At 44.4% G+C, this 532,569-nt stretch overlaps 1 protein-coding gene across 1 annotated transcript; it reads right to left on the bottom strand.

Moving 5' to 3' along the window:
• Positions 1–179,114: 179,114 nt before the first annotated feature.
• On the bottom strand, positions 179,115–486,533 carry LOC148526824 (chloride channel protein C-like). The gene is made up of 18 exons (XM_088469768.1): positions 486,488–486,533; positions 459,811–459,862; positions 439,924–440,085; positions 377,183–377,312; positions 371,666–371,746; positions 370,252–370,427; positions 365,948–366,040; positions 363,933–364,176; positions 362,100–362,294; positions 361,486–361,577; positions 358,642–358,751; positions 342,772–342,943; positions 334,423–334,594; positions 284,623–284,789; positions 265,055–265,231; positions 189,056–189,146; positions 184,263–184,358; positions 179,115–179,549 (listed from the first exon to the last, which is right to left on the bottom strand). Exons 1-18 carry the CDS (start codon positions 486,495–486,497, stop codon positions 179,325–179,327), a joined length of 2,445 nt encoding a protein of 814 aa, XP_088325894.1. The 5' UTR covers positions 486,498–486,533; the 3' UTR covers positions 179,115–179,324.
• Positions 486,534–532,569: the final 46,036 nt, after the last annotated feature.

Consider the following 532,569-nt stretch of genomic DNA (forward strand, 5'->3'; position numbering starts at 1 on the left):
GATAGGCTCTCTACGGCCCTGGTTGATATGGGCAACTTCTCCAGTGGTCCACTTCTCCACTTTTTTCACTGCTTGATCCTGTACATCAACCCCTTAGTCCTGCAGCTTTCCTGCTGGACCAGTGCCCACCCCCCTACCTCAAGAGGACATTGGAAAAGGCCTGCTGGCCAGAGCCATAACTAGCTATTTTAATGCCCTGAGCGTGTGGCAACATTAGCACACCATACAACTTTCCAATATGCATGCATTAGCCTTAGCTATGGCACTGTTACTATATTATACAATACATTTCATTTTCCCTATCATTTGAAATACCAATAAAACTTTCCAACCCCAATTTTTTACTTCGCATATATTACAAAATGTATGTCACACATGGGGGTCCAACTGGTTAGGCAGTGTCATGTCATGGTCATCCGTGTCCTTCAAGGCCGCAAAAGATATCTCCAAGGACCATGTTTACCAACTAGCATATGTGACTGGCATTCTCTTGTGCTCTTTTCCTTGCTTCTGAAACATGGGTGACGCCATCTTGGATGCGATCACCTGACCGCAACTATAGTCACATGCTCCATTCAATCTATCACTGTTGGAGTTGAAGAGCAGTACTGTGCATACTCCATACTTAGGTTCCTATATCAAGGCACTAGGGGGAGGGTTAGAGTTAGGCACTAGGGGGGGAGGTTAGGTTTAGGCACTAGAGGGGGAGCTTAGATTTAGGCAGCGGGGAGGGTTAGGGGGAGGGCGCGGGGGAGAGTTAGGATACCTACAGAAAGGTGTCGGTATCCTAACCCTGACGGGATGCCGGTGTCGAGATTCTGACCGCTGGGATCCTGAGCACCGGCATCTCATACCCAACCCGTGTAGACAAATTGGGCATAAATTCGGACATTCAACCCATCAGGGAGTACTACTCACCCTCTAAGTATGGCTAGTTTAAGTCCTGTAATTTTTTATTTTTTTTTAAATGTTTGTTTCTCTTGAGATAACAGTCTTACAGCTGCAAGATCTGTGACATCCGACAGTTTTATTTTTACAAATGTTATTAATTTACACAATTGAAATGAATATACAGACCATAAGCTATTATGTGATTTGTTGGCAGTTAACCATCTGGGAACAGTTTGATTCATGATTAGGATGTAAAAATGTATCTTAATTATGAATCCATAAATGAATTAAAAGCGTTAAGATGACATGATTTGTACTCAGTAACATCACAATTAGATATTTGAATCTGTATTGTAAATTAAATCTGTTGGTTTTTTTCTCCTCCACGTCAGCAATGTCTTTCATTGATATGACTTATGTATTTATTCTTCAGTCTTGGTGATATTAATATTCACTACATTGCAGGCGTGTGCAATGCAGAGACATTAATCATTATCTCCATAGAAGATCAGTGAATGAGAGTTCATAACACTCCTTCCCAGAGTAATATTACAATGTGTTATCAATCATAATCTTTCCTCTTTTGTCAATGTGTTTTATTTTCCTCTCATATTAATGTCACAAGACTCATACACACTGTGTAATCCACATGGCCAGATTGCAGTAGGAGAATTTAAAAAAAAAATATTTGTCCCTGGTTTTATATTGAAATTGCATGGATCATAATTAGGGATGTGCAACCTCGGATAGGTTCGAGTTTGCACGCCGAGTTCGGATTTTTCCCTCCAAAAAAAACGGAACTCAGAAAGAGGCAAAACGTCATCTTGCATGGACAAACATCATCATTCCTGGAAAGTCCAGGAATGATGACTTTTGTCCATGCAAGAAGACGTTTTGGCTCTTTCATTCCGTTTTTTTGGAGGGAAAAATTCTAACCTATCCGAGCCTGCATATCCCTAATCATAATAGTTGGTAGATTAGCAGTTACCATACTGAATATTTAGAATATAAAGTATAATAAATGAAATATAAAATCACATATTTAAAAGTTAAAAAACTAAATTTACTATGATATATTTTTTAATTCATGTTATTATATATAATCATGCGGGGAGGTGGGGTTAGGGTTAGGCACCACCGGGGGGAGGTTAGGGTTAGGCACCCCCCAGGGAGGTTAGGGTGAGGCACCACTAAGGGAGGGTTGAGGGGGAGAGGGTAGGAATAGGGTACTTACCTGCTCCTGTACGGATGTTCACTCATTGGGCTTCTGGCGTCGTGACTATTCAGCCGCCAGTATTTCATACCCATTCCGTTTTATTGAACACCCAATGTGCCCATTCACCTCCACCCCCATTTACCCCCAGCAACTCATTCACCCATCCAACCAGAACCCATTAAACCCTTTGGCACTCATTAACTTCCCACCAACCAGCAGCCATAACTCTCAAGACTCCATTAAAAAATCTCTGCACAAACAGTATTTGTTAACCCATTCCTGTCCAATAACCCATTAATCTATCCCCCTTAACTAGCATCCATTAACCCATCTTTCTGCAATCCATTATCAGTGACTGATTGATGCACACAGGCACAATATCTAAAGGAAATGCGTATCACAAAAGGGTTCCCAGTGGACTTAAAACATCTCGGGCTGTTGCATAAGTCCTGTATTGTGCTAAAGCATTTTAAGTGAGAGCATATAAGTTTGGTTTCAGAATTGCATTAACTAATTGATATGGTATTCAATGATTGGCCGTGGGTGCATTTGGTGGAAGGGTATCCTTACAGGAATAGAGAGGAAACACGTAGGATGAAGTTGTAGAAGTATCTACCACTAGATGACGCTACTGTCAGAAGCTCACATCCTAGGGTGAGACAGAAGGTTGTTAATATCTCACCATTAGTGGGGCTACACTGCATCTTATTAAAAAGTTATGTAAGCACATTTGTTATGTCAATATCACAACAAGTTTTTTTATGAATAAATATATAACTAATAATATCTTAATATGGCCTTTGGCCGTCTTTTTGGGTACTTTTTGGTGTGATGGTCTGATTTCAGATTGCACAAAGAGGTCTTTTGCATTCTTTTCTGTATCATTCAAGAAGATACCCTAGAAGGGAGAATTTCATCCGTTGCTGTAACCTTCAAAGTCTTTGGTACATTAAAAGAAATTGGAATTACAGATGCACTTTTGCTTGATATAAAGGACTTCAGATTAGGGGTGAGCGGGTTCGGATTTCTGAAATCCGAACCCCCCCGAGCCCCCCCGATCCGAGGCCGATCCGAGTCAGGCTCGACTTTTCCCGCCTGACTCGGATCTGAAATCGAGGCAAAACGTCATCATCCCGCCTTCCGAGTCTCGCGGGTTTTGGATCCTATATAAGGTACCCGCGTCGGCGCCATTTTCTCACTCGGCTGTGGACAGTGAAGAGGGAGGGTGGGAGTTAGGGCTGGCTGGGCTGTGTAGTGTAGTGTAGTGCAGAGTAGTGTTGTGCTGTGCTGTGCTGCGCTGTGCTGCTGTTGTCCACTACTTCAAAGTCCATAGGGGCTGGCTGTGTTGTGCTGTGCTGCTGTTGTTAATAGGGGCTGTGTCCACTACTTCAAAGTCCATAGGGGCTGGCTGGTCTGTGTTGTGCAGTCAGTTCTCCATAGGGGCTGTGTCCACTCCAAAGTCCTGTGCAGTGTCCCAGTCCTAAAGGGGTTCTGTAGTGTTGTCCAGGGGGTGCTCTGTCCATCAGGGGTGCTCCCCCCAAGTGCTAAAAAAATATTTTTTGTGTGTTTGTGAATTGTGTGCGCAGTTGGCATCAACAAAGTAGTGCCAAGCGTGAGCCTGTGTCATAAGTAAAGGGCCAGCTGGCTTGACCGTTAAAGGGTGCTGTAACCCCCAAAGTACACTCCAGTCCAAACCAAAAAAAAAATTATTTTCTGTGTTTGTGAATTGTGTGCGCAGTAGCCGCACGTGCATCAACAAAGTAGTGCCAAGCGTGCGCCTGTGTCATAGGTAAAGGGCCGGCTGGCTTGACTGTTAAAGGGTGCTGTAACCCCCAAAGTACACTCCAGTCCAAACCAAAAAAAAAATTATTTTCTGTGTTTGTGAATTGTGTGCGCAGTAGCCGCACGTGCATCAACAAAGTAGTGCCAAGCGTGCGCCTGTGTCATAAGTAAAGGGCCGGCTGGCTTGACCGCTAAAGGGTGCTGTAACCCCCAAAGTACACTCCAGTCCAAACCAAAAAACAAATTATTTTCTGTGTTTGTGAATTGTGTGCGCAGTAGCCGCACGTGCATCAACAAAGTAGTGCCAAGTGTGCGCCTGTGTCATAAGTAAAGGGCCAGCTGGCTTGACCATTAAAGGGTGCTGTAACCCCCAAAGTACACTCCAGTCCAAACCAAAAAAAAATTATTTTCTGTGTTTGTGAATTGAGTGCGCAGTAGCCGCACGTGCATCAACAAAGTAGTGCCAAGCGTGCGCCTGTGTCATAAGTAAAGGGCCGGCTGGCTTGACCGTTAAAGGGTGCTGTAACCCCCAAAGTACACTCCAGTCCAAACCCCAAAAAAAATAATTTTCTGTGTTTGTGAATTGTGTGCGCAGTAGCCGCACGTGCATCAACAAAGCAGTGCCAAGCGTGCGCCTGTGTCATAAGTAAAGGTCTGGCTGGCTTGACTGTTGAAGGGTGCTGTAACCCCCAAAGTACACTCCAAACCAAAAAAATAATATTTTCTGTGTTTGTGAATTGTGTGCGCAGTAGCCGCACGTGCATCAACAAAGTAGTGCCAAGCGTGCGCCTGTGTCATAAGTAAAGGGCCGGCTGGCTTGACCGTTAAAGGGTGCTGTAACTCCCAAAGTACACTCCAGTCCAAACCAAAAAACAAATTATTTTCTGTGTTTGTGAATTGTGTGCGCAGTAGCCGCACGTGCATCAACAAAGGAGTAGCGCCAAGCGTGCGCCTGTGTCCCATAAGTAAAGAGCCGGCTGGCTCATTTCTTAAAGGCTGGTGTAACCCACAAAGTGCACTACTCTCCAGCAAAAATAAAAAAATATTTTCTGTGTTTAGCCGCACGTATATATCAAATCGATATAACATAAATGGAGGACCAAACTTTCACCGATAAAAATAAAATAGAGAAAGATCAAGAACCACTTCCTCCTAGTGCTGAAGCTGCTGCCACTAGTCATGACATAGACGATAACATGCCATCAACGTCGTCTGCCAAGGCCGATGCCCAATGTCATAATAGAGGGCACATACAATCCCAAATGACAAAGTTCAGGAAAATGACCTTGAAAAAAACATTTAAATCAGCTGAAGAGAAACGTAAACTTGCCAATATGCCATTTACGACACGGAGTGGCAAGGAACGGCTAAGGTCGATCCCTAGTATGTTCATGACTAGTGGTTCAGCTTCACATGACGATGGAAGCCCTCCTCCCACTAAAAAAATCAAAAGAGTTAAGCTGGCAAAAGCACAGCGAAGAACTGCACTTTCTAAGAAGATATCACAAATCCCCAAGGAGAGTCCAAGTGTGGTGGTGGTTGCGATGCCTGACCTTCCCAGCACTGGACGGGAAGAGGTGGCTCTTTCCACCATTTGCACGCCCCCTGCAAGTGCTGAAAGGAGCACCCACAGTCCACTTGCTGATATGCAAATTGAAGATGTCACTGTTGAAGTACAACAGGATGAGGATACTGGTGTAGCTGGCGCTGAGGAGGAAGTTGGCGAGGAGGATTCTGATGGTGATGTGGTTTGTTTAAATCAGGCTCCGGGGGAGACAGTTGTTGTCCGTGGGATGAAAAAGCCCATCACGGTCATGCCTGGGCAGAAGACCAAACATTCCACCTCTTTGGTCTGGCAATATTTCTATCCAAATCCGGACAACAACTGTCTTGCCATATGTACCTTATGTAAAGGTGGAATAACTAGGGGTAGGGACGTTAACCACCTAGGAACATCCTCCCTTATACGGCACCTGCAGCGCGTTCATAATAAGTTACTGTCAAGTTCAGAAACTTTGGCTAAGACCGTAAGCAGTCCAGGGACACCTAAATCCTGTTGTCCTGTTGTATCCAAGCGCCTGCAAACCACACCGTCAACTCCCTCCTCGTCAATTTCCTCCTTAGTCAGGATCGGAAGTAGTCCTGCAGGCCATGTCACTGGCATGACTGACTCTCCTATCGGGGATTCCTCCGGAGGATCCTGCATTGCTACGCCTCCTGCTGCCGCTGCTGCTGTTGCTGCTGCTGGGAGTCGTTCATCATCCCAGAGAGGAAGTAGGAACACCACTACTTTTACTAAACAATTGACCCTCCAACAGTCCTTAGTGAGGAGGATGAAGTACGACAGCAGTCATCCTGAAGCAAAACGTATAACTGAGGCCTTGACTGCTATGTTGGTGTTAGACGTGCATCCGGTATCCGCCATTAGTGCAGTGGGATTTAGACAATTGATGGAGGTAGTGTGTCCCCGGTTCCATATCCCGTCTAGATTCCACTTCACTAGGCAGGCAATACCGAGACTGTACAGAAACGTCAGAAAAAGTGTCCTCAGTGTCCTGAAAAATGCCGTTGTACCCAATGTCCACTTAACCACGGACATGTGGACAAGTGGAACAGGGCAGACTAAGGACTATATGACTGTGACAGCCCACTGGGTAGATGTATCACCTTACGCAGCAACAGCAGCAGCGTCACCAGTCGCAGCATCTCAGAAACGCCAGCTCGTTCCAAGGCAGGCTACGCTGTGTATCACCGGTTTCAGTAAGAGGCACACCGCCGACAACCTCTTAGAGAAACTGAGGGAAATCATCGCCCAGTGGCTTACCCCACTTAGACTCTCCTGGGGATTTGTGATATCTGACAACGCCACCAATATTGTGCGGGCATTACATCTGGGCAAATTCCAGCACGTCCCATGTTTTGCTCACACAATAAACTTGGTGGTGCAGAATTTTCTGAAAAGTGACAGGGGCGTGCAGGAGATGCTTTGGGTGGCCCAAAAAATTTCTGGCCACTTTCGCCGTTCAGCGACTGCGTGCCGAAGACTGGAGCACCAGCAAACACTCTTGAACCTGCCCCGCCATCACCTGAAGCAAGAGGTTGTGACGCAGTGGAACTCAACCCTCTATATGCTTCAGAGGATGGAGGAGCAGCAAAAGGCCATTCAAGCCTATACATCCACCTATGACATAGGCAAAGGAGGGGGTATGCACCTGACTCAAGCGCAGTGGAGAATGATTTCCGTGTTGTGCAAGGTTCTCCAGCCTTTCGAACTTGCCACACGTGAAGTCAGTTCAGACACTGCCAGCTTGAGTCAGGTCATTCCCCTCATCAGGCTTTTGCAGAAGCAGCTGGAGAAAGTGAAGGAGGAGCTAAGACGGAGCGATTCCGCTCGGCATGTGGGACTTGTGGATGAAGCCCTTCATTCGCTTTGCCAGGATTCCAGGGTGGTCAATCTGTTGAAATCAGACCACTACATTTTGGCCACCGTGCTCGATCCTAGGTTTAAAGCCTATGTGGTGTCTCTCTTTCCGGCCGACACAAGCCTGCAGAGGTGCAAAGACCTGCTGGTGAACACACTGTCAGCTGAAGCGGAACGTGACACGTCAACGGCTCCTTCTTCATTTTCTCCCGCAACTGGGGCTGCCAGGAAAAAACTTAGGTATCCTAAGCAACCCGCTGGCGGTGATGCAGGGCAGGCAGGACCAAGTTTGGACATCTGGTCCAGACTGAAGGACCTGGCAACAATTTCTGACATGTCTAGTGTCACTGCATATGATACTGTCACCATTGACAGAATGGTGGAGGATTACATCGGTGACAGCATCCAAGTAGGCATGTCAGACAGTCCATACCTGTACTGGCAGGAAAAAGAGGCAATTTGGAGGCCCCTGTACAAACTGGCTCTATTTTACCTGAGTTGCCCCCCCTCCAGTGTGTACTCCAAAAGAGTGTTTAGTGCAGCCGGGAACCTTGTCAGCGGAAGGCGTAGGAGGTTGCTTCCACAGAATGTGGAGAAGATGATGTTCATCAAAATGAATTATCAGCTCTTCCAGGGAGAGCAGCCTCCAGAACGTACAGAGGGACCTGTGGTGGTGGATTCAAGTGGGGACGAGTTAATACTTTGTGAGGATGAGGATGTACACACTGAAGAGGGTGAGGAATCGGTGGATGAGGAGGATGAGGATGACATCTTGCCTCCGTAGAGCCTGTTTGTGCAGGGACAGATTAATTGCCAGCTTGTTTTGTGGGGGCCCAAACGAACCAATCATTTCAGCCACAGTTGTGTGGCAGACCCTGGCGCTGAAATGATTGGTTTGTTAAAGTGTGCATGTCCTGTTTATACAACATAAGGGTGGGTGGGAGGGCCCAAGGACAATTCCATCTTGCACCTCTTTTTTTTTCTTTGCATTATGTACAGTTTGGGGCCTAGTTTTTCAAACTGATCCTGTCTGCCACTGCAGTATCACGCCTAGATGGGTCACGTGTTTGTGCCGCCCACTCGTGTCGCTTAGCATAGTCATCCAGCTACCTAGGTGCAACCTTTTGGACATAAAAACACTATTGTGAGGTGTGGGGTGTTCAGAATAGACTGGAAATGAGTGGAAATTAAGGTTATTGAGGTTAATAATAGCATAGGAGCAGAAAAACCTACAAATTCTGTGATTTTAGCTGTTTTTATGCTTTTTTTCAAAAAAATACAGATCCAAAACACAAAACCCAGAACCCAAAACACGGAAGGGTGGTTTTGGCAAAACCAATCCAGATGCAAAACACGAAGAAAGATCCAGATCCAAAACCAAAAAACACGAAAAGTGGCCGGTGCACACCCCTACTTCAGATTAGTACAATTTGTGATTAAACACCTTAAAGAAGGTTGCTAAAGTGGTATGATCTAATTGGAGTCTGTAATTTAAATGTACCACACTCTTTGCTAAATTAGTTGTGTATGATATGTATTGTTTAAATCCTAACAGGGGATCTGTAGAGAAGCAGCATACTTGCAATTTGATTTCTAAATAAGCTCATTTTGAGCCTTTATGTCATATATTTTTGTGTGCCAGAGCAGGTATTGTGGCAAATACAGTTCTATAAATGTCCAATTTTAACAAATCATTTGGTTGGCCGCTTCTCTTGGTAGGTCCCAGTCAGTGTTGTACCTGAAACAATCACTCACAAAACAAATTCCAAAATGGCACCACTGATGTGTTATTTTGTTATATAAGAAAAATACTTCTTTAAATGTTTTTCATCCATACATTTTTTCTTATATTTATACTTATTTCATTACATGAGGTGATTTTTTGGCTTTTTTCACTGATCTTCCAAACGGATGTTGGTCTCAGTCAATAAAGTAGTTATTTTTTACTTGTACTCCTTGAAATAGCCCCTTACACCAAAAGCACGCATAAAATGCCAATGACCACTTATTGTGTAATTAAAAAAAAAACAGATTTTAATATAGTTTTATATTTTAATATAGTTCAAATACTCTTTTACTGTGACATTAAAAATTGTTTTTACATCACATTGGAATGCCTCTTATGGCTCTTAATGTTAAACTAAGTCCACCTCTCCCTTCCAATGGTTGTGAGCTCCTGGTGGAATTAGGAAATTCCTCTAAAGAGAACCAACCAACGCGTTTCATCTTTCTTGACTTCTTCATTGGTGTAATTTACAATACTTGATCATCTCTTGTCTTTAACCTTGTCATGAATGGCATGTAGCTGCTGTGTTTGCTAGTTTGCTTGACACAATTTCTAATGAAGTAAGCCAGCCACAGAACCTGTGTAATTGATGAGTGTCCTGGGTTTAAGGGGATAGCATGGTATATATATATATATATATATATATATACATATATATATAATATATATATATATATACATATATATATATATATATATATGCAGTACTATTTTTCAGCAAGAACCTCTTATTAACTATGACATAATGTCCCGTGCCACAATGTATTTTCAATAAGATACATTTTATTTTAAAGGCCATGTTGAGTGCCTTAATATATACATACTGTATACTGTATATAAATAGCCCTGTTTAACTATATATGTAGATAGATAGATAGATAAATAGATACATAGATAGATAGATAGATAGATAGATAGATAGATAGATAGATAGATAGATATGCACATACATATATATATATATACATATATATATTATATATATATATATATATATATATATTGTTTTTTGTCCTATGAGGAACTCTTTTAATTGATAATAATACTTACTTGACATCATTGTATTTTCCCCAGAATGAGGCCAGTGTATTCTCTATTGCTTAGTAAAGTTTGTATAAGTTGTATAAGCCTGCATGGTAAGATAAAATGTAAACACTGAGCCCTTATTTTTCTTTCTGTACCTCTTAGTCAAGAGTTTGAAAATGCTCAAAAAATTGTAATATTGAAGAGAAAAAAACAAACACTGAACCCTTATTTTCTTTCTGTACCTCTTATGCTGGGCATACACGGCCAGATAAAATGTCTGTCAGACCGACAGACATTTTATCTGGCCGGCTGCCAGCCGCAGATGTCCGCGGCATACACTGTGAGATTTCTCTCACAGTGTATAGCCCGACATCCGCACTCCACCCCCAGGGGAGGAGACATTTCCCTGTTCCTTCCATAGGAAGGAACACAGGAAATGTCTGTCTGTCGGCCGCGCTGGGCATACACTGCCCGATGCGGCCAACAGTTACCGGGTAAATATCGCATCGGACGGGCATGCTGGACAATCCAGCATGCCCGACCAAGCAATATTTAACCATCGGTCGCCCCCCCCCCACGCTACAATTATTGCGGCGATCCGCCGATATCGGGTGGATCGTCCCGATAATTGCAGCGTGTATGGCCAGCATTAGTCAAGAGTTTGGAAATGGTCAATAAATATTTAATATTGAAGAGAAAAAACACATAAACACTGAGCATAGCAGACCTATTTTTTTGCTTTCACAATATTCCCTCAAACTGGAGCAACATTGGCAAATGTGTTGTTCTTCTAATTACTTTCTTACATATACTGCTATCTACCACATCCTATCGAAATTCTCTGCACAATGCCAAACAAACATACTTCCATTCTTTCGTCTCCACTCCGGCTTCTAACCTCAAATGCATTTTTTATACATTCAATCCTCTTCACTCCCACAACATTATCACTAGCTGATTAATCCGGTCAATGATTTGATCTGCTTATTGAAAATGCTATTACTAGCTTCTAATAACTCCAACCTCAAACCATGCACTCTGCCAAGATCTGTGTCTCTTATCCACTAATAATCTACTCCCACTCTCGGTTATAGGACTTTTTTCTTGTTGCACTCACTATGCGGAATGTCCTCCCTTTCATACCATTCCTGTAAGCTATCTGCCTAAAGTCCCTAAACTACTCTACCCTTTTACTATCACTCTATACATTTTCACAGAAAACTTACTATACTTGTCTTCTACCTCTACACTAAAAAACAACCGTTTGACCACCAGATCAACATTGTTGGGTGGAGATAAAGTACCAACCAATTAGCTCTTAACTGTCACTTTACAGGCTGTCTTTGAAAAATTACAGGAGCTGATTGGTTGGTATTTTATCTCCATCTACTTTATCTCTCTCCAAGGCTTAGTGCATAGACCCCTAGATCACTTAGTCCCACAAAGCACTTTTACCATCTCATTGTATTACTTTACTTGTTTGAAATTGTAAAACTACAGTTCACAACTTTTTTCGCCATGTGGCCCAGGCTGACTTTTAGCTTGATATGTCATGGCCTAGTGGGGATCATAGCTAAGTAATTTTTTTAAACCAAAAAAATGTCAATAACACCCACAACTTAGTTACAAAAAATATTTAAGAGAGATCTGCAGGTACGGGTCTATGAGAACCGACAACAACCAAATTAGGGGTGGTGAGAAAACCTGAGTCTGAGTTTGGAATAGGGATGTGCGCCGACCCCCGTGTTTTGGTTTTGGTTTTGGATCTGGATCTCCCCTGGTTTTTGATCTGGATTGGTTTTCCCAAAACCTCACCTTCGTGTTTTGTTTTCGGGTTTTGGTTTTGGATCTGGATTTTTTCTTAAAAAAACAAATAAACAGCTAAAATCACATAAAATGGGCCTTTTTTGGTTCCTACAGTATTAATAACCTCAATAACATTTTTTTCCACTCATTTCCAGTAAATTTTTACCACCTCACAGCTCACAACCAAAGGTTGCATCCAGCTTTCTGGCTCAAAACTGATTGATATAATTATTAATAGAATTGAGGACTGTGCAAAGATGATGGGTGGTATACCCTTGAAGATTGAATAATTGATAGTTGATAGTTGGTGCAGCCCCTTGCTGTAAAATTGATAATAAATTAATTAAAAACAATTCATTGGTGCATCCCCTGGCTGTAAAGTTGATAATAAATAAATTAAAAAACAATTCATTGGTACAGCCCCAGGCTGAATAATTAATAATAAAAAGAAATTCATTGGTGCAGCCCCAGGCTGTAAAATTGATAATAAATAAATTAAAAAACAATTCATTGGTGCAGCCCCAGGCTGAATAATTAATAATAAAAAGAAATTGATTGGTGCAGCCCCTGGCTGTAAAATTGATAATAAATAAATTAAAAAACAATTCATTGGTACAGCCCCGGGCTGAATAATTAATAATAAAAAGAAATTCATTGGTGCAGCCCCAGGCTGTAAAATTGATAATAAATAAATTTAAAAACAATTCATTGGTGCAGCCCCAGGCTGAATAATTAATAATAAAAAGAAATTCATTGGTGCAGCCCCTGGCTGTAAAATTGTTAATAAATGAATTAAAAACAATTCATTGGTGCAGTTCCGGCTGAATAATTAATAATAATTGAATTAAAAAAGTCAAAAACAATTCATTGGGTGCAGTCCCTGGCTGAATAATTAATAAAAAGAAATTCATAGGTGCAGCCCCTGACTGTAAAATTGATACTAAATTCATTTAAAAACAAATCATTGGTTCCTAAATCAACCATAATATTCAATTAAAATGTCAGGCAGCAATGCCCCAACCAGCACATAATGGAAAGGAAAAAGGTGCAATATGGATTAGTCCTTGGGCCCTCCCACCCACCCTTATGTTGTATACAAAACAGGACATTCACAGTTTAACAAACCAATAATTTCAGCGACAAGGACTACCAATTGTGGCTGAAATGATTGGTTTGTTTGAACCCCCATAAAACAAGCTGCCAATGTGCATTGGACATGGAAATTAAAATGATCCCATACACAAACTGGCTTTAGATTACAAGTTGTCATCGTCCTCGACCTCATCATCCCCATTAGTGTGTACATCCTATTCTTCACACAATATTAATTTGTCCCCGCTGTAATTTTTTGATGTAATTGTTGGTAGAGGTCTTCCTCATGGAATTTCTAATTCATTTTAATGAACATAAACTTTTCCACATTTTGAGGAAGCAACCTCCTACGCCGACCACTGACAAGGTTGCCAGCTGCACTGAAAACTCTTTTTCGGAGTACACACTGGAGGGTGGGCAACTTATGCAAAGCCAGTTTGTTTATGGGACTCCAAATTGCCTCCTTTTCCTGCCAGTACTGAAAGGGACTGTCTGACATGCCTATTAGGATGTTATCTCTGAAGTAGTCCTCCACCATTCTGTGACTGGAGAACGTATCACGCATAGTCACTGTAGACATGTCATTAGTAGGCAGTTCTCTCAGGCCCGACTAGATGTAATTTTTTGTTGAAAGATCTGCATGATCAGCAGGCATTCTGTAAGGAAAATTTAGTTTTTACCTGGCAGCTGCAGAAACTGAAGGAGGAGATGATGGCGTTTCATGTGCGGCTGCAGCTGACAATTTTTTTACCAACATCTCTTTGCATAGTTTTAGATTTCGGTCTGTTGTAAAAAAACTCACAAGGTAGGACTTAAACCTAGGATCCAGAATGGTTGCCAAAATATATTTTTCAGATTTCAATAGATTGACGACTCTTGGATCCTGGTGAAGTGAATCAAGGGCTTGATCCACCAGTCCAACATACCTTGCACAATTTCTCCGTTTCAGCTCCTCCTTCAGTTTCTCCAGCTGTTTTTGCAAAATTCTGATGAGGGGAATGACCTAACTGAAGCTGGCTGTGTCTGAACTAACTTCATGTGCGGCAAGTTCAAAGGGTTTGAGAACCTTGCACAACACAGATATTATTCTCCACTGCACTTGAGTAAGGTGCATTCCCCCTCCACGGCCTCTGTCATAGGCCGTTGTATAGCCCTGGATGGCCTTTTGCTATTCCTCCATCCGCTGAAGCATATAGAGGGTAGAATTCCATGAGTTACTACCTCTTGCTTCAGCTGATGGCAGGGAAAATTTAACAGTACCTGCTGGTCATGCAATCTTTGACAAGCGATTGCCGAATGTCTAAAATGTCCGGATATTTTGCGGGCCACCGAAAGCATCTCCTGCACGCCCCTGTCATTTTTTTAAAAATGTTGCACCACTAAATTAATTGTGTGAGCAAAACATGGGACATGTTGGAATTAGCCCACAATAATGGTGGCATTGTCCGAAATCACAACTCCTGAGGAGAGTCCAAGTGGGGTAGGCCATTTAGCAATGATTTCCCTGAGTTTATCTAAGAGGTTCTCAGTGGTATGCCTCTTAGTGAAACCAGTTATACAAAGAGTAGCCTGCCTCTGTATCAGCTGTCTTTTGGTAGATGTTGCTGCTGCTGTTTGCACTGTTGTAGGCAATACACCTACCAAGTGGGCTGTCACAGTCATGTGATCCTTAGTTTGCCCTGTCCCACTTGTCCACATATCAGTGGTCAAGTGGACAGTGGATACAATGGCATTTCTGAGGACATTAATACGGGGTTTTTTTATGTCCTTGTACAGACTTGGAATTGCTGTTCTAGCAAAATGAAATCTAGAAGGGATCTGGTAGAGAGGGCACAGGACCTCAATTAACTGTTGAAAACCCACTGCAGTAATGGCGGATACTGGATGCACATCTAATACTAGCATAGCTGTTATGGCGTCAGTAATCCGCTGTGCAACTGGGTGATTGCTGTCATACTTGTTTGCCCTTGCAAACGATTGTTTGACAGTTATTTGTCTTTTGGAGGATACACTACAAGTAGTCTTCCTCCTGGTCCCCTTCTGGGATGAAGATCCTCTCACAGCAACAGCAGCAGCAACAGGCGTAGTCATCAAGGATCCTTCTGAGGAATCACGGACAGGAGAGGAGTCAATCATGCTTCGAATAAGAACAGTGGATGCAGCAGGATGACTCCCGATGATGAATGAGGATGTTGATGATGCAGGTGTTGGTGGTGGAGATCGAAGGCGCTTGGATCCCATAGAGAGGGGGCAGGTAGGTGACAGTGGACTTGTTATGTTTTGAGTTTTGGAACTTGGCGACATACAATTTGATATTTGATGAATGTGCTCCTACTGACGTAACAAGGAGGAGGTTCCTAGGTAGTTTAGATCCCTCTCTCTACTCACTCTTGCTTGGCAATGGTTACATATGGTTTGACAATTGTTGTCCGGATTGGGGTGGAAATAATTCCACATGTAAGAAGTGGATATTTTTGTCTTTTGCCCCAGCATGAAAACAATGGGCTTTGGCTTTTTCAATCCATGGGCAACAGCTGTTGCCTTACTTACACAAAGGACATCCTTGGCATCAACATCCTCATCACCAACATCTTCATCATCAACATCCTCATCATCCTTAGCACCTTCAACTACCAAAATATCCTCCTTCTCCATGTACAATTTCACAGAAGCATCCTCACTGACTACGTCTCCAAGATGTTGACTGCCCTTTCCCACATTTACAGAGGGCACACAAATGTTGGAACTTGGAGGATCCTCCAGTACACTAGTAGTTACTGTAGGTCTGGCTCAAACATGGCAACCGCAGACACACTTGCACTCTCCTTGGGGATTTGTGATTTTGATTTCTCAGGGCACACAGTTGGTTTTTCCGGAGCTGTCTTACTTTTCTTATCAGAACCAGCAGTCATCATAAATAAAGGCCAAGGCCTTATACTTTCCTTGCCACTTCGTGTAGTGAATGGCATATTGACAATTTCTTGTTTATCTAAACGCAACTTGCCTTTCGATTTTTTTTTCTTTACCACAGTAAAAGTAGCTTTACCATATCCATGGCGTGACTTAAGCCCTGGGGCATGGGCCTTCATAGAGGATGAGGAAGTTGATGGCCTTGCATCATCATGATGACTGCTGGTGGCAGCTACAACATGTGGTTCTTGGCCTTGCTCTCCTGTCATGTTACAGCCCTCCATATTTTCTGTGGTCTTGAAGCAGTGTCACAAGCACCAATAGTGTAGCCAAAGTGCGGTTACAAAATTCATACAGTCATGCGCACACAGAAAACAAAATAGACAAAAGACACAATTATTTTTTTTCAGGTCCAGAACTTAGGCCCAGAACACAGATTGATGACGACTTGAGTCAGGCAGCACTAGGTTGCAACTTGCATTGCTGTATCTTGTGCGGCTAAGCCTAACACGCACACACAGAAAAAGATAGACAAAAGACACTATTTGTTTTTTGGTTTTTTTCGGGTCCAGAACTTGGGAGCAGAGCACAGATTGATGATGACTGGAGTTGGGCAGCACTAGGTTGCAACTTGCATTGCTGTATCTTGTGCGGCTAAGCCTAACACGCACACACAGAGAAAAAATAGACAAAAGGCACTATTTTTTATTTTTATTTTTTTTCGGGTCCAGAACTTGGGCCCTAATGGATGCAGCAGACAGCACAGCACCAGCCCAGATGGATAAGCACCAGCCCAGATGGACGCAGCAGACAGCACAGCACCAGCCCAGATGGATCAGCAATAACACCAGCCCAGATGGACACAGCAGACAGCACAGCAGTGACAGCTCCGAATGGATCAGCAGTGCACCAGCCGAGGACACAGTAGACAGCACAGCACCAGCAAAGGTAAGTACTACCTCTCCCAGCCCTACACTACACACCATCCCTGTTCAGTCTCCACAGCCGGAGTGAAATGGCGGTTGCCACGTGGTCCCTTATATACAGTACATAGAGACAAAAGCTTGCGAGCCGCGAGATTTTGTCTCTATGATTTGGCCTCGGTTTGAGGGGCGGTGGGGTACCAAATGCACGTTCGGTTCTCGCCCCGGATCTCAAAATTCGGGTGGGTTCGGATCTCTGAGATCCGAACATGCTCATCTCTAGTTTGAAATCACTTTGGGGCTCCAAGTCCTGGTTTGGATCTTCCCGCAGCTCAGAACTCGGATTTTAAAACCAAACTCGGGTTTTGGATTGCATGCAATCAAAATTACTTAATATTAGATGTTTTTTGTTTTTTTAAATTAAAAAAATATAGATCACAACCAAAACCAAAACACATGAGGGTGGTTTTGCAAAACCAAAACACATACTGTACATGAATCCGGAACCAAAACACAGGGGTCCTCGCACATCTCTAGTATTTAATGGTTAAAGCTCAGTGACTGTCTACCCCCCTGAAGCCTCACAATGATAGAACCACTGGTAGCTCACCTCCTGCAGGCTTACTGATAGTGAAACTCTGTATCCTTTAAGTGTTATAAGCATGGGGTTGCAGAGGAGGAGGTATTGGAAAACATGTTCTCCGTGGACAGCAGCATTTATTTTCAACCTGTGCAGCAGTTACCAAAGCCATGTTGCTATGTCATAACTTATAGATATATAATGGAGGATTCTCCGGCACTAGAGATTAGATTAGAAAAGGTCAAATAATTGTAATAGCTACTACAAAATTTGATAACACTTTAAAAACCACCAAATATGTGATTTAGTTCAATGATGGAGAATATCCCATTATGGTTAAATAATATTTATTGAAAAATACAAAACAATTTCTGTCATGGACAAACATAATTATAAAAAATATATGTAAAACGCTTTCACTATTTAAAGTCCATAAATTGATAATGTATATAAAAAAAATCAATAAAATACCACCAGGCATAAAATCAAATAAACAACAAAATAAAGCACTTCAGTTCTTACTGCTTGAGGAAGCAACCAGGTGCCGTGAAACGCGTCCAGTTTCCTCTATTAAGTGAGCTCTTTTATTTTTACTTTTATGCTTTATTTTTTTGTTTATTTGATTTTTTGCATGATGTTATTTTATTGATGCTGTGCTGTTTATGAAAAAAATTAATTTAGTAATTATTCAAAAATAAGCAATTTCTATCTGGCACGAAGACCTCACCATGCAATGAGTTCCTCATCTGATGATCATTTGACAGTCCCAAAATGTGTCTCACGCATTGGAACTGTATGAGTTGGCAAGTCTGTAGTTTTAATAATTTTTAATAAAATGGCCCATTATGAGGAAATATGCAACCTTTTCTGTTAAAACATGGTATTTAATAGTACTGTACATCATGTTTGTGTCACATTCATTTACTGTAGCACATGTAATTATATAATTATAGAACCCTAAGTCAAACTCTGAGGGGTCTATGTACTAGTAATCGCGGTACTGCCAAGATTATCGGTCCAACTCAAAAGGGATATTTTCATTTTTAATGAAAATATCCCAGCTATGTACCAAGGGGAATTAGCAGGAATCGCGGTTGTGGTAACCGCTGTCCCTGCGAGTTATATTCCTGGCAAATTGTGGAAGTCTTACACAGAAGTGAAAGAACTTCTCCGGGCTAAGCTGACACTGCCCATGCGCACAGTGTCAGCTTCCGGGGCCGGCTGAGGGCTGCTAGAGAGAGATCGAAAGATCTCTCTCCTGCCCCTGGAGCCCCCTTAGGCTTACAGTAGTCTACACCATCTGAAGATGTTGTAAACTACCATGGCTAATTTCCGCAAAAGCTCTGTTTTTGGGAGTTTAGTACATAGGGGTCAGATCGTAGTCCCCATTGATAATAATGGGGACTGCGATCGGCAGCGCTAATTAGCACTTTGCCAGAGATTTCTGTGACATCTCCTGCATTGTGCTTTTAGTATATAGTTACACCTCATAAAATTATGCAGAAACTGCAGTTTCTCCATAATTTTATGTAAAAATACGACTTGATACATAGGCTCCTAATTATCCTTTTTTTCAAGATACATTTATATAAATTTTATATGTTTGTTTCTGTAAAGGTGCCGACACACTAGGCGTTCAGGTCACGATCCGATATCGTGTCCGATTTCTCCCCATGCAGTCGTAGGCACGATTTGGTGTTAAAAACAATCCAAATTGACCCACCATCTATCGTGCATCCTATATACTATTCCAGTGCATCGTGATAAGATTTTCAGATCTTGCCTGCAGCAGGCAAGATCTAAAGATGCGATGTACGACCAGCGGGTACGCGCATCGGCATCGTAATCGTGAGTAGAGACTCACGATTAGGACATATTTTACACGATCTGTCGTCCCGATGCGTCGGAATCGGGCTGATCGTGTAAATTATTGCCTAGTGTGTGGGCACCTTAAATCACAAAACTTAAAACACTGTTTTACAACAAAAGTTGTAAAAAATCCTTCACTCTTGGATGATTTCTTTACCTAACAAGTTATGTTAAATTAATGAACTTGCTATTGCCTATTTATTCTTGGTCACTGAAATATACTCAACGTAGACAACTTTCACTTTTGTCTGTTGCTAGTATATGATTGTGGAGTAATGTAATTAACTATCCCACTTACTCACTCTTTAGGACCTACAGTATTTCATATCATGGTACAAACAATCTAAATGGGATGTAACCCATAACATTGTGCTATGCCAGCAAATCATTTTTTGTATTTTTAAAATATTTTTTTGCTGCTTGTTGCCATGAAAGATAGGGATCAGACTACAGAACCAAGACAAAAGAATTGTGTATAGTATGTGGGCTGGATACATGGAAGTCTGCATTACATTTGATCACTGTGGGATTTACCCTGTAAGAGTAGTGCCAATTTTCTTTAACTCAATCAAATGCAAAAATAAACAATGTCTTGTCATTATTTATGCAATGTAATCATTTTGTGTGGCTTGGAAACGTATATTTGTTTTTGTTGGAACATGCGAGAAAACTGCGTCTAACATATTTTAGTTTCGGGGACAAGAAAATTTAGTTTGACAAGTGTGATCAATGGACGTTAGGACATGTACAGTGTCAATATATGGCACTTATCTATTAGAAAACACATTTCATTTGCGGCCCCTTAAAATATCTGTAATGGACACATGAGAATGTTCAATTTCATACAACCTATCACAGAAACGGATACAAATTTTTTTCATTATAGTAAAAACCCGTTTTCTATATACATTAAGCACTTCACGTAATTGCAATATCTTTATTGCTTACATTTGGGCAGAACTTTCTAAACATGATTGGGTTACAACTTAGTTACATCCATTGGCAGACATTACTGTGCTTCTATAAATTGTGCCGTTATTTGATATAATAAATATGGTATGGCATATTGCATACTGCCGTTCCCAAGTTACTGAGAATTTACTGAGTCTGATCTTAAGTTCCAAAGTAGTGGACTTTAATGTATATACCATACATACAGATTAAGGGGTAGATGGGGCCACTATTGCTAACTTCATAAAGTCATTGATTCTAAACAATACATTTAGCTTAGTTTACAGCAATAAAAGGAAATATGCTGTTATTAGCCTTACTTGTTCTATTGAGAACCAGGACTACAAAACAGATCATGTATCCTTGTTAAAATAAACACACAAGCTGAACCTGAGCTTTACAAGACTGAAAGGAGAAACACGTCTACATCCTGTTTTGTGGAGGGGAAATAAAGGAGGTCAGTAGAATCCTACATAATGTAATGTGTTGTGGAATAGTATTGTTAGCCTTCCCGAGTCTCAGCATCAGTAACACACATAGGCCCTGAGTTGGTATAGATGGCACAATTCCAAAGATACATCTGCAATTCATATAAATATACAATAAATCCATATCAATATAATCCATAAAACCCAATCTCAAAAGATTATACATACCTTACATCTGTATGCCCGTACTGTCATTGACATGTGCAGAACATTTCATTAGGGAAATCTAGGGTTTCTCGTCACCAGGACCTAACTATACTGTACTTGAACAGTAACATAATTATGCCATAAATCCAAGGGCAAGGAATTACTGTAAAAGAGAAGAATAAAATAAAGTTTAAGTATGGTTGCAAGTTGTACATATCCTAATGCAGTGATCTTCAACCTTTTTAAACTTGAGGCACGCTGCGCTAGTTTTTAAAATTGCCAAGGCACACCATCCAGCGATGCGGCATGCGCGAGCAATGAAAAAACATACACATTGGTTCCCACATTATAAAAAACACTACATTGGCCTCCACAGGAATAAAACTGTATGACTGCGTACGCAAATTAGCGTCATCCTTAGAAGGTATAGGCAGGATATTAGAAGGTATAGGAAGGTGTGTATAGAGGTTCTGATCAAGTATCGTTAAAATGTAAGACCTTTTTCCCAGACAGTGGTGGGAATACATTACCAGTGTTCTGTATGTGTGTTGTCCATTTCACAAAGTCTGACATTTCCTATACAAGCTGGTGGGAAATAATCTACAAGCCTTTATAGAAGGCAGATGTTAAGGGAATGTATTTAGCATGTTAATGAACAAACAAGTCTATTGGGAAGTGTCCTATTTTACTCTCCTGGGACATTCCGCAGTGGTTCAGCTGATTGTCTCATTGAAAAAGCATGTATTGCTCAAGATGAATTTCACCTCAACAGAAAAATGAAGCTGCAATACTGTTCTTTCTCAAATATATATTGCACACTGCCAAAGGTCATATCTGTTCCCTATTCGTGGTACAAATGTAGCTATGGTTAATTAAGTGACAACAACCAACAGTGAATTGGAAAATACATCCTTTATTGTATTAAGTGTTATTGTGACTTAAGCTACAGTGGAAGAAGGTGCTAGTGTTTATATTCTATTAACTCATTCAATATACAGCTCCATTAGGAAGAGTGATAAAGTATTATACCCATATGCTACAATGTTACATTAAATACAATTTCAAGGATCATATATTTTTTATTTTAGGTTTTATCTACCTGGAAGGTAAATATATGAAACAATAACACAGCTCATTTCTTAAATACCCATTTGTAAATAACAACTGCAATCTTTGTAAAACAGGAAATAAAAAATACATGTTATGACGGCATAGCAATATTCATTCAGAATAGTATTCTTAGGGGGCAAGTCAGATCTCAGTGATGTGCAGTTACGACATGTGACTCTGGGCATCACCGAGGATTACTGTACCCTACCATTGAACATTTTCCTGTGCAACCTCTATGGGGATTGAGGAAACATGTGGCATGTTAGTGGCCATGAGGTGCCGGCGTTCCAACCGTTGCTCTGCTGCTTCACGGGCATCACTTCTAACTGAATTGCCCCCTTAAGCTGCAAACATGAATATAAAATGGAAGACATGATGTACCTTTACCCTTGGTGTAGTTTTGATATAGCATTATCATTCCCACAAATCATATGAGTATTGCTGCTTAGGCCTCTATTTATTAAAATCTGCATTTAAAATGCAGTTGTAGTGTGATATTTTCCACTAAATTTTCATTGCGAACTTAGGAAATATTGCTTGAAAGTATTAACATCCGCATGCAGGGACAGAGCTTGTGATAAAGCTTTGTCCCTGCAAATCCTCTTCGCACACTTCTCATGTTATTTTCACAAAAAATACAGCGAGAAGGAGTCTGTGCATGCACCGGCTGCCCCTCCTCCCCGTGACCCTAAGAGCTGACATTTACCTCGGTGATCTGGTGAGCTCTCTACAGTCAGAATCGGTATGACATGCCGCCGGACCTAAGCCCGTCGGATGTAATACCGTCACCGGAAGACAGAAGAGTGAAGATCCCGACAGGGTGAGTATTTTAACTATTCCTAACCCTTCCCCCCCTAACCCTAAACCTCGTTTAGGGGTGCCTAACCCTAACCTCCCCCCCTAGTGCCTAACTCTAACCTCCCCCCTAGTGCCTAACCTACCCCAGGGGTACCTAAACCTAACCTCCCCCCAAGGGTGCCTAAACCTAACCCTACCTGACCGCACCCTAAACCTAACCCTCCTGGGGGGGTGCCTAACCCTAACCTCCCCCCTAGTGCCTAACCCTAACCACCTTTCCATAGCCTAAACCTAACCACCCCCCCTAGTGCCTAACCCTAACCTCCCCCCAAGGGTGCCTAAACCTAACCCTACCTGACCGCACCCTAAACCTAACCATCCTGGGCTGGTGTCTAACCCTAACCTCCCCCCTAGTGCCTAACCCTAACCACCTTTCCATAGCCTAACCCTAACTTTCCCCATAGGGGTGCCTAACCCTAAGTCCCCCCTGGGGGTCCCTAACCCTCCCCCCCCCCCACGGCTGTCTGCTCCCGACGCCCGGCTCACCTTCGTTCGGTATGCTGGCCATCGGGATTTCGTCGGGATTTTGATGCCTATCATTGGTCCCATGCCGGGATTTCACAGTCGGGATGGCTTCCTGATCGCATACCCTTTAGGGCAGGGGTCTTCAACCTTTGGCCCTCCAGCTGCTGTTGAACTACAGATCCCAGGATGCTCTGCCCCAGTTTTAGCATGCTGTTATATCAAAACGGTGGCAGGGCATGCTGGAATGTATAGTTCCACAGCAGCTGGAGGGCCAAAAGTTGAAGACCCCTGCTTTAGGGAGTACATTAGTCATAGTAGACAGGATAATGTGATATCTTTACTTTTGCCTTCATGCAGGTTCCCATCAGGCTTTAAAATCCTGCAGTTGCTCATACAATGCATCTGCCCATAGGAACTTTATGTAAGTGGACAGTGGGTGTCTGCAAACTTATACCAATAGGCTACAACAATCAAATATACAGTATATACATAATCAGGACAGAAAAAAAAAATCTATATAAACAATTATTTCAACCACACACATTTTGGTAAGCCAAAGCCCGACAATATTCAGAGATATATAGTATATGAGAAAGGTGGTCAAATGGAAAAGACAAATATTGTATAATAACACAAATTATAACATTTTAATACATAACATAATTAATTCACATCTAAAAATGTATACATACATTACATGGCCTTGTAGTAATTCTCAAAATATTGTGATTGCAAGTGCATCCTCTATGTAACAGTTATTTTCTTGACAGAGCACTGAGGTCACCCTATTGTAATTAAAATTTGGCAAGTGCTGGGCAGCTGTCACAGTGATAGTAGAAGTGTGCCTGGTGCCGGCCTCTGTAGTCACGGCACAAGCAATGGTGTAAGGAATTGGACCTGCAGGATGCAGGACAATAGTGGGAAGGAAAAGGAGGGAATCCTCGACCTTGGGCTGTGTTCTTGCAGCATCAGACCAATGAACTCAGTGTCTCGACAACCAGCAAAGAGTCAAATTCTTGGAAACTAGAGACGCATCAAGTGAAAACAAAAGATTCTATCATGAAGGAAATAGAAAAAAAACAGCCAGAATAATTGATTTGTTTTCAGAGATAACATAAGCAAAGGCCAGAAGAACTCTGTCTTCTACACAACATCGACAACCACGAAAAATAAAACATTTTTTTAATTTATTTTTTATTTTTGCTGAAAAAGTAAAAAAAAAAAATCTGCAGATCTTACCGGCTATTTTTAGATTTTTCTGGTATTTTATTTTTGCCCACAATACAATATAGAAACAGTGCTGCAAAAATAAACCTTTATAGAAAAGGAATCATGTACGTTTAATGGATTGCCAAGTCTATATTTGGCCACAGGTGTTAGAATTCTTCACCAATTCATAAATCTATCAGCTTATTTTATACAATTGTTGACAGCAGGTACAGATAAAAGTAATGGCAGATAGTTGATGCTTAACGGGATATATGTTATCTGACTATCGCAAATACTGTATGTTGAAATAAGGAACAGACTTTGTAAGTGCTCGAAGGTGATTACTTGTATAGTTTGCCACCTTAAACAGAGGGTCAGACTAGTGTCTCTTGTGTTTTGTTCCACCCCTCCTTCCCCCATTAACCCCCCCCCTCCCCCTAGCACCTAACTTGTGCAAAGTTAAAATAATAACCATTACCTGCTCACGATTGGCTGGCGAAGCTGCAGTCCAGATATTCGGATGTCAGATGCAGAATGCTATCTGCAGGTTTACTACATGGTGGGTCGAAATGTTCAGAACCACGCAATGCTTGGCTCCTCAGCAATACTGGCCTAGAGCAGTAAACAGACACTTACCGTATCACTGGCTAATCATGGCCCTTTGGCACATGTGTGACCCGGCATTGCAAGGTCACATTGGGTTTGATTCAGAGTTGTACGCTATGGCGATATTTTCGCAGTTGAACGATAATTGCACGGCACATGAATCAAAGTACATTACTGCAGTCAACCACAGCGACTATTTACTCGCAGTGTGATTGACAGGCAGGGAGCATTTTGGGGAGGGGTGGCATGGAACACAGGTGTGTTGTGACCAACTTGGGGGCATATCACAGCGTGTGACTGCGATCCCGTACACAAATATGACTCTGGCGGCTCACTTCCGACGCCCATTTTGTGGGACCATGGGCTTACACCTGCACCCGATGCTGCGTCTTTTTTCACAGATACTTTGATATGCAAAGCTGCAGGTGGGCGCCTCATCTTCCGGCAGCTGCGACATTTGCAGATTTTTGCACCGCAGCTGCGTATACATTCTCAGCAGCGGCAGCAATATATCGTACAACTGAATTAGACCATTAGTTGCTCTGCAGTGAAAGCTCATATGTAAAAAAATGGGGAAAAATATAATTTTTTTAAAAATAATTACTTTTTTCAAAGAAGGAATTATGCTTTATTTTAGATGGTGATAGTGATTGGAGGAAAGTGGCAGCAAAGTATGGGGATACTTTCGGCAGAGAGGGCTATCGCCTATGATACTCAGCGATAGCTGATGCCAGCGGTAGCCCTTGGTAAATAGCAAAAAGGAATTCATAAAATAGATAAGGAACCCTTATCCACTGAAATCAGAATATGATATATTTAAAAAAAAATGCTTACTGTGCTTATTCAAAGAGTAGGGGCGGCAGCACCTTATAAGATCTGCAGCCACACCAGTGTCACTTAGAATAAGGATGTCTTTCTTCTAGGTGGCATCAGCAGCACCCGTCAGGTGCCAGTGCCCTAGTCAGCTGCCTAAGGGGCTGATTCTGAGTTGCATGCAAAGTGGCTGTAGTTGCGGGCAATGCCAGTGTCCGTTCAACTAATGTGGGGGTTTGTGCATGTGCAAGAGGGAAGCCGCGATGCCCATAGATTTTACGCCATCCGTCACCTGTCATCATTGCTATCGGCACTTGCACCACCCCCATGCTAGGTGTAGGAGTTCCATCTGGAACAGGCTCTCCATATAATTGACTCAGAACCGCACGGAGCATTACATGCATGTTCACGACACACCCATGACACTCCCATGACACTCCCACAAGTCAGGGCAGTTACATGCGATTGCATTGTCGACACCTACTGTAGTTCATGCCCCAAAATGCCCTAATACATGGAAAGACAGATACGGGCAAGTTAAGTGTGATTCAGAATAGGACAAAACATACACAAAGATCTGCACATGCGCTGTATTAAAAAACTTTTGGTTTGCACCTATGAACAGAGATTTGTGTGACTCAGAATCAGCCCGTAAAGCTGCCTAGTGGTAGAACCGTACCTGACAATTCTACTGTAAAATTATAGCATACCTGCCTACCGTCCTGGAATGGCCGGGAGGCTCCAAAAATCAGGTGGCGTTCCCCACCCCTGAACCTCAATCTCGGTAATCACGGTATTAAAGAGCAAAGGCCAGGGCTACGATAACGCAATCGTGTTGTCACGCCCCCATACCCCCCCACCTCTGTCGAGTCCCATCTACCCCGCTTCCACCTCCACAATTCCGGCCCCCTGCAGTACCAACCTGGCTGCCTCCTCCCGGTGAAAGCAGCCAAAAGGTCGGCAAATATGAATTATAGGTTCACATCTCAATCATTGAACTGAGAATTGACTAGCTAAAAGGAGAACAGCCTGTAATGTTTCATGTCCTGGTAATTTTCATCAAATCTTGGTGATTTTACTTAAAGCTGAATAAGAAACCGTTTGGCTTGATTCAGTATTTGTCAGATTTTGGCCAGTCCAGTGTTTCCACTAGCAAACCAATTTACTGGAATTTTTTTCATAATGGAATATTTAAGAATAAGAAGTGAAATGAAATAGTAGTTTAACATGTCACTTAGCTGCAAATCATATAAATTATTATTTATTACCAGTTATTTATATAGCGCACACATATTCCGCAGTGCTTTACAGAGAATATTTGTCCATTCACATCAGTCCCTGCCCCAGTGGAGCTTACACTCTATATTCCCTACCACATGCTCACATACACACACACTAGGGTTAATTTTTGTTGCGTGGGTGGCAGTTAACATTCAGTGCACTGCACTGAGGGGAGGACTGCGATGGCCACACACTGGGAGATCGGGAGAGCCCACTCTCCATACCCCCAGTGAATGGAGCAGTGTCTGCAGCCTGGACTGAGCCCTGTGGCTGCGAACATAGATGGCAGCAGATGGAGCCCAGCAACTAGTGTCGGGCACTGCTTGTGCTGCAGAGTGCAGGGGGCCGGGAGAGTAGCTCTCTGTGCCGCCAGCACTAGTATAGGAAAGCCCAGTGCTGTGAGCAGGGACCAGGGGCAAGCCCCAGCAGTCCCAGACTGCAGGGCTAGTGGAGCCCAGCGCTGAGTGCTGGGCATAGTACACACACACATGGGATAAAATAAAATGTATTTAAAATGTATGTGCAGCACTGAGCCAAGACAGCAGGTCCTGGGCTGCAGTGCTGCAAGTGTTTAAAAGCCTGACGCTGTGCACAGACACAAAAGGTCTACATATTTAATGTATGTGTTAAAGTGTATAATTTAAAAGTAAAATGCACTTACCTTTGTTTCCCTGGATGTCCTGGGGGATCCAGAGTCCTCAGTGGGCTGCTGGATCCCCCAGCCCCTTCCAGAAGAAATAAATTGTCCTCCTATGCAGCCTCATGCCTGGGGATGGTATGAGGAGGTGCATAGGAAGCTGGCTAATGCAGGGAGATCCAAAATAGCTTCCCCTCCATGGCAAGGAAACCCTGCCCGGGGACCCTGCTTGCCCAACTCTGGAGCTCAGATTCAGCAGAGGTGGCAGGATTGGTCCCTTAGCAGATTCCTTGAAGTCGGTTTTGGAGGGAAACCTTCCCCGGCCCTAGATGAGCCGACTCTTGGGTGGTGACTACAACACCAGGTGGTTTTAGACAGTGAGACAGTGACCACTCCCTACTGTCCATAGGGGACAATGTTAAATGTGCATGTGGCCAGCACATGCACAGGACATGCACTTAAGGTGATTGGTTGGAAACCACAGGGCGGACTTACCCCCTGTGGTAATATGTTTTGGAGTGGCATAAAAGAAGGCTGTGTGCCTGGTAAAATTGTGCAACCCTGTATATCCTTTATGGAGAAGAACTGCTGTTTGATTCTTGTATGCTGATGTACCCCTTCAATCTGAAGGACGAGTCTTTTTCAAGACTTTGAGAAATAAACAACTTTGCCTGACTACAATTGCATCTCAATCCTGCGACCAACAGAATTGCGCCAAATGCTATTCCGTTCTCTGGCTGTTCTGGGTGGAGCTCCGCGTCTCCAAGTGGAGCTCCGTGTCTCTGCCAGCTACCGTACAGTGGTCCATTGCGAGGGATCAGGAGGAATCAGACTAAACCAATCAGGGGGTGTGGCCGCAGCTAGTCAACGCATACGCAGCAGAAGCGGTTCCGAGTGCCGATAGAAGGCGCTCGATGGATGCAGCATCATTACAAGCCCACAGTGCATTGGGCGGAGTCAGTGACAAGCGATCACTGAAGGTAAGCCGGAATCCCTGATACCCAAGGTCCAGTGGGGATCAAAACCCCAATCTGTAATCGGGAGTCGGGCTGAAGCCATTCGGTCACAGATATTGGTGGCATAAAAGTGGAGATCATTTACATAACATAATTACATAGGACTGGCCAGTTTACGATACATAGTAACTGAGATGATGTACTGGCTATCTAGCTATTTACCCCAACAAGTGGTTTATGTGCATCCTTTCATAGATAAAGCTGAGCCCTTTAGTATTTGAAATTAAATTATTCTCTCACTTTTACATTTAAAAAATTGCAGGTATATGGCCATATCTCACACATTACTACTAAGATCTATATTATTCTTCCTTGCGGCTGTAAAAAGGCACAATTTAAATGATAACTAAATTAAGGTTAATAGTATAATAAAGATACTGACTGTGCAGTTATCCATGTACTGATCTAAGCCATGACTCTCAGTGAATACACTTCATTGTGACTAAAGTAATTGATTTTGATTTATTGAGTAAGACAGTTTAGTAAATATTGTCTGTTTCCTATTAAATTATGTGCCTTGTATGAATTAAACTAAATGAAAACGATAATCTAAAGATATGTGGTCCCGAAATTTCTTTTTCCCATAAACTTTATAACTAAAGAATGCATGAGATAGTTACACAGGGCCTGATTCAGTTTGGATCACAGTTGCTAATACGCACACAATCGGCCGATTGTTGCGTACTGCTCATGCGTATGCATCGCACTGCTCATGCACAAACCGGCCACTACGGTCGGGACTGCTTTCGCAATGACCACGCAGACCCATCGCAGAGTGATTGACAGGAAGTGCCGTTTGTAGGTGGTGAAGAGGGGCTGGTTGGGGAAACGCAGTGTGCCAGTGTGTTTGAACGCCATTGCATGGGCGTGCATAAATTATACATTGCGATACCCTATGCAGCCTGAGGCCTCATAGCCTGCGCTGAAGTTAGCAATTTCTGATTAATGTCAGAGATTGTGCAAGTGTGTGTGAAGCTGCGATGGTACTCGATTGTACCGATTGTACGTATTTGTGTAAGGTAAAGTGGGCGTCCTTGTGTAGTTCTGCGGTGGCATAGCGATCACAATGAATTAGCATACTATCGCAGTTGAACTGTGGGCCTGATTCAGACCCGCTCGCGAGTGCTGAGCGCTCGCAAGCGAGTCGATGGTTCCCTAGTGCGCATGTGCGAGACCCACATAGCGACGGCCAAGCCGTCACTATGGTTCTCGCACCAAAGGGGGCGTGCTGTCGATGGTGAGTGACAGCACGCCCCCTTTGGTGGGTGTGCCGGGGGCGTTGCTGCCCAGACGGAGGCGTTCCCATGGGAACGCTTACCGTCTGGGGCCGGCCCCACTGACATCACTAGTGATGTCAGTGGGAGTGATTTTGGCTCTGATAGAGCCAAATGCACTCCTGGGCTTGCGGCAGCGAGACCCTACCGCAGGGTCTCATCGCAAGCCCGATGGTCGCGAGGGTCACCCACAGCTATGCGAACGGCCAGGAGGCCGCTCCAATTTTAGGTAGGAGGGCCCTGATTCAGAGTGAGCGCTCTTGTCAGAGCGTCCGGCTCTGAATCAGGCCCAGTGTGCGTAATCACTATTGCATTTACAGTTGCGATCGGTAGTGAATCAGGCCCACAGTCTTTCCCACCATTCCTACAGCCTTTGTAAGCTTCACATAGGGCCTGATTCAGAGTTGGACGGAATTGCACAGCTGCACACAAGCGGCTGTGCAATTCCATCCATTTAAACTGCAAATGCAGAAGGAGGTGTCACACACATCTGTGTGATTACAGCTCTGTGACCGAGGTCGCAGCCTGGGATCACCATCGGAAAACAATCGCGACCATCAATTTACATCAGAACAGTAAAAAATCTTTCTTCCCTTAACATTAATTGTCTAAGGCGTGACTATTTTCCATCACATAATATTCCAGGGTGCACAAGACTTGCATGTAAACAACAATAATAGAACAATATTTAGACAGCGATCCAATCAAGATGTGGGCGGACGAGATGCCGGACGTCAGGATACCGACGCCGGAATCCAGACGCCTGTCAGAATGCCGATGCTGGCATCCCGAAGGGATCAAAATACAGATGTCGGCATCCCGACCACCAGCATCCCGAAGGTAAGTATGCGAGTTAGGGTTAGGCCGGGGATGGGGGGGTTATGTTTAGGGACCTGCTGGTGTGGACCGAGGAGGGTTAGGGTTAAGCTGTGGAGAGGGGGTTTAGGGTTAGGCACCACCCAGGGAGGGTTAGGTTTAGGATGCGGGAAGGGGGAGTTAGGCTTAGGCACCATTGGGGGAGGTTAGGTTTAGGCACCATCGGGGGAGGGTTAGGGGTGTCGGGATCTTCAACATCGAGATGCCGCTGTCGGTCAGGTTTTTTGGGGGGAAGGTTAGGGACCCCGAGGGGGGAGACTTAGGGCCGCCAGGGTTAGGGTTAGACACTAAGGGGGGAGGGTTAGGTTTAGGCATGAAGGGGGGAGACTTAGGTTTAGGCATTAACAGGGAGGGTTAGGGTGCGAGGTGGGGAGGGTTAGGATTAGGCTACAAGAAGGGTGGGTTAGGGTAGATTGGGGGAGGGTAAGTATACTTACCTAACCCCTGTCGGGATACCAACCATCCGGGTGCCGATGTTAGTACTGCGACAGGAGGCATTCCAACAGCCGGCATTACATACCGATTCCCTGGGGACATCATCACTGTTGTGTTTTCTGCATAAAAGGGATGACTTCTATCTAGAAAGACCCAGATCATCACTACCAATCATTCTTATTGTAAAATCTGGTGTTTCCATGCTTCCATATAGACTGGGATATAATTGACATTGGTAATTCAAGCAATGCTAACAAATACTATACAAAATATTAAGTTTATGTGTGCAGAGATCAGCAACGTTTCGGATACATAAAGATCCTCTTTCAAGCAACAGTTGAAAACTTATCTTTTTGTATCCAAAACATTGCTGATCTCTGCACAAATAACCTAAATAGTTTATGCAGTGTTTATTGGATTACCTGCCAGAATATTAATATTTTTTCTAGCACCTGCTGTTTAGAAGAACAATTGGATCTGGGAGTATCCACTTCATCCTTGATATATTTGTAAATAGTTATATTTGAATCTTAAATGTTGACAGGTATAAATTAAGCTATACATTTCATGGATAAGATTGTGCTGCAGTGTGGCGTAATTTAAATTGGGGATACTATGTGTGATTTCAGCAGGACAAACCCCACGCCCCTTGCTGTGAGGTCACGCCCCTCTTGTATACCACGCCCCCTTTTTCGGGCTTGGCAAATCACAAAAGGTTTTTAGCTTTAAAAGTTGATAACTGAATCCAAAAGGCTGGCCCCCCATGCTCTGAGGTATATTTACTAAAGTGCGAGTTTTTAGAAGTGGAGATGTTGCCCATAGCAACCAATCAGATTATATTTAACATCTATCTAGCACCTTCTAGAAGATTAGTAAATATACCCCACTGAGTCTATTTAGTTTAAGTTTTGGGAAATAATTCCACAATGGTGAACATTAGCTTTTAGATTCATTTTCTGTCTGCTATTGTCTATAGATCATTAATCTGATTGGGATTCCAACAGTATAATTTGCCATATTGATTCAACTTGCAAATATTTTAAACTCTAGTTGAATTACCAAAAAATATTTTAAAGGGTTAAGAAGTCGTTTATAATAAGAAAAACAGTTTTTCTATATGTGATCTCATCTCTTCTATTCATAATTTGCACTATAGAGAATTAAGGATGCCAATTTAATTGCCAAATCACGCAGCAGAATTGTTGGGTCCGCCCCTGCACATGCCTAGGATACATTACTTTTTATAGTAATATTAAAGCTTTCAGAATAGGCACAACTTTTCAGAAAATAGCCCTATCAAATATAGCTCTTCCACTGCTGAAATAAATTCTTATCAAATGTCCAACATCTATATATAAATCACTCGTCTAAAAAAACTTATGTTCATTTACCGTGCACTTTCCAGCTTAACAGAAAGCTTAACGTAGCTATAAAAACAATTTCAGCTTCTTTAAAAGCACCATAAACTGCTTGTAGATGGAATATATTTTTCCAAGGAATGCAGAGCCTTAAGATACAGCATGGGAAGCATTCCTGGAAAAGCCACAGGAGTTGTAATCATATATTAAGCAAGTTTATGAGAATTATTTTCAGGTTGGCTGGGAACTTTTTGATTAAGCCAGCAGTTTTGTGCTCATTATGTATAAGTCATTGTGCAGTTTATCTTATTTCTGACCAATTTCATGTGATCATTTGTTGAAGGCATAAACCTCTGTATTAGACTATGAGGAATGATAACTAAGGAAGGCGGCTGGCTATTTAACACTAATTATTAATATTGGTTTTAACTAGGGGTGAGCGGGTTCGGATTTCTGAAATCCGAACCCCCCCGAGCCCCCCCGATCCGAGTCCGATCCGAGTCAGGCTCGACTTTTCCCGCCTGACTCGGATCTGACATCGAGGCAAAACGTCATCATCCCGCCTTCCGAGTCTCGCGGGTTTTGGATCCTATATAAGGTACCCGCGTCGGCGCCATTTTCTCACTCGGCTGTGGACAGTGAAGAGGGAGGGTGGGAGTTAGTGCTGTGTAGTGTAGTGTAGTGTAGTGCTGCTGTTGTCCACTACTTCAAAGTCCATAGGGGCTGGCTGTGTTGTGCTGTGCTGCTGTTGTTAATAGGGGCTGTGTCCACTACTTCAAAGTCCATAGGGGCTGGCTGGACTGTGTTGTGCAGTCAGTTCTCCATAGGGGCTGTGTCCACTCCAAAGTCCTGTGCAGTGTCCCAGTCCTAAAGGGGTGCTGTAGTGTTGTCCAGGGGGTGCTCTGTCCATCAGGGGTGCTCCCCCCAAGTGCTAAAAAAATAATATATTTTCTGTGTTTGTGAATTGTGTGCGCAGTAGCCGCACGTGCATCAACAAAGTAGTGCCAAGCGTGCGCCTGTGTCATAAGTAAAGGGCCGGCTGGCTTGACCGTTAAAGGGTGCTGTAACCCCCGAAAGTACACTCCAGTCCAAACCAAAAAAAAATTATTTTCTGTGTTTGTGAATTGTGTGCGCAGTAGCCGCACGTGCATCAACAAAGTAGTGCCAAGCGTGCGCCTGTGTCATAAGTAAAGGGCCGGCTGGCTTGACCGTTAAGGGTGCTGTAACCCCCGAAAGTACACTCCAGTCCAAACCAAAAAAAAAATTATTTTCTGTGTTTGTGAATTGTGTGCGCAGTAGCCGCACGTGCATCAACAAAGTAGTGCCAAGCGTGCGCCTGTGTCCCATAAGTAAAAGGCCGGCTGGCTTGTCCGTTACAGGGTGCTGTAACCCCCGAAAGTACACTCCAGTCCAAACCAAAAAAAAAATTATTTTCTGTGTTTGTGAATTGTGTGCGCAGTAGCCGCACGTGCATCAACAAAGTAGTGCCAAGCGTGCGCCTGTGTCATAAGTAAAGGGCCGGCTGGCTTGACTGTTAAGGGTGCTGTAACCCCCGAAAGTACACTCCAGTCCAAACCAAAAAAAAAATTATTTTCTGTGTTTGTGAATTGTGTGCGCAGTAGCCGCACGTGCATCAACAAAGTAGTGCCAAGCGTGCGCCTGTGTCATAAGTAAAGGGCCGGCTGGCTTGACCGTTAAAGGGTGCTGTAACCCCCGAAAGTACACTCCAGTCCAAACCAAAAAAAAATTATTTTCTGTGTTTGTGAATTGTGTGCGCAGTAGCCGCACGTGCATCAACAAAGTAGTGCCAAGCGTGCGCCTGTGTCATAAGTAAAGGGCCGGCTGGCTTGACCGTTAAAGGGTGCTGTAACCCCCGAAAGTACACTCCAGTCCAAACCAAAAAAAAATTATTTTCTGTGTTTGTGAATTGTGTGCGCAGTAGCCGCACGTGCATCAACAAAGTAGTGCCAAGCGTGCGCCTGTGTCATAAGTAAAGGGCCGGCTGGCTTGACCGTTAAGGGTGCTGTAACCCCCGAAAGTACACTCCAGTCCAAACCAAAAAAAAAATAATTTTCTGTGTTTGTGAATTGTGTGCGCAGTAGCCGCACGTGCATCAACAAAGTAGTGCCAAGCGTGCGCCTGTGTCATAAGTAAAGGGCCGGCTGGCTTGACCATTATGGGTGCTGTAACCGCCGAAAGTACACTCCAGTCCAAACCAAGAAAAAAATTATTTTCTGTGTTTGTGAATTGTGTGCGCAGTAGCCGCACGTGCATCAACAAAGTAGTGCCAAGCGTGCGCCTGTGTCATAAGTAAAGGGCCGGCTGGCTTGACCGTTAAAGGGTGCTGTAACCCCCGAAAGTACACTCCAGTCCAAACCAAAAAAAAATTATTTTCTGTGTTTGTGAATTGTGTGCGCAGTAGCCGCACGTGCATCAACAAAGTAGTGCCAAGCGTGCGCCTGTGTCATAAGTAAAGGGCCGGCTGGCTTGACCGTTAAGGGTGCTGTAACCCCCGAGAGTACACTCCAGTCCAAACCAAAAAAAAAAATATTTTCTGTGTTTGTGAATTGTGTGCGCAGTAGCCGCACGTGCATCAACAAAGTAGTGCCAAGCGTGCGCCTGTGTCATAAGTAAAGGGCCGGCTGGCTTGACCGTTAAAGGGTGCTGTAACCCCCGAAAGTACACTCCAGTCCAAACCAAAAAAAAATTATTTTCTGTGTTTGTGAATTGTGTGCGCAGTAGCCGCACGTGCATCAACAAAGTAGTGCCAAGCGTGCGCCTGTGTCATAAGTAAAGGGCTGGCTGGCTTGACCGTTAAGGGTGCTGTAACCCCCGAAAGTACACTCCAGTCCAAACCAAAAAAAAAATTATTTTCTGTGTTTGTGAATTGTGTGCGCAGTAGCCGCACGTGCATCAACAAAGTAGTGCCAAGCGTGCGCCTGTGTCATAAGTAAAGGGCCGGCTGGCTTGACCATTAAGGGTGCTGTAACCCCCGAAAGTACACTCCAGTCCAAACCAAGAAAAAAATTATTTTCTGTGTTTGTGAATTGTGTGCGCAGTAGCCGCACGTGCTTCAACAAAGTAGTGCCAAGCGTGCGCCTGTGTCATAAGTAAAGGGCCGGCTGGCTTGACCGTTAAAGGGTGCTGTAACCCCCGAAAGTACACTCCAGTCCAAACCAAAAAAAAAATTATTTTCTGTGTTTGTGAATTGTGTGCGCAGTAGCCGCACGTGCATCAACAAAGTAGTGCCAAGCGTGCGCCTGTGTCATAAGTAAAGGGCCGGCTGGCTTGACCGTTAAGGGTGCTGTAACCCCCGAAAGTACACTCCAGTCCAAACCAAAAAAAAAATTATTTTCTGTGTTTGTGAATTGTGTGCGCAGTAGCCACACGTGCATCAACAAAGTAGTGCCAAGCGTGCGCCTGTGTCATAAGTAAAGGGCCGGCTGGCTTGACAATTAAAGGGTGCTGTAACCCCCAAAGTACACTCCAGTCCAAACCAAAAAAAAAATTATTTTCTGTGTTTGTGAATTGTGTGCGCAGTAGCCGCACGTGCATCAACAAAGTAGTGCCAAGAGTGCGCCTGTGTCATAAGGGCCGGCTGGCTTGACCGTTAAAGGGTGCTGTAACCCCCAAAGTACACTCCAGTCCAAACCAAAAAAAAAATTATTTTCTGTGTTTAGCCGCACGTATATATCAAATCGATATAACATAAATGGAGGACCAAACTTTCTCCGATAAAAATAAAATAGAGAAAGATCAAGAACCACTTCCTCCTAGTGCTGAAGCTGCTGCTACTAGTCATGACATAGACGATAACATGCCAGCAACGTCGTCTGCCAAGGCCGATGCCCAATGTCATAGTAGAGGGCACATACAATCCCAAATGGCAAAGTTCAGGAAAATGACCTTGAAAAAGACATTTAAATCAGCTGAAGAGAAACGTAAACTTGCCAATATGCCATTTACGACACGGAGTGGCAAGGAACGGCTAAGGTCGATCCCTAGTATGTTCATGACTAGTGGTTCAGCTTCACATGACGATGGAAGCCCTCCTCCCACTAAAAAAATCAAAAGAGTTAAGCTGGCAAAAGCACAGCGAAGAACTGTGCTTTCTAAGAAGATATCACAAATCCCCAAGGAGAGTCCAAGTGTGGTGGTGGTTGCGATGCCTGACCTTCCCAGCACTGGACGGGAAGAGGTGGCTCTTTCCACCATTTGCACGCCCCCTGCAAGTGCTGAAAGGAGCACCCACAGTCCACTTGCTGATATGCAAATTGAAGATGTCACTGTTGAAGTACAACAGGATGAGGATACTGGTGTAGCTGGCGCTGAGGAGGAAGTTGGCGAGGAGGATTCTGATGGTGATGTGGTTTGTTTAAATCAGGCTCCGGGGGAGACAGTTGTTGTCCGTGGGATGAAAAAGCCCATCACGGTCATGCCTGGGCAGAAGACCAAACATTCCACCTCTTTGGTCTGGCAATATTTCTATCCAAATCCGGACAACAACTGTCTTGCCATATGTACCATATGTAAAGGTTAAATAAGTAGGGGTAGGGACGTCAACCACCTAGGAACATCCTCCCTTATACGGCACCTGCAGCGCGTTCATAAAAAGTTACTGTCAAGTTCAGAAACTTTGGCTAAGACCGTAAGCAGTCCAGGGACACCTAAATCCCGTTGTCCTGTTGTATCCAAGCGCCTGCAAACCACACCGTCAACTCCCTCCTCGTCAATTTCCTCCTTAGTCGTTACAAGGCAGGCTACGCTGTGTATCACCGGTTTCAGTAAGAGGCACACCGCCGACAACCTCTTAGAGAAACTGAGGGAAATCATCGCCCAGTGGCTTACCCCACTTAGACTCTCCTGGGGATTTGTGATATCTGACAATGCCACCAATATTGTGCGGGCATTACATCTGGGCAAATTCCAGCACGTCCCATGTTTTGCTCACACAATAAACTTGGTGGTGCAGAATTTTCTGAAAAGCGACAGGGGCGTGCAGGAGACGCTTTGGGTGGCCCGAAAAATTTCTGGTCACTTTCGCCATTCAGCGACTGCGTGCCGAAGACTGGAGCGCCAGCAAACACTCTTGAACCTGCCCCGCCATCACCTGAAGCAAGAGGTTGTGACGCGGTGGAACTCAACCCTCTATATGCTTCAGAGGATGGAGGAGCAGCAAAAGGCCATACAAGCCTATACATCCACCTATGACATAGGCAAAGGAGGGGGTATGCACCTGACTCAAGCGCAGTGGAGAATGATTTCCGTGTTGTGCAAGGTTCTCCAGCCCTTCGAACTTGCCACACGTGAAGTCAGTTCAGACACTGCCAGCTTGAGTCAGGTCATTCCCCTCATCAGGCTTTTGCAGAAGCAGCTGGAGAAAGTGAAGGAGGAGCTAAGACGGAGCGATTCCGCTCGGCATGTGGGACTTGTGGATGAAGCCCTTCATTCGCTTTGCCAGGATTCCAGGGTGGTCAATCTGTTGAAATCAGACCACTACATTTTGGCCACCGTGCTCGATCCTAGGTTTAAAGCCTATGTGGTGTCTCTCTTTCCGGCCGACACAAGCCTGCAGAGGTGCAAAGACCTGCTGGTGAACACACTGTCAGCTGAAGTGGAACGTGACACGTCAACGGCTCCTTCTTCATTTTCTCCCGCAACTGGGGCTGCCAGGAAAAAACTTAGGTATCCTAAGCAACCCGCTGGCGGTGATGCAGGGCAGGCAGGACCAAGTTTGGACATCTGGTCCGGACTGAAGGACCTGGCAACAATTTCTGACATGTCTACTGTCACTGCATATGATACTGTCACCATTGACAGAATGGTGGAGGATTACATCGGTGACAGCATCCAAGTAGGCATGTCAGACAGTCCATACCTGTACTGGCAGGAAAAAGAGGCAATTTGGAGGCCCCTGTACAAGCTGGCTCTATTTTACCTGAGTTGCCCCCCCTCCAGTGTGTACTCCGAAAGAGTGTTTAGTGCAGCCGGGAACCTTGTCAGCGAAAGGCGTAGGAGGTTGCTTCCACAGAATGTGGAGAAGATGATGTTCATCAAAATGAATTATCAGCTCTTCCAGGGAGACCAGCCTCCAGAAGGTACAGAGGGACCTGTGGTGGTGGATTCAAGTGGGGACGAGTTAATACTTTGTGAGGATGAGGATGTACACACTGAAGAGGGTGAGGAATCGGTGGATGAGGAGGATGAGGATGACATCTTGCCTCCGTAGAGCCAGTTTGTGCAGGGACACATTAATTGCCAGCTTGTTTTGTGGGGGCCCAAACGAACCAATCATTTCAGCCACAGTTGTGTGGCAGACCCTGGCGCTGAAATGATTGATTTGTTAAAGTGTGCATGTCCTGTTTATACAACATAAGGGTGGGTGGGAGGGCCCAAGGACAATTCCATCTTGCACTTCTTTTTTTTCTTTGCATTATGTACAGTTTGGGGCCTAGTTTTTCTAACTGCCATCCTGTCTGCCACTGCAGTGTCACTCCTAGATGGGTCACGTGTTTGTGCCGCCCACTCGTGTCGCTTAGCATAGTCATCCAGCTACCTCGGTGCAACCTTTTGGACATGAAAACACTATTGTGAGGTGTGAGGTGTTCAGAATAGACTGGAAATGAGTGGAAATTAAGGTTATTGAGGTTAATAATAGCATAGGAGCAGAGAAACCAACAAATTCTGTGATTTTAGCTGTTTTTATGCTTTTTAAAAAAAAAATACAGATCCAAAACACAAAACCCAGAACCCAAAACACGGAAGGGTGGTTTTGGCAAAACCAATCCAGATCCAAAACACAAAGAAAGATCCAGATCCAAAACCAAAACACAAAACACGAAAAGTGGCCGGTGCACACCCCTAGTTTTAACACCTTAGGTGGTGTGTTCACAGAATGTAGATTTTGGTAACAAAAAGTGTGAATAATGAACAAATGATAACATAATTATTACAGTACATTTCCAGTTATTAGTATAGTTTAGACATATATTTTTGTTCTGGAACAATATGTCATAATTATGCCTACTTTACCAAAATAGTTTTTATTAAATAATAATATTGCATAGTAGTAATTTTATCTGATGCCATACAAAAAGTGCCCAAATAATCATGTTTTACTATTATATTTAACTTTAAACACCAGCTACTATAATTGTTGTTGTTTCATGTAGGGGTACAGTCATAAGATGGATGGATGAATGTATAACTAAATTTGCCTGTAGAGGGAAAAATTCAATTTCCAATTAAATTCTTATGTACTACTTTATACAGAAGGTACTGTAGTTAATTGCTTAGCCAAGATTTCAAAATATCTAATGTCCTAATCTTCCTGATTAAAAAAAAAGGTTGAGATGAAATTTGGTTGTTAGTGAAATCAGCTATGTATATTCTATGGGCTCTTTACTTCATGGACAGTGGTGTTGGGTATTCAAGTCATCACTGGATAAAGTTTGGCAGGAGCTGATAAGATCAAATTGAAGAAAATCCAAAAGTGAATGACCTCTTTTGGGTTAACAGGAGGCTCAAACTGATTTACCTTCATGAATGACTTTAACTTTGGCAGAAGGCCCAGGCATCCATCTTCACCTCAACATGTTCTATAGGAGCAGAGAGAGCAATCTTTACTTTCATAGAAGGTCCAGATAGCTGAAACTCCTCAGAGAGTGTAATCTTCTCACAGAACATAAGCAAGCTCATCATGCATTATATTCTACCTTCTTGTAAACATTTAGGCTCTCACTAGGAGATATACTGAGATTACATATAATAACCCAATGGACCCAATTGTGCTGATTAATGACTTCTCCAACAGAAGTTATGCCTGGAGCTTAAAAATTCAGATCCTTGCAATTCAGATCAAGCAGCAGAGATTACAGTATGTTGAGGTCTTCAGATCGACGTCAGTATTCAGAGTTGGCCACATCTATGCCCCTTTACATCAGCTTGTGAAAGTAGCCATCACCACTATAAGCTTACAACTGCACCAACCTTACCCTTGGGGAAAAAGAATCTTTTTGATTTCAGGCAGGTATAAGCATATGCTCACTTATGAATTGCCCAGAATTCCATCTACTGTACACGCCCACAACATACCCTCAAAACAATTAGCTTACATGTAAACGTGCAGTTGCTCCCAATTGCACCCACTGGAGATGTAAATGAAATGCTTATGACTTTGAATCCCCTGTAGATGCTCTAAGTTGCATATGCAGGCTCCAACGCATGTTCAGTGGCTAAAAATTGCAAAACACATTCGCTAAATAGACTTGCACGCTACTCTGACTTAGGCCCTCAGCATTTCAAGATGAGTGTATGAGGCAAAAACTGTCCACTGATGTGATTTAAGTACATGAGGACAAGGTTGCATGTGACTGGGTCAGTATCATGGTGGGAGGAGGGGAAAGTAGACAAGAAGATGCAACTGTCAGACAACAGGTTGAATTTGTACTCGTAATGCTACCACAGCGGGGTGCATCTGGATACCGCCAACCACAGTATGAAATCGCAAATCCAAAAAGACAGGTGTCAGCACTCCCCTGATTAGGGTCTATATATGTCACAATACAGAGAGTCTTGGTATATTCATTGACAAACAATGGGAAAAATTACACTTCAAAATTTTGTGATGCCCAGCAAATGGATTTTCTCTCTCAGAATCTCACAATAGGACACTTCATCTGTAGTGGGTCAAGTACCTAAAAAAGAAAAGAATGAAGTTCCACATAGTATAAGATCAATTACATTTATTGAAATATAATCCATATAGAATACTTAAAAAAATATATAAATAATAACAAATGAAACCACCACGATGTATGGGGTTTCCGCATACCATGTGGGGCCTTTTGAGAAAGGCACACTTGAAGGTATGAATTGCAGAATGGTAACCCCAGGTAAGTCTCCTTCACCTTCCAAAATCGTGTGACTCTCTAGTTCCAATGAACTCACAGGGATCCCCTCCACCAACACATTTCGACCGGTAGGTCTTCTTCAAGGTGTGCGTGGTAATGCGCAGTGACAATATTTATAGCAAATCTAGGCTAGTACCTCCCCCTCCCCTATTTCCTATTTGGGCAGGTCTATGTAATTGGTTAGGTGTCCCAAACATAAAAATGGCCTCATGTCAAATTATTAATCCATATGTTATTATGGAGCATGGTGTGTGGCAAGTTGGCGTCTATCGGGAGAATAATATCTCCATGTGATAGCCTGTTATCAAACTTAATTGCCGGGCATGCGTTCCAACTGTAGAGCTTAAAATTCCACAGTTGGAACGCACGCCCAGCAATTAAGTTTGATAACGGGCTATCACATAGAGATATCATTCTGAAAGACGCTCACTTGCCACACACCACGCTCCATAATAACATATGGATTAACAATTGATGACATGAGGCCATTTTTCTGTTTGGGACACCTAACCACGATACACGAGACAGTGTCAGACTCTCAGTGCTGTTGTGACCGGTCACTAGACAGCCCAGTGCAAAAGAGCAGGTATAGGGGCGGATGGGTCTAGTAAGACCCGTGGCCGTCGCTAGGATCGTCTGAAAGAAGGATTTCTCTTTCAGACATTCTTCATTTTTTTCTCAGCGTCAGCAGGCCGCCCCCTCAGGTCCCGACGCCCTTAGGCAGCTCTACCTTAGAGCTGCTGCGCTTGCAATCACACTGTTGTTTTCCTCTCTCAGGCTCTTTGGCTGTATTGCTGCTTTCCATGCTCCTGTGTTTTCCCCAGCATTCCTTCTCTTGCTGCCGGCTGGCATAATTTCCTGTCAACTGGCACCGCAGGCATGTTGGGAACTATACAGTACTTCTTTTTAGTACCTGAGACTGCATCAGACAGCCTCCTAGTGTCAATGGGTCTGATTCTGAGGCCGCTTTTCCGTACGGCTGTGGCAGCCTGCTTACTAGTTTATGCTAATGTGACAATGCACCTTTGTTTACTAAAAATCCATGTGCAGTTGTTATCATTAGTATCTGGACTTAAACCAGCACCTTGCTGGGTGCAAAAGATCTGGCTGGAACAGACGTCCTATCTCTGTCTGCATGTTACGATCGGGCAATGAAGTATATGGCACATCCAAGATACTCCCACGAGACAGAAGAGTTCCAGGTTATCGCATGGTCCAAGTGACCCCCCAGAAATGCCCAATTCATAAATAGTGTGGTCCGTTGGCGCAGGGATCAAACCATACGCAGTAATTATCTCCATCCTTGTGCATTCACACGACCCGGAGCTTGTGCAGAAGCTGATTTCTTTTTTTTGGCATGTGGGTCTGCTGAAATCCGTGAGATCCGAGCACATTGTGATTTGCGTGTGTCTCAGAGTAAGCTCTTATGTCTTCTTTGTCACCCAGAAACCCTCCTCACAGTTGTGTGCTGGGTATCAGGGTTATACATAATGTTGTACAATTCTGTGTATTTATGGGAAATTGTGTGCAGCTTTTTTTTTGTTTTTGTTTTTTTTATTTTTTAATCATGATGTTCAACTTAAGCAGCTTAACAGAGTATTGGACCTTTGAACAGTGCACTATTACATGGTTTTGCTGCTTAGAAAACACCACTAACATCAGCATAGTATATTATTTAAAACGTATTGCAGATGGCCATGAATTGCTGGGCCACAGTTGTTTAGCAAAACCCCTGTGATGAGAGCAGATCAGCGAAAGGATGTGATAGCAGTTTTATTAATCACAATTATCCCATTGTAACTTGCCCAAGAATGATCAGCATTTGAGCAGCCTTATGCGCGTTGCAAAAATTAAACTATTGCATGTTGTTAAGGAATATGACACAAATATGTGTCAGCACCTTGTTCTTATAGGGGAAGTCCAGTTTTTAGATACTGTCTCAAATGCACCACCTGTGCATGTAGCAAATAGGAGTTGCCAGAAGCTAACTATGCTGTGAGCTTGCAGGTCAAGTGTGTGCATTCTGGGCCTGATTCAGAGCCGCTCGCTCTGACAAAGCGCTCGCTCTGAATCAGGGCCGGGCTTTTTTTCTTTTGGATCGGCCTCTTGTGACAACCCACAGCTATTGCGAGCGGCCATGATGATGGGCTTGCAACGAGACCCTTGTGGTAGGGTCTCGTGGCCGCAAACCCCAGAGAGATTTCGGCTCTAACAGAGCCGGAATCTCTCCACTGACATCACTCGTAATGTCAGTGGGGCCGCCCCCAAATGGCAGGCGTTCTCATGGGAACGCCTCCGTTTGGACAGCCACCCCCCGGCCCGCCCACCAAAGGGGGCGAGCTGTCACTCAACATCGACAGCTCGCCCCCTTTGGTGCAAGACCCGGAGCGACGGATTGCCCGTCGCAGCCGGGTCTCGCGCATGCGCATGACGGAGCCCGCTCCATTGTGCGCATGCTCTGTGGGCCGCCATCGACCCGGTTTGCGAGCGCTCAGCGCTTGAGACCGGGTCTGAATAAGGCCCACTGTCCAGTACCTTCCCATTGGTTATTTCAAGAAATGTAGAGGAGGTAACTATACAGTTGGGCAGGTGAATTTGAGGAGGGGTTTCCAAAATTGAACAACCCCAGTAAGTTGTTATATGTATAATTTTCAACAGCAAATGCCATAAAAGGAAGAAATTATATTTTTTTCTTTCTAAGGATCAATTAATGCAAACTATTTTGTACCTGATCTTTTACCATGCCATGTATTTAACCTGCTACTTTTATATAGTGATCATCTTACTATATAAATATTCTTTTTTCCTTTTTTTTCTACAAATAATATTTTAAACAAGTAAATTATGCTTTACAAAGTAGTTTCACAAGATTCTAATGTGAATGGTAAATTAACAACAAAACTGCTAAACGAGAAATAAATAAATCTCGGTGTAATACACAGGACCCTAGAGAAAAATCTCAGCAGGAAAGCGTCTCTATGCTGCATGACCCTAGTTCTATAAATCTTTTTTAAATCAGTCTGAGTGGTGTGAGTGTTAGGGGCTGCAGTTCCAGAAATAGCTCTCTTCCTGCAAGATGTAGAAAAGATTACAGCTGCAGAGGAGAAGGGGGGTGTCAGAGACTGGGCTGTTAAAGGTAACTCATAAAATTCCCATTTTGTTGGAAAGCTAGAGGAAGTAGAAGCAGCTTTGGCACACGTGTCTATGGTGCTAAATTAACTGTTAACACAAATAATCAAAGTGCAAGGCCCATCATGAAGCTGGCGCCAGTGAAATAAGGGAGAGGCTAGGTCAGCACTGCCTCCAGAGCCAGCATAGCAGGTGGAGACCAACCAGGGACTTGACAGGATGGAAGTGCTTACAAAATACATTGACCAACTGACAGAGGAAAACACCACTGCACTCCTGTCTTCCAGCTATTGTGTGCTCGTCTGCAGACTTGTTTTCTGCTGGTGTTTGTATGTGTATGTTATTTTTCATGTCTGCTGATGTCATAGTTCCAAAATGACAGGATAAGTCAGCGGCTGTTCCTTTTATGGAAATAGTGGCTTAGAGTCCCGGGGGTGCTCTGCAGTCATTGACCTAATTAAAAAATATATCTTATTCAGTCAAGGTTAGACCAACATTAGCATGTGTTGCCAATGTGCCTTGTATAAAAGTTTTTCCTTAAAACAAGGTATTCGATCAATCTTAAATGTGTCCATACATTAAAAAGAAAACATGGGGAGATGTATCAAACTTTTTAAAGAGGACAGGTGACGGAGATTCAACCAATCAACTTTTAGCTATCATTTTATAGACTGTACTAGATAAATGAGAGCTAGTAGCTGATCGATTGCTCTGGGAAAATTCTTTACCTGTCCTCTGTTGACAGTTTGATACATCCCCCCCCCCCCCCCCGCCCCCCTATATCCTGTGTAAGGCATTTTGGGCAGGATGCACTAAACGGAAAATGCGGTAAAAACCCTGTTTACTGCATTTTCCATATGTATTATTCTCCTGGCCGCCAGGGTCCGATGCTGAGGGTAACGCCAGTTTTTGCGCAAGGCCGATCGCAAAGGACAGCTCTTATCGGAAGAGCTGTCCTTTGCTGTACTGACCGCATATGTTAGTGCATATGCGATCAGTACAAATGTGGTAGTAAGTAGCGCACTATGTTAGTGCATCCCGCCAACCAGGCATTATGTATTTTCATTTAAATGATCAGTTACGCAGGAGGAATGTTGATTGTGTGCCAAGATCTGTCTTCTTTGAACATCTTCATTTGACTGTTATACTGTATTTATCAGGCACTCGTGTAGAGTTGGACATAAAGCAAATTTTTAAGTGCGAATGCACAGTAAATCTGTGTAAGGCCCACTCTGTATGTAGAGCTAAATGTATCATATGCTGACGACTTCATATGCATAAAGAGGCAGACACAGAGGGGGAAGGGGTGGGCGAGTCTAGCCAGAGCCAAAACTAGGATTTTTGGCGCCCCCTCTGGTAATTCTCTCATAGTAATGCCCCCTGTAACAGTGCCCCTGTAGTAGTGCCCATATAGTAATGCCCCATAGTAATGCCCCTGTAGTAGTGCCTTTATGGTAATGCCCCTGTAGTAGTGCCCCTATAGTAATGCCCCTGTAGTAGTGCCCATATACTTATGCCCCCATTGTAATGCCCTTGTAGTAGTGCCCATAGTCATGCCCATGTAGTAATGCCCATGTAGTAATGCCCCATTGTAATGCCCCTGTAGTAGCACCCATATAGTAATGCCCCTGTAGTAGTGCCTATATGGTAATGCTCCCATAGCAATGCCCCTGTAGTAGTGCCCATATAGTAATGCCCCCATAGTAATGCCCCTGTATTAGTGCCATATGGTAATGCCCCTGTAGTAGTGCCCATATAGTAATGGCCCCATAGTAATGCCCCTGTAGTAGTGCCCATATGGTAATGCCCCCATAGTAATGCCGCTTACACAAAAAAAAACCAATACTTACCTTAAACCCCGCTCCTACATCCACCGCCTTCTGGTCCGCCCGGCTGCTCATCGGAACTATGGGAGAGACGTCATGACGTCTCTCCCATAGTGCCCGTGTGGAGAGCCGGAAGCTGGAGTTCAGGAGAGAAATCCAGCTGCCACGGCACTGCAAGGAAGGAGTCGGGTGTCTGCTAGTAATAAAATCTCAGCAGGCGTCCGGCTTGGAGCCCCCCTGTGGCTGGAGGACACTGGTGGCGGGTGCAGCTGCGCACCCAGTGCATGGACACCTCCAGCCCCCCCCCCTAGTTGCGGCTCTATTGTAACCCAGTGTGAACATCGGTCATCTGCGTAAGCGTCGGGTTACTCAGGATGGCGGGGGATTTCATGCTGCCAGTGCCAGTACATCTGCATTGGAACTAGGAGTGTGCACCGGCCACTTTTCGTGTTTTGGTTTTGGATCTGGATCTTTCTTCATGTTTTGGATCTGGATTGGTTTTGCCACAACCACCCTTCCGTGTTTTGGGTTCTGGGTTTTGTGTTTTGGATCTGTATTTTTTTTTAAAAAAGCATAAAAACAGCTAAAATCACAGAATGTGTTGGTTTTTCTGCTCCTATGCTATTATTAACCTCAAAAACCTTAATTTCCACTCATTTCCAGTCTATTCTGAACACCTCACACCTCACAATAGTGTTTTTATGTCCAAAAGGTGGCACCGAGGTAGCTGGATGACTATGCTAAGAGACACGAGTGGGCAGCACAAACACATGGCCCATCTAGGAGTGACACCGCAGTGGCAGACAGGATGGCAGTTTGAAAAACTAGGCCCCAAACTGTACATAATGCAAAGAAAAAAAGAGGTGCAAGGTGGAATTGTCCTTGGGCCCTCTCACCCACCCTTATGTTGTATAAGTGCATAAGTATAGGACATGCACACTTTAACAAACCAATCATTTCAGCGCCAGGGTCTGCCACATGAATGTGACTGAAATGATTGGATTGTTTGGGCCCCCACAAAACAAGCTGGTAATTAATCTGTCCCTGCACAAACTGGCTCTACAGAGGCAAGATGTCGTCCTCATCCTCCACATCCATCGATTCCTCAACCTCTACAGTGTTGTGTACATCCTCATCCTCACAGAGTATTAATTCGTCCCCGCTGGAATCCACCACCACAGGTCCCTCTGAAAGTTCTGGAGGCTGGTCTCCCTGGAAGAGTTGATAATTCATTTTCATGAACATCATCTTCTCCACATTTTGTGGAAGCAACCTCCTACGCCTTTCGCTGACAAGGTTCCCAGCTGCACTAAACACTCTTTTGGAGTACACACTGGAGGGGGGGCAACTCAGGTAAAATAGAGCCAGTTTGTACAGGGGCCTCCAAATTGCCTCTTTTTCCTGCCAGTACAGGTACGGACTGTCTGACATGCCTACTTGGATGCTGTCACCGATGTAATCCTCCACTATTCTGTCAATGGTGACAGTATCATATGCAGTGACAGTAGACATCTCAGAAATTGTTGCCAGGTCCTTCAGTCCAGACCAGATGTCCAAACTTGGTCCTGCCTGACCTGCATCACTGCCAGCGGATTGCTTAGGATACCTAAGTTTTTTCTTGGCAGCCCCAGTTGCGGGAGAAAATGAAGAAGGAGCTGCACATTTCGCTTCAGCTGACAGTGTTTTCAACAGCAGGTCTTTGCACCTCTGCAGGCTTGTGTCTGCAGGAAAGATAGACACAACATAGGCTTTAAACCTAGGATCGAGCACGGTGGCCAAAATGTAGTGGTCTGATTTCAACAGATTGAAAACCCTGGAATCCTGGCAAAGCGAATGAAGGGCTTCATCCACAAGTTCCACATGCCGAGCGGAATCGCTCCATCTTAGCTCCTCCTTCACTTTCTCCAGCTGCTTCTGCAAAAGCCTGATGAGGGGAATGACCTGACTCAAGCTGGCAGTGTCTGAACTGACTTCACGTGTGGCAAGTTCGAAGGGCTGGAGAACCTTGCACAACACGGAAATCATTATCCAATGCGCTTGAGTCAGGTGCATACCCCCTCCTTTGCCTATGTGAAAGGTGGATGTATAGGCTTGAATGGCCTTTTGCTGCTCCTCCATCCTCTGAAGCATATAGAGGGTTGAGTTCCACTGCGTCACAACTTCTTGCTTCAGGTGATGGCAGGGCAGGTTCAAGAGTGTTTGCTGGCGCTCCAGTCTTCGGCACGCAGTCGCTGAATGGCGAAAGTGGCCAGAAATTTTTCGGGCCACCCAAAGCGTCTCCTGCACGCCCCTGTCGCTTTTCAGAAAATTCTGCACCACCAAGTTTATTGTGTTAGCAAAACATGGGACGTGCTGGAATTTGCCCAGATGTAATGCCCGCACAATATTGGTGGCGTTGTCAGATATCACAAATCCCCAGGAGAGTCTAAGTGGGGTAAGCCACTGGGCGATGATTTCCCTCAGTTTCTCTAAGAGGTTGTCGGCGGTGTGCCTGTCTTGGAACGAGCTGGCGTTTCTGAGATGCTGCTACTGGTGACGCTGCTGTTGTTGCTGCGTAAGGTGATACATCTAACCAGTGGGCTGTCACAGTCATACAGTCCTTATTCTGCCCTGTTCCACTTGTCCACATGTCCGTGGTTAAGTGGACATTGGGTACAACCACATTTTTCAGGACACTTTTTCTGACGTTTCTGTACAGTCTCTGTATCGCCTGCCTAGTGAAGTGGAATCTAGATGGGATTTGGAACTGGGGACACACTACCTCCATCAATTGTCTAAATCCCACTGCACTAATGGCGGATACCGGACGCACGTCTAACACCAACATAGCAGTCAAGGCCTGAGTTATACGTTTTGCTTCAGGATGACTGCTGTCGTACTTCATCCTCCTCGCTAAGGACTGTTGGAGGGTCAATTGTTTAATAAAAGTAGTGGTGTTCCTACTTCCTCTCTGGGTTGATGAATGACTCCCAACAGCAGCAGCGGCAGCAGTAAGCGTAGCAATGCAGGATCCTCTGGAGGAATCCTGGATAGGATAGTCAGTCATGCCAGTGACATGGCCTGCAGGACTACTTCTGATCCTGACTAAGGAGGAAATTGATGAGGAGGGAGTTGACGGTGTGGTTTGCAGGTGCTTGGATACAACAGGACAATGGGATTTAGGTGTCCCTGGACTGCTTACGGTCTTAGCCAAAGTTTCTCAACTTGACAGTAACTTTTTATGAACGTACTGCAGGTGACGTATAAGGGAGGATGTTCCTAGGTGGTTAACATCCCTACCCCTACTTATTTCACCTTTACATATGGTACATATGGCAAGACAGTTGTTGTCCAGATTTGGATAGAAATATTGCCAGACCAAAGAGGTGGAATGTTTGGTCTTCTGCCCAGGCATGACCGTGATGGGCTTTTTCATCCCACGGACAACAACTGTCTCCCCCGGAGCCTGATTTAAACAAACTACATCACCATCAGAATCCTCCTCACCAACTTCCTCCTCAGCACCAGCTACACCAGTATCCTCATCCTGTTGTACTTCAACAGTGACATCTTCAATTTGCATATCAGCAAGTGGACTGTGGGTGCTCCTTTCAGCACTTGCAGGGGGTGCAAATGGTGGAAATGGTGGAAAGAGCCACCTCTTCCCGTCCAGTGCTGGGAAGGTCAGGCATTGCAACCGCCACCACACTTGGACTCTCCTTGGGGATTTGTGATATCTTCTTAGAACGCACAGTTCTTCGCTGTGCTTTTGCCAGCTTCATTCGTTTGATTTTTTTAGCGGGAGGAGGGCTTCCATCGTCATGTGAAGCTGAACCACTAGTCATGAACATAGGTAAAGACCTCAGCCGTTCCTTGCCACTCTGTGTCGTAAATGGCATATTGGCAAGTTTATGTTTCTCCTCAGATGATTTAAATGTTATTTTTAAGGTAATTTTCCTGAACTTTGGGCCTGATTCAGAGCTGAACGCTCTGACCAGAGCGCTTGCTCTGAATCAGGGCCGTCCCAGCTAAATTTGGAGCGGCCTCCTGGCCGCTCGCATAGCTGTGGGTGACCACCCACAGCTTATGCGAGCGGCCAAAAAGATGGTCGCGACGGTCAAAGACCATCGCGACCATCGGGCTTGCAATGAGACCCTGCGGTAGGGTCTCGCTTCCACAAGCCCGGGAGTGATTTTGGCTCTATCATTACTGATGTCAATGGGGCCGGACTCAGACGGTAGGCGTTCCCATGGGAACGCCTCCATCTGGCAGTCACGCCCCCAGCATGCCCACCAATCAACATCGACAGCACGCCCCCTTTGGTGCGAGGCCCGAAGCGACGGAGAGCCCATCACTATCCGGGTCTCACGCATGCGCACGACGGAGCTCCCTCCGTCTTGCACATGCGCAGTGGGGCAACATCGACCCATTTGCGAGCGTCCTTTGCTCGCGAACGGGTCTGAATGACCCCCTTTGTCATTTGGGATTGTATGTGCCCTCTACTATGACATTGGGCATCGGCCTTGGCAGACGACGTTGATGGCATGTTATCGTCTATGTCATGACTAGTGGCAGCAGCTTCAGCACTAGGAGGAAGTGGTTCTTTATCTTTCCCTATTTTATTTTTATCAGAGAAAGTATGGTCCTCCATTTATGTTATATTGATATATATGTGCGACTAAGGCGCACACAAACACAGAAAATATTTTTTTATTTTTGGGTGGTGTAACACCACCCTTTAAGAAATGAGCCAGCCGGCTCTTTACTTATGGGACACAGGCACACACTTGGCGCTGCTCCTTTGTTGATGCACGTGCAGCTACAGTGCACACAATTCACAACGACAGAAAAAAAATATATATATTTTTTGTGGAGCGCACTTTGAGGGTTACAGCACCCTTTAACAGACAGATGCATGCTTGGCGCTGCTGCTTTGAGGATGCACGTATAGTGCACACAATTCACAAACAGAAGAAAATATTTTATTTTTGTTGGAGTGCACTTTGGGGGTTACACCACCCTTTAACAGACAGACGCACGCTTGGCGCTGCTGCTTTGAGGATGCAGGTGCGGCTATAGCCCACACAATTCACAAAGACAGAAAAAAAAGAAATTTTTATTCTTTGTGGAGCGCACTTTGAGGGTTACACCACCCTTTAACAGACAGACGCACGCTTGGCGCTGCTGCTTTGAGGATGCACGTACAGTGCAGACAATTCACAAACACAGAAGAAAATGTTTTATTTTTGTTGGAGTGCACTTTGGGGGTTACACCACCCTTTAGCAGACAGACGCACGCTTGGCGCTGCTGCTTTGAGGATGCACGTACAGTGCAGACAATTCACAAACACAGAAGAAAATGTTTTATTTTTGTTGGAGTGCACTTTGTGGGTTACACCACCCTTTAACAGACAGACGCATGCTTGGCGCTGCTGCTTTGAGGATGCACGTACAGTGCACACAATTCACAAACACAGAAGAAAATATTTTATTTTTGTTGGAGTGCACTTTGGGGGTTACACCACCCTTTAACAGACAGACGCATGCTTGGCGCTGCTGCTTTGAGGATGCAGGTGCAGCAATAGCCCACACAATTCACAAAGACAGAAAAAAAAGGAGAATTATTTATTTTTATTGGAGTGCACTTTGGGGTTAAACCACCATTTAACGGACAAGCCAGCCAGCACTTTACTTATGGGACACAGGCGCACACTTGGCGCTGCTCCTTTGTCGATGCACGTGCAGCCAAAGTGCACACAATTCACAAACACAGAAAATATTTATTTCTTTTGTTTGGAGTGCACTTTGGGGGTTACAGCACCCTTTAACAGTCAAGCCAGCTGGCCCTTTACTTATGACACAGGTACAGGCTTGGCGCTACTTTGTTGATGCACGTGCGGCTACTACGCACACAATTCACAAATACAAAAAAATATATTTTTTCATTTTTTTTGGAGTGCACTTTGGGGGTTACAGCACCCTTTAACGGACAAGCCAGCCGGCCCTTTACTTATGGGACACAGGCGCACGCTTGGCGCTGCTCCTTTGTTGATGCACGTTAAGTATACTGCCTTTGAACCTCTATATACCCCTGCCTATACCTGCTAATATCCTACCTATAAACCTCTAAGGATGATGCTAATTTGCGTACGCAGTCATACAGTAAATAAAGACTCCAGACCTAGAATCTGTGGTTCCAAAGCACAAAGTATTATTCAAATAAAAGTACAGCAGTTACACGCTATGATCCTCATATAATCTTAGCACAAAGAGATTATACAGACCCAAGTGCAATTATATATACACAGCGCTCTCTGGTCCAGATGTTAGGCATCGGCAAGAAACCCCTCGTCAATCAGCATTCAGCACAAAGACTAGGAACCCAGGGTCAGAGCACAAATATTTATACCCCCCAGAAATAAACAACACAATAGAGAAGTTTGTTGCTAATACCATTGGTCCTAAAGGAGAGGGCATATGTTACAAGGCATTTAACAGGTTGATTCAAATAGACACAACCCAGCCTCTAACAACTGGGGGTCTCTGGTTTCCTGCCTCATGCAACATCCTAACAGTTGTTCATATAATGTACATTTTGTTGCTTGAAGTCTCTGCGGTCCATAAGTTGAGAATGCATGATGCGATCTCCACACCGATGGTACCGGAATACTGTTGAAAGAGTACGCATCAGTACAATACCAATCACGGCTTACTTATCATGTATAAAACCTTAGTTACCAAATAATCTTTATTTCACAGCATTTATGCTAAATGAACAAACTTAAATCTTATACTTTAAAGCTTATTAAACCTTTTATGTGAATATGTAATGTGTAAGTATGTGGAGTGTGATGTAAAGACGCTAGTTAACTTGGGGCAGATGCATGTGCATGAAGCTAATAAACAGCATTTTCATACAGGATCTTATGCATTCGCTTATATGCGACTAGTTAACAGCGCAATTGTGCGTATTAATGTGTGTATGAGAAATGGTGCACTTATATCTCACTTAAACTAAGTGAACACCTAGCAGTGTGGAATGCTGAGCCTTATAGTTCCATGACTTGCTCATGTCCCAGCAGCTCCCACCCTTTTCAGGCTCCAAAATACTGGTCTTTGTTCTCTCAGGGCCTGTGCGGATTCAAATTAGCACAGCTACAAGACCCAAACCTCAGATAACACTCTTGGCTTTGAAGGTATTTTATTGTAGGAAGCCTGCTAATGTAAGGTGCTACAAACGACCTTCTTGCTGTATTCAAGCAGGGCCACTTGGAGTGAGAGCAGACGTTATGTCCATGAAGCTTGTCTTCACAAGCTAGTTGTCACGTGGCCATTTGCTCTGTTTAGCTAATGCAATCCAATTTTGATATACTGTACAGCCATTTCTGAAATATATCCTTTAGGGGAATTATAATAATATACACACTTTATCCAGAGCACCCAAACTACGTAAAGTCATGAAATGGGCTTTTGATGAATCGCCGTAACTTATGGCGACGGTCACAGATGCAATCGCATGATGCTAATAGCAATATCGCCACATGTACTAAAGTGTGAGTTTATCTAAAATGGCGCTTAGGCGGCCATTCGCAAAATGGCGTCTTGCGGTCTCATTTTAAACTGATCTTGTCTCAGCCAATTATCCAGCTTCGACAACGTGCAGCCACAGTGCACACAATTCACAAACACAGAAAATATTTTTTTATTTTGTTTGGAGTGCACTTTGGGTGTTACAGTACCCTTTAATGGTCAAGCCAGCCGGCCCTTTACTTATGACACAGGCGCACGCTTGGCGCTACTTTGTTGATGCACGTGCGGCTACTGCGCACACGATTCACAAACACAAAAAAATATAATTTAAAATTTTTTTTGGAGTGCACTTTGGGGGTTACAGCACCCTTTAACGGACAAGCCAGCCAGCCCTTTACTTATGGGACACAGGCGCACGCTTGGCGCTGCTCCTTTGTTGATGCACGTGCAGCCACAGTGAACACAATTCACAAACACAGAAAATATTTTTTTATTTTGTTTGGAGTGCACTTGGGGGTTACAGCACCCTTTAATGGTCAAGCCAGCTGGCCCTTTACTTATGACACAGGCGCACGCTTGGCGCTACTTTGTTGATGCACGTATGGCTACTGCGCACACAATTCACCAACACCAAAAAATATATATTTTTTTTTTGTTTGGAGTGCACTTTGGGGGTTACAGCACCCTTTAACGGACAAGCCGGCCGGCCCTTTACTTATGGGACACAGGCGCACGCTTGGCGCTGCTCCTTTGTTGATGCACGTGCAGCCACACTGCACACAATTCACAAACACAGAAAATATTTTTTTATTTTGTTTGGAGTGCACTTTGGGGGTTACAGCACCCTTTAATGGTCAAGCCAGCCGGCCATTTACTTATGACACAGGCGCACGCTTGGCGCTACTTTGTTGATGCACGTGCGGCTACTGCGCACACAATTCACAAAAATACAGAAAAAATATTTATTTTTTTTGCACTTGGGAGGAGCACCCCTGATGGACAGAGCACCCCCTGGACAACACTACAGCACCCCTTTAGGACTGGGACACTGCACAGGACTTTGGAGTGGACACAGCCCCTATGGACAACTGACTGCACAACACAGTCCAGCCAGCCCCTATGGACTTTGGAGAAGTGGTCACAGCCCCTATGGACAACAGCAGCACAGCACAACACAGCCAGCCCCTATGGACTTTGGAGGAGTCGACACAGCCCCTATGGACAACAGCAGCACAGCACAACACAGCCAGCCCCTATGGACTTTGGAGGAGTGGACACAGCCCCTATGGACAACAGCAGCACAGCACAACACTACACTGCACTACACTACACTACACAGCCCAGCCAGCCCTAACTCCCACCCTCCCTCTTCACTGTCCACAGCCGAGTGAGAAAATGGCACCAACGCGAGTACCTTATATAGAATCCAAAACCCGCGAGACCCGGAAGGCGGGATGATGATGTTTTGCCTCGATTTCAGACAGGCCTCAGATCGGGGGGGCTCGGGGGGGTTCGGATTTCAGAAATCCGAACCCACTCACCCCTAATTGGAACACTTGCCTCAGCATTCCCACTAAATGAAGGCCAGACGTCTCCATTTTGGAAAATGCTTCCCATGTCTAGCGGGATTTACATGCAAGCTTGATGGGCGTGTACTGTGTGCCAACCTCAGTAGTGTGCAGACGGAGATGGCATGCGTATCTCATATGGTTCTTGTGCACCAAGCATGGAGCGGCTGCATGTCTAGATGCTAATGTTGATGTATGTGGCTATAGATAAAAACCAGGGGGCATCCTTACCACATGCAGGGTCATGGAAGTTTGTCATATAAGGGCGGATTCTTGCATTATCATAAGGTAGAGTATGGCTTCACAGCCCCATGGTAAAGCGGCTGACAATACGGCTAACACAGTCCCTATGTCACTAGGACATATGTTACCTTATTTTATAAATATTAGTGGGAGCTTCCAAATTAATTATATAAGAGATAAGTGCAAACATTTCCCAGAAATATAAAACAGAGCAATCTACACATTTGTGGAAGCAATAAAATATGCATTTCCTAAATTTGAGTTTTATACAATGATATAGTGGATTGAGGCAGCTCTCGGTGATGCAGGGAAGAACCTAAACTCCAGACTTAGTTGTGCAATATGTGGGATTTTGCAATACTAAACTAAGCAAGAGTTCACATTTTTACCATGACATCATAGTTAATACAATTTGTAACTTTATAGATACAAATCATGCACATTTTATAAATAAAAGTGTAATGTCCTTTTCTAGATATACAACTGTGAAGTATGCTCGGGTTACTAAACGTGATTTATCGTAAATATGAGCAAACTTTCTGCTAAATGATTTACCAAAAGGTCCCATCTGGATGAAAATCCTCAGATTTCAACAAGAAGTTGAAGTGAACCAATGACTTAAACATTATTTGAATAAAATATTTTTAAATCACATTGATTCTGAACAAATTAATTGGTGTTATTTCCTTTTGTCACATGAAGTATTTATTTTAATCACAGTCACAATTCCTTTCTTTATCAAATCTTGATTCTTACCATGAATAAAGCTGACCAAGGTCTTATGAGGTCATTTATAGATTGCTAGCAGGGCAAATGTATAGCACGATAAATAAGTGTGGAATCATCTGTCCCTTTTCCTCTTTAAAGAGCCAAACCTGTTAGAACATTTTTCCCTTGGGCCTGTCTCTCTTTACAAGTGATTGACCAGTCCACAAAAATGTATACAGCTTGCTCATCAAATATAGATAATTGCTGGGTATTGCCGGCTTCTACTGAAAACAACATTTGGATTCCCGCCATAGCCAAACTTCATCTCTACTGTTCTAAAAACTGTGTCATATGGCCAACAGAGATTTGGAGGGAAATTGAATAAACTGTTGAGTTGACAGCAAATTCTAACCTGCAGCAAATCACTATCTGTTTTGTCCCTCAAAATAATAAAAAATAAATTCTGTGACTTTCCTAATAGAAAAAAACATATATTGTACTGTAATACTGTATTATTTTAAAATAATGTTCACCCAATTTTTCTGTTACAAATCATACTTACCTTTCTTGGTATATTTCTTGAAAAGCCACCACTTGGCGGTCTTGGCAGAGAGATTTAAAAAGACAATAATATTAAATGCAGTGGCAGCTCTTACCATTCTTATATTAGGGGGGCTGCCCGTTTGCTGCAATCCGAGCAGCAGCGGTTTGGCCCATGTTCTCTTCGGCACTTGCCTGGTATATTGAGCATGCACAATGCATCTGGCAGGGCCCGCTACTGGCTCATGAATAGAAACCACAGCTTCTAGGGACTGCATGGCCAGCTGCAGCCCCTAGAAGGTGGGTAGGGCTCACAAAAAAGGCAGAGGAGTGGTTTTCCATTGGAAGCACTTTCTTGCTAATCTCAGTCCAGACCGACTGTCTCAGGCAGGGAAGAAATTAGCAGATAGCGCTTCTAAAGTAAGTCACAAGACCCTCTGTCTCACTGAGGGTGGCAGATTTTAACCGACCATTTACTATGGCAAAACCACCAAAAAACCTACCAACAAGCTTGAGAACACTTTAGAACATTGGACCAACAATAGAATTTTTTACCATAGGCAAGAATAGGATCCGCAGATTTATTAATGGTCTGTTTTAAAAACAACCAAAAACCAAGGCAAATTGATGGGAAACTCATCCAAACAAACTTCCTTAGGTGTAAAATCATAGAAAGAGAACCCCCCCCCCACAAATCCATAACCAGCCCAAGACCTGCTGGTATGGAAAAATAGGGGGAAGAAACGGCATGGGCTTCCTCCTATTTTCCTATGGCCAGCCCCTAGCTGAACCAGCCAGGGGGATAGTGTCATAGCAGGGAGACGCACAGCGTGGGGTCCCCCTGCGATCAAATTAACCATCCCCAAACTGGTCATCCCAGGGCTGGATTTCCTCAGAAAGTCGGGACCCCCCAAAAAATGGGGTCCATCCTCCCGAGGATCAATCACCCCAGGGCTGAAGGCCTCAGGCTATTTCCCGCACTTCTGGTGGCAGTGGGTTCAGGGTTAATGTGTAAAGAATAGATCATTATATTGTTTTCTATAGCTAGACTACAAGTGACAGCAAGCCTGCCCCAGCATGCCAGTGCTTGTGGAAAACAAGTGCCAGCATGCCTGGACATTAAGTGCCCACTGGCACCCGTAGTCCACCTGTAAAGAAAATATTGAAATAAAACAGTACTCACACCGCATGTGGTAGTATTTTTAAATAAACCAAAAAAATGACACATCCAAAATTCATGAATTACATACTTACCAAATCCATGGATGGCCTCCTCTTCATTCCATGTAGGCACCCAATGGTCTTCTAAAAATAACAAACTGAAAACCCAAGACCACCGGACATGCACTGTACAGTGCCTAAGTGGAAGTTACAGTTCACTGCCATTGAAATTAATGAGGAAGAGCAAATTGACTGTGATTTATTTTTTAAAATGTAATTCTTGATTTACATTTTACAGTAACAAAGCCTACACAGATCCAAATGATCCATGCAGTGCTTCTGTTTGGACAGGTTTTTAACTTTTATTTGCCACCGGTTTAGAACTGAAAGAACAAAACTGACATAATTTAGAGCTAAAAACTGACTGACATCAACGTCAGGATTCAATGGAAGCTAAAACCCGACAGATGATAAAAAGTCAATGTTCTAAGCCAAAACCAACGGTTAGTAAATTTCTCCCTTGATATATTATTCATGTTGCTGCTTTGAAGTCAGAGACATTGCTTGAAGGATTAATCCACTTCTGTGGAAGTTTTATTTTTGAGTTAGATATGCAAAATTGACACAATCAACAAATACTGTAAAAAGTGCACTGTTCCACAAAACCCTGTCCCTGTGCATGTCTGCTCTCTGCAAACTGCACGTTAGTCTGGCACTGCCAGGTGCAGAAAAATCCTGAAGCAGATTGCAAATCTTAAGGAAACTTATTTTTTTATTTACTAGTGATCAGATAAAGGGAGAGGGTAAAGGGGAGAGTCATGAACACGCAAAATGGTGGTTGCTCAGATAAATGTATAAGCCCATTACAGGGGCATGTAAAGGAGGGGATAATCTAGACAAGAAAAACATCCCAAAAATTCCCCCAGCACTCTGTACATAGGTCAGTAAAGAGATTTGTATACTATATAATAATAGTAATTGCATGGTTTAACCACCAGCCACGTCATGGCGTCCCGGCATTTGGTAGTCCTAATACTGCATGATAATAGCACCCACTTTGGGTAATACATTTATGCATTTTCTTATGCTAAATTATAATGGCACATTCATTTACATATTGTAGGTGAGGTATGACTGTCCTATTCCGACAAGGGACTAATAATAGGCATCAAAATCCCGATACCTATCATTATGCCTACGTCGGGATCCTGACGCCCTGCATACCGAACAAAGGTAAGCCGGGCGGCAGGTGCGGACAGCCGCTGGGGGAAAGGTTAGGTTAGGAGCCCCTGGGGGGGACTTAGGGCTAGGCCCCACGGGAGGGTTAGGGTCAGGGTAGGGGAAGGATGCGTTAGGTTTAGGCACCCCTGTGGGGGAAGGTTAGGGTCAGGCACCCCCCGGGAGGGTTAGGTTTATTGAGCAGGGAGGGGGGGTTAGGTTTAGGCACTTACGGGGGGAGGTTAGGGTTATGCATTAGGGGGGGAGGTTAGGGTTAGGTACCCCTAAAGCAGGGTTAGAGGGGGGAGAGGGTTAGAAATAGTACAAATACTTACCCTGTCAGGATCTTCTAGTGCCAGTCTTCTGGAGTTGGACCGATTCCATAGGCGAAGAGTCAGCAATTTCCATCCAGATCAGTGGAACTTACATTCACAAGGGTTTAACAGAGAGGTCCTGATTCATGTTTGTACCCAAATGCAGATGCTTACGCAGATTGAGCAATTATTAGCCACTACGCATGCTTATAAGCCGCAATGCGCATGCCCAGCAATTGTATTGCGAATACATTCGCGCAGAGGATTAATGTGCAAAGTAAGTGACAGGTAGTCAGCGTTTGGGGGAGGTAATGGGAGGTAGCTAGAGAAACGCAGGTGTGTCAGGACCGTCTAAACACTGTTTTATGGGCATGCATAAATTAGCCACTTAGTTCTTGCTTGCAGCAGTATAGCCCTCTGCATGTCTGGAGACTCACTGTATCTGTGACAGGTTAGACTTGTGTCCGCCTGATCTGCATTCGATGTTTCTGGTTATGAGTATGTACGGCGGATGTGAGATGCTGTCAGTGGGCTTCTCTATGGACTGGGCAGCAGGGGGAGTCATTAGCATATTTTTGCAAATTGCGATCTGTGAAAGATCGCAACTGCAAATGCATTGTGTACAAACATGAATCAGGCCCAGTGTAGACATCTGATTGACCTGAATCTGTCAAACCTGGTAGAAGTGAAGAACACTAGAACATGTACAGTATGTAGGTGTGTCACGACTCTGAGAAAATTGGCCTCCAGTGATGGAGCAGGCTGTACTGGCAGTGATACCGGTAGTACAAACTGAGGAGGTCTTAGATATGTTTTCCTCATATGACAGCACAGAGCTGGAGACAAATAATAATGATAATGATGAAGGCAGCCTATGAAGAGCTTGATACAAGGTGATGAGAATAAAGTTGCAGAACGTTAATGATGACAAATGACTGTAAATACTGAGAGATATATATATACTGGTAATGGCTGAGTATAAGTCCCGGTGTTAAACCAGCAGAAATCCGTAGTGAGAAGTATAAGATGTAATCCACCTGACTGATGCAGGAACCTGTAGAACTGTGGATGGTAACGGAGAACAAAGGCAGGTAAGTAGGAGCACAGGGTAAACCCCAGGTAATGGTAGAGTCCTTACTGAGATGGCCTCAGTAATAGAAAACAAATTTCTGAGTGCAGGATGCTGGTCTATGCCCAGAAGACGATGGCTTGGAAACTAGTACTGTACTGCGTACTAGCAAACAGTACACAATGATGCTCTAAGTCAGGAATAGACGTGGATCCGGAAGGAGCCAAAAGGAAAACTAAAGGAGACGTTGCACAGACGCCGACTGAGGATCCTGGAGGGGTTTATATACCCAGTGTCAGTTGCTGGTTGTCCACACATAAACAGCTGATCCTAGGAGTGCATAGGATTGGTATTTGCAAGGTCACGTGCTTGAACCAAGATGGCTGCGCCCATGGACAGACGACCTCCTCGTGGATACAGTGGAGCAAATCCATGTGTCAACCATTTGTGTGTCGACCTTTTGACCCTGACTATTTGACCCTGGTGACCAAATTCCATGTCAACCTTTTAACTGTTGACCTTTTGACCCTGTCCATCTATTGCCTGTCGACCATTTGGTGTCGACCTATTGACAGTCTATCTAGACAAAGTAGATTTCCATCCCTGTACCAGCATGAGGTCCCCATGGCAGCACATTAACCAGCCCCGAACTGGTCAGCCCAGTGCTAGAATTCCTTGGAAAGCGGGGACCCCAAAAGTAAAATGGGGTCCCACCTCCCAAGGAACTGTGAGCCTTGGGCTTTCATTTCCCGCAGCCGTATGTATGTTCTAAATAATCCTAAATCAAGATTATTCGATAGCAATTCTTTTTTATTAGTGATAGAGAAATCCTATCCCTGACAGAATTTTGTGTTTTAAGTAAACATAGTTTCAGGCTTAAAAATGGATGCTGTAAGGATATAGAACAAAGAAGATATTGACAGCAAAAAGACTGAACCTGACTAAGTGGAAGTTGCAGACCTATGCTCCTCAGCGAGAGGTCACATAATCTGACATCTGTCTGCAGGATGAAGTGAAAATGCTAATATGAGTTGAAAAGTTCCACAAACAAACTAGCGGTATTGCTTGTTTAGCATTTGCAAGGTTTGTGGTAGAACAGCCAGTAGAGTCTCCAAGGTGCCAAAGCATATTAAGGCTAAGCAATGAGCACACTATTCAGTGATTAAAAGGATACCTCAGGTGTTACATCTGTTCAAGTTAACAGGTATAGAGTGCTGAACACCTGGGACAGGTAATATTAATTTTCCTAGACTCAGGAAACCAGAATTGGATGTTAATATACACGCTGCAAAAAAACAGATATCTTACAAAAATATGAATATAACGTGTAGCTTTTACAGTAATTATATATTTGTATCTAGTTTTTGGCATTTTACATTGTGTTGCGATTCACATACTGTATGCCAGTAACTACCTACAATTGTATTTGTCTGAACAAAACGGCAAACAAACACTGCCCATTAAGGTTGCTGAACCTGATCTGATGTTATCATTTTCCCATTTTAATTGAGAAAGAATTTTCAAAACAAAACCATTGTGGGTTATAGTATATTGTGGTAGATTAAGTCAAATCGGATTTGAATCATTTCAAAGCAAACACATCAAACCCAAAGTGAGACACGCTTCATTCTCTACAGGCCACGTGAGCAGGCACGAAAACTCAGGCTGATAACTGGGCATTGTGCAGCAAGTAACCAAGTACTGATTGGCTTATTTCCTAATTCAAACCCTGTGGTAAGTATACGTTAACAAACACGCAGCAGAAACATTGCAGATTGGAAAGACGGAGGCTTACAAGGTGAAACATAATATTATACTTAAGGTTTGGCAAGTGCACCCCAAATCTTTGATTTCTCTGCAATTAACCAGATCTCAGCATCTCTGGCTCCAGAGAGCCGCAGAGTTTTTGGTTTTATTAGCTATTTCCTTTCCCAGCCGTCAGCAATGCCTCACATCCTTAAAATGGGGGTGGGGGGTGGGAAAGTCTCCCATAATGTTTTGGTGCCATAGAAAGACCACAGCGAAACAAGTGCCAGCCAGTCTATTTTTTTAAACTGAACACAGAGCTCACATAAACCAGCCTCACGCTTGAATTAAACACGTTGTTGTATTCAGTCATTTACGTGTGACATAATTAAAAACATCCATCGGTAATTCATTGGAACCCGCACTGCAGAGACACGAAGTCTAGAAATGTTCCCTGTGTAAGGTTTAACTTCTCAGGAAATATGGAGATCTACCTCTTCTGAGGATTTATATGGGGAATTAGTTCCCCCTGCAAAATTCATTTAAAGAGTAAGAAACAAAGGGCAACAAAGGGATCACATTCAAAGAGTTACTGTAAATCAATCTGTCCTCAGGTTACTGCGTGCAGTGTAACCTGTCAGAAATCATTAGATCTGCTTCTATGCCTGAAGACATTATATACCTTGGTACAGATACAAATGTTTATGGGATTATGCACTGTACTTGTCGCACAGATGGAAGTAACAAGCTAGTTTCCATAAAGCTACTTGTGTCAGTGTCTTCAATGTTGTTTAAATGAAACTTAACCCTATTGTATCTTTTGTTCTTTGTATTTGAATGTATAAGATTTTTTATTGCAATAACACCTCTTATAAAGGTGTTAGTAAGTTAGTAGTGGGCAGCACAGATGGTGTAATGGTTAGCATTACTGCCTCACAGCAATGAAGTCATGGGTTCGATTCCCACCATGGCCCTACCTGTGTGGAGTTTGTATATTCTCCCTGTGCTTGCGTGGGTTTAACGGGTACTCCGGTTTCCTCCCACACTCCAAAAATATACTGGTAGGTTAATTGGCTCCCAACACAAATTACCACTAGTGTGTATGTCTGTGAGCATGTGATAAGGAATATAGATTGTAAGCTCCAATGGGGCAGGGACTGATATGAATGGCCAAATATTCTCTGTAAAGTGCTGCGTAATATGTGTGCGCTATATAAATAACTGGTAATAAAATAATAAATAAATAGTAAGTATCATAGCAGAGTTTAGTTTTGCTAGTATGGAGCTATTAACATTTATCTACAAAGCTGCAAAACCTGCAATACACAAGTACTGTTTTGTTATGTTTTATGCCTAGTGTGCACAATTGTTCCCATTTATATGGGTTAACACATAGGCTAGTGGGAAAAGATGATAGTGACTGTACAACTGCAAAATTCTGCTAGAGGGGCTTGGCATGCCTTCATAGATAATGCGGGCCCAGGATATCACAAAGCATTTCTCCTCCAGCAGCAGACTTGGTTTTACCATCTAGATGCATTTGATCCAGTAAAGCTATTTTATATTTAAATATACAAATGTGACATGGGTTGCAAACATTCACAATGCCCATGGCTGTCAAACACCAATTAATGTACTGACAGCCAGTAAATAGTATGATATTCTGTATATATTAATAAATAGTATTATATTCAACATGACATTCAGTTTTTGATGCATTTTAGAATAATACAGATAATATACTTTAAGTACTAATTAGGGGTCTATTTACTAAGCAGTGTTAGGAGACAGAGTGAAAAGTGATAAGGTGCCAGCCAATCAGCTCCCAACTGTCATTTTTCAAACACAGCCTGTGAGATGGCAGTTAGGAGCTGATTGGCTGTCACCTTATCACTTTTCACTCTATCTCCTAACACTGCTTAGTAAATAGACCCCATAGTCAGCATTCTACAATTCCTGGTCGCCAGGTCGCCATGGTGACTAAAGGGGCCTATACATCAGCAATTAACTGGGGTAATTCCCAATGCTACAGATGCCTGGGTCATGTGATCATCAAAATCCAACTTGTTGGATAATCTCCATTTTCTGATTCCAATATAAAAATTATCAGAATCAGAGAGTTGGGGATTTTGCCCCTGTGATGTAATTCATCACAAATGATATCATTACTGACTTCACTGGTTAAGTGCATAATATGTGGGAGGCTGTTACTACTCTCTACTTGCACAGAGGCCTTTCTGAAACTTTTTTTCTTGTTATGAGCTGTTTGATACTACCAAACGCTCCTGTATCCATGTATGGTAATCCTCTTACCGTGCACCAGCTTGTGGCCTGATTTAGTGCCAGCGACAGGTCTGACTTCAATATGGATGTGGCCAAGTCTAGAGGAATAAAAATAGCTGACAGCAGGCAAAAGGGATCTAGGGGTATATTCACTAATGTGTAAGTGGAGTTGTTGCCATTAGCAACCAATCAGATTCTAGCTATTATCTTCTAGAAGATGTTAGATAAATGATAATTAGAATCTGATTGGTTGCTATGGGCAACAACTCCACTACTAAAAACCCACTCTTTAGTAAATATATCCCCTAGTCTCAGTCCAATTAAACACAACTAGAGAAAGACTAAGCCACCTCTAATTTTAATTAGAGGAGTGGTTCGGATTCTGTTGAATCCAAACCACTCCGAACATTGGGGATCCGAGTCCACCCAAACCCTGTTCGGGTGTTCACCGCCTGCCTCGGATCCCCATTTGGGGCCGAACGGCGGCCGCCTTATGTCGGATTCTCGCTAGAGAATCCGACATCAGGTCTCCTATTGTGTAGGGCAGACCGCTGTGATATCGGTCTGCCCTACACAGAACAAAAACACAGCCGCCAGCGGCAGCTGTGTGTTTGTTACAGCAGCCAATGAGAGTCACACTCTCATTGGCTGCTGCATGGAGGGAGCCGGCTGGAGCTCACTCAGGAGTTCCGTTTTCCGGCTCCCTCCTCAGCGCGTGGATGCAGAGCGGACGGCGCGGGAGTGGGGATACAGGTAAGTTTTTTTTGTTTTTTTTTTACTTGTGTAAGGGCCGGGGGCGCTACTGGGGGGGGTCTGCTACTGGGGGTGCGGGGGGGCCATACTACTGGGGGGGCCTCCTACTGGGGGGCCACACTACTGGGGGGGTCCTGCTACTGGGGGGGTCTGCTACTGGGGCGGGCATACTACTGAGGGGCCTGCTGCTGGGGGGGCCTACTACTGGGGTGGGGCTGCTACTGGGGGGGCCATACTACTGGGGGGGCCATACTACTGGGGGGCCATACTACGGGGGGGCCTACTACTGTGGGGGGCCTGCTACTGGGGGGCCTGCATTTGGGGGGCCATACTACTGGGGGGACCATACTACTGGGGGGGCCATACTACTGGGGGGGCCTACTACTCGGGCAGCCTGCTACTGGGGCAGCCTACTACTGGGGGGGCCTGCTACTGGGGCAGCCTACTACTGGGGGGGCCATACTACTGGGGGGGCCTACTATTGGGGCGGCTGCTAATGGGGGGCATACTACTGGGAGGGCATACTACTGGGGGGCCTGCTAATGGGGGCATACTACTGGGGGGGCCTGCTAATGGGGGCATACTACTGGGGGGGCCTGCTAATGGGGGGCATACTACTGGGGGGGCATACTACTGGGGGGTATTCTACTGGGGGGCACTGCATAGGGGACCCTACTACTAAGGGGACTGCATAGGGGGCACCACTGCTGGGGGCATTGTGTAAGGGACACCACTACTGTGGGCATTGTGTAAAAGGGGCACTACTGTGGGCATTGTGTAAAAGGGTCACTACTGTGGGCATTGTGTAAAAGGGGCACTACTGTGTGTAGTAACATAAATAAGAGACACTACTTTATGGTGTAATTTTAATTAGAGATGAGCGGTTCGGATTCTGTTGAATCCAAACCGCTCCGAACATTGGGGATCCGAGTCCACCCAAACGCTGTTCGGGTGTTCACCGCCTGCCTCGGATCCCCATTCGGGGCTCCTATTGTTAGTGCTGTGATAGCGGTCTGCCCTACACAGAACAAAAACACAGCCGCCAGCGGCAGCTGTGTGTTTGTTACAGCAGCCAATGAGAGTCACACAGATTCTCATTGGCTGCTGCATGGAGGGAGCCGGCTGGAGCTCACTCAGGAGTTCCATCTTCCGGCTCCCTCCTCAGCGCGTGGATGCAGAGCGGACGGCGTGGGAGCAGGGATACAGGTAAGTTTTTTTTTGTTTTTTTTACTTGTGTAAGGGCCGGGGGTGCTACTGGGGGAGTCTGCTACTGGGGGGGTCTGCTACTGGGGGTGCGGGGGCCATACTACTGGGGGGCCTCCTACTGGGGGGCCACACTACTGGGGGGGTCTGCTACTGGGGGGGGCATACTACTGAGGGGCCAGCAGCTGGGGGGCTACTACTGGGGTGGGGCTGCTACTGGGGGAGCCATACTACTGGGAGAGCCATACTACTGGAGGGGCCATACTACGGGGGGGCCTACTACTGTGGGGGGCCTGCTACTGGAGGGCCTGCATTTGGGGGGCCATACTACTGGGGGGGGCCATACTACTGGGGGGGCCTACTACTGGGGCGGCCTGCTACTGGGGCAGCCTACTACTGGGGGGCCTTCTACTGGGGCAGCCTACTACTGGGGGGGCCATACTACTGGGGGGGCCTACTACTGGGGTGGCTGCTAATGGGGGGCATATTACTGGGAGGGCATACTACTGGGGGGCCTGCTACTGGGGGCATACTACTGGGGGGGCCTGCTAATGGGGGGCATACTACTGGGGGGCATACTACTGGGGGGCATTCTACTGGGGGCACTGCATAGGGGACCCTACTACTAAGGGGACTGCATAGGGGGCACCACTGCTGGGGGCATTGTGTAAGGGACACCACTACTGTGGGCATTGTGTAAAAGGGGCACTACTGTGGGCATTGTGTAAAAGGGGCACTACTGTGGGCATTGTGTAAAAGGGGCACTACTATGTGTAGTAACATAAATAAGAGACACTACTTTATGGTGTAATGTGAATCAGGCCCTATGTGCGGTGTAATGTGAATAAGATTGCGCACTGTGACTCCTTGGGCCGTAGCCCACTATGTAAACAAGTACTGTGACTCTGCTGGCCATACCCCACTGGGTGGGTGCACTACTTTTCATTTCTGCCACTGCTATGTGGCAATGTGTCATAGATGTGCTTTATACTGCGATGTCTGTGTCGTTGTGCCGCTGCTTTGTCGCTTAGTAACCAGTCAGCTCACTGCAACCTTTTGCCAGTAATGTTGAAAACAATAATATAAGCTGTGAGGTGGTCTAAATTGACTGGAAATTAATTTATGTGATTTTACCTTTTTTTGTAAATTTTTGTAAAAAAATCCAAATCCAAATTCAAATCCAAAGCCTGTCACCGCAGTTTGGCAAATCCAAATCCAAAGCCGGACGACGAATTAGAACCAAATCCAAATCCGGCAAAAATGGTCCGGCGCACATCCCTAGTTTTAATTTAGGTGTCTAATTCAGTATAAGAAAAACTCCAATTAGCCCTGAACATTGAGCTGGTGCTAATGGATCCCTCAAGGCTATCCATTTAGCCCTGAAGTCCGGCCTGACAACGGCACTTATCGTGGCTTTTTTTTCGGGACCTAATGTGTCCCGAAAACTTATCCCTGAAAAATGCTGTGTTTTCGCTGCTGCGATGGTGAAAAACACATTGGTCCGTGAACTTGGATCCTAGGATAGGATACCGGGATTAAAAGCCGGGCAAAGACGGGGCTTATCAGCAAAAAATCCCCATTTTTGCCCCCCAAAACTATACTGCGGCTAATTAAATATCCCCCTTAATCATGCGCTAATTGGTAGAAATAACACAGAAGTAAAATATTTTACTAAAACAATACATGTATGGTAGAGAATAAAAATAAGCAGTAGTGTCCTGTGGTATAGATGTGTATACCCCATAAAATGAAATAATAACCAGAAACAAAGGGCTAATGAATCTGCACTATAAACTTGCAATATATGATTACAGCGCAGATCCATTTGCCTTTTTGTTTCTCGTTGCTTAATACAATATAACAGTCAAAAGTATATATGAAACCTGCATATTGTGAACAGTAAGTGCTGGCCTAGAGTGACAGGTTCACTGACGGAATGTGCCCTATACACATCTTTTATTTTATGTTTTTCTGATATTGTTTAGTAATGGTCTGTTTTATTGAAAAACAATGGATTTATTTAATTTATTTCCATGTAATTACTTTATACCAATGATATGCAGAAGGAGTGGGAACCATGGGGAACCAGTGCAGTGGGAGGAATGACACTTCACAGAAGAATGGGCCTGAAAGCTGCAAGAAATATTAATGTAGGGCTAGAATATTCAAAATATTTGTGTTAAACTTGGTACAGTACATCAAGGTCTACTTTGAAATAAAATCAGTCTTCTTCTAGTCTGCAAAAAACAAGACTGTTTTCGGAAAGCCATGTCAGCCTGTGGGTATTACTGACTTAAATTTTTTTTTTTTAAATGAATGTTCAGTAACCAATAGCAACAAATGAGCAATTAGCATTGAACTGTTTAGTGCAAGTTCTTCTAATGAAAGTAATATCTGATTGGTCATTGCAGGTTACAGTACATTTGAACTTTTGCTCCAGTTCTTAGACCTCCACTGCTACTGTCCATGCATCTGCCCAGTAACTTTTCCCGGGGATCAATACCCTGGAAATCTAACAGCAAGACGTATGAATGTGTCCATGAAGCTGATTGAGCGTCATGGCAAGACAATACACTAATAACTACGAAGTAATGTGTGGTACATGAGCTTCTGGTCAATGTGAAGGATATCCTGGCTCGTCTACTGTGCTCTAGAAAGAAACAGTGTTTGCACCTTCTAACAATGTGAAAGGCATTTATAGTGCATCCTGCTGTACCAAGGAGTAGTGACTGGATGTACTGCCAATGTGCAGTGTGCCATTTCCTTTACATCTCTTCCCTCATGATCATTTCCACAGAAGATGGATACCTTAAGTGCAATTCCTGGATATATTGCTTAATAATATAATTTTTGCATACAGTATAGAGTGGAGCAATGGACAAGTGGAGAAGTTTCCCATAGCAACCAATCAGCTTTTATTTATAATTTTATCAAATGTACTTGTTAAGTGCTATCTTAAAGTAGAGATGTCACACACCTGAACTTAGGGGTTTCACATCGAACCGATCTTCCCACCAACCTTGGATCCCAAAACGATGCAAAACGTCATGTACCTGTCATCAGATCTTGCATGTTTTGGGTTGCATATTAAAGTCCTTCCTTGTGTTTGGGTGCCATTTCACACTGGAGACTGGAGGGAGAGTGTGTGGGACTGGGCTGCAGCACTGTGAGGCACTAAAAAACGCCATTAGGAGTGGACTGGAGCACTGTGTTAAAGCCTACAGTTGCACTTTGCCATTAAAAATAATAAAAGATTAGGAGCACTGTGTTAAAGAGGCACTGTAGAGGCACTGTGGACTGTGGGCTGCAGCACTATGAGGCACTGTGTTGTGTGTTCAGGGCCAGCAGTAGCACACACAGGGGGGTTTCTGAGTACCCAGAAACCCATCTGACATAGGAGAGAGCAAGCACCACCATGTTATTAAGCCCCGCCCCCTCGTGGCAAAATGCTGCGACTCATGGGTCAATGGGGAGGAGGCGGAGTCAATATGATGCAATAGAATTAGAATTGCATCAGTTGGCTCCGCCCCCTCCCAACTGACCCATGAGGACTTATTGACATGGTGCCTGGTCCCATCTCCATCTCCACCCTGCAGCATGGCAAGTGTGTGTGTGCGTGTGTAATGTATGTGTGACATATATGTGTGTGTGTGTAATGTATGTGTGACATATATGTGTGTGTGTATATGTGTGTGTAAATATATATCTATAATTATATAATTATATATATATATATATCAATGTATACAATATATATACTTGAACCCCCCCCCTCCCCCCGTTAAAAGCCTGCACTAAAAATGCCATTAAGAGCACTGTGTTAAGTTGGAACTGTGGGCCTGATTCACTACCATACGCAACTACGTATGCAGTAGCAATTACGCACGCAGTTCAACTGTTCCCTCGCAGCACTACACAAGGACACCGACTTTACTTACCACACATCTGTAATGTTTAGCAAGACTGCAAAACCATCAGTATAATAGAGTACCATCGCAGCTTCACACACCTGCACAAGCCCAGACCTTACTCAGAAATTGCTAACTTCCGCGCACGCTATCAGGTCTCAGGCTGCGTAGGCCATTGCAGTAGATAATTTATGCACAACCCTGCAACACCGTTGAAATGCACTGACATTCCTGTGTTCGCCTGACCCCTCCCCATTACCACCCACAAATGGCACTTCCTGTCAATCACTCTGCGATTGGTCTACGTAGCCATTGTGATTCCAGTCCCGATCGCAATGGCTAGTTTGCACACCCGCACTGCAATGTATATGCATGTGCAGAACGCAACAATCGGCCGCTTGCACGCATAATCGCAGTTGCGTATGGTAGTGAATCAGGCCCTATGTCATTATAAAAAAAACATACATACACTGTGGACTATGGGCTGCAGCACTGTGAGGCACTTTGTTGTGTGTTTAGGGCTAGGCACTGTTTTAAACACTGTGTTGTGTCTTCAGGCAGTGTGTTAAAAAAATTTTTTAATAAAATACTGTGTTGTGTGTTCAGGGCTAGGCTCTGTGTTAAAAGCACTGTGCTGTGTGTTCAGGGCTAGGCTCTGTGTTAAAAGCACTGTGCTGGGTGTTCAGGTACTGTGCTAAAAAAATTTAAATAAAAGACTGTTGTGTGTTCAGCAACTGTGTTAAAAAATGTAAAATAAAACACTGTGTTATGTGTTCAGGCACTGTGTTAAAAAATAATATCATTAGGGTGCCATTACTAGGAATGCTGTGAGGCACTGTGTTGTGTGTTCAGGCACTGTGTTAAAAAAAATATTGAAATAAAACTGTTATATGTTCAGGCACTGTGTTAAAAAATATAATGTTATGATTAGGGTGCTACTCGGCTTATGCTAGGGGCACTGCGAGGCAGTGTGTTGTGTGTTCAGGCACTGTGTTAAAAAATTATTATATAAAACTTGTGTTAAAAAGTATAAGATTACTACTAGGAGCGCTGTGAGACACTGTGTTTTGTGATCAAGCACTGTGTTAAAAAATCTTAGAATAAAACTGTTGCATGGTCAGGCACTGTGTTAAAAAATGACATAATTAGGGTGCCATTACTAGGAGCGCTGTTATACACTGTGTTGTGTGTTCAGGCACTGTGTTAAAAATGACCATCATTAGGGTGCCATTACTAGGAGCACTGTAAGGCACTGTGCTGTGTGTTCAGGCACTGTTTAAAAAAATGAAAACAAAACTGTTGTTAAAAAAATATTACATCATTAGGGTGCCACCATACTAGGAGCTCTGTAAGGCACTGTGTTGTGTGTTTAGACACTGTTAAAAACTAAAAACTAAAGCTGTTGTGTGTTTAAAAATATAACGTCATGAGGATGCCAAAACTACTAGGATCAATGTGAGTCGATATGGATCAGTCGATAGAAGAGCAGGATCAGCAACCCAGTACTAATACTGTGGCTGCTGCCAGCAGTCATGATAGTACTTCAACATCTAATAAAGGTGGTCTAGGAGAAATAAAGTTTAAGAAAGGGCACCTGAAATCTAAACAATATTTTACAACGTTAAAAAAACATCACCTCTAATAATAAAGGGAAAATTTAGTACCCAAAAACAAAATTGCAAACATTGACAACTCTACCGTGACTCAATCTGATACAATAAGCAGCAATTGAATGGTGAAGACCCACTGGGGGTGAGGATGATGAGCCAACTCAGTGCACCAAAGTGAAACACCATTTTGAAATTTGGTCAGGCTTAAAAGAATTGCCCACAATTATCGACACCTCTACCATGATTCAATCTGATACACTAAGCATCAATAGAATGGTGGAAGATTATTTTAATGACAATAGGCATATTAGCATGTCACACAGTCCTTTTAATTACTGGGAGTAAAACAAGGTAATTTGGAGTCCCTTGTACAAACAAAACTTTGGTGTACTTAAGCTGCCCATCCACCAGTGTGTACTTGGAAAGAGTGTTTAGCACTGCCGTGAACCTTGTGAGTGATCGGCGTAGGAGGCTACTTCCTCGAAATGTGGAAAAACTCATGTTCATAAAAATTAACTACAAATTCTATGAGGAAGACTTTTGTCGCCAAATACAACAAAGTACAGAGACTTCTGTAATGGTGGATTCCAGTGGGGATGAGCTAATATTGTGTGATAATGATATTAACAACACTGATGAGGGTGATAATGATATCTTCTCACTGTAAAGATAATTAACAACGCTATTAGCTGCCCTAAGCCCATTGGTTGCTTGTTTTGTGGGGGCCCTAACAAAGCAAGCACTTTAGCCACAAAAGTGGCAGTCCCTGTCACTAAAGTTCTTGGTTTGTTAAACTGTGCATGTCCTTTTTATTTACAACACAAGGGTGGGAAGGAGGACCAAAGGTCAATTGCATTGTGGACCACTGTTTATTATGGGCTTTGCCAAGATTGTGTGTGTTTGACAGGCAGTGTATATTACAGTACTTTATTGGGGTATTGGTGTTCTGTAGTTTGCAAGGCCATCGTTTTTTTGTTCTCTGAATAGTTATAGTGCTTTACAGTTTGTTTTGTGTACATATTTAGTTTTATTGTAACAAAGAAACATTTACACTGTAACGGTTAAAACTGAGCATTTTTCCTTTCCAGAAAAAGTTTGATAAAGTCCATTTCCAATGTGTAGGGTGTCAGGACTGAGAAATCACTGGGTTTTTGCTTTTGTATTAAAAGTGTCTTAAACTGCATGGATGCCTTAAAAACATCACAAACATGCCAAAGAGAAAAATCCATGTTTCCAAAATGCCCAACCTAGGCCTCCCCCACCCCTCCCTGCTGTCTCTGAAACCCTCCAACTGACTAACCCTCCCACTGACTAACCCTCATGTTGGTTAATTCTAAATGTCTATACCCACATCGAACAGTGTAACCTCCGAGCTCAATGTACACAGGAGAGAGAAGAAAGAAAAAAGTGGAAAAAAAACAAACGGCTAGACTGCTATGTGCTATCACACAGGATCTAATACTCTACAGGTTCCACCAGTGATGGCAGCCAAGAGGCATTCGGACCCCATATACCATATAATGGTACAATTTGTAGTATAATTTAGGAGAGTAATGAACTGGAAAACAGAAAAGGGTTAGAGATTTCCACTGTATTTTTACTTAGTTCTCACCTCTCCCCAAAAATAACGTTATAAACCATGGTATAAATTGAATAAAGAAGGATGGGGGGAAAGAACCTAAAACAAAGGCGGCCGAGTACACAGAAAAAACATTTTAAAAATAAAAAAGGGGGAAGGAGGGAAAAAAAAAACTAACAGAATACATCTTGCTCCCAGGGACTGAATAATATAAACAAATAAAATTTCCAACAATTCCAATACAACTTGGGCTTTTCTCCTCTCAAGGTTAGGAACTGAACGGTCTAAAGAATTAAAGGTCTAATAGAAAACCAATGTGTTCACAATTTGCAGGCTACTTCATAGAAAATTACATTAGCTATAATTTTATGGTCACTCATTTTATATGAAACAGTGCTAATAATCACAATTTTGTATCCACAATAGGGGTGTGCACCGGCCACTTTTCGTGTTTTGTGTTTTGGTTTTGGATCTGGATCTTTCTTCGTGTTTTGGATCTGGATTGGTTTTGCCAAAACCACCCTTCCGTGATTTGGGTTCTGGGTTTTGTGTTTTGGATCTGTATTTTTTTTTTTAAAAAGCATAAAAACAGCTAAAATCACAGAATTTGTGGGTTTTTCTGCTCCTATTCTATTATTAACCTCAATAACCTTAATTTCCACTCATTTCCAGTCTATTCTGAACACCTCACACCTCACAATAGTGTTTTTATGTCCAAAAGGTTGCACCGAGGTAGCTGGATGACTATGCTAAGCGACACGAGTGGGCGGCACAAACACATGGTCCATCTAGGTGGCAGACAGGATGGCAGTTTGAAAAACTAGGCCCCAAACTGTACATAATGCAAAGAAAAAAAAGAGATGCAAGATGGAATTGTCCTTGGGCCCTCCCACCCACCCATATGTTGTATAAACAGGACATGCACACTTTAACAAACCAATCATTTCAGTGCCAGGGTCTGCCACACAACTGTGGCTGAAATGATTGGTTCGTTTGGGCCTGCACAAAACAAGCTGGCAATTAATCTGTCCCTGCACAAACTGGCTCTACGGAGGCAAGATGTCGTCCTCATCCTCCTCATACATCGATTCCTCACCCTCTTCAGTGTTGTGTACATCCTCATCCTCATAGAGTATTAATTCATCCCCGCTGGAATCCACAACCACAGGTCCCTCTGTATGTTCTGGAGGCTGGTCTCCCTGGAAGAGTTGATAATTCATTTTTATGAACATCATCTTCTCCACATTTTGTGGAAGCAACATCCTACGCCTTTCGCTGACAAGGTTCCCGGCTGCACTAAACACTCTTTCGGAGTACACACTGGAGGGGGGGCAACTCAGGTAAAGTAGAGCCAGTTTGTACAGGGGCCTCCAAATTGCCTCTTTTTCCTGCCAGTACAGGTACGGACTGTCTGACATGCCTACTTGGATGCTGTCACCGATGTAATCCTTTAACAGACAGACGCACGCTTGGTGCTGCTGCTTTGAGGATGCAGGTGCGGCTACAGCCCACACAATTCACAAAGACAGAAAAAAAGAAGAATTTTTTATTTTTTGTGGAGCGCACTTTGAGGGTTACACCACCCTTTAACAGACAGACGCATGCTTGGCGCTGCTGCTTTGAGGATGCAGGTGCGGCTACAGCCCACACAATTCACAAAGACAGAAAAAAAGAAGAATTTTTTATTTTTTGTGGAACGCACTTTGAGGGTTACACCACCCTTTAACGGACAGACGCACTGTGCTGCTTTGAGGATGCAGGTGCGGCTACTGAGCATACATTTCACACACAAACACAGAAAAAAAGATTATTTTATTTTGGTTGGAGCACACTTTGAGGGTTACACCACCCTTTAACAAACAGATGCACGCTTGGCGCTGCTGCTTTGAGGATGCAGGTGTGGTTACTGCGCATACATTTCACACACAAACACAGAAAAAAAGATTATTTTATTTTGTTGGAGAGCACTTTGGGGGTAACACCACCCTTTAACAGACAGACGCACGCTTGTCGCTGCTACTTTGAGGACAGTATCATATGCAGTGACAGTAGACTTGTCAGAAATTGTTGGCACGTCCTTCAGTCCGGACCAGATGTCCAAACCGGCCCTTGACTTATGACACAGGCGCACGCTTGGCGCTGCTACTGTGTTGATGCACGTGCGGCTACATCGCACACAAGTCACAAACACAGAAAATAATTTTTATTTTATTTTTTTGGAGCACTTTGGGGGTTACACCACCCTTTAACAGACTTATGGGACAGAGGCGCACGCTTGGCGCTGCTCCTTTGTTGATGCACGTGCGGCTACAGCCCACACAATTCACAAAGACAGAAAAAAAAGAAGAATTTTTTTATTGTTTGTGGAGCGCACTTTGAGGGTTACACCACCCTTTAACAGACAGATGCACGCTTGTCGCTGCTGCTTTGAGGATGCAGGTGGAATCTAGACGGGATTTGGAACTGGGGACACACTACCTCCATCAATTGTCTAAATCCCACTGCACTAATGGCGGATACCGGACGCACGTCTAACACCAACATAGCAGTCAAGGCCTCAGTTATACGTTTTGCTTCAGGATGACTGCTGTCGTACTTCATCCTCCTTGCTAAGGACTGTTGGAGGGTCAATTGTTTAGTAAAAGTAGTGGTGTTCCTACTTCCTCTCTGAGATGATGAACAACTCCCAACAACAGCACTAGGAGGAAGTGGTTCTTGATCTTTCCCTATTTTATTTTTATCGGAGAAAGTTTGGTCCTCCATTTATGTTATATTGATATATACGTGCGGCTAAGGCACACACAAACACAGAAAATAATTTTTTATTTTTGTTGGAGACTAGTGCACTTTGTACACCACCCTTAGTACACCACCCTTTAAGAAATGAGCCAGCCGGCCCTTTACTTATGGGACACAGGCGCACGCTTGGCGCTGCTCCTTTGTTGATGCACGTGCAGCCACAGTGCACACAATTCACAAACACAGAAAATATTTTTTTATTTTGTTTGGAGCGCCCTTTGGGGGTTACAGCACCCTTTAACAGACAAGCCAGCTGGCCCTTTACTTATGGGATACAGGCGCACGCTTGGCGCTGCTCCTTTGTTGATGCACGTGCAGCCACAGTGCACACAATTCACAAACACAGAAAATATTTTTTTATTTTGTTTGGAGTGCACTTTGGGGGTTACAGCACCCTTTAACGGTCAAGCCAGCCGGCCCTTTACTTATGACACAGGCGCATGCTTGGCACTACTTTGTTGATGCACATGCGGCTACTGCGCACACAATTCACAAACACAGAAAAAATATTTATTTTTTTTGCACTTGGGGGGAGCAACCCTGATGGGCAGAGCACCCCCTGGACAACACTACAGCAGCCCTTTAGGACTGGGACACTGCACAGGACTTTGGAGTGGACACAGCCCCTATGGACAACTGACTGCACAACACAGTCCAGCCAGCCCCTATGGACTTTGGAGGAGTGGACACAGCCCCTATGGACAACAGCAGCACAGCACAACACAGCCAGCCCCTATGGACTTTGGAGGAGTGGACACAGCCCCTATGGACAACAGCAGCACAGCACAACACAACACTGCACTGCACTACACTACACAGCCCAGCCAGCCCTAACTCCCACCCTGCCTCTTCACTGTCCACAACCGAGTGAGAAAATGGCGCTGACGCGGGTACCTTATATAGAATCCAAAACCCGCGAGACCCGGAAGGCGGGATGATGATGTTTAGCTTCGATTTCAGATCCGAGTCAGGCAGGAAAAGTCGAGCCTGACTCGGATCGGCCTCGGATCGGGGGGGCTCGGGTGGGTTCGGATTTCAGAAATCGAACCCGCTCACCCCTAATATATATATATGTGTGTGTGGAAACCCCCCTGTGTAAATCCTGCATTTGCCACTGGTAAGTAATGAGGGAAGGATTGTGCAGTCAGCTAATGCAAGGAAGGAGGAGAGGAGTGTGCAGCCCACTAATGGAAGAAGGAGGAGAGGAGTGTGCAGCCCACTAATGGAAGGAGGGGAGGAGTGTGTGCAGTCAGCTAAATCAGTCAGTGTGTGCAGTCAGCTAAATCAAGGAAGGAGGGGAGGAGTGTGCAGCCCACTAATGCAAGAAGTGGGGAAGGAGTGTGCAGCCAGCTAATGCAAATGAAGGAGGGGAGGGGCGTGCAGTCTGCTAAAGCAATGAAGGAAGAGAGGAGTGTGCAGTCTGCTAATGCAAGATGCAGGGAAAGAGTGTGCAGCCTACTAATGCAAATGAAGGAGGGAAGGAGCATACAGTCTGCTAATGCAAATGAAGGAGTGGAGGAGCGTACAGTCTGCTAATGCAAATGAAGAAGGGGAGGAGCATGCAGTCTGCTAATGCAAATGAAGGGGGGGAGGAGCGTACAATCTGCTAATGCAAATGAAGGAGGGGAGGAGTGTACAGTCTGCTAATGCAAATGAAGAAGGGGAGGAGCATGCAGTCTGCTAATGCAAATGAAGGGGGGGAGGAGCGTACAATCTGCTAATGCAAATGAAGGAGGGGAGGAGCATACAGTCTGCTAATGCAAATGAAGGAGTGGAGGAGCGTACAGTCTGCTAATGCAAATGAAGGAGGGGAGGAGCATACAGTCTGCTAATGCAAATGAAGGAGTGGAGGAGCGTACAGTCTGCTAATGCAAATGAAGGAGTGGAGGAGCGTACAGTCTGCTAATGCAAATGAAGGAGGGGAGGAGCATACAGTCTGCTAATGCAAGGAAGGAGGGTAGGAGTGTGCATGCAGCCTGCTAATCTAAGGAAGGGGAGAGGAGCATACAGCTTGCTAATGCAAGGAAGGAGGGAAGAAGCATGCAGCTTGCTAATGCAAGAAGGGGGGAGGAGAGTGCAGCCTGCTAATGTAAGAAAGGAGAGTGCAGCTTGATAATGTAAGGAAGGAGAGTGCAGCCTGCTAATGCAAGGAAGGAGAGTGCAGCCTGCTAATGTAAGGAAGGAGAGTGCAGCCTGCTAATGTAAGGAAGGATAGTGCAGCCTGCTAATGTAAGGAAGGAGAGTGCAGCTTGATAATGTAATGAAGGAGAGTGCAGCCTGCTAATGTAAGGAAGGAAAGTGCAGCCCGCTAATGTAAGAAAGGAGAGTGTAGCCTGCTAATGTAAAAATAAAATAGGGAAAGATCAAGAACCACTTCCTCCTAGTGCTGTTGCTGCTGCTGGGAGTTGTTCATCATCCCAGAGAGGAAGTAGGAACACCACTACTTTTACTAAACAATTGACACTCCAACAGTCCTTAGCGAGGAGGATGAAGTACGACAGCAGTCATCCTGAAGCAAAACGTATAACTGAGGCCTTGACTGCTATGTTGGTGTTAGACGTGCATCCGGTATCCGCCATTAGTGCAGTGGGATTTAGACAATTGATGGAGGTAGTGTGTCCCCGGTTCCAAATCCCGTCTAGATTCCACCTGCATCCTCAAAGCAGCAGCTCCAACCAAAATAAAATAATATTTTTTTCTGTGTTTGTGTGTGAAATGTATGCGCAGTAGCCGCACCTGCATCCTCAAAGCAGCAGCGACAAGCGTGCGTCTGTCTGTTAAAGGGTGGTGTAACCCTCAAAGTGCGCTCCACAAAAAATAAAAAATTCTTTTTTTTCTGTCTTTGTGAATTGTGTGGGCTGTAGCCGCACCTGCATCCTCAAAGAAGCAGCGACAAGCGTGCGTCTGTCTGTTAAAGGATTACATCGGTGACAGCATCCAAGTAGGCATGTCAGACAGTCCCTACATGTAAAGGCAGGAAAAAGAGGAAATTTGGAGGCCCCTGTACAAACTGGCTCTATTTTACCTGAGTTGCCCCCCCTCCAGTGTGTACTCCGAAAGAGTGTTTAGTGCAGCCGGGAACCTTGTCAGCGAGAGGCATAGGAGGTTGCTTCCACAAAATGTGGAGAAGATGATGTTCATCAAAATGAATTATCAACTCTTCCTGGGAGACCAGCCTCCATAACGTACAGAGGAACCTGTGGTGGTGGATTCCAGCGGGGACAAATGAATACACTGTGAGGAAGAGGATATACACAACACTGAAGAGGGTGAGGAATCGGTGAATGAGGAGGATGAGGACGACATCTTGCCTCCGTAGAGCCAGTTTGTGCAGGGACAGATTAATTGCCAGCTTGTTTTGTGGGGGCCCAAATGAACCAATCATTTCAGCCACAGTCGTGTGGCAGACCCTGGCGCTGAAATGATTGGTTTGTTAAAGTGTGCATGTCCTGTTTATACAACATAAGGGTGGGTGGGAGGGCCCAAGGACAATTCCATCTTGCACCTCTTTTTTTTCTTTGCATTATGTACTGTTTGCGGCCTAGTTTTTTAAACTGCCATCCTGTCTGCCACTGCAGTGTCACTCCTAGATGGGCCACGTGTTTGTGCCACCCACTCGTGTCGCTTAGCATAGTCACCCAGCTACCTCGGTGCAACTTTTTGGACATAAAAACACTATTGTGAGGTGTGAGGTGTTCAGAATAGACTGGAAATGAGTGGAAATTAAGGTTATTGAGGTTAATAATAGCATAGGAGCAGAAAAACCCACAAATTATGTGATTTTAGCTGTTTTTATGCTTTTTTTCAAAAAAATACAGATACAAAACCCAGAACCCAAAACACGGAAGGGTGGTTTTGGCAAAACCAATCCAGATCCAAAACACGAAGAAAGATCCACATCCAAAACACGAAAAGTGGCCGGTGCACACCCCTAGTATATATATATATGTATGTATATATATATATATATATATATATATATACACAGTCAGGTGCATAAATTTTGGGACATTGACAGAATTTTCATGTTTTGGCCTCTATTCACGACCACAATGGCTTTGAAATGAAACAATCAAGATGTGCTTTAACTGCAGACTTTCAGATTTAATTTGAGGGTAATTACATCCAAATCAGGTGAACGGTGTAGGAATTACAACGGTTTCTATATGTGCCTCCCACTTTTTAAGGGGCCAAAAGTAATGGGACAAACTAAACAATCCTAAATCTAACTTCACTTTTTAATACTTTGTTGCAAATCCTTTGCAGGCAATTACAGTCTGAAGTCTTGGAACGCATAGACATCACCAGACGCTGGGCTTCATCCCTGGTGATGCTCTGCCAGGCCTCTACTGCAAATGTCTTCAGTTCCTGCTTGTTCTTGGGGCATTTTCCCTTCAGTTTTGTCTTCATCAAGTGAAATGCATGCTCAAATCAGATTCATGTCAGGGGATTGACTTGGCCATTGCATAGCATTCCACTTTTTAGCCTTAAAAAACTCTTTGGTTGCTTTTGCAGTATGCTTCGGGTCATTGTCCATCTGCACTGTGAAGCGCCGTCCAATGAGTTCTGAAGCATTTGACTGAATGTGAGCATATAATATTGCCCGAAACACTTCAGAATTCATTCTGCTGCTTTTGTCAGCAGTCACAACATCAATAAATACAAGGGAACCAGTTCCATTGGCAGCCATACATGCCCACGCCATGACACTACCCCAACCATGCTTCACTGATGAGGTGGTATGTTTTGGATCATGAGCAGTTCCTTTCCTTCTCCATTCTCCTCATCACTCTGGTACAAGTTGATCTTTGTCTCATCTGTCCATAGGATGTTGTTCCAGAACTGTAATGGCTTTTTTAGATGTTGTTTGGCAAACTCTAATCTGGTGTTCCTGTTTTTGTGGCTCACCAATGGTTTACATCTTGTGGTGAACCCTCTATATTCACTCTTGTGAAGTTTTCTCTTGATTTTTGACTTTGACACATATACACCTACCTCCTAGAGAATGTTCTTGATTTGGCCAACTGTTGTGAAGTGGTTTTTCTTCACCAGGATAATAATTCTTCTGTCATCCACCACAGTTGTTTTCCATGGTCTTCCGGGTCTTTTGGTGTTGCTGAGCTCTCCGGTGCGTTCTGTCTTTTTAAGAATGTTCCAAACAGTTGATTTGACCACACCTAATGTTTTTGCTATCTCTCTGATGGGTTTGTTTTGATTTTTCAGCCTAATGATGGCTTGCTTCACTGATAGTGACAGCTCTTTTGATCTCATATTGAGAGTCGACAGCAACTGATTCCAAATGCAAATGTCACACCTAGAATCAACTCCAGATCTTTTACCTGCTTAATTGATAATGAAATAACGATGGAATAGCCCACACCTGTCCATGAAATAACTTTTGAGTTGATAGTCCCATTACTTTTGGCCCATTAAAAAGTGGGAGGCACATATAGAAACCATTGTAATTCCTACACCGTTCACCTGATTTGGATGTAATTACCCTCAAATTAAATCTGAAAGTCTGCAGTTAAAGCACATCTTGTTTGTTTCATTTCAAAGACATTGTGGTGGTGAATAGAGGCCAAAATATGAAAATTCTGTAATTGTCCCAATATTTATGCACCTGACTGTATATATATATATATATATATATATATATATTAGGGATGTGCAGGCTCGGTTCTACTCGGTTCCGTTCGGTTCTTTTTACCGAATCTTATTGGCTATCCAAAACTCGTGACAGCTGAAACCCAATAAGATCCGGTAAAAAGAACCGAACGGAACCGAGTAGAACCGAGCCTGCACATCCCTAATATATATATATATAGAACTCCAAAACGGTGGCGGCACTCCCAGAACTTCTAATCATCAAACTAACAGGTCAGTATTCCAACGTTTCAATCTTTATTTAAGATTTTCCTCAGGGATCAAGAGGAAAATCTTAAGTAAAGATTGAAACATTGGAATACTGACCTGCATGTTCGGGGGAGATCTTCTACCTGGGGAGGGTCCCCAGGCAAGTTGTTACTTTAGCTTACAGGAGGAGTGCTGGTCTGATAGAGACATATATATATGTATACACTACCATTCAAAAGTTTGGGGTCAGTTAGAAATGTCCTTATTTTTGAAAGAAAAGCACTGTTTTTTTCAATGAAGATAACATTAAATTAATCAGAAATACACTATATACATTATTAATGTGGTAAATGACTATACTAGCTGCAAACTTCTGTGTTTTAAAGGAATATCTACATAGGTGTATAGTGGCCCATTTCCAGCAACTATCACTCCAATGTTCTAATGGTACATTGTGTTTGCTAAGCGCATTAGAAGACTAATGGATGATTTGAAAACCCTTGTGCAATTATGTTAGCACAGCTGAAAACTGGTTTGCTCATTAGAGAAGCTATAAAACTGGCCTTCCTTTGAGCTAGTTGAGTATCTGGAGCATCACATTTGTGGGTTCGATTATACTCTCCAAATTGCCAGAAAAAGAGAACTTTCATGTGAAACTCGAGTGTCTATTCTTGGTCTTAGAAATGAAGGCTATTCCATGCAAGAAATTGCCTAGAAACTGAACATTTCCTACAACGGAGTGTACTACTCCCTTCAGAGAACAGCACAAACAGGCTCTATCCAGAGTAGAAAGAGAAGTGGGAGGCCCCGGTGCACAACTGTGCAAGAAGACAAGTACATTAGAGTCTCTAATTTGAGAAATATATGCCTCACAAGTCCTCAACTGGCAGCTTCATTAAATGGTACCTGCAAAACGACTCCGGAATGCTGGCCTTCTAGGCAGGGTGGCAATGAAAAAGCCATATCTGAGACTGGCCAATAAAAGGAAAAGATTAATATGGTCAAAAGAACACAGACATTGGACAGAGGAAGATTGGAAAAAAGTGTTATGGACAGACAAATCGAAGTTTGAGGTGTTTGGATCACACAGAAGAACATTTGTGAGATGCAGAACAAGTGAAAAGATGCTGGAAGAGTGCCTGTCGCCATCTGTCAAGCATGGTGGAGGTAATGTGATGGTCTGGGGTTGCTTTGGTGCTGGTAAAATGGGAGATTTGTACAAGGTAAAAGGGATTTTGCATAAGGAAGGCTATCACTCCATTTTGCAATGCCATGCCATACCCTGTGGACAGTGCTTGATTGGAGCCAATTTCCTCCTCCAACAGGACAATGACCAATAGCACACCTCCAAATTATGCAAGAACTATTTAGGGAAGAAGCAGGCAGCTGGTATTCTGTCTGTAATGGAGTGGCCAGCGCAGTCACCAGATCTCAATCCCATTGAGCAGCTTGACCGTATGGTATGCAAGAAGTGCCCATCAAGCCAATCCAACTTGTGGGAGGTGCTTCAGGAAGTGTGGGGTGAAATTTCTTCAGATTACCTCAACAAATTAACAGCTAGAATGCCAAAGGTCTGCAATGCTGTAATTGCTGCAAAAGGAGCTTTCTTTGATGAAAGCAAAGTGTGAAGGACAAAATTATTATTTAAAATAAAAATCATTATTTCTAACCTTGCCAATGTCTTGACTATATGTTCTATTCATTTTGCAACTCATTTGATAAATAAAAGTCAGTTTTCATATAAAACACAAAATTGACCCCAAACTTTTGAACGGTATATATATATATTCTTGTATATATATATATATATATATATATATATATACATATATATGTGCAATACATACACAAATACATATATATATATATATATATACACACACACATCTACTGTATGTCACACATTCATGCCCCAATATGTACATACACATTTACCTTGAGGTAGCTGCAGGTTGTAGACCTGATAAGGATGGGACCTGGCAGGCTGGCACCATGTCATTAGGTCCCTCCCCCTAGCAACAATCAGGAGGGGGAGGAGCCAAATGATGCAATTCTGATGGAATCACGTCATATTGGCTCTGCTTCCTCCCGATTGACCCACGAATCGCAGCATTTTGCCATGTGGGGGCGTGGGCTTAAGAAGATGGTGCCTGCTCTCCAGTCTGTCAAGGGGGGGGGGGTTGGATACTTAGAAACCCCTCTGCATGTGCTAGTGCTTACATTAGCTAACTGCACGATCCTCCCCACATTCTTACATTAGCTGACTGCACGCTCATCCCCTCCTTCTTCCGTTAGTGGGATGCACACTACTTCCTTCATTCCTTACATTAGCTGCCGGCACACTTCTCCCCTCATTCTTGCATTAGCAGTCTGCATGATCCAGCATGAGTTTATTTATCAATTATGCCGAACATTAATCTAATAGCACCACCAAGAGATGATACTTACCAAGCTGTTTCTTTGATTGTACATAAATAGGACCCTCAGGAGCCTATTCATCATTAATAAAAAAATCGATGGAGGTAAGTAATTAGGTTTAGAACTCGCATGAAGTTCTACCTAATTACTGGAGGAATTCATAATTCTTCCTCTTAATAAGTACAGGGCCGGTGCTACCATTAGGCAACTTTAGGCGGCTGCCTAGGTGCGCTGGCCACTGGAGGGCTCCGCTGAGTCCACAAATAAAAAAGGATGCCTCTTTCAGTCCCAGACAGGTTTGTTTAGTGTGTGGTGATGGTTTTATTGAGTGCTGAAAGAGTGTGTGTGTGTGTGTGTGTGTGTGTGGGGGGGGGGGGGGTAATGGTCACTGCCATATATTGGAGCACAGATGTCTGGCATAAACATATTGGGGCATGAATGTGTGGCATAATGTATTGGGGTCATATCTTTATGGCATAGAAAGAATTTGGGGCACATGTGTGGCATATGTACTTGGGGGATTGTTTGGCATAACTCATGGCTATGTGGCAAACAATAACTTTGGTGCACAGCTGTGTGGCATATGTATTGGGGGCACAAATGTGTGGCATATAATGTATTAGAGGCATTGATGTGTACCGTAATTAGGAATTGGGGATACAGCTCTGTGGCATATAATGAATTGTGGAACATAACATATTATGAATTGGGACCAGTGTTATGAGACACAGTATGATTTTGGGGCTCTGCTGTATGGCATATTATAAATTGGTGTCATTAATATGTGGCATAGTATGAATTGGAGGTAGCAGGGGCAGTGGGTTAAATATTGCCTAGGGTGCCCAGTCACCTTCCACCGGCCCTGCATAAGTATCTACTTCGAAAAGCTGCCATTTTTGTGATGACAGCTTTTCAGAAAATAGATACTTTCCCTGCCTGCTCTAACTTACCACAGCTGTAATCAGTGCTGCACATGCGCCATTCCGTTCACAGAAGCGGAACATGCGCAGCACTGATTATAGAGGCAGTAATTCTGTGTCCGTCCCCAACATACAATCCCCCCCTCCACCTCCACTCCCCTCTCCCGTCTCCCTGGAAGCCTGTCACAGGCTGCAGCCGCGGACCTTGACCTCCCGTCTGAAGATTTTATTTATGTATCTTAAACTTCACTGTTTTTTTTTTTTAACTTTAATGTGTTCTGCCAGGAAAACAGTCTGAGCAGCCGAAGCTGGAGGACAGACGAGGGAGTGATGGAGGGAGCCGAGGAGGACCTGTTCATGCTGAAAGCAGGTTAGTATATCTCGCTATATGCCACCTGAGAGTGGCGTATAGTAACACCATCAAATTCCAAAAATACATAATTTTCATAATTTGATGAATAGACTAATTTCTACACCTCCATACCAGGGTTGCCTACCTTTAATATTCTCTTCCCGGGAGAAGCCCGGGTAAGAGAAGCAGCAGGGGGCCGACGGGGGCGGGGCTTGACGATTCGAGTCATTAAGCCCCGCCCCCTCGCGGTAAAATTGCCGCGATTGGGCACAATTTACATAGGGGGCAGGGCCAAATGCTGTGATTCATGCAGAATCACAGCTTAAGCCCCGCCCCCTTCACGGAGACCCGCGATTGCCTCGGGTATTCTCCTAATTCTGCCCACTTCACTAGGAAGTGGGCAGAATGCGGGAGAAATGCCTACCCTTCCGGGGGTGCTGGGGGTTACCCGAAAAATCGGGAGCCTCCCGCGAAAACCGGGAGGGTAGGCATGTATGCTCCATACTAATGTATGGGGAGTGTGAAAATTAACACAGGTGGACTTAACCAGGATATATCAGTGATATCTCCTGTGTTAAGTGGCTTCATGAATACTAAAAAACGGTAATTAAGAAAAATGTCCTTAAAACCGTTATTTTAGTGTTGATTAATTTGCCCCTCAATCTTTTAGTGCTGGTGATAGGGAAGACCCACAACTAACCAAAATTGCCCGTAAATTAAAAAAAACAATACCTAATGATAAATAAAATGGCTTCTTGATATCTGAAATAAAATGCAAATATTTATTTTGTATCTCTATACATAGGAGAAGTAATTGATAATACTTTTAGGTAAATTAATAGGGTTACACTACCTGTTCATAAATAAAAAGTTTAGAAATGTGTTTGTTTTCCTAAATTTGCATATTTTTCCATATGTAATAGACTTAAAAAGATATCCATCCATAATAATTCAAAATAAAAAGATGAACATGAAAACCTGGAAATTATCTTGATCATGAGAGGTCTTCTAGTCTAGTCATGAAGTAGTTAATATAATATCCAGTTCGCACAGCACAGAAAAACCAGTGCTGAACACTGCACAGAACTCTTTTCTTGGCTGTATATAATTGTAAATTTAATGCAATTTTTACAATTTGTACTTTAGGCAGGAGTGCTGAAAACGTTCCTGAACTCACAGCCTAATGGCCATCAGGGACTTGTAATTGCCTTTGGTCAGTTAATAAGGAGCTTATTTTAACTCTTCCCTTGTGCATTTATGTATTTGTTCCAAATTCCAAGTGATTTCCTGTATCTACAATTTGTACAGTAAATGCTTTTCAAGAGTATATAAAAAATATACATTGCTACGGGACTGAGGACCTTGGGACAAAAGATATGAGTACCGATTAAGTGAATTTCTTAGATTATTGAGAATAAAAATAACAATAATACATTTAAGAAAATATGAATTACTGAAATGTTTGTCTGCATTCATATGTATCATTATTATTACCAGTTATTTATATAGCGCACACATATTCCACAGCACTTTACAGAGGATATTTGGCCATTCACATCAGTCCCTGCCCCAGTGGAGCTTACAATCTATGTTCCCTATCACATGCACACATACACACTAGGATTAATTTTTGTTGGGAGTCAATTAACCTACCAGTATATTTTTGGAGTGTGGGAGGAAACCGGAGTACCCAGAGGAAACCCACGCAAGCACAGGGAGAATATACAAACTCCACACAGTTAAGGCCGTTGTGGGAATTTAACCCACGAGCTCAGTGCTGTGAGGCAGTAATGTTACCATTACACCGTCTGTGCTCTGATTCTGAGGGAGCGGAGATGTCGGATGCAGTGAAGCAATTTCTTCTCTTCTATGCAAGTGTCCAGATTCCGTGCGCAGTTGTGATCGAGGCGCACAGGTCTAAGAAACGTATTGAAAATGTATAAGGCATTCCCGGACGGCGACAGGGAGGTGACTAAGCGTACGCCCGGAGATGTTGCGCCTTATGGGTATGTTGTGGGATTGTTGCAGGCGTGTTGCTGATAGTGGTTGCGTACAGACACAGATTCGTTCACATAGGAGGCCATACTCAGGTAGATAATCTGCTCCCGCCATAGGCTGGTGCAAGTTTTGATGGTGCAACCGATGGTGCATCTAAAGACAATCGGTATTTCAACATACAGTATACAGGTGCTCACAGTGGGTGTCTCAGTATTTGCACATTCGGACACATGGCTGTACATCAGGGAAGGGCTTTATAGCAGCATTTCAAAACTCTCAGAAGCGCAACCGGCAAAAGATGCAGAAACGGACACGTTCCAATTCATCACGCCCAGAATTTGATATTGAGAGGTGCAGAGGGGGAGGATGGGTTCATAATATCCAGGCCTCTATAGGGGTATAGGAGTAGAGGCATAACCACACAACCCAAGATGCTGCGACCATACCCTCATCAGTGTGCGCTTGTGTTTCCTGCCTGAAAACACTGTACTCACAGAGACCTATGTGGTCATGCCCATCCATAACGAGAATTGCCTGATGTCTCCTGGCCCTGGTTCCTAATTCTGCTTCACCCAAATTATAAAGGTAAATTAATTGACCATTTTTATGCCAGTTCTGTTCATTCTGTACAATGTGAATTTATAAATACAGTGCTGAATGTCATATACTGCGGAATGAGCTAAAGCCAATCTCAAAGATTATATTTCCGCAATTTCACACCACTAGTCAGCCTGGGTATCCGGACTATAGATAGACAGTTAAAAGGTCAACAATGTCTAGATAGACCCCAGATGTTAGACAGGCAATAGGTCGACAGGGATAAAAGGTCAACACACTAAAGGTCGACATGGAAGAAGGTCGACAGGTACAAATGGTCGACAGGGACAAAAGGTCTACACGAAAATGGTTCGACACATGGTGTTTTTTTTGTTAGAGTTAGGTACTTACTGGAGGGTTAGGGTCAGGCACCTACCCCTACGGTTAGGATTAGGCACAAGGAGGGAGGTTTAGGGTTAGGCACCAAGGAGAGGGTTAGTGTGAAGATAAGAGTTAGAAAAAAACATGGGTCGACCATTTGTGTATCAAGGGGTGAGCGGGTTCGGTTTTACTCGGTTTTACTCGGTTCTTATCGCCACTTTACCGCAAATTCGGCTCGATTTTATTCGCTATCCAAAACACGTGTTCGGCGATAGCCAATAAAAAGATCCGAGTAAAACCGAACCCGCTCACCCCACTATCAACCATTTTCATGTCGACTTTTCGTCCCTGTCAGCCTTTTGTCCCTGTCGACTTATTGCCTATCTAACATCTGGTGACTATCTAGACATTGTCGACCTTTTAACTGTCTATCATTTATACCACACCCGTCAGCCTGTTCCACCAGCAAAGCTGTAATTGCACACAATTTCTTAATTTATCATGTTTTTGCTTATGTTTTCAGTTCTAGCAGACACCATATTGTGATTACATGGTTTTAAGACGTTACTGAAAAAATGATTACCGGCATAGCCAATATTTGCTATACTCCTACTGTATGTTGCCAAACTAAAAATCAGCACTTATCCCCGACACCTCATTACGGGTATTGTACGTTGCTGACATTAGTATTGGGTGAGAATTATTTGTGGGTCATTGTATAATATAAATAGATGCCTTGCACTACCATTGATCTAGTAATCATATTCCTAACAATGATGTAGACTGAGTGTAACTTTGATTCGATGTTCAAGATAGTGTTCTAGTGCAGAGAATATCACTGATTGTGTTTCCCGGTACAAGGCAACATAAATTTAGCACTTTACAAGCCAAAAGCAACAAAAGCTCATGTATGTCTGGGAATAACAAATGCTTTGTATTAGGGATGAGCGGGTTCGGATTTCTAAAATCCAAACCCCCCCGAGCCGGGAACCGAGTCCTGCTCGGGTTTTCCCGCCTGACTCGGAACTGAAATCGAGGCAAAACGTCATCATCTCGCCTTCCGGATCTCGCGGGTTTTGGATACTATAAAAGGTCCCCGCGTCGGCGCCATTTCTCATTTCGGCTGTGGACAGTGAAGAGGGGGGGGTGGGAGTTAGGGCTGGCTGGGCTGTGTTGTGTTGTGCTGCTGTTGTCCATAGGGGCTGTGTCCACTCCTCCAAAGTCCATAGGGGCTGGTTGGGCTCTGTTGTGCTGCTGTTGTCCATAGGGGCTGGCTGGACTGTGTTGTTCTGCTGTTGTCCATAGAGGCTGGCTGGGCTGTGTTGTGCAGTCAGTTGTCCATAGGGGCTGTGTCCACTCCAAAAGTCTATAGGGGCTGGCTGGGCTGTGTTGTGCAGTGTCCCATAAAGGCTGTAGTCCTAAAGGGGTGCTGTAGTGTGGTCCAGGGGGTGATCTGTCCATCAGGGGTGCTCCACCAAAGTGCAAAAAAAACATTTATTTCTGTGTTTGTGAATTGTGTGCACTGTAGCTCTACGTGCATCAACAAAGGAGCAGCGCCAAGCGTGCGTCTGTGTCATAAGTAAAGGGCCGGCTGGCTCATCTCTTAAAGGGTCGTGTAACCCCCAAAGTGCACTTAAAAAAAATTAAAAAAATATTTTTTCCTGTATTTGTGTGTGAAATGTATGCGCAGTAGCCGCACATGCATCAACAAATGGGCAGCGCCAAGCATGCGCCTGTGTCATAAGTAAAGGGCTGGCTGGCTCGTCTGTTAAAGGTGGTGTAACCCCCAAAGTGCACTCTAAAAAAAATTTCAAATTCTTCTTTTCGGTGTTGTGAATTGTGTGCACTGTAGCTGCACATGCATCAACAAAGGAGCAGTGCCAAGCGTGCGCCTGTGTCATAAGTCTGTTAAAGGGTGGTGTAACCCCCAAAGTGCGCTCCACAATAAATAAACAATTCTTTTTTTCTGTGTTTGTGTGTGAAATTTATGCGCAGTAGCCGCATTTGCATCAACAAAGGAGCAGCGCCAAGCGTGCGCCTGTGCCATAAGTAAAGAGCCGTCTGGCTCATCTGTTAAAGGGTGGTGTAACACCCAAAGTGCATGCCAAAAAAATGTTAAATTCTTCTTTACTGTGTTTGTGTGCGCCTTAACTGCACGTATATATCAATATAAGAAAAATGGAGGACAAAACTTTGTCTGATAAAAATAAAATAGGGAAAGATCAAGAACCACTTCCTCCTAATGCTGAAACTGCTGCCACTAGAAATGACATAGATGATAAAATGCCATCAACATCGTCTGCCAAGGTCGATGCCCAATGTCATAGTAGAAGGCATATAAAATAACAAATGACAAAGTTCAGGAAAATGACCTTAAAAAAACATTTAAATCATCTGAGGAGAAACGTAAACTTGCCAAAATGCCATTTACGACACGGAGTGGCAAGGAACGGCTAAGATCTCTCCCCATGTTCATGACTAGTGGTTCAGCTTCACATGACGATGGAAGCCCTCCTCCCGCTACAAAAATCAAACGAGTTAAGCTGGCAAAAGCACAACTAACAACTGTGCGTTCTAAAAAGATATCACAAAGCCCCAAGGAGAGTCCAAGTGTGGTGGCGGTTGCGATGCCTGACCTTCCCAGCACTGGACGGGAAGAGGTGGCTCTTTCCACCATTTGCACGCCCTCTGCAAGTGCTGGATGGAGCACCCACAGTCCACTTGCTAATATGCAAATTGAAGATGTCACTGTTAAAGTACAACAGGATGAGGATACTGGTGTAGCTGGCGCTGAGGAGGAAGTTGGCAAGGAGGATTCTGATGGTGATGTGCTTTGTTTAAATCAGGCTCCGGGGGAGACAGTTGTTGGTCGTGGGATGAAAAAGCCCATCATGGTCATGCCTGGGCAGAAGACCAAACATTCCACCTCTTTGGTCTGGCAATATTTCTATCCAAATCCGGACAACAACTGTCTTGCCATATGTACCATATGTAAAAGTGAAATAAGTAGGGGTAGGGATGTTAACCACCTAGGAACATCCTCCCTTATACGTCACCTGCAGTACGTTCATAAAAAGTTACTGTCAAGTTCAGACACTTTGGCTAAGACCGTAAGCAGTCCAGGGATACCTAAATCTCTGTGTCCTGTTGTATCCAAGCGCCTGCAAACCACACCTTCATCTCCCTCCTTGTCAATTTCCTCCTTAGTCAGGATCAGAAGTAGTCCTGCAGGCCATGTCACTGGCATGACTGACTCTCCTATCTGGGATACCTCCGGAGGAACCTGCATTGCTACACCTACTGCTGCCACTACTGCTGTTGCTGCTGGGAGTCATTCTTCATTCCAGAAGAGGAAGTAGGAACACCACTACTTTAACTAAACAATTGACCCTCCAACAGTCCTTAGCGAGGAGGATGAAGTACGACAGCAATCATCCTGAAGCAAAACGGATAACTGAGGCCTTGACTGCTATGTTGGTGTTAGACGTGCGTCCGGTATCCGCCATTAGTGCAGTGGGATTTAGACAATTTATGGAGGTAGTGTGTCCCCGGTACCAAATCCCATCTATATTCCACTTCACTAGGCAGGCGATACCGAGACTGTACAGAAACATCAGAAAAAGTGTTCTCGGTGTCCTAAAAAATGCGGTTGTGCCCAATGTCCACTTAACCACGGACATGTGGACAAGTGGAACAGGGCAGACTAAGGACTATATGACTGTGACAGCCCACTGGGTAGATGTATCACCTTACGCAGCAACAACAGCAGCATCACCAGTAGCAGCATCTCAGAAACGCCAGCTCGTACCAAGACAGGCTACGCTGTGTATCACCAGTTTCAGTAAGAGGCACACCGCTGACAACCTCTTAGAGAAACTGAGGGAAATCATCGCCCAATGGCTTACCCACTCTCCAGGGGATTTGTGATATCTGACAACACCACCAATATTGTGCAGGCATTACATCTGGGCAAATTCCAGCATGTCCCATGTTTTGCTCACACAATAATTTAGAATTTTCTGAAAAACAACAGGGGCGTGCAGGAGATGCTTTGGGTGTCCCGAAAAATTTCTGGCCACTTTCGCCATTCAGGGACTGCGTGCCGAAGGCTGGAGCGCCAGCAAACACTCTTGAACCTTGAAGAAGTTGTGACACGGTAGAACTCAACCCTTTATATGCTTCAGAGCATGAAGGAGCAGCAAAAGGCCATTCATGCCTATACATCCACCTATGACATAGGCAAAGGAGGGGGTATGCACCTGACTCAAGCGCAGTGGAGAATGATTTCCATGTTGTGTAAGGTTCTCCAGCCCTTCGAACTTGCCACACGTGAAATCAGTTCAGAAACTGCCAGCTTGAGTCAGGTCATTCCCCTCATTAGGCTTTTACAGAAGCAGCTGGAGAAAGTGAAGGAGTAGCTAAGACGGAGCGATTCCGCTTTGCATGTGGGACTTGTGGATGAAGCCCTTCATTCGCTTTGCCAGGATTCCAGGGTGGTCAATCTGTTGAAATCAGACCACTACATTTTGGCCACCGTGCTCGATCCTAGGTTTAAAGCCTATGTGGTGTCTCTCTTTCTGGCCAACACAAGCCTGCAGAGGTGCAAAGACCTGCTGGTGAAAACACTGTCAGCTGAAGCAGAACGTGACACGTCAACAGCTCCTTCTTCATTTTCTCCCGCAACTGGGGCTGCCAGGAATCAACTTAGGTATCCTAAGCAACCCGCTGGTGGTGATGCAGGGCAGGCAGGACCAAGTTTGGACATCTGGTCTGGACTGAAGGACCTGGCAACAATTTCTGACATGTCTTCTGTCACTGCATATGATACTGTCACCATTGACAGAATGGTGGAGGATTACATCGGTGACAGCATCCAAGTAGGCATGTCAGACAGTCCGTACCTGTACTGGCAGGAAAAAGAGGCAATTTGGAGGCCCCTGTACAAACTGGCTCTATTTAACCTGAGTTGCCCCCACCCCCTCCAGTGTGTACTCCGAAAGAGTGTTTAGTGCAGCCGGGAACCTTGTCAGCGAACGGCGTAGGAGGTTGCTTCCACAAAATGTGGAGAAGATGATGTTCATCAAAATTAATTATCAACTCTTCCAGGGAGACCAGCCTCCAGAATGTACAGAGGGACCTGTGGTGGTGGATTCCAGTGGGGACAAATTAATACTCTGTGAGGATGAGGACGTACACAACACTGTAGAGGGTGAGGAATCGGTGGATGAGGAGGATGAGGACGACATCTTGCCTCCGTAGAGCCAGTTTGTGCAGGGACAGATTAATTGCCAGCTTGTTTTGTCGTGTGGCAGACCCTTGCGCTGAAATGATTGGTTTGTTAAAGTGTGCATGTCCTGTTTATAAAACATAAGGGTGGGCGGGAGGGCCCAAGGACAATTCCATCTTGCACCTCTTTTTTTTCTTTGCATTATGTACTGTTTGGGGCCTAGTTTTTCAAACTGCCATCCTGTCTGCCACTGCAGTGTCACTCCTAGATGGGCCACGTGTTTGTGCCGCCCTCTTGTTTTGCTTAGCATAGTCATCCAGCTACCTTTTGGCCTAAAAACAATATTGTGAGGTGTGAAGTGTTCAGAATAGACTGGAAATGAGTGGAAATTAATGTTATGGAGTTAATAATAGCATAGGAGCAGAAAAACCCACAAATTCTGTGATTTTAGCTGTTTTTATGCTTTTTTAAAAAAAAATACAGATCCAAAACACAAATCCAGAACCCAAAACATGGAAGGGTGGTTTTGGCAAAACCAATCCAGATCCAAAACACGAAGAAAGATCCAGATCCAAAACATAAAACACGAAAAGTGGCCAGTGCACACCCCTACTTTGTATATTTCAATTCTAAATTATAATTAATAACATTTTTATCTGTGACAGGACTAAATTAGTAGAGAGACCTTCTCCTACAGTTTCTACAACTAGCTTCATCAAAAGTCAGTGATGTAAATTACCACAGTGAAATATGTAGATGTTAGGGAGAATGTGGTCCTATGTAGAGCACACCTACTGTACCTCCTCATTGAATACATTATGCACTCCATCCCAAAACCATACTTGTCGACTCTCTAGCAATGGCCGGGAGGCTCCCAAAAATCGCAGGAGAGGGCAAGTCTTCCGTACTGACAGCCACCCCTTACATCCCCACCACTTCTTTTGCACTGAATTGTATCATCATAGCCACGCCCCCTGCTTCACAATGCAAGAAATCTCGTCATTGTATAATGGGGACAGGGCCGCCATTGTGCAGTCATGCCCCCGCAACCTTCCTCCATTGTCACTGCCACGCCCCCTGCAGCGCCAACCTAGCTGCCCCTCGCCCCCCAGAAGAGGCAGACAGAAAGTCGGCAAGCCTGTCCAGAACACATTAATTTAGGATCTGTCAGATAAGTCAGTACTGCTTCTCAATGGTCTATACAACAGATGGAACAAGGCGATGTTGCGCTAATAATCTAAATATTGAAAATGTTAAAGGACTAAATATGGCTGAAAATCAAACGAATTCAAGACACCAAATGTAATAAAGAATCATCATTCTTTATACAAATTGTACTAGAAAATTGACCTAGTTGCAATACAACATATACTAAAAAGTTACAATTCTGCTGCAGAAGTCTACACAGACTAATCTAATATACATATATAATATCTCTTAATATGCATCAAATGATGTGTACACATAAATAGCTGTAATGAAAGACTACATAAAGCTGTCTTGTTGAATGACATAAAGATCTTACCGGATTGTAATCCACAAAGATATAAATATAAATGGATACTCTTGTGTTCACAATTAACACTTGGAAGACTGAAGCCTTGATTAGGTCTCCATACAAAGGTAAGTGCTGCTCATGTAATGAAATCCAAGTCTTATACAAGCACTTACTTAGCTCCGTATAGCACGGCTAAAGTCCCCGTCTATCCAGGTAGTCCGCTGCACTGATGACATCCAGGTCTTTTAAAACTGGAGCTTCTCCGCTCCATATTTTAGATAGCAGGTGTCGTGGTGGAGTGAACCTCAAAACAGGGCAGGGACGGGTGTGCAGGTGTCATATGGGGAAGGAGATATTCTGAGGCTGGTGTTTGAACACCTCTCTCTACTTTTCTTTGTGGCAGACCAAGTCCAGCAAATGTATGGGTAAATGAAAAACCAAAAAAGTGCCAATGTCCGGCAGTATGAGAAATAGGTTTGGGCAATGTGTAGTATTCTACTAACGCGTTTCGCTTCTATTCCATGAAGCTTTATCAAAGAGTATAATAAAGTTGAATAGGCCACGGTTTTCCCATTTTATACTGATCTCTATTGATCCTGTTTTGTTGCTTAGTCACTTAGTGTTCACATGAATCCACAGATGTCATAATTATCTCTCCTTTCACATAATAAAACAAAAGAATGATTATCCCTTATATCATATTGATGTCTTGAATACTTAGAAACTTTAGGCAATACCTTCAAGTTAAAACATGATTAAATTAAAGACAGACCTCTACTATCAAAACTAATAGAATTAAAATGCATTAAAAAGAAACAACAGTTTTTTGTTTTTTTTTTATGTTTAAAAAAAAACTTGTTGTTTCTTTTTAATGCATTTTAATTCTATTAGTTTTGATAGTAGAGGTCTGTCTTTAATTTAATCATGTTTTAACTTGAAGGTATTGCCTAAAGTTTATATGCTGGGCATATATGCTAGTGTTAGGGACCTGCAGAAAAATGGGGTCCCTCGATGCTGGGCTGCAGGCTTAAATGCTTTGATCAAATCATGACAAAATCCCCTTTGTTTTATTTGCTGCACACACATAAATTTGCAGTATATTATTGTTAGCGCCGATAGCTAAAGTTTTTCTGTTTTGTATACAGTTATGGCATTAATATTGCCATGCTGCTGGTACCATGTATGATATGGGTAAAACCGAGCGCGGGCATATTCCTTTTCTGAAGTGTTAATTGTGTACACAAGAGTATCCATTTATATTTATAGCTTTGTGGATTACAATTCGGTGATATCTTTACGTCATTCAACAAGACAGCTTTATGTAGTTCTTATTACAGCTATTTATGTGTACACATCATTTGATGCATATTAAGAGGTTTTATATATGTATATTAGATTAGTCTGTGTAGACTTCTGCAGAAGAATTGTAACAATTTAGTATATGTTGTATTGTAACTAGGTCAATTTTCTAGTACAATTTGTATAAAGAATGATGATTCTTTTATTACTTTTGGTGTCTTGAATTCGTTTGTTGAATTTATGCCATATTTAGTTTTTTAACATTTCAAATATTTAGATTATTAGCGCAACACCGCCTTGTTCCATTTTTGTCTGATCACCCCTTGGTGGTCTAAATTAGGTGTAATTATAATTAGCTTACCAGCACCAGTCTGATCATTTTTGTTGTTTGCTATAAAACAGAGGGAAAGGAAAAAAAACACCAAGCTACAGGCATTTTACTGTAGTTACTCATTTTGCTCCTAAATGAAAAACCTAGGGATTTAAAATCCAAGCAAAAAATGTTCTCCCCATTGCTTAGCCCTCCTAAGCCCCCATAGATAGACCATGGGAGTCTAAATATCGATGGTTGTGAAGTTACAGTGGTCACCCCCACCAGCGCTCCAGCTCCCACAATTCGTTCTGGAGAAGGTCCAACACAAATATTTTTGTGATAAAAGCAAATTGAAAGCTTGCTGGATGAGCCACTTGCTGGATGAGCCATTCGTGAGTCAGTGTGGAGTGTCTCCCATCCATGTCTGAATAAAATCTCCCTTTTCTACATTACTATGGCCCCCTGCCTAAGGTTGGTGACACCATAAGAGTTTGAAATTGCTACATGACTTTTACAGCTTGAAGTTGTAACCCTGCATTATAAAATGGATAGACACGTTCACTGAGAGGCTGGTATTTAGCATCTGTAACATTCCCATGAAACACATATCTTCCCCATAAGATAGACCATTACAATATTCTGTTTTACCCATGGAGCTGCTGGTCATTTTCTAGATGCTTATGAACCATATACTTAAACTGCATAACAGATATTCACGAATAAATGAACACTATTATAGATCTATTTTCCTACTTTACTTATGCTGGGTACACACTGGCAGATATATTGGCCGCTCAATTGATTGGTCAATATATCTTGTGTGCGTCGGCCAGTGTGTACCAGCGATATATCTGTGAACGACGTCATTCACAGACATAGCGCGGCGGCTGTGCTGCACAGCCAATACCCAATATATCTGCAGATATATTGGGGCATCGTGCTGTGTATACGGGAGGACAGCTGACCTCCTGTACACTTGCCGCGGAGGCCGCGGGGAGGGGTTTGTTCACTGTGTATGAACAACCATCATCTGCAGATATATCTGTAGATCACTCGACCTGCAAAAATATCTGTAAGATGTGTACCCAGGTTAACATGTGATTACTTCTTGAAAGGGGATAGCTTTAGGGGAATAGCATATATTTTCATGCAAGAATACCAGAGAACATTGCTATGCAAATAACTTTTTGTGAAATTATTCCTACTTGTGACCTTCCGGGCAGACTAGACTTTTAAGCACTTGTTTAATATATCTAGTGTTCTCTTCAGTCAATTATCTGCTTTCTGCTACAGTATATTACCACTTCCAGTTCATTATCTGAAAGACCTGCATACAATATATATATAATCAATCCATATTGTCTAACAAAATGAGGGCTCCCATCTATATAAGACAAGTCCAGGAGATTAGACTAGAGGTCATGCTTTCTCTCAATCAATACATGTAGGAAATTAAAGCTTGTGAAATCTCAGTCATTTTCTGCTTCTTGTTTATTGACAGGGACTGTAAGTACAAACTGGAAAGTGTATGTATGGTGTAAATAAAATGTTATATATAATGGGGAGAAGAAGATATTTCATGGTGTCATAATGTTGACAGTAATTCAGCAAACTAGGTTCCCTTCCTTGGTGCACCTGTATCCTATTCTCACACTTTGCAGAACTTACAGGTGTAATTAATTACACTTCTTTAATGTGACAGTTAAGGGCACAAGAGTCATCAACATATATATGTAAGAACTGAAAATTGTTAATTGGAAATCAGTACATACTCTTTTCCACAAATAAGTGGACTTTCCACAAATCTAGGGGTTGTGAGGTCTAGAATTACAGAAAGGCTATATAGTCAGAGGCCTAGGATAGATGTGCCCATTGTTTCATCATGACCACATTTCTTTGTTATGTCTGCTTGCTCGCATTTAAATGATTGAATAATTTTATTTAGTTCACTGGGATCCTCCTGTCTTTGGCTCTGGAGACTTTGGCTGTGTAATAGCTTCCCTTTGTGTCAGCATCTTCAGCGCTGGAGATTTCCTGTGTAGTTCTCCATCTCCAGGGTCCTGACATACTCTACATCAGACAAGAACTCCTGTCCTTGGCTCCGGCAGTGCCTCCACCAGTCCTTGTGGCAAAAGCTCCTCCACAGTGGCAGCGGTTCTTCTTCTCTGAGGGGCTGCGGTCCTATGACAAAGACAGGTGGACTTCTCCATGACAGTGTCCCATTGGCTGGTTCCTGAGCAGGGTATTCACCGGGTGTCCTCGTGATCTGGGCTGTCTCCTCAAATCCTGACATCCCCTGAATGGGGGCCAACGCTGCAATAACCTTCATACGGTCGTTGGGTAGCAGGTGATAATCTGTTGACATTACTGCAAGGAGTAACTGGATATAATGTTGGATGGAGACTGTTATAAATATATCAGTAGTCAACTACTGCCTAATTGTGATTACATGTAAACAATTTGTATAGACAGCAAAAACAACAGTGACACCTAGATGCTGAAAACTATCTCAAAAGAATTTCCTATGGGAGTACATTTATCAGTGAGGACCTTGTTATCGGGAATTCCCTTTTTATTTTTCTTTGCTTTTTATTTCTTCATTTTAAAGTATTTGTGAAAGGAGAAAATTGAAAGGATTGACTTTCTACCATGCCAGCAAGGCATGGTAGAAACTTCCAATGCAAGGTGGAATGAAAATCATTAAGGGGACTATTCATTATACTATTTATCACAGTCTGAACGGACCCCAATAAATAATTAAAATACTAACTCGCCGCGAGCACTGGATCAATTCATCATTGGTCCTGCACGGAGACAGCTGATCCGAAAATCAGCTGGCTCTGCGAGCGGCTTAACTGCTCCTTTCTCCTTGAGCTACAGGTCAGGCATGCATACGAGAGCCTTGTTTTCTGGAGAAAGGAGTCATACGGGGCGAAGGGATTCAAAAGTATCCATTTTCGCTACCTGGGACATCTTCTCATAGGGAAAGAGCGGATAGCAGGAGCACTCGCCATCTGAAGAGCACTAATGAGGACAGAGGGCCACTCCAGGAGAGAAAGGTAAGTAGGAGATATCTGTGATACTAGTGTATGGGAACAGCAGGACATTCCAGGAGACAAAGGTAAGCAGGAGATATCTTTGATACCTGTCTATGGTGGACAGAGTGTCACATTCCAGGAGAGGAAGGTAAGCAAGAGATATCTGTGATACTACTGAATGGGGACAGTGGGCCATTCCGGGAGAGGAAGGTAAGCAGGAGATATCTGTGATACTAGTGTATGGGGACAGTGGGCCATTCCGGAAGAGAAGGGTAAGCAGGAGATATCTGTGATACTAGTGTATGGGGACAGTGGGCTATTCCGGAAGAGAAAGATAAGCAGGAGATATCTGTGATACTAGTGTATGGGGACAGCAGGACATTCCAGGAGACAAAGGTAAGCAGGAGATATTAGTGATACTAGTGTAGGGGATAGCAGGCCATTCCAGAGAGGAAGGTAAGCAGGAGATATCTGTGATACTAGTATATGGGGACAGTGGGCCATTCCTCCAGAGGAAGGTAAGCAGGAGATATCTGTGATACTAGTGTATGGGGACAGTGGGCCATTCCAGGAGAAGAAGGTAAGCAGGAGATATCTGTGATACTAGTGTATGGGGACAGTGGGCCATTCCGGGAGAGGAAGGTAAGCAGGAGATATCTGTGATACTAGTGTATGGGGACAGCGGGCCATTCCTCCAGAGGAAGGTAAGCAGGAGATATCTGTGATACTAGTGTATGGGGACAGCGGGCCATTCCAGGATAGGAAGGTAAACAGGAGATATCTGTGATACTAGTGTATGGGGACAGCGGGCCATTCCGGGAGAGGAAAGTAAGTAGGAGATATCTGTGATACTAGTGTATGAGGACAGCGGGCCATTCCGGGAGAGGAAGGTAAGCAGGAGATATCTGTGATACTAGTGTATGGGGACAGCGGGCCATTCCGGGAGAGGAAGGTAAGTAGGAGATATCCTTGATACTAGTGTATGGGGACAGTGGGCATTCCAGGAGAGGAAGGTAAGCAGGAGATATCTGTGATACTAGTGTATGGGGACAGCGGGCCATTCCGGGAGAGGAAGGTAAGTAGGAGATATCTGTGATACTAGTGTATGGGGACAGTGGGCATTCCAGGAGAGGAAGGTAAGCAGGAGATATCTGTGATACTAGTGTATGGGGACACGGGCCATTACGGGAGAGGAGTTGATATCTGTGATACTAGTGTATGGGGACAGCGGGCCATACCGGGAGAGGAAGGTAAATAGGAGATATCTGTGATATCTCCTGCATTATCTTCTTGATAAATGTCCCGATAACTTAATTTCTATAATTTCAGGTGAAAATTATCATTTTCACCTGCTTTTGTAGAAATTAAGTGATGATGAATAAGCCCCTAATTATTTTTCCACTTCATAAAAAAACACATTTCTATTGTCGTTCATTAGACAGAAACAGAAAGTACTGTCTTCTATGTGTCTCTGTGTTCCTGGCCAATGTGAGGCCTGTGTATAGTAGAAATAGTATCCAGGCCAACTACCTTGCACAGAGCGCTAAAATGGCAAAGTCTGTTTAGCTGATCGATACATGGTCCAACCCTCCATCCTAGGCATGCCAGGCCAGGTGTGTGATCTAAGGGGGTGCATGACTGAGGTAGATGTTCCTCTATAGTTCCCTTGTGTGTTAGGAAGGTAAGGACATAAGACCGGGAGAAGCTCTGTATGTTAAATATATGCAAACGCATAGTGGAAAGGAATAGCAGCGTTAAGAACTGTATTTTCTCATATTATGCACTATGTAATAAGTTCCATCAGTGTGTTCTTATTGAATTCATGTGCTAACAGATACTACTAAACTAGATACTACATAACTATGATACAGGATATTATATGGCTAATTATACCTGGATTGATTTAAAGTTTAATGGTAGTGAGATTAGGCAGGTAGTAACCTCAGCTTCCTGTAAGAGTAGACAGCTCCTGAAACCAAACTGGTGGTGGTGTAAATTGGGACTTTATAGTAAATGTGTGTAATTCAGATGTGGACACTAATTGAATCACAGTTGCCATCCCGTACACAGCTGCCATCCCGTGCACAGCTACCATCCCGTACACAGCTGCCATCCCATGCACAGCTTCCATCCCGTACACAGCTGCCATCCCGTGCACAGCTACCATCCCGTACACAGCTGCCATCCCATGCACAGCTTCCATCCCGTACACAGCTACCATCCCGTACACAGCTACCATCCCGTGCACAGCTACCATCCCGTACACAGCTACCATCCCGTACACAGCTGCCATCCCGTGCACAGCTTCCATCCCGTACACAGCTGCCATCCCATGCACAGCTTCCATCCCGTACACAGCTACCATCCCGTACACAGCTACCATCCCGTGCACAGCTACCATCCCGTGCACAGCTACCATCCCGTACACAGCTGCCATCCTGTGCACAGCTTCCATCCCATACACAGCTGCCATCCCATGCACAGCTTCCATCCCGTACACAGCTACCATCCCGTACACAGCTACCATCCCGTACACAGCTTCCATCCCGTACACAGCTACCATCCCGTACACAGCTGCCATCCCGTGCACAGCTGCCATCCCGTGCACAGCTACCATCCCGTACACAGCTGCCATCCCGTGCACAGCTGCCATCCCGTACACAGCTACCATCCCGTACACAGCTGCCATCCCGTGCACAGCTTCCATCCCGTACACAGCTGCCATCCCGTGCACAGCTTCCATCCCGTACACAGCTACCATCCCGTACACAGCTTCCATCCCGTACACAGCTACCATCCCGTACACAGCTGCTATCCCGTGCACAGCTTCCATCCCGTACACAGCTGCCATCCCGTGCACAGCTGCCATCCCGTACACAGCTTCCATCCCGTGCACAGCTGCCATCCCGTACACAGCTGCCATCCCGTACACAGCTTCCATCCCGTACACAGCTTCCATCCCATACACAGCTTCCATCCCGTGCACAGCTGCCATCCCGTGCACAGCTGCTGTGTGAGAATACGCTAATGCTGTAGCCACCTGGGAATGTATTGTGATACTGGCAGCTTTGCAGATCCAAGCACGTGTGTATAAATATGCAGAGCGGGTCACAGAACATTCCATAATTGACCATCTGAGTAATTTTATTGTGGCGCAGGAACCGAGACACTGGTGCCATATTTTCTACATATGGGATCGCAGATGTAGACAGATAAACGCCCCACAAATGGTCAAGCCACGCCCCCATTTGTGCTGCCACTCCCTGTTACTTCCCACAAAACGTCTTCTGTCTGTCAATCACTTGCGAATAAATCCTCACTACAACCGTAGTCACATATAATCATAATTCAATCACCACACATGCGCATTGCGGCTAAGAAGTGCGCGCAATCGGACGGTAATCACTCAACTGCATAAATATCGGCATTGCGTCCACAGGTGAATGAGGCCCACAGATCATTGTTAGACAGACAAAGTGGTATTCTTTGATTAACCCTTTGTACTCCCATGTCACGCAGCCTCAAATGAAGCTTCATTTCATGACAGATGCCTTTCTCATCATATACCAGGCCATAACGCAAACACATTTACTACAAAACTTGCATATACTGTATGTTGGTTACAGATATCTTGGACATGCTGCTGTGAAAGGGCAGAACAGTGCAGAACCACTCTACTTTTATTTTTCACATGCATAGATCGAGATGTGGAGCAGCAGAAGTGCACTGTGCCCCAGAGTAAGGGGTATATTTACTAAAGTGAGAGATTATAGAAGTGGAAATTAGATTCTACTTAATATTTATCCAGTACCTTCTACAAGATAATAGCTAGAATCTGATTGGTTGCTATGGGCAACATCTCCACTTCTAAAAACCTGCACTTTTTTAAATATAACCCTAAGAATCATATCATGTGGGGCGTCTAGGATGTGCTACTGAGTTTGGCTGCCGTGCACAAATAAGGAGATGAGTGGGACGATGTATAACTCTTCCTCTGCTTAACTGGCAGATAAACTCATGAAAATATAAATTACATTTTTGACCATACCCAGGCAGCCAACACTGTTGTATAATTCTGGGTAGTGATGAAACTTATGTTATATTTGTTCAATCTGTGTTTACAAATGTTGTTTTTTTTAACATGGGCCTAGGAATGCACATTAAGGCAAAGAGAAAAAAAAACAGACGCATTCTGCGATTATCAGCAGACTGCGCATGTGCTGCAGAGGCTGGCATAGATAAAAGGGCAGAGAGACTGGCGCAAACAGAATAAAGACAGAGTGACTGGTGCAGATAAATACTGGCATACAGGCTGGTGCAAACTAGAAAAGGGCAGAGACTCTGGCACATATGGGGAAGGAGAGGGTCTGACACTGACGAGATGGCAGAGCCAGATTAAGGTTTGTGGGGGCCCCGGTTCAACTGCCTTGTGCGGCCCCTACCAATAAAATTGGCGATATGAAATGCTGGCAATGTTATTAAAAAGTATCATGTGTAAATACTACCAGTATGTTTTGCATGTTAAACACACTGTAGTGCCCCCAGTTCACATTATTCCCTGCAGAAATTCCAGTTCTCATATGCCACAGTGCCTCCCATGCTGGTGATGTAGATATGTCTGGGGGGCCCACAGTATGTTGTTAGTCAGTGTTGTTAATTGGGCACTGCGAAATCAGCAGATTCAGACAGGTGAAGTGTAGAGAGTCTGACACCTGGGGCAGAACTTCTGTTGGTGCAGTCGGCAGCAGACAGGAGAAGGAGAGAGTCTGCTGCAGACAGGAGAAGGAGCGATTCTTCCACAGATAAGAGGAGAGTCTGACGCGGACAGGAGTAGGGGAGAGTCTGCCACAGACAGGAGAAGGAGAGAGTCTTTGCAGACAGGAGTAAGGGAGAGTCTGCTGCAAAAAGGAGTAGGGGAAAGTCTGCTGCAGACAGGAGAAGGAGTGAGTCTTCCGCAGACAGGAGGAGAGTCTTCCGCAGACAGGAGTAGGAGAGAGTCTGCCACAGACAGGAGAAGGAGAGAGTCTTCCACAGACAGGAGGAGATTCTGCCGCAGACTGGAGAAGGAGAGAGTCTACCGCAGACAGGAGAAGGAGGGAGTTTTCCGCAGACAGGAGAAGGACAGAGTCTTCCGCAGACAGGAGAAGGAGAGAGTCTGCCGCAGACAGGAGAAGGAGAGAGTCTTCCACAGAAATGACGAGAGTCTGCACAAAACAGGAGTAGGGGAGATTCTGCCGCAGACTGGAGAAGGAGAGAGTCTACCGCAGACAGGAGAAGGAGAGAGTTTTCCACAGACAGGAGAATGACAGAGTCTTCCACAGACAAGAGAAGGAGAGAGTCTTCCACAGACAGGAGAAGGAGAGAGTCTGCTGCAGACAGGAGAAGGAGAGAGTCTTCTGCAGAAAAGAGGAGAGTCTGCCACAGGCAGGAGAAGGAGAGAGTCTGCAGCAGACAGGAGAAGGAGAGAGTCTTCCGCAGACAGAAGAAGGAGAGAGTCTTCCGCAGACAGGTGTAAAGTAGAGTCTGCCGCAAACAGGAGTAGGGGAGAGTCTGCTGCAGACAGGAGAAGGAGAGAGTCTTCCGCAGACAGGAGAAGGAGAGAGTCTTCTGCAGACAGGAGAAGGAGAGAGTCTTCTGCAGACAGGAGGAGAGAGTCTTCCGCAGACAGGAGTAAGAGAAAGTCTGTCACAGACAGGAGAAGAAGAGAGTCTGCCACAGACAGGAGGAGAGAGTTTACCGCAGACAGGAGTAAGAGAAAGTCAACCACAGACAGGAGAAGAAGAGAGTCTTCTGCAGACAGGAGAAGAAGAGAGTCTTCCGCAGACAGGAGGAGTCTTCCGCAGACAGGAGAAGGAGAGAATCTGCCACAGACTGGAGAAGGAGAAAGACTGCTGCAGAAAGGAGTAGGAGAGAGACTGCCGCAGACAGGGGAAGGGGAGTCTGCCGCAGATAGGAGAAGGAGAGAGTCTGCCACAGACAGGAGAAGGAGAGAGTCTGCGGCAGACAGGAGAAGGAGAGAGTCTGCTGCATGCCCATGTGACAGCTATGAGTCCTGTCTACTTAGAAAGCATTGTCCTGAGGAAAAAAAGTTAGACGCCGGCCCTATATTCCTTGCATATGGATTCACAGTCGTAGAGTGAGACAGGCCCCCTGAATGGTCATGACACACCTGCGTTCCTTATCACCACTCCATTTCCTCCCCGAAATGCTCCCTCACTGTCAATCACACTGCAAATAAATAGTCACTGCGAGCAACCACTGTAATAGACCTTAACGCATGCGCAGTTTAATTTGCTCAACAAATCTGAATGAGGCGCATTGTTTCCTAACAAATTTATCAAATTCATTATATAATTTGGACAGTACTTAGAATTAAATACACAATTTAGACTAATGTTTGTCATCTGTCAGAATGTAAATATGCGACAAGAACATAAATAATAAAAATCTACATGTTTAGCACCCATTGTGCTGCATTATTCTTTTTCGTAGCGAAACTCCCATCTATGGGGCCAAGTACTTTTGTTGTTACTTAAAACATGATTTACTTTTTATCACTCGGTAGATTAGAAACTTGTCCCACACATTCTTTCTTTAAATACTACAGCACAATACATGACTCAGCAAGATAAACCAGTTCACTTATGAATGCATTGAAAACAGTGACATCATGTGGATACTTAGCATATTTTATTGTGAAGTATCCAAAAGCTTTACATTTTTAGTCTTCTAGTTTTGTGGTACAGTATTCTACATGTAAAACTGATATGTTAAAGGAGCAAACACACATCTAATGAGATGGCAGCCTTAAGTGAATTATTGTTGTGAGTGCTACTAATGTTAATAAAGCACCACTACTGTAAAATATAAGGACATTAGTAGTCACCAAGGTGCACTGATGGGATTTATATCTTTTTGATTTTGCAGTAAGGTTTCCATCCATTATATATAGAAGCTGCAACTTGAAACAAGACAAGACACTGCTATGATGTGATCCTCACACCCACACGGTACTTGCGTCATGTGACACAAGTGACATCACTACTCTCCAAATATAAGTTATAACATCACTGTTAACATAATATAAACATTATGTTTCAGTTTTTGTTAATATTTATACTAATTGAATGTTATAATAGCGAGTGCTGATTCCAGATGTTATTTAACAACATCATTGGCTTCTACCAGATAACACATACTGTACCTCCTCACTTACGCAAGATATCATAAGGAAAGGAGGAGGTGAGCAAGGCTTTATGATGCAATTCTCATCACCAAGGGTTTGATTCTGAGTTACACATACTGCTTATGTTAGGCGCAGTGGAGCAAATGCATCTGATCACACCGTGCAATACGTCCAGATGGCGTATGCAATATGTCCAGATAGCGTGCGCACAGAGTTGCAGTTGTGATTGAGGTGCATAGGAGACCTATAATCTCAGAAATGTATTTGGTATTCCTGGGCGGTGACAGGGAGGTGGCTTAAAGGATGCATAGAGATGGTCCGTCTTATTGGCGTGTTATGGGAGTGTCACGGATATGTACACAGATGCTCAACCACGCACATGAGAGGCCACACTCAGATGCATAAACCGCACCTGCCATAAGACTAGTGCAAGTTTTGGCGGCGTCTAAACACGTACGAATCAGTATTTTAGCATCTACAGACACTGACCGTGACATATTTGTATGCATGGCTGTACATCAGGGAAGGACTTTGTAGTGGCCTATGCATAAAGTCACAGGTATGGAACCTGCAAAGGAGGCAGACACGGACAGGGCTGCATCTGACTCAGTATTAGCACCAAAGTGTTTTGGAAGCACTGCTCCATGAACCCTGTGCAACTCAGTAAAAACTTGTGTACAATAATTTGGGTGGGACATGAATCACTTGAAGACATATTCCAGTTTTTGGAAAAGACCCAGAGAAACCTTGTGTGCCTACTTTTCTGGGATAACAGGTCCAACTAAAATGTGAAAAAAGAGGTCAGGTGCGCATAAGAAGTCAATTAGAGAACTGAAATTGTCTACAGAACTGCTACACTAGGTGGGAACTGCAACCCACCAAAGCAAGGCATACAAAAAAGAAACAAAGGTAGCGCTTGCAGACAAAAAATAGAAACAATTTATTACACCTGATGTAACAGACAATGATAAAAAAACAATGTGTCAATATGCAATATTCTGGCAATAAATGGAGCTGATCAATCAATAACAAATCTCTCTCTACGGTATGGTCAATAATTGCAGTAAAAAGGGATTTAAAAAACAATTCTCATGTTGAACAGTCACACTGGATACCAATGATTCGGTCCGCTGAATATTAGGATGGTACCTGATATAGATGTGATGGCACCATGCAAAAAAACTGAGTTAAGAATCATCAGAGAGGATGGAAATAGAACGGGCCGTGGTAAATGCCATTCAATCCTACGGCTCACCTTGGCCCTGGTCGGCTTACTGCTGGATCATCTTCGTTATGTGCTCTCAGCTAGTGCACGCTGACCGCCGGGTCTTGGTCCTAACCGGTTCTCCGCTGGATCGTCCCTCCTGTGTGTTCTCAGCCTGCACAAGCCGACCACCGAGTCTGTCAGTGGAAATCAGACTCACGGCTGCTGTGTGGCCTCAGCGGGAACCAGCGTGATGTGAAGGGCTCCAATCAACGGTGACCAAATCGGTATTGTAACAGTGCGATGAAATAAATCATCCAAATGTCGCTGTCTGGTGAGTCCAACAGCATAAAGCCCAATAGCCAGATAGCGTGCGCACAGAGTCGCAGTTGTGATTGAGGTGCATGGGAGAAAGAGTAAAAGCATCACTTTTATTGATATGACCTATTGGTGTAGAAAGAGGGTGATTACAATAGGTTCCAGCGGAATGTGAAAATAAGGTTAGTCCACACAATGGGTCCATAACTAGGCTTACAGGTTTATTGGTAACAGTGGTAACACACACAGTTGCGACAGTGGTACACTGCAGTGACAACAGCGGTGGTTATATCAGTGGTAACTTAGGTAATGTTATTATCCTTTATTTATATGGCGCCACAAGTGTGCCTTACACAGTACATAAACTAATAAGTCAACAAGAAAACTTACAGTACATTGCAGTGCAGGACAAGGACATGGTTTATATACATTGCTGCAATAGCAATTAAAACACTCACAAAAAGCAGCAGGGAGTTAGCAGTCAAGTGTTAGGTGCCCTTGTGGGGCGTAAGAAGTAGAAGAAGCACATGTGGGAAGAGGTCCCTGCTGGAGAGAGCTTACATTCTAAAGGGGAGGGGCAGACAGACAGGCATGATACAGAAGGGGTACATAGGGAGGAAAGGGCATGAAGTGAGTTAGGATGAGCGCTGGAAGGCCTTGATGAAGTAGTGGGTCTTGAGAGCCCGTTTAAAGATTTGTAGAGAGGTAGAGAGTCTGATAGGGAGAGTGAGAACGTTCCAAAGGTAGGGAGCAGCAAGGGCAAAATCTTGGAGGTGAGAGTGGGAGGAAGTAAAGTAATCAGTTGGCAAGAGAGGCAGCATGCATTTGTTGAGCGAAGTGGACGTGTGGAAGTGTGAAGGGAGATGAGGTCAGAGATGTAAGTGGGAGAGGATTGGGTAAGGGCTTTGTAGGCGAGTGTAAGAACCTTGAATTGGCATCTGAAGGGGAAGGGGAGCCAGTGTAGGGCTTGAAGGAAAGGGCAAGCAGCTGTAGAATGTCTGGAGAGGAAGATGAGCCGAGCAGCAGCACTGAGGACCGATTGTATTGGAGAGTAGTGGGAGACTGGGAGGCTAGGTAGGAGAAGGTTATAGCAGTCCAATCTGGAAATGACCAGCAAGTGGAGGAGGGTTTTAGTAACATCCAGGGTGAGGAAAGGTCTAATCCTGAAAATATTTTTGAGATGGAAATGGCAGGACTACGAGAGGTGCTGAATGTGTGGTTTAAAGGAGAGGGAGGAGTCTAGGATAACTTCAAGACAGCGCACTTTGGGGCTAGAGGAGATAGTTGTGAAATCAATAGATAATGAAATTGTGGGAAGTGAGGTAATGGAAGAGGGTGGGAAGATGATCAGCTCAGTCTTAAGTTTAAGAAAGTGCAAGGACATCCAGAAAGAGATAGTAGAGAGACATTTGGAGATTTGGGTGAGGAGCAAGGGGGAGAGGTCAGGGGTGGAAAGGTAGATCTGAGTATCATTAGCATAGAGATGATATTGGAGGTCGAAAGAGTTGATGAGTTCACCTAAAGAGGATGTATGTAGGGAGAATAGGAGAGGTCCAAGAACAGAACCTTGGGGAACTCCTACTGTTAGTGGAAGTGGAGGGAAAGAGGAGTCATGAGAGGAGACAGAGAAGGAAACGATCAGAAAGCTAGGAGGACAGCTAGGAGAGGGCAGTGCCATGTAGACCAAGAGAGTGAAGGATTTGCAGGAGGAGAGGATGGTCTACAGTGTCAAATGCAGCAGACAGGTCACATGATCGGAAGTGCGCGCCCTGGATGCTGAGCTGGGATACAGTGTGAGACGGGCTTCTGAAAGGGTGGGTGATGATAATATTGCACTGTTCAAGCACTTTTTGTCATGTTGTGTATCCTGAGGAAGTAGCTATCATGGCTATCATGCTCCGAAATGTTGAATAAAGCACAGGAGTTTATTTATTGATAAAAGTCTCCTGAGTGCCGCCAGCATTTGCATTTTTATATTGTGGGAAATTCGCACCCCAAAGGAGTGTATCGGGAGCAAGCTGTTCCCAATTTGGAGGGGAGTGCCAGGCGGAATTTGGACTTATATATATACAGTATATATATATACACAGTCGAGACACATTATTATGACCACTAACTTAAACTTATAGCCAGGGTAACCGCCGTGTGCAGCATGGACAGCAGCTAGACGGACTGGGAGTGACTCAATAAGGTGCTGGTAGGTTGGCACAGATATCTGGAGCCATGCTGACTGCAGTGCATCCCACAGTTGCTGAACGGTGCGTGGCGGAGTATTCATTGAGCGAACACAATGATCGAGGTGGTCCCACAGATGCTCAATTGGGTAAAAGTCTGGGGAATTAGGGGGCCAGGGAAGTACTTGGAAGTCTTGGTCATGCTCGTCCAACCACTGTCGGACATCTCTAGCTGTGTGACATGTCGCATTGTCTTGCTGGAAGATCCTATTCACCTCAGAGAAGACAATCAGCATGTATGGGTGTACGTGCTCTGCAAGGATGGATTCATAACCAAATCGGTTGAGGGTGCCTTGCACATGGATTAGTGGGCCCAGAGAATGCCATGAAAACATTCCCCAGGCCATAACGTTGCCACCACCAGCTTGTATTCTTCCAACAATGGTTGCAAGGTGTTTGTTCTCCGACGTTTCTCATCTGACACGCCAACGTCCATCTGTTCGATGAAGCAGAAAATGTGACTTATCGGAGAAGACAACCCTTCGACAATCAGTTGAGGCCCAAATCCGATGCAGGCATGAAAATTGAAGCCTTTTCCACCGGTGCACCTTCATTAGCATAGGTGCAGTGACCATCCGTTTGCTTCAGAGCCCCATAGGCAGCTGGGTTCACTGAACTGCCATTTTAGACACACATATGGTGGCCCTCAGGTCCATTTTGACTTTGTGCTGCTCCACTGTAGCGTGTCGGTTGGCCCTCATGCACCTACATAGCCGACATCGGTTATGCGCAATGGTGCAATTTGTCCAGCCACGATATACCATCACCACAGCAGCACATGAACAGTTCACAAATTACACTGTTTCAGAAATACTGCCACCTTTGACCTGAAAGGCAATAATCATCCCATTTTGCAACTCGGATAAATCGCTCCTTTTACCCATGACAGCAACGAGTGATATGTGTGCAGAGGGCCTGTCGCACACCTTCTATACCCACCCAAGCCAGCTCACTGCACATGATGTACTTCACGGGCTATGCGCTGCCAATGTCAAATTTAGGAGATGGTCATAATAATGTGACTCGACTGTGTGTATATATATATATATATATATATATATATATATATTAAGGGTGAGCGGGTTCGAATTTGTGAAATCCGAACCTCCCCGAGCCCCCTTGATCTGAGGCCGATCTGAGTCTGGTTCGACTTTTCCCGCCTGACTCGGATCTGAAATCGAGGCAAAACGTCATCATCCGGGTCTCGCGGGTTTTGGATTCTATATAAGGTACCCGCGTCGGCGCCATTTTCTCACTCGGCTGTGGACAGTGAAGAGGGAGGGTGGGAGTTAGGGCTGGCTGGGCTGTGTAGTGTAGTGTAGTGCAGTGTAGTGTTGTGCTGTGCTGCGCTGTGCTGCTGTTGTCCATAGGGGCTGTGTCCACTCCTCCAAAGTCCATAGGGGCTGGCTGTGTTGTGCTGTGCTGCTGTTGTCCATAGGGGCTGTGTCCACTCCTCCAAAGTCCATAGGGGCTGGATGTGTTGTGCTGTGCTGCTGTTGTCCATAGGGGCTGTGTCCACTCCTCCAAAGTCCATAGGGGCTGGCTGTGTTGTGCTGTTCTGCTGTTGTCCATAGGGGCTGTGTCCACTCCTCCAAAGTCCATAGGGGCTGGCTGGGCTGTGTTGTGCAGTCAGTTGTCCATAGGGGCTGTGTCCACTCCAAAGTCCTGTGCAGTGTCCCAGTCCTAAAGGGGTGCTGTAGTGTTGTCCACGGGGTGCTCTGTCCATCAGGGGTGCTCCCCTCAAGTGCAAAAAAAATTTATATTTTTTTTCTGCTTGTGAATTGTGTGCACAGTAGCCGCACGTGCATCAACAAAGTAGCGCAAAGCGTGTGCCTGTGTCATAAGTAATGGGCCGGCTGGCTCGTCCGTTAAAGGGTGCTGTAAGCCCCAAAGTGCACTCCAAATAATATATATTTTTTTCTGTGTTTGTGAATTGTGTGCGCAGTAGCCGCACGTGCATCAACAAAGTAGTGTCAAGTGTGCGCCTGTGTCATAAGTAAAGGGCCGGCTGGCTTGACCGTTAAAGGGTGCTGTAACCCCCAAAGTGCACTCCAAACAAAATATAAAATTATTTTCTGTGTTTGTGAATTGTGTGCACTGTGGCTGCACATGCATCAACAAAGGAGCAGCGCCAAGCGTGCACCTGTGTCCCATAAGTCTGTTAACGGGTTGTGTAACCCCCAAAGTGCACTCCACAAAAAATAAACAATTCTTTTTTTTCTGTGTTTGTGTGCGAAATGTATGCGCAGTAGCCGCACGTGCATCAACACAGCAGCAGCGCCAAGCGTGCACCTGTGTCATAAGTCAAGGGCCGGTTTGGACATCTGGTCTGGACTGGAGGACGTGCCAACAATTTCTGACATGTCTACTGTCACTGCATATGATACTGTCACCACTGATAGAATGGTGGAGGAATTATTTTCTGTGTTTTTGAATTGTGTGCACTGTGGCTGCATGTGCATCAACAAAGGAGCAGCGCCAAGTGTGCGCCTGTGTCATAAGTAAAGGGCAGGCTGGCTTGTCCGTTATAGGGTCCTGCAACCTCCAAAGTGCACTCCAAAAAAAAAATTCTTATTTTTATTTCTGTCTTTGTGAATTGTGTGGACTGTAGCCGCACCTGCATCCTCAAAGCAGCAGCGCCAAGCGTGCGTCTGTCTGTTAAGGGGTGGTGTAACCCCCAAAGTGTGCTCCACAAAAAATGAAAAAATCTTTTTTTTTCTGTCTTTGTGAATTGTGTGGGCTATAGCCGCACCTGCATCCTCAAAGCAGCACAGACAAGCGTGCATCTGTCTGTTAAAGGGTGGTGTAACCCTCAAAGTGTGCTCCACAAAAAATTAAAATTCTTCTTTTTTTTTCTGTCTTTGTGAATTGTGTAGGCTGTAGCCGCACCTGCATCCTCAAAGCAGCAGCGACAAGCGTGCGTCTGTCTGTTAAAGGGTGGTGTAACCCTCAAAGTGTGCTCCACAAAAAATAAAAAATTCTTCTTTTTTTTCTGTCTTTGTGAATTGTGTAGGCTGTAGCCGAACCTGCATCCTCAAAGCAGCAGCGACAAGCATGTGTCTGTCTGTTAAAGGATTACATCGGTGACAGCATCCAAGTAGGCATGTTAGACAGTCCGTACCTGTACTGGCAGGAAAAAGAGGCAATTTGGAGACCCCTGTACAGACTGGCTCTATTTTACCTGAGTTGCCCCCCCTCCAGTGTGTACTCCGAAAGAGTGTTTAGTGCAGCCGTGAACCTTGTCAGCGAAAGGCGTAGGAGGTTGCTTCCACAAAATGTGGAGAAGATGATGTTCATAAAAATGAATGATCAACTCTTCCAGGGAGACCAGCCTCCAGAACGTACAGAGGGACCTGTGGTGGTGGATTCCAGCGGGGACAAATTAATACTCTGTGAGGATGAGGATATACACAACACTGAAGAGGTTGAGGAAACGGTGAATGAGGAGGATGAGGATGACATCTTGCCTCCGTAGAGCCAGTTTGTGCAGGGACAGATTAATTGCCAGCTTGTTTTGTGGGGGCCCAAATGAACCAATCATTTCAGCCACAGTCGTGTGGCAGACCCTGGCGCTGAAATGATTGATTTGTTAAAGTGTGCATGTCCTGTTTATACAACATAAGGGTGGGTGGGAAGGCCCAAGGACAATTCCATCTTGCACCTCTTTTTTTTCTTTGCATTATGTACTGTTTGGAGCCTAGTTTTTCAAACTGCCATCCTGTCTGCCACTGCAGTGTCACTCCTAGATGGGCCACGTGTTTGTGCCGCCCACTTGTGTCTATTAGCATAGTCATCCAGCTACCTCGGTGCAACCTTTTGGACATAAAAACACTATTGTGAGGTGTGAGGTGTTCAGAATACACTGGAAATTAGTGGAAATTAAGGTTATTGAGGTTAATAATAGCATAGGACCAGAAAAAACAACACATTCTGTGATTTTAGCTGTTTTTATGCTTTTTTTCAAAAAAATACAGATCCAAAACACAAAACCCAGAACCCAAAACACGGAAGGGTGGTTTTGGCAAAACCAATCCAGATCCAAAACACGAAGAAAGATCCACATCCAAAACCAAAACACAAAACACGAAAAGTGGCCGGTGCACACCCCTAATATAGATAGATAGATAGATAGATAGATAGATAGATAGATAGATAGATAGATAGATAGATAGATAGATAGATATAGATATATATAGATATAGAAATCACAGGGGCTCTGCCCTCACCATTATAACTAACAATGATAATAATAAACATAATAAACAGTGGGGTTTTGGTTCATGAATTGATCAATGCATGTAAGCTTGCAGCCCGCGTCACGGGACCCCACTTTACTGCAAGTCCCTACTCTATTGCTCAGAATTATAACATGGACATAGCCATCACATTAGTGTTAAACTCAGGGTATGCTATCAAGGTTTAAAGCTCACAGCAACTTTGCTTTTAAATGTGAGACAGTTACCAAGCACACCTGTTGCAAAGCACCTAGGAAAACAGCTGACACAAGTTAGATAACTAGTTAAAAAGGGTGCATGAGAAAATGTGATCACAAAAATGATTAATTATAAAAATTAATCAAAATAAACAAAAAGCACTAATCCATGGCACTCACCATTCCTAGTTTTGGGGTGCAACATGGTATGTGACCACATTGTTTAAATAGAAATCACAGGGGCTCTGCACTCACCATAATAACTAACAATAATATTGATCAATGCATATATATATATATATTATATATATTATATATATATATATATTATATATATATATATATATTAGGGGTGAGCGGGTTCGGATTTCTGAAATCCGAACCCCCCCGAACCCCCCGATCCGAGTCCGATCCGAATCAGGCTCGACTTTTCCCGCCTGACTCGGATCTGAAATCGAGACAAAACGTCATCATCCCGCCTTCCGAGTCTCGCGGGTTTTGGATCCTATATAAGGTACCCACGTCGGCGCCATTTTCTCACTCGGCTGTGGACAGTGAAGAGGGAGGGTGGGAGTTAGGGCTGTGTAGTGTAGTGTAGTGTAGTGCTGCTGTTGTCCACTACTTCAAAGTCCATAGGGGCTGGCTGTGTTGTGCTGTGCTGCTGTTGTTAATAGGGGCTGTGTCCACTACTTCAAAGTCCATAGGGGCTGGCTGGACTGTGTTGTGCAGTCAGTTCTCCATAGGGGCTGTGTCCACTCCAAAGTCCTGTGCAGTGTCCCAGTCCTAAAGGAGTGCTGTAGTGTTGTCCAGGGGGTGCTCTGTCCATCAGGGGTGCTCCCCCCAAGTGCTAAAAAAATAATATATTTTCTGTGTTTGTGAATTGTGTGCGCAGTAGCCGCACGTGCATCAACAAAGTAGTGCCAAGCGTGCGCCTGTGTCATAAGTAAAGGGCCGGCTGGCTTGACCGTTAAAGGGTGCTGTAACCCCCGAAAGTACACTCCAGTCCAAACCAAAAAAAAATTATTTTCTGTGTTTGTGAATTGTGTGCGCAGTAGCCGCACGTGCATCAACAAAGTAGTGCCAAGCGTGCGTCTGTGTCATAAGTAAAGGGCCGGCTGGCTTGACCGTTAAGGGTGCTGTAACCCCCGAAAGTACACTCCAGTCCAAACCAAAAAAAAAATTATTTTCTGTGTTTGTGAATTGTGTGCGCAGTAGCCGCACGTGCATCAACAAAGTAGTGCCAAGCGTGCGCCTGTGTCATAAGTAAAGGGCCGGCTGGCTTGACCGTTAAGGGTGCTGTAACCCCCGAAAGTACACTCCAGTCCAAACCAAAAAAAAAATTATTTTCTGTGTTTGTGAATTGTGTGCGCAGTAGCCGCACGTGCATCAACAAAGTAGTGCCAAGCGTGCACCTGTGTCATAAGTAAAGGGCCGGCTGGCTTGACCGTTAAGGGTGCTGTAACCCCCGAAAGTACACTCCAGTCCAAACCAAAAAAAAAATTATTTTCTGTGTTTGTGAATTGTGTGCGCAGTAGCCGCACGTGCATCAACAAAGTAGTGCCAAGCGTGCACCTGTGTCATAAGTAAAGGGCCGGCTGGCTTGACCGTTAAGGGTGCTGTAACCCCCGAAAGTACACTCCAGTCCAAACCAAAAAAAAAATTATTTTCTGTGTTTGTGAATTGTGTTCGCAGTAGCCGCACGTGCATCAACAAAGTAGTGCCAAGCGTGCACCTGTGTCATAAGTAAAGGGCCGGCTGGCTTGACCGTTCAGGGTGCTTTAACCCCCGAAAGTACACTCCAGTCCAAACCAAAAAAAAAATTATTTTCTGTGTTTGTGAATTGTGTGCGCAGTAGCCGCACGTGCATCAACAAAGTAGTGCCAAGCGTGCACCTGTGTCATAAGTAAAGGGCCGGCTGGCTTGACCGTTAAGGGTGCTGTAACCCCCGAAAGTACACTCCAGTCCAAACCAAAAAAAAAATTATTTTCTGTGTTTGTGAATTGTGTGCGCAGTAGCCGCACGTGCATCAACAAAGTAGTGCCAAGCGTGCGCCTGTGTCATAAGTAAAGGGCCGGCTGGCTTGACCGTTAAAGGGTGCTGTAACCCCCGAAAGTACACTCCAGTCCAAACCAAAAAAAAATTATTTTCTGTGTTTGTGAATTGTGTGCGCAGTAGCCGCACGTGCATCAACAAAGTAGTGCCAAGAGTGCGCCTGTGTCATAAGTAAAGGGCCGGCTGGCTTGACCGTTAAAGGGTGCTGTAACCCACAAAGTACACTCCAGTCCAAACCAAAAAAAAAATTATTTTCTGTGTTTAGCCGCACGTATATATCAAATCGATATAACATAAATGGAGGACCAAACTTTCTCCGATAAAAATAAAATAGAGAAAGATCAAGAACCACTTCCTCCTAGTGCTGAAGCTGCTGCCACTAGTCATGACATAGACGATAACATGCCATCAACGTCGTCTGCCAAGGCCGATGCCCAATGTCATAGTAGAGGGCACATACAATCCCAAATGGCAAAGTTCAGGAAAATGACCTTGAAAAAGACATTTAAATCAGCTGAAGAGAAACGTAAACTTGCCAATATGCCATTTACGACACGGAGTGGCAAGGAACGGCTAAGGTCGATCCCTAGTATGTTCATGACTAGTGGTTCAGCTTCACATGACGATGGAAGCCCTCCTCCCACTAAAAAAATCAAAAGAGTTAAGCTGGCAAAAGCACAGCGAAGAACTGTGCTTTCTAAGAAGATATCACAAATCCCCAAGGAGAGTCCAAGTGTGGTGGTGGTTGCGATGCCTGACCTTCCCAGCACTGGACGGGAAGAGGTGGCTCTTTCCACCATTTGCACGCCCCCTGCAAGTGCTGAAAGGAGCACCCACAGTCCACTTGCTGATATGCAAATTGAAGATGTCACTGTTGAAGTACAACAGGATGAGGATACTGGTGTAGCTGGCGCTGAGGAGGAAGTTGGCGAGGAGGATTCTGATGGTGATGTGGTTTGTTTAAATCAGGCTCCGGGGGAGACAGTTGTTGTCCGTGGGATGAAAAAGCCCATCACGGTCATGCCTGGGCAGAAGACCAAACATTCCACCTCTTTGGTCTGGCAATATTTCTATCCAAATCCGGACAACAACTGTCTTGCCATATGTACCATATGTAAAGGTGAAATAAGTAGGGGTAGGGACGTCAACCACCTAGGAACATCCTCCCTTATACGGCACCTGCAGCGCGTTCATAAAAAGTTACTGTCAAGTTCAGAAACTTTGGCTAAGACCGTAAGCAGTCCAGGGACACCTAAATCCCATTGTCCTGTTGTATCCAAGCGCCTGCAAACCACACCGTCAACTCCCTCCTCGTCAATTTCCTCCTTAGTCAGGATCGGAAGTAGTCCTGCAGGCCATGTCACTGGCATGACTGACTCTCCTATCCGGGATTCCTCTGGAGGATCCTGCATTGCTACGCCTACTGCTGCCGCTGCTGCTGTTGCTGCTGCTGGGAGTCGTTCATCATCCCAGAGAGGAAGTAGGAACACCACTACTTTTACTAAACAATTGACCCTCCAACAGTCCTTAGCGAGGAGGATGAAGTACGACAGCAGTCATCCTGAAGCAAAACGTATAACTGAGGCCTTGACTGCTATGTTGGTGTTAGACGTGCGTCCGGTATCCGCCATTAGTGCAGTGGGATTTAGACAATTGATGGAGGTAGTGTGTCCCCGGTTCCAAATCCCGTCTAGATTCCACTTCACTAGGCAGGCGATACCGAGACTGTACAGAAACGTCAGAAAAAGTGTCCTCAGTGTCCTGAAAAATGCCGTTGTACACAATGTCCACTTAACCACGGACATGTGGACAAGTGGAACAGGGCAGACTAAGGACTATATGACTGTGACAGCCCACTGGGTAGATGTATCACCTTACGCAGCAACAGCAGCAGCGTCACCAGTAGCAGCATCTCAGAAACGCCAGCTCATTACAAGGCAGGCTACGCTGTGTATCACCGGTTTCAGTAAGAGGCACACCGCCGACAACCTCTTAGAGAAACTGAGGGAAATCATCGCCCAGTGGCTTACCCCACTTAGACTCTCCTGGGGATTTGTGATATCTGACAACGCCACCAATATTGTGCGGGCATTACATCTGGGCAAATTCCAGCACGTCCCATGTTTTGCTCACACAATAAACTTGGTGGTGCAGAATTTTCTGAAAAGCGACAGGGGCGTGCAGGAGACGCTTTGGGTGGCCCGAAAAATTTCTGGCCACTTTCGCCATTCAGCGACTGCGTGCCGAAGACTGGAGCGCCAGCAAACACTCTTGAACCTGCCCCGCCATCACCTGAAGCAAGAGGTTGTGACGCGGTGGAACTCAACCCTCTATATGCTTCAGAGGATGGAGGAGCAGCAAAAGGCCATACAAGCCTATACATCCACCTATGACATAGGCAAAGGAGGGGGTATGCACCTGACTCAAGCGCAGTGGAGAATGATTTCCGTGTTGTGCAAGGTTCTCCAGCCCTTCGAACTTGCCACACGTGAAGTCAGTTCAGACACAGCCAGCTTGAGTCAGGTCATTCCCCTCATCAGGCTTTTGCAGAAGCAGCTGGAGAAAGTGAAGGAGGAGCTAAGACGGAGCGATTCCGCTCGGCATGTGGGACTTGTGGATGAAGCCCTTCATTCGCTTTGCCAGGATTCCAGGGTGGTCAATCTGTTGAAATCAGACCACTACATTTTGGCCACCGTGCTTGATCCTAGGTTTAAAGCCTATGTGGTGTCTCTCTTTCCGGCCGACACAAGCCTGCAGAGGTGCAAAGACCTGCTGGTGAACACACTGTCAGCTGAAGCGGAACGTGACACGTCAACGGCTCCTTCTTCATTTTCTCCCGCAACTGGGGCTGCCAGGAAAAAACTTAGGTATCCTAAGCAACCCGCTGGCGGTGATGCAGGGCAGGCAGGACCAAGTTTGGACATCTGGTCCGGACTGAAGGACCTGGCAACAATTTCTGACATGTCTACTGTCACTGCATATGATACTGTCACCATTGACAGAATGGTGGAGGATTACATCGGTGACAGCATCCAAGTAGGCATGTCAGACAGTCCATACCTGTACTGGCAGGAAAAAGAGGCAATTTGGAGGCCCCTGTACAAGCTGGCTCTATTTTACCTGAGTTGCCCCCCCTCCAGTGTGTACTCCGAAAGAGTGTTTAGTGCAGCCGGGAACCTTGTCAGCGAAAGGCGTAGGAGGTTGCTTCCACAGAATGTGGAGAAGATGATGTTCATCAAAATGAATTATCAGCTCTTCCAGGGAGACCAGCCTCCAGAAGGTACAGAGGGACCTGTGGTGGTGGATTCAAGTGGGGACGAGTTAATACTTTGTGAGGATGAGGATGTACACACTGAAGAGGGTGAGGAATCGGTGGATGAGGAGGATGAGGATGACATCTTGCCTCCGTAGAGCCAGTTTGTGCAGGGACACATTAATTGCCAGCTTGTTTTGTGGGGGCCCAAACGAACCAATCATTTCAGCCACAGTTGTGTGGCAGACCCTGGCGCTGAAATGATTGATTTGTTAAAGTGTGCATGTCCTGTTTATACAACATAAGGGTGGGTGGGAGGGCCCAAGGACAATTCCATCTTGCACTTCTTTTTTTTCTTTGCATTATGTACAGTTTGGGGCCTAGTTTTTCTAACTGCCATCCTGTCTGCCACTGCAGTGTCACTCCTAGATGGGTCACGTGTTTGTGCCGCCCACTCGTGTCGCTTAGCATAGTCATCCAGCTACCTCGGTGCAACCTTTTGGACATGAAAACACTATTGTGAGGTGTGAGGTGTTCAGAATAGACTGGAAATGAGTGGAAATTAAGGTTATTGAGGTTAATAATAGCATAGGAGCAGAGAAACCAACAAATTCTGTGATTTTAGCTGTTTTTATGCTTTTTAAAAAAAAAATACAGATCCAAAACACAAAACCCAGAACCCAAAACACGGAAGGGTGGTTTTGGCAAAACCAATCCAGATCCAAAACACGAAGAAAGATCCAGATCCAAAACCAAAACACAAAACACGAAAAGTGGCCGCTGCACACCCCTAATATATATATATATATATATATAATATATAGACACACACGCTAAGTTGATTCTGGATTAATGACATTTAAGAGTAAAAAGAGTGTAGTAGAACAGTTATTAAGTGGAGGCAGAAAGGGAACAATGGCTGCATACCCTACAGATCAATGTTTTGATCACAAGTCAGTTCTCATCTCTGTGCACCTAAAGTCTAACAAATGGACTAAATATAACAGAACAAAAGCACCTTAGCAACCAGTGTATTTGGAAACCACCCCCACTGTAAAATGTCAGGGAAATAACAACAGTATCAAGGACACAAACACAGGGATGTGTGGGTGAATCAGTGTGAGTCATATTAATAAGGCTTGCTTTAAACATCACAGGGACATACCAGAGTTTCCCTGTGGAAACATCTATATAATGTTCATTCTGCCCTTGCATTAGTTTCTATACATGTTAATGGAACACAGCCACATGTTCATCTAAGCTGAAAGTTTGTGCTCCAAAATGGGCCGAAAAGACAATACTGTACATATTTCAGCCTGAGAAACAGGAATTAAAAATAAAATAATACTTATTATATTTGGAGAAATTGATCCCAGTCAGCTTTCAACACTGAAAATAAACAGTAAAAATATAAATTATGTTTAAGTAAGTTAATTCAAAATAAAAGTTGTATTTACCAAAGATTTTATAGACCCACCTGGAAAAGCAATGAGTAGAATTTTGTTTTTATTTAAATGTATCTTTTTTTTTTTTATTGCCACCTCTGCTTCTGAGTGTGGCAAAGATTTAGGCCCTGATTCAGAGCCAGACGCTCTGACCAGAGCGCTCGCTCTGAATCAGGGCCCACCTCCATTAATATGGAGCGTCCTCCTGGACGCTCGTATAGCTGTGGGTCACCACCCACAGCATATACGAGCATGCAAAATGATGGTCGCGATGGTCTTGACCATCGCGACCATCGGAACTGCGAGTAAAAGCCTGCGGTTGGGTTTCTCAACCGCAAGGCCAGGAGTGATTTTGGCTCTATCAGAGCCAAAATCACTCCCACTGACATCACTAGTGATGTCAGTGGGGCCGGCTTCAGACGGTAGGCGTTCCCTTGGGAACGCCTCCGTCTGGCAGGCACGCCCCTGGCACGCCCACCAAAGGGGGCGTGCTGTCACTCACCATCGACAGCACGCCCCCTTTGATGAGACACTCCGAACGAAGGAAAGTCCTTCGCTCGTCGGGTCTCGCGCATGCGCACAACGGAGCTCCCTCCACCGTGCGCATGCGCAGTGGGGAACATCGACCCACTTGCAAGCGGACTGCCGCTCGCGAGTGGGTCTGAATGACCCCCTTTGTGCCATGTATGGTAATTAGCAAACTTCTAGGTTCTCGGTGCAGGAAAGTCTTACATGTCTGCCACCTGTCTGGCTTACCCTTGCTTTGCCTGTCCCTCCCAGGATGTCCTGTCTTTTTTGGATGATTTTACTGTTCCCCATCTTTACTGTTCTCCCTCCTGGTAAGGTGAGAGAGCTGCTGCAGGAGGAACTCAATATCACAGTTGAAGTTGCACCTGCTACTTTCCTACTGGCCACTATTTTTACCAATTAGAATCCAGTAGTACATGCTCTCATGTTATGTGACATGTAACAGTGAGTACCGATTAGCAAAGTTATATGGCAGTAGAGGAGGGAAGACATTGACAAGAGCAGGGGCGGGAACTGATGGAGACAATGGAGGCGGTCACCTCCGGGTGCCAACCTTGAAGGGGGCGGCACCTTTCCTCCATTGTCCCAGCCAGATTCTTCTGTCCCATAGCAATAAGCACCCACAGCTTCCACTACCCCCACACTTTGCCCCTGCAGACAGGGTCAGACTGGCCTGCCAGGAACAGTGCAGCTGTTTGACGGGCAGTTAACTGTTTACCTGAGCCAGCGGCGGCTGCAGGTGGCGGGCTCCATCTGGATGTGTGCATCAGAAGCAACACTGGTTCCAATTTCCGGAATCAGCGGTAACATCACGAGGGAGAAGCCAAGCTGCTGCAGGTGCTCAGGGCTCCCTGCAGCCACAGGCACAGAGGAGAGGAGCCAGGACCAACACTCTGAGAGACAGATTCTCTTTCTGGACAGGTAAGTGTCAGTGGAGGTGTGAAAATGTTTTAATGTTATCTAGGGGGAGCTATATTTAAGCAATAGGGGGTGTATATGTTTCTTTCTGGAGGATGGTGTGTCTGTGGTGGGGGTGTATTAGTATTTAATATTGTGTATCATATTATCTGTGTTAAATGTAGATCACTGCAATGCTTTCTGCATTACATGCAGGGGCGTCTTAAGAGAGGAGACGGCCCGTGTTCACTCCCCGTGTGGGACCCCCTCCTCTCTCCCCGGTGGCTGGCAGCCGATTGACATGGCTGGCCAGCAACTGGAGCCTTAGTATATTGCGGGCACTAGAGTGTGCCCAGAGTCTACTGCGCATGCGCAGAACACTGGAAAAATTGCTGTGGCAGCCATTTTCCAGGGTTCTGGGCAGCGCTGACATCCGACGCGGGACCACGGACAGGTAAGTTTAAAAAAATATGGGTGCAGGGTGTGCGGTGCAGGGCCGCCCTGGCCCCGCGGTCACGTGTGCCCCGCACACACTGCACCCATTATAGATACGCCACTGATTACATGGCAGGCACTGCGACAATTTGCATTACATGGTGGGCACTGTGACACTCTGCATTATATGGTGGATACTGCAAAGCTCTCTGCATTATAAAGTGGGCACTGATTGCAGATGGAATGAGCCATTTTTACACTACTGCGCATACGTCATTTTCTGAGATATCACTCTGCGCGTGCGTCCAATTAGCTATCCAAAGTCACATGGATTTGCATCAATGGGTTAACAAGCGGTAACAGGTTAGTGTGAAATGGGCTGTAACTGGATGGGAAGTACTGAGTCGCATGATACAATTAATTTTCATAGGGATGTCAAGGGTGTGTTGTTTATTTTCCGAAGTTGGTTAAGTGTGTTTACAATTACCAGTTGTCTGATAGGACGGTGGATCTTCCGGATGGCCGATCCATCGTCCTAGTGTGTACCCAGCTTTATTGTAGATAAGGGGATTATTGATTTATAGTAATAGTAACTGAATTACAATGACTGACAGCATGAAAACATTTCAATACATTTTTATTAATGTATTAGTGTCATCTTACAAATTATATCACCTACTTCATAATGCAAACCATCAAGTCACATCCGCCTCTTTTTTCTACCTGCTCTACACATCTCCTAGATGTATAAGTGTAAGTGGATATTATAACTGTGCTTACTACATGTGTTATATATTTGTACAATGTTATGTTATTGCAATGGTATTTGTGCAACTATACATGCAATTTCCCATAAAAAGTCATCCTGCAGAGCATTTAATCAAAACTAAACTGATGCGTAATAATTCCCAAGTCAGAGGTTTGCAGGGAGGAGAGAGATTATGAGACCATCTACTTAACCACATATATAAATATATTGTTCCAAACCAAATACTTTATTTTTTTCCTCTGATTGCAACATGGCTGCAGCTAACTAGCATTCAGCATTCAACTTGCAGCACGCCAGCCCCTCCAGTAGATGAAAGCAAACATTGACCCAGGAGCAGGGGCGTATTTATAATGGGTGCAGGGTGTGTGCGGGGCACATAGGCCCCTGGGTCCAGGGGGCCCACACCGCACACCATGCACCAGGGGCGTCTTAAGAGAGGAGGGGGCCCGTGTGCACTCCCCGTGCGAGGCCCTATCCTCTCTCCCCGGTGCCCGGCAGTCGACTGACGCAGCTGGCCAGCCACTGGAGCATTAGACTCCGGGCACCAGAGTGTGCCCAGAGTCTACTGCGCATGCGCAGAACGCTGGAAAGATGGCCGTGGCGGCCACTTGTTCTGAGCAGCCCTGACACCCGACACGGGACCACGGACAGGTGAGTTGAAAATAATATGGGTGCAGGGTGTGCTGTGCGGGGCCCCGCACACACTGCACCCATTATAGATACGCCACTGCCATGCACCCATAAAACTCTCCAGAGTCCCACATCGGCTCCGGTGTCTGTGCCTGTAAAAACGACTGGAAAACCCTCCAAACTGCCATTTACCCGTCATTTGCGCATGCGCAGTACAGGGGAGATGGCCGCCGCTGACATTTTCCCAGTGACCTGTGCATGCGCTATAGACTCTGGGCACACTCTAGTGCCCAGAGTCTATAAGTGCAGCGCTGGCCACGTGCCGCTCAGTGCACAGCTGGCCACCGGACGGAGAGGAGGGGGCCCGTGTCGGAGACTGCACAAGGGCCCCCTCCTCTCTAGAAATGCTCCTGCCAGGGAGGGAGCTCCCAGAGCTATTCAGTTGAGCACAATGTTTGGTCCGACTAAAGGATTAAGTCATGAGAACCAGCATTCTCCGATTTAACAGCACGCTGAATTGAACAGCCCGTGGAGCTCCCTCCCGGGGCAATCCAGCATCGCGCTTAATTGAATCGCGGCCTATAAATCTATTTTGTATCTTATTTGCATCACATATGCAGCAAAACAGCACTCACATTGTAAGAGAGATGCTGGGCTGACACTATAAATGCACAGGAATTATTTAAAGACATAGAAAGCTACAGATGAAGCACAATGGAACTTGGTGTGAGAAAAAGCTGTGGTCACTGCATCGTAGCACTTCATATACAGATCCAGACTCATTCGCACACAGATGTACAAATGTCACACAAGACATTGATCAATGATTTATTTGTACGAATAAGACACAAACATTTTGAGCAAGAAAGATGGTTGGCTGTTTGGTGAGAGGTGCTGTTTGGCGTGACTGGAGCCACGGTGTATGTAGAAAAATGACATCACAACAGAAGAAAAATTACATTTGTGTACAGTACCAGATACTATTTTGGGAATGACCTTTAGGAGAAAACATATTAAACCATATTTATTGTCTGTTTGTCTGCAGTTTTCAAACCACTATATTTTTAGATTACTACAGGCAAACCTGCCAGAAATTAGCCACTTTACAAAATGCCCCAATGCACATCGCCTTTACCATTTTTTGTATGAACATAGGGCCCAATTCAGACCTGCTCGCTAGATGCGCTCGCACACAGCCATCAGCTGCCAAAGTATGCAAATCCCACGATCGCACAGCAAGGCATTAGCACGCCCACTATGTCTTGGCGTGCGAACCCTGTGTGTATTTAGACGCTCACCAGCCTGTCTTAAGATGCCCACTTTCCCTTAGTAATACACGTCATCTCCAGGAAGTGTATTCAACAATCGGTAACATCAAGTATCATCGGACCCATACGCAGCACTTGTGGCTGACCCTACCCTACCGCAAGCACTGCGTTCGCACCACCACACCCCCCGTTTCCATCGACCACCCCCTGTCATCACCCACAAGTGGCTCATCCTGTCACTCATTCTAGCAAAGCATCTATGTACAGGGTGCGAACGCTTCGTGATCGCATGGACTTGTTCACGCATGGACTTGTTCACGCATGGACTTGTTCACGCATGCGCACTGCATCTTGTACGCATGTGCACATTGCAAACATCAGCAGGCTACGTGCGAACGCAGCCTAGCGAGCGGGTCTGAATCAGGCCCATAATACAAAGGGGTCTATATATTAAGCCTTGGAGAGAGATGGAGTGGATGGAGATGATCAATCAGCTCCTAACTGTCACTTTACAGGCTGTGTCTGAAAAATTACAGTTAGGAGCTGATATGTTGGTACCTTATCTCCATCCACTTCACTAGCGCACGCAGGGGGGTTTCTGAGTACCCAGAAACCACCCCTGAACAATTTTTTTTTTGACAGAGACAGCCTTGTCTCCATCTCTGCACAATCAGCAGGCCACCCTCGGAGCTGCCCAGCAACTGCCTGTTTAGCTGTCAGCGCTTCTGAGTCAGGTGGCTTTAAAGTACCAACCAATCAGCTCCTGTCACTTTACAGACTGTGTTTGAAAAATTACAGTTAGGAGGTGATTGATTTATTTCCGTTCACTTTATCTCTCTCCAAGGCTTAGTACATAGTAGTGTCGTAACTTCATCCCAGGTGCCCGGAGGCAAGATAAATGTTAGTGCCCCCTCCCCCCCCCAAAAAAAAATAAAATAAAATTAACCATCCCCCCCAGCACCTATGCCAGCCCCAGCTGCAGTCGCCCCCTATGCAGTTCCAACAGTAGTGGTCCTCCTGTGCAGTGCCCTCTGTAGAGGTCCCCCTATGCAATGCCCGCCTATGTAGTGCCCCCCAGTAATGGTCCCCCTATGCAGTACCTCCAGTAGTTGTGCCCCTATGTAGTGCCCCTGGTAGTAAGGGCCCCTGTAGTGCCCCCAGTTGTAATGCCCTTGTAGGGCCCCCAGTAGTAATGCTCCCTGCAGCGCCCCAGTAGTAATGCCCCTTGAAGTGCCCCCAGTAGTAAGAGCCCAGTAGTGCCCCCAGTTGTAGTGCTCCCAATAGTGCCCGCAGTAGTAAGGCTCCTGTAGTGCCCCCAGTAGTAAGCGCTCTGTAATGACCCCAGTAGTAAGGCCCCCTGTAATGCCCCCAGTAGTACGCCCCCTGTTGTGCCCCAAGTAGTAAGCCCCAGTAGTGCCCCCTGTAGTAATGCCCCCAGTAATGTCAGTAATGCCCCCAGTAATGTCAGTAATGCCCCCAGTAGTGCCAACTGTAGTAATGCCCCCTGTAGTAAGCCCCAGTATTGCCCCCAGTAATGCCCCCTGTAGTAAGCCCCAGTAGTGCCCCGAGTAATACCCCCTATAGAAAGCCCCAGTAGTGCCCCCTGTAGTGAGGCCCAGTAGTGCCCCCTGTAGTAAGCACCAGTAGTGCCCCCAGTAATGCCCCCTGTAGTGCTAGTAATGCCCCCCAGTAGTGCCCCCTGTAGTAATGCCCCCCTGTAGTAACCCAGTATTACCCCCTGTAGTAAGCCCCAGTATTGCCCCCAGTAATGCCCCCTGTAGTAAGCCCCAGTAGTGCCCCCTGTAGTGAGCCCCAGTAGTGCCCCCTGTTGTAAGCCCCAGTAGTGCCCCAGTAATACCCCTGTAGTAAGCACCAGTAGTGCCCCCTGTTGTAAGCTCCAGTAGTGCCCCCTGTAGTAAGCCCCAGTAATGCCCCTGTAGTAAGCCCCAGTAGTGCTCCCAGTAGTAAGCCCCAGTAATGCCCCCTGTAGTAAGCCCCAGTAGTGCCCCCAGTGATGCCCCCTGTAGTAAACCCCAGTAATGCCCCTTGTAGTGAGCACCCCCTGCACGCGCACACACACAAAAAAAACACAATACTTACCCCGCTCCAGTGCTGCTGCTGCCGTCCGTCCCCGGCACCCACTCATCGGAACTATGGGAGCGCCGGGCGCCCGTTAGTAACACACTCAGCGGGCGGGCGGCATATGGAGGGTACAATCATATACACAAAAATAATTGATCTTACAAATCCGCGCTATGAGATGTTCCAAATAAAGAATCTTTTCACAAACTCCAATCCTTTTTCATTTAGTCCATATGCAAAAAAACACATTAGAACAGAAACTAATTTGTCACAAAGTTCACACTGTAAACTTTCCACACCACAGGTGTCAGGAATGGATGGAGACGTGATGACAGTCCCAATCCAAAGTAGAAGAAGATCTTGAGATATCCAAAGTTCCGTTAAAGAACACCCTCAACATGATATTCACAGAAATGGTGCTTACATGTATGCTTACATGAATAAAATATGGAGAAAATACGTAGCAGTTTCTCTTATGGTCTCCTTTCACGATAAAGATCCACCAATTCTCAAATCCACAGTACCCCAAAAATGAAGGGACCACAAAAAGTCACAAGAAATGGCTAATAATCCATAAATTTATTGAAAACACATTTTAAAAAACACATATAAAAACATACCCTATGTGTACAACAGCAAATCCTACTGTGGAAGATGGAACTCGGGAATAACCGCTAAGTAGGTGCCGTGGCTCACACAGGGTAAGTATGAATCACAATCAGACACTAGGATGCGTTTCGACGCTCTGCGGCGCCTTTATCAACATAAATGTCTGCATGAACAAAGGGAAATATGGACTAATGTGAAAATCCATAAAGGTATTAAACAAAAACATTTTAATTATAGATGGAAATAGGATGTTACTCACCAAAAACGGAGCATACTATATCATGCGGCCGCCATCTTGTTTTTCATGACTACAAATCCCATAAGGCAATGCTGGAATTTATACTCTATGGGTGATTTCCGTGACCTTACAAGGAGCGAAGAAATTAGCTCCTTAATTAGATCACATGACCATCTCCCGACCTCACCGGCTCCGTCATCAGTGAGTGCCGCTCATGCCACTATGACACCGGCCGCAGGCACCCAAAGACACATGGAGCACACTGGTCATCACATGATCGCTACGTGGCAGTCACGCGCGTACAAAAAGTGGATAGAAATCTCCTGTTGGATGAAAATAAAAACAAAAATAAAAATATTAAAAATAATTATATGGTGTCCTTTAATACACAGTTTAACAATAAATATAAGCATATTGAAGGTATTTTTAAAAAGCATTGGGGGATTTTATTAAAGGATGATATCCTGAAAGAGATCTTGCCAAAAAAAACAAAAATCATATATAAAAAAGCCCCTAATATCAAAAATAGATTGGTGTCTAGTGCATTACCTATGGATGGGAGACGCCTATTGCCAAGGAATAAAGGTTTTTATAGATGCGGAGATTGCAAAATGTGCAAAGCATGCAAAATTCCACAATCCAAAATTACTGTGGTGCTCATTAATGGACAACCATCAGGGATTTTATCACCTGCCAGACCAATTATGTTATATATGCGGTGACATGTAAATGTGATTTAACACATATTGGAAAAACCAAACGTCAGCTAAAAATAAAAAATAGCTGAACATGTGCGCAACATTATCAAAGGTTGCGAGATTCATCCTTTTTCTATGCATTTCAAAGAAAAGCAGTTCAATTAAAGGTCTTAAACACTGTTGTGGCATCATTTGGGTTAAGGAGAATTGGCGAATTAGGGATAGGAATATAAGACTTGCCAATACAGAGATGCACTGTATATATGAATTACAAACATTGAAACCCACAGGACTAAACTCCGATTTTTAAATTAAGTGGTTTTTATAAGTGTGATAAATTTTAAGTTTTATTTTATTTTAAATTTCATGTTTTATGTATAAGATGGAAACCGGCAATAGCACTTAAGGTTTTTTATGTATGGGTTTAATCACCCTTTTTTTGGTTGCTAAGCAACTGAGTTACATCGCTTTTGAGCGACTATTCAATAGGGGGTGCGTCATGTGACCAGCGCATGAGTCCGCGCGTGACTGCCACGTAGTGATCATGTGATGACCAGTGTGCTCCATGTGTCTTTGGGTGCCTGCTGCCGGTGTCATAGTGGCATGCGCGGCACTCACTGATGACGGAGCCGGTGAGGTCGGGAGACGGTCATGTGATCTAATTAAGGAGCTAATTTCTTCACTCCTTGTAAGGTCACGGAAATCACCCATAGAGTATAAATACCAGCATTGCCTTATGGGATTTGTAGTCATGAAAAACAAGATGGCGGCGCATGATATAGTATGCTCCGTTTTTGGTGAGTAACATCCTATTCCCATCTATAATTAAAATGTTTTTGTTTAATACCTTTATGGATTTTCACATTAGTCCATATTTCCCTTTGTTCATGCAGACTCTTATGTTGATAAAGACGCCGCAGAGCGTCGAAACGCGTCCTAGTGTCTGATTGTGATTCATACTTACTCTGTGTAAGCCACGGCACCTACTTAGCGGTTATTCCCGGGTTCCATCTTCCGCAGTAGGATTTGCTGTTATACACATAGGGTATGTTTTTTATATGTGTTTTTTTAAAATGTGTTTTCAATAAATTTATGGATTATTAGCCATTTCTTGTGACTTTTTTGTGGTCCCTTCATTTTTGGGGTACTGTGGACTTTATCCATTTGAGAATTGGTGGATCTTTATCGTGAAAGGAGACCATAAAAGAAACTGCTACGTATTTTCTCCATATTTTATTCATGTAAGCATACATGTAAGCACCATTTCTGTGAATATCACGTTGAGGGTGTTCTTTAACGGAACTTTGGATATCTCAAGATCTTCTTCTACTTTGGATTGGGACTGTCATCACGTCTCCATCCATTCCTGACACCTGTGGTGTGGAAAGTTTACAGTGTGAACTTTGTGACAAATTAGTTTCTGTTCTAATGTGTTTTTTTGCATATGGACTAACTGAAAAACGATTGGAGTTTGTGAAAAGATTCATTATTTGGAACATCTCATAGCGCGGATTTGTAAGATCAATTCTTTTTGTGTATATGATTGTATCTATAAGTTGGTAACTTATATTTTGATCTATTCCTGCAGAATGGGTATGAAATACCGCCGGCCATGCGGCCGGCGGTTCGATTCCCGTCAACGGCAGCCCGACATGAGCAGAGTTCGAAGCAGCGGAAGGCCGACAGCGCTGGAAATCCCGATCGTGGATAGGTGAGTATCTACTACCCTAACCTAACCCCCCTAACCCTAACCCTCCTTAGGGGTGCCTAACCCAAACTTCCCCCCCAAGTGCCTAACCCTAATCCCCCCTCTAAGTGCCTAACCCTAACCGCCCCCTTCCCCGCTGCCTAAACCTAAGTCCCCCGGGAGGGTGCCTAACCCTAAGCCCCCCCCTCGGGGGTGCCTAACCCTAACCCTCCCTCCCCCTAGCCTAGCCCTAACCCTCCCGGGGGGTGCCTAACCCTAAGTCCCCCCCGGGAGCCCTAAACCTAACCCTCCCTCCCTCGCGGCTGTCTGCTCGCGGCGCCCGGCATCACTACGATCGGGATGCCGGGCGCTGGTCTCCCGGTGTCAGGGATATGCAGTCGGGAAGCCGGCTGCCGGTATTTAGGCAGTCGGCTTCCTGATTGCATACCATTTCTGCTGCTATATGAGGCAGCGCCAAAGGTTGTGAAAGTTTATTTTGGCATATGGAGGGTTCAGGGGGTGCGGTTACACCAATGGAGGTGGAGCGCCGATCAGCGGCACTCATTCTCCATGCAGTGCCTGGAACGGCCGGGGGACAATGGAGCCAGGTGCCCCCTTCAGGGCTGGCGCCCGGCGGCAAATGACTCCATTGTCTCCGGGAGTTCCGCCACTGGTACATAGACCACTAAACCTCCAAACCACTGAATGGTAAGTAAACCCTGTGGTTTAGAGGTGAAAACCAACAGCGATGTGTGGGTATCTGAGACGGCTGCAAACACAATTCTCAGTAACTTTGGGGGCGATTTATGAAACTTTGGAGAGATAAAGTGGAGAAGTTGCCCATAGCAACCAATCGGCTTCAAACTGTCATTTTACAGACATTTTAAGGGAAGCACAGACGGTGTAAAACTCACAGCACTGAGTTTGTGGGTTTGATTCCCACCATTACTCTAACTATGTAGAATTTGTATATTCTCCCTGTGCTTGTGTGGGTTTCCTCTGGGGACTCCAGTTTCCTCCCACACTCCAAAAATATACTGGTAGGTTAATTGGCTCCCAACCAAAATTAACCCTAGTGAGCATGTGGTAGGGAATACAGATTGTAAGCTCCACTGGGGCAGGGACAGATGTGAAACTCCAAAATACTCTCTGTAAAGCTCTGTGGAATATGTGTGCGCTATATAAATAACTGGTAATAAACAAATAATATATTTATACAGACTGTGCTAGAACAATTATAGTTAGAAGCTGATTGGTTGCTATAACCAACTTCTCCACTTTATCTCTCCTTAAGATTTGACAAATCTCCCCCTTTATTACTTAGAGTCTTTAAAAAATGTGACCATTGAATTCTGCATCCCTCCACAGAACAGCGTTTCATCCTGTGTTTTGTCTTTGCAAAACAGGCAAGGAAGCCATAAAAATAGGCCACAGCCAAGAAATGTGGTCCTGTTCTATAGAGAGAATAATTTATCATTCGATGAATAAGAAAATGAGCACATTAGGTCACATGAAGATAAATTATTCCATTGACATTTTGGGTGTAATTCAGCTATTATTAATATTAATAAAGTGAGAGTTGTTGGATTAATTTCACATAGGGCCATCATATTTTTGACATCAGACATATAAGGATGAAAAATATGCTGAAATGTGAAAACAATAGCAGGCAATTATCTATACAATGTATTTTACATTTGTTTTACTTTTTACTCTGTGTAATAACTTAGTAATTTGAGGGTCTATTTACTAAGCCTTGGATGGAGATAAAGTGGATAGAGATAAAGTACCAGCCAATCAGCTCCTATCATTTTTCATACACAGCCGGTAGTTAGGAGCTGATTGGCTGGTACTTTATCTCCATCCAAGGCTTAGTAAATAGCTATCAGACAGCATAATTTACAAACCTCAAAAAGTACAAACTTGCACTTCTTTATGTGGTCGTGTGCGCTCATTTACCTCCCGATCACATTTCAAGCTGGACACCTAGTTACCGGCCCCCTAGCATTAAAGGTTTCCAACCTGGATCTACTCGCAAAAGTGTAACTAGGATGGACTTTGATGTTTAGGATGAACCCTTTATTAAGTTAAAATTTTACAGCTCATTTCAGCCTCATTGTCTCAGAATAATCATCATAGTGAGAGGACATCAGGACAGTCTTTGTCATTTTTGTGCTGCAAAGCTTTTATTGCTTTAGTTGAAACTTGTTTCTCCTTAGCAGGGCAACGGGAAAGTGCAAAATGCATCTTAATAGCATAATAATAACCTGATTCATACTAACTGACTTTCAAATATTCCTTTTCCAGTAGAGTGCCCAAAGGGGAGGGGCTAGAGTCACAATGCCGACCATCGGCATGCCGGGTGACGAAATCCCAGTGCCGGAATCCCTTAACCCGGGGACAAGACAGAATCCCGACAAGAGGGCAAATGCCAACGCCAAGATCCTGACAGCTGGTATGCCGATGGTAAGTATAGCGGGAGCCTTTAGGTCTTAGCCGCAGGGGAGGGTAGGGTTAGGTTTAGGCACCCTGGGGGGTTTACGGTTAAGCTACAGTAGCGGGGAGGTTAGGCTATGGACAGTGGGGGGTAGGGTTAGGCACTAAGAGGATGGTTAGGTTTAGGCATTAAGGGAGGAGGGATACGTTTAGGAACTAACGGGGAGGGTTAGGTTTAGGGTGCTGGGTAGGGAGGGTTAGGGTGCACAACAGGAGGATTAATGGGTAAAGGAGGGAAGGTTAGTGTACTTACCTATCCCCTGTCAGTGTTCTCAGCATTGGGATGCTGCTGTCGGTCTTTTGACAGCAGGCATCCCGAGTGCTGGGATTTCATACCCGAGATGACATGCAGCTAATCACTGCAGGGACGTCCCTCACGGAATTAATGACACAAATCACACGTCTGTGGAGAAGGTGGGACCAAAATTACGTGATTCTATAAGAATTGTGTCATCTTGACCCCTAGCCCGCTCATTTCACTAGAAAGTGAGTGGAATGCGGGAGGGATGTCTACTTCTCCGGGACTTTCTGGGGACTCCCCGAAATTCATGAGTCTTCTGGACGGCCCAGGAGAGTAGGCAAATGTGACCTGATTTGAAGCGACAAAATAAGTTTGTTTTACAAGTTTTTACACCCCCAGTAAAGGTGCCTTTTCTGCAGAGTACCTATTTCATTAATCTCATCTTGCAAAACTAGACCTCATTTCCCCCACACACCATCGCTGCAGAACCATACGATCCCCTGCCATCCAGGCAGCACACTCAGAAAAACCACTGACCCCACGTACCGTGGGGCAGTACCACAACACTTACCTCCGTATCACCCCAACCTACAGAGCAGAACAGCGACGGGTGCCCATCCGCCAGACACCCTGCAGGCTCGCAGATTTGTCAGGAACCACCTGGTCCACACTGAGGAGCAGAACCAACGCTGCACCGAACCAGCAACGTCCCTCCACCTACCGGTAGGTTCTATTATTCCAACTAGTGTGGGACGCTGCCTACTGCCACTGTACTGGACTTCCTTAACAACGCATGCATCCAGGTCCCATAAGACTGTAGACCAAAGGTCCAGCAAGGGGACGTGCAGGAGTAAGGACCGCATGGAAAGGAGCCCCCTAAAAGGGTCCACCCACTCCCTGATCTAGGAGTGCACAGAGTCATCCACCCACCCCCAAGCCCGCTATACGGACCAACCTAAGGAAACAATGTGCCTCACCCAATAAAACAGGTTGTATTCGACATACATTGTTTGCCTCATCATTTACTTACCCACACCACCCCTTCAGAATATACACACACACTTCCCCACGCCCCTCCCTCCCCCCCTCCGCCCTCTCCCCACACCAACACGCACACCCAGGAGCGCACGTGTACCATATTTCTCTTCCAAAACTAGACCTTGTTTTTACATGTTGGACTCGGTCTAAAATTACACACTCAGCAATGAACGCCCTGATCTGCCCGACTCCTCCAATTAGACTTTCAAACCCCTGAGGGGCCGACCTCTTATTCCAGAAATCTATGCGCTTCCTCGTAAAACTAGGTGCATTTGTGCAATTTCTATTTGCAATATTCATGAGATCACAAAAGGGCTTTTGTGCTCCGGCACTGTGCGTTGCACCTTTATACACAGTATGACATTTATTTCCTGTAGCTGAAATACTGATTAAGATTTTTAAGCTGCAAGTGCTTATTCCAGCAGCACAAAACAATAGTGACATCTAGTGTATTTGAAGAACGTGAACATCAGTTCCAGGAGCCAGGTAATTATGTCAGTGCCAGTGAGAACTCCTCTCTTAGGATTGGGGCTGAATGCCGTGGGATGCAATGTTTCATTTTTTACTTATTGCTTCTTCTTTTTTAAGCTCTGTAGTTACAGTATAGTATTTATGTAATAAGCAGTTTTTCTATTAATATGATTATTGCTATTTAATGCTACAACTTAAAATAACTTCAGTAATTGAAACTTTTTCAACAGTTGCGTCACCAGAGTTCCCATGTGGTCTCTAAGTGCGGCTGTAGCCTCGCATGCATAACATTCTTACTGAATGCTCTACTCCATCAAATAAAGCGGAGACTCTCTGCTGTTGTTTCGTGACAGAGGCAAATATCAGAGGCATAGGTATTATCATAGAATGTCTGCAAAGTTAACGGATTTCTGTGGAATTCTCCTGGAGAGTGATAGGAGGGAGCTAGGATGAGGGCATGGTTATGCGAACATGTCATCACCGCTGTGTGATGATGCAAAACGTGTCATCTACAGGGGTGGGTGGGCCATGATGACTTTACCTCACCTGCTGACCGTGGCGACTTTGTGGACCTGTCACTGCAACGTCAGCAAAAATTTTATATATTTATACATATACACACACACACAAACAGTATATAGATATATAGGGGCCAAATGTAATAGGGTGTCAGTTTTAGTAACAGTACAAACTCGCACTTTCTCGCACTTTTAAAAAGTGCGAGTTTGTACTGAAACTCGCAAATTCAATAGCCTGCGAACTTTTCAGCTCGAGGCTACTGCATTTGCGAGTGCAGGCGAGTTTAGGACTATGTAAACTGACACCTTTTAATGCGAGTAGCATTAAAAGGTGCGAGTTTTAGAGAAGCCATCACAGATCAGTGAGATCCGTGATGGCTTCTGTGTGTGTTATAAAAAAAAACGTGCACCCCCTCCCCAAAAGCATAACCAGCCCCGGGCTTTATAAAGCCTGTTCTGGTTCTAAAAATACAGGGGCCAAAATGCGTAGGGGGCCCCTGTATATTAAGAACCAGCACAGGGCTTTGTTGAGCTGGTCCTGGTTCTGGAAAATCAGGGGACAAAACGAGTAGGGGTCCCCTGAAAAGTCCAGAACCAGCACCGAACTCTTTCTAGCAGGGGGATAATGCCACAGCCAGGGAGAACCTTTCACCGGTTTCCCCGGCCAAAGCATTATCCCTGACTGCTAGTCAGTCCAGGCCGGGGATCCCTGGGGAGTTGAGGACCCCCCCAATAAAGGGGTCCCCCTCTCCAGGGCACCCCAGGCCTAGACTGATAGCCCGGGGCTATCCCCGGCACCCTAGGGCGGTGGGTGCCGGGTTGATAGTGTAAAGTGTAAAGTGTAAAATTAAAGTTTCCATATTGTCTTTGGTTGTAGAACCACAAGTACCAGCAAGCCTCCCCTGCATGCTGGTATTTGGAGAACCACAAATACCAGCATGCGGGGCATTACAGGCCCGCTGGCACTTGTAGTTCCACAACTAAAGAAATACGTAAATAAACAAACACAGTGAAAGTATAATTTTAATAAAACATACATGCACACTCACACTCACACTCACACATACTCACCTAGTATCCGAAGTAATCCATAGGGGTGTACCTGAAAAAAAAATCCACTGTATTTTTAGAACCAGAACAGGCTTTATAAAGCCCGGGCTGGTTATGCTTTTGGGGAGGGGGTGCACGTCTTTTTTTTTTTATTTTAAAACATTTAACATAAGTACACACAGAAACATGTACATATCTCATGGATATGTGCATGTTTCTGTGTTAATCTGACCTGCTCAGGATGTACTCGCTAGCCTGAAGCAGGTCTATTATTTGGGGACTTTTGGTAATCTTTTTTTTGCGAGTCTGAAACAGACACTCTATTACATTGGGCGAGTTGATTGTTTTCAATGTGAAAACATCTGGATGCGAGTTTGAGAATGGAGAGTTTTAGTAACTCTGAAAAATGCGAGTTTTAGTGAACAGACACCCTATTACATTGGAGAATTGTGAAAAATTGCGAGTTTAGCACCAAACTCGCACTTTACCAAAACAGACTACCTATTACATTTGGCCCATAGTATTTGTTTTGTTTTTTAAAGGCTGACCTGATTCAGTCTGTAGGTGCAGAAGTTGTAGGTGCTGAAGCTGTAGGTGCTGAAGCTGTAGGTGCTGAAGCTGTAGTTCACACTTCTGTGTTCTTTTCCAATACAAATTTCTAATATACAATGCTTGTTGTTTTTCCATAATTTAAACTCTCTCTCCTCCCAACATTGCTATTGTTGGAATCAGGACACTGCTAGAGGGCGTCATACCCACCTCAGAAGACCTAGGCCTTATTCAACCCCTCTTTCCGTCCCTTTTTTCTGTAAAACCATTGTATTTCCTGGCGATGGGCTGTGGACGTGGGACTATGGGACGTATTTTTCAATCATCTGGTTTTAGACCCGATAATTATAATTTTTCATCAACGTTTACTGTGGTAATAAGAAATTATGTATTGGCAGAATGTATCCAGGGGAAGAGGCTTTGATAGGAGCCCATCCCTTACTTCCTGTGTCAGGGGCCGGTCACACTACTTCATCAGACAGTGTATGTGCGAGCGGCCACTGCCCTCTCCCAGTAATGCTGTATGTACAGAAAGTAGCCCATAGGCTACAATGGCTAACGCCATCTAACTATGGCATTAACTACAGGAATCGCGATCACAAATAGCAGCCCCCATAGAACCTGTGATATCTGCTGCAGTTTCCCCCTAAATACATCCAGCGCATACTTACAATTTGAGGTTGATATCTCGCAAATTTCTTTTAATGAATATACATGGGATCTTGGACAAATTACCATGGGGGTGTGGACATTTCACAATAGGGGTGTGGATACTTCATGATGGGGGCATATAGGCAGCCGCCTGTAATCTTCCTTGCATTGCCAAGTACACCAGTGACATGTGCACACGGAACCTGCTTGCTCACAGCTGTGGTTGTACCTATGAAGATTATTTGCTTTTGGGAAAAAATCCTATCTTCTAGGACTTCGAGACAGGTCCCCAACATCTAGACTGTCTTTCCTAAATCAGGACAGCTGGGAGATAATTGGGGATAGCTGATTGTGTGGATTATATGGTCTGAACATACATAAGGGGCCAGAGGTGCACGCACACCACACACAATGCCGATGGTTACGTCGTTCAGCGATTATTTGCTGCACATGTGCAAATATTGTGAAAACCCCCCACAGCACATGCATTACCCTGAATATTTGCGCAAAGACGCTGTTGCGTATACAAGTGAATGTATCAGAAACCGGGAGGTGACTGGGAGGTAGCCTGAAGTGCGCACAAAAAATCCATCCTGTGGGCATTGCAAGGGAGTGTCGTGGGTGAGTCAGTGGAAGCGGCTGCATTCCCAGATGCAGAGCCGCAGCCACAGAGAAGATGAATAAACTGCACCGTCCACAGGGCAGGTGCAAGTGTCGTTGGTGCACGTGATGGTGTGCCGATGGGGGATTTTCCAGATCCACTGGTGGTGTTACAGCGTGCATAGGCACTGAAAGTGGGCATCTCAGGGCTTGTACACTCCATGGCACGTTAGTACACAAGGGGAAGGCTGAATCTAGCATTTGCTTATTATAGCTCCAGCGACTCCAGCAAAATACGCGGCCATGACAGTGTGCACCTCTGAATCAGGCCCAACACCACATGACTGTCTTGGGTTTTGTTTTTATTTCAGCCTTAGTCCTATTGTAATTTTCAACATTCAACAGCAAAAAATTATATCAAACATTTACCAAAAGCTCAGTACACCCAAACCACATCCTGATCCACCCTAACCATACCCATGTTTACAGATTTGACATCTTCCTGTGGCTAAGCCCAAGCCCCTTTGATCCTGCAAATCTGGAGGGGTATATTCATGTAATTGCAGTAGATCCAGCTGGTTAGTTGTAGCAGTTCTGAAAATGTAAAATTCAAGGAGTCAAAGCACAGCATACAGTAATTGGTGCACATACTCTATAAGGGAGATTACAATGTACATTTAGGATAGCTGAGATTTCTCTTCTCACCATACATCAGCCATAGGAGCACAACGTTTACTCTCTTCTTTTTCCTATAGGCGATGTAAATGCCAAGTTCCTGTATATATGCTCTGAGTGGTGTAACCGGAAACCAGCTTACACTTACACATTGCTTGGATAAGAGTTTCGGTAGCATCTTTAGTGAGAAAAGGGCTTATTCTGGCAATATTTCATAGGTGGAGGAGACAGGACTGGGAGAGAGATTATACAGTATGTAAGGTATAAAGCAGAGGTATAGGTGTGACATCAAGGCAGCAATATTGGGAGAGTTAGGAATTGTGGTAAGGGACAGCCATATATGGGGATACACCCATGCTTAATTTTGTTGCATCTCCAGGATCTCACGCCTCTTGCCACAATTTCCCTAGTCTCCTAGGCCCAGTGCCTTGGTGTCACCATGGACTCTGAACTCTGCTTTACCTCACATACTGTCTCTCTCCCAGGCCTCTCACCTCCACCTTCACACAATAGCACTTTTCTTACATGAGGTGCAACCAAATCTGATCCATTCTCTCATCAACTCTCGCCTCAATTACTGCAGCTGCTTTAACCATCTATCTCTGTTGCGTATTATATGCTTACTAATATAAGTCTGCGCTCTCTTAGTACACCACTCTGAAAATCCCTACACTGGCTGCTCACATTCTCCAGGGTCCAATTCAAATTACTCACCCTCAATTAGAAAGCCCACTACAACCATATTCTTTTGTAGCCTTCATATATTTAAACGATGTGAAATCCCACCTCCAGGGCCGGATTAAGGCTTGTGGGGGTCCCAGGGCAACTAAGCCACACGGAGCCCCCCCTTCCCCCTAAGCCTACTGCCTTCCTACCCCAAAGCCTATTGCTCCGCTGCTGACTTACCAGAGTGACGGCATGCAGGCGTGACCTCCCATGTGTGGGGGCCCAGGGGCGGCCGCCCCGGTCCCCCCCCCTTAATCTGGCCCTGCCCACCTCAACTGTCCTAATCTCCACATTGAGCCACACTGGTCTCAGCTGAAACCTTTTCTAATAAATAGCACACTCTGGGCATGATTCAGGTCTGAGAATAGAGTAAGAAACCATGATGTACTGCAGGTGGGACAGATGTAACATGTGCAGGCTTAGATGTGGGAGGGACATGTTCAAACTAAAATCTAAATTGCCGGCCGATGTTCAATAAAATGTTTTGGTTTTTTTGCAAGCCGAGCCGGCGCGTGTTTGTCATGCCGCTGACAGTGAGAGAAGAAGCTGAGGCTCGCGTCGTGCAAGGAGCATCCATTCCAGCCTGAAGAGAAGGTAAGTGTCATGTCCTGAGGGGGCTGGCTGGCAGAGACAGAAGGGGGAATGGCTGGTACTGGAGAGACACTGCAGGGCTGGAGTTGCAGAAACACCGGGGGAGGGGGGCCCAGCCTGTTTTGTCAGTCCTGGGCCCCACAATTTCTGATGGCGGCCCTGACCCAACAGCTACAGTACTTGCTCTATCTTACTCTATTCCCAAATCTGAATCAGGGCCTTTATCATGAGCTGGTCCCAACTACTATTTGTTTTCAAGTCTGCATTTATTTTGTCTACTTTGCACTGTCCTGTTTTACTGTATGTATGCTCTGTTTTTTGCCATTGGCTGGGTGGAGCAGGTGCTCCGGGTGCCAGTTTTCAGTGGGGGTGCCAGAATGGGCCATCTGTATTTTCTTACATGTTAACAGTAATAAACATGTCAGACTGCTGTGTTAATACACAGTGGCACAGCTCTTCTTATGTGAGCATTGTGGCGTCTTACAAATCCTCAATAATATTAATAAAAGTAATAATATGTTAAGTCAGAAAACCAATACAGTATGTTGTATTTAATAATTTGTCTCTTGTAATAACTTTCCAAAGGCCAAATCTGCTGATCTGTGAATTATATTTAGTGAGTCCCTGTATAGCCCAGGAGATGGTGTGATCCTGCTAGTGCTAACTCTAAAAAAAAAACAAGTAAAAGAAAAAAGGTAATGGTAAGGATAATCTATAAACTAAGATAAATAGGTGCTAAGATAAATAGGTGCTAAGAGAACTAGATGTAGGGGAAGAGAGACATAGAAAAAGTGGGGGTGAGAGCAGAGGAGAAAAGAGGGGGGGTGCTGAAGAGAGAAAGAGGAGGAAAGAGAGAGCAATCATTACTACTGTCGTCTACTAAATATATTTTCTTCCTTTACAGTATGTGGCCAGTGCATCCCTGTGTGCCTTTATCCTTTATTCTATCTGTTATAGAATGTTGTGATGTTGTTATTGTTTGATTTTCATCAGTGTCTTTGTTTCCATCATGAGGGTTTATGTGATGAGTAAGTATGGGAAATAACAGAAGCGTTTGGAGACTGTAGATGTGCGTTATGCTAGAACTTATGGGAGGGGTTCAGACCAACTGTCATGTGTGTTATGACCAACTGGATGTGCGTTATGGGAGGGGTTCAGACCAACTGTCATTAGTGGCCAACATGATGACATCATTTTTATCACTCTTCAGCTATATATAGCAATAGCTAGACTCACATATTGTATTGCTGCAACTTCATATTTCTACAAAACTCAGTTCACATAACAATTGCTGCATCTTCGTTCTTTCCTATTCAGGACATATCAAGATTGTCAGTCTTCACCTATATGTCACACTGGCATATTAGAAAGCATTTTTCCAGCAGCAGGATATTCCTGAAGTGCTTCCATATTTCCCATTTACTGCTGTGTCACACCACAGGAAACCCAGAATGCTATGCTACTCCATAGTTCGCATTGTATTGATGCAGTAAAAGAGAATTATACAGAACTGACAATCACAGCTAGAAAGAAATTGTGTAGTGGGTGAAAATAAACACCTCCTGACTACAGTTATGTACTGGCAGCTTTTCAGACACCTCTAAATTACAGCATGGCAGAAAAACAGTACAAATATAAATCATTTCATACAAGTCCTTGTCTATATTCATGCAGAGGTGGAAGCTGACTGATGGGTTATTACACCGCCATCATAGATTCTAAAGGAAATAATCTGTACTTTTTAGTAATACAAAATCTAACTCTGATTTGCAATTCAAAGCTTTCTACCAGGTCATAGCAATATAGGTTGAGTCTCCCATATCCAGAGTACTTGAGATAAGGGGTATTTTGGATATCGGAATATTCTGCACTTTGGAATATGTGCATACCAGAATGAGATATCTTGGGAATGGGATCCCAATCTAAACACAGAATGCATTTATGATATATATATATACATCTTATACACACAGTCTGCAGGTCATTTTAGACAATAAATTTAATAAATTTGTGCCTTAAACAAAGTTTGTGTACATTGAACCTTCAAAAAGCAAAGGTTTCACTATCTCAGTCATGCTAAAAAAAATTCTGTATTTCGGAATATTCTGTAATTCGGAGTATTTGGATATGGGAGACCACACTTCTTTTGGCTTCATGAAGATAGGGGTGAAGTTATCCTCTTAGCAAACAATTGGGCATTAGCAGTTTGTCTCTGTAATGATTTATCTCTATGATTTTGGTGCTGGCATGTATAGTGAGCTATATATAATATGATATCTATAACCAGAGAGAATCGGTATGAAATACCACCGGCCGCAGGTAAGTATAAACTCACCTAACCTAACCCCCCTAACCCTAACCCTCCTTAGGGGTGCCTAACCCTAACCTCCCCCCCAAGTGCCTAACCCTAATCCCCCCTGTAAGTGCCTAACCCTAACCCCCCCTCTTCCCCGCTGCCGAAACCTAAGTCCCCCACGGGGGTGCCTAACCCTAAGTCCCCCCCGGGGGTGCCTAACATTCCCTCCCCCTAGCCTAACCCTAACCCTCCCGGGGAGGTGCCTACCCTAAGTCCCCCCCTGGGTGCCCTAAACCTAACCCTCTCCCCCCGCGGCTGTCCACTCGCGGCGCCCGGCATCCCTTCGATCGGGATGCTGGGCGCCTGTCTCCCGGCGTTGGGAAAATGACAGGCGTCTAGAATTAGATGCCTGCCATTTAACCCTCGCCGGGATAAAGCAGTCAGGAACCCGGGATCACGTCAGTCGGTTTCCCGATTGCATCCCAACCAAAGTTCTTCAGGTGAGTTTCAACCAAAGTGGCTGATTTATACTGTTGTTAGATGAAAGTTTTACCTTGGTACAGAATTGTTGATGAGCGAACCATGTTGTACTGCAGGGGGTGCTCATGCAGTGGTGCTGAGATACTGGCGAGCGGTTACTAATTACCTGGACCTGGACTTGATGGAGTGGCCCGGTGGGGCCCAGGCCCACTGCCTGTCCTCCCTCCCTTACTTGTCAGCGGTAGCAGTCTCCTCTAGCTGTGCATAGGTAAGTGATCACACTGATCGCGCACTCCTCCCCCCTGGATTTGCGGGAAGCAGTCGGGAAGCCGACAGACGGACTCCCGACCGCCGGCTTCCCGACTGTCTAATCCCGGCAAGGGCTAAATGACAGGTGTCGAAATCCCGACGCCGGTCATTTTACCTACCGATCGAAGGTAAGCCGGGTGACGGGTGCGGACAGCCGCGGGGTGGGGAGGGTTAGGTTAGGGGGCTCCCAGGGGGTGGACTTAGGGTTAGGCACACCCCCAGGAGGTTAGGGTTAGGCTAGGGGAAGGGGGTTTAGGGTTAGGCACCCCCGGGGGGAGGTTAGGGTTAGGCCCCCCCACACCGGGAGACTTAGGTTTATGCACTTAGAGGGGGGATTAGGGTTAGGCACAGGGGGGGGAGGTTAGGTTTAGGCACCCTTAAGGGTTAGGGTTAGGGGGGAAGTTAGGTTAGTTTATACTTACCTTAGTGCAGTCGGGATTTTCACCCATGCGGCCAGCCGTAAATCATACCGAACCCGGATTTGCCCCTGGCTGAGAGGCATATGACGCCCCCCTGTGGAGCGCGCCGCAAATACTGTTTTTTTGTAAGGAGACATGGCCATGCCTACTTACTTTATGTCACACTCCCCGAAATTGGCGGGGCCCTGCACAGCTCTGTATGGCCCTGTGCTCATGCAAACATGTTCTTGCATGCAGAGAAAATACTACATAGTTGTGTTTTTTGCACTGGCATACGGACCTGCATTTTACACTTGGGCTTGGCTGTCCCTTTCTTCAATAGGCTAAGGGGGAGATGTATCAAAGCTTGGAAAGAAATAAAGTGAAGAGGGATAAAGTATCCATCAATCAGCTCCTGACCAGGGGCAGAAGTATGGGAGACAATGGAGTCACCTGCCGCCGGGCGCCAGCACTGAAGGGGCACCTCCTCCATCACCCACACTACATTCACCCCATTTAGGGCTGTAAATATGGGGGATAGGGGGCACTAAATGATAACTTGCCTCCGGGCGTCTGGGATGAACTTACGCCACTGCTCCTGACTGCCATTTTTCAAACACAGCCTGTTAAGTGACAGAAGCTGATTGGTTAGTATATTATCTCTCTCCACTTTATCTCTCACCAAGCTTTGATAACTTCCCCAAATCTGGTTGTACACTTTTTATATCTTCCCTGCAGCACAAAATGCTATGAGCCGGCAGGGAGGATGGCCCAGGGATGCTGGTCCCTGCAGTGTAGAGCAGTTCTCTGAAGAGAAGATCAGTGGCCTCCATTGCACACAGTACAACATTACCAGGCAATTTTGCTATGGATCACAAGCAATTGAGTATTATGAAAAGGCCAATTACATATGCAAGTAAAATTTTGTCTAAGTCACAGGATAACCATAGTAATATACATTGTAGATATGACAAGGCCAGTAAGAGAAAAGTTTGGTCATAGTTAAACACATTAAAATGTTTAACTATTTAGGGCACAATTTACAGTTGTAGCTAAATCTATTTGTGGGGCATAAATATACGCATTTCAGTTCTATGCATGTGTACCAATCCATAGATAAGCCCCCCACCCCTGGATAGGTGGCACGTAAGTAAAAGCTGAGTATAATATGTGTATGTACACATAAGTGTAGCACGCACCCAGGAGATATGACTTGAAGAGGGCACAAATGCAGAAGCATATACAGTATATGATGGTTTTTCTTTATATTCTGTTGCACTTTACAATTGGGAACAAAACAGTGATAAAATGATACTGAGTAATAACAGATTGCAAGCTCACAATCTATAGGGAAATATTATTATTATTGTTAATTTCTAAGGCAGCACATAAATAAAACAAGAACATACAAGGTAGGGACAGGACATGGGAGGTCCTTGCTTACATTCTATCTGCTATAGGCCTTGTGTAAAGATATGTGCTGATGACGATGACACCAGATGCATTATCTAGCCACTTCTGATGGGCTGTTTGTGCTTTGACGGCTCCAGTTGACAAGTACTTCATGCATTAGTGCCATATTTATTTTATCTCAAGCTGCAGCCATCTATTTAGATTACTAAATTATTGTTTCGATTTGGACAACTGCAGGACAGAAGATTCTCACTGTATTTATAAAATGGTACAGAATAAATGGTATGCAATCTCGATGTCAACTTTCATAATTAATGTCGACACTGCCAGAATGTTGATATCGTAAATGTCATAATAGCGACATTTCTATTAACTTTAGAGTTAACCGTTATTGTTAGGGATACAGACAGAAGATCACTCAAAACAAATAGTCGGCATTTCAATAATGTCAACATGATAAATGACGGCATGTTCAGTAATGTTGTTATGACCATGTCCTCATTCACATTTTCACCTAATGGACGATGACATTATAGATGTCGACCAAATACTGTATACCAATACCACACCCAAATAGTTGTGTTGGGTTTGTATTTAATTACATTTTATATTGGAAAACTTGATTTTCACAAAGTGGCAAGACACTATTCCCTTGTGTATATAACACTTTGCTACATTATATTGTGTACAAATAGAGTTTTGTGACTTTTGCATGTACTGTTACGCTGTGTATGCATTTGTGCACCTGACAGAAATGCTGATGTGCTTTGAGATAGATGTATCATGAGATAGATGCTACTCAAAATTCATGCTGAAGATCGTAAGCTTATGACCAAATGTTTACAGGGTGCAGTACCATAGTGGCTCATGTAGAGTTGTTTCTTGGTAATGTATTTTTTTTTTGTACTGTACACGTGCAAATCAAGGTGCATGGCAAGTCCAAAGCTTGTCTCACACTATACTGTGGATGTTTCATAAATTACCTCCTCATGACTGGAATAAATAAGTAAAAATTTGCGCTATTGTTTGTGTATGTATGTATATCTTAGTGAGTTCCACTCTGCATGCAATATGGGCCCGTTTCAGGGCTGCTCGAAAGCGGCTTGATGGTTGCCCACTGCGCATGTGCTGCATCCGGCGTGCACGTGCTGAGCCCCGCTGAGCGACTGAAGTTTAGTCTCTACGGGGCTCGCAACAAGATGGGGCGGTTGTCGATGTTGATTGACAGCTCCCCCCGTTTTGTGGGCGGGTAGGGGGGTCAGGGCCGAATTAACAATGGGGCGGATGGAGCTTCAGCTCCAGGCCTCCCATCAGAATAGGCCCACAGCAACTGCTCTATTGTTTCTGCTGCTGTTTACAGAAAAAAAAATCCTGCTACAGCAGCCTCAGTGGACGTTTCAGGCCCCGCCCCCAGCCGCGACCCCTGCTCCCAGCCCCGGCACCTGTGGATCAATCTCCGGAGCCGGCATAGATTGGATAAACATGGCGGCGCAGTGGGAGGCTTCACTAGCCCTCACTGCGCAGCACACCCACACGCAGTGACCCGGCGCCTCCTCTGCCCCACGTGATGTCAGGACATGCGGCATCGCTAAGGTTCCGCCCCACCATCACCGTGCCCCGAAAGAAGCAGCAGCACAACAATCCCAGGCAGCTCCGTGAAGGCGGCCTCCTAAGGTGAAGTGTCAATCCTTCTGACTGCCAGCCTGGATGCTGCTGAAACAGCAAGTATTTCATAATTATGTACTGGTGAGGTTCAATGTATATATATATATTGCACTTTATGCTGCCTGTGTAAATAATGAGGTTTTTTTTCATTAAACCGATGAATGCCTGGACCCTGGACTGTGTGTGTGTGTGTGTGTGTGTGTGTGTGTGTGTGTGTATATATATATATAGAGAGGATGTATGATATTTCTTATATATAAAAATATATATGTGAGAATATATAAATATATATATGTATATATTATAAATATGTGTGCATATTAAAAAATATATAGTGCATGTATGATAAAAAATATATACCGAGAACATGTATGATATTTCATATGTATTTATCTCTCTCTCCTCAGTATGAGAGAATATCCATATATTGCAGGTTCCCTCTTAAGCTGACAACCGCACCGGGAGGTCAATGTGTAATATAATGCTGGGTACACACAGGCCGATACATTGGCCGATCAATTGATCGGCCAATGTATCGTGCCCCCGTCGGCCAGTCTTTACAGACGATATGTCTGTGAACGACGTAGTTGACAGACATATCGCATTGGCTCTGCTGCAGACATATCTGTCCATCGGCAAATGTGTACGGGCGATCAGCCGATCACCCGTACACAGGGGTGCCGAGAGGGGGGGAGCCGCAAGCGGGTACTAATTACCCAGGTCCGGCACCGCTCCCCATCCCTCTTAGGTCACAGCAGCACTGGGAGACTGTCCAAGACTGCTAAAGTAGCAGCCGGAGAGTCTCCTATGCCAAAGGGGGGAGCGATCATGCCCCCCATTGGCTGTGCGCCGGGCTGAGGGGTACACAGAGCCCCTTCCCCAGCGTGCAGCGCCGCAAATGTTTTTGTCTTTTTTTTCGAAGGGGGCATGGCCACGAGTGCCATGATTAGGCCACGACCCAGGGCCGGATTGAGGCTTGCGGGGGCCCCAGGGCAACTACATTCTGGGGCCCCTATCAATAAAACTTCCACAGCCCCATGTAGCCACTTCTATGCCCCTTACCTAGGAAGGGAGAGGGAAAAGAGAGAGGTAGAGAGAGGGGGGAAAGGGAAAATAGAGATGGGATGAGAGACAAAGAGAGGAGAAAGAGAGACAGAAGGAAGGAGACACTACCTGCTGCTTGGCTTGCTTCATCATGTTCCTGACAGGGGCGGGCATGTCACGGCATTAGGCCCCGCCCCCTACCCGTACACCTGCGAATCACGGCATTATCAGTGTGGGGGGCGAAGCTTAGGTCGTCAGTCATCATTGTCCGGCCATCCACTGTAGAGACGGAGAAAAACTGTCTCCGTTTTACATCAAAAGTGAGTGACTGTGATGCTGCCAGGAGCCGGCCAGGGTAAAAAAAATGTTTACTGAGTGTGGGGGCCCCCAATGTGTGGGGGCCCCTGGGAGGCCACCCCATCCACCCTGCCTATAATCCGGCACTGCCACGACCCCTACCCGCCCCAGGCCGGCCCGACCCGCTGCAGCATGCAGATGATGGTCATTCAGTGTGTATGAACAACCATCATCTGCAGATATATCGCTATAGTGTGTACCCACCTTTAGTGATCACGGTGACACTAATGCAGAAAAAATAGGCTGTAGCTTTTGTGATCCTACGTTTCATTTTTTTTAAAACATTTTCTTCAGGTTGACTACAAACATAATACTTACCAAGATAAATACCCACACCATCCATGGCACCACTTCACCGCAAGATCTCAATCACAATCTTTGTTTACAGCTCACTTGTGGTGTGGATTCTCTGTGACGCCAAATCTTGTAAACCTGTGATGTTATCATGCCGCGTGGGATCTCACTGTGAAGCAAAGCCATGGACCGTTCAGTGGGTATTTTGCTTGTTAAAGTATTATCTTAGGGCCTGATTCAGACCCGCTCACGAGCACATAGCGCTCGCAAGCGGGTCGATGGCAGGACAGTGCGTATGCGCGGCGTGCGCACTGCGCGTGCCCCGTAGCGAGTGAATTTTCACTCGCTGCGGGACCCACTACAAGATGGGGCGGCTGTCAATTGTGATTGACAGCTCACCCCGTTTTGTAGGCGGGTCGGAGGGGTGGCTGGACAAACGGAGGCATTCCTGAAGGAACGCCTGCCGTTTGTGGGCTGCCCTACTGACATCACCAGTGATGTCAGTAGTGAACTTCCTCCTCTATTAGAGCAGGAAGTTCACTGGGGCTTGCGGTGGACGAGACCCTACCACAAGGGTATCGTCGCAAGCCCGATGGTCGCGATAATTGCGACCATCGTAAGGCCGCCCGCTAAAGCTGTGGGTGGTCACCCACAGCTTATCGAGCAGCCTGGAGGCTGGTGAATAAAAAAACGGCCCGCCCTGATTCAGAGCGAGCGCTCGCAAATAGCGAGCACCTCTGAATCAGGGCCTTAGTCTTTTTTGCATTGAGTGCTGCTGTGATCGCCTACACTATATATATATATATATATATATATATATATATATATATTAGGGGTGAGCGGGTTCGGATTTCTGAAATCCGAACCCCCCCGAGCCCCCCCGATCCGAGTCAGATCAGAGTCAGGCTCGACTTTTCCCGCCTGACTCGGATCTGAAATCGAGGCAAAACGTCATCATCCCGCCTTCCGGGTCTCGCGGGTTTTGGATCCTATATAAGGTACCCGCGTCGGCACCATTTTCTCACTCGGCTGTGGACAGTGAAGAGGGAGGGTGGGAGTTAGGGCTGGCTGGGCTGTGTAGTGTAGTGTAGTGTAGTGCAGAGTAGTGTTGTGCTGTGCTGTGCTGTGCTGCGCTGTGCTGCTGTTGTCCACTACTTCAAAGTCCATAGGGGCTGGCTGTGTTGTGCTGTGCTGCTGTTGTTAATAGGGGCTGTGTCCACTACTTCAAAGTCCATAGGGGCTGGCTGGACTGTGTTGTGCAGTCAGTTCTCCATAGGGGCTGTATCCACTCCAAAGTCCTGTGCAGTGTCCCAGTCCTAAAGGGGTGCTGTAGTGTTGTCCAGGGGGTGCTCTGCCCATCAGGGGTGCTCCCCCCAAGTGCTAAAAAAATAATATTTTTTGTGTGTTTGTGAATTGTGTGTGCAGTAGCCGCACGTGCATCAACAAAGTAGTGCCAAGCGTGCGCCTGTGTCATAAGTAAAGGGCCGGCTGGCTTGACCGTTAAAGGGTGCTGTAACCCCCAAAGTACACTCCAGTCCAAACCAAAAAAAAATTATTTTCTGTGTTTGTGAATTGTGTGCGCAGTAGCCGCACGTGCATCAACAAAGTAGTGCCAAGCGTGCGCCTGTGTCATAAGTAAAGGGCCGGCTGGCTTGACCGTTAAAGGGTGCTGTAACCCCCAGAGTACACTCCAAACCAAATAACAAAATATTTTTTCTGTGTTTGTGAATTGTGTGCGCAGTAGCCGCACGTGCATCAACAAAGTAGTGCCAAGCGCGCGCCTGTGTCATAAGTAAAGGGCCGGCTGGCTTGACCGTTAAACAGTGCTGTAACCGCCAAAGTACACTCCAGTCCAAACCAAAAAAAAAAATATTTTCTGTGTTTGTGAATTGTGTGCGCAGTAGCCTCACGTGCATCAACAAAGTAGTGCCAAGCGTGCGCCTGTGTCATAAGTAAAGGGCCGGCTGGCTTGACCGTTAAACGGTGCTGTAACCCCCAAAGTAAACTCCAGTCCAAACCAAAAAAAAAATTATTTTCTGTGTTTGTGAATTGTGTGCGCAGTAGACGCATGTCCATCAACAAAGTAGTGCCAAGCGTGCGCCTGTGTCATAAGTAAAGGGCCGGCTGGCTTGACCGTTAATGGGTGCTGTAACCCCAAAGTACACTCCAAACCAAATAACAAAATATTTTTTCTGTGTTTGTGAATTGTGTGCGCACTAGCCGCACGTGCATCAACAAAGTAGTGCCAAGCGTGCGCCTGTGTCATAAGTAAAGGGCCGGCTGGCTTGACCGTTAAAGGGTGCTGTAACCCCCAAAGTACACTCCAAACCAAAAAAATATATATTTTCTGTGTTTGTGAATTGTGTGCGCAGTAGCCGCACGTGCATCAACAAAGTAGTGCCAAGCGTGCGCCTGTGTCATAAGTAAAGGGCCGGCTGGCTTGACCGTTAAAGGGTGCTGTAACCCCCAAAGTACACTCCAGTCCAAACCAAAAAAAAAATTATTTTCTGTGTTTGTGAATTGTGTGCGCAGTAGCCGCATGTGCATCAACAAAGTAGTGCCAAGCGTGCGCCTGTGTCATAAGTAAAGGGCCAGCTGGCTTGACCGTTAAAGGGTGCTGTAACCCCCAAAGTACACTCCAAACCAAATAACAAAATATTTTTTCTGTGTTTGTGAATTGTGTGCGCAGTAGCCGCACGTGCATCAACAAAGTAGTGCCAAGCGTGCGCCTGTGTCATAAGTAAAGGGCCGGCTGGCTTGACCGTTAAAGGGTGCTGTAACCCCCAAAGTACACTCCAGTCCAAACCAAAAAAAAAATTATTTTCTGTGTTTGTGAATTGTGTGCGCAGTAGCCGCATGTGCATCAACAAAGTAGTGCCAAGCGTGCGCCTGTGTCATAAGTAAAGGGCCAGCTGGCTTGACCGTTAAAGGGTGCTGTAACCCCCAAAGTACACTCCAAACCAAATAACAAAATATTTTTTCTGTGTTTGTGAATTGTGTGCACAGTAGCCGCACGTGCATCAACAAAGGAGCAGCGCCAAGCGTGTGCCTGTTTCCCATAAGTAAAGAGCCGGCTGGCTCATTTCTTAAAGGCTGGTGTAACCCACAAAGTGCACTACTCTCCAGCAAAAATAAAAAAATATTTTCTGTGTTTAGCCGCACGTATATATCAAATCGATATAACATAAATGGAGGACCAAACTTTCTCAGATAAAAATAAAATAGAGAAAGATCAAGAACCACTTCCTCCTAGTGCTGAAGCTGCTGCCACTAGTCATGACATAGACGATAACATGCCATCAACGTTGTCTGCCAAGACCGATGCCCAATGTCATAGTAGAGGGCACATACAATCCCAAATGACAAAGTTCAGGAAAATGACCTTGAAAAAAACATTTAAATCAACTGAAGAGAAACGTAAACTTGCCAATATGCCATTTACGACACGGAGTGGCAAGGAACGGCTAAGGTCGATCCCTAGTATGTTCATGACTAGTGGTTCAGCTTCACATGACGATGGAAGCCCTCCTCCCACTAAAAAAATCAAAAGAGTTAAGCTGGCAAAAGCACAGCGAAGAACTGTGCTTTCTAAGAAGATATCACAAATCCCCAAGGAGAGTCCAAGTGTGGTGGTGGTTGCGATGCCTGACCTTCCCAACACTGGACGGGAAGAGGTGGCTCTTTCCACCATTTGCACGCCCCCTGCAAGTACTGAAAGGAGCACCCACAGTCCACTTGCTGATATGCAAATTGAAGATGTCACTGTTGAAGTACAACAGGATGAGGATACTGGTGTAGCTGGCGCTGAGGAGGAAGTTGGCGAGGAGGATTCTGATGGTGATGTGGTTTGTTTAAATCAGGCTCCGGGGGAGACAGTTGTTGTCCGTGGGATGAAAAAGCCCATCACGGTCATGCCTGGGCAGAAGACCAAACATTCCACCTCTTTGGTCTGGCAATATTTCTATCCAAATCCGGACAACAACTGTCTTGCCATATGTACCATATGTAAAGGTGAAATAAGTAGGGGTAGGGACGTCAACCACCTAGGAACATCCTCCCTTATACGGCACCTGCAGCGCGTTCATAAAAAGTTACTGTCAAGTTCAGAAACTTTGGCTAAGACCGTAAGCAGTCCAGGGACACCTAAATCCCGTTGTCCTGTTGTATCCAAGCACCTGCAAACCACACCGTCAACTCCCTCCTCGTCAATTTCCTCCTTAGTCAGGATCGGAAGTAGTCCTGCAGGCCATGTCACTGGCATGACTGACTCTCCTATCCGGGATTCCTCCAGAGGATCCTGCATTGCTACGCCTACTGCTGCCGCTGCTGCTGTTGCTGCTGCTGGGAGTCGTTCATCATCCCAGAGAGGAAGTAGGAACACCATTACTTTTACTAAACAATTTACCCTCCAACAGTCCTTAGCGAGGAGGATGAAGTACGACAGCAGTCATCCTGAAGCAAAACGTATAACTGAGGCCTTGACTGCTATGTTGGTGTTAGACGTGCGTCCGGTATCCGCCATGAGTGCAGTGGGATTTAGACAATTGATGGAGGTAGTTTGTCCCCCGGTTCCAAATCCCATCTATATTCCACTTCACTAGGCAGGCGATACTGAGACTGTACAGAAACGTCAGAAAAAGTGTCCTCAGTGTCCTGAAAAATGCCGTTGTACACAATGTCCACTTAACCACGGACATGTGGACAAGTGGAACAGGGCAGACTAAGGACTATATGACTGTGACAGCCCACTGGGTAGGTGTATCACCTTACGCAGCAACAGCAGCAGCGTCACCAGTAGCAGCATCTCAGAAATGCCAGCTCGTTCCAAGGCAGGCTACGCTGTGTATCACCGGTTTCAGTAAGAGGCACACTGCCGACAACCTCTTAGAGAAACTGAGGGAAATCATCGCCCAGTGGCTTACCCCACTTACACTCTCCTGGGGATTTGTGATATCTGACAACGCCATCAATATTGTGCGGGCATTACATCTGGGCAAATTCCAGCACGTCCCATGTTTTGCTCACACAATAAACTTGGTAGTGCAGAATTTTCTGAAAAGCGACAGGGGCGTGCAGGAGACGCTTTGGGTGGCCCGAAAAATTTCTGTCCACTTTCGCCATTCAGCGACTGCGTGCAGAAGACTGGAGTGCCAGCAAACACTCTTGAACCTGCCCCGCCATCAACTGAAGCAAGAGGTTGTGACACGGTGGAACTCAACCCTCTATATGCTTCAGAGGATGGAGGAGCAGCAAAAGGCCATACAAGCCTATACATCCACCTATGACATAGGCAAAGGTGGGGGTATGCACCTGACTCAAGCACAGTGGAGAATGATTTCCATGTTGTGCAAGGTTCTCCAGCCCTTCGAAATTGCCACACGTGAAGTCAGTTCAGACACTGCCAGCTTGAGTCAGGTCATTCCCCTCATCAGGCTATTGCAGAAGCAGCTGGAGAAAGTGAAGGAGGAGCTAAGATGGAGCGATTCCGCTCGGCATGTGGGACTTGTGGATGAAGCCCTTCATTCGCTTTGCCAGGATTCCAGGGTGGTCAATCTGTTGAAATCAGACCACTACATTTTGGCCACTGTGCTCGATCCTAGGTTTAAACTTAGGTATCCTAAGCAACCCGCTGGCAGTGATGCAGGGCAGGCAGGACCAAGTTTGGACATCTGGTCCGGACTGAAGGACCTGGCAACAATTTCTGACATGTCTACTGTCACTGCATATGATACTGTCACCATTGACAGAATGGTGGAGGATTACATCGGTGACAGCATCCAAGTAGGCATGTCAGACAGTCCATACCTGTACTGGCAGGAAAAAGAGGTAATTTGGAGTCCCCTGTACAAACTGGCTCTATTTTACCTGAGTTGCCCCCCCTCCAGTGTGTACTCCGAAAGAGTGTTTAGTGCAGCCGGGAACCTTGTCAGCGAAAGGCGTAGGAGGTTGCTTCCACAGAATGTGGAGAAGATGATGTTCATCAAAATGAATTATCAGCTCTTCCAGGGAGACCAGCCTCCAGAACGTACAGAGGGACCTGTGGTGGTGGATTCAAGTGGGGACGAGTTAATACTTTGCGAGGATGAGGATGTACACACTGAAGAGGGTGAGGAATCGGTGGATGAGGAGGATGAGGATGACATCTTGCCTCCGTAGAGCCAGTTTGTGCAGGGACAAATTAATTGCGAGCTTGTTTTGTGGGGGCCCAAACGAACCAATCATTTCAGCCACAGTCGTGTGGCAGACCCTGGCGCTGAAATGATTGGTTTGTTAGTGTGCATGTCCTGTTTATACAACATAAGGGCGGGTGGGAGGTCCCAAGGACAATTCCATCTTGCACCTCTTTTTTTTCTTTGCATTATGTACAGTTTGGGGCCTAGTTTTTCAAACTGCCATTCTGTCTGCCACTGCAGTTTCACGCTTAGATGGGTCACGTGTTTGTGCCGCCCACTCGTGTCGCTTAGCATAGTCATCCAGCTACCTCGGTGCAACCTTTTGGACATAAAAACACTATTGTGAGGTGTGAGGTGTTCAGAATAGACTGGAAATGAGTGGAAATTAAGGTTATTGAGGTTAATAATAGCATAGGAGCAGAAAAACCTACAAATTCTGTGATTTTAGCTGTTTTGATGCTTTTTTTAAAAAAAATACAGATCCAAAACACAAAACCCAGAACCCAAAACACGGAAGGGTGGTTATGGCAAAACCAATCCAGATCCAAAACACGAAGAACGATCCAGATCCAAAACCAAAACACAAAACACGAAAAGTGGCCGGTGCACACCCCTAATATATATATTAGCGTGAAACTGCAGTGGCAGACAGGATGGCAGTTTGAAAAACTAGGCCCCAAACTGTACATAATGCAAAGAAAAAAAAGAGGTGCAAGATGGAATTGTCCTTGGGCCCTCCCACCCGCCCTTATGTTGTGTAAACAGGACATGCACACTTTAACAAACCAATCATTTCAGCGCCAGGGTCTGCCACACAACTGTGGCTGAAATGATTGGTTCGTTTGGGCCCCCACAAAACAAGCTGGCAATTAATCTGTCCCAGCACAAACTGGCTCTACGGAGGCAAGATGTCATCCTCATCCTCCTCATCCACCGATTCCTCACCCTCTTCAGTGTGTACATCCTCATCCTCACAGAGTATTAATTCATCCCCGCTGGAACCACAGGTCCCTCTGTACGTTCTGGAGGCTGGTCTCCCTGGAAGAGTTGATAATTCATTTTATGAACATCATCTTCTCCACATTTTGTGGAAGCAACCTCCTACGCCTTTCGCTGACAAGGTTCCCGGCTGCACTAAACACTCTTTCGGAGTACACACTGGAGGGGGGGCAACTCAGGTAAAATAGAGCCAATTTGTATAGGGACCTCCAAATTGCTTCTTTTTCCTGCCAGTACAGGTACGGACTGTCTGACATGCCTACTTGGATGCTGTCACCGATGTAATCCTTTAACAGACAGACGCACGCTTGTCGCTGCTGCTTTGAGGATGCAAGTGCGGCTACAGCCCACACAATTCACAAAGACAGAAAAAAGAAGAAGAATATTTTTATTGTTTGTGTAGCACACTTTGAGGGTGTCACCACCCTTTAACAGACAGACGCACACTTGTCGCTGCTGCTTTAAGGATGCAGGTGCGGCTACAGCCCCACATTTCACAAAGACCGAAAAAAAAGAACAATATTTTAATTGTTTGTGTAGCACACTTTGAGGGTGTCACCACCCTTTAACAGACAGACGCACGCTTGTCGCTGCTGCTTTAAGGATGCAGGTGCGGCTACAGCCCACACAATTCACAAAGACAGAAAAAAGAAGAAGAATATTTTTATTGTTTGTGTAGCACACTTTTAGGGTGTCACCACCCTTTAACAGACAGACGCATGCTTGTCGCTGCTGCTTTGAGGATGCAAGTGCGGCTACATCGCACACAAGTCACATACACATTAAAAAAATAGTTTTTTATTTTTTGGAGCACTTTGAGAGTTACACCACCCTTTAACAGACAGACGCACGCTTGTCGCTGCTGCTTTGAGGATGCAAGTGCGGCTACAGCCCATACAATTCACAAAGACAGAAAAAAAAAGAACAATATTTTTATTGTTTGTTAGCACACTTTGAGGGTGTCACCACCCTTTAACAGACAGACGCACGCTTGTCGCTGCTGCTTTGAGGACAGTATCATATGCAGTGACAGTAGACTTGTCAGAAATTGTTGGCACGTCCTTCAGTCCGGACCAGATGTCCAAACCAGCCCTTGACTTATGACACAGGCGCACGCATGGCGCTGCTACTATGTTGATGCACGTGCGGCTACATCGCACACAAGTCACAAACACATTAAAAAAATAGTTGTTTTTTTTTTGGAGCACTTTGAGGGTTACACCACCCTTTAACAGACAGACGCACGCTTGTCGCTGCTGCTTTGAGGATGCAAGTGCGGCTACAGCCCACACAATTCACAAAGACAGAAAAAAAAGAACAATATTTTTATTGTTTGTGTAGCACACTTTGAGGGTGTCACCACCCTTTAACAGACAGACGCACGCTTGTCACTGCTGCTTTGAGGACAGTATCATATGCAGTGACAGTAGACTTGTCAGAAATTGTTGGCACGTCCTTCAGTCCGGACCAGATGTCCAAACCAGCCCTTGACTTATGACACAGGCGCACGCATGGCGCTGCTACTATGTTGATGCAAGTGCGGCTACATCGCACACAAGTCACAAACACATAAAAAAAAGTTTTTTATTTTTTGGAGCACTTTGAGGGTTACACCACCCTTTAACAGACAGATGCACGCTTGTCGCTGCTGCTTTGAGGATGCAAGTGCGGCTACAGCACACACAATTCACAAAGACAGAAAAAAGAAGAATATTTTTATTGTTTGTGTAGCACACTTTGAGGGTGTCATCACCCTTTAACAGACAGACGCACGCTTGTCACTGCTGCTTTGAGGATGCAGGTGCGGCTACAGCCCACACATTTCACAAAGACAGAAAAAAAAGAACAATATTTTTATTGTTTGTGTAGCACACTTTCAGGGTGTCACCACCCTTTAACAGACAGACGCACGCTTGTCGCTGCTGCTTTAAGGATGCAGGTGCGGCTACAGCCCACACATTTCACAAAGACAGAAAAAAAGACCAATATTTTTATTGTTTGTGTAGCACACTTTGAGGGTGTCACCACCCTTTAACAGACAGATGCACACTTGTCGCTGCTGCTTTGAGGATGCAGGTGGAATCTAGACGGGATTTGGAACCGGGGACACACTACCTCCATCAATTGTCTAAATCCAACTGCACTAATGGCGGATACCGGACGCACGTCTAACACCAACATAGCAGTCAAGGCCTCAGTTATACGTTTTGCTTCAGGATGACTGCTGTCGTACTTCATCCTCATCGCTAGGGACTGTTGGAGGGTCAATTGTTTAGTAAAAGTAGTGATGTTCCTACTTCCTCTCTGGGATGATGAACAACTCCCAGCAGCAGCAACAGCACTAGGAGGAAGTGGTTCTTGATCTTTCCCTATTTTATTTTTATCGGAGAAAGTTTGGTCCTCCATTTATGTTATATTGATATATACGTGCGGCTAAAGCGCACACAAACACAGAAAATATTTATTTATTTTTGCTGGAGAATAGTGCACTTTGTCGGTTACACCACCCTTTAAGAAATGAGCCAGCCGGCTCTTTACTTATGGGACACAGGCGCACGCTTCGCGCTGCTCCTTTGTTGATGCACGTGCAGCCACAGTGCACACAAGTCACAAACACAGAAAATATATATTTTTTTGGTTTGGACTGGAGTGTACTTTGGGGGTTACAGCACCCTTTAACGGTTAAGCCAGCCGGCCCTTTACTTATGACACAGGCGCACGCTTGGCACTACTTTGTTGATGCACGTGCGGCTACTGCGCACACAATTCACAAACACAGAAAATATATATTTTTTTGGTTTGGAGTGTACTTTGGGGGTTACAGCACCCTTTAACGGTCAAGCCAGCCGGCCCTTTACTTATGACACAGGCGCACGCTTGGCACTACTTTGTTGATGCACGTGCGGCTACTGCGCACACAATTCACAAACACAGAAAATATATATTTTTTTGGTTTGGAGTGTACTTTGGGGGTTACAGCACCCTTTAACGGTCAAGCCAGCCGGCCCTTTACTTATGACACAGGAGCACGCTTGGCACTACTTTGTTGATGCACGTGCGGCTACTGCGCACACAATTCACAAACACAGAAAATATTTTTTTTTCGGTTTGGACTGGAGTGTACTTTGGGGGTTACAGCACCCTTTAACGGTCAAGCCAGCCGGCCCTTTACTTATGACACAGGCGCACGCTTGGCACTACTTTGTTGATGCACGTGCGGCTACTGCGCACACAATTCACAAACACAGAAAATAATTTTTTTTTTGGTTTGGACTGGAGTGTACTTTCGGGGGTTACAGCACCCTTAATGGTCAAGCCAGCCGGCCCTTTACTTATGACACAGGCGCACGCTTGGCACTACTTTGTTGATGCACGTGCGGCTACTGCGCACACAATTCACAAACACAGAAAATAATTTTTTTTTTAGTTTGGACTGGAGTGTACTTTGGGGGTTACAGCACCCTTTAACGGTCAAGCCAGCCGGCCCTTTACTTATGACACAGGCGCACGCTTGGCACTACTTTGTTGATGCACGTGCGGCTACTGCGCACACAATTCACAAACACAGAAAATAATTTTTTTTTAGTTTGGACTGGAGTGTACTTTGGGGGTTACAGCACCCTTTAACGGTCAAGCCAGCCGGCCCTTTACTTATGACACAGGCGCACGCTTGGCACTACTTTGTTGATGCACGTGCGGCTACTGCGCACACAATCCACAAACACAGAAAATATTTTTTTTTTGGTTTGGACTGGAGTGTACTTTGGGGGTTACAGCACCCTTTAACGGTCAAGCTAGCCGGCCCTTTACTTATGACACAGGCGCACGCTTGGCACTACTTTGTTGATGCACGTGCGGCTACTGCGCACACAATTCACAAACACAGAAAATATATTATTTTTTTAGCACTTGGGGGGAGCACCCCTGATGGACAGAGCACCCCCTGGACAACACTACAGCACCCCTTTAGGACTGGGACACTGCACAGGACTTTGGAGTGGACACAGCCCCTATGGAAAACTGACTGCACAACACAGTCCAGCCAGCCCCTATGGACTTTTGAAGTAGTGGACACAGCCCCTATTAACAACAGCAGCACAGCACAACACAGCCAGCCCCTATGGACTTTGAAGTAGTGGACAACAGCAGCACAGCGCAGCACAGCACAGCACAGCACAACACTACTCTGCACTACACTACACTACACAGCCCAGCCAGCCCTAACTCCCACCCTCCCTCTTCACTGTCCACAGCCGAGTGAAAAAATGGCGCCAACGCGGGTACCTTATATAGGATCCAAAACCCGGGAGACTCGGAAGGCGGGATGATGACGTTTTGCCTCGATTTCAGGTCCGAGTCAGGCGGGAAAAGTCGAGCCTGACTCGGATCGGACTCGGATCGGGGGGGCTCGGGGGGGTTCGGATTTCAGAAATCCGAACCCGCTCACCCCTAATATATATATATATATATATATATTAACTTGTGGTATGTTTTGTGATTCACATTTTTAGAACCTAAGTGTGTGTCACCATGTGTATATGCTATTATCTTTATTTTTATAGGGTTTATAGATGCAAGTTGTATATTAGACTGAAAAGAATATCTTTTGAAATTATTGAGTGTATGTTTTTACTTTATATGTGCAATATGTTTTGTAGCTGTGTTCCTTTTTTATTCTGTCCACAATCAGAATAATGTGCATCTATTTGTAATATTAATAATGCTATTGTTGATTTATATAAGGAAGCTTCAGTCTTGGGACCCATCTATCAGATTAATGTAGATAAATACATTTATTTGCTATATGAGCAATTTAGAGATGTTAACCCAATGGTTAGCGCACATCTCCGACTGTGCCAGTCCGCGCCAAAACAAGACATGTTCTGCGCATGTGCAGTATCGGTCCTGCGTTTTCGCACGCAGAGCGGCAGCAGTCAGTGATTGCCAATCTGCTGCCGTTTCTGGGTGGGGAGGGAGCGGCTACAGCCTCCGTATCCCCAAACAGAGGCATGTTGCTGTCACTGGGGGGTGGGAAGAGGGCAGGATCTCCATTGGCTGATGGAGGTTTCCTGGCCTTTTTTGAGCAACTGCATTCGCCAGCTTCAGCGATCCCATGGTCACTCGAGCCGGCAGAAGATCACGCCAATGTTCCAATGCTGCGTCCATGGACGCAGCTCAAAACAGTAATGCAGCAGGAAGCATGGTAGCAGCTGCGATATCAAATCTGTCGACCCTAGAATCACCCTCTAAGTCAAGAATTGTATTAGTGGTCACGCACCAGATGGGTGTGTATGTATTTCTTTTCTATAGTCTCCATTGGAAATAATACCTGGTTATTAGGCATCAATGGATGGATGGTAATGACCACTGAGAAGTGAAGTATTTCCTATCATCAGTACGTTTGCAGTTGGCTGATATTTATGCATAATACACGTGGATGTAATGCACTATGGGCCTGATTCAGAGTCACATGCAAAGGCGATGTTTACGTAGTTGAGCGATTTTCCCCTATAAACCTGTACGGTGCTTGTGTTACATTGTGTGTACACACAAAGGTGCTGTGTGAATGAGCTATTAGAAATGTCATGAAAAAGTGATGGGCGTTCCTGGGCAGAGAATAGGAAGTGGCTTTTAATGTGGGCAAAAATGGTCTAATCTCATGGGCGTGTTATGAGAGTGTCGATGGTGTGTCACTAAAATGTTTTCATACTCAGACGCCGCAGCATTCATGCTTCAACTTGTCCATATATATTTTTTTTATTCAATTATTTTGCTCAATAATATAATATAATATATATAATATATGTATGCTTTACATAAGCAAAGAGAGGAGGTAGATTGAAGTTGTTGAAGGAAGGCAGTAACTATGCCCTCCATGGTGCTGACCCTCACATCACTAGATACATCCCCAGCCCCACATAACTAGTCACACCTCCGCCATGTTGGTTACACCTCCTGCGACAGCACAAACTAGGCCCATCTTAAATGTCAGCTCCAGGCCCATGTGGACCTTAATCTGGCACTGGGGGGGGGGGGGTGGACGGACAAACGCAGGTGTTCCCTTAGGAACGCCTGCCATTTGTAGGAGGGGTTAACGACATCACTAGTGATGTCAGTAGTGGACTTCCTGCTCTATTAGAGCAGGAAGTCAACTTGGGCTTGCGGCAGCTAGACCCTTCCCCAGGGTCTCGCCGCAAGCCCCTTGGTCGCGATTATCGCGACAGTCTCCTGGCCGCTCGCACAAGCTGTGGGTGGGTCTCCCACAGCTTTGCGAGCGGCCGGAGAAAAAAATAAATTAAAAAAACGCCCTCATTCAGAGCGAACGCTCACCAGCAGCGAGCAGCTCTGAATGAGGTCCTATATGTACACCTCATGTAAAACTTAAAAAAAATATATATATATATAAAGTGTAAAACTCAAATGAGGTTAGCGATGTGATTGCTTTTAGATGTTTATAGCTCTTTAAGGGGATGTAGAGAGTACTGTCCGGTGCAGCGGCATGTGTTACTGGGTAAGGGAGCCTAATTATGGAGGTGCTAGCTAGCCCTAACTGTCCCTCTCTTACCTCCTGGCATCCAATGCTGTGTGGCAAGTCTTCTTGTTGTCGCTGCTGCTGGGATCATGAATGTGGGGTTTGGCTGCTGGCATGATCGGGCGGCTGGACAGTGACATCACTCACTGGCCCCGTGGGTCTCCTGTTCATCTTCTGATGCTCTCTCTGCCGAACAGCATTGGATGAATGACTTGTACAGATACAGCGCTCAGGATCCCGGCGGTCAGAATCCCAACGCTGGCATCCTGACATGGTTAGGATATCGACACCTGCAGGTAAACATCCTAAACCTAACCTCCCCCCTTCACCTAAAACTAACCTCCCCCCGCAGACTTGCCCTAACCCTCCCCCTAGTGCCTAACCCTAACCCCAAAAGTTACCGTCGGGATGCCGGCGGTCGGGATGCTGGCACTGGTATTCTGACTGGTGTCAGGACTCTGGCGCCGTCATTCTGAGCATCGGTATCCCATTCCCCACAGCTGAGATATCAACTATATCTCAATTATACGTTTGTTTTCAAGCTCATGGTGACCACAATTTGCAGACTTGGACAACCATATTCTGAAAAGTCTTTTTCATTAAGATCTTTTGCTTGCTTCAAATGCAGGGACAAAGTCCCTGATTCCGAGTCTTCTGCCAATGGCGCCACTGCTGCACCTACTGTATGTACGCAGCTGCTGTGCGAAAATGTGCAAATATCACAGCCACAGAGGAATGTACTGAGACACCCACCGGCATCTGTGCAGATCCAAGCTTCTGTGTACAAAGACGCAGCATCAGTCACATATCATTTGATTATCGGCCTTCTGAGTAATCCCATGGTTGAAAAAGGAGGGGGATTTAATCCCCTATTGTTCCTCAGCACACTGAATAGTACTTGCAACAATATATGAAGACTATATGGTCATAGAAATTCAGAGATATTAGTTGCATGCATTTGCAAATACATGGAAAGCTGCTAGACCTCGTCACGGGTTCTCTGTCAGTAGCAGTCCCTAACAGTAGGAGGTTCACGTCCAGGGCGCAGTGCACCCCAAAAAACGTCCAGCCCAGGACCCTCCAGGGCATCACATGAAAAATGGAAAAAGAGTGACAGTGCAGTGTAAAGTATAGATGTGCAAGACTGGAATTTTGCGAATGGCCGCCTAAGCGCCATTTTCGATAAACTCACACTTTAGTACATGTGGCGATATTACTATTAGCATCGTGTGATTGCATCTGTGACCATCGCCATAAGTCACGGCGATTCATCAAAAGCCCATTTCATGACTTTACGTAGTTTGGGTGCTCTGGATAAAGTGTGTATATTATTATAATTCCCCTAAAGGATATATTTCAGAAATGGCTGTACAGTATGTCAAAATTGGATTGCATTAGCTAAACAGAGCAAATGGCCACGTGACAACTAGCCTGTGTAGACAAGCTTCATTGACATAACGTCTGCTCTCACTCCAGGTGGCCCTGCTCGAATACAGCAAGAGGGTCGTTTGTAGCACCTTACATTAGCAGGCTTCCTACAATAAATTACCTTCAAAGCCAAGAGTGTTATCTGAGGTTTGGGTCTTGTAGCTGTGCTAATTTGCATCCACACAGGCCCTGAGAGAACAAAGACCTGTATTTTGGAGCCTGAAAAGGGTGGGGGCTGCTGGGGCATGAGCAAGTCATGGAACTATAAGGCTCAGCATTCCACACTGCAGGGGTTCTCCACACATTAATACGCACAATTGCGCTGTTAACTAGTCGCATATTAGCGAATGCATAAGATCCTGTATGAAAACGCTGTTTATTAGCTTCATTCGCACGCATCTGCCCCAAGTTAACTAGCGTCTTTACATCACACCCCGCATACTTACACATTACATATTCACATTAAAGGTTTAATAAGCTTTAAAGTATAAGATTTAAGTTTGTTCATTTAGCATAAATGCTGTGAAATAAAGATTATTTGGTAACTAAGGTTTTATACATGATAAGTAAGCCGTGATTGGTATTGTACTGATGCGTACTCTTTCAACAGTATTTCGGTACCATCGGTGTGGAGATCGCATCATGCATTCTCAACTTATGGAGAGACTTCAAGCAACAAAATGTACATTATATGAACAACTGTTAGGATGTTGCATGAGGCAGGAAACCAGAGACCCCCAGTTGTTAGAGGCTGGGTTGTGTCTATTTGAATCAACCTGTTAAATGCCTTGTAACATATGCCCTCTCCTTTAGGACCAATGGTATTAGCAACAAACTTCTCTATTTCTGGGGGGTATAAATATGTGTGCTCTGACCCTGGGTTCCTAGTCTTTGTGCTGAATGCTGATTGACGAAGGGTTTCTTGCTGATGCCTAACATCTGGACCAGAGAGCGCTGCGTATGTATAATTGTACTTGGGTCTGTATAATCTCTTTGCGCTAAGATTATATGAGGATCATAGCGTGTAACTACTGTACTTTTACTTGAATAATACTTTGTGCTTTGGAACCACAGATTCTAGGTCTGGAGTCTTTATTTACTGTATGACTGCGTACACAAATTAGCGTCATCCTTAGAGGTTTATAGGTAGGATATTAGAAGGTATAGGCAGGGGTATATAGAGGTTCAAAGGCAGAATCCTTAAGGCCTAGCAGCTTTCCATGTATGTGCAAATGCATGCAACTAATATCTCTGAATTTCTATGACCATATAGTCTTCATATATTGTTGCAAGTACTATTCAGTGTGCTGAGGAACAATAGGGGGTTAAAGCCCCCTCCTATTTCTACTTAGTATGACCCCTCCCTTTCATGCACCTGATTAGTGCTGCTAGATTGATTGAGCAGATGCCATTTTTTGTTTGTTTGGTAATCCCATGGTTGCACAGAATGGAACGGAGATGGTAGATCCATTTTTCTTGCATACTGGATTGCAGACTCAGGATGTGGCACACCCCTGAAACACGCCTGTTACCTCCCCCAAAATGCTCCATGACTGTCAATCACACTGCGAGTAAATAGTTAGTTACTGTGAGCAAATTTGATAATATACCTTGACGCATTTGCAGTATGAATCAGACGCAGTTTACCGCTAATCACTTAATTGCAAAAATATCTGCCCAGCCTTCAACCCTGAATCAGGCCCAATTATAAGAGCTCATAAACAATACTCTCGCCATGTATGTGTGGAACCTTTCACGCTTGGCCTGGTCCCCGATCAGTAATTGCCGCACATTTGTTACCAGCATACAGTAAGAATACAATGCCAAGCTTTTCATACTTATATTACATGAAACTGAAATATAACTACAGAAGCAGCAGGCAGTATAAAATGTAATAACACGATATGCATCTGAAATCATCAACCGCAACACAAAGTATTCTGTGCCACAGGGACAAATATGAAATAGATTGAGTGGTAATGAAGCTTTGAGCATAAAGTTACAAACAATACATTTTACATTCAAGAAACGTTTTCTAATTTGCTATTTGTGCTACATGTAGGTGAACAATGTCAGGATTGGAAGTACTGTAAAATAGCCATGGTGCATACTCATCTTTATTTAACAAATAGCATTATGGATTAATTACTGTGTCATAGTTAATTAACATGGAAAATTTGTAAGCAAAGGACGAAAACACATTTTCAAATTTAAGGGAATATTTAATTAGAAATACTATAAACACATTACCATTTATATCTAACATCCTAAAGTTATTAGCATAAAAACCTTGTACTGTATATTACTTAACACTAATAGTGACTTTAATCTGCGTGATTTACAGATAGACTGAGCAGTGAAAACACTTATACTGTAAATAGTAAACATAATGCCAGCAGGGCTGATTGCCTAATGGGCCGGTCTGGTCTTAAAACCTGGCCGAGCAGCTGCGCCTCCTGGTGCTCTGCTCGGCTGGGATACTAAAAGATGGGGCATGCAGCAGCACCTCCCCCCCCGGTGAGAATTAACCACGCCCATTTGTGACAAGGCCACACCCCTTTTGCAGGCGTGTGCTGTTCTGGAGCCCCAGTCTGTCCCTAGACTTAGACACGGCTGCTATGGTCATCAGTATATATCATTAAATGCAAAAAATGCAGATGAGTCACTACAGGTAACCTATTAAAGTTCACATAACTATGAGCACCAGCACACGGAGACTGAATACAATATATATGTATATATAAGGCTAGGACCAGCCCTCTGGATGCGAATGCTCCAATTTTGTTTTGGACCCAGTTAATGAAGCTCATAATTGTTCCAGATCCAATTTCAAGCTCATATGTAGTTATGAGAGCACTATGTTGTCTGAAGGGTCAATATTATGTTGTATAATATGTTGAATAATGGTACCATGGGCTTGATTCAGAGGTGGATGCGGTTGCGATTTTTTGTGTAGTCACAGCAACGGTAATATACAAATGCTGGTTTCAGCCTCCCCCTCACGTACTAGTGTGCACCAGACAGCGCAAGCAGTGGTTGGAACTAGCGGTGGTGGTGCAGCCAGAGGCTTGCACCGGGCCCGCTGTGATGCAGGGGCCCATAGCCGCTTCACCTGTCACTAGTGTCCCCCGGGCCCCACAAGTGTAGTGAAGACCGCAGTGAGAGTGGTGAGAGTGGTCAGCACTACACAGTAACGCGGCGGCTGTGTTTGTTATATAGCAGCAAATGAGAGTCAGAGAGACTCTCATTGACTGCTGTGTCCACGGAGGGAACCGGCTGGGGCTCACTCATGAGCTACGCCTTCTGGCTCCCCCCGCAGTGGGTGATGGGAGAGATGTCATAACGTCTCTGCCATAGTGCAGAAGAGCGGGCCAAGGGGAGTGGACAGCGGCAGGAGCGGGGATTCAGGTAAGTTGTTTTTTTGTGTGTGTATAAGGGGGCATGGGAACTGGCACAACATAGGGGGGCACTACTGGGGGCACTGTATGGTGGGGTGGCTGCTACTAGGGGCACTGTATAGGGGGCAGCTACTGGGGGCACTGTATGGGGGGTGCCACTGGGGGCACTGTATATGGGGGACTACTACTGGGGGCAATGCATAGGGGGGCTACTACTGGGGGCACTGCATAGTGGGGACTACTCCTGGGAGCAATGCATAGGGGGGATTACTACTGGGGGCAATGTATAGGGGTAACTACTACTGGGGGCAATGCATAGGGGGTCTATTACTGGAGGCACTGCATAGGGGGGACTACTACTGGGGGCAATGCATAGAGGCGTTACTACTGGGGCAATGCATAGGGTGGACTACTATTGGGGGCAGTGCATGGGGGGACCACTTCTGGGGGCACTGCATAGGGGGACCATAACTGGGAGCACTATATATGGGGCACTACTGGGGGCACTGCATAGGGGGATCACTACTGGGGGCACTGCATAGGGGGGCCCAAAGCATATTCATGCACCTGGCCCCACCACTCTCTAGTTCCGCCACTGAGCGCAAGCCCTGAGATGCCCACTTGCAATGTACATAGACAGGGCAAATCTGCCGGTGGTTTCAAACACTTCACCCATCAGCGCACCATCTCGATGATGAATGACATTTGCACCAGGCCTAATGGCCTTTGTGGCACTAGCTCTGAGCTTGGAAATTCTTCCACGTTCACTGACACGCCCTGACACTCCCATAACACGCCCATGGGATGGACTTTTTTTGAGTTCACCTCAGGCCACCTCTCAGGGACACTCATCGCTTCACCCCTCTGTTTCTGATACCTTCTCTCGCATACACAACAGTGACTGTGTGCGTATACTCAGGGTAACGCATGTGCCGTGGGGCTTTTCAGAATACTTTGCGCATGTGCAGCAGCAGTAGTTGTAATTCCTGCGATTCCGTGTGCAATAGCAGACTCTGCATATACGTTGGGTAACGCATGCACTGTAGGGATTTTCAGGACAGTTTTGCGCAGTAGCAAATAATTGCTCAACAACGCAAACATCAGCATCGCGTCTACCTCTGAATCAGGTCCTGTGTCTAAAGTGAGCCTGGAAGTCTATATAGTGACAAGGTTCAGGCAAAGGTGGACATTTATCAATCTTTCTAAAGAGTGATGAGGTGGACAAGTTGTCCATAGCAACCAATCTGCTTCTACCTATCATTATAGAATTAAGTTGATGAATGTTAGTTAGAAGCTAATTGTTTGTCTTTCGACAACTTCTCTACTCTTTCCATGTATTGATACATTTACCTTTATGGGGGAAAGGCTATTTGATCGCACTGCCCAATTCAATTAGCTGTGAGTACCCCACGGACTAACTACTAGAGGCAGTATATCTCCTCACAGCCTCAGGAGCTCACAGAAACAAACCTGTGTTAACATACAGATTCTGCTGTTTATAATGTGTGGGGAAACTCATTGATTACGCATTTTACACAGAATAAATGTTTTAGCGCAAGTTAACCCAGTGTTTACTGTGCGGGGGAAAGGTTAATTAAGCTATTCCTCATGTGACACAACTGATTAGCTGCTGAGTATATCTCACAGCTAACTGAATTCCCCCCTATGTCTCTCTGACACTCATTAGCAAACTGTAGCAAAATTATCAGCTATTAGCAGCCATAGTACCCTGTTATTTAGTTGGGCAGTAAGGCCTTATAGAAAAGGTAACTTGGAAATGTATCATTGTACTTTTCCCCTTACAAAATAGACACTTGATTACCATAAATAAATGACAGAATTACCATGCATTCCATGGTCATTTACCTTAACCCTTTTTTGCAAGCACTTAACCTATAGATATTTCCTACAGACCCAAAACTTTTTTCCAAGGGCCGTAACTAGGGTGGTGCAACATGTGCCATGGCACAGGGCACCGCATGGGTAGGGGCGCTGCTCGGGCTTTCAATTTTTAGTTTATAATCATTGTTACTTGAAGTTTCCTTTTCTTTCATCCTCAGCTTCTCCTGGCCGTCTCTATCTCCTCCCTGGCCGGCTCCCCCTCCATCTGCCTACCTACACAAACACCTTCAGTCACATCCTCTTTTCTTTAACACACATTTCAAAATACCTGGGACTCAAACCCATCACCTCTAACATGGCAGTTAGACACCTTACACATGCAGCTATCTGCCCCACAATTTCTAATGGCAGTCCTTGAGCCACACACCTTTTTTGGGTGCACATCTTATGTCTCTATTTGAAAAATGGAGGGGCGTCAATGCTGTTTCTGGCACATGGCACCAAAGGGTATAGTTATGTCTCTGCTTACTGACTTGCAGCTCAAAGAAAGCCTGAACTCTTTATTGTACAGTGACATGGCCAGAAGAGCAGCATAACACTGCAGACAACTGACATATGTATCTGTCTCTCTTAGGAATACCTTAGGTACTGTATCAAGTGTTTGCCACACCTCTTAGATTGTAAAATCCTTTTGACAGGGTCATCTTTACCTTGTCACAATACACTGCACTCGGTGTAATACTTGTGCCTACCTGTGGCAGCTCTTTCCACAGCTTCAGCATACTTCATCGAATGTTATGAAGTCATATTTTGTTTTCAGGAACTATTTACCAGCAACAGGACTCCTCAGTATCCTATATATACAATGTCATTTGTACCAATGTTAACTACATGAAATAAATATGTTATTTGATCTTGTACGGGTTTTATTAAGAACACAGATGGCTACTTTAGGAAACAACTGTAACTTAACCCCCAGGTTCCAAAAATGTAGAAAGGGCCGCTTATGAACTCTGTGTACCATGGCCATTAAACATCATCAAAGTTCATTTATAAGGCTGCACAGATGTTTCAGTGCCACATAGAGTAATACAAATGGGACATAAATGGAACAGTCTGAGCAAAATAAAGAGTGCTTAGATACAATTAATGACCATATTAAATGCAAGCTAATAAGATCTTTATAATAAGAACATTACAGCTAAGCAAATGTTAATAAATGAATTCAAGATAGGCAAGACAGATATCGGCAACACAGTTTTGCAGATTAAAATGTATGGATCCCAATTTCCTACCAGATTGCATGGCAAACAGATGAATTCAGCACATGAATGAGAATGGGATGAGAACAGACATGAGACAATGAGGGTAGATAACTCTGCCTGTGATAGCTTACACTCTATAAGGAGGGAGTCAAAGACATTAGGATAATGGGCATAGTGGTCCATGTGGAACATGAAGATAGGGAGGCAAAGCAACTAGTCAAGGAAATGTAGGGGCCTACATGTTGTGGAGGCCCAAGAAGGAGCTGAGAGACAATGTAAGCGCCAGGTGGTGTAGGGGCTTGCATAGACCATAAATATTGGTGGTGCACAGTCCCGAATGCCATGATTCCCATAAGAGACCAGAAGGTGTTGAGGACCCAGAGGAGTAGCGTGGAACGATGGCGCACGGAGAAAGTGCATTTCGTATCGCCCCCTCCCTGTACTGAACTGTGCCAGTGGGGTATGGCCAGCCTGCATGGGAATACTGAAATGAAGAGAAAAACAGCAAACAGTGGCAGTATCACGCTGGGCATTGAGGTACCATTGGGGGAATAGAATGCTTTGTTGATACACTATCTGTCATTAAGGGGTAGTTCCTTTGGCACTGCTTTATTTCTATATAGCACCTAGGATTTGACTTTTATCTAATTTTAATCATTTTATTAGTCACAGAGGAGATTGTATTATATATTCTGAACACTTAACTTAAATTGACAAATACTGTACATGTGCTAGAGTGAGATTACACAGGGTGCACAGTTTATGACTGCTATTCCTGCCCCAGCAGCTTTCACTGGAGTGGGAACACCTATGGGAAGCTCCATTCTCAGCTATGCTTCTACTTCGCAAATATACGTTGCACCTATATTACTGTGAGTACTACTAATCATGTTCTGTCTACCACCATTATTTCAGGTTCCCTAATACAGTATTTTTTAATAGACCTTTCAAATTACACTTTGTGGTCTTGCCTAGGAACACCTCATTTAAATAGCAAAGCAGTGACTTTTTTAAACTCTTACCTGCCAATAAAAAAGGAGAGGAGAGGGGTGGTGACAGAAGCCAATAAGAAAAGGAGAGAGGTAGTGAGAGAAGCCAATAAGAAAGGAGAGGAGAGAGGTAGTGACAGAAGCCAATAAGAAAGGAGAGGGGAGGGACAAAGAGTTGATCAAAGAGGGGTGATAACAGAAGCTAATACGAAAAGAGCGGACAGGGTCAAAGAGCCGATCCCATGGTAGACAGGGGAGGGAATTAAAGAGGTGAGAAGTGAATGTAATCAATCTGACAGGAGAGGGGAGGTGATAGAAGATGATCACAGAGGAGGGAGAGCCGGCAATCTGGGCAGCATGAGGGAGCATGAAATGTAGAAACGGATCTCAGATCCATAACTTAGTTAGGATATAGAGCAAACAAACTTAGATAAAACTAACAGGTGGGCAACATGCTGTGCAGCGCCCCATGAATTCTGGAAACCTGAATGGCGCCCTCTGTCCATTTTGCCGCCATTGGAACCACCCTTGCTACTCCCTTGTGAGGACCAGTATGGCACTGAGGCCAAAAAGATGCAAGGCCCAGGTGGCATGCTTCAGAGATGGGGTAGGAAGTGGGACCCTACTGGTGCTTAGTCCCACATGGAATGTCTGAAGATTGAGTAGATGGATCGTAAGGCCAGAGCCGCAGCCTTGATGTCAAGCCCAACTACTCGAGAAATGGACAAGACAACTATCGGTACAGGCTCTACATTAACTGGTTCAGCAGGTCCCCTCTCTCCTTCAGGTGATCCCCTCTTTTCAGGTGGCATCAAGATATGGCAGGGAGGTTCCTCACAGTTGATCATAGCCAAGATTGCAACTACTCTCATCAAAGACGCAGGGCAGAATTTACTAAGCAGTGGCTTCTGTAAGCCGCTGCTTCCCAGCGGGTTGCAGGTGAATATTTTAAACGGCACTCGGAGTCATTCTAAAGCACGTCGGGCATTACACTGACTCCGTGTGCCGTTTTAAATATGTACCTGCAACCCTCCCGGGAAGCAGCGGTTTACAGAAGTCACTGCTTCATAAATTCTGTCCTTAGAATCTATTAATGTTGTAAAGTGGCTCAAGTGGCACAAGTTCTTTAAACATACATAAAATGTATATAACATGCTATAAAACACTTCTGGAAAACCTTATGTATAGCAAGAAAAAGAGAAGTAGAATAGAAATTGTAAACTACTGGTTCAATTTTCAATATATTACATAGAAAAAACAGAGATTTTTTACATGAAATTCATCAGTGGCTGAAATTATTTCCTGAAACAAGATAAAATGTGTTTTTTCAGCCTTAATCGGTAGCACGGTTTGTAAAATAAAGTGAGAACACGCTACAATTCCATAACAAGATTATTATCACCCGTCTTTGTAAGTCATTACTTGTGTTAGCATTTAGCACTCTACAACAATGCAATCTTACTGAAGGAAACATCACATCGTAAATAATAAAGTGTGAATAAATTCTAGACAGTTTGAGATTTATTAAATTCCATAAACTTTTGAAAAACTCATGTAAGGTTAAGTGTTTAGAATGTACTGATGAGAGTGAATCATTTAGATATACAGTACTGTATACAGGGGCTGGCTGGCAACTTTCAGCCTGGGGTGCAAACACAAGCCAGTGGCCCCGGTTTGTCTTTCAGCATATTGTGAAGCATTTAGCAGCTTGGGGTAGGTAATGCCTGAACGCACAATCACCAGAAAACCCCGCCCCCACCCTCCCGCTGGCGTTACTGGATAAACACTCAGGGGTAGGGAAGGGACGCAGCAATGCAGCACACTTAATTAATATATACACACGTGCAATATTGGTGACAAGAAATTCTAATTATCGGGACTAGGAACCGATAATTAATAAAAATGCTGCTTTTGGGCCCCATATTAATGTATATACATTGTATGGACTCGCAATAATTATTGCAAATAAGAAAAAATAATTATTTTGAACATCAATTCATAACATCAGTCTGATATTGAACAACTATAGACAGATATCTATTCCAGCTACTGTATATAGATAGAGAAAGGGATATATAATTATAATTTATATAATGGATAAAAAATGATAACCAAATTCAAGTTTATTACACTCACTTACTGTACAAAGCCCTCACCTATTTCTCTCTCATTTACATCTCTGACCTCATCAAACTTCACAGTCCCATCCGCCCTGTTCATTCAACAAATGCACGCTGCCTCTCCTGCCAACTGATTACTTCCTCCCACTCCTGCCTCAAAGATTTTGCCTGTGCTGCTCCCTTTCTCTGGAACTCTCTCCCCATCAGATTTTCCACCGCTCTACAATTCTTCAGATGGGCTCTCAAGACTCATTACTTCATTAAAACCTTCCATCTCTCATCCTAACCCGATGTTACATGTTCCTTCCTCCCTGTCTACCCCATTTGTGTCTTGCCAGTTTGATTGCCCCTCCCCTTTAGAATATAAGCTCTCACGAGCAGGGCCCTCTACCCTCTTGTGCTTCTCCTTATACTTTCATCTACTCCCCACTAGGGCACCTAAACACTTGGTTTCTTACATCCTGTTGCTTATGTTAGTGTTATGATCACTAATGCTGCAATGTATATAAACCATTTCCATGTCGAGATGGGAATGGGATGCTGGCGCATAGGATCCCGGTGGTCAGAATCCCGATGCTGGCATCCCGACCAGGTTACAATCCCAACAGCTCTCTAGGTAAGGGTTACTTCCCTCCCCGGTGCCTAAACCTAACCACCCCCATAGTCCCTAAACCTAACCTCCCCCTCCTCGAACCCTAAACCTAACTTACCCACCTTAGTGCCTAATCCTCCCCCTAGTGCATAACCCTAAACCTACACTTTACCCCGCTACTTACCTTCAGGATCCCGGCGGTCGGGATTCCGACATCTGCATTCTGAATGCCAGAATCGTGCTGTCGGGATTCTGAACATATCCCTCCTTGTCCTGCATTGTATTGGCGCCGTATAAATATATGAGAATATTTGTTAATAATAAATGTGAAACTTTACACATTATTTGATGGTGGCTTTTGAGAGACTGTATACTCTCTTTGTATTAAGGTGGAACTAAACTGTTATTTTAAAAGTTTCTTAAATCAACACAATATTCATTCATTCATTTGAATAGATTAATATCCTACATAGTGCCAATGTTTCTAAGCTAGTTTTCAAAAAGTGATTTGGCAAATTTTCTCAGTGGAGGATGATGATCCACCCTGTCTATCACTCTGAAAATGTGGTCTTCTTTCACTAATTACTAGCTGGAACTCTTCCTTCCTAACCTTCATTGAATTGGACAGTAATCCATATAAAATACAGGGAGACATTTATCAAAACATATATATAGATAACTGTAAAAAAAAACTGCACCATGTAGGTAAAACTTTTTTTACTTTAAAAAAAAAAAACTTGTCAGCAAAATAAGGAATTTCTGCAGCTAAAACAAGAATAGGAATGATAATTTATATTCATGCTATAATCACACCCAACATTAAAAAGTACTTGCAACAAAAAAGTATTTTTTTTTGTTATTATTATTTGAATTGTCTGCTTTGTACTTTTAAACAAAATTGATGATTAAAGTGTGTTTGTCTAACTTTGCTGCAAACAATTATTACAAACAATAACAATTATAATAATAATAGCAAATAAATGAGAACACAAACTTGATTCAGACTACAAAACAGATACCTAGTACAGATTTATTTATAAAAAACATATAGCACTGCTGTTTCTATATACCTAAAACTGGGGATACAGTCAGGATATCCCGACATGGGACTAAAGATAGGGGTCAAAATCCCGACGCCTATCATTAGCCCCACTACTAAATCCTGACACCCGGCTTACCGAACTAAGGTAAACCAGGTGTCGTAGCGTGTAGCCGCTGGGGGGCAGGGTTAGCTTTAGGTGCCCCCTGGGAGGGTTAGTGTTGTGAAAGGGGGGGTTAGGGTTAGGCTCACTGGGGGGGGGGGCTAGGGTTAGGCACCCCCCTGGGTGTGTTAGGTTTAGGGTGCGTGGAGGGGGCTTAGGTTTAGGCACTAACGGGGGGAGGTTAGGGTTAGGCACTAGGGGGGAGGCTAGGGTTAGGCACCACTAAGGGAGGGTTAGGGGAGGTGGAGGGTTAGAGTACTTACCTGCTGCTGTCAGTATTTGATGCGGTGGCTAAACAGCCGCCGGCATTACATACTGATTCCCTAAAACTGTACTGTGTATAGATTCATTTATGAATGACACATATTTTCTTTGTGTAGTTAAAGATATACCAGAATGTGATTGGTTAGAGCATATTTCCCTAAAATGTAATTTCAGCCTCTCCCTTTCTCCTCTGGTTAATAACTGGGGGAGATGTATCAAGGTTATTTTCATGCAAATATTTGGAAAACATAACTTTACACATGTTTTTCAATGTAATTTTCATGATATGTATTAAACTGTTGATGCATTAGAAATCGCAAATCTCTGGCACGAAGATGTCAAACTGCAAAATACCTAAAAATATCACAGCCTTTTTTTGGGGGGGAGGGGGGGAGTGATATTTTTTGGAATGTTTTAAGCACAGAAAAGGATTTTTTATTTTTTTATTTTTTTTTTTCAAATTTGATTTCTTTTGTCTTGTAACAGAGAATTTCATGAAAATGCATGGGGGAAATGCTTATTTTCTTATCCCTCTTCTAAATCTCTGTGTTGTCCCTCCTCTCCCAGAACAGGCAGCATATCTTGGGGGCACCAGAAGATTGAAGAGTTTTTCTCCATCTATTCTCATTTTAGATAAACTTAACACTGTCTTCACTAGTGACTTCGCTACCCATTTTAATATGAGCGCTTGATATCTTTAATTAATTATTTGCAATATCCAGATAGATCAATAAAATTCATAAATATTTTCCCAAATAACCATATAAAATATTAGTTTAACCAATAAGTTAGTTTTGCACAGTTTGTTTATTATTGTCCCCAGTTGGCTCCGTAAAACAATTCTGTATCATGTACATAATTTCTTTTTCAATATAATCTCTTTGAAATTGTTTGAAAAATTATGTTGATTAAATTTTAATCACATTTGCTATAGATAGTTTTTGCTGTCTTACGCCATTTGTCAACTTCTCTACTTATTGCAGTAACATACACTTCTTGAATTTGATTCACTTTGATACATTTTTATGAAAAGCCCTTTATTTATTGTCCCAATAAAAAGTGATAGGTTTCGTATACAAAAAAGCAATTAATAATACATCTGCCACTGTGTGTAGCATTTAGGTTCATAACTAGCACTGAACTGCAGCACTCAATCAGGAATTCATTTTTATTTATGTATTAGAGAATGAAAGCAATTGTCTGATTGGTTATGGTTTAGTGCAAATTTTCCACCTAAATGCAATGATAGTAAATGTGCCTTAGAATGTCCTGAACTACTGATCAGCATCATCATTTGGCAAAGTGACTTCACGTTTCACAGTGACTACTGTATGTTTAGTAAGTAACTGCATTTAAATGTTTTTGTTTAATTCAACTTTAAATGCAGACTGGTGCTTTAGAAAGTGATCAGGTAGGGAAAAGTTTCAAAGAGTAATACTGTCTGTGAACAGGAGGAGGCAGCATGTGATGTGGTCTCCCCCTATCACGCGGTCTCTGTCTCTTTAAAACATCTCTACGCAAATTGCTCAGAAAAGCAGCAATCGAAATTTAAAGCAAAGTTAGAAAACAACACCTTTAATCACTAGAAAGGTTCTAGCATACTTCACCACTGTACTAAAATAAACCAAATGTGTCAATTAATTTTATTGTACTTTCCAGAAAAATAACACCGTATGTTGATAAAATGTTTTTATTATTGTATTTAGTAGAACTTGCAAAATACTATCTTTTTAAATCGGATTTTTGTGAGGGAAGAATAAACTTTAGGTGTAGCCCAGGTTATTGTTACAAAGAAAATAGATATATTTCCCTGCTATCCAGCCATCATTCCAACAAATGTCTTTGTTGTTCTGACTGAACTTACAGACTGACTGAATGGCTGACGTTACTGGCTTGTGATAATAATATCATTATATGTTTCACCATGGCCTCCGAATACCACATATGAAATTTTATTTTAATAGTTCTTCATCCGATTCCAGCTTTCCAGAGTCCAATTTAATCAACTTCTCCAGCCGCAAAGATATGAGATCTTTCCTGGTAATCATCCCAACTGCCCTGTTCTGGAGATCTACAACCGTGAGATGGCGGAGTCCAAGTGTTCGAAACACTATGTATGTTCTTTGAAGTGAGAAGTTAGTGTGAACGGACACTGCTGACTTATTAACGTAGGGATCCTATGGAAAGAAAGCTTGTAATTAGGACATCTCATTTAATGCTCATGTTACAGAGAAATGGTAGAACATTTAACCTATGTCCTAGGGTGCACTTATTTTTCCTTATTTGACTCTTATGCTTATCTGTTTTCATTTTCTTATGTGTGTCTGAGCCAAGATGGCAGTTCAGAATTGGATTGTGGTGGTCACCAGGCCCGCTGTGAGCCGTGGCGGTCCCGGGTAATAGGGGGCGTGGCCTAATCGCGGGAGGCGTGGCAACGCCCCCTTCCCAAAAGAAAAAAAAAGATTTGTAGCACCGTGCTGGGGAGGGGGCGCTCTGAGCCCCCTCAGCCCTGCTCAAAGCGAGGGGGGGTGTAATCAGTGTGATCGCTCCCCCCCACATGCATAGGAGACTGCTGTGGCTGCTCAGCAGCCACAAGCAGTCTCCATGGCAGCTCAGCACACGCTGTGTGCTGGGCTGCTGTGAGGGAGGGGGAGCGGCTCCGGACCTGGGCCTCCGACGGGCCCCTCAGGAAGCCCGGGCCCCGGTAATCTGTACCCGCTCCCCCCCCTCACGGCGCCCCTGGTGGTCACTGAACTTGCAGAGAAGAATGATTCTTTGTCAGTGACCAAGAAACTTTATTCCTATAACAGATACTAATCAGAGTTGAACTGCGGCACAGGGATAAGGCACAGGGATAAGGCACAGGGATAAGGCACAGGGATAAGGCACAGGGATAAGGCACAGGGATAAGGCACAGGGATAAGGCACAGGGATAAGGCACAGGGATAAGGCACAGGGTTACTGCCAGATGCGCATTAGAGTTTAATTTAAAAAAAAACAGAACAGTAAAAGATGATTCCCATAATACCACATTAGACTGTAAATTACATGAATAGGTCCATAGTTTAGTTGATTTATATGCACATATTTATGTAATAATTGTTCCAACATCGTACAGTACTACAGAATAGATTAACGTTATATAAATACTAATTAACCCAATGTTTTAAGTGGCTATATAGTCATTCCCAACTGTACTTATCTGATAAATATGGCCATTGTAATGGCCTATATGCACTATATACATGGCTACTATACCTAGCAGATTCTCGCCATGAGACTAAATGAAACCATACTTTCTATACTGTGAATCAACTGTAAAAATAAAGTGCTGAAAGCAAGGTTTGTTAGAGCATATACCACAGGCTTACCTTGAGGTATTGTGACTGGAATGAATCCAAGTATTAAGATTGAGAATTAAATCACCCAATGCTATTTTGTCCTATAGCTGCAGTTTATTTTATGTTTAAAACCACTTTACAGTCTATTTCATTTCCTTGATAGTAAAGAATACTGTGCTGCGGGAATGTGGGTGGCTGTGAGAATTAAGGAACCTGTTCAATGTACATCCAGACGGCAGCATTCCTACTGTTAGCATGTTGTGAGCTCTGACATGTAAATAGAACAGACAGAAACAGATTTTCTCAGACTTCATTTGCTACAAAAATATCATCTTTCATGCTGCAGATGTATCACCAAAATTGCATGGCAATAGCTTACACGGCAATATATTTTAAAGGACCACCAGACCTTAACTATAACTTACTTGACCCAATATAAAATCTTGTGCCATTCACAAAGTTTTTAAACTTCCCACAACTTGATAAAACTTATATTCGTATTCATGTTTGTTGTATAGCAAAGTGATAAACAATGTTCTGTGATAGTCATTTCAGACTCAGAAGGCTCAGACCTCAAACAGGATAAGGAAATATTTTACGACAATCATTGCTTTGCCTCAGCTATCTATTTCTTCTACCACCATCGATATGGATATAGATCAGTGGCAGAACTAGAGAGTGGTGGGCCCAGGTGCAAGATATGCTTTGGGCCCCCAGTAGTGGTCCACCTATGCAGTGCCCCATATACAGTGCCCCCAGTAGTGGTTCCCCTATGCAGTGCCCCCAGTAGTGCCCCTTATACAGTGCCCCCAGAAGTGGTCTCCCCTACTCAGTGTCCCAGTAGTAGTCCCCCTCATCAATGCCCCCAATAGTATTTCCCCCTATGTAGTGCCCCCAGTAGTAGTCCCCCCTATGCATTGCCTCCAGAAGTAGTCCCCCTATGCAGTGCCTCCAGTAGTAGTCTCCAGTAATAGTCCCTCCTATGCATTGCCTCCAGTAGTAGTCCCCCTATGCATTGCCCCCAGTAATAGTCCCCCTATGCATTGCCCCCAGTAGTAGTCCCCCCTATGCATTGCCACCAGAAGTAGTCCCCCTATGCATTGACCCAGTAGTAGTCTTCCCTATGCAGTGCCCCCAGCAGTAGTCCCCCCTATGCATTGCCTCCAGTAGTAGTCCCCCCTATGCATTGTCTCCAGTAGTAGTCCCCCCTATGCATTGCCTCCAGTAGTAGCCCCCCCTATGCAGTGCCTCCAGTAGTAGTCCCTCTATGCATTGCCCCCAGTAGTAGTCCCCCCGATGCATTGCCTCCAGTAGTAGTTCCCCTATGCATTGCCTCCAGTAGTAGTCCCCCCAATACATTGCCCCCAGTAGTAGTACCCCTATACAGTGCCCCAGTAGCGGCCACCTCCTCTATTCAGTGCCCCCAGTAGTGCCCCCTATTCAGTGGCCCTAGTGGTGGCCACCCCCCCTATACAGTGCCCCCAGTAGTGCCGCCCCCTATGCAGTGCCAGTGTCCGTGCCCCTTACATGAAAAAAAAGACAACTTACCTGAATCCCCACTCCTGCCGCGACCGCCGCTGTCCGCTCCTGCCGGCCCGCTCTGCACTATGGGAGAGACGTTGCAGGGGGAGCCGGAAGGCAGAGCTCATGAGTGACAGACTCTCATTGGCTGCTATAACAAACACACAGCAGCCGCTTTCACTGCGGTCTGCACTACACTTAAATACTGTGGGGCCCAGGGGACACTGGCGGAAGGTGCAGTTGCTATGGGCCCCTGCACCACAGCAGGCCCCGATGCAAGCCACCGGCTGTACCGCCGCTAGTTCAGCCACGTTTTGTTGTTACCTGCTTTACAGTACTTACTATGTTATTTTGTAGATAGCTTTAAGTTACATAGCATCCGGAAAGTATTCACAGCGCTTCACTTTACAGCCTTATTCCAAAATGGAATAAATTCAATTTTGTCCTCAAAATTCTACACACAATACCCCATAATGACAACGTGTAAAAAGAGTTTTTGAGATTTTTGCAAATTTCATTAAAATAAAAAACTAAGAAATCACATGTACATAAGTATTCACAGCCTTTGCCATGAAGCTCAAAATTGAGCTCAGGTGCATCCTGTTTCCACTGATCATCCTTGAGATGTTCCTACAGCCTAATTGGAGTCTACCTGTGGAAAATTCAGTTGTTTGGAAATGATTTTGAAAGGCATACACCTGTCTATATAAGGTCCCACACTTGACAGTGCATGTTACAGCACAAACCAAGCATGAAGTCCAAGGAATTGTCTGTAGACCTCCGAGACAGGATTGTCTCGAGGCACAAATCTGGGGAAGGGTACAGAAAAGTATCTGCTGCTTTGAAGGTCCCAATGAGCACAGTGGCCTCCATCATCCGTAAATGGAAGAAGTTCGGAAACACCAGGACTCTTCCTAGAGTTGGCAAGCCGTCTAAACTGAGCGATCGTGGGAGAAGGGCCCTAGTCAGGGAGGTGACCAAGAACCTGATGGTCACTCTGTCAGAGCTACAACATTCCTCTGTGGAGAGAGGAGAACCACCAGAAATACATCTCTGTAGCAATCCACCAATTAGACCTGTATGGTAGAGTGGCCAGACGGAAGCCACTCCTTAGTAGTAGTCCAGGAATGATGATGTTCGACCATGTAAGATGAAGTTTTGCCTCTTTCTGAGTTCCGTTTTTTTGGAGGGAAAAATCCGAACTCAACGTGCAAACTCGAACCTATCCGAGCCTGCACATCCCTAATATATATATATATATGAAGCTTGTGGTTTGGCACTGGTGGGTGCCTTCTTAAATAAGCATATACAGTAGGTATTTCCTTGAGCAGCGTGTGAGGCCCCCTTGGAAAGAATGAAGCGGCACTCCACTTAATGAAAAAAATGGCAAAGTGTATTCAAACATCATGATACACCGTATAAGTCGATGTTTCAAGGCCTTCTCGGACCTTGTCTTCAGGACCAGTGTAACACTGGAAATACCTGCTATACACATATATATATATATATATATATATATATATATATTATATAAAATCATAATTAAATGTATGTATCTCAGCATTACGTACACTGCACCTTTAAGTAATGCTAAAACTATAATTGTTAAGAGTAGAGAAGTCACAATAAGGTATCTATTTGGTAAAGTGATACACACTTTACATATTTATTCAGTATTATCAAAACAGCCATAAATGATATGTATATTATATATGATCTACAATCCTGGTATCACTATGTCAGTCTGGAATACATTTCCATAGGAAACAAAACATCTCATAACCTTCTTTGTTGTATTTTCTTGCTGGCTCATTTTATCAACATCTGTTATGTTTATACAATATGAATTGAAACCCAGGAATGCTGTTTGTACTCTGCTACTTTTGTTGAAAATGTAAAGTATCAGGATTGGCAATGTTTATGTAAATCAGTGCGGCTGACACAGCCATCATAAACAAATGATTTAAATATAACAAACATATTGTTCGCAGAGGAAATGTTTGTTTTTGTATTTGGCTCTGTCCTTACCAGATTGATGAAGAGTTGCTGATACCGAGGGTCTGTGGAATACTTGTTTAGCAATGTGTTCATTCGATCCACTGCAGGCAGCTTTTCCACCGTTACCTGGATAAGACCAGATAAAGACATGGTCACAGTCCCAGCATTCACAATATGCCAGCACACTACAGAAGATGAGTAGTCATTTACAAAGCCAGATTATTATTATTATTATTATTATTATTATTATTATTATTATTATTATATCAAACCTGGAGATACAAATACTGGACTGGGTGGAATATTTATTAAAGTGCAGGTTTTTCAAAGTTTTATAAATGGAGATGTTGCCCATAGCAACCAATCATATTCCAGCTATTATCTTCAGGAAGGTGCTAGATAAATAATAAGTAGAATCTGATTTTTTGCTATGGGCAACAACTCAACTTCTAAAAACCTGCACCGTAGTAAATATACCCTAGGTCTCCATAGCCTACACACAGTGCTAAATGACTTGCAAAATGTCTTATTAAAGATAAATAAATTAAATGCTACCTTATGCTTTTTTACTTTTATAGCACCCACCTGTTTCGCATTGTACAGCATACAGTACTTGGAGATTCACACTAGGCTTTCAATGGGTCAGTAAATATGGCTTTTTGGTAAGCTATGAAACATGACAGGAGGCAGAAGCCAAATAGCGGAGAAAACTACAGTTTTTTTCATCCGTTTTCACCAAAAAGACGGTAAAATTTTCACCTAAAAAACAAGCGACAACGGCAACATTCGAAAAAAACTGGAGAAAGTTTTCTCCATCCCAGACCAGGCGAAAAAAAAGCAAAATCCCTATTTTTGGCTAAAAATATGGGGATTTCTTTCAGAACCCTTTGGACACCCCCTTACTGATGGAGAAAACTTTTCTCCAGTTTTTTTTCGCCAGTTTTCTGGGTGAAAATTTTGCCTTTTTTCCGTTTCCGCCATTGGCGAAAAAAACTGACGTTTTCGACGCTAATTGAATACGGCCCTAATAATAATATTTGTCATTATTCCATTACAATTGTAGAGATTATCTAAAATATTCTAGCTGTTCAGCTGCAGTATAAAGTCTTAGATATTTTACAGCCTATCCTAAAATGGTACTGGTACCCAATGGCACCAGGGGCCCAGGCTCCAAGTCTCAAGCACAAAGCCCTTGATCTTTTTATTTAATTTTTTAATGGAATTATAGAACTGACCTGCTATAGTTAAACACTTGTGTGACTCCAACAACAGAATAGAGACTGTGTATGTGCCGATCAGTGCCTATGATTAACATGCTGATGCCTTTTAGAAGTGGGGCGACCATTTTACATGTCGCCCCTATTTTGTAGGATTGCCGAGGCCAGGGTCTGCGTCTTCCAACACAGATTTGCTGACAGCAGCCAGAAAATTTCTGGCTGCCATTCTGACTAAGCTGAGGCTTACTCAGATGGCCGATGGTGATCCGATGCAGTGTCTTAGGACACAGGACTTGGATCTGCAATGCCAGCAGTGGGCGTCTTTTGACTTCAGATGCCTTCTGTGGCATTACCATATTTTTGTATCACTGCTGCATCCAAAGACGCTAATATTGTCCATCCCTAAATCGCTTTTCTGAGTGCTATTTGCTACCACATGGAGACAGGCACAATTATGCACCAGACTATACATTAGATTTTGGCTGTGTGGAGCTTTCGGACCATACTAATGACCTGAAGCTTCTACCACCTTAGAGTAGATCAGCCTGTTTGCAATGCTTTCTGCTAAACTCTTTAATCTATCTAGATTTACACAATGCAGTGGATAATTACAACAATATATAATATAATGTTTGACCAATCATGTTGTATTCAATTATGTTTTGCATTTTTCATGTGTGAAACAATAGTAACTACAGTGTAATCAGAGAGATCTCTCTACAAACAAGTAACTTGGAGCCAGAGTAAAAAACTATTTTACAAAAATAAAAAAGGGAAGCTGAAGAAACATGAGACATACATGTAAACTTCTTTACATCAACTTTATCAAACTGATACAAATATGAAGTAATATGATTTCAGAATAATCACCACTATATGTCATTTTGTTATGATTATAATTTTTACCTAACAGTTTTTTTGATTTTTTTTGTATTATTATGTTATTTGCTGATATCACTATAAACATTTCTGTAAATAACAAGCATTTTGGGCCTGATGCAGAGCTGAAGGTTTTCCTGTTTGCGGAGTTCCGGCCTGATTCAGAGATGTACAATAACCCTATGTTTAGCGCACATCTCCAGTGGTGGAAGGACTGCACATGAGCAGCCCTCCATCAGCGAGTTTGATTGCAGAGCCTCCCAGTCACAGCCAGGGAGGCGGAGCAGGGGCGTTTCTTGGCAGCGATCCCGGAAATGGGGGCGTGTCACCTATGTTTTCCGGGAGGGACGAGGCTAGGGTCTGCGTCCATAGACACAGACTTCCTGGTCTCGCAAGCTGCCAGGACCCAGTCAGGTTGCGGTAAGCTTCAGCTACCGCAGCCTGACCAAAGGGAGAAAAAAATTGCAACCGATGGTCGCGATTATTTTGATGGTGATCCCAGGCTGCGACCTCGGTCGCATCACTAGGATACACAGATGCATCTAGGAGGTGTCTGACACCTTCTTCTGCATTTGGATTTTAGATGGACGTTATTCCGTCCATCTCAGAATCCTGAATCAGGCCCTTTGTCTTTCAGTTTATGCCAGGCTTGCCTACCCTCCTGATTTGACCTGGAACCTCCCGATTTTCGTGTGCCACTCCCGGCCCCCCGGAAAGGTAGGCAAGCCTCCCGACAGCCAGCAACCCTCCCAACCTTCCCCCCAGAATAAACTAACCCCCCCCCCAGCCCGGGGGGGGCGGTGAGGCGATTCGCACTGAATCGCGTCATCGTGGTCCCGCCCCCTACTTCACAATGCCAAAAATAACGGCATTGTGAAGAGGGGGCGGGGCCACTATGACGCGATCATGCGGCCCCACACCCGACTCCGGCCCCAATGTGACGTCAATGGCCGGGCATACCCCCAGCTGTTAGCCGACAATCAGCTCCCTCCCAGAAGGAGGGAACTGATTGTCGGCAATGCACTGCGCATGCTCCAGACCTGAGAGGTGCTGAGAGAAGCCAATCTAGAGGAACTCTGAGAATCTGGCCAGGATTCAGCAGAGAGATAGGTTTTAAGTGTGTGCAGCACAGTGTTTGCTATAACCAATGTGTAGGGTATAGAGACTGGAATAATTGATGTGTGACATATAGCTGCTAGAACAATCAATGTATACAGTACAGTGGATGATATCATCAATGTGTTCATGGACAGGATCTCCCACTCATACATGGCCCCTGCTGTCACTGTGCCACTAGTTCTTACCTGGACCAGACAAGAGGTGGGTGGGCAACCTCAACTCTTCAGTCTGCAAGTGTGTCATCAGCACCATGCTCCCAGCCCATGACAGATATGGAGGAGCAACAGCCAGCAGTATCACATATAAGAAGCTGCTTCTCCTTTATGTCATGTGGAGGCACCATGAGGTAGTAATATGACTAGATAAATAATATATCAGTGTTTAGGTGCCCCCTAATCACAAGCCTTATGGTAGTGCTGTCCCTGAATGGGTGGGTCACAAATGCTCATACAATCAATGTGTGGGGCACAGAGACATTGGTGTATCTATAATGTGTGCAGGGTGTGTGGTGGACAGCTATACTACACTCCCTACACCTATAATCATACTTACCTCTCCAGAGTCCCACGTCAGTCGTCACGGCAGTACGGCAGAAATCACTGGGAAAATGCAATTTTTCAGGTGTTTTGGGTATGTGCAATACAGAAGTCTCCAGGGATGTGGCACGGGTGCCATGTTTCCGGAGACATGCGCACACACTCAGTAGACTCTGGCACAAAGCCAGAGTCTACTGCACTGCCAGAGAGGAAGGGGCCCGCACATAGCCTGCATACGGATCTGCATATGGACCCTCTTCTATGTTAAACCGCCTTTGAGACTAAAAAAATCAGTGTCTGTAGCACAGTGGTTGATGTTGTCATGGTGTTGGGCACAGCAGCTGTTATAATTAATGTGTTGAACACGGTGGCCTATAGCTAAATGTAGTACAGTAATGTGCATAATAAAAACAAAACAGAAATAAAATAAATAGAAAATTCATAAGAATAAAAGTATAATATTCAGAGGGTGTAATGAGGCGACTTGTAATTTGTACATAAAGTAGGTAGGCTAAATACAATGGGCCTGATGCAGAGTGGAAAGTAATCTTGGCATACATACCCATCCTCCATGTGCCCATCCCCCATGTGCCCTCCCTTTATGAGCCCATCTCCATATGCCCATCCCCTGTGTGTACCTTGTTTTGCTATGAGTCATCATTATCACCAGTGCGCACTTACACCTACCTTATACTAGGCTCTAAACATATGTATATTTTTGCTTGCGTTCGACTCTGCATAAACTGCAGTTGCATTGGCATGTCCTCACTCAACATTGGCTACATGAGAACGCCCTATTGCGCCCAGTTACTACTCTGTCGTAAATGCAGATGCAACTGAAATGCGTACAACTCTGCATCACCCATACTTGCAGTGCATCCTCATCGCGAACCATGCAAGGTACGCTCCGCAATCAGGCATACGTTAAACGCTACATGAACCCCGGTATTTGTACAGGGTCCCTCCTGCATTTTGTTCTGTCATTGTAGATAAGAATGGTTCCCTCATTGCATTTGCCTGGCCCATTCTAAATTTGCTAAGCAATTAGAACTTGGAAAATTCCCGGACTCACCTCCAGGTACCGGAGTACAGCTGTGCACACATTATCGTCCTCCAGTGTTTGGAATATATTACTGTGGGAAAGAAGCATGTATAGCTCCAACCTGCATAAAACACATGAAAAGTGGGAACAATAATAAAACTACAGTCAAAGTTTTACCGTTATCACTAAATAGTCACAAAGTATTGACCTAATTATTGCTGTTGATGCAAATGTATTCTCAGAGGTGTTTATATATTTACCACATGGAATATAAGACTGATGGACTAAGAAAATGTGCCATTATTACTTATGACATACATTAACATCAGAATTACATAATGAATGTCTTATTACATAGCAATTCCAAATCTACATCAATAAATTCTCATGTACCATATTCTGTCGAAAATGTATTCATTTATCATGATCAGTGCAGATTAGGGGACAATTATTGCCTAATTAGTTCATGTTCTCCACTCATATACATCTGTTATGAAACGTAAACCACACTTTCCATCTTATGCTCAATGCTCCCCAGTGATTGCTCAGCAAACAAGACTGTATATGTGCAGTAATAACATAAACATAATATTGGTTTACAGTTTCAGCATATTTAGTTATAATCTGACTTGGGAAGGCAAAACCGAAATGTTAGTAGATTGCTCCATAGAAAATACTACCGTTTTGTGATTATCAGTTGACCCAATAATAATTTTTTATATACTTTTTGTATTACTCTGAATATCCCTTGTCCCATGACCTATGATGCTTTTAATAGATATCTGGATACAAAGAATACATCCAAAAAGGTAACTCCACCAATGAAACAGCTGGTGCTTTCCATGTACAAAAGAATATGTGATAGATGACAGATAGATAGATAGATAGATAGATAGATAGATAGATAGATAGATAGATAGATAGATAGATAGATGCAAAGACATCTATGTATAGAGATTTCTATATAATAATTGACTATGGGATGTCCTGAGACCAACATGTGCAGTGTGAGTGACACCCTCCCATTCCCTCCAACATCTCCCACTGTGGAGGACAGAGTGAAAGGATAGAGCCTGGGTGCCAGCAGAAAGATGTCGCAGCTAGAGTAAGTAAAAGGGCAGGGAAAGAGAGAGAGAGAGGAAAGGCCCAGTATATTAGTATAGTAGTTCTATAGATCCAGCTCTAACTAAACAAAATGATTTCCTCTCTCAGACTGGAAGGACCTAACGTCCCTCTTGCAAAACAGAAGTCTTTAGCGCAGTACTTACATTTAGCAATCACAGTGTGTCTCATCAGGCCTCTAACCTGTTCCCCAGGCAGTGAGAGACTGACTGCAGAGACTGACAAACCCTTTATCAGACTCTCACAGGTGGTCTGGCAATCAAGGCCATCTACCAGACATAAGCTGGGGCATATATATCTCCCCTTGACAACTTCTCTAGTATTTTGTCGAGAAAGAGAAAACAAACATGGACAGCAATCGGAGACTCCCAACAAAAGAAATGTGCTAACACAGCATATCTAGGTTGATGTTTCAGAGTGTGACCTCTTTTATCAAGACAGACCAATGGGTATTTTTATTAAAGGTCCATTTTGGTAAAAAAAAATTATTTTGGTGTATTTCTAGTCGATTTTCATTCGACTTTGTAAATCAGGGATTTACTAAAGGCAAAATTGAATATAAAAACTGAATCCCAACCAACATCGAACACCGATACTTTTACATAGACCACTACAGGTTTTACTAACAGTCGTATGGGAAATCAAATAAATATTGACTTCAAATCAGACTTTCAAACTACTCAAAATAATACACCTACCCGAGGCAGTTGATATTGTGAGAAACATGCACAGATCGCTATGATCTGTGCATACTTCTTAGGGTTAAAAACAGCTAAATAGTTTAAAAAAAAAACAGTGTGTCCCCCCCCTAAACCCATAACCAGCCTTTTAGCCTGGTCTGGTCATGGAAAATCGGCAGAAAAACCGATGTATTGTTCCCCCTATTTTCCATTAACCAGCACCAGGCTGAACCAGCTGGGGTGTTAATGCCACAGCAGGAGGGGACACAATATGGGGGTCCCCCTGCCAAAGCATTAACCAGCCCCAAACTGGTCAGCCCAGGGCTGGTAATCCTTGGAAAAACAGTGTTTCCCCCAATTTTCCATGACCAGACCAGGTTAAAAGCAAGGCAGCAGCTAGGGGGATGCTGGAGGTGCACGTGCGCCGACGCACCTGCAGCCAGTGTCTTCCAGCCGGTGCCACAGGCGGGCTCCAAGCCGGATGCCCGCTGAGATTTCATTACCAGCAGGCGCCCGGCTCCTTCTCTGCAGTGACGCGGTAGCTGGAGGCTGGAGTTTTCTCCTGAACTCCAGCTTCTGGCTCTCCCCACGGCCACTATGGGAGAGACATTATGATGTCTCCCCCATAGTTCCGAGGAGCAGCCGGGCAACCAGATGGTGGCGGACGTAGGAGTGGGGTTTAAGGTAAGTATTGTGGTTTTTTGTTTGTGTAAGTGGCACTACAGGAGCATTACCATATGGGCACTACTACAGGGGCATTACTACAGGGGGCATTACCATATGGGCAATACTACAGGGGCAGTACTATGGGAGCATTACCATATGGGCACTACTACAGGGGCATTACTATATTTATTTATTACCAGTTATTTATATAGCGTACACATATTCCGCAGCGCTTTTCAGAGAATATTTGGCCATTCATATCAGTCCCTGCCCCAGTGGAGCTTACAATCTATATTCCCTATCACATGCACACACACATACACACTAGGGTTAATTTGTGTTGGGAGTCAATTAACCTACTAGTATATTTTATGGATTGTGGGAGGAAACCGGAGTACCCGGAGGAAATCCACGCAAGCACAGGGAAAATATCCGAATTCCGCAGGGGCATTACCATATGGGCACTACTACAGGGGCATTACCATGGGGGTATTACCATATGGGCACTACAGGGGAATTATTATTGGGGCATTACCATATGGGCACTATTACAGGGGCATTACAATTGGAGCATTACCATATGGGCACTACTACAGTGGCATTACTATATGGGCACTACTAAAGGGGCATTACTATGGGGCATTTCTATATGGGTACTACTACAGGGGCATTACCTCAGGGGGCATTACTATAGGTGCACTGATGAAGGGGGCATTACTATAGGGGCACTGCTGCAGGGGGCATTACTATGGGGGAATTACCAGGGGGCGCCAAATTACTGTCTTGCTCCGGGTGACAAAAATCCTAGTTTCGGCCCTGTTAAAAGGTCCAGGTCTGGTTATGGGTTTAGAAATCCCACGCTGCTTTTTGTTGTTGTTGTTTTTTAAACTATTTAGCTGCTTTTAAGCCCAAGAAGCATGCACAGATCTGTGCTTGCTTCTTTTTTTATGTGTTTCTAGGTTTCGATATGAAATCAGTTTTGAACAGAAAGTTTAAAACCAAATGCAGTTACATTTGCCAAATCCGACTAACATAAATTTCAATTTCAAAATCAAAATAAATTGTTAGTTAATGAGCATTTTTGGCAGTGCTTTATACTGTCGATTTTGAGTTAATTTCAGTCAATTAAAATAGATGTAAAAATCAACTCAAAAATCGACCTTTAGCACGAGCTGGCTGGCAACTTTTACCCTGGGGGGCAAGTCCAGGGCACTGGCCCATAAACAACAGCTTATCCTTAAATAGAGATTGCGAGGTCTCGCGCGTAGACCGACCGGCGAGAGCGTGTCCTAATGAATGGCTCAAACAGGGATGTTAGTTTCATACATACACTTAAATAAAACATTATAAGAGGAAAATAGAATGGTGGATATTTCTCAGAAACAGAGACAATATAGGGCCGTATTTAACAATGAAACAGAATATCTTTAGCACTTACTGAAAGAGGACCATAACCCCTTTAAGTATCTAACAAACAGCAGTAAGACACATTCCCTAGCCCCAGTATGTCTCTGCCTCATTCCCCCAGACCCAGTGTGTGTCTCTCACTCATTCCCCCAGACCCAGTGTGCGTCTACTAGACCCACACCCCCCAGACCCAGTGTGCATCTCTCAGCCCCACTCCTCCAGACCCAGTGCCCCAGTAATGCCTTATATAGGGCCCCTTTATGCAGAGCCCCCAAGTAATGTCCTTAGTAATGCCAATAATGTCCCTTTATGCAGAGCCCTCCAGTAATGCCCCTTATTTTGTGCCCCCTCCCAGTATAGAACACGCTCCACACACCTGTCTGTGCAGTACTTACCTTTCTTCATGACAGCCGCTGGGCACCGCTCCAGTTCACGCTGTCCCGCGTAGACGCTGCCGCTGACTGGATCTAATTAGATCCACAGCGGCAGGTGCAGGCTCCGCTTGTCGCGGGTGATGTCATGAAGTCACATGCGCACTGCATCACTGGGAACGCTGGCCTCTGAAGCAATCAGAGGCTTTTGATCGCTTCAGAGACCACTGTTGCCAACCTGTACTGCCCGATCGGAGCTGTGCTCCGATCGTGGCAGGGATGTGGGCCACATGCGGCCCGGCTATAGCTGCCTGATCGGAGCTCAGCTCCGATTGCGGGAGCGGGCCAACATAGGGTCCGGCCCAGCGGGGACCAGCCCGGGGGGCAGATGGCACCCTGCCCCCCGGCCCAGCCCACCACTGACCTTTAGTAAATATACCCCCTGGTCTTGATTAAAGAGGTCACACTCTGAAATGTCGACCTATATAAATAAGCTGGTGTCAGTGCTTATCTTTTGCTGGGAGTCTCCTAATGCCGGTCATGTTTATTCTCTGCATTACTCCTATAGGAAGGGTATGGGGCAAGCTGCATTTATTTACCAGTAGAGTGCCGGGCATTTGGGACTATATATACTTTATATATTTTATATTCAAAGGTTAGCACAGTTATAGGCCACATATGATACTTTGCATTCACAATTTATTTGTTACATTTAAATGACATTTATTCTACAAAAACCATCCGCAATTAGCTTTTATCTGTCTGGCGGCGGTGAATGCACATAAGAAAAGACAAAAATAACCTTTGCGCTGAAAGCACATGTCTGATTGGTTGCTATGGGTCGAATGCAAATTTGCACCTTTTAACTACATTAGTACAGTAAGTAACCATTTCTGAGTGCACTACACAGTGTTCAAAATACCTTAATAACACAAAATAATCTGTTACTGTACACTATAATAGAGAGTGTACAGCTTTGCAGACCCTTAGCGTAAAACTGATGGCAACCTGAGGCAAACTGTTCCAGGTAATCTGTCTCAATATACATTACGCTACAACGTTAAAGCATCTAATGTGCATAAGTGCATTAATGCAGCCTAGCTCTATCACTTCCATTTATACTAATGAGATGTTCAAAATGTATTTACATAATTCCAAAATAAAGATCAATAGCACTGTCTCCGGTTCAGGTAGGTTATTTTAACTCTCATTTAGTGCATAGAGTAAGATTTCTCTGTCACTACTTGGATCATATCTTTTTAGTCACGTGGCTAAGCTTAGAGGATTATAAGCATAAAGCAGTTTATAGCCTGACAGGCGTACATTTCCACCCTCTCTAATAGCTTGAAAATGCAAAAACGTCTTGTAAACATGGGGTTTTTATGGTATGTGAAGTTTTATTGGGAGACAGGAGCAAAAGAGCTTGAAAGTTAGTATTCCATGCTCCACAAACTTTTCTCTATGATGGCTGTAAGCATTATAAAGTTGTGACTTTCTACAATTTGGAAATAGTTTAAAACAGCATTTACTTATTTCAGCAGTTTTGTCGGATGGTAATGAAGTATACTGCTCTAAGCAACTTCTACCGGAGAATTACCCAAAGTGTTTTAGGAAACGCAAGCACATTTTGGCTTCTCATAAAAGCATATGCAAACATAAAAAGGAAACTGAATATTTATGATAGAAATAGAAGAATGTCACACTGCACCGCAATAAGGAGGATCTGTTACATTTGGGTCAATGTCAAGGTATTTCTGCTGTTTCATAGAACTGACAATGTCACATATATATGTTATCACATCATCAGTATGCTGCCCAGCACATCATCAGATGTAATATGGCATATGAAATATGTCTGACACATAATTGCCATATAGTTCTATGTAGGGTCACTGATTAGTTTTTAGGTCCCTTTGGTGACATTTGCTTCCTCTGTTTTTGTCTCGCAAAGATGAAAGGCCTTTTACTCATGAGCTCCATTATTCTCATGCCTTGGAATCAAGTTTACCGCAGTTACATCAAATAATGCAAATGATTACATAATTACTATTCCTGAGCCAATTTATCATATGACACAGTAATTAACAAACAAATGTATTCCCCCTTATTCTAAGATACTAACGAGCTGTTTCCAATTTGCCATCATTATTTTTATATTATGGATAATTGCTATATACAGTATGTGGTGCTTTATGTGATGTGTATGTGTGTGCGTGTGCTATTTTATATCTATAAGAGAAATCTTTGGCGTCTGTTGCTAGTATCCACTATATGTTTTTAGATTTATTATTAATTTATCTTTTATATATTTTATAACTAATTGAGAATTTTTTAAGCTATTTATACTTTGCGCCATAGGCATTGTGTTTTTTCTTATTGTATATATGTGTACGCAATGTGTGCAGATAGATGTGCGTATATGTATATGTATCTGGTAAAAACCCCACTTTATGTTTTTTCATTGGACCAGTAATAATTGGTGTTAAATTAAGGCAAGTGTATAATTAGGGTAGTATCTAAAAGCACCCCAAATTTGATGTAAAATTAGGGATAATTACGGAAGGTAATCTGTAGCTCAGGGGTGGCCAACCAGTCAGAGGCAAAGAGCCAAAACATATCTGTAGTCAAGTTAAAGAGCGTTAGCATGCGCACGCCTCGAAGGCAAAGGCAAAAATGGGCCGAGGGCCCAGCTGTCACAAGGCCACACCCCTTTTTTGTGCACATGCCTTTGGTATGAAATTTGCAGGAGCATGACCTTGTGTCACCCCCCCCCCCCCATTTTTAGTCACACTGGGGGAGAGCCCAGCACATTGAAAATACACAATTTACTTAATCTTCCCAACATAATTCTTTTACTGTTGAAGTGAAATAAAAAGCCAGAGCATTATAGAAATCATTGAAAAAGCCACATTCACATAAAATACACAGAAACAAGCCAGATCCACATAAAATACATTTAAAAAACCACATCCACATAAAATACATATTGAAATCCAGAACCACATAAAATACATTGAAAAAGCAAGATTCACATAATACACACTTCAGCTCTTACATGTGTCACTCCAGCCCCCACCCTTGCCATCCCAGCCCACATTCATGTGTCCTTGCAGCCTCCCCCATGCCACTGTATGCCCTTCTGCTCCACAGGAGGTTTCTGTCCTCCCAGAGCTCGCCTTAGGACACCTGCATTACGGTTTGACAGGTGTACCGCCCCAGTCAAACTCCCCACCTATTCCCTTTGCCCAATCCAATGTTCCTTCTGCACATCTGGTTGTCTCAGTCATGGTACTCTCATTTTCAAAGGTTAGATGGTTGTAGGTATATACATTAGTCTTAGTCTAGGTAACTTTCCCTGCACTAGGCTAATAAATGCCAAGTCTATAAAAGCTCTCATGTGTCACTCCAGCCAACCCCCTGGAGTTATCTCAACAGCCCCACTCTGCCCCCATAAGCATGAAAGCAGGCATCATCTCCTCAGCTCTCAGTCTGCCCAAGGGCCGGCTCGAGGCAAGTTCGACCAGTGCGCCACCCCACAGAGGGCACACCCCTCCCTGTCATTCCCGATTTCAGTGGGACAGTCCCATTATTCGGACACTGCCCTGCTGTTACACCTGCGGGACGAAGTGTCCTGCGGGCAGTCGGGATGTTGGGAACCTCCACCACTGCAGCTGTGCGGCGGTGCCGGCCCCTGGGAACAAGAATGGATGCCGCGTGCTCATCCATTCAGTGCAGAGAGAGCTGGGGGCAGCCCAGCTACTGACATAATGTTGGGCTCAACTCCAGCCTGACGTTAAATGGGAGGCGTGCCATACAGGCACACCCCCAAATAGCGTCATTTAGTGATGTGGCCTATGTTAATTAGACCACACACCCTTTTTGGTCGCTCACAAGATTTGGGGCATCTGGGTCTCTCGCCACACAGGGCATGGCTCATGCTGGAGCCAGTCCTGGCCCCCAAACTGGCTCTCAGGCAGTAGTGCCCATTATGCTGTGACCCCTGTAGTTGTGCCCCATTTGCAGTGCCCCTCTGTAGTTGTGCCAATTAAGCAATGTCTCCAGTAGTTGTTGCCCTTATGCAATGCCCCCTGTAGCTGTGCCCATTATGCAATGCCCCCTGTAGCTTTGCCCATTATGCAATGCCCCCTGTAGCTGTGCCCATTATGCAATGTCCCCAGTAGTTGTGCCCCTTCTACAATGCCCCCTGTAGTTGTGCCCCTTCTGCAATACCACCTGAAGTTGTGCCGATTAAGCAATGTCCCAAGTAGTTGTGGTCCTTATGCAATGCCCCCTGTAGCTGTGCCCATTATGCAGTGCCCCAGTAGTTGTGCCCCTTCTGCAGTGCCCCCTGTGGTTGTGTCCATAAAGCAATGCCCCCAGTATTTGTGACCCTTATGCAATGCCCCCTGTAGTTGTGCCTATAAAGTAATGCCCCAATAGTTGTGCCCCTTCTGCAATGCTCCCTGTAGTCATGCCCCCAGTATTAGCTCCCCCTCCCCTCCCGCCCACACCCCTATGAAGAAACTTACCTGTCTTCATGCTGGCACCGCTCCACACCGTCAGGGCTCCCGAGTCCTGCCGTCACTGCTGCTGCCGCATCCGCTGCCTGCTAACTGGACTCTGAGGTGTGTCTACTGCACAGGTGTATACATGTAAATTATACTGTAATTATTGCATTACCCTTCCCTTCCAAGGAAAATTCATCATTTGTATATTCTTAATAACAGAAAAATAGGTGAGTACGGCGCCAATCCTCTTTGACAATGGAGTGAAAAATATAATGTGTATATTGTTAAAGTGTAGCAACTAGGCCTAGAATGTTAAGGCGTCAGCTCTAGGTCAATAGTAAAATTATAGTGTAAGTATTGGAAGACAGTGAAAAAAGGTGAATTTGCAAATTAGCGACTAGTTTGCTACAGCATAAAGTAGAAATGGTATTATTTCCTCCTCTTCATTGTCGGATTAATCTACAACTTGAACAAAAATAAGTATTAAAGTTTGGTACAAAATTGAGTTCTGAGTCATAAAATCATACTCAGAGCCCCATACTGAGCAGATGTCAATAGATATATATTTAGAATGTGCACGCACAAAATACCATTTCTACTGTATGGGTGGAAGACAGATCTATTTGGCATATTCTAAATACGCGCACTAGAAGGGCGGAAGTGACGACATGCTAACTGGCATTCTAAGAGATACGCTCCAAAAGGGCAGAAACATCCTGGCTAAGCGAACAGTGAGGGCAGAAGTGACGCCGAACTTAGGACATCGTCAGCGCAAGCACATGATCCAGGAGGGCGGAAGTGATGCAAGGATACATGCCGGAAGGGCGGAAGTGACGAGACCCCAGGATGCAGCGAGCACTACTATAACTCAGAATGCCACAAGGGTAGCTGAACGGACGTGACGCGTCTAGTGAGGGCGGAAGTGACAATGTGAAGGGCGGAAATAGCCCCAATAAGAACGTTGAAGTTACCTTTTTAACATTCTATAAAATGATGCGTTACCTTAATATTTAAGTTAAAAGCAAATGAACTAATAAAAGGCTAACTACCAACAGTAATATGAGCTCTCGGACATACAGGAAGTGATGCGGACCCCTGACCTCTATTGAACTCTCAGTGGGGTATATAAATATCAGAATACCCCACTCATACATCATCCCCTTGGTGAAGTCTTAGGACAAAACGTGTTGGGAGTGGTTATTCTATGCCTCATGAACTCTGGAAAAACTTCCTTTTTCATACACTCAGATAAGCTGCTATATTTGTTTCTTTTACTCTCATTTAATCTCATTATTTCATGAACTACCTCTTGATTTTATTTGTTTTTAATTACTCTCCAATTGTATGTTTAGAAAAAGGCTAAATTTTATTAAGGCTTTTTATTATTGTTTCTGAATAAATTGTGTATTTTTTATATATATTTATTTGCACTGGCACTTTTTCACTTGTACAATATATTTATGCATTATTGGAATATTCATTTTGCGGAATGTTATAATTCTCATAAATTTACACATGGTACTGTAGCAAACGAATCGCTAATTTGTCAAATCACCTTTTTTCATTTGTATATTCTTGTTAATATTTTATTAATAATTAATCCTGGGAAAAAAGGGGGTGCTACCAGAGACAGTCTATAAGTATAGATCTAATAAATGGGAATGGGGAAAAGGGAAAAGAAATCTCTTGTTGGTGCACCCAGGTAATCACATCTTTATTTTCTTGCACACTTTTTATTTTATGATGATTTTGCTTGCTTCTCATATGCCTTGTATTGGATAGGATTATATTTTTATTCAATTTATTATTAAAGTTAAGTTTTAGAATATATATTTTCTACCTTACCTGAGTGCAGCAACAAGAGATTTCTTTTCCCTTTTCCCCATTCCCATTTGTTAGATGGATCTAACTGGATCCAGCAGGTGCGCGGGCTCCTCACATCACGGGTAACGTCAAGACGTCACCCGCGCACTGCATCACTGGGAACGCTGGCTTCTTTAGCCTTTGATCGCTTCAGAGGGGATCTGCCGAGCCGTGAGCTGCATCGGAAAAACAAAAGATCCGCATGCGGCTCAAGAGCCACGGGTTGGCCACCCCTTCTGTAGGTGATCTCATTTCGGGATCTATTTATGAAGCCTAAAATCAATTTAAAATATTTACACAAACTTTAGACATTTTTTTTATTATCAGGTCTATATAAAAATGCCTAACACAGGAGAGATCAGAAGCAAACTAATGCTGAAGACCATAGTCTTCGAATAGGACTGTGCTTAGCTCCCCAGAACTTGGCCCTAATAGCTAACACTATCTTCAGATGGCAATAGCCATTGTAGACTTTACACTATAATTTTGCTGGAGGGGGATCTGCGGATTCTTCCCCAGCAGAATAGAGTGTGCTCATGCACGGCTCAATGGCCACACATATGCAGTACTTAATCCAGGTCAGAGCACAAAAGTAAAGTGCTAGTGAAATCTATCACTTTATGGGACAGGCTTTTATCAGAGCTACTGAGGCGAGATGAAATTATGCTTTTCTGTACCTCACTCTCACCAGTGATAAATAGACACCTAAACCTGTATTATTTCATGTTTATGGGGTCAGAGAGGAGGCTGCCAATCTGAACACCTTGTACATGCGCCTAATCGTGCTTCTTAAAACTGTTACACATGCCACGTCAGGCGTGCATGCAGAGGGTCGCCAACAGCTGCGAAATAAACAAGCAGGTCTCAGGTATTATTAACCTCTACAGCTACAGAATATTAAGTAAATGTAAATCTAATCCAAGAAATGTGGCTGTATTTTAAAATACAGATATATTGCTATAGTTACAGATGTGTTCTCATACACCTAGGGGGGAATTCAATTGCAGACAAAGGGTGCGTTTTGCCATTGCCATTGCATTTAAACGCCAGCAACGGCAGCCAGTCTCGCACCCTTCACCCGTCTGGCAGAATGCCTGATTCGCTCAAATACTCATTACCCTATGGAATAGCGAACACTTTTGTGCAAGATCCCGTTGCTGTAAGCACTGCGGCTGCCACACAGATTCTGCCGTGAATGGATTTGCCCTTAATTGAATTCCCCCCTAGTGTCTATACGCCATGCGGCGCATGAAGTGCAGAGTACAATCCTTTTCTTTACATTTTGCATCTTATTGACATCGTAGATGCAGCAAAACACCACTCACAGTGTACTAGAGACACTGGGCTGCCACCGTAACTGCACAGGAATTAGTTTAAATACGTATATAGTCACAGATGAAGCACTGTCTGGAACTTGGCGTAGGAAAATGCCGCACCGCTCCATCGTACCATTTTGTATACAGATTCAGACTCATTCGCACTCAGATGTACAAGTGCCACACTTGAAATTTGTCAGGGTCATCTAGTAGAGTAGTTTTGTCACTTCCAGTTGTTTTATATATGTGAATTAGATGCACATTATGAGCGAGAAAGGCACTCGGCCTGGTAGAGCCGCCCAGGACATGGCGAGCAGAGAGTGGTTTCTTAGTAAAGGGCCTATTCATCATCACTTAATTTCTACAAAAGCAGGTGAAAATGAACAGTCGGACCCCGATAATTAACATAATGAATAGACCCCTAAATGTTTACCTCACAAGTAATTTATATACAGGTTGAGTCTCCTATATCCAAATATTGCGAAATACGGAATAATTTTGGCATGACTGAGATAACGAAACCTTTGATTTTTGATGGTTCAATGTACACAAACTTTGTCTAAAGCACAAATTATTAATAATATTGTATAAAATTACCATCAGGCTGTGTGTATAAGGTGTATATAAAACATAAATGCATTCTGAGTGTATATTGTGGTCCCATTCCCAAGATATTTAATTATGGTATGCAAATATTCCAAAATACGGAATATTCCGTTATCCAAAATACCCTTGGTCCCAAGCATTTTGGATATGGGAGACTCAACCTGTATTATTGTAACTTGCGTTAGTGTAATAAATTCTATGACTATGTTACTCCTTATAAAATATAAGTGGTGCTAAACTATACTGAAGTGATGCCATTAATACTCAGTGAGAATAAATAATCAACAAGTAATTCCATCAATCCCTTACCACCCACAAACGGCCCATAACTGACCATCACTCTGCGCCTAAATGCTCTCTGCGTGCGACATTGCAGAGGCACCTGGGCCATACACTGTGCGACTTGGACGCATGCACTGTAATAAAAACAACTAAATATCGGCATCACGTACAACTCAGAATCAGGCCCCACATGACAAATGTCCTTTGTGTATTATAGAAATCTGTAAATGGAAATAGTTACTCCCAGCTCCTGCACCTGCTCTGGCCCTGCCCATCTAACCGCATACACCTCAAACGACAGCAACAGAAATGTCAGCTACAGTATATATTAACTAAGTGAGATGTTAGTGTTGTGGACCACCTAGCTAGTTTTTATAGCAAACAAACATCGGGCTACTTCACGCCTTCTACCAAATTGAAGCACATTTGAAATGTATGTATTATAGCTCTATTCATGATTGTTAGCTTTGCAGAACACCAGACTGTGTGGGCACATATTTTTAATTAAGGTCCTATTTGACTCTTAACCACTACCTTGTGGTTTTCTATTACAAAAATCATCCATTTGCTATTTTATGGCATCTGTTCTAGCAATATTAAATGTTATTAAAAAGAGAAAATATGATATATTTTAGTTTGTTAAAAAAGGCAGAACTTAATATCGACCATGATACTAGACCAAGGGTCATACACAAACTACAGACGTGTAAAAGGACAAATTAAATGCTCACTTTAATATCGCTTACTTAGATTAATGCTAGTACGTCTAATTTTACAAGGAAGCACATGGATTTGTAAGTCAAAATCCAGGGTAGCAGCATTCTTTTCTAAGGGGCATATTTATTAATTTTATATTTATAATTTTTTATCGCCGCTATTCATGGCAATAAGAAATTAACATTCTCCAGGATGTACTAAAATACGCTTGTCATGTGTCAGAAGTGAAAAGATTGCTAAGCATGTGCACATGTGCACTAACCGCCTCCAGCACCAATAACTGCCTTAAATATTCAATACCAAATATACCTTGGCTAAGTAGCCTGGCATAAGAATCTGTCTGGAGGACTTCTGTACCCAGCATGTCTGCTTGTACTTCACACCAAACTGACAAGTAATGGGCTCAGTGCCCAGATATCCACAATAGTGTTGATTCTACACTCTGCCAATAGGTTATGGGGGCAGAGTGTTGTCACAGATTACTCTGCTTAGTAGCGAGGGGGGGGGGGGGGGGGGCAGTCAGATGCAGAAACAGCCACTTTTTGCACAGTTGCATTGATTTCGGCTGTCATGTTCAGACAGACATTCTCCTCCTCCATAGACTGGTGCAGTGTCAGATGATGTGACCGAAGGTGCATCTTAATACGCAAAGCGCCTCAGTCTTTGGGCGTCTCAGTAGGAATCCTGTTAGCTACAATATTAGCATAAAGGGGCAATCGCGCTGCATAAAAAGCAGTCGTGGCTGCATTGATGTCCACCTCTGGTCAGGCTGATAGGCAGAATCAGGTAGGGAGATTTTGGTAAGGTAAGCAATCAATCTGTAATATAGTATTATAGGTGTCATAGGTTATTCCATAGGTTATTCTGTAACCCAGAGTTGCAGCTTAGATAAAATGCAAAATGTAGCATCAGTCCTGCCCTGGTGTAGTAGCCTGCGTCTGAATGTGCAAGTATTGAAGCACCGCAGCGTATCTGCATGCTGTAACACCGCTGGTGATTCTTCACACACCACCATTACTTGCACTAGCCCTATGTCAGGGGCAATTTCTCCATCTGAACATAGTCTCCGAAGTGCCTCCATAATGGCAATGTAAATACAGCGCACGCGCAGTGCAGCTTATACATATGCGCAATGGTAAACAATCACTCGATCTGTGTACGTAATCTCCATTGCATTCATCTCTGAATCAGGCCCTTTGAGCATGCACGATGTGTTACGCATGCATCGTATGGAGTTTTTTAACTTTTGCAGTTGCAAATAATCGTGGTACTCCTTGAACACCGGCATTGCATTTGAATTGTGTGGGCACCACTGACTTTGTACATGCTGTATTAAGGTGATTTTTGTTTAGGATTTATTCAAACTTAAATACAAAATACTCAAACAAAACAAATGCTTAGGACACGGGGTGAGTCATGCTAGCGGACTTTCAGGCTGCCCCCTCTGGGAGGGAGTAGCCAGGTGGAAGGTGCTAGGGACATGGCACCCAAATTGCATCATTGTGTCTAGAATTCCCAACATTGCAAAGCAGCGGACGGGGCCCGGGAAGTGGGCGGCAGCGGACAGATGCGATCAGGATGTGGGAGGCTTACCTAGTCTCCCGGGAGTCTGTGAGAGCCAACTGAGATCCGGGAGTATCCCAAGTAGGTAATTATGGTGTAAGTGTATGTCACGTATAGTAGTAAGCCTGACATAAACCAGGTGCATATACTACCGATGCCGACCCACATGTAAAAGCAATGAGCAGGCTTTTTTTAGTGCACTTTTTTTTTTTTTACCTTAAATTATGTCCAATATGCATCCAACTCAGCCTCAGCCCAAATATGGCCATTTTTGGAATTAACAACATATCCAGGTAAAGAATACAAATCTGCTTCTTGCAATGCTAGAGATGTCTCTATTTAATAAATATATATTGCCGCATGTTAACATTCAAACCATTCCCTTTTGTCTAAATTATACATTTTCAAGAGACACAATTGTGAGAATCTCTTGCTGATTGCTTCTTATCTGTATGCAGGAAATCCTGTCTGCAGACCTGGGGGGTATCTTTTGCACTAATTTATTACTCCCACTTGTACTGTATTTCAGTGAGGTAAATGGGGTCTAAGTATTTGTAGTCAATGCTAGTGCTAGATAAAAGGGACCAAAGCAGAAATCAAGACTGGGACCTTAACATATAGTATAATTAAAAACATTTCTAAAATGAAATAAATATCAATGACTAAAGAAAAAAAAAGAAAAGTAGTTTTCTCACCAGCAGCATCTCCTCTGTTTGTTGTATTCAGTAGTTACTGTATATAAAAAAATATCGAAAAATCTCTGTATTACCCACGGTCCCCCAAGGGGACCACCATGGTTGCCCCACTAGGTTCTCGACACAGAGAAGACCAGGAATCAATGGATATTATACAAAGTGAGAGAACAAGAAGGCACTGCAGGTACAGGGCTCGAAAACCAGGTCAGGGACACCGGCATGAAGGCATGATCAGGCAACATGCTGTGTCATTAACGGAAGATCGGAAAACCAATACATTATTCGCACTACGGGGCTGATTCTGAGTTTGGACCAAAGCAATAAAAAGTAAGTACATTATCTCTGCACCTGGACAAACCAAGTTGCAATGCAAGGGGTGCAAATACATTATTATTTTTGCATGCAGGGTAAATCTGGCTGCTCTTGATTAGAAGAGTTTGGGGAGAAGATCTTAGAAAGAAAGAACAACTGACCACTGAAGGTTTGAGAAGAGGGACACATAAGTCATTGGGAATGCATGGAGGAGGTAGCAGCTTCCCGTGTAAAGCAGTAACCAAAATTAGTGTTAAGGAACATTATTATAGTCTTCAAAGAGCACATGCATTAATAGACACTATTTAGAAATGTGTTTCCTTGTATTAATAAATGAAATGTATGAAAATTAATAGTGCTATATTACTCAGATCCATGAGACAGAAATTGCCACCCACGTTATGCTGTATAATACTTTTTTTTTTTATCTTTACAGGAAATAACCCAGTAATTATCACTGTTAGTAGTGCAATGATTCAGAAGACTATGAAATACTTTACACCCAGGGAAAATATCTCAGTGAAACCATCATGCGGAACTGTACAGCTCTTCAATCTGGTTTTATTGAAATTATTTTATGTTGTGTAACCTGTCTACCATGCAGCATAATACAACTGGGTAAACTAAACATGTCATTTAAACATTGAAAGCAAATATTCATTTCTACAGAAGCATATAACTTTTATATTTGACACTGAGATTATAAACTTGAATGTCTTCTAAAGTGTTGTAAAGCACTTCTGTTATCAGACTCCTCACAGGAGATTCAGCCGATATAAAAATGTGTATGTCCAAGTGGTAATAAACAAAACAAACAAGCAAAAAAAAATCACATTAGCTGTCTGCATTGGTACCATAACGAACAATATACCGTAACTATAGGGAATTATGTATTTAGCAGATACAAATCATTTGAGACTTGTAATAAAGGTGGATTCAGGTAATGGAGTAGCTGTCTGTAATTGTTTATATCACTAATGTCTAACTTCAGGAGGATTAACACTAGGGGTGAGCGGGTTCGGATTTCTGAAATCCGAACCCCCCCGAGCCCCCCCGATCCGAGTCCGATCCGAATCAGGCTCGACTTTTCCCGCCTGACTCGGATCTGAAATCGAGGCAAAACGTCATCATCCCGCCTTCCGAGTCTCGCGGGTTTTGGATCCTATATAAGGTACCCACGTCGGCGCCATTTTCTCACTCGGCTGTGGACAGTGAAGAGGGAGGGTGGGAGTTAGGGCTGTGTAGTGTAGTGTAGTGTAGTGCTGCTGTTGTCCACTACTTCAAAGTCCATAGGGGCTGGCTGTGTTGTGCTGTGCTGCTGTTGTTAATAGGGGCTGTGTCCACTACTTCAAAGTCCATAGGGGCTGGCTGGACTGTGTTGTGCAGTCAGTTCTCCATAGGGGCTGTGTCCACTCCAAAGTCCTGTGCAGTGTCCCAGTCCTAAAGGAGTGCTGCAGTGTTGTCCAGGGGGTGCTCTGTCCATCAGGGGTGCTCCCCCCAAGTGCTAAAAAAATAATATATTTTCTGTGTTTGTGAATTGTGTGCGCAGTAGCCGCACGTGCATCAACAAAGTAGTGCCAAGCGTGCGCCTGTGTCATAAGTAAAGGGCCGGCTGGCTTGACCGTTAAAGGGTGCTGTAACCCCCGAAAGTACACTCCAGTCCAAACCAAAAAAAAATTATTTTCTGTGTTTGTGAATTGTGTGCGCGGTAGCCGCACGTGCATCAACAAAGTAGTGCCAAGCGTGCGCCTGTGTCATAAGTAAATGGCCGGCTGGCTTGACCGTTAAGGGTGCTGTAACCCCCGAAAGTACACTCCAGTCCAAACCAAAAAAAAAATTATTTTCTGTGTTTGTGAATTGTGTGCGCAGTAGCCGCACGTGCATCAACAAAGTAGTGCCAAGCGTGCGCCTGTGTCATAAGTAAAGGGCCGGCTGGCTTGACCGTTAAGGGTGCTGTAACCCCCGAAAGTACACTCCAGTCCAAACCAAAAAAAAAATTATTTTCTGTGTTTGTGAATTGTGTGCGCAGTAGCCGCACGTGCATCAACAAAGTAGTGCCAAGCGTGCGCCTGTGTCATAAGTAAAGGGCCGGCTGGCTTGACCGTTAAGGGTGCTGTAACCCCCGAAAGTACACTCCAGTCCAAACCAAAAAAAAAATTATTTTCTGTGTTTGTGAATTGTGTGCGCAGTAGCCGCACGTGCATCAACAAAGTAGTGCCAAGCGTGCGCCTGTGTCATAAGTAAAGGGCCGGCTGGCTTGACCGTTAAGGGTGCTGTAACCCCCGAAAGTACACTCCAGTCCAAACCAAAAAAAAAATTATTTTCTGTGTTTGTGAATTGTGTGCGCAGTAGCCGCACGTGCATCAACAAAGTAGTGCCAAGCGTGCGCCTGTGTCATAAGTAAAGGGCCGGCTGGCTTGACCGTTAAGGGTGCTGTAACCCCCGAAAGTACACTCCAGTCCAAACCAAAAAAAAAATTATTTTCTGTGTTTGTGAATTGTGTGCGCAGTAGCCGCACGTGCATCAACAAAGTAGTGCCAAGCGTGCGCCTGTGTCATAAGTAAAGGGCCGGCTGGCTTGACCGTTAAGGGTGCTGTAACCCCCGAAAGTACACTCCAGTCCAAACCAAAAAAAAAATTATTTTCTGTGTTTGTGAATTGTGTGCGCAGTAGCCGCACGTGCATCAACAAAGTAGTGCCAAGCGTGCGCCTGTGTCATAAGTAAAGGGCCGGCTGGCTTGACCGTTAAGGGTGCTGTAACCCCCGAAAGTACACTACAGTCCAAACCAAAAAAAAAATAATTTTCTGTGTTTGTGAATTGTGTGCGCAGTAGCCGCACGTGCATCAACAAAGTAGTGCCAAGCGTGCGCCTGTGTCATAAGTAAAGGGCCGGCTGGCTTGACCGTTAAGGGTGCTGTAACCCCCGAAAGTACACTCCAGTCCAAACCAAAAAAAAAATTATTTTCTGTGTTTGTGAATTGTGTGCGCAGTAGCCGCACGTGCATCAACAAAGTAGTGCCAAGCGTGCGCCTGTGTCATAAGTAAAGGGCCGGCTGGCTTGACCGTTAAGGGTGCTGTAACCCCCGAAAGTACACTCCAGTCCAAACCAAAAAAAAAATAATTTTCTGTGTTTGTGAATTGTGTGCGCAGTAGCCGCACGTGCATCAACAAAGTAGTGCCAAGCGTGCGCCTGTGTCATAAGTAAAGGGCCGGCTGGCTTGACCGTTAAGGGTGCTGTAACCCCCGAAAGTACACTCCAGTCCAAACCAAAAAAAAAATTATTTTCTGTGTTTGTGAATTGTGTGCGCAGTAGCCGCGGTGCATTAACAAAGTAGTGCCAAGCGTGCGCCTGTGTCATAAGTAAAGGGCCGGCTGGCTTGACCGTTAAGGGTGCTGTAACCCCCGAAAGTACACTCCAGTCCAAACCAAAAAAAAAATTATTTTCTGTGTTTGTGAATTGTGTGCACTGTGGCTGCACGTGCATCAACAAAGGAGCAGCGCCAAGCGTGCGCCTGTGTCCCATAAGTAAAGAGCCGGCTGGCTCATTTCTTAAAGGGTGGTGTAACCCACAAAGTGCACTACTCTCCAGCAAAAATAAAATAATATTTTCTGTGTTTGTGTGCGCTTTAGCCGCACGTATATATATCAATATAACATAAATGGAGGACCAAACTTTCTCCGATAAAAATAAAATAGGGAAAGATCAAGAACCACTTCCTCCTAGTGCTGTTGCTGCTGCTGGGAGTTGTTCATCATCCCAGAGAGGAAGTAGGAACATCACTACTTTTACTAAACAATTGACCCTCCAACAGTCCCTAGCGATGAGGATGAAGTACGACAGCAGTCATCCTGAAGCAAAACGTATAACTGAGGCCTTGACTGCTATGTTGGTGTTAGACGTGCGTCCGGTATCCGACATTAGTGCAGTGGGATTTAGACAATTGATGGAGGTAGTGTGTCCTCGGTTCCAAATCCCGTCTAGATTCCACCTGCATCCTCAAAGCAGCAGCGACAAGCGTGCGTCTGTCTGTTAAAGGGTGGTGACACCCTCAAAGTGTGCTACACAAACAATTAAAATATTGTTCTTTTTTTTTCTGTCTTTGTGAATTGTGTGGGCTGTAGCCGCACCTGCATCCTTAAAGCAGCAGCGACAAGCGTGCGTCTGTCTGTTAAAGGGTGGTGACACCCTCAAAGTGTTCTACACAAACAATTAAAATATTGTTCTTTTTTTTTCGGTCTTTGTGAAATGTGTGGGCTGTAGCCGCACCTGCATCCTTAAAGCAGCAGCGACAAGCGTGCGTCTGTCTGTTAAAGGGTGGTGTAACTCTCAAAGTGCTCCAAAAAATAAAAAACTATTTTTTTAATGTGTTTGTGACTTGTGTGCGATGTAGCCGCACCTGCATCCTTAAAGCAGCAGCGACAAGCGTGCGTCTGTCTGTTAAAGGGTGGTGACACCCTCAAAGTGTGCTACACAAACAATTAAAATATTGTTCTTTTTTTTTCTGTCTATGTGAATTGTGTGGGCTGTAGCCGCACCTGCATCCTTAAAGCAGCAGCGACAAGCGTGCGTCTGTCTGTTAAAGGGTGGTGACACCTCAAAGTGTTCTACACAAACAATTAAAATATTGTTCTTTTTTTTTGGTCTTTGTGAAATGTGTGGGCTGTAGCCGCACCTGCATCCTTAAAGCAGCAGCGACAAGCGTGCGTCTGTCTGTTAAAGGGTGGTGACACCTCAAAGTGTTCTACACAAACAATTAAAATATTCTTCTTCTTTTTTCTGTCTTTGTGAATTGTGTGGGCTGTAGCCGCACTTGCATCCTCAAAGCAGCAGCGACAAGCGTGCGTCTGTCTGTTAAAGGGTGGTGTAACCCTCAAAGTGTGCTCCACAAACAATAAAAATATTCTTTTTTTTTTCTGTCTTTGTGAATTGTGTGGGCTGTAGCCGCACTTGAATCCTCAAAGCAGCAGCGACAAGCGTGCGTCTGTCTGTTAAAGGATTACATCGGTGACAGCATCCAAGTAGGCATGTCAGACAGTCCGTACCTGTACTGGCAGGAAAAAGAAGCAATTTGGAGGTCCCTGTACAAACTGGCTCTATTTTACCTGAGTTGCCCCCCCTCCAGTGTGTACTCCGAAAGAGTGTTTAGTGCAGCCGGGAACCTTGTCAGCGAAAGGCGTAGGAGGTTGCTTCCACAAAATGTGGAGAAGATGATGTTCATAAAATGAATTATCAACTCTTCCAGGGAGACCAGCCTCCAGAACGTACAGAGGGACCTGTGGTTCCAGCAGGGACGAATTAATACTCTGTGAGGATGAGGATGTACACACTGAAGAGGGTGAGGAATCGGTGGATGAGGAGGATGAGGATGACATCTTGCCTCCGTAGAGCCAGTTTGTGCAGGGACAGATAAATTGCCAGCTTGTTTTGTGGGGGCCCAAACGAACCAATCATTTCAGCCACAGTTGTGTGGCAGACCCTGGCGCTGAAATGATTGGTTTGTTAAAGTGTGCATGTCCTGTTTATACAACATAAGGGTGGGTGGGAGGGCCCAAGGACAATTCCATCTTGCACCTCTTTTTTTTCTTTGCATTATGTACAGTTTGGGGCCTAGATTTTCAATGCCATCCTGTCTGCCACTGCAGTTTCACGCCTAGATGGGTCACGTGTTTGTGCCGCCCACTTGTGTCGCTTAGCATAGTCATCCAGCTACCTCGGTGCAACCTTTTGGACATAAAAACACTATTGTGAGGTGTGAGGTATTCAGAATAGACTGGAAATGAGTGGAAATTAAGGTTATTGAGGTTAATAATAGCATAGGAGCAGAAAAACCTACAAATTCTGTGATTTTAGCTGTTTTTATGCTTTTTTTCAAAAAAATACAGATCCAAAACACAAAACCCAGAACCCAAAACACGCAAGGGTGGTTTTGGCAAAACCAATCCAGATCCAAAACACGAAGAAAGATCCAGATCCAAAACCAAAACACAAAACACGAAAAGTGGCCGGTGCACACCCCTAATTAACACAGAACGGCCTGATGGAGAGTTGTTCGCAAATTGGGCATTATTTATATAATTTACACAAAAAAACTGCATTTAATAATATTGGGCCTGATTCAGAGGTGCCCACAAATCCGATGGTTGTGTACATCTCCAATGACAGAGGAACTTTGCATGCGCATGTCCCGTTATGCGTCCTTGCACTCAGTACCCTCTAAGCGGGGAGGGGGCGGCCATGGGGTCCGATCAGCTTACAACTCTGAATCTCCCCCTATATACTGTAACTATAGGGAATAATAACCACTTTTTGTCTATTATATGAATATTGGGGATGTAGTTTGGAAGCCGATGGTCTAAATCCCGACCGCCGGCTTCCAGACTTTCTAATCCCGGCGTGGTACTAATGACAGGCATCAAAAACTCGACGCCTGTCATTAACCAGACGCCGGAAGACCGACGCCCGGCATACCTAACGAACGGGGGGAGAGTTAGGTTTAGGACTCCCGGGGTAACTTATGGTCAGGCACCCCCCCGGGAGGGTTAGGTTTAGGCTAGGGGAAGGGGGGGTTAGGGTTAGGCACCCCCGGGGGGTACTTAGGTTTAGGCAGCGGGGAAGGGGGGTTAGGTTTAGGCACTTAGAGGAGGGATTAGGGTTAGGCACTTGGGGGGGGAGGTTAGAGTTAGGGCACCCCTAAGGGAGGGTTAGGGGGGATATCAGGTAAGCGACACTTACCTTAGGGACGATCGGGATTTTCACCCTTGCCGGTCTGCCGCTTTCGGGATTTGAACCGCCAGACACATACCTGCTACACCCGAATATTGCAATATCAAAAGGCACAAAACTGGGGGCGTGGCTTAGCAGCCATTACGGATGGCTGCGTTTCTTTGGAGCTCCGTGAGCAACTAGGCAATCGGGCCCTACACACCAACTGCTGGAGGCTGCCTAGTGCCCCTTCGTGTTCCCCACCCTGCACAACCACGCTGGAAGCCGGGTTTTTTTCTCTCGCTTCAACAGCTTACCCGCTGCAGGCTCCGCTCTCAGCCTCCCGCCCTGTGGCCTGTGATGTCTCCACTTGCGGTGGTCTCTCAAGGTCCCGTCTTCCAATATCAGCAGAAGGCGTGTTGTAGCCTCCTCGCCGCCGGTGCTCTGGGCCTGCTGCTCACTGGTTGGAGCTGCTGGCTGTGTCCCCAGCGCGGCACTGCCTGCCTCATCTTATACTCGGTGGTACACCTTTACCCTGCTGGTGTGACTGACGGCACCCAACACCTTCAATACAGGCACTCCTGTCGCTGTCTATAGCTGCGCTGCTCCTGGACATTGTCAGCCTGATCTGCCTCCTCCTGCTTACAGGTGAAGTCTGCCCCTGAGGGGAAGGGGAGTTGTGTGCCCTTATCTAGGATTCCTGTCTGCTGCTACCACCTGGCTGTTACTTTGGTTGGGGAGTGGAGTTGCGGTCATCCTCACAATAAGTATAGCTGTTCACCTTACCGCTTTCATGGTCTCCAACTGTTATACTCTGCTGCCCTCGTGTGGCTAAACCATCGTATTGCTCCATAAGAAACATCCCGCCTTCTAACATGTTTTTATGGCGTTGATTTTTTATTGATGTGACTGTTTTCCCACCACCTATGCTACTACACACCTGCCTTCGCATTACTACTCCTGCGATACTGTAGGCATCAATCATTATTCTGTGTTAACAACCAGGCACCTATGGCACCTAAAAGACATGCTTAGGGCATACCCCCAGTGAGTTTTTGCAAACCTCCCTCTAAAACTCCTCCATCAGTGGTCCGGTCATCTCAATCTACACAGCCCAAATCACCCCCGGATAAGGCTCTTACTTCCGCCATGGCTTCATCCCCCCCCCCATTGTCACCGGATGATACATCTTTGGATGAACCTATCACAGTGCGATGCATGTTGCAGCTTCTTGGTGACCTCAAGAAAGATATTACAGCCGAACTGACCTCCACCGTTAGAGACTTGAAGCAAGACATCCATGAATTGGGTGGTCGCATGGACCTCCTTGAAAACAAATTGGAAGAGGTGGTCACATCTCATAATGATCTGATCTCTGCCCATGAAGCTACTCAGGTAGAACTCTCCACACTGCGTGACAAATTGGCTGATTTGGAGGATAGGACTCGTAAGAATAACCTTAAGATTCGTGGTATTCCTGAATTGGTCCAAACCTCTGAACTTGCTGAATTTGTTATGGACCTATTCCAGAAATTACTCCCTGACCTGACCCCTGCACAACTCCTTCTGGATCGCTTTCACAATCTCCCTAAGGCCCGCAATGCTCCCAGTGCCGCTCCGTGAGATACCATCATGAGAATGCACTATATCCATGTGAAGGAATGTCTGCTTCGAGTATCTCGCAACGTTGACCTTTCTTCGGATATAATGGGTTCCTTGCAATTATTTGGCGATCTCTCCCCAGCTACATTAAATAGAAGACAATCATTCTCCAGTATTACATCGGCTTTGTGACAAGCACAAATCCCTTATCGATGTGTTTTTCCTACAAAGCTTATTGTCACTCATGCCGGCTCCACGAAAGTGCTAATTTCCTTAGATGATGGCATGAAAGCATTGGATTTTTGGAAGATCCCGCACGTTTCTAAGTCTGCTGAGTTCATTCCTACAATTAGGTCGGACTGGTCCCAAGTCGGTAACAAAGGATGACTGTTTGGCCGTGCAATTTATTTGATTTCATGGGGAGCCTCCCCATCCTTTGCTGATTTATTGTTTTAGGTACTCCATTTCACCTATGTCTATTACACGGTGGTCTGAGATGTAACTCCCTAGGAATTCGCTTGAATACCCCCTACGGTCTCGGACATTTGTTTTGGACTTTTTGCTGTGCCTTATGGTGCCAGTCGTCCCTCACGTATACTGCGAAGACTCTACTCACCGTAAATATATGTTGGTTATTAGTGTTATTTACTGTATAGCAATTTCTACTTTTATTGCTAACTATATATCTGTTATAGATTTTCCATATATTTTTTCGATTCTGGTTGTAAGAACATTGTGTCTTTATTTGCCATATAGGCCTATTTCTGTATTTATACACTTTCTATGTATGATAGGCTAGATCTGGTGTGTTATCCATTTAGTTTTATGTATTTTTTTTTTCGTTCCCAGGTGGTGGGAACTATGGGCCTGATTCAGACCCGCTCGCGAGCGCTGAGCGTTCGCAAGCAGGTCGATGTTGCCCAAGTTCGCATGTGCGAGACCCGAATAACGACAGCCAAGCCGTCGTTATGGGTCTCGCACCAAAGGGGGCGTTCTGTCGATGGTGATTGACAGCAGGCACCCTTTGGTGGGCGTGCTGGGGGCCAAAAGCACTCACCTGTCGGTAAGTATCCTAACCCTACCCCTAAACCTAACCCTCCCTCCCCGCTGCTTAAACCTAACCTCCCCCCTAGTGTCTAAGCAAAACCCTCCCCCTCAATGCCTAAACCTAACCCTCCCCCTAGTGCCTAACCATCCTTCCTCCCTGCGGCCTAAACCGAGACCCGACCTTAGAGTCTCGTCGCAAGCCCGATGGTCGCGATGGTCTTGACCATCGCGACCATCATTTTGGCCGCTCGCTATAGCTGTGGGTGGTCACCCACAGCAATGCGAGCGGCCAGGAGGCCGCTCCAAAAAGTAAGAGGGACGGCCCTGATTCAGAGCGAGCGCTCTGTCAGAGCGTCCGGCTCTGAATCAGGGCCTATGTCACTACCCCCATTGTTCTACAATTTCTGCCACTCTGTTCCGTGGCCCCTTTGACCCCCATTGTGGAGTCATTTATGTTTGTTTGGGGTTTTTTGTCCCTACCCAAAGCTTTTTTTTATTTTTAATTTACTCTCAGGATATGTGATACTGAATTTATCTCTCTATAACAAAGTCAGTGTAGTGTGATACAGTTCTGATTGGTTGTCTAAATCTGGTTTTAGCACCTCCTTCATTTCAGTCCCATGGTGAAATTCATGTCCATCAATGCTAAAGGTTTAAACTCACCCCAGAAACGAAGAGTTGCCCTACGTTATTTTCGTGCTCATAAATTGGATATTATAGCGATTCAGTAAACTAATTTTGCTAATTCAACCCCCCCTGTTTTTTCTGATTTACATTATCCATTAGGTTTTTTCGTAAATGGTCCGATTAAAAAGAGAGGAGTGGCAATCCTTTTCCGCCATCACTGCAATTTTAGATTAAAAACTCAAGTATCTGATGTTTTAGGTAGATATATTATTTTGACTGGAGAGTTAGAGGGTAAGGCTATTACTTTGGCATCTGTATACGCCCCGAATATGGGCCAAGTGTCTTTTATTAGAAAGTTTCTTAGGGCTACTCAGAAGGCGTGCTCAGGCCAGATTATCCTTCTTTGGTGACTTTAACTTAGTTCTGGATCCCAGACTGGATTAATCTAATAACGTTGGTGGCGATACTTCAGTTGATCCTTCTGGTGCCTCGAAGACCTTTGGTCAGCTTCTCCTGGAGTATGGTTTGTGTGATGTGTGGCGGGCATTACACCCCACTGTGCGTGATTATACCTTTCTCTCTCGTGTCCACAGATCATATTCCAGAATAGATGATGTATTTATGGACAAATGGTCATTGCAACAGGTCCGTAGCTCTGATATCCTCCCTATAACATGGTCTGATCATGCCCCTTTGACCCTTACCTGGGACCTTACCCGGTCTCTTCCATTCACCATACCATGTTAATTTAATAACTTCATTCTTTCCTCAGTAGAAGCGAAACAGGCCATTCAGGCGACACTGTCTGATTTTTTTCAACATAATAATCCCACAGATATCTCCCCCATCAATTTTTGGTGTGCCCTTAAGGTGGTTGTCAGGGGATCGGTGATTCAGATAGCCTCTAGACTTAGACGTCAAGATGCTCAAGCTCAGAAAGAACTAGAGATTAAACTCCAAATATTGGAAGATCAGCATAAAACTGATCCCTCTAATCACATGCTTTCTCAGAAAATACAGAAAGTTCGGGAAGAGTTAATCTTTATCATAGTGTAAATTTCTAAGTTCGCAATTGATAGGATGAACCACTGATTTTTTTATAGAAGGTAATAGTGCATCCCGTCTTTTGGCACGGAAGCTGAGAGGGAAAATGGCTTGCGCTTCAGTTAGGGCCCTATATAATGGTTCTGGAGCTAAATTGACCAATCCACTAGACATTTCTAATGCATTTGCTGAGTACTATGCCCGCCTTTAGAATCTGAAAGATGATACTAATACATTACAGCCCTCTGCGGAGACTATCTCTGCCTTCCTTTCAGATTTATCCCTACCCACTCTTAACGAATAGTCTTTAGACTCCCTTAATGTTCCCTGAACAGAAGGCGAAATAAAAGATGCGATTAAACCTTTAAAGAATGATAAAGTTCCAGGCCCTGATGGCTTCTCTAATAATTTTTATAAGGATTTTCAGGGTGATCTTAGTCTGGCGTTAGTGCAGGTGTTTGAGGCGGGGACTTCCTTAGGCTCATTCCCTCCCGAAATGCTGGAGGCTCGAATTATTACCATTTTAAAACCAGATAAAGACCCGACATATGCTCAAAATTATAGACCTATTGCACTACTGAGCACAGATATTAAACTGTATGCTAAATTAGTGGCCAATAGATTAAATCTGTTGCTACCAGGTCTGATCAATTTGGATCAGGTGGGCTTTGTGCTAGGTCGACAAGCTCCCGATAATACGCGCAGGGCCCTTAATATTATTGAACATTTTATGCGGGTGGGCGACCCCTTATTGGAACTTTCACTGGATGCTGAAAAGCCTTTGACAGGCTCCACTGGGGATATATGAAGGCAGTTCTCCACAAATTTGGTTTCCTGTCCTCCCTGTTTACAATTAGTAATGGCACCAGGCAGGCATGTCCTCTTTCTCCCCTAATTTTTGTTCTGGCAATAGAACCCCTTGCAGAACGTATCCGTACTAACCAATTTCTAAGTGTCCCCCTTCTTAATGGTTTGCAACACCGAATTTGCCTTTTTGCAGATGATGTCCTTCTGTTTATTACCCATCAAGAAACCTCTCTTCCCTACATACGACAGCTGCTTGATGAATACTTTGCAGCCTCATTTTATAAATTGAATACATATAAAACAGAAGTTCTATCATTGAATGTTCCACCCAATATTCTGCTTTCCCTTAAGTCACAATATAATATTAATTAGCAATCTGTTTCTCTATGTTATTTGGGTATTTCTTTGTCAGCTGAGGAGGAAACCCTCCTTGAATATAATTATGGCCCTATGTTAAAACAATTTATTTCCTTTACAAAGGACTGGATTAATTACTAGGTTTCTTGGATGGGCAGAATGGCGGCTGTCAAGATGACACTCCTTCCCAAACTTCTATATCTTTTTTAGATCTATCCCCAGGACCCTACCCTCTTCATGGTTGAATAGATATCATGCAGTGCTGAATAAATATATCTGGAATAACAAGAGACCCAGACTCACTAAAAGGTATGTTATGATGTTTAGATCAGTGGGGGGCTTAGCTTATCCAAATCTGGAACTTTACCAACCAGCTTGTCTTGTTGACCAACTTAGTGATTGGTCTGCAGTCCTTGACCCTAAACCCTGGGTCAAACTGGAAGGTGACATATTGGGCCAATTCCCCCTTTTTGACTTGCTGTGGGTCCCATATAGTTCCAGAGTTTTTCCTAAGACTATTTCGAGGGCAACACTTGCATCCCTTAAAGCTTGGGACAGCCTATCTGTTCTTTTACAGGTCCACCTTCCATCAGTTAATTTTTCTATCCGAGGTCTGTCATGTTTGATTCCAAATCTAAATCTCTCCCTTTGGTGTACTAATGGTATTCAAACTATTCATGATTTGTTTCTAGATAATACTTTTATGTCATTTTCCCAGTTACAATCCCGTTTCTCTATTCCCTCTAGAGACTTTTATAAATATCTCCAAATAAGACATTGGATCCAATCTTTTTCTCCCCTGGTAGGCTCGTCTGGTCTTGTTCCCTCCCATGTCTTCTCCCGCATTACCTCAGGTTCCCGCAGGGGAGGATTTTTTTTTTGGTATACCCATTTTGTGGCAGCGAGACAACCCAATAAGACCCAAGCTATTCTGAAATGGGAACATGACCTGGACAGTTGTCTAGAACCTCATATATGGTCTCAAATATTTTTCTCCATTTTAAAATGTCTAAGTGTATTTTACATACTGAAATGTATATGAAACTGTGTTATCGTATTTACCTGACTCTTGCCAGACTATATAAAATATGGTCCTCCCAATCTAGACTGTTTTGGCGTGCATGTGGCCAAGTAGGAGAGATTCTCCATGTTTTTTGGAAGTGATCTGTCATACATCCCCTCTGGTCCGAAGTGGAAGATTTAATTTTACAGGTTACTGGTTTACAATTGTTATTGTCCCCTTCCACTGCACTTTTACCTATTTTCTCAGATGATGTTCCAATATACCATAGGTACGTTATAAGCCATATTCTTATTGCTACTAGAGCAGCTATTGCTCAGTTCTGGAAACAGGATAAAGCTCCCCCTCTCACGCTGACCAAGACCAAAATTAATTATAGTTTCCGAATAGAGACTCTGAATTGTCCTTAGTCCTCCTCGATTCACTCACCGATTTTGAAGTGGTCCAGCTGGCATGAGTTCTGCACTGCGGGTCCATGTCTTTCAGCAGCCACGCAATGATACTTTTTTACCTCTACCCTATCCTTTCTGTTTTGATTTTCGCCTGGTGTCGTCAATATACGCTGATTTTGTCCTATTGTATGGTTATATTTGTATCACATGCCTGAATCCCTCTGATTCTTCCATTTTTTTTTCTTCTGTGCCCCTTTATTGTTAGTGTTTGAACATTTTTTAATATAAACCATTGTTTAAAACAAAAGGCACACATCTGAATTCAGGAGGATCAAAAAACATAATAGGTCTTTCTCAGACTTATAAGCATTTGTATCTTGGTAAGCATCTTTTGTTAGCAACACACCCCTTACCATTCTCAGCCTACATTAGAGCTGACCTCCCCTTCCCCGTCCAGCTTCTCCATGTGCAAGCAAGCATATACATCCCTATGTTATTTCATTCAATATACAGTATGCTCAGGCCCACTGAGAGCCGCGGCGGGCCCGGGTAATAGGGTACATGGCCTAATCGCGGGAGGCGTGGCCACACCCCCTTCCCGAAAAAAGTAAAAAAAAAGATTTGCAGCACCGCTTCACTTGGGAGGGGGGCGCTCTGGGCCCCCTCAGCCCTGCTCAAGCCAGGGGGGGCGCGTTCAGTGTGATCGCTCCCCCCCACACGCTTAGGAGACTACTGTGGCTACTGCTCAGCAGCCACGAGCAGTCTCCACTGCAGCTCAGCACGCGCTGTGTGCTGGGCTGCTGTGAGGGAGGGGGAACGGACCCGGGCCCCCGCCGGGCCCCTCAGGAAGCCCGGGCCCCGGTAATCTGTACCCGCTCCCGCCCCCCTCGGCGCCCCTGAGTATGCTAGGCAAACTGGTGTAGTGCTCACTTTGTATCAGCCACAATGTGTTTAGTCATGTGTAGCAATGAAGTTCCTGTAGTATAATTGGCAATGCTTTTCTCTATAAAGAAAAATTTAAGCAATATTTATAGTAGCTTCCATACTGTGTATATGTGTCCCAGCAAATATTTTATTTATTTCTGAAATAATTTCACTGATTTCTTTCTGTTTCCAGAACTAGTTCTAAGAATGAAAAATGTTACCAACAAAAAGATGTCAGTATTGCATATTGGTCCAAGAGATTGAGGGATAGGTTTTAAAATCAGTCCTGTGCTTAAAATTGGTCTGCATCTAATATACAAAGGATGGTTTGGAAAACGAATAAAAGTGGGTGCAGTTATGTAGCAGTCTAGTGCATACCTCCCAACTCTAGTGATCCCAGCATCAGGAAAGGGGGGAGCGTGGTATGTCAGGAATCTGGCCATATTGTAATACAGTACATATGGTCAATACCTTCATAGGTGTGATCCTGCCCTAGCACTCTATGGCCCGTATTCAATTAGAGGCGTAAAGTTTCGCCTGTCCAACTTTCCGCCTCCTTCGTCTGTTTCAGAGGCGGAAACTTTACGCGCTTCCCTGCTTTTCTTCATTTTCAATTCCAAAACAGGTGGAAACGGAAAGCGGTGAATGCGGAACAGGCGTAACGTACTGTCAGAAGTGGGCAAATCAGTCTGTACACCAAAAACAGATGCACTAACATCGGGAATCAATGTAGATGTGTACTCATATCCCTAATAAAAGTGTTTGGGGTACTAAAGTAGTTTAAATTGGTTCTTATTAGGTATTTGCAAAAGTGGTGAAGAATGGCATAAAGCAGTATTTTAGCGCCGCGCAGCAAACCAAACATATCTTTATTGTACTGATCACTGGGGCAGGACTGAGGACTCTCTCTTTATGCCTATGCCCTGTAGTATTCACTGCAGTAGCTCAAGCAGGGAAGGCTGGCGACAGTGTTGAGATACTGAACTGGACTCTTTGGACTCCTGAGTGTCCAGGGTCCCTCGAAGTCTCGGGACCCAGTACAGGTGTCCCCTTGTCTCCAGGCCTGTGAATGACAGCTTTGCAAATGCAGTTACTCAGCTAGTAAGTAGGGGAATACTTGTAATGTATGAGGCACTCATTTTCATGTATCTGATTTGATGAAACTCACAGTTCCTACTGCCAATGGTAATAAATATAACTTCTTTTTCCCTTTGATTCAAGAATATATGAAATTTGGAGTCAGGAAATTGTTCATTTCCATGCTCGTTTTACAATTTAGTGGATTGCACAATAAAATAATCTGAAGAATGACAGAACCACCGTCATTTTGTTATAAAGCTTAGATTACTATGAATGAAGTTTACTAACTATAGGATGAACAATGGGTGATAAGGACAAAGGGCTTCCTACAAAATAAACTTTATTTAAATTTGTTTCACCACATGTATACAGGTGAGGCAGTCAGCTATAGGCAGAACTGCATCAGGTTATGACTTAGACAGACAATACCCAGATTCCCATAGCACTGGGGCATCTAATGAGGCACAATCTCAACTACTGTACAGGCTTAAACTGACTTTCCATTTTTATGGCCTGAAACATCAGGCTTTCAGGTATGTCTATATAGCAGAGCAATGGGGAAATAGTGCCATGCACACCCGCCACACAGCAAGTGTGCATAGCAATGTACATTAGAGACATCCAAGTGCCTTGGGTTTATGGCATACTTTCTGACTCCTTCTGGGAGGGGGCTGTCAGGCTTATATGGCAGCGGGTGTGACGTGGCAGAAAGGGCGCTTGGCGCAGTAATGATGCAGCATTGGGGGTGGACCATGGGGCATGACCGCACGATCACGGCAAGATGAACGGCATAGTGAAGCAGAGGGTGGGGTAATGATGACGTGATTCATTGCAAATCATGTCAGCACCCGAGAGCTGCGGGTGTGTACGTGGGGGGATGCAAGGGGGTGGCAGCTGGCCGGGAGATTTGCCTACTTTTCCGGGGAGCCGGGAACGCCACCCGATTTTCAGGAGACTCCCAGTCATCCCAGGAGAGTAGGTATGTATGGTTTATGGCAGTGGTTCCCAAATGGGTGCCGTGGCACCCTGGAGTGCCTCAGGGTATTTGCCTGGGTGCCTCAGGTTGGTGGTCCAGTACCAAATAAATGACTTTTAGTAGTCAGTGTGATAGGCAAACCCAGTGATAGTGGCTGCCAATCACACAATATGTGGACTAAAAGAAGTGCAGCCCTGTCAACCACCACATAACTGAACCTAAGTACAATTTAAATCATTTCATTTTTGATGAATTTCTCAATGAGAAACTTTTGGCCTAGGGGTGCCGTGGAAAAAATGTTGATACTCTAGGGAGCTGTGTTTCAAAAAAGTTTGGGAACCACTGGTTTATGATCATAGCCCATTATGACATGACCACGCCCTACCCCCATTGTTATGTGGCCTCTGCTCCTTGCCATTGCTTTGATGAGTTTAAATGTAGGAAGTACCTTTCCTAAGAGTACCTAAGAACATGCATATAGCAGAGCGCCTCCTGCTGCACAGCCTCAAACGGATCTTTATTCCGCTGGCATGTTGTTCCTTCCGAATTATAGCAGCAGCTATTTGAAAAGTGTGCAGGCCTGTGAGTCCCTCCCAAATTCTGCAGCTGCTTCTGTGAGGTGGGTGAAGTCCCACAGAGACTCCACTCAGTTATTCTGAATTTCTTTAGAAGGGACTGGAAAAGAAAAGAGGGGAAGTTCCCATACTCAACACAGGCTGTGCTGCCAACATGAGCGACTGACCGGCATACAGTCTGTGTCATAGAGCTGCTGGCTCCTGTAAATTATTATATATCTTTATTATACTGAAGAGAAGCTTAATGTTTTGCTGCTGAAGCAAAGCTGTTTTTTAATGTCTGCCTGCTGACAATGAGGAAATAAACCTGTCTTAATTCAACAAACCACACAGTCCTCTTACAGCCACCCAGCTAGACTCCATACATTTATATGTAAGAGTGCATACATAAAAGTCATCGGATCCTTATCAGAAATGTTAGTAAATGCTTTATGGGGACATCCGCTACTAGCCTGTATGTGTGGTCACCTTTTCCTTCTGTCCACATAAACATGCTCCAGTGAAGCAAGTATAGATCCGGAAGCTCGCTCCCTTCAACAAATGGAGAGATCTTACAAGCGTTTCCAAATTGGATACTGATCCTGTTTTCCAGCCCGTGTGTGGGAAACATTATTACTCTTATTTTTCTGCCTACATCTTATTGACTTGTCACTGTTCACTATGTAAAAACAATACTATTATGTCTGATTAGCTGACAATTTTATCAATAAATAATAGACAGTCTGATTGAGGGTAACTGAGTCAATAGCGTAAGAGTTTCTCACTAGTGCATGCAAGGGGGGTAGGCCTAATTATTTGAGGTGCCCGCCCCAATCAGGAACCAGCAACAGCTGCTGCACCAAAAGTAATTGTAAGTATGTATGTATACTGTGCTAGTGTGTATGTTACATACAGTCAGATGCATAAATATTGGGACATTGACAGAATTTTCATATTTTGGCCTCTATTCACCACCACAATGGCTTTGAAATGAAATAAGCAAGATGTGCTTTAACTGCAGACTTTCAGATTTAATTTGAGGGTAATTACATCCAAATCAGGTGAACGGTGTAGGAATTACAACGTTTTCTATAAGTGCCTTTTTAAGGGGCCAAAAGTAATGGGACAAACTAAACAATCCTAAATCTAACTTTCACTTATTAATACTTTGTTGCAAATCCTTTGCAGGCAATTACAGCCTGAAGTCTGGAACGCATAGACATCACCAGACGCTGGGTTTCATCCCTGGTGATGCTCTGCCAGGCCTCTACTGCAAATGTCTTCCGTTCCTGCTTGTTCTTGGGGCATTTTCCCTTCAGTTTTGTCTTCATCAAGTGAAATGCATGTTCAATCGCATTCAGGTCAGGGGATTGACTTGGCCATTGCATAACATTCCACTTTTTAGCCTTAAAAAACTCTTTGGTTGCTTTTGCAGTATGCTTCGGGTCATTGTCCATCTACACTGTGAAGCGCCGTCCAATGAGTTCTGAAGCATTTGACTGAATATGAGCATATAATATTGCCCGAAACACTTCAGAATTCATTCTGCTGCTTTTGTCAGCAGTCACATCATCTATAAATACAAGGGAACCAGTTCCATTGGCAGCCATACATGCCCACGCCATAACACTACCACCACCATGCTTCACTGATGAGGTGGTATGTTTTGGATCATGAGCAGTTCCTTTCCTTCTCCATACTCTTCTCTTCCCATCACTCTGGTACAAGTAGATCTTTGTCTCATCTGTCCATAGGATGTTGTTCCTTAACTGTAATGGCTTTTTTAGACGTTGTTTGGCAAACTCTAATCAGGTCTTCGTGTTTTTGTGGCTCACCAATGGTTTACATCTTGTGGTGAACCCGCTATATTCACTCTTGTGAAGTCTTCTCTTGATTGTTAACTTTGACACATATACACCACCCTCCTGGAGAGTGTTCTTGATTTGGCCAACTGTTGTGAAGGGGTTTTTCTTCACCAGGGAAATAATTCTTCTGTCATCCACCACAGTTGTTTTCCGTGGTCTTCCGGGTCTTTTGGTGTTGTTGAGCTCTCCGGTGCGTTCTGTCTTTTTAAGAATGTTGTAAACAGTTGATTTGGCCACACCTACTGTTTTTGCTATCTCTCTGATGGGTTTGTTTTGATTTTTCAGCCTAATGATGGCTTGCTTCACTGATAGTGACAGCTCTTTGGATCTCATATTGAGAGTCGACAGCAACTGATTCCAAATGCAAATGTCACACCTAGAATCAACTCCACCTTTTACCTGCTTAATTGATAATGAAATAACGAGGGAATAGCCCACACCTGCCCATGAAATAGCTTTTGAGTTGATAGTCCCATTACTTTTGGCCCCTTAAAAAGTGGGAGACACATATAGAAACCGTTGTAATTCCTACACCGTTCACCTGATTTGGATGTAATTACCCTCAAATTAAATCTGAGAGTCTGCAGTTAAAGCACATCTTGTTTGTTTCATTTCAAAGCCATTGTGGTGGTGAATAGAGGCCAAAATATGAAAATTCTGTCAATGTCGCAATATTTATGCACCTGACTGTATATATATATATATACTGTGACCCCCCCTCCCCCCCGAAACTCATGTGCCCCTTATACCATGAATTGGCCAGTGCACATGATAACACAACAATGAAGGACTAATGAGCTTAAAATGACAAAATACAAAAAGAGCCATGAAAAAATATGAATTAATGTTTGTTATAGGATAAAGAAATTTCAAGTCAAATGGTAAAATTAAAGTACAATATCATCTTAGGTTACGTGAACCTTCAAATAATAAAATCTAGAGTACAGAAACATAAAGTACAAAAATGCATTAGTCTTTTTGTCAGCTCGGAACTTGAACCAGCCCTATGGGATGTGGATAGATGCCTATTCAAAGGTGCATCTGACAGATATGTGTAAGACGAATTTGAATGCTTCGCCTAGGGGCATAGTTGACTTGCATCTCCCCACACCTACAAAATGTACATGTGATTACCTTTGGACGTTCATTGAGCTTCACTGCCATCATCATCATCAGTGCGCTCATGCACCAGCTTATGCATTGTGAAAAATATGCGCCTGTAAAAATGTGTATTTATGTTTCTGACAAACTCTGCACAGTGCACAGTTCCATAGGCACACCTCACTGAGTATTGTTTCAGCCAAGTGGAGATGTGACTGAAACGCATATGACTCTGTATTGCTCCTGGCTGTGTATGCAGTATGTGCAGTGCAAACCATGCAAGATGCACCGCACATAGGTATAGATTCAACTCAGCATCCATTCCAAAGTATTTCATTGTTGTTTTTTTCCTTACCCATATTCAACAATACCCGACTCTGAGTAGCATGCAGCTCCACATGCGGCTACATCTAGTTTTTTTTGCAAACTGAAAATATGTATCTTCCTCGTCTCCTGGAGAGTCTGAGATGGATGGATCTCAGGCATCTCTCCCCGGATTTCTTGCACCCAGCATGGGGAAGGTAGAAGTGATGATGGCTGCACTAGGGGATAAAAGACAGTTGGACTGCGAGATGTGTATTATTTATTACCAGTTATTTATATAGCGCACAAATATTCCGCAGCGCTTTACAGAGGATATTTGGCCACTCAAATCAGTCCCTGCCCCAGTGGAGCTTACACTCTAGGGCCCTCATTCAGAGCCACTCGCTATTTGCGGTCGTTCGTTCTAAAACAAGGGGTGGCTATTCAAATGAACCATTCGCTGTTTGCGGTCTGTTCACGCCTCTAGGTCTGAACAAGCGAACAAAACTTGCGTTCGTTTTTTTGAAAAATACGCCCCCTGGCCGCTCGCATCCTACGTCATGTCCGCTATTTATTAGATTAATCGAGTACATCGAACAGGGTAAGAGTTGCTCGCTATTCTTGTGGTTGGTTTTTGCTACCACAATTTTGCGAGCAGTTCTGGCTATAAAATAACCCAGTGACGTGGTCAATGACGCTGCTGTTTTAAATATGCACACCCATAAAACGCCCGTTTTGACCTTTAAGCACGCCTGCGATCGGATCTCCACTCCCCGTTTTCAAGCACCTTCCCCTGTTACCACCCACATACGCCTCATTCTGTCACTCAAAATAGCAGGCATTCGCTATTTTGCGAGCACACGATTTTCGGCCGCACTGAGTGGTTCGCGCATGCGTATTTCGATCCGTACGCATGCGCAGTTGGGCAAACATCGCTTGGAGCGAACGAGCATCCACTTGCGTCCGGCTCTGAATCAGGGCCCATGTTCCCTACCACATGCTCACAGACTTATACACTCGTGTTAATTTTTGTTGGGAGCCAATTAACCTACCAGTATATTTTTGGCGTGTGGGAGGAAACCGGAGTACCTGGAGGAAACCCACGCAAGCACAAGGAGAATGTACAAACTCCACACAGGTAGGGCCATCGAACCCATGACGTTAGTGTTGGGAATCGAACCCATGACGTTAGTGCTGTGAGGCAGTAATGCTAACCATTACACCGTCTGTGCTGCCCTTATGTCTGAAATGTGCATACAGTGGCATTGGCAAAATATTCACATTCCAAATGCAGTCACTTATGGGGCCACCTGCATCTCAGGATCACGCCCTTAATGCTGTATTTGTTAAAAAGGAATTTTATTAAAAGACCCTGTTTTGTACTGAATGAGTAGAACAGGTGGCGATTCAGAAGTATAGCTATGGGTTATTATATCACCCAGGATCATCTATGCTTGGTTGTGAATATGAGATGCAAATTATATTTTACTTCACAATTTAATTAACAACATTGCCATGAACTGCAATTGTAAACAGTGACATGTGTTCCTCGGGAGGCAATCGGGAAGCCGACTGCCTAAATACCGGCAGCCGGCTTCCTGACTGTCTTAACCCGGCAATGGTGAAATGCCGGGCGTCTAGTTGTAAACGCCCACATTTCCCCGACGCCGGGAGACCGGCACACGGCATCACGATCGTAGTGATGCCGGGCGCCGCGAGCGGACAGCTGCAGGGGGGGAGGGTTAGGTTTAGGGCTCCCGGGGGGGGACTTAGGGTTAGGCACCCCCCCGGGAGGGTTAGGGTTAGGCTAGGGGGAGGGAGGGATAGGGTTAGGCACCCCCGGGGGGGACACTTAGGGTTAGGCACCCCCCCGGGAGACTTAGGTTTAGGCAGCGGGGAAGGGGGTGGTTAGGGTTAGGCACTTGGGGGGGAAGTTAGGGTTAGGCACCCCTAAGGAGGGTTAGGGTTAGGGGGGTTAGGTTAGGTTAGTGGATACTTACCTATCCACAATCGGGATTTCCAGCACTGTCGGGCTTCCGCTGCGTCACACTCTGCTCCTGTCGGGCTGCCGCTGACGGGAATCAAATCGCCGGCCGCATCCCTGTTCCTCTATATCTGATGACTAAAGCTAGGCTTACATGAATAGACACGACTTGTTGACCCAATCATGAAATTACCAGATGTCTGTGTAATGTACTCACACATATGAAGGAAAATATTATGCAGGGACAGGGGCTCTGACAGCAATGTGTAAGAAGAAAAGTGACAACTAATGTATTCACTTTACTTCCATGTTTGAGACCCAGCTGCACTATTGTGCATATGTGGACTGTGCAAGTGCGAGAAGCCATTGCCAAGGGGAGCCTTAATATGTGCAGGTAGCCACCAACTGGTGTTTTTGGGGGATATCCTGCAAATATTGTTTGATATCTATGCCTCCAAGAGAGTGGAACTATAAATAAATGACCAGCAATACTGACACTCCAGAAATAGGATTTCTAGCACCCAAAACATTGCAATGTACTGGATCAAATCAATTATGTAAAATATGAGATATTCCTGTAACACATTTTAAACATTCCTCTTTTAACTAGTAGTATAAATATTTGTAAATCCATTCATCAAAACTAGATGTATTGTCCTAATATTAGAATAATTCTGCAAATCAAACCACTGAAAATGTACTCTTCTCCATTAAAAATCTTTACCTACATAATACTTCCCATGAGTCCTGATTTGGGCGGCACAGTCTGATTTGAGGTTTCTATCCTGCTGTCCCAATCTCAGCAACTGTGCACTGTACTAATGGCAGGAATGTTGGCACTAATGTCCTGTTCTGCTCTGAACTTAGAAAGGCAGTGAATTTTTCCCTGTGGTCTGACCCTCACTTGTACCATGGAGTAGCAGCATGTGCAATAGCTCACTATTCTATTCTTTTCTAATTAGGAAGGTAAGCCTACATGGCTTTCATTAAGCTCTAATCATTTATTGGTATTACATATAGGAAAGTTTAAACCTTGTGCCTTAATGACAACTGTCTACATCAGTGGTTCACAAACTTTCTTAAATCATCGCGCCTCACAGCATTAGCATTTGGCACCCCCAGCCCAAAATTTTGTTATAGAGAAAGTCTGCAAAAACAATTAAATCAAGCAAATTGTGCTAAGATGTCATTCTCAGGTGGTGATCAGGGTTGTGATTCTATTTACACACATTTTATTACTGGTAGCCACCAGCTCTAGTTTTCCCTATCACATGGACCATAAATAATTTGATTTGGTCCTAGACCACCAACCTGTGGTGGCATGGGTATGAAGTCCCGACACTAGCAGATGAAGGGAGAAGATCCCGACAGGGCAGGTTAGTACCCTCCCCACCCCCCCACCCCCACGGCTAACGCTAAGGGCGCCCCGGACTTACCTCGTTCCGGCGTTGAGATTAAGATAGGCGTTGGTATTTTAACGCCTATCTTAAGTCCCTTGTCTGGATTTCCTTGTCAGTATTGAGACCGACAGCATCGCGGCCACCGGTCTCATAACTACATCCCACCTGTGGCACCCTTGCAAGTGCCCCGAGGCACCACAGGAGGCCACGGCACCCAGTTTGAGAACCACTGGTCTATATAGTAAGCTCTTGTGAGGATTGGATACAATTAGCATAACAGAACAGAAAAATAGTATCAAATTTCAGTACTGGCAACGTTAATTTCAACCTAGCTTCTGTGACACCTCAGGAATGTTATTTGTCTCAGTGACTTGAGGAAACACCAACCTAATAAACTGTCATAAAAAATATATAGTATATACAATACTCGGTATGAATTGTTTTCAAAATGCTATGTTACTGTATTATCCAGCTTAGAGGTTTCAAGCTGTGTCATATTTTCTAAACTTTAAGCACTTGGATTTACTTATTGCTTTGTGACATCCCTCTTTACAGCACTGAAAGCATGCCTTACTTAAACAATGTGGTTTGGATTCAGTGTTCCCATGGATCATCATGAAAATGTTTGCTTCAATAATGGAGTCATTATTGTTACTAGTAACAGCTGCTCGACCATCTTGCACGCTTGTCTATGATGATAAACCTTCATATCTGTTTTATTTTTTCACAGGTTTTTTTTTTATTAAACTCATATACAGTAAGTAGGGTATATAAAGTAATAAGGATGGCAGTGTAAGGTGAGTAGCCAAGCAGTTATCACCGTTTCACAGTATTAAATGTTATAATTTTGTAATCTATGTGTTTTTTTTACAAATTAATAATCAATAAGTTAAAAGACTAGATAAAAAGGTAAGCTAACATCATGCTCTAATAAACAACTAGTATACAGTATGTAAAGTTCTAGTAGAATGTGACGTCAAATTGCAGATGGTGAATATACAGACACTGATCTCTCCATAAAATAAACAATCTAGATGGCGCTTATACACACACTGACACAAACTATATTCAAATAAAAAATGAAAATTTTTATTCAATTAACACATTAATAACTCTTGGGAGTGGATCAATAAAAAGCATCTTGTCACATGCAATAACATAAAACTGCATATATAAAATACACAATCATTAGGAATGGGTATGAAGTCCCGGAAGCTTAATAGCCGCCAGGTGAAATACCGACGCCTGAAGCATGATCGTTAAAGACCCTGACAGGGGCACGTAAGTATGTAACCCTACCCTTCTCCCCCCCTAACCCTCCCCTCCCCTCGGTTGTGCCCAACCCTAACCCCCCCTCCCCGCACCCTAAACCTAACCCGCCCCGGGTGGTGCCTAACCCTAACCTCCCCCGGGGGTGCCTAACCCCCCCTCCCCCTAGCATAACCCTCCCCGGGGGGGGGTGCCTAACCCTAAGTCTCCCAGGAGGTACCTAAACCTAACCCTCTCTCCCGTGGCTACAAGCTAACAGTGGTCGGCTTACCTTTGTTCGGGAAGCCGTCTGTCGTCATTCCGCCGTCCCAAGTGGAATTTTCAAATCCTTCTATTTATTATGTTTACTCCCCTTGGAGCACAGAGAGTGATCTTTTTCACCTACTGTAGCACACCAATGGTGATTTTATTTCTATAATATCTGCCCTGATTGAATATACCAAGCGAGACTGAGAATTACTATAGGCAGCGTCAGTGTCTAATAATTGTTTATTTTATATATGCAGTTTTATATTATTGCATGCATGTGACAAGATGCTTTTTATGGACTCATTCCCGGGATTTATTAATTTGTTAAATTAATAAATATTCTCTTGTTTTCTTTGAATTTGGTTTGTGTCAGTGTACGTATAAGCGCCACCTAGATCGGTTATTTTATTATTTTCTTAGAGGATTGGCATACCTATTCTATGTCCGCTGCTATTATCACACCCTGTTAATTGATTATTGACTGTCTGGTGCCCTGACTACATCTGTATGTTTGTCTTACTGATCTCTCAATAGCTATTTATGTTATGCATGTTCCATACAAATCTGATAAGAGCACAAATAAGTATAACTGTATAAAACATGTAAAGCAGTAAGTGAAACAAAATAAAATGCCACAAGCCTAAGGTCTTTAAATATGCCTGTGCTAGTTGACTTGCAACTGTGCTTTCATTGTATATAGTTTAGAACTGTGATAAACAACCTACTAAACTTTGGGGGCAGCACTAGGCGGTCCTGTGGCCACCAATGGGTTGCACATCAATCTTAGGAGTCTATCTTCTATTTATCTGGTTTTTGTTCAATAACAAATCATTTTGCATTGTTTATCTCCGATTTATCAGAGCTACTTAGCATTGCTTGCTTGCCAGGACAGCAAAACAAGGCAGTTTCAGCAAAGTGCTTTCTAAGTGAAAGTATATTTTTGCTTATTAACACAGCGGTAAAAGAATTCACTTCCTAATGGTCACTACTGCACATTCACAAATAGTAAAGGTCATTTTGCAGGAGCTTTACCAATGGGAAATGTTAACTAACACAAACAACAGAAGGCGTTAGCCATCCGGGGGGGGGTGTAGTAGGTATTACCGCTGGCCGCATGGGACCGACATGGGACCGACCCCTGCTGGGCTTCCACCGACAGCGGAAGCCCAGCAGGGGTGAAGATCCCGATCGCTAATTCAGGTAAGTACCGCTAACCTAATTCCCAACCCTAACCCTAGCCCTCCTTTAGGGGTGCCTAACCCTAACCTCCCCCCTTACTGAGTAACCCTAACCCCCCTCTAAGTGCCTAAACCTTACCCCCCCTCTTCCCTGCAGCCTAAACCTAAGTCTCCCGGGGGGGGCTAACCCTAAGTCCCCCTGGGAATAAGTTAAATCAATACATTTAATCAATGAAAGGGATATCTATGTATAATAAAATATCAGCAGGCATTTTAATCAAGCATAGCAAGCTATAAACAAATAAACATGACAACAAAGCAGGAAGAAGCTGGGGGAAGTGTAGGCAAATTAAGAAGATATTGGCCATATAAACAGAAATTCAATATAAAGAAATAATAATTTATTGATAAAGTACATATTATGGTCAAGAATACTATATTAAGCACATTTTTGTTTCGTGAGCTTATTTTTGTTTTTTTTAGTTAAAATCTTGACGTGCAGCGAAAGCATAACAAAATGTACTCTCATCATCAAGTGCTTTAATAACATTCACAAAGCTTTAAATAAAAGATTCCATATACACTATTAAAATACATAGAAAATCCAACTATTGCTCTGAGACCAAATAACAGTGTCTGGATCAGGTGAGGTATGAACAGTTGACATTCAGAATGTCTACATGTTTTGAATGTTGACATGGATATTAGGTTGAGAAGCAATATATCGACTTTCACAAATGTTGACTTTGTTAAGATGTCGACATGTTCATTTAAAGGGTTTTTTTTGCATATTTTAGCCTAAACATAGCCCTAACCCTAAAGATAACACAAACATGTACTGTACTGTAGTTTCTCTCTTTGCCCACAGAACAACAACAAGAGCTACTCACTGTACTCAGAAGTTTCTGTTGCGAACCCTAATTGTGGGTGTGGTAAATTATTTAGACATTCAAAATATATACAATCATAATATAGACACCAGAGCCGTAACTAGACTTTTTGGTGCCCTGAACTTTGGTGCCCCCCTCATTTTTCAAAGGGACATAATGCACCCAAAAAAGGGCCATGGTTTCATGGAGAAGGGCCAGGGAAGAGATAGGAGAGGCCAGGAGATGCTGGGGATGAAATAAGAGGAAGCTACAAGCAAGAATGATAATAAACAGAAATCTGACAAGCCCAAACAGCGCCCCCTGACCTGTGGTGCCCTGTATGATGGTACCGGCCGCACTACCCTAGCTACGGCCCTGATAGACACCATAATGTTGATGGGTACATTATGTAGACAACCCATATGTTGACTTGGACTATATCTCAACAATCAATATGTATACAGTCAAAATGTTGACAGAGACATAATGTAGACATGGACCTAATGTAGGCAATTAATATATAGAAAGGCTAAAATTTTCGACAAAAAAAATTGTCAACAATCAAATTTTAAAAATGGTCATTATGTCGACATTTAAAATATAGACATGTCTATAATTTGAATGTCCACATTTTGATCATGCCTATATTTTGACTGCAAGTAAAACTACTGTATGTGTGGTATCCTAAATTTTGAATGTCGACTTTATGACCATTTTGACATTTTGACATGGTAAAGTGTTTGGCATGGTCAAAATGTTGACATATAAAATATAGCCATCTAGGTACAAAATGTGGACATGGGCCCTGATTCAGACCCACTCGCAAGCGGCTGTCCGCTCGCAAGTGGGTCGATGTTGTGCACTGCGCATGCGCACGCCGGCGGGAGCTCCGTCGTGCGCATGCGCCAGACGCGACGAGCGAAGGAAAGTCCTTCGCTCGTTGTGTCTGATCAAAGGGGGCTTGCTGTCGATGTTGATTGACAGCACGCCCCCTTTGGTGGGCGTGCCGGGGGCGTGCCTCCCTGACGGGGGCGTTCCCAAGGGAACACCTACCGTCAGAAGCCGGCCCACTGACATCACTAGTGATGTCAGTGGGAGTGATTTTGGCTCTGATAGAGCCAAAATCACTCAGGGCCTTGCGGTTGAAAACCTCAACCGCAGGCTCCGGCTCGCAGTTTCGATGGTCGCGATGGTCAAGACCATCGCGGCCATCAAACTGCACGCTCGTATAGGCTGTGGGTGGTGACCCACAGCTATACGAGCGTCCAGGGGGACGCTCCATAGTTATGGAGGACGGCCCTCATTCAGAGCGTGTGCTCTGCTCTTAGCGTACGGCTCTGAATGAGGGCCATGGTTCTTACTAGCACCTTCTAATTTCAAAACTAACTTGATATTAACTTAATATACAGTACATATGTCTATAAATGGCATTCTTTGTGTTTACACCCATTTCCCATAACAAATACATACATTATTATTTTGCAACTAAAATGTAATAATCAGTAAATAGTATAGGACTTAGGGCCTGATTCAGAGCGATGTTCGCACAACTGCGCATGCGTATGGGTTGTAATACGCATGCGCGAACCAGTCATTGCGGTCGGAAATTGTGTGCTCGCAAAATAGCAAATGCCTGCTAATTTGAGTGACAGAATGAGGCGTTTGTGGGTGGTAACAGGGGAAGGTGCTTGAAAACGGGGAGTGGTGATCCGAACGCAGGCGTGCCAAACGGTCAAAACGGGCGTTTTAAGGGTGTGCATAATTAACAAAGCAGCGTCATCGACCACGTCACTTGGTTCTCTTTTAGCCTGAACTGCTCACATGATTGCGGTAGGAAAATCCAACCACAAGCACTGCGAGCACTTCAGATACCTTTCGATGTACTTGATTAATCTAATAAATAGCGGAGATGACGTAGGATGCGAGCGGCCAGGGGGCTTTTTTTACAAAATAGTGAGCGCATGTTTTGTTCGCTCGTTCAGACATAGAGGCGTCAACAGACCGCAAAGAGCGAGCACTCTATTTAAATATCCAGCCCCTTTTTCTAAACGAGCGAGCGCAAGTAGCGTCCAGCTCTGAATCAGGCCCTTAGGCCGTATTTAAAATGTATGATCAGTGCTCTTCCCTCAGTGGGACACTATCTTCTTCATTAACTACACAACACACACTTGCAAGTGGCAGCAGCTAAATAAGCATTGCCTATGTAACATACATATTTAGATTCTCTTAATTAGTTAATATGACTTTATTTCTTCATAAGTCTACATTTAATAGCTGCTTTTGACAACCTATTCCAATCTCTTTTTAAGTGAAATTAGCAGTTTAAACATTTTTGTATAATTCAATTACACTAATTTAATTATATGGATTAATTGTACTACTCTATTGAGATTCTCACACAATACAGATAAGAAAATGTAATGGTAAAATAAAATATTGCAGCAATAAGAGAAACTTCTAGTGAACGGAAGGCATGAGAAGTGTGGCTGCTAGCTATCTGCTTAATAGAATTTCATCCTTGGAATGTAAACAAGGTGACAGCAGGGAGATTATAGCCAATAATGTAGTTAAAGCACAAATCACAATTCTTCTGTGATAATCTCCTGTACATTTAGGTGTTAACCCTTTGCTCACAGACAAATGCGCAGTTTATGCACCTCAGGTAGCTCATTATTTTATTATTTTGTTTTGTTGGACAAACAGTGCTTACATTTATTAACATACTGAAAAGTATTTCATTTTATTTTGTTTACTTAAAGAGTATTTGTACAAGTTTTGTGTGTGTTTGTATTAACATTTTAGCTTTATTTTGGAGCAACACCTTTTCATTTTCACTTCTCCCTCTAATTATTCATTGTTAATTAACCAAGGATGTGTTAACGGGATGCGACTATGTCCACAGTGAGTATAGCAACATGAAAGTGTCAGCACCAGGATCCAGACATGGGTATAATCACTATAATGGTACTTTGAGCATTTAACTGTGCAGGACTTCTAACATTGAACTTGGTGGTAAGTGTGTCAGGATCCTAGTGCCGATATTGTCATGTTGAAATGATGTACTCACTCTGGACATAATGAGTATGGACATAACGTACCCAACCCTGGGGCAACATGCCTCCATTTAGGCTTAGATAACAGTGGTATATAAACTTTTATTGTCAAACCTGATAGTGGCTACATGGAGCACAGTAATCTTTGTCACTATGTCTGTGCAATCAAGTATACAGAAGTTCTCCAGTGATTACTATTATCCTTTTTTTATATGGCACCACAAGGGTTCTGCAGCGCCTAACAAAGTACATAAACAGTTGAACTAACAAGAAAACAGTGACATACAGTACATGGTAGGACAAATACATGGTATATAAACATTGCTGCAACAGTAGCAGGGTAGCAAAAGTCAAGGTTTAGGTACTGTTATAAGGAGCAGATAACATTATAATACCCATTTTGCACCAGAGCTAAAACCCAGGTTATTGCAGGGTTAACTCGGGAAGTTCCTTGGTGTACAAGGGGACAGGGTTGGATTTCCGGGTCTAGTGACCCGGCAATCCAACCAAGTAACTTGCATGGTTTAACACGAGAATAACCTGTGAAACACTGCAGTGTAAATGGCGCGATCCGGGTCACGATGACTTGGAGCGCGCCACATCCCAGCCGATTGGCCGGCTTCAATGGTGCTTGGAGATGGTGTCATTTCCAAGCATCCACTTCCACGCTGGAATAGCCGAGTCACTGCTGACCCAGCTCCAGTGTGAACGGCTCGACTGGGGAATTTCCTGGGTCGGCGCCGGCTAAATTCCGGGTCTAATCCGGTTTGGAACCCTGTTCCAACCTCCGGGTCAGACCCGGAATTTAGGTATAAAAGCAGTACAGGAAGGAAAAGCACATGGGGGAAGAGGGCCCTGTCCGTGAGAGCTTAATTCTAAAGGGGAGGGACAGACAGACAGGGGTGACACAGATGGGGTAGAGTAGACAGTGAGCATGGGACAGAGGGTTAGGATCAGAGATGGTTGGCTGTAATTGTAACCTCACACTTTTTTATTGTCCTAATTTTGTTTGGGCAATCCTGATTTGAGGACACTGTCCTGCCGTCCCTCAGTCGGCACATTTATCCCAAAAGCTAGAGTGCTAAATACACCCCCACAGGAGCAGTGATAGACTCGCCCCCAGGGACATGTCCATTCCTTCCATTACGTGACCACGCGCCCTAACATGAAGCAACCACACCAGTCTTGGAGCCGTGTCCCGATTTAGATATGTCCAGTGTTGGGAGCTATGTTTCATGTCCACAGCCATCCAAGTGTGGCAGCATTAATGACGTGACTCTTTTGGCAAGCTATGAAGCGGTTAATGTTTAGCAGCAAATTTTAGATTAATTGATGATAGTTTTGCTATAAAGAGATAATATACTGGAACATAGCAATATTGGAAAACCAATATCTGTTTTGTAGCATTTTTCTAAAACCAGTATGCTTTCATATTTGACAGATCTTTGATCAAAGGTTATTTTGTGGTAAACAAGTCATCTACTATTTTTTATTATAATCTGACCAACATGTGCTCAGACCTATTGCAGTTTATTGTTAATCAATTTCCAGTTTTTCATGTTACAGAGCTGACGAGCAAGACAGAAAAAAGGCAAATATAGGTGATGCACCATGACGCTAACTATAAACCAATAGTAAGAGTAGTACACTATGCCGATATATTCGCAGTTGAGCAATAATCAGTAAACGGCACATGGATCTGAGTTGCACTGCACTTGCATCAAGGTACATTACCGTAGTGACTATTTACTCACAGTGTGATTGACAGTCAGGGGGGATCTAAAAGGGAGTGGTGGCAAAGAAAACAGATGTGTCGCGACCATTTCGGGGGAATGTCACAGCGTGCATCTGCGATCCCGTACACAAGAAAAATCTCTGTTCCCGCTGCCATTTTGCATGATCATAGGATTACACAGAAGTCTTATAATCAAAGGATCTGTGACCAATGCTGAGTCTTTGTACGGAGCTGCTTGGGTTTGCAAAGTAGCAGGTGGGTATCTCAGTACATTCCTCTCCGTCTGCGACATTTGCATATTTCCGCACAGCTGCTGAGTACATAGACGCGGTCATGACAACATGTAAGATAACTGAGGAATAGAGACATATTTAAAAGAAAACTATTTGTTTCAGGTAACATTTTTCAAAATAATTTGAAGATCATTATAGGATATACGGTATGGAACCTTGGCTACAGTGAGGGGTTTGGGATTTTGAAAAATATGTTTGACCCCCTGCAATATCTGGAACACCTCAACTCAGTACACCATGCAGAGTAAAAATAGGGATGCGCAGGCTAGGATTAGTTCAGATATTCCCGCCAACTTCAGATTTTTCCCGCCAAAAATTGGGTCACAGAAATAGGCAAAACGTCATCTTTCATGGACAAACATCATCATTCCTTGACAAAAGTCCATGAAAGATGATGTTTGTCCATGAAAGATGACGTTTTGCCTCTTTCTGAGACCCGACTTTTGGTGGGAAAAATCCGAACTAATCCGAACCTACACATCCCTAAGTAAAAAGTGTCATTGAACAATATACTCCATCTATTAACACAAAGCTGTAAGTAATGGTGTCAGATGGCAAAAAGTATTGTGACCTCACTGCAGAGCAAAAACAACTTTTGATCAACGTAGTCTTTGGCTTCTTCATAAACTGACGCCTTTCCCAGTGATGCAGTGAGAGTAGGTATGCCAACATCAAGGTGAGAATAAAATGCTAATTCATACATGTCTACTCTCCCGGGAATCGCGGGAGGCTCCCGATTTTTCGGGTAACCCCCCGCGATCCCGGAAGAGTAGGCATATCTCCCGCATCCCGCCCACTTCCTAGTGAAGTGGGCAGGATGTGGAGATTTTACCTGAAATTATCGGTTCCGTCGGGAAGGGGCGGGGCTAAATTAGGCAAATCGCATCATTTAGCCCCGCCCCCTCCTCGCGGACCCGCGAATCACTGGGGTTTTCTGTAAAGGGGGTGGGGCCTAATGACGTCTATCGTCTGGCCCCGCCCCCCGAAGAGGAGAGCAGCAGGTCCCCTCCTGCTGCTCCCGGAAAGCTGCCCAGGAATGTAGGTAAGTATGTGCTAATTTATGGTGTAAACACAAATATGTCAGGCAACTCTTTAACTGAAAACCGTGAAGCCTTTTTAATTAAATACAAGTTGCTACACACTAGTAGTCCATTTGTATCTATAATATAATCGTGACTGATGTCCCCTCTCTCTGTCCTGCGCAGCTGGAGCACGCTTCTACACTACATGTAAAGCCCCACTAATGGGTCCCACTGCTGACACAGACAGGCATCATAGCGTAGGAGATGCCCTCCCTATGTAACCGTACAGTAGGATGGCCTATCAAGAAGCTGGGGGGCTCAGAAACCTGGTCATCCTGACAGTGCAGATCGCAGCATAGGGGGTGGTGGTAATGGGGGGAGTACCGAGAATAGGGGTAGACAGTTGGGAGGTAAAAAATAAAAAAACACTTGACCCGGTCCAGAGTTCCGCACAGATCCATCTCTTGTGCATCCATAGTTCATAAATGATGGAAAAAATAATAATGCATTAAAATTAGCATTAAAACTGGATCCTCAACAATTTTATACTTGATAAGTATTAGTTTTCAGGATTAAATCTGCATCACTGGATCTAAAATAAGCTCCAACAATTCAGGTTGCTGCCTTGTTACACTTCTGTGATACATTTTTTTTTCCTCTATAAATATACTGTACAGTATACAGATAAAAGATGTACTTTTCTTTTACATTGGCTCAGTGACTTGTAGTTTAGCCCTGGAGCAAATAATTTGAGGTTTCCAGAAATGTGAAGAAGGTCACGAGCGTCTGAAGAAAATAAAAGCAGACAATTTCAAAGTCTGTTGGTATTCCTGAAAGCTTCACCCTCTGCTTGCTGGGCTAAGCTGCCACACTCTGCAGAACACTAATCGGATGGTCTTCTCATGGCTGCAGCACAGCACAGCATTGACACATCACAGGCGTGCGGTATTATGCTTAGACTTATCAACTAGCATGTCTCTGAGAAATCAATAATGTTTCAACTTCATCGCTGGATACCCACTTTATTATTATTTAATCTATTATACCTTATATACAGTTTGTGATTGATTCCAGTAATGCTGTCAAGTCTATTGAAGCACAGAATATATACTCCTCAGTGGATGGATGATTTATACACTTATTGTCTAATATTGCCTAGTAACCTAATAAAACAAAAGTGTAAAGGTTATTTCTGGTACAAAATAAATATATGCAGTGAGACGGGTGTGGTAAAAAATGTGAACATTATGTTGACATGGTCATAATGTCAACATATTGGTGCATGCAATTGTCTATGTCGACAGTCGGTATGTCAACCTAGCGTTTTTAAGGTATCTGAGCCCTAACCCTACCTCTAACCACAGCCTAAACCTAAATATACAGTAACGCTAACATGGACCATAAACATTGTGCGTAACGACATTCACAGTGTCGACATAATATCCATGTCAACATTGTGAATTTTGACATTTTCACTGTTGACATTTCGACCATGCCGACATTCCAAATGTCAACATAATGACTGCATACCCAGTGAGACCTATACACCTATGTCAGACATAATAGGTGACACCTAAAATTAGTGCAGCACACTTTCCAGGAACTTGATATAAATAATCTGCAGCAAAAAGTGAAATTACATTTTAATGATTTACATGAGTCACAAAATTCCCACTGATTATGCAACATTTTTACCTAGAGTAAGGTACTGTATATAAAGAGGAGTGATTGGTACTTGTAAGTAGAGATGAGCAAAAACATGTTATGGTTTTTGTGGTGTAACAGGTCGTTCCATGCAAAGTTCCAGGGATCTGATCTTCCAGTTAAGCTTTTGCTTTGCCTTTTTTTCAGAAATGTTATTCCACACTGTATTTATATATTCGCAAAGCATTAATGATAAGTGCGGAACACTGATGACCAATTTTCACTAGAGAAGGGTGTGCAAAGTTCCATAGCCAAATGTGGAATAAGGGTAATATACCACAGTAGATGCAGTGGAAAGAAATCTGATGGTATATAAATTGCAAAGCAGAAATCTACAGTAAAAGTCCTAATTGTTATTGGAAGATTGTTTCCTGGAACCGGCAGAAATTCTCAGCAAAAATTAAACATTGTAATATAACAAAACAAGCTCATTTGAATGGAGTATAATAGTTTGCAGCCTCGTGATCAAATGGCCCAAATTGTGTAAGGAACAAAAAATTCTGAACGGCTGAAGCCGCATTTTTGGGGGGAGAAGGTGACTTAAAGTACTGTATTTATGAAGGTCCGGATATCTCTATTCCTAGATAAAATACCTGTTTTCTACAGAGATTGGGTTTTTCCCTATTTATCATAGACTACACCTAGCGGTGACCATAGCCAAATTTCAGCAGCAGTGGCCATGGATAGGAGCCTATTTACCAAGAACAGCAGCAGTCCTTTGATCACTAGCACCATCCCCGGATTGTGATAGCGGAAGCTGTAATTGGAAAAATTACTTATTAAAATAAAGCATTTTTTTCTTTATATAAATATTTTTTTATTACTAGTTTATTTAATATTTTTAATTTTATTTATTTGGAATCTGTCTGGGCTTCCAGAGTAGTGCACCTGTGGGAACCTGGGCTGGACTACTCTTACTGCTATCAGCTCGTATCACAAGGGAGCTCAGAATTATGACTTTTATTGGTAAATTGGCCCAAAAAGATTTTCTATCGCTGCAAAAGCAACAGTATAAAGCATTTATTTTTGGCCAATATTGGTGAAAAGGCCCCTTAGTCTTCAGCTTAAATGAATTGAAATATCATAGCATGATCTCAAGTGAGATGTTCATGCAAGACATCCTATAAATATTATCATCTCTTGAAACAGCCCTGTACACATGAAATGGCCTAAACAATCTGAGACTATTGTCTAGGATACAGCAACAAAGGGGTAACATTTTATTCCTACTAATGGGTGAATTGGGGACATCCATTGCTGAATGTGAGAGTTCTATAGTAAACTAATTGGGAATGGTATGTTAGGTCAACATTTATCAACATGCATCAGGTCAACATGAGCATGCCGACATGGTTGAAATGACGACCTGCGGCATATCTACACGGATGATACGTCCATATGATAGAATGTCGACATAACATCCTTGGTGGCCCAGCAATCATTTATCTGGTCCCAGTGGCTCTGGTATCTTCTGCTGGGTCCCATCGGTCATGTGACCCAGTAAGTATTGTGTCCCTAACCCTAATCCCTAACCCTTCTTCTAGTTACAAACCCTTCACCCCCTCAAACACACAAAGAGTCTATCCCTAGCCTCCCCCAGCAGCCTATCCCTAACCCTACTGGCAGATCCTAGCCATCGGCATTATCAGCATTTGACATGGCAACATTTTAGATGATGACATTGGGAACATGTCGACATTCTGAGGATTTTGAGATATGTACCATCATCATTACTGTATCTGCTTTTTGATGAAACTGTGGTTTAAACATTGTAGTAATAGTTAGAATTTTACAACCAAAATAACAGGAGAGGTGCAGAAACTACCAGTGATTGAACGCACAAAGACAGCAAATGAACATGTAAGACCAGTGAATAAACAATGTAACTAAAGGTGGGTACACACCTGACAGATATATCAGCAGATGATGGTCATTCATACACACTGAACGGCCATCATCTGCTTGTGCCCTTGGGTCCCGGGGGGCGGGACTCGGTGGGCGTGTCCGGGATGTGTCTTGCCACCCTCTCGTGGCTGCCGCTGTGTGTGCATGGGTGGTCTGCAGACCCCCCGTACACACTTGCGATGGACAGATATTCTGCAGACATATCTATCCATCGGCTATGCAGAATGTCACCCAAAAAAATGGCCAAATGGCCTCTCATTAGAAAATTCCAAAATATATTTATTTGGATAAAATACAAATATTGTACAATAGCTTACATTAAAACATGATGTTAAACATCCCACTGTTAGTGTAGAGAAGATGTTGTATACCACCACCCTTGCGGATGTGTGCTCACAAATAGCAGAAAGGGACGATATCAATAACCAACGCATTTCATACCAAAACTGGAACTTCCTCAGGGGTAAAATCGAACATCAAAAGATTTGACAAATTAAAGACAGATATTTTTCCACCAGATTTTTGCAAAAAACTGAGAATTTTAGTCGCCGTAAGGCTTGCAATCTCCTTCCAAACTTGTGTGGTAATGACTGCCCAGCAGCTGGGCAGGTGGTGGAATATAACATCTACTCTACACTAACAGTGGGAAGTTTAACATCATGTTTTAATGTAAGCTATTGTACAATATTTGTATTTCATCCAAATAAATATGTTTTGGAATTTTCTAATGAGAGGCCATTTGCCCATTTTTTTGGGTGACATTCTGGTGAGCAGGTATATTTTCAGGACTTCTCATTCTGAGACTATCAAGTGAAATTGGAGTTATGGACTGAATTAGTCTTCTAATGAAATCATCTTGATCATCACAATAAAGATTTTATATTAGAATTGATTAAGTCTGTATCATTATACACTAGCGCCCTCAGGTATCTCTTGTATCATATATATATACACACAATATATATGTGTGTGATAACACATAAATATGTGGATGTACATGTCTCTTCAGCAATTCACGAATATATGCATGCTTATGTATTTCACTATTACTTTTATTGCAAATAAAAGTGTATAGAAATGTTTAGTATATATTAGTATAGTTGTGTGAGTTGCCGAAGACTGCATTTGTCAAATGGCCTCAAGCCTAGAGAGGATAAGGCCTTCCCTTTCCCTCTAAAGTAAATAAGTGCGTGTCTGAGGCAGCAGCCATCTTGTTTAATATTTCAGTTAAAGGTATGTTAACCGTTGTTCTAGCAGTAGATATCATGGGTTTAAAGTGTGCCAGTTTTAGCGTGAGCAGACTAGTGGACAGCAAGTCTCAGTAATTATAAACAAATGATCTAGCTGAGATAGCCTTTGTCTGCAATAAGCAGGAGCTGAAAGCTAAAGGCGCAATTATATTAGAATTTTACATGGGAACAAACAGATAACACCGAATAGTGTCTATATTATGGTTAAGACACCCATAACCAATTAAGGTCTAGCACGTACGAAAATTAAATAAATTAATATTCCCCATTGGATTATAGCCAGAATTATAGTATAAAGCTCATGAGAGAAGGAGGGAGAGGGGAGCAGTCGGAGCACTCAGAGGAAGGAGGAGAGAGCCCACAACAAGGGTCTGCCGGGTGTCATTGCCGTACATATGTATGAAATTGGCTGACTGGTATTTCTGCACTGGGTGTCACAAATTTAATTTACAAGTATTCCCTACTGCTGCTAATATAACCTAATTGTTTTTGTTGTAACTCTGCATTGGCAAAATACATGTATAATTATGCTGTCTTTAAGTAAAAGCATTGTCATTTATTTTAGAATCTGTATTTGTGTGAATTATTTCTTTTCTCCTTGTGACGGGTAAGGTTTATAAATAATCTGGAACACATCCCATTATCAATTATGGAGCCCCAGCAGCAAGATACACCAGTTAACGCCCGCTATAGGTCGGTGATTGAGGGAAGGAGAGAGAGAGAGGGCATGGGCAGTAAGTTGTTTTGCTCATAAATTTTTTTTTTTTAAGTGTGGTAGTTTTTTTTCCTCTCCTCTTCCTCCCTTGGTCTCTGATTTAGTGGTAAGTTAAACTGTGCTGTATTCATTGAATGTTTTGAATTTGTTTATTCTTGTTAGAAGTTTGATAAGTTTTTCCCCGTTATTTTAATAGTATAATTTTTATAGTCTGTCAGAAAATGGCGGTTTTTCCCTTCCCTCTCAGAAGATTCTCTCCCCCACTAGATAAGGAAAAGTTATGCTGTTCAGCAGAGCACTTTCCACTGAAATATGTTAAAGGGTAAAATAATAATATTCTTTACATTTGCAAATTGAGTGATTGTCTTTGCATTATTCTTTTTTGTTGATATATTGAGTTCTGAAATTATTACTGGAATGCTGTTTTTTAGGGATTGTCAGATATGGGACAGATTTTTATGCTATAATAATTTCTTGAGTATAGAATGTCTTGAACTTGTAAGTATCAAGGAATTGATTTGATATCTTCTATTTCTTTTTCTGCTCACTCTGAGATAAAAATAGAAAAAAAACCTTGATTGGGTGGTTAAGGTAGATGTGTTTTAATTGTTTGTAGTTTGCTGTGTTAGATTTAGCAGACAGTTTGATTAACATAGATCAGTTTCTGCTGATGTGTTACGATATATTGTAAACATTTTAGGTGTTCATTTCTGAATTTGAAATATTGTTTAAGATTTGTTTTGTGATATATGTTTAAGTTTTTTTGTTGTTAAGTAATTATTTAGGGGTTGAGGTGATAGGCATTGGTGACATAGGTGTTTTTTTATTATTTTCTTTATTGTCTTTTCTGAAAGGTGTGTAGAGAGATGTGAATCTGTTTATGTGGAAGTTGCAGGGGTAATGCACATAGACAAAGGGAGAAGTACACATGGCTAGATAGTGTTAACTCAATCTGCAGATATTTAAAAAAAATGTTATTGATGTAAAGGTGCTAAACTCTGATAACGAAGACAGGGGGGCACAAGGTAGACGTGTAGTTACAAGTGGTGTAACAGGTGTGCTGATCTGATAACAAAAGGACAGGTAGCATGGAGTAGGTTTCTTTGGGTTTTCATTTTGACAGACGTGTCACAATTTTAAAGTGAAAGAAAAAGGTTAATCTCATTTGTTTTTTAAAGGGCAACATTGTCTAAGTACTTGTATGGGATTGAAGAGAGTTCATGTAAGTGATACAGAGGGTATGAGCAAGTGATTGGAATGTGAAGAGGTTGATTGTAAGCTATAAGCTACAGAGTACGTGAAGCACCTGGATGGTAATGGTTGTTTGAATGAAGGTGAGAAGGAATTGGTTTGGTGAAACAGTTAATGAAACCAGGGTAGTTTACCACAAATTGTATGGGATCCCGCTAACATGCTTGTACTTAGGGAAAAATGTTATGTTTCTCATTGCAAGTGTAAAACTTTTTTGAGACAAAGAGAAGACAGTGTTCCCATTTCAAGGTCAAAAGATTGGCTATTTGAGAAAAAAAAACTGAGTTTTGTTTTTGCAGCAGAAAGAAAATAAAGAGAAAGACATTTCTTGTGTATGGAATCGAGTGAGTTGCCAAGGGTTAAGAGGGTAGTCATTTAAAAAAAAATGTTTAGAGCTTTGCAGCAGAGGATGGGGAATGAGATTAGCATAATTCGGGATCTAGGGATAATAATACAAAAATGCATATGTGATTAGGAATGACAAGTATGTATGCAATTATGAAAGACTTGTATGATGATGAGAGTGTAAAATTTGTTTTTAAATGGTCACCAGAAGCTTTACCAATGTCTGGCACATTTAATCTGTTTGTTTAAGAAACTTTTAAAGTAACAATTATGTTATCCAAATTGGCCAAATTTATTTAATCAAACAATTGTAATTTTTTTACAGTGTAGCATTAACAAGCTACGCAATGACACCTACAGTGTGGTATGGCAGCCAGCCAATGGCACCCCCCTGCCCTCACAGCTCTCTCCCCCTTCTTCCTCCCCCTGCCCTCCTTCCCCAAACACACTTACCTTTCATCTCCCTGTTTTGTCTGTTTATTCTGTTTTATTCAAGATATGAACCTCAGACACTGCTGTCTCTGAAGACGCTGATTTATTGTCTAAGCTTACTGTTATAGCTATGCCTGCTGATTTTTAATCAACAATTTGTTTATGACCATTCCCCAGAAGTGAACTGTTAGATCTGATTCAGATGATTCAATTGATGATTATTACTGATGTCCTTGTCCTTCCTACAACTAATCTCACTATCATTAGCAGGTTCAATATGTCCTGGATACCTTGCATTTATCTAACCATTTATTGTTTGTGAGTACTTCACAGTTTCCTGATGAAGTGACCCGGATGTTGCCACAGGAATCCTACATCATGTGCAGCATCATTCACAATGCAGGAATTTATGTCCAGATATAGTATCCCATTTGTTGTTGGAGGTGACAGAGGTACACATATTACAGGGAAGGTACTCCAAGCAATGTGTCAATATATGGGTATATAAAAAAACAAAATTGAATATGTAAACACTAATATTAAGTACAAGTTAGCTAAGGTGGGTGTGGGGACTGCCATGAGTTGGCTGGGGGCTTTACTTCTGGTTTTGTATAGCATTCACACCACTCCAAAGCGGCCACTTAACTTGTCACCTTATGAGATACTTTTTGGAAAACTGCCTAACATCATTGTAAGTCCAGCAGCAAACTTGTCATTGTCATATGATTTAACTACGGACTATGTTATACAATTCCCACAGCATCTGAAGACATTACAAGAAAAGCAAGGAAAGCTTATGAAAGGACTCCCAGAGGGACCTTGTCATGAAGTCCAGCCTGGAGACTATGTGATGGTGAGAAATTTGTTACGTACTGGTTATCTTGTAGATCGATGGCAAGGCCCATTCCCGGTTCTGCTAACAACCTCGATGTCTTTAAGAGTGGCTGATAAAGACAATTGGATTCACGCAACTCACTGCAAGAAGGTTTCTGACCCGGTGGTGAGGTCAGTTGAAGCAAGAGAAGACGCAGATAAAGACATTGACTGTGACTTAAATCTAACAAACTTATGTGATGATGGGTGCTGATCAGAGCCACAGTTCAGACCAAGATAAGGTGCACAGAATCGGGGACATTATTGGTAGTGTTCTGCGGATTGTGGACAAAGAAAAGGAAAGATAGCTATTGGTGATCAAGTCTCTGTGTATCCATTGATTGAAGCAGTTATTTTTGTTGCATTTTTAAACTTTTTATTTTTTTCTAGTGAATAAAATCTGTCAAGGACTGGTGGCTGAGGAGGACAGTGTGGAGAGTTATTCTAGGGGTACTGCCGGAGTCATATTGGTAGACTCCACTCCTGTTTTGAAACCCATGATTTTAAGGGATAGGGTATTAACCACATTAAGAGCCATAAAAGACGCACACAATTATTTTACTACTGATACTCCCAGGTATAGGTATGGATCAGAGGATGGTCAAAAGACCAAGGTAAAAATCTTAATAGCCCATATATAAAAATAATTCGAAGATTTGAAAAATAAATATATAAACGTAACAAAATACAGGTAAATATAGACTCATACTGGTACTAGGTATAGGATACATCTAGTGAAGTATCGGGAAAAGAAGAGCCATTACAGTAAGGAAAAGGTGTGGAGGTTTGCCTCACAATTGCAAAAATGTATATGTGAATATTGTGGTTTAAATTCAGAGAAGAGGTGTATACAATGGTGCAAACACAGCACCTCTATACAAACTGACACTTCTTCCCTTAACACTTATCATGAGCTTATAGGAAAAACAATAAGGTTGATTGTTGGGTATGTAGTCACCATGTCATTAAGGGAATGTTGTGTTAATGTCTATCTCATTGCACTCAAATCAAACAACACTTCACTCACTATGTGGAACTCACACACTTGAACCTTATATGTCACAGGTTCCCTACATTTAAAATTAAAAAGGTATCCAAGGTATGATCAGGACAACATCATGTGTATTAACAAAACGGTACAGGAGTTGAAGGTACTTATTTGGGAACCAGTGTTTGTAACACAATCTTACAAAGAGGATCTTACAGAATTAAACTTCTTTGGGGATCTTTTAGAAATGATTAAATACACAAAACCTAAAAATGAAGAATGTGTGAGGGCATTAATAAACTGTGTAATAACATAAAAATTTAGGGGTACAATAAAACATACAGTCATCGTATTGCAGAATGTGACAAGCGAGAAGAAAGCATGGATGAAAAGGGTGGCCATTGTGATGTTCTGTATGATGTTTTTTTCTATTGTATCATTGTATAATAAACCATGGACACTACCACAGGGGTTATATTATATTATATGTGGGCATAGGGCTTATAAATTATTAAGGATAAATTCTTTTGGAATGGGTCATATAAGAACATTGCTCCCTGATGCAAAGGTAACACAACAGAAAAATCTAAAAAAAAAACAAAAAAAATAGAGATAAAAATGGTATATGAAAAGTACAAGCACCTCTTTACACCATCCCAAGGTTACAAGATTGGTTTGGGATTTGGTAGCATAATAACATTTGGTACATAGGGAATAACTGCAAATCAAAGAATGAAACAGGAATTAAGAGAATTAATAAACAATATCACAGACATTGTGGTAAGAGAGTTTCAAGAAATAAAACACTGAATTAAATGCAGCACACACTACCTTACAGCTGAAACTTCAGGATATTGTGTCACATTACAAACAGTATATGGGTTAAAGTGTTATACATACATCACACATTTTTCCTGACAATGAAAAATAATAAAAGAAAGGTTGATTTAAATTAATTGGGAGAATTCATCAAAATTAATTTGCTGAACAAATAAATGTGATGGTGTGATTCCTGATAGTTGGTTCACCTGGTTGAACCCCAGTACTTGGTTCGCATGGGTTTTAAACTGGTTGGGCATTATTATGTACACATTAGGAAGGTTAATATTTTTTTGTCATGATAATGTTGTTGATTTTCTATATATTAGTGAAATGCTTCAAGAAGGTTTTCCAATGCATTAAGAAGAAATCAGACGATGCAATTTATGACAGATATGAACTTTCTTCGGAATTATATTCAGAATGTTCAGAGGATGGAGCTGATAACACAGAAATATGTGGATGTACATGTCTCTTCAGCAATTCACGAATATATGCATGCTTATGTATTTCACTATTACTTTTATTGCAATTAAAAGTGTATAGAAATGTTTAAGATGATATTCAGTATTAGTATAGTTGTGTGAGTTGCCGAAGATCGCACTTGTCGAATGGCCTCAAGCCTAGAGAGGATAAGGCCTTCCCTTTCCCGCTAAAGTAAATAAGTGCGTGTCTGATGCAGCAGCCATCTTGTTTAATATTTTAGTTAAAGGTATGTTAACCGTTGTTCTAGCAGTAGGAGTCATGGGTTTAAAGTGTGTCAGTGTTAGAGTTAGCAGACTAGTAAACAGCAAGTCTCAGTAATTATAAACAAATGATCTAACTGAGATAGCCTTTGTCTGCAATAAGCAGGAGCTGAAGGTTAAGGGGGCAATTATATTAGAATTTTACATGGGAACAAACAGGTAACACCGAATAGTGTCAATATTATGGTTAAGACACCCATAACCAATTAAGGGCTAGCACGTACGAATATTAAATAAATTTATATTCCCCATTGGATTATAGCCAGAATTATAGTATAAAGCTCATGAGAGAATAGGGTGGGGACACTCGGAGGAAGGAGGAGAGAGCACACAATGAGGGTCTGCCGGGTGATGTTGCCGTACGTATGTATGAAATTGGCTGACTGGTATTTCTGCACTGGGTGTCCCAAATTTATTTTGCAAGTATTCCATACTGCTACTAATATAACCTAATTGTTTTTATTGTAAATAAATACATGTATAATTATGCTGTCTTTAAGTAAAAGCATTGTCATTTATTTTAGAATCTGTATTTGTGTGAATTATTTAATTTCTCTTTGTGACGGGTAAGGTTTATAAATAATCTGGAACACATCGTGTTATCAGTGTGTGGGTATTCTTTGAGGTATAAACACTGTACATTTTTATTTTATAAAGTCTCTAGTACACATTAGGTGGCACATTACCTTAGTACTTTGACTAAATCTACTAAAGCAGCTCAGACTTGTTCAAACCAGAAACAGAAATCCATTTGCAACCTAGTCATGGGACTTCAGGATCCAATTAGAATCCATCTAACACCAGAAGGCTTCAAAGCATAAAATTAGACACTTGTTATTATCTGAGAAAATATATGCTTATTTTAATACTTTAAACTTGAAAATATTAATTCACTGGTAGTGTTCATTCACTGGCTGATTCACCTTAAGGGGTCTATTTACTAAGCAGTGTTAGGAGACAGAGTGAAAAGTGATAAGAAAGTGATAAGGTGCCAGCCAATCAGCTCCCAACTGCCATTTTTCAAACACAGCCTGTGAGATGACAGTTGGGAGCTGATTGGCTGGCACCTTATCACTTTCTTATCACTTTTCACTCTGTCTCCTAACACTGCTTAGTAAATAGACTCCTAAGTGTCTCCCTGCAGTTTGGCCTTATTTCTCAGTTACAGAACACATGCTTCCTGTACTTGTTTCCATTCACAGTGTAAAGAGAAAATATACAGTAGTGTCCCTGGGTTAGCGGGTAGCTGTGGAGCCATTTTACCTCTGCTCTTCTCAGCATGCATGGGTGTTGGGGCAGTGAGGTCCCATTCCTGAACAGAAAGCCCAAAACAATGCTTATATCAGCTCGCTGGCATGTTCAGAAGAGCAAAGTGAAGTTGAACAGAGGGGATGAACATGTATGTCAGCCCCCAAAATAAATTCTATGTGACTCCACGGTTCCGTGTAACAGTATGCTCTCTTTGTAACATGCATGCGTCCTTTAAATTGAAAATGAACAATAGCTGTAAGCACTGATATTAATGAAGGCGACTGGTCTAAAAAACAGAGACTAGACTGGACTAGGAGGTGATGCTTTTACCCTTTCCAACATTCACATTTTTATCTGAACCAACAATGCGCTTTATGCACTAGTCTAACAAACGGCAGCATTGGCACATCATGAAATAGTGAATGACCTCCAGTGAATATTAAGTGAATGTCTTGAATAAAGACACAAAGTAACTTAGTGTGATGTCACATTATCATCAGCCAAATGTCTTGATTTCTACCACCCAGAGCCATATTTAAAGGTCTCTGTAAAGAGTAAATCACTTAGCATTCTCATTCTTTAATGACAGATTGATTCACACACTGGGTTTATTAGTACAATATGTATTATAGGAATTCATCATCTTTTTTGTTGTGGCAGGCTGGATTATTGCAAAGAAACATATCCAGAGAATATATGTGTATATCGGCACCAGCTGCAAAAAGTTAGACTAAAAAATTGTGAAGAGCTTCTTTATACTAACATTTTAGTTAAGCTCATGTTTATTACCATTTCCTGGCATGTCCACATAATGAGCCATGCACATATCAGGGTCTATGCTGCTTCTAATTCATGTTTACTTTCATTCACATAGTGCTAGAAGTTGTACAAAAAGAAATACCATCAAACATTTCTTAAAAACTTACCATGGATTTATTGCAACTAGTTTCAACTTCTATGTTCATTTTTGAAAACGAATGTAAATAAATACTGTATATTGTATATAAAGCTAATAACATATAACATATATTGCAATACCACCATTAGTAACTAAGTAAATAGTAACAAACACATTTGTAGTACAAACATATATTTGGAAGTATTACATTCTCAAGACATTTTGAAAACTCTAAGTAATTTAATTTTAGATTGAAAATATTTGTGTGCCATGCAATATGTCCCAATTAAATATAGTAGAGGCCATTAACAATGCATACTCAACGCACACCGCACAACACCTTAGTATTGTGCCCACGCACTTAGATGGGCACTTAGATGGCAATCAATATGCACAGCTCCTATCCACACTCCAGCAGTGCTCCAAAATGTGCGTAGTGGTACTATGCAGAGGTGAGTGAAAGTCCATCCCACAATCTATTTAGTACCACCCCTTTCTATTCACCTGATCACTTTTTATTTCAAATACTGCTCAGTTTATCCTACTAATGGTAAATATAAATACATTCATTACAGTGTGTGTATGAAGTGTTTTATTACATTGCTTGATCAACATCTATAAATGTGCTTCTCTTGTTATTTTGACCAGTTCCAGAAAATGCCTTCCCCTAGACCATCACTTTACAGGGCTGGTGCTTTTAAAACAAGTAAGAATGATCACAGCATACCCCCTTCTAAATCCTCAGCTGTAGACAACCCTTTGTTCTTCTGAAGACTGCTACCTAGCAACAGCTGGTGGGCTTGGGCAACAAGCATCCTGATTCTCTGCTGAAAGGCAGGGGAGTGATATTTTTCCATCACTAACCTGCCAACAATAATGCTGGGTACACACTAATTGATGTGTAGCCAGCACAATGTTGTACGCGGCAGGACCCGGCGGGGGTGCATATACACAGTGCAGCAACGGAATGACGGCAGGGGCCATGCTGCATTCGGCAGCATGGCCCTGCTGATGGTATCGGCCGTTGGACCTGCATGCGGGAGCGCGCATCATCAGCGAGAAAGCGAATATACACTGGCCGATGTGTACGATATGTGGATCGGACAACATATCGTCTAGTGTGTACCCACCTTAACAGTGATGCTGCACCTGCCCAGCAGGCTAGATTGTGCACAGGTCATAAGCACACTAGCAGCTGGGCAGAGCTACTGCTCACTGCATCAGATTTTCTCTCCGCACTGAGGATGGTGGCCGCAGTCTCAGTGACTGCCACAGAAACACTGCAGTTTTCTCCAAAAGTGCAAATGTACCTCAGAAAGTCCCACAAAAGACATATTACAGTCTCCTTCTCAACCTCTTCTTCAGAGGAAAAAATTATTATCAGGAAAAAATTCTAAAAATCCTCTGGAGGATGAATTCTTCTCAGATTCTAAGGTAAAATTGGATACAGACTACTTGGAATCTATTTTATAGGTAGCAACAAGAGCAAGAATCAGTTTAAACAGAATAACCTGCTCTTTTACTTCTGAGGTCAACCCAGCTCTAAAAGCATTAGTGGCTGACAAAAATTTGACCGACTCCTCAGATACAATTGTGAAGAAAATATAATATAAAATAGCTGGTGCTGCAGACCTGCTTTTATACTTATGAGATAAAGCTGAGAAGGAAGGAGATTCAGCTTGTTCCCTAGAAAATTTAGTGGCTTCAAAATATGCATTACTTAAAGCAATCAGCATAGCCACATTGATAATTGGCCACTAATACCAGAAGGTCCAAATGGCTTACCAAAGCCGTGATTTCGTGGCTTGTGCCCTGTCCTATGGAATTTTCAAACTTAAATTGACACAGACCTGTTCGGTCCAGAATTTATTACTGAGGTTAAATAACGTTATAAAGCCAGAAAATCCCTTGCAGATTAAAAATTAAAACCAGGAACACAGGCAGCCCTATTCACAAAGGAGTGATACTACCTAACATTATTCAAGCTTTTCCAGTCCTCAGATAGGAGGATTTGCATATGGACAAGAGGAGCCACGTCTGCAGGCTGGAACGCAATCCTGGTAACTGACTCCTCCCCACAGAGACATCTATCGCAGGCTCTCAACCATTAGAGACAGATCATTTCTGACAAATGGCTGTTAAAAACAGTTCAATTTTGCCTCAGTTTGCCATTAAAACAATTTTCTCACCAAAAACATGTGCCGCTCAAAGATTGCAGTTGATGGTTAGACAATACTCTAAACATAGCCCTAGCACAAGGCAAAATAGAACGCACAAACCCCGTGTAGAAAGGTTGGACCAGTCAAATATTTCCCATAAGGAAAAAAGATTGTTCCTTCAGACCTGTGTTAAATGTAAAAGCATTAATTCGGTTTCTGAAACCTAAAAAGTTCCACATGAAAGGCAGCAGAATGGTTATTGTATGACAATAGATCTAAAAGGTGTTTTCCATTCTCTATCAATCCTCCCAAACCACAGGAGGCTACTAAGGTTTGAATGAAAAGGTAATCTATATCAGTGGACAGTAATGGTATATGGCCTCACCAACGCCTTTTATACCTTCACAAAGGTAATGAGATCGTGTTGTCCCATATCACTATAAACAAGTCCAGGTTATTGCTTATATGGATGATTTGCTTTTGACACACATAGATCCACTAATTCTCAAAAAGACTTGATGCAGTCCCTTCTAAGAGTCCTAGGTTTCACTTTAAACTAGGGGTGTGCACCGGCCACTTTTCGTGTTTTGTGTTTTGGTTTTGGATCTGGATCTTTCTTCGTGTTTTGGATCTGGATTGGTTTTGCCAAAATCACCCTTCCGTGTTTTGGGTTCTGGGTTTTGTGTTTTGGATCTGTATTTTTTTGAAAAAAAGCATAAAAACAGCTAAAATCACAGAATTTGTAGGTTTTTCGGCTCCTATGCTATTATTAACCTCAATAACCTTAATTTCCACTCATTTCCAGTCTATTCTGAACACCTCACACCTCACAATAGTGTTTTTATGTCCAAAAGGTTGCACCGAGGTAGCTGGATGACTATGCTAAGCGACACGAGTGGGCGGCACAAACACGTGACCCATCTAGGAGTGACACTGCAGTGGCAGACAGGATGGCAGTTAGAAAAACTAGGCCCCAAACTGTACATAATGCAAAGAAAAAAAAGAGGTGCAAGATGGAATTGTCCTTGGGCCCTCCCACCCACCCTTATGTTGTATAAACAGGACATGCACACTTTAACAAATCAATCATTTCAGCGCCAGGGTCTGCCACACAACTGTGGCTGAAATGATTGGTTCGTTTGGGCCCCCACAAAACAAGCTGGCAATTAATGTGTCCCTGCACAAACTGGCTTTACGGAGGCAAGATGTCATCCTCATCCTCCTCATCCACCGATTCCTCACCCTCTTCAGTGTGTACATCCTCATCCTCACAAAGTATTAACTCGTCCCCACTTGAATCCACCACCACAGGTCCCTCTGTACCTTCTGGAGGCTGGTCTCCCTGGAAGAGCTGATAATTCATTTTGATGAACATCATCTTCTCCACATTCTGTGGAAGCAACCTCCTACGCCTTTCGCTGACAAGGTTCCCGGCTGCACTGAACACTCTTTCGGAGTACACACTGGAGGGGGGGCAACTCAGGTAAAATAGAGCCAGTTTGTACAGGGGCCTCCAAATTGCCTCTTTTTCCTGCCAGTACAGGTATGGACTGTCTGACATGCCTACTTGGATGCTGTCACCGATGTAATCCTCCACCATTCTGTCAATGGTGACAGTATCATATGCAGTGACAGTAGACATGTCAGAAATTGTTGCCAGGTCCTTCAGTCCGGACCAGATGTCCAAACTTGGTCCTGCCTGCCCTGCATCACCGCCAGCGGGTTGCTTAGGATACCTAAGTTTTTTCCTGGCAGCCCCAGTTGCGGGAGAAAATGAAGAAGGAGCCGTTGACGTGTCACGTTCCACTTCAGCTGACAGTGTGTTCACCAGCAGGTCTTTGCACCTCTGCAGGCTTGTGTCGGCCGGAAAGAGAGACACCACATAGGCTTTAAACCTAGGATCGAGCACGGTGGCCAAAATGTAGTGGTCTGATTTCAACAGATTGACCACCCTGGAATCCTGGCAAAGCGAATGAAGGGCTTCATCCACAAGTCCCACATGCCGAGCGGAATCGCTCCGTCTTAGCTCCTCCTTCACTTTCTCCAGCTGCTTCTGCAAAAGCCTGATGAGGGGAATGACCTGACTCAAGCTGGCAGTGTCTGAACTGACTTCACGTGTGGCAAGTTCGAAGGGCTGGAGAACCTTGCACAACACGGAAATCATTCTCCACTGTGCTTGAGTCAGGTGCATACCCCCTCCTTTGCCTATGTCATAGGTGGATGTATAGGCTTGTATGGCCTTTTGCTGCTCCTCCATCCTCTGAAGCATATAGAGGGTTGAGTTCCACCGCGTCACAACTTCTTGCTTCAGGTGATGGCGGGGCAGGTTCAAGAGTGTTTGCTGGGGCTCCAGTCTTCGGCACGCAGTCGCTGAATGGCGAAAGTGGCCAGAAATTTTTCGGTCCACCCAAAGCGTCTCCTGCACGCCCCTGTCGCTTTTCAGAAAATTCTGCACCACCAAGTTTATTGTGTGAGCAAAACATGGGACGTGCTGGAATTTGCCCAGATGTAATGCCCGCACAATATTGGTGGCGTTGTCAGATATCACAAATCCCCAGGAGAGTCTAAGTGGGGTAAGCCACTGGGCGATGATTTCCCTCAGTTTCTCTAAGAGGTTGTCGGCGGTGTGCCTCTTACTGAAACCGGTGATACACAGCGTAGCCTGCCTTGTAACGAGCTGGCGTTTCTGAGATGCTGCTACTGGTGACGCTGCTGCTGTTGCTGCGTAAGGTGATACATCTACCCAGTGGGCTGTCACAGTCATATAGTCCTTAGTCTGCCCTGTTCCACTTGTCCACATGTCCGTGGTTAAGTGGACATTGTGTACAACGGCATTTTTCAGGACACTGAGGACACTTTTTCTGACGTGTCTGTACAGTCTCGGTATCGCCTGCCTAGTGAAGTGGAATCTAGACGGGATTTGGAACCGGGGACACACTACCTCCATCAATTGTCTAAATCCCACTGCACTAATGGCGGATACCGGACGCACGTCTAACACCAACATAGCAGTCAAGGCCTCAGTTATATGTTTTGCTTCAGGATGACTGCTGTCGTACTTCATCCTCCTCGCTAAGGACTGTTGGAGGGTCAATTGTTTAGTAAAAGTAGTGGTGTTCCTACTTCCTCTCTGGGATGATGAACAACTCCCAGCAGCAGCAACAGCAGCAGCGGCAGCAGTAGGCGTAGCAATGCAGGATCCTCCGGAGGAATCCCGGATAGGAGAGTCAGTCATGCCAGTGACATGGCCTGCAGGACTACTTCCGATCCTGACTAAGGAGGAAATTGACGAGGAGGGAGTTGACGGTGTGGTTTGCAGGCGCTTGGATACAACAGGACAACGGGATTTAGGTGTCCCTGGACTGCTTACGGTCTTAGCCAAAGTTTCTGAACTTGACAGTAACTTTTTATGAACGCGCTGCAGGTGCCGTATAAGGGAGGATGTTCCTAGGTGGTTGACGTCCCTACCCCTACTTATTTCACCTTTACATATGGTACATATGGCAAGACAGTTGTTGTCCGGATTTGGATAGAAATATTGCCAGACCAAAGAGGTGGAATGTTTGGTCTTCTGCCCAGGCATGACCGTGATGGGCTTTTTCATCCCACGGACAACAACTGTCTCCCCCGGAGCCTGATTTAAACAAACCACATCACCATCAGAATCCTCCTCGCCAACTTCCTCCTCAGCGCCAGCTACACCAGTATCCTCATCCTGTTGTACTTCAACAGTGACATCTTCAATTTGCATATCAGCAAGTGGACTGTGGGTGCTCCTTTCAGCACTTGCAGGGGGCGTGCAAATGGTGGAAAGAGCCACCTCTTCCCGTCCAGTGCTGGGAAGGTCAGGCATCGCAACCACCACCACACTTGGACTCTCCTTGGGGATTTGTGATATCTTCTTAGAAAGCACAGTTCTTCGCTGTACTTTTGCCAGCTTAACTCTTTTGATTTTTTTAGTGGGAGGAGGGCTTCCATTGTCATGTGAAGCTGAACCACTAGTCATGAACATACTAGGGATTGACCTTAGCCGTTCCTTGCCACTCCGTGTCGTAAATGGCATATTGGCAAGTTTACGTTTCTCTTCAGCTGATTTAAATGTCTTTTTCAAGGTCATTTTCCTGAACTTTGCCATTTGGGATTGTATGTGCCCTCTACTATGACATTGGGCATCGGCCTTGGCAGACGACGTTGATGGCATGTTATTGTCTATGTCATGACTAGTGGCAGCAGCTTCAGCACTAGGAGGAAGTGGTTCTTGATCTTTCTCTATTTTATTTTTATCGGAGAAAGTTTGGTCCTCCATTTATGTTATATCAATTTGATATATACGTGCGGCTAAACACAGAAAATAATTTTTTTTTTTGTTTGGACTGGAGTGTACTTTCGGGGGTTACAGCACCCTTTAACGGTCAAGCCAGCTGGCCCTTTAATTATGACACAGGCGCACGCTTGGCACTACTTTGTTGATGCACGTGCGGCTACTGCGCACACAATTCACAAACACAGAAAATATATATTTTTTTGGTTTGGACTGGAGTGTACTTTGGGGGTTACAGCACCCTTTAACGGTCAAGCCAGCCGGCCCTTTACTTATGACACAGGCGCACGCTTGGCACTACTTTGTTGATGCACGTGCGGCTACTGCGCACACAATTCACAAACACAGAAAATAATTTTTTTTTTGGTTTGGACTGGAGTGTACTTTCGGGGGTTACAGCACCCTTTAACGGTCAAGCCAGCCGACCCTTTACTTATGACACAGGCGCACGCTTGGCACTACTTTGTTGATGCACGTGCGGCTACTGCGCACACAATTCACAAACACAGAAAATATATATTTTTTTGGTTTGGACTGGAGTGTACTTTCGGGGGTTACAGCACCCTTAACGGTCAAGCCAGCCGGCCCTTTACTTATGACACAGGCGCACGCTTGGCACTACTTTGTGGATGCACGTGCGGCTACTGCGCACACAATTCACAAACACAGAAAATAATTTTTTTTTTGGTTTGGACTGGAGTGTACTTTCGGGGGTTACAGCACCCTTAACGGTCAAGCCAGCCGGCCCTTTACTTATGACACAGGCGCACGCTTGGCACTACTTTGTTGATGCACGTGCGGGTACTGCGCACACAATTCACAAACACAGAAAATATTTTTTTTTTTGGTTTGGACTGGAGTGTACTTTGGGGGTTACAGCACCCTTTAACGGTCAAGCCAGCCGGCCCTTTACTTATGACACAGGCGCCCGCTTGGCACTACTTTGTTGATGCACGTGCGGCTACTGCGCACACAATTCACAAACACAGAAAAAAATTTTTTTTTTGGTTTGGACTGGAGTGTACTTTGGGGGTTACAGCACCCTTTAACGGTCAAGCCAGCCGGCCCTTTACTTATGACACAGGCGCACGCTTGGCACTACTTTGTTGATGCACGTGCGGCTACTGCGCACACAATTCACAAACACAGAAAATAATTTTTTTTTTGGTTTGGACTGGAGTGTACTTTCGGGGGTTACAGCACCCTTAACGGTCAAGCCAGCCGGCCCTTTACTTATGACACAGGTGCACGCTTGGCACTACTTTGTTGATGCACATGCGGCTACTGCGCACACAATTCACTAACACAGAAAATAATTTTTTTTTTGGTTTGGACTGGAGTGTGCTTTCGGGGGTTACAGCACCCTTTAACGGTCAAGCCAGCCGGCCCTTTACTTATGACACAGGCGCACGCTTGGCACTACTTGGTTGATGCACGTGCGGCTACTGCGCACACAATTCACAAACACAGAAAATATATTATTTTTTTAGCACTTGGGGGGAGCACCCCTGATGGACAGTGCACCCCCTGGACAACACTACAGCACCCCTTTAGGACTGGGACACTGCACAGGACTTTGGAGTGGACACAGCCCCTATGGAGAACTGACTGCACAACACAGTCCAGCCAGCCCCTATGGACTTTGAAGTAGTGGACACAGCCCCTATTAACAACAGCAGCACAGCACAACACAGCCAGCCCCTATGGACTTTGAAGTAGTGGACAACAGCAGCACTACACTACACTACACTACACAGCCCTAACTCCCACCCTCCCTCTTCACTGTCCACAGCCGAGTGAGAAAATGGCGCCGACGCGGGTACCTTATATAGGATCCAAAACCCGCGAGACTCGGAAGGCGGGATGATGACGTTTTGCCTCGATTTCAGATCCGAGTCAGGCGGGAAAAGTCGAGCCTGACTCGGATCAGACTCGGATCGGGGGGGCTCGGGGGGGTTCGGATTTCAGAAATCCGAACCCGCTCACCCCTACTTTAAACCATCCCAAATCTATACTAGTTCTAACATGCCAGATTCCCTTCCTGGGGTTTATCCTAGATACCCCTTCTTCTCATAGAAGTTACTGTACCTGTGGACAACTGCTTTGCAGTTCAAATGTCAGTTCACAAAACAATACACAAACAATATCCAACTCTTCTGGATCTGCACATAATGCTATTATCTTTCCAATTCCAATCAGTAGGCAAAAAAACTAAGAATAGTGTTATGGTGCACTGGACACATAAATTAAAATTTTACTTTTGTGTCATATATTAAAACAATTTTTAGACAAAAAGCACATTTAATCCTAAAATGTGAAAATATAAAAAAAATTAGGCAGGGTGGGAAAATATTGATAAAATATGTGACAGGAACTAATTAAACAAAGAGGAGATCAAAAATCTCCTACATTTGGGGTATACAGAGACTTAAAAATATATTACACAATATGTATGTTCTGCTAAAGATTGCAAATTCTGTTTAATATGATTGCATGGTGTAATGGCAACTGTTACGAATTGCTCTCTATGCTGTGTTAGATGCACTGTGCTTAATCGGAGGGGGTATAGAGGGGGAACAGGAGTGAGAAGAAAGGGGCTGTGATGAGAGGAAATCGCTCTCGTGCAAAGCCAGGGTGGGTCATTAGTAGAATATATGTCATTCAGATCAGTCCCACCCTCATGGCGGCTTACAGTCTGAATCCCTGGCATACAAGCAGGGCCGCCATCAGGGGGGGGTCTGCCGGGCCTGGAGTCCCAGGCCCGGAGATAGTGGGGGTCCAGTGACAACAGAGCAGAAGATATGAATTGGGCTTCGGCAGCCTGGGAGAAAACACACCGCCAATGGTATTTGAAATATGGCACCATCCGCGAGCCATTACAGCTCGCGGACCGGCAGCCAATCAGGAGTGGCCGCGATGGCCGCTCCTGATTGCCTGCTGGTACACGAGCTGTGATTGGCTCTCGGCCAATGCCATACTTGAAATACCGCTGGCAGTGCTGTTTCTCGCCTGCTGCCATTGTATGTCTGCACCGCTGTCTCCCGGGCCCGCTGAAGAAACAAGGTAGGACTCGGAGTCCCTGCCTATGCCCCTCCACCTACTGCAGCTAGCCTTCCCTACCCTAACTCCCTACTCCAGCCAGCCTTCCCTGTGCTCCCCTTGTCCAGTCAGCCTTCTCTGCCCTGTGCCCCCCCCCCAGTCCAGCCAGCCTTCTCTGCCCCATGCCCCCCCAGTCCAGCCAGCATTTCCTGCCCTGTGCTCCCCCCTAATCAAGCCAGCCTTCCTTTTCCTGTGCACCCCCTAATCAAGCCAGCCTTCCCTGCCCTGTGCTCACCATAAACCAGCCATCCTTCTGTGAGGACATGGTATGTGTGTTACAAATTTACTGGCAGCATCTCAGTCATTGCAGAGATCAATTTACTTTTTAGTCCTTTTGTGTCCCCCTTCCCGTCTCCTAGTGTATGTGTGATCATTCTCAGGACACACATTTCCACTACCATGAATATTATGTACTGTAAAAATGTAAGTAATTGTAATGTTTAATACTGGATAAGCCTTGATGTTAGCCTGGTCCATATGTCTGTGTTATTTGTAACCACTAGAGCAAGGTGACACCTCCCAGAACAAAAGACCCTCAAAGTTAATTCTCACCTCCCCAGGGGACGCTCAGGATTTACTCCTCCTTCCATTTGCCTGTTTTGTGTCTCACGTGAATCTGGTAGCCCGAACGGAACCATCCCAGCAGGTGTTCGTCAGGGAAGTAATATCAGGAGGAGGTAGGAGAAAGTGACAGCATAAGGGACCCGCACCAATCAGGAGACGGTGCAACCCCCCCTGGGTGGTCACAATATCGTGGGAAATTGGAAGATTTTAAAACATGTCACCGAAGGCAACTCCAGATGTTAGTCGCTGACTTTGGCTAAGAGGCCTCACTCTGCTAAGGTGCTAGTGGAACGCATCACCAGTTCTCTGTGGATTTATACTTTGGAAATTCTGCAAGGACCTATACGCTATTCATTGCTGTGTGTTCTGTGATTAGCTTCTACTGTATGGGATCCTGGAATCAATTGTTTCGACCCAGGGACTATCACTACTGTGTGATCTCTGATAGTTTCTATGTGGGGTCCGGGAAGCGATTGAGTGGACATACGCTATTCACTGCTGTGTGATCAGTGATAGTTTCTACTGTGGGGACTGAGGGTCTCTAGCTATTTTGTGGAATTGTTCTGGGACATTATACTCTATTGGGACTGCCTCTGCCTGGACTGCTACCTGTTTATTGCCCGTTCACTGGATTTACTGCTTCTCCTGACATACTGTATTATCTATTTCTGTGTGCTGTGGAATAATAAACCATCACGTTGGTTTCATCTGCTCGGTGTCTGGGTGATTGAGAGAACCCCGTATCCTCACACCTTCCCTGCCCTGTGCCCCCCTAATCCAGCCAGTCTTCTCTGTCCTGTCCTCCCTTCCCAGTCCAGCCTACCCTGCCCTGTGCCTCCCCCCTAGTACACCTAGCCTTCCCTGTCATGCCCCCCCAACAGTCCAGCCAGCTTTCCCTGCCCTGTGCCCCCCAATTAAGGTCCAGCCTTCCCTGCCCTGTGCACTCCCAGTCCAGCCTTCTCTGTGCCCTCCCAGTCCAGGCTTCCCAGCCCTGTGTCTCCATGTCCATCCTTCCTTCCTTCCCGACCCCAAATTTTGAGGTTTACTCACCAATTGATGTCCCATCCCCCAGTGTAACTCCACCCATATTATACGCAGCTCTGCCCACCTCTGCACCATCCCCCAGGGTGACCCTGCCTATTTTGTCACTACAGGGCCCCACGATTTCTGATGGCAGTCCTGCATACAAGCACACAAATCCATATACACTAAGATTTCTTTTGTCATCCAATTAATTTACCAGCATGTTTTTGAAGTTTGGGTGTATACAGGAGCATCTGGATGAAACCCACGCAAACATGGAATGAACATACAAACTAAACACAGACAAGCCATGACCAGGAATTGAACTCATGACCTCAATGTTGTGATGCCGCAATGCTATCCACTAAATAGTAAAAATCTGACTAATCCTGAAAATTGCTGCATTGCATCACTTATCTTCACCTGTGACACATAGTTATTCAGGACGAATTGTGGGCATTTACTGATGTGCCCAGCTATAACGTGGCATCACAGCGCTATCTCTCATGCCACGCATGGCGCGCCACACACCACGCCATGAGTCGCGGCACAAAGAAACTTTAGTAGTGAAAAAAGTCATTACGTGTAATACAACATTTTGCCCACCAGATGTCACTTTTCCTAAACTACATAGCACATGCGTCTGATTTCATTACATGTAATACAACATTTTGCCCACCAGGTGTCACTTTTCCTAAACTACATAGCGCATGCGTGTGATTTCATTACGTGTAATACAACATTTTTCCCACCAGGTGTCACTTTTCCTAAACTACAGTAAATAGCGCATGCGTGTGATTTCCAATGTACCGTACGGTATGTTCTGTATCACCGGCCGATTATTGTTTGACAGAAGCGGTGATTCGGTACACTATTTTGCGCTTCAAACGCACAGTCAGCTTTGAACACAGAATGCTCTCTCACAGACGGAAACCACTCTCAGACACAGTCCAAGGGACGTAGCCATAGTGCACAAGGCTGAGACCGCATATGCGTTGTCGCATGTTTGCGTTTTGCGGTTTTTGGGCGCACAGTTTGTGATGCAGAGCCCTGTCTCACATTCTAGAAAGTAGATTCACTAGCAGTTTCTGCAGTTATGAAATCACTATTCTGTGGTGCTAAATTGTACGGCACCGTCAGTTTGCAGATGCAGAGCCCTGTCAGCCACCATAGCCACAGTATGAAATCACTATTCAGTGAAATACAGAGCCCTCTCTGGGCACTACAGATCCCATTGGAAACCCTCCACTGGGCATGCGCATGAAATCCGATTGACGAAAGCGCAGACATTGACGAAAGTTTTGCACTATTGAAACACACAATCTGTTTGTAATGTCTTACTTTTAAGCAGCCTTTTAAACAACAACACTATAGCCTTTTAAACAAGTTTCACTATAGTGTCCAGAGCAGACAGTGACAAAAAAAAATATACAGTACGGTACGGTATATTCTTTTCCAGGGATGGAACCCCGGACCATAATTCTACCAAAGTGATCACCTAACCACTAGCCCACACGACAGCTACAGTGAACCACAGAGAGTGGCCTCATCCTTGTGCACTCCTCCCGCTGCTGTTTTTTAATTTAAAAAAAATTGTCATACTGTAATGCATCCCATATCAGTGAAAGCTGTGCGTGCATCTCATTAATCTACAGTATCGGTTATACCGTGACAACAACTCCGGCAACTTCTCTACTATTCAGTTACTGCACCGTACCGTATGTACAATACAGTATGTGCAGTGATTTGCATCCTGTTATAAGATGTTACGTACAGTACGGTACAGTACTATATACTGTATATGTATATTATGCGACATTAAAAATACAGTATGGGTTGTGCGTACATGAAAATGCTGTGAATATGATATCCACCCAATTTACTGTAAGTTTAACAGTATGGCATTCTGCGACTCACGCCACGCCATGAGCAACAAAATAGCTGGGCAGATCTGTACATCATTACAGCATTGACTGGCATGTACACCCTATCACAGATGTGCATATATAATCGTGAGACTCTCCAGCTTTTATAATAGTTGTAAAATTACCAAGAGGCTGCGGGTGTCACCTCATAAGCAGGGATGGTCACAAATCACTCAATTAATCAGCATTACCAGCTTACCTTGTAATGGTTCCTAAGAAGACCTCATCTTGTCCTGGTGCCGGGCAGTAGACTACAGGAAAGCCATTGTGACTGGTGGAATTAAGAAGTTGAGCCAATGAGGAGACATTTTCCCGTAGGTGGATAACGGTACAAGGCTGCATGGCATCTCTGGCAGCAAAGAGCTCCAAATTTACCCTAGAGATATAAAGCAGAAAGATCACTAATTATGTCAGAAAACAGGACTATACATGGCAAGTACTATATTTGATGTGCTGGTCAGGCTTTCAAAAAAATATTTGTCTTTACGAAATTCAGACAATATGGTTTATTAGCTTAATTTATAATTAAGTTAATCATGACATGAGGTGACATCAGATAGATCTGCCTATATTTTGTGTTACTTTGTGTGTTTTTCATTATGTTTGTCAAAGTGCACTTTTTAATGTACTTTCCCAATAAAGAACAAATGTAAGTTCATCTTAATAAAAGTGCAGGACAAGAGTCAGTCTCTATAAAGGAAGTTCTCTTGCAGAGAGAAAAGGGGTGTGCACCCTCCTACAAAAGTCCATGAAAGATGATGTTTGTCCATGAAAGATGACGCGTTTGGCCTCTTTCTGAGACTCAAAATTTTACGGGAAAATCTGAACTAATCCGAGCCTGCACATCTGTAGTTTTGGGCTGGAGAATGCTTTTAACCGCTGTGTGTCACCCTTGCATTACTTCTTGGCTGGTTGAGCCTGTGCTGGTTACTGGAAATATGGGGGAACCCCATGCCATTTTTCCAGGGACAGAACGGGCTGAAAAGTCTGATACTGTTTATGCTTTTGGGGGACACCACGCTGGATGTTTTTTTTTATTTATAACCATTTCTTTTACCTATAGCACAGAAGCACTGCACAGATCACACTGATCTGTGCAGTGCTTCTGCTGAACACACTGTTGGGGAGAGTGTATTTTAAACTATTTTGGCCCGAGTTTGCTCCATTGACAATCGTATTTGCAAACACAATACTTGGTAAATGCCTGTGTTCTATTCCTGTCTATGAAAAGTGAGTTGTTTTGATGGTGCATTGACTTGTATTTGTGTGTTCAGCTGTATTTTGTAGATAGAATTGTGTTTTTACACCCATATATTGTCTTTAGTAAATCGCCATTGTTAATAATCTGGAGAAACACGCCTGGGAATGCAATCTTGGACAGACATGAATCTTAGTAAATATATCCCTAATAATCTCCTCTCTGGTAGAAGACCAGAGAGGAGATGCAGGCAATGTAGCAGCTGATTGTGGTGGGCTGGACTATTTGCATCATTAGGCCATGTCCCTTCACAGCATAATGCAATGAATTGCAGATTTATGAAGTGGGCAGGATGAGGAGAATAATACCAGGAACTGCGGACTGTGGGGGCACGAGGGCTGGGCCAATATCACATGATTCTATTATCACTGCATCATTTGTCGATTATCGTAGAATCACATCATATTGCACTCTCCTGGAGGTTCCGAGAGATTAGGTATGACACAGATATAATAATTTTTTATCGTTCTCTCCAGTGTGAAAGAGATGAATGGGGAGAGAGGCAGATCGCTAGAAAGAAGTGAGTTAAACTGGTTACGCACTATAAGAAATTTTGTATGATATATTATTCCAACGTGGATCGGAAAGATATATCACATGGATCGAATAGAGGGCATGATTCAGAGATGGATGCTAATGCAATCACAGCTGCGTTTTCGGAAATAGCGTACAAGTAGCTGCGAAAATATGCTAATGTATGCAGGGCATAAAGACACCCACTGCTGCCTTCCGACATGTGTGCGATGACGCATACCTGCGTAAATATCGCAACAAGTGCCCATATTGCCCTTGCGGCAGGTCTGACTAGCCGCAGACTTGGCAGCTCTTCTCTTGCACAGAGAGCTCTCATGCTGCGTATGCAATTGCAGTGGCTAATTTATGTGCTCCCACGAAACAGCGTTTAAGCGTACAGGCACGCCTGTGTTTTTCTGACCACCCAGTTCGTATCCCCAAACGCTGACAACCTGTCACTCACTCTGCAAAGTATTCCTATATACACCCATAATCGCAATGCAATTGCAGCGCACGCACAATACGACATACGCATGCGCGATGACAAACAATCGCTCGATCTGCATACAGAATCGCCATTGCGTTCCTCTCTGAATCAGGCCCAGTGTACACTCGATTGCGTATTCACAAGGGTTGTTCATGGCACTGTCCTATCTGCTGTACTGCAGAGCAGATGGGACGATGTAATGAACGAAGCCATGCTGTAACACGCAGCGTGGAACAAAACATTTCGCCATCTACACCAGATATTGCCGTATGTATGGCGCACGCAATGTATCGTTACATAGCGTTGTTCTAGTGCTGGGTACACATCATATAGTGTGTCCCAGCTTTAGGGAAGTAAAAGACAATTAGAGTGCAGGGAGATGGGAGGTAGGGTGAAAGGAGGCAGGGTAGAGAAAGTGGGTAAGAAAGAGAGAGGGGGGAGAGACAAATACAGGAGGCAACAAAAGGGGAGCAGGTGGGGTGAGGGGTTCTGTGGGTGAGGGTGAGAGAGAACGTGATGAAAAGGTAGTGAGAAAGGTTGGGATAGAGGAGTGAGACGGGTCTGTGTCGTGTATATATACAATAGAGTGCTACCACTTGGGAAAATGAGGTCATTGTACATTTTTATGCTCAGTTGGTTCATTATGTCATACATGGTGGTTCATAAATAGCTCCTAATGTCTCTGTCTAGTTAAATACATGTTTAGGGGTTTAAAAATGAGAAAATCTGCATTGTGGAATTTGCAGCGTGGAAACTTGTCATAGCTAGAGACACACTATGCAGCTCAGTAAGGAGTTAGGTATTGTAATGTGTCTAAAGAGTTACTTCACTAGTGACAATTACAAAAATTCATAAGCAAATACTTAAAATGTTATATGTTATAATAACATGCTGCAAATTGGCACAAATGGTCTGTAACTCATCAGCCTTGATTAATTGATCCCTACAGTACAATTGTGTAATTTGCACTGTTATCAATGATGCTTTTTTAATAGCATAGAACTTTTACATCATGGTTTTTTTTAACAAAAAAAATTCACATATATTTATATTAGGGGTGAGCGGGTTCGGATTTCTGAAATCCGAACCCCCCCGAGCCCCCCCGATCCGAGTCCGATCCGAGTCAGGCTCGACTTTTCCCGCCTGACTCGGATTCTGAAATCGAGGCAAAACGTCATCTTCCCGCCTTCCGAGTCTCGCGGGTTTTGGATCCTATATAAGGTACCCACGTCGGCGCCATTTTCTCACTCGGCTGTGGACAGTGAAGAGGGAGGGTGGGAGTTAGGGCTGTGTAGTGTAGTGTAGTGTAGTGCTGCTGTTGTCCACTACTTCAAAGTCCATAGGGGCTGGCTGTGTTGTGCTGTGCTGCTGTTGTTAATAGGGGCTGTGTCCACTACTTCAAAGTCCATAGGGGCTGGCTGGACTGTGTTGTGCAGTCAGTTCTCCATAGGGGCTGTGTCCACTCCAAAGTCCTGTGCAGTGTCCCAGTCCTAAAGAGGTGCTGTAGTGTTGTCCAGGGGGTGCTCTGTCCATCAGGGGTGCTCCCCCCAAGTGCTAAAAAAATAATATATTTTCTGTGTTTGTGAATTGTGTGCGCAGTAGCCGCACGTGCATCAACAAAGTAGTGCCAAGCGTGCGCCTGTGTCATAAGTAAAGGGCCGGCTGGCTTGACCGTTAAAGGGTGCTGTAACCCCCGAAAGTACACTCCAGTCCAAACCAAAAAAAAATTATTTTCTGTGTTTGTGAATTGTGTGCGCAGTAGCCGCACGTGCATCAACAAAGTAGTGCCAAGCGTGCGCCTGTGTCATAAGTAAAGGGCCGGCTGGCTTGACCGTTAAGGGTGCTGTAACCCCCGAAAGTACACTCCAGTCCAAACCAAAAAAAAAATTATTTTCTGTGTTTGTGAATTGTGTGCGCAGTAGCCGCACGTGCATCAACAAAGTAGTGCCAAGCGTGCGCCTGTGTCATAAGTAAATGGCCGGCTGGCTTGACCGTTAAGGGTGCTGTAACCCCCGAAAGTACACTCCAGTCCAAACCAAAAAAAAAATTATTTTCTGTGTTTGTGAATTGTGTGCGCAGTAGCCGCATGTGCATCAACAAAGTAGTGCCAAGCGTGCGCCTGTGTCATAAGTAAAGGGCCGGCTGGCTTGACCGTTAAAGGGTGCTGTAACCCCCGAAAGTACACTCCAGTCCAAACCCAAAAAAAATTATTTTCTGTGTTTGTGAATTGTGTGCGCAGTAGCCGCACGTGCATCAACAAAGTAGTGCCAAGCGTGCGCCTGTGTCATAAGTAAAGGGCCGGCTGGCTTGACCGTTAAAGGGTGCTGTAACCCCCGAAAGTACACTCCAGTCCAAACCAAAAAAAAATTATTTTCTGTGTTTGTGAATTGTGTGCGCAGTAGCCGCACGTGCATCAACAAAGTAGTGCCAAGCGTGCGCCTGTGTCATAAGTAAAGGGCCGGCTGGCTTGACCGTTAAAGGGTGCTGTAACCCCCGAAAGTACACTCCAGTCCAAACCAAAAAAAAATTATTTTCTGTGTTTGTGAATTGTGTGCGCAGTAGCCGCACGTGCATCAACAAAGTAGTGCCAAGCGTGCGCCTGTGTCATAAGTAAAGGGCCGGCTGGCTTGACCGTTAAGGGTGCTGTAACCCCCGAAAGTACACTCCAGTCCAAACCAAAAAAAAATTATTTTCTGTGTTTGTGAATTGTGTGCGCAGTAGCCGCACGTGCATCAACAAAGTAGTGCCAAGCGTGCGCCTGTGTCATAAGTAAAGGGCCGGCTGGCTTGACCGTTAAAGGGTGCTGTAACCCCCGAAAGTACACTCCAGTCCAAACCAAAAAAAAATTATTTTCTGTGTTTGTGAATTGTGTGCGCAGTAGCCGCACGTGCATCAACAAAGTAGTGCCAAGCGTGCGCCTGTGTCATAAGTAAAGGGCCGGCTGGCTTGACCGTTAAGGGTGCTGTAACCCCCGAAAGTACACTCCAGTCCAAACCAAAAAAAAAATGATTTTCTGTGTTTGTGAATTGTGTGCGCAGTAGCCGCACGTGCATCAACAAAGTAGTGCCAAGCGTGCGCCTGTGTCATAAGTAAAGGGCCGGCTGGCTTGACCGTTAAGGGTGCTGTAACCCCCGAAAGTACACTCCAGTCCAAACCAAAAAAAAAATTATTTTCTGTGTTTGTGAATTGTGTGCGCAGTAGCCGCATGTGCATCAACAAAGTAGTGCCAAGCGTGCGCCTGTGTCATAAGTAAAGGGCCGGCTGGCTTGACCGTTAAAGGGTGCTGTAACCCCCGAAAGTACACTCCAGTCCAAACCCCAAAAAAATTATTTTCTGTGTTTGTGAATTGTGTGCGCAGTAGCCGCACGTGCATCAACAAAGTAGTGCCAAGCGTGCGCCTGTGTCATAAGTAAAGGGCCGGCTGGCTTGACCGTTAAAGGGTGCTGTAACCCCCGAAAGTACACTCCAGTCCAAACCAAAAAAAAATTATTTTCTGTGTTTGTGAATTGTGTGCGCAGTAGCCGCACGTGCATCAACAAAGTAGTGCCAAGCGTGCGCCTGTGTCATAAGTAAAGGGCCGGCTGGCTTGACCGTTAAAGGGTGCTGTAACCCCCGAAAGTACACTCCAGTCCAAACCAAAAAAAAATTATTTTCTGTGTTTGTGAATTGTGTGCGCAGTAGCCGCACGTGCATCAACAAAGTAGTGCCAAGCGTGCGCCTGTGTCATAAGTAAAGGGCCGGCTGGCTTGACCGTTAAGGGTGCTGTAACCCCCGAAAGTACACTCCAGTCCAAACCAAAAAAAAATTATTTTCTGTGTTTGTGAATTGTGTGCGCAGTAGCCGCACGTGCATCAACAAAGTAGTGCCAAGCGTGCGCCTGTGTCATAAGTAAAGGGCCGGCTGGCTTGACCGTTAAAGGGTGCTGTAACCCACAAAGTACACTCCAGTCCAAACCAAAAAAAAAATTATTTTCTGTGTTTAGCCGCACGTATATATCAAATCGATATAACATAAATGGAGGACCAAACTTTCTCCGATAAAAATAAAATAGAGAAAGATCAAGAACCACTTCCTCCTAGTGCTGAAGCTGCTGCCACTAGTCATGACATAGACGATAACATGCCATCAACGTCGTCTGCCAAGGCCGATGCCCAATGTCATAGTAGAGGGCACATACAATCCCAAATGGCAAAGTTCAGGAAAATGACCTTGAAAAAGACATTTAAATCAGCTGAAGAGAATCGTAAACTTGCCAATATGCCATTTACGACACGGAGTGGCAAGGAACGGCTAAGGTCGATCCCTAGTATGTTCATGACTAGTGGTTCAGCTTCACATGACGATGGAAGCCCTCCTCCCACTAAAAAAATCAAAAGAGTTAAGCTGGCAAAAGCACAGCGAAGAACTGTGCTTTCTAAGAAGATATCACAAATCCCCAAGGAGAGTCCAAGTGTGGTGGTGGTTGCGATGCCTGACCTTCCCAGCACTGGACGGGAAGAGGTGGCTCTTTCCACCATTTGCACGCCCCCTGCAAGTGCTGAAAGGAGCACCCACAGTCCACTTGCTGATATGCAAATTGAAGATGTCACTGTTGAAGTACAACAGGATGAGGATACTGGTGTAGCTGGCGCTGAGGAGGAAGTTGGCGAGGAGGATTCTGATGGTGATGTGGTTTGTTTAAATCAGGCTCCGGGGGAGACAGTTGTTGTCCGTGGGATGAAAAAGCCCATCACGGTCATGCCTGGGCAGAAGACCAAACATTCCACCTCTTTGGTCTGGCAATATTTCTATCCAAATCCGGACAACAACTGTCTTGCCATATGTACCATATGTAAAGGTGAAATAAGTAGGGGTAGGGACGTCAACCACCTAGGAACATCCTCCCTTATACGGCACCTGCAGCGCGTTCATAAAAAGTTACTGTCAAGTTCAGAAACTTTGGCTAAGACCGTAAGCAGTCCAGGGACACCTAAATCCCGTTGTCCTGTTGTATCCAAGCGCCTGCAAACCACACCGTCAACTCCCTCCTCGTCAATTTCCTCCTTAGTCAGGATCGGAAGTAGTCCTGCAGGCCATGTCACTAGCATGACTGACTCTCCTATCCGGGATTCCTCTGGAGGATCCTGCATTGCTACGCCTACTGCTGCCGCTGCTGCTGTTGCTGCTGCTGGGAGTTGTTCATCATCCCAGAGAGGAAGTAGGAACACCACTACTTTTACTAAACAATTGACCCTCCAACAGTCCTTAGCGAGGAGGATGAAGTACGACAGCAGTCATCCTGAAGCAAAACGTATAACTGAGGCCTTGACTGCTATGTTGGTGTTAGACGTGCGTCCGGTATCCGCCATTAGTGCAGTGGGATTTAGACAATTGATGGAGGTAGTGTGTCCCCGGTTCCAAATCCCGTCTAGATTCCACTTCACTAGGCAGGCGATACCGAGACTGTACAGAAACGTCAGAAAAAGTGTCCTCAGTGTCCTGAAAAATGCCGTTGTACACAATGTCCACTTAACCACGGACATGTGGACAAGTGGAACAGGGCAGACTAAGGACTATATGACTGTGACAGCCCACTGGGTAGATGTATCACCTTACGCAGCAACAGCAGCAGCGTCACCAGTAGCAGCATCTCAGAAATGCCAGCTCGTTACAAGGCAGGCTACGCTGTGTATCACCGGTTTCAGTAAGAGGCACACCGCCGACAACCTCTTAGAGAAACTGAGGGAAATCATCGCCCAGTGGCTTACCCCACTTAGACTCTCCTGGGGATTTGTGATATCTGACAACGCCACCAATATTGTGCGGGCATTACATCTGGGCAAATTCCAGCAAGTCCCATGTTTTGCTCACACAATAAACTTGGTGGTGCAGAATTTTCTGAAAAGCGACAGGGGCGTGCAGGAGACGCTTTGGGTGGCCCGAAAAATTTCTGGCCACTTTCGCCATTCAGCGACTGCGTGCCGAAGACTGGAGCGCCAGCAAACACTCTTGAACCTGCCCCGCCATCACCTGAAGCAAGAGGTTGTGACGCGGTGGAACTCAACCCTCTATATGCTTCAGAGGATGGAGGAGCAGCAAAAGGCCATACAAGCCTATACATCCACCTATGACATAGGCAAAGGAGGGGGTATGCACCTGACTCAAGCGCAGTGGAGAATGATTTCCGTGTTGTGCAAGGTTCTCCAGCCCTTCGAACTTGCCACACGTGAAGTCAGTTCAGACACTGCCAGCTTGAGTCAGGTCATTCCCCTCATCAGGCTTTTGCAGAAGCAGCTGGAGAAAGTGAAGGAGGAGCTAAGACGGAGCGATTCCGCTCGGCATGTGGGACTTGTGGATGAAGCCCTTCATGCGCTTTGCCAGGATTCCAGGGTGGTCAATCTGTTGAAATCAGACCACTACGTTTTGGCCACCGTGCTCGATCCTAGGTTTAAAGCCTATGTGGTGTCTCTCTTTCCGGCCGACACAAGCCTGCAGAGGTGCAAAGACCTGCTGGTGAACACACTGTCAGCTGAAGCGGAACGTGACACGTCAACGGCTCCTTCTTCATTTTCTCCTGCAACTGGGGCTGCCAGGAAAAAACTTAGGTATCCTAAGCAACCCGCTGGCGGTGATGCAGGGCAGGCAGGACCAAGTTTGGACATCTGGTCCGGACTGAAGGACCTGGCAACAATTTCTGACATGTCTACTGTCACTGCATATGATACTGTCACCATTGACAGAATGGTGGAGGATTACATCGGTGACAGCATCCAAGTAGGCATGGCAGACAGTCCATACCTGTACTGGCAGGAAAAAGAGGCAATTTGGAGGCCCCTGTACAAACTGGCTCTATTTTACCTGAGTTGCCCCCCCTCCAGTGTGTACTCCGAAAGAGTGTTTAGTGCAGCCGGGAACCTTGTCAGCGAAAGGCGTAGGAGGTTGCTTCCACAGAATGTGGAGAAGTTGATGTTCATCAAAATGAATTATCAGCTCTTCCAGGGAGACCAGCCTCCAGAAGGTACAGAGGGACCTGTGGTGGTGGATTCAAGTGGGGACGAGTTAATACTTTGTGAGGATGAGGATGTACACACTGAAGAGGGTGAGGAATCGGTGGATGAGGAGGATGAGGATGACATCTTGCCTCCATAGAGCCAGTTTGTGCAGGGACACATTAATTGCCAGCTTGTTTTGTGGGGGCCCAAACGAACCAATCATTTCAGCCACAGTTGTGTGGCAGACCCTGGCGCTGAAATGATTGGTTTGTTAAAGTGTGCATGTCCTGTTTATACAACATAAGGGTGGGTGGGAGGGCCCAAGGACAATTCCATCTTGCACCTCTTTTTTTTCTTTGCATTATGTACAGTTTGGGGCCTAGTTTTTCAAACTGCCATCCTGTCTGCCACTGCAGTTTCACGCCTAGATGGGTCACGTGTTTGTGCCGCCCACTCGTGTCGCTTAGCATAGTCATCCAGCTACCTCGGTGCAACGTTTTGGACATAAAAACACTATTGTGAGGTGTGAGGAGTTCAGAATAGACTGGAAATGAGTGGAAATTAAGGTTATTGAGGTTAATAATAGCATAGGAGCAGAAAAACCTACAAATTCTGTGATTTTAGCTGTTTTTATGCTTTTTTTAAAAAAAATACAGATCCAAAACACAAAACCCAGAACCCAAAACACGGAAGGGTGGTTTTGGCAAAACCAATCCAGATCCAAAACACGAAGAAAGATCCAGATCCAAAACCAAAACACAAAACACGAAAAGTGGCCGGTGCACACCCCTAATTTATATAAATGCACAATACATTTCCATTCCAATAATTGAGAATTTCTGTGTAATGACATAGGGCCTGACTCATCACAGATCACTATTGCGATCGCAGCTGCGAAAATATGCTAATGACAAAAATCTGAAAGACTGCACAGAGACGTCCACTACCGCTTTTGCACATCTGTAATATCTTGCAGTATGTGAGTGATCGCAGTGCGATCACAATGCTAACTCGCATACGCACACTGTGGTGCATACGCATGCGCAGTACGCAACAATCGGCGGCCTGTGTACTTTATCGCAATAACGATCCATGCTGAATCAGGCTCATAGATCAGTGTTGGGTACAGGCCATGTGGAGTGATTTCCATTTTCATCCTCTTCTTAGTGTTTCTGATTTCTCAGAGAACAGTTTGGGTTGTTTAGTATTATTACACTACTACTGTAAAGAAGGGTAGTTAATTTTCACAATCCTGAGAAAACAACCAAAGATGAGCCAATTAAGGAACTGCACCACTACCAGGGCCGGATTAAGGGGGGCGACAGGGGCGGTCATCCCTGGGCCCCCACACACAGAGGGGCCCCACACTTGAGCATGCAGGGGGGGTTTCTGAGAACCTAGAAACCCCCTCTGAAGGACCAATTCCCGTTCTCACCGGCTGTAGTGGGGGCGGAGCCAATACGACAACCCCGCCCCATATCACTCGCGAATCGCGGCATTACAAAGCAAGGGGCTAATGATGTGAGGTGCCCGTCCCATTAGCAACCAGTGTCTGTGTACTGTGTGTGTATATATGTGCTATTGAATATACAGTATGTGTGTACATATGTGTATGCATGTGTTAATGGGTGTATATATGTGTTAGTGTGTGTATACTGTGTATGTATGTGTTAATGTGTTTATGTGTGTGTATACTATATACTGTATGTGTGTGTTAGTATGTTATTTATATATATATATAATATACTGTATATGTATGCTACATATATATTATATATATACGTGTGTGTGTGTGTGTGTGTGTGTGCGTGTTGAACACACACACATGGGAGGGAGTAGGATTAGGCTCCATGTGGTGAGTGGGATGGGGGGAGTGGGCTCCGTGTGGCTTGGTGGGGGCCCCCACAATTTAGTTGCCCCAGGGCCCCCACAAGCCTTAATTGTTGAGTTAACAAAAGATAATTTGTGGACTTGTGCAAATACGGTAATATATTTACTTGTGCAGTCCCCTTGAAGATAGTGACATTTATCAACTGAGACTTTACTGGTCCTATGTGATTTGTTATGTTTAATTTTAAGATTTAAAATTTTTTAATGTACAGATTAATTTATATATAACATTCATTGGTCTGTTTGTTTATTTGTACGGTTATGCATTTGGACACACCTGCACTGATTGGAATTAAACGAATGTGAGGTGGTCCAGTTGGATCCTGGCCACGGTTTAGGAAGTTTGGGTCCCAGTCGGAACTCCCGATGGTGTACGCTGGGCAGAACTTTGACCCGGGGAGCCTGTTCTGAGCCTTTAGATGAAAACTTCACAGAGTGGTAAAATTGGATCCCAGAAGACATACTAGGGGGTTTAGGTCCTGGTCAGACCTCCCGTTTGGAGAACTTTGACCCAGGGAACACTGGGAAAAACTGACCCGGGGAGCCTATTCTGGGCCTTCCAGTGGATGGATTAGGATGAAAACATCACAGAGGAGTGGCAATTGATCTAAGTTGCCTAATGGAGTGGTTGGGGTCTGGGTCAGACCTCGCAGTGGAGTGCGCGGGGCAGAACTTTGACCCATGGAGCCTGTTCTGGGTCTTCCACTGGATGGATTTGGACAACATCACATAATAAGACTTAACAACTTGAAGATTTAAACCCAGGCAACATCAGGTACTTCAGCTAGTTCTGCATAAACATTACATGCATTTATAATTTTCCAAGTAGGCAATTCTTATACACCTCTCACCAAGGGCCATATTCATTATGTTAATTATCGGGGTCCAGGCCATACCTGAAGCAGGCAGGACTGAGCTCAGACCAGCTGCCCTTGATAGTTAGCGCTGAAGAAGATAGGTAGGGCCCTGAATGGGGGCTAGGTTATTTTTTATTTTCTGTTGATATACAATATATATATATATATATATATATATATATTCCACAGACAAAAAAACCTTACAGTTTTACGTGTCCTATTAAGGCTAAATGGACATGTTCCTTGTGCAATACAGATATGATATGCCATCACACCCTGTGGTTAACTGCAGATTCATCACTCTCACAGAATGAGATTGCTGTCACTCACAACATGTCCTTTAAAGCGTCAGCCTTAATTATTGCAATTTCATTGCTTTTTGGAGTTTGAGTGGCAGAAATTCAATAGGTTTTGTGAATTTTCAGATCATGTCTAAGCAGCCTTAATGGCACATGTGAAACCGTAAGGTTTTTTGTCTATGGAATAAATATATATATATATATATATATATATTTATTATACTAAGCTGCTGTAAATCCCTGGGAATCACATCATTTATTGTGTTCTAATCCATATTCCCTCATTATGATCTGCATTAAACCTGTGCTATAGCACAATATTTACAGCTCATAATGAAGGAGTCCTTTATATATATTTTATATGTTCTACTGGAAAGCATTTAGAACGCTCATAACGTGGCTTATATTGAGCTGAATAACCAAGGCTGCATTAAAGGACAACCACATAAGATCTTTTGTGGCCAAATGATGTGCATTAGCTGAGGACAAAAGACAGCTGAAAACAAGGGAACACAACAATGTCTATTTCTACAGTTTATGAATATTCACACTTGGCTGTGATATATGTCACCATGGGTATCAGGTTTCTGTTTTTATTGTATGTTTTATTTGAGTAAAAATATAATGTTCCACAATGGCTGTGGTGTGATTCATAGTAATCACTTACCCACATGTAGCGCTCTTATATCCTTTAGATATAGTGTATTTTGGGCGGGGGAACTTTTCCCATTGAGAGCTGCCATGTGGCATAACAATATCATGGATATCTTCATTATGGCGCTCGTCATATATATATTCTTTTGTTATTAATAGACTTGCTTACTAATCTCGGTTCTCCAGGGTGGTTGTTCTTTTCCCGCAGACATCAGAATAGCAATAATATATTATATCCCTGCCTGGCCTTCTATCCTTCCTGTGTTATGTAATGGTATCATTGTGTACTGTATATATCTTAGAAGTGCATGTCTGACATTTATGTGTAATATGCACATTTCCATACTGCTTATGCAAACAGTAAATGTGGAAGTCTACACTCATACTGTATATACATTGTTGTGTATCGCAGTGGCGTAACTAGGGTATTTGGAGCCCAGGGCAAATTTGAAAAGGGAGGCCCCCCCAACATCCCGATATGTGCGTGGGCGTGGTCACTTGTCAACATGACACACCCCTTTATTTTCACACTGAACATTCCTATCCATATGCACCTTAACCCCAGTAGTACCCCTTATACAGTACCCCCAGTATGCAGTTGTGGTCCCTCTTATGCAGGCCCATAGTAGTGCCCCTTATACAGTATGCCCAGTAGTGGTCCCCCTTATACAGCCCCCAATTAGTTCCCCTTACTCAGTGCCCCCAGTAGTGGTCCCCCCAAATGCAGTGCCCTATGTAGTGTTCCCCCTTATGCAGTGCCCCCAGTAGCAGTCCCCACAATGCAGTGCACCCAGTAGCGGTATCCCCTTATGCAGTGCCCTTTATATAGTGCCCCCAGTAGTATTCCCCCCCCCTATGCAGTGCCCTTTATATAGTGCCCCCAGCAGCAGTCCCCCCCATGCAGTTTTCCCAGTAGTGGTCCCCCTTATGCAGGCACCCAGTAGTGATCCCCCCCTATCTAGTGCCCCTTGTAGTGGTCCCCGCAGTGCCCCTAGCAGTAAGCCCCTTATATAGTGCCTCCAGCAGTAGTCCCACGCCCCTCCCATGCAGTGCCCCCAGTAGTGGTCCCCCTGATGCAGGCCCCCAGTAGTGACCCCCCCTATCCAGTGGTCCCTGTTATTGCTCCCAGTTGTGGTCCCCCCAGTGCAGTGCCCCTAGTAGTAGGCCCTTTTTATAATGCCCCCAGTAGTAGTCCCCCCCCAAGTAGTGGTCCCCAGTTGAGGTTCCCCCTCCCGATTAAGTGCCCCCCTGTAATAGCCCCCAGTAGAGGTCCTCCCAATAATGGTGCCCCCAGTAATAGCCCCCCCCAGTAGAGGTCCTCCCAATAATGGTGCCCCCAGTAGTAGCCACCCCCCCGTTGTGCCCCCTCCCCAGTAGAGGTCCCCCCAGTAGTAGCCACCCTCCTCCCCCGTTGTGCCCCCAGTAGTGTTGACAGGTTTTAAAAAAAAATATATAAAAATTAAAAACATACTTACCTGAATCCACGCTGCTGCTCCGGACAGTGACACCGCTCTCGCCGCTGTAGCAGTCAATGAGAGTCTATCTGACTCTCATTGGCTGCTGTGTAACACACACATCGCCGCCAGCGCTGGCGGCGATGCGTGTGTTATGCACAGCCTGAGCCCGCCTCCTGTCCGCTATTCAGCAAGCGCTCAGGGGGAGGGAACGGGCTCAGGTGTGCAGCACAGGACCGGCGCTGGAAGCCTAGCGCCGGTCCTGTGTAAATGTGTAGCAGTGACCGCACTCACCGCTACACTGGTGGCTAACTAGGGCGGGCCGGACCGTAGCCGGCGGTGCCCCCCCGCGCCGCCAGTCCCACGGCGCCCAGGGCACGCACCCTGCTCGCCCTGCCCTAGTTACGCCACTGGTGTATCATTGAGTTATGTCTCCCTTCACCTGGATAGGCAGAACAAAGATGGGAAGATCTGGACAAGCATAGGCCAAGTACATTATGGCCATGTTCATGTAAATGATGTGCAGATAGCTGTGGATGCTTCCACAAATAACTCTTAGGAGACATATCTCTTGCAGGGGGAAGAAGTCGGGAAGCCGGCAGACGACATCCGGACCGCAGGCTTCCCAACTGTCTAATCCCGGCAAGGTACTGGCAGGCGTCAAAATCACGATGCCTGTCATTAGACCTACGCCGGGAGCCCGACACCCGGCATACCGATCGAAGGTAAGCCGGGTACCGGGGAGCGGACAGCCACGGGGGGGAGGATTAGGTTAGGGGGGGTTAGGGGGACGAAGGGTTAGGGTTAGGCTAGGGGAAGGGGGGGTTAGGGTTAGGCACCCCCGAGGGGAGGTTTGGGTTAGGCACCCCCCCGGGAGACTTAGGGTTAGGCTGCAGGGAATGGGGGGTTATGTTTAGGCACTTAGAGGGGGGTTATGGTTAGGCCTTTGGGGGCAGGTTAGGGTTAGGCACCCCTAAGGGAGGGTTAGGGGGGAGGGGGAATTAGGTTAGCGATACTTACCAAATAGGACGATCAGGATATTCACCTCTGCCGGGCTGCCGCTGTCGGGATTAGAACCGCCGGCCACATGTAAATCATTCTGATTTCCTTGCAGTTGCTGGAGGGCTGGTGCAGTTGCGCTATGATTATGACTATCAGCAGCACTATCTAGCTGCTTCTGATAGGCTACTTGTGTATTGACCCCTACAGTCATGGCCTTGTATTTTCTTTATTTAATTGACATTTCTGTTTTGACATATGCAAAGATAATATTCTGGGTTGATTTTAAAAAGCAGAAAGCAGATGATTGTATTTAAGTTAATTTGTGCTTTGTGTATTTAATGAGCCGCAATATCATTTTGACTACAGGAACAAGTCTCCAATGTAATAGCTGGACTGGACACCTGCTAATTGTCCTGCTTTGCTGGCTGGGCTGCTGCAGAGTAAGAATATATAGTGATATATACTTTCTCTAAGTAAACCTTCAGATTCCTTCCCCTCCATTGAGGTTTAGTTTACTGGCCTGTAAATCGTATATGCTTTCTTATCAACCTTTTATAATAACAACAATAACGGTATTATCTACTGTATACACCAGTCTAGGCGCTAGGCTGCATTCAGCATGTTAAACTAGAGCATTATGGGAAAAAGTATACAGATAATCCTGATTTTGTAAGTTAAATATAAGTATATATAGTAAAGGGTCTATGTACATTTATTTAGCCAGTTCAGAGAAGAAACAGGCCATTAAATTCTAAGCTCCTTTCTGTAGAATGTAAGGAGAAGCGGCCGCAGCATTTTCAAATGTAGTCAGTGATGATTTTTTTTTTCATTGGCAAAAATAGAGCTAAAGGTTTTGGGCTGTTGGTAAGGTGAAGTTATAGTGCAATGGGCCTGATTCAGAGATGGACGCAAAGCGATTATCAGTTAGCTGCGCATGTGATGCATATGAGTCGCACTGCGCATGCATCAAGTTTCATTTTATTTGTCGTGCGCAGTAAGGATTTATTTGCAAAGTGATCAACAGACAGGGACCGTTTGTGGGCAGCAATGGGGGGTGGCAATGAAAATGCAGAGATGTCGTGACCATTTTTGGGGGCGTGTCTCAGCCTGCAACTGTTATCCCGTATGCATTAAAAATGGCTCTGGCATCTCAGTTCCCGACCATAGGGTGACTCAGAAGGCATATAATCGACTGATATGCTACCCAGTTGTGCGCCCAATGGACCAAATTATTTTTTTCAGAGATGGAGACAGCCTTGTCTAGTCACCAGCCGCGGGCCACCCACCATGATGGGAGCTGCCTGGCCACTGCCTGTTTAGCTGTCAGTGCTTCCGCATCAGGTGGCTTTCATACCACCTGCCGCTGAAGTACTGACAGCTGAACCGTCAGGGTCTTGCCAATGCGTGTGTGTGTGTGTGTGTGCTATGTGTATGTATGGTGTGTGTGTTATATGTGTGTGTGCTATGTGTATGTGTGCTGTGTGTGTGTGTTATGTGTATGTATGTTCTGTGTGTGTGTCTGTATGTATGCTGTGTGTGTGTGCATTGTCGGACTGGAGAATGAAGTGCCCGCCGGGGACATGCTTAAAGGGTGTGGTTAGCCTCCAGAGGGGTGTAACCAGCCACCTCAAAGGCTTGTTTAACCATTATAGAGGACATAGCCTGCATGCAACATGGATACTACAGTATATGGTCTGTTTATCCATGTTCCTGCTCTACCAGGTAATTGACTCTGTAATGAAGTAACAATGTATAATTCAAGTGCACTGTCTTAAACCTGACATTAGAAGAGGAGGTGGGGCCCTCAGGTAGTGGGGCCAACTGGGGATTTCCCCTGTACCCCTGTGGGCCAGTCCAAACTTGTGTGTGTGTGCTATGTGTATGTATGTTCTGTGTGTGTGTGTGCTATGTGTATGTATGTTCTGTGTGTGTGTGTGTGCTATGTGTATGTATGTTCTGTGTGTGTGTGTGCTATGTGTATGTATACTGTGTGTGTGTATGTATGGTGTGTGTGTGTGTGTGTTGTGTATATATGCTCTGTGTGTGTTTATAAGTATGCGGTGTGTGTATGCTACAGTATATCTATGTATGCTGTGTGAATGCTATGTGTGTATGTACTGAATGCTGTGTGTGTATGCTATGTGTGCATGTGTATGTATGCTGTGTGCGTCTCACATATATACAGTATGTGTACGCAGTCGCTTGGATTTGCAAAGTCTTTGGTGGGCGTCTAAATACAAATCCAGGCGTCTGTGACATGTGCATATTTTCACACAGCCGCTGCGAAAAAATTTGCAGCCGCAGTGGCATTAGCGACCATCTGCGAATCAGACCCTATGGAAACTATTTTTAATGACACATTCTATCCTTATAACTTAGAATTAGGGATGTGCGCCGACCCCTGTGTTTTGGTTTTGGATCTGTATCTCCTTCAAGGTTTTGAATCTGGATTTGGTTTTGCAAACCACCCTCAAGTGTTTTGGTTTTGGATCTGGATTTTTTAAATAAAAAATAGATAAGTTTTAAAAACAGCTAAAATCATGTAATTTATGCAATCCAAAACCCGAAATTTGGATTTAAAATCCGAATTCCGAACAGCAAAAAGATCAGAACCGCGACCCGGATTTACCCAGATCTCCTCAGGAGATTAGAACCGCAACTCGGATTTACCCAGATTCACGAAATTCGGGTGGATTCGGATTTCTGGAGAACCGAACCGCACATCTCTACTTAGAATGCCCCATCACACTTCATATTGGACAGCATATGTATGATATATACACAAGAATAGGGCATATGTCATACTGTAGTTCATTTTGTACCTTTGATTTTTTTAAACACTTTTTTGCACCATTTAAACCATATTTTTTGGCAAGAAATTATTTCAGATACCTCTACTCCCTTCCTAAATCTGTGCAGGAGGCATGACTTTAGTAACATGTTCATGATCCCATTTAGAATATGCAAAAGAATTAGATATGCAAACCCACAGTGTATACCTTCCGGTGAGGCACGCTGTATACTCCAATAAGCCTACCATGGAAGGACTGCAGCTGCACAGTCAGTCAGTGAGAGAAAGCCAGCAATAGACTATCACAGTATCACTGCTATAGCAGGTTCTGGAAGATCTTAATTTGGACATGTCTTAGTGATCATAAACTACTGTATGCTAAATTGTTGTATTCAACATTTAAGTCAAGTATGTTAAATATAAGTGTTTAGAATAATTGCTCAGTAGATTCATATTTAAAATAAAATTAATTCCCGGTTTGTACTGAATAAGGTAATTGCAATGGGTTGAATTGTCACTACAATCAAAAGCTAGATGAAGCATCTTGAAGTCCTAAATTAACTTTGGTATAGCAGACCCTCCAAGATGACCCCTCTCATCTGATACAACTTGTTCTGCTCCTGAACCTCCTATTTGATTTGCTCTTGTGCTGCATGGATTAATTCATTGGTGTTTTATATAATAAAAAAAACCTTCTCACCATTAATATAACTGTAATAGCAGAGCACTTGTACCTGGCCAGAAAGGGTCACATTGTGATAGGCTGGTAATTAATAAGATGTCTGGCAGATTCTCATTACTTTGCATGATGTTTTGTGGGGATTCATTGCACAGCACCATAGCATTTCTTCCCTCCCTCATTACTGCTAGCACCTCAGGTCATTATAAGCAGTCTCTGTGGTCCTCAGAATGCCTCAATGTCATGCAAATCTCTGCTAAAGTACAGTATGAGCGTATGGTGTGTCCGCAACACTGAGTAATCTCTGACTTTGCCGTGTACAGTGCCTCTATTTGGTCATTAAAAATATATGCAATGGTTCCCTAAAGTTACATTTTGCACAAGATATAAGTTCTGCCAATTACAAACAGAGAAAACTTTGTGTGTGGTTTGTTCGTGTAGCTTATTTCATTTGTATTTTTATGATATTTGGGTTTCAAGTTCTTAAATTAAATATACTTCTTACAGGTCTATAATTTGTTCAGCTGATCTTGGCCCATTGCATGTTTGGCAGAGGGACACGTGCGGACTCGTAGTGATTATTGCCAGGGCTCACAGCATTAGTAACATATAACTACCTGTCACTGATTGTGTGAATGCAATATGCTGCATAACAGTTTTATAGCTCTGTATGTAGAAAACTCCTATGTGTGCAAAGCTGCAAAAGAAAGAATCACTATAATGTCTATATACAGTATGATTTGATGTACTGTATACACATACCTTGCTGTATTACTCAGAAGTACTCAGTAATTGCAAAAAAGGAACAGAGTAGAAATATTCTCTCTTTATTTATTATTTAGTGTCACTATATTGGACAGAGTCCACACTACTACTATGGTCGCCATTGCAGTATTCTATGGAAACACTTACTTCTTCTTGCCTTGGACTACACAGGGTTCTGCCTCTAAATGCGGTATACGCTTCAGATGCAATAAAGAACTGAAGAGTGAATGGTTGAAGTAATCCCCCACTGATTTTCCAATCATCACTGCCACCATTATCAGCAGGAGAGACTGCACATCATTTGTTAGTTCCACCTAGAATGAAAAACAAACCAAAATAATATATGTATAACAATAACAAGAAAATATAACTTAAACTGCATAATTCATATATCAATTATAGTGTCAAACTTCCCAGCATTTCAGCTCCATCATGGACAGGGGGCATGGCCACATCAGGGACAATCATAGGACTCAAAGTGCTAGGCCACCCCTTAGGTCTCATTGCTGCGCGTACCAGTATCAGGTGCAGGCAGCTGAGCAGCCATGATGGGACTATTAGGACTATCCTGCCAAAATCAGGGCAGTAGAGAGTTATGCATTGTCTAACAACTTTCCCCAGGGGCGGAGCTAAGGGGGAGGGGCAGGTGGGGCACATTCCTTGGGAGACGGAAGAAGGGGGGGGGGAGGGAGTGGCAGTGCCAGAGCTGCACCTGTGATAGAAGAGAGGGTGAGCAGGGAGCGAGGGATGGAGGTCAGCATATACTTATCCCCTCCCCCAGGGGCTCTGCACTGAAGCGATAGGCTTCACGGCATACATGCCTACTCTCCCGGAAGTCGCAGGAGGCTCCCGATTTTTTGGGTAACCCCCCACACCCCCGGTAGAGTAGGCACTTCTTCCACATTTATGCCCACTTCCTAGTGAAGTGGGCAGAATGGGTAGAATTTCCACGGCGATCGGGGGTCTCTGAGTAGGGGGTGGGTCTACAAGAATCGCAACATTTAGCCCCGTCCCTTAATTAAATATGGTCTAATCGCAGCAATTTACAGCGAGGGGTGGGGCTTGATTTCATGATGTATCAGGCCACGCCCCCAATCGGCTCCCACCTGCTTCTCCCGGGGAGGAAAAATAATTTTGGGCAAGTATGCTTCACGCCCCTTCTCCCCTATCTGTCTCTGCATGGCTCCCCCTCCTCCTGACGGATAGCAGCAGCTTCGGTAGGACCAGCATGACGGACTGCGACTTCCTGCTTCCCTGAGCACTGCTGTGAGGTTGCAACAGATAAGATCTCCAACAGGAAGCAAGAGTGTTAGATTATGATAGGTAATAGTAAGATTAAGGGGATAAAGGAATACTGCTTTAATGGGGTTAATTAATATGAAGGTTTTTTAGTAAGATTAAGCAGTGGTGAATTTCCCACTCGACACGTGAGGACCATGGAGTTGCTGATCCATGGGCCAGCTCAAGGGCACAATGTGCCCACCGCTGGGGCCCTGGACCGATCATTTCTGTGGAGGCCAATGTGTTTGGGGTTTTTTCCTGTGGGGGCCAAAGTGTTTATTTTCCAGTGGGGGCTAAAGTTTTTCTATATTTTTCCTCTTTGGACAATGTGTTTTATTTTTTTTCTGTAGGGTATTGTGGGGGAGATGTATCCAACCTTGGAGAGAGAGAGAAAGTGAAGAGAGATATGGGACCCCATTTACAAACGAAATATAACCCCTTTAGCGCTCGCTAGAGAGTGCATCATTTTTATAGCCTCTGAGAGCCATACGCAGATAAAGTAGTCGATTTGTGCACAAATAAATGCACTGCATAGCCCCATCTTATATTGTGTTGCGTTTCCAAAGTTTCCCAATTACTATCAAGCTGACAATAAAGAAAAACAATGCATCTCTCTCTCGTTTCTATTTGTGTCCCTCAAAGGTTCAGCCCATTTACTTCAATATTACATTTATAAACTGCAATCCTGAAGAATTTCCTTCTTTTGGCATTTTCTCTTGGGAAAGCAAAACAGAGAGCTGATCCAAATATTTACCACTGATTTTATGAAACAGAAACATCTGCCCTCTCTCATAGTAAGTGCTTTTTTGGCCTTGGTTCACTGCTAAAAAAATGTGATGTGAATCAGCTTTGCAATGGCTAGACGCACACGTATAAGGATGCAGTTAACATTTAACCTAACCATTGCTCTGGATGAAGTGTGAAATCATCTCATTGTGGTAAATAGCATTAGCTGTAGCCACACACAGCGCACAGCTTGCTTCCTCTACAAATCTATATACAGGAAAATGAAGCTGCTGCGCCCATTTGCATTGTGTTTTCCCTATCATTTATATGCATAAACATTACAGCTATGAAACACACAGGAGTATGCAATAAATACAGCAACACAGACAATTTGTAAACTAGTATACAATATCTGTACTATAAACAGGGCCGAAACTAGGATTTTAGTCACCCGGGGCAAGGCAGTAGTTCATACTTGCCGACATTCAGCTCCCTCCTTCCGGGAGGGAGCTGAATGCCTGCATTGTGTGGGGGGTGTGGCCGGGCTATGATGCCGTTTTGGGGTCGGGGCCGGGGGCGTGACCGCACGATCGCATCATCGTGGCCCCGCCCCCTCTTCACAATGCCGGAAAAATGGCATTGTGAAGCAGGGGGCGGAGCCACGATGATGCGAATCGCGTCATCGGGCCCCCCGCCAGCGGGGGTTTTTGCTATTAGTCTGGGGGGGTAGGCGGCAGCCGGGAGGCTTGCCTGCCTTTCCGGGGGGTCGGGAGCGGCACCCGATATTTGGGAGGCTCCCGACCAAATCAGGAGGGTAGGCAAGCCTGCAGTAATTTGGTGCCCCCCCTCCATGTTTTGATATTACTGATTGTTTTACTGCACCCCCCAAACACCCTCTCTTTACAATAATTTTACTTACCCATAAAAGCACAGAAAAACCCTCTCACCTCACAGCCCTCCTCATCACAGCCCCTCACTGCAAAGCCCTCTTCACAGCCCTCCTTATCAAGGGTCCCTCACACCACAGCCCCTCACTACACAGCGCTGCCTCACTACACAAAGGCCCTCACTAAACACAGCCCCTCACTATAAACAGCCCCTCACTACACACAGCCCCTCACTACACACAGCCCTCCCTGCAAAGCCCTCTTCACAGCCCTCCTTATCAAGGGTCCCTCACACCACAGCCCCTCACTACACAGCGCTGCCTCACTACACACAGCACCTCACTACACACAGCCCCTCACTACAGAGCGCTGCCTCACTACACACAGCCCCTCACTACACACAGCCCCTCACTACACAGCGCTGCTTCACTACACACAGCCCTCCCTCACTGCACAGACCTCCCTCACTGAACAGCCCCCCTCACTGAAAAGCCCCTCTCATCTCCCCACCAGCAACAGCATACTTACCTGCTGGCTCTTGCACAGCAGCAGACTGGAGGCGGCGGCAGCGCCGTGCGGAGTGGAGGCGCTTTAAATGTGATGGACGGGCCTAACGCAGCGGCCATCCTCAGCGCAGGGCACTGTGAGTATGGACTGGGAGAGATGTCATGACATCTCTCCCAGTCCCAAGAGACACTGCAGGAGACAGGGGAGGGGGGCTGCCTGCTGCCATGTGTAATGGTAGCGGTGCGCACAGCAGAGGAAGAGCCGGGCCCAGTGCTACTGATACTTGTGGCACCAGAGTGGACATCAGTGAGGCGCCCGGTGCACATGACCCCTCAGCCCCCCCCTAGTTGCGGCCCTGCATAATACAGACTGATTTATGATCTGACTATCTATTAATTCCTAGATACATGGGATGCTGCTTGTTTGCATTAGAATTTTCTGAGCTGCATTTGGTGTGTGGTGAAGTTACTGCAGGTGGAGTGTGATCAGTTGCTGCACGTGTATAATTTCACTATATATTTGGTAGGGCACAGGCTGCAGGCCGGTTCAAGGCTGCATAGATTGTTATTTCAAAGTGTTTTTTTTGTAAGTGGTATTACATGTACAGCATTAATTAAAGAATTAGACGGGAGTTAAACAGGGGAAACACAGAAGAAGCACATTCGACCAGAAATGTTTATAGCTACAAAACAACTTAAAACAATCTGCTGAACTACTGGATTTACATTGCAAGGACCGATCACTTTGGTTGCTGCACTATTAATTTTTGTATGTATGTTTTTCTACTCTGCGCTGTTTAAATCATGCCTGCACCACTGTCATTTTATCTTTATACCACTGGGTATGAAATGTTATCCTAATTTTATAGTCCTGCATCTTTAACAGCTCCAAACTCCTTCTGTTTATAATACACTATTGTAGCTGTGCCTTTACATCTACCAGCACTGTTCTTCCTTTTATCTGCATTTTAGACGTTTTATCTCACACTTGTCACTACTACTGCTATTTTTCCTTCCCCAATTCCCTCATCTACACCATGTCCCTCTTTTCTTCAACTCCCCCCTCACTCAGCAGCTACATAATTCTCTCTTCTACCACCAGTTCCCACCTCTCTCCATAGTCTCCTCCACCTTCTCTTCCACCTCTCTCCCCTCCTATGTCTCCCTTCATTCCATCTAGTACTCTTCATCGCATCTCCCATTACTCCATTATTAATCACTTTTCTTTCACCATGGTCCTGCTCAGGGCTATAACTAGGGTGGTGTGGCCGGTGCCGCCGCACAGAGCTCCACATGCCCCGAGGGCAGAACCGGCCACCCGCCTTAATCTCCATCGGCCACTAGGCACCCACTTCTGTGTATTAGTATTGGTGTGCCTGGGCCGGCTACTTTACTGCACAGCCCTGCCTGTCATTCTCATGGCTGCTCCTCCCAACCAGTCTGTAATAGGGACGGGAGAGCTCTGGTTGCTCCTTACCCTCTTCCCATGACAGGTCAGGAATTGTGTGTGCAGTGATTATGGCCGGGGTCCCCTGTGCTGCGCTGCTGCAGTAATCAGGGAGCAGGCATGGAGAGCTGGGGCCGGGATCACGTGATTAGGCATAATAAAGTTTTTTTTTCTACACTGTTCTGCACGCGTGATGTCCTGCTGTTAGCGAGCTAAAGAAGAGAAACTTGCAGTGAGGAACCTGCAGCCTCCATGAGGAGGAGTAAAGAGAAGATCAAGGTAAGTTAGAAAGATACACAGGGAGGGAAGGGCTGAAGTTATGGAGAGACGCAGAGAATGAGCTGACACTACAGAGACACATGGGGGGGGCCTAGACTATGGATAGACTCAGGGGGTTAGCTGACACTATAGAGAGACAGGGGGAGAGATGTCATTATAGAGAGACAGGGTGGAGGGCTGACACTATAGAGACACATGGGGGGAGATGACACTTTAGAGAGACAGGGGGTAAGACTGTAAAGACACAGGGGAGATGGCTGAGACTATAGAGAGACACGGGGGACAGGGTTGAGCATGCTTCATAGACATGGGATGAACTGAGGCTATAGAGATTTGAGGTGAATGGTATTGTAAAATTAGTTTAATCCTGGAGTGATACACCTTGTTTGTCATGTTATTTGTCAGTTCATTATGAGTAGTCAGGGATAGGGTAGTGTGGTACAATGAATATGTGGACAACTAGGGAGTGTAATGTAGTCAAGAATTACAGAGCACCATATAAGTATAAAAAATTTAATTATCCCTAAAGGAGTTACCTACACCCTATCATATATCCTTTACCACATTCACCCCATACTACCTAGTTTGCCCACCGGGTACATGACACTGGTGTAATGTGCCACGGTCCCTCCAGTGTTGCAAACTATCAGTAATATCAAAATATGACACAGGGGAGGGGGGAGCGCTGATGCCCTTTCCCGCACAGGGCCCAAAATGTCTAGTTACGGCTTTGGTTCTGCTTCACCACCACTCCTAAAACCCTGCATCCTTCCTTCTCTCCAAGTCACCTCTCTACCCACACCACTCTAAACTTCCATCTTGCCCACAACCTGCTGTCACCCTTCCTCATTCAGAAGTCCACACTCTCCTCATCCCCCTGCTCTAAAACAATTTCACCTCCACGCTACTGCAACCCTAATCTCATTCTTATCTCTCCTCTTAACTCTGTCCCTCTCTCCTGTTCCCTCTGGAATGTCAGATCTGTCTTCATCTCCAGCTCCCTGAATGTCCTAGCCATCACCGAATCCTGGATTTCCCCCTCTGACACCATTTCTTCTGCAGCTCCCTGCTTTGGGGGCCTCATATCCTTTCACACACCCTGGCCCAGGGGTCACCATACCATACCCTTTGAACCCTCCCTTTCGCTCGCTCCGTTCCTGCTGTTTTCCTCTTCTAACCTTTTCACCCTCAAGCAATGGTCCTTTATCATCCCACTGGCATTAGCTCCAAATTGATTCCTAGCTCCTAATCTTCAAACGGTCTCTCAAGAGCCACTTCTTCCTCAAAGCTTCTTTCACTTACATGACTGTGCATAACAGCGAGGGCAGCTGCAGTCCTTCCATGGTAGGCTTATTGGAGTATACAGCGTGCCTCACCAGCAGGTATACACAATAGTTTAGCATATATCATTCTTCTGCATATTCTAAATGGGATCATGAGCATGTTACCAAAGTCATGCCTCTTGCACAGATCTAGGAACAGATTAGAGGTATCTGACCCCTTAGGGGTCTAATTAACATGTTAATTAACAGGTCTGAATGGACCCTGATAATTAACATTTCTTCTCAACGCGAGCGACAGAGCAATTCATCATTGCTCCAGCGCGGAGACAGCTGATCCAAAAATCAGCTGTCTCCCCGAACGCTTTCACTGCTGCTTTCGGAGCAGTGAATCTTTTCATTGTTCCTTTCGGAGCAGTGAAACTAGGGCGCATGCGTGAACTACAAGTCACGCATGTGCACAACAGACCCAGCGACCGGTGAAAGGGGCTGGTCAGGGGCAGAGAGATCCAAAAGGACTCCTTTTCATAGGGAAGGAGCGGGTAGCGGGAGCATTCGCCATCTGTGAAATATCACACGGGTTTCAACTTATACTTTTTAAATAATGAGAGTTATGGTAAGAACTTACCTTTGTTAACTCTCTTTCTTTGAAGTCCATAGGGTCCACAGGGAGACCTTGGGGTGTAGGGTCGATCTGGATCCCGGGCACCATGCAGTTAAAGCTGTAGCTCCCAGGATGCACTGGTCCATCCTCCCTATACCCCGCTCCCGAGCCAGAGACACCTGAGTTGGTAAGTAGCCAAAGGCCGGAGGAGGAAAGAGAGAGAGAAGGAAGACTGGAACACTCAAGAATCACACTCACAGAGAAGGAGACGGGACTCTGGTGACCAGCAAAGTAGACCATATGAAGCCAGGTGCGTCAGGGCGGGTGCCCTGTGAACCCTATGGAATTCAAAGAAAGTGTTAACAAAGGTAAGTTCATAGGCTCCACAGGGAGACCTTGGGGATATCCCAAAGCAGTCCTTTTAAGGGTGGAGACGCTCCTGCGCTGAGAGGAGAAGTCGGTGCCCAATGGAAGCATCCAGAGAGGCAAAGGTATCAAATGCATAGAACCTTACAAAGGTTTGGATAGAAGACTACGTGGCCGCCTTACAAATCTGAACAGCCAAGGCGCCCACGAGGGGCCCACAGACCGAGTAGAATGAGCAGTAACAGAAGCCGGAACAGGCAGCCTGCCTGTGTGTAAGCCTCTGAGATAGTCATATGAAGCCAACTGGCCAATGTTTGTTTATTGGCTGGGCATCCTTTCTTGTGAAATCCATAGAGCACAAATAAGGAGTCTGATTTCCAAAGGAACTGGTCCGGTCCACATAAATCCGGAGAGCATGGACCACATCCAATGAGGCCTCATCTGCCGAGAGGTCAGGTGACTGAAAGGCCGGTACAATAATTTCCTGATTAATATGGAAATTAGAAACTACTTTAGGAAGGAACTCAGGGTGAGTGCGAAGCACAGCCCTGTCCAGGTGAAATATCAAAAAGGGAGGATGACAGGAGAGCGCCCCCAATTTGGACACCCTCCTGGCAGAAGCAATAGCCAGGAGAAAGAGAGTCTTAGCATTTAATCAGTTGAGATCCACTGAATCTAGTGGTTCAAATGGAGGACCCTGGAGGGCCCAAAGAACAACCGCCAAGTTCCAAGGAGCCACTGGGGGGACAAAGGGAGGTTGAATCCGGAGAACACCTTGTAGAAGGGTGTAGATATCTGGGAGCGGAGCTATCCTTTGTTGGAACCACACTGACAGTGCAGAGACATGCACCTTCAGCGAGGTCAGGCGTAGGCCTAGGTCCAATCCAGCTTGGAGGAATACCAGCATTCTGGAATCCGAAACACCTGAGAGTAGCAATCCCGTGAGCGACACCACTGGAAATATGTATGCCACACTCTGTAGTAGATCCTGGTGGAGGCAGGTTTACGCGCTCTAAGCATCATGCTGATGACTGAGCTAGAGAATCCCTTGGACCATAGGATGGATATCACAAGAGCCATGCCATCAAAGGCAGATGATCCAGGTCCGGGTAAAGGCAAGGACCCTGAGACAACAGGTCCGGACGTTGAGGCAGCAGAAACAAAGTGTCGATGGAGAGACTCTGAAGATCTGAGTATCAATGACGTCTGAGCCAAGCTGGAGCAACCAGCAGGAAAGTGCCTCCATCTTGCTTGAACTTCCAAAGAACCCGAGGAAGCAGGGATACTGGATGAAATAGGTACGCAAACTGGAAGGTCCACTTCACTGACAGAGCATCCACCAAGCTTGCTTCAGCATCTCTTGTTCTGGACCCGTACACTGGCAATTTGTGATTGTGATGGGAGGCCATGAGGTCCACCTCTGGGAGACCCCATTTGTTCACTAGGAGTTGAAACACCTCTTGGTGAAGAGACCATTACACTGGATGCACGTCATGATGGCTGAGGAAGTCTGCTACCCAATTGAGAACTCCCGGAATGAACACTGTCGAAATGGCCGGGAGGTGATACTCTGCCCATGTCTGAATGTGGGACACTTCTGTCATTGCTACCTGACTCCGAGTGCCTCCTTGATGGTTGATTTAAGCCACTGTGGTGGCTTTGTCGGACTGAACCTGCGCAGCTTTTCCGTGAAGACTGTGTTTTGCCAACATGAGGGCCCTGTACACAGCCTGAAGTTCCAATATGTTGATTGGAAGGATTGCTTCGACCGCTGTCCAATGTCCCTGAAATTAGTGCAGACCGGTCACTGCGCCGCAGCCCCGGAGACTGGCATCCATTGTTAGAAGTAACCAGTCTGGGATCCAAAAGGAGTGACCCTTGGTAAGATGAGATGTCAGCAGCCACTAAGACAGAGACAGGTGCACCTCTGGAGAGAGCGCCATCATCTGAGCCTTGATCCGGTGGGGTAATCCGTTCCACTTGGAGAGGATCAGTCCCTGCAGGGGTTGTGAATGGAACTGAGCATATTCCGCCATGTCAAATGTGGACACCATGGATCCTAGAACCTGCATCGCTGAGTGTACTGACACCCGGTGACTGCAGAGGCACCTGCGCACTCGCAGTTGCAATGTGGAGATCTTCTCCGAAGTTAGAAAGATTCTCTGTTGGTGAGAATCCAGAAGGGCTCCCAAATGAATCATCCTTTGTGAGGGAACTAGGGAGGACTTTTCCCAAGTGATCAACCACCTGTGCACTTGTAGACAAACGATTGTCAGACATAGGTGGTGTTGAAGCACCTCCGGAGAACCTGCCAGCAAGAGGAGGCCATCCAGGTATGGCAGGAGTCGTATACCCTGACTCCACAGATGGGCTGCCATGACAGCCATAACTTTGGTAAAGACACTTGGAGCCATGGATAGACCAAAGGGCAGCGCCCGAAGCTGTAAGTGTTGGTGCTGAATAGCAAACCGTAGATAACGCTGGTGAGAAGGTGTTATGGTGATATGAAGGTAAGCATCCTGAATGTCCAGGGATACCATGTAATCCCCAGGTTCCATAGCCAGTATGATGGAACGTAAAGTTTTCACCCTGAACCTGGGCACTCTGAGGAACTTGTTCAGAGATTTGAGGTTGAGGATAGGCCGATGAGACCCATTTTGCTTCTGAACCAGAAACAGGAAGGAATCTATGCCTTCTTGGATCTGTAACGCCTTGTTCTTGTTGGAAGGAGGGCTCGTGCAGAAAAACTGGTGGGGAGGTCTTCAACGGAATGAGAGGGCATACCTGAAAGACCACTTCTTTTACCCAAGCATCCTTGGTGGTGTGACACCAGTACTGGGCAAACTGAAGAAGTCGGCCTCCCACCCTGGATCCCCCAGAGGGAGGCCCATCCCATCAGGCTGAGGGTTTATCCTGGCGTGGAAGTAGGGAATCTGGCACTCCAGGCCTGTTTCTTAGGCTTGGTGGCAGATTTGGCAGCTGATTTTCTAGGAAAGGACTGTCCTTTGGGCTTTCCCTGAGAATGAAAGGACTGAAAGGAAGAGGTTCTAGACTTTGAAGGCTCAGATGCTGATGGTAGAAATGCTGATTTAGATTTTGTCAGTGTGTCCACAATCTTGTCTAGGTCTGGGCCAAACAATATCTCCCCATTGTAGGGCAAGGCCTCCAGGCCCTTATTATAATCAGCATCCACCCTCCAGGAGCGCAGCCACAGGGAGTGGCAAGCAGACACCACAGTGGCCGAGACTATGGAGGTCAGTAGACTGGCATCCAAAGCAGCCTCACCAATATAAGCAGCTGCATCTATAATGTGGCCCACTAGAGACCTCTGGGCCTCAGGAGCCTCCTCGGTGAGGGAATCCTCCAGAACATTTGCTCAGCTCTCAATTGCCTTGGCCACCCAAGAGACAGCCATGGACGGGCGGGCAACAGCTCCTGAGAGAAAGTAAATCAATTTGCATGTCTCCACCTTCCTATCTGTAGAATCCTTCAAGGAAGAAACGAAAGGCATAGGTAGCGTAGAACTTTTTATCAAGCAAGTAATATGAGAAACCACTGCAGGAGGTGATTCCCATTTCTTGCAATGAACCTCAGGGAATGGATAATATGCCATACGCTTTTGTGGCTGACACCTCTTACCAGGAGATTGCCAAGCCTCAGCCATGTGGTCTACCACTGGTCAGAGAGGGGGAAAACTGCAGGAGACACCATTACCTGTTTAAACTGAGGGTGTTTAGATTTAGGTGCAGGTTCGTCATCTTCTATAACTAATATTGATCTGACCACCCGTACCAAAGCAGGGACATTAATACTTGATTTAGGCTCCTCCTCCTGTGGAGGGGAATCGGTGTCAGACACATTATCCACCTCCCTATCGTCTGACGACATATCTGTCTCTTATAGTTGTGTAGACAGGGATGACAACACAGGGCGCTTAGATGCCTTCTTATTAGATAAAATATCCACCCAGGGTGGCTGCAAAGCCTGTGGCAGTCCCTGAAAGGGAATGACAGACTGTTGTGGAACTGAAGGGGATTGCATGTACTGCGGTAAATCCTGGTAGGGAGTGACAGTCTGTGGTACAGGAGTAGACTGTAAAAATTGCGGGATACCCTGAGAAGGAAGGATGGCTTGTTGAGGTAACCCCATATGGGGCAAAACGACCGGAACCGCCAGGCGACCTGCAATGGAGGCCAGGACTTGAGAAAAAAATGCCGAAGGGGGATCCTGTCCTGATGCTGGGGGGTTTGAGGGGCCAGGCAACTGAGAGCACCTCACACGTAACCCATCCTGAGTTAAATCCTCCTTACTCACACCTGCAGCACATAACGTGCAGGATAGCAGAGTGGGTGCAGTATTGTGCTCGATATCCTGGTCAGCCATGTCTGACTGACAATATATATATATATATATATATATATATACATATATATATATATATATATATATATATAACTGTAGAAATATCAGGTATCGCTACACTGGTCCTGACTGACGCTAGTATTAGCTGCAGGGACCCACTATCAACGTATGCAACTCACTGGCACCAACTACCATATGGCACCGTTCAGCACACAACAGTATGTGACAGATTTCACAAATATTGTCAACTATATATGTGAGGTCCAAGAACCACCCTAACTAGACCTGTATTCAGGCAGATAGTAATGGAAAGGGATAGATATAAACTGACAGTTGCGAGAAAAAGACACAGACAGTCAGCGCTAGCATAAGTCACATACAATGCAGATATATTATATACTGCAAAATGGCACTGCATTCAACTGCCCAGATCCAGTGTCTGGGAAGGCTATAGCACAGCATACACTAACCCAACGGAGAGGTATGCAGGGGGACCGGAGCACGCACTGTCCTGGGAGATCTGCAATGCACCATCCAAGAGAAAATGGCTTCTGGAGACCTCAGAGGGGGCGTGGCCGCAGGAAGAAACAGCTCAGCAAAGCCAAACCTCAGAGGAAAGGCGCGCTGAGCAGAGGGGAGGAGCCGCTAAACAGGCAAGGCTGTCTCCCCTGGCTTACGATTAACCCCTGGGACGCTGGTTCCCACACCAAAAACATGTCCCTGGTGGTCTAGTGGAGCGCAGGGTATTGGGTGCCTGCTTCCACGGTCAGCACCTCCCTTTTGTCCCCTGAGACCAGAGGTATGACTGCCAATACACAGTGACCCGCCTTACCTGTCTCCGTGTGTCCAGCTGCAGTCTGGGTTATCCCTCGGGGCCTGGCTAGCACAGACCCTGGGGTCCCGCCGAGATCCCCAGATCAGTACTGGTGGGGTAATGGAGCGGCAGCGCAGATATCCTGTGGACAGTCTGCTGCGCGCTCTGAAGATATTAGAAAAAAAACTATCACATCATAAAATAAAAAATAGCTTTGGGGCTACTAAGCAGCCCCTCTGCGTTACCAGTGACCCGACTCTGGCCGGGCACCAACTATAACTGAGGTGCCTCTGGCTCAGGGGCGGGGTACAGGGAGGATGGACCAGTGTATCCTGGGAGCTAAAGCTTTAATTGCGTGATGCCCGGGATCCAGATCCAACCTACACTCCAAGGTCTCCCTGTTGAGCCTATGGACCCTGAAGAAATAGAAGTGACAGCATATACACAGTTTTCTGTTTGTGTTTGCACACCAAAACAAGCTTAATAAATTGATTCGAGCACTATTTTACATATTATAAAACAGGACAATTTTACTTTTTATTTAGCAATTCTCCCCCAAAAGAAGCATTTTTATCATTATTTAGAGAGGAATTATTCCTGGTTCATCAAGAATAAGACTTTTGGCAATAAAATGTGAGCTAAGTCAGTACAAGGAAACAGCAGGAGGCTGCTGACATTTGGATTTCCTTGCGGTTTGTTACATCTGGGATAAGTGGAACATCAGCAAGCCTGTCCCATTTCTGCACTTGCAATATATTTAGAATAGCACAGTATGTCAGTCAGATCCAGTGATGTACAATATGTCCATAGCCCCTGTGATGTAAGAGGCTATGGAAAAAAAAGTAAGTAGCCAGTTGGTCATCTCAGCTGCTGGCACCTCGTGTGAGTGAAAGGCTGAGGTAGGAATTGGTCTTTTTACAAAAGAAGGACCATCACAAAAAAAAAAAGAAAACCCATTGATAATCTGGCGGTTCTTCTCCACTACCAGTGTTACGATCAGGGCCGTTTCTAGGAGCTGGGGCTCCCAGTATGAACAGCCAAAATGCCCCCACCCCCCTCCCAAACAAGTATACAATAGGAAGTTTGCGCCCCCCCCCCCCCTGGAAAGGGGGCGTGGTCTCACAGTAAGGGGTGTGGTCTCACCATAAGGGACGTGGCCTCAAATGAAAAGACTACCTTATGAATAATGACATTAACATAACCATATAATTAGGGACAGCAAAATCAACTGCTGATTTCCTGTTCCAAGGCACACCATCAGACCCCCCCCCCACACACACACACAGGAAACAAAACACATTGCTCCCCCACAGGAAAAAACACACTGCTCCCCCACAGAGGAAATAACATTGTTCCCCCACAGAAAAAAAGCACATTGCTCCCCACATAGAAAATAACATTGTTCCCCCACAGGAAAAAAGCACATTGCTCCCCACATAGAAAATAACATTGCTCGCCCACAGAGGAAATAACATTGCTCCCCCACAGAGGAAATAACATTGCTCCCCCACAGAGGAAATAACATTGCTCTCCCACAGAGAAAAACACATTGCTCTCCCACAAAGAAAATAACATTGCTCCCCCACAGAGAAAATAACATTGCTCCCCACAGAGGATATAGGTCTAGAGTAGTACTGGCTGCAGCACACTAGTGTGGGGTTGCGAGCCATGCTATCCAGGTCCGGTGCAAGGTTTCTCGGCACCCATGCAAAACTTCAGCCATCTTCCCCCCCCATCACTAACACTAAAAATAAAAATGATTTACAAGACAAAATTATTGCACAATGCCAAGACTGTATTTGCAGGTCAAATGAAATAAATATAAAACAGGTTGAATTGGAACAGTAAACTCAGACAACATTTTAGGTGTGAGGTATCGCTACAGCACTCTGCACGGGTAAATTTACTAAAGTGAGAGTTTTAGACGTGAGTTTTATGGTGCATACACACGGTCAGATTTTTCTTCAGATCTGAACGATAACGATTTAAAAAATCGTTCAATCGTTCATATCTTAAGGAAAATCTGACATATCTGACATACCTATCAGATCTGTCAGATGAACGATTTGAACGATGCGCGTTCCCGATGGTCAGATAAAGATATCTGACATCTGATGTGTTTGCAGTCAGACTTGGATGATTCCATTCATTTTAATGCAGTCAAAAATCGTTCAATCATTCAAGCATTTGGTAAAATCGTTCAAATTGTTCATCTGACAGATCTGACAAATCTGACAAATATGACCGTGTGTATGCTCCATTAGAAGTGATGTTGCCCATAGCAACCAATCAGATTTTACGTAACATTTAACTAACACCTTCTAGAATATAATAGCTAGAATCTGATTGGTTGCTATGGGCAACATCACTTCTAAAACTCACTTTAGTAAATTTACCCCCTAGAGTGAACACTACATATCTGTGTATATTATACATGTGGTAAAGCCCCCACTGAGTGACGTAATGCACAGGGTATATATATATATATATATATATATATATATAATTATACATATATATATATATATATATATATGTGTATATATATATATATACTGTATATATATCTACACACATTAAAAATATATATATATATATATATATATATATATATATATATGACAGGCTTACAGCACTCAACCACCTGGGGTGCCCTTGTATGAATATATATGTATATATATATATATATATATATACACACACACATACACAGAGCCGTAACAGGGCGTGACCGGCAGTTCCCATAAGTGCAGTGTCCACAGGCCGACCTATTGGCTGCATATACTGTGAAGGGTGCCCATCTATGTAGTATATATGTTTATAAATACTGTATGTTTACATACATGTAGATATATTTATATATACACACACATATATATTTACTTACATATACAGTATATACACATATTTACATACATATATACACACACATTATACATTAATATATATATATATATATATATATATATATATATACTGTACACACATCTATGTATACACATATACAATATATATATATATATATATATATACTGTACACACATATATGATATATATATATATATACAGTACACACACACACATATATATATATACACAGTAACTGCATATATACACATATATATATATATATGCACACACACACATGTTTTATATATATATATATACACACACACACACATGTACGTACGTACGTACATATATATATATTGGCAGTACCTGGTGATCAGCAGCCAGCATCACGTGCTTCCTGTGGCCCCGATCAGCAGCAGCCAGCAGACTGTTAAAACATCAGTCCACAGTTGGGCGGCCAGGTGGACAGCAGCAGCCCTCAGGGCACCGAAGAAGAAGGAGCGCTGGGGTAGCTTCATGGTTAGGTCTAGACTATACAGCGCTGATGGACCTGTGACATCACACCCAGGGGCGCCGAGAGGGGGGGAGCGGGTACAGATTACCCGGGCCCGGGCTTCCTGAGGGGCCCTGCGGGGGCCCGGGTCCGGTGCCGCCCCCCACCTCCCTCACAGCAGCCCAGCACACAGCCACAAATATTTATTCCCCCTCTATGCCCTCGTGGATGGTAACGCAGGAGCGATCTAGCCTCCTGCAGCGGTCACGTGGTGGATACATCATAGAGGTCCTTTAGCCACAACCGTAGCTTCATCCTTGGCGCTGAACGGTGGGATGGCTGTGACACATGTGACGTCGCACGTCATGACGTCACGTGGTGCCAAGGATCTATGTGTATGCCGCACAGAGAGGGCTAGTGTAGCCCTCCTCTGAGCCACAGTTTATTATTATGTCGGCCGAATATGTGATCCACCACATGGGAGGCGATGTTGCGACCCGCGGTTGGGGGGGGGGGGAGGCGGCCGGAAAAGCAGCAGCATCTAAGGCTCTCTTTATTTTTCTCTCAGAGAGCCGCCCCTCAGGACCCGGCGCCCAGAGGCAGCTGCCTAAAGCTGCCTAATGGAAGCACCGGCGCCCTGATGCTGTCACAGTGGTTGCGCGCCCCATTCGATTGCGTGGCTCGCCCACCCCTAGAAACGGCCCTGGGTACGATAACAGACTGAGGCAAAACGGTATGAAACTATGGCCAAGTGCAATAATTGGCTCCTAGATGCTATGGGTAGCTAATGAATATCTGAACTGGTCCTGGTAAAATAGCAGTATCAGCAGTACAAATAAATAAGCCCCAAACTGTGGTGAGAGAAGGCTGATAAATATTTGTCCCATTATTAGACAGAGATTTTTATTACCACGTAGGGGCATATCCAATCACCCTGCATCCCTGCGCGTAAACCTGATTTTTTTCCTCGCAGAATAAGCTGCGCTAAATGCAGCCTCTGGGTTTCACACATGAGAAAACTCATTGATTCCAGCAGTTTACATGGAATCTATGGGTTACAGCAGGTTACCCCAGGGTTTCGTTTACCGTGCAGAGAAATTACAGAATAATTGAATAACTCCGGGGCGTGAAACCCTGCGCCTATTTGAATGTTCCCCATAGCCTATTAGGTTTCTGAAAAGTAAATAAAATACCCAGTCAACAAACTTTGGCCTTACCCTATTTTCAACAAATGTATTTTATTATTGGTTAGATTGGATTCATTTGGACAAAGTGGCACACAATAAATACTTTGTTGAATATAACCTCATACATCAGATACATCCAGCAGTATAACATTGAAAAATATCGCTGGTGAATGGTGCTGCAGAATAACACTGAAGGATATCACTGGTAAATGGTACTGCAGTATAACATTTAAGCTGATGAGGAAACACACAGAGGATATCAGCTGAGACTGATGAGAGCACACTGGTGAATAAGGTGCATACACACATAACGATTTTATTACCAACGATTTTCTGAACGATTTTCTGAACGATTTTCTGTCAGATTATCTGTCAGATTTTTTAAAGTGTAATGAACGATTTTTTGAACTACAAAGATTTTTGTAACTTCCCTTAATGAAAATCGTGCAGTTGGTCAGTCAGAATGAACTACAAACGGGAGCGCGCATGAACGATAATCATTCATCGTTATAACTCTGAAACTGAACGATTTTTTTCAACAATAACAACGTTGTTATAGTTAAATCGTTCAAAAAATCGTTACATGTGTATGCACCTTAAATGTGCATACACACGTGACGATTTTGTTACCAACGATTTTATGAACGATTTTCTGTCAGATTATCTGTCAGATTTTTTAAAGTGTAATGAACGATTTTTTGAACTACAAACGATTTTTGTCACTTCCCTTAATGAAAATTGTTCAGTTGGTCAGTCAGAATGAACTACAAACTACAAACGGGAACGTGCATGAACGATAACCATCCATCATTATAACTCAGAAACTGAACGATTTTTTCAATGATTGAGCGATAACTATGTCATTAGAGTTAAATCGTTAAAAAAATCGTTACGTGTGTATGCACCTTAAGTCTAAAAAGAGTACTAGAGATTGATACACAGAGTAGCACACTGACAGTACTGATAGTACTGAAGTTACAATGGAGTTCAGCATGCAGACGGTCTTAAAGTGATTACTGAAGATCCAGACGCTGATAGCAGTCACTGAAAGTGAATAACAACGTGGAGCATACTTGCCTACCTTTATATTTGTGTTCCTGGGAGATGTCCAGGTAAGGCAAGCAGGAGGGTGGAGACAGGGGCGGGGCCTGATGATTCACATAATTAAGCCCTGCCCCCTCGGGGCAAATTGCCACTATTGAATCAAATTTAATTCCTGAGGAGACCCACGATCGCCGTGGAAATTCTCCCCATTATGCCCATTTTACTAGGAAGTGGGCAGAATGCGGGAGAAGTGCCTACCCTTCCAGGGGTGCAGGGGGTTACTCAAAAAATTGGGAGCCTCCCTCGAATTCCGGGAGGGTAAGCATGTATAACATGGAGCCTGGAGCGATGTTACAGAATCACAGTTACTGGAGAAGTGAAGTTGAACAGCAGCTTCCTGTTCCTGGAGTCAAACTAGATACCCTTAGGCAGTTGGTCATTGGATCAGAAGATCAATGAAGTGACCGCCTGACTACCATTGGGAGAGACTAGTCAGGTGATACAGACCAACATGGCTGCGCCCATGACCGCCACCGCGGGAACCAGGACGCACGCATGGGAGCCCTAGCAGACCCCGGGCTCAGCCCACCACTCACCTCCACCCCCGGCGACTGAAAACCTAAGCTCAAAGACACCGGCGCAGCGGTGAGTAGCGGCCGATCCCAGGCCGCATCCTGACATCAACAATGCAACAAAAACACATAGAATAACAATTTACTTTCAAGTTTACCTTTAAGATCACATGATTGGTGTCTAGTAATACTTATTAGGAAAAGGTAACAGTACTACAGGTGTTGTTTACTAATACCCCTTTTACACTGCAGCTAAAATCTGGGTTATTGCCGGGTTAACCCGGGTTGCTGCTAGGTGTAAAAGAGGCCAGGGTTGGATTCCCGGGTTGAGAGACCGGGCAATTCAACCTGGGTAGTATGCAGGGTTCAATACGGGAATGACACGTGTAAGCCTGCAGTGTAAACGAGTAACCCGAGTCATCTGACCCTGGTCCCATTTAAAAGCACGGGGAGTTTTCCATCCCCAAGTTCCAGCAGAACAGTTCCACTGCACCTGGGTGCCGTGTGAACAGCGACAACCCGGGAATAATCTGGGTTTGCGCCTCGGTCTAAAGGGGGTCCGTCTCGGGTCTGACCCAGTTTGGAACCATGTTCAAAATACCGGGTCAAACCTGAGACTTTAGTGTAAAAGAGGTGTACGAGTACTCTTACTAATTATGACATAGTTGATTACTATAAGCTAGATTCAGCACAGATCGTATTTGCAACTACGTACGCAGATCGGGCGTATGCAACCGCACTGCGCATATGTGGCGATCGCACTGCTATAATGCACGCAGACAGGAATTCATCGCAGAGTGAGTGAAAGGCCGTGAGCGTTTGGGGGTGTCGATGGGGATGTGGTTGCAGTCCGTTTGAATGCATACGCAGCCTTCTGCATGCGATGAGAGTTGCAATTTCTGCGTCGGTTCAGAGCTGCTGTAATTGTGCATAACAGGCAAATGTGCTTAGATGTTACTGATGTATATGCAGGACTATGAGGTATTACGGATGTGAGAAAGCAGTAGTGAGCGCCTTATGCTGGCTGACCTATGGCAGGCATTAGAATATTTTCGCAGCTGCATAGTGTGAGATCACGCTGCAGCGATCGCAACTGCGATCTGTACTGAATCAGGCCCTATGATCAGTTAAATGGTAAACAATGTTGCAGAATATGCTTTAGTAGAGATGTGCAGTTCGATTTTGGCTTAGATCTTCCCCTAAATTCGGATTTCAGAATGAGGCAAAACGTCTTTCACAGAAAAAAAATTATTTGTCACGGGCATCTGTGCCAATGCCAATGTCTTCAGTTTATATTATGCCACATTATAGTGCCTCCACTTCATATTATGTTGCTAAAAAAGTACCACCCCATTTGATTTGTATATGCATTTTAAGTTTCTGCTTTTGGAAATTTGCCCTGTTGTACTGCTTTACATATTGATAAATATTAATTCAGATATAACTGTTTCTTGCATGTTAAATTATTTATTTTTAGCAGAAAACCACATCTGTGGATTTTAAGGCGATTCTGTTTTTTTTCTCCATGTTTTCATGCATGAGTAGCTTTCTACAGTACATTGATATTCATTGATATTCATCTATAAGCCTGGTTTTCCCAAAGTGTAGCATTAATTCTGCTTAAGGCCTTGTTTGCAGGGCATTGATCAATGCACTGTGGGCCTGATTCAGACCCGCTCGCATGCGCTATGCGCGTCGATGTTTGGCCACTGCGCATGCCGGAGCCAGCTCCAGGTCTCACACCAAAAGGGGGCGGCTGTCGATTTTGATCAACAGCTCGCACCGTTTTGGAGGCATGGCGGGGGGTGGCTTCACAAACCGAGGCGTTCCCAAATGAATGCCTGCCATTTGTGGGCGGCCCCACTGACATCACCAGTGATGTCAGTGGGAGAGCTTCCGGCTCTATTAGAGCCGGAAGCTCTCTGGGGCTTGCGGCCATGAGGCCCTACCACAAGGGTCTCGTCGCAAGCCCCGATGGTCGCGATGGTCTTGACCATCGCGACCATCATCCTGGCCGCTCACAATAGCTGTGGGTGGTCACCCACAGCTATGCGAGCGGCCGGGAGGCCGCACAAAAAAAAAAACACGCCCTGATTCAGAGCAAGCGCTTTCAGAGCGTTCGTCTCTGAATCAGGCCCTATCAGGTAGACTGCATGGCTATCATTTCCAAGAGTTGTGCTAATGTCTCTAGCACTCCATTCATATACTCCTGCATGCAGAGGCGGATTAAGAGGAGGGGGCTCTGTGCAGCTTTCGTGTAGGACCCCTCCTCTCTCTGCATTTCGTTTGGGAGTAGACTGGGACTGTGTCAGAGTCTACTGCGCATGCACAAATGTCAGTGAATATGGTGGCCGCACCATTTTTTGGTCATTTGTGCAGGACAGATGCAGGACTCCAGAGAGGTAAGCATACTGAATGGCTGCAGGGTTTGCAATGTGGGCCTGTGTGCACTGCACAGTCTGCACTCATTATAGATAGGCAATTGCCTGCATTTCCTTTCCCAAGTAGACATTTCATCAACAGAAATACTTACTGTTTAGACTAAGGAGCTCATTCAGAGCCGCTCGCTAGATGCGATCGTTCGCATCCAGCGTATGCAAATTCGGTAAAGTGACGCCATGGCAGGTGCTCGCTCGGAAAGACATTAGCACGCCCACTTTGGCTGTGTGAGCGATCGCTCTGTGTTTGCAGACACCCATAAGCGTATGTTGAGACGCCCACTAGCGCACGTCATCTCCAGGAAGTGTTTTAAAACATTGGTACATCGAGGACCATTGGAAGCTAACGCAGCGCTTGTGATTGCCTTATCCTACCGCAAGCACTGCGAGAACTTCAGTGTAAAAAACAGGCACGTGACGTGTACTATGACGCTGACTGTTAATTATGCACGCCTTTGAAACTGCGTTGGAACACTCGGGCACGCCTGCGTTCGCACCTCCACTCCCCCGTTATTAGTGTCCTGCCCCTGTTAACACCCACAGACGGCCTCTCCTGTCACTCATTTCATTGGGCTGTCTTTGCTTGGCGAGCGAGCGGTTTGCGATCGCACAGAGTAGTTCATGCACGCCACAGAATGAAGCATGCGCATGCGCGTTCACATACCATCAGGCCGACTGCGAGCGGCTCTGAAACAGGTCCTAAATCTTTCGTACATTCTGTAGTGCATCCCACATGCCTTTGGCGGCTGTCTCATATTTCTGATGTGAATTAACTGTACATCTTCAACTAATCTTATGGTTACTCGTGCATGTGTATGCCTTTTCTGTTTCTTGTTTGTAAATCCCTGGTCTGTCTATAGCAATAATACCAATAGTCATCTCTAGATAGCAGAATCTCAACCAAATAATAATGATTTGGATAACATGATAATTTCCATTATTTAATTTAGCCATTGCTAGTTTAAGCTTGGATCTTATGGAAATTCTCTTTTCTTTCCTTTTCTCTCTTTACTCCCTTTGAAAGGCAGTGCTAAATTACTCACATGTCATGAAGATTTCACTTACAGACCCATTATCTCTTGCAGAATATGCATCTCTACTCAAGCATCAAGTGTGCAGGGAAAGATTTGGAGATAAACTTTAATGTGACTAGTACAGGTAAAACTTTCATAACATAAAGTGAAAGATTAAAAGGAATAATATACACATTCAATAAAAAGGGATTACACAGTGATAATGTATGATACAGCATCATCTACTGTACCTCCAGTATAATATCCAAGCAACGCTTATCATGCAGCTGTTGCTACATTCAAACAAACACTGTACTTGTTAAGATCAAACAGAAAGCATGTGATTTACATTAAAATAGATTATGTGTCAAGCTATGTGAATGTACAATCATAGCATATCTTGTTCTACATTATTACTATTAATTTCGTTTTATTCTAGATGACTGTGTGTATTCTGCCACATGGTGTTGTGTTGTTATAGACCTTCGTGTTAATATGAGTATAATATGCATTTATTGAAAATCTATTTCAGCCAATAACAGTTTAGAAAATGAGTGTTATATTATTTATTTTGTATGTTACATTACAGTTGTGGGGAGATAAAATGTCTGTATTACACAGGTTCTAATAACAGAGCTGCCTGTCCTGAGCAGCACCACAAATCAGGGACTGGCAGTCTTGGTACCCCTCCTACGTAGAGCTATACAACAGAAACTGAGTTATACAGTGAAAATTTACTATGCAGATTTTCATTAACCACATATTTGTGGACACAATAAATGCAAAAAGCTACCGTATTAGAGGCTAAAAATCACATAAACTGCTGTTTGACTGAAAAAGTCTCTCAAGCATCTGTTAGGTGAATTAAATTAACAGCTTGTTCTTTTGGGGAGGTTTAGGGGAATTAATCAAAGATGTTCTCCAGCTTTACTCCTTAGCTTAAGACAGCTTGATTTAACAACATAAATATTCTTTTACATTCAGCTGGGAAAGTGCCAGTGCAAAATCAGCTCAATAAAAAAAGTTATATTGTGGATTTTCAAAAGGCCAGAAAAACTTTACAGTAGTAAATCTGCTTCAATGGGGGTTGGAACAGTTTTATTTAGGACACAAGAACAGATATTTTTAGGCTTTTCAATTGGAACTAGATGGCCAGGAATCGAAGGCTGGGTACACACTAGACGACCCAGCAATTTTGCTGATGGTCGGACCTTGCAAGACCGACGATACACATTACAAGTTTAATGAAGGACAGAACAAAGGGCCTGATTCAGACCCACTCGCGAGCGGCTGTCCGCTCGCAAGTGGGTCGATGTTCTGGACTGAGCATGCGCACGACGGAGGGAGTCCTTCGCTCGTTGTGTCTGATCAAAGGGGGCGTGCTGTCGATGTTGATTGACAGCACGCCCCCATTGGTAGGCGTGCCGTGGGCGTGCCTCCCTGACGGGGGCGTTCCCACGGGAACGCCTCCCGTCAGAAGCCGGCCCACTGACATCACTAGTGATGTCAGTGGGAGTGATTTTGGCTCTGATAGAGCCAAAATCACTCCGGAGCTTGCGGTTGAAAACCTCAACCGCAGGCTCCGGCTCGCAGTTTCGATAGTCGCGATGGTCAAGACCATCGCGGCCATCAAACTGCACGCTCGTATAGCCTGTGGGTGGTGACCCACAGCTATACGAGCGTCCAGGAGGACGCTCCATTTTCATGGAGGCCGGCCCTCATTCAGAGCGTGCGCTCTGCTCAGAGCGTATGGCTCTGAATGAGGGCCAATGTGTCATTCCACCCTTCAACAATATGCACTGCACCACATGCGATATTGTGTGATTGGCCATGCAGAACGGCCAATCACACAACATAGCTGATGACCCACGGGAGAGTACAATCGCGCGTACACATTAGACGATGTGCCCAAAATATCGTTCCGATCCACCTCAAATCTGTATATCGGACGATATATTGTGTAATGTGTACCCAGCCTAACTTTAAGACCAGCATAGAAAATATTTCAGGACTAAATATCAGCACAGTGAAGAAAATATGTCAGCATTTTGTGTTTTGTGGTTGCAGGAAATTCAATGCAAATGATCCTTTTAGGGTTGGCAAGTAGATTTCCTACAAGCTCAAGAAATCTCCAATAGTAAATACTAGAATCTATTTAAATGACAATGTTTAGTGTGGCTGGATCCTCGTCATCTGCAATAGGCAGTGATTCACTAACCCTAAATAAAGCAGAAAATGATTTAAGGCTTCACACACATAGTGGTCTCTAGCTTAACTTTTTCATCTATATTAGGGGTATATTTACTAAACTGCAGGTTTTTAAAAGTGGAGATGTTGCCCATAGCAACCAATCAGATTCTAGCTATTATCTTTTAGAAGGTGCTAGAATCTAGATAGATCATAAGTATACAGCTTTATATACACATAAATACCCTGTCTAATCTACTTCTTACCAGTGTATTTTCCTACTCATCATTTGACTTTTATTCCTCCAACACTATTTACCTAGTCTCTTCCACTACCTCATCACCATATCACACTTCCTAATTGTCTGCCTCCCCTCTATTTAGCTGCATCCTCTGCTGTGCTTTCCTGCCCACCTCCTACTTGCTCTCTTGTCAACCTTCATTCTCCCTCCACCCTGAGTCAGCCACCAGGCCTCCTCGCCCCTGCCCCATACCAACCATATCCGCCGGCTTACACCTTTCCCTTAGATCTAGCCCACACGCCCTCACCCACACGCCAGACAATCTCATCCACATATCCCCCATCCCCTCCTTCCCATTCTCCTATGCTCTCTGGAACACCAGATCTGTCTGCAATAAACTGCCTGCTATCCACAACCTTTTTATTTCACACTCTCTAAATCTGGCTCTCCTCCTATGATACTGCCTCCCCCGCTACGCTCTCCTATGGGGGCCTCGCCTTCACCCACTCTGTCAGACCTGACAACCGCCAAGGCGGCGGAGTGGGCATCCTCTTATCCCCCAACTGCACCTTTCGCACTATGCCATCTGAGCCCTCCCTTTCTTTCTCCACCTTTGAGGTACACTCTATCCGTCTCTTCTACCCCATTCATCTCCGTGTTGCAGTCATCTACCATCCCCCAGGCTCCCCCACCCAATTCCTTGACAACTTTGCTGCCTGGCTTTTCCACTTCCTCTCTGCTGACCTTCCCTCTATAATCCTTGGTGACTTTAACATCCCTATTGACATCACTAATCCTGCATCCACCAATCTTCTTGCCCTCGCCTCCTCCTTTGGACTTTCTCAATGGACCTCCACTGCTACCCATTGTCTCGGCCACTCCCTTGACCTTGCCTTCACCCATCTGTGTGTTCTCTCTGACCTCCCCAACTCTCCCTTCCCCCTCTCTGACCACCATCTGCTTTCCTTCATTCTCTCAACTCCTCCCCTCACCCAAAGCCACCATCACCAGATGCAATCTTGAGACTCTTGACCCTGCTGTCCTGTTCTCATCACTTGATACTCTCCTCTCTCCTCTATCAACCATGGCCTGCCCTAATCAGGCAGCCTCCTTCTACAACATCACCCTCACTTCTGCACTTGACTCTGTTGCCCCCACCTCCTCTGTCCCCCTCCATCAGTCCAAACCCCAACCCTGGCACTCCAAACTGACCCGTTTCTCCAAAAGTGCTCGTGCTCAGCCAAGCGCCTCTGGAGGAAATCTCGCTCTCTGGCGGACTTCCTTCACTTCAAGTTTGTCCTCTCTTCATACACCTCAGCCCTCTCCCTCGCCAAGCAATCCGTCTTCCAGTCGCTCATCACCTCTCAGTCCTCCAATCCCCGCCACCTTTTTGGTACTTCAACACTCTCCTTCGTCCCCCCCTCTACCCCTCCCATCCTCCCTCACTGCATTTGACATTGCCTCCTTCTTCTCTTCCAAAATTGAGGCAATTCGTCACAGTATTTCCTTCAATCTCTTTGCTGCAACCCTACCTCCCCCACCATCCATACCTCCTGGCCATCCCACCTTGTGCTACTTCAGCCCCACCACGGGCGATGAGATCCACTCCCTCATCTTGTCCTCTCCCCCTTCCACCTGCCCCCTTGACCCCCTCCCTTCTCGCCTTCTATGCTCCCTCTCCTCCACTGCCTGCTCCCACCTTGCTCACCTTTTCAACTTATCTCTCTCCACCGGCATCTTTCCCTCTTCATTCAAACATGCTCTTGTCACACCTATTCTTAAAAAACCCAACCTCGACCCGTCCTCACCCACCAATTACCGCCCCATTTCTCTTCTCCCTTTTGCCTCCAAACTATTTGAGCGGCTTGTCTACAGCCGCATCACCAGCTATCTCTCTGACAACTCAATCCTTGATCCTCTTCAATCTGGCTTTCGCCCACTTCACTCCACTGAAACTGCCCTGGCCAAAGTCACCAATGACCTGGTTGCAGCCAAATCCAGGGGCCACTTCTCTCTGCTCATCCTCTTGGACCTCTCTGCAGTCTTCGACACCGTGAATCATTCTCTCCTCCTCAGCACCCTTCAGACCTTTGGCATGTCTAACACCATCCATGCCTGGTTCACCTCTTACCTCACCAACCGCTCCTTCTCTGTGTCTGCCTCTGACTCCACCTCCCCCCTTCCACCCTTCCCATTGGTATCCTGCAAGGTTCTGTCCTGGGCCCGCTGCTCTTCTCCCAGTACACCTCTACACTAGGAGAACTCATCAGCTCCTTTGGCCTCCAATACCATCTTTATGTCTATGACACGCAACTATACCTCTCCTCTCCTAAGCTCTCCCCTTCTGTCCTCTCTCAGGTATCCAGCTGCCTCTCTGCCATCTCTTCCTGGATGTTCGAGCGCTCTCGAACATGTAGCTCAACATGGACAAAACCTAACTCATCATCTTTCCCCCTAATAGAGTCTTAACTCCATCCAATCTTGCTATCACTGTTGACAACACCATCATCTCCCCTGTCCCCCAACTTTGCTGTTTGGGTGTCATCCTTGACTCCACACTCTCCTTAACCCCCCATATTCAATCTCTGGCACAATCCTGTCAGTTCCAGCTACGCAACATCACTCGCATTAGGCCTTTCCTCTCCTAGAATGCTACCAAACTGATTGTTCATTCATTAATAATTTCTTGGCTTGACTACTGCAACCTTCTCCTTACTGGCCTCCCACATTGCCATCTTGCCCCCCTCCAGTCTGTTCTCAATGCTGCATCTAGACTTATCTTCCTCTCCCGCCGTTCCACTTCTGCTGCTCCCCTCTGCCAAAACCTTCACTGGCTCCCATTCCCCTACAGAATCCTCTTCAAACTCCTCACCTTCACATACAAGGCCCTCTCTAACTCTACTGCTTCCTACATCTCCAACCTCATCTCCTTACACACTCCCTCCCGCTCACTCCGGTCTGCCAATGACTGTTACCTCTCCTCCACCCTGGTTACTTCATCTCATGCTCTTATCCAAGATTTTGCCCATGCAGCCCCCCTTAACTGGAATGAGCTTCCTCGCTCGATCAGGCTCTCCCCGACCTTGCAGAGCTTCAAACGTGCACTGAAACCCCACCTGTTCGCCAAAGCATACCCTTCCACCACATAACCATGTTACCAGGTCTCTGTCCCTCCCTCCTCAGCCATCTCTACCTTGCTTACTTCCTGCACTCAGGTCCCCCTCTACATACTCATGCCTCATGTCATCTGTCTGTCTCCCCTTTCCCCTAGATTGTAAGCTCCTAGGAGCAGGGTCCTCCTCCCCACTGTCTCACAGCCTTCTTCTCTAGCACTTGACAGCCTTCACCTTCAGAGCTGTACTGTGTATTTAGAATTGTGTTGCTAATTGTTACTTGTGTTCTGTTTATATTTTGGTTACTGTATTGTAATGTAATGTTCTGTGTACCTTTTACTGTATGTATGGCGCTGCGGACCACTTGTGGCGCCCTATAAATAAAATGTAATAATAAGTAGAATCTGATTGGTTGCACTTACTATGGGCAACATCTCCACTTCTAAAAACCCACACTTTAGTACATATACCCCATAGTATCAGCCTGGGAGTAAGAGCAACAACTCAAGTTGTTCAGCTGGGCACAGGCACATCAGCCCACATATCAGATACAGAGGACCCTCCACCTCACCAATAAAAGTAGCCTACAAACAGCAACCCAGAACATAGATGCAACCACTGCCTCTGCATGCCTCTGGAAGCTGTACTGAAGTGCTGCAGCTTTGGTGGTTGTTATATGGGATTAAGTATACTGTAGTAAGGAGGCCAGTCTACCTTAAGAGGGGGGAAGGGTTCCTAAACACCTTGGCGGTATCTTCAATTATTGTATCTATTATTAAACTCTGTCTTTCTTTACTAAGTGGAAGTGAAAATCTGAAAGGGTCACGGATTTTCCGAGACTGTTTGAGCCAAGTGATAAGTAAATAATCCTTACTGCCCTGGAACAATATAACCAGGAGCGGTACTCAGCTGCCTCAGCTAAATTTTATCTCAAAATGATGGTGAAAGGTTTCCTATCACTGCGATGATGCCAAGGAAACCAGCCCTATTGCCAAATATACTGTAGATATATACAGACCCATAAGTCCAGAGAGAGAACTGCGAGTGAGTTAATACTAGTGGCATAGGATTTATTTTGATAAATAATTTAATGCTGAAATGTAAGACAATCTACCAGTACTTGCTGACCATCTGTAAGTCCCCTCAGAGGTTCCCATGGCCAGTGCAGCAGGATGGGACAATGTAAATTGCGGCATAGTGGCAATGGCATAAATCATAGCATTACATAGGGGTAATAAGGCCACAATGATGTGCTTCTCAGAGAATTGCATCATCATGCCCCCCGTCCCACCCATTATCACTAGGCAGTGGACGGGATGCGTTAGGGTCACCCAACCTTTTGGGAGTCCGGTAGAGAAGGTAAGTATGAATCTGACTGCTGTTATCTTTTATGGGAAATAAGGCTGGCTAAGACATGTATCTTTCTGTGGAAAACAGGTTTATGGTGACTAAACAAGAAAGTGTGGTTCCTGGGACTGTGCTTCTGTGCTCCGCTGCCTTGAAACGGCTTACCCCACTAAACAGCTATTCTGATAAATATCCTGGTCACATTGTAAACAGTGATACACAGTACTGTACTCTGGGCCTGGGCCTGCATATTTACGCATTGCAGATATTTACCCAGTTGAGCGATTATCGTCTGACTGCGCATGCATTACAATCGCAGTGCTTTCGTGCGGCATATGAATTGCGATCAATTGCGACTACGGTTGTAGTGATGATTTATTCGCAAGTGTTTAACAGACAGTGGTGGTTTTGCGGGAAGTAATAGGTAAGGTCGGCAAAAAGGCGGGTTGTTGTGACCATTTTCACGGCATGTACCTGCCTACATCTGCGATCCCATACGCAACTATTTCTTTTAGAGCAATGATGTCATTTCAATCATGCAAACAAAGCAGCTAAAATGATCACTGAAACTAAGCTGTCACACCTGTTTTCAGGGGGTACCTACAAATATTATGTATCCCCTTGATGTATCTACAGGGGACTGCAGCAGATATTGGAGATACTGTATCTGCTGCAATCCCCCATTTTCAACCGCAAAAGCAGCCCCCTCAGAAACACATGCTGCTTTCTTGCCGAATTTACCAAGCAGTTCAATGCAAAGCATTCCAGGACTTGGCCCCAGTAGCTATAGCCATCTGAAGAGTAATAGGAGTGGTGGTAAAGGGTACTTGCGGTATAGGGCTCTATGTGGCTCTTATGGCTGGGAGTCTCAGAAGGCAGAGGGTGGAATGCTGAGGAGGAAAGACGCTCCAACAGGGTGTGCACAGGCCCGCCAAGAGCTGCGGCGGGCCCGTGTAACAGGGGGCGTGGCCTAATCGCGGGAGGCGTGGCCACACCCCCTTCCCGGAAAACAAAAACTTTGCAGCGTGCTGGGGAGGGGGAGCGCTCTGAGCCCTCTCAGCCCGGCTCCAAGCCAGGGGGGGCGCTATCAGTGTGATCACTCCCCCCACAGGCATAGGAGACTGCCACGAGCAGTCTCCCACTGCAGCTCAGCACACAGCATGTGCTGGGCTGCTGTGAGGGAGGGGGGGTGGCGCTGAATCCCTGGCCCCTCAGGAAGCCCGGGTAATCTGTACCCGCCCCCCCTCTGCACCCCTGGGTGTGCAGGTGCAGTAGCAGTAGTGCATGTCGGAGGTCAGACCTCCCGCTGAGTCGCGGCGAGTCCTAGAGACCACCGGCTCTGCTGCTATATGGTTCTGTGGCAGCACAGAACGCTCTTCATCCAACACCCCCTCACTCAAGACTACCTCTCATCAGAATACAAATCAGTGAGCATCACACAATATTAGCCGTCCACCTGCAATGAGAGACAGAGGAGGGGTTAAGCAACATGGTTCAAAAGGAAAGGCATGCATGCAGGGTGCGCATGTGTAATAGCGCATGTCGGAGGTCAGGCCACCTCCAAAAGACTGCCAGGTCAGCTGCTATATCATAACTCCCAACTGTTCAGATTTTGGCAGGACAGTCCAGCTTTTCAGGCACTGTCTCGCCGTCCCACCCTTGAGGTTGGGAGGCCCCCTATCACCCACTGCTCTGCTTAGCAGAGCAAACAGTGAATAGATGCTGTGGTCATGCGTGCAGAATCTATTCAGTGGAAAGAAAGAGGGACAAAGGACATGTCCAGCAGCTCTGAGAGCCCTAGGCATGACCCCAGTGTGACCAAAAAGGGTTGTGGGCACGGCATTTTCTGCGAGGCCACATCTCTTATTCCGGTCCTGATCTTCCACAAAGTTAGGAGGTATAGCTATATGGATCTGAGGTAGCACACCTCATCCAACAAGCCACTGTAGCCTATGGGCTACAGATTGCAAAAAGTACCGGGATCTGTACGATCACATCCCAGCACTCACCACTCGCGCATGTGAGGTCAGAAGTGTGCACAGTCAAAAACCCAATAATGAATAAATGAGCCCCATAGTATAATACAAATATATTTTAAATCTACTAGTGGTGTAAGGGGTACTATTTTTTTTGGGGGGGGGGTTCACTTTTAGTCAGACCAGTTGGTTTTATTTTGATTAACCATTTCATACCCACATGTATTATCTGGCAACATGTTCTCATATCTCCCAACATCTGGGAGTTTAAGCAGGGGTGTTTTAAGAGAGGAGAGAGCTCGTGTGCAGCCTCCGTTTGGGCCCCCTCCTCTCTGTCGGCGGCTCAGCGTCACTGAGCGCTGTAGATTCTGGCTTCATGCCAGAATCTACAACGCATGCGTGGGTCTCCAGGAAAATGGTACCCGCGCCTACTTTCCCGGGGACATCTTTTCTGAGCATGAGCAGATCACTGGGAAAATGTCCGCCGCTATTTTCCCAATGAGTGTTTGCTGCTCTGCACCGCCGGTCCGGCACTGCGGAGCAGCACTTCGGGAATCGGCGGAGAGGTAAATATAATTACCTATGGGTGCAGGGTGTGCGGTGTGGGCCCCCCTGGACCCAGGGGCCCGTGTGCACCGCACACCTTGCACCCATTATAAAGACGCCTATGAGTTTAAGTTCTATTAACCTGCTGCTCTGATAGACCGGTGAGTGAGTTCTCCCACCAACCTTTCCCCCAATGGGACACTGCGGCCCACTGGTGGGATGGAGGGACAGTGCCCGAAAAGCGGGAATACAGTTGGGGGCAATAATGTCTGAAACCCTGAAAGGAAAAAAAAACAGGGTGATAATGCTGGTTCTTGATGGTGTGATCCCATTGTCTCTGCCTACAGCTGCTCTGAGGAATGGTACTAAACAACTTTAGAAGGATAATCATAGTGGTTTTGTGGGAAAACCAGAGGACATTTTAAATCATGGTACTCAGAATAATGGAAAGACAGTTTGGGGCTGCTGCAGACTTTTGCACATGGATGTTTGTGCACTGTGCATGCTCTATAGCTGAGTGTACACCACTACGGGCACTGCTGGGTAATTCACAACTCATGGTGCATACACACAGTCAGATTTTTCTTCAGATCTGAACGATAACGATTTAAAAAATCGTTCAATCGTTCATATCTGAAGGAAAATCTGACATATCTGACATGTCTGAATGATGCGCGTTCCCGATGGTCAGGTAACGATATCTGACATTTGATGTGTTTGCAGTCAGATTTGCACGATTCCATTAATTTTAATGCAGTCAAAAATCGTTCATAGTTCAAATCGTTCAAATCGTTGGTTAAATCGTTCATCAAATCGTTCAGATCGTTCAATCGTTCATCTGACAAATCTGACCGTGTATATGCTCCATTAGTCACATCTACACTTGCGGCTGAAAGGGTTAACTTGATAACGGCACATTCGCACATTTGTAGGCAAAGTTTAGCGAGGGTGCGTGAAGGGCTATTCGTTGGAATTGGAATTGCGGGCTATGAGAGTTGTGTTTATATACACTTGTTTTAATATGGATCGTTTGCATCTTTTGCACCAGAGAAGGGTTGGTGCATGTATGCACTGTTACTGATCACAATTATGAAACCCAGCGTATAGAGAGGTGCAGAACGGTCGCATAGATGCATAAAACTTTGCATACAGATGAATAGACGCATTTTTCTGAGTTAATGCAATGCAGTAGTAATTACAGTGCAACCAACATCGCCCCATTTCCAAATGTTAAATCTGGAGAAAATACTTTATGGTGCCTGCATCACTACTGAGAGATGGAATTCTCAACCTGATGCCTTATTTATATATGACATTGGAGTTATCTGTATACCACAGCAACGGACAAGGCAAAGGCACCAGGGGACTCTGTGCTGACAACATCAAGGTTTATTTATAGGCCCCATGCGTTCTCTGGCATGAAACACTGTAAGGTCTGCAGGTATAGCATAGTGACTCCTCGGCTCACCTGCGTAGGGGCACCTATTATTGTCTAAATTACTTGATTTTCATAAAGTGCAGGAAGCACCGCTGTGCTATTCTGCGCAGCCATTCCTCACATTTCCCCCTTTGCTGTCAATAAAACTGTGCTGGAAATGCAGTAATTCATGGCATCTATTCATGAAGTGATCACGGCTGCATGTGTTATAAAAGGAACTCAGTGAGTTAGATATTCCATTCCATTTCAGTAGATGTCAAGGAAAAGAAAACACATTTGTATCAGTTCAATCACTGAACCTTCAAAGATTTGAAGTTAACTTTACTGTAGTATAGCTGCTTTTTGTAGCTTTTGTCCTTCTGTTAACACTGTCTAGTTAAAATGCCTGATATACTGCAATATTATGTACTTTAGCGCAGCCAAGTGGTGAGACTGAGTATAGCTTGTGTAAAGCGTTCTTGATGCATATGTGTGTGTATATACTGTATGTGCAGCAGTTAAGTGAAGACATGAACCATTATTAGCACACAAATGATCATTGGCTTCAATTTTATTGCAAGCTAGTTGCCCAACTACAATTAGAAAAGCAATGTTCCCCGAAATTAGAACCAAATGGAGTTAATACACTTAATTAGATAGAACATTATGGTGTACTTTTTACTACCTCTTATCTCTCTGATTTGCATAGCTGAAACCCTCTGATACCCCTTTGGCGAGAGAAAAACAGTATATTTATATAAGGATTTCTTCCTATTTGTCAAACATCTATAGTCACATTTCATAGGTTATATATTCATACAATATGTTGACTCTAAGCTATATGGAGCAATGCTGAAATAATGTGAATCTAATTGGATTTTCTCTTTCCCTAAGTTATATCCCAATATCATTAGTGAGTGAGAGATGGTTGTTCCTGAATTAACTCAATTTTATCCTTTAAGCAGAAAAAAAGATTAATAAAAAAAATATTTAAAAAATCTCTTTTATCTAATAGTGCAAATCTTACCTGATCATGTTTTAAATCCCTCTGATATCCTGAGTGGTATAATACTAGGAATGGGAGGAGACAGTTTCTATCATAGATAGAATAGATAGAGGCTAATACAATCGCAGCTGCATTCTCTCACAGATCGCAATTGTGAAAATATGCTAATGTCTTCCAAAGCTTAGCTGAGCATAGGGACACCCGCTGCTGCCTTCTCATATCCATCTGACGATGTACAACAGCATAAACATCGGGAACATCGGCGCAGATAGTACAGCCACGCATTATCTGAGTCAAGTCTACCCTATCTTAAACTGACACGCTGAGAGCTCTCATGCTGCAAAGGAATCGCATTGTCTAATTATACATGTCCATCAAACATCATTTCAACGGTTAGACATGCCTGCGGTTTCTGAGCCCCCTCTCCCCCTGTTAACTCACCCAAAAGCTGACTACCTGTGATCACAAAACAATTTCTTCACATACGCAGTGCGGCTTTCATGCTAAACATCACCTAATCTGCGTAAATAGCGCCATTGCATAAATAATGTGCACAGCACACTAATATGTGACAACACAAGGTGTTGCAAGGGTATGGCCCAGAAGGAGGGACAGCAATACCAAACTAAACACTCTTCATGTGCGGTTTGGGTGCATGTGTGGCGTGGGCGCATGTGTGGCGTGGGCGCATGTGTGGCGTGGGCTAATGTGCGTGTGGGCGCATGTGCGGTGTGGGCGCATGTACGGTGTGGGCGCATGTGCGGCATGGGCACATGAGGGCAGTGCAAAAAAGTGTTCACAAAGCTAGATCAGTAAAATGTGGTAAAGGGGTATGGATGGTAAATCCTTCAGTGGCACTTCTTGGATTTTGTCCTAGTGCTTCCCCTAAGCATAGAGCGCCTCTTCTATATTGTGGAGATGTGCATCTTATAGTGCACTTGGTGGAGTCAGTGCGCTTTATAAATGAAGCCCTTAAATAAGGGTAATCCTGAATTCCATGCCATAAAAGGGACCAACAAAACCAAGGTGCAGCTATGATGGGACATATTAAGCTGATCTTCTGTCACGTAGCGATCGGAAAGAAAGAAAGTAAGGTATAAAATGTATTGAAAAAAAAAAAACCATCTATATGCACCAATTCACCCAAAATTCACAGATCTTCCCACATCTCACAAGTTTCACTCGATACTTATGAATTAGCATTTCACTTTCATTTCATGGTTTGGATCACTGATTTGCGTTGCCCAGTTTCCTTCCAGTTTCTGCTATTTACTTTATACGTATGTGGATCAGCAAGCAGCAGCTTGTGGCAGAGTTTGTAATTAACTGGAAATCAATACACGTAAATTAGATATTGTGTTTTTACCATGAAAAGAGGCTTGAAATGAAAGTGGACAGGCTGAATAATGATTAGTTCAGCCAAAGAAATCTGTTTTATAGCAGTCACTGGGCCTGATTCAGAGTTGGAAATAGAGTAAGAAATAGTATGTACTGTAACTGTGCATCTTGGTAATACCATGCTACACTGCAGGTGGGGCAGATGTAACATGTTCAGGTTTAGATTTGGGAGGGGGGTGTCCAAGCTGACATCTAAATTGCTTTGTAAAAATAAAGCTGTCCAGCATTTATGGGCTACATGCAAGAGCAGCCAGTACTTACCCCACATGGAAAACAATGTATATATTTGCACCCCTTGCATTGCAGCATACTTTGTCCAGGTACACCGTTACTTGCTCTATCTTAAGGGGTCCATACTCCACCGATGGATTGCCACGATGTTGCGATCCCCAGATGCTGAGTCAGAGGATCGGTGAAATCCAACATGAAATCCAAAATACTGTATGATCACGATTTGCAAATCTGTGAAATTTAACTTGTATAATTTCACAGATCCTCCAACGGATCAGAGAACATCGATGGCCGCCGATCGGCATTTCTGACCGGTGGATCAGTGTTTCCGATCCGATCGCAGGATAGCACAACTTATCAGCAGGCACACTGTTTCTTTAAAAAAAAACTTTGATAAAGATTTCCTGTGTATATCTACACCTACATCACAATATCTACACCTACATCACTGTATCTACACCTACATCACTGTATCTACACCTACATCACTATATCTACTCCTACATCACTGTATCTACATCTACATCACTGTATCTACATCTACATCACTGTATCTACACCTACATCACTATATCTACTGTACACCTACATCACTGTATCTACACCTACATCACTGTATCTACTGTACATTTACATCACTGTATCTACACCTACATCACTATATCTACATCTACATCACTGTATCTACACCTACATCACTATATCTACACCTACATCACTGTATCTACACCTACATCACTATATCTACTGTACACCTACATCACTGTATCTACACCTACATCACTGTATCTACTGTACATCTACATCACTGTATCTACACCTACATCACTGTATCTACACCTACATCACTATATCTACTCCTACATCACTGTATCTACTGTACATCTACATCACTGTATCTACTGTACATCTACATCACTGTATCTACTGTACATCTACATCACTATATCTACTGTACACCTACATCACTGTATCTACACCTACATCACTGTATCTACACCTACATCACTATATCTACACCTACATCACTGTATCTACATCTACATCACTATATCTACTGTACACCTACATCACTGTATCTACACCTACATCACTATATCTACTGTACACCTACATCACTGTATCTACATCTACATCACTATATCTACTGTACACCTACATCACTGTATCTACATCTACATCACTGTATCTACATATACATCACTAATGGTGTTAAAATATGCACACAAAAAAAAGATAATTGGCAGCAGTCATAGTGTGTTTTAAAAATGTGTCAGTTTTTAGATTAAGGTAACTGTAAATAATGTAACAGTGTAAATAATGCTGGGTACACACTGGCTGATATATTGGCCGATCAATTGACCAGCCAATATATCGTATATCCGTCAGCCAGTGTGTATCAGCGATATGTCTGTGAACGACCTCACTCACAGACATATCGCGTCGGCTGTGCTGCAGATATATCTGTCCTTTGTGCTGTGTGTACAGGCAGGCGTGCCAAGAGCGACCCCGGGCCTGGGTGAAGGGGGCGTGACCTAACCGCGGGAGATGAGGCCACGTCCCCTTCGGGAAAAAAAAATAATATATTGGCAGTGCAGCTAAGCGGCACTGCGCGCTGAGGAGGGGGCGCTGTGAGCCTCCCGAGCCTGGCGAATAGCCAGTGGGGGGGCAATCAGTGTGTTCGCTCCCCCCACAGGCATAATAGGAGACTGCTGTGGCTGCTACTTAGCAGCCGCGAGCAGTCTCTCAGTGCAGCCCAGCACAGAGCAGCGTCTGCTGGGCTGCTGTAATGAAAGCGGGAGGGGGAGGGCGGCGCCGGGCCCACGACGGGCCTCTCCAGGAATCCCGGGCCCAGGCAATTAGTACTCGCTCCCTCCCCCCCCCTCTTGGCGCCCCAATGTACGGGACCCACGGCTGCCTGGAAGATGATGGCCGTTCAGTGTGTTTGAACAACTAAAATCTACAGATATATCTGCAGATCACTCGATTTGCAGATATATCTGTTCAGTGTGTACCCAGTTTAAGAGTCCGGAGCTACCTAATATATATGTAACTCTGAGTTTGTAGAGAAGATTTTGAGATTATAAAAAAAAAATGAGCTGTAGCATTTAATGTCTGGGCTGATTGGGGAAATACGTTTATTTAGTAGATGTGAATACTATTTATTTTCTGGGCTGGTTGGGGGGGAAATAGATCTATTTATTAAATGTGAATGCCATTAATTTTATTTCAGGGCTGGCTGCTAGGAGGGCACATATAATTATTAAACATGGGTGCTATTTATATAATAGTATAGCTAGTTGGGGTGTTCACTCATTGATAGGCTATCCCTATTTCTTATCTTTTTTCCAAACAGAAGCCCAACATTCTAGGATTTAAATAAGCTGCAACTGAGCTTATGGAATGAGCAGCAGCAGCTACTGTAGTGAGATCTGCAAGATCAGGTAGGAGAGAGCAGGAAAATCTGCCAACTGTCCTAATTCTGGTAGGGCAGTCACAACTGTTCCAACTCTAGGGACAGTCAGGAGGTGTTGTGTACGGGATGTGGCACTCAGGATCCCAGCAGTCAGAGTCCCAACGCTGACATGCCGACAGGGTTAGGATACTGACACCTCTTGGTAAGTATCCTAATCCTACCCCTAAACCTAACCCTCTCTCCCTGCTGCCAAAACGTATCCCTCCCCCCCAGCCTAAACCTAAACTCCCCCCTTAGTGCCTAACCCCTAACCCTCCCCCTAACCTCACTACCTACCGTCGGCATGCCAGTGGTTGGGATGCTGGTGCTGGGATTCTGGGCCTGATTCAGAGCCGGATGCTCTGACAGAGCGATCGCTCTGAATCAGGGCCAGACCTCTGATTTTGCAGAACGGCCTCCTGGCCGCTCGCATAGCTGTGGGTGGCCACCCACAGCTATAGCGAGCGGCCATGATGATGGTCGCGTTGGTCAAGACCAGCGCGACCATCGGGCTTTTGATGAGACCCTTGTGGTAGGGTCTCGTTGCTGCAAGCCTAAAAGTGCTTTCGGCTCCATCAGAGCCGAAAGCACTCCCACTGACATCACTTGTGATGTCAGTGGGGCCGGCCCCAGACGGTAGGCATTCCCATGGGAATACCTCCGTCTGGGCAGCCATGCCCCCGGCCCGCCCACCAAAGGGGGCGTGCTGTCACTCAACATCGACAGCACGCCCCCTTTGGTATGAGACCCTTGTGGTAGGGTCTCGTTGCTGCAAGCCTAAGAGTGCTTTCGGTTCAAACAGAGCCGAAAGCACTCCCACTGACACCACTTGTGATGTCAGTGGGGCCGGCCCCAGACGGTAGGCGTTCCCATGGGAGCGCCTCCATCTGGGCAGCCACGCCCCCGGCCCACCCACCAAAGGGGGCGTGCTGTCACTCAACATCGACAGCACGCCCCCTTTGGTATGAGACCCAGAGCGAGGGTTTGCCCGTCGCTATCCGGGTCTCGCGCATGCGCACTGGGCCACCATCAACCTGCTTGAGAGCACATAGCACTCGCGAGCGCGTCTGAATCAGGCCCTTTGACTGGTGTCGGGATTCCACGCCGGTATTCTGAGTGACGGCATCCCGGCAACAGGGATACTGACTACATAACGTCAGGAGGTACTGTATGTGCCACTTCACATTGCTCTGCTCATGAAGGGGGAGCTGCGTGCATCTAGCAGTAGTGTATTTGAAGTGGTGGGGAACAGGCTAGCAGGGCCGTAAGTAGGGTGGTGCGACCTGTGCCATGGCACAGGGCACTGCAGGGCAGGGGGTGCTGTTGGGGTCTGTCAATTTTCCTGTTTATTATCATTCTCACTTGTAGCTTCCTCTTCTATTATCCCCAGCCTCTCCTGGCCCTTCCCCATAATGACATGGCCCTTTATCAGGTGCACGATCATAGTATGTTTGTATTTAATAAATGAAAGGGAGGGGGGCGCCAATGCTCTCTCTGGCACAGGGCACCAAAAAGTCCAGTTACGGCTGTGCGGGCTAGCATGGGATAAAATCCTAGCCATGCCACTTGCATGATGTTAATGGTGGCATGGCATGGAAACCCCCATATAGTAAGCTTGTCATTTTCACTGCTAAGTAACAATAAATAATAATTTTTATTATATGCATGCTTATGTACGATCAGTGTTCTGCACAGGCTTTAATATCACATACTGTAACTAGAAATGAATATGAAAAAAACAGTCCCACAAAAACAAATAAATAAACTAATCAATTATGAAACTCCACCAAGAGTAATACTGCTCCTATTTAAAGGTATATCTGACAACCAACAAGGGAAGAAGAAACTGGGTGTTGCAAACAAGTATTTTAGATAACAACATGAGTGCAATATTATAAAATACCTTCACCAGAATGGTATAGAAGATATTCAAACAAATAAATTGTACATAAAAAATAATGCCGGCAAAACAAAACAAAAATACGTAACATTCAATACAATCAGTACATCAACCCGACATAAACAGTTAAACTGAGCATTACTCTTAATTCACAGATAACATTGTAGCACTGTACTGGATAGTATCCTTATAATGTTAACCCTTGGCAGCTCCTACCTATAGTTTTGAGGGGGTTGCTGCTGCGATGCCCGCCCTGAGCAGCAACGTGATGTAGGGAAAGAAAAAAAAATTAGGCTTGCGCAAGTGCACAAGCCGCTGCCCCAGTGAAATGTAGGGGAAGGAATAAAAAAAAGCAACTTGCACATGCGCATAAGCCCCCGGGTTCTAAGGACTGCATCGGCCGCAGCCACCAGAACCACATTATGGCTGGCTGGGGAACTTGAGCATGCTCACCCCACCTCCCTTCTCCGCTGCAGCTTCTAGGGACTGCATCTGCTACAATCCCTAGAAGCACATTATGACTAGCTGGGGAACTTCCGCATGCACTCCCCACCTCCCTTCTCTTCTGTGGCTTCTAGGGATTGCATTGGCTGCAGCCCCTTGAAGCATTAGAGCTGTCAGAAAGACAGAGGTGTGGCTTCCCATTGGCAGTACTATCTGCCTATCGCAGTTCAGACTTCCTTCAAGCATGTGATTAGCATATAGTGCTTTGAATGGGAAGCCACTGAAATTACTGGGGTCTCACTGGTGGTGGAGTTTTTTTACTTGCAGGGCTGCAGCCCCTAAGTAGAAACCACCACTGAAGTTATCTCTTTCTAATAAAGTACCGAAACCAGCACCATAATTGAAAAAAAACCCTCAGAAAATTCCATATAGGTGATATAGAAAAACTATCAATTGCAGTAGAATCAGTTAAAAGTTCAAAAAGTATATCCAAGTGCTGATCAGAGCATGTTAGTAGCCCAGCTTACAAGGGTAGTAATAGTATTAATTGAATTGATGAATAATTAAATACTCAACATGTTCAGTATACACTCACCATTTGATATTTGTCCACCTGTGATTGATGATGTATGTTCTGAGAATTTGTCACATTGTTAGACCCTATTCTACTTTAGACCAGAGAAAGACAAATTATAGATCCCCAGGTACTGTGGCTGGGGCTCCTTGCACCACAACACACAGGAGCAGATTTCTTAAGTAGTGTTAACAGCCCCTGAAAATGAAGAAACTTGATCACCACATATCGGGGTAATAAGGATTTTTTTTCGGGGCAATGTACCAATTAAAATTTCTGGGACACAGGCTCTGACAAATGCCCTACAGTATCTATGTATTTACATATGAGAAGAATCTGTTCATATATATTTCTCTATTAATTTGTGAATTATTTGCAGTTTTAAATATAACAGATGTAATCAAAATATAATCAGCTTTCATCCTGCAAGATACATTTCAAGTTTACTATAATGAATGAGCGAACTGTGCTACAAAAACATGAAAGGACTCAAATCATACAAGAACTGGGTCTGTTTCCGCAAGCAAACCTGACCTCTCACCAAACATGTTTCTATTTTGTATGCACCTTGCTGAATAAAACAAAGGTAGTACGGTACATTTATGTCAGAGATGCTGTGCCCACAAATATTTGCAGAAAAATAAATAATGCCCGTTTAGATCATTTTTTCTTCTATTTTATGCACAGGAGCCAGAATATTAGTAAGTTAGCTGACCTAAATTAAAAATGTACATTTAGGTTTACCCCATGTAGCAAGTAGGTTGACTGCCACTCATACCATTACCCTTACAGAGCCGCTAGGTCAGTGATGCCAAATGAAACACACACAGCTGCTATTTATTTCAGTTAACACATCACTCATCTATAGCAACTGCATGGGTATCATATTCATGTACACCACTCAGGAGAAATAAGCAGTGGCGTAACTAGGGTATTTGGAGCCCAGGGCAAATTTGAAAAGGCCCCCCCCCCACCGATGTGCACGCGCGGCAAAAAAAATGGGCGTGGTCACTTAAAAATGGGGCGTGGCAACATGACACACCCCTTTATTTTCACGCTGGACATACCCCTTTATTTTCATGCTATCCATATGCACCTTAACCCCAGTAGTACCCCTTATACAGTACCCCCAGTATGCAGTTGTGGTCCCTCTTTTGCAGGCCCATAGTAGTGCCCCTTATACAGTATCCCCAGTAGTGGTCCCTCTTAAACAGCCCCCAATTAGTTCCCCTTACTCAGTACCCCCAGTAGTGGCCCCCCAAATGCAGTGCCCCATGTACTGTTCCCCCTTATTCAGTGCACCCAGTAGCAGTCCCCACAATGTAGTGCACCCAGTAGCGGTATCCCCTTATTCAGTGCCCTTTATATAGTGCCCCCAGTAGTAGTCCCCCCCTATGCAGTGCCCTTATGCAGTGCCCTTTATATAGTGCCCCCAGCAGTAGTCCCCCCCATGCAGTTTTCCCAGTAGTGGTCCCCCTTATGCAGGCACCCAGTAGTGATCCCCCCTATCCAGTGCCCCCTGTAGTGGCCCTTCCTATTATTGCCCGTAGTAGTTGTCCCCCCAGTGCAGTGCCTCTAGTAGTAGGCCCTTTTATAATGCCCCCAGTGGTAGTTCCCCCCCCAAGTAGTAGTCTCCAGTAGAGGTTCCCCCTCCCGATTAAGTGCCCCCAGTAGTAGCCCCCCCAGTAGAGTTCCTCCCAATAATGGTGCCCCCAGTAGTAGCCACCCCCCTCCCCCGTTGTGGCCCCAGTAGTGCAGACAGGTTTAAAAAATATATATATAAAAATATACTTACCTGAATCCACGCTGCTGCTCCGGACCGCGACACCACTCCCACCGCCGCCGCCCGCCAGTCCTCCCGGGCTGGCGCGCTCAGCATAATGGGAGAGACATCATGATGTCATGACGTCTGTCCCATTACCCACTGCAGGAGCCGGACGGAAGCCCGGCTTTTGCAGTGGGTGCTGCAGCAGTCAATGAGAGTCTATCTGACTCTGATTGGCTGCTGTTTAACACACGCATCGCCGCCAGTGCTGGCGGCGATGCGAGTGTTATGCACAGCCTGAGCCCGCCTCCTAGCGCTATTGGGAAAGCACTCAGGGGGAGGGAACGGGCTCAGCTGTGCAGCACAGGACCGGTGCTGGAAGCCTAGCGCCGGTCCTGTGTAAATGTGTAGCGCTGACCGCACTCACTGCGGTCGGCGCTACACTGGTGGCTAACTAGGGTGGGCCGGACCGTGGCCGGCGGCACCCCCCCCCCCGCACCGCCGGTCCCACGGCGCCCAGGGCACGCACCCTGCCCGACCCCCCCTAGTTACGCCACTGGAAATAAGGAATACATTGTTAGGGGTAAACCGGTCCATATGTGGTTAGTCTGTCTCTCGTCTAACTGACAAGTAGTGACCCAATGTTGGGAAGTGTCCCAAACCTACCATGTACTGAGAATCATGTAAGGAAGTCAGGTTGGTTAGTCAGTGGTGCTCCCCAGAGTTGTATATATTATCAGTGTTAATTGGGGGGGGGGGGAAAGGTAGAACTCTATGTGGAGGCACACTTAGCAGGGATAGATCAACTAAAATATAACTTTGACAAAATCCTTATAAAACATTAGAGCAATATACCCAGAAACAAACATATATGTAACATATTGACAAAAACCTGTACAGTTTGGCAAAAATTCAAATATTGCCTTGAATAAAATTATGTGTCCATCTTAAACACAAATAATAATACATTTTGAATATAGACAGCATATACTGTATATATATAATATATATATATATATCAGAAAACTCAGCACTCACCATGTTTAAACACTCACAATAATATATAAATAAATAATGGGGTTTTGGTTCATGGATTGTTCAATGCATTTAAGCCTGCAGCCCACATCACGGGACCCCACTTCTCTGCAGGTCCTACACTATCTGTCACACTGATGGAAACCTAGTAGCTGCTATCACATAGTTTAAACTGAAAAAAATTTTACCTGGTTGAAAGCTCACCTGCCAGCTAATGGCTTTTAAAGGCAAGGCAGTCACCAAACATAGCTTCTATCATACTACCAAAAAGGCAGCTGACACGGGTTATTATAAACGAGTTTGCAGGGTTGAATGCATACTTCCATATCTTGCATGAAATCGCACAACACATGCTCATAAAACACATGCACGCACATATGAGAATGCAGAATGGTATGCAATCTGGGTACATTGGCGTTCTAGGAAAGATTCAGGGAGGGCTCGTTCATGCACCTCTGGTTGTGCATCTTAGGCAAATATACACCACTTAGGAGGTCTGTCTTTAGCACTTAGGACAGGTACAAGTACACACTGATGATGGTAACTTGGAGTAAACCAGGTGCATATGCTGCATATGTAAAGACACATATAGAGATGCCTATAGCTCTTCATATGGACGAAATGCACTTTTTCAGTGCAGGTTCCTTTCCAGTAAGGTTTTATTCCCGACACTGTATCTGCCTCATTATGTTTAGCCTTTATTTATACAGCTGAAGAAATGCTAGGTAACCAGAGCACAGAAAATGACTGCTGTTGCCTAACATTCATGAATAAATTCTGTTGATGTCAATTGATGTACGTCGTCCCCGGCTCTATAAAAGATCTACTCATAGATGTAACTAAGGGGGAGATGTACAGTATCAATCCTTCTTAAGAATGGAGAAGTGGACAAGTAGAGTAGATGGCCATAGCAACCAATCAGCTTCTACCAATCCTTTTATGGTATGTAATTAAAAATGCTAGCTAGCAGCGGATTGGTTGCTATGGGCAACTTCTCCACACTTTAGAAGGCTTGATAAATTTCCTTTTAATTGGATTATGAAGTCTACATTATTTTATCCACCCCTGACTCTTCACCGTACCCAGTATCTCAATTCTAAATACAGTGCCAGATTAAGGTCCACAATGGCCTGGAGCTGAAATTTACAAAGGGCCTATTGTGTGCCACCACAGGGGGTGTGACTAGTGATGTGGTGGGGCATGACTAGTGCTGTGGGGGTGTGGTTTACACAGGGGGTGGGGCCTGCATCATGGGTTGTGGCTAGCACCTTCCTTTCAATCACCTCAATTGCATTCCCCATTCTGCTTATATATACAGTGTAGGGATGTGCAGGCTCGGATAGGTTCGAGTTTGCACGTGGAGTTCGTATTTTTCCCTAAAAAAAAACGGAACTCAGAAAGAGGCAAAACGTCATCTTACATGGACGAACGTCATCATTCCTGGACTTTTGTCCAGGAATGATGATGTTCGTCCATGTAAGATGACGTTTTGCCTCTTTCTGAGCTCCGTTTTTTTGGAGGGAAAAATCCGGACTCCACGTGCAAACTCGAACCTATCCGAGCCTGCACATCCCTAATACAGTGTAATATGAAAGTCTACAAACAAAAGGAAATATCCCTTATTAACGAGACAAAAAGAAACATGGCACTTAGTGATCACATGAATTTGAAACCTGCCTACTAAAGAGCATGTGGGTCACTTAGTGATGTCTTGAATGTGACATCTCTCTATAGAAAAAGGACCTAATCTTACTAATAGATATACCAAGCAAGAAGATATTAGGTCTATACTTTGGATATTAGGTCTACGTGAAAACGAAAAATAAAAAAGTCACTAAGTGAAGCTTATACATGTATACATATATATATACACACACATACATTATATATGTAAAAGCAAAGAAAGGCGGCACTCCAGGGACTGGCACAATATAGAAAAAAATATGTCTGACAGGAAAAAGGTTTCCCTGTCAATGCTGTCAGTCTCCTGTGGGCCTGTTGTCAATGGGGCCTGGAGCTGCAGCTCCACCCACCCCATTGTTAATCCAGCCCTGTCTAAATACATTCAACCAGTCATGACTCTCCTCATACAGTGAAGCAAAGGCTTAGATCATTACTTTAGCCATCAGTCTTTGTATGTGAAGCATGCTGACTGACATAGAGAACAGCAAAATATGGGGAATTAAAAATGCAATACAAAACCAGCAAAAGTCTAATGATTTCTGTGCTCTGGGTAGAACTAAAATGATAGACTTATTGAAAATAGAGGATCATTTAAAGAACTTGTAACAGTTTATACTATTGCAAAAATCTTTATATGTATTTATTATCATAGTTGCCCTCATTTGCTGCTTTGCAGGTGAGGTAGGAAAAGAGAAGGTGAGGTGACAACATTTATGCCATCAAATAGGTGGAGCAATTTCACAATCAAGCTCCTCCCACCTTGATTGTGAAACAGGTGAGATCGCAATTCACGTTACCCCTACCAGCCGGTGTTTAATGAAATGGGCAGTATTTGATGAGGTGACATCATATCCATATACCCACTTTACAACAGGTACTGTAAGTGTTCTCTGGGAAAGCTGCCTATTGTCTCTGGAGGCCAGAAGTGTCCCACACATTTCAGAAGGGTAGGAAACAATGCTATTTATACATGCAGAACAACAAATAGGTATAGCATCATGTAATGAAAAGATGGACAATAATTATGTTCTTATACATAATAATGTAAAATGTATATTTTTTGTAAACAGAAAGATATTAAAAGCTATATTGTAATGAGACCTTACATAGCCTCTTATATAGATACAATCCATATGGAAAGGAATATATATACACTAATTTTTCATTGCCAAAATTGGTCATTACACTTCTACACAATGCTGTAGTATAATCAAATAACATATGAATAATTGTGTTTTGATGTAACAATGTATGATTTAGAATAATGTCCTTCATCACCACATAAAATGCATCTATCACATATGATAAATAGCTAGTTATTTCCTTTCACACAATGTCTTTGAGTTTGTATACATAGGTTCTCTCCAAATGGAAGAGTATGAATTGAAAGCCAAGAATAACTCGATTTTTAGCCCCAGCCAGCAAATACTGTATGGGTAATATATATGTACCAGACAGCATTTTAGGAGATTTCTGTGCCACATTCAATCCGCTGTCTCATAAGACTACCATCTCATGTCAGCTAAAAAACAGCATATGTTCTCTCTGGGGCGGTCATTTATTATAGTGCAGGAACACAGCAATGAGGCCAATGGCAAAATGCAAGTAAAAATCTGACTTTGAGGCTGTAAGTGAGTAACGTGGTCTGCTTTCTATGAACCTGAAGTGTCTGTTTTTTACTTTTAAGTACAACAGGCTTAAGCAACCCGTGACTCTACAGAATCTTTGGAACTACAAGTCTCAGCATGTTATGCCAATCTCTTTTATGATGACACTTACATGTCAGCGAGAGACGGCATAGACCCCAGATGACTTAGTAAACTAAACTGAAATCTTTATCATTGTACATAAAATGTGTCATTCTGGCTGCTCATAGCACGATCTGGAGGCACAGCCCAAATGTTGAGCAAGTGGATCATTGTGCTGTTTGGTCACATACTTGGGTGGCAAATTGAACGGAATCTGACTGTTGGGAAATGATCACACAGTAACCTCATCATCATTATCAGACATCAGGCTGATTCTGAGGCCAAACATTGTGATATTTGAGCAATTACTAGGTTCAATATCATAGTGTGCGTCACCAGCTTTATATGATTATAATTATAAGAAATCAGATAACAAATCATTGGACATTTTCCAAGACACTCTAGTCCATTTTTAAAGTATACCTGCTCTTGCTGACATGTCATCCCAGATATATCAATTATTTTCAAATATGGTCCTGAGCATATTTCAATGCTATCCTACCATATACAATATATCTTTATGGAAGCCTTTGTTTTAAATGTACTTGAACTTTCAAATTTGTTTGTCCATCAACTGTAACGCACAGACAAGTCTTTCCTACAAGATGTATAGATAGAAGAGAAGTTTCTGGGGGTTGGTTGTAGTAATAGTGTGCTGTGTGGTTTGTTGGTTTTAGGACTGAGGCTGAGGATCCTTTGTGCATAATGGAGTTACATCAGGTTTATAATGTTAAGAGAATTTACAAAGTGTAATCTATTATTATGCAGTTTGAAATGCTTAATAAATGTGAAAATTATCTGACCAATTTGTGTTGTGTGATTATTGAGAACAGGAAATCAAGGATGCCTTAAAATACCCCATGTATGCTGCAAAGTCACTGACTGCAGTTGCCCCGTTGTATCATTTCCCAACTGCCCTAACAAGTCCTCATTTGATCCAGAAGTGATCTAGGCATTTGACTCAAACTTGATCGTATGTGGGTGTCAGAATTGTATACATTCTGTCCCTTGACCATCAGCTGCAGAAGCAGGATATATACTGTACACCCATCAGCCATAACATTAAAAACACCTGTCTAATATTGGGTAGGTCCCCCCTCGTATTACTATAATTGCTCTGACCCGTCGAGGCATGGACTCCATAAGACATCTGAAGGTGACCTGTGGTATCTGGCACCAAGACGTTAGCAGCAGATCCTTTAAGTTCTGTAAATTGCAAGGTGGGGCCTCCATGGCTCAGACTTGTTTGGCCAGCACATCCCAGAGATGCTGTATTGGTTTGAGATCTGGGAAATTGGAGACCAAGTCAACATCTTGAACCCTTTGTCATGTTCCTCAAACCATTCCTAAACATTTTCGCAGTGTGGTAGGGTGCATTATCCTACTGTAAGAGGCCACTGCCATCAGGGAATATTGTTGCCATGATGGGGTGTACTTGGTCTGCAAAAATGTTTTGGTAGTCACATGTCAAGGTAACATGCCAAAACCCAAGGTTTCCCAGCAGAACATTTCCCAGAGTATCACACTGCCTCTGCCGGCTTACCTTCTTACCTCTATCAACATCGACAGCACGCCCCCTTTGGTGCGAGACCCGGAGCGATGGTGAGCCCGTCGCTCACCGGGTCTCGCGCATGCGCACGACGGAGCTCCCTACGTCGTGCGCATGCGCAGTGGGGAACATCGACCTGCTTGCGAGCGTCCTGCCGTTCGCGAGCGGGTCTGAATGGCCCCCAGAAACCCTGTGTACAAGCTTGAGGACTGAAAGCTCCATGTGCACAGAGTCCAAGTAGAGAGACAAGAAGCAGGCATTGTGAGGGAGAGCTGAGAGAAAGAAATCGAGAGAGAGAGAGAGATCCTAAGGGACAGCAGCAATCTGCTGGAAAACACTGTGTAAAGAATCACAGCATCTATGCTAGGGTCCAGCTGAAGGGAAGAAATATAGGGCGTGATTCAGCGAGGATCGCCGTTGCTATTACGCATGCAATCAGCCGATTGTTGCATTCTGCACATGCGTATGTATCGCAGTGCGCGTGTGTGAACTAGCCATTGCGAACGGGACTGTGATCGCAGCGGCCACGCAGACCCATCGCAGAGTGATTGACAGGAAGTGCCGTTTGTGGGTGGTGATGTGGGGGTTGTCGCTTGTCGGGTGAATGCAGGTGTGCCGGTGCATTTGAACGCTGTTGCAGAGGCGTGCATAAATTATCCACTGCGATGCCCTATGCAGCCTGAGGCCTGATGGCGTGCATGGAAGTTAGTATCTCAGTAAGGTCAGGGCTTGTGGAAGTGTGCATGAGGCTGCGATGGTACTCCACTGTACTGATGTTTTTGCAGTCCTGATAAACATTACAGATATATGTAAAGTAAAGTGTGTAAAGTAAAGTAGGCGTCCTTATGTTGTGCTGAGATTGCATTGCGATCGCAATGGATTATCATAGTTTTGCAGTGAGACTGCGTGCGTAATTGCTATTGCATTCGCATCTGCGTTCCTTGCTGAATCAGGCCCACAGTCTGAGTGTCTGAGGAGCAGAGAGGAGAAAGTGTCTCAATACTCCATTTTAGCATGAAGAAGATAAAGTATGAGCTACAGTGCACTATAGATAGTGGGTAAAATATTGTCTAATGCTGAATGTGAATCTGGATATCTTGCTTGAGCTTTGCATGCTAGGCTGCCTTCTACAGTTGTGAAATTACATGTCGCATACCGCACAAGTCAATTTAGCACTTACCATAATGACTGTAAGGGAAATAGTCAGCCTGGAAACTCCACCAAAATAAGCTGCAGAACCAATGATTGCAAAAAGCCCAGGATCAATCCATGCCCCGTATTCATCACTTTGGATTCCAAATATGTACACCAGAATCACACCAACAATCCTGCCGAACAATGCACCGGTGTACCTGTAAGAGATGATATCTGGCGTCAGTTTCATTGCACATATGTGTACATGTAAGAGTCACGCTGTTTTACTGAACAAAACAAACAAAAGTGATGTAACCAATATGAAAGACAACCAAACCTTACATTTTATTTTTTAGAAATATGTAAGACCGAAGCCGCAGGTTCTAAAACCCGGTGGTTTGGTGGCGGTTTCTAAATAACAGCCCTGTTCTATTCAATTCTAAAATTTGTTTTGACAGCGGTTTTGCAGCAGTTTTGGCCTTAGTAAATCTGCATATAGCAAAATCGCTGCCAAACCGTCACCAAACTACCAGGGTTTAGAACCCGCCGTTTAGTACATTTTGCCCTAAGTTTCTATTATAGTGAATTGAGGGCTCGATTCAGACCCACTCGCTAGATGCGTACGCTCGCCCAATGCCTATGCAAATCCGGCTAACCAAAAGCAAGGCAGACGATCGCATGGTAAGGCATAAGCATGTCTTGGCGTGCGATCGCTCTGTGTATGCAGACAGCCACTTATGCACATCATCTCCAAGAAGTGTGTGCAACTATCAGTACCATCGGGTAGCGTCGGAAGCGAACGTAGCGCTTGTGGTTGAACATACCTACCACAAGCACTAGGAGTACTTTTCTTTGTAAAATTCAGCCAGGTGAAGTGTACTATGACGCTGTGTCTTAATTATGCACGCTTCTTTAACGGCGTTAAGACGCTCAGAGACGACTGCGTTCGCACCTCCACTCCCCCGTTTTCATAGACCAACCCCTGTCACCTCCCACAAACGGCTTCTCCTGTCACTCACTTGGCTGAGCAGTCTATGCACAGTGAGCGTACACTTCACGATTGCTCAGATTGGTTCGCGCACGCAGGCTGCGATGCGTACGCATGCGCACAATGCAAACATCAGCAGCCTGCTTGTGAACGCTTCTTAGCAAGCGGGTCTGAATCGGGACCTGAGTCTAATACAAATCTCACCATTCAGTATAGTTACTAGTGAATGATCTTCTCTCACCTCTTTATCTCTTCCCAGAACTCCAATCAATTTTATTGACTGATAATCCTTTCAGAATGCAACTGCTTGAACCAAGTGACAATCATGTGACATCATCATTGTGGCAGGTTACAGTATCATTGCTGAGCCAGGCCCAGAGATGATAGAAAAAAACAATAGGGCACAGGCAAAGAGGGGGTAGATACAATCCTCCGAGCTTCCTCATAGCCTGCTCAGAGGGATAATTTAGGCATATACATTACTAGACAACCCGCTATTGTGTACTAGGCACAAAAACATCTAACATTTGTGAATCCTTCATAAATGTATGTAACTAGCTGATGTAGCCGGTTTCACCCAGGTAGGCCTTAGATATTTTTATTTCTTTCATACCATGTTCTTTACTTATATGCTTAGTTTATTTTATGCCTCTGGTGTAAAGGAGTGTGCTAGTATCAAGATTCAGTAAATTAACTTTTTGGGGTTTTTTTGCAAACAATTTTTTAATTGGCATTATGACCAAAAAAACAGAAACACATTTGTACAAAGGCATGTTAGTTCGGACATGTCAGGGAGGTACTCTGCAGAGCTGGTGTAGTTGCCCCCATTGATGTCATGGGACATGATGGATAACTCCTCCCAGTTGTCCACCGTGTGCCTCACAATTTGTTCATTCAGCTCCTTAGCCATTAGCTGAGTGTCATACATGAGATAGGAGAGGGACCGGAACAAGCAGGCTCTGTGCCCTGTGATGGGGACAATAGTGTGAGGTAACATATCCCCTTTAACATTCAAAAACTGATTTGCCATGTTCGAGAAAATGAACAATCTAACTACATCTGGAGTACGACATTGCCCTCTGTAACCTTTGGAGTAAAACATTCCCCTCCATTATCTCTGTAGTAACACATTATCCCCACTCACCCCAGTAGTAACACATTCCCCTCCCTCACCTCTGTATTAACACATTCCCCTCCCTTATCTGTGTAGTAACACATTCCCCTTCCTCACCTGTGTAGTAGCACATTCCCTCCCTCACCTATATAGTAACACATTCCCCTCTCATACCTGTGTAGTAACATATTCCCTTCCTTCACCTCTGCAGTAACACATTCCCCTCCTTCACTTCATCCCTGTATTAATACATTCTCCTACCTCACCTTTATAGTAACACATTCCTCTCTCTCTGTAAAAGGAGAGACATCATTATTCGTGGAGCAGATAAGGGAGGGTCCATTGTGGTGATGGATTTACAAATGTATAAAGATGAATGTACACGTTTATTGTCTGATAAGCTCACATATAGGGCTCTCCCGTCTGACCATACTTTAGTATTTAAAAAGGAATTGGATATGATTCTGGCTGATGCTTTGTCTATGAGATTGATTTCTGAGGCAGTGTTTAATTCTTTAAGTGTTGAACATCCGGTTGTTCCGGTGTTTACACTATTACCAAAATTCACAAAAATGCACAGAGTCCCCCGGGCAGACCTATTATCTCTGCCCGTGGGTCTCTGTGCCAACCTATTGCTGTTTTTTTGGATGTATTTTTACAACCTTGCATTCAAAGTCTTAATACTTATTTGAAGGATACTTAGGGCCAAATGTAATAGGGTGTCAGTTTTAGTAACAGTACAAACTCGCACTTTCTCGCACTTTTAAAAAGTGCGAGTTTGTACTGAAACTCGCAAATTCAATAGCCTGTGAACTTTTCAGCTCGAGGCTACTGCATTTGCGAGTGCAGGCGAGTTTAGGACTATGTAAACTGACACCTTTTAATGCAAGTAGCATTAAAAGGTGCGAGTTTTAGAGAAGCCATCACAGATCAGTGAGATCCGTGATGGCTTCTGTGTGTGTTTTAAAAAAAAAAACGTGCACCCCCTCCCCAAAAGCATAACCAGCCCCGGGCTTTATAAAGCCTGTTCTGGTTCTAAAAATACAGGGGCCAAAATGCGTAGGGGGCCCCTGTATATTAAGAACCAGCACAGGGCTTTGTTGAGCTGGTCCTGGTTCTGGAAAATCAGGGGACAAAACGAGTAGGGGTCCCCTGAAAATTCCTGAACCAGCACCGAACTCTTTCTAGCAGGGGGATAATGCCACAGCCAGGGAAAACCTTTCACCGGTTTCCCCGGCCAAAGCATTATCCCTGACTGCTAGTCAGTCCAGGCCGGGGATCCCTGGGGAGTTGGGTACCCCCCCAATAAAGGGGTACCCCTCTCCAGGGCACCCCAGGCCTAGACTGATAGCCCGGGGCTATCCCCGGCACCCTAGGGCGGTGGGTGCCGGGTTGATAGTGTAAAGTGAAAGTGTAAAATTAAATTTACCATATTGTCTTTATTTGTAGAACCACAAGTACCAGCAAGCCTCCCCTGCATGCTGGTATTTGGAGAACCACAAATACCAGCATGCGGGGCATTACGGGCCCGCTGGCACTTGTAGTTCCACAACTAAAGAAATACGTAAAAAAACAAACTTACACCGTGAAAGTATAATTTTAATAAAACATACATGCACACTCACACTCACACTCACACATACTCACCTATTATCCGAAGTAATCCATAGGGGTGTACCTGAAAAAAAAATCCATACTCACCTCTCCTATGCGTAGATCACGTCCTCTTCTCCAAGTAGGCAATCCAGGGGTTAAAATAAAAAAACGAAAAAAACCCGATCCATGCTGGACTGAGCAAAGGTATGTGTGTACACATACCTTTGCTCCACGTAAATGACCGGGGCACACGTGTGCCCCGTCAGTGCAGGGTCCGCCAGCCAATCAGGGAGCATCTCCGTCGGAGCAGCTCCCTGATTAGCTGAATGCGGCCAGCCTCTGTCTCCCTTAGACGTCTATGGTGAGAAATACCCATAGCTCGTCTATGGTGAGAGCCGCTACATAGTAACCGCAAGATTAATTGATGTTAATCTTGTGGTTTACATCAATGATACAATGTCGCGACATTGTATCATTGATATGTGCATGTTTCTGTGTTAATCTGACCTGCTCAGGATGTACTCGCTAGCCTGAAGCAGGTCTATTATTTGGGGACTTTTGGTAATCTTTTTTTTGCGAGTCTGAAACAGACACTCTATTACATTGGGCGAGTTGATTGTTTTCAATGTGAAAACATCTGGATGCGAGTTTGAGAATGGAGAGTTTTAGTAACTCTGAAAAATGCGAGTTTTAGTGAACAAACACCCTATTACATTGGAGAGTTGTGAAAAATTGCGAGTTTAGCACCAAACTCGCCATTTACCAAAACAGACTACCTATTACATTTGGCCCTTAGTCTTTGTTGTTAAGGTTATCTACGATATCACAGTTACCAGATAATTGTTTTCTATGTAGTATTGACGTCGCAAGCCTCTACACATGTATTCCACATGGTGAGGGACTTGCGGCGGTTAAAAATTTGATTACTAACAATGCACTATATGAAGGTCCAAGTGTCTCATTGTTTTTGACCCTATTGGAGTATACACTCCTTCACAATTATTTTCTGTATGATGGGCGGTTCTTTGTGCAGCTGGCTGGGTGTTCGATGGGGTCCTGTGTGGCCCCATCGTATGCCAATGCCTATATGAGTGAAGTGGAGAGGCAATTGGTTTTTACTGATCCCAGTATTACACAGCATGTGTTTTTGTATCTCAGATATATAGACGATATCCTCATCTTTTGGACGGGCACAGAACAAATGTTTAATGATTTAATTTCAGCACATAACTCCTCAAATGTAGCTGCTAAGTTGACTTACACTATTAACATCCATGAGGTCACCTTTCTTGATGTTAAGATTAAGTCTGTCGCTGGTCATTTACAGACATTCTTATATGTTAAATCGACAGATCGTAATACCATCCTTCGTCATAACAGCTTTCATCCCATCTCTACATTACACAGTTTACCGTATTCACAGATGCTTCAGGTCTGTAGGATCACTAGTGAGATTGATGATTTACATGAACAGCTAGATGTTATGATAAAAAAAATTATTGATAGAGGGTATCGTCTTGAAGAGTTACTTCAATCTAGAGATAAAGCCTTGGCCATTAGTCGCAAAGATTTATTAAGTCCACGCCCTAAAGTTTCTGACCAAAATATACTTACATGGGTTAATAGATATAGCACTAGCAGTAGAATTAGTAATAAAAAGATGAAACAGCTCTGGCCTTTAGTTCAGTCTGATCCTGAGCTATCATTTTCAGCGGATACCAGGATTCGTCCTTGTTACACGAGGGGCCGTAACACCAAAGACTTTCTAGTCAAAACAGATATCACTGGTTTTTCTAAGGTGACCCCTACTCATTTTTTACAACGCAAACAGGGTTGCTTTAAATGCACCGGGTGTTTAACTTGTCGTTATATGGTCACAGGTGACAGCTTTTTACATTCTTATTCTAGGAAAAAATTTAAGATTTATCATACTTTAACTTGTAGTTCTAGATTTGTTGTCTATCTTCTGTCTTGCCCATGTGGGTTACACTACGTGGGCAAGACAGAGAGGCAGTTCAAGGAGCGCATGGCACAACATCGCTCGGCCATTAGGGCAGCAATTGCCACTGGCTCTAGAGAGCAGCCTGTGGCTCGTCATTTTGCCCAAGTAAGACATGGAGTAGCCACAATTCGGTATCGTGGACCTTTGTCAAGATAATAATACAAGCAACTAACACCCCTTATATACCCTCCCTAATGATTGTTAAATCCACCCACCTGTGGTGGGAGTGTACCTATCAAGATGTACATCTATAGCTGACCCTACTATAGCCATTATGTCCACGGTTGGGACCGAAATGTTGATCCTGTACTAACTTTTAAACTGTTGGAATAAAAGACTTTTTAAGAAGACTGATGAGTGCACCCCTTTTTTCAAGGTTATACACAGGACCTGAAGGTCTTTTTTGGGCAGCTACCCCAGCGACTTTCTATCACAAAACGTGAGTGTGGACATATTTTGATTGTATTTCTCTAGTTTTGTCCTGCACCCGTAGTATTTTGACAAGTGGATACTTTTGATTACAAGTATTAAGATACTATTAAGCTACCTCTACAAGCAACATATGGATTGATTTTTTCTATTGTCTGTCATTCATTTTTCAATATTTTTTATTTTTTATTCAACTTCTTTTTTGTTTTTCATTTTTTGATAGTTCTTCAAATCAGTGGTGTATAGGTCTCTATTTTTGGATATTGTATGATTTATAATATTATTCATGGATGGATTAGTAACAACAGAATTGTTATTTAATGCTGAACATGATCAATTGGCATTAACAGATGAGGATGCCGAGCGTGTTCTATTTGAGACTAATGATTTTGGACAATTACCAGCTGACAGTGCCCTTGACTTGTATCACAAATTGCTACATTTAGAGAAAAGGGAGGTTGATTTATTATTCCATGGTCAGTTTTTATCCGATTATTATCGGAAAAAACAAATTCCACGTGGTTTCAGATTAAAAAACATCCCCACGATAGGCAGAAGTAATCCTGTATTTTGCAGCAAATGGTGTTCAGTCTTGAACAAATGTTCATTTGACTTACTACTATTGGTAATAGAGGAAGTGGGTGTAGATCTTAAAAAGATCAGAACTGAGATCACCGCTTTTAAACCACAAGCTGTTGTCTCACTAAAGAGTGATACAACGGATCAGTGGCTGGAAAAACTTAAATTTAGCATAGATCGCTACCAGAAAGATTTAATATCCTTTAAGCGAGCAAAGCTTGAGAAAGTGAATCGTGATTATTTAGAACATCGGGTCTACCGATGGTTGACTGGGAGTGATAATGTGACCTACAGATCTAGAAGCACTAGGTTTAGGAATAATCAGTCTCAACTAGACAGCTATACATCCTCAGATAGGGATTCTTCGGATACACAAGTGGGCACTAAACCGCCACTACCACGTGTATACACCCGATCTCAAGCTGATGTTCCTTTAAACATAGAAGGCCCCACCCGAGGCGGGGCAAATTTAAAAGGAGGGAGAAAACCAACCAAAACACAGAGGAATCGGTAATTAATTTGTCTACGTATCCATTAAACAAAGCAGAAATGTGTCTCCTTTCTAGGGGACTGTCCTTTGTACCCACCACCTATCATGATGAATTTATGTGGTCGGTTGATAGTTACAAGCTCAACCGCAAATTAAGGCTGAAAGAAAGATTCAGCGATACATCTAATACAGAGATTAATACATTTAAAAACAAGAGCTCTTTCGACCTGCCTTCACAAAATCCTAGTATAAAAACTTACACCAGACTACTTGATCAAAGTGTACAAGATCATATAAAAACCCAACAAAAGGATAGACATAACTTATCACCGTTAGAAAGAACTGCGCTAATATAATTAAAAAATAACAATATAATTATAAGGCCAGCAGATAAGGGGGGAGCCGTGGTAGTATTGGATAAAACGTGAGTGTGGACATATTTTGATTTTATATATATATATATATATATATATATATATATATATATATATAGATAGATAGATAGATAGATAGATAGATAGATAGATAGATAGATAGATACAGTATAAATATAAATATATATATATATATATATTGCTGATTCTATTATATAGATATTTTTGCTGAATGCTGACATCTTCGTATACATTACTCCTGTTCTCTATTTGCCTAATTTGAATTTTGCATTTAATATGTGTTTATATCAGATTAATTACAATTACTGATTTTTAAATATAGCATTGCTGGCATTAGTTTTTTTTGTTTGTTTTTAAGTATTGAGGTTAGAGATTCATAGCTGTTAAATTGATATCAGGTTAATCATACACAATTATATACTTTTACTAAATTTACAGCAGTTTACAAACCATTTGCTTATTAAACATGTGTATTTGCATTACTATTTAGCATAATATAAGTTTACTACCATTTGTTTAAAATAAAACAGCAAAAGTTAATTTGAGTGACATTCATTTACAATGAGCTCATTTACAGAATAAAGGTGATGTACATTTACGTGTTTAGCAGAATTTAGCTGATTCACAGATATGACGGATGGTTTATCCATATATGGCATTTTTGGGGGGGTTCATAAAATAACACAGGGACTTTCTATCTGGAAAAGCTGAAATTGTGATAAAATAGGTAAAATAGTAAAGTTATCATCAGGCATCAAATAAGATTTACAGAAAAAAAAATTCACAAATGTTAGTTACTTACAGCATGGGTACAACGAGTCCAGTGGACGCTGCGGTTCCGGAGGTCCAGCAGGAAATGGTAAAGTAGAGAATAAGAGAGGTAAAAAGAGCTGGAAATCCAAACTTTTCATGATTTCCCCGTTCGTACAGAAGCAAGATGCCTTCTTTCCCACTCTTCACCAAGAGAGCAGCAGCTTTCCCCAAAAATTAAATGCAGGAGTGTTATAATTATTCTTTATACAGTGGGATATAACATGTCTTTCAATAGTGTGTAACATAGTGCCAAAGCAACCTGATCTCACATATATTAATGTAATAGGCAAAATATACAGATGATAAACTCAAATCTTCTTGTACAGTAGCATAGAAACAAAACTACATTTTAACTATTCAAATACATATTTCATGATAAAAATCCTAATAATTATTACAGCAATATAAGAAACACGCCACAGTTTGGGTCAATATTCAATGTACACAGGACCTGACTCAGAGTTGTACGTAAACAACTCAGTTGCACTTTCCTGTATACAACTCTTATGGTGGGGTGATGCGCATTCACATGACCTGTCCTACACATGTGCAGCATGGGTCCTGCATCATCGCACACAATTTGATGATGGGCAGGGGGTTTAAAGAGAGGAGGGGGCCTGTGTGCAGTCTACGTCACGGGCCCCTTCCTCTAGCTAGCTGCGCACTGACCGTAGCACCGCACTGATAGAGTCTGGGCACTAGAGTGTTCCCAGAGTCTATAGCGCATACGCAGGACACCGGGAAAGTGGCCATGGTGGACATTTTCCCTGTACTGCGCATGCTCGAAACAATGGGAAAATAGCCACCGCAGCCATTTTCCAGGCATTTTTAACATCGCTGACACCGGCGCCGATGTGGGACTCCGGAGTGGCAGGTATAATATGGGTGCAGGGTGTGCAAGGGCCCGTGTGCACCGCACACCCTGCACCCATTATAAATACGCTCCTGCTTGCAATGCAGATTTACACAAGACGCTTCCAGCAGCATAAGCATAAGTCAGCATCGCAACTGCGTCCATATATGCATACTTTTGCTCATCTGAGATAGCTTGTTTTACCTTGACAAGATAAATAACAGCATCTAATTAACCAATAGGCTAATCAGGCTGCATCCTAGAGTACATGGAGTATGAGGAATGCCAATGCAAGATCCTACCTGTACCAAGGTAGTTCATAAACCTGACGCCTGCGTTTCTACTGAGTCCTTTCAGCATACCTAACCATGACTGAGCTGTCCACTGATTGGCCACATTAGTCTCTGTCTAGCAGGGAAGATCCTCATTATAAGGACATGTTATGAGGAGCATTATAGTTTGGGAAGCTTTTGCAGCTTCATTTCTCTTTTTTTTTGGGGGGGGGCTTTCAGATGCAAGAATAACTACCACCCTGGTGTCTTGTACATCAAAGGACATGTATGTTTAGCAGCACCATCTATAGTAAGTGACAAAGAGGATTTCAAGTTTTAGATATATATATATATATATATATATATATTCCATAGACAAAAAACCTTACGGTTTCACATGTCTCATTAAGGCTGCTTAGACATGATCTGAAAATTCCCAAAACCAATTGCTTTTCTTCCACTCAATCTCCAAAAAGCAATGAAATTACGATCATTAAGGCTGACGCCTTAATGGAAGTGTTCCTTGCGCAATATAGATATGGTATGCCATCACACCCTGTGGTTAACTGCAGATTCAGCACTCTCACAGAATGAGATTGCTGTCACTCACAAAATGGTGGAGCTGCTAATTCACAGAATTGTGTGCTCATTGGAATACACACATGCAGTCTATGCAACTGAGGTTTGAGCATTTATGTGGCTCCCACATCTCACTCAGTACCCACAATCTTCCCATATGATCACCAAAATAATCTCACTGGCTTCCAACATCCTTCTCACTGCATACATTTATCTAATTTAGAATACGCATTCAGCTCCCTTATTTTTAAAACTATCATAGTCTGTCTATGCATGTACGCTTTCTTCCCCTATATGCCTCCATGCTGCTATATATTCCCCAATCCCTACTGCTGTGTGGTCTCCCAACTGTGATAGTCTGTGTTCCCTCATCCGCACCAATGTTTTTTCCAAGCCGCACCACCCTGCATCCGTGCCTTCTCCACAGCCACGTTGCTGTCTTTCTCTCATCTATGGCACTCTTCCTTCCTCCATCTGCACTACTCTGGTCCCCCAACCATGCAACTCTGTTTCCCCCCACCACCCGCACCACTCTGTCTTCCTCCCCATCCACAGCAATCTGTCTTCCCCAATCCCTACTGCTGTGTGGTCTCGGAACTATGATAGTCTGTGTTCTCTCATCTGCACCAATCTGTCTTTCTCCATCTACACCGCCGTGCATCCGTGCCACTCTCTTTCCCTCTGCACCACTGCCTTTCCCTAAGCCACGCCACTGTCATCCTTTCCTCTGTGGTACTCTTTCTTCCTGCAGCTGCACCACTCTGTCCCCCACAACTGTGCAACTCTGTCTCCTCCCTCCACCCACACTACTCTGTCTTCCTACCCATCCACACTAATCTGTCTTCCCCAATCCCTACTGTTGTGTGTTCGCCTATTTGTGCTAGTCTGTATTCCCTTATGTGCACCAATCTGTCTTTACCCTTCTGCACTGCTCTGTCTTCCCATGTCCATGCCACTCTCTTCCCCCATCAATGTCACTGTCCCCCCATCCGCACCACTGTTTTCCACCCATCTGCATTACTTTGGCTACCTCCCCCACCATACTGCTTAACCTTCCCTCCTCTACATGCCTTTGTGTCTCACCTATCCATGCTGCTGTGTCTCCTCCCCCCATCCACACCACTTTTATCCCATCTGCACAGCTCTAATTTCTACTTTGACCTCAGTTGCATAGACTGCATGTGTGTATTCCAATGAGCACACAATTCTGTGAATTAGCAGCTCCACCATTTTATGACAGCAATCTCATTCTGTGAGAGTGCTGAATCTGCAGTTAACCACAGGGTGTGATGGTATACCATAACTGTATTGCGCAAGGAACACGTCCATTAAGGCATCAGCCTTAATGATCGTAATTTCATTGCTTTTTGAAGTTTGAGTGGCAGAAAATCAATTGGTTTTGTGAATTTTCAGATCATGTCTAAGCAGCCTTAATGGGACATGTGAAAACGTGAGGCTTTTTGTCTATGGAATTTCATAGCTTTTTAAAAATGTATTAACTATCAGAGTTTGGATGAGCAAACTGGGCCACCTGCAGGGGAGTAGGGCAACAAAATGGTACACTAACGCAGGTGGAAGAGAGGACAGCACACAGGAGGTTGGTTTGGGAGGTGCAGAGTGCGAGACGGCTGTAGGCGTGTGGGGGTAGCAGCAGCAGCGGTGGTGCAGAGCAGTGGCAGCAGTGCAGTGCAAAGGGGGCATCAGTGGGTGACAGAGGGCTCACTGGTAGTGCGTATCCATCTGAGAAAATCAAATCAATAAGTCACAGATGCATGAACGCAGCAGTGAGATCCATCTACACATGTTAAAAATTTAATGTATAAAAAAAAACAGGCATAGCCCCACCCCTTAGAAGATAGCCAGCACCGGGCTTTGGAGCCCCAGTACTGGTTGTGCTAAATACAGGGGACAAATGACTTAGGGGTCCCCTGTATTAAGCACAACCAGCACCACGCTTTTCAGAACCAGTCCTGGTTGCCAAAATACGGGGAACAATGGCGTAGGGGTCCCCTGTATTCAGTGCAACCAGTACAGGGCTCTGAGCCGGTCCTGGTTCTGGAAATACAGGGAGGAAAATGCATATGGTCCCCCCCTATTTACCAGAACCAGCACCGGACTCCTTCTAGCGGAGGGGTGATGCCACAGCCATGGGAGCCCTTTCATCGGGCCACCCAGCCTCAGCATCACCCCTGACCACTAGTCATCCCAGGCATGGGATCCCTGGCGAGCTGGAGGACCCTAATAAAGGGGTCCCCCTCTCCAGGGCACCCCAGGCTCAGGATGATAGCCCAGGGCTATCCCCAGCACCCCTGGACGATGGGTGCTGGGTTGATTATGTAAAGTGTGGTGCATATGAAAATATAAATATTGTCTTTTGCAGTAGTACTACAGGTCCCAGCAGGCATCCCCGCATAGTGGTACTTGGAGAACCACAAGTACCAGCAGGCGGGGTATTAAGGGCCTGCTGACACCTATAGTACCCCTGCAAAAGAAATATAAAAAAAAAAAAAAAACAGACACCGTTTTTTAAAGTATTATAAAATGCTGCACCTTCACCTGTGGGGCGGCAGCCTTTAAGCTCTTTTACATGGCTGCCGCTTCCCCAGGACTTCTACGGTGTCTACACCTGGAGCGCGGCGGCCATTAAGCTCTTTTGTGCAGCTGCCCATCTAGGGTCTTCATGCTTCAGCTGGTCTCTCCAGCTCCCCGGCCGATGACTGAATGGACAGGGCCTCGCGCTGGCTGTATTTAAGCCAACCAAGGGGGCGGGGCGATGATATTGCGAGTCATGATTGGCTCGCGGTGGCCATCTTTGAATTTCAAAAATGGCGATGAGGCGCCATTTTTTTAAAAGGACACGCTCGGTTTTCACCATTGAAGTCAATGGTGAGAACAGCTCATTGGCTGAGAGGCGGAAGGCTCGCCACTCTCAGAAAATGAGTGCTCCGCACCGGGATTTCTGTACTGAAATCCCGGGCGGAACTGTCATTCGGGTAGTAGTGTTCTTAGAGAACACTACTAATGTGCGAGGGTCCGGGTATCTCATTTTTTTTTTTTGCCAAGACCCTGGATTGTGTGAAGAGGACCTGATCCACACATAGGAGGAGATGAGTATGGAATTTTTATTACAGGTACTCCCCATTGGATTACCTACTGGAGAAGAGGACAGATTGGCTTCAGGGATACTAGGTAAGTATGTGAGATAGTGTGTGCATGTGTGAGTACATGTGTGTGTGCATGTATGTTTTAATAAAATTGTACTTTTCTACGGTGTTGTGTGTTTTTTTTAATATTGCTTTTGCTGTGAAACTAAAAGTACCAGCAAGCCCATAATGCCCCGCATGCTGATACTTGTGGTTCTCCAAGTACCAGCATGCCGGGGAGGCTTGCTGGGAACTGTAGTTCCACAGCAAAAGACAATATTTATATTTTCATATGCACCACACTTTACATAATCAACCCAGCACCCACCGCCCAGGGGTGCTGGGGATAGCCCAGGCTATCAGGCTGGGCCTGGGGTGCCCTCAAGAGGGGGAACCCTTTATTGGGGGGATCCCCAACTCCCCAGGGATCCCCGGCCTGGGCTGACTAGCGGTCAGGGGTGATGCTGCGGCTGGGGGGCCCGGTGAAAGGGCTCCCCTGGCTGTGGCATCACCCTCCGCTAGAAGGAGTCCGGTGCTGGTTCTGGTAAATACAGGGGGACCCTACGCATTTTTTCCCCCTGTATTTCCAGAACCAGGACCAGCTCAGAGCCCTGTGCTGGTTGCGCTAAATACGGGGGACCCCTACGTCATTTGTCCCTTGTATTTTGGCAACCAGGACTGGTTCTGAAAAGCCTAGTGCTGGTTGTGCTTAATACGGGGGACCCCTATGTCATTTGTCCCCTGTATTTAGCACAACCAGTACTGGGGCTCCAAAGCCCGGTGCTGGTTGTTTTCTGGGGGGCGGGGCCATGCCTTTTTTTTTTTTTAATTAAACACAGAAGCAGGTATTATGGCTCTACCAGATCCGAGCCTGCATTCTGTGCTGCTACCTCCCCCGGGTCCTAATGCCTGCCCCTCCGCTGTCTGCACTGCCATCCGCACCGCCGCCGCTAAAGCCCGCTACTGTCCCCGGGTTCTGGCCGCAGCTAACGGCCACTATCCCCCCACGCCTTTCTGCCGGCGCCTGCTGCAGCTAATGCCAGCTTCTTTCCCCCGAGCCCACCACCGCTAAAGCCTGCAAACGACGGCCATCTTTGTGTACCAAAGTGAAGCCTCAGTTATTACACCTGCTGGAGGCTCCTACTGCGGCTGCGCAACAAGTTGAAAAGTCCTATCACTACAATGGCGCATACTTGAGGTAATAGTTTAAAAACTGTAACTTTCCAATTTACCTGAACCTCAAAAGCACGTACCCTGGCACAATAGCTACCTAATAAAACAAACACCAAAGGGCCAAATGTAATAGGGTGAGAGTTTAGAAAATGTGAGAGTTTAGCAGTAAACTCTCACATTGGTTGAGTTTTATCTTCAAAATGGGAAAACATCTGAATGAGATTTTAAATCGTGAGAGTTTTTTAAGTCTAAAAAAACATTTAAGTTCGCTCTGTTACTTTGTTTTTGGACTCTATTACATTGGTAAAGTTTAAAAAGTGTCAGAAACTCTCACTTTTCTAAACTCTCACCGTATTACATTTGGCCCCAAGTCTAAGTTCCACCCCTACCCTGAGTTTTGCCTTCCCATAAAAAACCCATAGACTATAGCAGAAAAGTGTTCCTAATTGAGAATGTCAGAAAAAAGTGACAGTTGGAGCTTTAGATTACTCCCAAATCCTAATTTTTTTATGTTTATGCCCTGAAATTTGGCATGCAGCACCGAGCGACAGTTCTATCAAATTTCTGATCCGTACCTCTAATAGCTTTTGAGGTGTAACCCCTTGAACACCCTGCCCCCCCCCCCTCCGGAATTCTCTATGGAGAAATCCGTTTTTTTAGATGCAGCCTTGATATAAGGGCACGACTGTGCCCTTATTATATATATCATGGGTGGCCAACCTGCAGCTCTCGAGCTGCATGAGGCCCTTCTGAGCTTCTAATGCGGCTACCAGCTCGGCAGACCCCCATTGCTACTGAGAACACTGGTTTCTAAAGCCACCAGAGGTTAAAGAAGCCTCTGATCGCTTCAGAGGCCAGCGTTCCCAGTAATGCAGTGCGCGGGTGACATCATGATGTCACCCGCGATGTGAGGAGCCCGTGCGTCTGCTGGATCCAGTTAGATCCAGCAGGCGGCGGAAGCAGCAGCAGCGATGGCTCGGGAGCCCTGACATCGTAGAGCAGTGCCAGCTCAAAGGTAAGTTTTTTCATGGGGGGGAGCTAGTGCTGGGGGCACGACTACAGGGAGCATTGTAGGAGGGGAACAGCTGCAGGGAGCATTGCTTAATGGGCACAGCTACAGGGGATAGTGCAGAAGGGGCGCAACTACTGGGGGGCATTGCTTAATGGGCACAGCTACAGGGGACATTGCAGAAGGGGCAACTACTGGGGGGCATTGCATAATGGGCACAGCTACAGGGGCATTGCAGAAAGGGCACAACTACTGGGGGCATTGCATAATGCGCACAGCTACAGGGGGCATTGCAGAAGGGGCACAACTACTGGGGGGCATTGCATAATAGGCACAGCTACAGGGGGCATTGCATAAGGGCCACAACAAATGGGGGGCATTACTTAATGGGCACAGTTATAGGGGGCATTGCAGAAGGGGCACAGCTACTGGGGGCATTGCATAATGGGCACAGCTACAGGAGCCATTGCATAATGGGCACAGCTACAGGGGGCACAGCATAATGGGCACTGGCATTCTCAATATATTTTATTTGGTCCTGGATTTCAATATGTATTTTATGTGAACGTGGCTATTTCAATGTTTTCTATGTTGCTCTGGCTTTTTCTTTCACTTCAACAGTGAAAAAAGTATATTGGGAAGATTATGTAAAATGTTTATTTTTTAATGTCCTGGGCTCGCCCCCAGCGTGACTAAACACGGGTGTGTGACACAAGGTCATGCTTCTGCAAATGTCATACCAAAGGCGTGCGCACAAAAATGGGGCATGGCCTTGTGACAAATCAGCCACGCCCCATTTTTTGCGCGCATGCTATCGGCTCTATCGATTGACTGATTGACTACATATCTTTTTTGGCTCTTTGTCTCCGACTGGTTGGCCACCCCTGATATATATACACATATAACAAGAGATATGGTAAGAACTTACCTTTGTTATCTCTGTTTCTACGAAGTCCATAGGGTCCACAGGGTTGACCTTGGGGTATAACTTGGATCTGGATCCACGGGCACCATACAGTTAAAGCTTTAGCTCCCAGGATGCACTTGGGTCCTCCTCTATACCCTGCCCCCGAGCCACAGGCACCTCAGTTGGTAAGTAGCCTAGGCCGAAGGAGGAGACTAAACAGAGAGAAGGAAGACTGGAACACACAAGAAACCATACTCACAGAAATGGGAGACGGAAACACCGGTGACCAGTACCACAGCCCATTTGAAGCCAGGTGCGTCAGGGCAGGCGCCCTGTGGACCCTATGGACTTCGTAGAAACAGAGATAACAAAGGTAAGTTCTTACCATATCTCTTGTTTTCTACTTCAGGGTCCATAGGGGGTCCACAGGGTTGACCTTGGGGATGTCCCAAAGCAGTTCAACTAAGGGCGGGGACGCTCCTGAGCAGAAAGGAGAATCCTGCGCCCGAAGGATGCATCCTGAGAGGCAAAGGTGTCAAACGCATAAAACCTCAAAAATGTCTGAATTGAAGACCAAGTGGCTGACCTGCACAGCTGAACAGCGGAGGCACCACGTCTAGCAGCCCAAGAAGGGCCTACAGACCGAGTGGAATGAGCCTTAACCGAGGCTGGAACAGGCAAACGTTCCTGTATATAAGCCTCCCTAATAACAGAACAAAGCCAACGGGCTAAAGTTTGTTTGTTGGCAGGCCAACCCCTCTTATGGAAACCAAAGAGGATGAACAATGAATCGGACTTCCTAACAGAGGCCGTCCGTTCAACATAAATTCTGAGAGCCCGGACCACGTCCAGCGAAGCCTCGCCAGCCGTAAGACCCAGAGCCTGAAAAGCTGGCACCACAAGTTCCTGATTTATGTGGAGCTTAGAAACCACTTTAGGCAAAAACTCAGGAAGGGGGGGATACAGCAAAGTGCCCCCAACTCGGATACCCTCCTGGCCGAAGCAAGAGCCAGGAGAAACACAGTCTTAAGTGTTAACCACTTGAGGTCAACCGACTCAAGAGGCTCAAAAGGAGGTCCCTGCAGGACCCGAAGAACCACCGCCAAGTCCCACGGAGCCACTGGAGGCACAAAGGGAGGCTGGTTCCTCAGAACACCTTGGAACAAAGTGTGAACGTCAGGCAGTGTGGCAATCCTTCATTGGAACCACACTGACAGGGCCGATACATAAACTTTTAGGGAAGCAAGCCGTAAGCCCAGGTCAAGACCTGACTGCAGAAATGCCAAAATCCTAGAAAACTCTAAACACCCGAGGGTCATAGCTTCTAGACTCGCACCACTGAAAGTAAGTGTGCCACACTCTGTGGTAAATCCGTGCAGAGGCAGGTTTACGTGCCCAAAGCATGGTACTGTTGACAGAGCTTGAAAAGCCCTGGGACCTTAAGACAGCTGTCTCAAGAGCCACGCCATCAAAGACAGTCGACCCAGATCCGGGTAAAGGCAGGGACCCTGAGACAGCAGATCCCGACGTTGAGGCAGAAGGTACAGAGCGTCTACAGACAGGCCCCTGAGATCGGAGTACCAAGGACGTCTGGGTCAAGCTGGAGCCACCAGCAGAAACGTGCCTCCGTCCTGTTAGATCTTTCTGAGTACCCGAGGGAGCAGGGAGACTGGAGGAAACAGATACGCTAGGTGAAACGACCATTTCACTGACAACGCATCCACTAGGCTTGCGCCTGCGTCCCTTGTCCTTGAGCCATATATGGGCAACTTGTAATTGTGACGAGAGGCCATCAGGTCCAATTCCGGCAGTCCCCACCTGTCCACGAGAAGTTGAAACACCTCTGGGTGAAGCGACCATTCCCCGGGATGCACGTCGTGACGGCTGAGGAAGTCTGCTTCCCAATTGAGGACTCCCAGGACGAAGACTGCCAATATTGCTGGAAGGTGGCACTCCGCCCTAGTCAGGATTTGGGACACTTCCAACATCGCAGCTCAACTGCGAGTTCCTCCCTGGTGATTTATGTATGCCACCGTGGTGGCGTTGTCTGATTGCACCTGAACTGCTCTTCCGAGAAGAACGGTGCCTGACGCCAGAAGAGCACGGTACACTGCCCGTAGCTCTAGAATGTTTATGGGAAGGACGGCCTCCTCCGCCGACCAACGGCCCTGAAGAGACAACGAGCCGGTCACTGCCCCTCAACCCCGGAGACTGGCATCTGTCGTGAGCAGAACCCAGTCCGGAATCCAAAAGGGGCGACCCTGGCTGAGATGAGCTGACTGCAGCCACCACGCCAAGGACCGGCGCACTTCCGGGGACAATACCAGCATCTGGGATCGTATCCGGCGGGACAACCTGTTCCATTCCACAAAAATCTGCCCCTGCAGGGGTCTGGAATGGAACTGGGCGAACTCCACCATGTCGAATGCCGACACCATGGACCCCAGTGAATGTATTGACACCCTGCCACTGCTCAAGCAACCGTGTATCCTCAGTTGTAGGGAGGATACCTTTTCCAGAGTCAAGAAAATCCTTTGTTGACTAGAGTCCAGAAGTGCTCCCAGATGGACCATCCGTTGAGATGGGATCAGAGACGACTTCTTCCATTTTATTAACCACCCGTGTGCTTGAAGACAAGCAATTGTCAGGTGGAGATGATGAAGAAGCACCTCCGGGGAGCTCGCCAGCAGCAGCAGATCATCCAGGTACGTCAGCATCCGTATACCCTGACCCCGAAGGTGGACAGCCATGACTGCCATCACCTTGGTGAAAACCCTCGGAGCCGTGGAAAGACCGAAAGGCAACGCCCGAAATTGGTAGTGATGGTTTAGGATAGCAAACCTCAAGTACCGCTGATGTGCCGGTGCTATGGGCACATGGAGATAGGCGTCCTGGATATCGAGGGAGACCATGAAGTCCCCTGGTTCCATCGCCAGGATGATGGACCGCAATGTTTCCATCCTGAACTTGGGAACTCTGAGGTACTTGTTCAGAGACCTTAAATTCAGAATAGGGCGATGAGACCCATTGGGTTTCTGCACCAGAAACAGAGATAGGAAGCTTTGGACTCGTCCAGCGAAGGACTCGTGCAAAAAAATTGGTGGGGCGGCCTTCACTGAAATGACAGGGCGTACCCCTGAGAGACTACTTCTCGAACCCAAGCATCCGTGGTGGTACTGAACCAAGACTGGGCGAATCTGAGAAGTCGGCCTCCCACTCTGGGGTCCCCCAGAGAGAGGCCCGTCCCGTCAGGCAGCAGGTTTATCCTCCTGTTTGGAAGAGGGGCGCCGAGCATTCCATGCCTGCTTTTGGATGAGGCTTTGGTCGCTGAATGTCTCGGGAAGGACTGGCCCTTGGCCTTACCCTGAACCCGAAAGGACCGAAAAGGCAGTGCTCCTCACCCTAGCCGGCGCAGAAGCCGAAGGGAGGAAAACCGACTTGGACTTAGCCAAGGTATCCACTATTTTGTCCAAATCCGGACCTAATAGCAAATCTCCATTAAAGGGGAGACCTCCAGACCCTTTTTAGAGTCCGCATCAGCCCTCCAGGACCACAGCCACAAGGATCTCCGAGCAGACACAGCCGAAACTCTAGAGGTTAACATGCTTGCGTCCAATGACGCTTCCCCAATATAGGAATCGGCATCCCTCATTTGTGCCACTAATGCTCTCTGAACATCCGGAACACTGTCCGTAAGAGAATCCTCCAAGGCTTTGGCCCAGTTCTCAATGGCTTTAGCCACGCAGGAAATGGCCATGGACGGGCGCGCCACCGCTCCGGAGAACGAGTAAATGGACTTCAAACAAATCTCCACTTTCCTGTCCATTGGATCCTTTAAAGAGGAAATAGACGGCAATGGTAGCGTAGCGGTTTTAACCAAGCGAGTGACATGTGAATCCACCGCCGGTGGAGTCTCCCATTTCCTGCAATGATCCTCAGGAAAGGGATAATGAGAAGCCAACCCTTTCTGCGGTTGGAATCTCTTTGCTGGGTAATTGCAAGGCCGCGGCCATATGATCCGCCAACTGATCGGACAGAGGGAACACATTAGAAGTAACCTTTGCTTTCTTGAAGTCAGGAAACTTCGACTTAGGGACCGGTGTCTCCTCTTCTATATTGAGAATAGCCCGCACCGCCCTAACTAATGCTGGAACATTAATGGAGGACCTAGGCTCAACCTCCTGTCCCACAGCATCCAAATCAGAATCCTCATGGACCTCTCCATCATCTGAAGAGGGATCCGATTCTGATACCTGCGCAGTGAGTAAACTCACAACAGGCCGCTTAGTCGCCTTCTGTGGCACATCACCCTGCAAAAATTACTGAAAAGCCGAGGATGAAGCCGCCAAACTCTGTACCGAGTTGGAGAGAACATCCACCCAAGGCGGAGGAGCCGACTGAGGGAAGCCCTGAAAAGGCACTACAGACTGTTGTGATACAGGGGGAGGCTGGACATACACAGGCAGCCCCGAATACCGTCTCACAGTCTGGGCCCCGGAGGGAGACCGGAATACCTGCGGAATATCCGGGGAATGGGAGATAGAGTGCTGGGACAATGCCCCAGAAGGGGTCACTGTAGGGATCGACATCTGCAATAGATGTCAGCACTTGTGAAAACATCGCCCAAGGGGGGTCCTGCTGCATAGGGGGTATAGAGGGGCCTGGTGCCAGCTGGCACTGCCCGCAAAGACCATCCTGAGATAAATCCTCCCATTAACACCAGCAGAACAGCGTCTGCAGGAAAGCAACACAGGAGCCCCGGAGTGCACAGTCTCCTCATCAGACATGATACAGTAATTATACAATAAATACTTATCAGCAGAGGACATACGGTGTTAACACCCTCGCACTCACCAGCATGCAACACAAACAGGCCCAAAAATATGGTACTGTGTAGCACACAACAGTATGTGACTGACCTCACAAATACATAATTAATAAAAGTGAGGTTAATAGAAAAACGCCCCTCCCCCACACACCTTCGGGCTGTAGGAGAAGCAAAGGGATAGATATAAGCTGACAGCAAGTAGAAAATGAGTACAGACAGCAGCACTAGCAAAGTCACATACAATGCAGGAAGATTGTACTTACTGCACCAATCGCTACCCTCAACCACCCAGATTCAGTGTCTGGGGGGGAGTTATAGCGCTGTGTACACTGTCCTTTAGGTAGGGGAGCAGTACACAGGGGGACCTGACCATGCACCTGCCTGGGAGCCTGCGTTATAGCCGGAGAGCTCTGAGGAGGAGTGGCCAGCAGAGGAGCAGCTCAGCGACGCCAGTACACGTGAGAAAAGGCGCGCTGAGCTGAGGGTAGGAGCCGCTAAACCAGGGAAGGCTGCCTCCCCTGGCTAGTATTTAACCCCAGGGATGCCGGTTCCCCTCCGGAACTTATACCCTGGTGATCCAGCGGAGCGCGGGGTATGCCTGCATGAGGGGGAGCCCGCCGCCGCTACTAGCGCTGCCAGTCTGTCCCCAGAGACCGGCGGCAACTGACTGCATTTACCCCCACTCGCGGCGCTAAGAGCGCTGCTCGCGGCTTACCTGTTCCCCGTAGAGTCCGGCAGCAGTCAGAGGGAGGTCCCGGAGCCATGCTAGGACTAACTCCGGGGTCCCGCTGCGATCGCCAGATCAGTACTGGCGTTGCAGCGCCAGCGGGGTGTTGAAGCGGCAGCATGGACGTCCAGAAGGACAGTCCTATGCTGCTGCATTAAGTGTAAAACAAGAGAAAAAATAAAAAAACTTTTCTTCTGTAAAAATAAAGCTATGGGGCTGCTCCTGCAGCCCCACTGCACAGTGCAACCGACTTTGGCCGGCACCAAACTGAAACTGAGGTGCCTGTGGCTCAGGGGCGGGGTATAGAGGAGGACCCAAGTGCATCCTGGGAGCTAAAGCTTTAACTGTATGGTGCCCGTGGATCCAGATCCAAGCTATACCCCAAGGTCAACCCTGTGGACCCCCTATGGACCCTGAAGTAGAAATATATATATATATATATATATATATATTTTATTTTATTTTTTTTTCAGCAGTTGTGAGACTTTGGCGCCCTCTAATGTGTAAGATCCAATATAGCACCGAATTGCAATTCAGATTCTTTCTTTTATCAAAAAGAACTCCAGTATAGCAGCAAATAGAAGAAGACATAAAATAAACGTGTATTAATAGAAAATGTATATGTTTCTTATTCGAAAAACCATCACCCACAAGTAATAACTTCTTCATCCAGCAGCTCACTCTGCTCTGTAAACTTATGTATATAAAGTGCACTAGTGTCACACTTCAAACATATGAAAGTGCAAAATGTGCAAACAAGAAAAAATAAATATATTATACAGCAACCTGTTTAAAATGCACGGTGCCAGTGCAAAAAATCGCAACAAATATTTCAAAGTGCGCCGTGCTTGTGAAAAAATCCACAATACCAATAGTCTTTTTGAACCACAAAAAAAGTGCTAGCGCTAATACCAGTGGACTCTCTCAATGTTGTCCTGCCGACCACACTGTTCGCTCACATGAATCGCATGGTTTGGACAAATAAATATGGTACCGATGAGTAATAAGTCTAGCACATTTTATAAAAAAATTAGCATCTAAAACATACATCTAAAATCATGGAGGTCTGCTTATCTGTTAGCAGAGTCTGGATCAATATCACCATATATATATAATTTTATATATATATATATAGTGTGATAGGATCACTGGTAAAGTGGTCTGTGGCAGGTACATTTGTCCCAGATTCCTGTCTTTTGTGTTTTAAACCCCCAGGAGAAAGTCTGCAGTGAAGCAGGCTTGAGTCTTGGCTTTTTGAAAAGCCGGTTTGGGACCTGGGGGTTGTGGGTGAGAGGAGAGGGAGGGCTCTACCCACGGCCACTCCAGGTTTTGGTTCTCTTAGCCTGGTAACAGGCTTGATTGGGTTCCCACCTGAGGGTGGCCAATATAAGCCTAGTGTGTTGAGGGCTGATTGTCTCACCTGGGAGAGCAGACAGGGAGTTTGCTCAGAGACACTTGGAAAACCTATCTGTGAGTACTGTGCTGTGCTTTGTTGCTGGCGAGGGCATTAGGCCCTGCCAGGTTCTGGTAGTGAGGGAACTACCTGTGAAGTTAGTGCCCCAACAGGGCTAGGATTTTTGTTTATGTTTTCTTTATGTTTTCTGACATTGTACAATAAAGACTGGCGCCGACCAGCTTGTACTTGCATCCAGACTGGTGTGCTGCTTCCCTGCTGCTGTGTGTGTGTGTAAGGAAGGAGTCCTCTACCCAGGAGAGGGACCCCCTAACCTAACTGTGTCACAATATATATATATATATATATATATATATATATATATGATATCCAGGTGCGGCACTCAGCGGACTTGTAATAAAGACATCACATCACCTTATTCACGGTGATGTGCTGTCTTTATTACAAGTCTGCTGAGTGCCGCACCTGGCTCATCATATACGTTATTGTGGCGGGCACCGCAGCGATTTGGATTACATGGGAAGGAGTGTGCCACACCTTTGGACATTTTATATATATACTCACTTTGTTGCAGAGCCTTCCAAATACTTGCTGGGGTGCTCACCTTGCGGTATGGTACCCCTCCACATAGATATACATGAAATAAGCGGCACTCCCAGTCCAGATAATTAGAGAAAAACCAGTGCTTTACTGTGCAAAGTTTCGGGGTCAGCCCCCCGTCGTCAGGACGACGGGGGGCTGACCCCGAAACTTTGCACAGTAAAGCACTGTTTTTTCTCTAATTACCTGGACTGAGAATGCTGCTTATTTCATATATATATATATATATATATATATATTATATATACATATATATATATATATATATATATATATATATATATATATATATACAGCAATGTCACAATACTGGAAGATTCTAAAATTTTTAACTATTGTACTCTGCTGTATTACCTTGATTTATAGTATTATTTGACATCACAGTCCCATTTGGTCCAAGCCACGTAGAACCAGTTGGACAGTTATATTCAGAGACATCCCACAATTCATGTAAATCATGTGAGCTGTATAAATGAAATACACAGGACAATTAGTGAATGTGTTCCAGGAAAGCAGCTGATTATACTGTATATATGCTAATATGCTACTAAGTTGGCAGTGAATTGGATGTAAAGTATAACAGGTTTTCAAAACAATCTGCAGCTAAACAACTGAGTAAAAATGAGACAAGGATTTTCACAATCTCTCACTATAAAGTTATTTAAGATGCGACACTGGGATCATATTGGGGCTATCTACTAAAGTTTGATTGTTCCAAATGTCACCATCCAAAAATTGTTCCAGTCTAATTAAGTTATGGAGGTTCCCATTGAAATATTATTATTATTATTATTATTATTATTATTATTATTATTATTATTATACAGGGCTCAACAAATCCCGAGCACAAGGCAGTGGTGGATCTAGGTGGGGGGGGCATTAGGTGCCTGGGATCTGTCGAGCACTGTGATAATAATAATAATAATAATAATAATAATAATAATATTTCAATGGAAACCTCCATTACTATTAGATTTCTACATATAGTGAACTTGCTGGAATTAGCATTGAAATTAATGGAAAAAGCTCAGTACTTCATCACGATTACATGAATTTGAACTACAAAATCAGTTTAGTTTAACAGAATAAACACATTCTGCTTGTTTTAGCCTACACTCCATAATTGTGAAGGTGTGCCAGTATATAGCAGGAGTATACAAGTGTGCAAGGATATATACCGGTAGCAGGGGTATACAGGTGTGCAGATACATAGCAGGGGTATAAAGGGGTGAGGGTATATAGAAGGGGTATAAAGGTGTGCGTCGAAATAGCAGGACTACCTATACATTAATATGATACAATAACTAGTACATCACTATATATCACACTATATACTGTATACCATACTGCTACAATCACCTATACACTAAAATAAAGCAAAAAACACATTTAAAATAAATGTATTTAAGTGATGGGGGAGTCAGGACTGGATAGGGGAGGAGTCAGGACTGGAGAGGGGAGGAGTTGGTACTGGAGAGAGGAGGCGTCAAGATGAACAGTTAACCGCCCCCCCTAAAATGTAAGTCTTGATCAACCTCTGGCACCAGGTCATCATGGCGACTAAAATTTTAGTAGTGATGGACAGATTTTACAGGAGCTAGATACTGTGAAAAATAGAGCTGATTGACAATTGCAGGAGTGGGCAGAATGCTGCGAGCCTGTCACAAGGAGGAAGGCATGCCCACCACAATTAATCATTGTGGCTCCTCCCTTCTGCCCGCAAGATAATAGATGTCACCAATAGGTGTCTGGAATCCTACCTTGGGCTTTCTCCTTGCAGCATTGCCAGAGGGTAGGAGAGTGACTGCAGGAAAGTGCAACCGAGTGACTGCGGGAAGTTGAATCATTACCGGCGCGGAGAAGGAGAGTGACCGCAGGGAGCTGCACCAATACCAGCATGGAGGAGAACAGTGATCCTCGGGTAGCTGCAGCACTGCCAGCGGGGAGGAGAAAAGTGACTGTTGGGGAGCTGCAGTACTGCCAGCAGGAGGAAGAGAGAAACCACCAGGGAGCTGCAGCACCAAATCTGAAGACCATTGAAGAGGCATGTGTGGTGGTCTGATGGGATGAGGGGAGGTTGAGGGGCATGTATGGTGGTCTATACAAGTTATCATATTTTTGTCTCGGACGGTGAACTGGCTTCTAAACTTGTAAGCTGGCTCCTAAATTTTACTAAAAGGAATTTTCCACTAATCAGCACATTGAGGGTTTTTTATATATATATATATATATATATATATATATATATATCTATATATATATATCTATATATATATAATATAATTTTTTTTTTTTTTTTTTTTTTTTTTCTTATTGATTTCCACGTATTTATGCACTGGCACTCTATTTGTATGAATTTTATCTTGGGTTTGTTCACTTATTAATATTTATTGAATTCACGTTATGAGCACATTTTAGCAACTTAGTCGCTCTACAGTCAATCTAATTTATATATATCCCTTCTAAGATGTTACGTCAATGTCATCTGCTGTTGGAGCTAGGGTGCGTGCCCCCTCAATGGCTCCCATTGCATTGAAGCGGGACAGCTCAGCTGAAGAGGAGCCTGAGCCTGAGGACCAAAGCGCTGGGTAAGGGGTAAGGTAAGTGATTTAGTAGGGAGGGGACTAGTTGGCAATGGGGTGGGGAAGGGACAGCAGTGGGAAGAGGGCACAATGGCAGCTGGAAGGATGGAGGGGGGAGGGGATGGGGCATACCTATTTTTATGGAAATATCGGCAAAATGTAGAGGACACGCTCTGTGCATCATGTATAAATGGTTTGGTGGGTTTTGTTGTATCACCCCTCTCAATGGTTTGAAACAATCTCAAGTGTTTGAAACCAATGGCAACATATTTATAATGTACACACTAATTTACTAAATCAATGAGTCACTGATTTTTCCTATTCTATATTTTTCCTGTTCTATATTTACCACTGATTAATCAGTGATTTTGGTGACTATGTAATGCCTCCTGTGAAGGTTCATGTAGTAGATTTGGGGATTAATTAATGTATAGCCAAGTTGGTAAATTCTCCTTAAGTAGATCCCCTCGTAGCTTGTGTTTCTTTTAAGGGTATAACATATATAATGACAGATTCATCTCATTGGTGATCAATAGTTTATTTGAAGAAACATTTCCCTGCATATTAGTTCATATCTTCATGACAGATTAATTAGGACACCATACCACATACTTACTGATCAGATGAATTTGTTAAATGGGACGACTTTGGGTTAGGAGTACAAGAGAAGAAATATGGCATATAGACTGTTATGGTCACAGTTACCACCTGTAACAACAAATAAAGTTTAAGTAACATAGAAGTGCTCCCATTTTTCTAAGGAGTATTATTAAACTTAAGCTGGGTATATACTACTCCGACCAAGTGGCCAACCAGCCGTCATGCCAACCAAGCTGCCAATTTGGTAAGTTATACATACTGACCAATCAGCCACTCAATATGTCTGGTCAGACATCATAACTGGACGGGCATTTAAATTTGCCTGTCCAGTTGTGATGTCAGTGTCGACAGTCCCTGCAGCCAGTGTACGGCCGGGCGGTGGGTCACCCGTACACACAAACAGATGCACTGATATACCTGTATGATATACTGGCATTTGCTGTGTTGCAGGGCCGACGTCATTCGCAGACATATCGGGTGTACACACCCGCCGATGCGCTAGATATAGAACAATATATCTACTAGTGTGGACCTAGCATTAGTAACGCACAATTTTGAATTGCTTTCTTAATCAATAAACTTTGCTATTGTAAGCACATAAACAGTTATAAAGTATCAGATTTTACTTACCAATAAGAACAAACTCTCAAGGAGCTTGCTCAGCTGTCTAAGATGTTTGTGAGATATTGAATTAAATAGCTTCAGACGTCCTTTATTGATCTTTACATTTAGAAACACAAATAGGGCACCAAGTAAACCACCAATTACGCCAAGGATAATACTGGGGATAAAGGCCAAAACACTCATATCCAATAGGTCTTTCACCTTAAGATAGACACAAAATTGGGCTGTTAATCTAACATCAGTGCACCTGCGTAATGTCAAATCAGTCATTTCTACATCTGCAATCTTTAAAAGTTTGGACATGCTCTCTCTTAAAATAAAAAAAATTCTGTTTAAACATAACATTAAAATGTGTACCACAATTTATATACATTAAAAGCAGCCATGTTGCGTGGGCTATTCTATGTGTACATCGTTAAGATCTCTCAACTTCAAACTAAGAGCGACAGCTCCCCCCTGCAGCCCTCTGTATCACAAATTATTTGCCAGAGGCACATCTTCTGATCCTTTCCCAACAGCCTAAACTCGTCCACATGAGCTGTATGTCAGCCATGTCCAAACTGAAAGTATCAGTACTTCTTGCTCTTTGCCGGAACAGACTCCTATCAGAATGACTGTCCCAGCAAGAGAAGTTTGCTAAATTGCAAACAAAAGTAATTTCTTATTGCCACAATTTGCAGTGTAAGAAATGCTAGTTAATTTGGTAAATTTGTGATTAATACATTGGCACTTTAATAGCTTACAGCGCAGAGTATATCAATCAAATGCGTTGTCTCTAATTAAACAGTGGCAGTACCAACTAAATTAGCATGGGAATAGCACAATGCTTGCTTGACTTGTCCAATAATTAACTGTTAACCAAACCATCTCCTGAATGTCTTTCAATGACAAGTAGAGGGGGGCAATAGAATAGATATATAAGGTTATTATTCTGCATACATTTTATAAATAACACTGCATTTAAAGGGTTATAAAAGACTAAACTATAAGTTGCTAGAACATGGAATAATAAAAGTGCATGGTGAGGTAAGTAATAGGACTTCCCCCTCACTTACACAGATCATTGGGGCCTGATTCATTACGGATCGCTATTGCTATCGCAGCTGTGATTACGCACGCAGTCCCACTGCAAAAATATGCTAATGACTGCTATTGCGATGCCATCGCAGCCTAACATAAGGACACCCACTTCACCTTACACACATCCGTAATATTTTGCAAGTCTGCAAAACCATCGGTAACATCGAGTACCATCGGAGCCTCACGCACACTTGCACAAGGTCTGACCTTGTTAACCTCATCGCACGCAGTGAAAGCCCAAGCAGCATATGTTATCGCAGTGGCTAATTTATGCACGCCCCTATAACGGTGTTCAAATGCCATGGCACGCCTCAGTTTCACCAATCACCCTGCCTCCCCCATCACCACCCCCAAACGCTCACTTCCTGTCAATCACTCTGCGATGGATCTGCATTGACACTACTGCGATCACAGTCCGATTGCAGTGGAGCCTGCAATGCATACATATGGGCAGAATGCAATAAACACCTGCCTGTGTGCATAATCACAGTTGCGATCTGTAATGAATCAGGCCCATTGTTATTATTAACATACAAGTGTCACTTTTATCTTTGTCCAACAGGGAAGAACCCACAAACTTCCTTATAATAACAAACACTTGCATTTTAAACTATCTCTCAGAAGTTTGCTGCCCGGGACAGTGACCCCAAGTAGCCTCATGATAGACACAAAATGACACAATTCTAGGTAAGGGTCCGTAAGCCATTTTATCCACTTATTCATTTTGATTGATTTTCATTTTAATAAGGTCATACATACCCAGAATATGATTCTTTGATCAGCTTCAAAAAATCCAAAATAACCTTTATATGCAAATCCTCCAAATGAAGAAGAGAAAACATCTGTAGTGAAGGACGCCACTAAGCAGCAGAAAAATGTCTGCGAAGCCAACTTAATGTCCCAGAAAGAGGCCACCTCCTCTAGGGCAAAGAGAAGTCCTCCAATGGGAGCCCGGAACACAGACGCAATACCGGCTGCGGCACCAGCTGTGATAAACTGTCTCCTGCAGAGCAAAGTTCTCGTTACTGCGAGTTATAACCTTTGCAAGATGAAACACTGGGCATAGCAGGGAGCACTTGTTGTAAGAATGGAGTAGTGTCAAAAAGATGGCGCTATTATCATAGATAGGTAAGTGATGGAAAATTATATTGAAAAATATAATGAAAGCAGAACATATATACTTAACTTAAAAATGGTCTCAGATGGCGAAATTGGATGTGTGTGATGTCATTATAATTTTATATCACCTACCTATCTATGATAATAGCGCCATCTTTTTGACATTACTCTATTCTTACAACACATTTACCAAATCCAAGATCTGTGTTAAAAAAGGCTGCATTTATCTTATTGGAGTGCCATTATATCTTCAGCCACTTTAAATCATAGAAGGGAACACTGGGCCTGTTTCAGACCCGGTCGCAAGCGCTGAGCACTCGCAACCGGGTCGATGGTGGCCAACAGCGCATGCGCACGAGGGAGCCGGCTCCGACTTGTGCATGCACGAGACCCGGCTAGCGACGGGCAATCCGTCGCTCCGGGTCTTGCACCAAAGGGGGCGAGCTGTCGATGTTGAGTGACAACTCGCCCCCTTTGGTGGGCGGGCTGGGGGAGTGGCTGCCCAAATGAAGTCATTCCCATGAGAATGCCTGCCGTTTGGGGGCAGTCTCACTGACATCACAAGTGATGTCAGTGGAGAGATTCCGGCTCTGTTAGAGCCAAAATCTCTCTGGGGCTTGTGGCCACGAGACCCTACCACAAGGGTCTCGTCGCAAGCCCGATGGTTGCGATGGTCTTGACCATAGTGATCATCATCATAGCCGCTCGCAATAGCTGTGGGTGGTCACCCACAGCTATGCGAGCGGCCAAGTGGCTGAACCAAAAAAAAAAAAGCCCGGCCCTGATTCAGAGCGAGCGGCTCTGAATCAGGCCCACTGTTAGTTGTAATCTATTCTCCTTTTGTATACAGTTTGGGAAAGGCAGCATGAACACAAGCTGCCTGCTGCCACATATCTCCACAACCATCATGCAGAAATATTGGGCCACCAGCGATCTGATATAAATCCAACAAAACTGTAGCATGTTTTATAGGGCAGTGATTTCCACAAAGGTTAGCGTAGGAGTGAAGAACTTATTGAAAAACTAAAAAACAATAATATTAGAAATGTCTATTTTACCAAAATTTTTAGAAATTTTTGGAGCAAACAATCAGCAAATTAATCAATTAAATGAAACATGCATTGAGGTCTAGCTTCATTATTATTTAATGAACATATTAGGCGTCCAAATTAATGTTTAATTATATTAATAAAGCAATAAAGTTCCAGCAGTTTTGCAACCTGCCAATAGTTTAGCAGGTTTACAGCAGTAGAATCAGTAGTTTAAAGGCTGCCGGAAAAAGCGAGCAAATCTTTTAGTAAATTTCCTCTTATGTGTCTACATATAACCACCATAAAGGCTTTACGTATGGGCCCATGTAAACCAAAATGTGACACCTGTGTCGGTATCCTAACCCTGTCGGGATGCCGGCATTGGGATTCTGACCACCACGATCACGAGAGTCGGCATCCCATACCCAACCCATTAGAAACTAATAAAGAGACCTACTGATATATGTCTTATGTTAGATGTCTGTTTTATCTGTACTTTTTCATTGCAAACCTATATTAAAATTGGGTATTGGGGCACAACTACTATATTTTTCTTCTCCAAATTTTGATATATAATTCACAGTCTCTGCAATTACAAGCAGCAAGAAATTGGGATGTACTTACTTATCTGCTGAATTCCGAAACCTTGTAAAGAAAGGAAGCTTTATCCTCAAAGTGTCAGATTTAAACTGGCTCAGGCCACATCCAACCACAGCTCTGAAATAATAATTGATTTGTCAGATGAGAATCATTGCAACAATTATCACTATCGTTTATTGTATATTACATTAATACATAATACATTAATACATTTCCATCTAGGCATAGTAATATGTGATAATGTTTTTATATCAGTACTTGACATAACCTAGCGTTAAATGATACAACATAAATGTGCTGGGAGAGATGTGATCAAAATAATAAATATGAACAATTTTTTAACTTTCTTTTTTATTTTTTTATTAAACCAATAGGTGGAACGTCACAAATGGCTGTAGTACAGCAGGACCAGCACAGTGTTTCAGGGAAAGATAACCAGACACACATAATATTGCTTAAGTTAATTAAAACAAAGTATTATTATTTAATGTATTACTAGTACAAAGGGTGCCTACAGATGCAGAGTCATTGGGAAAATGGGCTTAGTTTTAAATTATTCTAAGAATCGGCAGCATATGCACCTGATTTATGACAAGTTGTTATCATCATCATCAGTGTGTATTTTGCAGCTGCACGTGCAAAAGATATGGGCCCTCATTCAGAGGCGGTCGGAGGATGCAAGTGGTCGCTCAGAAACTGGGCGGCCACTTGCATCCTGACCGGCCGCCTCTGTTTCGGTCGTTAGGCTGTGGGTTAACACCCACAGCTCTAACGACCGCTAGGGTGATGGTCGCGATGGTCATTGACCATCGCGAACATCGGGGCTTACGACGAGACCCGAGGGTAGGGTCTCACTTGTTGTAAGCCCCGGAGAGCTTCTGGCTCTATCAGAGCCGGAAGCTCTCCACTGACATCACTAGTGATGTCAGTGGGGCCTCCCCCAAACGGCAGGCGTTCCCATGGGAACGCCTCCGCTTGGGCTGCCACCCCCCTGGGCCGCCTTCCAAACGGGGCGAGCTGTCAATCAACATCGACAGCTCGCCCCCTTTGGAAAGAGACCTGCTACGTCCGGCGCTGTCGGTCGTAGCGGGTCTCACGCATGCGCACGAAGAAGCCGGCTCCCTTGTGCGCATGCGCACTAGACAAACATCGAGACGGTCGTGCGGTCGTAGACCGTACGACCGCCTCTGAATAAAGCCCGTGGGTCCTAGCAGTTCTGCATGAGGATTTTTTGGGGCATTTTTTTGCTGATCACTGAGGAGGGCACATTTTCATTTTGAAAGGCAAAATTTTTGACACATTGTTAAATCTGATCTATACAGTTAATTATACATCAATAATTTAACATGAATATATTCATTTAATTGAATTATTTATCACGCACGTAGCTCTCGTCTGAAGTGACTGAGAGCTGTTCAATAGTTTTGGAGGATCAGTCCCATGTTCGTCGCGATGGCCTCATTGCGCCCAACTGCATGGGATTATTCATACTAAGTGGCTTCTCCTGTGCTAAGGGCCTGATTCAGAGCCGCTCGTAAGCGGCCGCTCATTCGCTCCGAGCGATGGTCGCACATCTGCGCATCCGTATGGGTCATAATGCGCATGTGCCAACCAGTCACTGCGGTCGGAAATCGAGCGCTCGCAAAATAGCGAGTGCCTGCTAATTTGAGTGACATGATGAGGCGTTTGTGGGTGGTAACAGGGGAAGGTGCTTGAAAACGGGGAGTGGAGATCCGAACGCAGGTGTGCCAAATGGTCAAAACGGGCGTTTTAACGGTGTGCATAATTAACAAAGCAGCGTCATCGACCACGTCACTTGGTTGTTTCTTTGCCTGAACTGTTCGCATGATTGCGGTAGGAAAATCCTACCACAAGCACTGCGAGCAGTTCAGACGCCTTTCGATGTACTCGATTAATCAAATAAATAGCGGAGATGATGTAGGATGCGAGCGGCCAGGGGGCGTCTTTACAAAATAGCGATCGCATGTTTCGTTCGCTCGCTCAGACATAGAGGCGTCAACAGACCGCAAAGAGCGAGCGCTCAATTTAAATAGCCGGCCCCTTTTTCTGAACGAGCGAGCGCAAATAGCGTCCGGCTCTGAATCAGGCCCTAAGTGCTGGGCTCACTGCAGGTAAGGTACACCCGTCACTTGCTCCCAGCCCCAAAGCCTTACTTTGTACATATTTCTGCTCACACCTCAGGAGGTTTCAAGCAAAAATCCTCCTTAAGTTCTAGGCATCCAGAACAATTGAATTAGCTCACAGCCACTTTAGATGGGAGCTATGGGAGCACAAACAATCCAATCACCCCCTATATGTACTGTAAAATAATGCCCCAATTCACTTTATGCCACACATAGCGCCCAAAATTCACATGCCACACAGTAGTGCCCAAAATTCATATTACACCATACAGTAGTGCCCACAATTCATGTTATGCCAGACAGTAACGCCTACAATTCACATTGTGCCACACAGTAGTGCCCCTTATTCACATTATGCTGCAGAGTAGTGCAGACAATTCACGTAATGCCTCACAGTAGTGCCCATAATTTACGTTATGCCACACAGTAGTGCCCACAATTCACATTATGCAACACAGTATTCCCCCTTATTAACATCATGCCACACAGTAGTTTCCCTTATTAATATGCCTCACAGTAGTGCCCCTTATATACATTATGCAACACAGTAGTGCCCCTTATTCAAATTATGCTACGTGGTAGGCTAAGGTGATGAGGGGCTCAGAACTTTGCTGAGGGGCTTAGGTGATTAGGTGCTGAGGACAGTGCTGAGTGGCTAAAGACTATAATGATGGGCTAAAGTGATGAGGGGCTAAGGATTATCCTAAGATGCTAAGGAATGTGCTGACGGGCTAAGGAGTGTGCTGAGGGGCTGAGGACAGTAATGAGGACTAAGGTGATGGGGGGCTGAGAACTGTGATGAGGGCTGAGGTGATGAGGGGCTAAGGACTGTCCTGAGGGGCTGAATTGATGAGGGTCTGAGGTAATGAGGTGATGAGGACTGTGCTATGGGGCTGAGGTGATGTGGGGCTGAGATCTGTGCTGAGGGGCTGAGGCAATGAGGGGCTAGGACTGTAATGAGGGCTAAGGTGATGAGGGTCTGAGGACAGTGATGAGGTGCTGGGGGGATGAGGGCTATGCTGAGGTGCTAAGGGCTGTGCTAAGGGGCTGAGGACAGTGATTAGGGCTGAGGTGATGAGGGGCTGAGGAGCTAAGGACTGTCCTGAGGGGCTGGGGACTGTGCTGAGGGGCTGAAATTATGAGAGGCTGAGATATGTGCTGAGGGGCTGAGAATTATGATGAGGGCTGAGGTGATGAGGGTCTGAGGACTGTGTTGAGGGGCTGAGGTGATGAGGTGCTGGGGACTGAGGATGGTGCTGAGGATCTGAGTGAGGGTGGGAGTGAGACCAAGTTCAAAGCACTGCAATCACTGCAGGCTGAAAAACAACCAAGTGACGTGTACAATGACGCATCTTTGCTAATTATGCACTCCCATAAAACTCTGTTTTGACGGACAGACACGCCTGAGTTCGCACCACCACTCCACCGTTCACAAGCACCTTCCCCTGTTACCACCCACAAACGCCACTATGCGTCACTAAAAATAGCGTCCAGTCTGTGTACTACGAGCGCACGATTCCCAGCTGCAGTGACTGGTTTGCGCATGCGTACTTTGACGCATATGCATACGCAAACGTGCGATAATCACCCATAGCGTGCGTCCGCAGCTTAGCGAATGGGTCTGGATCAGGCCAACAGTCCCTGCAATTTCAAGGATCATAAAGTTTAGAGAAAGAATATGAAAGTTTTTAGAAAAAAATTTTCATTTCAATCTATCTGTCTTGAAGTGTGTCACAGCATGATTGGCAGAGTTTTAATACTTTAATATATTAACACAGGTCTCAATGTTAGCCTGGTTTTAAATAGTGCAACATTCTACTACAGTATCAATATATATATGTATGCTTGTTATACAATACCCTATATAAAATATATGTAACTAATAGTTTTGGACCCGATCTACCACAGGTCTGGGTCCCCCTCTATTCCAGCCTCTGTCTTCTCCTCCATTCTCTGTCCCCCATCCCCATCTCCCTCCTACAACTCCATCCTCATCCAGTTCCTCTGTACCTATATATATATGTATATATATATATATATATATATATATATATACACCCCTACTGACAGTTGGTCTGAACGCTGACCCCTCCCACCAGCATCAGTGATGTCATTACCGGATATTTTTGACACCTACTGAGCATGTCAGAGACAGGACTGACTTATTATATAGATCCCACTTACCCCACATGGATCATGGGTGCTTCTGGTCCACAAAAGAGTCCTGCTGACACAGATAGTGCACATGAAAAGAAAGTTCCGAAAAACGTTCTTATGTTAAAGATGTGCCTCACGGAAGCTCCATTTAGATACCCAATAACCTCAGGAAGACCACTGGCTGATCCGGATGGGCAGAAATACTGGGGAGAAAAATACAATGGTTACTATTTCTGTTGTCTTGAAAGAATGCATGTAAGTCAATGGTTCCCAAACTGCGCCGTGGCACCCTGAGCCTCGGGACACTTTCAGGGGTGCCTTAGGTTGGTGGTCCAGCACCAAATAAAATTATTTAAGGTCTATGTAATGTAAATATGTGGACAAACCGAAGCACAAACCTGTCCCCATCACATAACTGACCCTAAGGATGACAGATAAGCACAATTTACTTCACTTTACTAAATTTTTTTGTGAAACTTAGGGGTTCCCGTGTAACCAATGCTGATACTCTAGGGCGCCATGATTCAAAAACGTTTGGGAACTACTGATGTAAAGTATTATGGGAAGTTTCCAGTTAAATGTTTATGTGATCATTTGCATTTTTCAATGTTGTAAATTAATTTCAAACTAGAATGTAGTGACATTGGTAGTGTATCAATTAAAAAAAATTGGGTTTTTTTATGCCTTATTTCATTAGCCTTTAAGTGTATCTAATACATTATTCCAGAACTATTTCATTCATTTTTGGTACAATTACTAATAAACAACCCTATCCAAATGAACAATGTTTGTTCTCTATCAAAATCATCAGTCTTTTTTTTTTTTGCTGTTTGTATCCATTGATCGTGTTATATGGAAATAAAATGCAGATTGTTTCTTATTAGTGCAGGCATGTAACTGCTGTGGGTATTTCAACTCAGCCTCCCAGACCCAGCCATGGGTATCAGCTGATATTCTATTGGGACCTGCAGTCATGTCATGGGAGGATATTCCACTCAGATAATTCCATTATAAAATGTAATCATTTATTTAATTAGATAGTTCAGCAATTCTCAGCTAAGAATTGACAATATCTAATGCCCTGACTCTTTTCTGGCACTTGGTGAATGAGGCCTGGCACTAAGTAGCTGTGACAGTTGGGCATCTCCCACACCCCAATTGAATCACTCCAAGGAGAACCTTGTGAATCACAAAAGTATATTTAAATTCCTCTATCTAGCCAACCAACTGGGATGAGGTCTGGCAGAAAACTACGTGAACCTCAGGATCTTTATTAAGCGGGTAAGACAACTGTAACCTTCATTCATTTTGGGAGGAGGCTTTGGTACATCCTAGAGAAGTAGAGACAAAACCATGTATTTTTTTAGGTATTTCTATGGAACAAGGTAGGCTGTACACAGAGTGGCTATACACTGTATTATATTCTAACAGCCATACTTACCACCACCAGTCCAGACGCACATAAGACCATAGAAAAGCTGGTTCCAAGTATGAACAGCCATGTTGTGAAAAAGTCCCCATGCTGAAGAAAACAATACATATGAAGACTATGGTGACATACAATATACATTTAGGTTTCCAAATCTTTGCACAGGAATGCCACTGCACTGCCACTCTTAGGGCCTGATTCAGCACGGATCGCAACTGCGTAATCGCATGCAATGAATCTGTGAAAATAAGGTAATGTCTGCCGCCACTCAGCCAGCATAGAGACGCCCACTGCTGCCTTCTCACATTCGTAATACCTTGCAGTCCTGCATATACATCGGTAACATTGGAGAACATCGGCCCCTCACGCACAATTACAGCAAGTATGACCTGTCTCAGAATTTAAAAGAGAGAAAAGCTTTGTCCCGATGTGTGGCGCACATAAGATTAGTTATTAACATAAAAGCGGTAAATCTTTATTAGGTATACATTAAAATGGTTGGTGCAAATAGCACCAGATTCAGCGAAATAACAGTTAAAAATTGAAATGTGATATAAAGTGAAAAAAATTTGATAAATATTTATAAAGGTTTTCAGTTTTTAAATAAAATGAAAATAAGTGAAACCTCGCCGTGTGCCTCACTTTGTTGAATTATTATATTTGTTGTTTCTAATATGCAATTAGATCAAGCGGTCATGTGTTAATAATGTTAGTAAGTAGAGCTCTATATAGAAAAAGGGAAGAACTCAGAAAATGGTCTTTAAACATGCAATATACATGAATTGTAGGAGAATTTAAACGTACCAATATAAAAATCTAACTGAATGGGTGGGGCCCTACTCAGCAGTATCACCCGTATTGATACTGTATCTAATATGTGGTCTCTTAGATATTGTTATAATTCACCGTATCTGGTCTTAAGTTCACCCTTTATATATTAAAAAAACATGCACCTGGTCTATCTCACATTGCATTATTGTATTAATAATGCACTAATCCGTAATGCAAACCAAAGAGTATTAATAGTCCACCATTAGATTAATGCATCTTCACCTTATGACAGTGAATACTGATTATAATCAATGGTGCTATTTATCAATAGGGTATCGATTACATAGTGTCTTATCCACAGAATTTTTAAGGGGACAATATCTAATATACATAGCTCACTGATGGATTAATGCACATTGTGAGATATCGATTGATGTCTTATTCAGTAATCGGTTGAGGGAGCAGTGTTTACTATTATTCGCTTTGTATTAGCTATTCAAACATTGCTTCTCCTCCTCATGTGTTTATGATGTATTTTGATAATAAGATCAATCACATATTCAGTCCCCTAAACTTAAATGTATATGACTGTTTACTAATGATGATACAGAACTGCTCTGTGTTGTAGCCAGTATAGCCTTGGCTACACTAGTGACACTACATGTTTAGAAACGTCTACAATGTTTCTATTCACGGATTGTGAGGAAGATGAGCTCTCTACATAACCGCGCCCTGTCACAAAGCAGGTCAGTCTGTATAGTTTCCAATTATAGCATATTACAACAGTTTACAACATATTGATTAATTTCAAACATAGAGCACGCTCGCCGTGTAAACTGTTGTAATATGCTATAATTGGAAACTATACAGACTGACCTGCTTTGTGACAGGGCGCGGTTATGTAGAGAGCTCATCTTCCTCACAATCCGTGATTAGCAACATTGTTGCAGTTTCTAAATGTGTAGTGTCACTAGTGTAGCAAAGGCTATACTGGCTACAACACAGAGCATTTCTGTATCATCATTAGTAAACACACACGCGCACGGTGGGGGGGTTTCCGAGTACCTAGAAACCCTCCCTGCCCATCGCTCCATTCACCGCTGGCCCGAGCAGCTGAACAATTTTACTTTTTTTTTTTCAAGAGTCCCTGTTGTACTGCCTGGGCTGGCTGTAGGGGGAGCTCAGCGTGAGAGCCCCTCCCAGTCAGCTCTGATAGGCACTGTCATGACCGGCATGTTGGGCCGAGTACGCCTGTGGCGGGGTGACACTGTATTCCACTGTGTCGAGTCCCGGAGCTGCACTGTCGTGACCGGCATGTGAGAGGATGAGCGAGCCTGCCGCCGGGTGACACTGTATTCCAGCGCTGTCGAGTCCCGTAGCTGCATGCCGTGACTGGAGGTGCATGGGGGGAATGGAGCGGGCGGGCGGGGATGGTGCCAGACTGCTGTATTTATTTTTCTGCATTCATGTTTTTAGGCAAGCTCTGGCTGCGCTGCGGTGTGTGTCTGTGTTAGTGTATGTGTCTGTGTTTATGTGTATGAGTGTGTCAGTGTGTGTCTGTGTGTATGTATCTGCCTGTGTCAGTGTGTGTGTATGTGTGTGGGCTAAGGGGGGGTCGGGGGGGATGAGAAAGGCATGGCACCCACAGCTATAGCGAGCGGCCAGGAAGATGGTCGCGATGGTCAAGACCATCGTGACCATCGGGCTTGCGACGAGACCCTTGTGGTAGGGTCTCGTTGCCGCAAGTCCCAGAGAGCTTTCGGCTCTAACAGAGCCGAAAGCTCTCCCACTGCACTCACTTGTGAAGTCAGTGGGGCCGGCCCCAGACGGCAGGCGTTCTCATGGGAACGCCTCCGTCTGGGCAGCCACTCCCCCAGCCCGCCCACCAAAGGGGGCGTGCTGTCACTCAACATCAACAGCACGCCCCCTTTGGTCCGAGACCCAGAGCGACTGAGTGCCCGTCGCTATCCGGGTCTCGCGCATGCGCACGATGGAGCCAGCTCCGTCGTGCGCATGTGCTCTGGGCCACCATCGACCCGGTTGCGAGCGCTCAGCACTTGCAACCGGGTCTGAATCAGGCCCTCTGCTCCCTCAACCGATTACTGAATAAGACATCAAACAATCGATATCTCACAATGTGCATTAATCCATCAGTGAGCTATGTATATTAGATCTTGTCCCCTTAAAAATTTTGTGGATAAGACACTATGTAATTGATACCCTACTGATAAATAGCACCATTGATTATAATCAGTATTCACTGTCATAAGGTGAAGATACATTAATCTAATGGTGGACTATTAATACTCTTTGGTTTGCATTACGGATTAGTGCATTATTAATACAATAATGCAATGTGAGATAGACCAGATGCAAGTTTTTTTTAATATATAAAGGGTGAACTTAAGACCAGATACGGTGAATTATAACAATATCTAAGAGACCACATATTAGATACAGTATCAATACGGGTGATACTGCTGAGTAGAGGGGTGCCCCCCCCCCCATTCAGTTAGATTTTTATATTGGTACGTTTAAGTTCTCCTACAATTCATGTATATTGCATGTTTAAAGACCATTTTCTGAGTTCTTCCCTTTTGCTCTACTTACTAATATTATTAACACATGACATCTTGATCTAATTGCATATTAGAAACAACAAATGTAATAATTCAACAAATTGAGGCACACGGCGAGGTTTCACTTATTCTGATTTTATTTAAAAACTTAAAACCTTTATAAATATTTATAAAAAAAATTTCACTTTATATCACATTTCAATTTTTTATTTGCACCAACCTTTTTAATGTATACCTAATAAAGATTTACCGCTTTTATGTTAATAACTAATCTTATGTGCGCCACACATCGGGACAAAGCTTTTCTCTCTTTTTCCTCTAGTAACTGTTAACATTTGTCACATGGCAGCACACCCAATTTGAATATAAATCCAATACATCAATTATGGGGTTTTCTTACAACTAAAAATATGAAAAGTGTGCAGATGTATTTTTCCTTCTGTTTTCCTGTCTCAGAATTTGCAAGTCTCGTCGCACGCAGTGAATACTCAAGTTGTGTAGGCAATCGCAGTGACTAATTCATGCACACCCATGCAATGGCTTTCATATGGACAGGCTAGCCTGCGTTTCTGCAACCACTCCCCCGTCACCACCCCCAAACACTCACGGCCTGTCACTCATTCTGCGATGGATTCCACAGTGCATCCGTAATCACAGTGCAATCGCTGCGCACACGCAGTTTGGTGTGTGCACAGTACACAACAATCGCCCAATCTGCGTACGCGGTTGCAATTGTGATCCATGATGAATCAGGCCCTTAGAACATAACAACATGTAGCTCAATAATTTCACTCTAATGATCAAATATAGAAGGAACTGAATATAACCCAAACAGAGAAGAATCTTTGTCAGGAGACAATCGTTGCTTTGTCCGATATTATGTAATCCTGTAGCATGGACTGAATTCATGATCAGAGCTTCTATCGTCCTGTGTATTCAGTCAATGAACATTTTAATGGCTATCATTACATAATTATTGTCACATGCATGAGCTACAAGCATCTATTTAGTATGTATACAGATACAATTTAAAGTAAGTTATTTGTATATGTTCATTTGTGATTGTATTTGCATTGGCATATTTTATATTGGTAAATCAATCCAAGCCATTTCTGATTTGTAAAAGTCAACATTTGAAGTCCAAGGTCAAGACCAAGTGCAATTCCACATTAATGGTAATGGTGTGTACACACGGGACGATTAAAATGCACGATATGAACGATATCGTGCATTTTTCGGTGCCTCCAACCCACCAATGACCTGCGATGCGCGGGCACGTATGGACGATAGCGATATTGTCCATCGCCCATGCATGCAGGCCAACCTGATCGATATCGACCAGGGTACTATAGGGACCCACGATCATTGATTGCGGGTTGTTGGCCATCGTTGGTGGGTTAGTGGTGTGCTGGATGATCGATATCGATCATTCAGCACTCCGGGAAGGTGCAGGATGACCAGTCAGCGATATCGTTATCGCTGACTGCTCGTACCAGGTGTACGCACCATAAGATGATTTCAAATAGACATAGAGGAAGGTTGCAGGGGTAACTACTTATACAGCTTGTTATTATGCCCAGCATTAGTTATGAATACAGGGGGTCATTCAGACCCGCTCGCGAGCAAAGGACGTTCGCAAGCGGGTCGATGTTTGCCGAATGCGCATGCGCACGACGGAGGGAGCTCCGTCGTGCACATGCGTGAGACCCGGCGAGCGACGAGGGTCTCGCACCAAAGGGGGCGTGCTGTCGATGGTGACTGACAGCACGCACCCTTTGGTGGGCGTGCCGGGGGCGTGGCTGCCTACCGTCTGAGTCCGCCCCACTGACATCAGTAATGATGTCAGTGGGAGTGATTTTGGCTCTGATAGAGCCAAAATCACTCCTGGGCTTGCGGCAGCGAGACCCTACCGCAGGGTCTCGTCGCAAGCCCGATGGTCGCGATGATCAAAGACCATCGCGACCATCATCATGGCCGCTCGCTATAGCTGTGGGTGGTCACCCACAGCTATACGAGCGGCCAGGAGGCCGCTCCATTTTTAGGGAGGAGGGCACTGATTCAGAGCGAGCGCTCTGGTCAGAGCGTCCGGCTCTGAATCAGGCCCACAATTTGCAAGTAAACATTGTACCTTTCTTTTGAGGTAAGGGTAACATAATATGCTTAGTACTGAACTACGTACTTTGATATACTTTTCCACAAGCTCCCACTTCATTTCAAAGAGATAATCGATTATTTGGTGCATAAAAAATCCCACTGTGCCAACCACGACTCCAATAAGGGCCATCATCAGCCAGCGATCCCAATCTGACCTATGGGGATAGAAATGTATTGTTAATAATATCTCACCATGTTCTATTTATAGATGGAAACATAATAATTCAGTGCACTGAATTATTTTTCGCAACCGAGGTATAGACATTAATATATTATAAGAGTTTTTTAAGGTGACTCGAGATTTTGAATACAAATGTCTTTTTTCATTTGCATGTTTTAATGTAACTTACTATAAGAAAAAAAAAACAGTACATTTTCCATTAAATTGGTATCCTGGATTTAGAGTATATTGGCGAGTTTACGTATAACTGTAAAAGTGTTTAATGTACTGGAAAGGGCAGCAGGCAGAGCTCTTATGGATACAATGGAATTGTGATTGCTGAAAGGTGACCCTGAAACCAAAGTACTGTAAGTGATCCATGTTACCAGCTGCCAGCCCTGTCCTTCTAGAGGACCATTACAGCTAAATTTTCTGTCCTGTAGCTTATTGGACATAAAGCGGTTGATTCAAGTCAGACAGTGTCATCCGGCTGTGGCAGACTACAGACTATGATAATTAAGCTATCTGTCCGTCTATATGCCTATCTGCTAATTTTCATGCACCCAAGTTGCACCACCTACTGTTTTTGCATCCAATCTGCAGCTGTCATTATGAATATCTGGACTTGCACCAGCTCGTGGGTGCAAAATAACAATCTGAAACAAGATTATCAACTGCATTTGCATTTCTCAAACTGTACGGAAGTGGGGCTTCATACCCATGACACACTGATGAGACATAGAAATTATGCGCATCCTAATTATCGATGCCCAGTTGCCACCCAGAAATGCTTACTCAATGTTTTGGCTTTGTTGGACCACTTGAGATGCGACGCAGGCGGAGCTACATGTGACTTCTGACACATTGTATTACGCATATGCAGACCATGTTTTCTGATTAAGACGCATGTGCAGACGGTAGAAAATTGCTAAATGCATCCATTTCTTCAAAAATGTAAGTAAAACACAGATGAATATGTCTCTATAGTTTCATCTTTGTACATATGTGGAGTCATTTGCTGAAATGTTGCTGTACTATGGATACCTTACAAAGAAGCATTGATAAAGAAGAGGAGAGGACAAAGGAAAGTGCACTCATGTTTCTATAACAGCAGCATCAAAAAATCGAATTTTATTTAGCATATTTAAAATTTCTTATTTCTTACGGTGTCGCACTTTTTATAACAATAATACATTTTACAAAAATGACAATATCTATTTATTTATTCATGCAAATATACAAAATAAAAATATTCCCCTAAGGGGTTAAAGCCAGCAAAGTATGAAACGTTATAAAGAAGAATGTGATTCTTCTGACTGGCTTGGGGTGATAATGCTTTGGCCGGGGTCACCCGGTGAAAGGGTCCCCTGGCTGTGCCATTACACCCCGGCCAGATTTGAGCCCGGTGCTGGTTTTAAAAATAGGGGGAACCCTACGCAATTTTTTCCACTTATTTTTAAAACCAGGACTGGCTCAGCAGCCCAGTGCTGGTTCCTAAAATATGGGGGAACCCTACATGTTTTTTCCCTGATTTTAAGAACCAGGACTGGTTCAGGAGCCCGGGGCTGGTTATGCTTTTGGGTGGGAACCCCACATAATTTTTTTTTCAAACATTTAAGCATTTCATTCACAATAACAAAGCAGAAACATACACAGATCACACTGATCTGTGTATGTTTCTGCTAGACACGCTTATCAGGAGGGGGTCTAGTTGAAACTTCTATTTGGACAACAAAACGCCCCCCTTATAGTCTTACCACTATACAGTTACAATACTCAATCATGTCTCAATTTTTCAGGTCTTCATTCTTTACATTATTTTATTCATTTTTTTTTTATTTTATTTCAGTACTAACCAATGACACACTCTCGGATTTCAGTTTAACTAACAGTTTAATTCAAGGTAAGCTAGTGTATTATATAGCTTTACATTTGTGCCACCATGTTATGAGCACCTTCCTAACATGTTTTCTGGTATATGCACAATTCATTATATCCACCTGTGCTTCTGATTGACAAGCTCTTTAACCAGTCAATGCACATCACGAGCATCCACCAATCTGATGACATGCTCAACAACCTATCAGAAAGAAGGAGGGTATTCAACCCACTACATAAAGTTTCTCCATACAGATTTTTTCCATACTATCTTGCCTAGAAGAAGACCCCAAGAGGGTCGAAACGCGTTGCAGCCTATTCAACCCTTTCACACCACCATCACATTCCATGGAGAGTGACCAGGAGCCATCTGATAGTGCGCGCACTACCCCCCACCGCAGCGTCCATCATCCACCAGCCACCGGAAGCTCACGTGACCCGGAAGCACCAGCTGCAGACGAGAGGACTCCAATCAAGTTGCAGCTGGCAAGGGGAGGATCGAGGCCCTGTCGAGGCAACAGGGAAGTAAGTCTCCTTACCGGAGGAGTGCGGTCCTTGGTGTCACAAACCTCTACCGCTACAACACTTCCCCAGGCACACGCAGCCCGCTATCGTGCATCGGCGGTGCTCGTCCGCTTACCCGGACGGGCATCGCCGCAACGCATCATTACCAGACTGTTCAGCCAGGAGACCCCTATCCCTGCCATTTCCGGCATGATTTCGCCCGTGATTAACTCTAAAGATACGGAAATAGAAAATTCCTGTGTTCGAAAAAAATGACTCAACACTCCCATACAGCCACATTCAGGCCAACACGATTCTTAGTAAATTTACCCCTTAGTATTAGATCTCACACTCGGATCTGATGCGCTGTTTAGCGATAAACATATACTAAAAAAGAAATTCCTGAAGGATTTGAGAACACAATAGGTTTATATCATATATAAATCTCAACTGAAATCATTGCATGTGTGCTACATTCATTTTATGAAATTGGTAATATCCTGACACAGATACTCTGATTAAATATTAGTGGATTGTTCACAGAGTATTCCTGCTTTAACAGGTTTTCAATAAAATGAAATGGGATTTATATCTTCTTATTTAAGTATCCACCAATGCTGCTAAAAAAATAAAATATAAGGCATATAAATACTTTTCTGACGTGATGAATATTTCCCCATTAAGCAGCACATTTGCAGCTATACTCCGGACATGTGGGATAAAGGCAGTTGGATACAGATGCCCATAAATGCCTTCAATATTGCAGCTGTTTGTATTGCACTTATATTAGCTGAAATAAAACAAATGTTCCGGCATATACACAGTATCTTTCTGTAGTAAGAAGTGTTTCTCTATTAAGCTGCACATTTGCAGCTATACTCCTGACATGTGGAATAAAGGGAATAAAGGCAGCTAGATACAAATGCCCATAATGTTATCATTGAATTTTTCCTAAAAAGGGATATATATGCCTTACTTTTTTTTTTCCCTAATATTGGCGACACTCGCCACTTTTGTTTTTCCCTAATATTGGTGACACCCGCCGCCAAGCACACGTCGAGCTTCCCGTGACACCTGCAGCACTCGCCCCCCCACCCACAAAACACCTGCCAGAGCCCCCCCACAGCACACGCAATGCCTCCCGTGACACCTGCCGGACTCCCACAGTGACCCCACAGCACCTGCTGGAGCATCCCTCCCCCAGGTATTCCGAAAACCTCAAAATTCCGAAATGCTCTTGGTCCTAAGCATTTCAGATATGGGAGACTCAACCTGTATAACATTTCAATGCTGTCTTTTTTTAGTAAGTCGATTACTTAAGCATATTCCACTACCAAAAAAATACTTTTCTTGAAGGTTTACCCCCACTGCTATAATATCACTGCAGCGATTGATCAACTTCTAATAGTTTTGAAATGATCGTACATTATACAGTAATAAAAAAAATTAAGCCCATTATTCTTATGGACCAAAGTGCAAAGTCAAGTTCTATGTAATTAAAAAATCAGCACATATTTAACTATCGGCATGACAAAAGCAAAGTACCATTATTTTTACATGTAGTAATGTATTACTGTATGCGTCTCTAGATTTTGTAAGCTCATAATGGAGAAATCATCATCTACAAGGGAAAAACAAAAAGTAGTGCCTTTTGTAAAAATTTTCCTGTAGAGAACAAGGATTTGACAAAGGCTCTCTATGTTATTACAGTCAAGTGATGGCATTGGCATAAGGGGTGATATCACCCACCTCACCTGCAAAATATTTCCACACTAGTAGATTCTCTAGAAACTTGTTTTATTTTTTATTTTATATGGTGTTTGTATTTAATTTCTGTATTTGCATATTGTTAATACAACTCTTTCAGCGCCATATTTGAATTACTAACTTTATGTCTATTATAGTGTGTTCCCATATTGATCTCCATTATATTGTACTGAGCGTTAACACTGCTGATCATTGCAGGCAAAGCTGAAATTAAAGCAAAGGTAACACCAGTCAGAACTGAGGGGTCTATATACTAAGCCTATCAGCTCCTAACTGTCACATTACAGGATGTGTTTGAAAAATGAGAGGAGCTGATTGGTTGGTACGTTATCTCCATCCATTTTATCTCTCCCCAAGGCTTAGTACATAGACCCTTTATTCTCTATGTGTACAGATCCATTAATTTACCTGGTTTTTACTATCAGTGTTAATGAGGCCTTACGAATACAGTACATGTTGAATACAAATGACCTAATTTAAAGACAGGAGTAAAGAAAAAAGAGGATTAAATCTGCACCTTGGCACAACCCTGTTGCACTACAAGATGGGGGAAAATTTAATGTGTGTGGAGAGAATTAGAATAGAGATGGGTGTGTGTCCTAGATCAACTCACTAGCGCACGCAGGGAAGTTTCTGAGTACATAGAAACCCCCCCTGCGTCCATCCATGGCCGCGCTATAACGATTATTCTAGTTACTTTATTTTGGGTGAGACGGAGAACATTGTCTCCCTCTCATCTGGCTGCCTTCTGGGCGCCGCATTGGGGCACAAGCAGTGATCAGAAGCCGAGTGCAGCTCCTCCTAGGCTGCTCCCATCAGCCTCTGAGTGTCAGTGACTCAGACACTGCCCACCAGTCTCCTCCTATTTGGCTCTGGACAGAGCAGGTAAGATGCCTGCAGTTAACAAAATGGCATGGTTGGATGTCTGAATATATATATACTGTGTGTATATATATATAGTGTCCATTCTTTTAACAGGGACCGGGTTCGAAATATATATATATATATATATATAATAAAATGATAAAGGCGCCTCCTAGTGAAATAAAGTGCACATGCCACTAATGTGAACTGACTACAACTAATCAGTGGACCTGTACCAAATAAAAAAAGAGGGGGGAATAGAGAAAAGTTACTCTTGCAACGTGAAGCAAGATGGATTGATGATCTTAATTCCATGACACCCAATTAGCTTAATTCCATGACACCCAATTAGCCTTAGCCAGTCTCACCTTGTTCTGCTGTTCCTGCATTCAATTCCTGAACCTGTTCTCCTGATTCAGAAGTCGTTCTGGTTTATCCTACTTTAAATGAGGAGCTGAAATTAGCCTGTTTTCTTTAGATGAACTATAACTTTCACTCTAATTTATGACATGTTTGTTTCATTCAAGTGTATTTGTTATGTTTTAGGGATGTTTTTGGTGTTTTTATGATTCACCTTTTGAGGAGTCCACTAGGTTACGTGTAATCACCTGTTCTGTCTGCCATTAAGACGCCAGATGAGCGTCTCCGTTACTATAGTTACCTCATTTAGAGGTTGACATGACTATGCCGCTTGTTGGAACGCTAATATGAGTTCCGGGTCTAGGGCTGCTGAACCGCTGATGTCACTTCTGGCACCATGGTTTGCCGATTGAACGGATGTCTGATTTCTACTCTATACAGTGGGACGGATATGTATCAGGTGAGTGGCCATGTGGATTCGTACACAGGTGAACTCATTATTGTGCACTGTTAAATGTTGTTTTCACTGCAGTATAGTCATTCTGTGCCCCGTGATGAAGGTGTAAGCAAACACCGAAACAGCTGTCGGGCTGTGGTATACTGGCTCCAAATCGACTCAAGCACACTTAGGACCTCATTCAGAGTCGGTCGCTGCGGCCACACGGTCGTACGCCACCGATGTTCGCTAAACTGTGCATGCGTAAAATTCGCAATGCGCGTGCGCAAACTAGCTTTTACGATCAGAAATTGCTCTCTCCTTGAACACAGCCAGGTCGTTAGTTTGAGTGACAGGATGAGGCGTTTGTGGGTGGTAACAGGGGAAGGTGCTTGTGAACGGGGGAGTGGAGATCCGAACGCAGGCGTGCCTGACTATGCAAAACGGCGTATTATGGGAGTGCATAATTAACTAAGTGGTGTCATGGCACATGTGACATGGGAGGTTTTTACACTGAGTTGATCATAGTGCTTAAGAGATGGTACGGTCAACCTTAAGCTCTACGACCAGCTCCGATGGTCTCGATTAATCCTTATATGCCCGGAGATGACGTGTAATGCGAACGAGAAGGGGGCGTATTTTTAGTCTTACGGCCGCATCCTCCCTCGCTCGTCCAGCTAACGATCCCATCTTAACGACGCAACTTGCGAGTGCTTCATTTGCATACCCGGCCCCTTTTACCTTACAACCGAGCGGCCGCAACGACTGACTCTGAATGAGGTCCTTATTTCTCGGCTGTTAAGATGCATGACGATACTGCAGCTGCCGTTTTTTATGCTGGATTTCTGCTGTCGATTTATTATCAGATTGGAGTCTGTTAAGTATATGCTGCTATTTTATTATGCATATCAGCATTTTATTTGCCATGTGACCGCCTCTATTTTCATGCTGCTCAGTACTTAATACAAAGTGATTTTTTTGGTGTAACTTGGAGTGCTGTTTTTTTCTGTGAATACAGAGAAGTGTGACTGTATATATATATATATATATATATATATATATATAAAATAAAGTAAATGACAAAGGCGCCTCCTAGTGAAATAAAGTGCACATGCCACCAATGTGAACTGACTACAACTAATAAGTGGACCTGTACCAAATAAAAAAGTAAATAGGCTTATCTCAACGTTTTCCCCCAGGTTCACACAAATTCATCCACCCTATGGTTTTTCATAAATTTTAATGAAACTCCAAAAACATACGGAAGATAAAAACAAACATATAGTGCAAGTTGGTTTCTATATAAGAACACAAGTATATATATATAGATAGATATATATGTATATACACACACAAAATGCCCGTATATCAAATAATGAGAAAAATGGCTTATCTGAGTGTGATCATCTAGAAATACCCAATGTGTTTTGTGTGGATGGGGTTGTGTTCCATCTCCTGGACTATCTCAGGGGTAATGGATCCTTCATATGGATTTTCCTATGCACTTTTACGAATAACTGTTGGAATTTAATTCTCTTGGACTGAGTTGGACTTTTTTTTTCTGCTTCTTTATATATATAGATATATATGTACATTGTATACACTTTTTTAAGCGCCAAGTGTTTGTTTTCTTCATATATATGTATATATATATATATATATATATATGTATTTCTACTTCAGGGTCCATAGGGTATCCACAGGATACCTTGGGGTATAGGCGATGGCGGCAGACATCCAGGCACCACAGAGTTAAATTTTCAGCCTCCCAGGATGCACTGGGGTCCCTCTCCTATACCCCGCCCCCGAGCCTCAGGCCACTCAGTTTTCGTAGGTGCCTGGCCGGACCAGTCGCACCGTACAGAGGGGGGTCTTTTTAAGGCCCCTGAATATTTCTTCGCAGCTGTGGCTGCACAACTAGAGTGCTCCAGCATAGGACAGTCAGTATTGATGTCCATGCTGTCACTCCTACACCCCGCCGGTACCAGAACGCCGGTACCGATCCGGGGATGCTGGTAGGTAGCTGGGGTCACAGCTAGCGGTGATCCCCGGCTACCTGGACTGTGGCCGGATGCACGGGGAACAAGGTAAGCGGCGGGGTCCCGCGGTGGGCACCCGCCGGTAACACAGTCCTGTTTGGTCCCCAGGCAGGGGGCTCCCTGGGGACCGGCTGCGCGTGGGGCCAGGTACTGATCCTGCGCCTTCCACTAGACCACCAGGGATAGCGGGCCGCAGCATGTGTGGTACAGCGCAGCGTCCCAGGGGTTGATAGCATGCCAGGGGAGAACGCCTTCCCTGTCTCACAGCCGGCGTCTCCCCCGCTGCACAGTGCCATTCCACAGCGGTCTGAGCGGGCTGTGTCAGCGCTCCTCCCCCGGGCCCTGCCTTCTCTCTGCTCCTCGGTGGCCATTTTCTCACTACATGTGCTGGGGATGGCAAACGCTGCTGGAAGCTGATACAGATGCCATTGCGGTCCGGGTCCCCCGCATACCTCTCCTTCAATTAAGGTCAGTGTATGCAGCACTGTTTCCTACCAGGCTCTGGTCTGTGTAGTTGATCGCAGTGCCTGTAATGCAGGATGTTATCTGTGCATTGTATGTGACTTAAATGCTAGCGCTGTTTGCCTGTACTTTCATTTCTGACTGTCAGCCTTTTCCTATCCCTGTTCTTCTGCTACAGCCCTTGCGGTGCGGTGTCGCAGGGTGTTTATTACCTCACAGTAAACGTGGTTTTTCTGTGTGGGAGGTCACATACGCTCCCTTCACACTCCTCATGTCGGAAAGTGAACGAGGATATCCTCTTCCAGCTATAATGTACTGATATCATGTGCAGTTAGCGGAGGGATATGTAGACGCTGAGGGTTTATGGAGGGCATGTTGTATTATATATCACGCCCCATTTCTGTCACTGTGCCTGCACAAAAAAGGGGACCGCCCTCGGCTGGCTAAAATGCTTACAGCCTTTGTGGGCAACGCCCCCTGCGTTTCCCCAAGGGGTTATCACAGCCTGTGGTGGTCTCATCACATGCAGGGGTCCCTGGACAGTTGATGGTACCCCAGTGTATCCTGTTTTTCGCCCCCCCAGGTCTTGCAGGAGCCTGTGTGGGTGAATTTATTGTCCAAATGGTATAGCACCTGATGGACGTTTTACAGGGGGAGTCACCATTTCGGCCTTCTAAACGGCCTTTCGGGTCTCAGACAGGTAAAGACATGACGTCTGATGACGGTGACATTATTGACTTTTTCAGACACGAGCCCCTTAGTGCAAAGGAGGCGTAGTCTGGGTCTAAAGTCTATATACCTGGCCTTCTACGGGCAGTCCGTGCGGCTTTGGTTATTACATATCCCCCGTGGCTAAATCCAAATATGTCTTCTTTAAGGATAAGGGTGTTGCCACTGTAATTCCTCTATTTGGTCAGGTGGATCATTTAGAGGAGGCGTGGAAAATCCGGGTAAGCGGTTCCAGCCTCAAAAACGGTTGACCTTTTGCATACCCCTTTTGCGGATTTCCGAATGGGAGTTACCTTTACGGGTAGATTCTCATGTTACACGCCTAGTGAGGAGTGCTACGTTGCCCATGCCCTCCAGGTCCTCTGTGAAGGAGGTTCCAGATTGCAAGGTGCAAATATATCTAAAATCCAATATTCCCTTGCTGGAGGGGCTTCCAGGCCGGCTATGGCCGTGTGCTGGGGGGCCAGAGCCATGGAACACTGAGTAGGTAACTGGATCTCTGCACACTGACTCTCCAGCAGAGCAGGTGGATAGTGGCAAATTCTCAGAGACTTTGCCACGTTCATAATGAGACGGTCTTACATATAGCCTACTCCTTTCCAGAATCTCCTCGGCAGCAGTAGCGGCTTGCCGCTCCCTGTGGTTGCGCTCTTGGAAAGCGGACGCAGATTCCATTTGGAATGCTTTGCCTTTTACGGGACAAGTCCTGTTTGGCCCTCGTCTGGACGCAATTGTGGCCCTGCAGGCAGCAGCTACGTCTGCGTGTCTGCCATCGGCTACAGTCCCATCAGGGTCTGGGACTTTGTCTTTTCGGCCCTGTGAGGCCAGGGTAAGTCTAAAATACAGCTTTCCAAGACAGTCAGTAGCCAGGAAATCTGCTCAACCATAAGAACAGGCTTGGAGTACAAGACGTCCTATTCCCAAGTTGGACTATAAGCCTTCAGCCTCACGGGACGGGCCTCCTCTCGGGAGCCCCCAGAGTTGGAGGCCGGCTTCTCCAGTTTGCCCAGTGCTGGTGTCTGACCACCACGGACACTGGGGTAAGAGAAGTATTTTCTTGAAGGTATGTCCTTTCCTCCCGGTAAAAGCCTCCCAGAAGGTTTTTCGTTACAGGTCTTCTGTCAATTCAGGACAAGGCCCTGTAATTTTTGAGGGTGTTACACTCTATGCTCCAGGCAGGAGTTATAGTACCTATTCCGTTGCCCCAAAGGGGAACGAGGTATTACTCCATCCTCTTTCTGGTACAGACACCCAATGGGTCTTACCAGGACATTCTCAACCTCGAATCCTTCAACAAATTCTTAAGGGTTCCTCGGTTCAGGAGAGGGACCCTGCATTCCATCATTCAATGGAGCCTGGGAATTTTGTGGTGTCGTTGGATATATTCAGGGTGACTACCTGAATATCCCTCTTTTCTTAGCACACCAGTGTTTTCCTCAGGTTTGCAGTGGTCGATAAGCATTTCCAGTTTCTGGCATTGCCCCTTGGTCTGGCCTCCGCGCCTCACGGTTTACCAGGGTCATGGTAGTTATGGCAGCCCACCTGCGGATGCAGGGGGTCCGCTTGTTACCCTATCCGAGTGACCTCCTGTTGTTACCACGGTCTCCAGAGATACTTCAGTGCCATATGCAACGGACAATATCTGTGTTGCTACGTTAGGGCTGACTGATAAACTGGAAATGGTCCTCTCTGATTCTTCACAGAGGATGCTCCATATCCCAACATCTGAGGATCTTTGAGATTGAGGAAAAGATCTCTGCATTACAGGCAAAGGTACGCAGTTGCCTGCAGAGTCGCCGAGTGTCTATTCACTTGGCAATGTGGTTCCTGGGTTCCAGGATGTCGCTGTTCGACATGGTGGAGAGTACCCAGCTTCACTCTAAAGAACTTGATCCTCTCCGGATGGGATGGGTTGCCCCATAGGATAAAGTCAATAGGCTTTCCCCGGAGGTTTGTCTCTCTCTGGCCTGGTGGCTGCAGAAAGCTCACCTAAAAACAAGGGGCACCCCCTTTGGGATTGCGGACAGGGTCCTTCTGACGACGGACGCCAGTATCCGTGGCTGGGAAGCATGACGGGTCCACACTTGTTCCAGGGCAGGTGGACACCAGTAGTTTTTGCGCTTCCCATAAACATCTGAGAACTCTGAGCAGTATTCAGGGTTCTCCAGCATGCAGGACAGGTCCTCCACGGAAATACCGTGCAGGTACAGTCTGACAACGCCATCATGATGGCTTATGTAAACCACCTAGGAGGTTCCCGAAGTCAGGCGACACTAACAGTGGTGTCCCGAATTCTGGCTTGGGTGGAAGGCTATATCCCTGCCATTATCGGCAGTGTTCATTCAGGAATCCTCAGATGGAAAGCAGGCTTTCTCAGCCGTCAAGACGTGCATTCAGGGAAATGTCCTCTTTATCAGGAGGTGTTCAATCTTCTGGTGAACAAGTGGAGCCTTTCAGAGATGAGACTCTTCTGATAGACGTAGGTAGGTCCAGTGGACCTTCCAAGTTGTGTACCTCGTCCCTCCGTTATCCCTTCTTCCTCCAGTAATAGCAAGAAGGAGGCACGCTCCTGCTGATAGCTCCAGCGTAGGCCAGATGGCACTATTACTCAGATCTTCGGAGCCTCTCAGTTAACACTCCGAAGCTGTTGCCTCTATGCCCGGACCTGTTGTCTCAGGATCCTGGCTGATACCCAGACCTGGGTTGTCTGTGGTGGAGACTGCCCTCTTAAGGTCTAGGAGTTTTTTCCAGCTCTATAGTTAGCAGGGGCTGTGTCCATGCTAAGAGCTCGGAAGTCTTTATCTGCAAGAATTTACCATTAGGTATGGTATACTTTCTTTCAGGTGTCGCCCTAGAGGCTAGGCTCCTCGGGTATTCCGGATATCCAGAGGTTGGCTTTCCTACAGGTGGCCTTAGATAACGGTCTTCGCCTTGCTTACCTCAAGGTGCAGGTTTCTGCCCTGTTAGTATGGTTTCAGTGTAGGATTGCTACTCTTCCTGATGTCCGCACCTTTGTGCAGGGTGTACGTTATATTCAGCATCCCTTTGTTCCACCTGTGGCTCCTTGGGATTTGGCTGTGGTCCTTAGGGCTCTCTGAGGACCGCCATTTGATCCACTGGGCTCAGTGGATTTCAAATGGCTTACGACTAGGACTGTATTCCTTCTGGCTTTTAATTTGGCCAGTAGAATCTCAGAATGGGAGGCTCTGTCATGTAGACCTCCCTTTTTCTCATATTTCCTAGGAACAGGGCAGTGCTTGCCTTTACTTCCCCAGTCCTGTCTGCTGGTGAGGCCTATTTGGCTGTGGTACGGGCGCTAAGAATTTAAGTTGACCGTACCAGTCCATTTAGGAAATCAGACTCTCGGTTTTGTCCTTTCTGGTTTCCATAAAAAGGGTTGGCCTGCCACTACGCTAACTTTGGCAGGATGGATTCACAGGTCTTCCTGTTCCATCCTCTATTAAAGCTCTTCCACTAGGTCTGTGGGTCCTTCGTGGACAGCTCGACGTGGCGCTTCAGCGGTGATTGGCAGCCACGTGGTCATCTGTCCATATTTTTGGTAAGGTATTATGCTTTTGATACCTTCGCCTCTCACGATGCTTCCTTTCGGCGGCGGATTCTCCTTACAGCACAGGAGCGTCCCCACCCTTAAAGGATACTGCTTTGGGACATCCCCAAGGTATCCTGTGGATACCCTATGGACCCTGAAGTAGAAAATATGAGATATGGTAAGAACTTACCCTTGTTATCTCTATTTCTACGAAGTCCATAGGGTTCCACAGGACTCCCGCCCTGTCGCACCTGTACTGCAGATGGGCTTTGATCTGGTCACCGGTTTCTCCGTCTCCTTCTGGTGAGAATGTGATTCTTGTGTGTTCCAGACTGTCCTCTCTCTCTTTTTTGCTCCTGCTCCGGCCTATGGCTTGTTACGAAACTGAGTGGCCGGAGGCTCGGGGGCGGGGTATAGGAGAGGGACCCCAGTGCATCCTGGGAGGCTGAAAATTTAACTCTGTGGTGCCTGGATGTCTGCCGCCATCGCCTATACCCCAAGGTATCCTGTGGAACCCTATGGACTTCGTAGAAATAGAGATAACAAGGGTAAGTTCTTACCATATCTCATATTATATATATATATATATATATATATATATATATATATATATAGGCAACAATATAATGTTCACCACTAGCACTAACAGTCCTAAATCACATTCCATAAATGTTGAGTTTAGATCTACTGAAGCTCCATCCGAACTCCTTTCGCCACAAGGATAATAGTTCTGAGAGTATAATCAACAAGGAGAGTGCACACGTGAGATAAATATGTAAAACAACTTTACGATAATTCTTTCTCACATACATAAAAGATTAAAACAGAAGACTTAGCCCAAAGATAACCATTCACCCTACTCTCTTTTATACCAGCCGGGTCTTTAATTCAATTACAGAAATTACATATAATACATATATTCATAAAAAATAAGACTACACAGTTATAAATACATTAATAAGAGAACATATATGAGATACAATCCTTTCATTTAAAGTTTATTCATAAGATCATATTACACATACAGTATCACCAACTATTTTCTAATAGGTACTAACAGATATCAGCGGATATAGGCCCTCATTCAGAGCCACTCACAAACAGCAGTACGCTCGATGCGTTCCGATGTTGACTAACCGCGCATGCGTCGGTGTAACACTGCGCATGTGCGTACGGCAGATTGCGAGCTTTTTTGGTCTCGTTCGTCAAATAGCGTACAGGAAGTGACATGTCAAATGTGATTGACAGAACAGGGCGTTTTTGGGTGTTGACAGGGGTGGAGATGGAAAAATGCAGGCGTGGCGAGGCGTTTTTGGGGCGTACATACATTAGCAGATGCGAGCGTAAAATGTGTTCGGACCGACTTGATCCTCTTTCCCTTCAAAATGCTCGCACAGCTTAGGGTCTGGATTACTCGACCACATTGGCGATGGCCTTCTCCTCCGTCCCGGGACTCCACGATGTTGTTGCAATTAATCGCGGGAGGGCTGAAAAGCAATTAGTGTTGGATTGAAAACCGGCTTGGTATGTGTTTTGAAATCAGTTTTTTGGGATAGCACAAAACCGTACGCAGGTGGAAATCAGAGCTGCTAATGTCAGGATGACATAATCAATTTGCGTACATTTGTGGGGGTTTATTTTGGCCTCAATTTGGTGGTTAGGGCCTATTGTAACAATACTGTCATCATGTTTTAATTTTCTCACCATTTTATTTTTGCCTCTTGAATTTGCCTCGTTATATGAATTTTTAAACGTTCCTTAAAGAGCCCTTTTTTTAAAAAAATATATATTTTTTTTTTGGCAACTTTTTGCCTTTTGGGCCAGGATTAAATGTAACCCATTTGTACAATAATTTCACAATCCAATGTCAGATTTTTGGTGTCAATTTATTGGTCAAACATAAATTAAATTATTAAAAAATTTGGGGACATCTTTTTTTGGCAAAGATCTGTCCCAAAATCCAACAAATTGGCCCAACATAACTGTGAACATAAACATACAACAAAAAATTAAAAACATTTCACAAGAAAGGAGAGGGAAGTTTTGACCAGAAAGGAATATGAGCCAAGCACAGAAGGATTGTGGGAAAAGTCGCCATTGCTGTCACCGTTTTTTCACCCGTTTGGATGGGGGAGGGAGGGTGCCAGACCGGGTCCGGGATGTCATCGGGCTGGCCTGTCCAGAGGCAGATGTTGTGGCCTCTGCACTAGGCACAGGGCTAGGCACATTTGGAGGATTGGCTGATGTTGTGCTAGAGGTGGAGGATCCTGATGTTCCGGCAGGAAGGGAGGTTGGCTCCACCATGTGCCGGCGAACGAGCTGCTCCAGGGCATTGGCGATGCGGATGTTGGCCCTGGTATTTTCCGCCAGGGCCTGACCAATGGTCACGTTGGCCGCAGCATTTTGCTCCAGGGCCTCAGCCACCCGTAGCAGACTGGCGTCCATCCTCTGCAGAATCTCCGTATGGAAATCCGATTTGAAATTGAGTTCTGTGAGGAGGGACACTGCCTGCGAGGGGGATTGCCCTGGACTGGCTTCTGCAGGGTCCTCAGCCGGATGTACTGGTTCCACCCCTGCCGAGCCAGCAGAAATTGGGTGGCCAAGGCTCCCCTCTGGAGCAGACTCATCCGCCTGTGTCTCTGTTAGGAAAAAAGAGAAAAGACTCACATTAGAATCTACATATTGGCACAATAACATTTCAGAGTTGGTGACATCAAAAGATTTACCTGGGACAACATGAGGAGCTGCAAAGTCTGGCATGTCCGTATCCATGTTGGACACGCCAAACACCTCCACAGGCTGCACACACCCCTGTGCCAGCTCTTCTAAATCCGTCAACTCCAATGACACAGGGGTGGGACCCCCACCTGTCCCCCTTGCATGCCTAGCCCTGTCCGCGAGTTTTTGCTTTAGGCGATATTTGAAGTCGCCCCATCTGTGGGAAAAAATGGAAGCCATTATCCTTTTGTTTAAAATGGTGTTTGTTTTTAGGGGGGGCAAGTGTTTACTTACCGCCGTTTGACATCCCGGGCTAGACGGACATAATCACCCACCCTATTGACAGCAACGGCTACCTCTTCCCACATTCTCCCCTTCTGGCTTAGACTCATATTCCTGTCTGCCTGTGGCAGGATGTCCACACACTTCTGTATCAAAACCTCCATCTCCTTTCTTGTGAAATGTGGCTGCCTTTTTTTTTTGGCAGCTTTGGCCGGAATACTTGGCCCAGCAGCCTCTTCCATGTCATCCTCCTCACCTATTTGTGTAAATATTCAGATTTCACAAATTCACAACTTGCCCAATCTTATGTTTCAAATTAATCATTGATACAAAATGCATGAAAGACTTACCGCCTGACTCTTGGGCATTGTTTCCCTGGTCTGTCGCCATGTCTGTGGTCCAAACAAGAAATACACCAGAATTTTAATGTGTTTTCGTGACGTATTTATACATGCGTCCTTATTTTGCGGCCGCATCATTGATTGTGCGTTCCTATGATCCCTCCTTAATTTGTGCGGGAAACGAAACACTATTTATGGCTTGGTGTGTCTCGAGTCGAGGTGGCGTTTTTGGATTGTTGGAGGTTACCTTGGCTGGAGTTTCTTGTTTGCGGATAAAGGAGTTGGCGTTTGGAGTTTATTTTGTTTGCTAGATTTGCGTTTTTATTTTCCGTTCTCTTTTTTGGTTTTTTTTTTTTGGCCTCGTTTCTTGATTTGGTAAGTTTTGTGAAGTCTAACTTTTGTTCAATTGTTGTCTCATTGTGTTTCTTATTGTTTTTAATTTTTGGTTCCATAATTTCATATATTTTAGCTTTTTATTAATTTCGGACCCAAAGACCTTTTGATTTGGACTCTTATATATTTGCTCTTGGTAAGTCCATTTTTTATCTTGTAGTTGTGAACTAATTAGCGCATTTTTCTCAGTTTGTATAGTGACTTGTATTTGCGAACTAAGTAGCGCATTTTTACTACTTACTATTTTGACTTGTATTTGCGAACTAATTAGCACATTTTTACTACTTACTATTGTGACTTGTATTTGCGAACTAATTAGCACATTTTTACTACTTACTATTGTGACTTGTATTTGCGAACTAATTAGCACATTTTTACTACTTACTATTGTGACTTGTATTTGCGAACTAATTAGCACATTTTTACTACTTACTATTGTGACTTGTATTTGCGAACTAATTAGCACATTTTTACTACTTACTATTGTGACTTGTATTTGCGAACTAATTAGCACATTTTTACTACTTACTATTGTGACTTGTATTTGCAAACTAATTAGCGCATTTTTACTACTTACTATTGTGACTTGTATTTGCGAACTAATTAGCGCATTTTTAAATGCTTATTAATCCTGTAAAAATTTTTGTGGTTGCCCTTTCGCTTTTTTGGCAAACATTTCAACCCATTTTGATGTACTGTGTGCAATGTCGTTTTGCTCTTTTGCCAAATGTGTGTTTCGCATATTTTAAGTTTTGTCTAGCACAAAATTTAGAAACAAAAATGCACAGAGTGAAATTTGTCAAATTATTTTTGTGATTAATTTCAGTTTGGATGTATCATGACAATACCCCGGCATGTAAGCAGCAATGGATGGTATCATCAAGCTAAGTTGTTTTTAATTTTCTTTTGTGGTGGGTTTGTGGTGCCATTTCAGGTTGATCTTGGGCGGATTGTTCTGGCCATGCTCCCGGAAGCCGACCAACCTCAATCTCGTCCCAGGCGTAGGCATCGTAGGCGTGCAAGGCCCCAGATATTTCGAACACGTGTCACCCTTTTTGGAATGCCCAATGATGAGGTTTTAAGACGCTACCGTCTTCCTCCCAAAATCATCATAGACACTCTCTCATTAATAGAGAGTGATCTTGAGCGGCAAATTGACAGTCCTACAGCAATACCACCACTTACGCAATTTATGGCGGTGTTACATTTCTGTGCCTCAGGATCGTTTCAAACAACGGTGGGAATAGTGGCGGGCATCTCACAATCCTCCTTCTCCCGGATCCTGAGGGCAGTGATGGAGGCACTTTTCAAGCACCTCCATCATTTTATTCAAATGCCTTTGGATATGGGTGCCCTTAGTGTGGCCAAGGCCAATTTTTACCAAATAGCTGGCTTCCCACACATCATAGGGGTTGTGGATGGTACTCATATACCACTTCAGCCTCCAGCACGGCTGGAGGCCATATTTCGAAACAGGAAACACTATCACTCCCTGAATGTAATGGTGGTATGTGATGCCTCCCTCCAGATCCTGTCCCTGAATGCAAAATTACCAGGAAGTGCACGACTCCTTCGTCATCCGGCAATCAGGGATATGGCACAAATTAACCAACCTACAAGCTGGTGATGCGTGGCTTTTGGGTAAGTGGAGACCTTTAGTACATAACAATGTTAAGCTTGATACACAGTGATCCTGATGTTGTCTATTCTTTTTCACAGGAGACAGTGGATACCCTTGCATGCCCTGGCTGCTCACTCCTTATTTGGCTCCCACACCAGGTCCACAAAGTGAGTTTAATACCGCACTTACAGCCACCAGGCAAGTGGTGGAGCGCTGTATCGGCCTTTTAAAAGGCCGATTCAGATGCCTCCACCGCTCTGGTGGCGAGCTCATGTATTTGCCGGATATGGTTTCGAAAATTGTGGTCCTTTCACAACATCGCCATAAGGAGTGGTGTTCCAATGCAGCCAGAGGATGCCTTACCTGAGGATGGCCCCCCCGAGGTTGGTCGGAGGTCAGTATGTGGGGGGGCCATACGCGATGATGTGGTGGCCCGATATTTTAGGTAATTATTGATCAAACAACAGTGTGTATACCCAATGTGTTACGGTTTTTTAACGTTCATCTTTTTTTATATTAATTCTTGCACCATCTTCGTTTGTTTGCATAATCTTTGGCACTCCCACGATGACTACTTCCTGCTACCCTTCAAAAACCTTTCTGTTGAAACTTCGGGAATATATTCTGACACCAATATTGCAACGCCATATTTTTGAAATCATGTGGGCATGGACCTTCGTCAACCAGTTCTTGATTTGTTGTGTGTTTGTTATTGTTTTTGGTATGTGGTGTATTTCTGATTATCACTGTGTGTTTTGTTTGTGAGTGACCACTTTGTATTTTGATTTCTGTTGTGAATAAATATTTGGAGAGTGTAATTTGTTTCCTTTTTGGGCACCTTAGAAGCAAGTGTAAACAAACTCCCAAACGTTAATTTTACCTAAGGGGTAACCCAGTAATGAAGCAAGTGGAGCTAAAATTTAATATGTTTTCGGGGTACTAACCAACACAACAAGGAATCGTGTACAATCAGTTGCCTTCGTAAGATTGTCCGAAGCAGTTTGGCCACCAAATAGGAACCTGAAAAATGGTGTAAACTATCATGTTGACCACCACAAAAAAGGAAAATGACATTGGTACTGGGAGGTGTTTCTTGTGCCTGTTTGCATTCAAAATACAACACACAATCTGTAGTGAGATTCTGTGGCAAACCTTGCTTGAAGAGTCTACTTATGTCAGTGTAAAGAATCTTGGATTTACTCCAAACGCATGAGACAATTTGTAAAAAAATAAAAAAAAAACTAATTCCTAAGGAGGACCAACAGATGGTCAAGGGCCTGCATCAGCCCGGTGACCTGCTCCCGCATACGGCCCACACAATTAGCGATCTCTTCCCAACGCCTCTGTTCCTCTGTGGGTGACAAAAGTTTGGGGATTAATAAATCGATAATGAAGCAACATTGTAAAAAAACACAAAACAAGCAAACCAAAACTTACAAGCTTGTGGGCCAAAAAAACATTACACGGATAAAACCCAGCACCCCAAAATGTCTAAGGGCAAAAATACAAGGGCCCTAAAAAAAGGCACACAGGTGTGATATGTGTATGGTGACATCAGCAGGAACAGGTAAAGACAACCCCCAAAAATACCCTAAGGCGACAAAAAGTCTACAAAAATGGGAACGACACATGATTACATACAAACAGTTTGTGGTGTCCAAAATAAACTTTAAAAACATACCGTTCTCCAAAACGACAGAGCCAGAAGCCACTCCCTGGACCACCTCGGAGGTGGCTACATTCCCCAACCCGAGGGGCAAGGTGTTTTCAGGATCCTGGGAGGGGGTATTTGGAGGAGGGACGGATGGAGGAGAGGGGGAATTGGGCTGGAGGGGAAGTAGGCCGGAAACTTCGGCCACAGGGTCTGGGGAGGAGGGGGTAATAGAGTAATTGGGGGTTGGAGAGAGGGGCCGGGACCGGCGTCTTGTGTGGCGATGCCGCCGTAGTGTTTGCTGTGCCCCTAAAAAATTACAAAAATATTGTGGTTAGTTTCAACAGGAAACTCAAAAAAAAAAAAAAAAAAAAAGCAATAGGACAGACATGAAAACATGCACATGCAGATATGACTACAATGACTGAATAGGACAGACATGAAAACATGCACATGCAGATATGACTACAATGACTGAATAGGACAGACATGAAAACATGCACATGCAGATATGACTACAATGACTGAATAGGACAGACATGAAAACATGCACATGCAGATATGACTACATAGACTGAATAGGACAGACATGAAAACATGCACATGCAGATATGACTACAATTACTCAATAGGACAGACATGAAAACATGCACATGCAGATATGACTACAATGACTGAATAGGACAGACATGAAAACATGCACATGCAGATATGACTACAATTACTCAATAGGACAGACATGAAAACATGCACATGCAGATATGACTACAATGACTGAATAGGACAGACATGAAAACATGCACATGCAGATATGACTACAATGACTGAATAGGACAGACATGAAAACATGCACATGCAGATATGACTACAATGACTCAATAGGACAGACATGAAAACATGCACACGCAGTTAGGGCCCACAAGATAAACTTGAAAACCACAGTCCAGAACACTTACTTTCCGCAATCTGCATGCGAAAGCATGCCAGCAAACGGGGCGTCCGCCGGTGCAGGTCCGACCACCTGCGCTCCAGCTGGCCAATATGTCGGCGTGAGCCGAAGGAGCGCAGGCGTCGACATACCTCCGCATATGCGGAACGCTTGCGCCTATTGGAGATGGGTGGAGGCTGACTGGTGATCCTCCTGTCCATCACCTCCGTCAGCACCAGCAGTTCGCGCCTGGTGAATGCGGCGGATCTCATGATGGCAATGGTGTTTTTTTGACAAAATATTTTTAATAAAGCACCACAAAAAAATTTGATTGGCTAATGTATTTGGGAAATTAACAGGACAAATTCTATTGGTTAGTGCATGAGTCATGTGTTCGACAGGGCCACAAATCTTTTGAGAGTTATGATAGGCTTGATGCAGTGACATGCGTAAGCTAATTTAAATAAAGAAATGAACCACAGAAAAATTGTGGGGAGACAAACAAATAGAACAATTGTTTAATTGGGGCTAACATGTCTTTTGAACAATAAAACCGAAGGTTTCAGCCGTACGTATTCTGCGAGCAAATACAAACACGGACAAGATTAAAGTTTATTGCATTGTGTTGAAAAAAAAAAAACAATTAAGCTAATTGATACATTGATTGGCATGATACGATTGAGGGAGGTAGGCAGAAAAAACGAGCAGGTAATCGTTAGTCAGAGGAGGGGTCGCCTGAGTTTGGGGCGGATTTTTAGCTGCGTACGAAAATACGAGCAAGTGCTTGAATTTAAATATTTTTTAACGTATGCCGAACGTGCGTACGCCCACTTGCGAGTGGGTCTGAATCAGGGCCATAAACCACATTAATTCACAAGTGGATGTATTTTTCGCCACATTATCAGATACTCTATTGCAAGAAAAGCGATCGTTCTCTAGCTGCAAAATTTTATAAAATATAACAACAAATCATTTAAAATTTTGTTCATAACCATTCCTTTTAACTTGATACATAGTAACATAATTGTATCACACTTCTTAAGTTATTTATATAAACTTCTACAATCATACTTAGCGACGTTAAAACCGCTTACAACGTATCTGTTACAAGTAGCGGTCACGACTTGTCTCCTTCGAGCAGTTTACCCAGTCAGGATGGGGTTACTCCAGTTTCTACTGTCATTAGGCGATCGGCGCCTCAGGAAGTTACGTGTCATCCGCAATGCAGCGTGATTGGTGCTTCCTCTTATTTGTACACACTGGACTTTTGCCGTCTCACATATCTGTGAGTATATAGCATATCTGTGAGTTCCATCGGCTTGGCTGCATGGTCAGCATTCTGTTCCTCCTTGTGGTGCAGACTTTGACCTTCCCGAAGTGGCTCTCCAGCTTCTTCTGCAGCTTCCAAACCGCGTCTACACCACCGTGCTGCCATCGGCTCTCCAAGCCGCAGCATCGACTAGTTACTCTCCTACCATTGGCTCTTGCCACATCTTCGACACATTTGCCACACCAATAGCTTCTGTGTTGTTCCCAGCTCTCCAGCTTCTTCTAGGCTTCCAAGCCCCACCTACACCTCCGTGCTGCCATCGGCTAGCCAAGCCGCAGCGTTTACTTTGAACTATCTACCAATGGTTATTGCCTCACCTTCGGTTATTGCCGCACCTCACAGATTCGGCACACAAGCCGCACCATCGGCACATTTGCTGCACCATCGGCACATTTGCTGCACCATCGCCTCTCAAAGCCACAGCATTACCATTTAACTGTCTACTCAATGGCTATTGCTGCTCCATCGGCACACAAGCCACACCATTGTCACATTTGCTGCATCATCGGTACATTTGCTGCACCATCGGATCTCAAAGCTACAGCATTACCATTGGACTGTCTGCTAACGGCTATTGCCACACCATTGGCACACAAGCCACACCATCAGCACATTTGACACATCATCAGCACATTTGCCGCACCATCGGCTCTCAAAGCCACAGCATTACCAGTTGACTGTCTACTTATGGCTATAGCAGCACCAACGGCACACAAGCCGCATCATTGGCACATTTGCTGCACCATTGACACATTTGCACGCAGCAAATGTGTCGAAAATGCGGCAAAAGTGCCGATGGTGTGGCTTGTGTGCCGATGGTGTGGCTTGTGTGCCGATGGTGCGGCAATAGCCGCATCGGCACTCAAGCCGCAGCATCGGCACATTTGCCACATCATCGGCACACTTGCTGCACCATCGGCTTCCAAAGCCACAGCATAACTATTGACTTTCTACTAAAAGCTATTGCCACACCATCGGCACCTTTGCCGCACCTTCGACACAGTAACCGCGTCATTGGCACACCACACCATCAGCTCCCAAGTCGCACCTCTCCAACTGTATAAGCTTCTGTCCTTGTACAAGACTCTTTGTTATCACCTCAGGATTCCAGTTGACACTCCTGTAAGCTGCTACTACTCCGAGCAGTAAGTCCAGGTGGCCGCCTAAGTATCGGTGAGTGAACTATCTCTAAGGGAACAAAGGGCAGTTGTTAGTGGCGGAAGACCTCGTAGCCTGAAGTTCTAGACGGCTTACGAGGAGTGGTCACTGTTAATCATAACAGTATCAACATACACATCTGATTATTAGCAAAAGATAATAAAACATCTTAATTGCTTTATATTATAGAATCAAGGATATTAGTACCGTTATACTTAATAATTGCGATAAACATTTTAATTTAGTAATTACTAACCAGATGCAAACTTGTATTATTTATAACCGTGATTCTTTGCACAAAAAAACTCAAGATTATTACATAAGTCACAATATCATGCTTACTGTAGGTTATTCCATCGTAAACAAAAATAGCGATAATATAAATTCTGCACCTAATATAGACAGAGGGCCTGATTCAGACCCGCTCGCAAGCTGGTCGATGTTGCCCAAGTGCGCATGCGCGCGACGGAGGCGGCTCCGTCGTCCGCATGCGCAAGACCCGAATAATGACGGCCAAGCCGTCGTTATGGGTCTCGCACCAAAGGGGGCGTGCTTTCGATGGTGACTGATAGCACGACCCCTTTGGTGGGCGTGCCGGGGGCGTGGCTGCCCAGACGGAGGCGTTCCCATGGGAACGCCTACCGTCTGGGGCCGGCCCCACTGTGGGAGTGCTTTTGGCTCTGATAGAGCCAAAAGCACTCCAGGGCTTGCGGCAGACGAGACCCTACCTTAGGGTCTCGTCGCAAGCCCGATGTTCACGATGGTCTTGACCATCGCGACCATCATTTTGGCCGCTCGAAAAAGTAAGAGGGCCGTCCCTGATTCAGAGCGAGCGCTCTGTCAGAGCGTCCGGCTCTGAATCAGGGCCTGAGTGCCATATAAGGGGCGTGATTGGGAAAATCATTCCAACAACAATCGCACCTCATGGGTCTCCCTGAACCACAACTAGGCATGCAGACACAGAGTTTTGTCACAAGTTTTGTTTAGACCATATGGCGCAAAGGTATTAAGCGTATATATCCAATATGTTTCACACTTTCATAATTGTTTAAGGATATTTCCTTTCCTTTCATCTAATTTTACCTCTTCAATTGCCTTAAAACTAAAACCAGTCAGATCCGAGTCACAACATTCAGAAAAGTGTCATGGCACAATATGATTTTTCACCTTTTTAAGGATATTTTTAGTGTTCTAATATTCTGAATTTTAGTTGATGTTTCGTTTTCCCTATATCACATTTACCACATCTACATTGCAACATATAAATTATATGAGAGGTTTGGCAAATGAGTTTCCCTTTAATCTCCCAAGTTTTATCCTTCTTGGAATTGGATAATTTTTTGTTGTCTTTACTTGCATATTTACATATCTTACACCTGTTACAGGGGAAAAAAACATTAATCTTATTTATAAAACAATTTTCCTTAAGCATTAGGTAGATTACTAGGTATTAAGCTATTCTTTAAATGATGTGCTCTTTTAAACACCACTCATGGTTTTTCTGGTAATATACCTTTCAATAAAGGATCAAGACTGAGTATGTCCCAATGTTTAGATTTAGAATTTGTTTAATCTTATTAGCCGTCGTATTATATGAGGTGACAAAAGGAACAGTATATCTACACTCATCATTGCTATTTTGTACTCTAATAATTCTGAGCTATCTCATTAGCTTTATTTTAAAAAAAAATTTATATAGGAGAATATTTCTTATCCACAAACCCCTATCTTAGCTTGTTCTTCATATTTCAAATTATTTGAACAGTTCCTTTTTAACCTAACAAACTGTGAGTATGGTATATTAGAAACCAATTTTTTATAGTGACAGCTTTGATAATGAACATAACTGTTGTTGTCAACATTTATAATACATGTGTACCTCTTCACCCGGTCTCCATGCTTACCGTGTGTTGTATCTAATACTAGATCCAAAAATTCCATTTTGTTATTGTCACATTTTGCAGTAAAATGTAAATTGTAATCAATACTATTCAAATAATGTACAAATTCAAAGAACACATGTTCTTCTCCCTCACAAGTAATTAGGACGTCATCTATATACCTTCTATATGCTTTAATATATTCCTTAAATGGATTATTCAGCTCAATGGAAATCATTTCCCATACACCTAAATATAGATTAGCTAGACTTGGTGCATATGGGGTGCCCATGGCAATTCCGTATTCTTGAAAAATAAACTGGTTCTCAAATTTTAAATTATTATTTTTAAGAATAAACTCTATGCAATCTAAAATAAAGATTTTTAACACCCTACCTACCTCTGGATCATTCTCTAGATAACTTCTCAAAGCTTTCAGACCTCCTTCATGAGGATTAGAATACTAGTATATAGTGCCTCCACATCAATGATGCACCATTTATAACCAGCATTCCAACTAAAGTTCCCCAATTCCCTTAACATTTGAGTTGAATCTTTTATATAAGAATTTAAAGAGGGTACATATTTTTTTAATATAAATAACAACAAATTAAGAAACATTAGCCATTGCTGACCCTATGCCCAATATAATCGGGTGTCCCGGAGGTTTCTGAAACCTTTTATGTATTTTAGGTAAGCTATAAAAAATGGAGATCCTGGATTAAATTTCAACTATATTCTTCCTCACTTATAGTTTTATTTTCAAGACCTTTCTCCAATAAATTCTGAATTTCTTCCACTATTCTCTCTGTTGGGTCATATTCCATTTTTTTTATATGTTGTATCATTTAAATGTCTATAGGATTCCTTTAAATAATCACTTATATTTAAAATTACTAACCCATCAACTTTATCTGCCATTTTAATCACATTATAATTAGAGATGAGCGGGTTCGGATCAAAGAGATCCGAACCCCCCCCCCCCCCCCCCGAATTTTGAGATCTGGGGCGAGAACCGAACGTGCCTTCAGTTCCCCCGCTGGTCCCGGATCACAAACCGAGGCAAAACCATAGAGTCACAATCTCACGGCTCACAAGCTTTCGTCTCTATATATCATTTTCCACGCGGCGGCCGCCATTTCACTCTGTGGAGACTGAACATGGAGGGTGGGTAGTGTAGGACTGGGAGGTACTTACCTGTGCTGGTACTGGGCTGCCGCTGTGCTGTCTGCTGTGTCCTGGGCTGGTGCACTGCTGATCCATCTGGTGCTGTCACTGCTGTGCTGTCTGCTGTGTCCATCTGGGCTGATGCTGTTGCTGATTAATCTGGGCTGGTGCTGTGCTGTCTGCTGTGTCCATCTGGGCTGGTGCTGTGCTGTCTGCTGTGTCCATCTGGGCTGGTGCTGATCCATCTGGGCTGGTGCTGTGCTGTCTGCTGTGTCCATCTGGGCTGGTGCTGATTCATCTGGGCTGGTGCTGTGCTGTATGCTGCGTCCATCTGGGCTGGTGCTGTGCTGTCTGCTGTGTCCATCTGGGCTGGTGCTGATCCATCTGGGCTGGTGCTGTGCTGTCTGCTGTGTCCATCTGGGCTGGTGCTATTGCTGATCCATCTGGGCTGGTGCTGTGCTCTCTGCTGCATCCATCTGGGCCCAAGTTCTGGACCCGAAAAAAAAATAAATATATATATATTGTCTTTTTATTTTTTTTCTGTGTGTGCATGTTAGGCTTAGCTGCACAAGATACAGCAAGTCAGCAACGCAACCTGGTGCTGCCCGACTCCAGTCGGCATCAATCTGTGCTCTGAGCTCAAGTTCTGGATGCAAAATTTTTTTTTTTTTTAAATAGTGTATTGTTTTGTCTAATATTTGTCTGTGTGTGTGCGTGTTAGGCTTAGCCGCACAAGATACAGCAAGTTAGCAATGCAACCTAGTGCTGCCCGACTCCAGTCATCATCAATCGGTGCTCCGGGCCCAAGTTGTGGACCGGCAAAAAAAATAACACATAGTGTATTTTTTTGTCAAATTTTTTTCTGTGTGCGCACGACTGCACCTGTGTGAATCTTGGCTACACTATTGGTGCTTGTGACACTGCTTCAAGACCGCAGAAAATATGGATTGCTGTCACATGACAGGAGAGCAAGGCCAAGAACCACATGTTGTAGCTGCCACCAGTCATACGCACATGCAGGGGGGGGGTTTCCGAGTACCTAGAAACCCCCCCTGCCTGCCGATCCATTGACGCGCAGCATAAGAAGGCACCCGGCGGCATTGGGAGTAGAATTCATTGGCCACTGGTGCCGGTCTCACTAGCCAATCACGGCTCGCGCATCGGCAGCCAATCAGGAGCAGCACCTGGCCGCTTCTAATTGGCTGTCGGTCCACGCAGCCAGCAGCCAATCAAGAGCCGCCACGTTCCCGCTCCTAATAGGCTGTCGGTCCGCGCACAGTATTCTAAAGTACCACCGGGGATCCTGAAGGGAAGGGTGCACTCTGCAGCAAACACAGCTGCGGCGAAGCGAGTGCTGAGGAGCGGGGCTACGTGAAGGGGCTGTCTGCAGAGATGCCAGTGAAGGGGATGTTTCTTTGCAGATAAGATGGTGAGGGGCTGCGCCTGCAGGTACTGTGTATGCAGATCAGATGTAAGGTGCTGTGTATGAAAATCAGATGGTGAAGGGCTGTATGTACTGTGTATGCAAATGGTGAGGGGCTGTGTGTACATATGGTGAGGGGCTGTGTGTACTGTGTATGCAGATGGTGAGGGGCTGTGTGTGTGGCTGTGTGTACTTATGGTGAGGGGCTGTGTGTACTGTGTATGCAGATGGTGAGGGGCTGTGTGTGGCTGTGTGTACATATGGTGAGGGGCTGTGTGTACTGTGTATGCAGATGGTGAGGGGCTGTGTGTGTGGCTGTGTGTACATATGGTGAGGGGCTGTGTGTATTGTGTATGCAGATGGTGAGGGGCTGTGTGTGTGGCTGTGTGTACATATGGTGAGGGGCTGTGTGTACTGTGTATGCAGATGGTGCGGGGCTGTGTGTGTGGCTGTGTGTACATATGGTGAGGGGCTGTGTGTACTGTGTATGCAGATGGTGAGGGGCTGTGTTTACATATGGTGTGTACATATGTGTGTACTGTGTATGCAGATGGTGAGGGGCTGTGTGTGTACATATAATGAGAGTCTGTGTTTACAGATGATGAGGGACTGTGTGTGTATAGATAAGGGAAATGAAGTGCTGTGGCGAGCGCTAAGGGGAGGGGTAGCGTGAGGTGAGTGGAGAAGTTAGTGTTGCAATTAGGTGAGTGGTGTGAGGAGAGGTGAGTGGTCATGTGAGGAGGTATGCTGCTATGAGGGGAAGGTAGGTGTGAGGAGAGGTGAGTGCTGCGGAAAGGGGAGGTGCGAGGAGAAGTGAGTGCTGTGGGGACGGGAGGTTTGAGGAGAGGTGAGTGCTGTGGAAAGGAGAGGTGTGAGGAGAGGTGAGTGCTGTGGGAAGGGGAGGTGTGAGGAGAGGTGAGTGCTGTGGGAAGGGGAGGTGTGAGGAGAGGTGAGTGCTGTGGGGAGGTATGAAGAGAAGTGAGTGCTGTGGGAAGGGGAGGTGTGAGGAGAGGTGAGTGCTGTGGGAAGGGGAGGTGTGAGGAGAGGTGAGTGCTGGGGGGAGGTGTGAAGAGAAGTGAGTGCTGTGGAAAGGGGAGGTGTGAGGAGAGGTGAGTGCTGTGGGGGGTGTGAGGAGAGGTGAGTGCTGTGGGGAGGGGAGGTGTGAGGAGAGGTGAGTGCTGTGGGGGGTGTGAGGAGAGGTGAGTGCTGTGGGGAGGGGAGGTGTGAGGAGAGGTGTGTGCTGCAGTGAGGAAAGGTGTGCTGCTGCAAGAGGAGCAGAGAGGGAGGAAAGAAGACTTCCATAAGAAAAGAAGTAGGAAGAGCTGGCCACAGAAGAGAAGGTGCTGCTGGCAAGAAGCTGAGGATCAAGAACATGAGGACCGGAGAGTGTTGCAGTGGTGGAAAGGAAAAGACCCAAACAAATCTCCCCACTGCAGCCTCTCCCAGCACCATGGTAAGCGGCTTCGCCCACTTTCACTTATTTCATCCTCCCTAGACCACCGGGGTTGTTGGACACAAGGCCCGTGGGCCCAGTCAGTCCCCAGGCCTTTGGTGCTTGCAAAAAGCCTGTGCTCTTGGTAAGTGAACCTAGGCATTAGGCCCAGGTCACTGTCCTTATTTTGAAGTGGGGGTATGGAAACATCAGGGTGGTTCAATGTTTGCGCCTAACTAAGCAAGGCCCCACTGATATATTTATACCCTCACCTCAAAATTTTCACTTCGAACATGTCAAATACAGGCAGCACTCCTCGGGTACTTAATAATCCAAGCTTCCATTTCTGTGCCGTGTTTCAAATGTATTTATTACATATTTTGTCAAGGCATCTGAAAGGTTGCACAGTAATGGATTAACAAGCTTGGATTATTGAGGAGGAGGAGGAGGAGTGCTGCCTGTATGTGTTTTTTTGCCATTGGTTTTGTAACCAAGTATTGGAAACCCCCCTTTCAAAATTCTGCGTTTGCCACTGCCAGCAGTACAAGGCCGTCAACTTCCTCATCCTCTATGAAGGCCCATGCCCCAGTGCTTAAGTCACGCCATCGATATGGTAAAGCTACTTTTACTGAAGTTAAGAAAAAAAATTGAAAAGAAATTTGCCTTTAGATAAACAAAAAATTGGCAATATGCCATTCACTAAACAAAGTGGCCTTGGCCTTTATTTATGATGACTGCTGGTTCTGATTCTGATAGCCCTTCTGCTTGCAGTAGTAGTGGTGGTGGTACCATTAAAAAATGTAAAGTTGTTAAGATGAGTAAGACAGCTTTGGAAAAACCAACTGTGTGCCCTGAGAAATAGAAATCACAAATCCCCGAGGAGAGTGCAAGTGTGTCCGTGGTTGCCATGTGTAAGTCAGACCTAAATACTAGTGTACTGGAGGATCCTCCAAGTTCCAACATTTGTGCGCCCTCTGTAAATGTGGGTAAGGGCAGTCAACATCTTGCAGACGTAGTCAGTGAGGATGCTTCTGTGGAATTGCACATGGAGGAGGAGGATATTTTGGTGGTTGAAAGCGCTAAGGATGATGAGGATGTTGATGATGAAGATGTTGGTGATGAGGATGTTGATTATGAAGATGTTGGTGATGAGGATGTTGATGCAGAGGATGTCCTTTGTGTAAGTAAGGCAACAGCTGTTGCCCATGGATTGAAATAGCCAAAGCCCAATGTTGTCATGCCGGGGCAAAAGACAAAAAAATCCACTTCTCACTTGTGGAATTATTTCCACCCCAATCCGGACAACAGTTGTCAAGCCATATGTAACCGTTGCCAAGCAAGAGTGAGTAGAGAGAGGGACCTAAACCACCTAGGAACCTCCTCCACTTGGAGCGCATTCATCAAATATCAAAGTGTATGTTGCCAAGTTCCAAAACTCAAAACGTAACAAGTCCAGTCTCACCTACCTGCTCCCTCTCTGTGGTATCCAAGTGCCTTCGATCTCCAACACCAACACCTGCATCATCAACATCCTCATTCGTCATCGGGAGTAGTCCTGCTGCATTAAATGTTGTTATTCGATGCATGATTGACTCCTCCTAGCCGTGATTCCTCAGAAAGATCCTTGATGACTACTCCTGTTGGTGCTGCTGTTGCTGTGAGTGGATCTTCATCCCAGAAGGAGACCAGGAGGAAGACTACTTGTAGAGTATCCTCCAAAAAACAATGAACTGTCAAACAATTGTTTGCAAGTATGACAGCAATCACCCATTTGCACAGCGGATTACTGACACCATAACAGCTATGCTGGTATTAGATGTGCTGATGGTTGGGTAGGACTGCACTCTGCAGTGTGGGCAGATGTAATATGTTAGTGGGCTGAAAGGTGTGCTATATGAGTGAGTGGGGTGCTGCACTTCCTGATCGCAGGCATACCGGGTCGCTGACCACTACAAAATAGAAGATCCTCTTGAACAACAGCTACTCATCTTTACCACAGCAGCAGCTTCAATCAGTCAACAAGGAACTGCAGCAATGCAACACCCCTATGGCTTACTGACCTCACACCTTACCTACCGGCAGATACAAGACTTCGAGACTTTTCATTCATACGCGGGACGCCGCCAGGTGTACTACACCCACCACACAATACCCCTCTCGCTCTCCCCCCCTCACCCACCGAGACTCCCAAGACTCGTCCAGCAGGGGTAACGTGCTGGTCTATTGAACCGCATGGAAAGGAGCCCCCTGAAAGGGTCGACCCACCTCCCCAGTCTCTCCCCCCACCTCTATCACCCATCTTATTGCCCGGGACTATATAGGAGAAACACTGTGACTACTCCAATAAAACCATTTACTCCAACCTTGTGTCCGCCTCTGTCATTCCATTGGTCCACCCCTCCCCACTCATTCACACCACACACACTAGCAACCACATACACAGTCCAACACTCCCCCATCATTATTGCACCCACAGGGCGAGCGCACCTTCCGTACCCCACCGTCTCTGGTATTAGATGTGCATCCAGCAACCGCCATTACTGCTGTGGGTTGTCAACAATTAATTGAGGTCCCTTCTAGCTTCCACTTCGCTAGAACAGCAATTCCCAGTCTGAACAAGGACATTAAAAAAAACCTTATTAATGTCCTCACAAATGCCGTTGTATCCACTGTCCACTTGACCACTGATATGAGGACAAGTGGGACCCCTCAAACTAAAGATTACATGACTGTGAAAGCCCACTGGGTAGGTGTATTGCCTACAACAACAGCAGCAACATCTACCAAAAGACAGCTGATACAGAGGCAGGCTACTCTTTGTATAACTAGCTTCACTATGAGGCATACTGCTGAGAGCCTCTTAGAAAAACTCAGGGAAATCATTGCTAAATGGCTTACCCCACTTGGACTCTCCTCGGGATTTGTGATTTTGGACAATGCCACCAATATTGTGAGAGCATTACATGTGGGTGAATTCCAACACGTCCCATGTTTTGCTCACACAATTAATTTGGTGGTGCAACATTTTTTTAAAAATGACAGGGTCGTGCAGGAGATGCTCTCGGTGGCCCACAAAATATCTGGACATTTTAGACATTCGGCGAATGCTTGTCAAAGATTGCATGACCAGCAGGTACTGTTAAATTTGCCCTGTCAACAGCTGAAGCAAGAGGTAGTAACTCGGTGGAATTCTACCCTCTATATGCTTCAGCGATGGAGGACCAGCAAAAGGCCATCCAGGGCTATACAACAGCCTATGACATAGGCCATGGAGGGAGAATGCACCTTACTCAAGTGCAGTGGAGAATAATGTCTGTGTTGTGCAAGGTTCTCAAAGCCTTTGAACTTGCCACACATGAAGTTAGTTCAGACACTGCCAGCTTGAGTCAGGTCATTCCCCTCATCAGATTTTTGCAAAAACAGCTGGAGAAACTGAAGGAGGAGGTGAAATGGAGCAATTGTGCAAAGTATGTCGGACTGGTGGATCAAGCCCTTGATTCACTTCACCAGGATCCAAGAGTCGTCAATCTATTGAAATCTGAAAAATATATTTTGGCGACCATTCTGGATCCTAGGTTTAAGTCCTACCTTGTGAGTTTTTTCCAACAGACCGAAATCTAAAACTGTGCAAAGAGCTGTTGGTAAAAAAATTGTCAGCTGCAGCCGCACATGAAACGCCATCATCTCCTCTGCAGCCACACATGATACTCCATCATCTTCAGGTTTCTGCAGTTGCCAGGAAAAAACTAAATTTTCCATACAGAATGCCTGCTGGTCATGCAGACCATTCACCAAAAAATTACTTCTGGTCGGGCCTGAGAGAACTGCCTACTAGTGACATGTCTTCTACCATGACTGTGTGATATGGTCTCCATTCACAGAATGGTAGAGGACTATTTCAGTGAGAACATCCTAATAGGCATGTCAGACAGTCCCTTTCAGTACTGGCAGAAAAAGAGGCAATTTGGAGTCCCATACACAAACTGGCTTTGCATTGCTTAAGTTGCCCACCCTCCAGTGTGTACTCCGAAAGAGTTTTCAGTGCAGCTGGTAACCTTGTCAATGATCGGTGTAGGAGGTTACTTCCTCAAAATGTGGAAAAGATGATGTTCTTTAAAATGAATTGCAAATTCCACAAGAAAGACCTCTACCAACAATTACATAAAAAAATGACAGAGGCGCCTATGGTGGATTCCAGCGGGGATGAATTAATATTGTGTGAAGAAGAGAATGTACACACTGATGGGGATGACAAGGATGATGACAACTTGTAATGTAAAGCCAGTTTGTATATGGGATCATTTTAATTTTCATGTCCAATGCACATTGGCAGCTTGTTTTATGGGGATCCAAACAAACCAATCTTTTCAGCCACAATTGTCGCTAAAATTATTGGTTTGTTAAACTGTGAATGTCCTGTTTCGTATACAACATAAGGGTGGGTGGGAAGGCCCAAGGACTATTCCATCTTGCACCTTTTTCCTTTCCATTATGTGCTGGTTGGGGCATTGCTGCCTGACATTTTCTATTAATGTTATGGTTGGTTTAGGAACCAATGATTTGTTTTTAATTAATTTATTATCAATTTTACAGCCAGGGGCTGCGCCAATGAATTTATTTTTATTAATTATTCAGCCAGGGGCTGCACCAATTAATTGTTTTTTAATTAATTTATTATCAATTCTAAAGCTAGGAGCTGCACCAACTATCAACTATCAATTCTTCAATCCTCAAGGGTATCCCAACCATCATCTTTGCACAGTCCTCAACTCTATTAATAATTATATCAATCAGTTTTGAGCTAGCAAGCTGGATGCAACCTTTTGGCCATTTAACTAGATGAAAAAATCAATATTATGAGCTGTGAGGTGGTCAAAATTGACTGGAAATGAGTGGAAATACATGTTATTGAGGTTATTAATACTGTAGGAACAAAAAAAGGCCCATTTTATGTGATTTTAGCTGTTTTTTTTATTTTTTAAGAAGGATGGCAGTTTGAAAAACTAGGCCCCAAACTGTACACAATGCAAAGAAAAAAAAGAGGTGCAAGATGGAATTGTCCTTGGGCCCTCCCACCCACCCTTATGTTGTATAAACAGGACATGCACACTTTAACAAACCAATCATTTCAGCGCCAGGGTCTGCCACACAACTGTGGCTGAAATGATTGGTTCGTTTGGGCCCCCACAAAACAAGCTGGCAATTAATCTGTCCCTGCACAAACTGGCTCTACGGAGGCAAGATGTCATCCTCATCCTCCTCATCCACCGATTCCTCACCCTCTTCAGTGTGTACATCCTCATCCTCACAGAGTATTAATTCGTCCCCGCTGGAACCACAGGTCCCTCTGTACGTTCTGGAGGCTGGTCTCCCTGGAAGAGTTGATAATTCATTTTATGAACATCATCTTCTCCACATTTTGTGGAAGCAACCTCCTACGCCTTTCGCTGACAAGGTTCCCGGCTGCACTAAACACTCTTTCAGAGTACACACTGGAGGGGGGGCAACTCAGGTAAAATAGAGCCAGTTTGTACAGGGACCTCCAAATTGCTTCTTTTTCCTGCCAGTACAGGTACGGACTGTCTGACATGCCTACTTGGATGCTGTCACCGATGTAATCCTTTAACAGACAGACGCACGCTTGTCGCTGCTGCTTTGAGGATGCAAGTGCGGCTACAGCCCACACAATTCACAAAGACAGAAAAAAAAAAAAGAATATTTTTATTGTTTGTGGAGCGCACTTTGAGGGTTACACCACCCTTTAACAGACAGACGCACGCTTGTCGCTGCTGCTTTGAGGATGCAAGTGCGGCTACAGCCCACACAATTCACAAAGACAGAAAAAAGAAGAAGAATATTTTTATTGTTTGTGTAGCACACTTTGAGGGTGTCACCACCCTTTAACAGACAGACGCATGCTTGTCGCTGCTGCTTTAAGGATGCAGGTGTGGCTACAGCCCACACATTTCACAAAGACCGAAAAAAAAAGAACAATATTTTAATTGTTTGTGTAGCACACTTTGAGGGTGTCACCACCCTTTAACAGACAGACGCACGCTTGTAGCTGCTGCTTTAAGGATGCAGGTGCGGCTACAGACCACACAATTCACAAAGACAGAAAAAAGAAGAAGAATATTTTTATTGTTTGTGTAGCACACTTTGAGGGTGTCACAACCCTTTAACAGACAGACGCACGCTTGTCGCTGCTGCTTTGAGGATGCAAGTGCGGCTACATCACACACAAGTCACAAACACATTAAAAAAATAGTTTTTTATTTTTTGGAGCACTTTGAGAGTTACACCACCCTTTAACAGACAGACGCACGCTTGTCGCTGCTGCTTTAAGGATGCAGGTGCGGCTACAGCCCACACATTTCACAAAGACAGAAAAAAAAAGAACAATATTTTAATTGTTTGTGTAGCACACTTTGAGGGTGTCACCACCCTTTAACAGACAGACGCACGCTTGTCGCTGCTGCTTTAAGGATGCAGGTGCGGCTACAGCCCACACATTTCACAAAGACCGAAAAAAAAAGAACAATATTTTAATTGTTTGTGTAGCACACTTGGAGGGTGTCACCACCCTTTAACAGACAGACGCACGCTTGTCGCTGCTGCTTTGAGGATGCAGGTGGAATCTAGATGGGATTTGGAACCGGGGACACACTACCTCCATCAATTGTCTAAATCCCACTGCACTAATGGCGGATACCGGACGCACGTCTAACACTAACATAGCAGTCAAGGCCTCAGTTATACGGTTTGCTTCAGGATGACTGCTGTCGTACTTCATCCTCATCGCTAGGGACTGTTGAAGGGTCAATTGTTTAGTAAAAGTAGTGATGTTCCTACTTCCTCTCTGGGATGATGAACAACTCCCAGCAGCAGCAATAGCACAAGGAGGAAGTGGTTCTTGATCTTTCCCTATTTTATTTTTATCGGAGAAAGTTTGGTCCTCCATTTATGTTATATATTGATATATACGTGCGGCTAAAGTGCACACAAACACAGAAAATATTTTTTTATTTTTGCTGGAGAGTAGCGCACTTTGTGGGTTACACCACCCTTTAAGAAATGAGCCAGCCGGCTCTTTACTTATGGGACACAGGCGCACGCTTGGCGCTGCTCCTTTGTTGATGCACGTGCAGCCACAGTGCACACAAGTCACAAACACAGAAAATATATTTTTTTTGGTTTGGACTGGAGTGTACTTTGGGGGTACAGCACCCTTTAATGGTCAAGCCAGCCGGCCCTTTACTTATGACACAGGCGCACGCTTGGCACTACTTTGTTGATGCACGTGCGGCTACTGCGCACACAATTCACAAACACAGAAAATAATTTTTTTTTTGGTTTGGACTGGAGTGTACTTTGGGGTTACAGCACCCTTTAATGGTCAAGCCAGCTGGCCCTTTACTTATGACACAGGCGCACGCTTGGCACTACTTTGTTGATGCACATGCGGCTACTGCGCACACAATTCACAAACACAGAAAATATTATTTTTTTTGGTTTGGACTGGAGTGTACTTTGGGGGTTACAGCACCCTTTAACGGTCAAGCCAGCCGGCCCTTTACTTATGACACAGGCGCACGCTTGGCACTACTTTTTTGATGCACGTGCGGCTACTGCGCACACAATTCACAAACACAGAAAATAATTTTTTTTTGGTTTGGACTGGAGTGTACTTTGGGGGTTACAGCACCCTTTAATGGTCAAGCCAGCCGGCCCTTTACTTATGACACAGGCGCACGCTTGGCACTACTTTGTTGATGTACGTGCGGCTACTGCGCACACAATTCACAAACACAGAAAATAAAAAAATTTTTGGTTTGGACTGGAGTGTACTTTGGGGGTTACAGCACCCTTTAACGGTCAAGCCAGCCGGCCCTTTACTTATGACACAGGCGCACGCTTGGCACTACTTTGTTGATGCACGTGCGGCTACTGCGCACACTATTCACAAACACACAAAAAATATTATTTTTTTAGCACTTGGGGGGAGCACCCCTGATGGACAGAGCACCCCCTGGACAACACTACAGCACCCCTTTAGGACTGGGACACTGCACAGGACTTTGGAGTGGACACAGCCCCTATGGAGAACTGACTGCACAACACAGTCCAGCCAGCCCCTATGGACTTTGAAGTAGTGGACACAGCCCCTATTAACAACAGCAGCACAGCACAACACAGCCAGTCCCTATGGACTTTGAAGTAGTGGACAACAGCAGCGCAGCACAGCACAACACTACTCTGCACTACACTACACTACACTACACAGCCCAGCCAGCCCTAACTCCCACCCTCCCTCTTCACTGTCCACAGCCGAGTGAGAAAATGGCGCCGACGCGGGTACCTTATATAGGTTCCAAAACCCGCGAGACTCGGAAGGCGGGATGATGACGTTTTGCCTCGATTTGAGATCCGAGTCAGGCGGGAAAAGTCGAGCCTGACTCGGATCTGCCTCGGATCGAGGGGGCTCGGGGGGGTTTGGATTTCAGAAATCCGAACCCGCTCACCCCTAAAAAAATCCAGATCCAAAATCAAAACACGAAACAAAACACGGAGGTGAGGTTTTGGCAAAACCAATCCAGATCCAAAACCAGGGGAGATACAGATCCAAAACCAAAACACGGGGGTCGGTGCATATCTCTAATTATAATTCTTTTCTGCTCTTATTGCAGCTCTTTCACCTTTATTTTAAATTATCCTCTATTTTAATTTTATCCCACATAATTCTTCAAAATCTTTTTTGATCAGACTAGCAAATGTTTCTATAAATCTTCCCCTAGATTTTAACGGGTAAAATTTGATTTTTCTTTAGATTAGTATGAGAGCCTATTTCTCTATCTATATTCCTATCTGAACAAATACGTTTTTCTTAATTTTTGCTTTTCCTGCAATAGAGTATCTGATAATGTGTCAAAATAATCATTCACTTGTGAATGAATGTGGTATATATATCAGCTGATATCTGTTAGTACCATTAGCAAATAGTTGGTGATATGTGTAATATGATCTTATGAATAAGCTTTAAATGAAAGGATTGTATCTCATATATGTGCTCTTATTAATGTAATTATAACTGTGTAGTCTTATTTTTTATGAATATATGTATTATATGTAATTGCGGTAATTTATGTAAAGACCCAGCTGGTATAAAAGGAAGTCAAGAGAAGGGTTAATCACACCCTCTAACAAAGTCTATGACAAAACGCATTGGGAGTGGCTTGGACCGTGAGGCCTTGTGACATCATCTGCTCTGTCCAAAGGCAGCGGTGATCCATTAAATCATCGTCAGCCACAGTTAGATGCTGGGCAATGGAGGGGATCTAAATTTGGGCTAAGTCTTCTTTTTTAATATTTGATATATGTGAGCAAGAATTATAGTAAAGTTGTTTCTACATACACATGTATACGCATTCACCAGGGATAGACAAACACTTTGTCTATGCCTGGTGTGTGGGTGTATGTGTGTATATATATATATATATATATATATTAGGGGTGTGCACCGGCCACTTTTCGTGTTTTGTGTTTTGGTTTTGGATCTGGATCTTTCTTCGTGTTTTGGATCTGGATTGGTTTTGCCAAAACCACCCTTCCGTGTTTTGGGTTCTGGGTTTTGTGTTTTGGATCTGTATTTTTTTTTAAAAAAGCATAAAAACAGCTAAAATCACAGAATTTGTAGGTTTTTCTGCTCCTATGCTATTATTAACCTCAATAACCTTAATTTCCACTCATTTCCAGTCTATTCTGAACACCTCACACCTCACAATAGTGTTTTTATGTCCAAAAGGTTGCACCGAGGTAGCTGGATGACTATGCTAAGCGACACGAGTGGGCGGCACAAACACGTGACCCATCTAGGAGTGACACTGCAGTGGCAGACAGGATGGCAGTTAGAAAAACTAGGCCCCAAACTGTACATAATGCAAAGAAAAAAAGAGGTGCAAGATGGAATTGTCCTTGGGCCCTCCCACCCACCCTTATGTTGTATAAACAGGACATGCACACTTTAACAAATCAATCATTTCAGCGCCAGGGTCTGCCACACAACTGTGGCTGAAATGATTGGTTCGTTTGGGCCCCCACAAAACAAGCTGGCAATTAATGTGTCCCTGCACAAACTGGCTCTACGGAGGCAAGATGTCATCCTCATCCTCCTCATCCACCGATTCCTCACCCTCTTCAGTGTGTACATCCTCATCCTCACAAAGTATTAACTCGTCCCCACTTGAATCCACCACCACAGGTCCCTCTGTACGTTCTGGAGGCTGGTCTCCCTGGAAGAGCTGATAATTCATTTTGATGAACATCATCTTCTCCACATTCTGTGGAAGCAACCTCCTACGCCTTTCGCTGACAAGGTTCCCGGCTGCACTAAACACTCTTTCGGAGTACACACTGGAGGGGGGGCAACTCAGGTAAAATAGAGCCAGTTTGTACAGGGGCCTCCAAATTGCCTCTTTTTCCTGCCAGTACAGGTATGGACTGTCTGACATGCCTACTTGGATGCTGTCACCGATGTAATCCTCCACCATTCTGTCAATGGTGACAGTATCATATGCAGTGACAGTAGACATGTCAGAAATTGTTGCCAGGTCCTTCAGTCCGGACCAGATGTCCAAACTTGGTCCTGCCTGCCCTGCATCACCGCCAGCGGGTTGCTTAGGATACCTAAGTTTTTTCCTGGCAGCCCCAGTTGCGGGAGAAAATGAAGAAGGAGCCGTTGACGTGTCACGTTCCGCTTCAGCTGACAGTGTGTTCACCAGCAGGTCTTTGCACCTCTGCAGGCTTGTGTCGGCCGGAAAGAGAGACACCACATAGGCTTTAAACCTAGGATCGAGCACGGTGGCCAAAATGTAGTGGTCTGATTTCAACAGATTGACCACCCTGGAATCCTGGCAAAGCGAATGAAGGGCTTCATCCACAAGTCCCACATGCCGAGCGGAATCGCTCCGTCTTAGCTCCTCCTTCACTTTCTCCAGCTGCTTCTGCAAAAGCCTGATGAGGGGAATGACCTGACTCAAGCTGGCAGTGTCTGAACTGACTTCACGTGTGGCAAGTTCGAAGGGCTGAAGAACCTTGCACAACACGGAAATCATTCTCCACTGCGCTTGAGTCAGGTGCATACCCCCTCCTTTGCCTATGTCATAGGTGGATGTATAGGCTTGTATGGCCTTTTGCTGCTCCTCCATCCTCTGAAGCATATAGAGGGTTGAGTTCCACCGCGTCACAACCTCTTGCTTCAGGTGATGGCGGGGCAGGTTCAAGAGTGTTTGCTGGCGCTCCAGTCTTCGGCACGCAGTCGCTGAATGGCGAAAGTGGCCAGAAATTTTTCGGGCCACCCAAAGCGTCTCCTGCACGCCCCTGTCGCTTTTCAGAAAATTCTGCACCACCAAGTTTATTGTGTGAGCAAAACATGGGACGTGCTGGAATTTGCCCAGATGTAATGCCCGCACAATATTGGTGGCGTTGTCAGATATCACAAATCCCCAGGAGAGTCTAAGTGGGGTAAGCCACTGGGCGATGATTTCCCTCAGTTTCTCTAAGAGGTTGTCGGCGGTGTGCCTCTTACTGAAACCGGTGATACACAGCGTAGCCTGCCTTGTAACGAGCTGGCGTTTCTGAGATGCTGCTACTGGTGACGCTGCTGCTGTTGCTGCGTAAGGTGATACATCTACCCAGTGGGCTGTCACAGTCATATAGTCCTTAGTCTGCCCTGTTCCACTTGTCCACATGTCCGTGGTTAAGTGGACATTGTGTACAACGGCATTTTTCAGGACACTGAGGACACTTTTTCTGACGTTTCTGTACAGTCTCGGTATCGCCTGCCTAGTGAAGTGGAATCTAGACGGGATTTGGAACCGGGGACACACTACCTCCATCAATTGTCTAAATCCCACTGCACTAATGGCGGATACCGGACGCACGTCTAACACCAACATAGCAGTCAAGGCCTCAGTTATACGTTTTGCTTCAGGATGACTGCTGTCGTACTTCATCCTCCTCGCTAAGGACTGTTGGAGGGTCAATTGTTTAGTAAAAGTAGTGGTGTTCCTACTTCCTCTCTGGGATGATGAACGACTCCCAGCAGCAGCAGCAACAGCAGCAGCGGCAGCAGTAGGCGTAGCAATGCAGGATCCTCCGGAGGAATCCCGGATAGGAGAGTCAGTCATGCCAGTGATATGGCCTGCAGGACTACTTCCGATCCTGACTAAGGAGGAAATTGACGAGGAGGGAGTTGACGGTGTGGTTTGCAGGCGCTTGGATACAACAGGACAACGGGATTTAGGTGTCCCTGGACTGCTTACGGTCTGAGCCAAAGTTTCTGAACTTGACAGTAACTTTTTATGAACGCGCTGCAGGTGCCGTATAAGGGAGGATGTTCCTAGGTGGTTGACGTCCCTACCCCTACTTATTTCACCTTTACATATGGTACATATGGCAAGACAGTTGTTGTCCGGATTTGGATAGAAATATTGCCAGACCAAAGAGGTGGAATGTTTGGTCTTCTGCCCAGGCATGACCGTGATGGGCTTTTTCATCCCACGGACAACAACTGTCTCCCCCGGAGCCTGATTTAAACAAACCACATCACCATCAGAATCCTCCTCGCCAACTTCCTCCTCAGCGCCAGCTACACCAGTATCCTCATCCTGTTGTACTTCAACAGTGACATCTTCAATTTGCATATCAGCAAGTGGACTGTGGGTGCTCCTTTCAGCACTTGCAGGGGGCGTGCAAATGGTGGAAAGAGCCACCTCTTCCCGTCCAGTGCTGGGAAGGTCAGGCATCGCAACCACCACCACACTTGGACTCTCCTTGGGGATTTGTGATATCTTCTTAGAAAGCACAGTTCTTCGCTGTGCTTTTGCCAGCTTAACTCTTTTGATTTTTTTAGTGGGAGGAGTGCTTCCATCGTCATGTGAAGCTGAACCACTAGTCATGAACATACTAGGGATCGACCTTAGCCGTTCCTTGCCACTCCGTGTCGTAAATGGCATATTGGCAAGTTTACGTTTCTCTTCAGCTGATTTAAATGTCTTTTTCAAGGTCATTTTCCTGAACTTTGCCATTTGGGATTGTATGTGCCCTCTACTATGACATTGGGCATCGGCCTTGGCAGACGACGTTGATGGCATGTTATCGTCTATGTCATGACTAGTGGCAGCAGCTTCAGCACTAGGAGGAAGTGGTTCTTGATCTTTCTCTATTTTATTTTTATCGGAGAAAGTTTGGTCCTCCATTTATGTTATATCGATTTGATATATACGTGCGGCTAAACACAGAAAATAATTTTTTTTTTGGTTTGGACTGGAGTGTACTTTGTGGGTTACAGCACCCTTTAACGGTCAAGCCAGCCGGCCCTTTACTTATGACACAGGTGCACTCTTGGCACTACTTTGTTGATGCACGTGCGGCTACTGCGCACACAATTCACAAACACAGAAAATAATTTTTTTTTGGTTTGGACTGGAGTGTACTTTGGGGGTTACAGCACCCTTTAACGGTCAAGCCAGCCGGCCCTTTACTTATGACACAGGCGCACGCTTGGCACTACTTTGTTGATGCACGTGCGGCTACTGCGCACACAATTCACAAACACAGAAAATAATTTTTTTTTTGGTTTGGACTGGAGTGTACTTTCGGGGGTTACAGCACCCTTAACGGTCAAGCCAGCCGGCCCTTTACTTATGACACAGGCGCACGTTTGGCACTACTTTGTTGATGCACGTGCGGCTACTGCGCACACAATTCACAAACACAGAAAATAATTTTTTTTTTGGTTTGGACTGGAGTGTACTTTCGGGGGTTACAGCACCCTTAACGGTCAAGCCAGCCGGCCCTTTACTTATGACACAGGCGCACGCTTGGCACTACTTTGTTGATGCACGTGCGGCTACTGCGCACACAATTCACAAACACAGAAAATAATTTTTTTTTTTGTTTGGACTGGAGTGTACTTTCGGGGGTTACAGCACCCTTAACGGTCAAGCCAGCCGGCCCTTTACTTATGACACAGGCGCACGCTTGGCACTACTTTGTTGATGCACGTGCGGCTACTGCGCACACAATTCACAAACACAGAAAATAATTTTTTTTTAGGTTTGGACTGGAGTGTACTTTCAGGGGTTACAGCACCCTTAACGGTCAAGCCAGCCGGCCCTTTACTTATGACACAGGCGCACGCTTGGCACTACTTTGTTGATGCACGTGCGGCTACTGCGCACACAATTCACAAACACAGAAAATAATTTTTTTTTGGTTTGGACTGGAGTGTACTTTCGGGGGTTACAGCACCCTTTAACGGTCAAGCCAGCTGGCCCTTTACTTATGACACAGGCGCACGCTTGGCACTACTTTGTTGATGCACGTGCGGCTACTGCGCACACAATTCACAAACACAGAAAATAATTTTTTTTTAGGTTTGGACTGGAGTGTACTTTCGGGGGTTACAGCACCCTTAACGGTCAAGCCAGCCGGCCCTTTACTTATGACACAGGCGCACGCTTGGCACTACTTTGTTGATGCACGTGCGGCTACTGCGCACACAATTCACAAACACAGAAAATAATTTTTTTTTTGGTTTGGACTGGAGTGTACTTTCGGGGGTTACAGCACCCTTAACGGTCAAGCCAGCCGGCCCTTTACTTATGACACAGGCGCACGCTTGGCACTACTTTGTTGATGCACGTGCGGCTACTGCGCACACAATTCACAAACACAGAAAATATATTATTTTTTTAGCACTTGGGGGGAGCACCCCTGATGGACAGAGCACCCCCTGGACAACACTACAGCACCCCTTTAGGACTGGGACACTGCACAGGACTTTGGAGTGGACACAGCCCCTATGGAGAACTGACTGCACAACACAGTCCAGCCAGCCCCTATGGACTTTGAAGTAGTGGACACAGCCCCTATTAACAACAGCAGCACAGCACAACACAGCCAGCCCCTATGGACTTTGAAGTAGTGGACAACAGCAGCACTACACTACACTACACTACACAGCACTAACTCCCACCCTCCCTCTTCACTGTCCACAGCCGAGTGAGAAAATGGCGCCGACGCGGGTACCTTATATAGGATCCAAAACCCGCGAGACTCGGAAGGCGGGATGATGACGTTTTGCCTCGATGTCAGATCCGAGTCAGGCGGGAAAAGTCGAGCCTGACTCGGATCGGACTCGGATCGGGGGGGCTCGGGGGGGTTCGGATTTCAGAAATCCGAACCCGCTCACCCCTAATATATATATAGTCACAAACCGTGCTAGAGACCTCCGCCTCAGACCCCTGCATCTTCCCATATGTCTGTGCCATAGCTGCCCGCTGAGACATCGGCCTGCTGTTCCAGTGATTTCCGATGCGGGGCCTCCACTTGAGGATCGTCTGCAACATTCCCGCTGTAGCCTGAGTGCCTCAGATCCATACGCGCCCGGTGCGCCAGCATAAAAATTTTCTGGGACATTGGCGCAGCCATCTTGGGCCAGGTCAGGTGATACTCGTGCATCCAGTCAGCAGCAGTCTCAAGTTGCTTCAGCCAATCCGCTTCAGCCTGATGGTATAAAAGACCTTTCTGTAGTAAATGCTGGTTGCCAGTGCAACAATGTCCATTTCTGCAGCGTGACCTATGTTCCTGAGCTCCGTGTGTGAAACCTATGCTTCATAGGCATAACAAAGCAATTCTTCAGTTCAATCCATGTTGCTCCAGTCCGGAGTCAATTACCAATTCTCCAGTTCAATCCACATTACTCCAGTCCGGAGTCAATTACCAATTCTCCAGTTCAATCCACATTACTCCAGTCCGGAGTGAATTATCAATTCTCCAGTTCAAGCCACGTTACTCCAGTCCGGAGTCAATTATCAATTCTCCAGTTCAATTCACGTTACTCCAGCCTGGAATCAGCTAGTTCCAAGACTACAGTTCCTTTTCTCAGTACAGAGACTATTCAGAGACTTTGACCTACAGTTCCATTCAGCATCTTTTAGTTGAGTTATCTCTGCCCAGAGGACTCTAGTATTTCATCCTGTATTGCATCCTCTCTTATTCCTACTGTATGAGCAGAAATTATATTAAACCGTCCAGTTTCAAACCATCTACTGATCCTGGTGTCTCTGTCCAACACCCCAGTTTGGGTACACAACTCCAAGTTTCTCAGTCCGTGACATATATATATTGTGGTGAGAGGAGTTGTCTGTCACCTGAATTCCCCACATTCTGGTGGGATAAGCTCCCTCCAAGGGAGAGGAAAACAAGACCAGCACATTCTGCAGTTACAACAGAAGTTTGGAATTCCGGGTTTTCTGGGCTGCACAACTTAAAGTGAAGATATTAAATTTTTGTTTTCCAGGTTGTCCAGAGCCAGCAGGAAGTCAGCAGCACAGGAAGGGTTTAAAACTCTCACACACCTGTTGCTCAATGCAGAGCTGTAACTAGACTTTTTGGTGCCCTGCGCCAGAAAGAGCACTGGCGCCCCCTCATTTTTCAAAGGGACATAATGCACCCCAAAAAGGGCTATGGCTTCATGGGGAAGGGCCAGGGAAGAGATAGGAGAGGCCAGTAGATGCTGGGGATGAAATAAGAGGAAGCTACAAGCTAGAATGATAATAAACAGAAATTTGACAGGCCCAAACAGCGCCCCCTGACCTGTGGTGCCCTGTGCGATGGCACCAGCCGCACTACCCTAGCTACGGCCTTGACTCATTGCTCCTGATGCTGGACAATCCGGCCAGGCGATAGGCAGGGGGTGGTGGTTAGCATTAGGGTGCCAGGACCTGGAGGGTCCACAGACATTAGCACAAGGAGTGCTTAGACATTTACTTTTATGTTGTTTGCTTATTTTCTGTTATGTGCCTGTGTGTGTGTCCAGGCCTAACCTCACGTTTGCTAAGGTGCAGTGGGCCTGATTCTGCAAGGATCGTAATTGCAAAGCTGCACGCGGGCTATAGATATATGATGTATGTACGCAGGCAGCTTTGCAATTGCGATCCTTGCAGATATGGTAATCAAGCCTCCTGCTGCATTACTTATCCGAGCTGCGTTGACCAACGCAGCATCGGATAATCTGCATACCATCGGCCGTCGCAGTTTAGAGGGAAAGCCACGAAATCTCCATCAGCTGATGGAGATCCTGGCTTATACCCTCCGCCGCAATGGCGGCGACACGCTTCCGTTTCGGGAAACGGAGGGCATCGCCGCCCCCTCCCCGCCCACAAACGGCAGCAGACTGTCAATCACTGACAGTCTGCTGCCAGTTTACGTGCGGGCTCACAGACCCGTTCTGCACATGCGCAGAACGGGTCTGGTGCCTGCGCAGATTCCCGACCATCGGAAATCTGCGTTCAGCAGTTATTAGCGTGCACTGCTGAAATAGGTAGCGTCTGCTACCATTAAAAAGACACTGCTTTACCAAGTACCTGCCGGTCTGGAGTCCTCATTTCAGTGCCCCGTGTTACAATATATATCTAAATCTTCTGTTTGGAAATCCCTCTTTAAAAGTCTTGCATTTGCCCCTGCAACTGTACATCACAGTGCAAAATAAGCTGCCCTGTAGTTGTGTTCTACATGAAAAAGCGGCGTGCAATATCCCTGCAAATAAATTTGCATCTATTTCTTTGTTTTGCTCCTAATTCAGCATGAACACCATTATATTAATGCTTTGTGAACACGTCTTTATTTATACACATGCTTTAGAGAACATTTTCATTTTATTCTTTGCAAAAACTGATTTACATTCCAACACCACAATACTACTGCATGGGCCATTTAACATGTGCCAGATAAAATATTTGTTTTTAATTAAAAATCGTAACCTAAGATTTCCTGCTTGGAAATGCAGCCCACAAACACAGTGATCTCTCTTACTAAATAATATGAAGATGATTGGAATGGACCACACACACACTGACCTTGCAGCAGTGCAGGAAATCCAGTTAGGAAGGAATGGCTCTAAAGCAAATCAGCTGCAGCTCTGACATACATATTAACTGATAGTTATACAACACAGACAATGGATAGCTTTGCTTATTTAATGAAATATAAACTTAGAGGAATAAAAAGTTTTAAAAATATGTAACCACACATAACGAACAGACACTGAAGGTTACTTAATAGTATTGCTGAAAGCTGCAAATTAACATTAAAGCAGTGGTTCCCAAACTGTGCGCGACGTGGCACCCTGGGGTACCTCAGGAAACTTGCAGGGGTGCCTCAGGTTGGTGGTCCAGCACCAAATCAAATTATTTATGGTCAATGTAATGTAAATATGTGGACAAACAGTAGCACAAACCTGACACCCACCCAGGGGCAGAACTATGGGAGACAATGGAGGCGCCTGCCGCCGGACTCAAGCTATGAAGGGGGCAGCCCCTCCATTGTCCACAACATATTCATCCCACTTAGGACTGTAACTATGTACCCGGAATGTACCGTCATGGCCCTTCACGGCACCTGAGAAGCCACCATACACTAGTGGAGAGCTTCATGTCAGACCATCAGCCGCTGCCTTTGTCTATCTATAGTCTGTCTGCATGAGAATTGCTACATTACAGTGTCAGGGGCTGTGACGGGGGGCACCAAATTATAACTTGCCTTCGGGCATCTGGGATTTACTTACGCCACTGCACCCACCACATAACAGTACCTAAGAATAAAGGTGCATACACATACAACGATTTTTTGAATGATTATCGTTAACGATATCGTTTATCGTTCAATCATTGAAAAAATCGTTCACTTTCTAAGTTAAAACGATGAACGATTATCGTTCATGCGCGGTTACGTTTGTAGTTTGTAGTTCAGTCAGACTGACCAACTCAACGATTTTCATTAAGGGAATATGCAAAAATCGTTTGTAGTTCAAAAAAATCGTTCATTACACTTTAAAAAATCTGACAGATAATCTGACAGAAAATCGTTCAGAAAATCACTCAGAAAATCGTTGGTAACAAAATTGTTGTGTGTGTATACAGCTTAACAGGTAAGCACAATTTACTTCACTTTACTAAAATTTTTCTGAATTTCTCAATAACAAACTTTTGGCTTAGGGGTGCCGTGAAAACAATAGTGAGACTCTAGGGCGCCGTGATAAAAAAAAGTTTGGGAACCTCTGCATTAAACCATTGCAACCAATCATACGTTTGTTTGCCTAAGTCAATTTGATTGCTCTGGTCTAGTGTAAATTAAGCAGAGGTTCCCAAACTCGGTCCTCAAGACACCCTAACGCAGGGGAGCCGAGAGTGGAGGAGCAGGTACAGATTACCCGGGCCTGGGCTTCCTGAGGGGTTCAGCGGGGGCCAGGGTCCGATGCCGCCCCCCCTCCCTCACAACAGCCCAGCACACAGCGTGTGCTGCGCTGCAGTGGGAGACTGCTTATGGCTGCATGCAGCAGCCACAGCAGTCTCCTATGCCTGTGGGGGGGAGCGATCGCAATGATCGTGCCCCCCATGGCTTTGCGCTGGGCTGAGGGGCCTCAGAACGCCCCCCTCGCCAGCGCACAGCGCCGCATCGCGTCGCTGAAAATCTTCTTTCTTTTTTTCCCTAAGTGGGCGTGGCCATGCCTCCCACAATTAGGACACGCCCCCTGTTACCCAGGCCCGCCGCGGCTCTTGGCGGACCTGCCGTAACAGTCCAGGTGTTAAGGATAACCATGCTTGGGCACAGGTGACTTAATTAGTACCTCTGTCTTTTGATTTAACCATCTGTGCTAAACCTTAAAACCTGGACCGTTGGGGTGCCTCAGGAACCGAGTTTGGGAACCTCTGCACTAGACCACAGGATCTCAAACTTGGTCCTCAGGGCCCCAAAAAGTTCATGTTTTCCAGGTCTCTGTACAGAATCACAAGTGAAAAAATTAGTCAGTGAGTAATGAATGCACCTGTGCTCTTGCTAGGTGACCTGGAAAACGTGAGCTGTTTGGGGTCCTGAGGACCGAGTTTGTGAACCACTGCGCTAGCCCAGTGTTTCCCAAACTCATTCTTCAGGGAGCACTAGCAGTGCATGTTTTCCAGGTCTCCTAACAGAATCACAAGTTAAATAATTAGCTCCATCTGTGAGTCTCTTAAAATGTGTCAGCCTATATGAAACCATGCACTGTTATACTGCTTTTATACCGAAATTCCGGGTCTGACCCGGAGGTTGGAATAGGGGGCCTGATTCAGAGCCGGACGCTATTTGCGCTCGCTCGTTCAGAAAAAGGGTCCGGCTATTTAAGTTGAAATATGAGCTCGCTATTTTGTAAAGACGCCCCCTGGCCGCTCGCATCCTACGTCATCTCCGCTATTTATTAGATTAATTGAGTACATCGAAAGGCGTCTGAACTGCTCGCAGTGCTTGTGGTTGGATTTTCCTACCGCAATCATGCGAACAGTTCAGGCTAAGAAACAATCAAGTGACGTGGTCGATGACGCTGCTTTGTTAATTATGCACACCCTTAAAATGCCCGTTTTGACCGTTTGGCACGCCTGCGTTCGGATCTCCACTCCCCTTTTTCAAGCACCTTCCCCTGTTACCACCCACAAACGCCTCATCCTGTCACTCAAATTAGCAGGTACTCGCTATTTTGCGAGCGCTCGATTTCCAACAGCAATGACTGGTTGGCGCATGCGCATTACGACCCATATGCATGCGCAGATGTGCGAACATCGCTCGGAGCGAACGAGCGGCCGCTTACGAGCGGCTCTGAATCAGGCCCAGGGTTCATATCCGGATCAGACCTGGAATTTCCCCAGTGCCGACCCAGGATATTCCTGAGTTGGCGCCGTTCACACCAGAGCCGGGTCTCCAGGCTTTTTTGGTGTTGAAGAGTACACTTGGAGATGACGTCATCTCCAAGCGCCACTGAATCCGGACAGTCGGCAGGCATGCGGCACGAGCCAGGTCACCATGACACGGATCACGCCGTTTACATTGCAGGGTTTCACAGGTTATTCCCATGCTAAAGCCTATCCCTTTTACACCAAGGAGCTACCCGGGTTGACCCTGCAATAACCCAGATTTTAGCTCTGGTGTAAAAGGGATATTAGTGCTCCCTGAGAAATTAGTTTGGGAAACACTGCACTAGACAGATAAAAGCAAATTGTTGCTTGGCTGCTATGGTTTACTCCAGGAGTTCTGAAATCCATTCCTCAATTACCAGCAACAGGTTGTGTGGATTTCTTTAATCATGCACAGTTGAGGTAATCTATTTTACTAGGTCGGTAATTACTCCCAATCATGCTTCCTCAGACAGAAATCCTCAAAACATGACCTGCTGCTGGGCGTACTTTAGGGTTGAAGTTGAGAACCAGTGGTTTAGTATAATGTTAGCAAAAAAACGCCCTTCACTGTGCTCCCATATTGTGTCAGTATAGATCACTCCAAAGTGATTACATTTTTCTTGGTGCAGATGAGATAATATTTTAGAGGAATTGGTGGTGACAATTATAATTTGTGTAAAACATAGTAGTTAAGGGAAAAAATGATGTGTTGCAAACAAATCACAACACTGCGCACTGGGCTCCTAACTACTTGTTTGCGGTGAGCCGCTGATAGTAGTGTCCTCCCTCTTAAAGTATGTCACAAAAGGGGGGGGGATACAATCTGCGCTCAACCAATGAGGGTGTGAAAGAGTACTGTGGGATTCAATGAAAATAGATCAAGATGATGTGCACACATAAATAACAATCATAGTAAATGGTAGATTAGATAAAACAAATTTTACTATAGGATATACAGTGTAATAACATATAACAATATGTATCGCATGAAGTGTTGCCTACTAAATCCGTAGGACAAACTCAATGGATGATATATAGTGTTGCTGCTAGCAACCACAAATGTTCTGTGCTCAGATCGTTAGTCAGCACAATGCTAATGGTGGTAAGACCCTATTGATCGATGATGAGGGTGTATTGTGTCCAGTTGGATAGCGGCGTACCGCTGATGATGTGACACTATTGTAAATAAATGGACTAAGCACCAAGTCTAATAGGATGTTGGTAATGCCTGTTGCAGGTGTGCTTGGTCTTCTGCCCAGGTAGGAGAAAAACCACACAGTAGGTCAGTGCAGGGACTCCGGACTGGGTGCAGTCGGCTAGTTCCCGAGCGGGTGATAGGTCTAATCCAAAGAACTATCCCGCACTCAGGATGTTGAGCCTGGCGGCACCCTGTCACTGGAGGGGAAAGGCTGGACTCAACCGTGCCCGATCACTGTCCGCATCCTCCTCCGTACGGAGACTCACCTGTCCTGATGCTGCGTGTGGCTGGATCCCTCTTCCTCCCGTGCTCCGTCTCCTCTTCCTGATTCGTGTGTGGCATCCTCAGCTCCCTGCTGCTTCCGGGTTGTGCGCTTGTTGCGTCACGTGTGACTCGCCGGTCACGTGATGTGCTCAATCTCAGGTCTCAGTGTAGAATCTTGTACTGAATATATCTGAACATGGAATTAGTGGATATACTGTCCTCCAACGCGTTTCGACCACTTCGTGGTCTTCCTCTGGGAGTAAAAGTGATTTATGTAGAGTGGGCAGGGTATATCATGTATGGTGATCCCCCGCCTCTCACCATGATTGGTCCTTGTCAATCTTTTTAATTGGTTTCAGACATGTCAATCATTGTGCATAAGGATGGATCTGCATATCTAATTTGCTAGACATTACACTGTTAAAATGCAAATACTTCCCCTGATGGTAGCCGCAAGCAATACCTGTCAACGGCTCATGAATGTACTTTAATATGGTATGCTGTATCATCCGTTTTAATCAATATATATCAGTGTATTTAAATATTGTTTACTGTATGATATTAAGCATTGAATTTGTCTGTTTACCCTGTAGATAGAATTATTATATTTCTGACTATTAGGGAACAATTACTAATTCTTATAGTTCTAACAGTGACTGAAAGCAGTATTTTATATGGTGGATGTTGTTGTTTTTGTAAAAGGTAAAATGGAATTGATGCATAAGCATCAAGTCCTATACATAACTAAGTGTGTAAATGATTATTAAAGATATCTGTAGGATGTATTGTGACATGTAATTAGTCACATATAATAGACCTCACCTCGTTGACTATATTTAGACCTTTGGGGGTCAGAGTGTCCATGGTGATCATATCCCTCAATTCTTCTCTGTTAATCTGTTTGATGCGGTCACCCCCCCTCCAGTTCGGTGTTACCAGTTTTAGTGCGGCAAACTTTACACGGGCATTCTATTAGGTAAATAATCCCCTTGCTGAAGCAGGTCATGTTGCTCCTAATGGTCCATTTGAAACCATTAGATGTTGAGATGATAGTACGTATAGGTTTTGTGGCCCTTTTCCCCGTAGTGGTGCATGCTAAGCATTGTCCACAAAAATAGAAACCTCCTTTTGTAGCTTCCTTCTGGTTGCCCCATAAACTCGTGAGCGTGGCTTGTGTGGGTTTGGTTGCAGCTATATGATTACTGACCAATCTTGTTTTGAAGTCTGCTGCTTTTCGGAATACTACTTTCGGGGCCTTTGGTAGTACTTCCGCTAGAGTGTGGTCCTGAAATAATATTGGCCAGTGTTTCTTAATGATCTGTCTGACATGATTAGCTTGGCTATTATAATCTGTAAAGAAATATATATATTTATTTTCTTCTACTGTGTTTTGTTTGTCCTTATATTGTAGTAATTGATTTCTCTCCATATTTTTGAATTTATTGAATGCTAGGTCTATTGTGGTTGTGTTGTACCTTTTTTCCTGTAATTGTGCTTTTAGTTTCTGTCCTTGTTCTATGTAATCATCAGCTCTTGAGCAATTCCTTTTGATCCTTTGGAACTGGCTGACTGGAATGCTGTCAAGCCAGTCCGGGTGGTGTCCTCTAGTGGCCAATATAAAACTATTAACGTCCACGGATTTGTGGTGGGTATTGGTGTGGATCTGATTGTCTGTAATAATGATATTAAGGTCAAGAAACGTTACTTGTGTTTTGCTGAAATTGGTGGTGAATTGGAGGTTATGATTGTTTTTGTTAATATAACTGGTAAATTGCTGTAATGATGTCTCATCTCCTTGCCAGATATTGAAAACATCATCTATATACCTGGTCCAGAGGACAAGGTTTGCGTCAAGCTCGCGATTGGCCCATATGTGATGATCCTCCCAATGGCTCATAAATAAATTCGCGTAGCTCGGCGCAAACCTCGTCCCCATAGCGGTCCCAGTCACCTGTAGATAAAACTCGCTATTGTACCACAAATAGTTATGGTTAAGTATGTACATAATACTGCTGATAATGAAGTCTCCCTGTTCTGGTGTCATGGACGGATCATGGTCAAGGAAGTGTTTTGCGCTCTGTATCCCCAATGAGTGTTCAATGACTGAGTATAAGGAGGTCACATCACTGGTGCCTAGCCAGTAGTCTCCTTTCCACTTAATGTTTTTCAATTTGCACAGGATGTCGATAGTATCTCTTATATAAGATTTCTGTGATTTTACATACGGTTGTAAGAAACTATCCACATACTGCGACAAATTGGATGACATAGATTTTATCCCCGAAATGATGGGTCTACCCAGAGGATTAAGTGGATCCTTGTGCAACTTCGGCCAATAATAAAATACCGGGATTACAGGGTGGGGCGTGTCCAAAAACTCAAATTCCTTAATAGTAAGTATTCCTTTGTTCAGACCTTCTTTGAGATGTTTTCTTAGCTGTTCCTGGAACTCTTGTGTGGGGTCTTGTTTGAGGTGTTTGTAAGTAGTAGTGTCTTGTAGTATTCTCATGGCCTCTATATGGTAGGTGTTCTTATCCAAAATCACTATACCCCCTCCCTTGTCTGCTGGTTTGATGATTATCTCTCGATTGTTCTTGAGATCTTGTAATGCCTCATTTTCTTTTTTTGTTATGTTCAATTGTTTTTGTTTCAGCTTGTTGTCACTAAGTGAACAAAGGTCTCTTTCCAATAAACTGGTAAATGTATTTATATGGTGTCCTGATATGTATGTGGGGTAAAAACGTGATTGAGGTTTAAAGTCAGTGTGTCGATACGTGTCAGATAATGGTACATGTTGGATTGATGGAGTCTTTTGAAAAAAAAAATTTAAAGTCAGCTTTCTAGTAAACTTATGTATGTCCAAATAAGTGTTAAACTTATTTGGTTTGGTGATGGGAGCAAATTTAAGGCCTTTGTCCAAAACTGCTATGTGTTCTTTAGTGAGCTCCATGTTGCTCAAGTTGAATATGCCCTGTCCCTTATGTGCTCTTGTTTTGAGTGATGTCTTTTGGTGTTTCTCTCCTCCTCTGCAACCCCTTCTAGTTTTCTTTTTATGGGTCTGTTTGGTTGGTGTTGGGAATTTGTTGCTTGTCCTAAAAAAAGAGGGTCTACACATGATGTGTTTGAATGTCTTGATTCACTGTTTATTATAGAGTCCAATATAGGTCTATGCTGTTCGTTTGATATTTGTATGGGGTTCTCTTTAAGACTGTGTGTGCTGATGTTAGCTAGCTCTGGTGCTATATCGAACCAGCCTTGTTCCAATGATTGTCTCGCTAAATTGTCGCTGGACTCTTCTTCCTCTATATCATATATTGAAAATGAGTTGGTGTCACTGGTAGTGGTATCTCCACTTTCTGAAGATGATCGTGGACTGAATTGTTGGTCTATTTTAGTGATTTGGCCTCCTGTTCCTGAGTGCAACCTAGTCATATATTCCTGGTACGTGAGGTTGAGTTTTTTGTAAATAGGGGTGTTGGTTTTCCCTTCTTTGTTTCTTTGATGGTGATATTTTTGTGATGTTTGCTTCCTGGTTAATATGTTCGTGGATAGTGGTTTGTGTGTCAGAGATTTGCCTTTGCTTTTATTATTAGTAATGCCTAACCGATCTCTTAAAATCTTGTCTTTTTTAATGGAAACCAATTTGTCCTCTCCTTGACATAATTTGCTGGTGGTTAGTTTGATTAATGCTTGGAATTCTTTATCTTGCTCGTATGGAGCCAGTAATTTGTTTAATCTGTCTATTTCACTACCTAGATTGATGAGTTCTTTGGATTGTGTCTCTATCAGTAATTCAAGTAATTTCATAGAACAGTCTGATAAAGTGAATTCCCATTGTTTAATGAATTCAGTGTCATTTTTATGATGGGCTGGTGTTTTTTTAATCCTGAGTCCTTTAGGTACTACCCTGTTTTTGAGGTACCATTTAAGTGTCTCAGTGTCCCACCATAATTTATTCTCTTTCGTTATGGTTTTCTCGAATAATGTAAAGGTTGAGAAAAAATTTTCTACATCAGGAGTGGGTGTTTTAGTTGCCGTTAGTTGTGAAAAGAGTGTCTGTGCCCTTTATTCTCTAACACTGTTGATGTTCAGTATGCCCATCTGTGTGTGTCTAATGTTGCCCTTGCTGCAAGTGTGGTGGACACTAGATATATTGCAAACAAATTACAACACTGCGCACTGGGCTCCTAACTACTTGTTTGCGGTGAGCCGCTGATAGTAAAAAAAGGGGGAGTGTCCTCCCTCTTAAAGTATGTCACAAAAGGGGGGGGATACAATATGCGCTCAACCAATGAAGGTGTGAAAGAGTACTGTGGGATTCAATGAAAATAGATCAAGATGATGTGCACACATAAATAACAATCATGTTCAGATATATATCCACTAATTCCATGTTCAGATATATTCAGTACAAGATTCTACACTGAGACCTGAGATTGATATCGAGCACATCACGTGACCGGCGAGTCACACGTGACGCAACAAGCGCACAACCCGGAAGCAGCAGGGAGCTGAGGACGCCGCACACGAATCAGGAAGAGGAGACGGAGCACGGGAGGAGGAGGGATCCAGCCACACGCAGCATCAGGACAGGTGAGTCTCCTGTACGGAGGGGGACGCGGACAGTGATCGGGCACGGTTGACTCCAGCCTTTCCCCTCCAGTGACAGGGTGCCGCCAGGCTCAACATCCTGAGTGCGGGATAGTTCTTTGGATTAGACCTATCACCCGCTCTGGAACTAGCCGACTGCACCCAGTCCGGAGTCCCTGCACTGACCTACTGTGTGGTTTTTCTCCTACCCGGGCAGAAGACCAAGCACACCTGCAACAGGCATTACCAACATCCTATTAGACTTGGTGCTTAGTCCATTTATTTACAATAGTGTCACATCATCAGCGGGACACCGCTATCCAACTGGACACAATACACCCTCATCATCGATCAATAGGGTCTTACCACCATTAGCATTGTGCTGACTAACGATCTGAGCACAGAACATTTGTGGTTGCTAGCAGCAACACTATATATCATCCATTGAGTTTGTCCTACGGATTTAGTAGGCAACACTTCATGCGATACATATTGTTATATGTTGTTACACTGTATATCCTATAGTAAAATTTGTTTTATCTAATCTACCATTTACTATGATTGTTATTTATGTGTGCACATCATCTTGATCTATTTTCATTGAATCCCACAGTACTCTTTCACACCTTCATTGTTTGAGCGCAGATTGTATCCCCCCCTTTTGTGATATACTTTAAGAGGGAGGACACTCCCCCTTTTTTTACTATCAGCGGCTCACCGCAAACAAGTAGTTAGGAGCCCAGTGCGCAGTGTTGTAATTTGTTTGCAATATATCTAGTGTCCACTACACTTGCAGCAAGGGCAACATTAGACACACACAGATGGGCATACTGAACATCAACAGTGTTAGAGAACAAAGGGCACAGACACTCTTTTCACAACTAATGGCAACTAAAACACCCACTCCCGATGTTGAAATTTTTTTCTCAACCTTTACATTATTCGAGAAAACCATAACGAAAGAGAATAAATTATGGTGGGACACTGAGACACTTAAATGGTACCTCAAAAACAGGGTAGTACCTAAAGGACTCAGGATTAAAAAAACACCAGCCCATCATAAAAATGACACTGAATTCATTAAACAATGGGAATTCACTTTATCAGACTGTTCTATGAAATTACTTGAATTACTGATAGAGACACAATCCAAAGAACTCATCAATCTAGGTAGTGAAATAGACAGATTAAACAAATTACTGGCTCCATACGAGCAAGATAAAGAAGATAAATTCAAGATAAAGAATTCCAAGCATTAATCAAACTAACCACCAGCAAATTACGTCAAGGAGAGGACAAATTGGTTTCCATTAAAAAAGACAAGATTTTAAGGGATCGGTTAGGCATTACTAAAAATAAAAGCAAAGGCAAATCTCTGACACACAAACCACTATCCACGGTTTACTAGAAAGCTGACTTTAAAAAAAAATTTTCAGAAGACTCCATCAATCCAACATGTACCATTATCTGACACGTATCGACACACTGACTTTAAACCTCAATCACGTTTTTACCCCACATACATATCAGGACACCATATAAATACATTTACCAGTTTATTGGAAAGAGACCTTTGTTCACTTAGTGACAACAAGCTGAAACAAACACAATTGAACATAACAAAAAAATAAAATGAGGCATTACAAGATCTCAAGAACAATCGAGAGATAATCATCAAACCAGCAGACAAGGGAGGGGGTATAGTGATTTTGGATAAGAACACCTACCATATAGAGGCCACGAGAATACTACAAGACACTACTACTTACAAACACCTCAAACAAGACCCCACACAAGAGTTCCAGGAACAGCTAAGAAAACATCTCAAAGAAGGTCTGAACAAAGGAATACTTACTATTAAGGAATTTGAGTTTTTGGACACGCCCCACCCTGTAATCCCGGTATTTTATTATTTGCTGAAGTTGCACAAGGATCCACTTAATCCTCCGGGTAGACCCATCATTTCGGGGATAAAATCTATGTCATCCAAATTGTCGCAGTATGTGGATAGTTTCTTACAACCGTATGTAAAATCACGGAAATCTTATATAAGAGATACTATCGACATCCTGTGCAAATTGAAAAACATTAAATGGAAAGGAGACTACTGGCTAGGCACCAGTGATGTGACCTCCTTATACTCAGTCATTGAACACTCATTGGGGATACAGAGCGCAAAACACTTCCTTGAAAATGATCCGTCCATGACACCAGAACAGAGAGACTTCATTATCAGCAGTATTATGTACATACTTACACATAACTATTTGTGGTACAATAGCGAGTTTTATCTACAGGTGACTGGGACCGCTATGGGGATGAGGTTTGCGCCGAGCTACGCGAATTTATTTATGAGCCATTGGGAGGATCATCACATATGGGCCAATCGCGAGCTCGACGCAAACCTCGTCCTCTGGACCAGGTATATAGATGATGTTTTCAATATCTGGCAAGGAGATGAGACATCATTACAGCAATTTACCAGTTATATTAACAAAAACAATCATAACCTCCAATTCACCACCAATTTCAGCAAAACACAAGTAACGTTTCTTGACCTTAATATCATTATTACAGACAATCAGATCCACACCAATACCCACCACAAATCCGTGGACGTTAATAGTTTTATATTGGCCACTAGTGGACACCACCCGGACTGGCTTAACAGCATTCCAGTCAGCCAGTTCCAAAGGATCAAAAGGAATTGCTCAAGAGCTGATGATTACATAGAACAAGGACAGAAACTAAAAGCACAATTACAGGAAAAAAAGGTACAACACAACCACAATAGACCTAGCATTCAATAAATTCAAAAATATGGAGAGAAATCAATTACTACAATATAAGGACAAACAAAACACAGTAGAAGAAAAGAAAGATATATATTTCTTTACAGATTATAATAGCCAAGCTAATCATGTCAGACAGATCATTAAGAAACACTGGCCAATATTATTTCAGGACCACACTCTAGCGGAAGTACTACCAAAGGCCCCGAAAGTGGTATTCCGAAAAGCAGCAGACCTCAAAACAAGATTGGTCAGTAATCATATAGCTGCAACCAAACCCACACAAGCCACGCTCACGAGTTTATGGGGCAACCAGAAGGAAGCTACAAAAGGAGGTTTCTATTTTTGTGGACAATGCTTAGCATGCACCACTACGGGGAAAAGGGCCACAAAACCTATACGTACTATCATCTCAACATCTAATGGTTTCAAATGGACCATTAGGAGCAACATGACCTGCTTCAGCAAGGGGACTATTTACCTAATAGAATGCCCGTGTAAAGTTTGCCGCACTAAAACTGGTAACACCGAACTGGAGGGGGGGTGACCGCATCACACAGATTAGCAGAGAAGAATTGAGGGATATGATCACCATGGACACTCTGACCCCCAAAGGTCTAAATATAGTCAACGAGGTGAGGTCTATTTTATGTGACTAATTACATGTCACAATACATCCTACAGATATCTTTAATAATCATTTACACACTTAGTTATGTATAGGACTTGATGCTTATGCATCAATTCCATTTTACCTTTTACAAAAACAACAACATCCACCATATAAAATACTGCTTTCAGTCACTGTAAGAACTATAAGAATTAGTAATTGTTCCCTAATAGTCAGAAATATAATAATTCTATCTACAGGGTAAACAGACAAATTCAATGCTTAATATCATACAGTAAACAATATTTAAATACACTGATATATATTGATTAAAACGGATGATACAGCATACCATATTAAAGTACATTCATGAGCCGTTGACAGGTATTGCTTGCGGCTACCATCAGGGGAAGTATTTGCATCTTAACAGTGTAATGTCTAGCAAATTAGATTTGCAGATCCATCCTTATGCACAATGATTGACATGTCTGAAACCAATTAAAAAGATTGACAAGGACCAATCATGGTGAGAGGCGGGGGATCACCATACATGATATACCCTGCCCACTCTACATGAATCACTTTTACTCCCAGAGGAAGACCACAAAGTGGTCGAAACGCGTTGGGGGACAGTATATCCACTAATTCCATGTTCAGATATATTCAGTACAAGATTCTACACTGAGACCTGAGATTGATATCGAGCACATCACGTGACCGGCGAGTCACACGTGACGCAACAAGCGCACAACCCGGAAGCAGCAGGGAGCTGAGGACGCCGCACACGAATCAGGAAGAGGAGATGGAGCACGGGAGGAGGAGGGATCGAGCCACACGCAGCATCAGGACAGGTGAGTCTCCGTACAGAGGGGGACGCGGACAGTGATCGGGCACGGTTGACTCCAGCCTTTCCCCTCCAGTGACAGGGTGCCGCCAGGCTCAACATCCTGAGTGCGGGATAGTTCTTTGGATTAGACCTATCACCCACTCGGGAATTAGCCGACTGCACCCAGTCTGGAGTCCCTGCACTGACCTACTGTGTGGTTTTTCTCCTACCCGGGCAGAAGACCAAGCACACCTGCAACAGGCATTACCAACATCCTATTAGACTTGGTGCTTAGTCCATTTATTTACAATAGTGTCACATCATCAGCGGGACGCCGGTATCCAACTGGACACAATACATCCTCATCATCGATCAATAGGGTCTTACCACCATTAGCATTGTGCTGACTAACGATCTGAGCACAGAACATTTGTGGTTTCTAGCAGCAACACTATATATCATCCATTGAGTTTGTCCTACGGATTTAGTAGGCAACACTTCATGCGATACATATTGTTATATGTTATTACACTGTATATCCTATAGTAAAATTTGTTTTATCTAATCTACCATTTACTATGATTGTTATTTATGTGTGCACATCATCTTGATCTATTTTCACTGAATCCCACAGTACTCTTTCACACCTTCATTGGTTGAGCGCAGATTGTATTCCCCCCCCTTTTGTGGAATAAATGATGTGCACTGTGTAAGAAACTTCTTTGGCTCAAGGAAATCTAAAGAGAGGCAAAAGACTTAAGGCCCCCATACATCAGAGATTGATTGCAGCAATCGTGCAATTTGCAATCGATTGTGTATAAAAATCTTTCCCTTTTTCAATCGATTGCAGATTGCAGAATTGCCACAATTGTTTGAAAAAGGGAAAGATTTTTATACACAATCGATTGCAAATTGCACGATTGCTGCAATCAATCTCTGATGTACTGTATGGGGGCCTTTACACCAGTTCACAATAGCTTTTCCTGTACTTCCCTAATAAACACAACTGTTCTGTCAAATAAGAAGCAGTGATGATAAATGGCTGAGGAAGCACTGGCTAGTTCCAGAGACAATTTTACACATACATATAAGAGCCCGAGGGTTCATGTGGGCATTATACAAAGGTGCAGCAGTATATAGTGCTGGAAATTTGGTGCATTTTGATCAGGGATGTGAGAAAAATACAGACAGGGGAGGCAGTGCCTCACCTGCCAGACACTTTTTACTCCAAAGTTTTGACTAAAAAAATTATTAGACTAATACATGGAGGATATTTATATTTTCTTTATTTTTTTATCCTTTCTATTGTCATAACTTTGGAGTAAACCTAAGTATGACAGGAAAGGCTCTGTATACCTGCTTCACCTCACCGCACATCACTGCTAAGAAGTGTATAGATGTTTATAGTTACAAATGTATATTTAATTAGGGCAGCACAGTGCCACTGTAGTTAACACTGCTCTCTGTGGAGTTTACATGTTCTACCAGTGTTTGCATGGGTTTCCTCCCAGTGATCCAATTTCCTCCCACTGATCCAATTTCCTCCCACAGTCCAAATACATACTGATAGGTTAATTGGCTGCTGACAAAATGGATACTAGTGTTTGTGTTTGTGCGGAAAATGATTTTGACTTTAAACTCCAGTTGCGACATGTCCTTGTGAATGATTAAACATTCCCTATTTAACACTGTGCAATATGATGTTAAGAAATATGTAATGTGTAATAAATAAATAAATAATTTTTTATTATTTACTCTAAAAAGAGGTACAGTACCTGAAATGTGATTATGTCAATGTGAATAAAGTTGATAAACAAAAGCAATCTCTATATAGAGCACTTATAAGAAAAATGTTTCTTGTTAATGTTTTCTGAGCAGGGCAGAACTATTGGAGGCAATGGAGGCGCTGGCCCCGGGCTCCAGCTCTGAACGGGCACCTCCTCCATTGTCCACAACATATTCACCCCACTTAGCACTGTAACTATGTACCCGGACTGTATCGTCATGGACTCCCAATACATGGCACCCCTTCCGGAACCTGAGAAGCCACCATACACTAGTGGAGAGCTCCATGTCAGACCATCAGCTGCTGCCTTCATCTGTCTACAGCCTGTCTGCATGCAAACTGCTACATTACAGTGTTAGTGGCTGTGACGGGGGAGCACCAAATTATAACTTGCCTCCAGGCGTCAGGGATGAATTTACGTCACTATTTTTGAGGCCCTATTGGTACATTTTCTGGCAATAAATGGCTAAAGAGAAGATTTATGTGTCTTCTTAGTGAAATAAGTTTAAAAACAAATGACTATTTTGAAGTCAGAGAGGATATGTTTCCTTGTGTTAGTCGCCAGTGGAAATAGATTTAGTAAGGTTGAGCTCAACTTCATCTGGATCAGCAATATGCAGAAGGAAAGCAGTAGTTACAATACAATGTATCACACATATTTACTGTAATTTAGGATTGAGTTCTATTAGAAAAAATATCTGAAATAAGTAGATTATTCATGATGTACCTGTTCCTCCATTGGGCAGCTCTGTGGCATTGAAAATGAACTGTGTGAAAAAGTACTAATATTATATGTTTACAATTACAGTGTCCATAGCCTAATAAGATACACTACAGCTTGTATTAATGTTTGCGTTACCTGGGGGGTTTCTCTTGTAGCCATGTTTTATAGACATCACTGTGAGAAGGTAAGTAGTCCAGGCTTTCATGAGTTCCCATGAGATCCTTCTTCTGTTGGCTTCTGTTAGAGGACGCCCTATGAATTTTCCCATCTTCCAGATCTTCAGTAGCTTGTTTTCTGCTTTTTGTTGAAGACATAATTCAGTTACTTAAATGCACTTCCAGTTTACACACTGTCTGTTATCTGGTCATCCTACAGAGATACCACTGAGCCAGACAGACCTCGCACAGCAATGCCCTACTGCAGAGACTGACGATCAGAAGTACATCAGTAATGTAACACTAATCATGTTTTGTCATGACAGGGATTGGCCATATTTGTTTTGATGTGATGTGTTAATGTGACATACTCCTTCTATTCTGTTTAATCTAGATCAGAACTTTAGACTTCTAATGTAAAATAGTCATTATCAAGATAATTAATGGATTATGTTAGTAGTAACCTTGACTTGAACTTGTGTATATTAATTAATTATGCACGTACTCCAAATGTCTAGTAATAATATCGACATATTTTAAAAAACAATAATTCTTCCCACTATCGCATTTAGGTCATTAGTAGAGTTGCTTGAAACAGTAACATCCCCAATTCAAACAAATGGGTCATAAAAGAACAAAGTGAAGACAGGTCCACAAGAGTTATGGCATTACATAGGAATCACTGACCAAGTCACGGGAATAAGTGTTTAGTACATGACTAAAATAACAGAGCTATGTAAAGTCTATTCTATTACAGTTGGGTTTAAGTGCAATGTCACCAAGATCACAGACATTTGACTGCTAAGCATTGGAAGACTTGACAGGTGGTCATATAACTCATCCTTCAACAAACATATGAATGCACATTTAGTGCTACCCCAAATCACTCTACAGCCCTGATTGCTTGTTTCCAACAGTCCTGAAAGGAAGAAAAGTAACAAAAGAAAACTAAGGTCAGCATTACCCAATGGGTTGATGGGCATGGCACTGACGTTGTCCATGTGGTTTTTCCTTTACAACTAAAAGATCTGAACCTAACTGATAAATTATGTGATGCTCTGGAAAGACGCTTGAGGCAGCATCTCCCACCCCCACAAACAAGCCATCATTTCCCTTTATTGTGGAAGAATGGTGGTACATCTGTGCTGTGTAATTCCAGTCCATACTGTTCACACATGGTGACCCAATGACCTACTGTATAAAGTGACTTAATATTAGTGTTTCCATTAGTGTCCTCTAACTGTACATGGCTTTATTGTGTATATTTCATGATGAGCATTTTCTTTGCTCATCATACAAGTTATGATGAGATCAAATGAATGACAAGGACAATACACATGGATAACGTCAGTGCCATGCTGCTCATTAAACCATTAGGCAATGGTCACCTTAGTTTTCTTTTGTTACTGCTCTTCCTTTCATGACTTGGCTGTAAAATGGCCTCTGTTCACTGCTATGACTGTAAGGACATCCTCACAAAGATCTAAGGATAAAATAGGAGTGAGGTTACCATAAGATTTATAAAAAAAGGGACAGACAAGATGGGCTAGGTGGTTCTTATCTGCCATCAAATGCTATGTTTCTATGACTTGGTGAACATGTGCATTTTATGCTTCATCACATTCATTATGAAGCTCACAATTAGGCTCATAATGGGGTCTATTTACTAAGCCTCGGAAGGAGATAAAGTGAATGGAGGTAAGGTGCCAGCCAATCAGCTGCTAAATGTAATTTTTCAAACACAGCCTATAAGATTGCAGTTAGGAGCTGATTGGCTGGTACCTTTTCATACAAGGCTTAGTAAATATTCACCAATGAATCCAATGAAGCATAAAATGCAGCTTCTTTGCTCTATGAAAAGCTCTATAAACCCTTGCAGGTGAAGGGCATGACCCCAAATTTACAGAGACCACTCACTCACACAAGCAGGTGCAAAACCCTATAGCTGTCACATTGGGCTGGATAGCAGAGGTTTGTGAACATCATTACTTTTTCTGGTCAGAAATTATCCCAATGTGTTATACAGCCAAAATAACCAAAACTTTCACTAAAAGCTATAAAAATACTGTAAATACACATGTACCAATATAACGTTCTCTGAGCAAACTAAGGGCCTGATTCAGACCCGGACGCAAGTGGCCGTTCGTACGTTAGACGAACGTAAAGAAATATTTAAATTCAGGCACACGCTCGTATTTTCGTTCGCATCAAAACATCCTCCCAAAACTCAGGCGACCCCTCCTCTAACTAATGAGCGTGCCAAATAGCGAGCGTACATCCCCAAAGTGGCTTGAAGGGAACGCACGCACTAGTACTACCCGGAAGTTGGCAAGAGACATTTCGATTAACTGCTCGTTTATTCTGCCTACCTCCCTCAATCGTAACATGCCAATCAATATATCAATTAGCTTAATTGGTTTTTTAAAATTTTTTACACAATGCAATAAACTTTATTTATGTCCGTGTTTGTGTTTACCCGCAGAATACGTACGGCTTAAACATTCGCTTTTATTTGTCAAAATACATGTTAACCCCTATAAAATAATTGGTATATTTGTTTTTAGCCCCGCATATTTCATGGAGTTCATTTTTTAATGTAAATTAGCTTACGCATGTCACTGCATTAAGCCTATCATAAGTCTCCTCAGATTTCTGGCCCTGTCGAACACATGACTCATACACTAACCAATAGAATTGCTCCTGTTAATATCCTAAATACATTAGCCAATCAGAAAATTTTTGAGCACTTTATCAAAAATGATTTTTTGCCAAAACTCCATTGCCATCATGAGAGCCTCCGCATTCACCAGGCGCGAGCTGCAGGTGCTTACGGAGGTGATGGATCGGCGGATAACCAGCCAGCCTCCACCCATCACCAACCGGGAGAAGCGATCCGCATATGCGGAGGTTCGGGCCCGCCTGCGCTCCTACGGCTCACGCCGCCATATCGGGCAGCTGGAGCGCAGGTGGTCGGACCTGCAACGGCGGACGCCCCGCTTGCTGGCATGCTTTCGCATGCAGATCGCTGCGAGTAAGTTTAATGGATTGTGGTTTTCATGTTTGTCTTTGTGGCCCTAACAGCATGGCCATGTTTTCCGTGTCTTTCATCTTTATTCATTCTCCTCATATCTGCATGGCCATGTTTTCCCTGTCTTTCATCTTTATTCATTCTCCTCATATCTGCATGGCCATGTTTTCCCTGTCTTTCATCTTTATTCATTCTCCTCATATCTGCATGGCCATGTTTTCCCTGTCTTTCATATTTATTCATTCTTTTTTTTTTTTTTTTTTCTTTTGGTTTGGGGGTGCATTTGAGGTCAATAGGGTGGGGGATTATGTCCGTCTAGCCCGGGATGTCAAACGGCAGTAAGTAAACACTTGACCACCCTAAAACCAACAACCCAATCAAATAAAATTAATGGTTCCAATTTAACCCACAGATGGCAAGACTTCAAATATCGGCTGAAACAAAAAATGGCACACAGGGCTAGGCATGCAAGGGGGACAGGTGTAGGTCCCACCCCTGTGTCATTGGAGTTTACAGATTTAGAAGAGCTGGCACAGGGGTGTGTGCAGCCTGTGGAGGTGTTTGGCGTGTCCAACATGGATACGGACATGCCAGACTTTGCGGCTCCTCATGTTGTCCCAGGTAAATGTTGTGATGTCACCAACTTTGAAATGTTATTGTGCCAATATGTAGATTCTAATGTGACTCTTTTCTCATTTTTCCAACAGAGACACAGGCGGATGAGTCTGCTCCAGAGGGGAGCCTTGGCCGCAGAATTTCTGCTGGCTCTGCAGGAGAGGAACCAGTACATCCGGCTGAGGACCCTGCAGAAGCCAGTCCAGGGCAATCCCCCTCGCAGGCAGTGTCCCTCCTCACAGAACTCAATTTAAAATCGGATTTCCATACGGAGATTCTGCAGAGGATGGACGCCAGTCTGGTACGGGTGGCTGAGGCCCTGGAGCAAAATGCTACGGCCAACGTGACCATTGGTCAGGCCCTGGCAGAAAATACCAGGGCCAACATCCGCATCGCCACTGCCCTGGAGCAGCTAGTTCGCCAGCACATGGTGGAGCCGACCTCCCTTCCTGCCGGAACATCAGGATCCTCCACCTCTGGCACAACATCAGCCAATCCTCCAAATGTGCCTAGCCATGTGCCTAGTCCAGAGGCCACAACATCTGCCTCTGGACAGGCCAGCCCGATGACATCCCGGACCCGGTCTGGCGCCCTCCCTCCCCCAGCCAAACGGGCGAAAAAACGGTGACACCATTGGCTACTTTTCCCACACTCCTTCTGTGCTTGCCTCATATTCCTTTCTGGCCAAAACTTCCCTCTCCTTTCTTGTGAATTGTTTTTAATTTTTAAATTTACGTTTATTCAAAAATTATTGTTTGCACAATTAATAAATATTGTGGAACACTGCCCAAAATGTTGTAGTTCAATATGTTTTTTTTTAATGGGTGGATACAAATAAATTTTGCAGAAATGTACGACTTTGTATTCTGACATTCTTTACAAAATGGGTTACTTTTAATCCGGGCCCACAAGCCAACAACGTTCTAAAACACAAATTACACATTGTAAAAAAAGTTCTCTTTAAGGAACGTTTTAAACATTACCTAAGGAGTAAAAAACACCTTGAAAACACAAAAAGAGGGACCAAACCTAAACATGATGACATTATTGTTACAATAGTCCAAAAACGAACACATTGCGGCCATGCGCGTTTAGTCAACATCGGAACGCAACGAGCGTACTGCCTCTAACGAACGGTTCTGAATCAGGGCCTAAATTTGTTATGTGTATCTTACAATTTAAATGTAAAATTTAACAGAAGCAACCTCTCCTCTAAAATAATGTATTTTTTTTTAAATAAACAGTTTATTATTGTTAGTGTAGTATATTATTATTTTTTTAAATAATTGTAATCATACATACAATGCATGCCAAACCATAGCAAGTACTATCTATTCAGGGGTGTATTAAGAGAGGAAGGGGCCCGTGTGCAGTATCCTTCCGGGGCGCCCTTCTCTCTACCCGGTGGCCAGCAGCTAACTGAGCGTAGCAGTAGATTTGTTCAGTGAAGCCACCACCGACGCGGGACTCCAAAGATGCAAGCATTGAATAATGGGTGCAGGGTTTGCTGTGCTGCCCCCCTACACCCATTATAGATACTCCCCCATTATAGATACCTAGTACAGAGGGGAAAATGAGATGGAGAGAAGAGACTGGACAATGGCCCTCATTCAGAGGCAGTCGCAAGAAGCGATTGCTCTCTCTGAATGAGGACGGGCGCTTTTTTTTTTGTGCAGCCTCCTGGTCGCCAGCCAAGCTGTGGGTTACCACCCACAGCTTAGCGACCGACCAGGTTGATGGTCGTGATGGTCAAGGCCATCGCGACCATCGGGGCTTGTGACGAAACCCTAAGGTTGGGTCTCGGCAACCGCAAGCCCCAGGGAGCTTCCTGCTCTAATCGAGCAGGAAACTCCACACTGACATCACTGCTGATGTCAGTGCGGCCGCCCACAAAACGGCAAGCATTCCATCAGGAACGCCTCCGTTTGTGTAACCACCCCCCCGCCCCGCCTACAAAACGGGGCGCGCTGTCGGTCAACATCGACAGCCGCCCCTTTTGTAGTGAGCTCCAGAGCAAGACAGTTTCTCTCTCACTCCGGGGCTTGCGCACACGCAATGCGGCCGCTGCGTGTGTGCAGGACCAAAACATCGAGCCGGTTGTGAGCGCTCAGCGCTTGCGAGCGACTCTGAATGAGGTCCAGTGTATCTAACTAGGACCAGACTCAGAAAAAGACACCAACTAGAGGCTTCTCTGATCTTCTTCGGCTCCTGCACATGTGCGGATCTGCAAACATCAGAGATTTACATAAATAGAAAATGTACGTAAATCTCTGAATTAGGCCCATAATGACAGTGCTTTTTTTCCAATGGTACTCAACACTACACAATAATGGAACCTTCTTTTTGTATCATATGTAATTATTAAAACTAGTATTGGAAACATGAAGAGAACAGTTGAATTATTTCAAAAGTGAACAAAATAATGGTCTGTAGACTTATTATGAGCATAGTAGCTGCTATAACTTGTATTACATTGCACCTTTAGGCGAATATTAGCACTTTTCTGTCTCAGCACGTCACCTTGTTTCATAGACAAAAAGCACTGCATACTGATGTAATGATCACATGACACTAAATTGTGTCACGTGATTGGTTGTATTTTATATACCTATGTCCACTCTGATGAATACAAATGTATATCCATTGAAGATACTTCTTGTCTCAAACATCATCATTTTACTCTGTAAACTCTGCTACTCAATCTTATACATTGCTTCACGGAGCCGTTTCCCGTATTGAGGTACAATATACCAATTTGTATCAAGAGACAGAGATAGACATAACAAGGTAAAGCATATATCACTTTATTGTATGTGCTGTCTGGGCATGGAATAATACAGACGGTGTAATGGTTAGCGTTACCGCCTCACAGCACTGAGGTCGTGGGTTTGATTCCCACCATGGCCCTAACTGTGTGGAGTTTGTATATTCTCCCTGTGCGTGCGTGGGTTTCCTCCGGGTGCTCTGGCTTCCTCCCACACTCCAAAAATATACTGGTAGGTTAATTGGCTCCAAAAAAAAACATAAAAATGAACCCTAGTGTGTGTGTGAGCATGTGATAGGGAATATAGATTGTAAGCTCCTCTGGGGCAGGGACTGATGTGAATGGCCAACTATTCTCTGTAAAGCGCTGCGGAATATGTGTACGCTATATAAATAACTGGTAATAAATAAATAAATAACTACCTTAAAGTATTCTGTGTTGACCAGTAGCTTTGACACAGAGAGTTAGTGGCATCAGTCTTGTAATTCTTTTCAGGAACTACAAATAGTTACAAGTAACTAGGCACATGGTGCAGTAAATGTGACTTAGCATGTTGTATGTGTACACCAGGATTGTATGTAAAAGAACCAGATAACTCAGGTGCAGCATCACAGATTAGTACAGTGTTCTTCACTGTAAACAAGGGAGAAAATCACATCAGTGATTTTTTGTGTATCTAGCAGCCTACAGTATAAGGGGTATGACTATCATTAGTACATGCCCCACTGGACCGATATGCCCTGGGGCGACCTGACAAAAAACATATGTATCATATGTTACTATGGGGCCCATTTATCATTGTATATTTGCGGCTTAATCCCCGTTTTCGGGGGTTTACTGCAAATATTAAGTTTCCAAAAAAAGGAAAAAGACCCGCACAGATCCTTTTATATAGTATATCCTTCCCCAATATTCAATTCATGAAAGAAATACACCACCAAAATAAGGGGAGGTGCACCCAGGAATAATAATATAAACACAATTCAAAAAGAAGACCAAGTATTCCTATAATGGGGCACTCACGGATTAATAAAGTTAAGGGGTATAACATAAGTGACCCATATACTATGTTAAAATATAACTTTTAATAAACCCTTAAAATAAGGTCAGCAAAATATTAAAACTCAAAATATAAACCAAAACGTGTTGTTAATTAATGTGTCATATATATTATTTATTTATTTATTTATTTATTTATTAATGTATGTAATAGTTATTAATAAAAATGTGTTAGTGAATTAAAAAGTTGGTGTCTCCACACTTAATGATTCATTCAATTGCCACAGACTTGGGAGACAATGGAGGCGCCTGCTGCCGGGCTCCAGCTCTGAAGGGGCACCTCCTCCATTGTCCACAACATATTCACCACACTTAGCGCTGTAACTATGTACCCGGAGTGTACCGTCACGGCCGCCCAATACATTGCACCCCTTCCCGGCACCTGAGAAGCCACCATACACTAGTGGAGAGCTCCTTGTCAGACCAACAGCTGCTGCCTTCACCTATCTATAGGCTCTCAACATGCGTATTGCTACATTACAGTGTCATCGGCTGTGACGGAGGGGCACCAAATTATAACTTGCCTCCGGGCATCTGGGATGAACTTACGCCACTGTATAGTATTATGTCCTAAATGGCCAACTATTTCATTCCGGTATGAAGTAATTATCACACTAAATAGTGTTATCTATTAATAAAGGACTGTTATTTCAGAAACACAAAGATCCAACAGTTAAATACTGCAGGGGCTGATAGAGTTAGATATAGGAAAAGTCCACTATATCACAGATATAAGATATACAGTCAGGTGCATAAATATTGGGACATTGACAGAATTTTCATATTTTGGCCTCTATTCACCACCACAATGGCTTTGAAATGAAACAAACAAGATGTGCTTTAACTGCAGACTTTCAGAACTAATTTGAGGGTAATTACATCCAAATCAGGTGAACAGTGTAGGAATTACAACGGTTTGTATATGTGCCTCCCACTTTTTAAGGGGCCAAAAGTAATGGGACTATCAACTCAAAAGCTATTTCATGGACAGGTGTGGGCTATTCCCTCGTTATTTCATTATTAATTAAGCAGGTAAAAGGTCTGGAGCTGATTCTAGGTGTGACATTTGCATTTGGAATCAGTTGCTGTCGACTCTCAATATGAGATCCAAAGAGCTGTCACTATCAGTGAAGCAAGCCATCATTACGCTGAAAAATCAAAACAAACCGATCAGAGAGATAGCAAAAACATTAGGTTGGCCAAATCAACTGTTTGGAACATTCTTAAAAAGAAAGAACGCACCGGAGAGCTCAGCAACACCAAAAGATCCGGAAGACCACGGAAAACAACTGTGGTGGATGACAGAAGAATTATTTCCCTGATGAAGAAAAACCCCTTCACAACAGTTGGCCAAATCAAGAACACTCTCCAGGACGTAGGTGTATATGTGTCAAAGTCAACAATCAAGAGAAGACTTCACAAGAGTGAATATAGAGGGTGGTTTACAAGATGTAAACCATTGGTGAGCCACAAAAACAGGAAGACCAGATTAGAGTTTGCCAAACAACATCTAAAAAAGCCATTACAGTTCTGGAACAACATCCTATGGACAGATGAGACAAAGATCAACTTGTACCAGAGTGATGAGAAGAGAAGAGTATGGAGAAGGAAAGGAACTCATGATCCAAAACATACCACCTCATCAGTGAAGCATGGTGGTGGTAGTGTCATGGCATGGGCTTGTATGGCTGCCAATGGAACTGGTTCCCTTGTATTTATTGATGATGTGACTGCTGACAAAAGCAGCAGAATGAATTCTGAAGTGTTTCAGGCAATATTATATGCTCATATTCAGTCAAATGCTTCAGAACTCATTGGACAGCGCTTCACAGTGTAGATGGACAATGACCCGAAGCATACTGCAAAAGCAACCAAAGAGTTTTTTAAGGCTAAAAAGTGGAATGTTATGCAATGGCCAAGTCAATCCCCTGACCTGAATCCGATTGAGCATGCATTTCACTTGATGAAGACAAAACTGAAGGCAAAATGCCCCAAAAACAAGCAGGACCTGAAGACATTTGCAGTAGAGGCCTGGCAGAGCATCACCAGGGATGAAACCCAGCGTCTGGTGATGTCTATGCGTTCCAGACTTCAGGCTGTAATTGCCTGCAAAGGATTTGCAACAAAGTATTAAAAAGTGAAAGTTAGATTTAGGATTGTTTAGTTTCTCCCATTACTTTTGGCCCCTTAAAAAGTGGGAGGCACATATGGAAACCGATGTAATTCCTACACCGTTCACCTGATTTGGAAGTAATTACCCTCAAATTATATCTGAAAGTCTGCAGTTAAAGCACATCTTGTTTGTTTCATTTCAAAGCCATTGTGGTGGTGAATAGAGGACAAAATATGAAAACTCTGTCAATGTCCCAATATTTATGCACCTGACTGTATCATAGACCTCAGATCTAATTAATATGGTCACAATCCTCAGATTAAAGTGTTCATGCTTTTATTATCATTAGAAACCATAGATGTTACTGAAATAATACAATCTTATGTTCTCACAGTATCACGTGCTGGATTTGTATCTAATACCTCTTTTACACCGGATCTAAAACCCGGGTTATTGCAGGGTTTAAAAAGGGTGTAAAAGGGGAGAGGATTTGATCGCCGGGTCGAGTGACCCGGCAATCCAACCCAGATAAATAGCAGGGTTTAACACGGGTGGAGCCCGTGAAACCCTGCTGTGAGAACAGCGCACTCCGGGTCACGATGACCTGGAGTGCGCTGCTAGCCGGCCATTTGGTCTGGCTTCAGTGGCTCTTGGAGATGACGTCATCTCCAAGCGTCCACTTTCACGCCGGGAAAGCCGGGTCTATGCAGACCCAACTCCGGTGTGAGCGGCGCCGACTCGGGAATATCCTGAGTCGGCTCCGGCTAAATTCCGGGTCTGATCCGGATAGGAACTCTGTTCCAAATCCCGGTCAGACCCGAAATTTTGGTGGTAAAGGGGTATAAAAGGTTAATCCATTTAACTATTCAGTTGTTGAAAGGCACATGTGCAATATAAACACATCATGTATTATGTTAGAGACTGATGTTTGCTTTAATCATTAGTAGTTTAATCTTCAGTGATTCAGATGCATAGCAATCTTTCAGATAGTCTCTATCACATTAGGTAATGAGTCATGTTCCCCATAAATCAACATCCTTTCACAGCGTATACAAAGTATACCTAATACAGAGGACGGGTCTATTACAGGTCTATATTTAGTGTGCGAACAATCAGTCACATATATCAGCTTACTAGCCTGATTTGTGGAGACACAAAATTTAAAAACACGTGGCCAGCATAGCGTGTCGCTGTCAGCTTAATCGGGGCCCTTTTATCATTGTATATTTGCGGCTTAATCCCCGTTTTCGGGGGTTAACTGCAAATATTAAGTTTCCCCCAGATGTATCACAGAGGGATACCAATACCTGCTGCGATTCCTCCATTCCCGCCCCCATAGGTTTCCCGGCGATGTGTTTGTTAAAGCAGCCAATGAGAGTCAGATAGACTCTCATTAGCTGCTTTATCCAAGGAGGGAGCCGGGCGGAGCTCGTGGTGATGGGAGAGATGTTATGACGTTTCCCCCATAATGCCGAGCGGGAGGACAGAGGAGCGGACGTGGCAGGCGCAGGAACGGGGATTCATGTAAGTAATCTGTGTGTGTTATATTTGTAAGGGGCACTGCATAGGGTGGACCCACTACTGGGGGCACTACATAATGGGGCACTGCATAGGGGGGGACCCACTACTGGCAGTACTACATAACAGGACACTGCATAGAGGGGACCAACTACTGGGGGCATTACATAAATGGGCACTGTATATAGGGCACTACTGAGGGCATTGCTGGAGGCACTTCTTAGGAGGACTACTACTGAGGGCACTGTATAAAGGGCACTACTGGGGGCACTGCATAGGGGGGACCACTGCTGGGTGCAAAACGTAGGGGGACCACTACTGGGGCACTGTATAAGGGGCATTGCATAAGGGAACCACTACTGGGGGCACTGTAGAGGGGGCACTACTGGGGGCACTGCATAGGAAGGGCCACTACTGGGGGCACTGTATAAAGGGCACTGCATAGGGGGACCACTACTGGGGGCACTGTATAGGGGGACCACTACTGAGGGCACTGTATAAAGGGCACTACTGAAGGCACTGCATAGGGGAACCATTACTGGGGAGCACTACATAGGCAGGCACTGTATAAGGGGCAATGCATAGGGGACCACTACTGGGGGCACTGCATAGGGGGACCACTACTGGGGGTACTGTATAAGGGGCACTACTGGAGGCACTACATAGGAGGACCATTACTGGGGGTCACTACATAGGCAGGCACTGTATAAGGGGCACTGCATAGGGGGACCTCTACTGGGGGCACTGCATAGGGGGACCACTACTGGGGGCACTGTATAAGAGGAACTGCATAGGGGTGCGGCAGCAGCTGGGGTTGGCTTAGTTGCTGGAGGGTGGTAAATTTTAATTTGGGGGGTGGGGGGGCACCAACATTTATCTTGACTCCGGGCATTTATCTTGCCTCTGGGATGAAGTTACGCCACTGTCCTTCAGTGTTATTCTGCAGCACCATTCACCAGCGATATTCTTCAATGTTACTCTGCAGTACCATCTACCAGTAATATTCTCCAGTAATATTCTCAGACCAAACCTGTGTTTGGATCTCCAGTGCCATTTCTTATAGCAATCCTGCGTCTGGATCACCTGCAACATTTTCCAGTACAAGTTTGTGTTTCGATCTCTAGTGTTTCCCATTACAAGTTATCCTACAGTGCAATCCAGCGCATCATTCCACAGCATCCATTGCACCCATTATCCTGTGTACTCTTCTCCATTCCATATCGATATACTGCGGACACAGTCTCCCAGTCATTTCACTTCTAGTGTCATCTCTCAGTCTCCTCGTCATTCCCAGGTACCTGACCAGAGGGTCGCGACCTGCTCACTTGGTGTGGCGAAACCCAAATCCCAATAGGAGGGGTCACTGGTGAAGACCACCAAGTGGGTTAGAATACACACCTCTGGTTAGGTCTAGCCAACACCTGGGATTGGCCTTTAAGGAGGACATTATTACTGTCATCTCATCGGTTGCCTCCTAGCCACCATAACCCCCCACTCTTAGTCCTCCAACTGAGGAATTCCTTGTGCCTGAATGTGACAATGGGACATGACTACTACAGGGGCACTACTACAGGGAGAACTACTACACGGGGCATTGCTACAGGGGGCACTGCATAAGGGGCACCACTCCTGGGGTACTATATAAGGGGCACCACTACTGTGGGCTCTGCATAAGGGGCACTATCACTGTGGGCACTACATAAGGGGCACTACTACTAGAGGCACTGCATAAGGGGCACTACCACTATGGCCACAACATTAGGTGCACTACCACTGTGGGCACTGCATAAGGAGCACTAACACTGTGGGCACTGCATAGGGGCACCACCACTGTGGGCATTACATAAGGGGGACTACCACTGGGGCACTGCATAAGGGGCACCACTACTGGGGGCACTGCATAAAGGGCACCACTACGGTGGGCATTATGTGTAAGGGGCACTACTGCTGTGGGCATTGTATAAGGGGCACTACTATTGTGGGAAGAAGAACAACCGTGCGGGCAAGTATACATTCTTTAGTGAGAATTTTAAATGATATTTTACATCAGTCATTATGTGATTGACAGAGCAAAATTAATACATTCTATTTACTGTAAATCATGGAATTATAGTTTTGCTTTTGCAAGTAACAACCTCACATCACCCAAACCTGCTCACCGGGGGACCTTTGTTTAGTAAAGCTGGCCATACACCTTAAAATTATCTTTCCAACCATCCAACTAATTGGAGTTAACCATAAAATCCTTACCTACACATGAAATAAATAACATATAATTTAAAAAGAATATCAATTACTGTAGAGGGGTTATTATTGTAAAACGTACAGCACTCATTTCTCTTGTTAAATTGCTTTCTTTTAAGAAATAATCACAGCATCGCTGGGCCATAGCAAACATTGGGAAGGCTAAGTGATGCCGGTCCATCCTCCCTACTCCCCCTCCCTGCTCTACTGAGTGTACACAGGGCAGACACATGTACACTAAAGCTCCCCTTACTTCCTGTCCTGCTAACGGCCTCATTCTCAAACAATTGGCAAAATGAAAAATGTGGCTTGTAAAAGTGAAAAAGCTTATTTTTTATTTAAAATTGGCACTACTGACCATAACACATTATGAGAAGACTCTATTAATATGCAAAGGTTAAAGGCATTCAATTGCCAAAACATTATTGGCATACAGATTTTCATTAAATATAAATTATATGTAGTTGTTCTTCCAGGCTCTAATCCTTGATAATAATTTGTAATCCATGGTGAAATCTAACACATATCCTTTTAATCCTAAAGGAAAAAATTGTCAGGCAAAGGGAAATTTACTTAATTTGTACTCCAAATGGAAATAGAAATCCAATCCAGATCTTCTTTTAATCCAAAGGAAAAATAAAATATGTAATTCAGTGGGAATTATCATTCATTTGTAAACCAAAGGAAAATCCAAATGTAGTTTAATCAAAAGATAGTAATCCAGGAATTATTTTAATTCCAAAGGGAAATCAAAGTCAGATCTTCTTTAATTAATTGAATCAAAAAATGTAAAAGCCAAAAAGTATAATGTGAACCACAGAAGCACCACCATAGAATAAGAGAAGAAACAGTTCACCAGGATTCTACCTCATCGGCTCATCCATCCGCTATTCCTATGCTAATCAGGATGTGATCGCCTGGAAGTAAGAGCAGTGCCAGGGAATCCCTGCTGTGATCACACATCAGATTCAGCAGCCCCATTCATTTGAACAGAGTTTAAAAATGTAGCACACAACTGCATTAATGGACCATAGGAATGAATCATGTGTAATGTACAGCATAACATAGGAATGAATCATGTGTAATATACTGCATAACATTTGTTAACCCCAAGTGGCTGTGGCGTAAATTCATCCCAGACGCAAGTTATAATTTGGTGCCCCCCCTTCACAGCTGCTTACACTATAATGTAGAATTTAGCATGCAGATACACCCGCAGTCACACACCTCTGCGCTAACGCATTATTTATCGCATGGAGGACAGATGTATGTGGACACATTTGTATGCATTAGTCACAGATAAGATAGTGACCTGTATGGTTCCATTAGCATAAGGCTCAGAGTTCTCCTGAAGGAGGCGAAAGATACCTGATGTGGGGTGGGGAGACCTCCTAATATGCCTGATGGAGGAGAAAACCACCTGATGTAGTAGCTTTGAGGATTGAGTTTAAGTTAAGATACTGTCCCTGCCTCCCATGCCCTCTTACCCACAGCTCCGTTCGATGCATCCTTGTTGACAATCAACTCCTGGAAGAAGACATTTACCTCACCGCACGTCACTCCGTGACGGTACACTTCGGGTACATAGTTACAGCCCTAAGTGGGGTGAATATATTATGGGCAATGGAGGAGGTGCCTCTTCAGTGCTGGAGCCTGGCGGCAGGCGCCTCCATTGTTTCCCGTTGTTCTGCCCCTGCCAAGTGTATACAGAGAAATTCGTGTGAGTGGGTCCGGTTCTCCGGAAACCCACCCTAATTGAGGCAAAGCCTTGCGATCCCGCAGTCGGATCTCGAGGTTTTGCCTCAAGCGGCCATTTTAGAAAGTTCCATTAAATTCAATGGGCTTAACGCTTATTGGCTGAGAGGGAATCGGTATGGAATCCCGGCTGCCGCATGGCCGGCAGTTCAATTCCCGGCAGCGGCAGCCCGACAGATCAGCAGAGCCTGGCAGCGGAAGCCCGACAGCACAGGAAATCACGATCGTCCCTAAGGTAAGTATAAACTAACCTAACCCTAACTGTCCTTAGGGGTGCCTAACCCTAACCTCCCCCCCAAGTGCCTAACCCTAATCCCCCCTCTAAGTGCCTAACCCTAACCCCCCCTACCCTTCCCGGGGGGTGCCTAACCCTAACCTCCCCCCAGGGGTGCCTATCCCTAACCCCCCCTTCCCCTAGCCTAACCCTAACCCTCCTTGGGGGATGCCTAACCCTAAGTCCCCTCGGGTGCCCTAAACCTAACCCTCCCCCCCCGCGGCTCTCTGCTCGCGGTGCCCAGCATCTCAGTCTCCCGGCATCGGGTAAATGACAGGCATCTAGATATAGAACCCGGTCATTTATCCCATGCCGGGATAAAGCAGCTGGGAAGCTGGCTGTCGGTATTAAGGCAGCCGGTTTCCCAACTGCATACCGCTGAGAGAGCCATCCATCACAGCTCTCAGCCAATCAGCATTAAGCCCATTGAATTCAAGGGTACTTGTGGTTCACCAAGTACCAGCATGCGGGGGAGGCTTGCTGGGACCTGTAGTTCCACTGTAATGACAATGTTCTTATTTCTCATTTTACACTACAGCTACACTATCAACCCGCCACCCACTGCCCAGGGGTGGCGGGGATAGCCCCGGGCTATCAGCCTAGGCCAGGGGTGCCCTAGAGAGGGGTACCCCTTTATTGGAGGGGTACTCAACTCCCCAGGGATCCCTGGCCTGGGCTGACTAGCGGTCAGGGCTGATGCTGCGGCTGGGGGGCCCGGTGAAAGGGCACCCTTGGCTGTGGCATCAGCCCCCCACTAGAAAGGGTCCAGGGCTGGTTTTAAATATACGTGGAACCTCACATCAATTTTTTTCTACATATATTTAAAACCAGCTCTGTCCCTGCTGCCTGGTGCTGGTTTGTAATTTACAGTATAATTTAAGAACTTGGACAGGCTGGCAAGTCCGGAGCTGGTTAGTCTTTTGGGGGGGATCTCACATCATTTTGCTAAGGAAAAAAAATGTTTTTTACAGGTACAACACAAGCAGCCAGCACGTCTCACTGATATGTGCAGGCTGCTAGCTCGGGAGAGATTTGCAGAGAGAAAGCACTGCAATCTCGGGTGAGAAATTTCATCTTCACTTGAAATCTCGATTTGCTTCACCATCGAAAAACTTTCAGCTAAACTCGCTTCTTAGTAAATTTGCAAAAAAAAAAATCACCCAAGTTTTGGTGATGCAAATCGAATTTAAAAAAACACAACTCGACCAAACTCGATTCTTAGTAAATGTACCCCCTATTGTCAATATTATTTTTACTACAAGAAATATGAAAAAGGCTGTTTTCACACCATTTTCAAAGTGTTTTAGTATCACATGAATTTACTAAAGGGCAATTGGAGTAGAATTCGCAAAATTCTACTCCTAACCCTAATTATCACTTATTTTTGTACTCAGATCACATTTCACATAATTGTAACTGGAAATGTGATCTGCTCAGATTTACTAAAAATATATTGAGAAAAAATACCGGGGGAAGCCCTGTGATAACGCCCAGGGGTGCCGAGAGGGTGGGGCAAGTACTAATTACCCGGCCCGAGCTTGCTGGAGGGGCTCGGCGGGGACCCGGGTCCGGCACCATTCCCCCCTCTTACACCAGCTCAGTACACTGCTGTGTGCTGGGCTGCACTGGGAGACTGCTCGTGGCTGCTAAGAAGCAGCTACAGCAGTCTGCTATGCCTGTGGGGGGAGCGATCAAGCTGATCGCGCCCCCCACTGGTTATGCACCGGTCTGAGGGGGCTCACTGCGCCCCCCTTGCCAGCACCGCAAAACCTCTTTTTTTTTTACCTAAGGGGGGTGGCCACGACATCCTTGATTAGGCCATGCCCTCTTTTACTCGGGCTCGGTGAAGCTCTTTGCGAGCCTAATAACGCCCCCCAAAAAAATTTACCTGCATCCATTGACAGGTAATCAGTCATCCTGTGAGGTCCTCTGGGGCTCCAGGCAGCTGGTCTCAGGGCTCATGCGCTGTGACCCTGGTCAGCTGCTACATAGAGCAGCTGACTGGTGTCACAGTGCAGAAGCCCGGAGACCAGGGTGAACGCAGGGGGGGTCGCGGGGGCGAGCGATCGCGCGGGCGAGGGTGACACATGCATAGTAACAGCTGCACTATCGCAAATGGACCAAATGCAGCACATGAAGGTCACCTCTGCAGTGCGGACTGTTCTGCCTTAGAACTTCTATGTACTGTAGAGATGTGTATTGGTGCTAATGGTGGAATTGTAACTGGGAAATGCAGACAGACAGTTACTGCCCTAAAAGTTTGAAATTCAAGCTATATATGTTATATTGGGTAAGTGTCTTTGTGACTGATTTTACCATCAGGGCCGTAGGGAGGGTGGTGCGGCCAGTGCCTCCGCACAGAGCGGAGTCCTCCAGCGGCACCGGCCACACACTTCCCGGCACCGGAGGTCTGCACGAAGAACGTCGGCACAGGATCCCGCCCTTCTTTCACCCACTGGAAGGAAAGGTAAGCACTCAAGGGGAGGAGGGGGGCAGAGAGGGAGCGAGAGGGGCGGCAGTGCTGCACAGGGCGCACTGCCGTCGAGATACGGCGCTGTTTACCATTACAGAGAGATGTGAAAGGGGCTAGGACTGACACTATTCAGTGTGATTCAAATTTGAAACTTGTACCGTAAAATAAAGTGCAAAGGCAAGAAATAAAATTAAAAAAAAACATAACTAAAGCTACAGTTTATAGGAAACTAGACTGTTTAAGTTGGCCGAGCTACCACGTATTTTATTACTATTTTTTTATTTATTTATTTACTTATATACGTATGTATACATTACTTTTCCCTATTGTCAATGATATGGGAGCTACCTATGGGTCGTTCTGTTTTAACTTTCAAATCAACTAATCGATTTGCAGATTTATGAGTTTATCAAAATGGTCCAAAATCAAATGTTGACCAAATGCTCATTGCTTATTAAGGACTAGTGTAATAAACTATAGAAGATTAAGGAGTGCCATGAACTTTGGATGCCAAATCTATATAATAAGCGAGAAAGCGTGTCTGTCTGTCTGTCCATATGCTTGTTCTAGATGCACAGCCAGAGTTTTGGACCCAGCTCCACCAAATTTGACATGGTGGTATAATTTAACCAGGGTTAGGTTTTTGCCTAGGTTTGAACCTAGGCAAAAACCTAGGTTCACACATTGTCACACAATCCCTAAAAATGGGGACACTCTTAAATTACACAGGTTACGGGCTGGCTCCAGTGGAAATTGGCAGTCGGCCAAAAACCTGTGAGATAGCTATAAAAAAAGTATCCTTTTAACCTTAGTCTAAGCAAACTTGATGACTCATGCAAGTTCTTAAATCCAGAGCCTCTGTGTTTGCATGCAAGGGCGTAACTAGAACTTTGTGGCCCACATAGCAGATCTTAAAAGGGCCCCCCAGAGGTAAAAAAAAAAACACATACACTTGCCCACACACAGAGCCCATTCATGTTATGCCACACAGAGCCCAATCAGGTTATGCCACATAGTAATACCCCATATACACATTATGCGATGCAGTAGTAGTGGCCCTTATACATTATGTCACACAGTAATGCCCCTTACACTACACACTAATGCCCCTTATACATTATACCATATTATACCCTTTACAGATTATACCACATAGTAGTAGTGCACCATATAACACATTATTCCACACAATAGTAGTGCCCTTTACACATTATGCCCCCCCCCCACCGGCAACTCATCTCCCCATGTCCCTCCAGCAGCCTCTTGCCTCCCGCTGTGTGCTGCCACTATTTGCATGCATGTTAGCAAACAGTGGGGTCTTTTTCAATATCAATGGAATGGAATATAGGCAAGGACAATGTAAACAAATAGAGGTTGCAGGTGTACTTCAGGGTCCAGTCGTCAATCCGGGCAACACCGAGTATCTCAGCTAGCAGTTAATAATATCTTCATCTACTTAGTCATGAGAATACACTGAACTAAATATTCTCAATGCAGTCCTCTGTTGAGTGTAGAATGTATTAACATACCCTCCAATATTCCAAAATGAAAACTCAGGGTTCAAGATCTCACCTCTGACCTAGGCAGACAATGTCTACATCCCCCCAATCTTCACGGATCCACCCATTTACCATGAATACAGAACAGTTGCTGGGTTAAGACCACTGACTGCATAAACTGTCCATACACTGAACCATAATTATTCAGATCAGCCAAAGAAATGACTGTTCACAGCCTGAGATCATGAGACGTCAGATCGTTCCTACCGTTGTTCAGCTAATTTCATGCTGTGAAGTGCAGAACATTGCCCATGTATCTTGCAGTGTATGGGGGAGCGGCGATTAAAGGGCATTCGCTATGCCACTCATACGGTCTGTTGTATTGTGCAGTCTGTAGCGAACATTACAGTGATGCTCAACATTTGATCCTAAAATTCCTCTATAAAATAATGTTTTAACCATTTTCTTAATCATGCATAATTATATGCACTAAGTAAATTAATTGTTGCCCCATGTTGAACTTACTGAGTCGATTGGTTGGAGTCCTTGATTCGAGTGTATCCAGATCTGAAACAAGCTGCAATGGAAATAAGAAAGTTTAGTATTCTCAAAATGTGTATGCTTGATTTGTTTGCCTAAAATACTCCTTGTTATCACTGTCAGAAACATTTTTATACACAGGCAGCAGGGAATTATTGTGCAGCAATAGTGCTGGGACCCAGGAAATTGTATTATAGAGACACATTAACTTTGCCTATTAGGACAAGGGACGACACCAAATCATTCCATTTACCAATAATGAAGTCTGGATTGAAGAACTATTTCAGCCTCTCACTGTCCTTAGATGACAAAAGACCCTGTTTCAAAGGGAGTCTCCAATTTCAAGTAACATTTATATTAAAAAGTTGAAGTTTTACTCTCACCTCTCATTCTTTGACAAGATTGTAGTGAAGGTCTTATTGGGAGCATTGTTTCAAGGTGATAGACTGATTTGATTAATTATATTCAACTCTTTGTTATGAATATACAGTATGTTATTATTGTGATGATTTAAAACTAGTTTGTTTTTGATTCTGCTTCCAGTTACTGAATTGATGTGTAACAAATATTGTCTTTATTTTCTATATTGTTGTTCTGTATTTTGTATACGGTGTTTCAATAAAAAGAAAAATGAAAAAAAAAAAAGTTGAAGTTTTATAAAAAAAAAAAACTATCAACCTCAAATTTACAATTTTAATTTTGACGTAGACATTGCCCTATAATCAGCCCAGGTTGTCCCATAATGTTTTGCAAGAGGGGATGGGGGCCTACTGATGTATTGTCTGTTGATACGAGTGTGTGTACTATTTGTGGTGGAATGCAGGTTAAAATTATAGAAACCAGGGGAATCCAGATACAGCAGGCAGCCTTAGTACTTAACCAAGTGTTTGGTTTATTAAAGAGTAGTAGATCTGTATGGTCCAGAGTCTTTGCTCTCTAGTGCATATTACTGGGAAGATGGTGCCGCTGAGGAGGAGGGACCCGCTTGATGGAGCCAGGAAGATGCTGATGTGGGAGGGAGAAAATGCACTGATCATCACCAACCCCTGCCCCCCCCCCGGATCTGGCTGAGGTGCGAATTGTGTTCCCTGAACATGCTATTTTATTCATATATTTTTTGTAGGGTGCGTTACACACTAAGTGGATCTGGATGGAGTGGAGCATGATCGAAACATACAGAGAACTAGACAGTCATGTATGATGGAAGTTGTGCAGGAACAGGCAGGATCTATGCAGGATATACAGGATAATATGCACAGGGTCTCTGAAGCTAAGTGGAACACGTCCATTTTCCACTGAGGCACTCTAACACAGTGACAAGATGGTGCCGCACATGTAGTGGCAAGGCTGGCCCTAACCAATGTGGCGCCCTAGGCAAGACTTTGGATGGTGCCCCCTAGCAGATAATCCCACCAGACTGCACTCTTCAGACACTCTCCCCCACCTCTTCAAACTGAATGGTATTGAAATACAGATGGCTCTTTAGCTGCCAGTTGAAATACCACCTCCGGAAGCCCGACAGCAGGAAATCCCAACGTGACTAGGTAAGTAATCCAACCCTACCCTGCCCACCACTAACCCTAACCCACCCTTAGTGGTGTCTAAAACTAACCTTCTCGGGGGTTGCCTAACCCTAAGTCCACCCCCCAGTGGTGCATAACCCTAACCCCCCCTTCCGGCGCCCTAAACCTAAGTCTCCCTGGGGGTTGCCTAACCCTAACCCCCCCCTCCCGGCACGCTAACACTAACCCTAAATCCCCCCGGAAGTGCCTAATCCTAACCACCCTCATCCCCGGCTTACCTTCATACTTACCCGACGTCTGGACATTCGGGATTCCGGCGGTCGGGATGTCCATCGGGATATCGGCGTCGGTATTATGCCCGGGTGGCGGGATTGCGGCGTCGGTATTTCGACTGCCAGCAACCCATCCGCTGGGATAATAACTGCATCCCCTTCAAACATTATACCCAATTTTCACTTACCTCTTAGGTGTTCCTCCCTTTTTCTTCCTTTTCTTTCTTTCTTTAGGAGTCTGGCACATAATTGTGATTCATATGCCTCCATTTCAAGATATCTATTACATCTCTCTCTCTCGATAGATAGATATATAACTACATGTACGTACACACACAGCACAGAGCACACACTGATCCAGTTACTACCCACCTCACAGCACACCATACTGCCCCCTTCACTGCCAGCCTCACAGAGAACAGCAACCCTCTCAGCACAGCATCCCTGGTCTCATCTAGTACCCCTTTCCCAACACAGCACCCCTGGCCTCATCCAGCACCCCTCATCCAAAACAGCACCCCTTTCCCAGCTCAGCACCCTTGGCCACATTATGCACCCCTTATACAGCACAGTCAGTACCCCTCATTCCGCACAGCACCCCTGGCCTCATTAATTACTCCCCTTTCCCAGCACAGCACCCCTCAGTCATCCAGCACAGTCAGCACCCCTGACCAGGCCGGCCTCCATGCACCCCTTTCCCAGCACAGTCAGCACCTCTCAGTCATCCAGCAGCACCCCTCTACCAGCTGAGAGCTCAGCTGACTTACTTAGGGCCCCATTTATCAATGATGCATAAACCCATTAAACCCATTAGCACTTGCTAAATGGCTTATATCATCCTTTCTAACCCCCACTGATTGGTAGCCTGGATATCCAGGCAGAGGACTCTGGGGGCGGACTGTTGCTGGGGTCCTCTGTCCACTCAGGGATTCTGGACAAGCAGGGGAGGAGAGATGGATAGGGGTTTAAAAGAGCCATACCTGGGGGAGGAGTGCAGTGAGGTGTGAGGATCTTTCTGTGGCGTGCCCTTGGATCTGTGGAATATGGGGAGAGTGTGTTCACCTGTTGGTTGCCCTGGATTACAATTACTGTACTCCATAGCAGAGAGGAGTACCCCACTGGAGTGTTATACCAAGCCCCTACAAGTGCCTTACCGTGGATTATAAATACTGTACTCTGTAGAGGAAGAGCAGTACCCCACTGGATTGCCATACCAAACCCCTACAAGTGCCTGAGGTGTAATTACATTCACCTTGGAGGCTAAAGAACCCCGCTGAGCCTGCCCCTGCAGGACCCCCTAGAGCAGCAGTTTTCAACCGGTGTGCCGCGGCACACCCGTGTGCCGTGGACGGTTGTGAAGTGTGCCGCGGGGCTGTCAGAGCCACCGGGCACATTTTACTGTACTTCAGGATCCCGGGCCGCTGAGCTCCTCTGGGAGACTCAGGCGCGACCGGGTAGTGACCTGCAAAGTTGCATCGGCGTGACATCACAGGTCACGCATGCCGCGTTGTCCACTGCCCTCCAGCCCGCTCTGCCAGCCAACGCCCTGCGCCAATCAGCCAGCCCGCGCTCTGTCCAGGCAGGCTCTGCAGCCTGCCTGGAAGCCCGCCCGCACTCGATCCTGCTGCAGTGTGAGTGACAAGGGGGGAAGAAATGTGGGTTTTGTGGGGACCAGACATTTTTTTCTTCTTCGTGGGTACCAGCCATAGTTTATTTTTTTGTGGGAACCAGTCATGTCATTTTTTTTTAGTGAGAACCAGCCATATGTTATCCAGCCATATATTTGCCTATTTAGTGGGGAACAATGTGTTTTGTTTTGGTTTCTTTTTCTGTGGGGAGCAATTCTGTGGGGCGCAATGTGGTATGGTTGTTTTTTTTGTGGGGAGCAATGTGGTTTTTTTTTTCTGTTAGGCCAGCCAATGGGATTGTTTTATTCTTGTGGGGGCCAATGTAGTGTGTTTTTTATTCTTGTGGGGGCCAATGTAGTGTGATTTGTTCCTGTGGGAACTAATGTAGTGTGTTTTTTCATAGTCCGCGCACACCGCATCGCCGGATAGTGTGCCTTGGCAATTTTAAAATCTTGTGTAGTGTGCCGCGAGTTAAAAAAGGTTGAAAATCACTGCCCTAGAGTAATCACCACCTGTACCTGTCAGCCACTGCACCCGGAGAAGATGGTTGCCGCCGGGACTTGCTGGGAGAGCCGTAGGACCTCTTATGCTGTGTGCTGCCTGAAGAAGTGCCCGAAGACATGGAAGATCGGTTCGGAGGAGCTGCCTGCTGGATCAAGGGGAAGGAGCCCGCACCATGACTTGACCACTAGCGCTGACCGGAGGGATGCCCACCAGGAGCAAGGCTACGCTGGGAGGACCCGAGGACAGCATGCAAGGGAAGAGACAACCCCAAAGGAAAAGGCTAAAGGACCCCTGTGCTGCAGTAACTTCTCTTCCAGATAGAGCCCTGAGAAGGGGAATTTCCCTTGCAAGCATCCCTGTGTACTGACATCTGAGGACTGCTTCTTGGAGCTCTGGTGCAGTGCTTAGCATCCCGGAGCTCCACTGGATATCGGAGGAGGCTGAATAGCCGCAGCAAGTGGTGAGATTACCTCAGATACCCTGTCACCTTTTATAGGTCCCCAGTCTTCACCTCCCCTCCAAACTATCCTCCTGCTGTCAGTTTTTCCCCCAATAAAGTACAAAAGGGGACATATAGATCTCCTATAAGTTTCCTGGGCTTAGAGTTATTTGGGAGACTCCCTTGCCCCTTTCAGTCACCCCTCATTTGCCTGTTTAGGGAACTGAGCTACTGGGCTAGGTGTGGCCGGTCTGTACAGCTCATTGGGCTAGACTAGAGAGAAAGGGATAGGTTACCCCTTTTGTTACCCATTGTATAATTGATGATTGTAATTTCTCAGGCGAACCTCCTGCTCATGCTGGGAGGGGACGTGGTTTGCTTGTTGTGTCAGCACAAGTCTGATGCAACCATGATGGAATGTCAACTGTTGATTTTATTTAAATGCAATGTGTATTCATTCTTGCTGATGTTTCATTAATTGCTGATCTTTCTCTAGGCATTGTGCATTTTTGCAGTAAAATTTTGCTAATGCTGGTTAGTACTCTTTAGTACAATGCATATTTAATCCTGCTATATAGCCAAAGTGTAATTTCTGCAAAGTGTACCTCTGCTTTATTACTGCACTGATTCTCACCATTGAACTGTATTGCCTCAGTTTAGCAAAGACTGCTATTCAAGTGGCCTGCTGGTGAACAAGTAAAAGTTGTCTGCTATATAGCCAAAGTGTCATTTCTGCAAAGTGTACCTCTGCTCCTCAACAGTACTGTTTCCCGCCATTGAACTGTATTGCCTCAGCTTAGCAAAGACTGTTATTCAAGTGGCCTGCTGGCGAACAAGTAAAAGTTGTCTGCTATATAGCCAAAGTGTCATTTCTGCAAAGTGTTCCTCTGCTCCTCAACAATACTGTTTCCCGCCATTGAACTGTATTACCTCGGCTTACCTAAGACTGTTATTCTAGACAGTATGCAGTCGGAAAACCGGCTGCCTTAATACCGACAGCCGGCTTCCCGGCTGCTTTATCCCGGTGTGGGATAAATGACCGGCGTCTATATCTAGACGCCTGTCATTTACCCTACGCCGGGAGATCGGCGCCCAGCATCCCGGTTGAAGGGAAGCTGGGCGCCGCGAGCGGACAGCCACGGGGGGAAGGGATAGGTTTGGGGCACCCGGGGGGGATTTAGGGTAAGGCACCCCCCCCCGGAGGGTTAGGGTTAGGCTAGGGGGAGGGAGGGTTAGGGTTAGGCACCCCCGGGGGGAGGTTAGGGTTAGGCACCCCCCCGGGGGACTTAGGTTTAGGCAGCGGGGAAGGGGGGGGGTTAGGGTTAGGCATTAGAGGGGGCATTAGGGTTAGGCACCCCTAAGGAGGGTTAGGGTTAGGTGGTTATGTTAGGTTAGTTTATACTTACCTTAGGGACGATCGTGATTTCCAGCACTGTCGGGCTTCCGCTGCCGGGATCTCTGCTGATCTGTCGGGCTGCCACTGCCGGGAACCGAACTGCCGGCCATGCGGCAGCCGGGATTCCATACCGATTCCTTCTAGACCTATAGTGGTTTTAACTATTCAAATCATCATACTGTTACAGTTGATAATTGTTAATGTACTGGTTTGTCTGGCTCTCATGTAGCTGGCCATGTATGTTTTACCTTGTCTCTTATCAAAAAATCCTGTAAACCCTTATAGCCCAAATAAACGGCTCTGTTTTCGATGAATGCTGTTTCAGCCTCTGTGTCTGCAAATAGGGGTTTGTCTTATACTTGCCTCTCTGTCACGGTGTGTTTTTGCCACAGGCGAGAAGAAGCTGCGGCCACGCAAGAAAACACACTTTAGAACCTGGTTACCACATATAGATAAACACCAGTGGCATTTTCATTTATATCACTGCGATACTAAATGAAAACTGACATTCGTGTTTAGCTTCGTTAATAAATGGGGCCCTTAGACTAACTGTCTTCAGGGCCAGGGAGGCAGCCGCGGCTAGCCCTGCTTGTTTTCCAGCTCCTGGACCATCCCTGCTGCACTTGGTGGGTGCTGAGCAGTTGATGGAAGTGGAGCCATGAGGGGTGAGGAGTAGCTGCAACTGGGTATGCGTAGCAGGCCCTCCCATGGCCATTTTACTTGCCCCACCCAGTGGCGGAACTAGTTAGTGGGCCCAGGTGCAGATAGCAAGCAATAGACTATCTGCACGTACCCTAGGCGTGCAGTCGAAAAATAGGTGTGGACGCGTGGAGGGGCATGGCATCACAGCACATAGGGTATCAGTAGCACTCTATGATGCAGAGTGCGTTGCAGTGAGAGCCATATAATGCAGAGTGTGTCACAGTGAGAGCCATATAATGCAGAAGCGCCATATAATGTAGAGAGCATCGCAATGAGCACCATATTATCTAGAGAGCATAGCAGTGAGTGCCTGAATGCGCCAAATAATGTAGAGCATCGCAGTAAGCACCATGTAATGCAGAGTCCGTCGCAGTGAGCACCATTAAATCTAGAGTATTGCAGTGAGCGTCATATAATGCAGAGCACCTCAGTGAGTGCTATATAATGCAGATCACTGCAATGAGCACCATATAATGCAGAGAGCACCACAGTGAGCGCCATAAAAACGCACAGAACATCAGTGACCCATATATAAGTTCCGAAGTCATGAAGATAATATAAATAGAGCAACTCACACACACAGAGTACACATTAAATTAATACCCCCCATACACACTACATTATTACCACACCCCACCACATACAGGGCTCTATTTATTAACATTATTTTGACTAAAATAAAGTGAAAAAGGGTGTTTTCACACCCTTTTCACATTATTTTAGTATCACCTATAGTTATTACAGGGCAATTGGAGTAGAATTCGTAAAATTCTACTCCAACCTCTAAGTATCACTTATTTTTAGTAATCAGATCGCTTTTCCCATAATTGTAATGGGAAATGTGATCCGTCCAGAGTTACTAAAAATAAATTGTAAAAAAATATCGGGGAAAGCCCTGTGATAATAATGCCACCTGGAGGTGGCGTTATCCAGGGTCTCCCCCGGCTACCGGACTTCTGCCCTGCTCTAATAGGGAGAGCAGAGCCGGGAGTCGGTCCCAGTAATCTGCTGTGTGGTCTAAACAGACCGCAAGCTCATTACTGTAAAAAAAAATTGGTAAAAAAAAAATTACTTACCTGACTCCAGGGACCGGTTATCGGGCCTCTGGTGATGACTCCCCTCTGGTCAGCTGGTCTCCCATAGTACACTGCTGCCCGGTCATCAGGTGATTGGGTCCCAGTGCAGTATGGGAGGTCACCTGACCGGAGGCATGGAGAACATCACCGGAGGCCCAGATCATGCAGGTAAGTGTAATTAAGGGAGGGGGGTCGCGGGGGGCCGGGCTTAGCGCCGGCCAGGTTACAGCTGCGGCCGGTCGGCGCATGCGCGGGCACTTTGTCATGGTATGGCTCCGAAGGGGATTCGCAGGGACAGAGCTTTATCGCAAGCTCTGTGGCTGCAAGGGATTTGTAGTAAATCCCTGTGATATTGCCTGAATTCGCAATGCGAATTCAGTCGTTAATATCACAATACAATCTGCATTCAATATGCGGATTGTAGTAAATAGAGCCCATAGCATTAAAACACACTCCTAACTGCCCCTCCCTCCCCATTGCATACAGATACCACCCCCCTAGATGACATTGGCACTTACCTGCCCAGGAAGAGGATCCCTGCTGGGCTCCAAGGCCAGGAAAGAAGAAGATAAACTGTGATGACAGAGGGCCAGCCACTAAACTGGAGAGAAAGAGGCAGGGTCTCGGGGTTATGGGGCAGGGTCTCAGTCAGGGAAAGGCAGGATGCTTGTAGAGTAGACAGAGAGGAAGGGGAGGGAACTCGGGGGAAGGGGCTGGGCTGGGTCTCGGGCAGTCTATTCTAGTGCCAGCCTGGTCAGATAGGGGAGGACCCCCCTCCTCCTCCAGACAGCCCGCCTCCTGCAGTACAGTACAGCGCGTGGCCAACCACAGCACAAAGTAATAACGTTGACTCATTATTAGTACTGCCTTTATTGTTGCAGGCTCCAGTGCAATTCATCCGATGCACCGCCGATAATTCCGCAGTCCCTGCCGCTGTCGCTGAGCCGCGGAATGCCCCTAAGGCATTCCAAATGCCCTGTGTCGATCCGTGCAGGAAATCCTCAGATGAGGACACAAGCCAGGGGTTAGGGTGGCTAGGGAATAAGCAGGTGAGTGATGGTTAGGTCTCCCTATTGCAGCCAAACCCAGGTTTGGCTAGACCTGCCAAGAGGCGCGGAGTCTAACCCACTTGGTGGTCTTCACCAGTGACCCCTCCATTCGGGATTTGGGTTTCGCTGCACCAAGTGTGCAGGTCGCGGCCCTCTGGACAGGTACCTGGGAGTGGCAGAAAGACCGGAACTATATTAAATGAATTAAATGCTTGAACACTAGAGTAGAACTGAATACTTGAACACTGGAGATTAACTGAAATACTGGAATACTGAAGATGAGCTGAATATTGGAATATTGGAGATGAAGTAAATACTTGAACACTGGTGATGAACGGAATACTTGAACACTGGAAATGAACTTGAGAATGAAGAGATCCTAGTCGCAGGCTTGCTTGAGAACACATGAAAATGTACTGGAAACTGATAATGAGTCAGGTGCTGATTTGCACATAGAGACACAGAGAGAAGTGGACACAGGCATGCAGGGTCGTAACTAGGGTAGTGCGACCAGTGCCATGGCACAGGGCACCGCAGGGCAGGGGGCGCTGTTCAGGCCTGTCAATTTTATGTTTATTATCATTCTCACTTGTAGCATCCTCTTCTTTTATCTCCAGCATCTCCTGGCCTCTCCTATCTCATCACTGGCCCTTTCCCATAAGGCTATGACCCTTTTTCGGATGTGCGTCTTATGTCCCTATTTGCAAAATAGGGGAGGGGGGGTGCCAATGCTCAGGGCACAGGTGCACAGGGCACCAAAAAGTCTAGTTACGACTTTGCAAACATGTAATGGGCACATATGAAGACACACAGGAGAAATAACATAAAACATTGGACTTCTGAGAGAGAACTAAACTCTCAGACTGAGAATTAGCATGGAAGCTAATACAGGTAGACCTGGAAAACTATGAATAGGCAGAATAACACTCTGCAGGGAAAAACACAGATCAACACTGGTGCGTCTCACAGTCACTGGAACAGCGAAGTTAAACAGCAATTACCTGTTCCTGGAGTCAGACTTAAATACCACTGGGTAGCTGGTCATTGGATAAGAGGATCAGCTGAGTGACCACAGGACTACCATTGGGAGAGACTAGTCAGGTGATATGGACCAACATGGCTGTGCCCATGTCCGGCACCCCGGAAACCAGGACGCACGCACAAAAGCCCTAGCAGACCCCGGGGAGAATACTCAGACACCACTCACCTCCACTCCCAGTGACTGAATACCTAAGCCCAAGGACGCTAGCGCAGAGGTGAGTAATGGCCGATCCCAGACTGCATCCTGACATGCCCTAGGCATTTGCCTGTAATGCCTATGCCTAGGGCCAGCTCTGCACAGTAGCCATCTTGGTAAAGAAGAATGTTTCAGTTATGGAGCATTCATGGAGACAGCACAGTAGCGCACTCCATATTTCAATATTCTCTACATATAGCAGAATAATATGTTAAAGCAGCTTTGGGCCTGATTCAGACCCGCTCGCATGCGCACGACGGAGCCGGGTCCGTCGTGCACCTGCGCGAGACTCGGATAGCGACGGGCAAGCCGTCGCTCCGGGTCTCGTACCAAAGGGGCCGTGCTGTCGATGGTGAGTGACAGCACGCCCCCTTTGGTGGGCGTGCCGGGGGCGTGGCTGCCCAGACGGAGGCGTTCCCATGGGAACGCCTACCATCTGGGACCAGCCCCACTGACATCACAAGTGATGTCAGTGGGAGTGCTCTCAGCTCTGATAGAGCTGAAAGCACTCCAGGGCTTGCGGCAACGAGACCCTACCACAAGGGTCTCGTCGCAAGCCCGATGGTCGCGAAGGTCTTGACCATCACGACCATCTTCCTGGCCGCTCGCTATAGCTGTGGGTGGTCACCCACAGCTATGCGAGCGGCCAGGAGGCCGCTCTAAAAATGAAGAAGGACAACCCTGATTCAGAGCGAGCGCTCTGTCAGAGCGTCCGGATCTGAATCAGGGCCTCTGTTCAGAGCCTTATACCAAACACATTAACACTTTCCACTGAGCTTTAAACACAACACATGCTGTTGCTGACCAAAGGAACAAAGGATTTGCTAATCATTGTGGACTCTAGTAGAACAGCAATCTTTGTCCATCAATAACTGGGATATTCCCAGAATTCTGTTTCCGAATATGAACTACCAAGAGGAATTTGCACAAGCTTTGGCCAGAGGAAAGTAATGTCAGACTGGGTTGCATTGGTCCTAGTAATTGAAATTACATAATTTCACTCATAAGAGGAAATTTCATAAACCTTCGAAAGAGGACAAGTAAAGATGTTGCCTTTTGCAACCAATGAGATTGTAGCTATCTTTTATCTAGTATAGTCTAAAAAGTTCTCTAAGCTGATTGGTTGCTATGGGGAACACCTCCACATGTCCTCGTTAGACCGTATGATAAAACTCCCTACTAATGTATGCAACTTCACTCCGAACCTTTAACATTGTAGCCAAACAATTCTGACTGCATCCCCCATGTAATTATTCCGTATTTCACAGAACCCTTGTATATAGCTTAACAAATATTTAGGGGTAAATTTACTAAGATCCGTGTTGGTCTCGATTTGCATTTTCGGGTGATAATATCCCTTTTTTGCAATTCGGGAATTTACTATCATAAAAGTCAGGTGATTTCTTCATTTTTTCAGGTTGAAATTGGGTGGTTTAATGCCGCAAATTCGGCCATTTTGAACAATAGAAATGATATCACGATCGGCTCAATTCAGAAGTACTTTTCACATATTTCATACAAATTGTGAATTTACCATTATTCATTTCGCTAAAGTCGCCCGTCTTAAATGCACCACCTCCTGAGCTGTGAGTTGTCATTCAACATACACAAATCAGTATGATTTGTGTACGTTTCTGAATGGCAAGTGTGTTGTAATGGTTAATTTAAAAAAAATTAAGTGAGGTCCCCCCCCCCAAAAGGCTAACCAGCCCCGGACTTGCTAGCCAGTCATGTACCTAAAATTACGGGGAACAAAATGAGTAGGGTTCCACCATAAATTAGGTACCAGCACCAGGCTGCAGGGCCAGTCCTGGTTTTAATTATAGGGTGAAAAAAATTGCATAGGGGTCCCCCTATAATTGAAATCAACACCGGACACTTTCCAGTGGGGGGCTGATGCCACAACCAGGGGAGCCCTTTCACCGGGCCCCCCAGCCACAGCATCAGTCCTGACCACTAGTCAGCCCAGGCCAGGGTTCCATGGGGCGTTGGGGACCCCCCAATAAAGGGTCCCCCTCTCCAGTGCACCCCTGTTCTAGGCTGATAGCCCTGGGCTATCCCCACCACCCCTAGGTCTGTGTCGAAGCCAGATAATTGGTTGAGACAGAATCTGTTAAAAGTAAAATCTGCACTACGCCATTTTGCGAATGGCCGCAAGACGCCATTTTGCGAATGGCCGCTCAGCGCCATTTTAGCGAACCTCACACATTATAAGTACATATGGCTATGCTATTATTTAGCGTCGTGCCATTCCCACGCAAAAGAACAATATTAAAAATCCTCATTATATAAATACAGACATTTACTAAAACATATAATATGACCAATCCTGCAAAACATGTACCACGGTGTACTCCACAAACACATAGTTGCACAACACTAACTAGCGTCTTTTCTTAAAATCCTTACACTTACACTTTGCACACTTACATAGGAAGGTTCCCTAGCATTAAGGATTATATTCAAGGTTTTATTCATTATTAAGTAAGTAATAAAGCGACTGTATTTGAGATCTCAGGTTTAGTACATGATAAGCAGACCGTGTTTGGTGCTATTCTAAACTACTGTTTATTTGCAGACTTCCAGTTCCATCGGTGGGGAAATCGCAACATGTGTCTGCAAATTATGGATCATAGAGAGATAGGCATTAAAACGTACTCTGTAATGCAGGAAGTTTAGACTTGTTCTTCATCGGGAAAATGGACACAAAGAGCTGCTGGAGGCTGGACTGTGATCATACAAACTGACCTATGAACTGTACAGTAACAGAAGAACCAGGAAGAAGAACCAATGGGATTATGCCAACTTGTTCTATTGTATTGCCTATCTCTGTAAGGGTACATATACGGACTCTCTATTTCCAGTAGTTAGTCTGCTTGTTCCTTCTTCTGACGGAGGCTTCACCTTTGATGCTGGAAATCTGGATCCAGAGCGCCTGCGTATGTATCGACTATACCTTGTGATTGTATAATTTGTTTGCGCTAATTGTATTTAGATCACAGCGTGTAACTATCTGCTTTTTGGTGAATAATATCTTTTTGTGCTTTGGAAACACAATCAAAGTCTGAAGAGCAATTATTTCTTGTGAAACTTATTACGCTAAATAGCGACATTTTAGAGTGTATAGATAGGTAGGATTCGATAGTTGGGGCTCATAGTGAAATCACGCTACCAGTCACACAGTAACACACGATTATCGATCTCTCAGCAAAAGGGTGGAGGCGCCATACGCAGGAAAGAACACATTGTGCTTTCGAATACCCGCTACCACTTTGTTGCTGAGAGACCGCTATCCGTTATTGTGTGAGTTCAAGGAGCGCTGATTAGAATCCAGGGACAAGGGAGGAAAAAGTTTGTTTTCCTTCGTTGATAAAAAATTTCATGTTAAATGGGGAAGTCGCACAATAGTGTAAGGGTAATAATACGTTTTGTGTAGCGGTTGCATTATTGTGTATGCGACTAGTCGCACAACAGCGTATACGTATTTCCTGTATTGCTGCCGCGTGTTTAAACAAAGCCGTTGAGATTGCATTGTGATATTGATACCGTGATAACATTGTTGTAAGTACCTTAGTCGGTGCTGCCAAAGTCTGGGAAAACGTTTATTTTTCTGCACAGGAAAAAGGTGTGTAACAGTGAACGTGTGTTGGTAGGGGTAACATGTTCCCTAGCTAGGGGTATCGTAGGACCCTTAGGGGCTAGGCGCCTGGTGTCGGCCTAGTGGCTCGGTAGTAGATACCGAAGTCTATACACACAGCAGGTGTAGTTGTTGTTTTGTGTTAGGTATCGGCTCTCAGTGTGATCGCAGCATCCAGTGATCAGTTAGGGTTATTGGGCATTGTGATTGAACCGCACGGTTGTGGCATATCGTGATTGTGAACTGAAGTATGGTGGACGAAATCACTGAAAAGGGTAGGTGTTATTGGAATGCTTAAATTCTAGCAGTGCAAAGTACTCGAAAAGGGCTTAGGTGCGTGGAAGCAGCCTCGTTATTCTTCCATAGGTGTGTGGGCGTATCCTGTTAATATCGTCCACAGGTAAGTGAAAGTAGCCTTGACATTCGTTTTAAATCTCTATTGAAAACTATAGTGTTATTTTCCCAAAATGGGAGCCAAGCAAACGGTAGAGATGTTAGATGATGTGCTGCTCTTGGAAGCGCTGATCAGTTTGGCACGACATATTATGCATACTAAGGGCCTGATTCAGAGCCGGACGCAATTAGCGCTCGCTCGTCCAGAAAATAGGGGTGGCTAGTCAAATGAACCGTTCGCTCTTTGCGGTCTGTTCACGCCTCTAGGTCTGAACGAGCGAACAAAACTTGCGGTCGTTTTTTGGAAAAATACGCCCCCTGGCCGCTCGCATCCTACGTCATGTCCGCTATTTATTAGATTAATCGAGTACATCGACCAGCGTATGAACTGCTCGCTATTCTTGTCGTTGGTTTTTGCTACCACAATCTTGCGAGCTGGGTTTTAATTATGCACACCCATAAAACGCCCGTTTTGACCTTTAAGCACGCCTGCGTTCTGATCTCCACTCCCCTTTTCAAGCACCTTCCCCCGTTACCACCCACACACGCCTCTTTCTGTCACTCAAATTATCAGGCATTCGCTATTTTGCGAGCACATGAATTTCGGCCGCACTGACTGGTTCGCGCATGCGTATAACGATCCGTACGCATGCGCAGTTGGGCAAACATTGCTCGGAGCGAACGAGAGGCCGCTTACGAGCGGCTCTGAATCAGGCCCTAAGTACGGTGCATACGCAACTATGTACTGTGATGTATGGTTTAAAATGACGAGAATAAGTGTGAAACCGTTTCCCAGAATTGGCAGCTTTGATAAGGAGGTATTGAACAATGTCCGAGATAGCATCTGTATGGTGCATTCTTGAAAGAAAAAGATAAAGTATAACGATTGTTTAAAGTTATGGCAGCACGAGGGGGATACGTGGCTTAATGGGGTGCACGCGCCGCAAATCAGCTCCACGTGCACAACGCAGGGGAGGGCGCAAGCAGCACTAAACAGTGTTGCGTATGCGCCACAAAATAGCGCACACGCACAGCAAGTTAGCATTGCGGAAGGTAATGTCAGTGGTTCACGCACACCACCACCGCCCTATGCAGATGGGGGTGGAGGTACAGTCGATGTAAAAACTCATAAAAATTTAACATGTAACTTATACCCTCTCTTGAGCAATTACATAGAAAATATTTATGATGCGGATGATGAACCTGTTGTTATGTCTGCCATTTCCCATGCCGTACAAATGTTAGATGTTCCATTACAACGAGCACAGGAGGTGGCCCCATCCTAATCAGTGGTAGTACAGGAAGTGTTAACAGCTGCTGTACCCGTAACGGAAGTTGTTAATCCTGTACGTAGCAGTAATAGACTGATTCTCCAGCCAGGTAACAAATCCAAAAGGTAGCAGTGTGGCCGGTCTCCATCCCGTCCGCACAAAAACTGTTCCCAATGGGAATCCGGATGCGAATGGTGTGGTGCTCACAAGGGATGTAGTGATGCATTGTCCTTGGACAAGAGCTGAGCTAAATTCCATAATGACCGACTTCCCTGGCCCTAAGAAGGAATGAGCAAAATGCCAAAGATTTTTGAAAAACTTGGGTAATGCTCACGAGCCAACCAATAAAGATTGGCGAGTGGTGTTAAGGGCTTGTCTTCCACACAATACCGACGTGAAAAAGTTTATCACGGATTGCGTATTGGAAGGAGATGCCCCCTTAACAGACGAGGATAACCAAGGTAACATTACCCGCATAATAACTCAATTGGGTGTATATTTTCCGGTAGTAGTTAACTGGAGTAAAATTTTCACCATAAAACAAAAAGAGAGTGAATCTGCAGAAGATTACTGTACCCGAGTCCTGCAGACTATCACCCATTACACTGGGATAGAAGATATTAAAGATAGCACTCACCATAGGTCATCACGGTACTTATGGATGGTCTTAAAGACAATCTAAAGACCCGAGTCCAGACCCCTCTACCTGGCTGGAGGGGAGTTACAGTAGACACACTTAAGGAGTCTGCTGTTGAGCACAATAAAAACATCCTCAAGAAGAGAGAGACCCAGAGCGAGAAGCTAATGGCTGTTAGCATTCAAGCTATAGAAGGAATGAATATACCATCGCAGCCACCAGACACACATGCACCTGCACAGCTGCACGCGCTCACCAATCCTGCACAGCCACAAACACAGCCCTACCTCACTTATCACACTCAACCACAAAACCCATACTACCCTCAGTCACCATATTACCCTCAAAATTCAAACCCACACTCACAATCTTTCTCTACCACCCAACCCACACAACAACTTTTTCACCCACCCCACTCACGAAGGTGATTTAACTGCAACCAAGTGGGACATGTAAGTAGGAACTGTAAGTCGAAAAGGGTAGGACCCCCCTAACCAGGGAGTACCTAGATATCCACATAAGGGATATACACAGAATGCAGGAAATTTCCCACAGTCACCTGCTCCAATTGTGGCCTTAAATGCTGTAGTGGAGAGTGAGAGTCAACTATAGGGGTCAGGTCATACCTGTAGTCTACAGCTAGTCAGGTTAACTGGAAGTACTAGGGAAGAACCGGTGATGATGGTTGATGTAGCTGGTACTAAACATCCTTTTCATGTAGACACAGGGGCGACCAGATCAGTGATAAAATCTCCAGCTAATTTACAGGTGACCAGTGAAACAGTACCAGCAATGGGTGTAACGGGTAAAGTGCAACATTATCCTTTAACCAAATCCACAGAGGTTACTATTGGGCCATTGCATACCAGATATTCTTTTCTCCTGGCAGCAGCGGCCCCTACTAACCTACTGGGAAGGGATTTGTTATGTAAGATGGGATGTGTCATATGTATATTGTACCCCTGATGGTATATTCTTAGATATCTCAGAGAGAGTGGCACATGAGGTGAGGGATATATTAGACACTCCCCAAAGGTTAATATATCACTATACTGGTTCAGGTAAAAATCCATCCCAGGTAGATCAAATGTTATCCCAAATACCAGATTCACTTTGGACCAAAGATGGACAGAACACTGGATTGATGGCAAATGTGGCTCCCGTAATGGTAAATCTAAAAAGTGGCAGGCAAGCTCCAAAAATTCCCCAGTACCCATTAAAACAGGAGGTAGAGATAGGGGTTAATCCCATAATTGAGCGGTTATTACAACAGGGAATTTTAGTCCGTACAGCAAGTATAGCCAACAGTCTCATCTTTCCTGTGAAAAAGAGTGGTGTGAGGGGTTATAGGCTGGTACAAGACCTTAGAGGGGTTAATAAGGTAGTAGAGAGCCAATTTCCTGTAGTGCCGAATCCAGGTGTCATTCTTATGCAGATCCCACCAAATGCAACCCATTTTACTGTCATTGACCTCTGTTCTGATTTCTTCTCTGTACCTATTCATCCTGTCAGTACCTATTTTCATTTACATACAGTGGGGTACAATACACATGGACACAATTTCCCCAGGGCTTCATAGACAGCCCCAGTATCTTCTCCCAGGCCTTACATGACTGTTTACAATCTTTTCAACCTGCCAATGGATCTGTTCTAATACAATATGTAGACGATTTATTGTTGTGTTCTGATTAATTTACGTCATGTTTAAATGATACTAAGCTTTTATTGCTTCATCTCTCACAAACAGGACACAAGGTTGCTAAGGACAAACTACAGCCATGCCAGTCCAGGATTAAATACTTGGGACATTGCCTAACCCAGGGGTTACGACATCTGACCACTGACAGAATCCAAGCCATACAGACAATGACACTGCCGCAGAATCAACAGCAAATCCGTACCTTCTTGGGAATGTGTGGATAATGCAGAATGTGGATCCCAGGTTTTTGTATTCTGGCCTTGCCATTACAGGACTTTGGACCTCATTCAGAGTCGGTCGTAAGCGGCTGCTTGGTCATACGCATCCGATGTTTCCAAACCACGCATGCACACTGTTAGTTGTGCGCATGTGCGTACGAGGCTTTGCGATCCAAAATGCTGTAGATCGTATGGCTTACGAGCAGGAAGTGGCTTCTGAGAGTTGATTGACATGAAAGGCCATTTGTGGGTGTTGACAGGGGTGGTGGTCTGAAAACGCAGGCGTGCCTCAGCGTTTTGAGGGCGTTTTAGGGGCGTACATAAATGACCTGCTACGACCGACATAGAAGGCCGGAAGTAGTAAAACGTCACTCTGCATGCAGGTACGAGGCCTGGCTGATCATCCAGCTTGAGGTTGGGTACGCAAGCCCCAGAGTACAATCGATACTATCGAATGTTATTGATGTTAGGATTGATGTTTCTATTTTGAGCCACACAATGCAAGCAGCTAATAATGTTGTTGAATGTTGAAGCTAATAACACTGCTAATTGGCTTGTAATTGATTCAGCTGCGTTTGTATTAGCGAATAATAAGAATAAATATATTTCATGGGGATGGCTTATTCTATGCGTTTTTTTGTAAATTTTTGGTGTAAATTGCACACAACACAAGCGGCCGCAACCATCAGAAGAAAATTAACATACATTGACTGACAACGATTGACTCGATCGCTAGCTGCTATCACTCACTAGCTAGAGGAGGTGCATTGTTCAAGTATTGGCATCACTTTGGTTGTGACCGACCGGCCGTGCGATTGCTTCCTTTTTCAGTTTCTCGGTCGTTAGGCGTACGACCGACCGACCGCTTACGACCGACTCCGAATGAGGTCCTTAGTCTCTTCCTCAAAGCTCGATCGTGTCATACACACAGAGGAATCAGAGCAGGCTTTCCCTAACCTTATGGATAGTCTGACAAGAGCACCTGCATTGGGAATACCTGATTACGAAAAACCTTTTGATTTGTACCGTACGGAAGCTAATGGTTTTGCAGCAGGTTTCTTCACACAAAAACATGGTGATGCCAGTAGGCCCGTAGCATACTACAGTGCACAATTGGACACTGTGGCAAGATCACTCCCAACATGTTTAAGAAGTGTAGCAGCAACTGCTCTATTGGTCAGTAAGAGTGAGGATGTAGTGTTAGGCCATGGTATGATTGTTTATACACCCCATGCTGTATCTGCTTTGCTGAATTCTGCCCAAACCAGACATGTCTCCTCAGCTAGGTTCCCAAAAGGGAACTAGCCCTAATAGCACCTGCAAACATCACCATCAAACGGTGCAGTACGTTAAATCCAGCAACATATTTACCATATGTGCAACAGGATGCACAAAGGGTGCTTTTGCAGAGAGGTGAGTTGCTGGCGGAAGGTGAGTTCTGCAGGTATATTGATGCACATGATTGTATGGAATATCTGAATCAGACCTTTTCTGCAAGACCTGGCATACGGGATACACCTTTGGAAATTGTATATGTGACATTTTACATGGATGGGAGTTGTCATAGACAAACTGACACTGGAGAGTTATGTACAGGTTATGCTGTGGTAAATGACGAAGACATCATAGAAGCCGAACCTCTAGGTCCACCTCACTCGGCCCAAGTGGCGGAGCTGGTGGCACTAAAAAGAGCGTGTGAATTAGCAGAAGGTAAATCTGCTAATATCTACACTGACTCTAGGTTCACCTTCGGGGTGGTACATGATTTCGGTGCTCTATGGCGTCTGAGAAATTTTATGACAGCAGCAGGCACACCAGTCGCACATTCCAGACATATAAAAGGACTACTGACAGCGATCCAACTGACTAAGGCAGTGGCCGTAATTAAGTGTAAAGCCCATACATGTGAGGACGATCCGGTGTCACTGGGCAACAACAGGGAAGATGAAGCTGGCAAATGGGCAGCAGGGTTAAAAGTGAATGTGCCAATTAACCAAATGATGTTTCAAATGATTGACATGCAGAAATTAATTGAGATGCAAATTTGTGTTCCATTCAGGAAATGGCAGTCTGGACATCCAAGGGATGTGGGCAAGAGTCTTCTGGACTCTGGAGAGATGGACAAGGTAAGCCAGTGGCCCCCAAGGCGTACTACCCAAGCCTGGCTGAGGCAGCGCATGGTCTGACTCACTTGGGAAAGCAAGGTATGTGCAAATTGGTGAGAGCATACTGGTGTGCACCGGGTTTTTCTTCCCAAGCGGAAAAGAGAGCAATGTCCTGTTTGACCTGCTTGAGGAAAAACATTGGGAAAACAATCCCTACAGAACCATCCTACATTCCCCCGACCGACGGACCTTTTCAGGTAATACAAATTGATTTACTCCAATTACCACCCTGCAGGAATCTCAAGTATGTATTAGTGTGCACTGATGTGTTTTCTAATTGGGTTGAGGCGTACCCAGCTGCCACTAATACTGCTGCTTTTACTGCTAAGAAAATAGTTCAGGAGTTTGTATGCAGATACGGTATCCCTAGACTTATTGAAAGTGATAGGGGTACTCATTTCACAGGTGATGTCTTCCAAAACATGTGCAAGCTGATGGGTATTAATAGTAGACTCCACACCCCTTACCGACCGCAAGCCAGTGCCAAGGTGGAGAGGATGAACAGTACTATTAAAAAAAAATTAAGTAAGATCATGGCGGAAACTGGACTGGGTTGGCCAGAAACACTACCACTTGTCCTTCATAGTATTAGGACAACTTATAGACCCCATCTTAATCTGTCCCCCTTTGAAATACTGTTTGGTAGACAACCTCATTTGATTATAAGTCCACAGGAAGATTTGAAAAGTAACAACGAGGTTACTGTAAGGTATCTTATAACAATGAGTAATCAGTTAAAGCAGCAACAGCAGAAACTGAAATTGTTGTCACATGATGTGCCAGAAACAAACTATCATGATGTTGAACCTGGAGAATTTGTTATGATCAGAAATTTCTTGCATTCAGGTTGTTTGACAGATCAGTGGGTAGGTCCGTATCAGGTGTTGCTGATGAGTACGACTTCATTGAAGGTGGTGGAGAGAGATACCTGGGTCTATTCCACTCACTGTAAGAAGGCCAACCAACTGGTGGAGAGACAAGGCAGAATCGAGGCAGATAACGTAGACCTGTCAATTGCGAGTCTGTTCCGGGAAGGTTAAAGGTTACAGTGAGACATCTGAGTTAAAGAAACTTGTAGATCATTGTTTTCAGCAATGGATTGGTCTGCTGTGGTTATCTTTGTGTTTTCTCCCAGAGTTCTCATTATCTTGGGTTGTTTCAGGACCTCTGGTTTCTGTGATGGAGGACAGAGGACGGAGAGGGGAGCTGATGGTGATATCAATGGAGTGGAGTTGGGAGAAGGAGTGCTAAACCAACCGGGGGAGTATCTGACCAAACCCAGTACAGTAATTGTTAAGAGATCTGCTAGGTCTATCGTCTGAGGATTATTGTATGTGTGAGTTTTGTGGGTCCTTAGTTGATGAGAATTGCATCCAGCAGTGCCAACCTAAGTATAACCAGTATTGGGGTGGGTATCCTTTAGAGGATAATCATACTATGGTGGGCAAAGTTTTAAACCAGACTGACTGTTGGGTGTGTTCTCATGTGCCTCAGGGACAGCCTAATGTAGGGTTAGTGCCATTTCCATTGAATGTCTCTGAGGTTTTAGAATAGCAGCAAGGGAAGACGCTGGATGGAAAATTTCTAAACACCAAACCACCTCATTTTAAACTCCACCAGTTCCAAGTAGATAAATCACTTTTATGTTTGAACATCACCAACTCCAATAAACCAGGAAGTTGGGAGGTGACTGGGAATAACCAGACGATGACCTTCTCACTAAGAGCTGATTATGAGCCTATAAATTTTGAACTGTTATGCACAATTAGGTTAAATGGGAGACACTTCCGGTATCGGTATACATTAAGTAACATCAAAGAAACGGTTGGCAGAGTACCAGAAGGGTGCTTTGCCAGGGTTATACAACCAGAAATGTGTGTTAACCAGATGGGAGAACCTGAGATAGGATCATTTGTTAGGGAAATGTGTTAGATGATCATGATGCACTCTATCCCTTATGTTATCCCCGATGATGTATATTTTATATGTGGAAGGAAAGCGTATAAGTGTCTCTCTCCGAGTTCCGAAGGTTTGTGTTACCTGGGAAGAGTGCTCCCATAGGTTATGACCCTTACACATGGTGAAATGCTTGGTATTCATAAAAACACACCATCACCATATCTTCACACACAGTATGAACATAGAGACAAAAGAAATATGATACCTGGTGATGTACATAAAGCCACACAATTGATTAGCGAAACAACTGGCTTTCAAGTTTTAGTTGCATTGGATCCCACCAGTATCGCTCGGGGTACACTAAATTTTAGATCTATCCAAGATCTTGCTAAATTAATAGATAATATCACTGAGCTGTATGATGACACATTTAGGTACACATGGAAGGAGTTACAGGTCTACAAGAAAGAACTGGTGCAACACAGTCTAGTATTAAATTATTTAACAGCTGTCACTGGAGGGTATTGTGTAACTTTGGCCATCCAATTTTGGTGTAAAGTGTTGCACATATATTACAAATAATACTAGTGACCCCAAGGAGGTGATAGATCGGAAGATGGACGAAATTCTGCAGCTGAAATGGGAATTTCTGCACAACCATAATGCTTCAGTGGCTGAAGTAGAGGAGAAGGTAGAAGACTGGGTTTCATGGTTGAACCCAGTGAAATGGTTCTCCGGTCTAAGAGAGTGGGTCCAGGAAATGGTTGCCAGTATAGGTAAACTCCTGATCCTTATATTGGTTGCCATCTTAGTAATTGGTGTATGTGTCAAATGTGTTCCTACTGTGTTGAAGGGTGGAAAAGCTAAAGATAAGGTAAATCGAAAGAATGAAATTATGATGGTGGTTAGAAGTAGCAATATGAATAGGGAGTTAAATGTAGGACTGCATTACAACCCTGAACTAGAATGTACCATCAGATGATGTATAGATTTAGACATGCATGAAATGTATTATGAAATGTTATTTTTTAAACATCTCAAATAATGTCAGTCCCTATTCCCCTTCAAGACTTCCTTTATAGGATTGGTGCATCCCCACATCTTTCCCATGATCTCCCAAGATCCACGGTGTGCATATAAGGGTAGTTTAATGTCCCTCCCAGAGACACATTAGTGATGGTTTAAGAACCACCTTGTGCCATCCCATAATATAACATAAAATAATATGTCATAGTGTAAGCCTAAATTAATTTTAAAATTAGAGTGTGATAGCGTGTTGTTCGCTATCAAAGGGTGGACTGTTGAAGCCAGATAATTGGCTGAGACAGAATCTGTTAAAAGTAAAATCTGCATGATGCCATATTGCGAATGGCTGCTCAGCGTCATTTTAGCGAATCTCACACATTATAAGTACATACGGCGATGCTATTATTTAGTGTCTTGCCATTCCCACGCAGTGGAACAATGTTAAAAGTCCTCATTATATAAATACAGATGTTTACTAAAACATATAATATGACCAATCCTGCAAAACACGTACCACAGTGTACTCCACAAACACGTAGTCGCACAACGCTAACTAGTGTCTTTTCTTAAAATCCTTACACTAACACTTTGCACACTTACATAAGAAGGTTCCCTAGCATTAAGGTTTATATTCAAGGTTTTATTCATTATTAAGTAAGTAATAAAGCGACTGTATTTGAGATCTCAGGTTTATTACATGATAAGCAGACCGTGTTTGGTGCTATTCTAAACTACTGTTTATTTGCAGACTTCCGGTTCCATCGGTGGGGAAATCGCAACATGTGTCTGCAAATTATGGATTATAGAGAGATAGGCATTAAAATGTACTCTGTAATGCATCCAGTTTAGACTTGTTCTTCAGGGGGAAAATGGACACAAAGAGCTGTTGGAGGCTGGGCTGTGATCATACAAACTGACCTATGAACTGTACTGTAACAGAAGAACCAGAAAGAAGAACCAATGGGATTATGCCAACTTGTTCTATTGTATTGCCTATCTCGGTAAGGGTACATATACGGACGCTCTATTTCCAGTAGTTAGTCTGCTTGTTCTTTCTTCTGACGGAGGCTTCACCTTTCATGCCGGAAATCTGGATCAAGAGTGCCTGCGTATGTATCGACTGTACCTTGTGATTGTATAATTTGTTTGCGCTAATTGAATTTAGATCACAGCGTGTAACTATCTGCTTTTTGGTGAATAATATCTTTTTGTGCTTTGGAAACACAATCAAAGTCTGAAGAGCAATTATTTCTTGTGCGACTTATTACGCTAAATAGCGACATTTTAGAGTGTATAGATAGGTAGGAATCGATATCTGTCAGCCATTCTGCACAATGATAGGGTTTTTCAGAAGTACCATGATTGACCAATGTATGTCTGATGTTGTGGTGGATTGGGCGTCTCAATACAAATCCAAGCAGCTGCGACATTTGCATATATTCACACAGCTGCTGCGTACAAAGACGCAGGTGCAACAGGATTTGCAACCGCCTCTGAATCAGGCCCTTAGTCAATAGAATATAACTGGCACAGCAATATATAATGTGCTGTCCAACAAGGTGCAATTTGACCACAGTAACATTGACAAGCAGAATGTCATGTGAGCAAGTACAGTAGTAATGCCCAATAGAATATGTACACCAGAGTTTTCACCCAGCTATTAATGCCTCCAGAGTACAGGTTGTGCCCACTTGTGGTATATACAGCAAATTGTTACTTCCTCAAAAAATGCTACAAAACAGGATACAATTTGCAACTAATAATAATGCTCACCAACATAAAATGTGCCCCTGTAGTACTGCCCACTAGTATAAAATTGGCCCCAGTGATAATGAGAAACAAGGTAGTTTGCCCCTCCCAAAGATGTAATGTATTCAGATAGTCCCAAGAAGATATTCATTCCCAACAGCAGCTGATGTGATGCAGTTAGTGCTGTCTCTCTCTGTGCCTGCCAGGCTCTCACTGTGCTGCTGGTTTCTAATATGCAGGAGAAGCAAATGCCTTTGCAGTTCCGTTGCTCCCCTTGGAAGGGGGCACATGACAAATTAAATTATATGTAGTTTGTTAAAAATAAATAGACAAAAGTAAATAAAATAATCACAGCCCCCCCATGTCTGATGATAGGATTTATTATATTCATTAAATAAAAAGTATTCTTAATTAACTGTATTTATCAATTAATATATCATTCATATTTATGTTTGTGTGTATATGTATCGGTTGCACTGTCTCAGTAACTGCTGGCAATGCTATCGGGGTACTCAACTTTACTGGCAACCTCAATACAATGCAGTGTGACTCTCTACACAAAGAAGCCTCGGATACTGACATTCAAACATACTTGACATGGGTATGTGTACATAAATGGGTCACTTATCTGATTACTTCTCACCCACTACTAAGGTGCCACATTAGATAGCTACTGTACATCAATCATTTTGCAAACATAAATAAGTATAACAACTTGTCATTCATTCTAAGAAACTAGTAATTGCTATTGTGTAAACTGAATAATGACAAATAATAATTATATATACACATGAACAGTGCGGTTTGTACGATAAATATATCATCTCTGACTTATGCACACTCATGACCATCCTAAGGGAAACATGCCAATTTAAGCTACCGTTTGAATTCACTATAAACTGACACATACTGCATCTACACAACACAAACCAGCACAGAGACACACATCTATACAACACAAACCAGCACTGAGACACATCTACGCAACACAAACCAGCACATAGACACACATGTACACAACACAAACCAGCACATAGACACACATCTATGCAACACAAACCAGCACATAGACACACATGTACGCAACACAAACCAGCACAGAGACACACATCTATGCAACACAAACCAACACAGAGACACACATGTACACAACACAAACCAACACAGAGACACACATCTACACAACACAAACCAGAACAGAGACTCACAGCTACACAACACAAACAAGCACACACACATCTACACAACACAAACCAGAACAGAGACTCACAGCTACACAACACAAACAAGCACACACACATCTACACAACAAAAACCAGCACTGAACACACATCTATACAACACAAACCAGCACAGAGACACATCTACACAACACAAACAAGCACAGAGACACACATCTACACAACACAAACCAGCACATAGACACACATCTACACAACACAAACCAGCACAGAGACACACATCTATGCAACACAAACCAGCAGAGACACACATCTACACAACACAAACCATTACAGAGACACACATCTACACAACACAAACCATTACAGAGACACACATCTACACAACACAAACCAGCACAAAGACACACATCTACACAACACAAACCAGCACAGGGACTCACAGCTACACAACACAAACAAGCACACACACATCTACACAACAAAAACCAGCACTGAGACACACATCTACACAACACAAACCAGCACAGAGACACATCTACACAACACAAACCAGCACAGAGACACACATCTACACAACACAAACCAGCACAGAGACACACATCTACACAACACAAACCAGCACATAGACACACATCTACACAACACAAACCAGCACAGAGACACACATCTATGCAACACAAACCAGCACAGAGACACACATCTACACAACACAAACCAGCGCAAAGACACACATCTACGCAACACAAATCAGCACATCTATACAACACAAACCAACATAGAGACACGCAGCTGCACAACACAAACCAGCACAGAGACAAGCAGCTACACAGTTAACAATACAAACTTGCATAACTAGAACAACAACATGTGCTAACAGTAATACATACTTATTATACCAATATTTGTTACAGTGCCACACTTTTATTATTTTATACTACACAATTTGTTAGATTGTTACCTGAAATCATGGTGTGTATGATAAGTCACAGTGCACCTTTTCCCTGTGAAAAATCCTATTTAGACTACTTCCTTGTGTCCAATTTCAAAGCAACATTCTGTAGAGCCCTCTGTTGATCTATCAACAACTTTAATAGGGTAAAAGAATAGCAAAGCCTAATTTTTTTTTTGTTTAAAGTAATAACAGCAAAATGTAAGAATGTTTACTTGTCCCACTACTTCCCCTTCCCCGTCTTTTTTAAGCAAACTCCAATACTTTTCACTTGTTTTGTCTTAAATGTGATTGTAGTCTTTGTAACATCACTGGTTATTATTCATGAATATTCAATCTACTTGCAGCAGGCCCAATATATATTCCCATATATCCTTTCCAAAAAAATAAAAATATATATTCTCTTCTCTGGCCTGGGGAGAAAAAGGGACAGCATTATATTTTGAATACTCTGTGAATCCAAAGTTAGTGTATGGCTGCCACTCCTTGTTTAAATAATCTTCTTGGCTGGTGCCCTCCCTTTAACAGAAGTCGCTGAAATACAATTATATAAAGCAGTGAGGTGGCACTCACGGCACTATTAAATACTCAGAGACTCGAAGAAAAATATAATGTTTAAAGACATTTTAATATGTTATCTAATGCTGTATGTAGTATAGGGCAGTTGCTAATACTGTCTGAGGTATATGGCTGTCACTAATGTTGTCTGTATTATATGGCTGTCACTACTGCTGTCTGTAGTATATGGAGGTCACTAATGCTATCTGTAGTATATGAGGGTAACTAATGCTGTCTGTATTATATGGGGGTCACCAATGCTGTCTGTATTAATATACGGTGGTCACTAATGATGTCTGTAGTATATGGGAGTCACTAATGCTTTCTTTAGTATATAGTACTCACAGATGTTGTCTGTAGTATATGATGGTCACTGATTCTGTCTGTATTATATGGGAGTCACTAATGCTGTCTGTAGTATATGGCTCTCACTAATGCTACTGGGGCCAAGCTCCAGAATGTGAATCATTTCAGAGCTTGGTAAATCTGATTGCATAGCAGTTCCCATAGAAAGGAGGGTTGCTTTGCAATCGGAAATGGAGTTGCCGCAGCAGATATCGGAGATATCTGCTGCAGTCCCTCCTTGGTAAGTCCCAGGGATTCTTAATATTTGCGGGTACCTCAGAAAATGGTTGTTTTCAGGAGATATCCTACAAATATTGTTTAATAAATATGCCCCTTAACCACTTATATGGCAGGCAGGTGGGCTTTACCTATCCCATAAGAACATGCAGTCCACAACATTCCCAGTGCTAGTACTGAAGAAATCCATTCTGCACATGTGCAGAATGAATTTCTTGTCCTGTTCCAGAGAATGCGGAAGCCCGGCGGGATATCAATGGTAAGTATTGGGGGGTTGGGGGGGTTAGATTTAGGGTGCGGGGTTAGGGTTAGCACTAGGGAGGGGTTAGGGTTAGGCACTAATGGGGGAGGGTTAGGGTTAGGCACCAGGGAGGGGGAGGTTAGAGTCAGGCACTAGGGGAGGAGGTTAGGGTTAGGCACCAAAAAGGGGGGGTTAGGGTAGGGAGAGGGGGAGGGTTAGCATACCGACCAAAAAGTGTTGGTATGTTAACCCTTTCGACATGCCGGTGTCGGGATTCTATCTGCCGGGATTCCGAGCGCCGGCATCGCATACCGATTCCCTGATCCAGTCCCCGGCAGTGATGTAGTGGTCTGTGACTGCCAACATCACTGTTGGAATCACGTCTCAGAATGTAGACAAATGGCACTCTGGGGCACATGCGCTGAAATTAAACATGCAAGGTGGGGGGGACATTGAACAGTAATATGCTGATGTCTGTGTGTGCAGAGATCAGCTGCAGGGGGGGTCTGATAATCATTCCCCTTTTCACATAAGGTGGGGGTGCAAGGCTATGGCACAGGGGGAGGGGTGTTATGCCCCACAAGAAGGTTTTTTTTAGCCGGGGGGAGGTTATTAATAATAATAATATGCACTTGCATATAAAGGGATACATGCGGAGGGGGGTACCATTGACACTGGGATCTATAACCATTAGCATTATTAGCAATATCCAGTGCAATAGTTTATCTGCATAAGACCTATTTCTGGATTGGATAAACGTAAGGTGGGTTTCTCACTTTAGTTGGCAGGACTGTTGTTATTGCTGACTATTGAGAGCCTTTCATTGTGAACTGGACCACTCCTTATAAATAGGTGTGACACCTGGTAACACTGTGTGACCAGGCAAGAAAATCATTCCGTGTTTACTGTAAATGTAATGTTGCTGAAACAATGTTCAGCTCTCATCAGTAACAGTAACAGATGTTGATAGTACAAATAAGTGTGTAATGTCCGTATTGAGATCTCATCTGAAGTCAAAACAAAGGAGGGTAGTAAGCCTGAAGTTCAGATAATCTGCATAGTTACTATAGATTTACAGTATTCAACATGCAGCTACTGCTATATATAATTCATTACATTGTGCACAAATTTAGCCTGTCTTTAATGCAAATGTGTTTAATAAGATGTGACTATGGTAACTCCTATTGCACTTTTGTAGTTAAAAATATGCTGTCATCTGTTAATTCAATGGATAGTAAAATATAAATTCACATTATGAAAAACAAATGTGTTCAGGGCATGCTGGGATGTGTCGTTCCACAGCAGCTGGAGGGCCACATGTTGACTACCCCTGTTTGTGTTCCAATTGAGCTCCTCCAGCAGCCAGAGGACATCTACTGATAATATAATCCAGTGGTTCCCAAACTGTGCGCCGTGGCACCCTGGGGTGCCTCGGGACACTTGCAGGGGTGCCTCAGGTTGGTGGTCCAGCACCAAATAAAATTATTAATGGTCAATGTAATGTAAATATATGTGGACAAACAGAAGTGCAAACCTGTCAACCACCACATATAGGTGCGTACACACATAGCGATTTTTTTACCCGATTTGGCCGATTTTGACGAATCGTGACGACAAATCATGTAAAATATGGCCAAATCATGAGTTTCCACTCACGATCATGATGCCAATGCACATCCCTGTTCGTCGTACATCGCATCTTCAGATCTGCCGTGCTGTAGGGCAGATTTGCTAGTCTGGGACACAATGCACTGGATGCACGATTGATCTTAAGTCAGATTGGACATTTTTTACTCCAAATCGTGTGAAGAACTGCCGAGGAGCTGCCGGGGGAGAGTTCGGGGGAAATCATACACATTGTGGAATCGTGTGCAGATCGCTATGTGTGTAGGCACCTTAAGGATGACAGGTGAGCAGAATATACTTCACTTTACCACATTACTACATTTGTTTCTGAATTTCTCAATAAAACCTTTCAGCTTATGGGATGCCGTGAAAACAAAGCTGATACTCTATGGCGCTGTGATTCAAAAAAGTTTGGGATCCACTGATAATCCACTAACTGTATATTTATTTACCAAAACTAAGTGAATTCAATTTCCTCAGTCTGTGATATTTTAGCCACAGACTGGGTAAGATATCTATTTACCTCTCACAACCCCTATTTAAGATGGTAGAGGTCAGGGGCGTTGAGAGACGTGGCCTAATCGTGGGAGGCATGGCCACGCCCCCTTAGGACATACTTGCCGACATTTCACTCCCTCCTTCCAGGAGGGAGCAGTCGGGCTTTCTTGGTGGGGGGTGGGTCGCTGTAAAAAGTCGGCGTGACCCAGGGATGATGCGTATTTGGGGGCGAAGCATGGGGCATGACATCGCGATCGCGGCTCTGTCCCCTCTTCACAATGCCGTTATTAATGGCATTGTGCGGCAGCGGGCAGGGCAACGATGGCACAATTCAGCACGAATCGCGTCACCGGCCCCTCCGTTGCCGGGATTTATACTGTAGGTACAGTGGGGGGGGCGGACGGGTCGCTGGGGCCCGGGAGGCTTGCCTGCTTTTCCGGGGGGCCGAGAGCGGCCCGGTCGAATCGGGAGGGTAGGCAAGTATGCCTTTAGGATTAAAAAAAAGTAAAAAATTATTTGTGCAGTGCTGCTGCATGCTGGGGAGGGGGCCGTGATGAGTCCCTTATTCCGGCACAAAGCCAGTTGGGGGTGCGATCAGTGTGATCGCTACCCCCCCAGGCATATGAGACTGCAGCAGTCGCGAGCAGTCTCCCAGTGCAGCCCAGCACACAGCAGCGTATGCTGTGCTGCTGTGAGGTAAGAGGGGGGGGCAGACCCGGGCACCTCCAGCAAGCTCCCGCCACCGCCCTGCTTTTTGAAGCTCTTTCAACAGTGCTGCAGCTCCAGTACCTCTCACCATGTCTCCAGGAATTCACAGACACCTCAGAAGCATTTCTACCCCCCCCCTCTCCCCAATGTACGCATACACACAAGCACACACACACATACATACACACTCACACACATACACACACTAACTTGAAATCTGGCTATTGCTCTCCCTGAGGGGCCTATTCATCATACCTAAAGTTTCTCTGGAGGTAATTAGGTTTAGAACTCGCATGGTGTTCTACCTAATTACCAGAGGAATTCATCATTCCTCCTCTCCATAAGTATCTATTCCGAAAAGCTGTCATTTTTGCGATGACAGCTTTTCGGGAAATAGATAGTTATCTCTATCTACACTAACTTACCACAGCTGGAATCTGTGCTGTACATGCGCTGTTACGACCTACAGCTGTGATAAGTTTGTGTGTGTCCCCCCTCCGCTCACCTGCCCCCCTCCCCCGTTCAGCACTTACCTGCCCGCGCAGCAGCCTCCGGCTCCATCTGCTATGCTGTCACGTGTTCTCACAGCAGAACACAGTACTGTTTATACAAAAAAAACGTTTGTTTTTTTTTTCTAAACTTTATTATGTTCTGCTGGGAGAACACAATGCCAGCATAGCAGATGGAGCCAGAGGAGAGACCAGAACGCTGGAGGAAGGCGCCGAGGGACCTGCCCAGCTGGATGCAGGTAAGTGTTACTTACTATACGCCACCTCACAGTGGCGGATAGTAACACCATCAAATTCCAAAAATACATAATTTTCGGAATTTGATGAATACCATAATTTCCATATCCCTGCTTCCAGAACCTCTCTTGCTCTGGTTGGCGGCTCCTTTTGCCTTTACTCTCCTCCTTCATTAAACAAACATATAAGACTCAACAATGTTGACTCAACCCTCACCATCCACCCTCAAGAATTAACAGGGTAACATGGACAGGTCTACACAAACATTTAATACTGCAGGCTCACGTCCCTAAACACAGAGCTATTATGTAACAAACTTAGATACAGTGTTAGATCTATATCTATCTACAAACACCCAACCAAGCTATGCTCAACATTTTACTGAATAACAAGACACAAAATAGCTCTGCTGAGAGCTTCCCAACAGCACCATGACCACCATAGCCCATAACCGCCAGAGCCCAGAGGATCCCACAATATTCTATCCAATATGTGGAATAACTCATCGTTTGCAGTACTCTATTCATGTCAAACATTTATCGACAAGGAATGTTGGTGTTGCCTAAAGCATCCGGAGAGAGCAATTTGCCTTCCTCCAATAAAACTTATTTCCTACAATGTCACCCAGGACTCAAAAGCTAGACATACATACAAGCATATTACACTACATCAGCTAGTAAAACTAAAAGGTACAGCTGTCCTACTGAACTAGTCCACCCTTTTGAGCCATCTATAGTAGGTCCTCAGATGAGATACATTATCCTTACTGCGCCTCTGTGTATACACACCATGGGACACATGCGTTGTGCGACTTTTTAGTGACTTAGACACATGCGCAGTAGAAAAACATTGACAATTTGCGCAAATATCAGGATTGGGTCCAACTCAGAATCAGGCCCAATGTGTTTGTGTGCTGTGGATAGGGGAGATTTCAGGGTTCACTATAGCAATATTATATATAACAGGAAGCACTGATGACACAATAAGTCACACCATAAACAACTAAATATCAATTGTACTGTTATAAATCTTTTTTTATAATAGTGGCTAAGTGTTCTAAACTAATTTTCCTTACTAATGTTATAGGTTTAATTTTTCACCTGTCAGTATCTACGACCAAGCTTTATCTTTTGAACACTACAAAAAATGCTTTATATATATATTTATATAATTAAATAACATACAGTATATCATTAAATATAAATATAAAATTAAACTTATAGCATTAGTAAGGCCACTATTATAAAGAAAATAATCAATGTATTTATAACAGTACAATTGATATACAGTATAATTTAGTTTCTCTTTGTTAAATATCCTTGTCAGGGTACAATAGGTTGCTCCCTAATTCCTGGCATCACATTTTGCGCATATGTATCTGCAATAAAAGCTTTTAAAGTTGCACAGTCTGCAGCCCCTAGAAGCACATTATGGCCAGCGATTAGCACGGTGTCGGCTTCCTGCTGGTGCAAGGAAGAGCCCCGAACTCAAGCCTAAGCCTGGGGTGCTCAGGAACAGCTGCAGATTAGCTACAAGGCAACATAAGCGGCCACCTAGGGCCTGGCAGGTCCCAAGGGGCTCGCCCAAAACTAGATAGCATGTAGTCGGAAATCCTTTTCTGTGCCTCCTTAAACCGTTCCCAGAGACAGGGCCGGCTCTAGGGGTGTTTTGACCAGAGTGGTCGAACAGGGGCGCCACCCATAGAGGGCGCACCCCTCCCCAACATCCCGATTTCAGCAGGACAGTACTGTCCCGCTGTTCCACCTGTGGGCCGAAGTGGCCCGCGGGTGGTCAAATCGGGAGGTTGGGGACCCCCACCACAGCAGATATGCGGAGGTGCCGAAGTCTGAATGGATGCTGCGCGCATGCTCGCGGCATCCATTCAGTGACAGAAGAGGACTGGGGGAAGCCCAGCTAGTGAGGCCCTCCCCAGCCTGACGTTATTTGGAGGCGTGCCATGCAGGCACGCCTCCAAACAACGACATGTAGGAGGCATGGTCTATGGTAATTAGACCATGCCCCCTTTTCAGTTGTTGGGACGCACTGTAGAGAGGCGGCACAGGGTGCTCCGGCCCCTGGAGCCGGCCCTGCAGTGGTAGTGGTAGTCTGCAGTGCATTGAAGGGGGGGTGTGGCTTCCCGGCTCCAGTCTGCCCCAGACGGCCCTGCATCTGCCTGCTGCCAACATAATGCTGCTCATGCTGTGTGCAGGGACCTGCTCCAGGAGCCACAACACCTTAGCAATCAGAGAGGGAAAGAGGAGAGGGCTGCTGACTATGAGGAAAGGTTAGCGTCGACCTGCTATAGTCTGGGAGTGGGGCAGGGGGGTCGCAGAAAGGGGGGGTCGTGGGGAGGTCGTGTCTCTTGTGCTGTGTGGATGCATAATGAATTAATGAGTCTGTGTCAGTAAGTGTGTGTTTGTCAGTAAGTGGTGTCAGAAAGTGTGTGCGTCAGTAAGTTGTATCTGTCTCAGTAAGGGGTGTCTGACAGTAAGTATGTATTGTATAATAATGTGCCATTAAAGTAGTGTCAGTAAGGGGAATCTTCAGTATTTGGTATCTGTGTCAATAGGTGTGTGTGTCAGTAAGTGTCTTTATTAGTAAGTTGTATCTGTCAGTAAGGGGTGTCCATTTCAGTAAGGAGTGTATGTGTAGGTAAGTGTACCTGTGTCACTAGGTGGTGTTTGTGTCAGTAAGTGTGTTTGTGTCAGTGAGAGGTGTCTGTGTAAGTAAGTGTGCCTGTTAGTAAGTGGTGTCTGTGTCAATAAGTGTGTGTTAGTGTCTGTGTCAGTAAGAGGTGTCTGTGTAGGTAAGCGTGTCTGTCAGTAAGCAGTATCTGTGTTAGTAAGCAGTGTCTGTCAGTAAGTGTGTTTGTGTCAGTAAGCTGTCTGTGTCAGTAAGGTGTGTCAGTAACTATGTCGTTGTCAGTAAGGGGTCTGTGTCAGAAAGTCATATCTGTCAGTAAGGGGTGTTCCTGTCAGTAAGGCAGTGTGTGTGCATGCAGCTACTATATGGGGCAGTGTGTGTATGCAGCTATGGGGGCCCTGTGTATGCGGCTATGAGGGCAGTGTGTGTGTGTGTATGTGGCTATGAGGGCAGTGTGTGTGTGTATGCGGCTATGAGGGCAGTGTGTGTGTATGCGGCTATGAGGGCAGTGTGTGTGTGTGTGTGTATGCGACTATGAGGGCCGTGTGTGTGTATGCGGCTATGAGGGCCGTGTGTGTGTGTGCGGCTATGAGGGCCGTGTGTGTGTGTATGCGGCTATGGGGGCCCTGTGTATGTGGCTATGAGGGGTGTGTGTATGTATGCGGCTATGGGGGCCATGTGTGTGTGTATGCGGCTATGGGGGGGCATAGCCTAATTACCATAGGCCACGCCCCCTGTGTGACGTTTTGGGTTTTTTTAGGCATGCCACCAGAGCCGGATTTAGACCTCATGGGGCCCTAGGCAAGATACCGGTTTAGGGGCCCCGTCTCTCAAACAATCCATAGCACTATTCTTTCATTCCTAATTCATGCTGCGGTGCAGCACCCTGGTGCGCCACGGCCTTGAAACGTTGGCTAGATGAATGAATAATATATGTATTGTTTTTCATAAGACTCAGAGAATCGCCGTTATTTTCACCTGTGTGTATATATATATATATATATATATATATATATAATATTTACACACACACACATACGTTCATATCATATATATATATATATATAAAACACACACACACACATATAGATATATATATATATATATATAGGAGACACATACTTACACATGTGTGTATATATAATATATATATATATATATTATATATACATACACACATATATGTGTGTGTGTGTATATATATATGTATATATATATATATATATGTAGACACACACACACATACACAGTACATATACACACATAGCTTTAGGACCCCAGTGCCTTTAATTAATTACATCTTAATTGGTGAAAAAAAAAAACTGTTCAACACTGCCTCTTACTTTTGTGATGCTAGCACACTGGCTCAGCCACAGCCGCCCTCAGCTGCATCGCGGCCGGCATGTTACAGCTTCCACCCGCCTCTCTTCCTTGCAGCTGTGCGGTTGGGGCCCGCTCGTTCTTCCCAAGTCACGCCCTCTTCTTCCATGCAGCCTGCGCGTCACCCAGTCACTGGGAGTCGCAGGCTGCAACTTGGTATTTGATTGGTCCACCGTCGGCCGGCAACCCAGCACTGCTCTGCGGCGCCGACGGGGACTGGGGACTGTGCGGCTGCTACTACTGGGAGGGTTGGTTGCAGATCACGGGATGTAATATGTGGTGGGGGGACCGGGAAGACTTACTCAAAACTCTGCACTGCAGGATCTGTCCAGGGTCGGATAGCCGGGAGTAAGTTACGTGATAGGAGAAGTGTTTTAGTAAGAATATCACATGATAATAAGGGTTCACCTGCACCCACCTACTCATCCCAGTGCGCACCTCCTCATGCTGCATTGGTTGTCATAGAAATAAATAGTGAATCGATAGCCATAAAATATTTGGAAGAGTTTGAGATATGGCGCACTTAGGGGTAAAAGATATAACTGTATCTAACAGCCTAAATCCACTCTGGCCCTTTCACCTAAAGGACCAATCATAAACTCAGAAAAAGAAATAGGGTGAGTGGTTTTATGGCGCTACCCCTTATCTATTCCTGAAGATGGTGAATAGAATATATGTGAAAGACTAGAGGCATGTAATAATTCAGCAATTTAATTATATAAAACTGCCTCTACATGGGGAAACAACAATCCTTCAAATACAGATATAACACATATATAAAATTAGCAGTTAATAAAAAGACATAATTACCCTAAAAAAAAAGGAAATAAAAAGTTACTAAATCACTGAACAAAACTTAAATGAATCAGTGCAAAGTTTAGTGCAAAAATATTATGATTGGTTCACACCATAAATATAAACATGGGGCCCCTTGACCATCCGGACCTATGAACAACGAATGGCTTTTCAAGGGGATAGATGTTATGGGCCCCAATGCTTATGTGTGATGGTCCAATTCCTGAATGTCCACAGTCACAGCTGCAAACGCATTTCAACCACCGTCAGGGTCTTTATGAAGGCTGTGACTGAATGGGGTTTAAATACCCTTGTAATGACTCATTTCCTATCTGGTGCTCTCTAGAAGCCAGCTCAGAAAGAAGCATTGTGTTAAGGGTATTGTCCCAATCCAAATCTGAAAACCATCTAATGACTGAAGCCACATAATATTTAGCCTGCATGAAAGCTAAAGGGTGAATATGAAATGAGGTAAACTTTTCTGACACCTCCGCGTAAGTAAGAGAACGTTTCAATGAAAGATTGAGAAAAGTACCTATATTTGTCAAGCCTTCTCTATGCAGTTTGGTAAACAGGAACAATACCCTACCCCCTTGAAACTCCGGGTTTCCTATAAAAGGCAAAAAGATAGATTTATGGGAATTTAAATGACATCGATGTTGAAGAATATGCCACACTTTACGTGTGGACCACAAAAGGTGATTATCGTGTAAATGATTTGGAATTTCTTCATCATGCATATGCAAAAAGCTTACTAAATTACAGTCTTCTAGAAAGTGGCCCTCAATTGACAAATTAGCGTAAAGGTCTTGGTTATGGAGCCAGTCTCGAAGATACCGCATTATAGCTGCGTGATTATAGTTTAAGATGTGAGGAAAGTTGATGCTCCCATTCACTTTGGTCTGCTGTAATTTGATCAGCCCAATACGTGGGCATTTGGATCTCCATATACATTTTCTAAAGAGGGAATTTAACACTCAGAGATCTTTCTGAGTTAACAGAAGAGGAAGGGCCTGGAACAAGTACAGCAGCCTAGGAAAAGTTGCCATCTTAATGAGATTGGCTCTACCCAATTAGGAAAGACAAAGGTGTTTCCAGCCCTCCAATTCTTCATTATTTGTGTAATTGCATTTAAAAAATTAAGCTTATATAAATCAGATGGATGCTTGGGAAGTTGAATTTCCAAGTAGTCAATACTAGATCTGGCCCATCTCAACAGAACCCCAGCCAGGGACTTTTATGTTTGGATGAAGATGGAGGCCTGCAGACTTTAATAAATTCACCACATACCCCGAGATCTTTCCAAAATCTGAAAGCTGGGACAGAATTTTCCCTAAAGAAGACTCAGGATTCTCAATATAAAGCAACAGATCATCTGCAAAAGCAGTTAGCTTAATCTCTGCTGCTCCCACCTTAATCCCCTGGAACTCCAACCAGGTCTGGAGAATCCGAAATAAAGGATCAATACACAGATTAAACAACAATGGGGAGAAGGGACACCCCTGACGAGTTCCTCTGTGCATTCATATCGGATCCCCACGAAACCCCATTTACCAACAAATTCGTAGTAGGATGAGAATATAAATTTCGTATCAATTCTATGAATATAGGATCAAAACCCCTCCTCTCCAGAATAGCAAACAGATGTGGCCAGGCTACCAAGTCAAAAGCTTTGTGTGTATCTAGGGTAAGTAACATGCCTCTCGGCCTCTTTCGAAAAGTGCCTTCCAGTACAGCCGCTAGGGCCAGGCAAAAAGCTCAAACTGAGTGTCTGCCTCGGACAAATCCTGTCTGATGTGGGGTCACCAAATCCGGCAGAATAGTCTGCAACCTATTGGCCATTATTTTAGCGAGCAATTTGAAGTCCAATTTCAAAAGCGAGATCGCACGGTAAGATTCAGCAAACAGTGGGTCTTTACCCGGTTTGGGGATGTGTTGTATAAGCGTCAGTGAAGGAAGAGAAGGCCGGTGCATCACGTAGTATTTTATTAAATAATTCTATTATAGTGGGTGTTAAGCTATCTTTTAAGAGTTTATAATAAGAAGCCGAAAAGCCATCAGGTCCAAGAGACTTATGAGGGAGCAGAGTGGCCATCACACTGTGTAATTCTTCTTCTGAAATATCTTTTGCTAACATTTCTCGTTGTTTTTGGGTTAAAAAAACAGGTAATCAGGCTGCAGATAAAAGTTGTTCCTGTAGGTCCCCCTCCACTGGAAGTGATTGATAAAGATTTGTGTAATATGAATGAAAATTAGATAAAATCTCTTTAGTGGTAAAATGCGTTCTATTGGATGAAGGGTCCTTAATAGCTGTAATAAAGGATCTCCTTGCCCATGGTTTGGACATAAGTTTGAGGAGTTTGCCATGCTTGTTGCCCCATTTGTAATACATTTGCTTAGTGTAATCTAGTCCAGTGGTTCTCAAACTCGGTCCTCAGGACCCAACGCAGGTCACGTTTTCCAGGTCACCCAGAAGGTGTACAGGTGTATTAATTACTCACTGACATATTTTAAAAGATCCACAGGTGGAGCTAATTATTTCACTTGTGAATCTGTGAGGAGACCTGGAAAACATGCACTGTTTGGGGTCCTGAGGACCAAGTTTGAGAACCTGTGATCTAGACAAGTTCTAGCTTGCACAGATAAAAAGGACTCCAATAGTTTTTTATTTCTGAGATATTCCTCAAGAGTGTTCGAAGATTGATTAGATTGATATTGCTGGAAAGCCATTGCCACTGCGTTATGCAATTCAAGATATTGCTTGTTCTATTCTCTTTTGAGTTTAGATACATATTGCAAGATATATCCTCACATATATGCCTTAGAAGGACTCCAGAACAAAACAATGTCTTGCCAATGTTCAACTTTGACGTCCAAATAGTTGGACCAAGACGTTGTTAAGAAGCGGTTAAAGTCCTCTGATTTAGTTAAATAGTCTGGAAATCGCCATAGACACTATGTTGAGGCTAAACAAGCATGCCACAAATCCAAAGACACTAGGGCATGGTCCGAGATTAATATCTCACGAATCTCCGACGTCCTTACCTGTGACATTAAAGAATTTGGGATGAGGAAAAAGTCAATCCTGGACAATGATTGGTGAACTCAGGAAAGATGAGTATATGTTTGTTTTGAACCATGTAAAAGCCTCCAAGGATCAGAAAGTTGATGTAATGTTTTGAGGGACTGTATATAGTACCAAGAAGGTGTATTAGGCCTAATTACTGGTGGAGATCTGTCTATAGTGGGGTCATCCACGGAATTGTAATCTCCCGCTAGAATTAGTTCATGCACCCATCTATGTGCTAGCACCTGGGATAATTTGGCCAAAAATTGGTTTGGAGATATATTCGGAGCGTATAGGTTAACTATTGTGTAGTTACGTCCTTCAACAGCCAAATCCACTAGCAGATAACAACCCTCTGGGTCTATTAGCTTGTCTAAAATAGAATAGCGTAAATTTCGATGAAATAGAATCGCTACCTCTCTTGATTTAGATCTATACAGCTGGGTACACACTGACAGATACATTGGCCGATCAATTGATCGGCCAAAGTATCTGCTACACGTCGGGCAGTGTGTACCCACGATATGTCGGTGAACGTCGGCGTTCACCAACATATCACATTGGCTGTGCTGCACAGCCGATGGACAGATATGTCTGCAGACATATCTATCCATCGGCAGGTGTGTACGGGCAGACCGCCCGTACCCCAAACAGTGGCAGCTGCGAGGAGGGAGATGAAAGCGGCAGCCACGAGGAAGGGGGCGGGACACGCCCCCTGGTCACTGGGACCCACAGCAAGACACAGATGATGACCGTTCAGTGTGTATGAATGTCCATCATCTGCAGATCACTCGATCTGCAGATATATCTGTCAGGTGTGTACCCACCTTAAGACACTGCAATGCATTCTCCTATCCATCTAGCCCGGAGGGCACACTCCTCTCCCTGTACCCAATGTGTTTCCTGCAACAATACTACATCTGGATTTAACCGGCGCAGGTGGGTCACAACCTTTTTAAGTTTAATAGGTATATTGAGGACATTCACCTTCCACCACACAAAATTAAAATGCGGAGGTATCGTAGGCTTATACCCCAAATTTAGCTGATCAGACATGGATCGATGAGAGAGAAGTAAACTGTAGAGGACCACTCAACGTATAAAGGCCAAGAAAAAAAGAAAAAGGAGTCGACTCAAATATTTAAAAAAAAAGAAAAAAGGGAACCCCCATTAGCACCCAATCTCACGGCCCTGCTACCCCCATCGATATAATACACTCCTGAAGATCAGAGTATTTAGAACAGGGACGCATCAAAGTTTTGATATGTAAATGAACGATACAGAGTACAATGAAAGTTGTCAAGGCAACAAATAAGTTACAATCAAGTTGTTTAAATTTTTTCGTTGAAATACAAAATGGTGGGAATATACCACCAACTTCCACCGAGGATCCCATCCCAAAGCAGGAGGGATGCTCCATACAAACATAACACATAATAGCAAACAGAAAAGGGGCTATGAGCCATAACAAACAGAATACATGAAAAAAGATATAAGATCGCAAAGCACAGGCCTATAAACCTTTAGGGCATACATAAAAAATAAATTGTCACCATAGAACTGCCACATTAAAGCAGTACATTCATTTATAATGAAAACAATAAAGTGTCGTGAGAAAAAAAATCAAGTGCCATGTATCCATCATGAAGCTAACATGGATCTAACAGAGACTAAATTAAACCTTGGCGACATATTGAAAGGACACTTCAATCACCCTACCAAGGTTAATGTATAGACAGCAAAAAATTAGTAGACAGATTCAGTCATCCTGACGTGGAGGGGAACCAGAAAGATCCCTAGAGAGGTGAGCTTTGGCTAATTTGGGATCAGTAAATAACAGGGGACGCCCATTCTCTATGACCCTCATCTTAGCTGGGTACATCAGTGCAAATCGCCTATTTTGTTCCACCAACATTTTCCACATATCAGAAAAATCACAACGTTCCTGGGATACCATCACAGAAAAATCTTGAAAAATCTGAATTTTTACATTATCAACCATGAGGGATTGTGTAGCATGATAGGCCGTCAGGAACTTTTCTTTCGCCCTGAAACATAAGAATTTAGTTATTACAGGTCGGGGTCTGGAGTCACATCCAGAGTATTTAAGGCCTATTCTATGTGCCCTATTTGTGAAATGGTTGCCCCATCAGAAATCCCTAAAACCTGAAGGACACGAATGCTAAGAAAATCCATTAATTGAGGATCCATTAATTGAGGACCCCTCACAGTTTTCAGGATCCCTATGAATCTTAAATTGCTTCTTCTATCCCTGTTCTCTAAATCATCCAACTTAGCAAAGAGGGTTTGTGTCTGATGATCTATAGTTGCCTGCAAAGCGTGAACATTGTCTTCACAATCACTAGTGCGGTTCTACTGTCACTATCCTAATTTTATTAAGGGACGCTTCTAGATGAGTATGGAGGTCCTCAAATCTTTTATCGAGCAGAGGCATTAACATTTAAATTGTTACCTTAGGATTGTCCTCTGATGAGGAAATGGAAGTGGGTTGAGAAGCACCTGATGGACCCTCTGCAGAGAATAACGGGGGTGAGGGAGGATAGGCAGATGCATTTGATTTTTGCTTATTCCTACCCATGTTTATCTCTGATGAAGAATTAGAATTATGTAATGGTGGAAATTTCTCTATGAACCTGTCCATGCCCTAAAATGGGCAAGCTGGGAGAGATGTTTATAATCCCTTGCGAACCAACCTATCTACAATAAACTCTGAATCACATACAAAAATATCTGATAATAGCCTGTGTTTGGCTCAAAAACCCAAATAGGTTCATAAACTCATAGTTAATACCTAGAATAATAAAATAAATACTGAGCGCTATGTGTATATGACTAATAGTAATGTGGCACCTGTGAAAATAAAAACTGGTTAAAACAATTTTGTTTATAGCTCCTTTTGGAGAGTTTTGGTGGATCCCTTCGTGGAGTGGACTGGCATTGCCGCCCGCAAAAATAGATGTAAACTGTCTCTCCCTACCTTACCCTTCCTGAGACCAACCGCTCCGTCTCCTCCACGTGCGGTGGTTCCGGATGTGGTGATGGTCGGGGAGTCAGAGAGCTGTAGCCTGGCCTTGGCTGTAGCTCTCTGTAGTCTCGTGGCGTCTGGCGTCTGGCCGCGATCGGCCGCTGGAGATGACGTCACTCGAGACAGAATGGGTGGCGTGTGCAGCTGACTGTAGACAAATAGTCCAGAGAAAGTCCACGCTCTACACCTGTTACCTCCAACGCGTTTCGTAAGCTTGCGCACTTTATCAAGGATGGTATATAATCCACCAGTGGTGGTTTAAATAGCAAAAAACTTTATTTAGAAACCGGAACTGCCTCCAGGAAGTGGGTTAAAAAGGCGGTAGCCATGTGCTTCTCCTCCATATTTTTGGATGGAAAAGTAATTAAGGTGCCACATATAAAAGTGTATAAAATGTATAAAGATGATGTAAAATTAAGGATAAGTATATAAAATGTTAATTACATGTTTAAGATCAAATGTATAAATAAACTCAAGTCTATATGAACGCATTTAATTCAATGTCTATATTTAATCCACATGGATATAAAGTCTTTAATTCATAAATCCATCTTGTTTCTGCTTTTTTTAAATTGTTGACCACATTTCCTCCTCTCCAATTACGCTGGATTTTCTGAATAATTGTGAATTTAAGTCCTTCTGGATTTTTTTCATGAACTTCTAGGAAGTGGTTAGAGACGCTATGGGTAACCAATCCTCTTTTTATATTGTACACATGTTCTGCAAGTCTGGTTCTTGCTTTTCTCTTCGTTTGGCCCACATATTGCAGGCCGCACGGACACTCCAGAAGATAAATTACTTCCTCACTATCACGAGTTGTGAAATCTTTATTTGTGTATACTTTTCCAGTAATATTGGATCTAAATTCTTTTAAAGGTTTTGTAGATGTTATTTTTGAATTTCTACACGCTGGACATTTAAGGCAACAATGATGTCCTTTGTTCCCCAATGGATGGTACTCTTCTAAAGGAATAAAACTTCTTACCAACTCTTGTTTTATATTCTTTGCTCTTCTATAAACCACACAGAGTTTTTCTGGAATTATAGAATTCAGGTCTGTGTCCAATTTCAAGATATGCCAATGTTTGTTCAATATTGTTTCAATTGTTTTATTATTACTGTTAAACTGCGTTATGAACAATAAATTCATTTCTTCATTCTCATTTTTTTGTTTATACGTAATGAGGTCTCTTCTTTCCAATTTGTTCACTTTCTCCAGTTCAATATTCAAATCCTTTTCTTTATATCCTTTACTCATGAAATTCTTTTTTAATTCCTCGCTTTGCATCTGGTATACTGACTCCTCCGTACAGTTTCTTTTGTATCTCCTAAACTGTCTGCCAGGGATATTCTTCACCCAATTTCTATGGTGGTTGCTGGAAATGGGTAAAACGTTATTTCCATTGACATTCTTCACATGGGTCTTGGAATGGAGATTATTGTCTTATACATAAATTTCTAGGTCTAAGAATATTATTTTCTCTTTGCTTATTGTAGTCGTAAACTCCAAATTGATGCTGTTTTCATTGATATAGTTGATGAAACCATCCAGGTCTTCTTCTGAACCGTCCCATATGAAGAAAACATCATCTATGAATCGTTTCCAGCAGACTAAGTTGTTTTTGTATTGGTTGTTATCCCAGATGTATTCGTTTTCCCATTTGGATACGAACAAATTTGCATAACTCGGTGCGAAGGAGGTTCCCATCGCAGTACCGCGTTTTTGAAGGTAGAAATTGCCCTCATACCAAAAATAATTGTGGGTTAAAATGAATTCAATGTTTTCCATTATGAAGTTGATCTGTTGATTTTTTAATGTCGTCATGGTGGAAAGAAAGAATCTTGTGCTCTCGCATCCGATATCATGATCAATGCATGTATATAGCGATTTAACATCGCTCATGCCCAAAATGTAGTGCTCTTTCCATTCCAATTTTTCTAAAATTTGTAAAATACTTATCGTTTCTTTCAGATTACTTTTTTGTATTGATACTAGATCTTGCAAGAAAACATCGATGTACTTTGATAGATGCGATGTACTTGAGTTTAGTCCCGATATTATTGGATGCCCCGGAGGGTTCAGTATATCTTTATGAACTTTCGGTAGAAAGTAAAATGTGGGTATCTTCGGATCCTTTTCTTTAATGAAGTTATATTCTTTTTCATTTATGATCCCTAGATCATACCCTTCATCTAACGTTGTATCTAATTGTTTTGCAAATTTCGAAGTGGGGTCATTCTCCAAAATTTCATACGTTTCTTTATCACCCAACAATCTTTCAGCTTCTTCTTTATATTTTGTTTTATCCATTAGGACGATTCCTCCCCCTTTATCTGCCGGTTTTATAATCACTGATGTATCTTTTCTCAACAACTTCAGAATCTTTCTTTCTCTGATAAGTTGCTTTTTATTTTTTGTTTTTCCGGTAAAAGGGAGATATCTTTTTCTAACAACTTTTGGAACGTCTCTATATGGGAGCCTTTGCAGAATGTTGGATAGAAAACTGAAGGTGGTCTAAATTGTGTATGTTTATAATTTCCTTTCTCTATTTCATTGGAATTTTTTGCTGTTATCGCTTTTGTATAAAATTTCTTGATACATAGTTTTCTTATAAATTTTTGGACATCTATGAATAAATCAAATTTGTTTATACTGGACTCTGGAGCAAACGTTAGGCCCTTTTCCAATAATGATATTTCAGATTGTGTAAGGATTTTTTGACTCAAATTGAAAATAGTAGTTCTTGACTCTATTGATTCCATCTTCCTTTGTTTAGAATTTCCTCCTCTCTTGCCCCTTCTCCTAGTTGTGGGTTTCTTCTCATTTTTTTGTTCATCGACATTGGGATGTAATCTGGAGGTTTCTGTAGACCATGGTCCAGTTCTAAAAAATCTTCCATGTCATTCTCATCTTCATAATCTTCTCCTTCTTGGTTTTCATATAGATTCCTTTTCATCTGTTGCTTTCTGGGTGTATGTGGAGGTACATCTACCTTCTTTTTCTGCATAATATTGTGTATAAGAGAGTTAAATTCCACTTTTTCTTCCCTGATTGCTGACTCTCGTCCTGATCTATATGACTCCTTGATTAATCTATAGGGGTTATTCTCAAAGGAAAAATTCCATTTATTGTATGGTAGATAATCTTTTCTTCCATTCTTCAATGGTGCAGTCTTGATCAAAGGCTCTTTTTTGTAAGTTTCTTGTTCTTGTTCTCTCTTGTATTGTGAATAATTTCTTTGTTGTGAATAGTTCCTTTTTGATGTTGGATGTCTGTAGCTTTTGTGATTGTATATGTTTTGCCTAGGTTCTTTGATCATTCCTCTTTTTTCATTAAGTTTCTGTTGATATACTAATAGTTCTTCTGTATCTCTACTATATTTTCTTTGCTTTTGTAGAATGATTCCTTCTTCCAATTTTTCTATTTTTTCATTAGTCATTTTTATAAGATTTTTGTCTCCGTATAAATAAAACTGCCACCTTCCAACCGACACAAATGGACTTCTATGAAAGATGGAACAAAATCTTAGACTCTTGCTCAATACAATTAATGAAATTAATAGTTGAAGATAGAAAATTAACTCTGGAACAAACGAACGAAAGCATACAAATGTATGAGAAGAGATTTGAAAGCCTTACAGGTATGGAAGACTTCAAAAATCTTATAAAAATGACTAATGAAAAAATAGAAAAATTGGAAGAAGGAATCATTCTACAAAAGCAAAGAAAATATAGTAGAGATACAGAAGAACTATTAGTATATCAACAGAAACTTAATGAAAAAAGAGGAATGATCAAAGAACCTAGGCAAAACATATACAATCACAAAAGCTACAGACATCCAACATCAAAAAGGAACTATTCACAACAAAGAAATTATTCACAATACAAGAGAGAACAAGAACAAGAAATTTACAAAAAAGAGCCTTTGATCAATGGAAGAAAAGAAGAATGGAAGAAAAGATTATCTACCATACAATAAACGGATTTTTTCCTTTGAGAATAACCCCTATAGATTAATCAAGGAGTCACATAGATCAGGACGAGAGTCAGCAATCAGGGAAGAAAAAGTGGAATTTAACTCTCTTATACACAATATTATGCAGAAAAAGAAGGTAGATGTACCTCCACATACACCCAGAAAGCAACAGATGAAAAGGAATCTATATGAAAACCAAGAAGAAGATTATGAAGATGAGAATGACATGGAAGATTTTTTAGAACTGGACCATGGTCTACAGAAACCTCCAGATTACATCCCAATGTCGATGAACAAAAAAATGAGAAGAAACCCACAACTAGGAGAAGGGGCAAGAGAGGAGGAAATTCTAAACAAAGGAAGATGGAATCAATAGAGTCAAGAACTACTATTTTCAATTTGAGTCAAAAAATCCTTACACAATCTGAAATATCATTATTGGAAAAGGGCCTAAAGTTTGCTCCAGAGTCCAGTATAAACAAATTTGATTTATTCATAGATGTCCAAAAATTTATAAGAAAATTATGTATCAAGAAATTTTATACAAAAGCGATAACAACAAAAAATTCCAATGAAATAGAGAAAGGAAATTATAAACATACACAATTTAGACCATCTTCAGTTTTCAATCCAACATTCTGCAAAGGCTCCCATATAGAGACGTTCCAAAAGTTGTTAGAAAAAGATATCTCCCTTTTACCGGAAAAACAAAAAATAAAAAGCAACTTATCAGAGGAAGAAAGAAAGAGTCTGAAGTTGTTGAGAAAAGATACATCAGTGATTATAAAACCGGCAGATAAAGGGGGAGGAATCGTCCTAATGGATAAAACAAAATATAAAGAAGAAGCTGAAAGATTGTTGGGTGATAAAGAAACGTATGAAATTTTGGAGAATGACCCCACTTCGAAATTTGCAAAACAATTAGATACAACGTTAGATGAAGGGTATGATCTAGGGATCATAAATGAAAAAGAATATAACTTCATTAAAGAAAAGGATCCGAAGATACCCACATTTTACTTTCTACCGAAAGTTCATAAAGATATACTGAACCCTCCGGGGTGTCCAATAATATCGGGACTAAACTCAATTACATCGCATCTATCAAAGTACATCGATGTTTTCTTGCAAGATCTAGTATCAATACAAAAAAGTAATCTGAAAGACATGATAAGTATTTTACAAATTTTAGAAAAATTGGAATGGAAAGAGCACTACATTTTGGGCACGAGCGATGTTAAAGCGCTATATACGTGCATTGATCATGATATCGGATGCGAGAGCACAAGATTCTTTCTTTCCACCATGACGACATTAAAAAATCAACAGATCAACTTCATAATGGAAAACATTGAATTCATTTTAACCCACAATTATTTTTGGTATGAGGGCAATTTCTACCTTCAAAAACGCAGTACTGCGATGGGAACCTCCTTCGCACCGAGTTATGCAAATTTGTTTGTATCCAAATGGGAAAACGAATACATCTGGGATAACAACCAATACAAAAACAACTTAGTCTGCTGGAAACGATTCATAGATGACGTTTTCTTCATATGGGACGGTTCAGAAGAAGACCTGGATGGTTTCATCAACTATATCAATGAAAACAGCATCAATTTGGAGTTTACGACTACAATAAGCAAAGAGAAATAATATTCTTAGACCTAGAAATTTATGTAAAAGACAATAATCTCCATTCCAAGACCCATGTGAAGAATGTCAATGGAAATAACGTTTTACCCATTTCCAGCAACCACCATAGAAATTGGGTGAAGAATATCCCTGGCGGACAGTTTAGGAGATACAAAAGAAACTGTACGGAGGAGTCAGTATACCAGATGCAAAGCGAGGAATTAAAAAAGAATTTCATGAGTAAAGGATATAAAGAAAAGGATTTGAATATTGAACTGGAGAAAGTGAACAAATTGGAAAGAAGAGACCTCATTACGTATAAACAAAAAAATGAGAATGAAGAAATGAATTTATTGTTCATAACGCAGTTTAACAGTAATAATAAAACAATTGAAACAATATTGAACAAACATTGGCATATCTTGAAATTGGACACAGACCTGAATTCTATAATTCCAGAAAAACTCCGTGTGGTTTATAGAAGAGCAAAGAATATAAAACAAGAGTTGGTAAGAAGTTTTATTCCTTTAGAAGAGTACCATCCATTGGGGAACAAAGGACATCATTGTTGCCTTAAATGTCCAGCATGTAGAAATTCAAAAATAACATCTACAAAACCTTTAAAAGAATTTAGATCCAATATTACTGGAAAAGTATACACAAATAAAGATTTCACAACTTGTGATAGTGAGGAAGTAATTTATCTTCTGGAGTGTCCGTGCGGCCTGCAATATGTGGGCCAAACAAAGAGAAAAGCAAGAACCAGACTTGCAGAACATGTGTACAATATAAAAAGAGGATTGGTTACCCATAGCATCTCTAACCACTTCCTAGAAGTTCATGAAAAAAATCCAGAAGGACTTAAATTCACAATTATTCAGAAAATCCAGCGTAATTGGAGAGGAGGAAATGTGGTCAACAATTTAAAAAAAGCAGAAACAAGATGGATTTATGAATTAAAGACTTTATATCCATGTGGATTAAATATAGACATTGAATTAAATGCGTTCATATAGACTTGAGTTTATTTATACATTTGATCTTAAACATGTAATTAACATTTTATATACTTATCCTTAATTTTACATCATCTTTATCAATTTTATACACTTTTATATGTGGCACCTTAATTACTTTTCCATCCAAAAATATGGAGGAGAAGCACATGGCTACCGCCTTTTTAACCCACTTCCTGGAGGAAGTTCCGGTTTCTAAATAAAGTTTTTTGCTATTTAAACCACCACTGGTGGATTATATACCATCCTTGATAAAGTGCGCAAGCTTACGAAACGCGTTGGAGGTAACAGGTGGAGAGCGTGGACTTTCTCTGGACTATTTATCTACAGTCAGCTGCACACGCCACCCGTTCTGTCTCGAGTGACGTCATCTCCAGCGGTCGATCGTGGCCAGACGCCAGACGCCACGAGACTACAGAGAGCTACAGCCAAGGCCAGGCTTCAGCTCTCTGACTCCCCGACCATCACCACATCCGGAACCACCGCACGTGGAGGAGACGGAGCGGTTGGTCTCAGGAAGGGTAAGGTAGGGAGAGACAGTTTACATCTATTTTTGCGGGCGGCAATGCCAGTATACTCCACGAAGGGATCCACCAAAATTCTCCAAAAGGAGCTATAAACAAAATAGTTTTAACCAGTTTTTATTTTCACAGGTGCCACAATAGTCATATACAAATAGCGCTCAGTATTTATTTTATTATTCTTGTCATTTCTAATTGAGCTGCTGAAAACATCAGAGCGCGGTGGTACATTTATTTCTTCATAGTTAATACCTGTAATGTAATAATATTGAGCTTAGGTGTTATCTAAATTCCAGATATTTGGTATCAAGCAAGGCATGCAGGTATAATATTGTTAGAATCAGAAATAATAAATGATATTAGAGAGCCCTCTGACTGGTTAATGAGGCTATATGACAATAATGAGATCTACAAACCCACAGCAGTAATAGTGTCACAACCAGAATTGTTGTAGCTGGCGGTTCGCGGTCTCAGCCTGTGCGTGTGCTTTTGGTGTGGTCCTACTGGTGGGAGTGCTGGTGTCTGGAGGTTGGCGTGAGGTGCGCGTGGTTGTTCCAAGGGTACAGGCCATCTGGTGACAGGTGAGACTGGCAGCACTGTCACGCTGGGGACTGCTGGCTGCTGCCATCTTGGTTTTGGGCATGTGACCTGCATGGGCCAATCAGGTTGGAGCTTCTGGCATGTGACTCTCAGCAGCCTATCATGCACTTTCCCATGGTACTTAAGGGTGTTCAGCACCTCTAGCACCTCCAGTTGCCAGTGCAATGTGTACACAGCGCAAGCTGTGTGAGTTGTCTATGCTCCTTAGCTCAGTGTGATTATAGCAGTCCCAGCAGTACTCAGTTTCCTGCTCTGTCTCCACCTCAGGCTGTTGCCGGATAGCCGCATCTAACCTGCTATATCCCCGTTACTCACCCCACGGTTGTGACTCCCCCAGCTCTCCAGACTCAGATCCCACTCTAGTACTAGATCTCTGTTCCTCAGTCTCACCTCCATTGGACTTTATTTCTCTGCCTGACACACCTGTTCCCAGCTTCATTACTTAGACTTTATCTCTCTGCCAGACACCTGTTTCCAGCCTCATTAATTGGACTTTGTTTTTCTGCCATACATTTGTTTTCAGCCTCACATCATTTGGACTTATTTATTTTCTGCCAGTTTATATGCCTATTACCATTTCATGAATTATAATACTCCTATTAAACCTGCTGCATTTCAATACTGCAACTCCGTTCCAGTTATTTCTCCTGCATCCACACCGGGTTCAACAAATAATCCAGACCTGACATATATCATGTAAGCTCAGGTAAAACAAAGATACAATTTGTATCAAAAGTAATGGTGGACAAGAAATACAGCAGTGAAATAATCTTACTCCCAATCTCGAAAACGTGAAGTTACTGTTTAACAAATGGGGAGCAGGAGACTAATCAATCCTATAGGATCAGTAGTGGAAAAAAATTACAGCTGAATGTAGACAGTGGCGGGCTGGGCCGGGGGGCAGGGTGCCATGTGCCCCCCGGGCCGCAGCGTCATGCGGGCCGTGGGCCGGTGCAGTCTGTGTCACTGTGACACAGACTGCACCGCGTGTGTAGCGTTGACCGGACGGAGTTCGGTCAGCGCAGCGCTACACTGACAAACACACAGCCGCCGGCTCCGGCAGCTGTGTGTTTGTTGTAAGCAGCCACCAATGAGAGTCTGTCAGACTCTCATTAGCTGCTGCTGCTGCTGCGCCCACTGCGGGAGCCGCTCCATCTTCTGGCTCCCGCAGTGGGCAATGGGAGAGACGTCATGATGTCATATGACATCTCTCCCATAATGCAGAGCGGCCCGGCCCGGGGGGACAGACGGAGGAACAATGGCGGCGGCGGGAGCGGGGATTCAGGTAAGTCTTTTTTTTATTTTGTTTTTTATATTATGTGTGTCTACTGGGGGGGGTCTGGCACTACTGGGGGCACTACAAAGGGGGGGACTACTACTACTGGGGGCACTACAAGGGGGAGGGGACTACTACTACTGGGGACTACTACTACTGGGGGCATTATAAGGGGACTACTACTACTACTGGGGGCACTACAAGGGGGGTGGGGGACTACTACTACTGGGGGCAGTATAAGGGGACTACTACTACTAGTAGTACTGGGGACACTACAAGGGGGGTGGGGAACTACTACTACTGGGGGCACTGCAACAGGGAGGGGACTACTACTACTGGGGACTACTACTACTGGGGGCACTATAAGGGGACTACTACTACTACTAGGGGCACTACAAGGGGGGTGGGGGACTACTACTACTGGGGACTACTACTACTGGGGACACTACAAGGGGGGGACTACTACTACTGGGGACACTACAAGGGGGGGACTACTACTGGGAGCACTACAGGGGGGGACTACTGCTACTGGGGGCACTACAAGGGGGGACTACTACTAATGGGGGCAGTACAAAGGGGGGGACTACTACTATTGGGGGCACTACAAAGGGGGGGACTACTACTACTGGGGGCACTACAAGGGGGGGACTACTACTGGGGGCACTACTGGAGGCCTGCATAAGGGTGTTCTCTCCTGTGGCACACGGGGGCACTGCATATGGGCACTACGACAGGGGTCTGCCCTAATCTTTATTTTTACCTTACATTAATCCCATATGGACCCGCCTCCTCCCTGGAACACTTGAGGGGGGCGCCGTAGCACGCATATTCTTCGGACACCCTGGCTACACGCTACTCCTCTGCCAGGGCCGCCTGCATGCATTTGCCCCCCAGGCTAAAAGTTGCCAGCCAGCCCCTGAGTGTAGAAGTGGAGAATACACTTGAGACAAATATTTAACAGAAAAGGTTATTACATTAAAGAGGTTGTAATTAGCAAAGGCCCCACTAGGTGGAGACAAAGCCTAGGATACTAGTCCACCAGCAGTTTTACAAGGTGAGCCCTATATGGCCCTGGTATAGAGTGTGTATCAAAGGCAAAGTAGTTAACTCAATATATTAAAAAAAAAAAAAAACAAGGGTGAATATTCCTGCAGTAAAGAGGATTCACAACAATAAGTCCTCCACTAGTCAGAGCTTGACCCGTAGATCCATCAGCCCTCCGAGTGACTTTATGCAGAGGTTCTATTAAAGAGAAATAAGCAAGGGGTGAAGTAAGGGGAAAATATGGGTCGGGAGGGGCAGAGGGGATTGGGGGGAAAAGGGAGTCACACACAAGGGAGGCAAGGATTGAGTGCAAGGGAAAGGAAAAGAAAATCAAGGAGATGTTAGTCAGAAGGGAAGGACAAGACAATGTTAGCACCTGGGGGGAGCAGGGTCACATCGTCCCTCTCCTCTGGGACAGGACCTCCAGCTACTCCAAGTGGATGCCAGGGGTATATCAGGCAATCAGCAGGACCGGTAAAACAGCCTCCTCTGCTCCGTAGGTAGAACCCCTCCCGGCTAATGCAGCACGCAGCAGTAGGGACTGCAATCCCAAGGCAATGGTAGAGCAGTGTCCAGCAGGTAGCACGACTGCAGCGGGGGTCAAAGGGTCTAATCCACCACTCCACTCCCAGCAGTCGGCTAAGCAGATTCCCTGCTCTCTCAGCGCCGACAGCGTGATGCACTTCCCTCACTTAGAGGATCCGATGAGTAGCTTGTGGGTGTGCAGGGGAAGTGCCAGGGTCCCGGCAGTCAAAAGAGCTCCGTATGAGGACCGGGAACTTCAGGCGATCAGCAGGGCCGATAGGGAAGCCTTCTCTGCCTCGCTGGTACAACCCCTCTCGGCTGATGCAGCCCGCAGCAGTGGGGACCACACTCCCAAGGTAATAAGGGGAGAGCAGTGTCTGGCAGGTAGTATGACCGCAGCAGGGGTCAAAGGATTTAATTCACTACTCCACTCCTGGCAGCCGGCTAAGTAGATTCTCCGCTCTCTCAAGGCCCCCATACATGGGGTGATTTTTCACATGATCTGGCCGTTTTCGACTGATCGGAACGACCAATTGTGTGAAAAATAGGCTTTTCATAGACGAATCCGATGCGATGCGCGTCCGCGGCGTCGTGGATCTGCATCGTAGATCAGATGGTTTTGCAGAAAGATCTGCGATCCATCATGTATGATCTGACACACATCATACGTACTTTTGCTGTAGTACGATGCGATGTGCGATGTCCCTGGACACTCCCATCCTCCATTTTGTGGCAGACGACGGGAGAGGAGAGAAGCAGCAGCATCGTACATAACAGCGTGTGAATTTAAAAAAGTGAGTATATCGCCTGTACACCCTGAATCACCAATGCATAGCCCTGCCCTATCAAACCCCTGACCCACCAATGCATACCCCCTGCCCACCACGTGTATATTAACTCCTGTGCAACCAATGCATAGCCCTGCCCTACCAATGTGTATTTCACCCCTGCCCACCAAAGTGTATATTAACTCCTGCACCACCAATGCATACCCCTGGCCCCTCAAAGTGTATATTAACCCCTGCACCACCAATGCATACCCCTGGCCCCTCAAAGTGTATATTAACCCCTGCACCACCAATGCATACCCCTGGCCCCTCAAAGTGTATATTAACTAGGGATGTGCGCCGGACCATTTTTGCCCGATTGGATTTGGTTCTAATTCGTCGTCTGGCTTTGGATTTGGATTTGCCAAACTGCGGTGACTGGCTTTGGATTTGGATTTGGATTTGCATTTTTTGCCAAAATTTGCAAAAAAAATCTAAAATGACATGAATTGGGCTTTTTTTTCTTCCTAGAGTGTTATTTACCTCAATAACATGAATTTCCAGTCATTTACAGTCAATTTAGACCACCTCACAGCTGAAATTATTGTTTTCAACATTATTGGCCAAGGGTTGCAGTGACTGGTTACCAAGCGTCAGAGCAGCGGCGCAGTGGCACAGACACCACAGTTTAAAGCACATCTATGAAACTATGCCACACAGCAGTGGCAGAAATGAAAGGTAGTGGAAGATGGAATTGTCCTTGGGCCCACCCACCCAGTCAGTGGGGTATGGCCAGCAGAGTCACAGTACTTGTATACACAGTGGGCTACATCCCAAGGAGACATAGTGCTTGTATACACACAGTGGGCTGATGCCCACTCACGGAGCTTGTATAATACACACAGTCAGCCTATGCCCTGTCACGGAGCTTGTATAATACACACAGTGGGCTTATGCCCTGTCACGGAGTTTGTATAATACACACAGTGGGCTATGCCCCTTCACGGAGCTTGTACGCACTCACTGGGCTTATGCCCTGTCACGGAGCTTGTATAATAGACACAGTGGGCTTATTCCCTGTCACGGAGCTTGTATAATACACTCAGTGGGCTTATGCCCTTTCACGGAGCTTGTATAATAGACACAGTGGGCTATGCCCTTTCACGGAGCTTGTATAATACACTCAGTGGGCTTATGCCCTGTCACAGAGCTTGTATAATACACTCAGTGGGCTTATGCCCTGTCACAGAGCTTGTATAATACACTCAGTGGGCTTATGCCCTGTCACGGAGCTTGTATAATACACTCAGTGGGCTTATGCCCTGTCACGGAGCTTGTATAATACACTCAGTGGGCTTATGCCCTGTCACAGAGCTTGTATAATACACTCAGTGGGCTTATGCCCTTTCACGGAGCTTGTATAATAGACACAGTGGGCTATGCCCTTTTACGGAGCTTGTATGCACTCACTGGGCTTATGCCCTGTCACGGAGCTTGTATAATAGACACAGTGGGCTTATGCCCTGTCACGGAGCTTGTATAATACACTCAGTGGGCTTATGCCCTTTCACGGAGCTTGTATTATACACACAGTGGGCTAAACCCAGTCACGGAGCTTGTATAATATACACACAGTGGGCTAAGTCCAGTCACAGAGCTTGTATAATACACTCAGTGGGCTAAGCCCAGTCACGGAGCTTGTATAATACACAGTGCACACACAGTTGGCTAAGTCCAGTCACGGAGCTTGTATAATATACACACAGTTGGCTAAGTCCAGTCACGGAGCTTGTATAATACACTCAGTGGGCTAAGCCCAGTTACGGAGCTTGTATAATATAAATAATACACTCAGTGGGCTAAGTCCAGTCACGGAGCTTGTATAATACACAGTGCACACAGTGGGCTAAGCCCAGTCACGGAGCACACAGTGGCAAGAAGTATAACTACTCTCTCTAACTGTAATCTAACTCTAGTCTCGCTTTTCCCCTCTCTATCACTACCTAACTAAGCATGATTGTTCCGTCTGGATACAGTCACACGAAATGACGCTGCGCCTTTTATAGAGGCCGAATGTCACCCAGCTCTCGCGAGGTCTTGCGAGAATCCGATGCCGGACGGGAGACGTTCGGCCTCGAGGTGGAATCCGAGTCAGGCAGGAACACCCGAACTTGCGTTCGGGTGGACTCGGATTCCACCTGTTCGGAGCGGTTCGGATTCCTCAGAATCCCAACCGCTCATAACTATTAACCCCTGCGCCACCAATGCATACCCCTAGCCCCTCAAAGTGTATATTAACCCCTGCGCCACCAAGGCATAGCCCTGCCCTACCAATGTGTATTTCACCCCTGGCCCCTCAAAGTGTATATTAACCCCTGCACCACCAATGCATACCCCTGGCCCCTCAAAGTATATATTAACCCCTGCACCACCAATGCATACCCCTGGCCCCCCAAAGTGTATATTAACCTGCACTACCAATGCATACCCCTGGCCCCTCAAAGTGTATATTAACCCCTGTGCCACCAATGCATACCCCTGGCCACTCAAAGTGTATATTAACCCCTGTGCCACCAATGCATACCCAAAGTTGAATTCACCGTTTCTACGAAATATCACATGCCAAATAAACAAACTGCATTTATTTTGTCAAACGTATTAAAACTCTAAAAATATAATTATTATTTACAAATGTTCAACTTTAAAACCTACAAAAATTTAAACTTTTACAATATATTTCCCCAACAGGAATGACAAGTGCAAGAGAGAGAGTTCGGGACGGGGTTCATTGAAATCTTCCATACCCATGAGTGTTTGTGGCGAGTCAAAAGTCAGCACTACCTCAACAAAATAAAACGCAATGAGGCTATCCAGGAGCTAATTCCATTTAACAAGACCTTCCATCCAGCTGATGATATGACAGAGGTGTGGGTGAAGAACAAAATACGGAATCTCCGCACTATATACGTGAAGGACAAAAGCAGGAAGAGAGTCGGCCATCCGAAGCAGGGGCAGCTGACACCTATACAAATATGTTGTGGTACTTTGACCTGCTGAAATTCCTGCATGAGCAGGAACCGCTGCGACCTTCACACGCTCTAATGGTGGTGACTACAGAGGACCCTGGAGTGGAGAACCCAGGGTCCAGAACAAGAGTCCTCTTGTGAAGTCATAAGTAGTTTTTAATTTTACAGTTCACATGTCCACTGTAGTCCATTAGCGGATACTGGGCCTGATTCAGACCCGCCCCGTAGCGAGTGAGACCTTCACTCGCTCCGGAGCTCGCAGCAAAATGGGGCGGCTGTCGATGTTGATTGACAGCTCACTTCGTTTTGTAGGCAGGGAAGGGGGGTGGCTGAACAAACAGAGTCGTTCCCGAAGGAACGCCTGCCGTTTGTGGGCGTCCCTACTGACATCACTCATGATGTCAGTAGTGGACTTTCGGCTCTATTAGAGCTGGAAGTCCACTCGGCATTGCGAATGCTGAGACCCTACCTTAGGGTCTCCTCGCAATGCCGATGGTCGCGATAATCACGACCACCTCCTGCCCGCTTGCACTAGCTGTGGGTGGGCACCCACAGCTTAGCGAGTGGACAGGAAAAAATAAATAAATACTCCCTGCCCTGATTCAGAGCGTGCGCTTGGAAATAGAAAGCGGCTCTGAATCAGGCCCACTGTCCTCCTGCCACGGTACTGCCCCCACTCCGTTGAAGTAGGCCAGATATTGCTCCCTCACCTCTTTAGCACTCACAGTTCCTGTTGTTGAAGCCATTGAAGGTGGGGCCACAAAGAGCATTGGCACTGTTTCCTCCGGTTGGTCCGGGTCTTCAAGCACTGCTGTGTCTGATGTCCTCTGGGTAGAACTCTTTTTCTACACAGCAGGCCAAAACAACGGAATCTATTTTGACCATACGGAGATTATTCCAGGTATGGAAGACCTGGAACCAGTTATATAGAATGCCGAATGTGTTCTCCACTATTCGGCGAGCCCTGGATGGTCTGTAATTAAAAATGTACTTCTCTTTTGTAAGGGCTTGTTGCGCATATGGCTTCAGCAAATGCTCATGGAGAGCAAACGCCTCATCAGCCACAAAAAGTTGCAGAATGTTTTACCATTTTAACTATCACCCAGATTTTTACTCGTGGACATACAAATTTTTATATAGTAAATAGACCATGTTGGTTTGGTACACACAATAGCCACGTTGGCTTGGAATTATGTACCCACAAAAAAATATATATACAGCCATGTTGGTTGTTTTACTAAACACCATTGTGTTTTTAAAAAATGAAAAGAAAATTATTTCACAAGAAACAAATTTGTAATGTTTTACTTACTTTGAAGTAGTGGAACTTCAGGACACTGACAATGGCATCATAGGTCTCCCGGATGATGCGCCCCAACGCCTGGGGGGAAATGAGGGTCCCGAACTTCAGGTCTTCAAACGACCTCCCTGTAGCCAGGTACCTCAGCGTTGCAATCAGCCTCTCAGCCGAAATGGCCATCCTCATGTTGGATATAGGGGGTCACAAGACGCAGCAACTCCTGGAATGTGGCGTCTTCCATCCACAGGTAGTTGCGATAATCGTCCGGGTTGTTCTCCCTAATCTCCATCGGCAGGGGCATATGGGAGCGGTGCTCCCTCCTCATCAGCCACTCCTTGGTCCAACAGGACCTCATCCTCCTCCTCTCCTCAGGCCCTACACCTTTCAGCCTCAGATAGCCATAGGCTAGCAGAAGCTTATAGCGATAGGAATCCATCAGAAAGTAGAGAAATAACACACTTTGTAAAAGGCAAGCCTTAAAACAAAGCAAAACACACTAGCAAAGTACAGCATTCAGCAGGGTATAAAACCAAGCCTCACTAGTCACTGAGCAGAGTGTGCACAGATCTAAAATGGATGCTGCCTTTTATACCCCAAGATAAGCCCTCCCCTTTTGACATTCCAACAGATGCATCGTGTGTATATTTGCTGCATACGATTGATCGTAAACGATTTACAATCGTATAAGATACATCGGATCGTATGGTCATTTGTAGAATCGCACCATTTCTAAATACAAATTGTACAGAATGTCAAGGGAAGAATTTTCAAGGGAATCGTATGAGAGATCGGATCGGATACAAATCGTACTGTGTATGGGGGCCTTCAGCGTCGACAGCGTGATACACTCCTTCACTGAGAGGATCCGATGGGTAGCTTGTGGGTGCACAGGGAAAGTGCCAGTGTCCCGGCTGTCAGAAGAGCTCTGTAAAAGGGATAAAAAAAAGCATTCCCCCTCCTTATCCTCACAGGGATTGAAGCCCCGCAAGCAGCTCTGGCACCCCACACCAAAATTCTCGCCTCGTGTCAGGCGGTCACACAGGCCGTTGAGACTCAGGGCCAGACTCCGGTGTAAAGGAAGACCCACAGAGTGAATAAGGGTATCACATTTTTCCTCCCAATCATGGCAATATGTTCAGCCATGGTGTAAATTAAAGTGCCCCAAATTCAGAGGATTAAAGCAGATTCTGATTCCTCTGTCAGGAAGCACTAAAAGGTGGCCATGCTGGATGCCCCTTCCACAGGAAGTCCTGGAAACAGGTTTAAAGTTACCATTTCCTTTTCTGTTTCCTTAGGATGACCACGTGGCTTTATTGTTGGTGACTGAGGACCTTCAGTGTGTGGATCTAAAGGAAAATAATATGTATGAGTGCATACATGAAAAACAAGCATGCTTGCCTACTTTTAAAAAAGCATTTCAGGGAGGTTGTGAAATCAACACCTATGAGCGTGGAGGTAAAGTGGGCGTGTAGTGCTACATCTGAGGGGCGTGTCATACAATTAATTTAGGTAAAAAAAAAAATGTGCCCAAAAGCCGTTAGTAAGATCTATCTGTTGATGAAAACACTAAAACTTTTCAGAAAATGCATGTAGCCATAGGGATCATTGTGCCTTATAACCAATGCAGGGAAATTATACTAATGATCACATTTGAATGTATATATCTCTGTTTTATTTTTAATACAAAAGCTTCATACTGGGGGTAATATGCAATCAGGGAGATTGGCAGACTCTTCAGGGAGACACGGAGATTGCTACTATTTCAGGGAGGGTCCCTGACAATGAGGGAGAATTGGCAAGTATGAAAACAAGTCAACACACAAACATACAAACAACAGAATAAGCAATTTTGGATTCTGCCTCCAAAAAGAAAAAAAAATTCCAAACAGACAGGGGCACCCTTTTATAAAATTAAAAAAAACCATGCCATTCCAAAATGCAGAGGTTTAATTTAGTGCTTGATAGGAAAAAAGGTTGATGTATGATGCTTTTTCCAAATGCAAACATATGATCTTTTGTGGAGTGCAGTATTGCAAACACAATCATTTGTTAAGAAGACTTTGTATTTTTTTCAGTAAATGCTGAAATTTGATGAAGTTTAACATATACACTGTGGTGGTTTGGCACTTTTTACAGGAAATCCAGACTTGTATTCCAATGTTTGTTTTTTCTCAGGTACTTAATAAGACATTTGCCTAAAATGTAAAATGTTAAAGCATGCCTTTGTTTATCACAGGTACTTACAAAATGGCTGCACACAGGAAGGAGTCTGCGGCTTGGACGGTTTTTGGTCTTCATCGGTCCCCCTACTGTCAACAGAAGGCGGCGGCGGCAGTGGCTGTCTGACACATTGTCCAGATGAAGATGGTTCTCATCTGGACAACCATCTCGGACTCATCACCAAATCCCCTCCTACCATGGATGCTGCTCCTCCCTCCAGGGATATTCATGATCATATGTCTCAACTGAGAGGCGAAACTGCGGAGATTCTATCTCACGTCAAGTTGCTGCCTTCCAAACAGGATATGCAAGCTCTTGAGTCTTGACTTCATGAATCTCTGCAAACTCAGATTTCTCTGGTGCAGTCCAATGTCATTCATCTTGTGTGCTTACTTTGGAAGAGGACAGAGATGCTGTACATTCCCAGCTATCCCTTCTTCGTGAGATGATCACTCAACAGTATCTGGATATGAGGGCCATGCAAAACAGGTTGGATGATTTGGACAATAGAGGTCGTAGAAACAATATTCAAATATGCAGCCTCCCAGAAGATATTCCTCCTTCGGGCCTTATGGATGTCCTTAACAAGATTATTGGGGAAATACCGGACCTAGACCCAAATGAATCCATTGAATTTGACCGAGCTCACAGAGCGCTCCATCCAATAAGTCCAGCGACCGATCTACCACATGATGTGATCTGCCGGGTACACTACTTCTCTTAAAAAGTAGACATTCTCTGCAAGGTCTGCAACTTGGAAGGTATGGAATTTAACAGCACCCATCTACAGATTTTCCAGGACCTCTTGTGGCATACGCTCCAGCAGCTAATGCCAGCAGCTAAGGCTGTTGAAGCCCATTACAGAAGCGCTTTGCAAGAAGTAAATCAAATACAGATGAAAGTTTCCACTTTCCCTCCAGGTTTCCTATGGTGGCAGATACCTCACTCTCCAGGCTCCCATGGCTATCCCTGATTTTTGATCAGCATTTGGACTGGATGCCATAGCCCTTCCTGATTGGCAGGACCTTTCTCTCCCAAACACATTACCTCCTAGTCTTCCGAGGAGACCCTACTGGGAACAAGTTCAAAATCCCAGGAAGAAGTCTAGAGGAGATGATTCCCCTCGTGGAGCTGACTCCACATGAACTACAGCTGGTTTGCCAAATAATTTCATTCTGTGACACCATTCTACTTTTTCTTATTTTTGTATGCTTTATTGTTGTTATTGAGAGTCACTATGTTTCCTTGTGGGACTATCAGCAGGTGTAGTTATTAAGGTTGCTATGTTGCCCATAATTGTCATTGTTAAAAGTTCTTCCTGGTCCTTTAGATCTATGTTCCCTGGCCTCACCATTTTGATTCCTTCCAAACTTGTCAGGTGGCTCATCTAAGCTCACCTTTTGCCCTTGCCATCCCTCTATTAGCCCATTGAGTAGTCTCTCCCTCCTGGAGGAATGCCATTTACCGAAATTACGTTGAATGTTAAAGATTTAGCAGTTAGCAATGTTTTTATTTTTGCTACTCAATTACATTATCTTATCTTTTTGACAAAGTCATTGCTCCCTAGTGTGCCCCCTACCGCAATTTTTTTCCATGACATCGGTACCCTGGTGGTCTCTTTCTGTACTGATGTGGTTTGTTTAACACCCAATACTTACCTTCGGGATGCTGGCGGTCGTGATTCTGGTGACTACATCCCATCCTCCGGTCCTCTGCCTTCCCTGGACTTAGGACTCATAAGGTAAAGCGTCTGCTTCACACTCACCAGCTGTCCAATGTTGTTCTTTATCCCACAGAGGGATTTTACTAATTTCTCACACCCACATCAGTTCTTTTCCAGGATAGATTATATATTGTTAGGCCATAGACATCTCCACTTGGTGCGAGATGCCTCTATAGGTCTGATGACTTGGTCAGACCATGCCCCAGTACCTGTCCCTAGGAGTAGCTTACCCCTAATGTTGATCTTGGTGTTTTAATTAATCCCTACTGAATGGCACCTATTGTAGAACCTAACTTGAAGAGGCTATTGATGGGTATATTGAATGTAATGTAACCCCTGATGTGTCAAGGCTGGCTATCTAAAAAGCACATAAATGCATACATAGAGGGAAGTGCATCCAGTTGGGTGCTTATTTGAAAAAAAAAAACATAGGATGTCCCAAATAGAGAACTTGTTGCAGAAGATACAAAATCCGGAGTCTTCCCATAAACCTTCCCTTTCTTCTGATACCTATGTTGAACTAGTTGCTCCGTGTATGGCATTGAGTAAGCTCCTCCTTGACAAAGTTAATTTTTTTTTCAGGAAATGCCATAGCAGATGTTATAAATGGGGCAATAAACCTGGAAAAATGTTAGAGCTCTCTCCTTTATACCCTCTAGTAAGGATGAGAGGGGTCTGGCTCACCATGACACCAATAAGATTGAGGCGGCATTCTGTACTTTCTACTCTTCTCTCTACAATCTCCCTTCCTCTGCAGCCTACACTGATCCTTTAGTGAAACAATGGGCCATTAGTGACTACCTTGTTAGAGTAGGGTTCCCTAGGCTTACTGAGTCTGATTGTGAGGAGTTGGAGAGGTTTTTTTTACTATGCTTAAATTGGAGGAGGTTATCAAATCGACTCCTTCTGGGAAGAGCCCTGGCCCAGATGGTTTTACTATCAACTGCTACAAGGCCTTTAAATATAAACTACTTCCGTTACTTTTGGATGCCTTTAACACGAGTCTCCGAACAGTCCCCTTTCAGTAACCAGTCCCTGGAGGCCCACATCACTGTGATCCCTAAAGAAGGCAAGGACCCCTCCCTGTGTCCCAGCTACCGGCCCATCTCTCTTCTTAATGTTGATGTCAAATTATTCGCAAAACTTCTTGCAAATAGGTTGAAAGTTTTTCTGTCATCGATCATACATACAGTAGTGATCAAGTTGGATTTGTTCCGGGTCACGAGGATTGGGACAATACTTCTAAGATCCTGGGCCTTATACACCATATCTCCACAACGAAGATCCAGGCGATTTTATTGTCTACTGATGCCGAGAAAGCATTTGATTTGATCAACTGGGGTTTAATGGCTGGTGTGTTGCGACATTTGGGACTTGGTCCTGTCTTCTTTCAATGTATCCTCTCCATCTACCGTTCCCCATCAGCCAAGATTAGAGTCAATGGCTCTCTCTCCAGTTCTTTCGCTATTATTAATGGCACTTGACAGGGCTGCCCACTGTCACCCTTGATCTTTATACTTTGTATGGAGGCCTTGGCGCGGTCTATTGGATTACACCCTAAAATTTCTGGCTATGTCAAGATAAGGAATATAAATTGGCCTTCTTCGCCAATGATTTGTTGGCCACTATTACTTCTCCGATCACTTCCCTACTTAATCTGCTGGAAGAGTTTAGGTTATTTGGTGAAATTTCTTACTTCAAGGTTAATTATGCCAAATCGGTTGCCCTAAATATTACAGCACTGTCCCTAATGTTAGCATATTATGCAACATCGATATGGTCTAAATGTTTATCATTCCCTTCACCTCCCCTTTTGTCATAAGCCGGAATTCTAGGGTGACATGGCTGCCTACTCCTTCACCATATGGAGAGTGTGGGGAATTCCCTAGATAGTCTGGTTCATTTTGAGAACAGGAGACCTCTTTTATATTCAGAGGCAGTGGATAAATTTGAGATACTTCAAGCCTACCCTGTAGCATTTTTTGCAATCGCAGCACTACATTTCCACTGTGATTAGGGACTTAGAAGACCTGGACTGGGACAACACTTTTGATAAATTATTAAAGCAGGGACCCATTAGTAGAACAGCTATCTCTCACTACTGTGTATCGTTAGAAAATCCCATTGACCATACTGCTTCACAAACAGGGATGAGACAATGGCTTGTCCACTTCCTCGCTTTCTCCATTTAGGATCTCCTGCATTTTCTTAATGTTTCTTGCAAACTATTGTCTTCAAGCATGTACCAAGAATTGTTTTACAACATAATTCATAGAACTTATCTCTCTCCTAATAGGCAGTACCTCATAGGATTGACTTGCTCAGATTGATGTCCTAAATGTCATCATGAGATGGCAGATTTGTACCATTTCCTCTGAGATTGTCCAATAATCAGGGGATTCTGGATGAGGGTGAAGAGGGGCGCAGGGAGAACGCTTATCAATTTTGTTCCCTTAACATCGGATTTGGCTATATTTGGGTTTCCCCCAGGTCTCAACGTGTCATAAAGGGTGGTAAGAAACTTTTATTGGCTTTAAGTTCTGCAGCCAAAAGAAAAAACATACTTCAGAATCATCGCGTTATCTCTGTGAATACCAATGCCGCATGACTATTGTACAATTTTTTTTTTTATTATATATTGTATGCTCTTTCATGCTTCAATAAAATATAAATTGAGAAGAAAGAAACAATTGTACATTGTCCAGTAGCGGGCTAGGCATTTTCCTTTTTCTTATGTCAACACAGTTGTATTGCATTTCTAAATGGCACTAACAATAAACCTGCCTTTTTCTTGGTGAGTGCTAAATTCTTTAGTACTCTTTTATTCTTTTTTAAGAATAAAAACATACAACAGGTGCAAGCAAAATAAACTGGTGGTGACATATACTTCTTCACAACAGTAATTGACATATTCAGGTATGCGCAAAACAATCTACATTGTTTGCTAAGTACTATGATGTTTGCAGGGCCGGCTCCATAGAGGGTGCACCCCTCCCAACATCCCGATTTCCGCGGGACAGCACTGTCCCGCTGTTCCACCCATGGGCTGAAGTGGCCTGCGGGTGGTCTGGTCGGGAGGTTGGGTACCTCCACCACCGCAACTGTGTGGTGGTGCCAGACCCTGGAGGCTGAATGGATGCCGTGCGCATGCGCGTTGGGCTTCCCCCAGCCTGATGATACACAGGCGGCATGCCATGCGAGCACACCCCCAAATAACTTCCTTAAGGGGGCATGGCCTATGTTAATTAATTTGGAAGGGGGAGCTGGCACCAGTCTGCCTTTGATGTTCTGCCTCTCTGGCCTTTTTGTTCTTCACACACCTCTTTATATCACTGAAGCGCTTTTTACATACATCGACTGTGCGCTTCTGCGTCCTGGAGCAGTTGGCCTGATCCAAAATTTGCTTCCACATAAACAATTTCTTTCGAGCACTTGTTCGGGAGGAGTATCGCCCATACATATGGTCATAATGCTTCATGACACCATTTACAAAGGCCACATTCTCTTCAAAACCAAAGCGCACAATGCACCCACACTTTGTTTTGCTCTGGGCCACTGTACTCCATCTTCCCTGCCCTCCTGCTATTAACTCTTCTCCTCCATCACAACAAGAAACATTGAACACTTAGGAATAAAAGAAAATACTAAATCCTCCAACGCCACCTCACCCACACACACCACAGACACAAATAATGTTTAAAACAAAATAAAATTTATGACACAGGACAGAAAAAATTACAGACTTTAAAAACTTACATAACTACAAAAAAAACTTACAGTACCAACCAATCACCAATCGAATTATATGTCTGCAAATCTTTCCTCTCCAAGCCCTATGCACTCCACCAAACACTAACACCACCAATGCACGTCTCCAGTACAAACACTGACATATCATCTTACACTCACACTTCACATCCCAATCTTGTATCATCTCTTAACACACGTTCTCATGTTACCATATACATATCTATTAGGCCGAGTACACATCAGAATGAAGTGTTTCCAGCCGATCTGCCAGCACATGATGCAGTGGTACATCGGTGTGATGTACAATGACATGCAGCATTTATAGCAGCATGGTATTGTACCAGTGGCATATTTATAATGGGTGCAGTGTGTGCGGGGCACACGGGCCCCCGGGTGCAGGGGGGCTCCGCACCGCACACCCTGCACCCATATTATTTTAAACTTACCTGTCCGTGGTCCGGTGGCGGGTGTCAGCGCTGCTCAGAACACCGGAAAACGGCCGCCGCGGAGTAGACTCATGGCACACTCTAGTGCCCAGAGTCTACTAATGCTCTGGCTGCCGGCCACCAGGGAGGGAGGAGGGGGCCCCGCAGAGGGAGTGCACATGGGCCTCCTCCTCTCTTAAGACGCCCCTGTAATGTACACAATATCTTCTGATTGACTGCACAGCGGTCAACCACAAGATATCGTAAATGAGCGCAGGAGCGCAAAATTGCTGTTACACACTGAACGATATTCACAATTTGTCATTCCAATGTGACTGGAAACATCAAACCATGACGATATCGTTCTGGTGAGTACCCAGCCTCAGTTCAATGTAGAACGTCTCTTCCCATCTTGGTTTTACACTAATCATACACTGGGGACTGATCCCTTGGTTAATTTTACACACATTTACCCAGATGTATTTTCATCACTACACCTGTGTCTTTACATGCTCCCATTACGCCATCGCTGATGACGTGTTGTTTATATTTTAGTGGACAATTCTGCATCCATGATTGCCGGCTTTATAACAATGTACAGCCCCCACTACTAAATTACGCTGCAGTCACTTGTCATCTCCAGATTAAACTACTGTAACCTTTTCCTTTCTGGTCTCCCTGACTCCCATATCACCCCATTCCAATCTGTCCTCAAAGCTGCTGCCTGGCTCATCTTCCTCTCCAAACGTACCACATCTGCCTCCATTCTCCTATGAGCTCCCCTTCCTCTTCAGACCCCAATTCAAGCTTTTCACACTCACTTACAAAGCCCTCACCCAATCCTCTCTCATTTACATCTTTGACCTTAACTCCCTTCACACTCCGTCCCACCCACTTTGCTCCACAAATGAATGCCATCTCTCCTACTGATTACTTCCTCCCGCTCTCACCCCCAAGATTTTGCCCGTGCTGTTCCCTACCTTTGGAACTCTCTCTCTCTCCCTATCTGACTCTCCACCTCTCTACAAAGCTTCAAATGGGGTCTCAAAACCCAATTCTTCATCAAAGCTATCCAGCTCTCATCCTAACCCTCATGCCCCTTTATACCCACTGCAGGTCATGGGTGGGATATATTAAATTGAGCTGGCTATACCACTGGGTCAGAGCATCTCCAAAATGGCAGGTCTTGCGGGGTGTTCCCGGTATGCAGTGTTTAGTATCTACTAAAAGTAGACCCAGGAAGGACAGGGTCATGGGTCTCCAAGGCTTATTGATACGCATTGGGGGCGAAGGCTAGCCTATCTCGATACTCCCAGATCTCAATCTGATCGAGCATCTGTGGGATGTGCTGGAAAAGCAAGTCTGAGCCATGGAGCCCCCACCTCGCAACTTACAGGACTTAAAGGATCTGTTTCTAAAGTCTTGGTGCCAGATATCACACACCACCTTCAAAGGTCATGTGGATTCCATGTCTCTGTGTGTGTAGACATGTAGATATACTGTAGTATATCTATGTTCATTACTGATTAAAGAAGAGTGCACCATTGGATATTTTGTGGTATAAATATTGGGTATTATTGACCGTTCATACAACTGCTGTGTCACAATCCGTTGCAGTCACTCTTCTACCAGTGGCGCTGCTCTCCCCTGTGGTGCCTTCCAGCACATTTCAGCCAGCCAGTCCCATGGCCGGTCTATGATGCTTTAGCCCAGTGGTTCCCAAATTTATTTGAACCATGGCACCCTAGAGTATCAGCATTGAATCACAGCACCCCTAAGCCAAAAGTTGGATATTGAGAAATTCAGAAAAAAATGTGAAGTAAATTGTGCTGAACTGTCATCCTTAGGTTCTGCTATGTGGTGGGGGACAGGTTTGTGCTTCTGTTTGTCCACATATTTCAATTACATTGACCATAAATAATTTGATTTGGACCACCAACCTGAGGCTCCCCTGCAAGTGTCCCAAGGCAGCCCAGGGTGCCATGGCGCAGTTTGGGAACCACTGCTGTAGCCTGAGCTGATTGCCTGTTTTAGCAGCTGTGGGTTGCACCTGTGACTCCATTTAAGCCTTTTTAATCTGATAAAGGATAGAAAGGGAATGAATTGTCCAATGTGGTTCACTGAAAGCAACAATGTATTAAAATATAACACTTATTATTTATTGGAATACATTTCAAACTTTGACTCATTTCTTTCATTTTTTTAACCTATTTTTACTGATCTTTTAACAATTTATAACATTGTGATATTAATTAATAAATGAAAGTTATCATTTTAATATATTGGTTTTTATTTTCAGTGCACCACATTGGACAATTAATTTCCCTTCTACCCTTTTTTCAGATTATATTGTATGTATCCGTGGTAGCACCCCCTGCTCCTGAATTTTGAATCTAAATTGAGGAGGTCCACAATTTCCTTCATATATCTGATTACACTATATATTCTGCGACTGGGTAACACATTTTACTGTTGCCGCTATACGGGCTACTACTGGTTCCTATACAAGTACCGCTGCCACCAAATGTACCCAGCACGTATATAGCTAGAAGGTAATACAGCGTGAGGAGGCTCATTGGTGGGGAGCACCCACAGGAAGCAAGCGGAAGAACTGCATGCCATGATCCCCGTCCACACAGGAGAACTGTCATTCACAACAAACGCCACACTGCCAACTCCAAAGCCTAATACTCCCTACCAACATCAAACGAGTACTTGAATCAACCTCCCAGCTTGCCGGTGAGCATTATATATCAAACTACTCCTTTTAAGGAACTTCTATTAAGTGGAAACATTTGGAATGATGGTTTCTTTTATTACCTATGTCCTACAAGCCTGCTATATAGAGCAATACAGACCAGCACTCAGCACTGGATAGTTTGTATCAAGTATGAACACTTTATTGTGATATATATATATATATATACACACATATATATATTATACATACACACGCTAGCTGAAATATCCAGTGTTGCCAGAGTTTAAATCTTCAAGTTATTAAGTTAGGCATCCCAGACCAATTACCACCCCTCTGTGAAGTATTCATCCAAATCCACCCAGTGAAAGGCCCAGAACAGGCTTTCTGGTCATAGTTCTGCCCAGCGTACACCAATGGGAGGTCCATCCGGGACCCTAACCCCCCTAAAACCTAGCCAAGACCCAACTGGACCATCTTGCGTTGATTTCATCCCAGTCGGTGCAGGGGTGTCCTAATGATTAACCAGACAAGCAAAACCTTGCGCTCAATGAATTTGGTATGACCGGGATCCCATCCACTCCATTAGGCATCCCAGACCAATTGCCACCCCTCTGTGAAGTTTTCATCCAAATCCATCCAGTGGAAGGCCCAGTAGTACACCAATGGAAGGTCCGACCTGGACATCAACCCCCAAGTTTGTCTTCTAGGATCCAATGTAACCACTCTGTGAAGTTTCAAATCCATCTACTGGAAGGTTCAGAACGGGCTCCCCGGGTCAAAGTTCTGCCCAGCGTACATCAACGAGAGGTCCGACCGGGACCCTAACCTGCCTAAAACCTGGCCTGGAACCAACTGGACCACCTCATGTTGGTTTTATACTAATCGGTGCAAGGGTGTTCAAATGCATAATCGGACAAACAACCAAACAGACCAATTAATTATATATAGTTTTTAATATCCACATGTGCAATATATGTGTAATTTGTGTATCAAATATGTTATGGTTACGATAAGCCTGAATTAATGATCAAGCAAGCATTTATATATTTTGTATATTTTTACTTGCAAAAAAGAGACTGTGGTAGTGCAGGAGTATGTATTTTTTTTTTTTTTTTTTTGTATTTAGCTTGATTTAAGCCTGCTCCACTGTGACCCTTGCCTGTCAGATCCCACATCTCAGAACTCTGATGTCTGACTCTGGGTTCAGTTCCCTGGCACCTGTATGCAGCTGCTGATTCCGATCACCTGCTATTTCTTCAAAACACTGTTTATGCCTGCAGTTTCGTGGTGCATTCTGTGTTATACTCTCCAGGGTAGCCTGCTAGTCCTACAAGACTCTGTTTAAGGGACATATTTAATTGGGAGCAAGGTTTGAACCGCAAAAAACCATGCGCCCAATTTTGGATTACCGCAGGTATGCGCGCTCCCAATACCTGTAGGATCCAATTTAAAAAAATGCACAAAGGGTTTTCTGCTTAGAAAACCCTCACGGTGCAAGAAAAAAAATAAAAAAAAATAAAAGAGATATTTACCGGTCCAGTCAGATGGAGCTGCTGGGAGATGTAGTTCTTCCAGCTGCTGCCTCCAGGGGGCTCACACGCAAGATGGGGGAATCACACGGACACTCACACACATTCACACAACATAATTATACACACCGCTGCTGCAGAAGACTGGATTCCGACACTGGAGGAAGAAGACACTGCTTCGGAAGGTGAGTAATTACTCTCTAATTAATCTAACTTAATTCCTGAGGGAACCATTGAGATGCCTCATGTCAATTCTAGTGTGATGCTTCTTCCTCCAGGTGGGCTGTTGGGCCATGTGATGTCCATATGCCTTGTTTTTTGGCTTAAGAGCTAGGCCCTGTTCACAAGAGCATTTAAGTCTGAAAGAAATACATTAGCCACCAGCAACTGCTTAGATCAAATTAATATTTAAGGCAAACACTTTAAATATAGAACTAATACAAATACTATGAATCACAAAGATGTACAAGTTCCCAACAATATTAAAACAGCTGTCTTCTAGGCATTGGGTCCCCAGCAACCTAGTGATCCATGTATTAATAAGGACAACAGGTCGGGTGGGTGCGCCTCTCTGGGTTCCTTACAGAATAAATTCAACATACCTTCTATCAACACTTTTACCTATATTCAAGTCCGACATTTTATCAATTCCCTCCCTCCTAATTCAATTGATAGATCTTTAACGTCATTTGAGTCTTTGTGTCTCCATAATCCCCTCATGAAAGGTATCATATCTGTTGTTTATAACTCTTTGCTCTCTGTTAAACTCCCAGATACGCCAAATCATGAACTTCAATGGGAAAAAGATTTAGGGAGTCCACCAGATGAGAATACATGGTCAGTGGTACGGGAGAGGGTGTCTAAGTCCTCTGTCTCTTCCTTAATTAAGGAAAATGCCTACAAGGTGTATAATAGATGGTACCTGGTACCTGCCCGTTTGCACAAAATGTATCATTTGGCCTCTGATCAATGTTGGAGAGGTTGTGGCGAGATAGGTACTTTCATACACATATGGTGGTCATGCCCTAAAATAGTCCAATTCTGGGATGGGGTTACCAGCCTCCTCTCGGAAATTTTTAAAATACCACTGATTAAGTCTCCCTGGTCTTTCCTCCTTGGCTATCCACTTGAGGGCCTAAATAATCATGCTCTCTTCACATATTTTAAATGCAGCCCGATGTCTAATTGCTAGACACTGGAAGGATATTGACCATCCCCCTCGCCAACAGCTCATAAATAAAATCTGGCACGTGGCAGCCATGGAGAAGATATCAGCTTATATCCACAATACCTCTCCTAGGTTCCTCATGGTTTGGTGTGACTGGTTCCTCTACAACAACACCACGCCACATGGGACCCTGCCCTCAGGCTTTTCGAACCTCCTACTCTAACGTTCATAATTGATTTATATTAGTTATTTGCTTATTTTCTCTCCATTTTACTATGACGACTTCTATTTAAGTTTTCCCAATATACAACGTAGACCCGGATTCAGCCTCTTTCTCACTTACCCTGTTCCCCATCTTATTCTTCCTCCTTTTTCTTCCTTTTCTTTTCTCTCCATTTCTCCCTTTTACATGTTTTTGTTTCTTTCTTGTTCTCTTGTGTACTATTATTTGCAAGGTATTTTGAATATGTGCTATGATATATAGCAATGTTTTATCTTTTCAGTTTCATCTGTTTTCAGATTGGTTTATTGCTATATGTGTACTTTGGATACGTTATTATCCTATATTTCTGCCTCTGTAATAGGCTAAATATTTCTCTTATTCATGCACATACTGTTGTACCTTATTTATGTAAAATTCAAAATAAATTCCGTTAAAAAAAATAAATAAATAAGGACAATAGGTAGCCAATTGCATTTATATACCACACCTAAGTTCCTTCTGAATGAAACATAGTATATGATAGCTGCAGGTCCTTTAGATGACTAGGGCACAGTTTGTATATACTTCTTCTGCATATCCACTATGAAGTAAAGCGATCACTGATATTCAGCACTAATACTCTGCCATAGGCAGAGTATTAGTATCCCTTAGAATGTAAGCTCTCATGAGCAGGGACCTCTTCCCTCATGTGCTTCTCTTTACATTTTCTTCTACTCTCTTACTCCCCATTAGAGCACCTAACACGGGACTGCCAACTCCCGGCAGCTTATTGT

This window comes from Taudactylus pleione, unplaced genomic scaffold (genome assembly GCF_031769625.1).
Source record: "Taudactylus pleione unplaced genomic scaffold, aTauple2 ptg000093l, whole genome shotgun sequence".
NCBI lineage: Eukaryota > Metazoa > Chordata > Amphibia > Anura > Myobatrachidae > Taudactylus > Taudactylus pleione.

What these genes read in the sequence shown, in the direction of transcription:
- LOC148526824 (XM_088469768.1), bottom strand. An exon ending in TTGTGGAAAAGTATATCAAA is followed by an intron (nt 371,747 to 377,182) that starts GTACGTAGTTCA and finishes TGTTTTCTTCAG; the next exon opens with CATGGGGACTTTTTCACAAC. An exon ending in TTAACAAATTCATCTGATCA is followed by an intron (nt 358,752 to 361,485) that starts GTAAGTATGTGG and finishes TCATTTATACAG; the next exon opens with CTCACATGATTTACATGAAT.